Raw genomic sequence first — 420,672 nt, 5'->3', positions numbered from 1 at the left:
GAACTGTAGCTGTCATTTCATTTTCTAGATCTGCCTGTCCCAATATGGGAGCCACTAGCCACAGCCACACGTGGCTCTTGAACACTTGAATTGAAGTGTACTATAAAATACACATTGTATTTTGAAGACTCAGTATTATTTTTGATATATCGGGTTAAATAAAAATGCGTTATTAAAATTTTACTCTTTAAAAGAGGCGATTAAATTTTAAATTACACATGCGACTTCTATTATGTTTCTGTTGGACAGCGCTGCTGAATTTTTTGTGGTTCAGTTGGTTTGCATAGAATATTTATGACGTTCAGTTCATGCAAAATAGTGCCTGTAGTGCTCTTTTCCGTCACCAGATGGCCGCCTCATTCAATAGACTAGTTTTAAACTTTCTCAAGAAAAATAGAAGTGCAGATTTTAAAAATGTCTCTTTCCGTTTATAACTATCAACAATTCAACATACTTGTCATGATTCAATTGTTTTTTTCTATATTCACTGTAAACACGAACGTGGAAAAAATAGACTAATTTTCCTTGTACATTTCTTATTTCACAGGAATTTGTTTACATTTGTCGTTAATTGCTGAATTAAAAATAAATTAATTGAAGTGTTTGTGGCTTAAGGATTTGAAACAAATACCAGGGAAATCTGATTCAGATCTGTATGTTTAATATTATTTGAAAACCTAGTTTAACAATATTAGCTGCCTGAGCAAGTATTCATCTTAGGATATAAAGACTAGATAAGGATAGTTTAGGAATCTAAACTTTTAGATTAAAAATTGGGATCAGAAATCAAGAGGTGAACTTTATACATCAAGCTTCTCATTTTGGGAAATGCAGGTCTTTTGGATAAAGTACAGAGATTATCAAAGTACATTGCTAGAAATCTGTTGTGAATCTCCTGACCAGTAAAAGACTAAGAGAGAGCTAACACACAGTTTTCTTTATGTTATATAAACAAGTAATTTTAAGACTCAAGGATTTGGCCAGTCAGCAACGGAATCAGAGTTCCTGTGTAGCTGTAGGCTAATAATCATTGGTGATTTGCCAAACTAAAGCCTTTGTCCTGAGCAATTCTTAAAGGAAGAATTGCCTGTTGTTAACATATTCTAGATGGTATTGGGATGGTATTGGATTACAGTTAAAAGCCACAGGAAGAATACGAAACCAGTGATGATCTTGTTAATCTCCTTTTCTCAGCTTTAAAGTTTATAATGTGGTATATGTGTCCGTTCAAGAAACAGTAGAAAATGAGACTGCTAAAACTCCAATGTGTTAAATAAACATTCTAGTGAATTAAGACTTCATTCATCTCTCTATTTATATTCCTAGACAAAGACTAATACATACATATTTAAATCTGTTTACTTATGGGTAAAAGTATCTTGAATCTGAAAATACGTTGTAAACTGGTAGCAAACTTACTGTATCACTGCCTGATTTAAACAAGAATCATTTCAACAAAATAGAGGTGACTTCTCAAACCTACATAAGAAAATCTTGAGTTGCATGCTAATTGTTAATTAAAACCTTTTGAATTGGTTGTTAAATTTATTTCCCCAAAAGCCCTATCCTTTTTGCTGGAGAACCGTGGAGACATCTAATTACAGTTTGGCTTTTTAATGTCTTTAATTCCAGAGAACCAAAAACCTGAAGATTTCAAATGCTAGTTTAATTTAATTTTTGTGTTCTTGTTAACATTTGATCCTTCTGCAAATTAGTACTTTTCTGTTAATGATGTTATTAGATTATCTGTGAAAATTCCCTGTCCCATGTTTGAATTTGATATATCATAAAAAAGTGAACGTAGTATAATTTAGGGCTTACTTTGGCAGTGGAGAGATAATTATGTAGTTCTTATAACGTCATCATCAGAGGCTCTCATTGTTAATATCTGGTAATGAACATATATTATTCAATTAAAAGGAGTTTTCTGAAGTGAAATTTTTAATTAGATGAACAGAATGGTATTTCTAAATGGTCTATCTGAAAAAGTTAAATAATCTTTGTCCATGATTTGCTAACATATAATTAATGGACAAGATTTTCTTAAAAGACAGCCCGAATGGAATTGTAAAGGTGTTACTCTGTTGCAGACAACATAACCTTTTCATTTTACTATCCCAGTTATATTTAGCTATAAGGTAGCAACTTGAATGACAGTGAATTTAACCAGGGATGGTAGTCTTACTTAATTCACTAGAGAGCTGAGCAGTTCTTTGTGTGTGAGAACTCTTTCTTTACCTCCTTTCTTTTGAGTCTTTTATTTATACCTCTGGCTCAGAAAGTCAATTACATCCCTCAGGTTATAGCACATTATCATCATTTGTCCATATGAGGCCCTTTCTTTTATCTCCAGTTCCTTCTCCAATCCCACCCCCATCTCAACCACACCCCCCACAATCTAATATTTCTTATAAACCTTGAGTTGTGTATCTCTCTTTGAAAAACAGGCAGTATTGTTTTGTAGGTCTGTATTTTTTATTTATATAAATGGCACTGTGCTATAAATTGTATTGATAAAGAATCAATACTTCAGTTCTATTCAGTACTATTAAGTACTGAATCAATCCATTCAGTACTATTTTATGATCTTTGTTTCTGAATGTTCAGGTAGATTATTGTTTCTATACTCTGAACAGTATCCCGTAATACACATCTACCAAGGTTTACCTTTTGCTTGTTCCCCTATCTTGGGCACCTAGGTTGACTCCGATGAACAACACTGTGTTTAACAGCCTTGTAATTGCTTTCTTACAGACAATTTCTCCAAGACATATGTCAGGAACAGAATTACTGGCCCAAAAGCAAACAGTTTCCTGAATACCTTCTGATAACTTTCCAGAATAGCTGTCTCAGATTCTCCTCCCTCCAACAGTGCTTGACAATTCTTATTCACCTTGTTGGGGAAATATAATTAAAACTCAGATCTCCTGACAACACAAAACACCTCTCCACAAAAGTAGAAGGAAAAGAAAATCAATTTTATTACTGAAAAAATTACACATTAAAGCAGAATATGATGGACGTCACAGGCAATCCCCTAAAGAGACTGCAGACAAAAAGAAAACTTACCCTTTTGTATAGCAAGCAGATACAACCTATCCCATGCATGTTCTCAAATAATAACTAGTCCTCAAGTAAGAGGATTTGACAGCACCATTTGTCACAACTTTGGGATTGACATTCAGTTCATCCTAAGTTCACCTGGTAACTGGGATGACCCTCTGTGTTAGCTAATTGACTTTATCCAAAGGAAAAATGAACTCTTTTTGACATAACATCTTCATGACAGAAGGTAGTTTGGGAGCAAGGCAAAGTTGGTTTTTACCCTCCCACAGAAACTGGGACACAAGGGTGCAATTGACAAACACTCTTTTTTTTTTTTTTTATTGAAGTATAATTAACATACAATATTGTATTAGTTTCAGGTAGATGTACAACAGTAGTTCAACAATTGTATACAAGAGTAGTTACCACCTGTCACCAAAGTTATCATAATATTATTCACTATATTCCCTATGCTGCACTTTTCATCCCCATGACTATTTTATTACTGGAAGTTTGTACCTCTTAATCCTCGTTACCTACTTCATCCAACCCCTCACTTCCCTCCCCTCCAGCAACCATCATTTTGCTTCTTGTACATATGGATCTATTTGTGTTTTGTTTGTTCATTTGTTTTGTGTTGTTTTGTTTTGTTTTTTAGATTCCACATTTAAGTGAAATGGTGTGGTATTTATCTTTCTGTCTGGCTTTTTCACCTAGCATAATACTCTCTAGGTTCATTCATATTGTTGCAAATGGCAAGATTTCATTCTTTTGTATGGATGAATAATGTGTATATACTTGGAAGCAACCCAAGTGTCTATTGACAGATGAATGGGTAAAGAAGAGGTCTTCACAATCTACATGTCACAGCGTGTTGTTAAATATTACCTTATATACCCCAAACCAGTGCTACTTTGACTCTGTAGAGATTTATTGAAATTTTTTGTATCTGTAAAATTTTATAATAAAATACTTGAGAAAGTAACAGATCACCTGTGAGACACACCCCCCCCCCCCAACTCCTGACCATTGTCTCACGTTTCTTGATTTCGTGAAGCTAATCTATAACAGGATTAAAAACACTGGGGATTTGCTCCTGTTTTCATCTGTCTATACCCCCAGACTAGTGGGATTCACTAAGTGAATCTTCTACATTGAACCAAACTTTCCCTCAGGTGGACTGTTGCAAGATCTAGTGGGAAGACAGAATGTTAGTGGGTCCTTTTCTGTACAGATATGCAGTCATTTTTCCCAATGGAATTTCCAGTATTAAAGTTGATATTTTGAGCTCTATGTATATGTCTCATGTCTGTTTCCCAGTTGGTTTGAAGCTTGAGAGGGAAAGAAAGGGTTTTTGCCTTCAAAAGCCTGATTCTATAGTCTGGTTTAAGTGTATTTTTGTATAATCCAAATGTTTGAAATTTAAAATGCATATTGACCCTGAAAAAGACAGAATATTCTACAAGTCAGAATAAAGAGCTCTTTTTCCATTTTAGGAAAGTGAAAGTGTGCTGTACTGTTACTATAGATCTACCTGCTAGCCACATGCACACAGAAATGATAGTATCTGTAGGATCTAGAGCCAGCCTACACGGAAACACTTGATTTGCTTTATAAAGCATGGCTAATGTGCACATCTATGCACCTGACAAGAGGTCTTGGGAAAAGGATGTAGCACTGTTATTAAACAGGGAACTCTAAGACAATTACTAGTTGTGGCCAGCACCATTTTGCTAGCTCTGCCAGAATGATCATTGCATGAGCCAACCTGCAAATCCAACACCCGAGTAGCAGCAGAATTTTAATTGTGCAAACACAGGATGAATTCCACCAAGCAGAATATTAGACTGTAATTAGTAACTTTAAATGACCCACTTAAATCATATCCAGGACATCAAAAATAAGAAAGGCATTCATGCCCTTGAAAACATTAGTAACATATAATAAAAGCTAGCACAAATATAGTGCGAAAGTCTCATATGTATTTTCATTTGTATATATGTATTCATAAATAAACAGAAGAATTTTACCTAAGGTACCAGGTTTTGTGTCAGTTACCAAGTTTTTAAATTATTGTGCTTAGAAGACTAAGCATTTAATTCACCTTTTGTTTTAATACATAATCACATTTAAAATCATCCCAGATATTTTTTCTTTGAAAGATATATTAGCAGTCTTTCATTCTTGTTTTAAAAATCTCTGCGGTGCCTGAGTGGCTCAGTTTGTCAAGCAACTGACGCTTGATTTCGCCTCAGGTCATGATCTCACCATTTGTGAGTTCAAACCCTGCATCAGCCTTTGTACTGACAGCACGGAGCCTGCTTGTGATTCTCTCTCTCCCCCTCTCTCTGCCATACTCCTGCTTGCTCTCTCTCTCTCTCTCAAAGTGAATAAAGTTAAAAAATTAAAAAAAATCTCTATTGGCTGGACATGTACCCCATACCTGATCTAAACCTGAAATGCTACAGACCCTGTTATCTTTGTCTTTTTTGATCTTCAATAAAGATACCTACTTATTCCAATATTTAGAAGTCCATACTGTAGGGGTGTCTGATGGGTCAGTAAGTTGAGAGTCTTACTCTTAGTTTCTGCTTAGGTCATGATATCATGGTTCGGTTTGTGAGATCAAGCCCCAAGTGAGGCTCTGTGCTGCTTGGGATTCTCTCTCAGGAGAGAGAGCTTGCTTGGGATTCTCTCTCTCCCTCACTCCATGCCCTTCCCTCTCACATGCACTCTCTCATTCTCTTTCTCAAAATAAATAAACATTTTAAAAAGTCCATATTTTAGATCAGTTCTGTTCAATAGAAATAAAATGTGGGCTATATATGTAATTTTAAATGTTCTATTAGGCATATTAAAAAAGTAAAAAGAAACAGGTGAAATTAATTTTTTACGATATTTTAAAAATCACATTATCATCAGAAAAGTCTTTTTAAAAAAAATTGTGGTATAATAGGGAGGTGAATGCGGGACGAGCTAGGTGGGTGATAGGGACTAAGGAGAACACTTGTGATGAGCACTAGGTGTTGTATGCAAGTGATGAATCACTGAATTCTACTCCTGAAACCAATATTGCACTGTATGCCAACTGACTAGAACTTAAATAAAAATTTGAGAAGAAAAAAAAGTAAAAAATAAACTTTCTGGGGCACCTGGGTGGCTCAGTCGTTTGAATGACCGACTCTTGATTTTGGCTGAGGTCTGGATCTTGCAGTTTGGGGGTTCAAGCCCTGCGTGGGGCTCTGCACTGACAGTGGGGAGCTTGCTTGGGATTCTCTCTCCTCCTCTCTCTCTGCCTCTCCTCAGCTCATCCGCTCTCTCTCTCTCTCTCTCTTTCTCAAAATAAATAAACTTTAAGTAAAAAATAAATTATTTCCTGCATTACAAAAAAATTTAAGTATAATTGGCATACAACATTATATTTGTTTCAGGTATGCAAATTTGATATTTGTATATATTGCAAAATGATCACCATAATAAATCTAGTTAATATCCATCATCATGTAAGTTACAGAATTGTTTTTTTTCTTGTGAGGAGAACTTTTAAGATTTACTGTCTTAGCCATTTTCAAATATGCAATACAGTGTTATTAACTATAGTCATGATGCTGTATATTGCATCCTCATTGTAACTGGAAATTTGTACCTTTGGTTCTCTTTACCTATTTTGCCCAAGCCCCAACCCCAACCTCTGGCAACCTCCAATCTGTTTTCTATATTCATGAGCTTGTTTGTTTGTTTTGCTTTGTTTCTGCATTCTGTATATAAGTGAGCTCATACAGCATTTGTCTTCCTCTCACTTATTGCACTTAGCATGATGCCCTCAAACTCCATCCGTGTGGTCACAAATGGCAAGATTTCATTTTTTTTTAATGGCTGAATGTATATTTTGGCCAACATATTCTTTATCCATTCATCTGTCAATAGGCATTTAGATTGTTTCCATATTTTGGCTGCTGTAAATAATGTTTCGAGTTAGTATTTTCATTTTCTTTGAATAAATACACAGAGGTGGAATTGATGGATCATAGAGTAGTTCTCCTTTTAATTTTTTTGATGAACCTCTATACCTTTTCCACAGTGGCTGTACCAATTTACATTTCTACCAACAGCGCATGAGGATTCCTTTTTCTCCACATCCTCACCAACACTTGTTATTTCTCATCTTTTTGGTAATAGTCCTTCTGACAGGTGTGAGGTGATATATCTTGTGGTTTGGATTTGCATTTTTGTGATGATTGATTATGTTAAGCAACTTTTCATGTGATTGTTAGCCATCTGTATGTCTCTTTGGGGAAAACATCTATTCAAATCCTCTGCCAGTTTTTAGTTTTTTAATTGGATTGTTTGGGGATTTTTTTCTATTCAGTTGAACGAGTACTTTAAATATTTTGTATATTAACCCCTTATCAGATATATGGTTTACAAATATTTTCTTTCATTCAATAAGTTGACTTATTTTGTTGATGGCTTCCTTTCCCGTGAAGGTGAAATCAAGTTTAATGATTTTTTTACCCAAAATATAAAAATATTTTCATTTCAACATGTAATATAAAAAGTCATTAATGGCTATTTTTATTCTTTTCATATGAAAATTTCAAAATTCAGAGTATATTTTATCCTTTCTGAACTCAGACCAGCCACATTTTAAGTGCCTGTGAATTGTGGCTACTGTATTCAATTGTATAGTTCTAAATGATTGTTTTTAATGTTTTCATTTAGAATTTGGATGCATACTAAACTTAGGCTTGGCTGCACTGAAAGAAAGCACAAAATAATCATAGCTTTATAAAGAAATTTATTTCTCTCTTATACAAAGTTTGGAGATAATGCTCTAGTGTTAGTAAGGTGTCAGGACCCAGCTTTTTCACCTTGTTTCTCTGTTGTGTATGGCCTTTATTAACAGGGTTGCCTCATGGTCTAAGATGCTTGCCTCATCTCCAGTCTTCACATCTGCTTGCCAGCCAGCAGATAGGAGGAGAGAGAAGGAGAAGTTTTATATAATAATCATATACCGTCAGCTTAGTCACAAGTCTACAGATAGCAGCAAGAGAGACTGGAAAATTTACTGTAAATTCAAGTTAGCCCTATGTCTAGCTTAAAATGGAACGTTCTTTTACTACAGAAGAAAAGGAAATGGGGAAGGAGGGGAAACTAGTAATCTTTGTTTCAAGAGGGTCTTTGAAAACTCAATGGGTTTCTGAAGAGATTGTCTTTTTCTTTTTTTTTTTTAAATTTTTTTTAACGTTTTATTTATTTTTGAGACAGGGAGAGACAGAGCATGAACGGGGGAGGGTCAGAGAGAGAGGGAGACACAGAATCTGAAACAGGCTCCAGGTTCTGAGCAGTCAGCACACAGCCCGACGCGGGGCTCGAACTCACGGACAGTGAGATCCTGACCTGAGCCAAAGTCGGACACTTAACCAACTGAGCCACCCAGGTGCCCCGAGATTGTCTTTTTCTTAATGTTTATTTTATTTTTGAGAGAGAAAGACAGAGCGCGAGCAGGGGAGGGGCCGAGAGAGAGAGGGAGACACAGAATCTGAAGCAGGCTCCAGGCTTGGAGCGGTCAGCACAGAGCCTACACGGGGCTGGAATTCACGAACCAGGAAATCATGACCTGAGCCAAAGTAGGAGGCTTAACCAACTGAGCCACCCTGGCACCCAGATACAGTAAAATTCTTAAAATGAGTTCATTTGTTTTTAATTTAGTAAGTGAACGCATTAGTAGACAGTTTGGGATTGTTTGAGAAGAGGAAGGACAGAGGAAACAATGAAGGGAAGTAAAATGTCATACAACCAGATAAATGGGAGAGATTCACTATGTCAGTTGGAGCCTCACTGTTATTTTCTTTACTAGACTGGGCCACTCTCAGGCAGCAGGGTCGCTCTCTCTGTCTCTGTCTTCAGGTCTTAGAAGTGCACTTGCCACATCGTGGTTACTTGACAAGTGTGTGTTGTGAAGTAAAGGAGCACTCTTCCTCATTATAGAGACCCCAGGAATGTTGCCAATATTCTTTGACTAACCTAAGTTGGTTGAGTTAAAAAGATACTTGAGTAAAAGTGGTGATTTTAAAGAAATCACATCAAACTCTTTTAAGTTTAACCATGATTGCGATTCTCATTTACAACTATTTCAGCAGCCTCTCAACTGGGTTCAAAGAGGGAAAATAAACTGGAAAAGATATAAGCCCCTTCTGAAGTTGTAGATGAGAGAAGGGACACGAGAGAATAACTGAGATGCTTGCAGGTGAGATCTTTGTGTTTCACAGTCCTAGACATTTCTCCTTCCCTCGGGTGCACTTTATATTTTTAATTCTTCACGTAATCACTTTTACTTCTCATTCAGTTGAAGCGATTACTTAATTCATCTGCAATCATTGTTTTGAATGCCTCAATTCTTTAGATTGCCCTTAAGAATTTTCCAACTGGATATTCCATTTGAAGAAAAAAAATGTTCATTTCTTCAAGGATTTTCAAAATATTCTTAGATTTTTGTCACTAATCTTCTTCCCTTTGGTTTTATTTCTAAGTTCAGTTTAAGTGAGTTGCTAAGCATTAGGAGTGCTATATGAGCCAGAAATACAGGGACTCAAATGAGAGTCACCCTAGACATTGATGAACAGCTGTAATGAGTAACTGACAGGTACTTCAAATTATAAGCTTATCATGTTTCCTTTTTTTTTTTTTATAATAACAACACACTGTCCTAATTTGTAGAATATCTCAATCTTTCCCAGTGTTCTAGACTATCAAAGCATATCTACAAGGGAGGGCTTTAAATTTAGAATTTCATTACAAAAATCTCTTGATTAGAACAACTATTCTCAAGGTTTTGGTCTCCTTTATACTCTTAAAAATTATTGAGGACTCCCAAAAGCTTTTGTTTGTGTGAGTTATACTAACTGAGACTTACCATATTAGGAATTAAAACTCAGAAATTCAAAACATGTTTATTTTAAAAAGAATAAATAATTACATCTTAACATAAAAAGCATGTTTATACAAATAATTGTAGTTTCTGAAAGAAAAACTTTAATGAGAAACAGCATTGTTTTACATGTTTTGAAAGTCCTTTAGTGTCTGACCTAAGAGCATATGTTTTGATTCTTACATCTGCTTTTGTAGTCAGCTGTTGCAAAATCTCAGCTTACGGAGTTTCATACACTTATGAGAGAATGGGAGTATTACAGCGTAATATTATGAAACTGGTTTTGACTTCACAAACCCTGAAAGTCATTGGCCACATATTGTGAACCATTGGTCTTGAACAACATTTGGTGTATGAATAAAAAAGGTTTAATATTCATAATTGAGAGTAAAGAAGTTTATAATTCTAGGCCTAGAAGTTACTCCATTAGTCATTGGGACACAAGTTTTAAATATCTTTTTTTTTTAATTTTTTTTTAACGTTTATTTATTTTTGAGACAGAGAGAGACAGAGCATGAACGGGGGAGGGTCAGAGAGAGAGGGAGACACAGAATCTGAAGCAGGCTCCAGGCTCTGAGCTGTCAGCACAGAGCCCGACGCGGGGCTCGAACTCACGGACTGTGAGATCATGACCTGAGCCGAAGTCGGACGCTTGACCGACTGAGCCACCCAGCGCCCCTTAAATATCTTTTAAAATAATTTCTTCACTATTTAGGTGTAGAGGTCAAGATAAGCTTTAAAATTCTGAAAAATTCCACATATGTGTTTGACATTATTCAGTGTTGACATTATTGACATAATATGAGGGTATATATACATATTGAGCAGAACTTTAAAAAGTCTTTAGAAGGGGTGCCTGGATGGCTCAGTTGGTTAGGCCTCCAACTTTTGATCTCAGCTCAGGTTCTGATCTTGGGGTCATGAGTGCAAGCCCTGTGTTGGTCTCTGAGCTGGGCTTGAAGACCACCTTAAAAACATGTCTTCAGAAGTTGTCACTTGTGATCTTGCCTTTTTAAGCAGTTAGCACCATCATATTGCCTGGCAGAGTCAGCATGGCACAGTAGAAATAGCTCAAGGTTCTGAATTCTAACTTCAGAATTGACTGACTTTATGAATGTAGATGAGTTACTTCACTCCTCTAAGCCTCAGTGTTCCCATTTGTGAAATGGGAATACAAGTACCTGCACTGGAGAACTGAAAGGACAAGGGCCGGCAAATGTGGGATGTGGTTAAAGAGCTAATAGCTGTGACTATAAAGATTAAGTCTCAATCTCACAATGTAGCATGGATTTTGATGGACAGCCATGCTGAATTCCACCTGGAAACAGGTGGGGGCAGTGGTGAACTGTATGAGTAGGAAGGCTTTGGCACACCTTAGCTGCAGATAGACTGCAAAGACCCTACTGAAAGAACAAGAGACCCATCCAAGCAAGATGCAGCTGTGGCATCAGAGGAGCACGCAGATCAGAGTTAGCACGAGGTACAGAGACACGGAAGCCAGAAGCCAGAAACCAGGGTGAACCCAAGCATGAAAACCAAAGAGCAAGCCACCAGGTCACCAGAGAGGAGAATCAGATCAAGGTCAGGAATTAGGAACAATTAAGGACCTGGAGAGGGTGCAAAGAATATTGAGAGAGAAATTTCAGGGCCTGGTTGAGTCTAGTGAGGGATGAAATCCTTTGAGGTGGTAGCCTGGGCCAGTCACACTAGCCCAGCCTGATCCAAAAGACAACCTGCCCCAGTGTGGTCATAGAGAAGGGATGGAGGCTTTTACCATGATTCTACCCAGATACCAAATGGATCCAGCCTGAGTGAAGTGACTATTCCCCCTACTTCAGCCCCTCTTCCTCTTCATCTTGTAACAGAAGTGCTCTTTCCTGTGGGGAAAAAAGTAAGGTGACCAGTTTTCCTGGTTTGCCTGGAACCGAGGGGATTCCCCAGGACATAGATTTTTTTTTTTTCAGCTTTAAAACTGGAAGAATTCCAGGCAAACTGGGATGTGTTGGTCACTGTGTCCCACAGTACAACCAACCCCCCTCCCCCCCCCCCCCCCCCCCCCCCCCGTAACGCACTGCACGTATCACAAGTGAGGCTGATGGAAGTCCTCATGAGGGACATTCTTCTCAAAGCTATCAGTAAAGACAATGCTATTGCTCCTGGCTGGACTAAGTTAGTGGGATGGATGTTAGTGGGATGGATGTCATGATCTGCCAAAGGTCATTTCAACCACTACAGGGAGAATTTCTGTCTGAGAGATAAAGATAAATCCTCATCCCTGATGATCATCTTGATCCAGCTGAGCCTAAAGCAAGACTACTTAGGGACCTTTCAGTGACATGAACTTATAAACTTTTTCTTCTGCATAAGTTTGGATTTGGCTTCTAGCCTGGCTTAATATAGTGGGTACCTTGAATAGAAGGCAGCTTGTAAATCATGGCATACACTTAGCTACTAGAAACCTTTCTCATTTTGTGAGAAATTAGAGCTGACTAGGTTAAAAGCTGTAATACAGGACTCCTAAAATATAAATTGCTCTCCTCTGACCAATGTCATATGACTTCCTGTCTTACATTGGTTTGATGTGTCTGGTAACATGGCCTTTATTAGAATAGCCTGTTTCTTTTTTCTTTTCTTTTGTCTTTCTTTCTTTTGTATTGTCTTTCTTTCTTTCTTTCTTTCTTTTTTTCGATTAGCTTGTTTTTTGAATTCTTCTGGGTATTTGTCAGGGATATCTTCTTGCCATAACTGTGTTCAGTATCTCCTCGCCCCCTCTGTCTTAGCTCTTCTAGCACTATACCTTACTTTAAATATCCAACCACATTTCTTCCAGCTCCTTGCCAGTATTTAATGCTCTCAGCTCCACCAGTCTTTCTGGGTTCCTGGCTACCAACACTTCTCCTTGACCTACTTGACTACACCTTGGCCATGGTTTGCTCTAGTCCTTGTTTAACCTGGCCTGACCTTGGCACCAGAAGGGACTGAAAACCAGTGAATGGAACTTTGGCTTAATCTTTAGACACTTGAATGTTGATCTTGGTTGAAACAGCCTGTTTTTGTCATTATTGGAAACATGGTCTATTTCCAAATAATTCTTTTGGGCTTTATGCTGCTTTAGTGGTCAAGAACTTCCTCTCCCATATTATGTAACTTTGGGTGGATGGTTAGGGCAGGGGATGGAGAGTGGTAAACTTGCAGAATAGATTTTTGAAAATGATGACTCAGGGCTGAGTTAAGAAGGATGCTGCTACAGCTATAGTTTTCAGATTTTGTGGATATAAGAATAACTTCAGGGGCTTATTTAAATTGCATATTTCTGAGCCTGTTTCCAGTGACTCTGACTCAGTAGGTCTGGGGTAGGGCCTAGGATTAAGCATGTTAAGTAAAAATATCAAGTGATTCTGATGTAGTTAGTCTCTAGAGGATACTTTGGGAAATACTTCTCCACGGTGTGTTCAGAACATTTGCTTGGGGGAGGAAAGACCCTGATAGTCTGGGTATACTAGAATAGATATAGGGTATATCATCTTTGTGATTTTCAAATCCTTTTGGGTCTTTTATGATGCTTGGCTTGTTTTCCTTAAGCAGTCTGGAAAGTTGGAAGTCAGGATGGAGAAATATGGGTATATATATATATATATATATATATATATATATATATATATATTATAATATATATTATATATATATTAATCAGAATATGATACTGTAAATGTCAGTTCTCTAGAATCATCTCCCCTTAAGACATCAATGATGTACGTGCATTTGGCAGGTATCTGTCTCAGAGTCCCTACATCTGTATTCTGGGAGGGATGAACATAGCCCATTAGAACCAGGGCTCCCAGCACCAAGATGGCAGTTTCCATTGTACTACAAGTTCACTGGAAGTATTGATGCTTCTAGCATATCTCAAGAAGGCTTTGCTTGGCTGCTGGTTTCTGGACAGAGTCCAAGAAAACCATAGACCTCTCTAGGGGAGCAAAGTGCTAAGTCTAAGGTGGACCACAAATTCTGAGACCTATAGGGAAAAGAGGGATATATATTACATTAAGGGTTAGAGTTGTTTAGTAAAATTGAACAGTTACCATGAGTAGCTGGTTTCTCAAGTTGGCCATCAATGGTTTCAATTTCAGTGGGGCAAAAAAGGCTGCAGCACTATTTGGTTTCTGAAGGTGTCATTCACATAGAATGCAATGGGCATGGAGCTCCATGGACTATTTTTAATATAGTAATACTGGGGACAACATTGTATAAAAATAGATGTGGTCTCTAGTTATCAGGCAAAGTTTATAGTTCCTGAAACTACTTAGGTTTGTAGACCTTTTGAAGCATGTAGATTGACAGATGTAGGTTCTGGGATTGTTCCATGATGATATTCATCCTTTAATAAGGGCCTCATTACTCCAGAGCTGATTGTTTTTCCACTCTCTCTCCACTGGGGGCTTGTAAATGGTATAGTGCCTCACCTGCCCAAGTGCAAAGAGGAAGAGAACGTTGGAGTCAGGTTAGCTTAAGTGCCTCAGTTTAAAATGATCCTTAAGGAAGCCACCAAGTTTGAGAATAGTGAAGATACCTGAGCTGGTATTTAAGGGGGCATTGAATCAGTTTCAGTCAGTAGGCACAGTAATCTGCACATAGTCACAACTATTTCCACTTCAGTGGCCCAAATGGACTGACTATTGAGAACTTCCTGAAACTCATTTAGAATGGCTTTATTCCAGACCAAACTGAGTAAACTAAATGAAATTAGCGATCTAGGCCAAGACTAAGATATAGCTCTGGTGATTACCATTGAAACTTCCAGACCCAGTCAACCACCTTTAGGCATCCTTCAAAATCCACCACAATTGAGCTGTGGATTATCCAAAATAGTCAAGCAGGAAACTGTAATTATTATCACTAGAGGCTTTTATCGCTAACCCTCTTGGATTGGAGGTTTATGAGGAAGTCTAAACTTTAAGGTAGCTGTGCTTACGTTTATAGGTTAAAGATTTTAGCTAAAACTAAAGCCATGCCAAGAGGCTGGACAGATTCTTGTTTCTTTCAAAGGTATTTGGAAGGCTAAGGAGAAAGATTTTAGGAGAAATAAGAGAATTAGGAGATGGACTTCAGTTTTCAAAATATTTAGGAATTCAATGGCCTTCAACGTGGCCTTGAGCTGGGGGTGGTATTCCTCCATGCATATTTGGGGGGTAATGGGCAGAGTAAGCACTACTGACAGAACCCATGAGGTTAACTTCAGAGCTTTCAGGTACCCGGAGTTGCATAAAAGCCTCTATCCCATGGGTAAGAGATGTAGAGAGCAGAAAGCCAAGAAGTGAAAACCAACGACTTGGGTTTAACTGGGAAGTGGGTGGAGACTTGCAAAGTAAAAGCAAGATGAAATGAAACTAGGAAAGGGCAAGTCACCAGAATTGAAGCCACATCTAAGGGAGAAACCAGGACAAGCAGGGATTGAAAGCTTAAATCTAAGCCAGTCCATCTTCATAAGGCAAATATTGGTCAAAGCCAGGACCCAGTATATTACAAGATCTCGAGGTGCCTGGTGGAGACATCTCAGAGTTGGGATGAAAGAGCAGTGTCCCTTGAAGGAGGTGACCCTGCTTAGTCCAAAGGATCCCCAATGTGTCTTCTACTGGGACTCCACACTTCTTCCTTCATTTATACAGACATCATATATTAAGTACCTACTATGTGCTAGTCACTACTATAAAATGTCCATATAAATCAGTAAGAAAAAAGACATCCAAGAACTCAGTGCTACCCTGTTCAACACAACATATAGGAAGAATTTCATTTTTACACAACCAAAATAACTCTTAGTCAACATGTATCCATCTTCCCAATGTTCTTTCACATTGGCACTCTTGGCAGCGGGCCCAGCTGGTCAGCCAGCACTGCTGTTTCCTAGCATTTCCTAACCAAGCAGGGGCATCATTGCCTGTGGCTCTGCATTCATTGATTTTTATGGTGTTTCTTCAACTTGAAATTATTTCACGTTTTTGTTCTTGTTAGAGCAGCTACTTCAAGTCTTGAGAGCATTCATGCTTTATATATGTATGCTCAGGTGCAGTGTTAAATGCATCCTTATTTCTAATATAATTTAATTTTCAAAGTCCAACTTCCTACAACTGTGTAAAAACATATTCCACTAGTGGTAGTTGGAATGCTGGCATTGTCAGTTGGGCTTTAGGCAAACCAATGTTTATTTTTGATCAGAATCATCTTGAAGAGACACTAAAAACATTCCCTTTAGAATAATTTGAAACCATTTATTGAGTGCTGACTATATGTCAGGCACTGTGCTGACTATATCATGATAATAGTGTTTATAAAGAGTTCACTATATGTCAGACACTATGTTAAGGGCCTTGTATTATCATGTCGCTCAATATTCACAGCAGTCCTGTGAAGAACAGACTATTATTCCCATTTTTGAGTTGAGAAAACGGAGACGCAGAGAGTAGCTCACCTAAAGTCTCACAGCTAGACTGTGGCAGAGCTGGTATCCAAACTCAAACAGCCTGATTGCAGAGCTCATGCTCTTAACCCTAAATATATGACCCACTTCATGTCATGTTCACATAATCCTATGAGGTCTGTCTACATTGTGACTGCTCTTTTACAGGTTATAACATCAATATTATAGATATTAGAAATGGGGCTTGGGGTGCCTGGGTGGCTCAGTTGGTTAAGCATCCGGCTGCAGCTGAGGTCATGATCTCACCCTTGTAGGTTCAAGCCCCGCGTCAGGCTCCGTGCTGACAGCTCAGAGCCTGGAGCCTGCTTCAGATTCTGTGTGTGTCTCTCTCTCTGCTCCTTCCCTGCCTGCTCTCTCTCTCTCTCTCAAAAATAAATAAACATAAAAAAATTTTTAGTAAAAAGAAAAGAATCATTTTTTTAAGGGAATCATTTGCCATCATCGAGTAGGAAGTCTGATGCCACCATGCCCTTTTGCTTTCTTGCTATACTATACTGCCAGTATGTAATACAATTGGAATTCGAATCCCATCTGATTTCAGAATCCCTAACCAATCCAGTTCCAGTCAATCTCACACAGTTCTCTTTGTTTGTCTGTTTTGATTAATGATTTATATTAAGGTTTAGAAGCAGTGGGATAACTATTGTGCCATTTAACTCCACTGGAGTTATTGAGGAACTTTTAGAAACAGAATGTCTTAAGATGCTTTTTGTATGAAATCTTATGTTGATTATTCATTTGCCTTCCAGAGAGAGATATGAGAATGCCTTTGGTAAAGAGCAGTTAGAAAAGTCTTTGATAATATTGGAATTCTCCATTTGGAGAATTAGAGTCTAGCAGATCTGAGTAATAATGTGCTGTAATATTATAATAGAAATCAATTGGAAAAAGCGATACAAATTACAAATATTAGGCTTACATGCAACCTTTCCTATCCTTCAGAAACTCTGCTATTTCCACCTTCATGCTTTAAAGATGACTCTGCCTTCTACTTCACTGAAAAGTTACAAGCTCTCTGACATGAAGCCTCCCTCATCTCCAGCTCAAACTTTTTCCTCAGTATTCATCTCTCTTGTATTCTCTTTTCTATTTCTGAAAAAGAAGTCAATTTCCTACATTTTAAATTTAATCCTTGCTCTCAAGGGCCTGTACCAGGTTGGGGTCTTATGGAGAGACTAGATTGGGTAGGGTGTTTTCCTACACTAGATGGGAGCTGGCTAAATTCTAGGGGTGCACATGAGCTGTAGACCAAGAAGAAGGCCAATATCAGTATTGGAGGTAAGTATCAAGCACCCACAGCAAGGAGAGACTTCAGGGCTACAGGGAAGCAGTCAAGATCCAAGAGAGGCAGGAAGAGACCAGAAAGTGGAGTTATGGTGGGTCCACCTAAAATGGTTTAAAACATAGGCAAGAACAATGGGAACTTCTTTGGGTGATGAGTATAGTAGGTGAAGAGAACCAGGTGCTCATTCTATCCTTATCCACTGGCTTCTTCAATATCTCCTCCTTTTCTTGAATCTACAATTTTTCTTTCTATATTTTATCTTTCCTCTTAGCCTATACACTTTTTTCTCTCCCTTTCCAAAAGGCACATTCCCTTAATCTCTTTATTTTTTAAGCAAGTGTCATCTTTCCCACCACTTCCTTTCCAGTGGCCAAATTCAATGGTGAAATTCAGTTGCCAATTGAGTTATCATCACCATCAGGCATTAAATATTGTTGAAGATGCCCATACTTGAAACTCCTCCCTCAACTGTGCTCTCCCCCTACCTCCTTGGATGCTGATTTTTCTTCTTTGGGCTCTTAAATATGTATTTCTTTTTTTAATGTTTATTTCTTTATTTTGAGAGAGAGAGTAAGTGAGCAGGCGGGGGGGGGGTGGGGTGGGGGGAGGTGCAGAAAGAGGGAGAGAGAAAGAATCCTAAGCAGGCTCCATGCTGTCAGCTCAGAGTCCACTATAGGGATTGAACTCACAAACTGTGAGATGAGGACCTGAACAGAAACCAAGAGTCAGATGCTTAACCGACTGAGCCACCCAGACACCCCTAAATATGTTTTTCTTAAGGATATATTCTTGGCCTGTTTCTTAGCCCTCTACTATCTCCCCTGGTATACCTATCCAACTGTATGACTTATATTATCCTCTCTACCCAGGTGACACCTCAATCTGAATCACCAGCTTTGACCTTGATTGACCTTTCACATTTCAGTATCCAGATGGATACCTTCACTTGTGTCTCATCTGCACATTAAATTCTGTGTGGCCAAACATTAACTAATTATTCTTCCACAACCAGCTACTCTTCCTGTGTTTTTTAAAATTCCTGTTAATGATATTTATGAACTCTCCATTCCCCCAAATTCTAGACCTTTTGGTCAATCTTTACTCTTTCCATGTTTAATCAGCTATCAAATTCTGTTGATTGAAATATTTTTAATATATGTCCCCTAATTTCTATTTTTACTTCCTCTTTCTCAGTGCTCTTCATCAAAACAACTTTAATAGCCTGATAGCTGACCTTTCTACCATTAGTTTTCTTCCCTTCCAAACCCACTTGAGTTGCTACTATCTTTTCCTGAATAACATCTTTCATACCTCTCATTAAGACTCTTACCTTAAAAAAAAATCTAAGCATCTTAATATAGCATTCTAATTCCTTCACAATCTGAGACCAACCAATTTTTCTATTTTTATTTCTGACTTTGTCAAACCTTTGCTCTAGAAAAATAGACTTATTCTTCTCTGTAAGTGTCCTATAATTTCTCTCTCCCAGGCCCTTATTGTTTCTTAGACCAAAATGATCTCTAGTCATCAGCTCCTCATGTACAAATCCTACAACTTTCAAAGCCTACATCAAATACTTATCCCATGTAGCTTTTTTGACCTCTCCAGATAGCAGTAATCTTTATGTCTTCTGATTTATCATATGACTTTATCTGTACCTTGTTCCTAGTGCTTATCACCTTCTGCTTTGGATTTTGATTATTCACATGCTCATTTTATTATCTCCACGATTTGATTGTACATGTATTGAAAAACGGATTCATCTTTGTATTCCCAAAGTGCCTGGTATAAACATTTGAACAAATTTGATTGGACTCACCAGATATTCCACGTACTTCTTTATATTTTCCAGGATCCTTTGCCATTAGACTTGGGGCATGTAACTAGTTCTGGCAAGTACTCTGTAAGGAGTTATGTGTAACACTTGGAGTTTGACATATTTGGGAACAGATGAGAATTCTCCACTCCTTCTTCCTTCTTATCCTTCTGTGACAGTCTACAAGGCCATGTGTTCCAGCTACAACTTGGTGGAGTTTCTATGTCTGAGTCTCTGATCGTGTAGATCAGGGCTTCCTCTGAACTGTACTAATTGTGTGTCTAAGCCTCTGAGATTTCAGAATTAATACTTTACTGCAGCATAGCCTGTCTTAGCCTGACAAATAGAGGAAGTATTCAGTACATTTATGAATGAACAAATGAAGAAGGTGTCTATTGAATAAATTGTGTCGGTGGAATTGCTCAAGAAGCATGATCCACAGCCCGTAGGAGGTTCCAGTTTCATAGGTGTCTGCACAAAAAAGGCAATATCATCAGATTGTAAGTAGTCAACCGTTTGATTCATTCTTCCTACAAATATCTTATAAACCTTTTGCTTTAAAAAATTCATTTTGTAGTTTACTTTGTATGTAGTTTCATGGTTTGTTTTCTTTTGGGGGGTGTAGCAAAATTTGAAGTTAGGTATTAGACATGCTTGCTCATTGAAAGCTAACATGAAGTTTTCTTGATGCAGTCAAATGCATAATCCTTATCTTCCTCTGGTTTATCAACAGCCTATAGCACTCCTTTAATGAATTGATTTTTGATGCTTAAAACGACTTTACATGAAAAATTTATAAGCAAAACTTACTAGTATCCAAAGGATGCTGGTTGTTTACCTTTGAGATATTTAATGTAACTTTTTTTCCTTAGAGTATTCAGAAAAGATGAAAAAAGTTTAGGAAGAAAATAAATGTTTTCACAATCCCAGAGATAACTTCGGTTACAATGTTACAATCTGTAAGGCTTGGTGAGCAGGGTTATAGTTTGTTGAAATGAATTCATCCCCGAAGAAGTTAAGCATATTCCTCTGACTCTCAAGGGCATGCCATTGCAATTCTGTGGGCTGTCTTCCCTGGGCAGGCTCTTGACTTCTCTCCTTATCAAAATCTAAGCTAAGCTTAATTAGTAAAGCTGTCTGGTAATTGACTATGAGATGTCAGTACTATGAATACCAAGTTATCATTTCTGGGGATACTGCCATTTACAACAGTGCTGACCTGACAAATTTATAAAGTCAAAATGTTGAATTTCCAATACCAATTACAGGCTAGAGTAGAAGCAACTTTTGGCAGAAAGATCTATCTAAACTCTCCACAGTTAAGCTGCATAAGAAGTTATAATAATGTTAAAGAATAACATTATTTCATGCATCACCAGTTAGTTAACCTACAATGTGATATTAGTTTCAGGTATAGAATTTACTGATTCTGAGACACAGAGTTTTGTGTGGTCCCATCTGCTCTACAACACCAGTGGTCAAACTTGTGTTACAGTATATATGTAATCTTAAATATGGTCTGGCTCTGGGCACTTTTACATCAGTATTCCCCTCAACTCTTCTTGGAACTCTCACGTAAACTTAAGCCAAGTAATGTTTCAGGACCCCACTTACAGTGGAGTTCCTGGGAGTCCCTAAGTTTGATGAAAAAGCAGCTTTAAGGATAAAGAGCTTCAAGCAAGGAGGGAGAGAAAACAATTTCTCCTCAGACTGACTAACCCCACGGAAGCCCCGGGGATCCGGGACTTCTTTCTTTCTTTCTTTCTTTCTTTCTTTCTTTCTTTCTTTCTTTCTTTCTTTCTTTCTTTTTTTTTTTAATTTTTTTTTTTAATGTTTATTTATTTTTGAGACAGAGAGAGACAGAGCATGAACAGGGGAGGGGCAGAGAGAGAGGGAGACACAGAATCAGAAGCAGGCTCCAGGCTCCGAGCCATCAGCCCAGAGCCCGACGTGGGGCTCGGACTCACGGACTCACAGACCGTGAGATCGTGACCTGAGCTGAAGTCGGACTCTTAACCGACTGAGCCACCCAGGCGCCCCCGGGATTTCTTAACGTATTTGTCAGGCTCAAAGATGAGGCCATGCCAGTTCATAAAGACTACAGACTCTTGGAAGATGGTATGACACTTTCCTCAGGATATGAATAAGACCAGTGCCCTTTAAACTGGAACTAACCCCATAACTGTGGCCGAACCATGAATCTGGAGTTTCAGTAATTACCGTTTAAAGTTAAAAGAAAACTGGTTTTGCCTAATGCTCCTGCTGAGCTGTCCAGGGTTCTGACTTCCACACAGGCCATCAGTACCTTTCTCATCCTGGTCTTCATGCTGATGATTTTGCTTCAGACTCAGAATACTTTGGATGTAGTCTGTAATTACTAATCTTGAATACCACTGTGGTCTATATTGAGCTCTATAGTGGCATAAGAGCTCTGCTGGGCTCTTGTCAATGGCATACTATGTGCATACTGAAAAATTGATTATACTATGTGAGGACTTTACATTTGGAGAGCATAAGTCATAGAGTCAGAAGGCTTAGACTTCAGTAACAGCTGCTTTAGCCTTGTGACTTTGATAAAATCTCTGAAGTTTGTTCAGAACCTTAGTTTTCTCATTATCCCTGCACAATAAAATGTGATGAATATCTGCAACATAAATGACAAAAATACAAAACAAAGAGCATTTAAAAATATTTAAGGAAAAATACCTGATTGGAAAAGTAAACACTGGACACAAAAGGCAATTCACAAAATAAGAAAAACAAATTACCCACATGGTATATAAAAGTTAACTCAAAGTGGACCAAACACCTAAACATAAGATGTAAAACTATGAAAATCTTAGAAGAAAATTTAGCTGTAAATCTTTTGACCTAGGATTAGGCAATGGTTTCTTAGATATGACACCAGACCATAAGCAACAAAAGGGAAAATAGATGAATTGGACTTCATAAAAAGTAAACATATTTGTACTGCAAAGGATGCCATCAAGAAAGTAAAAAAGACAATTCACAGACTGGGAGAAAAAAAATTGCAAATCATATATCTGATAAAAGACTTATATCCAAAATTATAAAGAACTTTTACAACTAAATAATAAAAGACAAATAACCCAATTCAAAAATAAGCATAGGAATGAGTGGACATTTCTCCAGAGTCTGAAGCTATACCAATGACCAAGAAGCACATGAAAAGATGCTGAATGAATATCATTAGCTATCAGGGAAATGCAAATCAAAACCACAATGTGATATTACTTCACACCCACTAGGATGGCTGTAATAAAAACAAGAAGATAATGACAAGTGCTGAGAAGGAGGTGGACAAATTGAAACCCTTATACATTGCCAACAGGATTTTTAAATGGTGCAGTTAATTTGGAAAACAAAATTAAAAATTGACAATTCCTCAAACAATGAAACACAGAGACCCTATATGACCCAGCAATTCTAATCCTAGGTACCTATGCAAGATAAAAGAAAACATGCTCGCAAAAAAACTTGTACAAAAACATTTATAGCAGTAGAAACAACCTAAATGTCCATCAACTGAGGAGTGGTTAAACAAATTATAGGGTATACATACAGTGTAGGAGAATCCATACAAAAAAAGGAATAAAGTACTGATCTGTGCTATAACGTAAGTGAACCTTGAAAACATTATACTAAGGAAAATAAGCCAGTCACAAAAGGGCACATATGGTATGATTTCATTCAAATGGAGTGTCCAGACTAGGCAAAGTTATGGAGTCAGAAAGTAGATTAGTGATTGCCTAGGACTGGATTTAGATTGTGGGGATGGAGGGTGACTGCTAATGGGCACAAAGTTTCTTTTTGGAGAGATGAAAATGTTTTCTAGTTGATTGTGATAATGGTTGCAGAACTATGTGGATATACTTAAAATCATTGAATTAGACACTTTATATTGTATGCAAGTTATATCTCAATAAAGCTATTATTGAAACAAAAAAATACAAATTACCAAAAGCGCATTTGAAATCTCCTAATTCATTGGTCATCACATTAGTATAAAACTTACTGTGAAGATACCATATCTCTCATCAGATTTTGGAAATTAAAAGTATGCATGTGTGTGAACTCAATGAGATCTGTTTACAAACTGCAAAGAACTATTCAATTTACTTCCATAGTGTATATTTTGGTTTTCTCCTCAAGCTCAGAACGTCTTAAAAGGTGTTTTGTGAGTCCAAAGCATGGAGAATTCATGTTACAGATCTCCTAATTCATAATTTCACCCAAAGAGAAAAAAAACTTTCCAGTTTTGTTCAAAGGCACAAATTCTATAAGGAAACCAAAACTGGGTTTAGTGAAAAGTGATCAAGTCTCTTCTTTCCATCCCTACTAGAGGACATTAGAAGCATCTATGTTTTATCCCCATGGATGGCAGAGTAACAGCAGCCACTTCCTATGGACAGAAGGAGCCCAGTGCATTCCAAATGCATTGTGAGACATTTGTGAGTGTTGTAGTGGAGAAAACACAGCGGTCTTGTGCACCAGCCTATGGTCTCTATAAATTAGTTTCAATCTAAGTATTCTTTCACTGCAGTAGGAAATGGAGAACTGTTTTCCATATAAAATTCAAGAGCTTCCACTCATTGGGGTAGAGTAAAACCCATGTTGCAAAATGAGCTAGATGCTATAGACAAAATAAGCTTTGAACCAACCCCACACACAATGATTTCAGAAAAATCTGAGGCTGCAGAATGAGTCTCATCTTGAGTGAAACACTTTATCTTACTAAATCAATGGGAGTGATTTCACAGTTGCATTCTTTTCTAAAAAGTTTCAAAAGTAGAGCCTTGGCTTGGGTGCTAATAAACATATATAATCCAGAGAAGGAAAATACTTGGTATGTGTTGCCATATCTCCTTCACTTGCCTGCATGTAGATATTATCTTTCTAGGCACTTTTTCCTACTGAATCTGAACATGGCCTAAGACTCTCAGCACAGTGCCCCAAGCACTCATTACTAATCAGTCAATGAATTGTATTTGCCATTCCTGATATAGGCTATTCCAAGTTGAGATGTATTTGTGTGTGTGTGTGTTACCCAACTACTTGAAAGAATCTTTGAAGGGGACACCTGGGTGACTCAGTTGGCTGAGGATCTGGCTCTTGATTCCAGCTCGGGTCATGATCCCAGGATTGTGGGACCAAGCCGTGCATCAGGCTCCATGCTGAGTGTGGCGTCTCCTTAAGATTCTCTCTCTCTCTCTCTCTCTCTCTCTCTCTCTCTCTCTCTCTCTCTCTCTCTCTCCCCTCTGCCCCTCTCCCTCATGATCTCTCTCTCTCTCTCTCTCTCTAAAATAATAAGAACAGAAGCATTGAAATATATTTATTTTTATGTAAGGTTTGCCTTTCAGAATTATAGGACTTACAAGTAGAAACAGACCAATGGTCACTCAATATCGGGGAACATTTCTCATCTAATTTGATTTAAATGCCTTTAAATTTGTTTGAAATGAACTCTTTGATTCTTTGGCTTTGACTCTTTCATCTTTGCAAATATAAATACCCAGGCAGAGCTTTTACCATTATAAGCCATTCTCTGGAAGTAATTTGGCATGTGCTATTATACCTTAATAATATAACTACTTATGTAGTACCCATTTGGTGCGCCCCCCCCCCCCAAACCCAGTGCAGAAGATACTATTAAAATATCTAGGTTACAGTTAAGGAAACTGAGGCACAGAACTCTTATGTAACTTTAATATTGAAGCTGGAAAGGGTTTCATATTGGTTAAAGTTTGTTACTTGTAGTGCTCTTTTTGCATACTCCATGCTCCCTTTCCCCATGATATAAGAGTTGGTCTAAGTTAAGAAGCTAGTGTTAAATAAATGCTCTTCACTAGATTCCTTCTTTTGAAATAATGAACAAAACTTCTTTTCCAGAAAACAATAGCAGGAGACAAAACCTGACAGTTCTTTTGTCTCGACTCTTCTTGCCCAGAATTCTTTAAAAGTGCCAACCTTATTTTTTTTTTTTTGTATCAAAAGCATGTTAGAGCAATTCATAACTTAGAGCAACTATGCAAGCCCTGCAATTCCACAGTCGACTGTATCATGCCCATAAATCTTCAAAGTAGTCAAGCTTTGTCAGTCTGCAAGGGTGCAAATATAACATTGATAAACATTGGTAAATTCACACCAAAGCACAAGCCTGAGGGGCACCTGGGTGGCTCAGTCAGTTAAGTGTCCTACTCTTGGTTTGGCTCAGGTCATGATCTCATGGTTTGTGAGTTTGAGCCCCACATCGGGCTCTGTGCTGACAGTGTGGAGCCTGCTTGGGATTCTCTCTCTCCCTCTCTCTCTGCCCCTCCCCTGCTCATTCTCTCTCTCTCTCTCGCTCGCTCGCTCAAAAATAACTTAAAAAAAACCCCAAAAACACAAACTTGAAGATTTCTTCACCCAAATAGACGATGATTTGTGTATATCCAGAGGAAGAACCTAAAACATAAAGATAGTTGTGAAAATTGCTACAACAGAAACAGCGAATGAACCTCTTTTCAGCAGGGCAAAATAGAATTATTTATTAAAATAAAATTTCCATCAAATTGGAAATGAAAATGGAAATTTTCAGTCACAATGGAAATTTTCAATTTCCTCTAGCAAGTAAAATCTAAATATACTTAACTGGCTATTTTCTCCTCACATTCTCAATTAGAGTACTGATCAGCATCTGATGAAATATGGAAAATAATTAGAATCATATTCCCAAATTATTTATCTATTTAGGCACAAGGAAGCTAAGAGGCTTGTGTTGCTATTGCAATTTTTTAATGATGACTTTCATGAGTGTTTCTTAGGGAAATAAAATAACATATTCTGTGTAATTCTGTATGAAACTGCCCTACCAGAACAATTCTCAAATATTCAGTACCCATTGATAACCACTTAATGTTATAGAGTTAGAGCTTTCTGTGTTCTTGGCATGTTATAATAAAACTGGGAAATTCCCTTCTGGTATCTCTGATGGCTTCAAGGGGTTCTAAACAATAGATTTGAAAAAAATCTCACAAGTGCCCCCTGATTACACAACAGGATTAAGCTACACAGAAAGACCGCAGCGGAATAGCTTTTTGTCTTAAAGATTTCTTAAACAGGCTTGTTTTACCCATGGAAAGATTTCAAAAACCATGATGATTCATGATAACCAAGAATTTTTTGGTTGTTGTTGTTGGAGGGGGTGATTTTTTATAGCTTTATTGAGGTAAAATAGATATCCATTAAATTGCACATATTTATAGTAAACAATTTGATGAGTTATGACATGTATACACCTATGAAGCTATCACCATAATCAAGATTATGAACATGTCCATCATAATTTTTGCAGATAACATTAATGTAAAATTTTCGTGATCATCATATCCCCAGGGACATCTGGCACTAGTAGGCCATATCTATGGTCTACTGAGTGAATACATTTTCTCTAATTTGTCACTGAACATCTTTTGAACAATAGTGTACTAGAAGAACAAAGAGTTGGACAGAATCCAGGCTTTTAATTTTCAGCATTTTTGAAGAGTATCTGAATAGCCTTTGAATATAAAAATCAACAAGTGGAGACCCTTGACAGGCCTATGGTGGCTTAGCAGTCCCACAAAGCCTCAAGTAGTTCTAGCCCTACCATTTTTAGAGAAAAAGCAGTGGATAAGCCTATTCCTCTACCCTGTGTGTTGGCTTGAACCTTATTTTTTTTCCAGCTTCATCATTTTATAGACCATTTATGAACCAATAGCGCACAAGTTTTGTTTGAAAAGATGGGTCAAAATATGGGAATGACACATTATAAGCCAACTCCTCTGACTTTTGGTTTTTCTCATGTATCGTTCCACCTTGTCAGAGACAGCTGTAAAAGAAAATAAAAAGAAGCAAGGTTCCTGAGATGTCCACATTCTCAAATGAAATAGACTGCGCAGACAGCTGATAATCAGTATGGCTTTGGCTCAGTGTTTCTGAAAGGAAGCGTAGCTGCTTTTTGTCCTGCCTAGTGACATCCTATTTGCTTTCGTTGCTGGTACGGATGAGGTCTGGTAAGCTTTTTTCTGGGACTCTCCTCATAGTTCTTTCCTGCACTCCGCTGTGTTCAGCCCGGTTCTGGAAACAACAGTTTTTAAGAACGCAGTATTTAACTTCGGGGTTGCAGTTGCCTCCCTCTGCCAACACCCATCTTCACCCCTCCCCGCGCAGCCCCACATCCCTTCCACCGCTGAGACTGGTCACCCTCAGAACCGTGGCCTTGAGGTCTCTAAGCTTCCCTTCTTTGCCTCAGGTCCCAAGACGCCAGTCCCGGCTTAACTTTAGGAGTTGGGAGGGCAGCTTGCCTAATCAGTCACGCTTCAGCTGGGGACTGCTTCTACCTGCTCATCTTCTCCTTGGATTCAAGGAAGACTCGAGTGGATTTGGCACATCCCCTAATCTGGGCCTGCCACTAGCAGGCCGGGGGCTGGCGTGGGCCGAAGGAGCCCAGGACGAGACAGGCCATTTCCACCTGCGTAATAACAGGCTTGGGAGTAGCGAGGCGGCGGCGGCGGCGGCGGCTGGAGTAGGAGGAGGAGCGCAAGCAGCGGCCGCGGCGGGGCCGGGAGGAAGAGGAGGGGGAGGAGGAGGAGCTGAAGCGGGGAGAGCGGCAGCCAGCGGCTCCGCCGGAGTTGCAGCAGCAGCGGCGGCGGCGGCGGCGCTGACACCGCAGCCTCCCCGAGCCCCGAGTCCAGGCGGGGGCAGCAGCAGGGAGCGCCCGGCCGCCCCAGGCACCGCACCTCGGCCCCGCCACACCGCCGTCGCCGCGCCGGGGGCACCGCCAGCCATGGCCGCGCCGCCCGATCCCCAAGACGAGCTGCTGCCGCTGGCAGGCTCCGGGTCCCAGTGGTTCGGGGACCGGGGGGAGGGGGAGAACGAAGCCGTGACGCCGACAGGGGCCAAGCCGGCGCCGCAGGCGGGGGAGCCCGGCCGGGGGTTGGGCGCTGGGGCCGGGGACGCGGCGCCGCGGGAACTGGACTCGGGCCCCGCCCGGCCGCCGCCCGTTGCCATGGAAACTGCATCCACAGGTAAGGCGGGCGACGGGCGCCGCTGCCCCGCAAATGGCGTCGGGGACCCGGGTCCCCCAGCCGGTCCCTTGCTCCGCAGCTCGGCTCTGCACCTCGCTCGCGCTCTCTACCTGGAGCACCAACCTCAGCCCTGCTTCGTCGCCACGGGCGACTGAATATTGGCGGACTGTAGAAAACAGGATTTTTTTTTCTTCCAAATGCTCCGAAGAAGTCAAAATACTATTAATTCTTTTTATGTCGTTATCATTGTTATGTGGGCTTTAAAAATTGTCCTCAGGGGCAAACGGCAGCATCCTGGCTGCCGGCGCGCCCGCGTACAAGTTTCTTCCTTCCGCCAAGGGGTTGGGGGCCGGAGGGCCCGCCCGGCCAGTTGCGATGATTTTCTGGGGCGTGTTTGCGCTCCGCGTGCGCGCGGGCTCCCGGGGACGCTGACAACAAAGCGACGGGCAGGCCGGCTGCCGCTACACCGGGCTCGGTCCCGGGCAGGGATGTGGCTTAAGTCTTCCTTACCCCTTCCCTCCACACATCGCCACACCCTACTCCCTCCCAGTCCCCTCTCCCGGCCTCCACCTCCTCCTCCTCGCCACAGAAAACAGAAACCCCAAGGTGTGTGTGTGTCTCTTTCTGGAGGGGCAGCGTTGCTAGAGGGTTGGGAGTTGTGGCTGCCCCCGCCCACAACCTTTCCTTCCCAACTGCCCAGATGCCCCCATCTTGCAGGAAGCATTATTGAAACTTGGAACCCCTAAGAGCGGCCGGCCTGGCTGCGGTGTGAGAGGGCTTGAGTGGTGGTGGTGAGTGGACGAGGTACAGTTTACAGGAAGTATGGACGGCCCGGGCATTTGGAAATTGCCCTGGGCTCGGCCCCCCTCAGCCTGACTCCCCCTTTCGAGAACCGGAGCGCTTGGGTGCCCAGCTGGGACCAGGGCCTTGGAGCATCCCGGCCAAAGGATGCGGGAGGCGAGATTTGAGTAAGGGCTGCCGGCCTGGGCAGCCCTGTGTTTCCAGGCAGGAGGTTCGAGAGGGGCCGTGTTGTGTTGTTTTCTGAAAAAGCTTTGTTGTAGTGGAATGGGAGTTGTGTAGATTTGGACACGTAGCCTTCGAGGATCTGGGGTGATGGGTGCTTCCGGAGGAAGGAAAGGGGGTGGAATTGGCCTGCGTGCTTTTGGCAGCCGATTTAGGGGAACCCCTTTCTGAAACCAGCAGCTCTCTTAAGGGTCATGGGGAGTGCATTAGGTAGTCTTAACTCTGATCTAGTTAGTATAGAGATTTGAGCTGAGGAAAGGAGGTTTGGGGAATGCGTTAACTAAAACATAAACATTCGGATGGAAAGAGAAAAAATGGGGACCATAATCAGAAAAAAAAAAAAAAAAAGAAAAGGAAGAAAATAAAACTCCATTTGTCCTATATTGATTGTTAACTCAGGCTGTGGGGGTGGGAAAGATTTAAGACTAGGAAAGACTGCCTTGCCTCTCTCAACTTCTTCATCTGAATGAAAAGAAAACAAAACTCTTTATAATTGCAAAGGAAGGTAGAAAAAGATAATAGACAAAGGGAGGCACCTTTTTTTTTTGTTGGTTTACCATTATCATTCTTTGTAACTCATAGTTCAGAACCTTTATCCACTGTCATCAAAGTTAATTATTTCTTTTTAAATATTGCCCACCTCCCATTAGTGTCACCAAGGTTAGGGAAACCGGGGAAAGGAAGCTAAGTGCCCCGTGTTCAGTAACTTACTATACACTAGAATGAGTTGCTATATATATGCTTAGGAGAACTCCTGTCACAAAGCAGGCAATTGTAATTTTTAACATTATTATTATAGAAATTTAGAGAAATATTTTGCTTTGTTGAATGTGTTGGGGGTTTCCTATCCTAGACCATAAATACACTAATAAAATAGAACATGATGATTCTAAGTTTGGATGGGAGGAGAATGAAGGGAGGGAAAAGGAGTACATACTTTGCGTATTTACATAGAAAATTTTTAGTTTATTATCACTGCTTGAAGGACTGTCTCATATAGTTGTTGATTGTTTAATGTTTTAAATCTTTATGTTTCATATTTCCTATACTGGAGAGACTACTGTAAGAGACCTAGATGCTAGAAATGATATCTAAATAAACAACTAGGTCTTGAAAAATCCAAACAAAATCTGGGCCAGCTTCCTTGTCTGTTATTATGACAGTTTTAACCTATAAGCAAAGTCAGTAAGTACATCTTTAACTTTATCAGAGACAAAATCTAGAAGAAGCCTATTACACTGATTTACTTTTTTGAAAGAATGGTGCTCTTTGGGACTCAAACTAAGAAGTAACTTAGACTTTGAGCATGAGGCACTGTAAACAGATTTTGTTTCTTTTACAGATAGAATTATAAAGTGTAAGACAGATACTGATATTTTAAAAGCTTTTTTTTTTCTGAAAAACACCACTAATCATGCCATCTGGACAGAAATTCTGTTATTTATTTTTATACATTGATGGTAATTAAAGTTCCTAAAGAAACATTTCCAAAAATATTTCTTAGTAATGTCCTGCAATGAATGTGTTTAAACATCACTAAAACTGCACTGTAGTTTCTAGTATTCTCATTGCTTCCGTCCCTTTTGTGGATTGGACATGTTCTTAAAAAAAGTAACTCTTAAAGCTACAATTTTTCATGTCTAAAATTGATAATGGGCATGCAAAATGATGTCTGTTGCCAAGGGAACATTTAATACAACGTGTGTAGGCTACAACATGTTAGAGTTGTTAAATCATGAATCAGTGCCATCATCTAATAACTTTATACAAAGGATGGTAAGAGCAACTGTTTTGTTTTTTCATGATCAGTTATTTTATTCCTGGAAACCATTCAAAAGGAGCATACAATAACACAAGGATAGAAGAATGGCCCTTTGTTTAAAGGAAGAATTTAAAATAGAACATTTGAGCAAAATGCAGTGGTAAGAAGTTAACTCATGGTTGCTTTGGAAATTAACTCATTGACCGCTTCATGCATGCAAGGCAAAATGAAGAACAGAATGGAGAATGGTCCAGATAAATAAATATGATTTCCTTCTGTAATATTGACTTATAGATAATTTGACTTAAATTACTAGATGATTGGAGAGGGAGAGAAGAGAGAAAGATTTTTACTTTACTTGGATCACAGTGCTCATAAATTTACATTTTTCAAATGCTCAATGTGATACTCTATGGGAAAAACTATAAATTGTCTATCATGATTTAAATAACTTCAGAGTTTTTATATATCCTGTGTTCTGTTTAATATAGTAAATTACCATATACATTACTGATCATCTTCTAAAATTCACATGGAGGCTGGATTGACTGTCTTAACCTGTGGGTGTGTTTGATAGATGTGTGTACATTTTTTTATTTGGAGTCATTCCCAGTAATCCCCTTCAGAAGGTGTAAATTTCAGTTTTCTGTTTTCTTTCATCTTTTGAGAAAGCTACAGTTCTGTTGAAATGAGAAGAAACACTGCACATGCTTTTACAATATTTTACAGAACATGTAAGAAGAATAAAAGAATTTATTTTTTAGTTTTTATTAGCATTCTGGTTCAAATAAGAGTTTCTAATGTAATTTATTTCTCTGGACATAGTCTCTGGTTATAATCAATATTTCTGCTAGAAAGTATGTATATGTCCTTTCATATATAATGTAACCTGATTCAAATCAGGTTACATTAAAATTTAGAAACACTTACATACCCTAAAAATACATTGATTATAAATTTTATCAAGGCAGGGTGCCTGGGTGGCTCAGTGGGTTAAGTGTCAGACTTTGGCTCAGGTCATGATCTCACAGTTCGTGGGTTTGGCCCTGTGTCGGGCTCTGTGCTGACAGCTCAGAGCCTGAAGCCTGTTTTGGATTCTGTGTCTCCCTCACTCTGCCCTCCCCCGCTTGTGCTCTGTTTCTCTCTGTCTCTCAAAAATAAATAAATGTTAAAAAAAAGAATATTATGATAAATTTTATCAAGGCTTCCAGCATAACTTCCTCTTCATGAGCTCACTGTTCTGGAAACCCATCCTGGTCATTGCCCCTCAAATCTTCCATAGGCCTTCTTGCCATCTTTTTTCTAGTGTTCATCTACTTCTTATTCTGATTCTAGTGTTCATCTACTTCTGATTCTGCAGGCGAGTTGTGTATTATCTTGCTCCTTATACTGTATCCTGAGTAGGATACAGATCACAAAAAGTTTTATTATCTACAAAGTGAGAAACCATTGCGGTTCAATCCAATTTAGTAAACATTCATTGAATGCCTACTTTTCTAAGTATCGTGGTTTCCTAGAATATGTACATCTTTCTGTGTCACATTAATATTTAGTTTAATGAAACAATTCCTTTGGTGTCATTTCTCATTTTCCTTATTCCCAAGTCATTGCTGGAAGCTTGTCTAGAAGAGGTTATGATCATCTACCCACATGGGCACAAGGGCATGAATTAGTTTTCCAAGGTCAACACAGGATCAATAAACATGAGCATGACTTGCTCAGACCACACAGCTGTGGGAAAACAAAACCTATGTATCTTTGTGTCAATCTATGGGATTGAGGTCAAGAGAAGGGAAGGTTTTATTTATTTTCTTACTATGGGAGACTTTAAAGCATATTAGTAAAGTAATACGTGAGACACCTGGGTGGCTCAGTCTATTGAGCCATGATTTTGGCTCAGGTTATGATCCCACAGTTCATGAGTTTGAGCCCTGTGTCAGGCTCTGTGCTGGCAGCATGGAGCCTACTTGGGATTCTCTGTCTCCCTCTCTCTCTGCCCCTCCTTCGCTCTTGCTCTCACTCTCTTTCTCTCAAATATAAATATATAAATAAACATTAAAAAATAAAGTGATACAAATAATTCAGTAGGGATGGAAAGATGGATAAAGTAGGAGAGAGAGTGCATTTCTTGCAACTGAGTAGGTGAGGGGAAATGGATCCAACGCACAGTGGAGGGTTGATGTTAGATGGACTTTAGGACAGTTTGTGGATATAACTGGAGGAAAGACAGAGGAGGGGGGCACAGGTACAGGGATGGGTCTGAGAACAGGTTGGGGTTCTCTTCCAACTGCTTCTATTTTCGATGAAATAGGAAGCAAGGTCAAGAGCACATGAAGGCAGGAGTGGAGCTGGAAGTTTGAGGGGAGGGGAGAAAGTATGAAATGGTGTAAAATAGCAGAGTGAAAGGACTAGCGGAAGCTGGGAATTCTGAGAAGCCCTCAGGCTCACTTGGAATTTGTGGTCATGAGCTTGATGTGAGACTAGTTATCATACACGTTATCTTTTTTTTTTTTCAGCCATGTCCAGCTGTCTGGGCATTGGTTTGGATTAGGTGGATGGTTGAACTGGTTTTGATTTTGAGAAAAAGAGAGGGTCCATGGAGGAGGTGAGCTGTGTATAAGGCAGTGAGGATACTGATGGGTTATGGAATCCGGGGAGAAAGGAAGGAAGACAAGAGGGGGATGACGCACAGTGAGAAGATGATATAAATGGGTTGCATGTGCTGGCAGGGCAGAAGAACAGATGGGCCAGGGTTTCCCAAGTGAGGGAGCTGAAAGGATAAGAGGTGGTGCTTCCAGAGTGGGGTTGGAGACAGATTAAGGAGGGGGCACAGTTATTGAGGGGAGTAGGAGACTGAGCGGGAGTGGAAGACAAGGTCATTGGAGGAGTGGGGTCCAGAAGAACGGCAAGGGCAGGAGTGAAATAGTCATCTATATGATTACTGAAATCACAAGGAACCATGGCAGAGATTGGAGAAGGACGGTGAACTCAGTGCTGATATCTTTAGGAAAGGTCATAGTGGCCTCAGCTTCAGTGCTAGGGGTTTTTAGAGGAGAAGGAAGAGCAGTGTCCTATAAAATTATAAATGTAAAGTCCTTATTGTAGGTTCTGCAAACTCTACTTAATATGTACAGAACGTAGGAGATGCAACTTAAAATAGTTCATGGTGGGGGATGGGAACTTTGAGGGTTGTAATTAACTAAATATGAGCTAGTGGTATGGTGAAATTACTAAAATCTCTTATGTAATTTTAGATCGTATTAATAGAAAGTCTTGGGTACACATTATATGAGGTACTAATTCCTCTAGATTCTGCTCTAGGCAGATTTGGAGTCCTGTACTAAACAAATGGATACTATGCTTTGAGAGACATTAATGGATTATAGAATAGTGATAGAAGGGTGACCAGATTGTGAGGCTTCTAGAAAAAATGCCACTTGAGAAACAGTTGAAGAAATTAGTAATTTTTAGCCATAATAAAGGAGGAATTAAAGGAGATCTGAATATTAAATTCGAATACTGGAAACACTCTTATGAAGCAGAGATGTGACCCAGGTGGTTTCACAGGGCAGAATTGGAATGGTGGGAAAATTAGAGAAGCAGATTTTTACTTAGTGAAGGAGAAAGTTCTAATAATTAGAAATACTTGGAAAAGAGATAGATTGCCCATCAGTTACTGATATTCAAGCAAAAGTGAGGTTGTTGTTTATTGGGCGAAACTTTGAAAGGAAGGTATTATAGCTATACCAAGAACTTTATACCTTCCTAAAAGAAAACAATGTGCCTAACTTTACATTGTGGTTGTTAACAGGAACATATTTCTCAAAAGCAAACAGCACGCTAATGAAACCAGAAACAGAGTCCATCTCAAAAACCATGGTTAACTCCAAATTAACTACCAAAATGCACTCTCCACAAAATTGTGGCCTTCTTGCAACTCTGTTGTTCTCCATTGTCCAGAAAAACTCCAGGGATGCCTGGGTGGCTCAGTCGGTTAAGTGCCAGACTTCAGCTCAGGTCATGATCTCATGGTTTGTGGGTTCGAGCCCCACATCGGGCTCTGTGTTGACAGCTCAGAGCCTGGAGCCTGCTTCAAATTCTGCGTCTCCCTCTCTCTCTTCTCCCCTCCCCCACTCACGCTGTATCTAGAGTCTCTCTCTCTCTCTCAAAAATAAATAAACATTAAAAATTTTTTTAAAAAGGAAAAACTTCATATTATAACATACTTGCTTAAGAACTACACACACACACACACACACACACACAAGAACTACTCAATTTTATCCATTTGGGGTTATTAACCTAAACGTGAAGCATGATATTTGCAACCATCTCTTTTATTTATTCTTTTTCCTGGACTTTTTCATTTTTTGCTACCATATCTAATTCCATAAATATTTAGCATATTCTAAAATATTTTGGGAATTCACTAAATAATTCTGTGGTGCTAAAGCATCATATAAATCTCTCCTTAGTCCTCTGTATATTTTTGTGAGATTATTCATTGTAAAACCATGTTGGCTGGGTTTCTTAATGAATTACATTTTTAGTTAGAACAGTTCTGCATTCTGACTTCCACGTCCAATCCTCAAATGGATTTTCTAATTCATCTACTGCATGAGATTATTATAAAGCCAGTAATAGACCAAATTATTGCTTCTTGCATGTGAGGAATTTGTTGTATATCATATCATATCTTTCAAAATACCTAGAATTTTGTTTTAGATTTTGCAAATCTTGATGCATTTTCAAATAGCAACCCTTGGATAACCAAAAATTATGTGTGTTCAAGTTATTGTTGATCTGGTTGATGAGCATAAGAATAAAAGCCAATGTCATGTCTATCTTTGGCATGAATTTTGCAACTGATCCTGAAAAATGAGAGGACTTCTCAAAATGTTGTCTGGAGGTTGTCTGTTTCAAGATCACAGGAGGTGATCCATAGACCTCAAACCAGGGAAACAAGTCTGCCAGCTGCATATTAAAACTCCAAGAAGCACAGATTTATTGGAGCCCCCCCTTACGTTCAGCATTTTGTTAGGAGCTGTGAGCTCCCCATTCCCCATTCCTCAGAGTACAGCCTGGTGCTTGGATGGATGGTACGAGCTTTAAGTGCTGTGCAAACTTCATGATTTTATGGGTCTTAGAGTTACTGGTCTTTTGAAAGAGGTGGGATGTGACTTTGACCTAAATTATAGATAGAATAGGAATAAGCAGAAGTGAGCAGAAAGGCATTTGGGGTGAGGGGAGAAATATGGGCAATGGGCGATGACCTGGGGATGACCAATGACTAGGCTGGTTGAACCTGCCCAGCTGGGTGAGGGGAGACAGATTCTGGGGGGCTTGAAAGCTACTCACAGGACTCTAGACTCCTTGTATATGTATTCTGGGACCTTTGAAAGCTTGTGGATGGGGCATGTGATATTATAAAGCTGTGTTAAACTGTATAAAACTGTTGCACAGTGGCATAGAAGATGAACTTGGTGGGGAAGCCTGATCCACTGTCAGGGTCAGGGCCTTGAATAAATAGCCATGGGAAGGAAAAGGAAGAAAGATGAGCAACTCCCCAGGAACATTCCATAGGACTTTGTGACTGACAGAATACAGGGGGTGAGGAAAGGAATAATTCAACTCTAAAGTTCCATGTCCTATGGCAGGGAGGATGTTGATATAGAGACATAGGAGGAGGAACTGGTTAGAGAGATGAGGGTAATTGATTCATTTTTAGTCATGTGGGGCTTGATATGATGACAGAGCACCTTGAGTTGAAGTCTCCCCTTGGTGCTGAAGATAAAAGAATGGATTTTAGAGATGAAAACAGGATTGTTGATATAGATATAGAAAGTCAGAAGAGAAGCCCTAGAATATGTTCAGTTTGTGAAAGAGAGTACATTGTATGGGAAGAACAAAGGGCCAAGAACAGAGCAAGAGCTCTTTGCCTCTTACTAGCTGAGTGGCATTAGGTAAATTTTTGAACCTCCCTGAGCCTCAGATTCCATAACCATGTATATGGTACTAGGGGTTGTAGAGAGTCTGGCAATCAAATGGTAAGTATTCTTATTATGAGAGTATCACGAAAGCCAAGATGGCACGGTATAGAATGAGCTCTGACTGGGAAAGCAGATTTGTCTCCTCTTGGCTCTGGCACCTAATACCATGTCAATGTGGGCAGCTCTGCTTTACGACTCAGTTTCTTCATATGTAAAATGGGCATGATACTGTTTCCTGGCTATCTTACAGAGCTGTGTGAAGGTAAAAGGAAGTAACACAGGGAGGTAAATGCAAATTGGAAAGAACTAATTATCTGTAAGGTGCTATTAATAGGAAGCCCGGTCAGCACTGTCAGATGCAGAAGAGAGGTCTAGGAGAACAAAGACGGAGAAAAAGTCATGTTACCTTAGCCTTAGGCTTTTTAATAGAAAATGCTTGCTGTGCTTACCTGGACCTCAGCCAAGTATCAGCAAGGAATGGCAGGAGAGCAAGGAAGAATGGGGGTGGGGAGAAGTGAGTTCTGGTGGAGCACATTGGAAGACATTTTGGCTACGGGGAGTGCATTTTGGCTCCATTCCTCATGTCCTGATAAGTGATCTGTGACTGACCAGGGCTAAGGTGTGCTCATGGGGGCCTGCTGGAGTGAGTGAGGGCAGCAGACGGAAAGGCAATAAATGTAGGAAGCTGTCTTAGATGTGTGTGGGAGTGGGTCTGGAAGAGGCTGCTTCTCTCACCAAAGAGGGTATTAGAGTGAAAGCCAGCTCCTGCCACTACCTATCGCGCCCACCTCTTGCCCCCAAGGGCAAGACTAAATCAGCTGGTCCTGTGGACTTGTGGGTATCTGCAAGCAAGTCTCATAGCTCTGTAGGTTAAAGTCTTTTATAAATAGACTAATGCTTCTGGAAAGATGGAACAAATATGCTTTTCTTTATCTTTCCTGCTAAGTAGAGCTAAAAACCCTGAACACACACACACACACACACACACACACACACACACACACACACAAACACACACTAAACATAAAAAGACTGAAAGGTGGAGAGAGGAAGGCAATCTTACTAGGGACTCTGGGACTGAGGATGACACAGCAGTGAGTTCTTTGGGTTTTCTTTTTTCCTTACGTAGCTCAGACTCGGTATGGGAGAAGGCAGCAAGTGGGCAATGCCAATGGGCACAGAAAAAAGCACCCACAAGAAAGCCTGCTCTCATCAGATGACCAGGAAAGGGACAGCCTAACAAGACAGAAAATGTTTTGACAATAACTTCTCTGCTCCAGCCAAACACCACAAAATAAACAGCTGCCCCCACCCCTATCCCACCAGCAAATGCTGAGTGGGGAGCCTAGACTTCCACCCATGAGAAGCTGTGAGAGGCACCCCAGCAGCCCTGCCCAACAATCCCAGTGCCAGAGGAGACCATGTGGGAGTCCTGGGCTTCTGCCTCCACCCAGGCAGGAGGCTGGGACCTAATAGGCCTGCCAGATAGTGTGGTGACAGAGGAAGCCTAGAGGAGAGGTATGAGTTGTTTTTTTTTTTAATTTTTTTTTAACGTTTATTTATTTTTGAGACAGAGAGAGACAGAGCATGAACGGGGGAGGGGCAGAGAGAGAGGGAGACACAGAATCGGAAGCAGGCTCCAGGCTCTGAGCCATCAGCCCAGAGCCCGACGCGGGGCTCGAACTCATGGACTCACAGACCGTGAGATCGTGACCTGAGCTGAAGTTGGCCGCTTAACTGACTGAGCCACCCAGGCGCCCCTAGGAGAGGTATGAGTTTTAACACTGCTCCCCAGTAATGAGATGGAGTGGAGAGCCTAAGCTCCCACCTTCCTCTGGCAGTGATATGGCAGTATACCCATTCGCTATTAGTGTGGCATTTAAAAAGATCTTTGTCTCATAACAAAACACCTCAAATGTCCAGATTTTAACTGAAAATCACTTGTCATACCAGAACCCAGGAAGATCTGAATTTCAATGACAGAGGGATGATCAACACCAAGATGACACAGATATCTGAATTATCTGACGAGGATTTTAACTTATTTTTAATGTTTATTTTTGAGGGAGAGAGACAGACAGAGTATGAGTGGGGGAGGGGGGCAGAGAGAGAGGGAGCCACAGAATCCAAAGCAGGCTCTGGGCTCTGAGTTTCAACACAGAGCCTGATGCAGGCCTCGAACTCATGAGCCATGAGATCATGACCTGAACTGAAGTCTGACGCTTAACCAACTGAACCACCCGGACACCCCTGTCTGGGGAGGATTTTAAAGCAGCCGTCACAAAAATACTTCCATAAGCTATGATGGACACACGTGAAACAAGTAATAAAATGGAAAGTCCCAGTAAGGAAATAAAAAGTTTCAGTGAAAAAATAGAAGATATCATGAAGAACCAAAGGGAAATTTTAGGAGTGACCAATACAGTAACTGAAAGAATTGAAGAAAAAGAAAAACCACAGAAATTCAGTGGATGTGCTAACAGTAGAACGGAGAGGATAATGGAAAGAATTGGCGAACTTGTAGATGAACAACAGAAATGACCAAGAACAACAGGGAGAATCAACTGACAATAATAAATAAATAATACATAATTATAAATGATAATAAATAATAAAATGCTTCCAACTGTGCAGCACAGGCATACTGACCGGGACTTGTTCCCTTTGTCAGATGTTCCCTCTGTGTTCATGTGAACAGATTTTAGTGAAAACAGACGGAGAGGTGTGTGCCTCACACTTGCTAGTGCGTACAATCTAAGCTGTGTTGGTCTAGATGCGGGTTTTAGGGAGAATAACCGAATAGTACTGTTTTAAGTCCTTGAGCCATCTTTTTACATTTACAGTACTCACTGATTTGTGACCCTCTAGTTACTTAGGTATTTGTGACCCTCCAGTATTTAGGTAACTAAATATATGCACATATTAGCTAAAGTATTTATCTAACAGGCACTTATGTAGCACTTACAATGTGTTCTGAGGGCACTAGTTTTACAATTCAGTAAAATCTCACTGAATCATCCATTTATTTATCCAACAAATAGTTATTAAGCACTCTCTCTCTATGTGTGTATACAAGGTATGTACTAGGTATGAGTAGGTGACACTTAACTACCTACCAGGATATAAAAATAAATGCGGTGGGAGAAAGAGTGTGTACTTAGAGGCACCATACTGGATTCTAGCCAAGCTCTTCCAAGGGTCAGTAGCTAGTCTCCACCTCCGTGGGAAGGGCTAAATGGTGGCTCTAGGTGGATCTTCAGTGTCCATGTAAATGAGGTAACATTTGTTCATTTGTTGCTTTTCTGTATGCTGTAACCTTCTGTGTATACTTCAGTCATTGCTAAAGTTTTTGGAACCAGTTTTACTTAAGGCAGCATCCCTTTAGTGTTATTATCAGGAGATGCTTGAAAGTAAGGTAGGAGAAGATGTTACTTCTCCCTCTAATATTTCCACGGGCCATCTAATGCCACAGTAAGGAAATAAATAAGCAAACAAACAAATAAATAACCTCTGATGTGGACAAGTAATGTGTCCTCAATTTTATGTAAAAAGTGCATATAATATTTTAAAAATTCTGTACTACTTTTATTTGTGTCTGGATACATCGTCAAAGTAAAAAACAGGGTTATTCTTGCACAAAGGCAGCTTCAGAAGACATCTTACCAGCCTTTGGCTCCTAAGCACTAGAATATAGGAAGTTTGGAGTGGCTCCTACTATGAGTTTTGTTTAACAGACCTTTTACTGTAGATAATACAAGGGTAAATTGTAACCCAGCATGTTTGCATTACCGGAACTGAACTCGTATGAGTTTATTTTATTTACTCAAATCCATGGTGTTAGAGAAGTCTTTATATTTTATTTTACCAGAAATGTGAAAAAGAATGGACACCTAGTACTGTTCCCTAGAAACTGCATAATCTTTTAAAGGCCAAGCAGTTTATAATTTGGATGTTTGCACATCAGCAATCCAGAAGTATCAGCTTCATTTCTATAAATAATGTGGAACAATCAAAATTTTTTGAAGAGAGGTAATATACTTCTTTCTAAAGAAATGAGCCCCAGAAATAACCTGTCTTGAAGGTAAGTAAATATGTATTAGGAGTAGGGAATAGTTTGCAGTGGGCTATCGGGCCCTTTGTGTTTGTTTGTTTGTTTGTTTTCCTTTTTAAGTATCATACTGTGCTTTGTGCTCAGTACTTATTTAACCATTATTATAACTTCCAGGAACATTGGTTCCTAAATGAAATCTCAATCAATTTGTTAACAAGAAAGCTCTGCCATTCTGTCAGACAGGAGACATCAAAGTCAACCTTTAACTGTATCACTTAACATGCAGTGATTCGGTTTCCCCTGTGATAGTTTGTGTGAAAATGTCTTTTGGGTATTGAATTGATATTGATATGTTCCATTGTATAATGAATCTTGTGAAGCAGAGTTTTCAGTTCATAAAAGGGAAAATTGGTGCATAGGTTGAAAATAAGAGCCCAGAACTTCTTTTCTTCTATGAAGGGCCCTGTCCTGCAGGGAAAGAAGATACCAGCAGATGACTGTGTATGAGTTAACTGGAATATAATTTAATTGATTTTTTAATGCTTATTTATTTATTTTGAGCAAAAGAGAGAGAGAGAGAGAGGGAGGGAGAGAGAGAGAGGGAGAGAGAGAATCCCAAGCAGGCTCTGTACTGACAGTACAGAGCCCGACTCGGAGCTCGATCTCACAAACCATGAGATCATGACCTGAGCTGAAATATAGCTTATGACACTTAACTGGCTGAGCCACCCAGGTGCCCCAATTTAGTTGATTTTCTTTGTCATGGAAGTATTTAATTCCACAGTCCTGTTTTAAAATTATAAAAACAATAGGGGCCCCCGGGTGGCTTAGTCGGTTTGGCATCTGACTTTGACTCAGGTCTGATCTCACTGTTCGTGAGTTCAAGCCCCACATCGGGCACTGTGCTCATAGCTTGGAGCCTGGAGCCTGCTTCAGATTCTGTGTCTCTCTCTCTCTGACACTTTCCCTCTCACACTCTGTGTCTCTCTCTCTCTCAAAAATAAATAAACATTAAAAAAATTTAAAATTATAGAAACAATAAATGTTTGCAAGAGAAAAAACTTACCATCTCACCGTCTTTGCACAATCCTTAGTGCCAACTCTGTATAGTGGTTTTAGGGTTCAATGAAATATTTGTAATGCTTGACACTTAGTAAGGACCTTGTAAATGTTTGCCATTCTTATTATTGTTTTAATTCCCTATTAATTTTTTCATTTGCACAATAATCATTAATCTTCCTTAAGTGCTTTGGAATGGATGGAGTGCTGATATCATTTATCTAGTGATCCTCATTTTACAAATGTGGAAGCTGAGAAAGGCCAAAGCTGCATCTCCACCTGGGGTGATGGTGATAGAGGGAGAAAGCTTGATGCTTGGAATGGACCCAAATAGACTACAGGGATGGGAAGGTGGGGGAATATATTGGATGTGTAAAAAATCCAATATATATGTATATATGGATTTCTAAAAAAAAAAAAAAAAAAAAAAAAAAAAAAAAGGTGGGGGGGGGCGTGAAGAGAGATAGGTAACAAAGCTTTCCTAAAGTCTAGAATTAGGGTCTTGGCCTTACTTTCCTCTGCAGTTATAATTTGCATCTTTTTAATTGTTTAGATTAAACCTTGGCAGAGGTTTTCTAAGTGGGGTGACCTCAGTAGGCCCCGGGGCCTAGGGAAAGAAGCTTGGGGTGTTCTGTGCAGGGCCGCCCAGAGCGTTCTCACCTTCAGGCTGAATGAAATCAAGTAGTGGGCTGAGTCAGGCCTGTGGGCCCAAGTGGTCCTTCTTCCATCTGGGGATTTTCCAAAGGATTCACAATTAGCCTGGTCTAAATGGAGAAAAAATTAGCTCAGAGTTTTCTCTCAGAAATAAAGGATTATTTGTAAACTTTTCTCCTCTGCACAAGTAGCCCTGAGATTCTTTTTTTTTTATTTATTTAAAAAAAAAATTTTTTTTAGCGTTTATTTATTTTTGAGACAGAGAGAGAAAGAGCATGAACAGGGGAGGGTCAGAGAGAGGGAGACACAGAATCTGAAACAGAAGTAGCCCTGAGATTCATAAATGCAGTGGTTTGGATAGCAGTATGAGAGAGTTACCTGGGTTTTCTTTACCGTGCTCAAATGTAAAGATGTACTCTATACCTTGACTGAGAAATGGGAGTAGTTAAGGAAAAGAGAGGAAAGAAAACAAAGTAAAGAAAGTTAACATTTATTTAGCACAGAGTGTTATGCAGGCAGCCCTTGATACCCATTTTTTGTATCTTCTTAGGTTAGTTGTAGTATCCAGTGGCCTTTGAATGTGTGGCAGACAACAGCACAGTCATTTGGTTAATCTGAGTAGCGGTGACCACTAATTTTCATAATTCCCTTTATTTACTTCTAGCCAAGGCCGGAAATTAGACACAGAACAGGAGTCTTCAGTGAAATCCTGCTAGGCTGATTAGGAGGAGGGACAAGATATGGGGGTTTAAGTCCTAGCTGGCAACAGGTGTATATTTTCAGGGATGTTTATTTAAACCACATTCTTGGGGCGCCTGGGGTAGCTCAGTTAGTTAAGCATCTGACTTTGGCTCGGGTGATGATCTCAGGGTTCGTGAGCTCGAGCCCTGTATCAGGCTCTGTGCTGACAGCTCAGAGCTGTGTCTCCCCCTCTCTCTGCCCCTCCCCTGCTCACACCCTGTCTCTCTCTCCCAAAAATAAACAAACATTAAGCCACATTCTTTTTGGGGGGCCTACTGAAATAGCCAGCTAAGGATTTGGGATCCTCCCTATCCTTTCATCAATGATGATTTACGTACGAGTACGTGTTCTTATTCCATCAGATATATGCATGTTGTTTTTTCTTTGGATGAAAGTCCCTCGAGGTAAGTGTAAAGTCTCCAATAGTCTATAATCCCTAGCCGAAGGTCAAATATATCTGTGTCAGAATTTCATCATTTGATGATTTATTTCATTCTTTGATTACATAAAAAGATCTTAATATCATATTGGGATCATAGCACGTTTTCATAAGCTTTCAGAGTTCACAGAATCGATAACTATTCAAAGTATTTAGAAGTAGGATTTGGATTTTTTCAAAAACATTTTTTTAAGTTTATTTATTTATTTTGAGAAAGAGAGAGGGAGAGAGGGAGAGGAGAGCAGAGAGAGAAGGAGAGAGAGTCCCAATCAGGCTCCGTGCTGTCAGCACAGAGCCCGATGTGGGACTCAAACTCACGAACTAGGAGATCATGACCTGAGCCAAAATCAAGAGTCAGATTGGCTTAACCGACAGAGCTATCCAGGCACCCCAGGATTTGGATCTTTTATGTATTACTCATGTGACCACTATTAAATCAATTACAGTGTAAATTCTTGCTCCTGTTTATATGAGTTATAAGACTAATCAGCAAAAATATTTCACATGTCATACCACTTTGAATGTCTTTAAAACTCTAAAGTGCTAACTTAAAAAATAAGAATTCTTGTCAGTTATGATTAAAGATGATGATCAATGAATTCTGTTAATATTTTTTAAATTAACTAAGTGGGTGCCCTTGACAAGGTGTTCAATATTCCTGAGAATTTACATAATAAAATGCAGTAGTTTGCACTGAGATTAGTTTGGCACAATTGTCATTAAGAGCTCCTCCTCGGCCCCTGGCAGGCTCACCTGGCAGCCTTGTCCTCAAACAGGGGATGTGGCCTTGAGGTACTGACTGGTACAGGTTAGATCCTCATTTTCTATTCATAGGAATAATAATGGTGAATTTCGTAGGTAGCAAGACATTGCAGTCTCTTTCCAATTCAATTCTTGGCCTTTGAAATCTGGGCATTCGCTTGAGATGAAGGAGGCTGCCCTGGAAGGCAGCTTGAGGACAGGTGTGGGTCTGCTCAAAAAAACAAAAAACAAAAAACAAAAAACAAAAGATTTCAGGTACCCCAGCAAAGATGGCCAGGCTAAAAGTCTTCACGTGGGATTTGTAAATCGGTTCGGGCCCTGGGCCCACTTCCTGACTGCCAGGTGGGGCGGCCCGTGCCAGCTTCCTCCATGGCTACTTGGCCTCTGTCTGCTGCTGTCTCTTCATGTGGCAGGAATAGTCTGTGGGTTCAGGAGTTAGACTTGTTCAAAAGCAAATGTAGCATGAAGTAGGGCACTCTCCGTCCCTGGAAGGTTTGAGCAGAGACTGTGTGATCTCTTTTCAGGGATGTTTAAAAGGAGGCTTATTTTCAACAGGGAAGTTGAACTAGATTACTCGCAATATTCTTTATATTCCTTTTGTCTTAGGATTCCATGATTTTACAGCAAAAACTGAGGTTTGTTATGTGCTAAGTCCTGTGAATGACTTTAAATTGACACATACGTTTTTAATATTGGGGCTTTATATCCTTAGCTAAAACTTACATGAACCCACATGAGCAAACAGAAACCAACAATCTAAGTTATAACAAGTAATTTTAATACTGAGAAACATTTTGCACTTACGTTTATGGCATAGCCAGATAAAAGGTCTTTGATTAATAAAATGGAAACATTGGTTAATGGTTTTGTTCTTTAAAATGCTCATGGTAGGGGCGCCTGGGTGGCTCAGTCAGTGAATCATCTGACTTCAGCTCAGGTCATGATCTCACAGCTCGTGAGTTCAAGCCCCATGTCAGGCTCTGTGCTGACAGCTCAGAGCCTGGAGCCTCCTTCAGATTCTGTGCCTCCCTCTCTCTCTGCCCCCACCTACTTGCATTCTGTCTTTGTCTCTCTCAAAAATAAATAAACATTAAAAAAAATTTTTAAAAACACTATTGGTAGACAATATTTTATAAGGTAGTGCCCATGAGGGACAGTGATGAAAAGATGGGCACTGATTATTTGTTATTATACACTTACATGCCAGGTGTTATGCTAAGTGTTGATAGAACATTTTTATTTATTTATGTTTTTAATGTTTATTTATTTTGAGAGAGAGAGAGAGAGCGAGCATGAGCTGGGGAGGGACAGAAAGAGAGGGAGACACAGAATCCAAAGCAGGCTCCAGGCTCTGAGCTGTCAGCAGAGAGCCCAACATGGGGCTCAAACTCATGAACCATGAGATCACTACCTGAGTTATAGTTGGCTGTTTGACTGAGCCACCCAGGCACCCTAATAGAAGGTTTTTAAAAACCTCTTTTCTCAAGAAACTTATAGTCTAATAAAGGGGATATATAAAGCAACAATTACATTTTATAGTGGAAAAATATGATAGACCTATGTACATAATGCTATGTCAAGCATCTTAACAGAAAGGAAGGTTGGAAAATGCTTTTTCTTTCACTTTGACTGAAAGTGGTTCTGGAACTGAGTTTTAAAGAATGAGAAATTAGCAAGAGAAAGCATGGAGAAGACTATTCAGAACCTGCTTAAAACCATATTTCTTCCTTCTTGTTTTTCAAAAAGGAATCCTTTTTTTTTTTTTTTTTTTTTTTTTAGTCTCTCAGAGTCTAGGTTTCTAGAATGGTAATGAAGGGGTATAGAGCTCTTTATTCCCCTTTGTCTTTAAGCCTCTAGATTATAGCTGGTTCATAAGCAAAATCAGCCTCCTCGAAGTGGCTGCTTCTATGAAACTGCATATGGTTTTCAGAATTGGACAGACTATGCATCACAAACAGATGTGCAGGCACCTGGCTAAGGACCAAGGAAATGCAAATCCAGACTAGACCAAGTCAATTTTCTCCAGTAGTAAGCCTTTTAAATCATTAGGTTTTATTACAAAATAAATGGATGCATTAGGGAGGAAATTCACATGCAGTTTTCAAATGTGAGACTTTAAGCTTCCTGCATCATGCATCTAGGTTACATTCACAGGCCCTTGGGATACAAACTTACTCTTCTTTATGATGCTTACTTAATTGGAAATATTTGAGAAACACTAGGCAGGAAAATGTCTGGGTAGGTGCTCCAGGTGAATACTGAAGACCTTGAGAACAAGGTGGCACAGAAGTGTGTAAGTGTGTGTGTCCTTGAGAATAAGGTGGCACAGGAGTGTGTAAGTGTGTGTGTGTGTGTGTGTGTGTGTGTGTGTGTGTGTGTGTGTGTGTACATGTGTATACCAACTTCTAGGTATGGGTGCTGGGATGAGAAGAATGGTGTGGAAAAGAATGCTGGGTTTGATGAGTGATGTCTGCCATGTATGAAAAATGAGAAGGGAGAGAAGCAAATTTGGGCCAGGATTTATCCCTGAGATCACTCTATTTCTCCTTCCTCGTAAAAGCACCAGTGAACCTGTAGCCAGGAAGGGGTAGGAGACATGTCACTATTCTAGTCCTGATTCTTTCCTTCCATCTTCCTTGCACCGTGATGTCACTGCCATTCTCTTATATCCCAACCTGGTTCATGGCCTTTAATGGCTCACCCCAGACTGATGGCTTACAGACATCAGAAGTATTATTACAGAGAGTTCTCAGCTATTTTGCAGTTGTTCTAAATTCAGAGTTTTATATAGAGAGCCTTGATCAACTCTATGTTTATCATTTCAACTACTGCTGTTCCTAATCTATGATAGTTCTGGCATGTATGATGCTGGAGTTCAGGGAATTTTTTTTTCTCCTCTAACATGTGCTCTATGGAGTTGTCCATGGCACCTGCATGAACTAGCTTCTTTCTCTGAGTCTAGAAGAATTTCACATGCTGGAAAATTGTGCGGGAGGATCTTCTAGGGAGAGGGTTCAGTGAGTGCAAATGAATACACTTGTAAAGCTGACATGAGGGGATACTGACAAGTGGTTCTGTGTGTGCTGAGACCCTCCTGGGAAAAGGGGAAGGACGAGGGAAAGGTGGATAGGGGCTGGGCTGTGAAACACTCAAAGCTGCTGGGTGCCATACTGACAACTTCAGCTTTTATTCTCTGTTGATAATGGAGAATCATTTGAGGTTTTCTTCATCAAGACAGGAGCTCTTTCAGATTGGTGTTAAGAAAGCACTCTGGCAAATGTGGAAGGTCAGAGTGGGGAGCAGGGTGATGGGTGGGAGGTAAGTTAGGGGGCTTCCACAGCAGTCCTTTGAGACATGGTGAGGCCAGACCTTTGGCCAGTGGGTAGCAAGAGGGGTTGGGATGCAGAGATTTTACAAAGTACAGTGGGTAGAACTTGGAGATGAAAAAGACTTCAAAATCATTTCTGTTTCTGGCTTGAACACGTGGGTGCATGGTGATGCTGTTAAGTGAAATGCGGATATAGAAAGAGACAATCAATGTAAAACACTTTCAGAGATAATAGCACTCCATTGCAAATGTAATGTATTAATATTAAAATCATATTTCACTGAACTTTTCTTTAAGGAAATGGTCATACACAGTATTGATTATACAGATGTAGAGAAACCATTAGGAATCACAAAGCTAGTGCTTTTGTAAAAACCATACAAAAAGTGCAAACGATAAGCGCTTTTAATTTTTAATTGATGCAGGGAATCTGCAATGTCAAGTTCATGTATAAGGTGATTAAGTTTTATAGATTTTACTTTATTAGCAATTTATGATAGGGAGAAGCACTAACCAGTTCTGACTGAATATAGGTTGATTGCATAACTGCATCCTTATAATATCATTATTTAGCATCCATAAACGTTAATGAAGTTTTAAACCTTAGAGAACAAAATAAAAGCTTGACAAGTTCTGATAAGATGTATCAAAAAGATCCTTGATAATATATTAACCTATTTGGTAATTTATTAAAGCAACAGGAGGATTTGCTATTTATTTAACTTTTACTCATGATTGTCTTTTTTAAATATTATTTTAAATTGTGGTAAGAAGCACATAATGTAATATTTACCATCTTAACCATTTTTAAATGTAGTTTAGTGATGTTAAGTGCATTCACCTTGTGCAACCATCACTACCATCCATCTCAAGAACTCACTCTACCCATTAAACAATAGCTCCCCATTCTCCCTACTCCCAATCCCTGGCCACCACCAATCTCCTTTCTGTCCATGAATCTGAGTACTCTAGGAGGACTCATTATTTCTTCAGCAAGAGAAGATAATATAGTTTCCTATAACCTCTAATTGATGCTCTGTGTTGGCTAACATGTGACTGACTCATTGTCAGAATAACTTTTGAAAGGTTTTAAAGCAGCACAGTGCATTGGGCTTGGTAGAAAAGTAGCATATTCATGATCCTTGGAAAAGTCCTTGAGATGCTGCCCAGTTCAGATCAGGAGCTAACCAGCAGTGGCTGACAGGCAGTAGTCTGAGAGTATAGAATCTGGAGTTGCTTTGTGTTTGAACCATGGGCCACCATTTTCTAATTGTGCAGGGCTGAGCAAGTTGATTGAACTAGGAGAGTCTCAGTTTCTTCATCTGTAAATCAGTAGACCCTTCCTTACAGTGTTGTTATGAGGCTTCAATGAGTTATTATGTATGAAAGCACTTAGAACAGAGGCTAGCTTATACTATAAGCATTTAATCAGTATTAAATACTATTATTTCTCAGGTAAGTTGCTTTCCTGATACCTTGTATTGTCAGTCTGAGCTGACCAGGGAGCACAATTGAACCATGGTTATAGAATATTTTAAGACATCGCTGCAGTCAATGTATTTGAAATCAGCTAGAAATGGTATACAAAATATGGTCATGGTTAGTAAAGTTTATGGAGTTCTACTTTGGGCCTATGTGTTTCTATAGTTTTGATAATGGAAATATGAAGTGTGAAAATTACTAAGGCTTTAACATGGTGACTCACAACCCTGACTACACTGTCTACTATTCAAAAAGATTGTGAATCAAAGCATCAAGGGTTGCCCAGGTTCCTCTGTATCACGACAGAATCTGGGCATGAGGTGGACTGTGGCTCCAGGTAGGGATTTTCTTCCTTTCCATTAGTTGGAATCCTCTTCCACTTCCCCCAGGACATAGTGGAAGAAATTGATTGGTTCACTTGAAAACTCAAGAGGTTCCCCCCATTCAGCCCTATTCTTTAATAGTTTCCTTCCTATTATTCCACATTCACAGGCTAAAACAGGGTTGTTCTTTCTCTAAGGATAGAGGTTTTGTCACTTATTTACAATATTTTCTGATTGATATGGTAAGGCAAGAAGGATTATATCAGCAGCTCTGTATTCAGAAACCTGGTGATAGCAACTCACTTGTGAATACCTGGTTCATTTTTCTTGTTTGAAAACTTTGTGCTCTCTGAAGTCTGATTCTCACTTGTATGTCTCCATGGCCCATAACAATGCTTGGCACGAAAGAGTGTTCAAGGGGTGCCTGGATGGCTCAGTCGGTTAAACATTCAACTCTTGATTTTGGCTCAGGTCATGATCCCAAGGTTCTTGAGATAGAGTCCAGTGTCTGGCTGTGTGATGACAGCATAGTGCCTGCTTGGGATTCTCTTTCTCTCCCTCTCTCTCTGCCCCTTCCCCACTCATGTGCTTGTGCTCTCTCTCTCTCTCAAAATGAGTAAGCATGGAAAAAAAAACTTTAAAAAGAGTGTTCAAAACATATTTTTTGAATGAAAGAATACATAAATGAATCAATGAATAGCTAGTTTTCTCTGGTGGAGAAGTGAGGAGATCACAGGGAGACATCTAGAAGCAAAAAAGTCTAAGCCCTGTGTACTTGTGCCTGTGAGAACACGCACAAGTTTTCCTTGTTCTTTTGCCAGACAGGACTCACTCCTCCATTGCTAAACCAGCCTGTATTCTTGCAGAGAGCCTGGGAGTAAGGGCATCCCAAGAGGATGCTGAGATTCCCAAAGCAGCTTTTTTCATGGAGCAAATTAAGGACAAATACAAATCATTGTGGGATTTTGACCTAAATCTTAACCCATTTATTTTCTTAAAATAAATCCCTTTTTTTTCTAGTGCCTTTAAAATGTTTGTAAAAAAAAAAAGCACCATGCTATCATTGTTGCTTTCTAAATGGAAGACTTTGAAAATAAATGATACGAGTGACAAAACTCCAATGGCTTGTAATTAATGAACATTTTATGAAGTTTAACCATTTGTAAGACAATAGGCTCTACAAGTTTTGCATTTTTTTCCAGTGTCTCACTTTTGTGAAATTGCAACTCACCATTTTATTTCTTTTTAAATTTTAATGTTTGTTTGTTTTTGAGAGAGAGAGAGAGAGAGAGAGAGAGAATGAGCAGGGGAGGGGCAGAGAGAGAGGGAGACACAAAATCTGAAGCAGGCTCCAGGCTCTGAGCTGTCAGCACAGACTTGATGTGGGGCTTAAACTCATGAACCATGAGATCATGACCTGAGATGAAGTTGGACGCTTAACCCACTGAGCCCCCCAGGGGCCCCTTCACAATTGCACTTCTTAAATCACATGTGCCTTCCTTTTTCAATTTGTTTTAGCTTATCTTTCCAAGTGCATACAGTTACACTTGCTTAGCAGATGTTAGTAGCAGGTATTTAAGTTCGTATAATAGTGATATGCATAATCTGTTAAACATCCTCCACATGTCAGGCTGACTTTTAATTTAATTTCATTATACTATTTAATTTTTTTAAAATACTGAGATGTAATTTACATATAGAAAAACAAACAAATCTTATTTGTACTGGCAGGTAGATGCACATCAGGTACCAATTCCCTAAATCAAGAAAGAACATTTCATGCAGGAAGGCTCATTCATACAACTGCTCCCAGTCAGTCCCCCATTTCCAGAGGCAATCGTTATTCTGGCTTCTATCACCACATAATAGTTGTACCTGTATGAAGGGAATATTTTTGTATCTGACTTTTTTTCCTTCTCTCCTTTTAAATTTTACTTTATTTTAATTCCAGTTAACATACAGTGTTATATTAGTTGCAGGTGTAAAATATAGTGATTCAGCACTTCCATACATCACCTGGTGCTCATCACAAGTGCACTCCTTCATCCCCATCACTTATTTCACCCATCCTCCCACCCACCTCCCCTCTGGTAGCCATCAGTTCCCTATAGTTCAAAATCTGTTTCTTGGTTTGTCTCTCTCACTCTTTTTCCTTCTCATTTGTTTTGTTTCTTAAATTCCACATATGAGTGAGATCATACAGTATTTGTCTTTCTCTGACCGACTCATTTTGCTTAGCATTAGACTCTTTAGCTCTAGCCATGCTATAGCAAATGGCGAGCTTTCATTCTTTTTTATGGCTGAGTAATATTCTGTGTGTGTGTGTGTGTGTGTGTGTGTGTGTGTGTGTGTGTATAAATACACACACCCCACATCCTCTTTTTCCATTTATTAATCAGTGGATACTTGGGCTGCTTCCATATCTTGGCTATCATAAATAATGTTGCTATAAACATAGGGGTGCATGTATCCTTTTGAATGAGTATTTCTGTATTTTTTGGGGTAAATACCTAGTGGTGAGGTTAAATTTCTGAGGATCCTCCATACTGTTTTCCATAGTGGCTGCACCAGTTTGCATTCCCATCAAAAATGTGAGAGGGTTTCTTTTTCTCCATATCCTGGCCAAAAATTGTTATTTTTTGGTGATTTGATTTTAGCCATTCTGACGGGTGTGACATGATATCTCACTGTAGTATTGATTTGCATTTCCCCAATGATGGGTGATGATGAGCATCTTTTCATGTGTCTGGCTTTTTTTTCTTAATACATGCTTTTGAGATTCATTCATGTCATTATATATATTAAGAGTTGGTTATTTTTGGGGCGCCTGGGTGGCGCAGTCGGTTAAGCGTCCGACTTCAGCCAGGTCACGATCTCGCGGTCCGTGAGTTCGAGCCCCGCGTCAGGCTCTGGGCTGATGGCTCGGAGCCTGTTTCCGATTCTGTGTCTCCCTCTCTCTGCCCCTCCCCCGTTCATGCTCTGTCTCTCTCTGTCCCAAAAATAAATAAAAAACGTTGAAAAAAAAATTAAAAAAAAAAGAGTTTGTTATTTTTGTATTATTGTGAAATATTCTACAATGTGAATATACCACAATTAACATTTACTTGTTGATAAACATTTGGGTTCTATCCTTATTTTTTGGCTATGATGAGTAAAGCTGCTAGGCACATTATTGAACATACCATTTTGTGGACCTGTAGAAACATTTCTCTTAATTATGTACCTAGAAGTATAATGGAAAGGCATCGGGTAGGCCTCTTTTAGTTTTATTAGAATTCTAAACAGTTTTCCAGTGTAGTTCTGTCATTTTGTACTCCTATCAACAACACATGAAAGTTGAAGTTTTCCATATCCTCACCATTACTTGCTATTGTTAGACTCTTTAATTTCAGACATTCTAATGGACTAATGGAATCTCCTAGTGCTTTTTCCCCCACTGAAGTGTATCAAAATATAATTTACATATAATAAAATGCGCTCATTTTAAGTGTACTAGTTGAGTGTCCAAAATTGTATAAAACCACGTAACCACCATCCCAATCCATTTTTAGGTATAAGTGTTCTGTAATTGCCAATTAGGTCACATTAATATCTTTTTTTCATGTTTTCTATATCTGAGGTTCTGCGATAACTCATAATGCCTAATGCATGCATTTTATGGATGTGGAATGGTGCTAGTTATATATCATATTTGGAAAAATTGGAAAAAATAGTTATTCAAATCATTTTTTAAGTTAAATTTTTTTTTTCACAACTCTAGTTCAGGAAAGCTGTTCTATATCCTTACTGTTTTTCTGTTTTTTGTCTACTTATTTTAACTATTTCTTTTTTTTTTTAAGTTTATTTATTTATTTGAGAGAGACAGAGACAGCATGAATGGAGGAGGGACAGAGAGAGAGAGAGAATCCCAAGCAAGTTCTGTGCTGCCAGCATAAAGCCAGATGTGGGGCTCAAACTCACAAACTGTGAGATCACGACCTGAGCCAAAACCAAGAGTCAGACACTTAACCGATTGAGCCACCCAGGCACTCCTTAACCATTTCTGAAACAGGGATTAAAAACAATTTTTTTTTAACATTTATTTATTTTTAAGAGACAGAGAGAGACAGAGCATGAGCAGGGGAGGGGCAGAGAGAGAGGGAGACACAGAATTCAAAGCAGGCTGCAGGCTCTGAGCTGTCAGCACAGAGCCTGATGCAGGACTCAAACTCACAAACCGCAAGTTCATGACCTGAGCCAAAGTTGGATGCTTGCTCAACTGGCTGAGCCACCCACGTGCCCCTGAAAGAGAGATTTTTAAGTCTCCAATTATGAAAGTGGATTTTTTCTATTTATCCCTTTAGTTTTTTCAGGCTTTGCTTGATATAATTGAAGCTCTGTTATTTGTTGCATACACATTTATGAGTGTTATATCTTTGTGATAAATTGTCTCTCAAGTAATTATAAAAGTATGCTAATACTCCTTATTTTGAAGTGTACCTCATCTTCCTTTCTTATGTTTATTGTTTGCATGTATCTTTGTCTACTCCCCAGCTTTTAGTTTATCTAAATCTTTATAAAGCATGTCTTGTATAGACTGCATACCTTTGAGTCTTGCTGTTTTATTCAGTCTAACAATCTCTTCTTTTTTCCTTCAATTTTGTTTTTAAAATTAATTATTATTTTTTGTTGCATGTGTGTGTGTGTGAGAGAGAGAGAGAGAGAGCACATGCAAGTGGAAGAGGGGCAGAGAGAGAGAGAGAGAGAGAGAGTGAGAGAGGGAGAGAGAGAATCTTAAGCAGGCTCTATGCCCAGTGCAAAGCCCAATGAGGGGCTTGATCTCAATACCAGGAGATCATGAAATGGTCTGTTATTTTTAATAGTTGCTATACAGCTAATATCCTTAATTTATCAAATTTTACTTGGAATTGAAATTTAGCATCTTTAACCACTTAATCTTTATATCTGCTCTATGAAGTATGTATTATTATCCAGACTTTGTAGACAGATGAATAAACATGCCCAAAGAGGGTACGTAAGTTGTTTAAAGTAATATATGGGAATATGTGGAACAAAGACATCATCTAAAGAATGGTAGGTACTCAAATGGCCCTGATGATATTTAGTTCAGTGTTTTTTTCCATATAGTCATTGCTTATGCAAATGACCTTTATGAATAGCATCAAAAAATATTTGCACTAAGGACTTGGTGAAATATCATCAATGCTTCTCATGAAAGAAATTGACATTTTGAGACTATAAGATTGGTTGCTTTCTTGTTGAAAAATTCTTTAATTACATGGACATATTATTGATAAGTTTCCCCAGGAGAGCAAGTTGAGGAATTACAGAGGGAAAATAATGAATGTTTTAAACTTTGGAGGTGGAAGAATATTTTAACTTTGGGTTTATTATGAGAATGAAAGGCTGAAGTGATATAAAATGAAGGTAGCCTACATTTATTGATCATATACTATGTATTAAGTGCTTTTCAAATATTATCACATTTTTTTTCTCTTTATTTCTTGGCATATGTTGACCAACCTCTTCCCAAACCCTCTACCTCCTAGCCCCTGGTAACCACTCTTCTACACTTTGTTTCTATGAGGTCAACTTTTTTAGATTTCACATTGAAGTGAGATCATGAAGTATTTATCTTTCTGTATCTGGCTTATTTCACTTAGCATAATGTCCTCCAGATTCATTCATATTGTCGTGATTCGCAGGATTTTCTTCCTTTTTTTTAAAGGCTGAGTAATATTCCTTTACATACATGTATGTATGTCATTATATATTATGAGCATGGAAATGCAGATATGTCTTTGAGATATTTTCTTTGGATATGTACCCAGAACTGGGACTGCTGGATCCAAATATTAGCACATGTAATTCTTACAGTAATCATATGTGGTGGATATGTTTTCATATCTAATTTGCAGATGAGGAAATTAAAGCACAGAAAGGATGCAACGTGCCCAGGATCACATACCTGGAAAAAGAGAACTAGTCAGGTCAACTTGAAAGTCTTTGTTCTTAACCACTATACAAGCTGAAGGTACAGAGGAGAGGGTGGTTTTCAGTTTACAGCTCTTCTGGACTCTATTTTGTGTAAGCCTCACAACAACTTTCTGAAGTCAATAAATGTAGTTATGATTTTAATGATGGAAAGATGGAGGCAGTGGCTAGGCAATACATCTAGTATTGCCATCAGGAAAGGTCTGCTGTGTCCAAGACTCCTCCAAGTCACCAGATGGACCTATCCTGGAATGGAATAGAATCAGAAGGGGCAGAACCAGGTCAAATGAAGTACAGAGCATGTAGTGGGTTCCAAAGGCTGAAAGTGGAAGAGTTTGAAAATGATTCTGGATACCTATTTTGAAAAGTTTGAGAGAACAACAACAAAAGGAGCAAAACATGGCAAGAAATTTCCATTCTAGAATACCGAGAAATCAGGTAATCTTAGAGTCTAGGAAAGGCTAAGTTTACAATGCAGAAAAGATCCAATTAAAATTTTTTTTCTCCTGCAAGTTTCACACCAAAAACAGATTTTCACTTATTCTCTATATGAATGAGAATTCTGCAAAGGAAGTTCACTGTCTAAAATTAGTTATATGTATTAGAGAAAAAGCTGAATTTTCCCTGTGGGTGAAGCTGAATTTGTTGGAATTTTTACCTTCATTTATGGAAAAAATTTCCTACTTCAGAATTGGACTTAGTAAAGGTTTTGAATCACTTTTGATATATTTCCATTGGTTTTCTTGTAAGTATATAGATTCATACTTTGCAAAACCACAGCACATTTTGCTAATGGCCTGAACTTTTTCTTTTTAAGCCTATAAAACTGAAGTAAAGTAAGTGCTTTAGAGAGTGCCAAAGGACAACAGCCAAACAGTTAACCTTGGTTCCTCACTAGAATGGATTTATTGAAAGAAGATTACCAGCTCTTTCTTTTGATTGCTCCAATTTGTTTGACAGGTTACAATAAGTAGGCATCACTTTGAAATAGCAATAATTATAGTAATAATGAAAGGAAATCATAGTATATTTTATGAGCTAATACTAAAGACAAGCTAATGTGTGTTTTGAGCTTCTGAGAGGAAGAACAGGGTTGCTTCCTGAAATCAGAAAGTATTTTTGTAGTCATAGATATATTGAACTTTGATTTCTAGTATAAACTGAGTTACATCTACGTGTGTTTGTTAGGGACTTGAACAAAATAGTAGAAAGCAAAAAAAAATCTATTATCCATTCAAATGAATTTACTTGATAATCCAATTTTATTGATCATTTTCAGTCTTTCTCTTTGATTCATAATGAGGAATCAGTGAGAAATCTGAAGGATTTTGTTAGTAAAGTAGTCTGGAGAAAGCTTCTCTTTATTTTTGCCTGATGCTGTTTCCTTTTTAAGCTTTAATGATATATATTTCACTAGGGTCCATGAAAAGGGCTAAGTACACAAGACTGAACCATTCTAGAGAAAAATGGCAATATTTGAGATGAGCAGAGACAGATTTAGAGGAGATTTTATAGGTGAGAAGCACAGCTGTATATCAATGATCTTAATATCCTGAATCACATATGTCTGTAACGGCCAAAATATAACATCAGGTTTTTTTGAGCCCACTCAACTTTCACATGGAATTAAATCTTATGGTTGCAGTGCCCACCTGGAGAACTTCAGTAGATGAAATAAATTAGTATTTTGTTATATACACACAAATGTACATATATGCCAAAAACATTTGGGCTCGTCTTCTACATACTGTATACTGACTTGTTTTTTTTTTTCACTTTACTGGATATTTTCGACATCTTCTAATATCACTGTTTTTTATCAACATGAAGTCTGTCTAGTATGCCATTTTGTAGATGCCCTATAAGCATCAAGTTTTCCAGCACTGAAACTTTGTGGGGTTTTTTTTTCCATTTTTTCACTACTGAAATACTCCTTGATTTTGAACATCTTTGTATTTGAGTCTTTGGTCACTTTTTTTTGTTATTTCCTTTGGATGAATTCTTTGAAGTGAAGTTCTGGGTCAAAAGATATGAATGTTCTTAAGACTTTTGATACAAATTCCTTTCAGAAAGGAAATTTCCTTTCAGAAGGATTGACCTAATATGTATTTCCACTGTGTGAGATTGCCTGTTTATCCAAAAAAATTAGGTATTATCCCTAAAATAATTTTTATCAATTTTAGAAACAAAGACATACTTATTTAATTTTTTGAATACTAATGAAGCCAGTGTTTTTTTTTTTGTTGTTGTTATATTTGTTGCCATTTGCATTTACTTATGAATTCTTGGTTCAGATCTTTTACTTGGTTTTCTACTGTAGTATTTCTCTTGGTAAAAAATCTTTATGCAATAAAGATGGTAACTTTTTCTGTTACGTATATTTTATTAATATTTTTCAGCTTTTTATTTGATGTGTTTACTGGTGTTTTTGACATATAGAAGTGTTATTCTATGTGTGTGATCAAATCTATTACTAATTTCCTTTCTTTACTTTTATGCATAAAAAAGATTCCTTTACCTTGAGATTGAAAAATACTCATTTTTTTTCTATTCCTTGAATGTCATATTTTTTTATATTTCAACATTTAATCAGTTTTGAATTGGATATGGAAGCCCATCTTTATTTCCAACTTAACCAATCACTTTAGCATCATTTACTGATTATTTATTATCATCCTCTGATTTGAATTACTACCTTTACAATCTACTAAATATGTATTTTTACTTATATTGCTTCTGAACTTTCTGTTCTGTTACACTGATCTGCTTATTAGCATACTAGTTCTACTCTATTTTAATTATTGTAGCTTAGTAATATATTTTATTGTCAGGTAGTATGGTTTCCCCTTTATTTTTGTGTTTTTTTTAAACATGTTCTTGGCCAGGGGCATCTGGCTGGCTCAGTTGGTAGAACATGTGATGCTTGATCTCAGGGTCATGAGTTCAAGTCCCACGTTGGGTGTAGCGCCTACTTAAAAAAAAAAAAAGTAGCATTAAAAAAATGCACTTGGCCATTCTTTTGTCCTTATTCATGAACCTTAGCATTTTTTTCTTGGACTACAAAAATAAAATAAAAGACAGCAAATATTTGGTTGAGATGGATATGCTCTCCATTTATTCAGGTATTCTTTTATGTTTTTTCAGAGGTGTTTGACAGTTTTTCTCACGTACTTTCTGTACACTTTTCCTTCTTCTTTGCTCCCTTTTTTCCCCAGTTAGTCTTCTGGACTAATTTGCCTGAAGCATTCCTAAGGTTGTTGTCATCTCTGCCTCTGTAATGGCGACTTTCCTCCTTGACATATCGAAGTGTTTACCTATATAAGTCCACCTTTACCTGTCTAAGTCCAAATCCTGTTCCCTTTAAAATCCAGCTTCCACCCCCTCCCCTTTCCAATTTTATCTCCTGTTACTCCCCAACACATGCCTTTTGCCTAGAACAATTTGGCTTTTTTGCCTTCCCTCAATGAAGAATTTTAGTTTTCTTGCCTCTGCTCCTTTGTTCACATAATTTTCTCTGTCTGGGTTGTCATCCCTTCTGTTTTTCCTAATGGTAACAAGTATAGCAGGATGTCTACTGATGAGAACAAGAGACTAAAACCTCTGGAAACCATGTGTTATGAAGAGGAGTTGTGAGAACTGACAAAATTAGGCATATGGCCTGGGAAGGCCCTTAATGCCTCTGAGCCTTAATTAATCTCTCTGTAGAATGAGGACAAGAATAGGACCCACCTCATAGGATTGTTGGAGCGATAACATGGGGTGATGCAGGTAAAGCACTCGGCAGCATGCTTGAGGCATAGTGAATGCAGTGAATGCTAAAAAAAATTAACTGACGTGGGAGGCGAAATAAAGTGTTCTCCATCCAAAGATGTCCATGTACCAATCTCAGCAACCTGTGAATGTTACAGGGCAAAAAGGACTTTGCAGATGAGATAAATAAGGACCTTGAGATGGGGAGATTATCCTGGATTATCCAGGTGGGCCCAGTGTAATCACAATGGGCCTCATAAGAGAGGGACTGGAGGGTCAAAGTCAGAGAAGGAGATGTGATTACAGAAGCAGAGGTCAGAGTGATGGGAGGAAGGAATCGAGGCAAGGAAATGATTCTCCCCTCAGAACCTCGGAAATGATTCTCCCCTCAGAACCTCCAGAACAAATGCAACCCTGACCACAACTTGATTTTAGCCCAGACTTCTCAGCTGCATAAATGTAGGCCGATAAATATGTGTTGTTTGAAGCCCTTAGGCGTGTGGTAATTTGTTATTGCACTAATAGGAAATGAATACAATGTTATAATTAATTTTACCATCATCATTAGAGTAATTATTAAACCTGGAAAAAAGAAGCCTTAGGATATGATCACAGTCTTCATACAATTAAGGAATTTTCATATGGAAGAGTGATTCTAGGTGGTCCAGGTGGCAGAACCAAGGTCAATGGTTGGAAGTTATAAGGAAAGACATTTTGAGTAATTAAAAAAAAATCACTTCCCGAAAGTACAATAAAAGTAAATTACTGCTATTTTGGAGTAGTTGAAGCAGCCACTGGATGACCTCTTATTGAATAAGTTGTTCATGCACCCTGTAGAGATTGGGACAAAATTTCAGTCTTTGAACCTAGCTTGCATGCCTTTCCTTTTGGTGTGTTTTCATTGTCATGCCAGCAAAAGTGATTGCTTATGCACATTCTCTCTGTGTTTTGTTCCCATTACTCTTGGATGTCCCACCTCCATGGTATTTATCACATATGACCTTATGTTAAATATTTAGATTCCAGGACTCTTGAGAACCTGGTCAGTGTCTTGCACAACTTAGTAACTTTCACATGGCTTGGCATGGTTTCTCGAGCTCACCAAAAATATGTTGAAGGAAAGATTAAATTCATCACAGTTCAAGTGTATAAAATATTCATATTTTCATCCATCTTCCTTTGGGTTGGTTCATGGAATGAGAGACTATTTCTGCAATTATTTTAATGTTGATTCGGATTTTTATTTTGATGAAGTTATGAAACCCAGGACATGTGGGTAATACCCGTTGAAAGGAATGTCTACTTCTCCGCCTTAAAATCTCTAAGATAATTAGTGTTGTTTTAAGACCCTAAGTTTGTAGGCTTCCTATTACTAAATGCTTTCCATTTGTCTTTTATACAATTTGCCTACAGGATTTTTGAAATCCATGCAGTCTCTTGGAAACTTGAATTCTATTCCTGATCTGTACCAACCTTAAACCCAGGCCAGAAGGAACTCTGTGACCTGGATCTTGTTCTTAAGAGGGCTCTGTGTATCACAAACACTGAGACCCAAAGATTTAAAGACTTAAAAACTCTCCCTTCTTGTAAAACTTATTTTTTTCCAAGTTCAGAAACCAATTGAGCAAATGAGACCAGGTAAGGACTCAGAGGTGAGATTGTGGGAGTCCACAAGGAAGAAGGAGAATATTACAGCTTCTGTCCTGGACTCCAAAGGGTGCTGAGGCTGCCCGGGCTCCCCAGGTAACTGCACTCCTGCTCTCTGCTCTGCTCAGGCAGGCTTGTTTTGGGAGGCCTCTGGAAATCCCAAGTCTGGGAATTGGGAGTTGCAGGAGAAGCTTGCTTCTGTGAGTCCTCTCAGGGTTCCCGGAGGCCCAGCTTCTGTCCTGCCCCCGCATTTTCATGCCCTCGTTCAGGCTTGCCAGGAGTAGGGAGGGCCCTGTAAGAGCGGCTCCTTAGCCTCTAGCTCTTGGGGCCCAGGAGAGAATGTGGGCTGGGAAGAGGCACAGTGTGATTTATTGCTTTTATATATGAAATTTGTGCTGTAAGCCTCTATTTGCACTCTTGCCTCAGGCCCAGCAAATGTTAGGGGAGGACCTTCTTCTGACTCTACCAGCTTTTAACTTTTATCTTGGACTTAAATAATTTTTTAAAATAAAAAAGAAGATAATATTTTTGTTTAGAGGTGACCACAGAATGGCTTTTTGTCTAATTTGTTCACTGTTATATCCTATACCTGTAGGGGTGCCTGGTACAGAGTGGGTGCTCAACACATTTTGGTGAGTAAATGCATAAAATTACTATTTTCTTCTTCAAAAAACAATTTTATTGAGGTATAATTGACATACAACAAACTGCACGTATTTAAAGGGTGTATTGAGTTTGACATGTATAAATCTGTGTAACCATCATGACAATCAAAATAATGAACATTCCCACACCCGAAAAAGTTTTTTGGTGCCCCTTTATATTCCATCCCTTCCACCCCTAGCCCCCAGTCTGATTTCTGTTACTATACTAGTTTTCATTTTTTAAGATTTTATATAAATGTAATTATATAATATGTACTCCTTTTTGGTTTAGCTTCTTTTATTCAGTATCATTATTATAAAATTCATCCATATTGTTGGGTGTGTCAATATTTCACTCCTTTTTTATTGCTAAGTCCACTGCATGGAAACACCATAATTTGTTTACCAATTTTATCTGTTGAGAACCACTTGAATTGTTTCTGATTTGGGGCTGCTACAAATGAAGCTGCCGTGAACACTATGTACAAGTCTTCATATGGACATATGCTTTCATTTCTCTTGGGTAAATACCTGGGAGAGAATGGCTGGATCATAAGGTAGGTATAGTTTTAAGTTTGTAAGAAACCACCAAACTTTTTTTCAAAGTGCTTGTGCCATTTTATATTCCCACCACCTTGTGAGAGTTCCAGTTCCTTTGTATCCTCACTGACATGTCGTATTGTCAGTCTTTTTAAGTGTGGCCATTCTAATAGGTGTGTAGTGATTTTTCATTGCACTGTTAACTTGAACTTCCCTGATGACTCATAATGTTGAACATCTTTTCTGTTCATATTTGCCATCCACATATCTTCTTTGATGAAGTATCTGTTCAAATCTTTTGCCCATGTTATTATTACATTTTTTTCTTACTGAGTTTTGAGTGTACTTTATATATTCTGCACACAAATCCTTTCTCAGATATGATTTACAGATGTTTTCTCTCATTCTGTGGCTTGTCTCTTCATTCTCTTAACGGTCTCTTAGAAGAGAAGAAGACTTATTTTTTATTAAGTCCAATTAATCGATTTTCTCTGTTATGGATTACTGTCTTTTATGGATTTTACTCTTGTATCTAAGATATCTTTGCCTAACACAAGGCTGACGAAGGTTTTCTCCTATTTTTTTTCTGGAACTTTTATAATTTCAAGTTTTGCATATAAGTCTAAGATCCATTTTGAGTTAGATTTGTATATGGTGTGAAATACGGCAAGAACTAACTTCCTTCCCCCTTTCCTCCCTCCCTCCCTCCCTCCTTTCTTTCCTTCCCTCCTTCCTTCCTTCCTCCCTCCTTAAGTGGATAGCTGTTTTTTCTGGTATTATTTGTGAAAAGACTCTCCCTTCTCTCCTGAATTGCCTTTTTTGAAAACAAGTTGTCCACAAACTCTCTTGCACTGTTAGTGGGAATGCAAACTGGTACAGCCACTCTGGAAAACAGTATGGAGGTTCCTCGGAAAGTTAAAAATAGAAGTACCCTATGAGCCAGCAATTGCACTACTAGGCATTTACCCAAAGAATGTAAAAATACTAATTCAAAGGGATACATGTACCTCTATGTTATAGCAGCATTATATATAATAGCCATATTAGGGAAGTGGCTCAAGTGTCCATTAATTGATGGATAAAGAAGATGTTATATATATATATTACTTGTTATATATATATATATATATATATATATATATACACTTATATATTATATATATGTTATATATATATATTACTTGTTATATATATATATAACATATATATATAACATTATGCTAAGTGAAATAAGCTCAGAGAAAGACAAACACCATATGATTTCACTCATATGTGGAATTTAAGAAATAAACAAACAAAACTAGCAAAGAGAAAAAGAGAGGGAGAGAGGCAAACCAAGAAACAGACTCTTAACTATAGAGAACAAGCTGATGGTTATCAGAGGGGAGGGGATGGGGGATCGGTGAAGTAGGGGATGGGGATTAAGGAGTGCACTTGTCCTGATGAGCACTGGGTATTGTATGGAATTGTTGAATTGCTATATTGTACACCTGAAACTAATATAACACTTTATGTTAGCTAATCAGAATTAAAATAAAAACTTAAAAAAAAAGTTGTCCATGTAAGTGTGGGGTCTATTTTTGGACTCTTTATTCTGTTCTATTGATCTGTCTTTAAGCCAGTACTATATTCTCTTGATTATTATAGTTTTACAATAAGTTTGGACATTAGGTAGTGTTTGCCTCCAACTTGAGTCTCCTTAAAGAAATGATTTTTGAATCAAAGGGAAATTCTGAAGTATTATTTAGAAGAATCTTCAGTGTTTCAGAGCTAGAATTTGTTTTGGGGAGCAAAGATGTCTATATGACCTTTGTTATTGTTTGTGCTCTGAAAAAAATGGAGTTACCATATTATTTACTGGAGCATGCACAATCTCTAAAGCTAATGTATAAATCATGTCACTAACTTTTTAACTATTATTTAATGTTTTCCGGCAGTGTAAAATTTTACATTACTAGTTTGAATATTTTCCAATCACAACGAGACAGTCAATATTTACTCTATTCTTTTTCAATCTTTCTCTACCCCTTAGATTTATATCACCCATGTGAATCCATGTGGATATAAATGTCTTGTTTTCAGATAAATCTTTGAGTTATGAGCTCTTTTTCTAGGTTTGTAAGCTCTGCATCTTGGAAAATATTTGTTCAAGCTTCAGTTTGGCAGTTACCCAGATGTGTCTTGTCATTTATTTTTCTCCTGAGGCCCTTTGTCGTACTCTCTTCCAGACGTGCTCTGTGTACCTCATTTATAAAGATGCTTCCTGATGTGTAATCTTTTTAGAGTGCGGTCTTGACTTGCTTTGCATAGTTTTTTTCTTGACTACCCCTGCTGTAAAGGGAATGAAGGGGAAAGTGACAAAGTGGGTTGATTGCCTATTAAAGATAAATGAGAAGAGAAAAGATAAATACATTGTCTATAACTTATTATAATTATAAAAAATTATTGTAAAGTGGAGAACAAATATAATTATAAAATATATCTTTATAAAAGATACTAATCTTTTTATCTTAAAAAAATCTAAATATAATTAATTATATTTATAGGTAAATATAATGACCCTGTTCTGATCCTTACAACCCTGATTTCAGGTTATAGTTTTTCCTGTCTCTGCTCTTTAGGTGCTTGGCATGAACTGTGACTCTCGGAAACCCATGGTTTCGAATCTAAGCCAGATTTGCCAGAGTTAAGGGGGATGATCTATGTGATGCCAGGGAAATGCTGCTTCAGAAGGCCTCAACTAGAGGGGCCATCTTCTGTTCTCGAGAGGGTGAGGCATGAACGGTGCAGAATGTTGGCTGTGTAAAGGCAGGTGGCCCTTCTTTAGAGTATAGTGGAAGGCAGTTGGTGTTTTCTAATGTCAAGAAGCTAGCACAGTCATAATTTAACATTTTTTCTTTTGATTTATAACCTATAACTTTAACTTTTATCTTTAAACCCATACTTGCTGGGAAACTGATCTAAAACACCCTTGTATCTTCTTATGAACTTGTCCAGGACACAGAGCTGAGAATTCTAAGTGTTGCATCTGTGTCTTCCACCTTGATTAATAATAGTAATAACAATAATAATGGTAGGTAATAGTTATTTAGCCCTTACTACATGCCAGGCACTGTTCTAAGGGACTTACATATGTTAACTCATTCATTCATGACAACCACCCTGTGGATGAGGTCTATTTCTATCCTTATTTTACAGAAAATTGAGGCACAGAGAAGTTAAGCGCTCGCTGAGGTCACACAGTTAGGAACAGAGCTGTTACTTAAACACAAGTGATCTGCTTCTTAGTTGGGAGGGGACTCAATCCTCTGATTTTAAATGAAGAGAGGACTGAAGAGGGTAAATGATCTGCCTCAGAGGCACCCGCTGTCTAGGAGCCAGAGCAGGGATTTGTCCTCAGGTACTTGTCACTCCCTCGTGGGTGCTTTTCCACAGTGCTTTTTCCCTGCTACCCTCTGTTGCCTGACTATAATCCCCTTTCCCCTGGGCTACCCTTTCTTCAAGTCTCACAGAGCTCTCTTTCTGTTATCCCTGCCTGGGCTGGAGAACTCCCTAAGCTTCCTGACTTAATGAGCAGTGCTGGTGTTGCAGGCTCTGTGGGTGAGAGGGTTGGGTCGTCCCTTGTGGCTTGCTGTTTGATCATTTTCTTACAGCATGCACTTGAAGAGTCAGCACAAAGCATCTTTAATGCTGGCACTGAAGAAGTTTGGCTACTTTAATATTCAGACTCATATCCGATGAAGCTGGGATTGCTTTCCAGCAGGCATTACCCACATCGATCCAGATTCCCTATAATGCCTTCAGGAAGGCATCGTAACAGCTGTGTGCTGCTGGTGGGCAGACAGCTGACCATGCAGAGAGGGCTTCAGAGTTGCCCATTCTGTGGCTGACCTATTTGGGTGACTGTGTTCCAGTTAAAATCCTTTTAGAGTTTACTCTGCTGTCACAAGAAAATCATACGTAAGAGTAAACACGTGCCAAAAATACTATTTTTGAGAGAAAACTCTTCAAAAACCAGTGCCCGATTGTACAGTTTGTGTATACAAGGTACAGTTGTGTACCTTGGGATACCATAGTCATTAGCGTTATTTGACAAGTATTTTTGGTTTTCCTCTGGGCACACTCCCATTCCCTGGAAATTAGGAATGGCCGTGTGATTTACTTTGGTTGATGGAACATGAATGGCAATGTCATGCACCTCACTGAGGTGAAAGTTTTAAGAGCTGTGTGCTTGGCCACATTCCCCTTGCCCTGCTTCCTATAGGTGGAGAGGTGGGGCCTTTCTCAGGCTGGTCGGCGTGTGAGGACTGTGGAGCCTGCCTGGACAGGCCGCACGAGCAAGAAATGAAACGTTCTGTACCCCTTTGCTTGCCTGTTTGTTTGTACTTTTCATATGACAGTAATTACAGATTTATAAGAAATTGCAAAAATAGTACAGAGAGGTCCCTTGTACCCTTCACTCAGTTTTCTCCAATGGTTCGATCTTACATAACCATAAAACGCTGTGTTAAGTCACTGAGATTTGGAGGTTATCTCAGCATTATCTATTCTATTTTGATTAATAGAGATGCTTTCCTTTTTAAAAGTATGTACCTTAATTGTAGGGACATGAAACTCTTTCAGACTCACATCATATTTTAATTTCCCCTCTTTTATCAAACAGTATATATATATTTATATAAATATGTATATTTATATGCACACATATATTTATTCTCTTTCTGTCAGATCACAGGCTCCCTAAGAGAGCACATCTGATTTACCTTTGAATCCCTCCCAACACAGTAGTGTGTGTTGTGCACTCTAAAATGTGTATTAGTGAATGAATGATAGATTGCTGTGTAGTTGCTAGCTTCTTAGGTAGAAAGGTTGGGAAATAAGAAGCTCATCTGGGGACCTAAAAGGTGCTAAATACCCTGAAATTCACCATCATCCAGCTGCTTCAATATTCAGCTATGAGATCAAGCAGAGATGTGGTGAAAGCCTAGGAGGTTGCATAATACAATATTTGGCAGAAGTGGGGCTGGCAGAGAAGGCACTTACCATACAGCTTTATTCATTAGGCATAGAATTCTGTCTTGCACCATTTTTAGGCCACCTTGGTTCCTTATTGCCTATAACTTTTTAGTGGTTTAGAAACTTTATCTGTGAATGTATGTCTTTAAAAAAGTTTTTTTCATGTTATTTTTGAGAGAGAAAGGGAGAGAGAGGGAGGAGGGGTGGGGGAGGGGAAGAGAGAGAGGGGCAAACATAGAATCTGAAGCAGGCTCCAGGCTCTGAGCTGTCAGCACAGAGCCCGACGTGGGGCTCAAACTCACGAACCATGAGATCATGATCTGAGCCGAAGTCGGATGCTTAGCCGACTGAGCCACCCAGGTGCGCCGAACGTGTATATTTTTAGAGTCATGGTTTTCATACTGAAATCGTGGTACCTCTCTCTTCCCCACTATTAGATTTTTCCACCATCTACCTTTGGCCTATGGGACCCCAAAATCACACTGCCACTTATAGTTAGCAGTGCATTTACCCCTGTGGCATAGCAGGGAGGAGCTGGCCAGGTGTTATCAGAGAACCCTTCTGTAGGTGCATCTTAGCAAGCCATTGTCTGAGACAAGAGCTGGGACATATTTGGACCACTGGTGTCTGGATTAAGGCAGTTTGCAGTTCCTGTGCTGCTGGTATGCAAAAAGATGCTCTGCAGCCTTCACTGCAGGCCACAAAACACCCGCTCATCCTCACCAATCTCTTCTTTCAGGCCTCTGTCATCTTCCCTCTGTGTTCCTATCTAGTGTCTTCCACAATCCTCTTAAGGTGGGTTTTGTCCAGCCCAGAAATGAGCACAGCTCTCCAGGGAGAGTCAGGCTTGTCGGAACATAATCCCTGCCTTCGGTTTAGGTATTACAGCCAGCCTCTCTCTCCCTTTTTTCCTCTTGCCCTCCCTCTTCCCCTGCACCCCCTCCATTATAATGGTTCTACTTAACCCAATACTTCAATACCGAGAAAATGATTCCATCATGGTGTAGACTTGATCACATTTGTTTAATTCTTCAGCTCTCCTTTTAGAATAAAAATGAAGGACAAATGTTTGAAGGCCTTCAGGAAATAATTGAAAAGATACACACCAAATGTCCACGTCAGGAGAGATGATTCTGAACTATCGTTAAAGATGTAAGGTTGCATTTGCCAAGCTACATTCCAATGCGAGACGAACGAAAGTAAACAAGCCTCCTGAACTCATTCCCAGGGAGGTAAGTAGGGTGATAACTTATTTTGGGCCTATATGGCTCATTAAACACCCAAACACCCTGTCCATTGGCTTGTATGGGAGAACTTAGAGCAGATACCAAGATGAGTGGAAACAAATCATACCTAGGCTGCAACTTCTGGAAGTATGTCTTAAAGAACTATTTGAGATCAAAATACTTGTCTCAAGTGAAAATATATCCAGAGGAAATCATAAGGAAGTTTGATACAGAGCAGAGGAGAGAAGGCATCAGACAGGGCTATTATGGGTTACTTGGGGTAGCTGACCTGAGCCTTTTGTTGAAAGCAAGGTAGAAACTGATTTGAGAAGGCTGAGCTTCTTATTTGTGAAGGACAGACAATGACTGAGGCTTTCTCCTGGGATGAGGCTGCCTGACTTATTTTCAGTTCCAGCCGGATAGTCCTTGGAGCAGATGTAAAGAGTTATGGAGTCTATTGTTTTCTCAATAATGTTTCCATGACTAGTTGCTAGGACTGCGTATGCAATGAGTGTGGGCTGGTGAATGACTGGGTGGGCAAAATAAAATGGTCTGCTCAGGTTGCTATGACAGCCAACAGGAGGGCAAGTCCGGTGAGGAAATGAACCCAACCGATGCAAAGGAGAAAAGTGCAGTAAGAATCACACATGTGCATGTCCTTTGTTGGCTGTAGATTCATTTAGTGCCCCCAGATCTTCATCTGGTTGCATGCTTCTTGCCATCCAGATACCAGCTGGAACGCTGCTTCCTCAGAAGGGCCCTCCTTAACCACCTGCTCTAAATACCACACCCCACGTCCCAGCACTCTCTGCCAGTCAAGTCTGTTTCTTTTCTTTGTACTCATCATTAGCTGATGTTGTGTTTTGGGTTATTTGTGTATTGTCACTAGCATGTAATTACCATGAAATCAGGTGCCTGTCTTTCCCCCATGGTATCCTCAGAGCCTTGCGTGGATCCTAGCACCGAGTAGGGGCTCAGTAAACATTTGCTAGACGAAAAACCGCGTACTGCTTGTGGGGAAATCCTGTATGACTCATCTTTGAATTTTAAATTTCTGGCTCCAAAGCATTTATTGATCAAATGTAGGCTACTGTAAAGCAGGGAGATAATTCCTGTGACCTTTGTCTTCCTTGTCATTTGGTCCCAGGAGCTGTCAGCCAAAACAAAGTGTGGAAGGAACTCAGGGGCTTCCAGTGAGCTGCTCAAAATTATGGTTTTATGGTCAGACTGGGATTGGAAACATGGCATTCTGAATATGGAGATGAAACAGACACAGCTTGCTAGAACATAGAACAATAATCACTAATAGTTATGAAGCACTTACTATGTGCCAGCTCTTGCACTGAGCACTTTATATACACTGTGTCACTGAATCCTTACAACAGAATAAAGGAGTGAGTTCTATTATTGTACCCATTTTACAGATGAGGAAGCTGAGGCACAGAGCGTTCAAGTGACTTACCACACATCACCTAGGTTTTCAACGGTGGAGCCAGCACTCAAATGTACATCATCGGCTCATGCTGAGAAGTGAGATGGTTACTTGAAAGTGTACTTTCTGCTCATAAATGTGTGTTTTCTTCATCCCTCCTCTTTCTTTCTCTTTCTCTCTTCTTCTTGGTGCTTTTCTAATCCCTTGATATTGTGGTTTAATGCTTTTATATCAGCTTCCCTTTTTTTTCTGTCTGGTGGGGAAATATAAGTATACCGTGACATGTTCAATCGTTCAAAATGTGCAAGTGCCCATAGAAAAGCCAGTGCTGAAGAATGAACTGTGTGAGCCAGGCTACAGAGCCTGGCTACCACAAACTGGCGGGTGCTTAACTCCACCAGGCCTGGAACGAGCAGCACATGATGAGGTTACAGGCTTCTGGCCTGAATTCCGTGGCTAAATGGCTTGGTGACATTGTGTGTGCCATTTAGCCTGTACAGCCTCTGTTTTGTTTTGTCTAAAACTGAGGGTAAGATGGGGCATCAAGGCAGGTTGAACTTAAACTTCTTTGTAAACGCTAAGAACACGTGATAACTTTTCTGCATGGCCTGTTGTGCTTTGTGTGGACTCAGTGGTCACGGCAGGCTGCGTAGTGGACAGCTCCCCCTCAGGCTGATAAAACTTTGAAAAATCAGAAAACGCATTTTAATGACTTAAGTATTATTTGACAGCAACTTACTCTGAGTTAAAGCACTTTTCCTGGACCCCCCTGCAGGCTTTCTAGGGGGAAGCTAGAAGGAGAACAAGAACAGTGTGCCTAAAACATTGTAGAGCGGCAGGCAAGGGTCAGAGGTCAGATAGCCCAGAGGTCAAGTTCAGGAGAGTTACATCACTTTCTCAGTAGGGGGAGCAGTTTTTCCCTCAGGGAACGTTTGGCAATGTCTGCAGGTAATTTTGATTGACATGACTCAGGAGTGCCATTGGCATCTTAGTGGGTAGACGCCAGGGATGTTGCTAAACGTCGTACAGTGCATACGACAGCTGTCCACACAGAATTATCTGGCTCTAAATGTCAACAGTGCCAAGGTGAAGAAACCCTAAACTAAGGTGGGAGATCACACTAAGAGTCACATCCAGAAAAATCTGAGATCAGAGATCAGAACCCAGGTTAGAAGCAAACTGAATAACAGCAGGCAGGCAATGCAAAGTTGGAGGTTTGGGCCACAGAATGTTAGAAACCCAGCTAAGGATTAGGATTCAGGCCAGACATCTGGAAATAGGCACAGGCCACCAGCAGCATAAAACATCTAATGTGCCATCTGCTTTCTGAAACAGGAGCCTCTTTATGTTTGTAAGGACCCTCCTGATGCAAGCTTCTTGCTTTGGATCAAGTCTGGTGGGGGCGCCTGGGTGGCTCAGATGGTTAAGCGTCTGATTTAGGCTTAGGTCATGACCTCACGTGAGTTCAAACCCTTTGTCAGGCTCTGTGCGGACAGCTCAGAGCCTGGAGCCTGCTTGGATTCTGTCTCTCTCTCTCTCTCTCTCTCTCTCTCTCAACAATAAAAATTAAAAAAACAAAAAAAGGAAATAGGCAGGCATACTTGTAGCATCTGATCCTCACTACAGCTATTTGAGATAGGCATGGCCGTTATTATTTCCATTTTACTGCTGGGCCTTCTGAGGCTGTGAGGGGCTATGTGATTGCCGCTTATTACACAGTAATTAAGTAACAGAGTCGTCAGCCCCCAAGTCTTAGACTTGTTTGACTGAGAAGGGTGGAGGCCAAAGTCAGGTCACGTGGGCCCGAATAGGCAAGGCCCAGGGTTAGGATAAGGATAGTTCTCCAGAGTCTCCTTCATCAAAGCTGAAAGATGGAAAGGAAGTGGTCAGTGAAGGAGTGTGCGGGTTATGCTCAGATGTTAGCACATGGGAATTTGGGAGAATTTTGTCATCTTTCATTGAACAGACGTCATTAATGAAATCAGGAATTTGACATATTCTGACGATGTTAATTTTAATGATGCTTGAAGTTGAGGATCTAGACTTCTCAGGTGGTGAATAAAAAAATTATAAAGTAAAATAAAAGCATAATGACTTTTTCATCTAGTTGCTGGCCAAAACTTCTTGTTGCTACAGTTCCTTGAACTATATTTTGAAAAAATTAGCTACCTCTTAAAGGGAAGGACTTCAGTATGGGAGCTGTCACCACATTTTCCTTCAGAACAGCATGGGGGCGGTGGGAGGGGGGAAGTATTTCCTAACAACAGATTTAAAGGATCACCACAAATACAAACATTTGCATGGTAAATACTATACAACATCTTATTTTTCTAGAAATCACATTTTGGGCAACTTTCGGAAATGTTTATGAACCAAAGAGTGAACTCTCTACCCTACCCTCACCACCCCCCCCCCCCCATAAATTTAAACCATCAAAATAAGTGTCACAGCATCCAAAATAAAGCTGAAATATTAGCAGAGGTCCATGGGCTCTCCTTCAAAATGTATGTATTTTACGAAGGCTTTGCACGACAAAAACAAGCAACATTGAAATAATAAAGAAAATGTAGAATGGGAGAAAATATTTTCAATCATTTTGCCAGGTTAATGTTTATTGCACAGAATATAATGAGTATGTCCAAATGTAAAAGTACATCGTTAAATTGATAATGGATAAATAGACACAGCCATTATCTATTGAATGTTTGCTACATCCTAGATATTGGGTTTAGCATTTTAAGAACATAATTTCATTTGATTCTAAACAGCACTGCAGGGACAGGTACTATTATTATCCCTATTAGATACATAACGAAGGTTAAGCTTCGAGAAGGTAAGTAATTTGTTCAAATGACATAAAAGAAAGAAACCAGTTAATCAGCTTTTTGAAAGCTGTTGAACCTCACAGCAAAGAAGCAAGAATTAGGCATTGGTTTGTAGCTATGCAGCCAGCAAAAATAGAGAAGACACTGAAACAGGCTGCTGACAAAGCTGTGGGCCGTCAGGTGCACTCCACCATTGAGCGCTGCAGTGTCCTGGGCTGGCTGGGTATTCCAGGAGGCATGGAAGTGCATATACGATTCACCAGCACTCCCACTCCACAGAATTTTTCTTAAAGAAAAAAAATGAAAGGGAGAATAAATATGTAGGTAGATAGATGTTTTAGTATGTTAACAATCGCCCATTAATAAGGAAGTGGTGAAGAGCATTGTGGTGGGTTTATAAAGAGGGCCACATGACAGTCTCTATAAACAAGAAATGTGAAGAGTTTCTTCTTCAGGATACCCACTTTGTCAGGATCTTGGAAGGTGGGGTTATTTTTACAGACAGGTGGAGGAGATTATATGGCAACTTGATGGCTTTTTAAGAAACTGATGCAGATAGGCTTTTTTTCCCTGGCCGTTTGTTTTAGAAATGCAGTTTCCCACCTATGAAGCATCATCTTGGTTCTGTATAAAAGCTCATAGCAGCCTTTATTTTTTCTTTATAGCCCTTGACACCATTTGCAATTACATTTTTATTTTCTTTATTACTAGTTCATACGTAACCCTTTTCCCCACTGGCCTATAAGAGGTCCCTTAAGGATATGAACCATCACTCTTGTAACCCTAAGGTTTGGCTTGATGCATGTCACACATAGACCCTTAGTAACAATTTCCTGCATAAGGGAGTGCATATATATTAGAACTTGAGCTCTATGTTTGACTATTGCCTTCAAAACAGAAATATTTCTTAAGATGCTCTCTCCTGTTTTCTTGTAAGTTCACCATATACTGTTCATCGTACTGAGATTTGCCTTTATTTTTAAATTTTTTTTAACATTTATTTGTTTTTGAGAGACAATGAGAAATAGAGCATGAATGGAGGAGCAGAGTGAGAGGGAGACACAAAATCCAAAGCAGGCCCCAGGCTCTGAGCTGTCAGCACAGATCCTGACGTGGGGCTCAAGCTCACGAACCGAACCGTAAGATCATGACCTGAGCTGAAGTCAGATGATTAGCTGAGCCACCCACATGCCCCTTGCCTTGAAAACGTACCTAAAACAACCTTTATTAGTTCTGGGTATTTTATAATTTGATCCTTCACAATATTATTATTTCACAGTTCCCCACCCCCAACTCCCAGCAGGTCTTAATTTTATCCTGGGTGCTGGTAACAACCTGGTTTGTGTCCTCCGTCTCAAAATTCATTTCTACATGCAATAAATATTCATTAAGCCCCTGTTCTGTCTCAGGCAGTGTGTGAGGGCTGGAGATACAGAGCTCAATCTGATTCTGTTCTGGTTTCCTAGGAGGTACTTGGGGATCAGAGAAGGCAGACAGTGCACGCATTACCATGTGGTCGGCTCTGTAGGGGCAGGGAAATGGACAAGGTGCTAGTGGAGATGTGTGAGGGTGTACAGTGACTTCCCAGGGAATGGCTATTTCGTTCTTTGCAAAAAATCTGACTCACTTGTTAATGTTTGTATTTACGTTTATGTATGCGTGTATATTTACATACTTTAGTTTCTGAAATTATGCATGTCGTATTAAAGATAATCTTAAAAGAGGGGCGCCTGGGTGGCTCAGTCGGTTGGACGTCCGACTTCGGCTCAGGTCACGATCTCACAGTCCGTGAGTTCGAGCCCCGCGTCGGGCTCTGTGCTGACAGCTCAGAGCCTGGAGCCTGTTTCGGATTCTGTGTCTCCCTCTCTCTGACCCTCCGCCATTCATGCTCTGTCTCTCTCTGTTTCAAAAATAAATAAACGTTAAAAAAATTAAAAAAAAAAATAAAGATAATCGTAAAAGAAATAGGAGACAAGAATCCTACACTCAAGCATCAGGGACAAAGCATCAGGGATGTTGAGTAAAATAACTGGTGGGAGGATTAATCAGGGAAGGCCACATGGTGGGAGTTAATGTCTCTAAGAACAGGTGGCACAAATGACTTCTCAGTGGCAAGGAGAAGCAGCACTGCTAATGGAAGTGGTACCCTGAGCAAAGGCACGAGGAGCTGGTAAGCAACACAGGAAATAGCAGATTAACTGGGTTACTGGAAAAGGGTGCAGATACAAAAAGGGCCCAAGTGGGGATGGGGGATGCTTCAAGTCTGGAAATCAGAATTATGGAAATGAGGTAGACAGGAAGACTCTAAGAAGGGAGGTTGGGTATTGAACAGGCTGACCCCAGGATTGGGAAGGATGGGTGAAGGGCTGAAGGATGGGGAACTGGAATGAAGAAGGAAAAACCACCAGGGAACGCCTTTCTGTCTCTGCGAGGCCACAGAGAAGGTAAGGGTCCATAGATACCTTCTGCAGAAGAGCCTGCCTTGCTCAGTAGGCACTAGTTGATGGACCTGGAGCTTTTGATGATTTGAGAAAGCGGGAGTTGAGAGGTTAAGACAGTATAGATGACCCACCATCTGAAATTGAGGTGAAGAGATGAGATAAGGAGCCCATGGCAACTTCAGGGGTTTGTAGGATTCAGGGGGCGGGGGGATTGTTAAAGTCAGGAGGGAGATTTCAGTATGAGAGACAGAGGATGAACAATGGAGTGATATCTTCAAGGAAGCAGCAGAGAGGGCTCCTATGGGCTGGGAGGAGACTTGGACTCTGTACTCAGGGCTCCAAATTCAAGTTCTTCCAGACCTATTGATGCGGTTTTGGAATGGGGGGGGGGCGTCCAGAGCTGATGGCCAAGAGAGAATTCTTGGGACATCTTTGGTGCAGAAAGGTGATTTTGTTAAAGCATGGGGACAGGACCTATGGGCAGAAAGAGTTGCACTGGGTTTATAAGGAGTGACTGGTTATATACAGTGGAGTTGGGGGGAGGTAGAGGCAAAAGGGAGACCTCCAAAAGGACTTTCATATGCTAAAGAGGACTCCTAAAATATGGGAGGCCTAGCTATTGTCAAGCTAAGGTTGTTTTTTTCCACCTAGTAAAGCATTAACTTTAAGACAGTAGGGGGTTCCTGGAGAAAGGTTATACTCTGCCAGTCTCAAGTATTTGTCAATGAGCTGCAGGTTATAAGGAAATTTAATTTTACCTACCATTTCCTTCTTGTCTTTGTTGCCCACGTCACTATGGAGGGGAGGGTGATGTTTAGGAAACTGAGTCTGTAGGTTTCTGGAGATTAGGCTACTGGTAAGATTGCCTTTTTCTTATAATTTACTGAGATACTTGTAAACTGATGGAGACTGAAGTCCTGCATAATTGATCTCTATCAGTTTACCATTGGTTTTCTCTTTCCTTCGTTCTTGGGCAGCCAGGAGTGCCTGAGTGCCCTGGATGGGGGGGGAGCAAGGGGGTTTGTGGGGTGTCAGCTTGCCTTACGCTCCTTCATCACTCATCACTATCACCGGCAGAGTGTAAAATCCAAAATTTGATTTCTGTTTCAAGTTCTAGAATGGAGCTTTACACAGTGCAGTATGCAGGAGGATAAATATTATTAGGAGGGTTGTCAGTGCCCATGACAGTGACCTTAAAGAAAAAAGCTCTTTGAGAAGAAATCACTTTTCAGAGTAAATATGAGCTATCTTGCTGTAAGTGGTAGCATCTCAGCCGTAGTATATTACACGCCTTGTTGGAAGTAAATGAATAATGCACAAGCCTTTTGGGTCTTGAGCAACGTAAGATAGCCAGGACACACTGAGCAAGAGATGCATAATCTTGACCTTAAATATTACTATTTCTGCTGTTTCAGCAGTCACTGATTCTATTACAGAGCAAAATCTCAAAAATACTGTATATGAGAAAATCAGGCAGAACACAAACCAGGATAACTTTTCCTTATCAGGATGAAATTATCCCAGAGAGAACGTGGCTGCCATTCTAAGCTGTGGACATTCCGTATTTATTTCTTTGTTTGGGCTGTCTGTCATAGCCTAAAATCATTGAGGCCGCTTTACAAGGGTGAATGAATGAGACCATTCATAGGTTAATTTTCAGCCACTTCCCATCAGGAAGAATATTTTGAAGTAGGCACCAGTCTGGCTTGTTAAAGCTGTAGATGCTCCAGTGCACTATTGTTTGCAAAAATAAGTCAATGGATTAAAAAGTGTGAGAGGGAGTAAGACTGAGAGGCTCATTTGGCTTTTCCTTCTCATAGTCTTCCTCTACTTTGAGCTGATGACTCTTTGCAGAGAAGTGCTGACTTTATGTGTTCAGAGCCTGCCTCTTCAGATGTAGAGCAGGCTCTAGGCTGTTGCTGGTGAGGACCCCATGCCCTGGCCCCACTCTAGGACAGGGCTTTCCTTGGCCCCTCCCTGCGCAGGTACAGGCAGCTAGCAATCGTGCCTTCTGCTCACTTCTCTGCAGTAACTCTTGTTGAACCCAATTTCAGCCTCTGGCTCTGTTGTCTGCCTTGATTTAGATAACAATACTGTAAGAGGCTTAGTTGACCCCCTGGGATTTTTTCCTCTGGTTGCCCAGCCCTGGGTTATCTGTCCAAGCCTTCGGCTAATGTGTGTATTCTGTCTTTTTTTTTTTTTTTTCCTTCACCTTTCCCTCTTCTTCTTGCCTGTAATGTGGACATGATTTCTAAGAGTCCAGCAGACATCTTGCGTGCATGAGGGCAAATCCCTATGTTAACTAAGTCTCTGTGGAAAGATAGGAGTCTGGGCCTTTCATGAGTCCCAACCTAGGACTGCCTACACCTGGGCTTCTTTTTAATGAGAAAATTAAACCTCTAAAGTAGGATTTCTGATAACATGCGGTCGAGTGCAGTCTAACTATAATCTTGCAGTGGTCCCCAAAACTTTTTTGATCATGATGTCTAGCAGTTAAAAAAAAAAAAGAAAATGTATTTCTATATATTGATGTGTATTCTTAATTTATAAACTACCTGCATGTGCTAGTATATTAGACATAGAGACAAAGAGATAAGTTAAAGGCAAAAAATATTTTAAAATAATTTCATATTCTATTCTGTTTATTAATGATACGAAATCTTTTTTACTCTCAATACTGAGCAAAATAGAGAGCAGTGTGACTATGATTAATATGCTTTCAATTTTGTTTTCAATTTTTTTGAAAATCTTAGCCTAGCACTTTTGTGATGGAATGATCTGGAGGTCTGTCCTCAAGAGTAGCTTAGCTCACTGCCTGCCTTTATTGGCTGTCAAATCTGAGAAAGATGTCTCACAAAGATACATATTTTCAAAAGGCATAAGTAGAGCATTGGTTGAGCTTATTAAATATAGATACTCATTGTTCAATTCCATCTGTCAATAATGCAAAGTTGTTTTTTTAAATTATTAAATTTGGCCAGTAAACCTCACTGTTCCCTGATGACTTTCCATGCAGGCTAATTGTGGGAGCAATGCTTTTTATACTTTCAACAATTGGTTTCAAAACCCACAGACAGGAATTCCTCATGTGGAAGATTTTTAGATAGATTGGGAAATGCAGTTTCCAATTTAATGTGTGTAGATATGAGAGTTTATTCATATATGACACACATTATTTTCAGCAAAAAAGCATGTGAGCCATACTTGTTCTCATCTGGTGTTACAACCGTCCATCTAATTTCATTACCACTTCACCTTTTTTTTTTTTTTTTTTAATGTTTATTTATTTTTGAGAGAGCATGAGTGGGGGAGGAGCAGAGAGAGAAGGAGACACAGAATCCGAAGCAGGCTCCAGGCTCTGAGCTGTCAGCACACAGTCCAATGCGGGGCTCAAACCCACAAACCGTAAGATCATGACCTGAGCCAAAGTCAGACACTTAACCGACTGAGCCACCCAGGTGCCCCTACCACTTTACCTTCTTTATCACTTCTCATTAACCCACAAACTACAATCCTCCCATCACCTGTTTCCACAAACCTTCAGGCCTTTTTCAAACTACAGTGCCAAATTTTTTCCCTATATTTGTGTATTTCTTAGCTGTTTAACACATGTAAAGCTTCTGTGCTTCCGTTTTTATTAAATTTCTATCCTTTAAAAAAACAAATCTGCCACTGATGAGTTTTTGAGTGTTTGGGGCATTTTCTGAATAAGCCATGTGGGTTTTATTGCAATTTTGCATGCTATAGTGCTGTGATTCTTAGGAATGTATATGTCATGTTACAGCAGACGTGACCGTACACTGATGACCTCCAGTAGCTGTACCATCCTGGCTTTAGCAGCTTTGCTTAATGGTTTGCTGGCGAATGATTCAAGTGAGATTCCATCACTGCAACTTCCTTCCTATTCTCCTTCCTAATGCAAGAAGTATTTACAGTGATTCTAATTTAATTGGTCTGGGAAGGGACCTGACTCGAGGCATTTTTAAAACGTACTCCGTTAATTCTAATGTGTAGTTAGGGTTGAGCATCACCGCTTCAGTACTTCATGCAAAGTAACTCTTTGTGTATTTTATCCTCGAAACAGAGTTTAATTACCGTAAGCTGAGACATGTTGAAACCCTAGTACTTGCATCCAACTGTGTAGTCAACCTCCCACATTGTATAATTTGTCCTAATACAACAAGTCTATTCAAATATGCAGAAATATTTTTAATGCACCTTCCAACAATATTTTCTGGGTTGAAGCAAGTATAATATTAAGCAACACTGAAAAAATTGTAATTGTTGACTCCCTGCTTAAGATGCTTGGTTTCTAAATGTCTTGTTAATTGTGATGACCTGACACTCGCATTAGCTAATATATCAAGAATCAACAGGCACTTACAGTGCAGTTAATCTTTATCCATAGCGGGTATAGATCCATATTTCTGTTAACAAGAAAACAAATTCCTGTGGTCAGATCTGATTAAATTGTCATTGATTACAGCTTGTAATGTGGCTGATGAAGAAATCAGACTAGAAACGGCAGTCCATGTTTAAGTCATTTGTTTGTGCTTGCGTTATTACTGCTATTGCCAGGCTGTAGTTTCTTCTCTGGAATCTCTTTAAGCCACTTGTCCATGTCGTGAAGGTTGGCTTAAAACTATGTAGCATCATCTTCACATATTGTTCACCCGGTATTCACAGACTGCATTGTCACAACGTGCTAAAAGGAGCTTCACACTCTTGGGAATCCCCTGTATATACTGTGTCATCCACAAGGTGAAAAATACAGATCAAGTGAGGGAGTCTATGTCAACCCATACATTTAATATTATAGGTGCTATAGTAGATTGCCTTGTGTGCCTTTCTTTGGAGACCACAGGGCTACAACTAAACTTTAGGCTCCTATGAAGAGATAGGAGGGCTTCTGCATACCATTCCAGCCATAGTCTGGGTCAATCCCGAGTTCACATTTGATGCTCCAGCATCAGTGAATGGTCTGGTCCCCTGCATACACCATGCTATTTTGCTGTCATGTCTTTGTGTATGCTTGCTCTCTTCTTCACTTGGCTGATTCCAACAAATACTAGAAGATACTGTTTCATGTATGACTGCCTCCCAAAAACCTTTGCTGACTGTCTCTCCTCCTTGATTTCACTTTGTACACATAACACCTGAAGGATAGTTCTATCACAATGTGTACACGTTTTTTTTTTTTGGAATTTTTTGTTGTTGTTACTTCCCCAAGAGACCATGAGCTCCTGGATCTGAGGAATTGAATGTCAAGAATATAAATGGTTGGAGACTTTACCATGCTTACAAACCACAGCTTCATGGATGCTGATAGAGATTCTGGGTTAGAGATAGAGAACTCCATTACAGCATGGCAGGCAGCATGAACTTCCTGTTTGCATGAGTTTGCCTGTCCCCAAATCCCATGGGGGTGATGCAGAGCACCTCAGGTAGATGCTGCACACACAGTGGGCTCATGTCACAGCCAGTACTCTGAGCTTGGGAAAACCTCCAGTCTTCTAAGGGTCCACTAACAAACCTGTGCCACCTTTGCCCCCAGTGGAGATATCATATCCCGGTTGGGAAACAAACCTGCCCTCTGCGTAGGGGGGAGATGCTCTCCCCATCTTCCAAGACCATATTATTTATTATGAGTAAAAACCACTTACTAATGTATTTTAGGCTGTATTGAAGTAATAGGGCTCATGGAGTCCAAACAAAAACAACTATACTCTTACCCCTCGCCCCCTTTCCTGTCTGATTTGTGAGGTGAGTTCTTCCTTGCTTTTTTGATAAATGCAAGAGTAGTTCCACAATTTAGTCACTGTTGTAAAACAAAACATCCTCAGTTACTTTGAATAGCAAAAAAACTATCACGTTGTACATGCCCTTGTAAATGTGACAAAATGTCATGTCCTTATAAAACTTCATGTCAATTCATTGAAAGTTAAAGCATTCCACTACCACGACCTTCAGGGCTACTCCATGCGGGAGGTTGCTCTGGAAAAGAGGGAGCCAGTCAGCTTTTCTGTGAACTCTGCCATGTCCTAGTACAGCCTGTGACTTTCCAGGGTTAAGGTGGCAGTGGGGAGAGAAAGCATCAGGAATGGTTTCACTTGAAAGGCACTGATGTAAAAGACTATTGACTTCCTCTGAGTGTGGTATGTGTTTAAAGCCTTTATGGGATACTAGGAATTATTTGCAGATTGTCCTCCTCCCTAAATATCTCTCATGTGCAATTACTTTGCGTCTCCAGTGGACTTTCACATCCTGAAGACCAACTCTGGCCTCATTTTTCGAAGGTCCCCTAACAGGTCCAGGCTGACCCCGGGGATGGATCTAAGATAATGCGGGTCAGGTCTCCTTTGGTTGTTAATAGGTAGAATGCATTTACTTCCCAAACTCAGCTCTCCAGTCTGCAACCACCTTTGTCCTCACTGGCCACCAGACCATAGTGCTTCCAGGCACTAGAATATATCCCAAACTTGGGTAGGTTCTCCTGGAAGGCACTTTCATTTGACTTGAAGCCTCACTGACACCTTCCTTCACTGAAATATTCATTTCAGTTGGTAACTCAGCCAGTTCAACTTTAACACCTTAATCACATCAAATGAGTTAGGGGCAAAGAGTTACAAATTTGATTTTCCCATTTCCTTTGGAATACAGGAGTGCTAGCCACCTAGTCTTTTGTTCTCAGCCTTTTGGGGCCTCAGCCAAATCTGAGATAAAGAATCCTATTTAAAAAATTTAGCTTTGAAAGGCAAAATACAAAATACATTGCAGGGGTGCCTAGGTGGCTCAGTCGGTTAAGTGTCCGACTCTTGATACCTGCTCAGGTCGTGATCTCATAATTGTGTGATCGAGCCCCACTTCAAACCCTGCGTCAGGTGTGGTTCTCCCTCCTCCTCTCTCTCTTCCCTTCCCCCATGTGCACACGTGCCCTCTATCTCAAAATAAATAAATAAATAAACTTAAATATATATATATGTGCATATATATATATATATATGTACTGCAATCTATGTTTGTCAATTCAATTATTTTTGCTGGATTACAGTCAGACTTGGAAAAAATTCTATCTCCACAGATCAACATTGAAAAGAAAGATGTATAATGGGAAAGAAATATAATTTTATGGACTGTGGTTCATAAATTTATTAAATCAAACATATATAATTACTTATGTATGAAATTAATATAATCCATAGCAGATATCCTCTGGTCCCAATTTTATGTATGCCTCTCAAGTAGTAATGAGTTCAGTAAACAAAATGAAAGGCATTATACATTCTTTTTTTTTTTTTTTTTTTTTATTTTTTTTTTTTTTATTTTTTTTTATTTTTTTTTTTTTCAACGTTTTTTATTTATTTTTGGGACAGAGAGAGACAGAGCATGAACGGGGGAGGGGCAGAGAGAGAGGGAGACACAGAATCGGAAACAGGCTCCAGGCTCCGAGCCATCAGCCCAGAGCCTGACGCGGGGCTCGAACTCACGGACCGCGAGATCGTGACCTGGCTGAAGTCGGACGCTTAACCGACTGCGCCACCCAGGCGCCCCAGGCATTATACATTCTTTATCTTTGTTTTGTGCTCTTTCTTTTCTGGGTCTTCATAATGTAATTTGGGAAAGTACCAAATAACATAGAATTCATAATATTCCCTTTAATTGTAAAAATCAGGAGGAATCATCTAGGAAACCTAACTGATGAAGAATAAAGTCTTCTGTAGAAGAAACTTTTTGGTTAATTGAGGTGTAATTGACATGCAACATTATATTAGTTTCAGGTGTACAACATAATGATTCATTATTTGTGTATATTATGAAGTGATCACCACAATAAGTTAATGGTCATCACTACACATAGTTACAGAATTTTTTTTTTCTTAAAGTGATGAGCACTTTAAAGATCTACTCTCTTAGTGACTTTCAGAGATTCAATACGGTATTATTAACTACAATCACCATGCCATACATTACATCCCCATGACTTATTTTATAATTGGAAGTGTAGGTGCCTTTTGAAAGTTCCTAATTGGAAGTTAATTGTGCCTTTTGACTCCTTTTATCCATTTGGCCTACCCCCCACCCCCCAATCTCTGGCAACCATAAATCTGTTCTCTGTATCTATGAGCTTGGGGTTTTTTTTTGTTTTTTAGATTCCACATATAAGTCATACAGTATTGATCTTTCTCTGTCTGACTTATTTCACTTAGCATAATGCCCTCAAGGTCTATCCAGATTGTCACAAATGGCGACGATTTTTTTTGTTTTGTTTTGTTTTGTTTTTTACAACTGAGTAATAGTCATTGTACATGTATACCACATTTTCCTTATCTAGTCATCCTTCAGTGGGCCTTAGATTGTTTCCATATCTTGGCTTTTTTTTTTTTTTTTTTTTTTTTGAGATGGGAGAGAGAGGCAGAGGGAGAGGAAGAGAGAATCTTAAGCAGGTTCCACACCCAGCATGGAGCACAATATGGGGCTTTATGTCATGACTGCAAGATCATGGTCTGAGCTGAAATCAAGAGTCAGACACTTAACCAACTGAGCCATCCAGGCACCCCTAGCTTTCTTTAGAGAAATACCCAGAAATGGAATTACTATATCATATAGTAGTTATAGTTTTTGATATTTTGAAGAACCTCCGTATTGATTTCAATAATAGCTGCACCAATTTACATTCCCTCTAACAGTGCACAAATGTTCTCTTTTCTCCACATTGCCAATATTTGTTATCTCTTGTCTTATCATCTTTTTTGATAGTCATTCTGACAGGTGTGAGATGATATCTCATTGTGATTTTGATTTGTATTTCCCTGATGATTAGTGATAGAAAAACTTTTTTGATAATAATTTTAGGTCAAACTTATTTATTTTGTTATAATCCAGGTTTATGACCCTATGTAGGCCTTCCAGGAAAGGCTCATTTGTGGGTGTAATTAATTTGAGCATTGGTGATTTTGAATCTAAGCTGTTATCTGATCCTAATGTTTCATTCTTTGATAAAAATGAGGCCTTATTGGGAGGCAGGGGGGAGGCCATGTCAGTGGTTCAGTCCCAGTCAGGATGTTCAGATTAGAGACTTGGCCAGACATAGCTAGGTTCTTTGGCATTCCAGGCTGGTGACCTCCCTGTCTTCCCCTACCTTGCTTAAGTCTATAAGCCTGTGTGACAGAAACTATTTTGGACTTTGGCAGTGAAGCAATGAACAAAGAAAAGTCCCTGCTATTATAGAATTTATATTCTAGTGGAGGTGGGGGGAGTACAATAAATAATGTCACAATGTGTTAAGTATCAAAAAGAAAAATGTCCAGAATAAAGAGACAGAGACTAGGGCTTGGGGGTGCCATTATAGGTAAGATTGTTAGGAAAGACCTCCCTCTGGACGGGACCTTTGAACAGATGACACTGTCCGTGAAGATATATCACACTACTTAAAGATAGATTGTGATGAATTCAGGTCTTCTATAATTAGAGAAAATTCCACTATTAGTGTTCTTCCCATACTATTCCATGGGATATCTCAGTAATTCATGGATAACACATGAAAAAAAGTATCCCATAATCAAATAGGTTTGGAGTCAGTCAGTGTTTAGCAAACTTCTGAGACATGTTAACATACTATTCCATCTTATGCAGCATTTGCTAAGTGTATGTGAATATGGAAACATCTCACGACTCACTTATGTCCCAAGACATGCAGTTGGGGCAATGGTGCCTAGTATAGCACATCATGGACAATTAAGTTTTTGAAGCAACTGGTAACGTTACTAATGTTGAATGAAATCTGCAAAAAAAAGAAAAAAAAAAAAAGAGGGGCTCTTTTTTCTCACTGGCTCCATTTACTGACTAGTAAAAATAAAACCATGGAAAATGTAAGGATTGATTAATTAAAACCCAGATAAACAGAATTGTGAACTTTTCAGAAGCAGGGGCTAGAACATATCTAGTCAAAGTGTGGTCCACGGCCTAGCATTACCTGGGAGCTTGTTTGAAATACAGAATTTCAGGCCAAGTCAAAGACCTCCTGGATCCCAATCTGTACCAGGCTAGAAAAATATGTGGCACTAGGCTGCATAGGAGTGGAATATGACTTCCCATATGTCATTTTACTCCTGGGGATACAATTCAAATCTATCTGAATCTGAGCTGTAGGAGCATCAGAGGAGTTTGCCTTTGCTTCAATGACTGGTAGAAAGAAACCCTTAATCCAAACTCTGGTTGTTCATGCACCTTCTTGACACTTAATGTTTATATGTAATTTCAGATGAAATAAGCATTTGGAATTCAGTCATCCACTTCAAACTTATGTATTTAACATCTGAGATTTTCCTTAGTTTCCATTTTCAATATTTAAGCAGCTACACCAGGAAGGAGGCTTCTGGATTGTCCATGAATTTCACCCCTGGGGAAGCTGCAGAAATTTTGCCCTCCCAATATCTAACCATAATCTAAACCAAACTCTCACTTGCTAAAATGGCAACTAATTTTAGTTGTATTAACAAATCTTTTTGCCTTTCCCCAGAATGACGTCACAATCTTGCTTAAGCCAGAGGCAGGCCAGGTACCATCTTTTTGCATGTCTCAGTGTAACAATAAAATGGAGATAGCCCTTTATAAAAGATTGCTTTTACAAAGAGGAGAGATAGAGTTGGGAATTTACAGGTGACATTTAATTCTTTCAGCTTTCACCACTTAAAAAAAAACCCACACGAAAAATCCACCACCCCTTTGATGAAACTGATAAAGACAACAACCTGTCATTTACTCTGGGATAAGCACACAGGCCAGGCAGAAAATAGCTGTCTGTCTAGATGAAATCACAAGGAAAGGATGCCTTCCTTCTCATTTGACTAAAAACAGCTGGTGCTAGGACACCTGTAATCAGAGCCCCCTGAAGCTGTGATTCTCGCTGGCTCGCCTGATGGCCTGATGAGGGGAGAGCAGAGTCGATTCTGTACAAGACACTGAGCTGTGTGTGACTCACCTCTTCTCCCAAGGAGTGTACAATTGAGTAAATGCCTGTACACGCTAATAAGTCAAGCCGGATGTGAATCATTTCCAGACCTGTCAGTAGTAAGTTTTCATCCTCCAGGAAGGGAATGAGTATCGTAGAGAATGGATGGCCTATTTCCCTCAAAGGCCAGGTCTCCACAGTCAAAGCAAAGAATTAGGGCAACTATCCAGATAATTCAGGCCACCCAAATCTACGTTGGCCTGAATTATTCAAGTTAAAAAGCAACCTTCTTTGCAAGATCTGGTCTCACATATATTGCAGGGGGGTTGAGATCCTCCAGTATTTTCTTAATTTGAGAAATTGGCATCATTTTCTGCCTCAGCCAAGAGAGGTAAGAGTATTAATGTAATCCACTTACATCTGTCCTGTGACTCTCTTTGCCTGGGTACATTACAGTTTGCTTTCCATTCTAAAAAAAATTTTTTTTAATCTTTATTTATTTTTGAGAGAGACAGACAGAGTGTGAGCAGGGGAGGAGCTGAGGGGAGGGAGACACAGAATCAGAAGCAGGCTCCAGGCCCTGAGCTGTCAGCACAGAGCCCGACGCAGGGCTGAACTCACGAACCGTGAGATCATGACCTAAGCCCAAGTTGGACGCTTAACCGACTGAACCACCCAGGCGCCCCAGTTTGCTTTCCATTCTAAACAGCACTTTCCTTTCCTGCGCTGCACTGTGACCTGAGGGAGAAACAGTAGTAAGTAGCAAAGGAGGCAGTAATCAGGTGGGTGGTTTAGGACCCTTGACTTGGAAGTTCAGAAATCGGAGGCCCCAGTATTCTATTATCTGTATGTGATAAAGACTCTGTTTCCACACCGAGGACTTTATTTATTATTTATTTATTTTAACAATTATTTATTTGCACATAATCCAGAATAGTTTTGGGTTTACAGAAAAATTGTGAAGATAGCCCAGAGTTCCCATATGCCCCCCCCATCCAGTTTCCTCTCTCATTAACATCTTACCTTAGGAGGGTACAGTTGTTAAAATTAATGAATTAATATTGATATACTATAATTAGAGTCCATAATTCATATTTGCTTGGTTTTCCCCTAGTGTCGTTTTTTTAGATCCCATCTAGGATGTCACATTATATTTACTTGTCACATCTCCTTAGGCTCCTCTTGGCTGTCAGACTTCCCTTATTTTTGATGACCTTGACAATTTTGAGGAGTGCTGGTCAGATATTTTGTAGAATGCCCTCAGTTGGAATTTGATGTGTTGCTCCCGATTTTTCTGGGGTTATGGGTCTCTGGGATGAATACCATTGAGTACCATGCCATTCTCAGCATATCAATCAGGAATGCAAGATATTGACATGACTTATATTGGCCATGTTCATGTTGATTACCTGAGGTGGTATTGCTGGGTTTCTCTACTGTAAAGGTACTGATATAAACTGTTAATGCCACACTTATTATAAATCTATATTCATTTATATGTAAATACAAATATATTTTAAAAAATACTGGCCCTTAAACTAATTTGTTTTAAAAAGAATTACAGAACACTCGTCTGTATAGTAAATTCTAGAGTCTGAAGAAGTCACTGAGGGCATAAAAGATTATTCATATCCCAGGTTCAAAAAGTGTTTTCATAAATGTCTGGTATGAGCAGAGGTAATCAGAATTATTATGAAAAGCAAGTAAGAACTAGAAAGCCATCCCCTGGCAAAACTGGGTGGGAGGTGAATTTCCTCCTAGAAATTCAACCGTTTTTCAGGTGCCAATTCTCAGCCGCCATTCTCTTTTCAAATATTTTTCTGCCTTATTCTCTCTTTCTTCCCCTTCTGGGATTCTGCTTAACTGTATGTTAATTATTTGATGTTGTCTCACAGATCTTGGATCCTCTGTTCTTTTTTCCCCCCTACTCTTTGTATGTTTTTCCCCCCTACTCTATGTATGTAAATTCTTTTTTTTATAGTGCCTGTTTTTGTAATTAAAAAAAATTCTACTTGCTTATCTGTAGTTTGCTTTCTTTTCTCAGATGTATTTAGTAACCTGATAAGCTTGTTGAAGGAACTTTTTACATCTTTTAATTTATTTCTAGTATTCACATTAGAATTTTTTTTTTATGTTTTCTGTATCTCTTTTTATTTTTTCTATTTCTCTGTTCATTTTTTTTTAACCTTTTATACTAGGCTGATATTACACTATATGCAACTAACTGGAATTTAAAAACTTAAAAAAGAAAAAAACCTTTTCTACTGGACCTTTTATCATGCAAATCAGTTAAAGTCACTGAATGGTATTTTTGACATCTGTAGAGGCTCTGAGTCTGATTCTGTTGATTGCTTTATCTCTTGACAATCAAGAAAATGTATTTTAAATTGTCTTTTTGTGTTTCCTACAAATTTTGAATACATGTCAAACATCATGTGCAGAAGAGCAATAGAGAATTAGGTAAACAGTATTTATGCCTAGAAGTAGGCATGCCCTTCTTCTGTAAGGCTGTTTGTGTCAGGGGATGAGTTGGTTGAATTAATCTTGGGTTGTTTTTTTTTTAATTTTTTAAATGTTTATTCATTTTTTAGAGACAGAGAGAGACCAAGGACGAGTGGGGGAGGGGCAGAGAGAGAGAGAGGGAGACACAGAATCTGAAGCAGGCTCCGGGCTTTGAGCTGTCAGCACAGGGCCCAACACGGGGCTCAAACTCATGAACTGTGAAATCATGACCTGAGCTGAAGTCGATGCTCAACCGACTGAGCCACCCAGGTGCCCCAGGTTTTGTTGTTTCTATACTTATTTTCACTGCCTCACACAGTCTTCAAATTCCTCTCACAGTGGGTTACTGTTATTTTGTGCTTACTGTGGTCATGTAGCGCCAAAGGGTTTTTCTTATTTTTCCTGCCTCACTCTCAGCTTGTAGTAGGCCCTACGTATCTACTCCACAGAAGGAATCAGTCTCTCTCTCTCTCTCTCTCTCTCTCTGCTTTTGTTTCTCCCCTACCTGTAGATTTATTTTGCTTATTACTTGGTGCAAGGCTTGTGGAGGTGGGAATTCTCCTGGTCCAGCTTTAGTTTTAGACAAGTCTTCTGTGTTTAGAGTTTGAAGGTAAGGCCTTCTCATTGCTCTTGTCTCTCTCCCCCTTTGGCTGTCAAACTTTGTCCTGTTATCTCTGGAAGCTCTTGAGAAGTATAGATTCCTCACCCCACCCACTCCGTACCCTGCCCAGTGAGACCAGATGTCTGCTCGGGATCCTGGCCCCAACAGGTTTTCCTTATAAGAGGGCTCTTGTATCTACCTTTCTAGAAGCAGTAGATTTCTTCTTGAGTCTTGGCAGTGAGAAGATTTCTTATCCCTTCCTCCAGTGGCTCAAAATACCTGCTTTGTAGGAGAGAAGAGTCTGTTGAAGTGCGGGTTAATTCATGTCTGTCCCGGGTTATTTCATGTCTGTTCCCAACTGGCAGCTGATCATTACCTGAAAGTCTATGCTACTCAAGTGGGGCTTTCCTGCTCTCTTGCCCTTTACACATCTTTCTTGTGAGCACCAAATAAGGTCCGTGGAGAAGAATATGAACTCTCTGTATTTGGGATTCCTAGTTATTCTAAACTTATGCACTAGCCCACATTTAGCCTCTACAAATTTGTTAGAACTTTAGCTGATGTTTTATGGTGACTATCTATTCCCTCTATGCTCTGGCAAAGGTGAGAGAGTTTGTGTGTCCCATATCTTCTTGGGGAAGATGTCTCTGAAATTTAGTTCACTGGTTGCTTTATAACCTCGTCTCTCTGATGGCCTTGAGAAAATTGATGATTTTGTAGTTTATCCAAATTTTCCTCAGTGTTAGAATGGGAGTGATGTTCTCTTGAAGCTGTCTTCTGAAGAAGAAGGAGAATTTCTTCCTTCATGGTTATTATGATGAGTGAAACTTGATGAGTGTGGCTCAGCAGCTTATTCTCATTCCATAGGTATTTTGTTTTCGTTCACACTGAGTGTACCATTGCCGGCCTGGTCTCTGAGTGGCAGTTTGAAAGGATTTTAAATACTTTTTTTCTTTTTCTTTTTTAAAGTTTATCTATTTGTTTTTGAGAAAGAGAGAGCACATGAGCAGGAGAAGGGTAGAGAGAGAAAGTGAGAGAGAATCCCAAGCAGGATCCACTGTCAGTGCAGAGCCTCACTCTGACACAGGGCTTAGTCTCGCTAACCATGAAATCATGACCTGAGCTGAAATCAAAAGTCAGATGCTTAACTGACTGAGCCACCCAGTTAACCCTAAATACTTTTTTTTCTCATCCCAAATTGTGAGGTACTACCCTGAGTTGTATAAAGCAAATCATACATTTAGAGTAACACAACACTTGTTTTTGAAGTCCAGTCATAATTTACCTGACCTCATTAGAAAGAAAGGAATTATTACATTTTTAGAAAAGTCAGATGTATCAATTGCTTATGAAGTCTGGGAATTGTTTTTCAAGTGACCTTGGCAAATCACTGACTGTTACTGGAGACCTGAAAATCCTTTGCTTATTCTCATTTTAATAGTTGGAGTCACTTTTTAGGTCATCATTATTTGAAATGTTTTATTTATAAATTTATTAATCTCCATATGTTATAAACAAAATAATACACCCCCAAAGATGTCCATGTCCTAATCCCTGAATATGTTACCTTATATAGCAAACATGTGAATATGTTACCTTATATCACAAAAGGGACTTTGCAGATGTGTGCAGTTTACATTATGGACATTGAAATGGAGAGGTTATGTAGGTGGGCCCAATGTTATTACAAGTCCTGATAAAAGAGAGGCAAGAGAGTCCGAATCAAGAAAGATGTGATGATCGAAGCAAAGGTCATATCAGAGAGAGAGATCAGGAAATGCTACAATGTTGGCTACGAAGATGGGGATGGGACACTAGCTGAGGAATATGGGTAGCCACTTTGAGAGGGTAAAAAAGGCAGGGAAACTGATTGTCTCCTAGAGCCTCCAGAAAGAACCCATGCCTACACCTTGATTTTAGAAACTCTGACCTCCATAACGGTAGGGTAATAAATTTGTGTTGTTTAAGCCAATAGATTTGTGACAGATTGTTATAGCAGTAATAGGAAACTAAACTTTGGAAAGTTCAAATCCTATTTCTTATGCCTTCATAGCATAAGAAAAGGAATTATCCAGCAGATGTGACCATTTTAAAGAACATTCAGGCAAATGAGCATTTAGTTGGTAATCCTAAAATGGGTACTTGATATTGTCACTTGAACTGCTTAATGCATTTTATCCTATGATTTTAGCAGATATAAATTCATGATAAATGATTCACTTTAATGAAGGAGAAGAGTCATGATTTTTAGTGGCCTCTTATTCTGGGAAAGTGGGTATTACACCCTTTATTCCAGAGATTTAATGTGATATCCTGTTGTAACATGGATAATAATAGACAACAACCTGTCTTTATAATGGGGAGCATATTATCTGGGTTTTTTTTCTGGCTCAATATATATGCATTTTCTCTTCACTGTAGAATTTGTGGCCATGATGAATTAAAGCTGTGCTATTATTATTTGTAACAGTAACAACAACAGCAATAATGAATTTCCATTTATTGTGAGCCATAAACTCTGTGAGCCACCTAACATTTATCTCATATAATCCTCATAGTTTTAGAAGTAAGTATTCTTTTCACTACTTTAGTAAAGCTCAGAAAGTTGATGTAACTTGCCCAAGGTCATACAACGAATCAGTGGAGGAGCTAGGTTTGTACTAAGAGACCTATGTCTCTAAATCTTATGATCCTCATTGCTATAATAAAACACTGCTCCTCAGTAGTGCTAACATAGATGGCACTAGGCAGAAGTAACAGAAAGGTAGATTTTTATCATTAATATGATTTGCATTCATATGTATTAATATGACTAAGCATTCAGACCTTTTGTTATATCTTTAATGTTGTGCCACGTAGGTAGCTGCTGCTAATCCTTGGGTTATGCTTTCTCAATAGTAGGTTCTGATTACTGGTTGCACAAGGGATGTTTTCTTAAGTTTTAGTTTAAATTCCTATTAGTTACCACACAGTGCAATAATAGTTTCAGGTGTACAATATAGTGATTCAGCACGTCCATACAACACCCAGTACTCATCATGAGAAGTACAGTCCTTAATCACCATCCCCTATTTCCCCCACCACCCTCTACTTCCCTCCCTTGTGGTAACCATCATCTCTATAGTTAAGAGTCTGTTTCTTGGTTTTGTCTTTTCTTCCCCTTTGCTCATTTGTTTTGTTTCTTAAATTCCACGTATGAGTGAAGTCATATGGTATTCGTCTTTCTCTGACTGACTTATTTCACTTAGCATAATACTCTCCAGCTTTATCTATGACATTGCAAATGGCAATTTTCATACTTTTTGATGGCTGAGTAATATTCCATTGTGTGTGTGTGTGTGTGTGTGTGTGTGTGTGTGTACACACCACATCTTCTTTGTCATTCATTAGTCAATGGACACTTGGGTTGTTTCCATAATTTGGCTATTGTAGGTAATGCTGCTATAAACATCAGGGTACATGTATCCCTTTGAATTAGTATTTTTGTATTGTTTGGGTAAATATGTAGTAGTGCAATTGCTGGATGATAGGGTAGTTCTATTTGTAACTTTTTGAGGAACCTCCATACTGTTTTCCAGAGTGGCTGCACCACTAACACCAAGAGTGTAACAGGGTTCCTCCTCGCCAACATCTGTTGTTTCCTGAGTTGTTAATTGTAGCCATTCTGACAGGTGTGAGATGGTTATCTCATTGTAGTTTTGATTTGTATTTCCCTGATGATGGGTGATGTTGAAGATCTTTTCATGTGTCTATTGGCCATCTGGGTGTCTTCTTTGGAAAAATGTCTATTCCTGTCTTCTGCCCATTTCTTAACTGGGTTATTTGGTTTTTGGGTGTTGAGTCTGATAAATTCTTTATAGATTTTGGATACTAGCCCTTTATCTGATATGTTATTTGCAAATATCTTCCCCCATTCCAGAGGTTGCCTTTTTGGTTCCGTTGATTGTTTCCTTTGCTGTGCAAAAGCTTTTTGATGAAGTCCCAGTAGTTTATTTTTGCTTTTGTTTTCCTTGCCTCGGGAGAAATATCTGGAAAGAAGTTGCTACTGATGTCACAGAGGCTGCTGCCTGTGTTCTCCTCTAGGATTTCGATGGTTTCCTATCTCACACTTAGGTCTTCCATCCATTTTGAATTTATTTTTGTCTATGGTGTGAGAAAGTGGTCCAGGGGCACCTGGGTGGCTCACTTGGTTAAGCCTCCAACTTTGGCTCAGGTCATGATTGGGCGGTTTGTAAATTTGAGCCCTGCACTGGGCTGTCTGCTGTCAGTGCAGAGCCTGCTTTGGATTCTCTGTCCCCCTCTCTCTCTGCCTCTCCCCCTTCATGTGCTGTCTCTCTCTCTCTCAAAAATAAATAAACATTTAAAAAAAAGAAAGTGGTCCAGTTTCATTCTTTTGCATGTTGCTGTCCAGTTTTCTCAACACATTTGTTGAGGAGACTATCTTTTTCCTATTGGATATTCTTTCCAGTTTTGTCAAAGGTCAACTGGCCATATAATTGTGGGTTCATTTCTGGGTTTTCTATTCTGTTCTAATGATTTCTCTATTTTTGTGCCAGTACCATAATGTTTTGATCACTAGAGTTTTGTAATATAACTTGAAGTTTGGAACTGTGATGCCTCCAGCTTTGCTTTTCTTTTTCAAGATTGCTTTGGCTATTCATGGCCTTTTATGTTTCCACACAAATTTTAGGATTGTTTTTTCTAGCTTTGTGAAAAATGCTGGTGGTATTTTGATAGGGATTGCATTAAATGTGTAGATTGCTTTGAGTAGTGTAGACATTTTAACATACTTGTTCTTCCAATCTATGAACATGAAATGTCTTTTCATTTCATTGTGTCATCTTCAATTTCTTTCATCAGTGTTTTATAGTTTTCAGATTACAGGCCTTTCACCTCTTTGGTTAGGTTTATTCCTAGGCATCTTATTGTTTTTGATGTAATTGTAAATGAGATTGATTCCTTAATTTCTCTTTCTGATGCTTTATTATTGGTGTATAGAAATGCAACAGATTTCTGTACGCTGATTTTGTATCCTGCAACTTTACTGAATTCATGTATCAGTTCTAGCATTTTTTGGATGGAGTCTTGGGTTTTCTATATAGAGTATGGTGTCATCTGCAACTAGTGAAAGTTTTACTTTTTCCTTGCTGATTTGGATGCCTTTTACTTCTTTTTTTTCACCTAATTGCTATGACTAGGACTTCCTGTACTATGTTAAGTAACAGTGTTGAGGGTGGATATCCTTGTCTTATTCCTGACCTTAGAGGAAAAGCTCTCAGGTTTTCCCCACTGAGGATGATATTTGTTGTGTGTTTTTCATAGATGGCCTTTATTATGTTGAGGTATGTTCCCTCTACACCTATTTTGTGAAGGATTTTTTTTTTATCATGGATGTTGTAATTGCTTTTTCTGCTTTTTCTGTGTCTATCGAAATGATCATATGATACTTATACTTTGTTTTATTAATATAGTGTATTGTGTTGATTGACTTGCAAATGTTGAACCACCTTTATGTCCCAGAAATAAATCCCGCTTGATTGTGGTCAATGATTTTTTTAATGTATTGTTCGATTCGGTTTGCCAGTATTTAATTGAGAATTTTTGCATCTGTGTTCATCAGGGATATTGGCCTGTAGTTCTCTTTTTTAGTGGAGTCTTTACCTTGTTTTGGTATCAGGGTAATGCTGGCCTCATAGAATGAGTTTGGAAGTTTTTCTTCCTTTTCTATTGTTTGGAATAGTTTGAGAATAGGTATTAATTCCTCTTTAAATGTTTAGTAGAATTTTCCTGTGAAGCTATCTGGCCCTGGACTTTTGTTTGTTGGGAGGTTTTTTTTTTTTTTTTTTTTTTTATTACCATTAATTTCTTTGTTGGTTATTGGTCTGTTCAAGTTTTCTATTTCTTTCTGTTTCAGTTTTAGTAATTTATGTTTCTAGGAATTTATCCATTTCTTCTAGGTTGTCCAATTTCTTGGCATATAGTTTTCCATAAAATTCTCTTATAAGTGTATTTTTGTGTTGGTGTTGGTTGCTATTTTTCTTCTCTGATTTGTGATTTTATTTATTTTGGTCCTTTCTCATTTCTTTTTGATTAGTCTGGCTAGAGGTTTATCAGTTTTATTAATTTTTTCAAAGAACATGCTCCTGGTTTCATTGATCTATTCTATTGTTTTGTTTGTTTCTTTTTGTTTTTGTTTTGTAGTCTCTATGTCATTCATTTCTGCTCTATCTTTATTATTTCCTTCCTTCTGCTGTCTTTGGTCTCATTTGTTGTTCTTTTTCTAGCTCCATGAGGTGTAGGGTTAGGTTGTTTATTTGAGAATTTTATTGCTTCTTGGGTTAAGCCTGTATTGCTATATACTTTCCTCTTAGGACTGCTTTTGCATCATCCCAAAATTTTTGGACCATTGTGCTTTTATTTTCATTTGTTTCCATGTATTTTAAAATTTTTTTCTTTGATTTCCTGGCTGACTCACTCATTGTTTAGTAGCATGCTTTTTTAAACTCCATGTTTTTGTGGTCTTTCCAATTATTTTTTCTTGTGGTTGATTTCTAGTTTCATAACATTATGGCCAAAAAAGGTGCAAGGTATGATTCCAAACTTTTTGTATTTGTTGAGGTCTGATTTGTGACCTAATATGTGATCTATTCTGGAGAATGTCCCATGTGTACTTGAAAAGAATGTGTATTCTGCTGTTTTAGGATGGGCTGTTCTTAATATCTGCTAAGTGCATCTGGTCCAGTGTGACATTCAAAGCCATTGTTTCCTTGTTGATTTTCTGTTAAGAAGATTTGTCAATTGGTGTAAATAGGGTGTTAAAATCCCCTACTATTATTGTGTTATTATCAATTAGTTCCTTCATGTTTGTTATTAAATGCTTTATATATTTGGGCGCTTTCATGTTGGGTTCATAAATATTTACAATTGTTAGATATTCTTGTTGTATTGTCCCCTTTATTAAGATATAGTGCCCTTCTTTGTCTCTTGTTACAGTCTGTTTTAAAGTCTAGTTTGTTCAATAAAAGTGTTGCTACACTGGTTTTCTTTTGACATCTGTTTGCATGATAAATGTTTCTCCATTTCCTCACTTTCTTTTTTGTTTAAGTTTATTTATTTATTTTGAAAAAGAGAACAAGCAGGGGAGGGGCAGAGAGAGAGAGAGAGAGAGGGACAGATAGAAAATCCCAAGCAGGATCCACACTGTCAGTGCAGAGCCCAATGCAGGGCTTGAACCCATAAACAGTGAGATCATAACCTGAACCGAGATCAAGAGTCAGACACTTAACCAACTGAGCTCCCTAGGCACCTCCCCCCTTCCCCTCACTTGCAATCTTCAGGTGCCTTTGGGTCTAAAATGAATCTCTTGTAGGCAGCATATATATAGTTTTGTCTTTTTTTTCTTTTAATGCATTTTGGCACCCTACTTTTTTTTTGAGAGAGAGAGAGAGAGCAGGAGTGGAGGAGAGGGGCAGAGGGAGAGAAAGAGAATCTTAAGCAGACTCCACACTCACTGCGGAGCTTAACATGGAGCTTGATCCCACAACCCTGGGATCATGGCCTGAGCCAAAATCCAGTCGGACATTCAAACAACTCAGCCACCTAGGCACCTCCTCCCTATGTCCTTTGATTGGAGCATTTAGTCCATTTACATTAAAAGTAATTATTGATACATAAATCTGTAAAACTCACTGACGTATACACTTAAAATGGGTACATTTTATTGTTTGCAAATTGTACCTCGGTAAGTTGACTTTACCAAAAAAAAAAAAAAAGCAAACTAATTATTGATAAATATGTATTTATTGCCATTGTTTCTGGAGATTTTCTCTGATCCTTTCTTGTCTTTGTCAGTTTTGGTCTCCCCTTTACACTCAGAGTTCCCTTTAATATTTCTTGAGGGCTGGTTTAGCAGTCATGAACTCCTTTGGTTTTTGTTTGTCTAGGAAACTCTTTATCTCTCCTTTTATTCTGAATGATAGCCTTGCTGGATAGAGTATTCTTGCTGCAGATTTTCCCCATTCAGTACTTCAGACATATCATGGCACTGCCTTCAGGCTTGACAACTTTCTGTTGAGAAATCTCCAGTTAGCATTATGTGTCTTGCTTTGGAAGTTAAGGACTTTTTTTGTCTTACTGCTTTTAAGATGTTTCTTTTATCACTATATTTTGCCAATGTAATTACAGTATGTCTTGGTGTTGGCCTGCTTTTGTTGATTTTGATGGGAGTTCTCTGTGTTTCCTGGATCCGGATGTCTGTTTCCTTCCCCACATTAGGGAAATTTTCTGCTATTATTTCCTGAAATAAATTTTCTGCCCCCTTTTCTCTCTCTTCTTCTTCTGGGACTCCTATAATATGAATGTTATTTTGTTTGATGGAGTCAGTGATTTTCCTAAGTCTATTCTCATGTTGCATAATTCTTTTTTCTCTCTTTTGTTCAGCTTCATTATTTTGCATTATTTTGTCTTCTAGGCCACTAATGTTTTCCTCTGCTTCTTCCAATCTGCTGTTCATTGTATCAAGCATGTTTCCAACCTCATTTATTACACCCTTCATCTGTAATTGATTCTAACTTAACTCTTATCTCTGTAGTAAGGGTCTCACTGATGTCTTCCATTCTTTTCTCAGGTCCAGTGTTGCTTTAAATTCTCCACTGGGCATGTTACTTATATCTGTTTCACTTAGATCTCTGGCCATGGCCTCATCTTGTTCTTTCATTTTGGAATAAGTTCCTCCATCTTGGCATTTTTGTCTAAATCTCCACCTTCTTCTGTGTGTTAGAAAAGCCACCTTCTTCTGTGTGTTATGTCTCCTGCTCCTGAAAGTAAGGGCTTTATGAAGAAGAGGTCATGTAGTGTCCAGGGTCTCACACTTCAGGGAGTCTCCGGTGTGTGTTGTGTGTGCTCTGCTGTTGTGTTTTGCCTGGCTCTTCCTTCAGGCCCAGTCATCTGTAGAGGCTCTCCTTGCACAATGGACTTTTGGGTAGCTAAAAAGAAAGCTCTCTCCATAGCTTCACAGGAAAGAAAACTGCTGGATATTGCATGCCTTTCCAAATCAGAAGCTACTGCTTCCTGCTTTGACTCGTTCCAACTTTGATTTCTTTTTTTTTTAAGTAGGCTCCATACACAGCATGGAGCCCATCACACGGCTTGAAATCGTGACCCTGAGATCAAGACCTGAGCTGACATGAAGAGTCAGACACTTAACTTCTGAGCCACCCAATCTCCCCAGTTCCAGTTTTGATTTTTAAATGGAACAGTAGGTTGCATTACAAATACAATTACAAACGCCTATTGATGTAGGGAACCCAACGTGCTTGCTGGATAAGGGGATTTTCCCTACAGTGTATCACTGTCTCATATTCTCTGTGCTTGTAGAAATTGCGCGGAAAATGGTGCAGAATGGTGATGATGATGATTTATGTAGTGCTTAGCAGTAGTTTGTTACAAAGAATAAGAAGTTCAAACTGCTTCATGTATAATAAATAATGAACCTTCCGAAAGAACCCTCCCTGAAAGCCGAAAGCTCATGTTATTCCAAACACTGTTGGGGGAAATGTTCAGAGAATTCAAGTAACTCCCTTAGAATTTGAAGAAGTTACTCATGAATTACAGTAATTTGCATTCAGTTCATTTACAAACTTAACACACCATATCTTTTATTCATTAACTCAACAAATATTTATTGAACTCTTATGTTGTACAAGGCACTATTCTAGGCACAGAAGGTATAAAGATGGACACGATAATATCACTGCCCTCCCAGGATCCCACAGTCTAGTGAATGAAAGAGGTCAGCAAATTAACAGTTAGAAATAATGCAGTGTATGCAATCAGAGAGAATGATTTGTTTGGATAGAATTAGAAAGAGTACCTAATACTATTTACAGTGGTTAAGGAAAATTTTCTTCCCAAAGATGATTAAACCTGAGCTGAATGTTAAAGAATGAGTAGCAAACAAGGAGACCAGGCTGAGGTAGGATTTTATATAAAGGCATGGAGGTATGAGACAGGATAGCATGTTCCTGCAGCCATAAATACTGATGTTAGGATAGGATATAGAGTGTTACAGGGAAGTGCTAAGTAAACAAGAGCCAGTACATTATTAAAGTCCTGTATATCTTGCCAAGAAGTAGGGGTGTTTTCCTGCAAGCAGAGGGAACATTGAAGGTTTTATACAACAACAACAAAAATGATATGAGCAGCGCTTTATTGATAACATGACATTGACTATATTACCAGACTAAATATATCATGGTGGTGGGGACCTTGTCTCATTCTTTATCTGCCCCTGTACTCACACAGTATTTGGGACATAGTTGGTGATTAGTACGTGATTTTTGGATTGATTATTAGTAGATTATTTTAATGATCATATTTATTATAAACCCCAGTTCTGGTCTTTTCCTCATCCCAAGTTCCTATTACACCCCAAGTTCCTATTAGATTGTTGGGATTCCAAAAAACCCTCATCTTCTGTGACATTAGTCAGCAACAATTACATGTATATACATCTAAATCTGTCAGTCTTCGTGTACCTGTGTGCTGCATAGGTACCAAATATCAGTGTCAAATTTTGGCCTTTATATCTTGGTAAATACCTTAAAGAGATGTTTGTTTAAAACATCTGTAAGTAGTGGGGCATCTGGCTTAGTTGGTTGAGTGTCTGACTTCGGTTCAGGTCATGATCTCACAGTTCATGGGTTTGAGCCCCACATCAGGCTTTGTGCTGACAGCGTGGAGCCTGCTTCAGATTCCATCTCCCTCTCTCTCTGTCCCTCTCCTGCTTACATGCTCTCTCTCTCTCTCTTTCTCTCAAAAATAAATAAATATTTAAAAAAGTAAGTGAGTAGAGGCTCCTGGGTGGCTTAGTTGGTTGAGCTAAGATTGATTAGCTCTTGATTCTGGCTCAGGTCATGATCCCAGGGTGGTGGGATCAAGCCCTGCATCGGGCTCTACACTGAGTGGGGAGCCTGCTTAGGATTCTCTCTCTCCCTCTGGCCCCTCTCCCCTATTCATGCACTCTATCTTTATATAAGATAAGATAAGATAAGATAAGATAAGATAAGATAAAAATAAAAACCTCTGTAAGTGAATGTAGGTTCCTAGGTACTGGGAAGTTATTTATAATAAACTATGTATAATGAACTAGGAACACTAACAGATAATATAAGCAAACATATTTTATGTACTAGAACAAGTTCAGAATTTTGGCTAAAGTTGCCATTATCCACAATATTTGACATTAACCTAGTTATTTTGAAATGGTTAAAAAACAAGCCATTCTCTTCCTAACGGACCTTAGAGAGTAAGTGCTGGCACTTGGTATACCACCATTCTTTAAAAATCTTTAATGTCATCAAGTGAAAACAATTTGGGCTAATTCCAGTTTTTCCTATCAAAGATTAAAAATTAGTCACAGATTATTGAAATTAGCCAGAATTTGAACTTTAGTTGGTATGCACACAAACATACACACAATATGGAATTATTTTCATGTAACACTCAGCAGATGGAGTTGAAATTCTGCTAAATTGGAGTGGATATTAAATAGGTTTAAAAGAACAAATAGAAATGAATTGGGAAATCATAGGGAATAGATTATTGCATCTATATGTGACAATCCGGGTAAAGGTCAGGGTGCAGAATGAGTAGTTTTCATCCAGTATTCATTTTTTTTTCTCCCATAGTGGAAGACTTTTTGTCTCAACCGATCGCTGACCAGATGATGATCACATATCTCAGCCTCCCCTATAGCTAAATGTGCCCATATAACCATCCTCTGGCCAATAGACTATGGCTACAAGTGGTATGTGCTGCTACTGAATTCTGCCCTTAAATGAAAAGAAGATGCATGCTCTTTCTTCTTCTTCTTCCCTTCTCATCTTTGAGCCAGGTACACAGACTTAGTGATGAGCCACCTTCAACCACAGAGATTACAGCATATCCAAGATGTGATGACAATAAGATATTAAGAACTCGGGCCCCAATTCCATAAAGCGCCATATTGGCCTTGGGCTAAGGCGTTGTTATTTTGGATAATAAATATTTTGGACAACCAAAACTTTATTCTAATATGGTTAGGAAGAAGGAGAAAGCTCTTGTGCTACGAATAACAGAAACTCAATCCAGACTGGTTAAAACAATTAGGAAATCTATTGGCCTCTGAATGAAAACTCTAGAGGTAGACAGGCTTCAGGGGTGATTTAATCCAGTGATTTATAATACCTTCAGGGCTCTGATACTTTTTGTCCACAATTCTTTCCATTTGTCTTCTTCTGTAAGTCAAAAAGATACTGCTGGCAGCTCCTAGGGCTACATGCATTTTTGTTAACACTCTGAGGGCAGGTGGTGGCCACTGAATGAAGAAATTGAGTTTCATTTCGAATGAAACAAATTTAGTTCTCGTGTCTACACCTGAATTCATTACTATGTCCAAGATAATGCTATATACTTACTGGCTTATCTCTGTGGTAAAGGGGATGTATCATCCCGAATAGCTTAAGCCAGTGAGCATCCCTGGGCCTAGAGGAAAGGCCAGACTCATTCAGGCTTCATGGCTGCTGCTCAGTGGCAGAGGAGCGTAATGGATGCTGTGGTGTAGAGGCAATGTGTATAAGGTTGGGTGGGGCTGCTGAAGAAGGTGTTTGGAAGTCATAATCCACATTTTGCATGTAAGTTGGGCATTTGGGCTGTGGCTAGAGCAGGACTCGATGAAAGTGAATTTTGGTAGTAGCACAACAGTAAGTGTAAATTAATAGAATGACCCCTAAGAGAGTCCAAGGGAATATATGTTTGGATATAGCTTTTTGATCTTATTACTCTGTGTGCGTGGGTCTGAGACACACCTGAGAAGGCAATGGGATTCTTGTGAATTTCCTGTTAAAAGGCTCTGGGCACAGGGAATGAATTCTATACGGTTAAAAGCACACCCACACACCTACATACAGTAATCAGTCTCTTACTAGAATTCTAAGGGTATGAGTCAACTATTTGTTGTTGTCGTTGCTCTTGTTTTGATTTTGCCTAAATTATCCAGATGACTGACACAATCGTCTGCTTTGACCTGGCTGAAAAGACTTGGAATGGAGCCTGGTGCTTCTTATGTTGCACTTATAATTTAGCACCACTTTCCATCCTATGAGTGGCTGAAAGTAAAGGTGCAACTATGGCTTACATATCCTGAGTCCTCTGGCTGTGCCCAGCAGAGAGCTCTGCTTCTGTCACGTTGCAGGATGAATGAAACTGGGAAATCAAGTTTCTGTAGAAAAAAAAAATCTTAGTTTTATCTAGAACAAAGTAAAATACTACATGTTGGTTTTAAAATGTGCACTTCAGGGGCACCTGGGTGGCCTGGTCGGTTAAGCGTCTGATTTCAGTCGAGGTCATGATCTCACAGTTTGTGAGTTTGAGCCCTGCGTTGGGCTCTGTGCTGACAGCTCAGAACCTGGAGCCTGGTTCAGGTTCTGTGTCTCCCTTTCTCTCTGCCTCTCCCCCACTCATGCCCTGTCTCTCTCTCTCTCTCTCTCTCAAAAATAAATAAACATTAAAAATTTTTTTAATGTGCATTCTATGTTAATTATTAAAGGCAGCTCTGTTAAAGCCAAGTCTTTGTTTCTCAGAAGAATTATTATGATGTATGTTCTTCAGATTTTGCCAGTTTCAATAATTTCTCCTTAGGCTTGTCATGGCTTGACCTTGGAGCCAGAGTGGACCAATACTGTTTCAAACAGTATTTTTAGAGTTTAAAAAAATCAGGCTAAGATTGTCATATGATTTCAGGTAGGTTTTCATTGTCTTATTACCTTGCTATTGGCTTATGAAGTAATATAGATCATTTCAATTCAGCATGACAGAATGTAAAAGAAGCTTTTGTGTTCATTCTGGGGGCCACAAAAGAAAATCTCCATTTAACCATTCTCTTAACTGATAGAAAAATAATGACTAGAACTCCCAGGAAATCTGTAAAGTATTATTGACCATTTCTTTCTTCCTACTGGTACATTTTTGAAGGATTCTGCTTTTCAATTCTGTTTAGATATTCATTAAATATGGTGGGGTTGAAAATATGTTGACTATGCCTTGGCACTTCTGGTGAAATTGGAATGATAATAAATACAAAGAAGGTATGAAATGGAGGATTTTGACCCCCTTTTTCAGAACTGAGCCATAAAGAGTACTGTTGACCCTGGTTTTAATTCCCCAGTGATACTAAAACAGTTGTTATCATTTTTTATAAACACATTAAGCTTATCCAATTAAGTATGTCCCATTCTTTATTTGGCTTTCACATTTACTTACGGATACATACACGTGCATGAATGTATTTCAATAGATGTTACCTCAGAACCTTTTTTTCTCAGGCTAAATTGATATGTTTTATGTTTTCACTGTTGAAGAGCAAAATTTACTGAGTTACTTTTGGGAGGAGATATATAACCTTAACTCTGCTTCCAGGATGAGGTGGCAGAGTGAAGCCAAATCACAGAATCCCCTCTCCCAAAAAGTACACATGTGGCATGCCCAGAGACCAAATAAATTTAAAAACCAGCAAAAAGTATGCTGGCAGCCATCAAATAAAAGTACAGGCACAGCTTCCTGCAATGTTAACAGCCAGAAAGAAGCACAAGGCTGCAGGAACCTTGGTGGCTCCTAATTCCATTCCTTTACTTCCTGCCCCCCGATGCAATTGAGGGAATAGGATGTGAGTGGAAATGTCCTAAGGAGGCTCTCCATTATTCCTCAATTTAGATAAAAGCAGTCTGTGGAATGTGTGGGCAGGCCTGGGGAGGAATTTGAAAAGCTCTTTCTGTGCCCTCAGTGTCTCACCAAAGGAAGAAAAGCATCACGACTAACCTTTATGAAACTGACCAGGTGGAAAGAAAGCTGAGAGGGAATTGGGAGTGACTATAATTACCCTGAGCAAACGATCTCCAGCACTAATTGGCGATTTAGATGAATGAAGGATGAAGGGTAACGTGAAGGAGAGAGGTAGGAGCCTAGAGAAAGACGTACTCAGACGATCCAGTTGTTAGACCATAGCGGGATGTTTCTTTTCTTTGGTCTCTGTTGGCTGGGAAGAGAGTGAGATCCACTGCTGGTAGAGGAGGGGGATGCAGGGAAAGTAGACACGGCTCGGTCTAAATGACTTTTCCTCGGCTCGGCGTTTTTGGGAAATTGGGGAAATGAGGATAACACCCATCCGCATAGGGAGAATTAGAAGGTGTGTGCCCAGGTACAGCATCTGTACTTATTAGGAGCAGAGATGCGAGCACAGCAGCAGGGTCTGCTGGCCATAGCTGCCCATAGTCCGAGCTGAGCTCCCCTCCAATAGAACTGGAAATTCCCAACTCTCACATGGGAAGTAAAAGAAGATGAAGGTGTCTGATCATATGGAAGAGCGCAATTTTATGGTCAGCTGTTCAGGTTAAACATGAGCAAGGTGAAAAGAAAACACATAGAAGCTAGGCAAGAGTAAAGGGGCAAAGAGGAAAAACAAGAGAGAGGAGAATAGAATGTCAGTGAGAGAAAAAGCATTTGTTCTGTAAGAATACTAGCTGTGAAAAAGAAACATCTGAATGTTGCATTTTGCTATAAAGAACTTAAAAGGGCATGAATTCCATGAAAAGGGCACTTGAGACAAGATGATAAAGCTATAGAATGAGATAAAAAAAAAGGAAATGCCAGAGTCAAGAATATAAATGGGGGGCCCAAACAATATTGTTACCCCAGTGATAAATAAATTAGAAATAGGAGGAAGAGGATAGACACAGACAAAACCTGAAATAATGGCATAGAAGAGAGGTTCGAAAGAATCAGTGGGTGTAAAAGGGAAAGATAGAGATTTATACATTAGAAGATAATAGTTATGGAGCTCAAAGATGATCACAGCAAAAGGAAATTGGTATGTCTGAGTTAGAAAATAGAACAAATGGGATAGAAAAAATATTAAAAGAAATGATCCCCCCAACTCTGAAATCGCTAATTCTCTAGATCAAAAGAACATAGTATGTTCCAGGAAAAATTGACATAGAAGTCTCAATACCAAGATACATATTCTCTGGTTAAACTTAGAAGCTAGAGAATTATTAATTCTTCGGGCATCTTCTTCATACATAAAAACAAATCACTTGCAAGCAGGAAAAATCAGGCTCACCTTAGAATTCTCTAAAACAATACTCCCAGCCAGAAGGCAAGAGAACAAAGTATACAAAATTCAAAAGAAAAAGAGTCACTCAAGAATTTCATATAATTATTAGTTTAAAATTTAAATAAAAATAAGGAAAAAAAGAAGAATACAAACCCCTATTCCTTGCTAAACAAAACAATGATGGCTACCACTCAGAAATAATTACTATTAATGTTTTGTCACATTCCTGCCACATTTTCCTAAGTGTGTGAATGTGTGTGTACGTGTGTATCAGACATAATGAATGAGTATATTGTTACCATTTAAAAAGTTACATGATTACAGATAAGTTAAAATGATCCAAGACACATACCTATTTTTTAATGTTTATTTCTTTTTGAGAGAGAGAGAGAGAGAGGGAGAGAGAAAGCGTGAGCAGGGGAGGAGCAGAGAGGGAGGGAGACACAGAATCCAAAGCAGGCTCCAGGCTCTGAGCTGTCAGCACAGAGCCCTATGTGGGGCTCGAACTCATGGACCGTGAGACCATGACCTGAGCCGAAGTCTGGTGCTAAACCAACTGAGCCACCCAGGCACCCCAAGACACATATCTAGACTCTAAATTTAGTATGTTTATCATTCCAGTCTTCATGCTATACTTTTATACATCTGTACCTATCAAAACCATACAATGTTTTTACGTGTTTTCTTTAATGTATATAAATGGTATTATGCTGTATACATCATTTTGCAACTTGGTTTATGTTTTAAAAAAAGTTTTACATCTGTCCTCATTGATACCCATTTAATGTTCCTTATTCCCTTTAACTTACGTACTTTGTTATATCGTATGTAGATATTTAGATTGTTTCTAATTTTGTTAGTTTTACAAATAAAGCTGCAATGGACATCCATAAGTGTTTATGCACAAATTTGAATGTCTAAGGTAAACATTAGAATTTCTGAGTTGCAGGATTTGTGCATTTTTTAGTTCATCCCAAGCATGTTATACCCAGCCAAATTGTTTGACATCTAAGAACAGCGGAATATTTTCAAATATGCAGGACCTTCAGGCATATTATTCCTAGAGAAGCATTTATTTCAACTAGACTTTCAAGTTTATTTGCCTAAAAGTTTGCAAAGTGTTATCTCATAATTCATTTGTTTTTCTTTGTCAAAGGATAACAAGCATAGTCATTTTAGTAGATGCCAAATAGGCACTTGATAAAATTCGGTTCTGAAAAGAGAACAAGTACCTTTTAGCAAAATAGGAATGGATGAAAGTTTTCTTACATTAGTTAAAAGAAATCAATCACACAACCTTAAATGTTCTCCCATTAAAATCATGAACAAATGCCATCTATCTTTATTATTTACCATTTTTCGATATGGCAAATGAACTTAGACCAAAGAAAGAAACAGTGCTAGAAAGGAGGCAAAATACAGTATATTAAGAAAAGCTGAGAGAATTTAACTGAAAATACTGCTCAAAATGTTAACAGAATATGGCAAGGTGGCTCATTATGTAATTGGTAAGGAAATAAATATTAGGAAATGCAAAGGAAGAAGAGATCCTATTATAATAATAGCCAAATGATAAAAATATGTGGGAAGAATTTAACAGTATTCCTCAATATGTGAAAGGCCAGTGTAAAATTAACATTAAAAAATCCACTGAGGGGGCGCCTGGGTGGCTCATTTGGTTAAGCGTCTGACTCTTGATTTTGGCTCAGGTCATGCGTTGGGCTCTAGCTGACAGTGCAGAGCCTGCTTGGGATTCTCTCTCTGTTTCTCTCTCTGCCCCTCCCTTGCTAGTCCTCTCTTTATCTCTCATAGGTAAATAAACATTTTTTAAAAATCCACTGGGACACTTGGGTGGCTCAGTTGGTTAAGCATCCGACTTCCACCCAGGTTCCAAGTGGAGCCTGCTTGGGATTCTATCTCTGCCCCTCCCCTACTCACACCCACTTGTTCTCTCTCTCTCTCTCTCTCTCTCTTCCTCTCTCTCTCTCTCTCTCTCTCTCTCTCTCTTTCTCTCTCAAAACAAATAAATAAACTTTAAAACAGCATTAAAACTCTACCAAAGGACATATGAGAAGACTTATGTAAATTTGTACTTTATTCTTGACTAGGAAAATTCTAAAAGATGTTGTTTTCCCCTAAATTAATCTCTAAGTAAATATCAACTAGAAGTCAAGGTATCCTTTTTGGAATTTGACAGAATGACTGTCAAGACCATGTGGAAAAATAAACTTGTAAGAACGGCCAGAAGATTACAGGGAGATGAGAACAGTAATAAACAGTCAAGATTTAAAAATAAATTATGAAGTTCTAATAACCAAAACTGAAAAAAAATTGATCAGCACAAGAGAATAAAGATTCTAGAAGTAAACTAAAATTCATGTAAACATTTGGTATTAAAAAATGAAGCATTCCAAATTAATATAAGAAAAGATGATAAAAGGCCAATCTACTTAGCTGACAAAGAACAAAACCTTTCAAAACAGAAAGCTGGACAAGGAGCATGAACAGGAATTTCATAGAAAAATAAATACAAGTGGCAAACAAACATGAAAAACAAATATGATAATTATATCACTTATAATCACAGAAAAGACAAATAAGATGACATGTTATTTTTTGTGTACCTGATGGCAGTGTTTTCGGCACTTGCTAACACACTCTGTTGGCCAGGCTGAGCGGAAGCAGGAACTCTCACGCTGTGGGTAGGAGTGCAAATTAATGCATTATCTTTAAAGGAAAATATTTGGCAGTATTTCTCAACAGAAAAAAAAAGCACACATACCCTCTAATTTAGCAGCTCCGTTACTGGAAATTTACCCCCGGATAAGTTATGCAAAAATATGTAAAATTTATATGTACAAGGATGTTTACTGAAGTATTGTATTAAATGTAAATGTCCACTGATAGGGGTCAGATTAAAAAGAACTAAAGTACATTCATACAACGAAATACCTCTGAATCATTACTGAGAAAACCCAGATGAATAATTGCACATGTGGAACGAGCTCTGGGATGTACTATTTAATGAAAAGAGGAAACAGGTGGGAAAGATCACATGTCAATGGCCCCTTTGTGTAAATAAAGAGGAAGAGGTTTTGACACAGGTGCAGGGCTTGAAAAAGTATAGAGATCGATTTAGGCTAATATAGGCATAAAAGATTTCCTGAGGGACACAGAAAAATATGCAACACTAGGTATCAGAAGGTGAAGAAGCACATGTCTTTCAATCTTCTGCCTTTTGTCCTGTTTGCATTTTTGACCATGTGCGCATATAAAGGTTATACATATCATCCAGTCTACGTGGGAACCCAGCCACAGCAGTTCTGCTGCCAGCCTCTTCTTTTTATCCCTATTAGGGGAGTACGCTTCTACCATGCTCAAGGGCTTTCTTTGGTGCTGACTTCACACTGGCAGGTAGAAGGTGCATAGAGGAAGATCATCAAGCCTGTACTTCTGTTACCAATATTAGTTGTCACTGATGTTTACTGAGTGCTGATTGTGTTGAGGGCTTCCCAGGTATGGTCTCAGTTCCTGTTCACAGGGACTCATGAGACTGGTACTATTTTCATGTCCATTTGACCAAAGAATCTTACCATTTAGCACCACATGGATGGACCTAGAAGGCATTATGTTCAGTCAGTCACAGAGGGACAAACACTACACGCTTCCTCTTATAGGAGGTGTCTAAAATACCAAAAGGTATAGAAGTACACAATAGAATGATGGTTACAAGGGCATGCGGTGGGTTATGGGAGTTGTTCAATGGGTATAAAGTTAAGGTTATACAAGATGAGCAAGTTCCAGATATCTGCTGTTTAACACAGTGCATATAATTAACAATAAGGTATTATGGACTTAAAAATTTGTTAGGAGTGTAGATCTCACATTAAGCGTTCTTGCCACAAAAGACAAAACAAAATAAATAGAAAAGGGACAGGAGGAAACTTTTGGAGGTGATGGATATGTTTATTACCTGGATTGTAGTGATGGTCACACAGTGTATACATATTTCCAAACTCATCAAATTGTTCACATTAATTATGTGCAGTTTTTTCTACTACAATTCTACATCAGTAAAGCTGGGAGGGCAGTGGGGAAGAGGTAGACTGAGGATTATCCAGATGTAAGTATTTTCCCAGGCCTTTACCTGTCTGATAAGAAGCAGGTCAAAACTTCAAACTGTGGTGCCCCCAACCCCAGCTAGAACTTTCAACACTATCACAGTACCACTGTGACACTCTTCAGCCCTGGGGGAGTCAAACAACGTTCCCTTGGCCGGGCAAACCATACTTATGACTTCTTTCTCTTGATGGGAATATGTGTCTCAGGTCCCAAATCCTGACTCAGATGGACTTGGGGAAATGTAAGTCCTTTATAAGCTGAGAACCATCTCAACTGAATGTTCTTTTCCCTTCAATAATACATATACAGCCAGAGTTCCTTAAGTACTTTTCTGACCCTTGACTGCTTTCCCCAAATAATTTCTGATTCCTCAATTTTATAGTTGTCAGGACTATTTTTGGTGCTTCAAAGGTGTATTTTCGGACTTACTCATGTCACTTCAGTTCACTTACTGCGTTCTGACAGGATGACTCTTACGGCTAAACATTGTTTCAGGCAAGCTGCAATTTTTCTCTCAAAGGCTATATTGCTCTGACAAACCAGGGTAAAAACTTGGCCCAGCATGGTAGAGTTTTAGCCTATAAATTCATGAGACTCTTTGAACAGAAATTAAAGAGGAGTTTTCCTTAGGTTCTAAAAGTTTGCCTTTTCGTGTTCTTTCCTCCTAATCCCCATCCTCCCTCTTAAGCCTATACTCTTACCCTTTCTCATAACTCTTACTGCCCTTCCCTAAAATCCAGAAGCTGAAAGGGACCTTAACAAGGCTGGTTGTTATCTTCCCTACTATTACTAGTAGTAGTAGCAGTAACAGCAGCAGCAGCAGCAGTAATAATCATAATTAATAATAATAATAAAAACTATCACTGGGTGCCCATGATGAGCCAAGAATTTATTGCAGGTACTTTATGTTTAGTATCATTTATTTCTCTGCGTAGAAGAAAGACAGAAGGTCAAGCCTACACTTCTGCTACTAATAATCCTAATTTTAACTGCCATGTATGGAGTCTTATGTGGTGATTCTATTCACTCCATTTTATGGTTAAATACAGGCTCTAAAAAGTTGTACCCAAAGTCACAGAGTAGTAAATAGTGTCGCTAGAATTTAAACGTGGGCCTACCTGACTATAAATTCTTTGTTTTTTCCTATGAACTTCTGTTTGAAAGAGGGTTTCAAGCAGGCAATGTTAGACACATAGGTAAATTTAGTAATATCTAGCAAGAAAGACACCTGTCCCTTTTTCTACTCTAGGTTGCCTTCAATGGGCCCCTAAATTCTGTGAGTTATTGATGGTATTTTCCACCTTCTAAGTGGTATCCCTAAGCAGAGAACTTTCTATACCCTCCTGTTTGCTGATTGGAGGGAAATTTTCTTAGCCTTTGTGGCCAAAAAGAGGAAGCACAGGGAAGACTTTTGGAAGAAAGAGGAAAGGTCTGCCTCTTTGGGTGGCCCAGTGTTATCCATGCCTGCTGGGGTTTCAGCCCTTAAGACCCCTTTCAAATCTACCCTTTCTTAAGAGATACCGTTGAGAGTCCCAATGCTGGAGTGCCAAACAACACCATCATGACCTTCATGGATGAGGGGAAGCATGGAAGTGTCATATATTGGAAAAGGCAGGGACAAGCTAGACAAGACTAGTTGAAATTCCAGGTAAACCACTTAAGAACTGTATGGCTTTAAACAACTTCCTTTACCTTTTTCATACTGTTTCTTTATATGTATAATGGAGATAATAATAGTTATAACACAAAGTGTGTGATGGGGACTAAATAATAAAGTATGCAGAGTTTCTTCAAATAAAGATATTTGCCATTTGATATGGCAGCCAGATTAATTCTGGGACAAATGTTAATTTGCTTAAATAAGTTTCCAAACAGATGGGAGAGAAACAAATGTACTTAGGTAGAGACAAAGCACCAGATGACAAAATTTATCTTGGCACTCAGATCTTATGTGTTTTACTTTTGTTATAATTTTTCATATGGGTTTTAGCAATGTACTTATATCATTAGGCACTAAGATTAACTCACGTAATGCAAAATGAGACTTTTAAGAAGAAGAAAAATGAAATCAGTATTGCAGGAAGAATTAAGATGAAACAACTTGAGCATTGATGAGTTTTATTAACTTGATTAACACAAGGATTGGAAAAAACATTGTAACTGGAAAAGTATAAGGGCAATTTCTGCTGCATTAGGGTTTGTAAAAAGCCATTTAGAACATGAACCATATCTTTAGTATTGTAAGATACAGACACCTCTCTGTTTGAAGCAGTCAGTGCAGGATTTATCCAGCAAGATAAATTCTGGATTAAGTTTTGCATTGTAATAATATCTGTGAAAACAGGTCAAACTGGAAACAAAAAGTGACAATTGGAAAGGTATTTAAATCTATCAGGAGATTCAGGAAACCTTTCTCTTCTTAAAATGTATCAATTAAAAGATAGAACTATGCCTCCAAAAAGTTTACCAGTTCCCACTCTCATTTTCAATCTTATTTTCCCTGCAGTATATGCCCCAGTAATTACAGGAACAAAAGTATCATTGCTTTCTCCTCAGCCACTAAGAGTCACTGAGCAATCCCAGCAATATGAATTTGCGTGTGGTATACAGTTTTTTTCTACCAAAATATTCAAGTTGAGAAAAACGGAATAACATGTTTCACAAAAGTGAATTGTGGTTATGAAAAAGAAACTTCTGAATTGCCTTTCTTTCTAAAATGCTCTCTCAGAGCATACTTCCAAGTGTACTCCAGCAGTATTTTCTGCACAATAGACACAACCCAAGAGTTGTCATCAGCAAAGATACACAGATTTGACCACAAATAAACTAAAACTTCTGTACAGCCAAAGATACCATTATTAAAGTTGAAAATAGTATGATGCGGATTTTTTTGAAATATGTAAAGACAAAATCAAGAATCATGAAATGTAGAGTTTCAACAAAGTTACATAAAAAAGAAAAATGACCCAATAGAAAATAGGAAAAGGATATGAAGAGTCAGTGCACAGAAAAAGAAATAATAAATAGCCAATAAGCATTTGTAAAGATTCATACCGTTTCTTGAAACCAGGAAAAGCAAATTTAAACCATGAAACACAATTTTTTTTGGCCACCAGGTTAGAAAATTGTAAGAGAAGACTTTACTACCTACCTTTTTCATTTATTTGTCTGTATTACACTGTTTTGTTTTTTTTTAAAGTAGATTGAAATCATACCAAGTATATTTTTCCAACCACAGTGGTACAAAACTAAAGATCAACAATAAAGCAAAGCTGAAGTATTTACAATGTAAATATTAAATATTTAATATGTAAATATTAAGCAACATACTGCACAAGCAATGGGCCAAATAAGAAATCAAATGGTAAATCAAAATTTATCTCAAGAGAAAAAGAAAACACAATATTCCAATACTTATGGTATAAAGCAAAATCAGATGCTAGAGTGAAATTTATGCTATAAATGCTTATACTGAGAAAAAAAGTTTAAGTAAACAACAACATACCACAAGGAACTAGAAGAAGAAGAAACTTAGCTGACATTAGTAGAGGAAGGAAATAACAAAGAAAAATCATAAATAAATAAAATAGAGACCAGAATAAACAATAACATAACATTGAAAATAATGACCAGTTTTAAAAAAATTGGCAATGCTTTAACAACATTAACTAAGAGAAAGAGAGAAGCCTCAAAAACTAAAATGAGAAATGAAAGAGAAAACAATACAATAGATAACCAGAGAAATACAGTTTGATAACAGATTACTGTAAACAAATACTAACAAATCAGATAACTTAAGAAAAAAACCCAGATAATTCCTGAAAACGCACATTACGGTGATTGAAACATGAATCTTGAAACCAAGAAATAGGAAATCATCTAAGACCAATAACAAGAATGAGATTTGAATTAGGAATCAAAAATCTCCCAGCACAGAAAAGCCCAAGACCACATGGTTTCATTGGTGAATTCTACTAAACATTAAAAAAAAATTAATGACAAACTTTATCAAAATGTTACAAATGATGGAATGGAAGGAACACATTCAAAATCATTCCATGAAGCCAGTATTACTCTGATACCAAAGCAGAATAAAAGCAATACAAGAACAAAAAGTCTAGTTTTTCTGCTATAAGTGTTGCTACTCTGACTTTCTGTTGACATCCATTTGCACGATCATTGTTTCTCCATCCCCTCACTTTCAATCTGCAGGTGTCTTTAGGTCTAAAATGAATCTCTTGTAGGGAGCATATAGTGTGGTCTTGTCTTTTTTTTTTTTTTAATCTATTCTGACACCTTATGCCTTTTGATTGGAACATTTAGTCCATTTACATTCAAAGTAATTATTGATAGATGTGTATTTATTGCCATTTCATTACTTGTTTTGTCATTGTTTCTGGAGATTTTCTCTGATCCTTGCTTGTCTTTGACACTTTAGGTCTCACCTTTGCGCTCAAAGAGTCCCCTTTAATATTTCTTGCAGGGCTGGTTTAGCAGTCATGAACTCCTTTGGTTTTTGTTTGTCTGGGAAACACATAAGTGTCCTATTCTGAATGATAGCCTTGCTGGATAGAGTATTCTTGGCTGCAGATTTTCCCCATTCAGCATTTCAAATATGCCATGCCATTCTCTTCTGGCCTGCCAAGTTTCTGTTGAGAAATCTCCAGCTAGCCTTATGGGTCTTCCTTTGTAAGTGAAGGACTTCTTTTGTCTTGCTGCTTTTAAGATGTTTCCTTTATCACTATATTTTGCAAATGTAATTACAATATGTCTTGATGTTGGCCTGCTTTTGTTGATTTTGATGGGAGTTCTCTGTGCTTCCTGGATCTGGATGTCTGTTTCCTTCCCCACATTAGGGAAGTTTTCTGCTATTATTTTCTGAAATAATTTTTCTGCCCCCTTTTCTCTCTCTTCTTCTTCTGGGACTCCTATAATATGAATGTTATTTTGTTTGATGGAGTCAATGATTTTCCTAAGTCTGTTCTCGTGTTGCATAATTCTTTTTTCTCTCTTTTGTGCAGCTTCATTATTTTGCATTATTTTGTCTTCTAGGCCACTAATGTTTTCCTCTGCTTCTTCCAATCTGCTGTTCATTGTATCAAGCCTATTTCTAATCTCATTTATTGCATTCTTCATCTCTGACTGACTCTTAACTCTTTTATCTCTGTGGTAAGAGTCTCACTAATGTCTTCTATTCTTTTCTCAAGCCCAGTGAATATCCTTATTATTGTTGCTTTAAATTCTCCATTAGGGATGTTACTTATGTCTGTTTAATTTAGAGCTCTGGCTGTGGCTGTATCTATCTTGTTCTTTCCTTTGGAATGAATTCCCCCATCTTGGCATTTTGTCTAAGTTTCTGCCTTCTTCTCTGTTAGCAAAGCCAGTTATGTCTCCTCCTGAAAGTAATGGCTTTATAAAGAAGATGTCATGTAGCGTCCAGGGCCTCACACTTCCGGGAGTCTCTGGTGTGTGTTGAGTGTGCTCTGCTATTGTGTTTTGGCCACTCTATCCTATAGGCCCAGTCATTTGCACACTGTTTTAATTACTCAAGGTATATAGTGCATGTTGCTAGCTGGTGAGGAAAATGCCCCTTAATTTTTTTTTTCTTTACATTTTCCCAAAGGAAGGAACAATACCCTCAACGTCTTGGTGATGACCTTCAGTGATACCCCCATGTTATTCATGTGTCACTGGCCCCACTCCCTTCCCCCTCTTTGCTATGGGGGAAAGCAGAAGGTTTGGTTTCACTGTTTCCATTACGTGTGTGATTTGGAGTCTGGAGGCTGTTCTTCACTGCTCTCAATAAGGAATCCTAACACCTAGAGCATTTTGTGAGTTTAGTCTCTGCTGAAAATCAGGACTGTGGAGGAGGAATCCTATCCCATATCACACAGCTTTGACTACCCCACCTACTATTCCTGTCACCCTCCACCCCTTCTAAAATTCTGGTGAAAGTATTCTCTAGTGCACCAATCCTCCTGGGAATGTAATCCAGGCTCTACTCCAGTTGCTTCTCCTGTGGGTTATGGCCCCACCAGGGTAATTTTCTTACCTGGTTCCTTCTCTGCACCACACCTCATGTGGAATTTCCATGAGTATATTTTTCTCCATCTTATTGCACATACATTAGAAATTTGGAGATATTTGTGATTGACCCAAAATACAAATACATAGGCATGTAGGGAGGTAACACAGCATAGGGTTCAAGAAATACTCTAGACTAGAAATTTAGCCACTGTGTGTCCTTGGACAACTTTCTTAAACTTTCTGTCTTTCTTCATCTATACAGTCAGATCAACAGAGCTTCCCTTGTGCAGTTGTTGTAGGGCATAAATGAGATGATATATGCAAAATGCGCCAAGTGCTTAGCACAGAACAGAGGCTCAAGGTAAGCAGGGCCATTGCTGCCATCACCAAACAGTCACTGAATATAGCCCACTGGGTAAACTTGGCTTCCACCGTCTCCACTACTCCTCTGTGGGTGCTGATCAGACCATCATTCTGCTCAAAAAGAAAGAGAAACTCATGACTGAGACAAGAAAAGAAAAATTGCACCGACACATGATTGCTGCAATTTAGCAACATTACATAGCAGACTTGGAAAAGGTGTTGGTGAAGTGCATGCTTTTCCTGGTGTTAATAGGGCAGCTATAAACTGGGGCTTCATCCTGAAAAAAAAATTATAAAAAGTAATCATCACATATTATTCTACTTCATCCATTTGGCCACATTTTGCCTCTTTATTGGCTGTTAATAATTAATTTAGGTAAGAGACTTAGGATAAAAGGCTGACTTGACTCCTTTCCATTTCTGCAACTGTGTGCAGTGAAGTTTTATTGGTCCTTCAAGATGGTTCTAGTTCTGTCAACCCAGGGGAAAATTGCACTAGCTAAGTTGACAGAGAGTTATTTAGTCTTTTCAACTTGCATTCTTAGTCCCAGCTACTTTCATTGTAAAAGAAGCCCCAAACTAGAGTAGCCCAAAATGAGAGTATATTTTCCACTTCCTGTGCATAGATTTTGAGGGATAGATTGCTGGGTAGGTAAGTATCTTCCAATAACAGTGCCTGCATGACCCACCTTTCTATGCTGAGTCTATGTACTCTTTCATCATATCTTTAAGAAATGTCTGTCTTTCAGTCCAGAGATTTTTTTTTCCTTAAAAAAATATTTTAATATATATTTATTTTGAGAGAGAGTGTGTGTGTGTGTGTGTGTGAGCATGCATGCAAGTGGGGGAAGGACAAAGAGGGAATCCTAAGCAGGCTCCATGCTCAGTGCAGAGCCTGATGCAGGGCTCAATCTCACGACCGTGAGATCATGATCTGAGTCGAAATCAAGAGTTAGATGCTTAACTAACTGAGCCACTCAGGTGCCCCCATCCCAGAGATGTTTTAAAAGCTATATGTTATTTTGTTTTTTAAAACTAATTCTTATCTAACCTACTCACTTCATTATATTTGTGATTTTAATCAAGTCATGTGTCCAGGGAACTCAATGCATAAGAAAAGTAAGGTTTAAATGACAGGCACTTTAGAAATTCTTATAATTTGTAAACATCTCAATAGCAATTAATAACAATGGGAATAGGAGGGAATGGATATATGAAATCTGTCTATGGTTATTTGAAAGAAAACAAAATAATGGCCAGAATATAATATTTTATAGCCTTAAAAATGACAAATGGTGTGAACCATATCAGAAGATTGGGCCAGATTTAAATAACATTGAGTAGAAAAAGCAGAGACTCAAAATTCTATCCTGATTACAACTGAGTAGAACATTAGCATATATAGAAACAACAATTGGAATAGAATAGGAACAGGTACATAAACAGTTGATAACTAAAATTTAGAGATTTTTGTTTCTTTAAAGATGGTAAAGTCTACAGTGAAGTCATTAAGAGAAAGAAAGAATCATCCACGAGGTCTGCTCTGATCTTTGTTCTGGTCTGCTCTGAACAAGTAGAAAGGAGATGGCTGAGTGATGGAGAGACTTTCCTGGATTCAGATCCCAGTCCCATCCTGTCCATGTGACCTTGGTCCAAGCACTTCCATTTCCTTATTTGCATAGTGGGGATAAGACACCAGTTCCACAGAATTGCTTGGGGGGACTAAGTGAGGTGAAAGAAGTAAAAGACCATGCTTTGCATGGTCCACTCATTATTATCATGTAATTAGAACATATTATTGTATACTAATAAAATGTAAATGTTAGTATATGCAGATGGACGTAGAAGCTTTCATTCTGTTTCTAAGATAAATACCTCCACCTCTTGATATGATATCTTTTGCTGTTACAAGTTGCAAGTAAAGTGAATAAATATTTGTGGCAGTAATTGTTTTGCAGCACCTTCTTGTATTTACCTTGCTTTTTTCTATGATATAATTAGATTCACTGCTACTAAAATAAGCTTATGTTATGGTAATTCAGTCTTTTCAGTCCTTTATTTAAGTAGCAATGAGAAGAAACAAATAGAAATAGAGTTGCCCTTAAATAGTGAGAGTGAGACAGAGAGAGAGAGAGAGAGGGAGGGAGGGAGGGAGGGAGGGAGAGAGAGAGAAAGGCAGACAGAAGAGAGAAAAACAAATGAAAAACTGGCGAATTGTATGAGATCTGAGATCTGAGATCTGCACTAGACCTTGGCTCTCTACTTTCAATAGCTTCTTCATTCACTTAAAATGAGGCTGTTCCATATTCTCTCTCCACTTTGATAACCACCAGCTTTGATCACCTCCTGGATGGTTGGCACTATTAGGTAACATTTGCTTGTTATGGTTTTTCTTCCTCCAAGCTTCCTCTTGGTTTCATGACAGTTGGATATAAATCCAAGATGATGTTAAGTTTTGTTAATATTGGTCATAGATTTTCCTTAATTTATTTGAATTTCTTTGCTTTTATGGTGATATTTACATGCTAAGGAAGTCAGGTTTCAGTACAAGCATTGAATCTCCTCTCCAGACCTTCAGATAGGATTCCACCCTCAATGTTACCTGCAAAGACCTCTTTCACAGCACGAATCATAGTGTTTTCTAAGTGTCAACCAGTCCAGCCTCCTGGAAGCTCCTTGAGGACAAAAATCATGTTTTTCCATCTTTTATTCCTAGTACCTAAGCTGTGCCTGGCACAAGAGTGGTAAATGAAGGACTGAGGCCAGAATTTGCAGGAAATACCAAGTAGTAGGTTATCTATGGACTTTTTTTTTTTTTTCTAGTCCTGGTAGAACTTAACTGTAGGAGGAAATGATTCTCGGTTTAAATTCCTGCTTTACTATTGACTAGTGATGTAATCCTTGCTAAATCATTCAACATCTTGGTGTTAATGTTCTCCTCTGAGATTACAGAGTGGAGGCAGGGGAAAGCAGAAAAGCAATGAGGTTATGAACAATAATGAAAGAACTGAGTAATATATGGGCATTTTAAATGTGTATGCACACAGCTGGATTAGGTTCTCCAAAAGAGGTCAGGCAGATTCTCAAAATCACTAAGTAACCTGGTCAGAATATGCCAAAACACCATGAAAATGCCCAGAAAAAAAAAAAAACAAACATAATGTATTAGAAGGAGAGTATGATTTTCCTTATATGGTGGGAACCATTTTCTGTTCTTTATTGTTTAGAATAAAAATGTTGGGAATAACTGCCTCCGTTACTGGCCCCAGCTCATCAGTCCACACCACAAATGCAGGTTTGCTTCCTTGGGATTCTGGCTTCCCTCCCTGCAGCTTTCTCCATGACCTCATTCATATCCATGGCTTTACCTACCAACATTGAGCTGAGGTTTCCCACCTTCCTTCCTCTAGCGCAGTGAATAGCTCCACTCCCATGTTTCCCAGGCTGTTTAAATTCAGTGGACCTCCAAATAGAATTTGCTTTCTGTCTTCCCAAACCTCTTTCTGTCCTTCATATGTGGGAAACTTAAACTACCATTCACCTAATTAGTCATGCCCCTAACTCTAGGATCACCCCCAGACCCCTCCCTCCCTCTCTACTTTCATACCCAGTGGGTATCAGATCATGTTGATTTCTCTTTCGTTAGCGTCTCCTATATCTGTTCCCCTCCATGTCTCCTGCTACTGCCATAGTTGTGATCATTATTACTGCTACCCTGGACCACTGCTGGATCCTCTATTCTGATCTTCCAATTCCCAGACTCACCTGCGCCTAATCTGTCTGCCACTCTCCACTTCAGACTGACTTTTCTGAAATCTTGTCAGATATTCCTTGCTTAAGACCCTTCAGTGATTTCCCATAGCTATAGCATAACACCCAAGGTCTTTGTATGGTGTATGAAGCCCTCCCTGACCCGACTGCGCCCACTCATCCCAGCCTCATAATCTGTGTTCCTGCACCGCGAGTAGTTGCTCTATCTCAGGGGGCCCCACTGTCATGATATTCCATGCCTTTGCTTCCAGGGCTGCCTCGATCCTAAAGCCCTTACTCCTTGTCTGTTTGGTAAGCACTTGCTTATATTTCAGGATTCACTGCTCTTCTGGGAGACCAGTCTTCCCTCTCCTACGTATGCCTGGCATATGCTAGACAAACATCCTAACCTGCACAATATTTTATTTGACTTACTTGTTTGCAAACCTCTCTCGCTCAGAAAGACTAGGATCTCCTTAAAGAATTGTGGCTTACTTGTTATTTTATTTCACTGTCTGGCACAGAGCAAAGTAAGTAGTGAGCACTGAATAAATATTGGATGAATGCATGAATAAGTATGGTCTCAGGCTCTATCACTTATAGTGACTTGGACAAATCATTTAGCCCAGCAAACAGTGCTTCTTTATCTTAAAAAATTGGATTTAAAATATCTATAGCACAGGACTTTCTAGGAATTTATTAAAGCCACTTATTCATTAGAAGAATTCAAAATTCAAAACATGGCTTAAACTGCCATGATGAACAAAAACATATATGGTCCCTGCTGTCATGGAGCATACAATCTAGTTAGAGAAAATAAAATAATCACAGAAATAAATGCAAAATCACAACCGTGACTAGTACTTCAAAACAGAACCACATGGGGCCTGGTAAATCTCTTATAGAGGTACTGACCTAGTCAGAAAAGTCTGGGAAGCCTTCCTGGAGGATGCAGTGAGTGAGCAGAGATCTGAAGGATGAGGAGTCAAGTAAAGAGGGAGGAAAGTATTTTCCAGATAGGACACATCAGAGTGCAGCACATCCAAGGAACTGAAAGAAAATCAATGTCCCTGGGACACCGAGGGCAAGGGGTGAATGCGGGGCAAGAAACAGAGGCAGGTGGAGGCTATATTGTGAAGCCCTTGACTTGGCACAAGAAAGACATGTAGCTATCCTTGTCTTGATTCTTTCTCATCTTTGATTTCTAAAGACTTAGAAAAAAAAAACGGGGGAACAACTCATTCTGCTTTGCTGAAAATGTAGTGTCAATCTCATTAGACACCCACTCCTTCCCCAGGAAGGGTAGGATATAATACCTACCTAAGAGTGGTCCTAAAAAGGGGCTAAAGGGCTAGGATTCAGAGTCCAGCGTTAAAACGTCCTTAGCTGAGCCAAAGAAGCCATCGTTGACTTCCATTTTCCTCCACAAAGAGGTTATTTAGAAGAAGTGCCACCACGTTAATGACCAAAGTGAAGAAAGAGCCAGCAGTAGGTACCAGTCATAATAGAAGGGCATTTAGACAACAAAGTCACTGGATTGGCATAAGTTTAAAAGGAGATATTGCTAAGATGGGAAATGTAGCTTCAACAAGTATAAGTGTTCTACTTCCAGCTGACCAGTAACTATTACTGGGAGAAAAGGAAGCGCTGAGAGGTAAGAAGTCTATAGGCCATGTTGAAAGCCAAACAGGAAAAGCAAGCAGACACCCCAGAATTTTAGGATATGTCTCTAAACCAAGAGAAGAGGGATGGTCCATCACACCCACAACAATGATGGGTAGCATTTGCTCTCCTCCAGTAACATAGTGTCAGAGAAAGCAGAGTGCAAGGTGGAGAGCCTGCATGCTCTTCTGCGACGTGGGCAGAATTCCCATGCTGAGGTTCTCCATGCTGAGGGACTACATTTACTCCTGCTGACACATTCAGTCTTCTTAGGTAAGGGGCATGTCGCCCTGTGATGAACACTTGCACATAGTTGCCTGTCAGTAATGGCAGGTGGATTATTTCTAGTTTGGGAGCTATAACTCAATAAATAGTTTAGGATATCCACAGGAATTTCAGTTTGGATTAATTTCACGCCTTCTCCTCTGAGTTCTGAACCAATCCAGTCAGTCAAGCCTACATGATTGCTTTATTTATGGTAAACCTAGGGTGCCTGGGTGGCTCAGTCAGTTAAGCGTCCAACTTCAGCTCAGGTCATGATCTCACAGTTCCTGAGTTCGAGTCCCACGTCAGGCTCTGTGCTGACAGCTCGGAGCCTGGAGTCTGGTTCAGATTCTGTGTCTCCCTCTCTCTGCCCCTCTCCTATTCTCTCTGTCTCTCCCAAAAATAAATAAACGGTGTTTCTGGTAAACCTGGGTTGGAGGGCACAGCTCGGACCTGCAGTGGTAAAATGGGCTTCTTACTCCTCCAGAAATGAGTTTTCCATCCAATCCCCAGCATAGCTTCCTACTGATGACAGAAAAGAGGAGTGTCCAGTAACAAAGGAGAGTCAGAGAGGAGATGAGAGGCCTGGGGAGGCAGATTGAAGCTCCTTAGCTCCACCCAGCAGAGGAAGGCTCGGCCTCTTCTTTCCAACAGGGACGAATGAGGCAGAGAGCAGAACTAAATAGCTTTTCTCCCTAAAACACTCCAAGGCAAAGGAAGCTCCTATTTTATGAATCTTGTCAGAAATCAGGAGAAAGAAGAACAATGGCTGGGCAACTGATTTTTTTCTCACAAGTGTCAGCACAAAGTATTTATTCCCCAAGACATAGAATTTTGACTGCGGGATAAAAAGGACAATGATAGAATGGGGCTAAACTCAATTATAATATGGCATCTTATCAAATCACATTTTATTTAATTTTCTTATTGGACATTATTTATATTGATTGATCTCTGGTACCCTCAATTTAAAACTTTATATTCCTAGTTGTAAGAGTAACAGTTTCAGACTTCAACTGGCTTCTCCTCTTTATTTAAGTTATTAGAAACAACTTGCCATTCCAAGAATGAATAAACGGTCAGTTTAATAAACCAGGCTACCAGTCCACAATTTTTATTGCCTATTTGCAGAGTGTATTAAAATATATATTGAATCAGGGCGCCTGGGCGGCTCAGCTGGTTGAGCGTCCGACTGCAGCTCAGGTCATGATCTTGCGGTTCGTGAGTTGGAGTCCCACCTCGGACTCTGTGCTGACAGCTCAGAGCCTGGAGCCTGCTTTGGATTTTGTCTCTCCCCGTCTCTCTGCTCCTCCCCCACTGGCACTCTGTCTCTCTCTCTCTCTCTCAAAATAAAAAATTAAACAGAATTTTTTAAAAAATACATTAAATCAGAGGATTTTGGTATTTGTCATATAAAACATAGAGTACAAGTTGTCTTATTTTTGGTCTGGAGATGCATCATCTGGTATTTCAGTTCAATTTCTGTTACTGTGTGTTCTTAAACTCACTGTGCCTCAATTTTCTCATCTGTAAAATCGGAATAATGAATAGTACCTACCTCATGAAGCTGTTATAAGGATTGAGTTGATATCTGTAGAGGATTTAGAACATGTGTGATGCCCAGTTAACAATTTATAATTGTTAGATATCAGCATCATTTTCAAGAAGCATCATGTTCAAAATGCTGTGATAGGCTTTGTCTGAGTTACAGTAATGCTAGCTGCCATTTTTTAAACAAATCAAAGATGTTTAATGCTCAAACACAATCGAGGTTTATTTCTCACTCACATGAAGTCTAATATGTGTGTCCCTAAGCAGCGTGCAGCTCTCCCTCAAATGGTGATTCAAGAACCCAGGCTCCCTCCGTATTTTGTTTCTGTCACCTTTAACATAAGGTTTTCAATGTTACACAGACAGGGACATTCAGCCAGTAGACAGAAGAGAGGAGCGAAGGTACTCCCTTTTTACCCACCTCAGGCCGCAGGTGACACACATCACTTCTGCTTACATCCTGTTGGCAAGAACTAGTCACATGGTCCCACCGAAGCAAACATCTTTGCCATACCCTTGAAGGAGGTTTCTGTTTATTATTATTATTTTTATGGAAGTATAGTTGACACACAATGTTGTATTAGTTTCAGGTGTACAACGTAGTGATTTGGTAACTCTTATAGTTTATGCTTTGCTCACCACAGGTGTAGCTGCCATCTGTCACCATATAGTACCATTGACTATATTCCCCATGCTGTACCTGTCATCCCTGTGACTTATTCATTCCATAACTGGACAGCTGTATCTCCCACTCCCCTTCACTCATTTGTATTTTTTGTTTATTCCATTGTTTTGTTTTTTAGATTCCACATATAAGTGAAATCATATGATTTTGTGTTTCTCTGACTTATTTCATGTAGCATAATGCCCTCTAGTTCCCTCCATATTGTCACAAATGATGAGATCTCATCCTTTTTTACGGCTGAGTAATATTCCATTGTATATGTATATACATCATCTTCTTTATCCATTCATCTATTGGCGGACACTTAGGTTGCTGCCGTATCTTGGCTATTGTAAATAATGCTGTATTTTTATAAATAAATACTGCAATATTTTAAATAAATATGGGGGTGCATATATCTTTCCAAATTTGTGTCTTCATTCTCGGAGGGTAAATGGCCAGTAGTGGAATTACTGAATTATATGGTATTTCTATTGTTACTTTTTCGAGGAACCTCCATACCATTTTCCACAATGGCTGCACCAATTTACATTCCCACCAACAGCGCACCAAGGTCCTTTTTTCTCCACATCTTCACCAACATTTGTTATTTATTTTAGCCATTTCTGACAGGTGTAATATGATGTCTCATTTTATTTTGATTTGCGTTTCTCTGATAGTTAGTGATGTTGAACATCTTTTCATGTGTCTATTGGCCATCTGAATGTCTACTTTGGAAAAATGTCTATTTAGGTCCTCTGCCCATTTTTTAACTGGATTACTTGGTTTTTTGGTGTTGAAGTGTGTGAGTTCTTTATGTATTTTGGATATTAATCCCTGTTGGATATATCATTTGCAAATATCTTCTCCCATTCGGTAAGTTGTCTTTTCGTTTTGTTGATACTTTCTTTTGCTGTGCTTTTTATTTTGGTGTAGTCCCAATAGTTTATTTTTGCTTTTGTTTTCCTTGCCTGAGGAGACGTATCTAGAAAAATGTTGCTAAGGCCAATGTCAAAGAGATTACAGCCTGTGTTTGCTTATTATTGCGACAGTTTCCCCCTGAAGTGCTAATTCAGTAAAGCAATATAAAAGTGGTTGCTTGGCCAGCGTTGCCTCTCCGATTAATGAGAAAAGATGGTACTTTGATTATCAGGAAGATTTTTTTAGAGGGGTGACTTCCAATCATGCCGTCTCCCTGGGGGGATATTTGTGGATGTTTTATGAGTTGCCTATTGGCTGATTTTACTGTACCACTCCTCAGAGCTCAGCTCTTGGTGGGTGGTGAAATACTGTGACCAGATTTATCCACCTAGCTTGTGGTTTGTTCAGAAGGGAATATTAAGAACCTAGGCAAATATTAGATTCTGAGTGAAAATTACTTAAGTTTCATTGACTTCACAAGTTTTTATTTGAGCCTTCTTGAGGAAAAAAAAAGTAAAGAATTGGACTCTCATGAACTGAATTTATCCATGTAGAGAAAGACTGCCAAGTAGTTTATTTCTCCATCATATTTTTGGCCTGAATTATATTTGCCTAATTACTTCAGCTCTTAATCTTGCCTGTGTCGACACAGCTAAAACAGCAGGTGACACAGCTAAGATTGCAGAGGTGGAAAGAAACCAGCCCCTCGGAGCCAAATTACAATAATCTGTAGAACGTTGTATAGAGTATACATCACTTTGTACACTTTTTATTCAGAGTTGATTCCACATTCCACCAGGTGGGATGCAGAATGCTTTGGGAGGATAATCAGCAATTTTTAAAGTCAACTTAGTAAGAAAGTCCCAGTTTTTGTTATAGAACAGTAAAGAATTATGCTATCATTAACTCAGCAGTCGCATTAAGTTTTAATTCTGCTGCTTAAGGCACTTAAAATTTTCCTTTCACTTAAGTGGTGCTCACAGCTGACTATAGATACTCTGACCAACGTGTGTGTACTAGCCCAAGATTTGTGAACGTGACTTTCTGGTTAGCAAACCTGTGTGCAGGTTTATCCCAATCTTTTCAATGATGGAAAAATAGCAGTAACTGTTACGAACACAGAAGAAAGAAAGGTTTAGGTGGACAAAACTTCAGACGATTTAAAATCCTTATTTCATGATTACATTCCATCATCCTGGTATGATACCCCTTTCTGGGTGTGCCAAAAATGAAGTACCAGAGGATGGACTGAATATTCATTTCTTTTCCTGCCTCTTGTCCTTTTCTTTCATCTTCTCTGGGGTGTGATAATTAATGGGATTGTCAAAAAGCAGGGTGGAAAGGAGAAGAAAGACAGTAAGTGAAAAGTCGAGATACATCATCCCCTGCGTACCTGAGAAATGGCACTGCTCCCACCTGCTTGTAATTTCATGTGCTTGTCCTTGCTGAGTCTTAGACATAGAGGGATGAGCTGGTAGCTCAGGTGGGGACACAGCAGTGCCTTCAGGAGACTCTTCATGTGATGGAACAACTATTTTTGATACTCGATGATGGAAAATTTAGTTTTCATGAGATATTTAAAGGTTCAATCCAAAATGAGAGTATTTATGCTCTCTAAATGAATATTGTTACTGGTTTAAAGTGAGTTCTCTTTTCCATGTTCCTTCTCTACCAGAAATTAGCTTTTGGCAGCAGAATATACATAATAGATATAGAATGCTTCCTCATTTATTCCTGGAACCACAACAGTAAATTATATGATATAATACTATCTTTAATTTTTCCTTAAGTAGACTTAATATGGTTTTGTTTACTGTAACAAGAAATAAATGATGAGAATGTTTCTTCCAATATAACCGACCAGGCATAGGAATAGTTCATAGCTAATGAGATAGAACACACTTTGAAATGTGTCTCACAGATTTGCACTTTATTGTCTTGGGGCTTTGACCTGAGAAGCCACTTACAATACTTAAGGAAAGGACAATGTAGTTAAGTCTTAATTTACGAACTATTTTATGGTAAGGAATGATATCCCTTATTAACAAACTTACTATTATACTAATTTATATCAAAGCATCTGAAATTCATTGCTCCAAAATTTTACTGTACCGGTGTTCATTAGAGATGGAATCCAGTGTAAATTGGACACAACTTGAACCTCATCCAAAGGAGCGTGATGACTGGCATACCGAAGAGCTTCACTACCTAGAGCTGGACCATTTACCTGGAATTCAGTCACAGGGATCCCACAGACTTAGCTACAGGGTTTTATAAATATTACATCCTTTAATCGTTTTCTAAGCCCTAAATACCCCCATATCTAAAATGGGGAAAAGTCGTTTATTGACCAATGAGGATATTATTAGTAGGTTGCCTACATGTTTGAGAACCTGAGCTATTAAATAATGAAGGACAAGAGCTGTGTCTCAGTCACATTCATCTTAGGGGATGAGTGTTTTTCACAGCTTAGGAGCTTCCTTGAGCGGAAAAGCAGGAACCTAAAAGATGCATAGTCATAGTTGCCCGATTTAGCATCATGTTAGCAAAGGAATCAGCCAGAAGCAAAGATTTCCTCTTATTGGGCCTTCTTCTTCTTCTTCTTCTTCTTTTTTTCTTAAATCATTGGTAAGGAAAGGAAGGAATTAGGCTGTCATGGAACTTAATTTAGAAAGGCATAAGCTGTTATTTCGACCTTCTTTTCCTTCTTTGGTAGCACTCAAATTTCCTAGTAAAATGCAGAGCGCATTGAAGGCAGCTAAATGTAATTGTGGATAAGTTGAACAATGGAATTGACATATACTGAGCACATTTGTAAATGAAAGTAACTAAGCAGTAAAAAAAAAAAAATCCCTGAGGATAGCATAACTCATTCAAATTTAAAAGTATCTCAGGATCGGTCTAAAAATGTGCAAACAACAGGTTAATACAGTTTAGTTTTTTAAAGCCAATTAGATGATATAAAAACAATCAGATTTTTTTTTAATGTTCTGTAGATGAAACACCAGTTGATCGACTAAAAATCTTATTTTCCTAGCAATTATGTGCGTCCTCAGCCTCCAGATATAAAAAGTAATTTCGGTACTATTGTCTTCAAATGTTCTATTTGTTCAGCTTTTATGGAATTTTTTAGTCTATGTATTCTCAGAAGTGATTATAAAAGGCAATAGCAATAAATAATGAATAGTATACTCGAGTCTGAAATAAAATATTTCTTTGACAATTTAAATGTAGACATTCCTTCTCACTGTGTTTCTTGTGGTCTCATAATTTTAAAAAGCACAATGCAAAATGACAGGAATCCATACATGAGTAATTCTTCTGAGAATGTCTTGTCATATCCACAAGAAGCATAATTGGAGCTGCATATAAGCCTTTTATTTACTGATAAGGATAATTGAACATGAAGCACTTCAGTGAAGATTTCACCATATGGGAGAAGTTACTCCATTCCACTGTTTATTTGAAATTTATGGTGAGAATATTCACAGTAGAAGAATAATCTTTATGGCCTCCAGCAGCAGTTTGGCATTTTATTATGAAGTATTTTCATGGCTTGAAGATACAGCATTCTTTTGCTAATGTGCCTCGAACACTGCCATGCCTGTGCAGTGTGTGGGCGTTTAATAAATACTATTTGATGATAAGACTTAAATTAGGCATGACATTTTATGAATGCTTATGATTCACACACCTCCATGGTGCTCACAGATGCACTTGGGTTTTAATTTTGTAAAAGTTAAGGAGCCAACTTGGCACCTTAAAAAGCAATGCCTGCACTTCTTGCATAGTTCAGACTGATGAGTTTACCGGCAATTCTTGGTTATTCTTAGCCTGTTTGGTGAGCAGCCCACTGAAGACCCCTGCAGAGGCCCATGATTTTGATAGATTCCATGGCTACAGTTGGCTCCCTCTGCCTACTCTGCCATTTTGTAAGTATGGAATCAAAATATCAGTTGGGGAATGAGAGTATAAAAGGGTCATCACAAATCCATCACAGCTTTTAGAGAAATAATTTAAAATACAGATCCTGTCGGTGATGGGTGACTTTGATATGAGAAGAAGAGCTCGTGTCATTACATAATTCTTTAAATAAAATATTCAAGGCTGCCAAGGCTTCTGGGAAATAGACTTGGTTTGAAAATCTAAGTCTTTATTTTTATTTCTGAATATTTGTAGTTGATGCAATCACTGTTAATTCCCATGAATCTCTAGTTTATAAAAATGAAGATACATACATACATACATACATACATACATAGAGCTTAACCACATCATTAAGGTTTTCAATGATAAATTCTTAGACACGAGTAGAGGTCTGAGAATATTGAATTGGCCTTAATGCAAACTAGATACATTTGCATACCCCAAGAATCTAAATAAAAGGAAACCATGCATTAATCCTTGAAATCCCAAGTGTTATATTGTTTTGGCTTTTGCTTTGTTTATTCTATTGTGTTCCACATAGCTAGTGTCAACTACATCAGACAATCTTTTTCTTAAGACTTGGACTTTCCCATGGCTTTACTCATTCTGTGTTCTCTGTTTGGGGAGGGTGAGACTCCTATCTCCTCCTGTTGCCATCTTTCCATCCACCCAAAAACCAGCTCCTGTCGATGCTCCTCCATATCCCACAGGTCAGAAAGGATGGCTTTCTCCTCCCACATTCCCATAGTGCATTGTCCTGTATCTTCCGTTCATTACCTTTCATCCCAGCTGTCGCCAATGTACTGTAAACTCCTGAAGGGCAGCAGACTACCCCTTCCCTTGGTATCATAAGAAGTGCTTGTTGATGCAGTGGGTTTTCTCCCCCCGAACCAGCCAAGAGGTGCATAGGGCTTTGATGTTTACAGGGATTGTGTAGACTATTGTGTGATAAAGGCAAAGAGAAATAGCCCTTTTTATCTAACTTCTGTTTAAATTTACTCTTAATGCAAAACAAGACCTGCATGGCTGATCTTACAAGACTGCATTTCAGCGTTCTCAGCTTCTTGCCCCCCTGGGACCGGTTCTGTAAGGAATGGGACCTAGGACAGTTCTCATCAGTAATTCTGGAATTCTTGAGGCAAAACAACTCATTGCTGGGGAAAGTGTTCACCAAAAATGTAATTCATTTCTAATGAGGTTTAGTAGTGAGTCTTTTCATATTCATGTTCATATTACACAGACTAAGGGAAATGCTTGCTATGTATCGATACTGAATTTATTCAGGTGGCAAATCAAAAAGCATGTTTCTTAAAGTACATGTGTTAATGGTGTTTTGAAAAACCCTATAATGGAGATTGCAGTGCATAATGTTATGACTTCATGAGAAAGGCTTTCCGGCTATCACTGTTTTCACTTAACATTTGCTAGATACCCCAGAGAGAATTTCCATTCTTTTGAGTAATTGTCTTCATCAGCTCAGACTGCTATAACAAAATACCCTAAAACAGGAGGCTTATAAACAACAAAAATGTATTTCTATTTCTCACAGTTGTGGAGGCTGGAAGTCTGAGGTAGGGTGCCAGTGTGGTCCAGTTCTGGTGAGGGTCATGTTCCGGACCACAGACTTCTCACCCTGTCCTCACGTGGTGGGGAGCGGACAGCAGCAAGCACTGTCACCACTAGGGGCGCTAATCCCATTCATGAGCGCTCTGCCCTCATGACCTCATCTAAATCTACCACCGCGAGTTCCACCTCCTAATACCATCACACTGGAGGGGTAGGGTCTCAATATGTGAATTTGGGGGGTTACATTCAGTCTATAACAATAATGAACACACAAAAAGTCAAGCAGGATAACATCAGAGTTAAAAGCAAGTGCTTTACAGGGCACCTGGGTGGCTCAGTTGGTTGAGCATCTGACTTTGACTCAGGTCATGATCGCACAGTTCATGAGTTCGAGCCCAGCATCAGGCTCACTGCTGTCAACACAGAGCCTGCTTCGGATCCTCTGTCCCCCACTCTCCCTGCCCCTCCCCACTTACATACTCTCTCTCAAAAATAAATAATACATTAATAACAACAACAAAAAAAGCAATTGGTTTAGAATCCAACTACCCAGGTTCAGATGCTTCAGCTACTGACAGGATGACTAGTTTGTCTCGGTTTGTCCAAGACACTCCCACTTTTAACACTGACAGGCCTAAGTCCTGGAAAACCCCATGGTCGTGGGCAAACCAAGATGATGCTCACCCTAGCATTATGTGATGCCTTGTTTAAGTCACTTACTTCCCCTCATTCTCAGTTTATTCATCTGTAAAATTGGCACAATAATAACACCTGCCTCACAGGGTTGTCACAGAGTTTAAATGAATTAATACACTGACAGCTGTCAGCACGGTGCTTAACACATAGGGAGGTTAAATAAATTGGTTATTGTCATTCTTTTTATTAGGCAATATAATTTTGTTTAACGGTGAGACACATGGAATTTCATGAAAGGAGGGAAGCAGGACTAGGTTAACATGTTAGTGGCAAAGTATAGTCATTTCATGGCTAAGACTGCCTCCCCCCCATCCTTGAGTCACTGATAGTAGAAACTGGGGCAGAGGAGTGAGTGTGGAGGAGATGTTTAGTTCTCTAAGTACAGTCCAGGGCCCTGTGGCATGTGGGCAAAGATGCCAAAACCAGACCAGATTGAGAGCCATGATACATCCACCGTTCTGAGGTACAGCGACCCCTCAGTTACCTCCAGTGATCCAGTCAAACTGAGGGCAAGATAGATGATATAAATTCTGATTGTAATCACTACACCATTACCAGGCCTTTGGAAAAGCTTGTCTTAGAATATACAGCTGCTTTGAGGTTTTATCTTTTTGCTGCCAAAGAAGAAGGAATTTCTTAAACATTTGGTGAGTCCTACCTTGTAAACGTAATCATTCGATAAAATTTATTGAACTCTTATTAAGTGCTAAGTACTGTGCTAGGGGTACAGAGACAATAGGACCGTGCTTGCCCTCAAATATCTCCCTGTCTAGTGTGACTATAAGACGAGGTAGACAACCATTCATATGGTTCGTCGCCAACTGGTTAACTGATGCATGTGGCTTTCTACATAAAGGGGATAATAATGGTACATCCAGAGAGATCAGGTACTCCAGGAAGGGACCTATCCCAAGACTTGATATAGGGGTATAGTAATTGCACCCTGGTATGTGGACAAGAGTAAGAAAAACAGCGCAGTCAAAATACAGGCAAGGAAAAAGAACTGAAAGCACAATAGGGAAATTTGAAAGCTACATATTGCCTCTTCTCATCTTTTGGTCTCCCCTCCTCAGAGTGGCCTGTGCATCTTCTTGAAAGTAATCCACCCCTCCCCACTGATAGCCTTTTATTTTTTCTCTTGTTTGTTTCCTTCAGACCACTTATTATAACTGTAAGTTGTTTTATTTATCTGCTTTGTTAGAGCACAACTTCAGCTGCTGTAGCAAAGAGATGCAAAAATAGAGTGGCTCAAACAAGCTAGAATTTTATTTCTCTTAACAGCCCAGAAGCAGGTGAGGGTCTGTCCCAGGAGGGCATCCAGGAGTTGATTCCTTCTGTCTTGAATGAGCATCTTCTTTGAAGACGTGAGCCAGAAGCAACACACATGGCTCTCATTCACATCCCAGTCATGTGGCCATATTGAGGTTGGGATCCTCCTAGATATGGCCACATGCTTCTGGACAGTTAAATAAGAGAAATGAAATTTGAGTTTGTTTGAGTCACTCTGTTTAGTATTTAGCTGGGTGACCATATGGTAGATTCCTGGGGGTGGGGGGGGGTTATCTATTTCTAAAGGAGAGAAAGACAGAACAGACACAGGGGGACAATTAGCAGTCTCTGTCATGCCTGCATAGTTGTGGCTTTGTTTGTTGTTTGTTTCTGTTTTCTGTGGGGCTAGGGGGTATATATCCATCTCATTCACTGTTATTTCCCCAGAAACCAGGATAAGTGCTCATTAGCACATTATAGGCATTCAGTAAGTATCGAATGAATGAAGTTTTAAAACACTGGGAAATAGGGGCACCTGGGTGGCTCAGCCGGTTAAGTGTGATGGTCTTGATTTCTGCTCAGGTCATGATCTCACAGTTGTGAGACTGAGCCCTGTGTCGGGCTCTGCACTGGGTGTGGAGGCTGCTTAAGATTCTCTCTCTCTGTCTCTGCTCTTTCCCTGCTCACGTGTGTGCTCCCTCTCTCAAAAAGAAAAAAAAAAACACTGAAAAATAAACACTGATTTTTAAATACAAATCAAGTTTATTATATCATTATCAGGTTTGGCTTTTTAGAATATTTATTGATTGGCATGATGGAAACCTTAAGCATTAACATGCTGACTGGCAGGTACACAGCAAATATTCAACAAGATAAATCACCTTCCATTTCTTTCAGTCAAGAAGAAAAGATTCATGTATAGACTATAAGGTATGTTAAGAAATAACTTTGAAAGTATTAATTTTGCCATTCACAGAAGAAATCTGAAGCATTAAAGAATTGAATTAAAGAATTCCCTTAAAGGGTATCATTTTCAAAAAATCAGGTCTCTGGGATCATCTGATGAACAATTAGCAGCAGCTAACTGGCAACTGTACAGCTGTTTTAATCCTTGGTTTCTTTCCAGAATGTAAGAGCATCTGCCTTACACACTTCCAAGTAAATAAAAAATACAGCTGACCTTTAAACAACATAGTTTTGAACTGCAAGGGTCCACTTACATGAGAATTTTGTGGATAAATACAGTACAGTACTGTAAATGTGTTTTTTTCTCTTGATTTTCTTAAAATAACTTACTCTTTTCTTTTCTCTAGCTTACTTAGTTTAAGAATACAGTATATAATCCATATAGCATACAAAATGTGTGCTAACTGGCTTTTTATGTTACTGGTAAGGCTTCCAGTTAACAGTGGGCTATTGGTAGTTGAGTTTTGGGGGAGTCAAAAGTTATATGTGGATTTTCACTGTGAAGGATGTTGGTGCCCCTAGCCCCCACTTTGTTGAAGAGTCAACTGCAATATGTTTGAATAATATGCATGAGTTTGGAGCAAAAATAATAAAACAAAGATAGAACAGAAGGTATACATCGACTCTTTCCTGTTTTCTACACACTTGAGGAAAGAGGAAACTTGATTCTCTGTTTTCTTTCCAACTGCTCTTTTCAAGAAATGTCTATTTCAAAAAAAAACTACTTTGTCTTGAGAGGCAGATTAAAATTCCAGCTGTTAAGCAATTTTTAAAAAACACACCCTTAAATAGAATTGACTTTTGTTTGTGGCTCAATCTGTTAATTCGGTCCTTAACTAGAGCAAAGTACAATTCATAGGAGTCATGATTCGCGAAAGAGCTCTGAACACCAGATGCAGGAGATAATGTCCTGCAGATTATTTTAAAGAATTTTTAAAACTATGAAAATTTAATGCTTATATTGAATTATTGACATAGTAATTGGTTGTTGGTTCCTCTTCCGGGACACATTTGATTGTGGCTTCTGCTCTCATGTCATGAAATCGTACAGAACAAAGAAATTCAGTATCCTCTGCAGGCTCTTATTTATATTTATGGTTTTACCCAGAATATTTTAACTGTTCACATACTAGCTTGCTTAGGGTTTAGTCAACTTTTTTACCTCAAACATGACAGATTCCTTTCAGACTATTCAAAGAAGATGACTGTGAGACGGTGTCCAAACTTTAGATGGAATATATGGAAATTCAAATAACTTTGTGAATGTATCTGACTGAACATCAAAGCAGCCACACTTCCGTCCTTAGAAATTCTTTACCTATTTTTTAGCCTATTAGGAATCCTCCACATCCTTCAAGGTTGAGCTTCAATGCTTTCAATTCTGTGAAACTTTCCTAATCAGCCATTTCTGTACTAAAAAAGTCTTTCTTTTGAACCCACTTCCTCCAGTCTCTTTGACAGCGATTCTGTCTGAAGTCTGGAGCTCCAGGCTCTACTTAAATGCGAGTCCTGGTGGATGTTTACTCTTGTTTCATAGCATCTGCTGGAAACAGCCCTTTTCTTAGCCTCTGTATTGTTGAATCCTGCTCCTTCTTTGTTTTCTTCTAATTCTTCCAGTTTGACATACAGGTTTGGCACAAAGAAGAATGTTTTACTAGGCCATTTTCAAATAGCTATGTAGTAAAGTTCAAAATAGTTACATTCTTGAACTTCAGTGGTCTCATAAAAAAGTCATGTACTCAAGGGATGTTTACTGCAGCATATTTTTTAAAAATGTTTATTTATTTATTTTGAGAGAGAGACAGAGAGAGACAGAGAACGAGCGGGAAGGGATAGAGAGAGACGAAGACACAGAATCCGAAGCAGGCTCCAGGCTCCGAGCTGTCAGCACGGAACAGGACACGGGCTCGAACCTACAAACCGTGAGATCATGACCTGAGCTGAAGTTGGACGCTTAACCAATTGAGGCGCCCAGGCGCCCCTACAGCATAATTTTTAATAGCAAAAGAATGGTGGCATCATAAATGTCCAACAGAAGGGGAGTGCCTGAATGAGAACATTCATTCTATGGAATACTGACTTTTAAAATATAAAGCAGATCTCTCTCTCTGTCTCTCTCTCTCTCAGAGAGAGACTAGGAAGTAGGGATAGGGACTGTAACTTTTTAAGTTATGTATGTTTATATTTTTAAAAAATTTTTATACTGATCATGTATTATTACGTTTATAATTTTAAAAATCACACATTTATTTGACATGACCCCAAATGTATATGCTGCCATTGTGGAAGCTATTTTTGGACTAGAACAATCACTGGGTCCTTGTTTCCCACCACTTTTTATTTTTTTTTATTTTTATTTTTTTATTTTTTTTTTGGAATTTATTTATTTATTTTATTTTTTTTTTTTTTTTATTTTTTAATATATGAAATTTACTGTCAAATTGGTTTCCATACAACACCCAGTGCTCATCCCAAAAGCCACCACTTTTTAAAGTCCTCATGCTGGCTCCATCTTCCCAGCTATCCCTTCTGGCCTGAATTCCCTCTGCTTCCCAAGCAATCCCTCCTGTTGGAGTCGGGATTCTTTGCAACTCATTATTTTGCCTTTGACTTTGCTATTATTTCTGCCCCGGAGATAACCTCTAACTGCTTCCCTCTGCCTCTCTAAAATCATACCTATTTTCAAAGCCCCGGAGCAAGTCTTGCTATCCTTTCAGTAGCGGTCCTTCTCCAAATTCCTAAAAAACAAAGTATTTTTATGATCATCATTTAGGTAGTTTGTACTAGAAAAATGCAATATTCTAGTTACCCCTTAGAATGTTCAGGTGATTGAAATTTTGGATGAATGTCAGAAATTATGCGTGTTTTTTTTTAATTGATTGCTTATTGTTTATTGTCCTTTTCTTCCTGGGGTTAAAAGGGAAGAAAGTGGGAAGAAAAGAAATGTTGATAGAGTTTCCTGACTTAGCACTGAGAGCCACTTGGATCAATACCCCCAAACTTTGGCACCTCAATGGCTGAGTTATTGTCTTGCTCTAAACACACAGTTTACCTCAGCCCATAGATCAGATAGCTCAGGGGAGCAAAATGAATGCTGTTGTTGATAAAGGACATTAATCTTTCTTGTCACTTCCCTTGGTTAGTACGGCTACCTCTGGGGTCTATTTTCTGTACACCTAGTAGAATACATTTTCTCTATATATTTTGATCTTGACTCTGTGTGTGTTTGTGTACTTGTGTACACATGTGCATGTATGTGTGTGTGTGTGTGTGTGTGTGTGTGTAAAAGGCAAAAGATTTGCCTTTGAGTCTACCAAGTGATGTGCCCCAAATTCCAGTTTGAAGCTAATTTGCCCCAAGATGTCATTCACCTATTTCTGTTTTATAAGATGCATTCCAATATTAGATTATATTTGAAATCAACAATGCTCAAAACACAAAATTACATTTCAAATATTCCATGACTACCAAAATATAGGAGTTAGATTTTGAAAACTCGAGGAAGAAGAAATGCTGTATAAAGGCAAAATGACAAGTAATGATAATATTGAAAAGAAAATATTTCAAAATATTAACATTTCAAAATAGAAGTCTTCCTTCTACCCAGGTACCTCAAAAAGGCAGTCAGTTTAAGAGTTTTTAAAATCCACTTTGATACAGTCTCAGTTAAATCATAAGTTCTCGAACACACACTTTCTTGCCACAACCACTTAACAATTTATGTAAGAAACGAACATTGATCAGCCATTGAAGTCTACTTTGTGCAGGTTGTGCAAGACAGGTTCTTCCCACTTTACTGCATTATTAGCTATGACATGACTCCAAATCAGATCCATCTAGCTTTGCTTAAGCAGCCAGCCACAAACTGTTTAGTCTACTTTAATCCTTGCAGCAATTCTGAGAATAGTGCTAATAGCATCCGCTTTGCAGTCCGATTGCCCTAAATCCAACTTTTGGTCCTGCCATTTCTGGTTGTGTTCCTCAGAGCAAGTTCCTTAACCTCTCGAAGTTTCGATATCTTCTTCAATAGCATGAGTGTGATTTAAAAAAATGTGTCATAAACTGTTGAAGCTGGAAATGAGATAATCTGTGTAACTATCTTGTTTGGAGCATAGTAAGCATGTAACTTACATGTTCGTCGTTGTTGTGACCTTCCTCTTTTCCTGAGAGTTTAATGACATTAAAGATCAGTAACTCGACGAAAATGGAGCTCCAGGTCCTCTTGACGCCTGTGATTTTTCTGTCACAAAACGCCATACCCTGAAGCCCACCACACCACATGCCATGTCCTGTCTTGTCGTCATGTCACACCGCCGTGTACCACAGCACAGCACTGCGCACCACACCATACCGTGGCATAACAGACTTCCTACCGCATCATGACTCATCACATGCCACGTCATCTTTCTAACAGAATTATCCCTCCGTTGTCATCCTCATTTGTCCTTCCTTATGTACCTCTCAAAGCGGTACATGACGTTGTCTTAGATCCCAGTGACCTATGCGACCTATGATCAGTTCTCCACACTGGCACAAAACCCAAGACCTTCAGCAGAGGATGCAAGCCTGCGGCACAGGTCTGTGTCCACCAGAAGAAGGATATCTTTTTTTTTTTTTCCATCAAGACACAGTATGGACTGGTGGCAGGCAGCCCTACAGGGACGGCCCTATGCTTTGTGGCTGTACATTTCCCTTTATGAAACATATTCTAATGTGAAGTCCCTAATGCCAGCATTAGCTTGATTTTGTGGATTATGCCAAACTGAGGTAAATTCCATTCCTAGGGTCTTCTTCAGTGTGTTCTAAATGGTAGATGCAGATGAGAAAGAATGAAATCCTGCCATTTGCAGCAACAGGGATAGAACTGGAGGGTATTATGCCAAGTGAAATAAGTCAGAGAAAGACAGATATCCTGTGTTTTCCCTCATATCTAGAACTTTAGAAACTTAACAGAAGACCATGGGGGAATGGAAAGGGAAAAAAATAGTTACAAACAGAGAGGGAGGGAGACAAACCATTAGAGACTCTTACTACAGAAAACAAACTGAGGGTTGATGGAGGGGCGGGGGGAGAGGGGAAAGTGGGTGATGGGCATTGAGGAGGGCACTTGTTGGGATGAACACTGGGTGTTGTATGTAGGTGATGAATCATGGGAATCTACCCCAAAACCAAGAGCACACTGTACACACTGTATGTTAGCCAACTTGGCAATAAATTATATTTTTAAAAAATGATAGATGCAGGTCATAGGCAATTATCATGAAAATTCTTTGCATCTGAATTTGATGTCTTTCAAGCTTATGAAAAACACCCAGTGCTATGGGTTAAGTGTGTTTTGAAATTATGCAGTTATTTAGAAACAAAAGAACAACTTCTATGCCCACAGGTTTTGGTTAGCTTGCAGATGCAACATGAGCCAACAGTGCAGGGCAGCAGGTGTAAAAGTTTGTGAATCAAGAAACAGACTCTTATCTGTAGAGAACAAATTAACGGTTACCAGAGGGGTGGAGGGTGGCGGGATGGGTGAAATAGGGGATGGGGATGAAGGAGTGCACTTGTGTGATGAGCACCGAGTGATGTATGGAATTTCTGAATCACTCTATTGTACACCTGAAACTAATATAACACTGTATGGTAACTATACTGAGATTAAAATTAAATTAAATTAAATGAAAAAGTTTGTGAGTAAAAATAGAAAGTTTAAGTCATGGGAATCAAAACTGGTAGGGGAATTATCTCACTGTCCCACCCTGTATTCATCAGCTTATGGTCAGGTCCAGCTCAGGTTTTAGAGGGAAAAGGACATATTGCAGTGCATTCCCCAATGGAAACCACCAGTGTGATGAACCTGGAAACATATTTATTCACTCCATAAGTATTTACCAAGTAAAATCTATTTGCTGGCTAGCAAGTGTGCACAGCATGAGGGAAGCAATGAGGCACAAGGTGCAGTCTGTAGCTCCTAGGAACTCAGTGTGCAGAGAACAGAACATGTGAAGGAGAGAATGAAGAAAGTTAGCCTGAGCCAGGAGAACCTCAGAGAGGACATATTTGTCTTCACACCTTTGAGCATCTGTCATGTGGAAGAAGGAAGCTGGGGTGGGGCTTCCCATCAGAGCTTGTGCAATCCTGTTGTTTTTCGTTTTCTTTGTTTTAAAATGAAATTAAAACTTTAAATAGTATACATTCATTTTGTGGAAAAAGGAAAATGGTTTTTAAAAAGAAGGACACGATGAAAAGTCTTCCTTCTACTTCTGTTACTCTCTGTCCTGTCCCAACCCCATGGTTAATAAATAATTTCTCATGAATTCTTCCAGTGTTTCTTTATGCAAAATATATGCTTGTAATGCAAATATATATTCTTATTTTCGCCTTTTCTTATAAAAGACTTATCATTCTGTATATCCATAGTTATTTCTAGACCATATTTTCTGCACCTTACTTTTCACTTAGCAATATTTATCTGGAAATCTTTCCGTATCAGTGCATGCATAGTGTCTTCATTACTTCATACAACCACACAGCATTCTATGTGTAGAAGCATATAATTTGTTTGACCCAGCCCTGCTCATGAATATTTGACTTAATTCCAATTTTTGTTACTTTAAACTATGCTGTGATGAACAGCTTTGTTCATATTTATTTTACACATGTGCAAATATGTCTATAGACTAGCTTCTGTAAGTAAGAGTGCTGGTTCAAAGAGTAAACGAATTTATAATATGGATAGACACTCCAAATTGCCCTCCTTAGAGGTATATCATATTCTAATCCTACGAGCCTCCATTCAGTATGAGAATGCCTGTTTCTCCCAGCCTCACTAGAGTGTATTGCCAAACTTTTTTGAGTGTTTCCCAATCTGAAAATGGAGAAATGTTATTTTAAGTTTGTTTTAATTTGTATTTTTATGTTCCGGGGTCACTTATATTGATTTTCCCCTGCAAAGTGTTTATTCTTGTCCTTTGTCTATTATTAAGTAAATGGATTGGTGGCTTTTTCTTCTTGATTCCTAGGAACTCATTATATATTAGGGAGATTAGCTCTTTTTATGCCGTATTGTTTACTGATTATTTCAGATGTCTGTTTCCACAAACCTGGGACTAGAGGTGGGGGATGGAAGACGTGAGGGCAGAAGCCAGACACTTAGGAACTGGCCACAGTCATTCAAGTGGAAGGTGATTAGAGTCTCACTGAGGAGGTGGCCATGGAGGGGGAAGGAAGGGAGAAAGATCATGTAAGAGGAATTATGGGGATTAGCTAGATGATTCTATGTGGGGGGAGGGAGCAAATGAACCACTAATGTACAAGGTTAGAGTATACCTTTCTTTTTTCTTTTTTAAATGTTTATTTTTTGAGAGAGAAAGAACATGAGCACGGGAGGGTCAGAGAGAGGGGGACAGAGGATCCAAAGCAGGCTCTGCACTGATAGCAGAGAGCCCGATGTGGGTCTCAAACTCACGAACCGTTACTATCATGACCTGAGCTGAAGTCAGTCCTTCAACTGACTGAGCCACCCAGGTGCCCCTACCTTTTTTTTTCCTATTACCTGTGTGTACATAGCATTGGAGTAATGTGACCCAAAACAATTATTTTCCTCCTTGGGAATCAAAGAGCAATATTCTATCAACAAACGGTAAATAGGATAGGATAGTTCTTTTTTATGTTCCAAAGAGAATTCTTTACAGGGCAGGGGTAACTTAGAGCTTTCTCTGTATTGATAGCATTAAGAGGAGAATGCATCTGAACTGGGTGGGTAGATTAGATAGTGATAATGGTTGTATAACTCAGTGAATATATAAAAACTGCTGATTGTACACTTCAAGAGGGAATTTTATGGTTTGTGAATTATGAATCAATAAAGCTGTTTAAAAAAAAGGCAAGGGTAAGTCTATGTAGGGTTTTAAGGACCTTTTCTGAAGATCTAAGTAAATTAGAAATATTTACCTCCTCTCTCCCTCCAAAAATGATTGCCCCCCAAGGAAGGTCACAGAATTGCATTTTTACCTTGGATGGCAAGCAAAAATGTATCTCACACCCCAAGCTCTTCAGAATTTCTAGTCCCATTTTATCTCCATGCTCTGCAGCTTTGTGTTTTCCAAGGCGCTGCTGAGAACTGTCAGAGAAACTTAGACAGTGGTTTGTCTGCCAGGCCAGGATTTTTCCTCTAACAGAATTTTCTGCTAAAGTGAAAACTCACAGGCAGTACATACCCTGGCTCTTCATACAGGAAGATGACAAAAAAAAAAAAAAAAAAAAGAAAAAAAAAAGAATGTAACAACCCCCACCCAAACCAAAAACTTGCTGAATCATTTTTTATTAAACATTAATTTTGCAGTCTCAACAGCTAAATCTATTATCCTGACAAGCAAGCTTTCAATAAGTCAGCAAATTGGGGAAGAAAGAGTAGTTACTCATATTCTTGAACCCCCAAACTTGCCATCAGCTTTGGCTTAGAGTCTTTTGCTAGAGAATGCAGGCTCATTTTTCTTCTTTTTTCACTCTATTAACTAATCACCTAGATAAATTTTTAAAGAATGGTGTACCTGGATTTTTCAGCACCCATTTTTCATGTTAAATCACAGGCCATTTAACTTCAGAGGGAGAATATTTTCTAGGTGACATAGAGGCTCCTATAGCCTCCCTGGTATATTCATCCTTCTTAAATGGCTCTGTTGTCAAATGTGTCACAGCCTCCGTGCTGTGGGCCTGCTGATATCTCCGCACTCAGAAAAGATGAGTGGGAGTTTCAGGGAAAAAACCTTACAGCCTAAACTCGGTGCAGGCTACTGCCATCCATCACACCGGCAGCCTAAGGGCAGACAACTGTGGGCAGAGGGAATGCAGATTTACTTTGGGTCAGTGCTTCTGGCCTTTAAGTCTTGAATTTTAATGTGTATCTCTCTCTCCACCCCCACTGTCATTACAATTTTTTAATTATACCCCCCTTTTAAAAATATACTTCTCAATTAATGGGGCTAATGTCCCCAAACTCTGTTAAGCATTGGCTCTATTCAAACAATAATTGGTGTTTTCTGTTTTGTTTTGTTTTGTTTTGTTTTGTTTGTTTTGTTTTGTTTTGTGTTGTTTTTTATCCAGGGAGAAGGGTAAACCAGATGTTTCTCTAATAGAGCACATCTACCTCTGTGCTCAGAAAACCTTTTTGGTATAATCAGTCTTTCTTTCTGGCACTCTCTGTTTCCATTCAAAGCAGTAAGGGGGGGGGGCTTTATTGAATATAATAAGTATTACGTTAAACCATAAACGCCTTCTCTTCACCCTGAGGAGTCAGAATGAGCTCTAGTCACAAGGGAGAAAGCTCATCCTTGGACACTGAATTCTTCTGTTCCTTTACTGTCTATTGTCTTGTAAGTTTCAGCTTTTCACCTTCAAGTTGGTCATCACCACATCCATGAAAGGATCTATGTCATTTGCATCACTAGAAAGTACATAAGGAACAACTACCTGCTCCTGATGCTTTGCGGACAGCCTTGGCCTTGCACTCTGGGGACTTCAGCATCTAAGGCAGACCCCAGAGTGCAACACAAGGGTGATTTGGCTATACTTAACTCTTAGCCCGTAAGACCTTGATCACACCTCGTTACAGATAAAGTACCAAACTAACAAATAGATGGGAGTGTGTTGTAAATGGCTAGTATCCTCTTTGGAAAATAGAGGTAGTAATCAAATCTACAGCTCTCATTTATTGAGTGTGTGCTCCGTGCCACGCACAGAGCTAAGTGCATTATGTCCTCTAATCCTCGTAACAGCCTGATACAAAAGGAGCTATTAACTGCCTCCATTTTCAAAATGAATGAACTGACACACAGAGAGGCGTCCACAGAGTCTCCCAACAGACAGTAGTAGAGCCACAATACAAAACTAAGCTGTAGGCCACCAGTCCCTTAAGCTCAATTCTGTGAGGAGGAGTCAGAGTTTAGGAGCTGAAGGATTTTAGGATTGAAACTTTCCTCAGGAAATGTAAAAACCACCTTCCACAAGCCATCTTTACTACCTCATTCCTTAGTATCGCCAGAGGATTAAGAATATAAAATAAAACAAAACAAAACACCTACCCTTTATGCAGTTACTGAATTTGGCTAACTCATGATTAGTATTTCTGACCTAGGACATGGACGGATGCAAAAGCCTGATTTGATTCCCACATGTGCTTTAATGACAATAGTTTTAGCTTATTTTCATTCTTCTTCCTCTTAGCTTTTGGCTAGAAATAGTGGCCTGTGAATCCTTTGGTTTTTTTATTGTGAGCCCGTTCCTGAAAAGTTGCTTGTAAATTGAAAATTTTAATGTCAATCCCATTTAAATGCATCCAAGTCGTGAATTTGCTGTGCCTTCCTGTATAGCTGCCTCCCGAGACAGCATCTGCGGGTCCGCACATTGACTCTCGAAGTGCATCTGCCTCCACGCAAGTCAGACTTCTAGATGGCCAGGGAAACAGCTGGAGAGAATGAGGAAGTCAGACGTTCCAAGGAGTCTTTGGTTATATAAAGAAAGTAGTAATTTCTAGCCCAGACAAGGAAAGCACTTTTATTTGGTGGATTTGTATTTAACAGTGTTCCTACTGAGGGCAACTGGCTTTTGCTCTCTGCCTCAGTTCTCACATCTGCCAGCTCTACAGGAAGTGCTGACAAGAATTAATTGGCTTTCCTGAGCCTTGAGGCTCAGTTCAACTTCTCAGATCTATAGTCCCACAGGACTCTGCCCTCACATAATTTACTGTCTAGAAGGACTTTCGGTTTTCAAGAGTTCTGTCTGATAGGCACTATATAATGCATATACATTTCAGTAAGTTAGACCTTAGAGAAACTTTCAGGGTATTTAGCTCAGTTTAAGAAAAGGGGACATTATTTGTTGTTTTTACAAGGGTCCTGACCTGTTCGCACCTAAAACGTGTGGTTTATACAAATGCCTTTATTCTTCCTCCTCTTGTTGGTGTGGCAAAGGGGTCCTTCCAATTTGATGTCAGGCTCTTTAAGCAAGACAGAGCTGGTAGGCCAGGAATTTCAGGGGTGGGAGTTCTTCCTAACTGTTGATTCTGTTTATAGACTGGCAGATGATGTAAATGCACTCTAGATCCTATTCCCTTAATTACCAACGTACATCTGGGAAGCCCCTATTCTTTGTGGCATCACCTCAGGGAAAATTATATTGATTCTCTTTTACAGGTAAGGAAGAAGTAGAGGAGGGGCACCTGGGTGGCTCAGTCTGTTGGGTGGCTCAGGTCAGGACCTCGCAGTCCGTGAGTTCAAGCCCCGCATCAGGCTCTGTGCTGACAGCTCGGAGCCTGGAGCCTGCTTCAGATTCTGTGTGTACCCCCCTCTCTGCCCCTCCAATGCTCGCACTCTGTCTCTCTTTCTCAAAAATATAAATAAAGAGTAAAAATAAATAAATAAAAAAGAAGTAGAGGAGGTTGTGTCTGATGACAGGGGCAGCCAGTCAGTATAAATAATCATAGAAAGGTGGAAGGGACTTCTGCACTTGTCTCAGCAACTTCCGCCCACATGCTTGCTCCTGCCTAGACAGATGCCGGGCCTCTCTCTATCTGGGTGCCCACAGGGATCCAAACACTCTTGTTCCCAAGATGCAGGACCATACCCTTGTTGAGTAACTGGAATTCTAGACCGTTCTTTCACATGATAGATTAAAAACATCCTCTTTGTAACTTGCATCAGTTCTAATTTGTTCTGAGGAGCTGCATAGAATAAGTCTACTCATTGATCGATTGGTCCGTTTATTCATTTTGTATCAGACACTTACTATGTGCAGTATAGTGTGCAAGACATGAGCCTCAAATTCCAGGAGGTGACAGGTTAGTAGGACATAACATGGACACATGCCATAGGAGCAGAATAAATTAGCTGCAACAGGAAAGAGGAGGGAGGAATATAGGAAGGGGTCAGGTCCTGACAGTATGGTCAGCAAATTCATCATGGAGGATGAAGCATTTAAAAGCTACTTATCTTTAATGGCTTGAGGCTAAAAGGCAGAGATTTGGACGTGAAGATTGGAAGGATGAAGTGTTGGAGAAGTGATAGGTACGTTATAAGAACCAGAGCTCAGAGTTTGAATTGGTGCGTGGAAGGTAGGTCTAGAAAAGCCGGTGGAGTAAGTGTGAGACTGTGAGGGGTTTTGTGTGCCTGGAGTGGAGGGTCAGCGAGAGGAGCAGTAGAGATAGGGCTGTGAGCGAGGCCATGTGGCGTTCACCTCATCGCAAATGCCAGCCTGCAGAGTTTAAGGATTATCCAGTGATTCAGGGCAAAGCCCTGGGGCCAGTGGCTGAGCTGTTGACAGCTGTGTGTGGTACGATAACTGATGGCAGGAGACTGTGGGCAACATGCCAGGTATAGACGTTATGGGCCAGGAGCCCTGAGGTGGCCCCTGCAGTGACAGTGTCAAGTGGGAGTTGAATGACAATGACTGTGCCACAGCCCTGGAAACCACCTACTGCATATTCTCCAGGGGAGCATCCTTGTCCCCACGGCCCACACCTCCACACTGTTTATATCCATGGGCAAGCCCCTCCTTACTTTCAGGCAAACAATTACTTAGTAATGCATGGAAGTGCTTCCAGAGAATTGTGGTAGACAATCCCCAGATCCAGATGTCTGTAGTGAAATACCTCAGGTTTGATTTCCTGCCTCTGGTGAGGTCTACATGTAGGCTGAACCCATATAATGAAAGAAGCTTTGAAATACTTCAGGGTAGAGGTTATGTGCGCACATATGGATTTAACTTTAACAGCTTTTTCTTTAATGGTGTATGTATGCTTCGGTAATAAAGTCCATCATTACCATTATTCCTTCTGTAATTGAGCTTTTTGTTGTTGTTGTTGTTGTTGTTGTTGTTGTCGTCTAACTTGAAAAGAGGAGCTGCCTTGGGTAAAGGAAGTACAATTAGAAGCTTTGCCAAAATATACAGATTTGAACTGGTCTGTTTTTCACAAAATTCTGCCACTTGCTCAATAGAGGATCATTATCAACTTTGGGGGATCTTCCAACGTGTCTTCTCACACAATCCTGTTATTTGTGTTTTATTCTAAACTTCAGATTACCTTCTTTTACTTTGCAAGTATTTATTGAGTACTTACTATGTGCCAGGCCCTCTTCTAGGTGTTGGACTGCCTCAATGAATCGAATATTCAAAGATTCCTGCTCTCATAGAGCATATTTCAACAATCGATAAATAGGTAATAAATAAATAGGTTAATTAAGTGGTATTTTAGAAGGAGGCAAGTGTTACAGGAGAAAGAAAAGGTAGAGAGAAAGGTAGGAAGGTACAGGATCACCAGGGAGTTGGGACGTGAGGGCTGGTTGCAATTTGAGAGAGAGTGGTTGGAGTCATCTTCCTTACGAAGGTGACCTTTGAGCAGACTCGGTGGTGAAGGGGTCAGGTAGGCAGGTATCTGGGGGAAGAGAGCTCCAAGGAAGGAAAACAGCAAGTGCAGAGGCAGGGGGGTGCTAGAGACGTTGTGTTTTTCCATTCCCCAAGCAGTGGCTTAAGCAACCAAGAAGAGAGCTAGGAGAAGACAGAAGCCAAGTTTGTTTGTGATAAAACTGGCTCAAAATTACTTCAAAGAAAATTCTACAAATCGATTTAAGGTGGTAAAAAGGGTGTTAGGGGATGTTCCCTCACTTTGAGACTTACTGGATTTGAATCCTGGCTGGGCCACCTTCTCTTTGTGAGATCTTAGGTGAGTTATTTGGCCACTCTGTTCCTCTGTTTCCTCATCTGTAAAATGTAGTTAATGATAGTACCTATCTTCTAGGATTGCTTTAATGATTAAGTGAATCAATATTAATTAAAAGCTTGGAACTCTCTCTGACGCATAGCAAGCGTTCAGATATTAGCTATTAGTATTATTGTATCACTGCTACTACTTTGTTTACTTTTATGAGTTGGTGCCCTGGAATATTCTTCCAGTGTGTCCTAAGGGCTTAGTGTATATTTGTGCATATGTATGTGTGTGATGTGTTGGGAATGTGGGGCTTAGTTTATAAAAGAGTTGTGAGAATTAAGTAAAATCACACTGCTTAACACATGATAAGCCCTCAATAAATGTTAGGTTTTCCCCCCTCTGGCAGCATTTTACAGCAAAGAAAAATTACAGAGGTTTCCCCTCTTCTCGCTATTAGTGAAGTTTTGGGCTGGTTTATGGGCATGAAATCCAGGTGAAACCATTGCATTGAGTCAAACTTTAGAAATTTGCTTTGTTCTTAGCACCACCAGTGGAACCAATAAATTCCCAGTGGGTCACTTTGAATATCACTGGGAGGTAGAAGATGGGCAGTAGGCGGGTGAGTAAGGAGGGAAACAAAATGAGGGGAAAACCGAAGAAATAGGGAAGTGCTTATTAAGGTGATACTGCTTTGGGATGAGGCTATTGGAAAACTGGGAGTCCCTTTCTCTGAAGACCTTTAAAAAGAGAAGGGACAGCATAAATCCAGGTGGAGCAGGTGGCCCTGACTGAAAGGGCCAGGCCAGAGGGTCTCTTGTGGCCTCTCCCAGCTCGCTGAGTCTCCAAGAACAGCCCCTCTCCCCACTTGGCTATCCCATTGTTGGATTTACAAACTCGAATCAGCCTACATTTCCAGCTCTATTTGGAGTCATTAACACTTGAGATCCTAAGAGGGCCAAGAAGGACCAAGTCACTGTATATTGAGATAGTAGATGTTGAAAATCAGCTTTCTAGTCCTCTGGGATCTGTCCCCAACTTCTCTTGGTGTGGCAGCTTCTGTGAACCTGTGTGATCTGCCACCCGGAAAACAGCAGTGCTGAGGGCTGTGAGGGAGACCAGGAAAATGAACATGAGCGTGCTCCGAGGGGACTCCGAGGGCTTCAGGAGAAAGGATACCATGTCTCCACAGGACGGGGTGGGTGATGGGTTAGGCAGGAGAGAGAAATGAAGCCAGACACCCACTCCTTGTCTGCTGCTGTTTTGATTCATAGGTGCGGCAGATGTCTCCAGTGCCACGGATCATACCTTTTCAACAGCATCAAAAGATGGAGAAGGATCGTGTTACACATCTCTGATTTCCAACATCTGTTACCCACCTCGGGAGGATTCTACATATTTCACTGGAATTCTTCAGAAGGAAAATGGCCATGTCACCACTTCAGAGAGCCCTGAGGAGTTGAGTACCCCTGGGCCCTCCTTACCAGATGTGCCTGGGACAGAGCCTCGTGGCTTATTTAGTTCTGATTCTGGAATAGAGATGACTCCTGCAGAGTCCACTGAAGTGAACAAGATCTTAGCAGACCCCCTAGACCAGATGAAAGCAGAAGCCTATAAGTACATTGACATAACCAGGCCAGAGGAAGTGAAGTATCAGGAGCAGTGTCACCCCAACTTGGAAGAGAAAGGCTTGGACTTTAAGAATAAGGACATTGAAATCGCAACAAAATCTGAAGAGGCCCGTGAACCGGAGAAACCAGCTCCTGTGGAGGGAAAAATCCTCAAGGACCATTTATTTGAAGAACCAACATTTGCACCTTACGTAGATGATCTCTCTGAAGAGCAGCACAGTGCTCCTCTGATCACTGCCCCCGTCAAAATCACACTCACTGAGATCGAACCTTCTGTTGAAACTGCGACCCAAGAGAAGACCCCCGAGAAGCAAGATATCTGTCTGAAACCAAGTCCTGATACAGTCCCCACAGTCACCGTCTCAGAGCCTGAAGATGACAGCCCAGGATCTGTCACTCCCCCATCTTCTGGAACAGGTAAGGGAACTAGTGTTCCTTGCCTTGGGAAAACCCAGGATTTGGAAATCTGAATTTTAAAGGGATGTAAATCTGCATTCAAAATATTTTACTATAAGGGTCCCTTTAAGTCTCAGTTTAACTAATTTAATTAAACATACAACTTTTTCAATCTTTTTTTAGTGTTTATTTATTTGGAGGGGTGGGGGGCAGAGAGAGAATCCCAAGCAGGCTCCACACTGTCAGTGCAGAGCCCAACACGGGCCTCAATCTCATGAACTGTGAGATCATGACCCAAGCTGAAATCAAGAGTTGGACGCTTAACTGACTGAGCCACCCAGGCCCCCTAACACAACTTTTTCAGTCTTGTGCCCATGGTACAAAGTTTGACATCTGGGATTTTCCTTAAAGTCCTATCAGATTTGCCTTATAAAGTGTTTCTTTCCTCATTTGAAGACAGAGGTAAAGATCACTGAAACATGACAATCCTCATGTGGCTCCACTATTCAGAGCAGAGAGGGAGGTGCTGCTTTGCAGCTAGACCTCCAGGTCACCTGGAGGCATCCCAGAGAGAGCACCTTAGCTGTCCTCCCCAGACCAGCCAGGCCACCTGGGACAGGGCATTTCACATTCCTCAGCCCAGCTCCATGTCTGTACAATGGAGGAGGGCTGGGGTGGACTTCAGGGTCTTCAGAGGGACATGAACAGTGAGAGGAAACCTAAAAACAGGATACTCTTCCCCTCCCTTCAATCTCAGCAGGATCATTTTGGTCTTTTTACTTCGTTGAAGTGCTGCATACAGTTTTACTTCTTAAACTTAAAGGATTCATTTGATTAGAGTAAAAAAGTTCCAAATTCACTAAACTATGATCTTTTTCATCTTGAACATTCTCCTACTGTGACCTAAGGCTGGGTGTTAAACCATACTCAGTATATCCTCTCAAACACAAAGGGGTCTCCTATACACGGGTGAAAGGCCAGAGTGGTAGCAGGAGTGTCCCCACCCCACCCTGGGAACCTAGTCCCAGGTGGCAAAAGTGGAGCCTTTGTATCTCTACTTCTTTTGAATGTTCACAAGGTATCAGGATAGAGAGAACCATGAGATGTCTTTGGATCTTCTCCTGCCTCCAGTGTCTGGCATTCTTACCTGACTCAAGAGTGATTTACAAACCTTTCTGATTAAAAAAAAAAATGATTTTCAGTATGTCAGGAAGGAGCTTTGACTGAAGTCTTAAAACAGATCCAAAGCCTATTAGGAGCAATTGCTCTAAATCCTGATAATGCAGTAAGTCCAAGTGTTAGAGAGGACTTAATGTAAGTCTCTCCTGCCCTGTTTCTCTAAAGATTTTATCATCAATTCCTCTCCTTCCCCAACCTGATCTCAGACTCATTCAACTAAAAAGCTCCAAGGGTCTTAAAGATCCACTGTGCCACCTCCCTGATTTTCAAATTCATTCATTCACTCAACAAACACGTTCCACATACTTTCTTTTGGTCAGGCACTCTGCTAGGCACTGGTGAGGTTAGAACTGAAAAAACAAAAACCAGTTTCTACCTTCCAGTGGGATAGATGACCAAGGAAATAGTCACACTAGTGTGATCTGTGTTCTGAGAGAGGGAAACATAGCATGCTGAGGAACATCGGAGTCCAGCAGCTCCCCAGGTGAACAGAGCAGGAGGAAATAAAGGTGAAGGGGAGGGGTGGCCTTCCAGTCCGAGAAGGCTCAAGGACATGGAGGTGTGAGGTCACAGTGAATTTCCATGTGACATAAATTGAGGTTTGGATAGTGATGACAAATAAGAAAACTGAGGCTCCAAGTGAATTAGATATGACTTGTCCCAGATTACAGGATAAGGTAGGGACATGTCCAAGTCTCAAAGCCTCCTTGTGGTCTTTGTGACAATGCATCGTAAAATCCTTCTGTTATCCGATGAGTTGAAGATACTGATGCTTGGAAGATGTAAGCTATAGTATCAGCTGTGATTTCTCAAGCTCCAGGGTTGTCTGGGGATCAGTTGAGAAGAACTTCAGCCCAGTTTCATGAAGAGTGAAATGCTCCAGCAATACAGGTCCATTTACATGGCACCTGCCTCATGTAAAAACTACAGTTTACAGAGGTGATGAGAAAGACCTGATATGATGTAGGGTTTATGAATTATTAAGGAATTTCCTTTTTTTTTTTCTTTTAGTGGCCATAGCCCATTGGGGTTTGGAGCAACTTCAAGATAAGACAAAGACAGATCTGGCTGACATGATCTTGGAGTTTTATAACCTTGGGTTGTCCACTTGACAGCACAGGATTAGGACAATGTTTTCTCTTCAGTTGCTCCAAATAAACATTCTAACCAAAGCTTATTGAAGAAAAAGAAAGTCCCCAGACCCAGTACACAGTCCTCTCCCATGTTCAGCTGCTCCTCTCTCCACAGACACCTCACCTCATAACACCGGAGTCCAATGACAACAGATAAGAATAAAACTAACAGGAAAGATAGGAGGAATTAACTTGCCACTGAGGCCTTTCTCCTTGTTCTTTTTATCCTAAGAGGTTACCAAAACTCCCTTCCCTGTCTTGAGAGCCCCTGGCACTCCAGGCATGTGACACTCTGATAATAATAATGATTCTAATAATTATTAGTAGTATTCTAATTATCTGTCCAATTCTAATAATTCTAATTATGTGAATTACGAATCAGGAGAAATTCTCATTTAGAACAATTTTAGCCACACACCCTGAAGCTTAAGCAAGGAGTCTAATATATTTCCTTCACTTCCAATAAATTATTCCATTTTGTAAGTTACTCCAAAGTACTGAGCTATTTTCATCATGTTAAATAATATATTCTGAGGTACAGAGGCAAAAATTCTTACAGCTTACATATTGGAAATGTCTTCTCAGCAAAGACCAGTCATGAACACAAGTAAAGCATTCTAGGAAAACGTACTAAGGGCCCTGACACATGCCAGACCATTGGCCTACTGGCACCACAGTGTTTCTGACACAGTGCCTAAGAGTATGTTATGGAGGTCATGGATGTTCTTCAAGATGTTGGCCTCAGAAAGGACAGCAATCGAGAGGTCATTGTTAAACCATCCCAGCTTCCCTTAGTAAAAAAAATAAGCAATAAAAAGTAAATCAGTTTCATAGCATCTGAAATTTCACAGAGTCTGATTACAATAATGAGTGATAGAGTGTTGGGCGTGAAGGGGTCAAGGATGGCCTCTTTGAGGAGGTGACATGTGATCAGAGATCTGAATGAGGAGAAGGAGCTTACAATTCAAAGGAGGGGGTTAAATGGGGACCCCAGGTACAGAGGAAAGCAAGTGCACAGGCCCCAAGGCTGTATTATTTGGGAACTGAAAGATGATGCAAAGAACTGTTAACCTTAAAAATAGCTATTTTGCCAGAAAACACTGATTTATTCAGGAATGGCAGAGCATTACAATTCAGGACATGCTATCTATGGTAAAACCATAGGCAAGTCCAACAGAGGAGAAGAACATTATTTTATGGGTAAGACCAAGGAAGTTGGGAGGGGTTGTTCTGAATGAAAGTCCATCAGAGAAAAGCAGGCATTCAGAGTGATGATGGTTTCTCATTGGCCAAATTGCAGGGGTAATCAATTTCTTCTAGAAGAGCCAATGTACATCTTTTTCTGTTGGGACCTGTAAGTGATCATTCTTTCCTGTTGATGGTTCTTCTGTTGAGGTCTGCAATTGACAATTCTTCCTGTAATTGACATTGAGTGGAATAGCACCCCCTTCTAGCCTCTCAGTTGTTAGTGAGGTTTCCCTTTATTAGTTTTTACAGGGACAAAGGAAAAGTATGGCATAGATCAGAGTCAGAGGTGGGGGCGGGGGGCAGGGCCCAGATTGTTCAGGGATTCACATGCTAGGATGAAGAATTTGGATTTTGTTCCAAATGCAATGGGAAACTGCTGGAGGGTTTTGATGTGGGAAGTGACATCACTCATTCACTCATCCATTCACTTAACAAATATGTGTTGACCATTTATGGTCATGCATGCCAGGCATTGTCCCATCACCACTGGGAAAGCAGTGCTGAAACCTAACAAGGTTTCTGCCTGCACAGAACTTATATTCTATTGGGAAGACTTACATACAAATAAATAAATGTGTAACATAATATTAGGTATTTATAATGGTAATGAAGAAAAATAAAGCAAGATATAGAGTGAAAGAGTGATGGGGTGGTTGTGAGGAAAGTCTTCTCCTTGCTGATGCCTCTGAGCAGAGACCTGAAGTGGGGTAGGGAAGGAGCAAATCATGATGACACGTGAGGAGGAGGTACCAGGCCTGGAGCTGGGAATGTTTTGTGTGTTCAAGGAGCAGCTGCAAGGTCAGTGTGGCCAGACTGGGGAGAAGGAAGGGAAGAGGGGCAGAATCAGATGTGTGTTCTCAAACGATTCTCTGGAGGGTGACTGAAGAATGAGCCAGGGGCAAAGGGGAGACCTGAATGGCAACATCATTCACAGTTGGATGGTGGCATCTGTGACTTGGTAAACTGGCCCATGTTCACCTTTCCTTTTATCATTCTAAATTATATTGTCATAATTAGCAGCAGCAGCAAACACATCTCCCCAGGCAGGGCAGTTCTAACCTTCCCAGTTTTTATAATCTGTTCAGTTATTTTTGCTGACTCTTTCTAGATTTGCTGGGTCAGTTGTGACACATACTAACCAGTATCTCAGCTACAGGTCCATAAATTTTAAAAGCAAGAGTACAAAAAACTTCTATTTTGTTTTAGTTTTTTTCCCTGATTCCTCTTAGCACTTTGTTAAACTTTTGGTTCCTATTAAGAACAAAGGATAGCATCTATAATTTCTACTGAGGTTCTTTTAACTCATATTAAGGATGGATTCTTTTCAGGGTAGTACCTTCACCTGCCCAAGATGAAAGGCATTAGGGCCTTTCATCCCACACCCCACAGCTGTCTGATACCATCCTATTCTTGAGTAAATAAAGCAAGATCCTTGAGCCTTTTCTGAGTGCTGTACCTCAGTGGTTTTCAACTGGAGATAGGGTTGCCAAATAAAACACTCATATTTCATAGGATATCCTTACACTTAAAAAATTCAAAGCTTAGCACAGACTCAAATGTGACTGGATGTCCTGTGTTTTTATTTGCTAAATCTGCCAACCCTAACAGGAGGTGACTTTAGAATTGCCCTTGGAGTGGGGCACCTGGCTGACTCAGTCGGTTAAGTGTCTGACTCTTGATTTTGGCTCAGGTCATGATTTCATGGTTGTGAGTTTGAGCCCCAAGTCCAGCTCTGAACTGACAGTGTGGAGCCTGCTTGGGATTCTCTCTCCCTCCCTCTCTCTCTCTCTGCCCCTTCCTCACTTGCGTTTCCTCTCCCTCAAAAATAAATAAAAATTAAAAAAAAAAATTACCCTTGGAGATACAAAATGCAGATGGTTAGGCCCCTCCAGACTTATTTCTACTAAAGTCAGAATTTCTGAGAGCTGTTCTGAGCCATACATGTGATTAAGAACCACCGTTCTAAAGATGTGAGCTAGTCCTCACATCAGCTCTTCTTTATCGAGGACCTCCTGGGCACAAGACATTGCACTAGGTGCTGGAGATATGACAGCAAATGAAAAGATGTTGGTTGCCCTTTGCGGTCCTGGTGCTTTCGGTCTGGGGTCGGAGAAAGCAGGGGAGCGTATGGAGACAGACATGAACGAAGTCATCACATAAACAAATACAAAGCCACCCAGGGCTCTTAGTTGTGGAAAATGAGTGGACACTAGCCAGTCTCCTGAACCATCCAGCACCAGGTCGGCTTGCACACAGGGCAGGCTGCCTTACAGGACACTTGTAGCCTTTGAGCCCCAGGCCCTGCCTGCCTGTTTCGTGGTTTCCTAGGAATGGTGTACAAGCAGTGGTGATGTTGGTCAGACCCCTTGGGCCTCCTTGTGATACCTAGAAATCATTGCAGCTCCTACCTCTGGGCCTTTGTACTATCTGTTCCCTTTGTTTGGCATGCTTTTTCCTCTAATTATCCTCATGAGTCACTCTCTTACCTCCTTGAGTGTTGAATATAGGTTACCTTCCAGATGAGGTCTATCTTGACTATCCTATTTAAAATTGCAAATTCACCCCACCCTGTCCCAGCACTCCTGATCCCTAAACCCTACTCTACTTTTTTTTTTTCATAGCACTCAACATCTTCTTATATACTATATACTTTACTCATTTATTATATATAGTTGATGTACTGTGTTCTCCCACTAAAATATAAGCAGAAATTTTGTTACCTGTTTCATTCATTAATATATCCTAAATACCTATGAAAAAATTTTTTAATGTTTATTTTTGAGAAAGAGAGAGAGAGAGAGCACTGGCGAGTGTGGGGGGAGGGGGAGAGAGAGAAGGAGACAGAATTCCAAACAGGCTCCAGGCTCTGAGCTGTGAGCACAGAGCCCTATATGGGGCTTAGACTCACAAACTGTGAGATCATGACCTGAGCCAAAGTCAGACACTTAACCAACTGAGCCACCCAGGTGCCCCCCAAACACCTATAAGAAAGCCTAACCTGTAATAGATGAGTGAATACTGTCAGGTTAAAGGATAAAATCAATCCTGCTCTATAAAGAATTAGACAAATCTAAAATGTTTGATCCATTGAGGTTCTCCCACAGTCCTAAAGCAACAGATGACCTAGCCATAGTCTGCTCTCCTTACCACCCTCCCAAATCAGCGACCTCAAAGCTTTGGAGAAATGACGAGTATTTCTTGCTTATAAAAGGGCCAGAGACTACTGTCTGAGATATTCTGAAATAAGGACCTGCTGTATGGCAAGGGAAAAACCAAGCTCCTGAAAACTGTTGTCATGGTGTTCCCAGGTAGTCTCGTCTAAGGGAGAGAAATATCAGCAAGATTGCTGGTGAAGTTTTCAGGCCATCTGGATAAACATCAGGCAGAAGGCAGGCATTCACCCAGGGGACTGGGGGTGATTCTCAGGTTTTGTTCTTCTCAAGAGGAGGGGAGGAGAGGAAAAAGAATGATGGTGGGCTCCACCATCCATTAGAAACCCAGGGGGGATTGTGCATTATGGTAATCTTCACAGCCTGCTTGGTAGAACTGGCAAAACCTTTCTCTTATATTGCCCTACTTTGTTACACGTTTCACTAAAAATGAGTAAAAGTATTGATTCTTTTGGGAAATGTAAAGCTCAGAAGTCATTGTGTCCAGACCAAGGGACTAAGGGACTTAGGGTCCAGACTAAGCTTTCTTTGCTCACTGAAGGAGGCAACATGAAAAGCAATGGACAAGGAGTAATGGATGATGTTCAGATTTGTTGATATTGGTGGGCCACATTAGAGAGTTATATACATCAGATTACCTGATGAAATCTGTGAACTTGGAACACTTCCCTGAGAGAAGGTATCCGAAATTAAAACCATGACTTCCAGGATGTTTGCCACATTGAAAGAGAAAAACCAACCGAGGTGCTGTTGCTAAGAAATTGCTTTGTCATTTTTTTTTAAGTAGCTAGATTAAGATAGATAGGTATGTAAAGCGCTGATTAATTGGGCCATAACAGTAATTAGCCTTCTCCTTCAGGTGGCCTGCCTTTTCAGCATAGCCCTGCAAACAGACTATTTTTGTGCTAATGAGATAAATGTGTTTCTCCAGCAACAAGAAAACATCTCCCCTAATGGAATTTTGTTTTATTTCTTCTCTCTATGTCCATCTGTCTGTCCGTGTGCGTGCCTCTCTGGCTCTTTTTTGCTTTGTGGGACCACAGAACCATCTGCTGCAGAATCCCAGGGAAAATGCAGCATCTCCGAGGACGAGCTGATCACTGCCATTAAAGAAGCAAAGGGGTTATCCTATGAAACGGCGGAGAGCCCACGGCCGGTAGGCCAGGTGGCCAGCAGGCCCGAGGCCAAGGCCAGGTCCGGGCTGCCGGCCATCCCCAGCCCCCTGGACCACGAGGCCAGCAGCGCCGAGTCGGGGGACTCGGAGATCGAGCTGGTGTCCGAGGACCCGCTGGCCGCGGAGGACGCGCTGCCCTCGGGCTACGTGACCTTCGGACACGTGGGCGGCCCGCCGCCGTCGCCCGCGTCGCCGTCCATCCAGTACAGCATCCTGAGGGAGGAGCGCGAGGCCGAGCTGGACAGCGAGCTCATCATCGAGTCATGCGACGCGTCCTCTGCCTCGGAGGAGAGCCCCAAACGGGAGCAGGACTCGCCCCCGATGAAGCCCGGAGCCCTGGACGCCATCCGGGAGGAGCCCGGCGCCCGGGCCGAGGAGGGCGCGCCCGGCCCCTTCCCCAAGTTCCCCTCGGCCGCCCCCCAGACCGGCCCCGAGCTGCCTTCCGGGGACCGGGCTCCGGCGCCCGACGGGCCCGCGGCGCAGCAGCGCAAACCTGCGGAAGCCACGAGCTCCGGTCCAAGCCCGGCGGCCGCCCAGGGCCCTGAGCCGCGGGGTCCCGGCGTCGCGCCTCCTCTGCTGTTCTTCAGTAAGCAACAAGGTAAAGTGACGCTTTCCTCATTGAAGCGACTTGTCTGCCTAGTAGTGTTCTTCCCCTGGGTGCTCCTAGGTACTCAGCCTGGCCTGGCTGGTCGACCAGTTGCCCAGAGAACAGCCAGGGGAGAAGGGTGAGGAGATGACGAAGAGAGCGGGCTTCCCAGCTGGGACTTGCGTGGGAGGCACGTGCTCCAGGGGGCCGCGCTGTGCTGGCTCAATCCCCGCCCCTCCCCAGTGATGAGCACTTTTGTGGACGCGCCTGGATATCCTGAATGAAGGGAATGTGTCCTTGCTTTCATCCCGGGGTTGGATTTCCTCACTTGGGAAGGGTGGGTGTTTTGTGATTGTCAAGGCTCATTTCCAATCTCCCACCCCTCAGTGATGGAGAGTGGCTGCATCGACCCATCATTAGCACATCTATTTCGCACCCAAATTCGCACCCATTTAAATGGCCCCGGTAGCATCTCAGCACCTTCCTCTCTCTTACCCAGGGAACAAGGCATTTGGACCTTGATAAAGGTTTTTGTGTCCCAACTAGTCAGGAAAGACAGGGACCAAAGTTAACGCCAGAATTTCTCTTGTTCTTCGAGCAAGACCTAAGTTGATTTTTAAAGTCACATATAATTGAGGATGATTTTAATTTGGTCGTTATAATCTTCCGGTGAGAAATTTTCCTGTGAGTTGAAGACTTCAAACGGGCGAGAAATGGAAGTCGTTTTGTGTTACAGATATTTGTACGTGAAGAGCGTGTAGCATTCTTCTTCCCAAATCATCGACTACACCTGACTGCAGTTGTGTTACAGAATTCAGAAAGGAATCAAAGAGTCAGTGAATAAATTAAGCCCTGTGCATTCTAGTTCATGGGCTGCATTGAGGGAAAGGAGGGAACCTCTCTCCAGCTCCTGGGTGGAGAACACCCAGGTAGAACTTTAAAACAAACCCTAAAAGCACAGCTTTATTCAAAGTCCCCTTCCACCCATCTCCTCTGCTTGTCACTTCTTTAGGAGTATTTTGCCTTTGCGGGTAAATGATTTCAAGAGTACACCCTCCTTCCTGTGTATATGCTAACCCAGTGATCTTGGTGGTGATTAAAGTGCTTCATATAAAAATAGAGGGCAAAATCTTTCCCATTATAGATTGAAAGCTAGCTTCTAAATTCTTTAAAATTAACACATTGGAACAGGGGAATCTAGAGGGATGTAATAAAAAGATAACCCTGCTGCATGGTTACTGGTGGCTTAGACACATGGCATTATCATGTAGGGGCTGATATAACTGACTTTCAATTTCCCAAATAACTCTTCCCTGAGAGTTTAAAGTATATTTAGTGTGTGCAATAGTGAGGATATTTGATGACATTTAACAGTGGCAGTGTGTGTTTGTTGGGTGAATATTGAAACCAATTTGGATTCTTTTCCTACCACTCTGACCGTGATGGGGATGGACCCTGAAACTTGCAGGGAGCCCTGGGGAATAGCATAAGCACACACCCTGTGCCATCCCTTCCGGTCCTGAAGCAGTTGAGCTTGAGTCTTGCTGAACCTGAGTTCCTATCACTGTACTTCAACAGACCCGTATTTCCATTTTATCCCCTAAATAGCATCCCTGAAATAGTCACCATGTGTGCAGCGCTGTTCAAGTATATATATTCTCAAAAGCAAATAAATTGGGAAGCTAATAAGGAGAAAATTGAATTGTGCAGGCCCATTTCTCTCCCTAGTAAATCTGAGAGATAAGTGTGACAGCTGGGACTGACTGAGTGACCAGACGTCTCATGAAGAGCTAAGGCGATGGACAACCGCAGCTGTGAATGCAAAGGCTTCCGAGCCAATTCTAGTGTCATTCTAATCTCTGTGCAAGTTGCCCCATATGGCTTGGACCCTCTGCTGCCAAGTTCAGACATTAGAGAGAAGAGAGTGGCAGTCTTTTCAAATGATTCAGGCATGCCAGGGTGAATAACCTCTGCTCTCTGCACCGAGGGGTCCTTTGAAATCCAGTCTCCTGCTGAAACTTACCGCTCAGCTGCATTATGTATAAAGAGAGTCTAAAAGGCCTTTCTGGGGCAGCCAAGCACCCGAGGTCTTGGGCGGATGACTCAGCGCTGCCAGCATGTTATCTGAGCTCTGAGGTTCCGCCTCGTCTCACCTGCTCCATCTCAGCAGGTGAGAGGATCAGTGCTGCCCAGCATCCCCCAGGCCGTTCTTAATCACTGTCAGTGGACAGTAGGATTGTGCTCACGTCAAGCAGGACTCTGTCAGCAGTAAAGTCAGGTCAGCTTCGGTGGTTTCCTGCTCTTGCCCACTGAAGCCTCTGGCCGAATGAGTGCATTCAAGTTCAAGTATTCACAGCATGCTCATCTCCCTGGCTTTGGAGCCATGTTGCTGAGGCTGAACTAAGTTGCAGAAAGGTCCAGAAATATTTATTTAGAATAAGGTTTGGCAAATACCTGATGGCATCGTAATATGTACTGTCAAGGAGTTTCAGGGTTTACTGGTGCACACGCCGTGATAAGGTTTATTTTTGGATCTTTTTGCCCTTCAGAGGCCTCTAGAGCTATTGCACCGGAGGCGAAATGCAGTTTGTCATATTCCAGTTCCCTTCCTCTGTGCACCCTTGAACTTCTGCTGCCCTATAATTCTGCTCTCCCACGCCTTCCAGGAAGGTCTGTGAGGAACATCAGAATCTGAGAACATGGATAAGTTTTCATTGCCGCAAGGTTGACCCTGACTGTTAGGAACATCTGAGTGAAAAGCCAATGAAGAGAGTCTCAATAAAACACTGATACCCAATGTGACTCATCAGGATGTATGTGTGGTATTTACCAAACCTGTAGATTTTTTTTTTTATCAGTGTTCCTCATGGTTCACCTTCTAGGGAACACATTTTTGGGAAATAGTGTTCTCTTCCTACTCACGAACTCCCTACATTCTGATTTCTTTACCTTGCAACTCAAAAGTATGGTGCTTGGACCAGCCATGTGAGTCTTATGTGACAGCTATTAGAAATCTCACTCCATCCCAGACCTACAGAATCAGAATCTGCGTTCTGACAAGATCCCCTAGTAATTCCTAGGCATGGCAGAGCTTGAGAAGCAGTGTTTTAGACTGTGGCAGCCAGCTTTCACATTCCTACCTGTAACCATCCTGATGAAAGTCACCAGTGATACCTTCTTGCCCCTAAAATGGCCTCTTTTGAATCTCATCTTTTTGTCCTCTCTGGTAATTTAATATCATCCTGCTGGCCAGTCCTGAAAACACTAGAGAGAAGGTGTATGTTCAAAATAATACATTTAAACTGCACAAAATAGTGCAAAATAAAAGTTACAGTCCCCCTTCTCCACCATCCTGATCTAATTCTCAGAGATAATCATAGGATTTTGGTTTGGTTTTGCCATTCCTGTTCCTTTCAGAAATTTTCTTGAAGTATTTGGGCACATACAATTTGTTACCGCACAAGTGCTATCACATTGAACTGGCTGCTTTGTAACTTACTTCCTGTAACAGTAAATTCCACGACAATCCCCACTCTCGTGAACATTGTTCTCTCCTTCTCGGAACTTTTTCCTCCTTATTTCCCTGATGTTTCCCCTTCCTGCTCCACCCCTTACTCTCTGACCTCTTTTCTGATCTTTTTTGCCACCTTCCTTCCAGTTCCTGTCTTGCCTCTGAGTTCTGTCCCTGTCTTTCTTTGTCCCTCATTTCCTTGCTGTCCCCCACACAGGTTTTTAGCCACTGCCTTTGGTGCCCCATCTTGCAGATCTCTGGCTTTGGAGAATTCTCCTGAGCTCCACGCCCATTTCCCCTCTGTTGGCTGGACATCCCATAGACTCTCCAAATGTAATATGTTGATGTTATTTGTCAAACTCTGCTCCTTTCCTTCCTCTGTGCCCTTCCTGAGCTGATGACAGGTTATCATTTGGGCTTCACGTTGGCTTGAACATTCAGATCGGGTCTAGATCTAAATAAAGACTCCCTAGCCTGAGACAAGGTTAAAAGTGCAACCTGAATGTAAACACTTCAGTGGAAGTCTTGTGGTAGTGTTTGGTTATAAAATTATCATCCAGATGATCCAGAATGTTCTTAATAGTTGAACGATTATCAAAATAAAAACTACAAAATGTAAAAATCCTCTTTGTGGCACTCTTAAGAAGGCATCCAGTGATACCAGTTTGAGAAATACCAGGTTAAGCCAATGGTCCTCAAAGTGTTGCCTGAGCACCAGGTTTCTCAGAATCTCCTAGAGTACCAATTAAAAAATGCAGGTTCCCACTCTGCCCATACCCCAGAACTACAGAATCAGAATACGCCAGGGCATAAACCTGTACTTTTAATGAGCGTGCTGAAGAGCATTCTGGTTATAAGCAGATGAGCCGGGCAGCCCAGACCCGTAGTAAAAAAACACCTTGGTGAGTGTGCCCCTAGGTATATGTTGCTTTTTAATTAGAGAGACTGAGGGGGCTCTCAGCTGCTTCCATCCCTTCTCATGCCCCGGGAAGCAGGCCTCTGCACCTTTTCTCTCTGTGGACACCAGCTGCAGCAGCTGGAGCTTGCCGGGCTCTGCCCCTCATGGTAGGGAAACGCTTCTCTCTTCCCTGGGGGAGTGATTTGCAGGAAGGCTACCAGATGGAGGTCTTCTAAATAGACCTAACATTTATGATGTTTATTATTGCTTCTCATTATTAGGCCAGATATTGCTTCTGTCCTAAAACATTTGAAGAGAACCAAAATAAGTGTGACCCACTTACTTTTCTTCCCGTAATTCTAAGCAAAAAAAAAAAAAACAAAACCATCTTCTAGTCCCATATTTTATTTGCTTTCATGAGACTGAATTCATAAGTCAGGCTGTCAAGATTCCTGGAGAGTCGCTACCTTTCACAGCGCACATTTCAGAATCATTCTGAGGACTTAGGCCCCTTCCCTTGTAGCGGCTGCGCCCGGCACCAGCTTTCAACAAGACGGACCTGGTAGCTGCTGGATAAAGTTTGGCTTCTGTGAGGATGAATGCAATGTAATACTTAGATGGAGACACTGAGCCTTCCATCTCAGACTATTTCACAACAATTAAGCTACTTTTGTGAGACTTTGCCCCGCGATAGAAGGTGCTGTCCTGGCCTAGGCATCCCAAATGAGACTGCCTGTAAGCCACTCACCTCACTGCCTTTATCTTCTGAAGTAGTCACAAGGCAAGCATTGGCCCAGATTGCATATTGATCTATGATTTTTAAATGGTGACTTCAGAACACTGGGGAGATTTTCTTTTCAGGCTTGGATAGAATTGCTCCACCCCTTGGTGGCCCCAGAGCCTATTCTTTCTAGTGACAGATATTCTTTGATACTTCAGTAGGGTGTGTATAATAAAGATCTGATATGCTGATTACATCTCTGTTATATTTCAGTGTCATTTTTGGGGACGTAGTAAACCCCAACTCCCTAGTAAATTTTGCCTGGGCACAGAGTGGAGCATAGATTCGCTCCTAAGATGGATTCAGGTCAACCTTGAACTTGCCTGTAGAGACAGAGTTCACAGATGGCAAGCATTATGGTGCCTCTAAGAAATAATGACCCTGTTAGATGGTGATTCTGATTCATCATCCAGCTCTTTTACCACTCACGTAAATCATCCTTTCTTGCTGATGTAATCATGCAGCTTGGAGGATATAACTCACATACTTCTAATTCTCAGAGCCAAGACCTGCTCCAGGGTATTCCCCGCCCCTTTCAAATGCTAACCTCACCTTCCACTGAAGTCTGGATGAGATACTCACAGATATAGTCTCTGCATTTCTGGATTCTATCTTTGCAACCCCACAAAACACTCTAATACAGAATGAAATAAATTTTACTGAATGTATGCCAGCCTTGCAAAAGCAAGACGTTACCAATTCATTTATCCTTCTTTTGAGTCAACCAATAAGGTATACTACATGCCTGATGCTGTCCATATAATGGTGACTAAGGCAGACATGAATCCACCTTTGTGGGCTTACACTGGTGGGGAGGAGGGGTTTCGATGAAAAAGGAAATCAATAGAATGATGTGTATGAGAGTGAGAGTTTCCTGGTGGTAGTGACACTTAGATAGGAAGGTCAGAGAAGGAGGAAATTGCGTAGTCCACTATCGCAGGAGATTATTCAAGAGGGGCTCCTGGGTGGCTCAGTTGGTTAAGTGTCTGACTCTTGATTTTGGTTCAGATCATGATCTCATGGTTGTGAGATCCAGCCCCACATCAGGCTCTGAGCTGACAGTGCAGAGCCTGCTTGGGATTCTCTCTCTTAGTCTCTCTCTGCCCCTCCCCTGCTCACGTGTGCTTGCTCACTCTCTTTCAAAATAAATACACATTTTAAAAAAAGAGAGAAATAATTAAAATTCCAAATAACAGAAAATACCAAGCCCAGAGGCAAGAAAGTTCTGGGGTCATTCTAGAAACTGAAAAAAAATGTCTGTGTAGATAGAGTGTGGGAGGCAAAGGGGACAGTGACAAGAAGTGGGATTGGAAGGTTGGCAGTGCCCTTTCATACCCAGACCAAGGTGCAGAGTTTGGTCTTTATATCAAACATTGCAGGAAGCCACCAAAAGATTTTGAAACTTGGAAGTAACATGACCTGCTTTCCATTTTTTTGAGGTCACATTGGCTGTTGTAGGGGGGAAAGATTGGAGGAGGACACGTATGGAAGCAGGAAGGCTGATTAGGAAGGTATTGCAGTAGTGGGGGCATGGGATGATGGTGACTGGGAGAGAGTGGTAGCAATGCAGGTGGAGAGGAATGGATGGATTTGAGGTGGATTTTGGAGACTGACTTCATAGGACTTACTGATGCATTGGATGGGTGGTTGCAGTGATCTTATTCCCAACACCTCTCGGTTCCATTTCAGTTTTCCGTCACCATAATGATTACAAGTAGATGCAAAAAGATTTACAAAGGGAAAAATACCCTAAACTTTGATGCTGTCATTGAATCTGTGTTTTTGTGTCCGCTGCTAGAAACCATCCATTTGGCTGATGATGGCACTGAAATACTCTCACAGTTTGAGCTGTATATCTAGTATATTTCCATGGCCAAGCAGCTGAGGGCCTAATGGTCATCAGTGTGTTTAGATGACAGGGATGTTTGGGTGGCTGGGGCTGGAACTGAAATGAGGGTCAAATATGGTACCTGTGGAGATTAAATAAGGCATGTAGTTAGGTGGGCAGGGATTGTGGACAAGCAAATCAGTTATTTAAATAGAATTAGATAAGAGGCACCTGGGCAGCTTGGTTGGTTGAGCGTCTGACTCTTGATTTCAGCTCAGGTCATAATCCTAGGGTCGTGGCATCAAGCCTTGCATCAGGCTCGGCACTGAGTGTGGAGCCTGCTTCAGAATCTGTCTCTCTGTCTCTCTCTTTCTCCCTCTGCCCCTCTCCCCTCCTCATACTCTTCCCCACCCCCTGACTTCTCTCTAAAATAAAAATAATTAAAAAAATAGAATTAGATACAAGGTTGGATAGAGGCTGGAACTCATAAAAGCTTCAGAAATCCTAAAGTACAGTCCTAAATATGAATAAAAATTATACTAACAAGCAAATTTGTTATACTAACTAGCAAAGAAAAGATAGTACCCTGGCAGAGAGCAGAGGTTAAAGTCAGAGGAAAGGTAGCTTTATGGCAAACCCTCAAATTGGGTCTGAAGGAGGGACAAGCATTCCATTGGGTGTAGTTACCTCAGCCCAAGGCTACGGCTGACCGTGGGCTTTGTCTGTGATTACTCAGTGCTTCGGAGTCAGTAGGCTCTGTAATAGTCCTTCTGAGTTTTAAATGACCTACGCTTGAGGCAGTAGTCCTCCTGTGCCTGGTGAAGTATTGATACAGGAACTTTCTCTCTCCTTGTGGAAATTTGGGACACTTGGTAGGGAGAAAGGATTAGGTGCTCAGTGGAACTGTTTGCTTCTTGTCGACAGTGTTTCTCAAAGTGTTGTTGGTAGGCCATTTATGTCAGAAACAAATTTGTTTTTTAAAATACAAATTCCTAGGCTCACCCCACGGTCTCCTAGTGAGGGGCTTGAGGAATCTGCTTCATTAAGTAGCTTCCAGTGAATCCTAGGCACACCAGAATTGGAGAATGATGAGGGAATTTTGAGGAATTATGAGGCTGAACTTTCAGAACACTCAGAGTAATCTTTGGCAATTTTTTTTCCTGTAGTGCCCCAACTTCTTCAGGGCTTGAGCCAGAATCCTCAAAGTTGGCTTTTCTGTTTGGGCTTAGAGATTAATTAAAATGGTTCTTGTATGGAGTTTAGAATGAAGATAATACTGTTAACTCTGAGACTTCCACCTCCTCATGGGAGAAGGGGAGGGGAGGTCATGTGAGTCTTACCAGCTCACTCTGGAGGATGCTTCTAACATCTCCCGACCTCACAAAGCCTCCAGAACAAAGACCCCAGAAGGACATGGTGGGAACACAGACAGCTAACCATTCACATTCCCAGTAGTGTAGGGCCTCCTCAGTCAGAAGAGTCCCTCAGGTGGCCTCTGTTTATAGCTTGGAAAATTCATGGAAGAGAAAAAAGGCCTGAGGGTGGAGTTGGGCTGTATACTACCAGGCACAGTGAGGAGTTACAAGCTTGATCTCATACAAGATAAAAGATTTCACTACCACTAATGATTCAGTTCAAAGCTGCATATTCTGGTAAATATAGCATTCTGGCTTAAGTCTTCCCTTCTGGCAGTTATTTTCTTACAACTCTTGGCTGAGCACTGAAAGCATGGGGGATTTTTCTACACACAAACTAGTAGCAAAAGCAGATTATGTGTTCCCAAACTAATTCTTTTACTTCCAAACTCACTTTTTTTTTTTTTTTTTTACCAGCCCCTAACATCTCAAGGAGATTTGATTCTACACCTTAAAAATGCAGAGGAAATTAAGTAAAGCAGAAGAGTGGTTTTTGTATTCATTATCTCAACTGAGTGTTAATGTCTGTTGCCATCCAGTGGTTGTGATGAAAATATCCAACCTTTACTTTTTAGCCTCATCTCAAACTGCCAGGATTTCAAATTTACAGATCTCTTGGGATATGATGTAAGAAAATATGTCTTTGATTGATTTTACAGTGGCCACTAAATGGCTAAATGGCTGGGCCATTTATGAGGTGATTGATCAGTTAAATTATTATCCATATTGGCGGGGGGGGGGGGGGGGGGGGGGAACCAGCACAAGGACAGTGTTTCAAAAGATATTCCTAAATGGGTAACCTAGTTTTTATCAGAATTAATTTTAAGCTATACCATTTGGCCTGTAACAAACACAAAATATAACATGATGTAGAATTTATGAACCATAGTTTCCTACTAATTGGAGTTTTTGGATCAATGCCCTCATTTTAAATTGAAGTCAAAAACTTAGGTATAGTCAGTTGTTCCAAATGATATTTCAGGGGGAGAAGAACCAGGATTTGAAATAATATCTGATTGATTCGCATCTAGTGCCCTTTTCCAAATAAATTGATTTCCAAGTAGTTTAGTTGTTTTTAAGAAAATCTAAAAGTTTCTCTATGCCAAGTTACTTTAGAATATAAAGATGTAAGATTTATTATCATAAATGTGTATGTACATAAATAGGACTTTTATAATAGTACACGATATGTGCGGCTAGGTCAAGTGTTATCTTTATCAGTCAGCTGGAAATTCAGTCCAGTACCCTGGAAAGGATTTAATTTTTCTTTAATTTTAGGCTAGCCAACTGATAATGAATCAATTTTACATAAAGTCATAGTTTTCTCTAAAGTTGGAAATAAATCATATCATAAGTAATTTGATTCTAGATAATTTTGATATGGGTAAAATGGCCTCATTGTCAATTTGTCCCTTTTATTTTCTTACTCTTCCCCTTTGTTTGAGTCCACATTTTTATGCCCTTTTATATTCCTCTGAACAGAATCTTGAAATTCAGGGTAGATTTTTTTATATTCTGCAAAGATGTGCTCTAATTTCAAAGCCAAAAATCCTGGCTTTGACTTTGATTTCTAAAACTTTTCATGGTTCACATTCTCATTCTTGTGGACACCACACCTTTCCCTCAGATCCCATTAGTGTGTCTAAGAACACAAAAGGACTCCTTGATTGAGAAATCCCCGAGCCAAACCCTAGAAGCTGAGGGCAAAATCCTCTTGAAGAGACACTTTTTGGATTTCAGTGTTACTGTTCATGGGTCACATCTGGACTGTTATGCCTCTAGGATGATACAGATCATTCACTTGAATTGTAAGTTTTATACCTCCAACTGTACATAATATTTGCCCTTATAATTTATATGATGACTATTTTGTGATAGGTAAAGACAGATTTTCTACCACGTTGATACATCCTCTTCCGTAGTACAGTCATTGCTGGGAAGTGGCTTCTCAGTTCGGCATTGCATTTCCCAGCCTTCCTTGCATCTAGGTGAAGCTATGAGCCTCATTCATATCAATAGAGTGTGAGTGGAAGTGAGATGGGTCACATCTGGGGCAATGTTGAAGACACAGTTGTACCTTGTCCTTGAAGGCTCTACAGCTAGGGAATGACAAAGGGAAAAGAAGCGAGGTCCTGGACCAGCTACCTGGAGGAAATCTGCTTGCTAATGCACTCCATGTTGATCGATTACATTAGCTCAAAATAAATTTCTCCCATGGTGAGCCACTGAAATTTTGGGGTTGTTACTATAGCTAGCCTCATCCTGACTGATATGATAACATGGAACATGAGGTTGAGAAAAGCCTACAGTTAGAACATATGTTGGAACACGTGTCCCATAGCTGCACAATTTTATGTCTTGCTTCTCCTTCTCTATACCTATTTTGTACTCTCCTCTACTGATGTTGGTCAGTCCTTCTGCCAGAATTACTGGTAGCATAATTCTGATCCTGTTTGAAAAAGACAATCCTGTCCTCAAGACATTGTGTTGCAACTTAGTGAAATATTGTCAGAAAAATGGAAGAGATCTTTAATAACCGCAGGATGAGTAGCTGGTGCCCTCTGGAATTGTGCAAAGTAAGAAGTAGCCCTCGTGGTGACCATCAGGTTCACCAGAGCAAAAGCATATAAAGTTTTTGTGAGATAAACTGCTGGGAGAACTAGAAAAGTCCCTCTGCCTAGCGCTAGCCCCAGGCAAAATTGGGACATAAACACAGTATTTTAGGGTCCTCTACCTCCCACCACTCTCGCATCCTTCACCTCAACACTGTCCTTCAGCTACTTGAAGGCTCCCAGTGCTCCTGAGGTCTCCTTGCTTCCCTTTCAAAACATGCATTCCCTATATTCCTTATCCTCAGAGTCCTTCATGCTTCCCATTTCTTAGGGTGTACTATACAGGTTTAATTTGATAAACCAATTCTTTTTCATGTGTTAGTGAGCTAGTGTATGACTCCTCCTATGCAGCAGATCTCCAGAAGGCTCTGAAGGAAGGAGCCACCTTAGGGTAAGTCTAGTCCACTGTTTTAGGGAGTAGTTTCCTCAGTCCAAGACTCCATTCCCAGTAGTATATGTTCTGAAACACAAACATATTAGACTCTGGAATAAACTAGGATGCCTTTTCTAAATTTGCACTGCATATGTACCAGGAGAACTACATCCTAGTGTGGAGATCAGTTCATTGTTGCCTGAGTGTGTGATCTCCATCCTAGTGTGGAGATCAGTCCATTGTTGTCCTCTAAGAACTGGGATCCTCAATTAGAATTAGAGCAGGATCCCTGAGCCAGGCCTAAGGTCCTTCCCTCTCCAGTGGCCCCTTGTCTAGATTCCCCTTCTCTGGATTCTGTATGATTTTGGTTGTATATCCTTGTCTTCACTGGGACAAGGACTCAGGGGCCAGCTGGGTTTGGATCCTGTTCCACCACTTACTACTAGCTGTGTAATTTTGGGCAATTTAACCTGTCCGCACTTCAATTTTTTTCATCTGTTCAAAGGGGAGAATAGTACATGCATCACAGGATTCTTGTGAGGGTTAATTGAAATCATAGGTTAAGTAATTACTCTCTCATTTTATTACTATTTAAATATTTATGTTAATAATAATTATACAATGAGATAGGACTTTGGAAGAATCTAGCCCAGTTACTAATTTAATGCAGGAATTCTTTCTACAACATATTCTTTCATAAAATTTCAATTAATAAGTTTATAGGTTTTCTTCATATGTCACAGTTTGATTGGCTGCTTTCCAGTGATTTATAGGAAGTTGACTTGATCTCACTAATAAGCTCCTTCCCAAGCATATTGTGGGACAGGTTGCTTCTGGGAAGGCTTTTTAAATCCAGCTGGCCCAATTTATCTTCTTCTGTTAAGTGTTGATTTTTTTACCCAAAATATATATGCTTAGGTCCCACCCTAAATATCCCAGAGTATAATCTTTGCGTGTAACATCCGTATATCAGAATTTTTTAGAATCCCCCAGGGTGATCTAAAATGCCCATGTAAGGTTTGAAGCCACTGAGTTGACCCCAACTGTGGTATGCAGTTCCCTGAATCTTCAGTCCCATTTGTTTTTTCCCCCCAGGCTTCGGCATTTATAGTTTTCTGACTCTGTCAGGCCATATTGGAGTAACAAACCGCCAAATCTCAATGGCTTAGCTCAACAAATATTTACTTCTAGCTCCTACAGAATCTGCTGCTAGTTGGTGGGGACTCTTCTTTGTCCAACTATAAAGAGATCCAAGCTTCTTCTCTTCTATGCTACCGAATATCAACGTATGGTTTCCCAGGTCACCATGACAGAAGAGAAAGCTGGAGGGGCACGCTCGTTCTTCACAGCTTCCTCCTGGAAATGATACATTTAAGTTTTGCTACCATCCATTGGCCAGAATTAGTGACATGACTCTCTGCTGATGCATGGGACACACTAGAAATTCAATGAGCATGAAGTGCTTATCACAGACCTCTTGAACAAATATCTCTTGTTTTAGAACTTCATAGCACTTACCATTACTTACTATATTATACAGATATTTGTTTGTTTATTTATTGCTTGTTGCTACCATGTAGATTTTAAGTTCTTTAACATCACACACTTTGATTTGCTGCTGTGTCTCCAGTGCCTACAATGGTGCCTGGTAAATAGTAGGGACACACCAAACATTTGGTGAATAAATGAATAGTGACACCAGACACATAGGTGAAGACACTGAAGTATATTATGGGATTTTGTTGTATGTCAGTGTGTTTTATAGCTGTGCTCTTTCCCAAGAGCTCATTTAAATGTTATTGAGTCCAGTGAAAGGTTAAAGAATAATAGGCCAATTAAGTAGAGAATACTGTGTGTGGATCCCCTACTGTTATTCATGAAGAGCATTTACCTCTTGGCTGTGCACTCCTGGAGTGATCAGCTCAGGAAAGGGCAAACGGAGTCAGCAGAGAAAGATGCTTTTCTGCGGTTCAGCTGACATAGCCAATAACAGATTTGAGTTGACAAAGCAGAAGGTGACGACATCACTGTAGGCCTGTGTGCAGCCTTTCTTTGCTGAGCCTATGGAATTTGTACAAGTCCGGTCTATTGAAACTTTATAACCCCCATAAAATGGGAAAACTTTCTGTGGTGAATGCTTCTTGTTATTTTGAACGCAGCAGAACCCAATTTAAAAGCAGGACTTGTTATTAAGGTTGGTGTGGAGACAGGCAGTATTATGGGGTGACTAAGGCATGAGCTCTGGAATAAGACAGATATGGGTTTGAACCCCAGTCTACCAGTTGCTGACCTAAAATTTCCCAAGCCTCATCTGTAAAATGTGGCCAATAATTCCTACTCTTAGAGTTGGAATGAGATTCAAATTGAATTCATTAAAGGATGTTTTAAGGGGCTTAGGTTAGTAGAAGACCGGCACATTGTAAATGGCAGCAGTTATTACCACGTTCCATGGCTGGATCATGTTTTCTATACTAGATAAGGCTGTACACCCCAGCTATAGTCAGTAATGGGAGTTGCCAAGGATACGAGAAAATGTGAGGCAGTGGGGATGGGCTCCCCTCAGTGAATCAGCCTCCTAGTCTTGGAGGCTGGCAGTATGGCAAGCCTCTCTAGCACAGTGGTGGCAGCCCAGCCATGCACCTGAGCTCCATCAGCAGCCCATCCATCTTCCTTCTACACAGTCAACATTACTGTTCCCCAGGATGGGGAGGATCTGAGTGGGCTGCTTCATCACCATCTGATGCTCACCTGTCACAGCCCCTTCTCAGGGACATTACTCCCCTTCATCAACGTTTAGTTCAAGCCACCAGCACAGGCTAGCAGGATGGATTCCTCCCAACACAGAAGAGTGACCAAGGTGGTAGCAGCTTTAGCAGAACCATTAAGGCTACTTTCCTTTAAAAGGGACTGAATTCATAGCAAGCTTAGAATTGCAGATTCTTCTTTCCCAATTCCCCAAGCGTAACTATGCACACAAAGACGATTCATCCCTATGATTTATTTTTATGGAAAGCTACTTTCTGAACAATCAGATTCTTTAGGAATATTTGAAATATTGTTTGGGGAAAAGGTTTAGCTATGTTGTCACGATGATAAACGTGGAATAACCTCTTTAAAATGGATAGGCATATCCTTGAGGGTGTGTTGCTTACATAAAATGCTTCAAATGACTGCCATTTCTCTCAAAAATCTCTTCCACTTCTGTTATATGCTCTCAGCATTCCTAAGTAGGATGTAAGCCGGGCGTCCAATTCAGGGCAGTCTCTTCTTGTCTGCCTGGTCCCATATAGGCAGGTGGACTGGCACCGGGCAGATGGGATTTACACAGAAGTTCTGTCTCCGTCTCTGGAGTTTTCTTGTAATATCTTCCTTGGTTAATGCATTTTGCTTCATCTTTCTTTTCCACCAATTTCATACTTTCAAAAATAATTATGTATTAACTCCCAAAATCCATACAGGGTATTTCATAGGCACTGACAAAGACTTGTCATCCATAACCTAGTATGTATTTTAATTATCCTTTAGAGAAGACAGGGTTATGGTCAGCTCTTCAAACACTTAACTCTTATCTATGATTTGGAAATGAGTACTCCTGGTTCTTTTCAAAAAGCTATTTAAAAGAGGTTATTATAGAAAGTTGCATACAGATTGGAGAAAATACTATTATGAACTACCACATAAAGATAAACAAAATTTAACAGTCATTACCATTTTTGCACACTTGTTTCAATTGCTTTTGAGGGAAGCATTTTAAAATGAAGTTACAGCCATCAAGATATTTTACCTCTATATACTTTAGTGTACATCTCTAAAAATAGGAATTTTTACTTAGGTAACCATGGGACCATTGTTACATCTAATAAAACAAATACCTTCCATTATCTAATGCCCAGTTCGTATTCAAATTCTCTCAAGATTCCTCCAATTGTTTTTTCAGTTGGTCACTTTTTTTAAAAGATTTTATTTTTTAAGTCATCTCTACCCCCAATATGAGGCTCAAACCCATGACCCCAAGATCAAGAGTCACATGCTTTACTGACTGAGCCAGCCAGGCACCCCTTCAGTTGGTCACTTTTAATTAGCCAATGAGCAAATTATCTCTCAGCTTTTATTTTTCCACTACGTTGCCTGTAATAACATGGAACAATGGAGAGTTCCTTTGGGTTGTATGTTATATGATGATCAGATGTATTTCCTTTCTTCCCAATATTTTATTATAAAAATTTTCAAACGTATGGAATAGTTGCAAGAGTTCTTCAGTGCACCTCTGTTTACAGGGTACTATTTTTAATTCCTTCTCTGACTTGCTGAGGTGACTGAGACTGGATAGTGTCTATACCTCGGATTCAGTTAGACAGTGAATATTCTACGGCTTCTTTTTAGGTAGAAGCTTTAAATAATATTTGCAAAGCAGATAGATAGTGTACTTATTACTTTGCACGGTTTATAAATCTTGAGAGTATCTTCTTCTCCAACTGGCAGCCTGTAAATATTATTAAGCCTGACTTTCAGTTGACAGTACTTTCCTGGGGTATCCCCGGAGAGCCAGGTGCTGCACTGTGACAGTGGCACCACCATTGTGGGTTAAGTGAGAAAAATGACAAGCCACCCTAATACTGGAGCAATTGGAACAGGCAGTGTGTTTACACCTTATGCAATGTCAGTTGTATTTCAACATTATCCAAAAATATCATGCAAAGGTACTTGGAAAAGAGAAAAACAAATCTGGTTTCTAAAGCGTCTGTCTGAGGGTTGCTACTGTTGCTATGGAGATCAGAGAAGCAGATTTTCATGGCTTTACCACACTGAGCTTGTTTTTGAACAGATTCATGAGACTGTGGGCTTTTTTTCTCTCTCCTATTCTGGGTGGTTTTGTTAGACGTAACCTTGCCTGAATAATATTAACATATCACTTGTGTGAAAGCACATTAGATGCTAATGCTTGGAGTTGTTTTTAGCAGAGTGATTTAACAGTACAGGATTCGTTTTTTCATTTGAATGTTTTAAAATAGACTGACTCTCCTAATCAGCATTAACATAGAGCTCAGCTTGGAGCATAAGGAAATGCTAGTTTAATATTTTAGTGCCATCTGCTGTAAGTTTCATGGCATTCTACCCCATCTGGCTTATTTGCAGCAATCCCCACCACCACCTCCCGCCGCCACTTTCTTTTTTAGTCTTAGTAGAACGCAGCAAATCTCCTTCCAAATGTTTTATACTGATTGGCCCTGTTTCTTCCTACTGGTCACTGGATGAGGCTTCTGTCAGAGAAATATATTCCCTTGGCTCTAGGTGTCCATTTCCTGACGACTTCTGCTTCAGCCTAGTGGCTGCACGCATGCACGCGTGTGATAATTATCAAGCAGTTAACACATTCCTAGACCTCTCTGCTTTATCTCAAACGAATGCCTGACTCTTCATGAGTGAACATTTGTAAATTCAGCAACATCACTAAATAAATAATTCTGGAGAACCTATCATGTGCTAGGCTCTTTCCTAGGCAGGGTGGGTGGTGGGAGGAGAGGAGAACAAAGCAGAGGCCCTGCTTGCATGGACCATGGAGTTCCGTTACAGGGAAGACTAGCAGTATCCAAGTGAACACATATATTACAGTGTCATGCAGTGGTAAGGGCTGTGAATTAAAAAATGAGGGTGGCAAAGCTACTTTAAATAAGATGGTTAAAGATGGATGATAGGATTAAAATATTGCAATGGACATCTCTAATGTATTACGGTTGCTAACAAGGACAACAGATGTGTCCTCCAAGCCTGTGCCTTGAGGCTCTTATTAAAGACAGATACTTATTGTTAGTCAATTATTTTTGAACATTAACCAGCAACATTGCACAGATGAAAAACAAATCTATTCTTTGAAAGCTGTCAGATTCTGCTATTGTGATGGAACTAGGTAAACTTTGGACTTGACTCAGGTTGACAGTTCTTTAATTCAGCGTACAGTTATGGCTTCTATATGTTGTCTAGTTCTTTGCTGGGTTCCATGGGGGACCATGGGGGGTTTTAAGCCAGGACCTGCTCTCCAGCAGTTGCTTTTCACTGAATACTTCAGCAACTCTCAACCTATCCAGGGGATAGAATAAATGCATACGGAACATTTAAGTAAAAATTCCAGGCACTGTTAAAATTAACTCTCTCTAGAAATGCTACCAATCTTAAGTGCAATCATGTTGGACGTCAGAGAAGAGAGAAGTGTTAAAATGTCCCATGCATCTCTCTTCACCTACCCTCTTTAAATGTCAATTTGAGCTGAACATTGAGCCCCATGGAAATTTGTAATATTTCTGTAATTAGAAACAAAGGAGATTCTGAGGTAATTAGAACCTTGAGCAACCGATTGGATTCCTCTGTATGTGCGTGTGTGTGTGTGTGCACTCACATGGGCATTCATTCATTCAGGAATCAAGTCTCAGACACCTTATTGCATGTGAGTGACTGGGCTGTGGCTGAGGGAGCTAAGATAAATAATGCCTACAGGTATTTGTAGGGACAAGGATACAGATAAATTAGTGCAATAAAGAGTTACAGGAACAACGAAGCTATACTTGTCCTAGCCCTGTCTGTGTTATTGATTTATGCTGCATTGGCTGAGATGCTATATGAGTATTCTGACCTTTCTGTGCCTCTTTTCTCATTTCTTAAAAAATCTGGGGCAGAGAGAAGTGTTAGCAGAATGATTCCTATCCCTTTCTTACCTTAAGGAGGAAGGTTGAATTGTTCCAAAGAGGTGAGAGTATTTGTTTTAGTTTACTGAAAAATAAGCCATATAAATAAAATCAGTTTTTAAAAATAGTTTATTTATTTATTTTGAGAGATTGTGGGGGAGGGACGGAGACAGAGAGAGAGAGGGAGAGAGGGAGAGAGGGAGAGAGGGAGAGAGGGAGAGAGAGGGAGAGGGGGAGAGAGAGAGAGAGAGAGAGAGAGAGAGAGAGAGAGAGAGAGAGAATCCCAAACAGGCTCCGTGCTGTCAGCACAGAGTCCAGCACGGGGCTCGATCTTATGAACTGTGAGATCATGATCATGACCTAAGCCAAAATCAAGAGCTGAATGCTTCACTGATTGAGCCACCCAGGTGCCCTTAGAATTCGTTTTTTATTAGCGGGAGTACCATTATCAGATGCTAAAGTGCTAGCACATCAGTGGGAGAGAAGCGAATGGTGAGAATGTTTTGTCTCCCTGTTTTCCTCTTTATACAATGTACATGGAGTTACTGGCTAACTTTAGAGACTCATTAGCCCTCTGTACTGTTAAATGTAAATGCCCACCTCAGTAGAGGCTGATGGCAGGGTAGCTGCAAATTGAGAGGCACGGGTGCTGTATGTACTCCCTCCTAAGTATGCAGTCTCTCCTGCTATGTGCCTGGGAGCCAGCGGTAGCCTGTGTGGAAGCAAGAGTAAAACTGAGTTTGGGAATAGGAGGAGGCTGTTAAGTGTCTTATTTATTTCCTACTCTCTGGAGTACTTTTAGTGTGATTTTTCTGGGCATAAAGGAGAGATTTAAGTCTGCCATATTACCCTTACTGTATATAAAATTTCCATCAGTTGAGTACCACTTTTCAAGGCCAGGAATATATTTGCTGGGCTAACTAAAAGCTGTAAATATGGCTTTTTGCTGAGTGTTTATATCGATGATCCAGCCCTCTGGTTATCCACTTCTCCTCCTTTTCCCCAATCCAATATGCTTGGTTGGCATCAGAATGACATCTCTCTGGTCTCTGGCACAGCCTTTGTGAGAGATGGATTTCCCTCCTAATCACAGCGTTGGGGAAGATCAGTGGAGGCAGCAGCAAGTCAAACTCCAGGACCAACAAGGGCTCTCCCCAGACGGTTTTATTGTCATTTCTATATCTTCTCTCCTCTCTTTCAGTAGCTGGCAGCTTGATTATTTCTCCATATTCCTTTACTTCTGTACTGTCTGCACAGGACAATGCTGCATTCAAAACAGAAGAACCCAGCCATCACTTTATTCCATCACAGGGACACCCTGTCATTGCAAACAAGGACTAGCGTGTAGATTCTAGTGACTCCCTGCCTTTGGAACTCTGAAAGCTGACTCTTTAAGTGCCAGCAGATTTTCAAAGCTCTATTTCTGTTTCTCCTTTTCCTGATGGCAGACCATATTGTACTCACTGCTCTTTCATTCTATCCTCACAAAGACATAAGGAGTAGTTTGCTAAGAGGGAACATTGTTAAATATTGGATGGGATTTCTGAGCAATGCCAAATAATTTTCTAAGTAGATCTTTGAAGCTGACAGAGATTTAACTATTTTAAGGGGATTCCTAAAGGGATTAGAATTCAGAGATTCTTATGCTGGACCCTTCCTGCGGTGTGAAAGTTGTATCCCCCCCCCCCCCCCCCCCCCCCCCCCGCCAAATTCATATGTTGAAATCTTAATCCCCAAAGATGATGGTATTAAGAGGTGGGGTCTTTGGGAGGTGCTTAAGAAACCATTGCCCAACCCAAGGTCACAAAGATACACTCCTACGTTTTCTTCTGAGTTTTATACGTTAACTCTTATACTTAGGTCTTTGGTTTCTTTTGAGTTAATTGTTATATTTAGCATGAGATAGGAATCCAACTTCATTCTTTAGTATGTGGATATATAGTTGTCCTAGAATCATTTGTTAAAAAGATTGTTTATTTCCCATTGAAGCATCTTGTCATCCTGCTCAAACAACAATCGACCAAGTGTTAGGACTTATTTCTATACTCTTGGTTCTATTCCATTGGTCAGTATGTCTAGCCTTATGTTAGTACCACAGTATTTTGATTGTGCAGCTCTGTAGTAAGGGAAATCTGAAAGTATAAGTCCTCCAAACTTGTTCTTCTTTTTCAATATTATTTTGGCTATTCTGGGTCCCTTGCACTTCCATATGAATTTTAGAATCAACTTGTCAGTTTCTGAAAAACAGAACTTGATAGGGATTGCTTAGACCTTGGTAGAGATCCATTGTTAGGGATTGCACTGAATCTGTAATTTGCAGAATATTGCCATCTTAACATATTATGTTTTCCAATCCATGATCATGGCAGATCTTTCCATTTATTTAGGTCATATTTCATTTCTTTCAACAATGTTTTGTAGTTATCATTGTACAAGTCTTGTCCTTCTTTTATTAAATTTATTCCTAATTACTTTATTCTCTGTGATAATATTGTACCACCACCTGCTTTTTAAAATACAATTTTATTGGAACACAGCCACACTTATTTGCTTAGACATTGTCTTTGGCTTTTGTATTGCAAGGACATAGTTGAGTAGTTGCAACTGAGACTATATGGCCCACAAAGCATAAAGTATTTACTGTCTGGCCCTTCACAGAAACAGTTTGCTAATCAACATAATGTATTCTCAGACAGTGCTGATTCTCTTCTTTTTCTCCCTCAGAAATTCTGTGGGGTAAGATGGAAGAGGAATCAGAATCATTTATTTGATGGTGAGAAATACAAATAATGTTGGATAGGGTGAGTTTTGGAGTTAGCGAGACCTAGGTTCAAATCCTAGACTATCACTTTTTCCATTGGATCTCTCTGATACTCTGTTCCTGTTCCTTGAAATTTTAGTATCCTTTTCTTATGAGGGAAGAAAGTGACTTGCTAAAGTCATATGTAAGAGCCACTGTCAATAACTGGGCCCAGAACTCAGCCCAGAATTCCAGAGCTTCTACCTTTTTGTCCATTTTCATTTCCACAGCTTAGAAGTTAAGTCTCTGGGAGATATAATTTAAAAGTTGCTCCTTCCCTACTTCCTACACTAAATTCTTTTCTTTCCTTTTCTTTTTTTTTTTTTTTTTTTGAGAGAGAGAGAGGGTACAAGTGAATGAGGGGCAGAGAGAGAGAGAGAGAGAGAGAGAGAGAGAGAATCCACAAGAGGCAGGGGAGCAGGACAGAGAAAGAGAGAAGCAGGGCTTATCTGAAGTAGGGCTCGTGCTCACCCAATGCGGGGCTCATGCTCACCCGATGTGGGACTCAAACTCATGAACCATGAGATCATGATCTGAGCTGAAGTCATATGCTTAACAACTGAGCACCCATGTACCCCCTGCCACGCTAAATTCTTAACATCAGCTTGCTAGATGTGCCTTTCTTAATTATTTATACCATTTGCTTCTTTTCCACAAAAATTTAAGTGCTAAAAAATATGTTGGTTACTCAATATTAGGTGATATTGGAATAAGTTTTGTTTGGTTTTGCTGTCCCCTTACAGAAAAGATGTTACCTCCGTTTCTTAGTAATGATGTTCTGGTTTGGCTCATGAACATATAGGACATATTTACATTAGGTGTGATGAAATGGAACACATAGCAGTTTCAGCCACCAAAAGCCTTTCTCTGCAGTATCTATTTTGTTGGTATAGATGACAACAGACTTCCAGCTGGAATATATTCAAATGGGTTTCCTCTTGCTCCTTTTTTGAATCTACTCCAGAAGAATGTTGACTATACCAAAACGGATTAAAATGTTCCTCAACAACTCCAGTTGTACACATAAAAGTCAGACTTCCAGTCACAACTAAAAGTTTCAAAAGCCTTTAGAAGTGTAACCCTATGGTTATCCGAAATCTAGTGCTTACAGAAAGGCCTTTCTCAGTCACCATATTTTTTTTGCCTTGATTCTTAATGCTTTACAAAAAAAAAAAAAATAGCTGTTGTAATCTTTTAATAAAACAGCAGGCTATTATGACTACTCATTCTTTCCAGTGGGGCATAATATTAGAAATGACCAAGTGTTGGGGTGCCTGGGTGGCTCAGTTGGTTGAGTGTCTGACTTTGGCTCAGGTCATGATCTCGCGGTTTGTGGGTTCGAGCCCTGCATCGGGCTCTATGCTGACAGCTCAGAGCCTGGAGCCTGCTTCAGATTCTGCGTCTCCCTCTCTGTCTCTCCTCTGCTCACACAGTCTGTCTCTTTCTCAAAATAAATAAATAAATATTTAAAAAGAAAGAAAGAGATGTTAAGATAATGTTATCTTTTTCTGGAAATCAGGGAACTTCTTTAAAAAAAAACAAAAACAAAAACAAAAAAACAAAAACCTGACTGATCAAAGAGCTCAGAATCAGAGAACTTCTGGGTTGGAAGGAACCTGTACAAAAGACCTTATAAACATTCTCATTGACAGGGAACTCACTGCCTGTTAAACTGACTTTCCATCCTTGGTCACTTCTGAAGTTTATCTCATATGTTGATGCCACATATCCACTAAATCTATTGTATCATATGGGACCATAAATAAAACGATAACTGTCATAATAACCTTGCATTTTTGCTTTTCTAGACTCTAAATTTCCATTGCTATCAACCAACATTTGTTGGTTGGTTTCAAGTCTTTTGTAGCCTTTTGGTTCCTCCAAACCCCTTTTCTGAGCATCATACCCCAAGAAGAACATCATTCTGAGTAATGTGTGAGCAAGTTAGTACATTCCACAGCAAAGCCATGGCTTCTCACTGCGGACACCCAATTTCTACCAATCCAACCTATGGGCACATTACCTGTTTGTCAGCTCTGTTACACTATTGACTTGTGTTGAGTTTACATCATCTAATAGTCTTAAGATTTTATCTGTATGGGCTATCAATAAGTTATATTTCTTCTATCTCACATTATTATAGTTGGCACTTTGGAAGGAAGTACTAGACCTTGCATTTTATCTCTGTTAAACTTAATCTTGTTAGGTTAATTCCATTTTCGTAGTCTGCCAAGATTTGAGAGGATTCTGTTACTCAATACATTTGCTATCTCTGCTAACTTTTACATTATTTATGGGCATGATCACTTGCTTTTTATGTATCATTGATGAAAGGTTTGAGAGCCCAAATCCTGTGATTGGCTATTAGAAACTTCTCTCCAGATTTAAACTTAATTCCGTAAACATTTATTCAGCATGTGCTTGGTAATGAACTATAGTCAGAGTTGGGAATTCGGCGATGAACAAGGTAAGATGTCGCAACCAAATCAGTAGTCTATATAAAGAGGAAGACATCCAAACAAATAACTATAGTATAAAATAAGGAGCACAGTAACAAAGATGTGAACAAGGAACGCAGAGGAGAGGTCAATAATTGCCCAGGGAGGTAAATGATGTGTATCAAGACAAAGTGATATTTGAGCCGAGTCATTTTTTTTTAATATTTTTAATGTTTGTTTATTTTGGGGAGAGAGACAAAGTGCGAGCAGGGGAGGAGCAGAGAGAGGAGACACAGAATCCAAAGCAGGCTCCAGGCTCTGAGCTGTTAGCACAGAGCCCAACATGGGGCTTGAACCCACGAACTCTAAGAGTATGACCTGAGGTGAAGTCAGATGCTTAACCAACTGAGCCACCCAGGTGCCCCTAGTCTTTTTTTTTTTTTTTAAGTTTATTTATTTTTGAGAGAGACAGAGACAGTGCGAGTGGGGGAGGGGCAGAGAGAGAAGGAAGGAGAGAATCCCAAGCAGGCCCCTAGCTGTCAGCACAGAGCTTGATGTGGGGCTCAAACCCCAAAATGATGAAATCATGTCCTGAGTTGAAACCAAGAGTCAGACACTTAACCAACTGAGCCACCCAGGTACCTTTGAGCCAAGTCTTGAAAGAGGAGGAAGTATTTGTGAGAGAAAAGGAGAGTCTGATTATCATTTGTTAATCATTATGTATTCATAGGAAAACAAAATGTTAATTTCCTGAGAGTTCTTCTGTTGAGAAGCAAGTAGACCAAAAAGTTGAGACTCTACCACTATAGACGATGATAGACAACCTAACCTATAAACTCCAGAGTATCCAGTGGTTCCTTCACAATGATACTGCAATTACATTCTATCAAAATGGGAAATTCCATTTTGAGATTTTCTAGATCATGTGTTTTCCTGTTTTTTTGTCTCTTGAGGGTGGTTAGGAAGCTCTTACTAATTAATGTTCCTTAGATTTAGGCTCTATGAGCCAAGAATAGGAAATCCTGAAAAATTGTTTCTTGACAGCTTATCTTTATTGTCCCAAGTCTCTCCTTTGTGACAGACTCATCCATCGTGGAGGAAAACTCTTATCTAGATTAGATCCTCCAACAGCTAGATTATAGTATCTTCCAACTTCTTCAAAGTATTTGGGACCCCTGAGACTCACAGTGGACTCCATACCATCATTGAAATTCAGAAATTTGTTGCTGACAATAAATGGATTTGTCACTAGGCCTGCGAGCCCAAAAGCCAGGACCGGCTCGTGCAGCTATAGTGAATAACATTTTTTATTTAGTATCTCTACAAGGACAATAAATTTAACAAGAGATTGTCTCCTTTAAAAACTGTAACAAAATTAAAGCTGTCTCTCTTCTTTCACAACAAGACTTGAGAATATAAAAAGTACTTGTCCTTTTATTAAGTTAAGCTGCTGACCTTTTAAGTGATGTCTTGGCCCTGGGAATGATGAGTGACTCAGGCAGAAAGCCAGCTGAAGACCAAGGTAATTCTGCTGCAGGCCAAGTCATTCGTTTAGTCCAAAGTGTCCAAGCCATTTAGCAATGATCCTGCATTTTTTAAAAGCAAAGTCATTCTACCTGCTGCCTCAGCGTAAAGGCACATGACCTCGTCCACTGCCAGGCAGGTAAATGCAGGCATTAAATTGGTGTTGACAGAAGGTAAGTGGAGAAGTTTAAAACTTAGCTGAATTGTTGGAAACTTAGTTGAATAGTTGCTCTGACTTCAACAAAGTTACCTGTTAAATCTGTCTAAATCTCCAGGGAAGCCAAGAATAATATAAGGGCCCTAAAAAAGTAAAACTTTCAAAACTACATTAAATTTCTGGTAGTTTGCTATTCTTTGTAGCTTTTATCATGGTTTTTAAACACAGATTTGTCCCTGTATTCATTCATTAATGATTGTGTTCCCACTAGAGTGTACGCTCCAGGAGGGCATGGATTGTGTTTTGTCATTGTTGAAAGGCTGACTACCTAGCACAGTCTTCTTTGATGTGAAGCAACTGAGAATTCAGTGGAAGACAAGTGACAGTTACTAGTCCTCCTGCCTCTGCCTCTCAAGCTCTCAGCCTGGCTTCCTTATTGGTTTTGCACATATCAGCCTAGAGCTGAATGTTTCTAAAGAATAGTACCACTGGGTGAAGGTTCTTAAGGCAAAGTGAGTACCAGAGAAGAATCTTCCTTGGCAATCTCTTTCCTTCTGGTCAAAGGCACAAGCGGAAGCAGCACTTACAGACATGTGTCTAAGATGAGAAATAGTGAATGTAACTCACACGTGTTTTCTCTCAGCCTCTTTTTTGCCTGTAGTTTAAACCATCAATAGGGGATTCCATCATGTATATATTTCTTCTTTCACTCATCCAGTAAACATTATTAATTGCCTATTATTTGCAAGCCCCATACTAGACCCTACATGAAAATAAAGAATAAAAAATAAATAAAAATATGAAAATCACATCAGCATTTCCCTCTGGTGGTTCCCTACAAGGCTGGGGGAATAATGTACTGGCGAATATCAAACCAGAAGGTTGACCAGGGTGACTCGAAGGATTTGCTCGAAGGAGGTGTACATGATGACATATACCTTCAGGTACTTGTTGGTTCTGGTTTACCACTCGTCTGCCGCCTTTGGTTCTTCTGCATAAAGTCTGCTCGAGATTACCATCCCTACACCCCCATCATTATGATGCATGGGCAACATATATAGTGTAAGATTTGGGGCCAAATAAACATATTATTTGAGAATTTTTCTATAGACTCCCATCAGTATGGTGCTAGAATTTTTTTGAGATAGTTTGATGGCTGGATGGGTGGATGGATGAATGGATGAATGGATAGATAGATAGATAGATAGGTAGATAATATCAGGATATATGAAAATAGTGCTGAAATAATCAAAGGTGTTTTTAGGGATCAATAATTAAAATCAGATAATATTCCTCAGAGGGAAAAATAAAGAATGATCTTTAATTTGTATGGATAAAACAGATGAGAAATCCTTTTGTCACCCACTAAGTCAGTAAGTTTTCATCTTTTACTGTTTTATAACAAGTAAGCCCCAGATCTCAGTGACTTACAACAAGAAATAGTTTTTCCTCCACACATTGTATCAGCATTTGACTCCACTAAACTCTGTTGGGCTCTGCTGTTGTTGTTGTGTTTTAATTGTGGAAGCCAAGCTAAAGGAGCAGCCTCTATCTAGGACATGTTGTTCTTTCTTCTGGTGCAAGGATGAGCAAGAGGGCCCCCACCAAGCCACATGGCCACATTAAGTTTCTGCTCAGAGATGGCAAATGTCATGTTCCCTCACATCCCATTAGCCAAAGCATGCCACAGAGCCAAGCTCAAAGTCAATGGATGGGTAAGTAAGCTGAAAGAAAGGAGGGAGAAAATAATGTGAACAAATAATTACACAGTGTAGCACATCAACATTAGAATTGTAGTCATATTTGTTGGCCTTCCTGGCATCCAGCTACATTGCTATAAAAAGTGATGTCCCGTATTGAAAATGATCTAACTGAAAATAAAAGCCTTTTAGTTCAGTGTACATTGGGGAGATTTGTGAGGCTTTACTTAGGTAGTACTGTACTTGGAACCTTGAAAACATGACATTACTGTAATCAGATCCTTTTAATCCACACAGCAGAGCTTCTGGGGTGTTTAGGTTCCTCCGCAATTACTGGGGTTGATTGTTTTGTAACAAAGCAGAACCCTTCTGATGGGCTTCTAGGGAAATCTGGGATAACCATCCCAAGTTGTAATAGGCAGTTTGAGTAAACACCCAAGCTGGAAAACGTCAGCATTGCCCAAAACGAGTACAAATGGAAATGACCCAAAAACCATTTGTGTTTTGAGCATTATTTAAATAATGTCCACATTGCAGTGGCTATTGTTGATATTAGGGTTAAATCTTTTCTTGAGACGTAAAATTCACAAATTTAATAGAAGTCAGCACTGATCGAAGTATCTTTCTGACCATGATGGATATTATCTATGAAATGCAGAAATACCCCATTTTCAAACTATACTTTGATGTTGCGGAGAAATCAGCTATGAGTTATTGGAACAATTGCATCAATAATATAGTCATTGCAAATGAAGGGTAATTCAAACTCTGAGAAAATACATTGCCAATCAGAGTATGTCGTATTATTTAAGACATTTGTAGTATGCTGCTGTTATGTCAGAGTGACCAGTTGGAGGAGATTAATCTGACTAGGTCTTGAACATGAGACACTTCCCAATCAACAGTGCTAAATGTTGATTAAGCCTGAGGGTCCACAAAAAGACATAAAAAAGTGGATTTAATTATACCTATGACTGTGAATAAGTGAAATCTTTTAATCTTGAAACTTCAGTTTCTGCTTGGGCACATAGATAAAATGGTTGGCTGTTGTTTTTTATTCACGGTGAGTGGAGGGAAGATATTTCTCAAATGCAGAGATATAAGTTAATCATGCTCTTTACTATAGTGAAATGTATTTCATTGAAGTCCTAGCTCTCATTTTATGTTATTTGCCTTTAGCCCTTCTTTCTGCTTATTCCCACCCCTCTCTCCTTCCCATCACCCACTTTAACGGGATTGATCTACATCCTTGGATTTGTATGTATGAACCAAACGTTTGGTGTATTTTTAATTTTAAAAAGTGGTATTGTGCTACAATTCTAATTTTGTTTCTTATATTTTCTGCTTCAAATATGTTCTATGTGCACCTAGTTCATTGCTTCCAACTACTACATAATATTTCATTGAATGCATCCATCAGATTTCACTTACCCATTCCCTAATCCCCAGTGATGGACTCCTAGCTGGCTTTCCATCCGTATACATAACTGTCATAAAAATCCTATATGTGTCATTTTATTAACCTGTGGCAGAATATCTATGGTCTACTCATCATATGATGGGGTTGCTACCTCATTAGGTATTTGAATTTATTTAACTAAATATTACCAGATTTTTTCCCCAGATTTCTTAGTTTACTTTCCTACCAGCCAGAGTAGTTGAGCATCTTTTCAAATACTTGTTAGCTATTGAGGCCTCTTGTATGTAAATTGACTAATTATAGTTGATCTTCCATCTTTTTTTGTTGTTTATTCTCCTATTGGTTTAGAACTTCTAGTTTGTCACCCATTTGTTGACTGCTGTGCTGTTGAACAGAAATCCTTATTTCGATGTAGTCAGATACATAAATTTTTACCTTGTGGTTTGTGCTTTTTAGTTCAGGTTTAAAAACAACAAACATTTGGGGTACTTGAGTGGCTCAGCCAGTTAAGCGCCTGACTCTTGGTTTTGGTTCAGGTCATGATCTCGTGGTTCTGGGTTCAAGCCCTGTGTAGGGCTGTGCACTGGTGGTGTGGAGCCTGCTTGGGATTCTCTCTCAATCTCTCTCTCTCTCTCTCTCTCTCTCTCTCTCTCTCTCTCTCTTTCCCACTCTCTCTCTCTCTCTCTGCCCCCACCTCAAAATAAAAATAAATAAATAAAAATAAAAACAACAAACATTTTTGAGGTAAAAAGTTTTATTTTCTTACATTATCTTCTAATATCTAGACTTGCCTCTACAAATACTTAAGCCATTTGTAGTTTACTCTTGAATATACTTGTAAGTTGGGAAGCTAGCATCTTTCCTTCATATAATTATAGAGTTGATTTTCTCAACAGAATTTATTGAATAATTTATCTTTTCCCCACAGAACTGTGGTACCACTTTTATCATATATCAAGTCTCAATCTCTGTGGTTCTATTTCTGAGCTCTGGTTTCTCTTCCATTGCTTTAATTTTCTCTTTTTGTGTCAGAGCCACATTTGTTTTTGTTAACTATTATACTTTAGTTATCTGTCTTAATAGTTGCTAGGGTGAATCTACTCTCTCTTTTCTCCAAAATTGACTTTTTTTTGCCTGTTTTTTTTATTCTTCCATGTAAGTTTTAGAAAAAATTTTTGCATTCTCAAAAAATCATATTGGAATTTTTATTAGAATTGCATTGCATTTGTATATTTAACTAGGAGAAAATTACCATTTGTTAACTTTTTCATTCATGCAAGCAGTATATACCTCCACTTACTGGAGTCAGTTATTTATTTGTATGATTATTTAATAAAGTTTAAACTTTTTCCTCATAAAGTTCTTTTACCTTTTCAGGTTAATTCCAATAGTTTCCATTGCTATTGTAAAGGCAACATATTTTTGTTGGTTATTACTAATACAGAGGAATACTGTGTGTGTGTGTGTGTGTGTGTGTGTGTGTGCGCGCGTGCGTGCATACATGTGTACATATACATTTTATATCTGAAAAGTTTGCCAAACTTGTGTATTAGTTCCATATCATGTCTGCTGAACCTCTGGAGTTTCTATATAGATGATCATACTTGTCTTATGCCTGATCATAAAGGAATGCATTTAAACTTCCTCGACTAAGTATGATGTCTATAATTTGATTTTGACATATATCCTTAATGAAGGGAGTTTCTTTATATTCCCAGTTCTCTAATATTTTTAGTCATAAAATAGAAATTTAACTTTAAACAATTTATTATGATAATCATGTGATTTTTCTCTCTTGGTCAATCAATGTGGTGAATTAAACTGGTAGACTTTCTAAAGCTAGATAGTCTTACATTCCTAAAATAAACTCTGGTTTGATTAACTGCTATTTTATGTAGCATTTTAATATCTGTTGGTTAGCTAATATTTATTTACAACTTTGATATTCATATCAATATTAATAATTACTAACAATTAGAGAACATTTACTCCATGCCAGACACTGGCCCAGGACTTTACATATATTAACTCATTTAATCCTCCCAACAATCTATGACATGTATGCTAATATTTGTCATTCTCATTTTACTGATGAGGAGGCTGGGGCACCAAAAAAGTAACATTCCCAAGATCACACAGCTAGTCAATGGTGGAGCTGCACCTTGAACTCAGAGAATTTGGCTCTGGAATCTATATTTCTACATACTGTGCTTTACTGCCTCTTATAAATGAATGGAGCCTACAATCATTTTTCCTCATACTGCCCTCATCCCATTTTGGAATCAAGATTATACTTGCAACATAAAATTATGTGGATAGTTTTTCCTTTTTGTCTCTTTCTGGAACAACTTGCATAAAATATGCATCATTGAGTCTTTGAAAGTGTGGTAGAAGTGAAATGTAGAATCATCTAGAACCTATGGGTTTCTTTTGTGGAAGAAGTCTTTGATTACTATTTCAGTTTCTTTGAAGATTATTGTTTAGTGTAAGATTTCTATTTTTCTTTATACTAATTTGTACGAAATTTTCCCAAAACATATCCATTTTGTTCCAGTTTTTAAATTATTGATGTAGAGTTGCCCACAATATTATTTTGTAATCTCTGTTGTGTCTATAGCTAATTCTTCTTGGTCATGTTGCATTCCGTTTGCTGCTCCTTTCTCTTTTTCTTGATCAGTCCTGTCCGTCATTAATCTTTTCAAAGAAGCAGACTTTTCTTTTCCTTTGTTCTGTTTCATGTTTAAATAGGTTCCACACCCAATGTGGGGTTTGAACTCATGACCCTGAGATTGAGAATTGCATGTTGCACTGACTGAGCCAGCCAAGTGCCCCAGAAGGTTTTTTTCTTTTTAACTTCCATTTTCATTGTTTTCTTGTCTCATTCATGGATTTCTTTTCATACGGATATTATTTCCTAATTTCTTGTGTCTTTGGATTTACTCTGTTGCTTTACTAACACTTGAGACAAAAATATAGCTTGTTTGCTTTTGCCTTCTTATTTTCTGACTGATATATTTAAAACTTACAAATTTGGACATGAATTTTCACTGTCATTCAGATCTAAATTTTTAAAATTTCCTCCATGGCTTATTTTATTTTATTTATTTTTTAACGTTTATTTATTATTGAAACAAAGAGAGAGTCAGAGCGTGAGCAGGGGAGTGGCAGAGGGAGAAGGAGACACAGAATCTGAAGCAGGCTCCAGGCTCTGAGCTGTCAGCACAGAGCCGGATGCAGGGCTTGAATTCACAAACTGCAAGATCATGACCTGAGCCGAAGTCAGACGCTTAACCAACTGAGCCACCCAGGCACCCCTCCATGGCTTTTTTTAAATGTTTATTTATTTTTGAGAGAGAGAGAGTGCATGTGAGCAGGAGTGGGGAAGGGGCAGAGAGAGGGAGAGAGACAGTCCCAAGCAGGCACTGTGCTGTCAGATTAGAGCCCGATGCAGGGCTTGATCTCATGAACTAACTGTGGGATCATGACCTGAGCCGAAATCAAGAGTCTGATGCTTAACTGACTGAGCCACCCAGGAGCCCTTCTCGTATGGCTTTTAATTTTATCACATTTTGGTTAGTTTAAATGTCTATAATGTTGATTTTCTAGGATTTACGAAGGTTTTGAACACTCCCTAGCAAGTAGTTGATTTTTGTGAATATTTCTTATATTCATAAGAAAGCAAAATACATCTTTTCTATTGGATGTAAAGTTCTCTATTAATTTGAGTTTATTAATTATGATATTTAAATCTTATATATCTTTGACAACATCTGTGTGCTTGATCTCTGAATTTCTGTGCAGGGTTTGTTAAACTTTCAATTTGTGATGAATTTCTTTCGCCTCATAGTTCGACCAGTTATACTTCATATATTTTGAGCCTCTAGCTGAGTCCCACATAGTAAGCCTGGGGAATGGCAGAGAGAATGTTCTTCAGAGTACAAAGCCTCTCCTGTTATGATCTGGGTTTGACTTCCCCCTGCTCCTGCTCTGTCTCCTCACTACCTACCACCCCACGTCACTCAACTTGTAACACCACCAAGAGACCTTGTCTTTCTGGAACCTCTTTGTTATCCTCCCCTGGGAGGAGGAGGGAATGCTCTGCCACTCTGGGAAGCTAGTATTGCTGTTTTTCTGCTTCCAGTGACCAGTGGCCAGAGTAATAAAAGGGGGGAAAAAACCCTAAGAAGCTCCATTCCCTTCTTAATTCTGTGAGTGCCTACTCTCTCCCACTCTGGACTGTGTCTGCTGTCCACACTGGAACCAGCCACTACTGTCCCCTGAGAGTTTCCCCATTTATGCCTGAGTTTCTGAGATGTGTCAGCCTCTTTTTCCTTTCTGTGACATCTCCAGGGTTAGACTGGGGATGGGGAGAAGGAGGGAGAAGCAACTGATGTAAATTCCCAGTCTTATCGGGCTACTTTGTGTTGTGTAACCAGTAATTTGCATATCCTAACTACAAATTGATCCATAATGTTGGGAGGTTGCCAATCAATTTTGAATATCATATTAGGTTTAAAGTTACCAGGGAAATTTTCTTTTCAACCTGAATTTTTCAGGTTCTGAGACGCCATATGGCATTTTCTCAGTTTTGTAATTGATGTACCTTAATGTTTTTGCACCGTGCAAATTTTCAGAATTATTTTCAGAAACCTGTAATTAACATTTCTTTAAAAAGATATTTCATTATCCTTGCCCTATGAAATATATTTTGACGAGCTTCTGAAGAAGAGTGCACATACATTCACACATGTTATATCTTCCTTCCATTCTTGTAGTGTTGCCAATCATTTATGCCCATTGGGAGTGATTTTCCACTCACTCCCTCCCTCCCAGTCCTGAACTGTGGCTCTGCTTGTTTCTAGATGGATAATCTGCTGCATTTAACTGTCATGCTGGCATTACTTTTATTGAGAACTATGATCAATACTTTATTGAAATTAAAAAGCCCTGATTTTAAAAAACAAAATAATGACTGCAACGGAGGAGTAAGAGCTGAGTAACAAAACACCTGGCTGAAGACAGTGAACACATTGAAGACCTTATGCTGAAAGATGGTATTTAGAATTAAAGTAAGGTTCCAGAACCTAAATGGACCATTTTCTATGAGATGCATCTCCTTTAAACCAAATCGAGGTATGGACAAAGGTGTAAAGGGAACTGAAAAATGTCATCCTGGTTCTGAGCATGTTGAGTCTGGTAGCAATCATCTTTAGATGTGTTGCCATGGAATAGGCCAATTTCCTTTTTTGGCTGAACTCATGTACCTGTTGTAGTATAGACTAGCCTTTGTTTGGATTCTCTGGCACTCTGACTGCATACATTTTTCTCTACTAGCATTGTCTGAGTGTGTTCTAAGCGAAAGTAAGGCACAAAGAGAAAAACAACTTTGGACAGTGATATCCATGTTGAATTGGACTATAGAGTTAAACTAAACTGCACAAAACAGTCAAAACGAGGAGCCATGTTCAATGAGATGAACATACAGATGTTCGTTAATATTCTAGTAAATGCTGCAAAAGATGAATTGTGCAAAAATTGATCTTCAGGGTTGCTCATTATTTCTTACTGGTCTTTTGCTTCCACTCTGGCCCCATACAGGCTGTTCTCCACATGGCAACCCGAGAAGCTTGATTCAGAGGATGTCAACTACTAGTTAAAAACCATTCATTGTCTTCCCAGTGTGGACTGAGCTCCTTAATGTGACTTAAAAAGCCCTGAAAGATCTCATTCCTGTCTCACTCACTGACCTTACTTCCCACCACTTTCCTTCTCATGCACTTACCTTCTTCACATTTCTGTAACACACCAAGTTTGTTCCTGCCTCAGGGCATTTGCATTAGCCATTCTCTTTGCCCAGCATTCTCTCCTTTTCTGATTTTTCTATGGCTATATCTAGCTTGTTATTCTGTTCTCAACCTGCATGATACCTCCTCAGAAAAACATCCCATGACCACTAAATCTAAAGTACCTACCAGTTAGTTAGTTGTTTGTACATGATCGTATTTTAATTTTCTCTCTGAAGTAGCTAATTAAACTCGGGGATCTACAGGGTTCTAGTTATATAATACATGCAGGACCTACCCTTCACGTTTAAGAGGTATTAGACATTTTGTGCAGACACTCTGCTTTTCAAATATTGGCAGAATCCTGTGATACTAAAGAAAAGTTTAGAATGCTTAAATATTAATGCTGGAAAGAAATTTAGGAAGTCCTTATTAGCCTGCTTCACTTAAAAATGAGGGAAACTCCATAGGATTCTACCCCAAAAACCAAGAGAACACTTTACACACTGTATGTTAGCCAATTTGACAATAAATTATGTTAAAAAAATAAAAATAAAAATGAAGGAAACTGACACAAAGATGTTCAGTGACTTCCCCGATAATTATAATTGATTTATAGCAAAGCCAGGAACAGGTATGTATTAATAAAACAATGATTACATTTTCAGAGCAAAATATGTCAACAGACTTAAGCTTTTACTAGTCTCAAGAAGATGTCTAGAATGGCCTGAGGATCTTTTGGTTCAAGGTGTCCACCTCTCCTCCCTCCCATTTTCCCATTGAAATGACAGAAAATACTTTTTTAAATCGTAAATTTATATATAGGCACTGGAAAATATGATCTAATGAAATTAGTGAACAAGAAGTTTTGAAGATGTTTCTGAAAAACAGAAAGCAGATGGGATTGGACTGGCAGAGGAAAGTGTAGTCCAGACATCAGCTCCTGGTGCAGTTCACCCCAGGAAAACCAGAGACGCACCCAGCTTAACAAATACCATGGCCAAGTGGGCTAGGGGACCCCTCTGCATGAGTTTGTATATATGAAACAGGGTTCACTACCCTCCTTAACTAGGGGCTGGTAATGGGACTTGAGCCCCTCGGCTAAAACTAGAGAACCCTTTCCAAAGAAAGCCATCTTTCCTACTGGGGAGCACACCTCACGAACAAGAAGGGTGAGTGAAAGAAGAATATAGGTTGAGGGCATGGGAATCAGTCAGGTATTATATTTCTGAACGGCACCACACATAAGACAGAGGAGCAACGATTTAAGATTTGTGTGGAGAAATGATTTTGAACCTAGACTTCTATACTCACCCAAACTCTTATTCACATAAAACAGCAAAATCAAAATATTTTCTGACTTGCAGACTCTGAAAGGTTCTCTCTGCACTCAAGTACCCCTTATGAAAATAAAATTCTCAAGGAGATAACCCTAACAAAATACAAGTAAATTCAAGGAAAGGGTGGAGTAAAATGTGAGAAAGACTAGTAACTGAATATGACCTATGAGAGCAAAGACAGGTGGAAAGAAATTGCTAGAAAATGTATTGGATCTCAACGTTTAAGCCTTTTTTTTTCTGTTGAGCTGTGGCAGCTTTGGTGGTAGATGATTAATTCCCCCTTTTTGAGTCTAAACTCACTATTTATTTCTGTGGTAATTAATATTTAAATAGCTATACTGTTATAACTATAAATACCATAAGTTTTAGAATCACCTCCTTGGACAAGGCAGAGAAGTCCCAATTAAAACTCTTTAAAGGAATGTACATTTTATAAACATTGGCACTAAAAATAAAGTGAAAAATTAGTAACAGGAAAGGAAATGAATGGTAGTGAAAGTGTACTGAGCTTTTTAAAAATTTTTGTATAGTAGATATTGCCTAAAATTAATAAATCAAGAACTGGTTGCAAAATAGATTCATTTAAATCAATCATAGTAACTAGTATACATAAAAAACAGAAACTAAGAAGAATGGGGTGGAGTTGAGGAAGACTTTTAAAAAAAAAGCCTGTTCTAATTAAAATTCACAGAATCTTTTGCAGTTATATTATCACACCATTGCAAACTAAATATGCACTCTGTCTGTTTTGCTTGATTCATTACAAAACTTTAAATGCAGTAGCTTTCTGAGCCTGTGAAAGTCAATCACTTAAATTACTTTTAAGAAACTTACTCAAAGCGCGGTACTTGATAAGAAGAATGACACAAAGACATCAAAACACTAGGGTACTATTCACAGTGAAAGGAGTTGGCTTTGACAAGAATAGAAAACCAAAGACCAAATCAGATGGGTCATCAGTTTTCTTTCATGGCAGACAAAAGCCAAAAACACTTTTCTGACTAATAAGGTCAACTACCTGAAACCAAAGAGGAAATAAAGAGTAATTCTAAAGCAAGAGAAAGGAGCCCTTCAAGGGACCTGCTATTGAGCTAGAGTATCTAATCTTTCAGGAAATAGAATGAATAAACAGATTTGTAACTTGGCTCACCTGGTTTGAGGAACAAAGAAAGTTTTTAGAAGCTGTGGTAAAATCCATCATTTGTGACATTCAATCCTACAATGAATGGATCTTAGGAAAGTACTGCAAAGTGTTCTAGGACTGGCCAGAGACATACTCTCGCCAAGATTTTTTTAATTTTCTAAAATAAATTAAAAAAAAAATTTTTTTTTAACGTTTATTTATTTTTGAGACAGAGAGAGACAGAGCATGAACGGGGGAGGGTCAGAGAGAGGGAGACACAGAATCTGAAACAGGCTCCAGGCTCTGAGCTGTCAGCACAGAGCCCGACGCGGGGCTTGAACTCACGGACCGTGAGATCATGACCTGAGCCGAAGTCGGCCGCTTAACCGACTGAGCCATCCAGGCGCCCCTCTAAAATAAATTTTTAAAAAAAGAAAGAAAAAGAAACCCTAGTCTTTAATGCTTCATAAGATGATAAAGATTTATATTAAATGCATAGCATTTCAAATATGCAAAATACATTTGCCATCTCAACTGTATTGCAAATGTGCAATTTTTTTTTTTTACTTACCCAATCCTAGAATGATTTGGAAATATTTAGATAAATAAGTTGTGGTATGAATTCATGAAAATTAATACCACTTCTGTACATTTCTATTTATTATTTTATTTTTTTAATGTTATTCACTTTTGAGAGAGAGAGAGAGAGAGAGTGCAAGCAGGGGAGGAGCAGAGAGAGAGGGAGACAGAATCCAAAGCAGGCTCCAGGCTCCAAGCTGTCAGCATGGAGCCTGACAGAGGGCTCGAACTCACAAACCATAAGATCATGACCTGAGCTCAAGTCAGTCAGCTCAGTCAGTTAGTGCAATTTTTTGACTGACTGAACCTAACTGACTGAGCCACAGGCACCCCTATATATTTTTAAACTGATTAATTAATGTATTTGTTCAGGGAAAAAAAGCAAAAGGTGGATGCCAATTAGTGATTTCCAATAGAAACAGAACATGAAATTGAGTTTGGAATAAACCTCTCTGCAAAACCAAAAGAATGCATTAGAAAAGAGAGACTGGCATTAACAGATTCATATATCAACCACAGAATAAATATCAAATATTTTGTGTCATTAGACTTTTAAAATGTTAATCAGGAACCAAAATGTCACAACCTACTGAATGAGAGAAGATTTTTGCAAATGACATATTCAATAAAGGATTAGTATCCAAAATATATAAAGAACTCATACAACTCAACACCAAAAAAACTCCCAAAAATCCAATTTAATAATAGGCAGAAGACACAAACAGACATTTCTCCAAAGACATAAAGATGGCCAAAAGACACATGAAAAGATGCTCAACATCACTCATCATCAGTGAAATACAAGTCAAAATTATAATGAGATATCACCTCACACCTGTCAGAATGGCTAAAATCAACAACACAAGAAACAACAGGTGTTGGCAAGGAAGTGGAGAAAAGGGAACACTGATGCACCGTTGGTGGGAATGCAAGCTGGTGCAGCCACTCTGGAAAACTGTATGGAGGTTCCTCAAAAAGTTAAAAATAGAACTACCCTATAATGTATTAATTGCACTACTGGGTATTTACCCAAAAAATACAAAAACATTAATTCAAAGTGATACACGCTCCCCTATGTTTATTGCAGCATTATTTACAATAGCCAAGATATGGAAGCACCCCAAGTGTCCATTGATAGATGAGTGGATAAAGAAGTGGTGTATATATACAATGAAATATTATTCGGCCATAAAAAAGAATTAAACTTTGCCATTTCCAACAACTAGGATAGAGATAAAGAATATAAAGCTAAATGAAATGTCAGTCAGATAAAGGCAAATAGTATATGATTTCACTCACATGTGGAATTTTAGACAAAACAAATGAACAAAGGGGAAGAGAGAGAGAGAGAAACCAAGAAATAGGCTCTTAACTATAGAGAACAAACTTATGGTTACCAGAAGGGAAGTGGGTGGGGGATGGGTGAAGTAGATGATGGGGATTAAGGAGTGCATTTATCATCATGAGACTGAGTAATGTGTAGAATCATTGAATCACTGTATTGTACACCTGACACTAATATAACACTGTATGTTAACTATACTGGAATTAAATTTTAAAACTTAATATAAATAAATAAATAAACAAATAAATAAATGTATGTATGTAACTCAGTGGAAACCACTCCCCCAGCCCAAAGAAAGAACCAAAATGTCACTTCCCTAGCTACAAATCAGATTTCTACTTCTTTCTCTTACCTGTAGCCTTAACTGCTTGAATAATCCTACAAGTAAGATTTCTATCAGGCAAATCAGTGCAGTGTGTATTAGAAATCACAATTTCTGGAAGTGGACTACAGTAGATCTAAATATAGTTCTCACTCTCAGTCGATTTTAATCATAAGATTATGAGGGAGCTTAGAAATTATCCACTCATATCCTAAAGCATTTCTAAGGACTCCTGAATCGTGTGCTTTCTAAATGCAGTTCATTTTGCTCCCTGGAAACATAGAATTGTTGTGTTTCTCTCTTATGAAGTATCAAAGACTACTCTTTGAAAATTATGAGTTCCTTTTACAGTTGTAAAATGTCATCATTCTGATGCTATAGTCAAAACAATGCAGTTGCAGTTTGTTCAACACACATTTATTAAGAACCTGTTTTTGCTGGAGCACCTGGCTGGCTCAATCGGAAGAGCATGTGATTCTTGATCTTGGGGTCATAAGTTCGAGTCCCATGTTGAGTGCAGATTACTTAAAAAATAAATAGATAAACTTTGTTAAAAAAAAAAAGAACCTACTTTGGCTATGTTCTGGGTATACAAGAATGATTATGATCTACTCCCAGCCCTCTAGAAGTTAAGGGGAGAAAAGGTATAATTAGGAAGGGCAGTAAAGGCAATGTGAGTCCCTCTGTGGGAGTAGACATGTCTGTACATCCAGTAGCCAGCACAGTGCATGGCATAATATTGAATCCATAGTAAATTTTGATTGAATAAATAAAATATCATGAGAACATTTATAAGAAGTAGTAATGCCATAAGGAAAGGGACACAAGAGGATTTGAACCTTGAACTAAATCTTGGAAAAAAAAGAGATGGGACAGATGAGAGGATTCCAGTTGAAGAGAAGAGTATCTGTCCTCAAAGAAGGAAATAGCTTGTGGGTTCAGGGAACCAGGATGGTTCTGTTTGCTTGAGATGTTGGATGTCAGTGGTAAGGCCATGGCGGATGAAGTAGGGCAGATGGGAAGTAGCCAGATCAGATAGGGCATGCTAAGGAGATCTACATTTTAGAAAGATTTCTCTATGTGAAGGATAGATTGGCAACCAAGAGGATTGTTAGACGATCATAACAAAAATCCAGTGAGGAGTGATGAGAGTATACACTCTAAAGCAGTAGCAGATAAGGGGATGAATTTGAGAAAGATTTGGGAAGTAGAAATGAAGGTGTGAAAGTGGGCATGAAGGAGACAGTGGGAAAAAACAAAGAATCTAAGGTGATCTTTGTGTTCTCATTTGATTGACTGCACACTGGAGTGTTAGTTTCCAGAACAGTCTAAGGAGAAGGTAGTGCAGGCAGGATGAGTTCATAGATGCCTATGAGACATTCAGGGAGAGCTGTCTAGTAACCTGAGTCTAGAACTCAGAAGCAAGATCCAGGCTAGAGATAAAGACTTGGTGGTACCTATGTCTGGTGGTAACCATGAATGTAACTGAGATAGGGGGAGGATATAGAATGAATAGCCCAGGTTCATTATTTCCCAGTGCCTATTGCAATGTATGTTCACCATTTGAGGATGGAATTGATATGGTTCTCATTGTCTATAATCAGCATTGGAGCTAGAAAAAACAGTTGGAGGAAAGTAGGATGGAGAAAATTTTGATATTATCAAATTACCATTTTTCAGGTGATAGACATACCATTACTATTCAGTAATGTATAGAGGACAAAAAAAATTCTCATCCACAATGTAATCACAGAGGGTAACCATCACCAATTTCAACATTTTCCAGGTTTTTTTTTTACATATTGTACATACTTTATATATATCATGCTATATATATAATCTTGTGTGTTTTTTTACTTATATGGTAATAATTTTCCTAAATTGTTAAGAACTTTCTTTAAACTTGATTTTTAATGACATCGTAAGATACCAGTCATCTTCTAGTTATTTGCTTACACATTCTTTATTGTTCAACATATAGGTTTTTGTTTTTTCTATTTTATTTATTCATTTTTAAATGTATGTATTTTGTGAGAGAGAGAGAGAGAGAGAAAGAGAAAGAGAGAGAGAGAATTCCAAGCAGGCTCCCAGCTATCAGTGCCCAGCCTAACGCAGGGCTCCAACTCACAAACTGTGAGATCACGACTGAGCCAAAATCGAGTCAAATGCTTAAGTGACTGAGCCACCCAGGCGCCCCAATGTTTTTTCTATTTTATTTATTTTATTTTTTTAGAGTGAATGAAATTTCAGCAACACTTTATTAATTTAATTAATTAATTTATTTTTCTGTTGGTACAGTGTATTTTTTTTCAGGAATAGAATTTAAGGATCTTTTTTTTTTTTCCTATTTTAAATACCACTCCAATGAGCATCTTTTTTATAAAGCTTTGTGTCTATTTAAAATAATTTCTATGCATGGGTTTCTCAAAAATGGAAAATATAGAATTACCATATTAAAAGATGCTATGGTCTGAATATTTGTGCCTGGCACCACCCCTCCGCATCCTGCCCTACCCTCCTCCCCCGCCACCGGCGGCAAGTTCATATATTGAAATCCTATTGCTGGATGTGATGATCTTACATGGGGGTGGAGTCCTCATGAATGGGATTAATGTTCTCATAAATTAAGCCCATAGAGATCTTCACCCCTTTCACCATGTGAGAACACAGCAAGAAGGCACAGGCTATGAACCAGTATGAGGGCCTTCACCAGAATGTGACCATGCTGGTGCCTTGATCTTGGGTTTCCAAACTCCAGAACTATGAGAAGTAAGTTTCTGTTATTTATAAGCTACCAAGGCTGTGATATTTTATAATAGTAGCCCAAAAGGAGTAAGCTAAAAGGTATGAACATTTTCACATTCCTTTTGCCAAGTTGTTTTTGGAAAAGATAGGATTGGTTTACACTTCAGTCAGCTTTATATGGCAAGTGCCATGAAGCATATTATAAAGCCTGTGTTTGGGATCATTGGGAAATTGGGAATTGGCACTATCCTTGTGCTTTATTGACTTAATGAATACACTGAGCAGTTCAAATTAGTGTAAAGGTGGTCTTATTTTAAACAATCACTGCTGCCTCTTTTGTTAGCTAACGTTTATGCAAAACAGTCTTAAAAATGTAGGTCAGGGGCGTGTGGTCATGGGTTCGAGCCCCACATTGGGCTCTGTGCTGACAGCTCAGAGCCTAGAGCCTGCTTCAGATTCTGTCTCCCTCTCTCTCTCTGCCCCTCCTCCACCTGTGCTCTCTCCCTCTCTCAAAAATAAATAAATAAATTTTTTTTTTGAAGTGTAGTTCAAAGCACAGTACATTCTGTATGTTTTGTATGGTCAAGAAACTTGGAAATGCTTCTCTAAATGAAAGAGAGAAGAAATGTTTCTTTAACTGGTATCCAGGGGAAGAGGGATTTATTATTTTATTTTTAGTAAAATTAAGCTGTATTTAGCAACAATTTTGGAGGGGTTTTGTGGCTTCTTGAAGACAGACAGACAGTGTCCCATTTATTTATTCAGGAGCAAAGCTTTTAGGAGGCAGTAGCTAAGGGCTATATTACCGATCGTTCCAGGAGTGCTGCTCAGCTACCATGGTGATAGGTACCATGGTAATAGACACACTTTGTCAGATGTATTGTAAATGCTTTTCAGTATGAGGGCAGCAATTGCCGCAAACATTTTGTTATCGCTGTGTTGTAGAGGTTGTACAACATACCAAAGCTTATTTAGATTCTCTTGATAGGTTTGACCTAGATTAAAAAGAAAGTTTCTTTAAAAATAAAAAATAAGAAAAACAAACTTAACCTATGAGACCTAAAATGAAATGAGAGCGATTTGCAAGGCTCACAGCCATCTTTTAAGAGAATAAGCAGGTCTGTGTGGAAGCTCTAGAAAATTATATAGTATTCCAAAGAACTGTGAACTTTGAAGTGTTGCAGTAGGTGATAGGCAGAATGTGAATAATTGAAATCCATAAGTAATCCTCAGACTTTAGTTAAACAGATCAGCTTCTTCTCATTGTTAATTTTTAGTGACTGTGTGAAATTATTAGCAGTGGTTACTGTGTTAATACCGATTTTGTGCCCTGCTTTTTTCACTGGTCAGCCCTCTTTAACAACCCTGAAAGGTGCATATGACTGGTACTATAAGCATGCCTATTCCATAATGGAGGAAATGAAGGTATAAAGAAGAAATAAAGACTTCGCAGTCTCAGCTGAGATGGGTGGAGTTTGAACCGATAAAAGTGAAAGCCCTGAGCACCAGCCTTATTTTACAAACTGATACAATGGCAGAGATGAAACCTAAGTCATAGGATATATGGGGTTATCGTCGTGGCTCTGATTAATAGATAATGCAATTTAGCAGAGAGCGCTGTGCTGTTGTTTAATTTGGGAACACCACCGTGACTCTTAGCACTAAAGAGGGAAACGCAGACTACTTCTCGAATTGATACCCAAGCTACTCTAACAGTTACACTAACACATGATACTGGATAAGTCATCGATTACGCTGGTCTTTTTTAGTAGGTTTCTACCTGTGCCTACTTCTTCCTAAATACCATTATCCCTCACAATCCAGTCTCTCACTTTCTAAATCCCAGGAACAAACAAGACCCAGATACTGTCCCTTGCTTTTGAATTCACTATTGAACTCAAGAGCCAAGCAGATTAGAGACTAAGACTTTGCACCTACGGTTGTGATTCTTTTCTGTCTATATCTATATATCTATATATCTATATATCTATATCTATATCTGTATCTGTATCTATCTGTGTCATCTGTATCTATATCTATCTATATTCATTTTGAGAGAGAGAGAGAGAGCAAGCAGGGGAGGGGCAGAGAGAGAGAGAGAGAGAGATCAGGGAAGAGAGAGAGAATCCCAAGCAGGCTCCACACTGTCAGCACAGAGCCTGACTTGGAGCTCAGTCTCACCAACCATGAGATCATGACCTGAGCCGAAATCAAAAGTCTGATGCCTAACAGACTAAGCCACCCAGGCGCCCCCACTATGGTCTTGACTCTTAAACTGACCTGCGTATAAGAATTACCTGGGAACATGTTAAAAACACAGATTCCCAATTCTCCATTCTGACTCATTAGGCCTGGGGTAGGCCCATGAAGCCGCATTTTAATGCACTCTTCTGATGGTTTTGAGGCAAGTGGTCTGTGGGTCTCACTTTCAAACACCTGAGAGGCAGCTTTTCAGTCTGTTACAGCCTCATCCATGCCTGTGGTCATGGGGACGGTGGGGACAGTGGGGAGTTTGAGGAAGTGGTACCAGGGAGAAGGGAGGCCTGTGCCTTTCTGCCTAGGGGCCCAGCAAGGATCCTTCTGCCCTGAGGTCTCAGCATGTGCTGTGATCAGACTGGATCTGTCTGTGCATGAAAAAACAACAAGCCTTCAGTATTTACAAAGAGGCACAAGGTGAAACAAAAACAGGAATATGGTGATCCGCAATCTGAGTCAGTGAGAGTTATCTGTAGTTACGTAAGTGTTCAAGGCAATTTTTTTCCCCCAGATAGTGGAAACCAGAACATACATTAAACAAAGACTAGGCCCCAGCCTTTTAGAGAAATGAAAAGTTTTGTGACTCATTGGTGGCTTCTTTCTTGCTGATAGGAAGGCCTTGCCGGAGTAGCTAAAGTAATTGAGCTGGGCCACTTTAGTGTTAACATGCAATCCTAAGAAAAAACTTTGGAGAAAGGCCCTTTTCTTATTCCCCACATGCACCCCCCCCCCCCCCACACACACACACACTGCCTAAGCTTTGTCAGACTTCCAAATCTTCTCAGAGCCTGAAGCAGGACTTGTCCCCTTGGCTTGTTTTCCAAGGCTTATGTGACACCTTTGTTCCCTTCTTGGCAATCCAAGTGAAGCTGTCTATCTCTGGCCACGACAGTGTAGTTATTGTTGTAAATAACTTTGACTAATTTATCTTTCTAAAATGCTTAGAATAGCATTTAGATGCCAAGATACTGGGAGTGGGAAAAGAATGTTATTTTTGTAAGAAATACTATTTTAGGGGATTGTTCTAACATTAAAAGACAGAAATGGGCCAAATGGTTTGTTAGGAAACTTCCTTGCAAATAAAATCCATGTTACTGCCTTATATGAGTGGGGTGGTTAGTCACTTTCTCACATTCTCTTAAATGAGGTCCTGATTCCTGACTTAGGGCCACCTCTCAAAGCTAAAAGGTACGAGTCTGGCCAAATGCTTTGAATTGACTTAAGAGAAAGCCAACATAGGCTTTATTGATTTCCATCTACCTGTGGAAGCCAGGTCCTTATCTTCCTTTGGCAGAGTAATTATGACCACCTGTATCATCTCCCTCCCCAGGGCCAGATTTTTTTGTTCTATTGTTTTGGTGATTAAAAGTCTCCAGTATTAATATCAGTCTTTTGTTTCATTTCCTATTACATCATATTCTATCCATTTAATGCAGTATTTGATCCCTTGGGCTACCCATCAAATTATAAATCTCTCTTCGTGCCTCCTAAAAAAGGAGGATTTTTCTTGTGTCTTTATGTATTGCCTTTGTCTTAAGATAATAACCAGTGTTACCCCATTGACCAGAGCAGTGAGGTACCATCATCCTTGCAAAAAGATGTCCTGAATAATCTACAATGAAAATCAAATGGAGAGGGACACCTGGGTGGCTCAATTGAGCGTCCGACTTTGGCTCAGGTCACGATCTTACAGTTTGTGAGTTTAAGCCCTGCATGGGGCTTGTTGCTGCCAGTGCAAGGCCTGCTTTGGATCCTCTGTCCCCTTCTCAAGCCCCTTCCCCGCTTGTGCTCTCTCTCTCTTTCTCTCAAAAATGAATTTAAAAAAAACATTAAAAAATCAGATGGAGAGATCCTTTGCCTGTTAGAAGCTCAAAATAGGAGAAAAACCAAACTGTTGTTGTTTTTTAAATTCAGAATGCATGAATACATTGAATCAACCTATCAACACCTATGGGTATGCTCTTTATAGAAGACCCCAAAGACTGGAATTATGGAGGAAGGGGTTCAGAAGGCACGTTGGAAGGAAGAAGGAGCCCCAGAGACAGCCCTGAGGTGACTGCCAGTGCCTCACATTTGGGGAGACCTGAACAGAGAGCAGTAGAGTGGGTGTACAGGTAGAGTTGTGGTGAGAACTGCTTCCTAAGTAGGGTGTGGTGAATATGACAAATCTGTTCTCATCATCTGAATTCATAAGGCCTTTCTCAAAAAAGAAATCCCTTTGGGGTGCTCATCTTGCCTCCTAGAGAATAAGCATATCTGGACCTCATTGCTTTCTGTGCTGTGGTTATTATTTTTTTTAATGTTTATTATTTTTGGGAGAGAGAGAGAGACAGAGACAGAGACAGAGAGCAAGCAGGGGAGGGGCAGAGAGAGAGGGAGACACAGAATCCGAAGCAGCTCCAGGCTTTGAGCTGTCAGCCCAGAGCTGGACGCGGGGCTCAAACTCAGAGACCACGAGATCAGGACCTGAGTTGAAGTCAGCTGCTTAACCGACTGAGCCACCCAGGCTCCCTGTGCTGTGGTTATTTATCGTGCTTCATGGATTTAAGAACTAGTGGGTCATTTTTTTTCCAGTTCTTAATAATGACCCCCAAATCCTGTTAAAATGCAAATTCTAGGGCTTCAGCCCCAGTGATTCTGGTTTGCTGACTTGAGGATGGATACAGAAATTTTTTTTTTTCATGAATATACCGAGTGATTTTTTAAAACTGATAGAACAGAGGTACACTACCCTACTGTCTTCTTCCCTTTTCCTCCATCTTTCATACTGTCCTGCCTCCTTTTTTGGCATTCTTCCACCACACACCATGTTTGTGTATGTGCCCTTTGCCCTCAGAAGTCCTTTCCAGTCATTAGTCAGCTAGGTACCCATTAAGCTTTAGCTTATCTCTTGGGGGCTTCTCACAGAATTCCATTAATTTTTCTTTGCATCAAACTCTGACTTCTCTCTCAGGCCATAAAACTACCAGTATTAATTGAACCTGTTCCCTGGTTGCCGCCACTGCAGTTACAAATAATGATGATGATATTCTCAAGGTCATGTATATGCTACAGAAAATAAACAGCATTTGCTATATGTACAGAACCTTCTGAGGACCTGGTATACAGGTGTCCCCTGCTATCTGAAAGTAGAGCGTTCTAATGAAACCTTTCGTGAGCTAAAATGGCACAGTGAAGAAGCAATTAACATTTTGTGAAAGTGAAAAGTCTCTTTGGATTTCTTTCAGCTAGCAAAAACAGGTATTAATGTAGGTCTTTCGTAGAAGCAAAATGGCATAAAGCAAACCTTAGATAGAGAGAGAAACCTGTGTACAGAAGGCATTGACTTATTAATCTGCACAATTTCTGTGCAAAAACTAGCTAACATTACTTTTCCCACTTGCCAATTGAAGATAATTGGTCATAAATGTACATTCCAATGTTAATTTTTTCCTATTAATCTTGATTTAGAAAATTCATTTAATGGATGCTTTATTTTTTTAATGTTTATTTATTTATTTTGATGGAATCGGGCACGTTCAGGGTGGTATGGCCTTAGACTATTTATTTATTTTGAAAGAGAGATCAAGAGCATGTGGGGGAGGGGCAGAGAGAAGGAGACAGAGAATCCCAAGACTCAAGTTCCCAAGCTCAAGAATCCCAAGTTCAAGACATGGGCTTGAACTCACAAACTGTGAGATCATGACCTGAGCTGAAACCAAGAGTCAGATGCTTAACTGACTGAGCCACCCAGGTGCCCCCATTTAATGGATATTTATTTTAAAACTAACTGCCATATGTCAGGCACTGTACTAGGTGCTAATGACACAGTGATGAACCTACCCTCATGAAAGCTTATAGTCTATTTGGGGAGCAGACAAGAAGACAATCGTGAATTTTGAGCACATACATGGAAGCATCTAACCCAGTATTAGAGGGGGCAGGGCTCTCAGGGAGGTGCCTTGAAGGACTGAAAGTTAAGTAGGACCAAACGTCTGAATGGAGGCTGAATATATTGACCCTAGATCATGTCCTTGATGATTGGTTTCATTGAAAACAAAATTCCAGGATTTATTTTCTTATAATTTATATATTAATTATAAAATTGCAGTAGAGGACAGATAATAAAAAATAACGCAGTTAACTGAGGGCCCCTGAGTTTGAATCCAAGCTCTACCACTTATACATGGTATGACTTTGGACAAGTTACTTAACCCCTCCAAATCTTAGGCTTCTTATCTGTAAAGCAGAATTAATCATCCCTAAATCAGAGGGTTGTTGTGAGAATTAACGTGAAATGACACATGAAAAGCATCTAGTGCAGTGTCTGGAATAGTAAATGCTCAATAAATTTTAATGCTCTTCCCTCCCCAACTGCTGTCATCCTCAAGTAATTAAATTTTGTACTTTAATTAGTCTCTTGACCCCCAAATCAGCACTCTGGCTTCCTGCTGAGCGTTCTGACTTTTGCCTCCAATTCTCCCCGCCCCCCGCCCACCTCAAGAACTTTGCATGTGCACGCCCATATTTTCTTTCCTCTCTGCCCCACCTCTTGCCCGTATGCACACATTCTTTGTGTGACTTAGTTTACTCATCCTTCAAGACTCTGCTTAGACACCGCTTCCTCCTGGAAACCCTTAATGGCCCTCTTCACCATATCTTGGTTAGCCATTCCTCTCACGAGCCCTGTGATTCACTGTCCTGCCCCTTAATGGTGCCTCTCCCACTGTGTAATTGTGTGTGTGCTCATCTGCGTGGCCTGCCAGTCTCCCTGGCCTCATATGTGACTTGCTCACCTTTTTATGTCCAGCACCGAGAAGGAAGCCCAGCCTGTGGTAGGTTCTGAATGAATGAATGAATAACTATATCAATTTCCCCCTAATTTCAGGTGAAGAAAATATTTACTTTATTTGGCTTCCCATTATAGTTCTTTACAACTCTCTTGTCTTTTCACTCTTTACCATTTGCAATTTTTAAAATATTAATTTACCTCTTTCGCTGCTTCTGCCTTTTAGCCCAAGTATGTTCTGTTGTTTGCATGGTTCATTTTAGAGTTATTCATGTTCCGTTGCTTTCTTTTCACAGTGTGAAGCTGTAAACTTCTTTCCGTTTGTAAAGAACTTCTTTCAGTATAAAAGATGAAGATCTTTCAGTGTGTTGAATACCACACACACACACACACACACACACACACACACACACTCTTTATGTTTGGGTTAGTTTTGGAATGCCATTTGTTAAATAGCTCCTTTAGTAGTAACCCTCCCTCGTTTAAGTAAAACCATTGTTCAAAGCATTTTTACTAATTGGTCATTTTTAGCTATCATTAAAATAGCTCTTTATTTCTCCAACTCTGAATTCCTTAATCTGCACTGGAAACCAAATATTTGAAAGAAATTGTGGTATCGCCTGCATTGCAATTACTCTTTACATTTCCACCTCCCAATTATTGATGAACACATGTATTTTATCCATCTTTGTTTCTCCAGCACCCAGCGTATGCCTGAAACACTGGGCAATCAACAACTGCTTGTTAAATTAAAAACTCAAGAGTGCTTGCCCCAAGTATGTTTCCTCACTGCCAGGAAAGCTGCCATACTGGTAACACATAAAGACATCATCACCTTGCTCTCTGGCCAAGCTAGCCAACGTAGCCAACAAGGCTGTGATGAGGTATAACCTTGTTTTCAAAATATTTATTCATTCTTACTTATCTCCTGTGGACTTCTAAGACATGTAGGAAATAGGCCTGTTAAAAACAGAATTAAATGCGGGAGGATTGTACAAGGGGAGTGTGGTTAAAAAAAGGGCATCGGGAGGGATTTTTTGTGGTATGGGAACTGTTCAGTGTCTCTACTGTGATGATGGATATACATACCTAAACAAGTGATATATTTGTAGAGAACTTAATACACACACACACACACACACACACACACACATACACACATACCCCAGTACAAGTAAAACAAGAAATCCGAAGAAAGTCAGGGGATTGAATCAATGTTCACACCCTGATTATGCTGCTGTATTTACCGTATTGTTGTTTTGCAAAATGTTACCATTGGAGGAGACTGTACAAAGTGCACAGGGTCTCTTTGTGTTATTTATTGAAACCGAAAGTGAATCTACAAGTGCCTTAATAAAAATTTCAGTTAAAAAAACTGAAAGTTGGGGGCACTTGGGTAGCTCACTCAGTTAAGTGTCTGACTTTGGCTGAGGTCGTAATCTCATAATTCATGAGTTCGAGTCCGCATTAGGCTCTCTGCTATCGGAGTGGAGCCCACTTTGGATCTTCTGTCCCCGGCTCTCTTTGCCCCTTCCCTGGTTGTGTATTTTCTCTCTCTCTCTTTCTCTCAAAAATAAATAAACATTAAAAAAAAACCCTGAAAGTTGGGGTGCCTGGCTGGCTCAGTCAATAGAGCATGCAACTCTTGATCTTGGGTTTTGAGTTCAAGTCCTACAAGTTCAAGAACTTACTTAAAAATAAATAAGAAAAAACTTTAAATGAAAGTAAAAAAGAAATAGGAAACTAAATCCATAAAGAAAAATGAATGAAGTAATTGTGCTATGATAAATGTTAGTATAGTTCCTCTGATTTTATATTACATTTGGCTTTGAACTTCCTGGTCGAGCAAAAAAAAGTCAAGACGAAAAAAGAATGCTTTGTATTCATTCATTCAACACAAAATTATTTGTTAAGTAACTGCCATTATCTAACAAAACATAATTTATTTTATAAAAGTAACACCTCCCTTGATACTAATTTAGAAAATAACTTGCCACACGATACATCCTTTGTGTGGATTATATGAAACTCAAAACACCATGGTAGAAAAATAGTAATTCTCCTTGGAATATAATAGGGTTTTAAAGTAACATCCTTCAAGGGGTGCCTGGGTGGCTCAGTCGGTTAAGCATCTGACTTTGGCTCAGGTCATGATCTCACAGTTCGTGAGTCCAAGCCCCGCGTCGGGCTCTGTGCTGACAACTCATAGTCTGGAGTCTGCTTTGGATTCTGTCTCCCTCTCTCTCTGCCCCTCCCCTGCTCGTGTTCTGTCTCTGTCTCTTAAAAATAAATCAACACTAAAAAAAAATTAAAGTAACATCCTTCAAGGTTCCGAGGTAACTTACTAGTGCTTTACTTACTACTGTGGAATGGCTTTTTACGTTGAGGTGCACTGTCCAATTTTGCCCTCTTCTGAACTGGCACCAGCTGCTATGTACTCAACATGTGGCCTAGTTACCTGTGTGTGGTAAGCATTCTCTTCTTTTTCCTGCTGATAAACCCAAGCACAGGGAAGTCAAACTGTATCTGAGGGAGTGAGACTAGCGAATGGCTGAGCCAGAAATCTTTCTTCTGCCATTGCTGCATCTTAACCAGACTGGACTCACATCCCAAAGTCCAGAGAGAAAGCAAGGCTGACTTTGGAGACTCCCAGCATTTGCATATCCAACTGATCACTTCCTAATCACTATGGCATCAAGTTGTATGGTGTCCATTTCAAGAAAGAGAAAGGCAAGAACTAGAGGTCAGAAATGTAATATCTGAGCTTTCCTGTCTTCATTTTGTGGGCAGTAGCCAATGACTAGGCAAAACACACAATATCCTCTCCCTTCATTGAATTCGGAGCCCAAGTCCAGCTCCACAGAGGCTTGGAGCTGTCCTCCACCTTGGGATTGGCCTTTTTGGGTTTAGAAGCTTTAGACCCTTTGTTTGCCCAGCCCCTGGCTTCTCTGGTACAGACAGTGGGTGGTTGTTAGGAAATGTCAGTTGGCAGTAAAGTGCCCTGGATCACAGCCGGAGTTCTGAAGCAGGAGAAACCTAGGTCTGAACCTGATTCTGCCTCTGAGGGACTTTGGGGGTGGGATCAAGTTACCTAACCTAATCTGAGCCTCAGATTCCTCTCCCCTCTGCACCTTCCATCCCCATAAATGGAAGTATTAGCAGCCCTTCCTTATAAGTTTGTTGTATTAAATGAGAGCACCCGTGTAAAACATTTAGCCCAGTGTTTGTCACTTGGTATATATGTTAATGAATGTGTGCTATTATTGGTATTACTCTTATTCTTCTGGGAGTGGAATGTTTCTCTGCTCTTTGATTTATGTATGAGTTATGCATAATCTTGATTCTGTGTTATCTGACAGTTGCAAAAGGAGGAATAAGAAGGACTTTTTTTCCCACAAACTCCTGATGGTTTGTCTTTAACAATGGTTAAAAATAGGAAGTAAGAATCCTCCACAAATCTGTATACTATATAAAGAAGGATGTGCAAAGAGGGGCAACTTTGACGTTGGGCATTGTCTCCTTTTCTTTTCAAAAATTTGACTCTTTGACATGTGTCTTTGCAGGACAAACATCTCTTTAAAAACTTAAATAACAGGAGTGCCTGGATTGCCCAGTTGGTTAGGCTTCCGACTTCAGCTCAGGTCGTGATCTCACCGGCTTGTGAGTTCAAGCCCCATGTCGAGCTTGGTGCTGACAGCTCAGAGCCTGGAGCCTGCTTCAGATTCTGTCCCCCTCCCTCTCTGCCCCTCCCCTGCTCATGCACTGTCTCTCTCTTAAATATAAATTTACATTTAAAAAACTAAAAATTAAAAAAAAAGTAAAAACTTAAATAGCAGCCTTCTCTCCACCCCATGTACACTTCCACGCATATCAACCCCAGGCTGAGTCAGTATGTAGTGCTGCAGGCGTGGTAGGAGGAGGGGTGTGCATTCAGTGTGCCAGCACTGCTGCTGGTTTTGTGGTGGCTTAGGCAGAAAAGTCCACATAAAGGATATTGTGCAAGCATAACTTGCCCAAGTGGCCTGTATTTTAATGACAATCACTTAGGAAGACTTGGTTAATAACCATATTGATATTTAGGAGTATTCCAGGGAAACTACTTGATTACAGTCAACACCTTTTAACATGGCTCAAAATACCTTGCAAATGGGGCGCCTGGGTGGCTCGGTGGGTTAAGTGTCTGACTTCGGCTCAGGTCATGATCTCGCGGTCTGTGAGTTCGAGCCCCGCGTCGGGCTCTGTGCTGACAGCTCAGAGCCTGGAGCCTGTTTCGGATTCTCTGTCTCCCTCTCTCTCTGCCCCTCCCCTGTTCACGCACTGTCTCTCTGTGTCTCAAAAATAAATAAACATTAAAAAAAAAATTAAAAAAAAAAAAAACCTTGCAAATAGGGGCACCTGGGTGGCTCCGACAGTTAAGTGTCCAACTTCGGCTCGGGTCATGATCTCACAGTTCGTGGGTTTGAGCCCCACGTCAGGCTCTGTGCTGACAGTGTGGAGCCTGATTGGGATTCTCTCTTTTTCCCTCTCTGTCTGTCCCTCTCCCACTCGTGATTTCTCTCTCTCTCTCTCTCTCTCAAAAATAAATAAACTTAAAAAAATAGATTGCAAAAATACACTAGACATTATTTATGATAATTGGATGTCATTTACTTTCTTTGAGCATAATGACTTAGTATACACGCACTTATTCAGCCTATACCAGCACACATTTTTCATCCTCAAGCACATGAATGGGCTGAAAGACCACTGTCCTCCCAGGGAGCTGCTGAAACATGTGGTTGAAGGAGATTGATCAACACATGCCCGATCTCTTTTAACTTCAAGTTTTACATCAGATGTCAGTTTTGCTGAATTACTTTTAAGTCAGTATCTCTAACCTTCAAGGCTCTTAAAAACCATCATCAGTTAGGTTAAAGGAAAAATAAGAATATAATTGGAGCACGGCTCTATATTTTATACCACAAAAGTAAGTCTATGCTAAGAACACTGAAGTTGATTGAAGAAGTGTCTCCAAGTGTATTTCTGAGATCAGTAGACCTTTGAGAAGTAGATCTGTGTATCTCTTCAGTTAACCAACTTCAGGAGCATTCCTGCAAAGGTCAACAACAACAACAGAGTCACTATTATAAGCATCTTTTAAAATTCACCTCACATGAGTTTTTTGCCCGGGACCTGCCGTGGCCATTCTGAAAGAAAGAATACCTCTTTGGTCCCTAAAACTTCTAGACTTACTATAACACAGATACCACCCAACACGTTAGAGGTTACATGATTGTTAGGTTAGCTAAGGGAGAAGAGATGGTCACATTTTAGGAAGCATATTGTTTCAGTCTTTGTGGTTTTATTCCTTTGAGCTCCTATGGCTGTGTGCTACAGAACTTTGCAGTGGGTTTTTTCTAGTACCTATTCCCCCACAATAATCAATTATTCTTGTGCTTTGTCTATTTTTTCCCTAACACAGAGCCCTCCTCTGAAATTCCAAACCTTAAGCAGTGAGACTCCGGTTTTGTGGATCCAGGTTGCCTCTTGCTGAGAAAAACTTTCAGTGCTGCCCCAGCAGCTGCCTAGGCTAGTATTTTTAAAAATTCCCTTCTAGATATGTTAGGGGTGGTTTGAAAAGCTGTAACTGTTCGCAAAAACTTCCTGCTGTGCTGTAAATGTTTAATGGCATCTTTTTTTAATCTAGTTTCTGGTCTTTGTTCATTAATGCATGTTCAGCAGAGGGAAACTTTTTGTGTGTGGTGACTTTATACTAATAAGGTACTTTTGCAAAATCATCAGAATCTCCCTCTATGACATATAGTTAATTGAAAATGTTTATTTTACATTGATGTACAAGGCAAATTTTTTGCAATAGCAACCCATTTATTTAGTTATTCTGTTTTCTGTAGCTTTCTGTCAAACTGGTCCATGATGACCTTCAAAGAGCATAGTTGAAAATGCTAACTCATTCATGGTAAGAGGAAAGTGCAGAAAATGGAGAGACTGGAGAAAGTGCAGAAAATGGAGAAGGTTTTGTTCCTCCTCACTGAAACAAGGAGTCCATATAATAAAGTCTCTATGTAAAGAAAAAAAAACCCACAACACCGTTAAGTAACCCTTTTATAGAACCTCAGTCAGTGATTTGTCAGTAGGAATGCTTCTGGCTGCAAGTGACAGAAAAATCCGAATTAGTATCAGTGTGAACCATAAGGACACTGGGTGTGCACTTACTAAGAAGCTTAGAAGTAGGAGATTCCAGAGACACTGATGGCACAACACATCCACAATATTAGGGCACTATACTCTTGACAGTTATTATGGCCTTCTCCTCATGATCACAAGATCGCTGCAACAGTTTAAAGCATCACATCCTCAAAGAAAGCTGGGGGAAGCCAGAGTGAGAAAAGAGTTCTCCCTGCTTTTTAATGAGGAAAACAATCTTTCCCAGAAGCCCTCCAGCAGATTTTTCCTTTATATCTCATTGGCTAAAACCTGGCCTTATTGCCACTGCTATGTGCAAGGCATTCTGGAAAAGCTATTTTGTGTGTGTGTGCATGATAACATTATTTTTTTAACTTGTTTTATTATTTTTTTTAAATTTACATCCAAATTAGTTAGCATATAGCGCAACAATGGTTTCAGGAGTAGATTCCTTAGTGCCCCTTCCCCACTTAGCTCATCCCCTCCTGCCACAACCCCTCCAGTAACCCTCAGTTTGTTCTCCATATTTATGAATCTCTTCTGTTTTGTCCCCCTCCCTGTTTTTATATTATGTTTGTTTCCCTTCCCTTATGTTCATCTGTTTTGTCTCTTAAAGTGCTCATATGAGTGAAGTCATATGATTTTTGTCTTTCTATGACTGACTAATTTCACTTAGCATAATACCCTCCAGTTCCATCCACGTAGTTGCAAATGGCAAGATTTCATTCCTTTAGATTGCCGAGTAATACTCTATTGTATATATATACCACACTTTCTTTATCCATTCATCCATCAATGGACATTTGGGCTCTTTCCATACTTTGGCTATTGTTGATAGTGCTGCTATAAACATGGGGGTGCATGTGTCCCTTCAAAACAGCACACCTGTATCCCTTGGATAAATGCCTAGGAATACAATTGCTGGGTTGTAGGGTAGTTCTGTTTTTAGTTTCTTGAGGAACCTCCATACTGCTTTCCAGAGTGGCCGCACCAGCTTGCATTCCCGTGCATGATAACATTATTATATATACAGTTAGCCACTGACCAACAGGTAGCAAGAAAAGAAAAATAAAATCTGGAGCCACCCATAGTTAGAGGGCAGGGATATACAAAAAGCAAATCTGAACAACCGAATCCCTAGTAAAGAAAAAAAATCTGCAAATACAGTCATGCCCCAGGTCTGGTGGAAATGTGTAGACTGGAGAAACCAATTCAAGTTATGTCCAACAATAGAAATTCTAAGACATGTGATGGGAAGAGAGGACCAGGAAAGGGACAGCAATAAACTCAGGTTGTCAAGGAACTCCAGACAGCGATTTTGGCTGGAGCCAGAGTTGTGTTGTCAGTAGAGGCTGAGACAGAACAAGGCTGGCTTGGAGGGTGGGCCGAGTAGCAATCCAAGCTGCCATGCAAAGTTGCCAGGTTGTGCCCTTTGTAAGAATGCCTGGCCAACATGGCGAATGAGGCTCGATTCCAGCTCACACTCTGTTCACCAGGCCTCATGCCGACATGCAGCATCGTAGCCATCTGGAGGAGGAATCTTTTTTTTAAAGCATATATAATCTCTTTTTTTTAATTCTAGTATAGTTAACATACAGTATTGTATTAACTTCAAGTGTACAATACAGTGATTAAACAATTCTATACATTACTCAATACTCATCATGACAAATACACTCTTTTTTTAAAGTTTAAATTCAAGTTAACATACAGTGGAGTATTGGTTTCAGGAGTAGAACCCAGTGATTCATGACTTGTATATAACACCCAGTGCTCATCACAAGTGCTCTCTTTAATGCCTATCACCCATTTAGCCCACCCACCCCCATCAGCCTCCCCTCCAGCAACCCTCAGCTCATTCTCTGTATTTAAGATTCTCTTATGGTTTGCCTCCCTCTCTGTTTTTCTTATTTTTCCTTCCCTTCCCCTATGTTCATCTGTTGTGTTTCTTTTTTTTTTTTTTTTTTTTAATTTTTTTTTTCAATGTTTTTTATTTATTTTTGGGACAGAGAGAGACAGAGCATGAACGGGGGAGGGGCAGAGAGAGAGGGAGACACAGAATCGGAAACAGGCTCCAGGCTCCGAGCCATCAGCCCAGAGCCTGACGCGGGGCTCGAACTCACGGACCGCAAGATCGTGACCTGGCTGAAGTCGGACGCTTAACCGACTGCGCCACCCAGGCGCCCCTGTTGTGTTTCTTAAATTCCATGTATGAGTGAAATCATACGATATTTGTCTTTCTCTTACTATTTTGCTTGGCGTAATACACTCTAGTTCCATCCATGTTGTTGCAAATGGCAAGATTTCATTCTTTTTGGTTGCCAAGTAATATTCCATTGTGTATATATGGTTGCATGTGCCCCTTCGAATCAGCATTTTGGTATCCTTTGAATAGATATCTATTAGTGTCATTGCTGGATCATAGGGTAATTCTATTATTAAGTTTTTGAGGAATCTCGATACCTTTTTTCAGAGTAGCTGCACCAATTTGCATTCCCACCAACAGTGCAAAAGTGTTCCCCTTTCTCCACATCCTTGCCAACATCTGTTTTTTTCCTGAGTTGTTAATGTTAGCCATTCTGATAAGTGTGAGGTGGTATCTCATTGTGGTTTTGATTTGTATTTCCCTGATGAGGAGTGATGTTGAGTATCTTTTCATGTGTCTGTTAGCCATCTGGATGTCTTCTTTGGAAAAGTGCCTATTCATGTCTTCTGCCCATTTCTGCCCAGTGGTCTTCTGCCCACTGGATTATTTGGTTTTGGGTGTTGAGTTTGACAAATTCTTTATAGATTTTGGATACTAACTCTTTATCCAATATGTCATTTGCAGATATTTTCTCCCATTCTGTTGGCTGCCTTTTAGTTTTGCTGTTTCCTTCACTGTGGAGAAGCTTTTTATCTTGGTGAGGTCCCAATAGTTCATTTTTAAGTGTACTCTTCATCTATTTTAAGTGTACTCATCATCTATTTCACCCATCCTGCCACCTCCCTTCCAGTCACCATCAGTTTGTTCTCTGTAGTTAAGAGTCCTTTTTTTGATTTGTCTCTTTTTTTTTCTTTGCTTGTTAGTTTTGTTTCTTAAATTACATATATAAATGAAATCATGTGGTATTTGTCTTTCTCTGATTAACTTATTTCACTTAGCATTATATTCTCTAGATCCATCCCTGTTGTTGCAAATGACAAGATTTCATTCTTTTTTATGACTGAATAATATTCCGTTGTATATGTATACACCACATCTCCATCCATTCATCTATCAGTGCATACTTGGGCTGCTTCCATATCTTGGCCTTATAAATAATGCTACAATAAACATAGGAGCACATATATGTTTTTGAATTAATGTTTTTGTATTCTTTGGGTAAATACCCAGTTGTGGAATTACTGGATCATATGGTAATTCTATTTTTAGAGGACCATCCATACTGTTTTCCACAGGCTACACTAGTTTGCATTTCCACCAACAGTGCATAAGGTTCCTTTTTATCCACATCCTTGCCAACACTTGGCGTTTCTTGTGTGTGTTTTTTTTTAAGTTTTATTTATTTATTTTAAAGTAATCTCTACACTCAATGTGAGGCTCAAGTCACATGCTCTTCTGACCAAGCCAGCCAAGCATCACTGTTTCTTGTTTGTTTGTTTTTTTAATTTTAACTATTCTAACAGGTATGAGGTAATACTGTTTTTTCACTCTCTTGACAGTATCCTTTGATGCACAAAAGTGGTTTTTTCCTAAGTCAAAAAAACTTGTTCAAAATTTGAATTTATCTGTTTTCTTTTGTTCCTTGGGCATTAAAAACCTCTGCTCAATCCAAGGTTGTGACAATTTATGCCTGTTTTCTTCTAAGAGATTTCTAGTTTTATCTCTTACATTAAGTCTTGAATCTATTATGAGTTAATTTTTGTATATGATGTAAGTTAGGGGTCCAGCTTTGTTCTTTTGTATAGCAAGTTGTCCCAGCGCTATTGTTGAAAATATTGTTCTTATCCCCATTGCATGGTCTTGGCACACTTAATCAATTGACTATATATATAAGGGTTTATTTCTGGACTCTCAATTTTATTTCATTGACCTACATGTCTAGCCTTATGCCAGTACCACAGTGTCATAATCAGTGTAGCTTTGTAGTAGGTTTTGAAATCAGGATGTGTGAGACCCACAACTCTGTTCTGTTTCAAGATTGTGTTGTATGTTATGGGTTCCTTGCATTTCCATATGAATTTTAGGATCAATTTGTTGATTTCTGAAAGAAAAAAAAACTTAGCTTGGATTTTGACAGTTTATATTAAATCTGTAGATTAATTTGGGGAATATTGCCATCTTAACAATATTAAGCCTTTTGATCTATGAGCAAAAATGTCTCTCCGTTTAATTAAGTCTTCTTTAATTTCATTCAACAATGTTTTATAGTTTTCAAGTATAAACTTTACACTTCTTCTGTTCAAATTATTCCTAAGTATTTTTTTATGCTATTGTAAATGTAACTGTTTTCTTAACCTTATCTTTGTTGCTCACTGCTAGTGTGTAGAAATGCAGTTTCTTTTTAAATATTTATTTATTTTTTAAAGAGAGAAAGTCCAACCAGGGGAGGGGCAGAGAAAGGGAGGGAGACAGAGAGTCCAAAGCAGCTCCAAGCTGTCAGCACAGAGCCCAATGCAGAGCTTGAACCCATGAACTGAGAGATCATGACCTGAGCTGAAATCAGATGCTTAACTGACTGAGCCACCCGGGCTCTCCTTGTGGAGATAGTTTTACTTCATTTCCAATCTGGATAGTTTTACTTCATTTCCAATTTTCTTTCTTTTCCTTGTTATATTCTAGAATCTCCAGTGCAATACTGAATAGAAATTGTCAGAGCAAACTTCCTTGTCTTGTTCCAGATCTTAGGGGGAAAGCTTTCAATCTTTTGCCATTAAGTTTCATGTTAGCTATGAGTTTTTTCGAGATTCCTTTTTAGCAGATTAAGGAAGTTTCCTTCTTTTCCTAGTTTCTTGGGTGTTTTTTATCATGAAAGGTGATCAATTTCTCAAATGTTTTTTCTGCATTGAGATGATCACGTGGGTCTTGTTCTTTATTCTATTAATATGATGTATTACATTGGTTGGTGTATTACACTGGCTTAAATTTCACTGAGTTGTGATGTATCCTTTCTATATATTGCTGGTTTCAGTTTGGCAGTATTTTATTGAGGAATTTTGCATCTGTATTCATAAGGAATATTGATCTGTAATTCTCTTTTCTTATAATACTCTTGTTGGGTTTTGGTATCAGGGTGGTAGTGACCTCATAGAGTGTGATGGAAAGTTTTCTCAATTCCTCTTCTTTTTGGAAGAGTTGTGAAGGATTGGTGTTAAGTATTCTTTAAATGTTTGGTAGATCCTCACTAGTGAAACCATCTGGGCCTGGGCGTTTCTTCATGGGAAGCTTTAATACTACTAATTCAATGTCTTTTCATTTCAATCTATTCATATTTTCTATCTCTTCTTGAGTCAGTTTTGGTAGTTTATGTTTTTCTAAAGATCTGTTCATTTTCATCCAGGTTACCTAATTTGTTTGTCTGTAGTTATTCATAGTATTTCCCTAGAATCTTTTTAATTCTATAAGGTTGGCAGCAGTGTCCCCTCTTTCATTGCTGGTTATAGTAATTTGAGTAATTTGAGTCTTTGTTTTTTCTCAGTCATTCTAGCTAAAGGTTTGTCAATTTTGTTGATCCTTTTAAAGAACCAACTTTTGGCTTCATTGATTTTCTATAATTTTTCTATTTTATTAATTTCCACTCTCATCTCCATTACTTCTTCCATCTGCTTGCTTTGGGTTTAAGTTGTGTTTCTTTTCTGTTCTCTTTTTTTTTTTTTTTTTTTTTAATTTTTTTTTTTTCAACATTTTTTATTTATTTTTGGGACAGAGAGAGACAGAGCATGAACGGGGGAGGGGCAGAGAGAGAGGGAAACACAGAATCGGAAACAGGCTCCAGGCTCCGAGCCATCAGCCCAGAGCCTGACGCGGGGCTCGAACTCACGGACCGCGAGATCGTGACCTGGCTGAAGTCGGACGCTTAACCGACTGCGCCACCCAGGCGCCCCTCTTTTCTGTTCTCTTAAGGCAGGAGTTTAGGTTACTCATTTCTTTTTTTTCTGTCCTGAGTGTTTACAGCTATACATGTCCCTCTAAGCATGTACATTACTTTGGCTGTACCCTCTGATTGTTTCATTTTCATGTATTTTGAAACATTTTTAAATTTCCCTTGTGATTTATTCTTTGACCCATTGTTTATTTACAAGTCTATTGATTAAATTTCACGGACTTGTGAATTTACAAATTTCCTTATTGATTGTTAATTTTATTCTAAGTGGTTGAAGAACACATTTTGTATGATTTCTATTCTTTTAAAATGTATTGAGTCTTGTTTTATGGTCTGTCATATAATTGAAGTGATGTGATCAGCCCCTCACCATAGCTGCTAAACAGACGAAGGGGTGAGCCCTTTCTGTGGGAAAATAGCATCAACTGCCTGTCTTTATAGTTCTTGAATACACAATACCTATTATGCTATAAAAAATTACTAGACATGTAAAAGAGGCAAGAACATGTGACTGAGAAACATAAAAAAGAGACAATGGGAATGGATCTAAAGAGTATAATGCTACATGAAATAAGTCAGAGAAAGACAGATACCATGTGACTTCATGCATATGGGGAATTTAAGAAGCAAACAAATGAGCAAAGAAAAAAAGAGATAAACCAAAAAACAGACTCTTAACTATAGAGAATAAACTGATGGTTACCAGAGGGAAGGTGGGTAAGGGGATGGCTGATATAGGTATAGGAGATTAAGAGTACACTTAGTATGATAAGCACTGAGTACTGTATAGAATTGTTGCATCACTATATTGTACACCTGAAATGAATATAACAATATGTATTAGCTATGCTGGAATTTAAAAAGACAGAAGACAATAGAAGCTGACCCATAGATGATCTGGATGCTGACATTAAATAAAATCTTTTAAACAACTATTATAAATATGTGAAAGAAAATGGATAAAAAGATGGAGAATTTCAACAGAGAAAGGGTATTTATAAAAATAAATTCAAGTGAGCTCTCGAGAACTGAAAAATAAAATTTCTGAAGTTAAAACTTAATTAGATACATTTAATAGCTCTTTGGACACAGAAGAAGATAAAATTAGTGAACTCAGAGATAGCTCAATAGGAAAAATCCAAAATGGTGAAAAAACTGAATAAAAATATGAAAAGAAGAGAGTATAAGAAACTTGTCAGAAGGGCTAACCTATGAATAATAGGATTTGTAGAAAAGAAGAGAGAAAATGAGGCAGAAGGGATACTTGAAGAAATATGGCTGACATTTTTTTTTCAAAATTGGTAAAAGGCATCAATCAGTATACAGATTTAAGAAGGTCAGTAGACACCATAGGAAATATGAACTTATCATAATCAAACTGCATAAAACCAAAGCTAAAGATACAAATTTTAAGAACAGCCATAAAAATGAGAAACATTATTTTCAAAGAAACAAGGAGATCAACTGCTGACTTTTCAACCAAAACTAGGAGTGATCAATGGTCAATAGGATTAATTCTTTAAATTGTTGAAAGAAAAAAAAAAAACAAAAAAACCTGCCAAATTAGAGCTCTTTAACCAGTGAAACTAACATTCAAAAATGAAAGTGAAATAAAGTAAGAAAAACAAAACTGAGAGAATCGGTTGCCATGACCAGAACTGAAAGATAGTAAAGAAAATTCTTTGGACTGAAATAAAATGATCCCAGATGGAAATATAGTAATGCAGGATGAGATGAAGAACACTGAAAAAGGTATATATGTTAGAAGATGTAAAATACTATTGACTTTTTTAGAACAACAAAAATTATTACATTGTTTGGTATTTATAACATGATAACCCGAGCTTAAAAGTGGCAGGCAGTAATTGGAGTTTACACTTGTAAAATTATTTTATTGCATAGGAAATTGTAAAAGTACTATATAAGATAGACTCCAGTAAGTTAAGGATGAACATTATCACTGTAAGCTAATCACCAAAGTATTTAAAAAGTATAACTAGAAAATTATTGTAGCAAATAAATGGATTAATTAATAAAAACTAGGCTTGATTATTTTGAAAGAAGGCAAGAAAGGAGAAATAAAGGAGCAAGGAAAAGATCGTGATAAATAAGAAATAAATAGCAGATTGATGGACTTAAATCCAACAATATCAAAGATTACATTAAATGTAAATTGACTTAACACTGAATTTAAAAAAACAAAGATTACTATCCTGAATTAAAAATAAGACCCAAGGGGTGCCTGGGTGGCTCAGTCGGCTAAGCGTCTGACTTTGCCTCAGGTCATGATCTTGCAGATCATGAGTTCGAGCCCCGCATGGGGCTCTGTGCTAACAGCTCAGAGCCTGGAGCCTGCTTGGGATTCTGTTTTTCCCCCCTCTCTCTGCTCCTCCCCTGCTCAATGTCTGTCTCTTTCTCTCTCAAATAAATAAATAAACATTAAAAAATAAAAACTGCCCAAGAATATACTGTCTTTAAGAAAATAAAAAGATACAGATAGTTTGAAAATGGAGGACAGAAAAAGACATATCATACAAGCACCAACCAAAAGAAAGCTGTTGTGTATATATCTATATCAGCCAAACTACACTTGAAGTCAAGGAGTATTACTAGAGCTAAAGAGGAACATTTCATAATATGATAAACAGGTTAACTCAACAGTAAGACGTGATAATTCTAAATTTATAAGTGCTCAATATATATAAAGATTTATATATATTTATTTATAGCATTTATTATGTAAAGTTATGTATATATAGAGAGAATTGAAAGAAAATAGATCAATCAACATGAAAGTTAGATGTTGTTATATACTTACTTCAATATCTGGCAGACATACAGCTAAAAAATTAGTAGGAAGATAGATTATTTGAATAATGCTATTAACCACTATGACCAAACTACATTTATAGAACACTCTTAACATTTCAGAATATACATCCATGTCCACTTAACACATGTATCAAAATAGATCATATTCCAGGCTCTAGTGCAAGTTTCAAGAAATTTTCAATGGATTAAAATTGTACAGAGTTTGTTGTCTGACTACAGATGAATTAAACTGAAAATAAACAATAGGATAATTACAACAATCATCCAAAGTTTATAATTCTATATAATTAATGGACAAAAGGAAAAAAGTCACAGACGACTGTTAGAAAGTATTTTGAACTGGACAAATAGCATGAATATAATGTTTCAAAACTTGTAGGATGCAGTTAAAACAGTACTTAGAGGGAATTTTATACTTTTAAGTGAATATGAATATATTAGCAAAGAAGAAAGGCTGAAAATAATCTAAGCCTCTATCTTGTGGAGGTAAGAAAAGAAAAACAAAAGTAAAAGAAGGAAATAATAATTATAAAAATAGGAGTACAATGAAATAGCATATACAAAGATATACAAAAGAAAAAAAAATTATTCTTTGAAATTCATTCATAATATTGATCGACCTCCAATAAGATGATCAAGAAATGAGAGAAAAATAAAACTTAGCAATATCATAAATGAAAAAGTAGACATGGCTATAGCCTCTCAGATTATTACAATCATAACATTATGATATTATGAATAATTTATACCAATAAATTTGACAATATATTTTAAATGAATGAATTGATTTGAGGAAAATAAAAATTACTAAAACTGACACAAGCAGAAGTTAAAAATTAGAATAATCCAGTATCTACTAAGGAAATCTATAATTAAAAAGCATCTCACAGGGGTGCCTGGGTGGCTCAGTCGGTTAAGCGGCCAACTTCAGCTCAGGTCACGATCTCACGGTCTGTGAGTTCGAGCCCCGCGTCGGGCTGTGTGCTGACAGCTCAGAGCCTGGAGCCTGCTTCCGATTCTGTGTCTCCCTCTCTCTCTGCCCCTCCCCCGTTCATGCTCTGTCTCTCTCTGTCTCAAAAATAAATAAAACGTTAAAAAAAAAAAATTAAAAAAAAAAAAAAGCATCTCACAAAAAAACCCTCCAGGTCTAGATGGGTTCACTGGTGAATTCTTCCAAACATTCCAAAAAGAAATAATACCACCTTACATAAACTCTTTTAGAAAATATGGGAGGGAGTAACACTCTTCAGCTTCTTTTGTGAGGCCAGCATAAGAAGGATATTACAAAAACTCAAGAAGGATATTACAAGAAAAGAAAGGTAGAGGATAGAGCTCATGAATATATATAGGAAAAGTCTACACAAATCATTAGAAAATTGAATCCAAATTGAGTAGCAATATGTAAAAAGAATGTCACATCAGAGCCATATGGGGTATATCCTAGGAATGCAAGGTTGGTTTAACATTCAAAATGCTATCTGTTTTATTTATGTATTAGCTGAATTAAGGACAAAAATCTCTGATCATTTCAGTAACTTCAGTAGAAGCATTTGATAGGATTCAATACCTGTTCAAGACAAAAACTGAAAAAAAACTAGGGATAGAAGGAACTTGCCTTAATCTGATAAAAGACAGCTAAAATATTCACAGCCAACATCATATTTAATGTAAAATTCTGAGCACACTTTTCCCCTAAATTCAAGAGTAAAACAGAGAATATATAACCTTTACCACTTCTACATAACATTGTATGTGAAAGTCCTAGACAGCGCAGTAAGTCAAAGTAAAGAGTTAAAAGTATAAAGATAGGAAGGGAAGAAATAACACCATATTTGTTCAGAGAGAATATGATTATGTACATAGAAAATTCAAGAGAATACACAATTAGAATTAATATGAGTTTAGCAAAATCACTATGCAAAAATTTATTAACCTGATGTAGTTCTTTACATTACTGTGTCAGTATGTTTTAGGATTTTCTTTTTATAAACATCCTTAAACTAGATTTTTTTCATCTAATCTGAGAGTTTCCATCTTTTTAGCTGGCATTATTTGGATATATTTAGATACCTTCTAATACTTTATTTTATGCTTTCTATTTACCAGTTCTTCTTTGTTTCTCATGGTTTCCTTTCCTGACCTCAATGTGATTTAATATATTGATTGCCTTGTTTATACCTTTTACTCATTTAGTAGTTATATGTTTTAGTTATTTCTAGTGGTGACCCTTAAATATTTAACACACAAATTTGACTTTTCATAGTCTAAAATTAAGGTCTCAAAGAAAATTTAAAGATCTCTACTGTCCTCCTGAATAGTACTAGAAAGTTAGGATGCTTTCACTTTCATCACTCCTTACTACCTTATGTTCTATTTTTTGTCTACTACTTTAATTTCACCTTTCTTTTATAAACCCCCAAATTAGCCATTACCAGTTTTTACACGTAGCATTCTTTCATGCATTTCGCTTCTTCTAAGTTCAGTTTTCTTCTTCCAGAAGTATGAACGTTGGTAGCTTTTTCTGCAGGGCTTGCAGTTGGGAAATTCATTTCTTACATAGTTGAAAATGCCTGTGGTAGTCTTGCTGGGTACAAAATTCTAGATGACAGTTATTTCCCCCCCACTCCTTTGAGGACATTATTCTGTTGTCTTCTGGCTTCAGTTAATTAACAGACTGCAGCTGGCCCAACAGTTTCTCTGAGACAAGGTATCTTTTACTTATGGCTGCTTTTAGGATTTTCTCTTGTCTTTGATGCCCTGCAGTTTCACTATGATGTGGGTCAGGGTATCGATTTTTTCTTGTCTTGCTCAGTGCTATAATGTGTGGCTTTTATCAATTCTGGGAAATCTTAAGCCAAATTTGGATAAATTATTCAACTTCTCAAGGTGTTATTCCTCCCCTTGAAACTCTGCAATGTTTCCTTCATTTTCTGACAGTATTATTCCTTGAATCTGTCTCACTGTCCCTTGCACCTGTCCATGATTCAGTTTCCATATCTGTCTGCTCAAACTGGTGATCCTCTTTTTTTCATAACTCAACCTAATTATCATCTATTCTCTGAAGCTTTTCCTGAAACCTCTTCTTCCCCCAGTCACTGTGTATCCACTCTTTCCTGCTCATACATCTATCAGTTGATTGCATTTACCTATTTATGTGTAAATCTCCCCCTACTAAACTCAAGTTTCTAGTGGGTAGCTCTCTTTGTATTTACAATGACAGGCACTTAGTATGGACTGTGTAAATGTTTGGAGATTGGATGAATGAATGAATCAAGAAAATGAATGTAAACACTATCTACCTCTTAGGGGTCCTGTAACAACTAAATATATACCATATGAGAAAGCACCTGGCAAATAACAAGTGCTAATCTGTTGTTTGAACTGAATGCAATTCATGCATTATTTTGGTACCGTGGGTTATGTACCAAATTGGTTGTTACTTTAAATTTCCTTATTCCATATGGCATAAAGCAGAGTTCTTAGTGTTCTTTGATCATAATGAAGTACTTTTTTGGTTTTGTGCCTTTCCTTCCAATTGCTATACTTCTCAAAGCATTAAACACACACACACACACACACACACACACACTATACAAGGAGTTCTATGAGCTTCATATAGTTTACCAGCTATTACATTCTGTCCTGAAAACTCAGTGCATTTATAAACGCTACTCTCCCATATAGCTTAATGGCTTTCTCCTTCTCTCTCCTTTAGTGTCTGCCCTAATTTTACCTTATGAGGTAGGCCTTTGCTAACTCTCCTCATAAAATAGAAAACTTCTACCCCACTCCCATTCTCGATCCCCTTTACCTGCTTTATTTCCCTCTGTACACTTGTCCACAAGTGAAATATATATTTACCTCTTTTATTATTAGCTGCCCATCCCACACGTAGTAGCATATAAACCTCCTAAAAGTAGCAATTTTGCTTTATGCCTAGAACAGTGTCTGGAATACAATAGGTGCTGAATAATATTTATCGAATAAATGTATCAGCGTAGGTGCCACTGATTCTCATCGGTAAAATCCTAGGGCTACAAAAACAGACACCATGCAGCCATTCTGAGCATTGTAGTCTTCAACACTTCTCTTGATCTGGGATGCGATTTCAAAACTTGACTATTTTGTTTTTCCTTAGAACTGAATGCCTACAGCATGATTTCATCCTGAAAACTAAAGAAATCACTTCCTCTCCTGGCAGGCACCTAAACCAAGTTCTGAGCTGGCTGTGTACAAAGCCCGTCTGTTCTCTCCTGGTTTAAAGACAGTGGCCGTTCCTGCCCACATTTAGCAAGCTTGATTTTGCTTTCTGTTTTCTTTCACCCCTCAAGGAAAATTTACATATCTTTTCTACCCATTTTATCATTTTGATCTTGGCAAGAGCTTTCAATTCATACTGTGTGGGTACTTGTGCAGAGGAAGTACCCACTTACAGTGTCTACAAGAAATAAATTATTATTTCACAAAAACAAAGATCTAAAGCTGTAATTCATCTGTATGAGAGGAAGGTCGGAAAGTGATAAAGGTGATAACTTGCCGAAGGCCACATAACTAACCTTTGCAACATAAGTGGGTCTAATGCCCACATCCTCCAATTCTCAGTCAAGTTCTTCATACTTTTCTGCCTGACTTTTCTTTAATAAGTTCATTCCTGTTTCACCTACTACCTCTGCCCCTCAATTCTTATTTCATTTGTGTGTATCTCTGTGGCATCAGATGCCTCACCTCAACCTTCAGCTGTCAAACTGCTATCTTGATTTTTTGGGTGTCATCAAGCTTCCGTCTTCACATTCAGCATGACTACACACAATGTGGCCTTTCAGCTAAGCTGACATTCCAAGGTCAACTCTGTAGCCAATGGAAACCCATGGCCCAAGAAGTCTGACACCCTCCCCTTCACTTGTGGGAGAGCTTGCCTCTGCCTGCTTTCCCTCACCGGGGATGTTGCTGCCCTCAGCTTGCTGAACCATACAGTCAGATTACCAATGAACAGTGGCTCTGGTAACTCAGTGGACACTTAATACTCGCCACTAAAGGTAACTGGTGGGGGGCACCTTCTGGACTTAGGTCTGAAGACTGGGGCTATCATTGGACTGGCAGTGCCTCCTAGTGGCCAAGGCTCCAAAGGGTTCCAACAGAAAAGTGGCCAGTGTGGCAGCAGCCCACAATGGCAACCCCTTTCTTCTCCTTCCTCTGATTCTTGTCCCCCAACCTGTTTTTAGTTCGTCCAGCCTTGCCTCATACAGTGAGCATTCACTGCTGGTCAAATCATCCAGTACCTGTCTTTTCAGTATTTTGCTGACTGAATTCCCAAACATGACCGTGATGTTGAAAAAAAAAATTGGGAGGGGGCATGGAAATAGAAATATTACAAAGTCACCACTGTCACTGGAGCAGGTCAATTTGAAAAGTGCTTTGTAATAACTTTTTTCCTTCCTGTAAGCTCCGTGGTAGCTCTGACACTCCTCCTCTTGTAGGAGACTTCAGCTGCCCAGGAGTGCCAAATCATCCTCCCGATCTCATTCTTATTAAGCTTCATGAGTAGTTTCAGTTATGTTACAGAGATACGGAGAGAGGCTCGGTTTCTCTGGAAGCTCGCATCCTAAAAAGAATACGCATCATCTCAAAGATCCCATTTTAAAGTGTATAATCTTCATAAAATGAAAGATAAATCATATCTACAGCATAACCTTGAGACTCCTGTCTTTAAGTCCTCGCTGGTACAGGATGTGCAAATGTAGATTTGGGTCTGGCAAGGAATGTCTCTGGGAACTGTGGAAGAATCGTGAAGGCTCCATTTGTCCCCAAGGGAGAGAGAGGAATCCTGTGTCATGGATAATGCCATGCCACAACAAATAAAATGGGAACTCTTCCTTCTGTATGCCCCTGTGGTTCCCAAGGTGCCCTCTGTCCCCATGTTATGTTTTGTCTCCTCAAGAGTTCCTTCCACCAGGACTGTCTTTCCCCAGATAATGCCCAAATTCAAGGCCTTCCTCTATGCCATCTCTCTTTTCTTCATCAAAATGTACCTATCCCCTGTCCATTCTCTCAAAGCCTTGGTGTTTAATCTGATGAAGTATTTCATGGTAGGGTTTAAATAGTAGGACACCTCCCATTGGCATCTGCATTGTGACTGGGGACTTGAATTTTGATTCACTGGGATTGGAAACCAGCTTTGTATCTCCCAAATGATACACACTGCCCACCTCCATCTCCCCCCAACACTCAATCCCAAAGATGATGTTGTTGAGGCAGAATGCCCTTTTCTTCCCTGGCTTCTTTCTGGTGCCCCCACAACTGACCTCTCTTGGAATATCAGTGCAGTGACAACTCCATGTGGGGAAGTCCAAAGGCTTTGAACCAGAGCCTACAGGCACCACATTCTGACTGATATGTATTCGTTCAAACCACAAACTGAGCTGGAGAAGAGGGGCAACAGGAGAAATACACAAGACCTACTGAGCAGCAGGATTTCTTTACTGATTGTGGCTTGCCAACAAAGGTTTTGGATAGCCGTGGAATATTCCAGAAAGAGGAAAAGATCTGGCGATTGCTTGGAAGATGCCAGGCAATTAAAATAAACCGTGGCTGGAATGTAAAGAATTGGGGAAGAGAGAGGTGAATGAGCAACGGGGACAATTAGGGGGCATTATGCTGAAAGCCTGCCATCTGTGCTGACATCAACTGCGTCTTACCCAACAGGTTTCTTGGGTGTCTAAGAAATTTCTAGAATATGCACCCCGTGTCAGGAACTCCCAAGGAACAGCCCGAGTGCCGCACTCTGATCCCCGCCCTTGGCCCTTTTCCCCTCCTCTTCTCCCACGCCTCCCACACCTGGCCTGCTTTTGTGCCTCCCGGGTCAGAGCCGCCTCAGCCGTCTCCAGGGCAGGCCCCCAGGACGGACGCCGAGCCCGCGCTCTCGCATCGAGCGGCGCCCGCATCCCTGTGCGCGCAGGCAGCCCCGGGGCCGCGCCGCGCTGATTCGCTGCCGCGGAGACTGCGGCGCCCGCGACGCGCCCGCCCCTTGCCGCGCGCCGGCTGGTGCAGCCTCAGTCAGTCTGCAGCCGCGCGGCCACGGTGAGCCCTGCCGCTGCAGCCGGGGCGCAGACCCTGAGTGCCAGCTCCGCGCCCCCGAGGAGAGCAACGGCGAGCCTCCAAAACCCGCACGATGCAGGCCACTGCCGATTCCACCAAGATGGACTGTGTGTGGAGCAACTGGAAAAGTCAGGGTATTCTCTTTATTTCGGTAGTGCATGCCTGCGGTGCACGGGAACCCCGGGACCCGGACTCGGCCATTGTGCATCATTTCACCTGTGGGACCTATGCATGCTTTATACCCGAGAGCTTTGTGTTGGGGGGAGTAAACTTGTCATGTCAAAAATCAAAATGGATGGTGTTTGCATTCTTTTTCTTTTTTTTTTTTTTAACCCCCCCCCGCCCCCACCCCTTTGTTTTCTTGTTGTAATGCTAGAAATTTAAATAATGCATCAGTTGCCTCTTCGGGGAGCTCTTTCGGGATCCATTGATCATTCAGTACTTGTTTAATCTGTTCTCCTCCCCGGAGTTGAAATGCTTTCTTATTGTTCCATGAATCCCGTTGCATTTAATTTCTGCAGAAAGGTTGAAATCTCCTGGTAGAAGCATTAAGTGAGAGGGCTCTAGTGCATCCTTTTAAGAGGGACACACCCATTTCAGGGTGGTTATTTGTGGTCACACAAAGGAGCCTGGAAATGCAGTCTGGCTCTCGAAATCCTGAAAATATGATGGCGTAGCCACATATTAGGATGGCTCACTTTGAAATATTTCAGGGTTTTTTGTCTGTCATTGGAGTAACCTGTAACTACTATTTATTAATAATGGGTATCTGTGGAACAAGTAGAGGGGAAATAAAAGCAGTGCCCAGTACCCTCTGGCATAGCAGATTTATTTTGAAACAGTCCATATTAGCACTGGGTGTGGCCACCCTCCAGCCTCGCTTGGATTGCTTTTCAGCCATTTTTATTCAGCCTCATACTTCACACATCCATCTCCTTTGTTACATTAAGATTCTCTCCTTCACCTTGCTCAGTGTGAGATTATGAGGAGAAAGAGAGAATTTGGAAGAATGAATTATGTGTTGTAAACTCTGGTGTTTGTGAGATGAAGTGTCTTTTAATATTTAACAAATAAGGTTCTGAAGAAGGCGCTTTTGACTTAACCTGAAGGGTTGCAGCGTCCCTCAGGGGACCAAAAATACTCTGGAGCAGAAGCTGGTGTGTTTTGTTTTTTTTTTTAAACCTGGCATCTTCCCCTTGTCATTTTATATCACAGAAGGAATAGGATGGCTTTTCATCTTTAGAGCCCCTGTAGGATTTTTTTCAGTAAATTTTTTAAGCAAAGAAAAAGTAAAGACCAATCTCAGAATTAAGAACACTTTGGCTGTCTCTTATTTGTTGGTTCGGGTGGCGGTGACATAAAACAGAATTGTCGAGTTCAAATTATGTAGGTCTATTGGAAATAACAACTGTCAAAAGTAAATAAATGGGCCTAATAAATTTAAAAGCTAGGAAGTAAGAAATCTCCAGCAGTTCAGGGGCATAATTTTAGAGAATGATGCCAATGACATGAAATAGCATGTTTTATACAGAAGGCAGTTGTGAAAATTCTTGGTGACATTTCATTCTTACGCGTTAAACTCCTCTGGTTTATTTGATACACACTTAAACAACTATAGATTGACATAATATCAAGTTTAATTGAACACGAGGACATAAAAAAGTTGGCTTTTAGACTATTATGGGTTTTCTTCTATTCTGACCAAAAGTAGATGCCAAAACATGCAGATTTTCTTTTTTCTTTGTATACGATAGGAGATGCTATTTCATTACAGTCCTGTGGGTTTTCCTCACTTGACCTTCTCACTGCAGGGGTTAAAAAGGTACATGGCTGTTGATAATCAGAAAATAAGGCAAATGTCATCATTTGTCTATTGAAAACCATCATTTTCATTTTCAATATAAGGCCACTTGTGAAGATTAATGCAAGATCGTTGAAGGTCTTTTACACTCCGTGACCTTTAGTAGTTTTCGGTACCATTGATTTCCTTTTGTCAGATAGAACAAAGCCATTATCTTGAAAATTGACTGATAACTGGGCGGGTGGGTTTATAGGCATGAGAGAGGAATAGTAAGAAGTGAATTATTCCTTTTTCTTTCCACTAGGAGAACTTTGCATTTAAACTAAATCTACAATAAGATTTTTGTTTAGCATTTTCAATGCATCTTCTTAGTTCCCTCATTATCAAAAACAGTTCTTAACCCTGGCTACACATTAGTATCATCTGGGGAGCTTTTAAAAATACAAAGGATGCCCACCCCTAGGGGTTCTGATTCAATTGGGTCAAGTATCAGTATTTTTTAAAAGATCCTCAAGTGAGTTTAATACATAATCAGGGTTGAAGTCACTGGTGCGTAGTGATTCTTAGTGAGCCCAGTCCATAGACCTGCAGAGCAGGGTCGAGTATACAAATGATGAAATGGGTGTGATCCAGGAGCATCTGTGAATTACCGTTGCAGGAGGCAGTGTAACATTGTTGAGAAGGTCCTCCACAAGTATTATGGGTGAAAGTGTTGCTTATAAAAAGAAATAAAGGAAGTGAGCTTCAGGTTTTTTACATATTCTTAAACATTCCGTGGAGAAATTGCAGCCCATTGAACATTTCATGAAGACTCTACTGAAACTAATACAATTGTCATAAGAACTGCAGTACACATGCAAAAGGAACCTTATATTTACTTTATTAATATGCATGATTTCAGCTAGAGACAAGAACATTTAAGGAGACTAAAAAGTTCACATTATGCTAGGACAAAGATTTTGTAATACATATAAAATGTATACATGACTATATACATTACAGTACATTAGTACATTAATGTATACCTTACAAAGATTTTGCTTCCAATTAAAAAACATGATACAACTACCCCTATATTGGTTAATAAAACAAAGCCCACCCAACTCAGTGAAAGTAAAAGGAGAATAAAACAATCGCCTAATAAAACACCTCTGTAGATAGTAATCTTACAGATCACAACAATACTAATATTTATCGGGCACTTTTACTGAATGCTTTACTTGGATCATTGCACTTAATCCTCACAAATCCTATGATGTGTAAGTTCTATTATTGTCTCATCTTATAGGTGATGAGCTAAGGCTTCCACCAAGGCACATGGCTGGTAATGCCAGAGGAGACTAGATTCGGGCCTAGGCTATCTGACCACAGATCCCCTCGCTTCTCACTGCTCTGCCATCTGCCTCAATGGTAGATGGCTTTTTCCTCAGTGGTTTTTCTAAGAATATGAATTATGTAGGTGATGGTGATTTTGTGGGCCTAGTAACTCATCACATTTACATAGTTTTCATTTGCCGCATATCTTCTCATTTGAACTTTCAGTTTACTCTTGGACATCATGAGGCTCAAAGAGGATAAGTGATTTATCCAAGGTTTTTTGATAAGTGGTGAATTGAGTGGTGAAAAGGTGACTGCTTCAAATCCAGAACTCTTCCCGTGACAGCACTCCACCTCTTTTTCTCATGCTGAGTTATAGAGTGAACTTTCATGTACTCCTGCTGAGATATTTTCACATAGTTTCTCCCTTTACAGACAGCAAAATTTCAGTGATCTTGACCAATTTATGCTATTATGGTAATCCTCACCATCATCATCAACTCATCATCCACATTTCTCTGTAAATATTAGCTATGTCCCAGTAACTATCCTAAATGCTTGTTACATGTATGACTCCCATTTTACAGAGGAAGAAACTGAGGGTTTTGAGGCAGAGAGGGCTTGGGCTTGCCCTTGGGCTTAACTGGGTCCCAAACACAAGGCAGTCTGATTCTGAAACCTGTGCTTTTAATGACTTTACTATACTGCCTAAATCCAAATGGTACTATGGCAGGGGAATAAAGTTTGAGCAAAATCCTTCATCCATATTATTCCATTCGTGCTCTAAAGATAATTTTTTCCAGATATCATTGTACTCAACAAATTCATCTGGCAGGATGCTTGGTAATACAGTGGGGTTAATACTTGTCACCTGTTTGGGGCTCCTGCTCAACTCCCACTTGACTCTGTGTTGCAGCATTCTGTAATTAAAGCTTTCCCAGCATGTAAAATATTAATAAAGGGTGAAACACTAAAAGTGTTTCTGGTTTTTTATAAAATAAAATATTTTATGCTGGTCTGCAGTGTTCTGGGGAAATGCTATTCATGGTGGTCCATTCTGAAAGATGCTAGTTCAGAACAGCCAAGCATCCCAGAATACGCAGAAAAAAAATATCTGTTTTAGCTACAGTAATTGAAAGAAGTGCTTGTATTTTGAAAAGGGCATTTGGTAAAGATAATACATACATAAAGGCAGATCATTAGCACCTTTTATCAAATACCTTCTATTTGGGCTCAATGTCATTAGAATCCTGTACAAATATTACAACATAAGCATTACACTTGCACACTCCCTCTCTGCAGATTGTAATGAGATCCAGTGGGGAAACTGGCTTAGCTGGGGATCTGGGGATTTTTTTTTTTAATGAAAGAAAACTCATTATACAGATAATATACCAAATATGGGTAGTTACTACTCCATTGCAAAATAAAACTCTACTTTGTCACAGTGTATGATTATTTTCAAGAGAGTCTTTATAAGGGAATATTCCAAAGTTTGAGGAGAGAATGATGGCTTTATTTTTCTCTAAAAGTGATACATGCACATTATGAAAATTTCCATTTGTACAAAGAAAGGTTCAAATCAAAGCCGCAAATCACCCAAAGTCCTACCACCTACAGTTAATCAGTGTTAATATTTTGCTGAATATTGCCCAGTATCTCCATACCGTGTAACGTGAAGCTAGAGGACTGGGTTGGCAACAAAAACAGCTTTTATGAAACAAGATTATATGTGTCTCAAAAAATACTTGAAGTAATCTAATGGAAGAAACTGACACAAAACTCGGAGAATTGCTGAACTTCAGATACATGTTTCTTTACTGTATGAGCTATTCCTTCCTAAAATTAAGAAAAAGTCTATGAGATACATCAATAGATTAGGATAATTTTTTACTTTCATGTTTGGGTTTTAGACTGTACTGATGGACTCCGTGCAGTGTCTAACTTTGTTTTTAGAGGAAGACCCATCACAAGTGAGAAAAACTTGACAAAAATGGTGATCTAAATCCACATCTCCAAATCTATTATTTTTCTCAGATTTCCCTGAATTTTTTTTTTTTTTTTAATTTTTTTTTTTCAACGTTTTTTATTTATTTTTGGGACAGAGAGAGACAGAGCATGAACGGGGGAGGGGCAGAGAGAGAGGGAGACACAGAATCGGAAACAGGCTCCAGGCTCCGAGCCATCAGCCCAGAGCCTGACGCGGGGCTCGAACTCACGGACCGCGAGATCGTGACCTGGCTGAAGTCGGACGCTTAACCGACTGCGCCACCCAGGCGCCCCTCAGATTTCCCTGAATTAATATTTAGTTCATTAAAAGAACACAGGTGCTGGGTGGCTCAGTCAGTCGATTTGGGCTCAGGTCATGATCCCAAGGTCTTGGGACTGAGCCGCACATCAGGCTCTACACTGAGCACGAAGCCTGTTTAAGAGTCTCTCTCTGTCTCCCTCTGCCCGTCTCTCGCGCTTGCATGTGCTCTCTCTTTCTCTAAAATAAAATAAAATAATTAAAAAACAAAAATATTCCTGATACTCTATGAGTAAAGCATTAGGATTATGATTGCAGATTCCTAGTCCATCCTTAATGAGCAGGCCCCTTTCTTAATCATTTTTAAAAGGTTTCTCTCTTCCTCTCTCTCCCTCTCCCTCTCTCTCCCTCTTTCTCTCCCTCTGTTTCTCTCCCTCCCTCCCTATCCCTGCCTCCTTCTCTCCCACTTTCTCCTTATGTTTGAAATGATATTCTTTACTCATTTCTCTTTCATATTTAGACTAGTTAATACGTTTTGGGAACAGAATCTATGAAGTAATTGATACATTTTAAATCACCTTACAATAGAATTAAATCCTAAAATTCACTGAATCCAGCAAACAAAAGCTAACATAGGTGGATAACTCCCAGGATAACACCTTTCTTTTTGGAAATAAATGTATATCACCACAAAATTTCCCATCCTTCTCAACTTGATTTCCTAAGTTGTGTACGCATTTGGCCACGTATTAACATTTACATATTGTCACCTCTCCATTTCTTATGAAAGTACACACAACCGTTCAAAGAAACAGGATTGCCTTATAATTAAGCTCACAGTTTGAAAGTCAAGAATTAGACATTAATAATCCTTTAAAAGCCATCTTTTGTCGAGATGACAATTAATTACATTAAAACCTTGGTCATTGTAAATGTATTCCAAATTTATAGCATATATTCCAAATAAGAAATTTGCTAGAGGTTTTAGAACTTAGAAGTAGAGTTCTGTTTAAGCTATTTGTTTAGCTATATGTTTAAGCTCTATTTTTAAGTTAAATCTGAGTGAAGTTGTCTTATAATTCAAGCACTCCTTACAAGCTCTTTGCCCAAACTGATGTTAATTTTGAACAGATGAAAAGTACAAATGTAACAAGCTTTAATTTTTAGAATTTATTAACAGTTCCGCCCATTTTGCAATGAGTATGTCTCGCTTTCAAGATCAAATATAGTGGTAACAAGTATTAAGGTGGACATAATGTTTTATCGACTGGAACAGAGGTACCATGAGAGAGCATACCTTTGCCTTATCTTTTTAGTTCAAAAAACATTTTGCCATTATGGTTTTGGTCAAAAATTTTAAATATAGTCCGTGTCTATAAAGAAGCAATAGCTGTCTACCTCCATGGTTCTTTCTATTCCAATACAATGAAGGATTTTAAGATGTGGCCCAGGCAAGGGCCCAGACAATTGTGACTGATTACCACCAACCAAATGAACAGTTTTGTATTTTGATCAAGTCAGAAAGCTTAAAGAAAGGAAAAGCACATGAGGACATCCATTACTTACTACCTTGCAAATCTTTCTGTGTGCTTCCCTCAGCTACCGTGTGCCCAAAGCCTATCTTTCTCTCCATATGGTCATCTCTTCTTTTGATGCCAGTTGCCCTGTTGAGACCCCTCCAAATGAGTCCATTTGCTAAAAGATTTAGCAGGAGGATCTGGCCACACTGTCTTCAATACTGGCCCCTGCTGTTTCATTTCCTGGCCAATTCTACCCCATCCAGGTGACAACGGGCCTGAGCACCACTGTGTTCATTTCCAAGCACAGGGAGAATGTGGTCCTACTGGTTAGAAGTAGCATGGGGATTAAATGCTCTGTTCTTTTACTGTCTACACAGAATGCCAGGTGTAATGTATCTACTCATTCAAAACATCTGCTGAATTATTTAAACATCCAGAAATAATAGTATTGGCATTTTTCTCTTCACAGTCATATTGACTGCATTTAAGCAGTGAGAGGGAAGAGCCTGGAAAATGGAATCACTGCAGGTGTTTTTATCAGCAAAGGTCTCTTCCAGCAGTTTCCCTCTGGATTACCATTTAAAGTTTAAATATATGTAGGAGCCTATTTCATAGCAAAGGAAACTCATGGAGTAGTTGACTAGGAGATGTCATCTTTGAAGGTCACCGTGCATGTTTAATGTCTTGTATGACATCAGTTCCCATTATGTTTCTCTGGTTTGATGGCAAACGAGGGAAAGTTAAAGTAGGGAAAGTTACTGCTGTTTCTTTTTGTTAGCTCTTTATGGTGTGATATTTTGTTGGCCTGAAAAAGGAGGTGAAAATCAGAGAAACTGGCTGTCACTGCTTTGGACACTGGGTTGTAAAGAAGTGAGGTTTTTTGAGCCTCTAATCCTTTTCAGAAGGTGGTCAAGTATTGTAGTCAATTATTGGAAGCTTACTAAAATGTAAAGTCAACAGCATGTAATTTTTCAACAGTCCTTTCAATGAAATGCTGATACTATCTATATACAGGATTTTCTCCCTTGGCCTTTTATAAAGTAGCACTTACTTATCACATAGCAAGTGGTGCAGTGCTGCCTGAAATCTTTACTGGACCTAGATGGACTATAAATAAACACATTTAAGAATATGGTGCAATAATGCAGATAATTGTGCACAATTTATTGCCATTTCATTGTTATCCATTTATACCACATTTTGCCTTATAAATAAAATATGAGTAGCTGCACCACTGCCTTTCATTTCGTACATTTTTAATAAACTTTCTGAATACTGTACTGCTATTGGATCATATAATTGACTACACTTAAAATGGTTTCCTCAACCAAAACATTTTGGGCAGCAGCTAAGGGCTCTCTCTCTAGAAGTTTGACATAGCATTTTATTTCCATTTAGCTATTAACTCAAACCTTGGATCACTTCTATTTTTTCTTTTCTGTTCTTGATTGGATTATGGAAATTAAGGATAGCTCTGATTTCTGCATTCGAAATCAGGAATCTTCAAATCTGCCAAATTTGCCAGTTCACCCTTGACTGAATTAGTTCTAGGTGAGCCCCAGGCAAGCTGCAGTGGGTTCTCCCACATGTGGTTTGGGGACTAAGATGAGATCACCAAGCCCAGTCCATTTATCAATTGATAGGATGTACTGATCTCTCATTTCAAAGCCAATGCATTGCTCCTTGGTTTTTAGCAAAGTAACTTTGGTTTTTGCAATTGACAAAGCAATACAGTAATTTACCAAAGACTATGGGGGTTAATTTGTTGCAGTTATAGAGTTACTTATATTTTTTTTACTTTGGTTTTATCGAAAGTTTATTCAAATACCCATTTTTTCTGGATCAGCTGCTATAACCTTCCTACACAAGTTTACATCACTCTGAGCAGAATTAAAATGTGAAAAATCATCATTTACACAGCAGATTGGAACACAGAAATTCTCTTCTCTGATCACACTTCACCACTTCCTACCCTTCCTACTGAATCATCATGGGCCATTTGCTGTCACTCTGACCACACACAGCCATTGCCATTCCCCCAGCGCATCAGTTTCCAACAGTCTTGGCTGCTTGTCATTCACTAGAGATCCTTGACTTTAGCCAAACCCTCTTTACTTTCTGGCAGTCCTTTTATTGATTCCTTTCTGAATTTAGACTGTATTTTTCTAGATCAGCACTGTCCGATACAAATATAATGTGAGTCATTACTTAGAAATTTTCTAGTAGCTTCTTTATTAAAAAGTAAAAAGAGGGGCACCTGGGTGGCTCAGTCGGTTAAGCATTCGATTCTTGATTTCAGCTCAGGTCATGATCTCATGGTTCATGAGTTTGAAACCCGTGTCAGTCTCTGTGCTGACAGTGTGGAGCCTGCTTGGGATTTTCTCTCTCCTCTCTCTGCCCCTTCCACTTTCTCTCTCTCTCAAAATAAATAAAATTAATAATAGTAATAATAAAGTAAAAAAGAAACAGATAAAGTTAATTTTGATAATATATTTAATCCAACATATCCAGAGTACTAGTCTTTCAACAACAAAATCAATATAAAAAGTATTATATGTATAATCTACATCCTTGTTTTGGATTAAGTCTGAAATCCGATAGGTAGTTTACAGCACGTCTCATTTGGGACTAGTCACATTTAAGGTGCTCAGTAGCCACATGTGGCTCATCACTACTGTATTAAACAAGGCAGGTTTGGACTTTTCCTAAATTCTTCAAGCCCCATCCTTATCCTCCTCCGTCTCAAGAAGACCTCATAACTCATTTTCCAGGATTTGAGTAAATCTACCTCAAGCCACTTTACGTCACTCTATGTTGTTCCCTTCCCACCTCAACACATATCTGTAGCCACACCCATACATTCCCAAAATGTCTCTCCCTCTTTGCCCATTCTTTTCATTCTTCTCCCTTCTTTGAAAACAAAGAACTATGGCTAATCCCATCCTTTTGCCCCTTCTCTGAGACTTTGCTCAGCCAAATCTCCCCTCTTTCCAGGATCCTCACTCCTCCCTTTCTATTAATATCCCCAGGCTTTGCTCAACCTAAAGGTTTGCTTTTGCTGCTACTTGCCCAAACTACCATTGTATTTGCCATCTTCTTCATTACTTTGAACTTCCCACCATTTATCCAACCCTTTACAATATGGCTTCCATCCTCACTACTGCTGATACTCCCTGCCAAGTTATGAGTGACCTTCCAGTCTCCAAATCCAGGGTCCTTTCTCGGTTATCATTTCCCTTGTTAGGTCATCAGCACCCCTCACTGTAGTCTACCCTTTTGTCCTGGGAAGTTTCCTTCTTCTTGACTGCCATAACCTACACTGTTGGGGTACCCATTCTGACACTCAGACAGGACTCCTTTGATATGCTCCATTTATTTCTTTGAATCTTAAATTATGGTTTCATTCTCAGTTGCATTTCTTAGTCTCTCCTGTCATGGGGGCTTCCTCCACTCTCATGGCCTCAATCGTGCTTTCTACTCATATTCAGCCCTCCTTACTAAATTTCAGTCTTGCGTTTCCAGTTTCCTACTGTGCATATTCATCTCAATATCATTGGAATATGATATTACTGACAATTTAACTCAGGGCTTCTGTGACAAAGCCTATAGAAAACCCAAATTATTTGGTTTTTAAGCTTTATGAAATTTAGGAAGTATTGTAACTGTCAGCTTCATCTCACCTGTGATCCCTATCCCATCTCTGCCCTAGACTGTGTCAAAATGCCCTTTTTGATGTCATCGTGTTAGAACCTGGAGGTTTAAAAGCAAGTGTCCACTTTATCCCAAACCAGCTCCCACTCCGATTTCCTGTTTTTGTCAGTGATATTAATCACTCAGTCACCCAGCTTTGAAATGTTGCCTTCACCCTTAATTAGCTCTTCCTCCTTTCTCCCACAGCTAATTAGTCACCCTTCTTGTTGACTAATCCTTCATAATATTTCCCTTTATCCACTCCATCTCCTTAACAAATTGTTCACTACATTCACAAACCATCCCACGTCCTCTTTCATCAATTCCAGCACCGTCCCTTCCTTGAACTCAACTTTTGCCACTTCCAACAGCACAAAATGTATTGGTACTGATTCAGCATTTTGTAAATGAGCATCAGTCTTCCCAGCTAGATCTTAAGTCCCTTAAAAGCAGGAACGGAATTGTATGACCTCTTCGTTCTTGGTTTCACTAGATGAATAGATGGCCAATAACTATTTACTGTTGATAATGACATGTTGTCACCTAAAAGTTTTTTTTCACATTCAATATCTAGCCCTGGAAGCAGATTTAAATAAATCAGGTTGCTCAAATTAATTTTGCATACTTTGGGGAATGTTTAACCTATAACCATATAATGCGAGAGAGGCAACTGTTTTCTTCTGGAAAAAGCATCAAACTTAGGGTTTGAACTCATTAACTAGTCAGTACACAAGTTTCTTAACTTTTAGCTTCTTTATCTGTTATACGTAGACCTATCCAGCAGAGTTGACTGTGAGGTGTAAATGAGATAGTATCAGAGGATGCTTTGAACATTTCAGAATCTACGCAAATAGCTTATGGTATCAGAAAAGCACTCAGAATAAACATCCCATTGATGTTGTAAGATGAATCTTTTGCTAACCTCCTAATTAGAAACCTCTAGCAATCTTTTTGTTTTATTTTTATTTTTTATTTTTTTGAGAGAGAGAGAGAGAGAGAGAGAGTAGGGGGAGAAGCAGAGAGAGAGGGAGATACAGAATCCAAAGCAGGCTCCAGGCTCTGAGCTGTCAGCACAGAGCCCGACACGGGCCTTGAACCCATGAACCATGAGATCATGACCTAAGCCAAAGTCGGACGCTCAACCGACTGAGCCACCCAGATACCCCAGAAATCTCCAACAATCTTAACACGTTGATGGAAAGACCTGCTGTGTAATGACTACACCAAACTAATTTAGTTGATAGTTCACACTCTCTGCCCATAGTTTCTTCACATAAAGCCCTTACCTGGTGCCTGCCATTCTTGGCTATTTACACAGGTATCCAGAGACTGAGAAGGTTTTTCTAGAAGGGTACACCATTTTTAACAAGTGTTAAGTGACTTATCAAGTGGGGGTTCACTTGATAATACCAAACTTTATATTTTCTTTGCCTGAAAGTTTCTCGCAGGGTCTCCCATGCCACTTCACATCATCTCAGAGGTAGGTAAGCCCACCTTCTCTAGTACTAAGGAGTGCCCCCTTTAGCACAAATCATTCTGTCTTATAATGTATTTGTTTCTAAACGTGTCTGCCATGTGAATCTAGGGGTGTCATGAAATAGAAGATTACAACTTATTTGTGGGTGGGTTTTCTTTCTTTCTTTCTTTTTTTTTTTTTTTTAACAATTTATTGATTTTTATATCCCTGGGACTTAGCACAAAGCCTGGCACTTAAAATAAAGTTCTTACTCAATAAACACTGAATAAATGAATAAAACGTAAAAGAGGCAACCCTGCAGATAATGGTGATGTTTTAGTCTTTTTGTTCTCCTTCCCTCCCCCCACCTCCCCAACAGAATAAATGCTAGGAGGCTTCAGTTCCCTAGGGACCTTTAGCCCTGCTGGCCTGGACTTCCCTCAATGTGTTAGTCCAGATCCATTCAGCAACAGGGGGGTGCTAGGCTTCTGGGAACATCCTTTCTCCCACTTCTATCACCTGCCCTCAGAGGCCCAGGGGTTTCTTGTTGTCATGTCTTCCAAAAGATCGGTCCCTCTTCTCTGTCTGAAAAGGAGTATTACTTTGGTGCTCTTGTCTCAACAAACTTGTCTAAAACAAAACACAATTGGTAAACTCATTTGAATTTTGTTGTTAACGGTGAGCTCATCTTCAGTGTATTATCCCCTTCTTTAAAAAAAAAAAAAGATAAAAAGTATTAACCCAAAGCAGTGAATTTCTAATAGTAGAATGTCAGTCCATGTGACTGGTGCTTGGGCCTGGGAGAAGAGAGGGGCTTTAGAGCAGCAGTGCTTTTCCTTTGCCCCTGGAAACCTACTTGTAGAACCAGCCCCACTCAAGAGAAGAAAAATCTTTTGTTTCACACCAAAACACGCTTGTGATTCTCTCCTCTACTTCCTACATCACAAAAGTGTTGTAAGAACAAATTCTTGCCCAACAAAATGGCAGACTACTCTAATCTTGTGTGTTAATGTCATTGGTGGACCAGGTCATGGTGGATATGGAGTCGGTGGAGATGGATGACAGATCAGCTCAAAAGGAAGTTCTCTCGGGGCGCCTGGGTGGCTGAGTCGGTTAAGCATCCAACTCTTGATTTTGGCTCAGGTCATGATCTCACGGTTTATGAGATCGAGCCCCACATCGAGCTCTGCAATGTGGAGCCTGTCTGGGATTCTCTATCTCTCCCTCTCTTTCTGTCCCTCCCCCCCCCCCACCCCCATCAAAATAAATAAACTTTTAAAAAAGTAAATTCTCCTCCAGCTTCACACTGCTGAGGTATCCTCAGCCTGTTATAAAAGAGCCCCCACCCCACCCCTTAAGTCCTTGATTTCCTCTCCAGCCAGCCTGAGGTAAAACTGTTGCGGAGGGTTAAAACTTGGCTCCGCAACACTCCTTATATCCCCTCTAGAACGTCAGAGAGTTGTCACAGGCTATGTGACCTTTTCAGTACTGTTCCTTCAGCTAGCTGCATACCTGTGTATGATGGGAGCAGCTCCTGCTCTCTTCAACCTGGTCACTTCCATTTTCCTCTGAGCAAATGACTGATATCTAATCCTTTAGTAAACCAGCTGCCTTTGGGTATACCGCACATGAAGCTGGCGGTATAAGCAACTGCCATTTTCATTCGGGTGTGAGATGGGGATTTTGTGTCTCATTTTCTCTTTCTGAAAATGTATTCATGTAACATTCGATAAAAACCATTTGTTGCAACAACATGGATGGACCTTGAGGCCATTATGCTAAGTGAAATACGTCAGACAGAGAAAGACAAATATGATTTAATCTCATTTATATGTGGAATCTAAAATAGCCTAACTTGTAGAAACAGTAGAATGGTGGTTACCAGGGTTAGGGGGTCGGGGGACTGGAGAGATGTTGTTGATTGGTGGGTACAAACTCACAACTAGAAGGTAAGTAAATTCTGGAGATCTAACGCACAGCATAGTGATTGTAGCCAACAATACTGTATTATAAACGTCAAAATTGATGAGAGACTAGATCCTAAATGTTCTCACCACAAAAGAAATGATAATTATGTGCCATAATAGAGGTGTTTAATGTTCTGGTTGCAATCTTATTCTAATATTTAAATGTATCCAATCAACATGTTGTACACCTTAAACTTATGCCATGTTATTTGTCAATTATATCTCAATGTATTTATTTAGAAAAAATTTCTTAATGTTTATTTTTGAGAGAGAGAGAGAGAGAGAGAGAGAGCTTGAGCAGAGAAGGGGCAGAGAGAGGAAGACACAGAATCTGAAGCAGGCTCCAGGCTCTAAGCTGTCAGCACAGAGCCCGATGTGGGGCTTGAACTCACAAACCTCAAGATCAGGACCTGAGCTGAAGTCGGATGTTCAACTGACCGAGCCACCCAGGCGTCCCAATTGTATCTCAATTCAAAAAAACATTTGTAACTTGCCTAATTGGAGAATAAATTTGCATGCATTCTCCAGCAAGGCTTCTTTGTTTTTTCATAATCTGGTGACCGGAATATGGAAAATATTTACATTTTGTACCATATTTGAAGCACTGTGGCTTTGTTCTTTTGAACTCAGTTTTTTGTTTGTAAGCGAAAGAGGGAAATAACTGAGTGAGAGATGTGATCTAGATTTTTACAGCTGTATTCCGTATTTTTAAATCATATAATAGGAGTGAATAAATTATGTTGTACAAAATGGTTTAATCCAAGTGTCAGCTTCAGGGATTCTTGAGATAGCTACTAACTTTTCAGTTTTGCTGGCTTTGGTGGCAGGCCGTGTCTTTACTCAGAAAACTTTGCCATTGGCTGGGGTCTCTGGACCTGTCGCCATGCTTCTGAAGGTACCACTTCTCTGAAACCTCCCTTTTCATTGTTCCTGCCCTTTCTGAGCAGCAGGAACAGTCACATGTCTGCTGTGCACATCTCCAGGCCACCATTAAGACATAACCTTGTCAGCAGGGTATCAAGATGCATGCAGTCAGTACCTTCCAGAGAGGCGGAGCAGGTACTTTAGAGTCCTCTGTACTTTGAGGTTTGTTTCAGAGTCACAGATGGTGTGGCCCCACGAGATGCACTCATAGAGGTATGGTCGCTGGAGACTCACCAGCCTTTTCTTACGTGCAATTTATAAACTGTCCTCAGGGACGGAAAAGAGTCTTCCAAAGCAAAACACAATGGCAGCCAGTGCCCTGGCCAAAGCCCTGTGTCTGCTCGCTGGTGTTTGGGAATCCTGAGTCGAGGTGAGGACCTGCGGCCACCACGGCTCCGCGGAATGAGTCCTGCGGCAGTTCTGCCAGTGCTAAGTGTGTGTGTGGCTTTGGTCTCCTCCCCACAGCTATTGACCTGCTCTACTGGCGGGACATCAAGCAGACTGGGATCGTGTTCGGGAGCTTCCTGCTACTGCTCTTCTCCCTGACCCAGTTCAGCGTTGTGAGTGTCGTGGCCTACCTGGCTCTTGCCGCGCTCTCAGCCACCATCAGTTTCCGCATCTACAAGTCTGTGTTACAAGCGGTGCAGAAAACCGACGAGGGCCACCCTTTCAAGTGAGTACCCCAGCTGGGCCAGTCCTTGCCCAGTCTCTCACGGGGCTCCTTCCCTCTGACTCTGTTTCAGCTCCTGGGCATTTGGGTGATAAGTCTCTGGGACCTGACAGATGTCTCCGAGTCTCTTTAATGCCCTGGCTTCTAATAGCTAATATTTCTGGTGAATTTCTAAGGCAAACTCAGTTATCCCTATTGTAACACTTACTTGCTGTATTGAGCTTTTATATTTAATTATTACTAATGAATTAAGATGCATATTTAATATAAATTTATAGAGCATACACATATTTCATATTTTATATTTAATTATTACTAATAGTGATCATAATCCATTATATGTGCACAATGTTTTATAATTTAAGGAGTAAGCAACAATTAATCCTCCCTACCCTGTGAAGAAGGCAGAGCAGTGTAATTAATCTCTACGTACAGGTGGGAAAACTGAGGTTCTAAGACGTAAAGTGACTTGCCCAAGGTCATATGGCCAGTAAATAGCACAGAGTCAGGGCTAGGGCGTTTGGATTTTTATTTCTACGGTCTCTGGAAGCTTCATACCAAAGGGCCAACTTTCTGAGGGGTACAAGTTCATGAATAGTCTTATAACGTGCCCTCCTCTGCATTTTTATACTAGGGAAATCTGACTAGAATGAACATTAAAGAGGAGGAGTTGTTTTTAAAGCCATGTACTAAGGATGAATGAAACAGGGCAGAGGGAGGCAATAGTCCTGCCAGCTGCATGCCACCCAACTCCACCCCAATCTGTCTCCTTGACTCTGGCTTGTGAGCCCGGGGGATTTCAGCACTGACTGTCAGAGTCACCCCCTCCCCTGCTGTTGGCCCCGGAGTGCAAGCTGTACTATAGGTGTCCTCAGTTCCTGTAACGGAGCGGACAGTTCTGAGTCCTGGATGAGCCTTGTAGATGCTGCTGCAGGTGGCTTCTGGGCCAGACCCAGTAAATCCTCCCTGGCTCACCCACACCAGTAAGCTGAATGAAGACCTTAGGGCACCGGGCCCTTAAAAGGTGAAAAGATGCCTGTGTTTTGGGGACAGAAGGGAAAAGGCTGCACATCCAACCTCCCTTCCCAGCCTCTGGTTCCTGGCCTTGGTGTCAGTTACAGTCTGAGCACTCTTGCCCTTGGGATGTATTGGGCTTTCTTCTTTTTTTAAAAAAAAAAAATTTTTTTAACGTTTATTTATTTTTGAGACAGAGAGAGACAGAGCATGAACGGGGGAGGGTCAGAGAGAGGGAGACACAGAATCCGAAACAGGCTCCGGGCTCTGAGCTGTCAGCACAGAGCCCGACGCGGGGCTCGAACTCGCGGACCGCGAGATCGTGACCTGAGCCGAAGTCGGCTGCCTAACCGACTGAGCCACCCAGGCGCCCCGTATTGGGCTTTCTTCTAATGCAGTTAATGGGTCTTCTGGGCTATAACTTGTCTCTACAAATCCCTGTCCCAAAGGGGGGAAAGCGTAGAAGTGCAGTGTCTTCACATCAGGGTTATACCATGCCTATCAGCCTGTGACCAGAGTTCACATCTTCAGAGTCCTGCTCTGCCTCAGCCTCTGCCCTCAGCCATCCAAGAAAGGCTAGTTTCTTTCACATTCTTGGCCCCCCAAGACTGTCATGTTCAATTAGTTCAACTAATTTTTCTTCCTTTAGGAAAGAGATTAAAAAAAAAAAACAAAAACAAAACAAAACTTCCCTGTGGTTGAGTTGTTTTTATCAGTAAATAGAATACCTGACTAGGAGCACATTTTGGGATCAAAGCTTAACTAGAAAAATCAGTATTTTTCTGTATTTTTTCCTAAAGAGTAGGAAAGCCATAAGATTTCATTGTAAGCTCTCTAAATTCAAACCAAATGCTACTTTATTTTTTCCCTCTCAATTCTCAGAATTAGATAAGCACTGTAAGAACTCTAGAAATATCCTCTGGGTAGATAACGTAGTGCTGTCTTAAAACAGAACGGAAGGAGGGGAGGAGGTAGAGAGGATGGGCCCTCGGTGGGGGAGCATGGCCAAACAGGAGGATGGGCTACATGGGGAGCCTGGTTTATCTGCCCATAGTTACACTTCATCGTTTGAACAAATGAAAAATGCAGTCACTAAAAATATTGCTCTTAGTAGAAACAGTGAGCTTTTGAATAGGGGCCAGGTCTCTTGAGCTTTCAGAGCTCTCTAGATAAAACCTGAGAGTATTTTCCAAAATGCAAACACGAAATATTAAAGTTGAGGTGATGAGCAATAATTGGCAGCTAGGATTTTCAGATACCTCTGTTATTTAAAAAAACAAACCATCTCCATGCAGCCAAGAAGAAATGAGGACTTTCACAACTACCTGGCAGACCAGGGATTTATGGAGAATTCAGTGAATGAGCTGATTCTGGACTGACTTCTCCCTGGTCCAAGCCAGTTGCTCTGAACCATCGGCTCACACTGTCATGCTGTCTTGGGGACACAGAAACAGTCATAGCACACCATTAACGGCCATAATTCCCGGGTTCTCCAGTATACTGGAAGTGGGTGTGTGTGGTCCCTGCAGCCCACTGGCTGGCGTAAAGCCCCCAGAGATGGCCTGGCGGTCCTCAGAGTGGGAGGAGGAAAACTCAGCTGTTTCATGGTTACCTCTGATGGAGCTCTCTGTGGATGGTTTGTTGACAGGACCTACTTGGAGCTCGAGATCACCCTTTCTCAGGAGCAGATCCAGAAGTACACAGACTGTCTGCAGTTCTATGTGAACAACACACTTAAAGAACTGAGGAGGCTCTTCCTTGTCCAGGACCTGGTGGATTCCTTAAAAGTACGGTTGCTTAAGCCATTCACTTGACAATCTTGAGTTTTGTTTTCCCTAATGGTATAACGTAAACCACCACATAATGGGGAATAAGAGGCAAGTGCTAATTACATTTTAGAGTGAGAAAACCTCCAGCTGTGTGGTACCATGGAGTGCATCCAGTCCAATCCTCTCATTTTACAGATGCCACAACTGTGGTTCAGAGAGGCTAAGTCACTTGCCTGAGGTGGCCCAGCGAGTCACTGGCTGGGATCAAACCGAGGGTCACATGGCTTCTAATTCTATACTTTTCACAACACACCAGGTTGTTTCTTCTTATCGTTTTCAGTCCCTTGGCCAATTTCCTAAAATTAGCTCTTTAAAAACTCTAGTTTTGGAAATGTGAAAAATATATATATGCTTTTTTCATTGAAAGAAACTCTGTGGACTCCTAATGGTGAGATGTCCCTGTGTCCTTACCTGGTATGTGCTGTGAGACTGAGCCTCGGAAGCATGGAGGACCTTGGCACCTGTGTGTGATTCCTGGCACTCTCACTGAACTTACTAGGTTTCTTTGAACAAGCCGCTCAGCCCACCCTGTGGTGTATGTGTAAGACTGAAGTCAACGGGGCATGATTCAGCAGGGCCTGAGCGAGGTTGTTGTGAGTTCCCTGTGCTCCCAGAGTGCTTTGTACGTACACTGGGCAGGGGTCTTGTCGCCGGGGCTGCCCAACAACTGTTTGAGGAAGGGCAGAAGGAAAAGTGAATGATGTGGTCTTGGAAGATGCTCTCCTGGAATAATACTACTTTCCAAGTAATGACTGAAGAGAGATACCAGGGAGATGACAATTACTGACCCAAGGGCTTTTAGGTTGATGTTTCTATTTGTATTTGTAATGTAAAAATACAGGCTAGAGCAGAGGTCATCAAACCTTATCTGTAAAGGGCCAGATAGTAAATCTGTTAGGCTTTGCATGCCACATAATCTCTGTCACAGCTACTCAGCTTTGCCATCATAGTAGGAAAGCTGCCAAACACGATGCATAAATGAATGGCTGTGGCTGTGTGCCAATAAAACTTTATTTATGAATACCGAAAGTTGCATTTCATATCATTTCTACATATCACAAAATGTTGTTCTTGCTTTGGTTTTCTTCAACCATTTAAAAATATGAAATTTATTCTTAACTCATGGGCCCATAAAAAAACAGGCCAAGGGCCATAGTTTGCTGACCCCTCCCTTATTATTTCATGGAGTCCTTCAGATCTTCTGACAAAGATGTCCAAAAGGTTCTAAGAGAAGTAAAGGCTAGGTTCTCTTTCAGTAATTCTGTGATGAACTTTAAATGCTTACATTTCTTATTGAAATGGTGTATTTTCCCTCCATTTTTAATCTAAAAAAAGTCAATGAAATAAGACGCTCATCTGTCACAAATGGTTTTAGAAGCTCTGATAAAGATTCCATTCTTCAGTTTGCAGTCCTGATGTGGCTCCTGACTTACGTTGGCGCTCTTTTCAACGGGCTGACCCTGCTGCTCATGGGTAAGGACAGATGAGCATGTTATGTCTTCCTTCACACTCTCCACGAGCATAAAGCTTCCTATGCTGTTAGCTGTGAGCTTGCTGTGGTAGAGTCCTAGAAACAACACCATAGTACAGGGCATTTCCCTGACCATCATAGTTCAATTTAAGAGTGTATATTATACATTAATAATGAATCTCTTAGTTTGAAGGATTTTTTCTCTTGAATCACAATTGGTTTTATTTGGTTTCTAATATATATTTGTTTGCAGTAGGCAATTATGGATAGAAATTAATTTTCATTGTGGGAAGGCACAATCCATCCCTCATTCCTGGAATGAGTCTGGGAATAATGGCTCAATATCTGTAAAGGGCTCAACATCCCTTTGTTTTCCTTATGGACTGTCCTGCCATCTTTTTAAATTTTTTTTAATGTTTATTTTTTTGAGAGGGAGAGAGAGAGAGAGCCGGGGGTGCTGGGGGAAAGACAGAGAGAGGGAGACACGGAACCTGAAGCAGGATCCAGGCTCTGAGCTGTCAGCACAGAGCCCAACACGGGGCTCAAACACACAAACCATGAGATCATGACATGAGCCGAAGTCGGACATTTAACCAGCTGAGCCACCCAGGTGCCCCCAGTCCTGCCATCTTTTAGCTAGAATGCTAGCTACCATAAAATAATGCTATAAGATTACATAATTATATAAAGATGTATCTAAAAGCTTATTCTCACTGATAACTCTCAGAATTTTAATACTGTATTTGTTTTTCATCCCAGCTGTGGTTTCAATGTTTACTCTACCTGTAGTGTATGTTAAGCACCAGGTAAGTCCTGTGTGATGTCAGATAGTCACCTTAAATTTTGACCTTGTGACCTTTGGATGTGCTCATGATTTCTTCTTCTTTGTAGGCACAGATTGACCAATATCTGGGACTTGTGAGGACTCACATAAACGCTGTTGTGGCAAAGTAAGTTACACAGTGCAGTTCCTAAAAAAGAGAGACTATCTTTTTTTTTATTTTTTTTTTTACGTTTACTTATTTTTGAGACAGAGAGAGACAGAGCATGAATGGGGGAGGGTCAGAGAGAGGGAGACACAGAATCTGAAACAGGCTCTGAGCTGTCAGCACAGAGCCTGACACAGGGCTTGAACTCACGGAGTGCAAGGTCATGACCTGAGCCGAAGTCGGCCGCTTAACCAACTGAGCCACCCAGGCGCCCCAAAAGGAGAGACTATCTTAGGCAGGCATTTGTGTGGATTAGATATGGGTAATAAAAGGACAATAAAATAGTAAGTTCATTTATGATCATTCACTTACTGGAGTCAGGCATTTACACCTTTCCCAATCATATGATTTCAGAAAATTAATTATACACTTTAAAATGCATAATCAAGTAAAACTTCAGTGGCTTAATTCAGGTATGATGATGAATGAGTTCTAATGAATGAATGATATTATGCTTTATCTGGAGACTGGCTCATGTCCAAGAACAAGATGGGTTGGAGGAAAGAAGGAAGCCTGATTCAGAAAACTAAAATTAATTTACAACAGTTTGATTGAAATAAAAACCATCAAATTAACATACATTTTCAATCTTTCAAACAATAAAGAGCACTGATTTTTTTAAATATAATTTATCGTCAAATCGGCTAACCTACAGTGTGCTCAGTGTGCTCTTGGTTTTGGGGGTAGATTCCCATGATTCATTGCTTACATACAACACTTACTGTAAAGAGCACTGATTTTTAAACCATTGAAATTATTTTTCCAACTTGAAAAAATGTTTAAATCTGTAATATTTGTTATATTTTCTGTTACACCATTTTGACTCAACAAGGGTGTGTGTTTGCTTATTTAATTAACACCATTGCTTTTTATTTTTTCTTCTTTTTAATGTTTATTTTTGAGAGAGGGAGAGAGCTTGAGCAGGGGAGGGGTGGAGAGAGGGAAACAGAGGATCTGAAGTGGGCTCTGCACTGACAGCAGCGAGCCCATTCACGAACCGCAAGTTCATGACCTGAGCGGAAGTCGGACACTCAACAGACCGAGCCACCCAGGAGCCCTTTAAACAGACTCTACGTTATGGTTCCTTTGTATATTAGCAAATAAAGATTCCAGTTATAAGTATCCACAGCTAGTATGGACATTAAACTTAGTTCTTCATAATTTTTAAATAAATTAGTGTTTGTAAATTTATGTCAGTCTAAACCACCTGGAATGATAGTTTTTATATTGTCATTTTGTTACTGATTTTGTTTTAATCAAAAGCTGACCTAGGCTCCAACTGGAAATACATGTCACAAAAGGGCTAGACTATGTTGAGATTGAACTCCCTCTCCTAATCTTAAGATCATGGGGCTAGACCTCAGTGGTGGTCAGAATTAGAGGGAAATATGTTAGACAGCCAATGATGTATCAACAACACCAACAGATAAGAGAAAGCAACCATTTTAAAGTTCCTCTGCTATTTGATTTGTGCATCATCAGTTATGATTCTCTCCTAAACTATAGGAAGCGTTTTGTCTTGTTTTCTTTTGTTTTGTTTTATTGTGTACTGCTCATAATTCTTCCTCCTAAATTCATGGTGAATTTGGATCTAGATCAGATCTGTGGCACATTTCAAAATGTCTGAAATTATCTCCTTGGACCCAAATGCAACTAAAACCTCATGAAAATCAACAAACTGAGGATAAAGTATTCATTATTTCGTATTAAGGAATGGCCCCATGGTATAGTGTAAAAGTCAGTGGTTGCCAAAACCTGGGAAACTGTCAAAGACACCAGTTCCCAGATTCTTAAAACAGACCTAGAGAATTCGAATTTCTAGGATTGGGGACCTGGAATCCGTATTTTAATGAACTCTCCAGGTAACTTTTTGGCAATTAAGAGCTGTGTTTTGGGGAACTGTAGCAACACCGGAATAGGAAGGAGAACACCAGAATAGGAGCTTAGAAATCAGAAGCTAGACATTCTAGTCCTAAGTTATCCAATACTTAGTTGGGGGATCTTGAACAAATCACATCTATTAATTTTTTATTTGGTCAATAGGTTGGTTGGCTCCAAAAAGAGACATGCCTGTTATGCCCCAGGTACTGCGTGGAACAGGCACGGAGGGTAAAAAGATGAATGAGCTGATCCCCACTCTAGTAGAGCTCTCAGCCTCTCTGTGCAGATAAAACTGTAAAGAGATAAATAAGTATAAGACAATATAAGAACTACAATGGAGTTGTATAAAATGTTAAGGTCAGGGAGATAAGGAAATAACTGTTCCTACCTGGAGGGGTAATGGAAATGGCATTAAATCCTTACTAAAATGAAGGCCTTTGTCTTAGTTCAGGCCACTGTACTAAGTACCATAGACTTGGTGGCTTATAAACAACAGAAATTTATGTCTCGCCATTCTGGAGGCTGGATGTCCAAGATCAGAGTGCCAGCACGGTCAGGCTCTAATTAGGGCCTTCTTTCAGGTTACAGACTTCTTGCTCTGTCCTCACACGGTGGAAGTGGAAGGGAGCTCTCTGGGGTTTCTTTTATAGGGCATTAATCCTACTCATGAAAGTTCCACCCTCATGACCTAATCACCTCTGAAAGGCCTCATCCCCTAATACCAACACAATGTGGGTTAATTTCAACATACGAATTTGAGCAAGGGGCAGGGGGGTGGGGTGGGGGACACAAATATTCAGTCTATGGCAACCTTGAAGGATGGGTAAACATTCATCATGTGGGTGATGAGGGGAAAGACATTGCAGGAAGAAGAGATAACGTAAGCAAAGGGAGAAGCATGAAAATGTGGGTCATGTAGGAAATAATGAGTCCACCAGTGTGTCTAAAGCTTAAATGAGTGGAAATATCAACTGCCAAGACTCTAGAAAGAGAGGCTGAGGTCAAGTATTGAACGCTGTAAGGAATGGTGACTCTGGCCCAACAGGAAATGGACAGCCCCTGATGTTTTTATGCGGGGGTGATATGCACCGTATGTGCACACAGATGTGCATACTGTGACAATCTAGTGAGAGGAGAACTGAACAGGGGAGTGGAAACGTAATCAGGTCAGCTAGGAGACTGTGGTAATTCACAAAAGGTGACAAGAGTCTAGGCCTGTTAAAGTGGAAAGGAGAAAAGACAAAGAATGTACGATGTATGAACCTACATGTGCAATGTAATTGTTAATTAACATTGGAAATCAAGGCTGGGAAAAGAAATAGAAAGAAAACATTACCCGTAAGGACTAATGTGGCTTCTATAATCGAGCTTCATTCAGATTTGGATCTGAGCTTCTCGGTAGCTAGCAAAAAGAGAAACTACGTAAGTTAGATCGGTCTTGCTATCAGAAAGGAAGGAACAGCAGTTTTTGAAGAGAACCTGTTTTGCCTGACACTAAATCTTGAAGGAAATTTCTTGGTGGGGGTCTTAGGCTCCTTCGCCTCTGAAATTCTGATCCCATGTCAGAATAATTCCCAGCAGAAGAACCGACATCATTTTAGTAAAACAGTTAAGAACACGATCTTTGGAATCAGACTACTTTGAGTCCATTTCTGGTATTTTTAGCTACATGAGTTCATCATAAATGTTATTTGACTCTCTGAGCTGGTTTCCTTATCTGCACATTAGTAATGTTAAATACTTAACTCATATGGTTGTTGGGGATTAAATGAGATAATGTCTATAAAGTACTTTTACTTGGATTGGACGTAAGACACAATAAATATTAGACATCAGCACGATCATCGCCATCAGCACCATCATCCTATTACTGCCTAGAGATTGGTTAAGAGGAGTGTGGAGAAAGTCCTAGACCTGGTGCAGTAGACCTCAGTGCCACTCCCTTCTCTATGTGGACTAGATGGATAGAGCCTGTCCCAGTCATTTCTGGGTCTCAGGTAGATGCACAGAAATAGGTCTCTATTGTTGCATAGAAATGTGTTCACAGACACTCACATACTTTAGTATCTTTTGGAATATTAGCCTATTTGGTCAGCTAGCTAATTACGGCAACAGCACATGATGAAGTCACAAAATGATTTTATTAATAACACTTGTGACTTACTGTTTTTTGATATTGTCTTTTTAGGATTCAGGCTAAAATCCCAGGCGCTAAAAGGCATGCTGAGTAAATCGATATCCCACCAGGGACTGGACACAAACCAGAATGTCTGGAGTGGTAACAACTCTGTTCTTACATGTTACTGCAAATTGATTGTTTCTCCCCCCAGTACCATAATCTTAGAGACAAACTTTAAAACAGCTGTTTTTAGGCTGTTCCTGTACTCTTAGGATATTTGAGTCACTTGTGTCAAGCACTAAAGTATAGAGAAAAGTGTATTAGATGTGGTTTTAATTTTGTGTTGCTAAAAAAAAAAAAAAAAAAAAGTGCATGATGGTGAGAGCCCAGCTTATTTTGTCTTCTTCGGTGTTCTCCTCCTCCTCTCTGCAATGCTTCTGTAGCTTCTGACGTTCCCCGTGGCTAGGCCCTTCCTGCCGAGTGCACTGATGCAGTAGTGGAAATCGCTTATATGTCCTTGGGTTGCTGGTTGGATTAATCTTTAATAACAATATATAGAATTGTAGACTGATGTTTTAGTGTTTTTCCAACACACAACATAAAAATAAAAACAGTCGACTGTACTTATGGTAATCAGTTTTGTATAACTTAAAATAATTAAATAAATGAATAACCCCTCCTCCCTGCCCTCCCCCCCCAAAAAAAACATGCAGTACTTTTGTTGTGTGGGACTGACAGGCTGATTTACATGTATGGTAAAAAAAAGTACCAGCATGTTAACTTTATTACGATTTGTATTACTTTCTCTGTAGTTCCTAATGGACCTAATTATGGACTCTGGATATTTGCACTTATGTACTTGATACTGAATGCATAAATAAATGTTACTAAATGTAAAACCTTCTCCCTCTCTTCTTGTGGTCTTACCAGAAAATGCAAAAGTTCTAAGAGCTAGAATCTTCTGAGGACAGGCTGGGAAGCCTGAGACCAAGAGCTCACTTTATTCCTGTCTTCAGGACTGCATGGTCCAACTTCAACTTAGTATATGGCTCCTTTGGGGTCTTTATAGAAGTCACTACAAAGTAGTAAAACTGGAAAATACTCTTCATGTTGTACTCTGTGGGATTGATGTAGATATCTTAAGCAGGTATATATATATATATGTCCTTCTATAGACTTCTTATAATAATATGCAATAATTATATTTGCTAGGAAGCCACTCTTTTGTTAACTATTTCTTGAGGACCTACTGGGTGCCAAGCACAGAGAAGAGGGCTGTGAGTAAGAGAGATGACAGTTCCTGCCATCATCAAGACAAATCTTCTAAGGATTGCTTGCTGCTTTTCATAAAAATCCAATTGCATATTTTATTTCACTGTTAAGATCAAAAGTCAAAGATGATGAGGAAGAAGTGGATGAAAATAGTAGCAGTGGGAAAAATAAAAGTAGTAGGAGAAAAAAGGAATAGTAACTTACAAAACGCTGCCTTTGACCAGTTTTACGCTTGGGCTCCATAAGCACTTATGGAGGTACCCTTGTGTACAAAGTGGTGTGACGACCATAAGGGCAACTGGACATTGTGCCAACGGCCAGTATGGCAGGAGATGGGAGTTGGCTATGTGAAAACTAAATAAACTAACTAAATAAAAGGCAGCAGGAAATACGAGCTGGCTTATAAGACTAGAGCAACAGAGAAGGATTCTCAGAGGAGGTGAACTTTGCAGCTGGGTTTTCCAGATGGAGAAGGTGGTTCATCCCAGTACGAAGAGAGAACATCACCTAAGATGCTAAGTCACAGAAATACATGGCATCCACTGAGAATGGTGAGTGACAAGTTGAAATGGGTTGTAAGATGCTTGGGCTGAAGATGTGGTGCCAGGTGAGGCTGAAAGGCTGGGTTGAGACCACTAGGAAGAAACTTGAATGCTAAGGAGTTTGAGCTCCAAGCACCCACTGTGCCCAGAGGAGCCTCTAGGAGATGATGTGGAGGGAGATGGGATCCGAGTTGGTGATGGACTAGATGTGGGGTTTCAACACCAAGGCTGACCTTGGCCCTCCTCAAATTTCACGCCCTTGGCAGTTCGCGTGCCTCGCCTTAGCCCAGCTCCGTCTGAGACTGGCTGTTCAGGAGAACGCAATACCATTTTTCAGGGTAGAAATCCCAGAAGACCTGGTATGGGGGAGGAAGATATTAAGCTGGGTTTGGTGCCTGCCATTCTTTATGGTTAGTAGGTACAGAAGAGGATCTTTTTTCTCTATATGTGCTTTCCAGTCTCCAACCCTTTGAGATGAAGTTTCCTCCAAAAGCTTTACTGTGTAGAATTAACCTCCCCCCCACATCTGCATTCGCAGCATCTTCCTCCCTCCTGTTAGCCCAGAATTCCTTTCATAAGCAGCCGCGCATCAGGAGGATCTAAGGAGAAATTTCCATTTGCTGGCAGTGGTGGAGAACGTTTCCCGAGGAAACCCCTGTCTTTACAAAATGATAGGTACGGACATAGAATTTTACCAAAGGGAGCATGGGGCACATAATATCAGTCAACATGATATTCTGGGCGATGGATATAATGGATATAATATAATGTGGATATACTCTATGAACAGGTAAGAAGAGGACCAAGAACAGGATCTCCCAGGGGCCCAGAGTGAGTGAGGTCATCCTGAAAGCTGTGCACAGTACAAAAATTTTACGGCCTATGGATGAGCCAGACAAACACAGGGTAGGGAGACACAGAAGCTATGGTATGCCTTATGGCTCATTTCAGGAGTAAAGGTGCTCTTTCCCCACCTGTGTTAGTTTTCTGGGGTTGCCCTAACAAAATGCCAAAAACTGGATGACTTAAAGCAATAGAACTTTACTCCCTCACAGTTCTGGGGGCTAGAAGTCTGAAGTGAAGGTGTTGGCAAGGCCATGTTCTCTCTGATAGCTCTAGGGGAGAGTCCTTCCTTACCTCTGCCAGCATTGCATGGTGCTCTTTGGCTTGTAGATACATCACTCCAGGCACATGGCCATCTCCTCCCTGTGTGTCTTCCCACGGTCTTCTCTCTGTATCCAGATTTCCTCTTTTCAGAAGGTTAGCAATCATGGTGGATCAGGGCACACCTTTGTGACCTCACTTGAATTTGATTGTCTCTGTAAAAGACCCTATTTCCAAATAAGGTCGTATTCTGAGGTACTGGGTTAGGGACTTCAAGGTCTCTTTTTGGCAGGACGCAATTCAACCCATCACACCACCCCAGGCCTCACAATGGCCCTTAGGCCATTTTGAAGACTTTGCCTCCTGTGTAGAGCCCAGACCTATTTCTCCCCTTGTTCCCCACTAGGGAAGTACTGCGGAAAAGAAGTGAACTGGCTCCTTTCTTACTCAAAGGTACTTGAGTGTGGCCGAATGCTGGACCTCACTTCACTACTACAGGGTTCTAGTAATCACCACACTGTCCTTGAAGAGAGCTCCCAGCACCCAAACTTTAGCACTCTCATTAGAGTACAGAGAAGAGGTAGGGGACATGAAAGAGCCACCGCTGGTGTTTTGGTGTTAGCCATTGTAGTAGTGGTTTAGTGCTCTGCTGATCCAGGCAAAAGGGCCATTTGCCTTCAGATTCCAACCTGCTTCTCTACTGCTTTATACTGGGCACCATATTTAAGCTCCTCAAAATGATTTTTTTCTTTTTGATACATTCAACATTACAGAATTAGTTCACTTTTTCTTTGATGAATAAATTGAAATGAATTCTTTTGTATCCTAGGCCACAGTTTCCTTCTAAAGGGATTCTACTGGTATGAGCTCCTTCTGGCTTTTAAAGGGGGGGGGGGGGGGTTCAAGTAGATATGAAAGGACACTAAACAGCAATACAAGAGACTCAAGTATGAAACTGGTTGGTAAAGTAGATTTTAGGTCAAAAACTGTATTTAGAGACAAAGAAGGTCATTATATAATGATGAAAGGGTCAGTTTAACAGGGACATATAACAGTTGTAAAAATATATGCATCCAATATCAGAATATCTAAATATGTAAGACAAATATTGACAGATATGAAAGTATACATTGACAATAAACAATAATAGTAGGAGACTTCAACACCCTACATTCAATAATGGGCAGAACACCCAGACAGAAAGATTGAAAGAAACAAGGGACTTGAACAACACTAGAAACCAAATAGACCCAACAGACATACACAGAACTTTTCACCCAACAGCAGAAGAATACACAATCTTCTCAAGTGCACATGGAACATTCTCCATGATGGGTCACGTGTTAGGTGACAAAACAAGTCTTTTTTTTTTCCAGTTTCAATGGATACTTTTATTATTTATTGAATAGATCACCAACTTTGTCTCCCTACCCACCCACAGTTAGAATTTCATCTTATTTCCATGCTGAGCAGTGAAACAACGCCAAAGCTAATCAGAATAAGCTACTTCAAACAGGGAAGCTAACACAGCTCATTTTCTTTTAACAGGCAAAATATAAATATATGCAATCTAGAATGCACAACGGGTTAGTCACTAAGAAATTCAGATGGTATCTTGGTGCGGTAAAGAAGAGCTGAGATACCGTGCAACTGTTTTAAGGGTTCCTGGCATTACGTCTCTTAGCCACTAGCTGAATCTTGACATGGGGGAAGATTTTAGCTAATGCCAAGTAGAGATGCAACAGGTGCTAAGTTGACTTAGGGGCTGTGCACAGGAACCAAAAGGCAGGAAAGTACTAAACACTGCTGAGAGCATCCACCCCAGGAAGGATTTTACCTTCCAGGAGCTCTAAACTGGCACCACCCCCAGGGCTCACATGGCTGACTTTATCCTCTGTGTTCCATTTGGCACAGCAAGTGGCCGTGTCTCCACCACCTATGATGGTGATGCAGCCCCTGGAAGTGGCTTTCACCACCACATCCATGAGGGCTTTGGTTCCTTGGGCAAAAGCTTCCCATTCAAATACGCCCACAGGGTCATTCCACAGAATCTGCTTAGCCCGAGCGACTGCCTCAGCATACTTCTTGCTGCTCTCAGGACCACAATCCAAGCCCATCTAGCCAGCAGTTATGTCAGAGGCCACAGTGGCTTGCCCTGTCTTGGCATTCTCATCAAACTTTTCAGCAGTGACAAAGTCAACAGGCAAGGTAATTTCCACACCATTCTTCTCAGCTTTGGACATCAGATCTTTGACGATCTTGGCTTCCTCTTCATCAGAGAAGTGCCAATCTCCATGTTGTTGAGCACCTTAAGGAAGAAGGTAAAAGCTATTCCACCACCAATAATCATCTCATTGACTTTGTCCAGCATAGTATTGATCAGTTGGATCTTGTCTACAACTTTAGCTCTGCCCAGGATGGCCAGGAAGGGTCGCTCTGGGATCTCCAAGGCCTTGGCAAAGTAGTTCAGCTCCTTCTTCATCAAGAAAAGCTCCAGCCTTTTGTGGCAGATTGACTCCCACCATGGAGCTGTGGGCTCGGTGAGCAGTGCCGAAAGCATCATTGACATAGACATCTCCTAGCTTGGAAAGTGAAGCTTGGAAGGATTCTATTTTGGCTGGCTCAGCTTTAACCTTATTCCCAGAAGCATCTTTTCCCTTCCCCTCTTCCTCCACATGAAAGCAGAGGCTCTCCAACAGGATGACAGACCCAGCAGCTGGGTCAGCACAAGCTTTCTCCACTTCTGGGCCCACACAGTCCTTTAAGAATAAAACATCCTTGCCAAGCAGAGATTTGAGTTCTACAGCAACTGGCTCCAAAGAGTACTTGTCAGGCGTGGGGGCACCATCAGGCCGGCCCAGATGGCTCATAAGAACAACTGACTTAGCTCCATTGTCCAAGCAGAATTTGATGCCTGGGATGGAAGCCTTGATTCTCTGGTTGTTTGTTATCTGGTTGTTCTTCATTGGAACGTTGAAGTCCACTCTCATGATGACCCACTTCGCCTTCACGTTCAGCTTGTCCAGAGTCAGCTTATTAGAAAGCGACATCTTGGCAATTCAATGGCAGCAAGGCTGAAGGCTTAAACAGCGGAGAAGAAGGCGGCCACAGCGGAGAAGAAGGCGGCCAACGTGTGCTCTAATCTCACGCAGAATCACTGACAAAACAAGTCTTAACAAATTTAAGAAGATAAAATTATACCATGTATCATTTCTGACCACAATGGAATGAAACTAGAAATCATTAAAAACAAGAAAATGGGAAAACTCACATAATATGTGGAAATTAAACAATACAATCTTAAACAATCACTGGGTCAAAAAGGAAATCAAAAGGGAATTTAAAGGGCGCTGGGTGGCTCAGTTAAGCATCCGACTTCAGCTCAGGTCATGACCTCATGGTTTGTGGGTTTGAGCCCTGCATCATGGGAATCTATTCCTCTATAATCTCTTGATGACAAATTGATACCGTCTTCCTTTTTGCTTAATGGAATGTAGCCCGTGGCTTTTTGTTTCCCCTCAGTGAGAGAGAACACCCAGATGCTGGCTACCACAAAATATATTCCTAACAGAATAGATGGAGCTTTCTTCAGGGACTCTATTATGTTCTGTTAGGTTATCTGCGTGAACCCATGTGGGTGCCTAGTTTATGGCAGAGTCTTTAATCTCCCTACCTACATTGGGAAGAACAGTGCTAAACCAAGAGCCTTTCCTCCTGGGCTTCTAGGGTTTCTTATTAGGTAAAGTACATTTAACTTTTTTCATTTTTACAAACATTTACTTTAGTTTTATTTGCATGCTTTAAATTCCAAGTTGGTTATTATATTAAATGTTTTGAGCCAATTGACTAATATATATGTAATTTAGCTATCTGATTTATTAGTTAATAGATCATTTTAAAACAATTATTTTAAGGCTATTAAATGACACCTTTTAGCAATGATATAGCATCATTGAGTCAGACACTATGCTGGGCTCTTTACAAACATCGTTTCTAATCCTCAGAATTTCAAAATCCTACATGATTAATATTTTTATATGTATTGTCCAAATGAGTAAATTGTAACTAAAGATGTTTAAATAACTGACACAAGTTTACACAACTACCAAGTGATAAAGCAAGGACTTGGAACCCTGTTTGTCTGGGCTCTTACCATTGAGTGACACTGTTTTTCCTGTGTTTCTCTGCCCCTCTTCCTACAGTCTCTAGTTCAGAAGCAGTGCTGACTCAGCAAGACTATTTGGTTGCTAGTAAAGAAAATCACTAAAGTATATGAACCATAAATGGGCATTTATTGGAAGAACATACAAATTCCAAAGGCTTAACCGCAGAGGATGGAGTATTTTCCTAAACACACGATTTTGCTGCTTTGACCTTTGTGATTAAAGAAGAAGGTACTTATTCAGGCATTACCTAACAACCCTGCCATCAACAGGGGCAAAAAAGAAAGTGCACAAACCTTAAAGAGCTCTATACCATGACTTAATTTTACACACACATTCATCCTAAACCGTAACACGCATCCACATTGCAACAGAAAAAGAAATCGTAATAGCTCAAGCCGCTGTGACAATTCATTTTTCAACTTCAGAAGCTCATTCATCTGGCAAAACTGAGAATTCAGAAATCTCATTAACTGTGAAATCATGGTTAAGTAAGAGTTACCATTTTTTCTTTAAATGTTTATTTATTTTTGAGAGAGAGACAGAGCTCAAGTGGGGAGGGTTAGAGAGACACAGAATCCGAAGCAGGCTCCAGGCTCCGAGCTGTCAGCACAGAGCCTGACGCGGGGCTCGAACTCACGAACCGTGAGATCATGACCTGAGCTGAAGTCAGAAGCTTAACCAACTGAGCCACGCAGGCGCCTCAAGTTACCATTTTTAAATAAAAATTGAATAATAATTCAGGTATAATAAAATTAACTTGGAACCAATCTTAGAACCAATTGACTTAGAATCTGGTGATTTAAAATGTCCTTCAGGGTCTTGTAATAGCAATGATCATTAATGTCTTCATGAATGTCAGTTCTTGCCATACTGGCCTGGTTACAAAAGTGGTATGAGACCCTGAGGAAGTTGCCTTTTTCCTCTAGTATTTTTTTCTAATAAATGCTGAACTGCGGAAGATTTTGAATTATATATATATATATTTTTTTTTTAATTTTTAACGTTTATTCATTTATGAGAGACAGCACAAGCCGGGTAGGGGCAGAGAGAGAGGGAAACACAGAATTGAAGCAGGCTCCAGGCTCTGAGCTGTCAGCACAGAGCCTGACGCGGGGCTCGAACTCACAAGCTGTGAGATCATGACCTGAGCCGAAGTCGGAAGCCCAACCAACTGAGCCACCCAGGTGCCCCTGAATTATATATTTTTAAAAATTCTGAATACATGGCTCTTTTCCTATTATCCATTTCAGTAATATCTTAAGCATCTGTTATGTGTGAATTGCTATGCTGGGTGCTACAAGAGATTCAAAGAGTTGTAAAACACAGTCCTCTCTTTTAAAGAGTTCTTAGTATAGAGATAATAGCAACAACTAAATTTATGGAGTGGCTCATTTTGTTTCAGGCATTGTTTTAAACACTTTATATTAATTTGCTTAATTCTCGTGAGTACGTTACAATGAAGGCCCCATTTTACAGATGAGAAAATTAAGGCAGAAAGGTTACCAAGCTATTTAGTAATAAATTCTACAGAAAAACTACACAGAAAACTATAAGACCACTCAGTCTAGGATAATTGCCATCCATGAAAAGTTTGAACAAAGTGCTTTGGAGACTCTGAGATTATTGGGATCAAGGAAGAATTTATGAATGCGACAGCTCTGAGATGGGCTGGCATCTCAGTAGGCAGAGAAACCACCTTCAATGCAGACTTTGATCTTGAACAGGTTGACTTCGACATGCTGCAGCACAGCCGGATGAAGATGTTTAGTCTACAAGGCCAGTAGTTTCGGGAGAGGTTGGGCAAGAGATACACCCTGAGAGTTATTTGTGTAGACTCATTTCTGTAGAGGGAGGAGTTTAGAGAGCATGAAGAGAAGACCAAGGATGGAGCCCAGGCAGATCACCCCCTTGTAACAAACAGGAGGAAGAAGACGAGAAGCCAGAGAGAGGGGAAGTGAAGGGGGAATAGTCAGAACCAATGAGGAATGAATTTCTAGAGAAGGTCTGGGGAAAGTGGGTAATGATATTGAATCCTTCAGGAAAGAAGATGGGTGGGAATGGGGCTTGAGGAAAGGCTGTTAGAAGATGAGGAGGCAATTCAGAATTCATGGTGAAGGGATGCATGACTGCCCAGATGTAGACCACACTTAAGAAGTTTGGTAATGACGGGAAACAGAGAGGGAGGGTGGCAGAAGGGTTTAGTAAGATGCCTGGGCAAGAGTTCTGACTAACACATGAGGTGAGGGGGAGCTGATTGAGAAAGGTCCTTGAGGGGGTGGGAAGGAATGGGATTGAAAGCTGGAATGATTTACTTATATTTTTATTTTCCAAATGAATCTGGAAAATCTCAACTGCAGCCATATATGGAAAGAACAGTCAGCCAGTGTTATCTGACATTTTCTAAATTTGCTAAAGACAAAAAAGAGAGAGAGGACAGATTTTTAAATCAAATGGAGAGCTTACCTACTCCAGTGATCTTTACTGAATCATCTTCAGATGAATCATCATATCTAAAACACTTTTTAAAAATAATTACATTGGGGCATCTGGGTGGCTCAGTCAGTTAAGCGACCGACTTTGGCTCAGGTCATGATTTCATGATCTGTGAGTTCAAGGCCGTGTCTGGCTCTGTGCTGACAGCTCAGAGCCCGAGTCTGCTTGGGATTCTGTGTCTCCCTCACTCTGCCCCTCCCCAGCTTGTGCTCTCTCTCCCTCAAAAATAAATAAACATTAAAAATTTTTTTTCTAAAAATTAAATAGATTAAAATAAGGAAAATAAGAATACTACTTAAAGATCTTGAGTGTTGGAAATATCTAGAAAAAATGCTAAGTGTTATCTTCATTGCTATATTCATACCATCATCGCTGCCTTTCTAAGATTTTTTTAATGTTTACTTATTTTTAAGACAGAGAGAGTGGGGGAGGAGCAGAGACAGAGGGAGAGAGAATCTGAAGCAGGCTTCACACTGTCGACAAAGAGCCTGACATGGGGCTTGAACCCACAAACCATGAGATCATGACCTGAGCTGAAATCAAGAGTTAGTTGTTTAATGGACTGAGATACCGAGGTGCCCCAATCATTGCTAACTTTCTAAATAAGGATGCCACCTGAAACATCAGTAACTTCAGAGAGGAATGGCGTTCTTGCTAAATATGGCATTGTTGTTTCAGGCCCAATTTAATTTCTAATTACTCTTCAGATGCTCACTTGAAAATATCATAATGCCTGTAATTAATAATGACATTCTGTATACCATAAAATGTTACCTTAGGCAAAAATAAACAACTACCAAGCAGCTGCCAGCAGGGAGCAGCTTAATCTGTTCTCCATCAACATTCTCACAGCAGCATGGCCGGAAGCATAAAATCCAAACTCCTGAGCTTAGAATTCAAGGCCCTTTACGGTGAAATCACCACCCAAATTTCTGGTGGGCTCCTGCTTCTCTCCATGCACCCCATGCTCATTGGCCACACTCCGTGACTCTGCTGACATCCCCACCCCAGCCCCAGCTCCCTGCCCTGGTTGGGGAGTCACAAAACAGCTCTGGTAGAGCTGAATGTGTCTCAGACTTGGAGTCAGAAGGATTGTTCTGTCATTGTCCCAAGGTTATCCCCAAGATGATTGACTCTCATCTTGGTGTGATTTTCTGAAAAATAAGATAATCATAATAATTGCCCTGGAGAATGATGATAAAGACTACATAACTCATGGCAGCAGTTATAAAATGCACATGTTGTAAGAGCACAAAATGCTCTGGGGGTGTGATACCACCCTATACCATACAGGAATTACACTTGGTTGTGAACTGTACTTCAGAAGCTACCCTTTTCCCCTAACTTCTGGGCCATTTTCTTAAGAACAGAGGACAGATCTTATCCATGTGTTTAGTCAAAGCACTGATTAGAGTGTTAGGATGTGACAAAGCCAGATCCAATTGATCTGGATTCATCAGAGAAAGTAAACCTCTAGGCATAACAAGAAGAAAGGAGGATCTTGTGAGATTGACAAGCTGACATCTCCAGATTCCTACCTCTACTCTCTCACCTTCCTCTTCTTTCACTGTACTCTTTTTGTGTTCTCTCTCTCCGAACCCTGATTTTCCTTCGCTAAGAGAGTAACAAGAGAAATCCAGCTCCTTCTCATGGCTCAGGTGTCCGTTCCTCAGAGAGGCCTTCCCCGATACCACTATAGGCCTCTGTTGTATGTGCTCAGTGCTCGCACAATGTTCAGCACACAGCAAGCACCCAATCAACACGTGAACCAATAAGTCAGATGTTGGCTCATGTGCAGCCATGGCTTTCTCTGGTGCCTGGCAGGCTCTTTCCCTTTGTGCCAATGTTTGCCCTCAAAACGCTCCCTAACTGAGCACGCTAGGCAGTCCCTGCCATCCAATAGACAGGACATGGAAACAAAACCAACTTCCCACCTCTGGGACAGCAACTTTTGATTTAATTACAACAATTTTTACTAATGTTTGAATGACCGAGAGGTTTAGGGAAGGTGAGGGGCACAGAAAGGACATTAGCATTTGTATTTCAGAAGAAATGTTTTTTTTTTAATTTTTTTTAATGTTTATTTTATTTATTTTTGAGAGAGAGAGACAGCGTGAGCAGGAGAGGGCAGAGAGAGAGAGAGGGAAACCCAGAATATGAAGCAGGCTCCAGGCTCCGAGCTGTCAGCACAGAGCCTGACACGGGGCTCAAACTCACGAGCCGTGAGATCGTGACCTGAGCCGAAGTCGGACACTCAACCGACTGAGCCACCCAGGCACCCCCAGAAGAAATGTTTTTTATTTTCCATTTATTGGAAGGAAAAGATAGGAAATAGCATGGGGTCTGTGGTAAGGACATCATTATTCTGCTTAAGCTTCAGAATCCCAGTGTGTAAAATCCCATTTTTCAAATGAAGAATGGAGATTAAGAGGTTAAACTACCCAAACCAATCTAAAATCACTAGCAAATGATGCCATCACTATTTGATCCAAATCTGTCTAGCCCTAAGAAATTGCCGATGATGGATGAAAACAAGTAGTCAAGAGACAAAGTCGAAAAGAACTCTTTTTTTAAAAAAAAAAAAAATATTTGTTAGAGTGAATGCAAATGCAAGTGGGGGAGGAGCAGAGAGAGAGAGGGAGAGAGAGAATCCCAAGCATCTCTGATGTTAGCACACAGCCAAAGGTGAGGCTTGATCCAGTGAACCACAAGATCATGACCTGAGCCAAAATCAAGAGTTGGATATTTAACCAACTAAGCCACCCAGGTGCCCCTGAAAAGGAGAACTCTTAATCACGTGCTGCTCCAAACACCAACATAGTCTACCCTTCTTTGGTAATGCCTTGTTTTCCTGGTTTGGCATAACTCCCATCAGGGGGCACTAATCCATCTGTTTGCTTCTCTAACAATCTGGCATTAACTAGGGGACTTGCTCTTCCTACCATTTTGCCACAAATGACTGTGTGATGGAGTCACGGAAGCTGAGAATTATAGCCTAACTTTGAGATAAGCACTTTAGAAGCTGCGAGAAGTCCAAGGGGTAGGGAATCTTTGTTTAATGTATAACCATCTTGCTTACCTAGGCATAAAATCAATGTGAAGGCTTAAATGGGGGAGATCTTACCAATATAGGGGAGAACCAAGACATGCTTTCTTTTTTTATTTTTTTTAACGCTTACTTATTTTTGAAAGAAAGAGATAGCACAAGTAGAGGAAGGGCAGAGAGAGAGAGGGAGACACAGAATCTGAAGCAGGCTCCAGGCTCTGAGCTGTCAGCACAGAGCCTGACGTGGGGCTTGAACTCACAAACCGCGAGATCATGACCTGAGCCAAAATCGGACGCTTAACCTACTGAGCCACCCAGGTGCCCCCAAGACATCCTTTCTATTCCATCCTAGAAGCTTCACTGATTCCCTTACAACCCCTAGGAAAGGCCCACCCAACCAACTGGTTTGGCCCTGATGTTGCAGATGATAAATATTAGTCTGGAGAACACATGTGTGGGTGACATTCCATTGGCAATCCTCTAGCTATTTGGAAGCCTCTTCTCTTGCCAACTCCACAGAAGCTGGAAATCCAGACACTCACGGTTGTAAATGTCCCTTTTGTGGGTGACCTTGTGACCCAGCTCTGGCTATTGAGACATAAGTGTGTTGGAAGGACTCTGGGAAGATTTCCTTCCCTGATGAAAGGGAGGAGGGGCTTCTACATGTGGCCCCTTTCCACTTCTTCCTGATTTGTACAAGGGCATGATGTCTGGGGTTACAATAGCCATCTGTGACCATGAAGCAACAAGCCTGACGATGAAAGACAACATGTTAACAATGGCATGATCGTTAGCTGATAAAGAGATAAACTGATAAAGAGATCCTATTGACCAACCACTGATGGGGAGGCAAGGCCATGTGCCAGATATTAGGCCCTGCATTTGGCACTGGTAACATTAAGAGTGAGGACGACAGAGACTCAGTTTGCTAGAAGTCTCACTTCTCAAGGATTTGAGCATGGTCCAGTACTGAACCATCAAGGATCTTGATAGACTAAACATACAACGCTTTCCAGATGTGAGATGTTGCATGCAAGCCCTACAACATGCAACCACTTTCCAAATGTGAGATGCTTGAGACATCTACCAAGAATGGTATGTGGGCCGGGTCTAACCCAGGGTCTAGAAACACAATTAAGAATTTGAGGTATCATCCTCAAAGAGCATGTAAACATCAGATACTGCAGAAACTGCAATGAGCCTAAATACAGGGGGATATATATTCTTATGCAACTGAAGGGTCAAACTCCAGGCAGCAGTTGGGTTCTCTTGGCCCTGTTAGCAGTGAAAGGTAAACAAAAACAACTTGTTAGCCATAAATAAAAATCCATTTCAGCATAGGACTGGGGAATTCTAATATGTGGTCCTGGCTACCGAGCAAAAGTCTGCCTTAAAAATATTAACTGGATTAGTATTTCCCTGATGATGAGTGATGGGGAGCATCTTTTCATGTGTCTGTTAGCCACAATGAGATACCACCTGACACCTGTCAGAATGGCTAAAATTAACAACACAGGAAACAACAGATGTTGGTGAGGGTGCAGAGAAAGGGCAACTGTCTTACACTGTTGTTGGGAAGGCAAACTGGTGCAGCCACTCTGGAGAACAGTATGGAGGTTCCTCAAAAAGTTAAAAATAGAACTACCCTACAACCCAGCAACTGCACTACCAGGTATTAATCCAAAGGATACAAAAATACAGATTAAAAGGGGCACATGTACTCCAATGTTTATAGAAGCATTATCAACAACAGCCAAACTATGGAAAGAACCCAAATGTCCATCAACCGATAAATGGATAAAGATGTGGTTTATATATACAATGGAATACTACTCGGTGATAAAAAAGAATGAAATCTTGCCATTTGCAATAGCATGGATGGAAGTAGAATGTATTATGCTAAGTGAAATAAGTCAGTCAGAGAAAGACAAATATGATTTCAGTCATATGTGGAATTTAAGAAACAAAACAAATGAACACGGGGAAGGGAAAAAAGAGGGAAGAAAACCATAAGAGATTCTTAATAATAGAGAACAAACACAAACTGATGGTCGATGGAGGGATGTGAGTGGGGATGAGCTAAATGGGTGATGGGTATGAAGGAGGCCACTTGTTATGATGAGCACCGGTTATTATATGTAAGTGATGAATCACTAAATTCTGCTCCTGAAACCAGGATTAGACTATATGTTAACTAACTAGAATATAAATAAAAATTTGAAAAAAAAAAAATAACTGGAACAGGGGCACCTGACTAGCTCAACTGGAAGAGCATGCAACTCTTGATCTCTGGGTCATGAGTTTGAGCCCAATACTGGGTATAGAAATTACTAAAAAAATAAACTTAAAAAATATTAAGTGAAACATAAATCTGTATTACTGAAGTAAAAAACATGCATAAGAGAAGTGAGGTGTGGCTTTTGACTCAGTGAACAGCATCTATAGCTACTGAAGGATCAGAAAAATTTTTTAGACAATTATATTAAGCATATGTTTTCTTTATGTTTTATTTTAAAAAGCTTTATTTTTTTTTCTAACTACAAAGGTATACATGCTTATGGAAAAATATTTAAATACAGAAATGCTGTGAAGAAAAAAGTTCACATTACCCAATGTATTAGTTTCCTATGGCTGCTGTAACAAATTACCACAAACTTAATGGCTTAATACAACACAGATTTATTATCTTACACTTCTGGACTTTAGAAGTCTCACTGGGCTGAAAATCAAGGGGTCTGCGGGGCTGTTTCTTCTGGAAATTTAAAGGGAGAATCTCTTTCCTTTCCTTTTCCACTTTCTAGAGGCCACCTGCATTCCTTGGCTCGTGGCCCTTCATCCATCTTTAAAGGCAGCAAGGCAGTGTCTTTAAATCTCTAACTCTGATACTGATTCTCCTGTCTCCCTCCTTCCGTTTCTAGGGACTCTTGTGGTTACACTGGGCCCATCTGGATAATCTAGAATACTTTCCCTATCTCAAGGTCTACTGATTATAACCCCTAATTCCATCTGCAGCTTTAATTATCCCTTACCATGTAACATAACAGAGTCAGAAGTTCCAGGGATAAGGACATTTTGGGGAGTCATTATTTTACCTACCACACACACCCATAATTTTACTAACCAGGAATAACCACAGTGAACGTTTTACTGAATAATCCTTTCCAGACCATGTCCCATGCATATGCATATAGAGATATATACCTGTATACACTGTATTCATTTATATGGATATATAAAAATTGAATATTACACCTCTCTTTTGCTACTTGCTTTTTCCACTTAATCTCGTGGGAACTGTGTGTGTGGGTGTGTGTGTGTGTAAATTTCTACCCGTTATTTTTAATAGCTACCACATTATTATTTTACCATTAGTGTTTTTTGAGTATATACCACGTGTTGAACACAGCATTAAATGCTGACGTAATTTAATCCTTACAACAATGCCATGGACTAAGAACTATTATAACCACCACCATCCCTTCAGAACCAGGACCCTGGAGGGCATCCATAGAGAGATTAACTTGCTCAAGAGACACTCATCTGGTTAGTGGTAGTTCTCACTTTACCTCATAAACATGCTCTTAACTACAGGGTGGCCTGCCTCTCGCAGGATATGCCACACAGCTGTCCCTTGGATTATTTAAAACCAGTGTCCCAGGGCACCTGGGTGGCTCAGTTCGTTAAGCGTCTGACTTCAGCTCAGATTATGATCTCATGGCTCCTGAGTTCGAGCCCCACATCAGGCTCACTGCTGTCAGCACAGAGCCCACTTTGGATCCTCTGTTCTCTCTCTCTCTGCACCTCCCCCGCTCATGCTCTTTCTCTCTCTCTCAAAAATAAATAAACGTTTGAAAAAAATTATAAATAAAAAATAAAACCAGTGTCCTACCATAAACCATTTTCGCTCTTTGTAATATTTTACTATTTAAAATAGAACCGAAATAAACAAGATCATGCTAGTGTCCGTGGATACACCTGTAATGATTTTTTAAGAAACAGTTCTTAGAAGTATTGCTATATGCTAAGACTTCTTATGTGTATTTCCAAATTGTCTGGAGGACAAGGTATAGTATACTATTCACACTCCTAGTGTCAACATTTTGAATTATTATTCCTTTTAATCTTAACAATATGATGAGGAAAATGGGTGCATTATTTTTTCTTTGACTGCTAATTTCTTTAAATGTTCTTTCAATATGGGATTTTTTTTTCTTTTATGAAGTCCTTGTTCATGTTGTTTGCCTAGATTTCTATTTGGGGATTAATAAAGTTCCTTTTGAAAAGGATGATTTGGATTTTGTAAAGGTCATCCCACATAAAAGGAACTATGAGTCAAAGTAGAAGCTGGAAATACCTCAGAAAGCATGTTCAGGAAAAAGAATAGGAACAAGAAGGAAATAGACATAAAATGTCATAAAATCTAAAAAAAAAAAAAAAAATCCAGTAAGGGCGGAAGGGGGCACTGAGTGCCCCCTTAGGGATTGTCCTCATTCATAGACAATGAGAGCAATGTGGTCCAAATGAGGTAGTAGAAAGAACATTCTGGTAACAGCATAAAGGTTGGCTTGGGATGGTCCAGTCTATGTAGCTCAAGGATAGAGGAATTTAGGGTGCCTGGGTGGCTCCGTCATTGGGCATCTGACTTTGGCTCAGGTCATGATCTCACAGTTGGTGAGTTCAAGTCCCACATCAGGCAAGCTTGTCCCCCGCTTAGGGTGAGCACAAGCCCTGCTCCGGGTAAAGTATGACCCCTGGGTGAGTCCCACTTCTCTCTCTCTCTCTGCCCCTCGCTCACTTGCACCCTCTCTCTCTCAAAAAAAAAAAAAAAAGAAAAGAAAGAAAGAAAGAAAGAAAGAAAGAAAGAAAGAAAGAAAGAAAGAAAGTGCTACAGGTCTGTAGGAACCCAAGGGGACATAAAGAACCCACAGAGCTGCCACAGCCCTGCACCATGCCCACACGCCCACGCTGACTGCTGAGCAGTTGCAGACTGCAGGAGGTAGTGGCTCCCACTCCTGCCATCTCTGCAGCCACCAAAACGGCTGGGACTTGCACTCAACTATGGTGGTCTGAAACTGCCACTCCTGGAGAATGGCTTCCAACCCGCTAACGTCCCACTAGTGTCCCCTGTTGGTGGACCGTAGGAAACCATCTGGCAAGAGTATTTGAGAAATGTAGTTTCCAGGTTTTGGCCCCTGCCACACAGAGGGGTGCACAGAAAAGCAGGGAGAGATCTGAATGCCAATAGACCAAGTCTAGCAGAAGGGGGTACCCAGGAGAGTGTTCACTGCCAGGATATGGCTCTCCCTGGAAGGAGGTCTGGATTCTGGAACTAGTTTTGTTATTGGTGTGCCACGTCTTCTCCAAGGCAGTATAGCATAGTGACTCAGGGCATAGGCTCAGTGTCGTCCTTTGAAAGCGGGAAATAATACCTAGCTCAGAAGATATTTTAAACGTTAAATGGGTTACTGTAAAGGACTTAGGAGGTGCCTGAACGTAGTAAGCATTTAACAAATGATGGCTGTTGTCATTGTTACTATCATTTTGATTTTGCCATCTGTAAAGTTATAAGATGAGGATTAAAGCATCTTTGCTGATTTCTCACCAATCAGAGGAAAGGGGAACTAACAGTGGCCCTCAGTCTGAGCCTGGCACTGGGCGGAATTTTCGAGATGCAGAGAAAAAGAAATAATATCCCTGCCTCCAAGAGCTCATCCTTTGACAAGAAGACAGAGGAGAATCACTGATTCAACATAAAAATGTGCTCAGTGATAGACCAGAAGATACAGGGAAGGTTCTAGAAGAGGGTTTTTGCAGCATAGTGGAGAGATTTACATAGACTCCACTTTAAATCCAAAATTATGTTCTGTCACCCTGGGCAGATCACTTAGTCACCCCTGCCTGTTTCCTCGACAGTAAAAAGGGGAGATCGTACTTGAACCTGCCTCACAAAGTCTTTGTGAAAATTAAGCCAGCTGCTGTCCAGAAAGCTCATCCTGTAGTACCTGACACAGAAGTGTGTTCAAAAGTGATCGTTAGTATGATTCCAGTGGCCCAAGAGAAATCCCGGACCCAGGCTAAAGAAATGCAAAATGAAGGAGGAAAGGACGGCTGAAGAGCGGCCCAGCCCTCCAGGATCGCTTAATTATTGTGGTTGAAATTTCTTTTAACTTCAGGTTCTTTTACTTGGGAGGTATCTACCCCAGGGGGCGCCCCGGGCCTTCGCGTCTCTGTTGCCCGTGGCAACCGGCAGCCCCGGCGGCGTCAGGCCTGGTAGGCAACGCGCAGGGGCAGCAAGATGGCCCTGAGCTCCTGGTCCCCAGAGCTGGGGTTCAGCCGGAAGGTGCTGCTGCAGGCAGCAGCCGTCTCCACCGGCCCCTCCTTGGAATTATGCACCTTCCCCTCCTCCCTGGGCTCCTCGGTCGCGACCGCTGCGCTGGAGCAGCTCTTTGTTGTGGGTAAGAAGCCTGCGGGCGCAGGGAGGAAGGGAGAGGCCTCGGAAGTGGCATCTAGCTGGCACTGGGTGGGGTGGGGGGGGGGGGGGCTGGGGGGTGAGCCTCCCTCAGTGGGGACCTGCCTGCGGGAACCCCAGGAGTCCCTGGCTGAAGCAGAGCCTCCTCAGGTTCCTTGGGGGAGAGAGAGGCGGCTTGGTGGGACCCAGGGTTCAGCTCTCCTGCTCTAGTGCCACTAAAGTGACTTGGCCCAGCTCACACTAATGACTGGTGACAAATCCTGGACAAATCCTTAACTCTCAGGCCACTGCCATTTGCCTGAGACTGGGGTGTCCACCCGCATTTAGATGATGCATTTAATTTCAGGGGTGTCTGGGTGGCTTGGTGAGTTAAGGGTGGACCTTTGATCTCAGATTCCTTAGCTCAAGCCCTACCTTGGGCTCCCTGTTGGGCCAAAGCCTACTTTTAAAAAAACAAAAGAAAAAAAGATTATGCATTTAATTTCAGCTTCTCCCTTCTTGCCTTTTCTTTGCAAGTTAACTTCCTCCAACATTTTGCCACGGTAAAGTGGAGAATTTAACAGGCAAACAAGAAAGGGAGTGTTTAAGAAGTTCCTGTTGTGTTAGACAATGAAAATTAGACATGAATGTTTAGTGGATGCAAACATGATACCTTGGATAGGTCCAGGTTAAAATGCCTCTTCAGTTAGAAAGCTGAACCTGCAATCAAGGCACCTAAGTTTAAGGTAAGATATGGTCCAAGAAAGGGCATTTCGTTTAGCTCATAAACCATTTAGGCCAAACAACAAAGCATCTCCTCTCTTTAACATCAGCTTCTCATGGGTTCAAGGTAATCATCTTGACTTTTATCATAATGTTACTATTAGTTTGGGATAGTTTCTTTTTTTCTTCTTAGATGAACTAATTTAACTTCACAATTCCTATGAGATAAGCTTGGATGAATATTATCATGAAGAATGTTAACCACCAGAGACCTAAATGAGTTACAGGTGCCCAAGGTCATTGCCAAATGATAGAGCTAGGGCCTTGAATTCTCTTTATACTCCATCTCTAGATCGGCATGTGCATTTAATCCCAGCACTTCGATGTGCAAATATTTTTCTGCGAATAATTTCTGGACTTTAAGAAAGTTTTTTGTAGGAAGAAAAAAAAAAAAACTTCATTAAGCCTCAGGTGTGGGTTATCAAATACGCAGCTCTCCAGCCTGTTTGCAAGTGGGAACAGCTTGTGCTCATTCATTCCATTAGAAGAAGGGGAAGGAGATAACAGGCAGTGCCTGGCTCTTCCTAACGCACACGTGTTTGCAAACCCAGTAACTGATTTTCACTTGGTTTGAGAGCTTCGTTCATTAAGAGAATCCATGCTCCCCAGAACTCAGGGCAGAAATTGCTGTCTACTCTCCTGAGAGTAGAGACCATTAAGGGCAAGGACTTGAGTCACACCAACTTGGGTTGAATCTAGACTCTTATCTGTGTTCTGTGACCATGAACATATGACATAAACTCAAAAGTCAGATTTCTCACCTGTGACATGGGAGTCATCCTAAGATTATAGTAATCAACTTACATAATACATGTAAAACATGAATGGTGTTCACATGAATGGTGACAGAGCCAAGGTAAGTAAAGCTTCCTCTGTTCTCCCTCCTGTTTCCTTTCATCCTTTTTCCCTTCCTTCTTTCCACTCATTATGTATCTTGTCTCCATTACCATTGCTAATATTTCACAAGCCTCTCTTCTCATGTGCCTCCTGCTTACGGTGTATGAGGGAAAGGAGACACTTTTCATATGTCAGGGAATGAAAAGGGCTAGAAGTTCTGTGTTCGTCACACCTACCAATTTTCAAACATTTACTCTCATCCCAGGATTAAAATATTGGCACAGAAAAAGAAGTGACATAAGGGACTTTTAAACAGTTAATTAAATGAGTGGGTTTTTTTGCATAATATTATATTTACATGTATACAAATATATATATGAAAACATTCTCACACCTACATTATAGGCATGTTATATTTCTTCCTTTCCTAAGTATTTGTTGAATTTTTGGTCCCATTCTATACAGATTCCTTCTTTCTATCATGAGAGATGCAAAGATAGGGTTTGCCTTCAAGAAGCATAAAATATATACCTAAGTTAGAATACTATGAAATAGGAAACATGTTCAAAAGAGATTCATATTAAGTACTAGAAGAATTCAGAGATAGAAGATATAATTTTCAGCTGGGCAGGCATTTGAGCTAGATCTAAAAGGTTAAATAGAATTTGGACTAACACGTAAGAGATCTTTCATTTTCTAATTTTTTTCCTTTTTTAGAACAATCACTGCAAAGTGACTATTTTAAATGCAACGAAGAAGCTAGGACCTTTCTTAAGGACATTGCTATCGCTGTTAAGAAATTGGTATTGTATTATCTCTAAGAGCTATTTTTTTCAATCTTCCACTTCTTCATTAACCTTTAATTTAGCACCACCTCTGTTCAAGGTACTTGAATAGATGAATAGGGAAACTATTTCCCTTGAGTGAAGAAAATTTCTACCTCAGTTTACTGAGCATTTGCCCCAGTGTTCATCAGCTGTGGAATGTTGCCTGGTTTTCCATTCAGGACACTGACTTAAGGACCTGTGCTATGTATGGATGGAGGCCGGCCTGCTTAGGAGAGGCAGTACCTGTGCTAAAGGAGCTCAGTGAAGGGGTGGGCCACGTGGGCAAATGCTTGACCCCAATGTATAAACCATGCACGGTGCCAATTTACTCAGTTCGTTATAAGCAATTTCTTATGTAACTGCTGAAAGATTATTTGACCAGACAGTGCCAGTCAGTGAAAACAAAGCAACTCTTTTTTATGGTAACTTGGCCCCATCAAAGAAATATTTAAAGAATTTCCTTTTGAAGTGTCACAAGCTGGGCCCTCCTGGGCCCTGGATGATGTTTCCAGTGCTTTCCCCACAGAGTGAGAATGGCGAGGTCTCTTCATTTGATTTTAAAATAGTGAATAAAAATCTACTATACATCAAATACCTAAAAATGTAGAAATGTGGCGTAAAGTAAATGAGTTTGAGTCCGCAGACTGCTGAGAAAAGTTCACCTCTTTTATAATTATATTTTTCTGTGATTATATATAGTTGTGTATGTATACTACAGCATTATACTTCAGGATCCCACTTAATTGAATACATATATGGAAATACTAGGCGTCTGTGTGGTGCTGCACTGTGGTCCCATGGAAACCTTTACCTCTGCTTTGTCTTTTTGGTTACGTTTTTCTCCCAAGTTTGAAGGGCTCAAAATATTTATTGTTACTTCTTAAAAGTATCTAGTATGTCTCCATGTGATATCTGAGCTGTGGAATCTCCGTTTTTGAAAGTAACAAATTTTCACTATTCTGAAAGTTTACCCTGGATTTTTTTTTAAATAGACAAGTAAAAGGAAGAAAGTAAAAACCACCATGATCTCAGCCTAATCATAAAATAACAAACTAAATTAATATAATCATAATTAACTCTTTGATGAATGTCTTTCCCACTTTCAGGGAATAGATGATGCCTGTTTTGAATTTTATTTGTTTACAGAAAAGCAATCATACTATATGTATAATTATGTTATCTGCTTTTTATTACTCATAAAATATAATGGATTTCTCAGGTCATAAAATAACTATATACATTACAATCATTTATTGAAGAGATGATTTATCTATTTTTTTCCACTAACATTTTTGGATGGTTTTCTTTTTTCAAAAATAAGCCCCACCAAAAAAAGGTCAAGAATCTCCACCAGACTATTTGTTTAGATTTGTAGGTATGTATTTAAAAAAGAAAAAAGAAAGAAAAAAATTGTTCTTTTTATACCTAAGCACATTTCTAGAGGCATTTTCCATTTTTTAATGAAGGAGATTTTTCTCAGCATTACCCTTTTTGTTGGAGTCTTTCCTTTTAAGTTGATTGAAGCTGCATGCAAGAAACAAAGAAACATGATTTCTGAGAAGGAAATCTGCAAAGATTAAAAGATAAGTTAACAATGACACCTTAAAAACTGATTATGGAATAGTTATTTTTCTATTCCAAATAAAAATAAAAGCAGAAAGTATTGAATGAAAATCAAAGTTTGATCTCTGAAAATGTTTACAATGGGGCATTGCCTGGGAAATCAATTTTATTATTTTAATGCTTTAACTTTTTAAATATGTAATTTAAATTTTCAGGAAGAAATGAGAAAAGCCACAATTGATCTCCTGGAAATTGAAAGCATGGAACTCAGCAGACTATATTTCCTACTGGAAACTCTTCCCAATAGCATTGGCAGAGAATTGGAAGGTACTTGAAGGTTATCAACTGTAGAAACTTAGTTTATCTTAGAAGAAAATTGAGCCTACTGCTTGTAATAAGACAAGTTTAATCATTATTTTCTGTCAAAATGTAGCTAGAAAAAATACACTACACAAACACAGATCCATCATCATTTTCCCTCATATTGTAAGTGGAAATGATATATATAAAACTTGAACTTATATATTTTAGTTTCTAAATAGACCAAAATATCTGGATTAGCCCATTCCAAATTGGTATTTATCGAATTAAATTAGGCAACTTGACTCACCTAAACCACCATCCTACTTTCTGTCCCTGTAAGTTTAGAGACTATATAGGTACCTCATATAAGTGGAACCATACAGTACTTTCCTTTAGTGACTAATTTCACTTGGCATGTCTTCGAGTTTTATCCACGTTGTAGCATGTGTCAGAATTTTCTTTCATTTGAAGGTCGAACAGTATTCCACTGTGTGTGTATACCATGTTTTGTTTACCTGTTCATCCACTGATGGCCCTTGGGTTGTTTCTACCTTTTAGCTATTGTGAACAAAGCCGTTGTAAACATGAGGGTGCTGAGGCCCCTGTGTGGCCCAGTCAGTTGAACTTCAACTCTTGATTTTGGCCCAGGTCATGATCTCACAGTTTCATGAGTTTGAGCCCCTGATGGACTCTGGGCTGACAGCACGGAGCCTGCTTAAGATTCTCCCTCTTTCTCTGCCCCTCCCCTGCTCACACTCTCTCTGTCTCTCTCAAAATAAATAAATACATAATTATTTAGTTGATGCAAATGTATTTATTTGGTGCAAATATCTATTAGAGTCCCTACTTCCGATTCTTTTGGGCATATATGCAGAAGGGAATTGCTGGATTGTATAGTAAGGGGGTACTTTAAGTTTTGAGAAGCTGCCATACTGTTTTCCACAGTGGCTGCAGTATTTTACATTCCCACCCCAGAAGTGCAAGGATCCCAATTTCTTCACATTCTTGTTAACATTTGTTCCTTTCTGTTCTTTTTTTTTTTTTTTTTTTTTTAATATAGTCATCCTAATGGATGTGAAATGCTGTATCATTGTGGTTTTGTTTTGCATTTCCCTAATGATTAATGATGTTGAGCATTTTTTCATGTGCTTTTTGGTCATTGGGATATCTTCTTTGGAGAAATATCTATTCGGGTACCTTGCTCATCTTTTAACTAGGTTGTTTGGTTGTTATTGAGTTGTGAGAATTCTTTGTATAGTCTGGGTGTTAATCCTTTATCAAGTATATTGTTTGAAAATATTTCAACCTGTTCCATGGTTTTCCTTTTCATACTATTTTTTTTTAAATTTTTATTTTGAGAGAGCATGCATGCTGGGGCGGGGTTGGGGGGAAGAGAGAGAGGGAGAGAGTGAATCCCATGCATGCTCCATGCTGTCAGCACAGAGCCTAGTGCAGGGCTTGATCTCACAATTAATAAAATCATGACCTGAGCCAAGATCAAGAGTCATCCACTAACTGACTGAGCCACCCAGGTGTCCCCTTTTCACTGTGTTGATACTGACTTTTGATGCACAAAAGTTTCAAATTTTGATTTAGTTCAATTTGTCAATGTTTTTTTTTCTTTTTTTTAACGTTTATTTATTTTTGAGAGAGAGAGACAGATCGCGAGCAGGGGAGGGGCAGAGACAGAGACACAGAATCCGAAACAGGTTCCAGGCCCTGAGCTGTCAGCACAGAGCCTGATGCGGGGTCAAAGCCACCAACCACGAGATCATGACCTGAGCCAAAGTCGGCCGCTTAACCGAGTGGCCACCCAGGTGCCCTTAGGATTTTCTTTGGCTGCCTATGCTTTTGGTGTCATATCCAAGAAATCATTGCTAAATCCAATGTCATGAAGATTTCCTTGTATGTTTTCTTCTAAGAGTTTTATAGGTTTAGCTCTTATATTTAGGTTTTTTTATTCACCTTTTGTTAAATTTTGTATGTGGTATACAGTAAGGCTCCAACCTGATTTCCCCAGCTTCCAGGAATATTGACTAAGGCTTGTGAGCCTCAGAGCTCAGGTCCTCTGCAGGAATTGAAACCATCCCCTGCCCTATCCTGGAGCATTCTCTCTCCACGTGCAGCCCATACTCTGTGATCAGTCAGTGTGAGAATGCAAAAGTCTGCCTCCCTTGCTCAGTGTAGAACAACTCCCAAGTGTCATCACCGCTCCAAAGCTTGTTACCGTGTAACCTCCGCCTCCCCCAACCCAGTGGTTTAAATTCAAAACAAACTGGGGGCACCTGGGTGGCTCAGTCAGTTAAGCGTCTGACTTTGGCTCACGTCGTGATCTGGCAGTCCTGGGTTCAAGCCCCGCGTCGGGCTCTGTGCTGACAGCTCAGAGCCTGGAACCTGCTTCAGATTCTCTCTCTCTCTCTCTCTCTCTCTCTCTCTCTCTCTCTCTCTCTCTCTCTCTCTCCCCCTCCCTCCCTCCCTCCCTCCCTCCCTCCCAAAGTAAGTAAACATTAAAAACAAAACAAAAAACAAACCGCAGCAACAACAACAAAACACTTTTTAAGTAGATGTTCCCATTATCCATTTACTGCCTTGCGTGCAGCTCCAAATCTACCTTCGTTGTCTGCTCGGTATGGAGAGAGATGGGTCCTGTAATTTCCCCCTGTACCAGCTGCCACAACGTTTCATCAGGAGAGAACCCTGGAGGGACACTGGAAGAAAAAGCGGTGCTCTTTCTGGTCCCAGGGTGCTCCTCTCAGCCAGCTCTTGGAGCACACACAGCCTCTCCATGCCGGGCTCCTGCCACGTGTGGCTGTCCACAGTGCCCGGCTGCTTCCTCCAGTACCCCTGGGGCAGCTTCATGGTAGATTGCTACCAGTGAGGCACCAGCCTGTGAACAGCTTCCCTGGCGCTCTTCGGGTGGTTTGGCAGTGAGCTCTGAAGTATGGCAACTCCCTGCGGACAGGTCCCCTCAATTCCTCCAGAAGGTAGATTTCCATGAGTTCTACCAGCCCAGCATTTCAAGAACTTCTGTGCCCAGTGAGCCACAGCACTTTCCAGTGAGGCCTGGTTCCCAGGGCTGGAGTTGCTGCTTCCTTGAACGAACCCTCTCGGCCCCTGGGGGTAGTAGCTGCTCCTCGTGTCTGCTGTTCCTGAATCCTTTAGAGTTCTCTTTTCTTTCTTACCATTCGATCCCTCATTACTCTAACCTCCTGTTAGAGTCAATAATTCTCTATACTAAAATTTCCCTGTTTTATTTATAAGATTTCTGTCTCCTAATTAGACACTGAGTGACACAGTCAGCTGTAAAACAATATGCATGGTATTACTCTAGTTTGGCAGGAAAAATATGACAAACTCTATATACAGAAAAAAAAGAGTCTGTGCTGAAGGGAGAATTAAGAATGTGTTGGGTTACTTTTATAATCAGGAAAAATATTTAGAAGGAAAGTAAATAGCATATTAGCTAAAGAGATTCTTGATAGACACTGAATACTTAACCAAGTAAAGTTAATTGGTCTTAGGTTATAAAGCTTTGCTACTCAAAGTATGGTTCTTGGATCAGCAGCATCTGAAAGCTTGTTATAAAATCCAGAATCTCTAGGCCCATCCCAGACTTAGTCTCTCAGAATCTTTATTTCAATAATATCCCCAGGTGATATATATGCCTATTTGAGACATAAAAGTTCAGGATGCCCTGCTACAATAAGCAAACTTAATAAGTAGCCTTAGAAAAATAACCTATCTCTCTCAGATGGAGCTACCGGCTAGTTTCTAGAGAATTTATGGGGTGGAAATGGCTAGTCCAGGACCTTCTAAGCAGTGTTAAAAATTTTATTTTTTTGTATTTATATCTATCATGCTTCTGAAGTCTTATGTGATTACACTGATTTGTTATTTGTTGATGAATGATCACACAATCACACAAGAATGACACATGAATTAACACACTCAGTTCCCCCCAGAAAGCAGAGCCAGAGGCTTTTACACTGATATTTGGGGGCACAATCCAAAGAGGAGGAGGGCGGGATAAGGAGAGAAAAGCAGGGAGAAGAGAACGCTGATATGGGGTGCAATACCATGCTGACTGCCGCTAAACACAACTAAGTTAGTATAGGAACATGTCCCAAGATACACGGCTACATCTTCTCTGGACTGTCCAGGCACCAGCTCCTGTCTGTCATCAGTCTAGCGTTCACCGGCCTCCCACACTTCAAGTTACACGAGCATGGGTATGCGTGCATAAAGAAGTCTCACGGGAGAGGTGACAAGAAGGTCCTAGACTGGAGGTGAGAAGCGGATAGAATAAGCAGGAATGAGGTTCTGCCAGACTGCACCAGTCTGAGGTTGTTCAGAGCCCATAGAAAGCTGGTCACCATAGCGCTGCAGGAATTTTTACCTCAACACCCAGGATTCGTTGTCTCACCACTTCGAAGAGTGAAGAGGTGGACGCAAAATGAACAGCATGGAAAAGTTTACTGGAGTATAAGATTAGAAAAGAAGAATAGTATGAAAACTGTCTTTACAAAGAAGGGACATTTGAAAGTGAATGCCTGCGACCACACGCAAGGGTCCTTGTTTTATAAGGTTCTGGTCAGCCCCCCCTTCCCTTCCCCCTTGTTCCTTCTCAGGTCCCATCTTTGTTGGCTTGACAACTCAAGGTGCTGGGTTGCCCATTCCTGACTGGTTGGATTCCATTGTGTGAAGAGTCAGATGGGTCATACTGTCCCTCATATAACCTAAGTTTTATGGTTTAGCTAAGTATTTTGATTGTCAAATTCCGGAGGGGAACCTGAGGGGGAGTAGGTGGTATCTGTTACATTCTTAAGAGGGACCTTACGCCTAAGGGGGTTTGCTCTAGTTAGAAATTCCCAGCATTGTTCCAAAATATGTGTCTTTCCCCATCCAGGGACCCCAGGCCCTAATCCTTTCCTTCTCTGCCTATTTTATCCTATTTTTCCCTATCAATAGCAGCAGATGAAATAAGGGAAATAATTGATAGGTAAGATTGAGAGGACCCAAAGGGGTAAGAGGTGTCTGATACAGGAACATAATTAAAAGAGCATTACAGGAGTGCCTGGGTGGCTCAGTTGGCCAAGTGTCCAACTTCGGCTCAGGTCATGATCTCACGGTCCGTGGATTCTCTCTGCCCCTCCCCCACTCACTCCCTGTCTCTGTCTCTCTCAAAAATAAACAAATATTAAAAAAATGGAAAAGTCAGTATGTACAACTGTGCTGTTTCTCAAATAATCTAGTGACATTTCCATTTACTTTTAAGAATGTGTCAGAGATGCCCGCAGATTAAATCTTTTTGAGATAAATCAATTACAAATGGACGTTACAAGGATGAATAATGAAATAGAGTTCCTGAAGAAGAAAATACTTGATCTGCAAAAAATTAATGAAATTCTAGGGTATGTATTTTTTTAATTTGGTACATGAGGGAGTTGGGGTCTGTGACTGGAGTGTGAAAATTATCCTAAGGGGTTTGCCTTCTGTTTCTGAACTGGTACAGGGTAAGTAGGAGGGGGGTATCACTTCTAGCAGATGACCCTGACTGCTGAGGGGTGTGTGATGACTGCGCAGAGCTGGGGAGGAGAGCAAAAACTTCTTTCACCACTGCAGTTAGGAGACCTGTAACATTTCAGAGGCCATCCAGCTTCTCAGCAGCAGCTACTGTGTGTAAGTCATACACGTCCTTGCAAGCCCCCTCCAAACAGAGGCAGACAAAATTTTTGTTTTGATGTTTATTTATTTTTGAGAGAGAGAGAGAGAGAGACAGAATGCAAGCGGGGAGGGGCAGAGAGAGAGGGAGAGACACAGAATCTGAAGCAGGTTCCAGGCTCCAAGATGTCAGCAGAGCCTGACGCGGGCTCGAACTCATGAACCGTGAGATCATTACCCAAGCCGAAGTCAGACACTTAACCGACTGAGCCACCCAGGCACCCCATGGTTTCCATTTTAGTAAAATTAAGTTTACAAACTCCAACACTAAAAAGAAGTCTTTCTGGGTATTATATATATATATATATATATATATATAATATATATGTGTATATATATATATATATATATATATATATATATAATTATTATATATTATATATTATATAATATTATATATATAAATATAGTATCGACCTTGGTATATTGTGGCTAGGTTAGTTTCTTAAAGATATTCAGCCATAAACTACTGGAGGTCTGAGGATGAGATTGGTTCCCAGCAGAGGGTTCTAAATTTTATCTGTAATTAAAGGAGAGATATATAACTCATATATATATAAAACTGCCTGTTGCTCAGATTCTGACACTTGTTAGTTTCTTTCCTTTTTTCTTGAGCTGTGTGCCAGAACTTCACCCCTGTGCGCCTCATTTTCTCCATCTGTAAAATGTGGATTACAAGCTTGAATTTATGCAGCTCACGGAGGAAGAGATACCTTCTAAAAGAAAAACCAACAAAACCTTAAGAACAACTCAGCCTTATGAGCAAATTTACAAGACGAATGCGTAGATATCAGAATGTCGGTTTGTTAGACGAAGAAATGTTCAAAGAGCCCTCATGAAAGAGAGAAATCTTCTTGGGAAGCTACAATAATCAGAAAGTTGCTCGGTGCAAAGCATCAGGAATTAGGGGGAGAATTCAAGGTCCAGGATGCCTCTCCCATATTAGGCCTTCAGAGCACCTGTTCTGGGGGACGTTCTATGAAAAAGAAAGTACATGAGAACTTTAACACCTATTGGGGATTCACAGTGCAGATTTATGTATGGTGCATGCCAGTCACAATCGCCAGTCTGCTGTATGAATTAAACTACCAATTTCTAAACTAATCACAAGGAAGATAATACCCAAGCTGGAATACTCAAGTCAGTTGGCCAGCACATCACACCTCCATAGACCAATGATTCTCAAACTTGGGTGTGCATCAGAATCACTTGGGAGTGCTTGTTAAAACACAAATTACTAGAAAGCTCCCAAGTTTCTTATTTAGTAGGTCTAGGGGGTGGGAATAAGAACTTGCATTTCTAGCAAGTTCCCAGGTGATGCTTAGGCTGCTGGTCCTGATCACACTGTAAGAATCACCGTTCTAGAGAAATCTTTATAGAAAGGCAAACCATAAGCATAAGGTGGGTTTCTTGATAAGCTAGTGTCCCCAAGGTCCAATCTCGTTGCATCCACTTTTCAAAGAATGATGCGTATCAAGATGCCAACACTCTCTAACAGACCTCTCCTGGACAGTCCTCAAAAACTGAAAGCTCTTTGGGTGGGTTTTTCCTTAGGTCCTGTGTTCAGTTTGGGTGCTGTCTTCTCAACCCATCTCAATACACCTAGGTTTTTTTTTTTTTTATTTGACTTGTTTTGTTTTGCTTTGCTCCTTAGGTTGATTCATTCTTAGAAGGAATCCTCTGCTAGACCCACAAAGCACCCATTATCTTACCCTCTCTACTCTAGGCTTTTTATTGCATTTCCATGGTAGAATTGACTTCTGGAAAATAAACTTACCAACAACCTGTTTCCATTTTCCTGAGCCTTTGCACACAATCCCCCTGAACTAAAGTCTTTAGCCCTGGGGACTAGAGAGAGGAAAAAGGTCTTTACATTTTAGGAGTTTTAAAAAAGGAAAATGTAGAAATGGTGCCAATGTCCCTCCTTCAAGTCCTGTATTGTTAGTCCTGGGGTAGGTGTTTCTCACAATCATTTTTTTTTTTAAGTTTATTTATTTATTTTGAGAGAGACGGAGAGAGTGCAAGCAGGGAGGGGCAGAAAGAGAGGGAGAATCTCAAACAGACTCCTTGCTATCAGCGTAGAGCCTGACGTGGGGCTTGAACTCAAAACTGAGATCATGACCTGAGCTGAAAGCATGATTTGAATGCTCAACTGACTGAGCCACCCAAGGGCTCCTCTCACAATCTTAAGGTCTTTCTCAGATGGATGTGGCCAGAAAAAGATATGTGAGGTTAATGTCTCTTCCTGAACTCAGATTTCGCTGCAGCTCGGAGAGGGTAAGAGCATTCAAATTAGTTTTCAAGCTTCTTCTGAACACTCAAGATAGACTTTCCTCTCTCCTCTCTGACTCCTGTCTGTCAAAGGAAGGCTCGCTTTCTCCTGGGTCCTCCGTGCAGGACAATGGCATAAGAAGGTGGCTGGAGGGGATGGTGAGAGGTTTATCTTCCTTTGACTTAACTGGATGTCTCGGGGTAAGATAGTTATGGCAATGCTACATATCAAGCCATTTGGTCAGATTCCATTCATCTGTTCAAAACTGTTTTTGAATCTCTGTACACTTGAAATGAAAATAACCCATAGTTATTTCCTGGTATGTGGGGGTGGGGGGTGAGGTAGGACCACATGACATTTCTGCAGTGGTAAACAGTTGCAAGATTGACATTTGTCTTGTGGTTCCCTTTGTCCTCCTCTCAACCAAGTTTAGGTAATCACAAATACACCTCTAAAATAAGCCTGCCTTACAATTTCCCTCTCCGTGGTGGTCATCTCAGCAAACAGACTTTAAATTCCTTTCCTCAAAGCCGTACGTTTGGGGCCATGAATAGTTCTTTCCTCCTAGTGAGCAGCAAGAGGAGCTGGTGAGGAGGCACGAAAAGTTGGTGCTGTCACTCAACCACACGATGGAAGAAAAAGCTGCTGTCACTGTTTACATCAATGAGACTTACACCAAAATAAACTCAGAGAAAAAAGAGTTAGAATTCCAAAACCAACGTCTCAAAGAAATACAGGAACAAATGGAAAAAGAAAAAGCGAAATATTTGACAAGAAAAGAAAAATTGAATCAAGAGGTAAGTGACGCCATTTCCTTTTTTAAAAAAATACAGAATTGTACAGAATCGCAGGCAGGAAAGGGGAAATCATTTATGTGTTCTCAAGGCTAGTAAGCGTTCTGTGTGGTATCTGCTGTGAACACTGGGATGGGACTAGAGCAGAAACCCAAGCACAATGGAGCCCCTTGGGGAAGACACTGACGTGTCATAGCATCTCAGCTCATGGGAAAGATTATGAGTGACAGTATTTGTAACACTGGGGTGGCCCCTTGCTCATATGCAGCCCTATAGGGACAAGGAGTTTGTCTCCATGGCATCTCGTTGCCTCTGACCGTTCTGAGGCCATGTCTCTATGGGCAGGACTGGGGAGGGAGTTCAGCCCTGACGGAGGCTTCAGCTCCTACTGAATGAATCTGAGCACAGCAGCCTGCAGAGGGGCGAGGCAGAACCCAGGGCTCCAGCAGAAAAGAGTATTTTGAAGGGCACCTGGGTGGTGGCTCTGTCGGTTAAGCACAGACTTCAGCTTAGGTCATGATCTCATGGTTCGCGAGTTTGAGCCCCACGTCAGGCTCTGGGCTGACAGTTCAGAGCGTTGCCTGCTTTGGATTCTGTATTTCCCTCTCTCTGCCTCTCCTGCTCACGCTGTCTTTCTCTTAAAAAATATTAAAAAAATTTTTTTTAAGAGAATTTTGAGGTTAGCAGTATTGGGAGGGTGGAGTGAGAATAACTATTGCATTTTGGTGTCTGCTAGACGGTGTTAATTAAAATTCACCATCAGAATGGCTTGTGATCCTCTCTGTTCTGCTCCAGTTACCCCAGGAGAGGCAGGCCTATCTCTATAGGAAGTGTTCTAGCAGTCTTCCTTATCCCCCAGGTGTGGCCGCCTAGCTCCTGATGAGAATTGCTGTTGAGTTCCTGCCTCTTCCCTGTGCCTCATGGGAACAGGCATAACTTAATGCAGAAAATTGTCCAGGGCTCACAGCCCTGCTGGAAGGAAGGCTGGAAGATTTGTTAAATTGCCTTTCTTGAGTCTTAGTTAAAATCTAGTGGAATACTTCTGACAGCGGCCAACATATGGTTCTTACACTGACGATTCTCTGATAAGACTTGGACTATTGGGGCGCCCGGGTGGCTCAGTCGGTTAAGCGTCCAGCTTCCACTCGGGTCATGATCTCACGGTTTGTTAGTTCGAGCCCCGTGTCGGGCTCTGTGCTGACAGCTTGGAGACTGGAGCCTGCTTCGGATTCTGTGTCTTCCTCTCTCTGTCCCTCTCCTGCTTGTGCTCTGTCTCTCTCTGTCTCTCAAAAAATGAATAAATGTAAAAAAAAAAAAAAAAAAAAAGACTTGGACTATTCATAAATTCCAATCAGGTCTTAGCTTCTTTATCCTTCAAAACACCTATATCTTCAGAAATAGTTTTACGCTAAAACCATGGATTTTCTCAACTATAGACAGGTTAGCCCTTGTCATCTTTGGAATGGGCACTTTTTGGAGTAGCTGGCAAGGAGTCTTTCTTGGGGGCTCCTTGGGGGCAGGGATTGTGGCTTTAATTCACTGCTGTATCCAAGCACCACACGCATGATAGGCACTCTATAATATGTATTGAATGAATGAGTTTCTAACTTCCTTTTCAGCCTTAAGGGGAAGTGTTTCCACCTTCCTGTTCTTTTTTTTTTTTAATGTTTATTCGTTTTTGAGAGGGAGAGAGAGACACAGACAGACACAGTGGGGAGGGGCAGAGAGAGAGAGGGAGACCCAGAATCTGAAGCAGGCTCCAGGCTCTGAGCCTTCAGCACAGAGCCCAACTCAGGGATCAAACTCACTAACCGTGAGATCATGACCTGAGCTGAAGTCAGATGCTCAATTGACTGAGCTACCCAGGTGCCTCCCTTCCTGTTCTTTAATGTAAATGCTAAAACACAGGAAAGGAAACCCAGGGGGGCTTCAGTTAGGGAATTTGCAAGCACGACACATTGTTCTTCCATATGTGACTAGTCTTTCTCAGAGATCCACACACTTTTTCTGAAAAGGGCCAGATAGGAAATATTTAGGGCTTTGTGGGCCCTCTCTGTCACAACTACTCAACTCTGCTATTTTAGCATGAAAGGAACGGTACTTAAATGACTGAGAGCAGTTTTACAACAGGTTGCTAGATTTGGGGCCCACTACTAGAAGTTTGCCTACCTTTGGTCTATCTCCCTGGAAAAGGGCACCAGTTAAGATACGTTCAGATGCAGGGGCACCTGCGTGGCTCCATTGGTTAAGCATTGACTCTTGATTTCAGCTCAGGTCATGATCTCCAAGTTTGTGAGTTCGAGCTCACATCTGGCTCTGTGCTGACAGCATGGAGCCTGCTTCAGATTTTCTCTCTCCCTCTCTTTTTCTGCCTGCCCCTCTTCCGCTCTCTCTCTCTCTCTCTCAAAATAAGTAAATAGACATTAAAAAAAGGTACTTTCAGATGCAAATAGCAGAAGCCCTAACTCAAATCTGTCTTAAATAGAACATTTATTATCTCACACAGTAGGAATTCCCAAGGTAGAGGGCAGCCTCCAAGACTAGTTAATTTAGTGGCTCATCCCTCCTCTCCTCCATCCCTCATCTTAAGGCTGGCTGTGTTCATGGTCATAAGATGGCCACCAATAACAACTGGGTTGTATGCTTCCTTATTCAAGTAGAAACAGGAAAATCTTCTCCAACCAAAGACCATAAGTCTTCTTGCTGCGTCTGATCTGGCCAGGTCATGACAGCACCCACCCCTCGAACAATAATGGATCCTAAGGGAGTGCCGTGTGCCAGTGGGATAGACCAAGTGGGGTGGATATTATGGAGTCAACCACCATTGTTCACTAAAGGCACATGATAGGCTATGGTAACAACCTGTTAACTTCCTTTACTTCCTACAAGAAAGGAAAAACTATTAAAGCTGTCAGAGTCTTCAAAGCGTAAGCTCTCCCCTTACACAAACCAAAATATTTTTTGCCAATACTGTTTCTGAGATTGCAAGACCTTGGGAGAAGGCCTAGGCCAAAGAATAAACACAGAATTCCAATTTTCAACAAAATGTATTAATCACAAGGTTCCATTCATATGCAACTGTGCCCTGGTGCTGAGATAATTGACAATGGTCATGTTCATTCACAAGACACTTCAGGTGCAATGGCTGATAGCTTTGACAGCCACCCAAACATACATTGTCATAACTCTTTAATACAGAGTTGAATATGCCTTCTCAGACCTAACGACTCAGTTAGTTACCTTGTTCTTGATAATTCATTTTGCCAAAAAAATGCATTGATATATATATTTTTTTAATTTTATTTTTTATTTTTTAAAATTTACATCCAAATTAGCATATAGTGCAACGACTTCAGGAGTAGATTCCTTAGTGCCCTTTACCCATTTAGCCCATGCCCCCCCCCATACAACCCCTCCAGTAACCCTCAATTTGTTCTCCATATTTATGTTATGTCTCCATATTTATGTTCTCCATATCTGTTTTGTCCCCCTCCCTGTTTTTATATTATTTCTGTTTCCCTTATGTTCATCTGTTTAGTCTCTTAAAGTCCTCATATGAGTGAAGTCATATGGTTTTTGTCTTTCTCTGACTAATTTCATTTAGCATAACACCCTCCAGTTCCATCCACGTAGTTGCAAATGGCAACATTTCATTCTTTTTGATTGCCGAGTAATACTCCATTGTGTGTGTGTATGTGTATATATATATATATACACATCTTCTTTATCCATTCATCCATCGATGGACATTTGGGCTCTTTCCATACTTTGGCTACTGTTGATAGTGCTGCTATAAACATGGGGGTGCATGTGTCCCTTCGAAACAGCACACCTGTAATCCCTTGGATAAATGCCTAGTAGTGCAATTTCTGGGTCATAGGGTAGTTCTATTTTTAGTTTCTTGAGGAACCTCCATACTGTTTGCCAGAGTGGCTGCACCAGCTTTCTTTCCCAGCATTGATATATTTGATTTTGATAAGAAGATGACTTACTTCATTGGGTCTGACAAGTAATCAGAATATGTTTCATCTTCGTAAAATGATAAGATGTTGTCCAAGACTGCGTGCTGCCCAGTCTCCAGTGATTTTGTTGACTCTATTTTTAGTCTGCTTTCTTTCCCATTAAAAAAAAGTGAATTCAGGTATCCAGGCAGTTCTTCATTTTCTTTCTTTGACTTTCCTGATCTTATTAGCTCACCATAAATCTGGTGACCATTGGTAAGGTGTTTTACTAGCAAATTGCTACAATGGCTGTTGCTTTTATAATTTGCTATTAATGATCACTGTCTTATTACTCTTATAAATTTACTGTTTCGACATTTATGATTACAGTTACTTGTAGTTCAGTATTCTTCCTGTGATGTTGCAAAACAAGCAAACCCTGGGTTGGTTTCTTTTTTTTTTTTTTTGGTTTGGTGTGTGTGTGTATGTGCGTGCGTGCATTTTGTTGTTGTTGATAGACTGACTATGGTATACTTAGATTGAGTATGAATTAGGTTGACAAAATAAAAAGATTGTCTAAACTTTGTTGTTCTCATAAGCTTTTTGACTGGCTTATTCTGTATATCACTACAGATTGAGGAATATAAAAAACTCTGTGACTTGAAGAGAAAGGATACTTATCAAAAGAAGAAAGAATTGAATACATTAAAACTTAAAATGTCAAAAATGAGAGAAACAGTTAGTACCAGCACAGTGGTAAGAAAGAATAAACTATGTCTCTCCAGGCCTGTCCAGGCACCTTGATATATATATACACTGTCTTAAATATAACCAGCAGCAGGTGCTTTTTTAAAGGAGCTGATTTTAATCTATCTGCATGCCATTCTGAGAGAATGTTTTCGGCGTGCTAAGGTTTTCTGACACTTTATTTAAAATGTTATAGTGCGATTGTGTTTTTTCTTTGGGAATATGGTCAGAAGAAGGAAGCTTAAATTACCTTAGGTACAAATTGCATTCGACGGACCAGAATACTGTAAAAATGGGTTTTTAAAATGCACACAGAACTGACCAGATGCGTACAGAACCATATATAACATCTCCATGAGATTGTTTTATTTTACGTAACAAAATGAATAGCCATGGGCAAATTCCTTAATTCTGAATGTGTGATAATAAAACAGCTTAGGCTTTTGATTTATATTGGCTACAGGAGCATTAATGTGGAAAGGGGACTATTCGTATGAAATAGAAAATACTTTAGAGCTCTGTGCTTCTATTTTTTAAAATTGATAACATTTATTGAAAACCAGCCCTCATAAATGTTTTGTGAGGATTATCCTTATTTTAAAGATAAGAAAACTGAAGCTTATTCAGATGGTTCTAATGGAAGAGGGTAATGATAATACCCCTTCTGTGTTAATTAAAACAGAAATGCCTGCTAATCTTCTATTGCAATTAGTTGAATTAACGAGTCTTTGGTGTATTTCTCCTATCTGTATTGAGAATTACATGTAAAACTATATGGGGCAACAGTCATCACATTTCTTACCAGAAACATCACACTTCTCATCAGAATACTCAGCTACTTCCCTTATACTTTTTATAGAGTGGTTCTGATCATTCGGATCATCTTAGTTACAGTGTGTCTATTATGATATCCAATTACAGAATATTAGTAGAATCAAAATTTCTCCCCAGTATGTATATTTAAGATCATTCGGGTGCCTGGGTAGCTCAGTCAGTTAAGCCTCCAAATCTTGATTTTGGCATAGGTCACGATCCCAGGGTCGTGGGATTGGGTCCAGGTCATTAGGCTGCATGCTGGGCGTGGAGGCTTCTTAGGAGTCTCTCTCCCCCCTTCTGCCTCTCCCCCACTCTTGCATGCAGGTGCAATAAATAAATCAGTAGATAGATAAATAATCATTATCTGTTTTTCAAGTATCTGTATAGTAAGCAAGCATGAGTGAGGCTAGATTCAAAGGAGAACAGAAGGGTTATATCAGGTAGACTTTATCTGCAGGCCCAAGCTCCTGCCTTTGTTTGGGTCTCATAGGTCATGAGTCAGGTACTCCATCAACCCAGCTTGGGAAGACACAGTATATATTCCTTCACCTGTGCTCCAAAGATCTCTAAGACAAATTATGCAAGACTAGAAGATGGCAAGGATAAACTCACCTCCAGCATCATCGCCACCTCCCAGAAGACAACATGCCCACCCTAACTCCACTTTACTGCAGGAGAATAGTGTTTAAAGCACAAACTTGAGTGTCACAGAGACCTGGGGTTCAAATTTTTAACTCTATCAACCTGAAGTTTCCGCACCTATAAAATGGGGTGATAATACTGCCTACTTCAAAGGGCTAGAAGCTCAAGTGAGGTCATGCCCATAAGACTTTTAGCTGAGTGCTTTGTATTTGGTAAAGGTGGTTATTGGGGTTGTTACTCTCACCATCCACGATTAGAAAACAGGGTTTGGCTGTGGACTGAGACAACAGGAAATTCCAGGTTAATCTTCCAGGGGTGTCTTCATTTTAGATGACTCCGCAGCCCGGTCAAGCTGAGGTGATGTTGCCAGAAAAGAATAATGGTGTGTGATTCTTGAGGTGGCCTACATGCCCAGGGCAGGGGGGACTGAAGGCGAGAGGTGACCGATGAGGGGCCTAAATGGGCCTTCAGCACACAGCCACTAATCCTCATGATCGGTCACAGTCCTTTAGACATTGTGCTCATGTTTGACTTCAGACCCTTGTTAACTCTGAAACTAGTTATTGCCCAGAAGTTGAGTCATATGGGTGCTTCAGAGAAAGAAAGAGTTGAGGGGAGCTTTCGTGCACCTGTCTAGTAGGAATGAGAACACCTGTGTTCCCCACCGGTGTTTCTCTGACTCCACATTGATGTGCAGGGTTAGATGCCATTAATCTGCCTGTGGTGACTCCATGCCAGGGAGCAGTGGAATTTGATGAACTTTCTCTCCCTTCCATTTCTCCCTCACAGCTGAAGTGCAGACCCAAGGCTCTAATTTGTTTGCCTCCTCCTTTCTTTATTCCAAAACTGCATTGTTAACACATGTGCCACTTGGAGTTTTCTCTATTCATACTTCATTCTTTTAAATGATGTTAATATTTTACCACAGCACCAGCTGTTACATTTCCAAAATACTGATTAATATTAAGAAAACTTCTCTTAACCTGAGCATGTTTGTCAGTTAAGGTAATTTGTTTTTACTTTTTTTTTTTTTTTAAATAATACTCATTCTAATGTCCTGGAATATTTTGAAAATGATTATGAAAATACAGATTTGTTTAGACTTATTTTAAAAGGTAGCCAAAATGAATTCATGTCTTAAAAGTTGTTTTTATAGTTTTCATATTCTTGTTGCTATATTTGGTTGCTCTCTCTCCAAAATTGTAGGGTTTTTTATGATGATTTCAGAATTATTTCTGTCCAAGTTTGTTCTGTGAATAATTTTAATGATTGCTTTTTATCTTAGCTAAAGGTACCCCCAGTGTAAAAGTTGAATAAGTGATACATGAATATTTAATGAATTGAACACTTCCATGAATCATTTGGTGACAACTGAATACCATAATTTTATTGAATTATCAATAGGTTCTTAGTGATCACAATTTAGAGATAGCACAACTACAAGAATCAATAAGGCATTGGGAACAAGAGGTTGAAGAAATGAAGAAATCCTGTAAGATCCTGGAGGATAAAATGTAAGTTCAATGCTTTATTTTTACTAAAACATTTCTAGATGTTATATTTTTTCATTAAAATTTTTTTTAAATATTAGATTGAGAACTATATTCTCTTAATTTACTAAAATTTGCAATTGTCAGCTTTATAAAACCACCTCTTCGTTTGGAAATTAACCAGTCTTCCACATGATCAAGAGAAAAAATTGAGGAGGATACAATCCTGTATGAATTGTCCTCACTTTAGTTCCTGATTCCCTACAAACAAATATGCCCCCAGGGGAAGGCATTAGTGGAACCTCCTGTAGGTTCACCTACCCTTGCTATGATAGTTGTGGTTCTTAGTCAAGGGGGACTTACAGAACTTATTGAAAAAAATACAAGGATATTTCAGGGCAAAACCCATGGGACTAGAACCATAAACTTAAGGAAATCTGTCCATCCCAAGGAACAGTCTCTGCTTCCTTTTGGGAACCATGTTTTATTCTCTACATACTATGTTCTCTCCTTGGGGGGGCCATGGCTAAACATGGCCATTCCAAACCCTCAAAGGTTACCTGTCACAGGTCCATCTGTCTTTAGAGATTGGCCCACAGACTTCTCCCAGGAGAATTCTCAGATTTTTTTCCCATCAGAAGGTGTTTGGCTCAGCTCTGACCAGGAAGAGTGGGGTCTTGTAGTACAAATATGGCTTCCAGGCCTTCCCCTAGATTCTGCTGGCAGTTTAAAAGACAAATTTTGGACTTAGTAGGTTCCCCAAAAGGCAAGTAACTTCCCATGTGTAATCTCATTATAATATAGCTTATTTCTATGTAGGATTAAATGTTTTGTGATTTATATGTTTTCTAAAACAGCGGTTGCCAACAGTATAGTGCTATTCTACCATCATCAGGCCATAAAATAGGCAATAATCTTTGCACTCAGTACCAGATTTAAAAATATAAAATCTTGGGGTGCCTGGCTGGTTCAGTCAGTGGAGCCTGTGACTCTTGATCTTGGGGTTGTGAGTTTGAGTCCATGTTGGGCAAAGAGTTTACTTAAAAGTAAATAATTTTTTAAAAAGAAGTATAAAAGCTCGAGTCATACTACAACTAAAACTCAATAAAAAAATCTTTTTCTTTGAAAGTGATTCAATAGTTTTAGTTCATGCATATTTTGAAGAAAAACTAGGCAAATAATCATAGAGGAAGATACAGATCAGGTCTTCAGTTATTTCTAGGAGTTATGATTTTAAAACTTGCTATACTGATGAAGTTTTATTGATAAGTAGTCTTCATGTTAGCTAATTTGTTTTAAATATACATTCAAGAATGAAATGGGGATTCATTGATCTTCTACTTTTTTTTTTTTTTTAACGTTTATTTATTTTTGAGACAGAGAGAGACAGAGCATGAACGGGGGAGGGGCAGAGAGAGAGGGAGACACAGAATCGGAAACAGGCTCCAGGCTCTGAGCCATCAGCCCAGAGCCCGACACGGGGCTCGAACTCACGGACCGCGAGATCGTGACCTGAGCTGAAGTTGGCCGCTTAACCGACTGAGCCACCCAGGCGCCCCTGATCTTCTACTTTTAATGGCTTATTTTTTTTTTTATCCCAGCTTTTCAAGAGTTTTCATTTATATGGAATCTCTGTGAGGAAAAGTGCATTTGGTTAATTTGGTGATTGAAGATTTCAGTTACCCCCTTTGTTACTAATAAAACTATACCTTTTTTCTTTACTACCAAGCAAATTAAAAGAAAATTCTTACGTTCTTTCTGTTTTCTCCTTTAGTTCATTTACTCAATTTATGGAAGTGAGAAAAGGCACCTAAATCTTGGTTGGTGGATTTGAAGAGTCAAACAGTGTTGTTTTATAATAGTCCATAAGATTCTTTAAGAATAAATTATACAATAAACTAAAATAATTTGCACAAACTCATCTTCCTATTAATCAATAAACTTTATTTTTCCCCCATAAAGTCTTTAATTTCCAAGCTTGTTACATGTTTTGAGGTCCAAATATTGAGGAAAAACAAATCACTCAAACATGAGTTAAAATTCTGTGTGTGGACAGTTGAGAGAACATAAATGCTCCACAAGTCCACAGGAAGCATTGATAGTTTAAACCTTATTCATTATTATTATTGATGTCCAGCATGATGTGTTTGCATAATAAAGGCAAATCCTGTGCCTACATTTCTAACCGAGTATGGTCTTTCTTCACCATTCAGCTAGTTTTCAGCACACAGGAAGTTGGAAACTAAATGTTGTGTATAAATGGTATCCAATTTGTGACCCTGAGTATACACTTACCATTGCAGTGAAGGCTATGAAAATTATAGATGCTTTTTTAGAAGGGTTGAAATGACTTCAAGATTTTCCTGATTACCAATGACCTGTACTGCCAAACGTTAATGATTGAGCCTATTCCTTAAAGTTCTTGAATTCTTAATGGAATTTGACACATTTCCACCTTCTTGAAATACTTTCTTCCCTTGGCCTCCCAAACATCATATTTTCTTATGTCACGCACTAAACTGCCCCTTTTTAGGGCCCTTTATTTGTTCCAGTTCTTCTCTCTGGCTCTAAATTTTGGAGTTCTCAGCCCTTCTCTATTCATACTCTCCATACATGATTTGATCCAGTCTTATGGTGTTATATACCTTCTGTACCCCAATGACTCGCAGATTAAATATCCAGCACAGAGTTCTAAATGCATATTTGACCTCGCCAGCATATTTGACCTCTCCGTTTGAAGGATATCTGTTAGATATCTCAAATATAACACGTCCTAAACAGAACTCTTAATTTCCCACCTCCTTGAAACAGCTCTTCCGTCAGTCTTCCATATCGCCATTTACCTGGTTACTCTAGCCAAAAACCTAGGAATCATGCATCAATCCTGTTTTCCTCACTACCTAACCCTAACCCCAACCACACCTCCAGCCAAATCCAAAGGCAGATCCAACTATTTCTCACTACTTCCACCACTTCAACTTTAGTCTGAACCACTCTTTTCTCTTCTTGACCACTGCTGTAGCCTTCTACATAGTCTGTCTTCCTGTATTGCTGTCTTTCTCCACTAAGTAGCCACAGTCATCTTTACAAGATGTAAATCAGTTCATGTCTCTCCTCTGCTTAAATTCTCCCCTGGTTCCCTTCACAATGATATCTGAACTTCTCCTTTGTCCTTGAGACCCTACGTGATCTAGTCTCTGTCTGCTTCTCCAACTTTCTCATAATTGTCTCTTCACCAAATACCCAAAACTTGTTCTTGCCTCAAGATATTATCACTGACTGTTCCTTCTACACGAAAAGCTCTTTCTTCAGATCTTCACCTATCTGGCTCCTTTTCATCATTCAGGTCTTTCACAGATCATCTCAAGAAGCCTTCCATTACCACCCATCTACAATAATACCCTCTCTCTCAGGATTTCTCTGTCCTTCACCCTACTTTGTGTTCTTTAAAGCACTTAACACTATCTGAAATAATAATAATAATTGTTATTATTGTTATTTTGATAACTTGCTTATATTCTACTTCACTAGAGTGTAATTTCCATGAGGGCAGGGACTTCACCTGTGCTGTATCTCTAGTACCTATAATACCTGCAGAGGACAAGTGTTTAATAATTACTTCTTAATAAATAAAGGAAGTATTAATTCATCAAACGAGTAAAAAATTTTTTTGCTTAGTTTCGTGAATATACCCATAAATATGTTGTATAGGAAGATGGGGACTGGAAGTTTCTGGAGTCATAAATAAATGTGGCTTTACTGGAAAACATGCCCTTATATGAATCTGTTTGGCTTCCTTTGATCATAGGCATTTTTTTATGAATAACAAGGAAAAACTGGAAGATTCATCTAGTGTTGAAAAAGATGAAATTTTGCAGAAGATAAAGCAGGTAGGAAGATGGAAATTACGCCTTTTAGATTATTATTAGTTTTTATTTTTAGTTAATATTTTAAATATATTTGAGAAATGTGAAATTTTCCAAAAGTAGATTTTTCATGATATAATAATGATAATATAATAATATATATTATAATATATATTATGTATTATATATATAATATAATATAATATAATATAATAATCATGATCATTTGCAGTAATTGATTTAAAGATTTTTATTCCCTCCCCAAATATTTTAAATATATGAAAGAGCAAATGTTGTCTATGTGAAAGTGAATCTTTGTTTGGTAACTTTTCATGTGGTTATGGTTATAATACATTAGAAATATCCAGATCAATGGGTATTTTTCATCCGAATTATTTAGAAAAAAATGGGACCCTCTTGCTGTTGTGTGGTACCTGTAAAGTCTAGCAACCCATACTGTGCTTAGTAAGTAGTGAAATATTTGAGTCAGATTAGCATCCAGGAGAATTCTCTAGACATTTTAAATTTTGGTTAAAAGAAATATCGTAAGTACTTAATTACGGGTATAAACCAAAATTTATCCACAAGGTATTCAGTAAAGCATTCCTTATAATAATTGAAAAATTAGGGGGAAGATACAATTAAAGTCCAACAAAAGAGCCTTGATTAAGTAATAGCTCATAATATATTATTGCGTGACAAATAGAATATAAAACAGTACACGGTGGATCTCTTCCATAAGAATGATTTGAACCGATTACATTCTTTCCATTTGGTTATGAGCTAATGGCATTAGGGACGGCTTCCCTCCAGGTTAGACCTACTCTGATTCTTTAGTTGTGAAGATTCTGAAAGACAGAAACTAGACAAGATTGGTAGGTTGGCTGGGTGGTCAGTTGGTTGGTTTTTAAAGTTGTCTTTCATTCTCTGGGCAAAGGATTCCTTTTTCCTTTCCGTTTATTTCCTGAAGCTGCCAGGCAGGCTTCAGATGATAGCTCCGTAGTTTGCAGGCCCCCAACTGTCTGGAAAATCCAGGACCCCTACACTGGCATGGCTTACTTGCTCAAAGGGCAAATGCAAAGGGGTTTCGCTTTAATCCATAGCCGTCAGCCAAATTCCATGAGTTCAAGTCAGTGACTGCTTCAAAGGGATCAGGGCTCTGACCCATTTACTATTTCCACTGGACTCTCGGTGGCAGCCAATCTTAATTCTCATGAGGTGTAGGAGACAAGTTCAGTGATGAAATTCTATTGTAACTTTATTTTAATTTTTTTATTATAAGATATTACACAAAGAACAGTACACACGCTATAAATGTACAATCCTTATGTACATACATATCTTTTGATGGGTATAATTTATTAGTTGCAATGAAGTACAGTTTATCAATCTTTTCCTTTTTGGTTTTTATGTCCTTTGTCATGAAGATACTATTTCATGATCTTCTAGAAGATTTATTGTTTGCCCTTTCGCATTTAGGACTACAAGCCATCTGGAATCTGTGTGTGTGTGTGTGTGTGTGTGTGTGTGTGGGTGTGGGTGTGTGTGTGTGTGCGCATGCTGTGAGATGGTGGTCAAGGTTCATATTTTTCCATAAGATTATCTAGCACCATTTAATGAAAAGAACATCTTTTCCTGCACTATACTGTAATGGTAAGTTTGTCATAAATCAACGGCAGATCATAAATACATTGTAAATATGTGTGTAGATCTGTGGACTCTCTATTGTGTTCCTTTGGGCTTGTCTCCCCTCACATTAAAACCAGACTTTCTTAATTAGCAGCTTTTAACATAAGCCTTTATAGTTAGCAGTATAAATCCTTCCACTTTGTTCTTCAAGATTGCTTTCACTGTTCTTGGCCCTTTGAATTTCTGTCAGTCTGTCAAGTCCTGCCAAAAAAACCTGTTTGCATTTGGACTGGGGTTGCATTATATCTATAGATCAGTTTGGGGAGAATGTCACATTCTTACAATATCAAGGCTTCCAATCCATGAAAGTGGTGTACCTCATTTACTTTAGGTCTTCTTTGTTCCCTTTGACTTATTCACTTTCACTATCATATGTCCACATTTTCTTTTTATTTCTCCTGCTTTGGGATTTATTGGGCTGCTTAAATCTGTAAATTGCTGTATTTTGCAAGTTCTGCAAAATTCTTAGCCGTTATCTGCTCACATATTTCATTCCCTTTCCTCTTTGTCTGAGACTCCAATTGTATATATATGTATGCACGTGTGTGTATACAATTATTTGTGCTAATAAACACATCCTCTATGTTTTTTTAACCCTCTCTTTCGTGTTTTCTATCTTTTGTCTCCTCCTGCTGTATTCTGGGCAGGATGGTCTTATTTCAGCTGTTAATTTTGGTTATTGAATTTTTTAAATTGGTAATTTTCAAGTCTGCATTGTCTATTTCAATTCCTTGCCATAATTTTCAAGTATGTCGAACATTTCTTTGATTATAGTAAACACAATATTTGTATAGTTCAGTACCTAATTCCACTCACTATCTGATGTTTTTATAGGTTTGTTTCTGTAGTCTTTTGCTTCTGCCAATTTTTTTTTCATGCTGTCTTATTTCCTTCTGTTCCTAGTAGAAAACTGTATACCAGACATTGTATTTGGGGGGGGGGGGAAGTTTGTAAAAACAATTTGAAGCTTAGGATGATCATATCTTTTCCAGGAACAGACTTTAATTCACTTCCGTCAGATGGCTGGGGTATTACCAGTCCCAAACCACTTTAATGCACCCTTAGGTTCCCTGGTGATCAAAATTAGGCTGGGCCATGGCTTATTAGCTTCCAGTTTACCCTTCTCCAGAGCATGAAGCTTTTTGAGACCACAGGTTAAAGTGGTAGAAGATTTATCAAACTCAATACCTGGATGAACTCTGTTGATTTTTGTCCCTCTTGTCAGGTAAGAGAACTAAAATTCCATTTCCAAGTGGTTTCTTTCCTATCAATCAATGTCCTTAGGGTAAAAGGAGTTTTCAGTGCTAGATTTACTACTCTGGATTTTTTTTTTTTTTTTTTTTTTTGAGAGAGAGAGAGAGAGCAGGGGAGGGGAAGAGGAACAAGGAGAGAGAATCCTAAGAAAGCTTTACACCCATCACAGAGCCCAATAATGCAGGACTCGATCCCATGACTGTGGAATCATGACCCGAGCCAAAATCAAGATTCAGATGCTTAACCAACTAAGCCACCCCGGTGCCCTCTACTCTGGATTCTTGATTTCTTGTGGAATTAGTCATTATCTTGTTAGTTCTTCAACACTTCTAGGATATTTTTTCATCCAGCTATTCTAGTAATACTCAGCCAAAAGGTTATTGTGAACTACTCAGCCCATCACTCCTACTAAACATAACTTTCTTACCTCTTTTGAAGCAATTCAATAGAGACATTTTAAACACAAACTTCTTGAATACAAAGTTCCCTAATAAACGTTAGTTTTGTCCTTGAATAGAAATATTTAACAAGAAGCAGACCTAGTATCTCATCAAAGAGGTTTTGAGCAAGAGCTTCTATTGGTGTTACATTTTCTTTTCCCTAGTGTAATTTATCTTCTGGGAAAAGGACTTATGGATCCTGTTGAATGATCTCAGTTTATTAACCTCAATGCTTATTTCAATATGAATGATTTACTCTGTGGTTTTTGCATCAGTGTCTACTACCTTTCTATACTTTTGTCATAATTTATAGGAGAGGCCCCAAAATATATAACTGCATATTTGATATAGAATTAAATCACTCAACATTTATGGCATAGTTATTGTATGCTAAGTAACATACCCAGTGCTCTAGAGTTGCCACATGACTGACTCCCATCAAAGGAAATGTGTCCTCTAATTGCTTTTTTTTTTCCTAGATGGCTGAAAAACTACACAAAAATCATTTAGAGAGCAAAGATCTACGGGAGAAATTACATACTCTTACCAGACAATATAAGATTGTCTTAAGTGAGGAGGAGAAAGTTTTTATACAGAAACAGAACACTTATAATGAGTATGTTTCTATCCATGATCTGTACATGAATCAACATGTTATGGTTATGGGGTGCTTTCCTTGGCATCAAAATGGTGACTCTCTAAAAAATGAAATATGGCCCTTTGTAGCAACATGGATGGAACTGGAGAGTGTGATGCTAAGTGAAATAAGCCATACAGAGAAAGACAGATACCATATGGTTTCACTCTTACGTGGATCCTGAGAAACTTAACAGAAACCCATGGGGGAGGGGAAGGAAAAAAAAAAAGAGGTTAGAGTGGGAGAGAGCCAAAGCATAAGAGACTCTTAAAAACTGAGAACAAACAGAGGGTTGATGGGGGGTGGGAGGGAGGGGAGGGTAGGTGATGGGCATTGAAGAGGGCATCTTTTGGGATGAGCACTGGGTGTTGTATGGGAACCAATTTGACAATAAATTTCATATATTAAAAAAAACATTGTAAAAAATTTACAGTAAAAAAAAATGGTGACTCTCTACTTAAGTTCATCCTAGTTTTAAAATATTTACCTAAAAATAAACACACTCCTCATCTGCCTGTATATGCACTGAGTAATGCTTTCCTCATATGGGTTAGATCAAATCCATAAACACCATGGGCATTATATTTACTTCTACATCAGATTCTTGAAAAAATAATCCTGCTTTTACTCCATGAGACTGTTTAGAGAAACTGTGAGATCTACCTTCATCAGAAACTGGCTCTGCCATCTCTTCCCTAACTCTGTGAAGGGTTTGGTCATTGACACAATCCCCTAATGCAGAGACTGGGAAATTATTCAAGGAAATTCCTATCTTTTACTACCCGTTGGATTCCATTCAAGTACCAAGGCTTGTCAATTCCACCTCCCGGATATTTCTCAAATATATCCCATTCTTCTCTCCAACTCCATTCTTGTCACCTCTTTCAGCTTCTTTGCACTGGCTTGTCCCTCCAAAGTTCTCCCCACTTTCTGCTTTACCACCCTTAAGTTGTTCACCTTCCTTCCACCAGAATGATCCTTCTGAAACATCCCTCTGATGCCATTCCTTTTCATCAGTCACTACATTGTCATAAGTAGTCTATAAATCTCTTGTTTCCACTGAACTATGAACAGATCAGGGTATTTACTCAGTGCTACATCCCTAGGACCTTGTACATTGCTTAGCAGATACTGGGCATTCACCAATATTTTCTTAACAAATACAGAATAACATCTTGCAAGCATGAATTCTATAAGTAATGATCCATTACTACAGACAAAGTTAGATCACACAGAAGTGTAATTACAGTGTCCAAGCACACTTAGGTGAAACTGAGTTTATGGTCATTGCAGCATGTGAGCTGCAGAGAGTAGTTACAATGATTGTATCTCATTCAACTGAATAACCTACCAAGAATCTGCTTTCAGTAGTTTTTTTCAGCAAAAAATTTCCCCAGATCAGTACTGAGTTAATCAGTACTCATCTACAGGTAAAGTTTCCTTCAAGGTCACACTGCTAGAAAGAGGTAAAGCCAGTATTTAAATCTGGTCTAACTGACCCCTTCACCTTTCATAAAATAGCATGGTAGAACTGATAATGTGCTGATGACAAATCATTGTAACACTAAAACATTTACTATTGTTATTAGTTTTTGTCTTCAGCTTGGGCTGCCATGACTAAGCACCATAGACTGGGTGGTTTAAACAACGGAAATTTATTTCTCACAGTTCCAGAGAATGGAGATCCAATATCAGGGTGCCAGCATGGTTGGGTTCTGGTGAGAAGCCCTTTTTCCTGGCTTGCACAAGGCTGCCTTCTTGCTGTGTTTTTACATGTTAGAAATAGGGAGAAAAACTTCCTGGTGTCTCTTCTTACAAGGAGCCTCTTCGTCATGACCTCATCTAATCAGGTGACCTCATCACTTCACAAAAGCCTCACCTTCCAATACCATCACATTGCGTGTTAGGGCTTCAACACACAAATTTCAGGGACTGAACACAGTTCAGTCCATAGAAGTTTTGAAGAAGACGAGACGCTTATTTAAAGCACTTTCTGTTACAGGAATGCCCCTATCAATGTCTGGAAAAAACTGAAATTGAACAAAACTGTGTACTTCCTATTATTCTCTCTGCAAATTGGAGACAAAAATATAACCACTTTTTACAAAGTGCCTCATGAGTCCCACACACTGGATTGAGCACTTTATAGCTCATTTAATCCTTATAGCTGTTGAGATAGGTATTATGATCCCTATTTTATGGATGGAGATACTGAGGCTCATCTCCAGGTGAAGTTTCCTTCAGGGTCACACTGCTAGAAAAAGGCAAAGCCAGTATTTAAAGTTGGTCTAACTGACCCCTTCACCTTCACAAAAGAACATGGTAGAATTGATAAATATATTAAAAGAGACACCCCTGCTCAGAGGGACAGAGTGCTAGGGACAGAACTGTTCTTGTGGTTTTATGGTGACTACAGCAGTTCATGCTCTCTCCACGGCTTAGGAATTTTCATGAGTTTAGATTTCACCACCACTAGCAAAAAGACTTTGTTTCTATTTTCTTAATTTGTTCAGTAAATAGTTGATGAACCAAACTTGGCAGCCTACATTCTACATTCTTATTTGTGATTGCAATGTCCCCTCATGCTGAGGAGTTAAAAAAGACGATTTCACCTTTCAACATGTGCTAACTCTGGTTTTTCCGTGGTAGGAATCAGAAACAAATGGCATTTATTAGTCGGAAAGAAAACTTCCTATCGCAAAGAAAAGTAGACATCAAAAATATGGAGGAAGGACTTGTCACGCTCCAGGAACTTCATCAGTATGTTTGTTGCCCTTGAAACATTTAATCATTCTTTCCTGCATTTGTTTTAATATATGGTAACCATAGATCTATCAGTTTCTGATATCCTATAGAAAAGGAGGTTTATAATTCACTGTCTCTGTTTTACAGTATAGAAGGGTCATTATCATTGAATCTACCATTGAAAGGGTAGACAGGTCCTGAGTTCTGGACAAGCTGCTGGACATGAGAAATGGACCCATCAGGAGTCTAGGAACAAGAATGTGCCTGAACATTATCACAACACTGACCCCCTCTGGTGTTCATTTCTGCCATTCTAAATCACTTTAATTTTTAATTTTAATTTTTCTGATTAAAATAAGTAATGCCTGATGTGATTTTAAAATTCAAATGTAGAAATGTGGCTTAGAAGCATAAAAGTGACCCTAGTCTCTGTCTCCCCACACTGTTAACAGTTTGCTATGCATGCTTTCTATAATAGGAGTGTGTACATACACCCAAAAATAGGATTGTACTTTTCTAGAACTGTAGAATTGTATCTGGGTAACTTACACAATATTATATTTCAACTATATCTCCATAAAAAGCTGGAAAAATATATCGGGGAAAATGATAAAACAAGTGTGATAAAAGGTAACATTTGGAGAAATTGGTGAAAGGTATATGGGAATTCTTTGTATTAATTTTTACACTTATCTGTTGATTTTAAAACTATTTCAGAAGGAGGCAAAAGTCATATATATATGGGACCTCATTCTTCAGTCTTTCTTTAGCTGCTTAATATTCCTTTCACTGAATATGCTATGTTTTATTTAACCAGCACCCTACTGATGCTTTGGCTTTTGTGTTTTCTCTACTATAAGCATTTTTCAAATTAACCTCCTTTAACGTATATCCACGTATACAGCTATTTCTTTATAATAAGGTCCTAAAAGTTGAATTACGAGATTATAGGGGGTGTGCATATTTTTTATTTTTATAATTTGAATATATTTTATGACTTGAGTGTAGGGCAGTGGAGAAACTAACTTACAGAACTAAGACAAGTGGAGATGAAATTTGACTCCTGTCAACAGAAATCTAGAACACAGCAGGATGTGCAGGTTGCTTGTCCTTACACTGTTGAACAACATATTTAAACATCTGTTTCTCATGTTGGTTTCAGGAAGGAAACTATGAGCCCTTCCCTGTGAAAGAATGGGAAAATAGAATCGGGTTGAGTTAGGGGTTTTGTTTTCCACACGAATAACGCAGATTCTATAATCAAGTATTGTGCCATCGTGGTTCCCATCACCAGGAAGCTCAGAGCCAAATTTGTGACCCAATACTGGTTTTCATTTAGTACTTTTAATGTTGTTATTTCACTCTAGTTCAACTACTTTGTGGATTAAACTAAATACATAAATAAATAATATCAATGAGATCGGGGCACATTGTGAAGAACCTTAGAGTTCCAGGGAAGGGTGAAGTGGAAAAGAAAAAGAAAAAAAGGAAAAAAATAGTTACAAACAGAGAGGGAGGGAGGCAAACCCACAAGAGACTCTTAAATACAGAGAACAAACTAAGGGCGGATGGGGAGGTGGAGAGGGAGGGGAAAATGGGTGATGGGCATTGAGGAGGGCACTTGTTGGGATGAGCACTGGATGTTGTATGTAAGTAAGCCAATTTGACGATAAATCAAATTCGTAAAAAAAAAAAAGAAAACCCACACTGTGATTTTAGATGGAGGAAAAAAAAAACACGAATACATTTGTGTTGCTAGTTTAACAGCATTATGTGTTCTGTTTTAGCTATGAATATTTCTATTTTTCTTTTAATTTTTTTAACGTTTTTATTTTTGAGAGACAGAGACAGAACACAAGTCGGGGAGGGGCAGAGAGAGAGGGAGACACAGAATCTGAAGCAGGCTCCAGGCTCCGAGCTATCAGCACAGAGCCTGACACAGGATTCGAACTCACAAACCGTGAGATCATGAGCTGAGCCGAAGTCGGACACTTAACCAACTGAGTCACCCAGACACCCCTGAATATTTCTATTTTTCAAAAGAAACAAAGTCATATTTCACTTTCATTTCTGCATATGAAGCACTTCATAGAGAAAGAGGGAATAAAAATAATAAAGGCTTCTAATACCTATGCTAGACTCTTCATATTTCCACCCATCCTAGATTCACAAGAAACCCTTCCATCCTTAATTACTACTTACCCCTAGTACAAAACTCTTTATTGGCTTTCTGAATTATACATTGCATCAAACCAGGACTCAATCAGGAATTCAAAGTTCCTCACCAATTTATTGACCTTCACCCCTCCTGTGTCACTGTGTTGCTTCCCTTCGTGTCCTCTGTCTGTGGCAAGTCTATGTTGGTCAGAACTCTTGACTTGTACCTTTTCCACGTCTTTGCGAATGATGACGTCCTTCCCATGGTGAAATTGCACCTTCATTCTGGCAATCTGTGTTCTTCCCTCTGTCAAACATTAACCTCCGATGTCCCTTCCTCAGCTGCCTCCCCAGAATCTATTCTTCCTTTCCCTTAGGTCTACCACAATTCTGCAAAATCAGTTTGTACTTGCACAAAACCATAATTGGCCTTCTACGAGTCTACACTACCTTTCGTTGTTACACGAGGTTTGGTTTATCTCCCAACTAGATGGTAGTCTTACTGTACATAAGAATTATACATAAAGTCTTTTGTGTAGCCTACTAGCTTCCACAAATGCAAAACCCAGTGTATGTCTTCCTGTTTTTAGAGCAACAAAGGAAGTATATCGGAGACAAATAAAAATCCTGAATGACAACCGGGAAAGAGAAAGTCAGAGACGGTAAAAAAAATTTTTTTTCTTTTCATTTGTGTTATGAGTAAGTCTATGTTATCTTAATGCGCAGTGCCTCAAAGTAGGGAGGAAATCAGAGTGCTTGCTGCTTGCTAGAGTCCGAGGAAATTATTCTCCTAAATTAAATTGTGTGAGTTCTCTCAGTTCGTTAGTTTGATTTGGGGGCTTGAGCAGAACCAGAGTTTTCCATTTCAATCGAGTGAGCTCCCCGAGGAAGGAAATTGTCAAGATTGGTGTAGTGCCTCTTGCACACCAGGCTTCTCTGTATGGACCAGTAGGGGAGGTTATATGCAGTGACAGAGAAGGGTGGCTAAACATACAGGCTCTGAAGACAGGCCACTTTGGTTGCTCTGTCGCTGACTAGCTCTGTGACTGAGGCTACGTTACTTAATAATCTCTCTTTGCTCCCATCCCTAGTAAGTGGCCAATGATAGTAACACCTGCCCTGCGAAGTCACCGTGAATGGCCAGTGAGACGATCTATATATTCAGAGGACCTCCTGGCACCTAGGAAGTATTTGCAAAAACTTAGGTGTATTATATTGTTGTTGTCCTGGTTATTAATCTCATTTTTAAGACTCCACATGCACCTCTTTCCTGTTCTCCAGTGCAGCTTTTTAATATTGTGGTGGAGAGAAAATTTTGAGAACCTAGAAGGTTGAAATGAGGTAGTTTTAACTGCTATTTCTGCCTGGGTCACTTCTGCCCGCCCTTGAACCTTCCCCATTGCCATCCTTCACCCAAAGGAAGTGAGCGGCCAAGTGTGGTTTGTCCGCGGTCCTAGTGGACATACCAACACAGGCTGTTGCAGCGAAGCAAGCTTGTGAAGCCGACGGCACTGAAGCAGTTATCGCTTTGTCTAATTTTTTCAGCTAATGTGTGTGGTCCGCATTGCCAGTAGCTCAAACGGTCTTATGTGATCACAGTAGGATTTGTGTTGCTTGGAATTCCTTCATCTTTTCAGTGAACTGTTAGGCCAGTTTCATGAGAATTCTTTCTGCTCTCATTTCCAGCGTCATAACTCAGTGGAAAATTGCTTGTTCACGAAAAAAACATGCATGTTTGAAAAAGAAGCTGGAGTCTGAAGTACAAGAAATTTTAGAGGAAGTACAGACTGCTGAATCTAGATGTATCAAACTATTGCAAGAGGTAAAGGAACTCAAGGAACTTGAATATTATTGCTCCATATTAGTATGGACCCAGTATTATTATTGCATATCAGTAATTCTCCTTCAGTATTTAATTAAACTTTATCTTATGAAGAGATATTTTCCTTTCTGGTGACTTATGCTTAGAGTGAATTATTTAACTTTCTTGAGAAATTCCTATTTGCTGTGTGTGAACTGTAGGAATTTAGCAAACAAAGTCGCACTGGTCTCTAGAATATGCTTTTGAAATCTGTAACCAGAAACTCGTTTGACGTTCACTTTTAGGGAAGCTCTCTGTTAAAAAAGAAACCGAACATCATTACTCAGCGCTGGTATTGACCCTCCGCCCTTCCTCCATCCCCCATCAGTCCCATCATCCATTTCCTCATGTAGGTTATAGATATTGTTTGGCGAATAAATTAACCTCTGGAGGGAAAAATAAATAAATAAATTCCCTCTCAAGTAGTTGCTGTGAAAATATATAACCTGAAATCAGAGCCAAGTATCATGCAAAGAGATATTAATTCTTGGCTGTTTTGAAAATGTAAGGCTGACTGCTACGGGGCAAATGACAGATCTTCAATTTGTTTGCTTTCTGATTAGACCAATTTTAGACAAAAAGAGATCACTGAGTTTTTGGCAGAGACTGAAAAACTTACATTAGAATTAAAACAAGTGGAGGAAGAATTTATTGTCAAAGAAAAAAAGTTAGTTCAAGAGTTGAGCAACTATGAGGTAAGTTTTATTTTGCATCTAAAAACAATTTGAAATTGCCATGTGGGGGGAGGGGTATATTTCATGCTACTCTTTTTTTTACAATTTTTGTGAATGTTTTTATTTTTGAGAGACAGAGACAGAGCACGAGTGGGGGAGGGCAGAGAAAGAGGGAGACACAGAATCCGAAGCAGGCTCCAGGCTCTGAGTTGTCAGCATGGAGCCCGATGCAGGGATCAAACTCATAAGCCGTGAGATCGTGACCTGAGCTGAAGTTGGACGCTTAACCCACTGAGCCACCCAGGTGCCCCTATTTCATGCCACTCTAAGCGGTTAAATGTAAAACCTCCAGTGTGAGCAAGCCTAGTTTCATTATGACTTTTTTTTCCTGAAAAAAGAGCAACATAAAATATTTTTTCAGTTAAAAAAAAGAAAATTAGACACTCCAAGTTACTCACAAGTACCGGCAAAGTCCCCGGGGACAAGGGGAGCGGTGCAGGAAGGCAGGCAGAGCTGGCGCGAGAGTAGCTGGGGAAAGCAGCCAAGGGCAAGGGAGGCCAGTGAGGCCAAGCTTGGAAATCCTCATCAGGGAGGGCATCCTGCTGAGTTGGGAGCTGCCAGGAGCCACCTGGGATGGAATGGAGCAAGGATGCTGGGGGAGGTGGAGCGAAAAGGCACTGAAAGTACCCAAGGGGCCTGGAGGTGGCAGGTCTCTGGAAACACAACAGAAAACACACCTTTTCAAGGTGCTGGTGTTACCTGGAAAGGTAAGGAGGTGCTTCCTAGAGACCTACGTTGGTATTGGAATGAGGAGAAAAGGGATGGTGGCAGAAGCCTTCCTGAACTTGATTCGTTTTGAAGAGGAACAGAGGCCCCGGCTGTATCAAAGAGGGGCTTTATTTGTTTTGTTTTGTTTTTTTGTTTTTTGTTTTTACTATTTGTTTTTTTATTTATTTGTTTTTAATATGAAGTTTATTGTCAAATTGGTTTCCATAAAACACCCAGTGCTCATTCCAACAGGTGCCCTCCTCAATGCCCAGCACCCACTTTCCCCTCCCTCCCACCCCCCATCAACCCTCCGTTTATTCTGTTTTTAAGAGTCTTTTATGGTTTGCCTCCTTCCCTCTCTGTAACTTTTTTTTTCCCCATTCCCCTCCCCCATGATCTTCTGTTAAGTTTCTCAGGATCCGCATAAGAGTGAAAACATATGGTTTCTGTCTTTCTCTGTATGACTTACTTCACTTAGCATCACACTCTCCAGTTCCATCCACGTCGCTACAAAAGGCCACATTTCATTCTTTCTCATTGCCAAGTAGTATTCCATTGTGTATATAAACCACAACTTCTTTATCCGTTCATCAATTGATGGGCATTTGGGCTCTTTCCATAATTTTTGAAGACAATAGTCCCTTGCTGTAGCAGGGAAGCAGAGAGTCCTTACATGTCAAAGTTCAGATCTTGCCCTGGGCCAACCCCATGCTTCCCCACACAACCCCCACCACATCCTACAGAAAGCCATCCACAGATTATTGGTCCAAGAAAAACCAGTTCTTTCTAATATGAATAACAAAAAAGGAGCAGCTATGTCCTCCACACAAAAATACCATGAGAAAAACAAGGGGACACCTGGGTGGCTCAGTGGATTGAGTGATTGACTCTTGATTTCAGCTCAGGTCATGATCACCTGGTGGTGGGATCGAGCCCTGAGTCAGGCTCTGTGCTGTTAGCGTGAAGTCTGCCTGGGATTCTCTCTCTCTCTCCCCCCACCCCCACCAAGCCTCTCCCCCACTCCCTCTATCTCTCTAAAAAAAATAAAGTGAAAAAATGTATTCATTAAAATAATAATAATACTTTTTAAAAAATCTATTAAAAAAATAAGTGAAAGGGGGAACAAAACTGTCCAACAACTGAAGAACACTCAGGAAGATGGTGTTGGAACAGATGAAAACTGCGATCAAGCATCCCTCTGTAAATTAAAAAATATATAGTTTCGTACAGGTGCCAAGGAAGATCAGCAATATAGAAATCTAGGAACTCAGGGAAGAGGTGTCAGAAGGGGATGGACCAGAAATAGGAAGAAGTGAAATGGAAATTGGCACAGCTCAGGGAACAAACAAGGGAAAGAAAACATTCCCAAATTCAGACAAAATGAGAAGAAACAGAAGGGAGAAGAGTCAGGGTGGGAAACCTTTCTCTGCTGGATGCCATCTGTCTGGGTGCCTAGTATTCTTCTAGATGCTGAAAAACAAAAAAGAAACAGACAAAAAACCCCTCTGCCCTTATGGTGCTTACATCCTAGTGGAGGGAGATTAAAAATAAACAACATAAACAAGTGGAACCTTGAGTATATTCAAAAGTGAGAAATGCTATGGAGAAAAATAGAGCAGGGACTGGGGATAGGGCAAGCGTACGTGATGTGGTCTGTGTGCCCGGTTAAAGAGCATTGTTGGACAAGGAAGGATAGAATCCTGAAGGGCAGAAGGTTGCTGCAAACAGGAAGGGAGGAGGCAGGGCTGTCCTATCTGAGGAACAGCAAGGAGGCAGTGTGGCTGGAATGGACAGGAGGGAGAGGGATCCATTTTCTGGAAGGAAATGCTGAGACAGAACGAGGAGTGTAAAGTTTATTAGGGAGTAATACCTATGAAAGGACTGGGCAGGGGAAGCCATCAGGCTATTATGTAACCCGCAAACTATCTCTGGGGAGCTCCTGAGCAAGGACTGTCCATTAGCAGATCCCTGCCTTGGGCAGAAATGGCTACACCCTTGTACCACCTCCTTGCTCAGTCAGTTGGTTGGGGGCCCCCGTGAAGAGCATGATCTTCAGTAGATAACTGAGAAGTCTCTAAAGGAGCTGGCCGCTGGAGGCTGGCAGCTGACCATACTCCTTGCCACAAGGCAGTGAGTGAGTCCTTCCATGAGGAATGATTCAAGAGGGGCCTCCCCAGGTCTGCCTCCTTATAGGCCATTGTGAGTACTTTGTCTTTCCTCTGCCTGGGCTGGGAAGGTAAGTTTCCTGATAAGAGGGTTCTGAGTGAAGGGCTGAATAGTCTGATTTTCATGTAAATAGGATCATTCTAGCTGCTGTGTTGAGTAGAATTTAGGAGAGCAATGGTGGGTGCAGGAAGACCAATTAGGAAGCTAGAGCAGTATTGCAAGTGGTTCAAGTAACTTGATCCAGAGTGGTAGCTGAGGGGGTGGTTGGAAGTAGGTAGTCAGCATTTCAGGTACTTCTTGAGAGAGAGCTGACAGAGTTTACTCTCATACATGATGGTAGACCAATGGAGGCAATCCCCTTAAAATCAGGAATAGGATAAGGATGCTATGTAATGCACTTGAGCTTACACAGTGCAATTAGGCAAGGTAAGTCGACGGTCTTCCAGTGTCCACCCCACTTGCCAGGCTGTGCGCCCCCTGCAGGGCTGTATCCACCTGTCTAATTCACAGGCACAGAGAGCAGCCTGTGTGCCCTTCCTATAAAGCAACAACCCTTCTTCCCCTTGATAGTCCTCATCAATAACCTGGAGCAAATTAGAATCCCATTTCTGCAATTGGTTCAGTAGCATGAGGAGCCCAAAATGGAGAAGAAGCATTCTCCGATTTTGGTTTACAGAACCATTATTATACCCCTGGTACAATTGTTCTTCTCACCAGTGTTGTACAATGTCTAAATGAACAGAGCCCAAACTCACAGGGAGGGAAAACAAAATCATAAGATTTAATAGTAAGACGTCCACTACCACTTGGGCCCCTGACCCGTATATTTTGTCTAAGGAAAACAGTCCTGGATGTTAGTCACTGGTTCAGAATATAAATTTCCAAATCTCCAGAGGCATTTTCTCCCAGGCAGTACTGTGACTAAGTCCTTTGTAGACTTGGCTCCAATACCTGGGGGCCTCGGCTACAATTCTGCTGGAGCTTGCCACAGGCTTCTACATCATTCTGACCTAGTGCTGACACCTTGACCATGAATTGGATCTGCTGGGTCCTACAGCCCTATATCTGGCAGAGTTCAGTCAGAGAAGCAGAGCCACCAGAAATGAGGTTTCTTAAAGGATTTGACCTTCTGGAATCGTGGTGGCTGGTTACACAGTCTAGAGAGTCTGTCTGCTTTCCATCTGGAGCTGGGGCCTGAAGGCTGTAGGACAGGCAGTTGGGAAGGAAAGATGGACAGGAAGCTACAGGATGAGCTGGAGCTCATCCTGATGAACAGGGGTGGGACCTGCGTCAGTCTCTCTCTTTTCCAAGGCTCCAATTCCAAGGGGTTGCAGCAAAAGCCTGAGCCCATTATCACTGACCTAAGTGTGCATGTAGCTCCGGAATCAGGGAAACTTGAAGGAGCTGAAGAAGCAGTGGGCCTGCCTGAGCCGGTAGACAAACACCAACTCGTCTGAGATGCCGCGGCATCTGGTACCCAAAGCCTCCCTCAAAGCATGAAACAACAGCATGGTTCCTTGTCAGGGAAATTCTGGCAGCTTAAGTCAATGTCGGCAATGGGAACAAATTAATGCATTCACATACTTCCTTAGACCCTCAAGCTATTCTTTAGAGAACATGGTATAGATAATACAGAGTTGAGTTTCTTTTTTTTTTATTTTTTTAATGTTTATTATTATTGAGAGACAGAGAGACACAGAGCGTGAGCAGGGGATGGGTAGAGAGAGGGGGAGAACAGAATCTGAAGTAGGCTCCAGGCTCTGAGCTGTCAGCACAGAGCCTGACGCAGGGCTCGAACTCACAAACTGCGAGATCATGACCTGAGCGAGATCATGATGGTTGCCTAACCAACTGAGCCACCCAGGCACCCCTACACAGTTGAATTTCTTAACATGCAGTGTGGAGAAAATTACTCCTGATGCCTCATTGTAATGTGTTTAAATTATGGTGTTTTTACATGTGTTTTGATCTTTCTATATTTATCCCTAAGGATTCTCATTGCAATTTGGGAGGGAACATACCAGGCTGGTGTATCGCTCTATTAACTAGGGTGCAGACAGGCTGCTTTATCAGAGATGCCAAAATACGGTGAACACAGGCAGGATATATGTAGTAAAGGGTTACCAACCCTCTCTTCTTTATTGGGAAATTGACCTTGGCTTAACCTTCTGGGTCATTCCCCTAGACCCTGGCAAAGGTAGACAACTAAAGTTGTATCGTCAGGCAACATTGTTTGTAAACAGTGACCCATGACTGGTGTGCCACATCTCGCCCAGGAGAATAACTGGTGGGGAAACTAGAGCATTGGGCTTCCCTGGGTTTGGTGCCTCTTTTAAGTAGGCACGTCTCTTTCAGGGACCTGGAGGGTATACCCAAGAGAAGTTGGTTCCTATTGGGACATGAGGCTTCAAAACCAAGGTGCCTATCACACCCACTCATGTGGGTATCTTCCTCTTACATCTGAGTTACCACTTTGCTGGGATTGAAGGACAGTAGCCTCTGGTCAGCTGTGGCGTGGGGTCCCTCCCACTGAAGACGCATGCCTGGCATTGCCCTGCTGGCGCCCGGGTTTTCCTTCAGATTATGTATGTGTGCAACCTGGATTAAAGATAAAAAGCAAAAAAGTTGTTAAGAATAAGTTGGGCCAAGTGTGGCCTATTCGAATCTTAAGAGTCTAACTATCTGGTTGAGAAGACGCCCTGACGTGGTCATTACAGAAGAGAGAGGTTTATTTCTCTCCCTTTACAGGCCAAAGGGAAGGGGCCCAAGGTTGGAGGGGCAGCTCTGCCATCCTCAGCATGAGGCTAACCTCTGTGGATCCAAGTGGCAGTTTCCATTCTCATTCTTTTCCAGCCAGGGGACGGAGGGAAGGACCAAGGGGGCACGTACTGCTTCCTGTTGCAGGCGGAGGACCCAGAAGCGGCCCACACCGCTTCTGCTCACAAAACCATTAGTCGCACCCACTTGCGAGGAAAGCTGAGAAATCAGTCTGGCTGGCAGCCATATGCTGAGCTAGAACTGAGGAGTCCTGATATCGAGGGACAGGAGAATGGCTAGTAAATATCAGCTGGCTGCCACTGCTTTATCACCATTTTAAACCCATCCTGACTTTCTAAGAGAGGTCCAGCTAACTAAAACCTGGATAATTAAGCAGGCATCTTCATGTTTTGTTTTGGGTGCTTTTTGCCCATTTATTGTAACAATATATCCACTTGTTTCTACCCCCTCCCCATTTCTTATTTAATCCACTTTTCTTAGGACTTATGTATATTTTGTTTTGCTGCTTTTTTTTTTTTTTTTTTTTTTTGAGAGAGAAAGAGAGAGAGAGAGGAAGAAAGAGAATCCCAAGCAAGTTCCGCACTGTCAGCGCAAAGCCCAGTGTGGGGCTTGAACTCACAAACTGTGAGATCACAACCTGAGCCAAAATGAAGAGTCAGACACTTAACCGTCTGAGCCACCCAGGTGTCCCATTGCTGCCTGTTTTTTGTTTGTTTGTTTGTTTTTCCGTAAAATATGCTCAAGAGAGATTTTTCTCAAGTAGGTGTTTGGGGTACGTACATGGTAGCATTAATGGAATCATAGCAGTAGAGCTAGAAAAATGAAGGGTTCCTTGAAGAGACCATTGAATGTAATCTCCTTCATAGATTTCCAGAGACTCTCTGAATCAGCCAACAAATATGTTTCGAATATCTAGGATATGCCGGATACCTTTCTATGCACCTCACGATGAGAGGACACTAAGTAAGACAGGGCTCTTCCTCTCAAAGAACTTACATTATACTCTGGAGTGAAAATTGTGTCCGTTCTCTAAAATCATGCCTCACAATTAGCTTTATTTTCTTTAAAGCTAAGATTCGCTAGGGAAACGCAAAGTAACAGAGTAAAGGAAGATGAACTAGTCGAGCATCTTCCGCAACTTCAAGTGGCAGAAGAAGAATATATGAGCAAAGCTGGAAAACTGGAAGAGCTCATTCATTTTATTACAGGTAGGTATGAAGTCTCAGTAATTAACGTTAAGACAGGTAAGGATTTCACTGATATCCCCTACCTCAAGGTGGGTCATCATTCGTGAGCCAGTGATGAAACTCTGCAAACTTTTCCTATCACCTTTAACTCTTTCTTCTCTAGTTTTTGCCCCATCTACTAATTTCTTTACACCGCAGCCCTGATGTTGCCCTTGTCAAATGTTCCCTTTTCTCTTTTAAAGACTTTAAAATTAAGAATTAGTGACAACTATATAATGTGGTTTCTGTCTCTCCTTGGTAAAAGGAGAAATAGCGCCTTTATCTGCTGCCAAGTGGAATTCTTTTTTTCTGTTTCTTAACATGAATTTGAATATTCTATCTTGTTCCAGCTATGACTCTAACCATTTACCAAGTAGGTACTCCTCAGATTTGTTTTCCTCCTAACTCACCCCTAAGGCGAAGATATATAAGAAGTAGTCTTAGAAATGGAGGCTTTATAAAGTATGTATATTTTACATTTTGTTACAGGGCACAATCATGTATATTAAATATAAAAATACTCATTTTCTCCAGAAAAATAGAATGGAGTCATCTAACTCTGCACCCAAAATTTCATAAATCCAGAATCATCTCTAGAGGTGTGAGTTTTGTCTTGCATTTGGGAAGCAGAGTATCATTAACCAACAAGTCCCACAAGGTTGTTAAGCAGAAAAGCTTCCAGAATTTCTGTTTTCTAGATGGAAAAAGTACCCTGAAAATCAGAAGACCAGGATCAAAAGTTACAGAAAGGACTAGAACGGGAGCCCCCAAAAAATGTGCACTGTGATGGGAATAAACAGCTGGCAAAGATGAATATGGGGAGTGACATCAAAATAGTCTGTGTCAAAAAGATATAGTCATATAGAAATCCAATATGTTGAAATGTAAAACAAATATTTAAAAGTGAATAGTGGTGGGGGGCCCTGGATGGCTCAGTTGGTTAAATGTCTGACTCTTGATATTAGCTCAGGTCATGATCTCACGGTCATGAGATCAAGCCCCATGTGGGGCTTGGTGCTGAGTATGGAGCCCACTTGAGATTCTCTGTCTCCCTCTCCCTCTCTCCTGCTTGCGTGCGTGCACACACATGCACACCCTCTCTCAAAAGTAAAAGTGAATAGTGGTCATTGCCAAGGAAAGTGGTTTTTTAAGAATATAAGATTATAAGAATAACTACCTTGAATAATTGGTCTGGTTGCCATTCCTCAGTTGATTTTCCTATTCTTGTCAGATTCTCATTTAGTCAACTCAGGTAGATTTTCTTGGTCTTTTGCTGCTTTAAGAAGGGTCATGAAACCTATGTACTCCACCCCCAATTTTCTGTTCTCCCAACCTTCTTCCCATCCCTTCTTGCACTAAGGTGGAGGATGTAAGAAACATGAGGAGTTTGAAAATAAGCAATATATCTCCATATATTGCAAGTGCTGATTCTCTTGAGGCAAAGAAAGAAAATACTAAAGAAAGGAGAGAAAAGCGGGAAAGGCCAGAGAAAGGGAACATAAGAGCAATGCGCTCCAGAGTAGGAAAATATGCTTCACCTGCCAGCAGTGAGACTTACAGAGGATAGAAGTGGCTCAGAACACACAAAGAGCAATGTTATGACTTACGACTTTCAGTTAAATGTTATGGGTAAAGCATGCATCTATCTGTGCTCCCTAGTGAAATTTCATAAAAATGTGTGTAAAATATTTTTTTAGGGAAAAAAATTATGACTCTCAAGTACAGAGACTGGCAGAGAAGATATCTGCAGAAAATAAACATCAACAAATCTTTAGAAGGTAGAATTGGCTAGAAGAATTAACAGGAAGGGAAATGTGGCTAGCAAGTGCCTGCATAAAAAGCACACCATGAAAGCAAGGACCTGGCAAGTCTTGGGCATTGGAGGACCCTGCTACTGGGAAGCTGAAATGAGTCACAGGGTTGAAGATTGGTTGAAAATCTTGATAACAAGCGGTTAGACTTCCAGGTCAGATGCCATCTTCTGTGCAGCTGAGCGACTGACTACGCCTCCCAGTGCTGGCAGAGAAGTCAGACCAGGGGGTTCTATACTGCAGGATATCAGATATGACAGAGGGCAGAAGACAGATGCTATACAGAGACCTCCTTCCACTGCTGAACTTGATGAAGGCTGCCAGCCCATTGTGTGTGTGACTGTTCTGTAATCCCTTCCCCACTCTTGAAAAGGAGATGGTTGGATTCTTCTCTAAGGAAACTAAACAGTTCCAGAGAAAAGCCCCACATAATCTAACATTTGAGGATCCTCCAACAAAATGGCTGGTCCCTTCCTGATCACTGTACAGTGAAACCCACCCAGGAACTGAGCCTTTTAGTGCCTCATGCTTAAATAGGATTAGATAGTCAAAGATCACCAGACACTTCAGGAAAAACTCCAATGTGAAAGGCAGAAACTAAAGCAGACAGAAAAACAGAAGTTGGTGGAAACAGATGACACAATGAATATAAGAATGCTTTTAAAGATACATCATCTTAGAGAATGTCTATTCTCTATATATTATGCATAATGTATATATAGTTTATATATTAAAGAAAATATACATTCTATATGTTTTAGAGAATATGTCTTAAAGTTACATTCATAGAGAAAAAAATATATTGCATGTATGAAAAAGAACAGAGAAACAGGAAAGAGCTCCTAGAAATGAAAAATATAACCAATATTTTATTTTATTAAAAAAAATTTTTTTAATGTTTATTTATTTTTGAGAGAGAGAGAGAGCACAATCAGGGGAGGGGCAGAGAGAGAGGGAGACACAGAATCTGAAACAGGCTTCAGGCTCTGAACTGTCAGCACAGAGTCTGACTGTTGGGGCTCGATCTTGGGAGCAGTGAGATCATGACCTGAGCCGAGGTCGGACGCTTAACCGACTGAGCCATCCAGGCACCCCTGACAACGAAAATCTTAAAATTTAATAGGATTATAAGAAAAGGAAATCTCTCAAAAAAATAGAACAAAATAAGGAGTTGAGGAACAGGATAAAAGAGTAAGAAAATTAGAAGACCATTCTGAGATGTTGAATATTTAATTAATATAAAGCCAGAAAAGAAAATGGAAAGGATAAAGTTATCCAAGAAATAATACAAAAATATTTCTCAGAATTGGAGAATATGAGTTTCCTATTTGAAAAGGCCCATCAAATCCCCAGTGCAATTTCTAAAGGAAAAGACAGTAGGTCACATCATTGTGGGATTTCAGGCTAAAAAAGAATATTCCAAAGGCTTCTAAAGAGAAAAAGCAGATCTCACACAAAAGATTAGCAATCAGAATGGTTTTAGGCTTCTTAACTGTACTATTATACTATTATACTAAAAAAAGACATTGCCTTCAAAATTCTGAGAGAAAATAATATCTAACATTAGATACCCATCCAAACTATTAGTCAAATATAAATATAGAATAGAGACATGTTTAGATATATAAGATATCAAAATATCTCATTTACTCTGTCTCAGGAAGCTAGTACAGAATTTGCTCGGAATAAATTAAAAAGAAAAGGACATGAAATTCAGGAAACAGGAGGTCCAACATAAGGGGAATGCAAAGGAAAGTCCCAAGTGCTCAGAAAAGAGAAGGCGGCAGTGGGCAAGGGGGGTTGGGGGAGGCAAGAGATATGAAACTGGTAGAATACCTAAGATGTTTGACCACGTGGGAAGTAATATTTGGAAAGATTTTATAATTCTATTATAGATTTAGATATGAATTAATGTGTACATGGAAAACTAAGGAAATAAAAAATGAGGTATTTTTAGCTCCAGGAAAAACAAAAAATTATACAGGAGGGGAGGAATAATCATACTACACCATTTGTCTCATCTGTGAATGTTTACATTGTCATAATGATCTAAATAGTTAAAATTAGGGACACCCGGCTGGCTCAGTTGGTAGAGCATGTGACTCTTGATCGAAGGTTCTTGATCAAGCCGCATGTTGGGTATAAAGATTACTTAAAAACAAAATCTTTTTTTTAAATATAGTTAAAATTCACTTTAAAAAACATGACTTTATGGGGAGATTAGAAGTGCACATGGGGGATGTAGGGGTGAGAGTGGGCTACTTTCTATATTAGGAAGAAGATAGAAAGTGTCTTAAAGTGACAAATCAAGAAATAGTCATATAAGCATTTTTTAAGAAAATAGAAGAAGAAAAAGTTGAGTTTAAAAGTTGTTGATTCTGAGGAGTCAGATACTGCACTGCATTGGAAACATCTAACTTCTATTTTTTGTTTTAAGCCTTATAATAGTATTTAACTTTTTTTTAAGTGTATTTATTTATTTTGAGAGAGAGAACCAGCAGGGAAGGGGCGGGGCAGGGGGAGCAGCACAGAGGGTGCAAAGTGGTTTCTATGCTGACGGCAGAGAGCCTGATGAGGGGCTCGAACCCACCAACTGTGAGAACATGACCTGAATCAAAGTCAAACACTTAACCGACTGAACCGGCCAGGTGCCCCATAGTATTTGACTTTTAAAACTAGACACATACCTTATTTTGATTAATTTTTTAAACTAAACATTGTGGGCAGTTATTTTTTCTTTTTCTTTTATATAGCACAAAAGCAGGAGCAGAATTTACTGAACGATTACATTTCTCAAATGGCAAGAGACTTTTCAAGATTTTTCAGCAACTCGGTAAAGAGTCAGTGTATTCATTCTTCTTGCTTTTATTGGAATACTGATATATACAAACCATAATACGGTGTGTGTGTGCGTGTGTATACAGAGGAGACTCTAGATGCAACTAACATGTAATCATGAGCATATCCTTGGGGGGGAGGGCCTCAGTTTTCTTATTTATGAGGTAGAGATGGGATGATGCTTCCTAAGGTTCTTTTTAGATCTCTTATTCTGTTAAATTCCTATGAATATTAGGATAAATGCACAAAGGTTGCAGAGATGGGGTGGGAGTAGATGAAATGAGAGCATGTAAAGAGACACTTACTACCTTTATAAAATTTATAATCAGTAATTAATGATAAACATGTGTATGTAGAATTGGTTAATTAAAACTAGAAACATTCTATTTTTGAGAAGCATTGATATCAGAAGTAACTTTTAACATGTGGGTATAGAGAAATATGAAGGGGAAAAGAACTAGTAAGTATATATGCAATTCTATTTCCTTGGTAAGATGCTGCGAGTGATGGTTATACAATGACTAAAGATTATGTGACTTGTAACAGTATAATAACTAAGAATCAAACAGAGAATTCAGTAGAATATTATGAAAAATCCATTAAGTTATATTCCTTTCTCTTCAAAAAAAATTAAATCCTCACTGAAAAAGCCTCAATAAATTTCACTTCCCTCTTCCCCATTTTTGGCATACAGTTGTTCAAATATCAGATTTATAAAGTTGTCTCAACAACTTATTTGTCTTAATTGTCTAACTTAAGTCCATGGACTTGCTTCCCAGAGCTTTGGAGTTTTATTTATTTTTTATTCAAATATAATTAACATACAGTGTTGTATTAGTTTCAGATGTACAATTTAATCATTCAACAATGCTATACATTACTCAATTCTCATCCCAATAAGTATACTCTTAATCCCCTTCATTTACTTCACCCATCCCTGCACCCACCCGCCCTCTGATAACTACCAGTTTGTTCTCCGTATTTAAGAGTCTGGGGGAGGGGGAGGTGTCTCTTTTTTTTCTGTTTTTGTTTTTGTTTTCTTAAATGTCATTTAAGAGTGAATCATATGGTATTTGTCTTTCTCTGACTTATTTCACTTAGCATTATACAATCCAGGTCCATCCATGTTGTCACAAATGGCAAGATCTCATTCGTTTTAATGACTGAGTAACATTCCATTGTACATATGTACCTCATCTTCTAAATCCATTCATCTATCCATGGACAATTTGGTTGCTTCCATATCTTGTCTATTGTTAATAATGCTTCAATAAACATAGGAGATAGATGTAGGCATAAATATAGATATAGAGATATAGAGATAGATATAGAGATATGGATATGGATACATCACTTTGAATTAGCATTTTCATATTCTTTGGGCAAATATCCAGTAGTACAATTGCTGGATTGTAGGGTAGTTCTATTTTTAATTTTTTGAGGAATCTCCATACTGTCTTCCACAGTGGCTGTCCCAGTTTGCATTCCTACCAACAGTGCCCAAGTATTCCTTTTCCTCCACATCCTTGCCAACACTTGTTGTTTCTTGAGTTTTTTATTTTAGCCATTCTGACAGGTGTGAAGTGATATCTCATGGTTTGGGTTTTTTTTTTTTTAATGTTTGTTTATTTTGAGAGGGAGTGAGCACAAGTGGGGGAGAGGCAGAGAGAGAGAGAGAGAGAGAGAGAGGGAGAGAGGGAATCCCAAGCAGGCTCTGTGCTGTCAGTGCAGAGCCTAATGAGGGGCTTGATCCCACAAACTGTGAGATCATGACCTGAGCCAAAATCAAGAAGGAGATGCTCAACCAACTGAGTCACCCATGCATCCCACTCATGTTTTTGGTTTGCATTTCCCTGATGATGGATGATGTTGAGCATCGTTTCACGTGTCTGTTGGCCATCTGTATGTCTTGGGAGAAATGTCTATTCATGTCTTTTGCCCATTTTTAAATTGGATTACTTGTTTTTTTTAGTGTTGAGTGTAGAAGTTCTTTCTATTTTTGGATGCTAAACCTCCATTGGTATGTCATTTGCAAATATCTCCTCCTCTTCATTAGGCTCTCGTTCAGTTTTGTTGATTGTTTCATTTGCTGTGTGGAAGCTTTTTATTTTGATGTAGTCCCAATAGTTTATTTTTGCTTTTGTTTCCCTTGCCTCAGGAGCTGATGTCAGAAAAATTACTGCCTGTACTCTCTTCTAGGATTTTTCTGGTTTCAGGTTTTACATTTGGGTCTTGAATGCATTTTGAGTTTATTTTTGTCTATGGTTTAAGAGTGATCTAGTTCATTCTTTTGCGTGTAGATGTTCAGTTTTCCCATCACCATTTGTTGAAGACCATCTTTTGCATATTCTTGCCTCCCTTGTCAAAGATTAATTGACCATGCAATTGTGTTCTAATTTCTCGGCTCTCTATTCTGTTCTGATGGTCTCTATGTCTATCTGTGCCAGTACCATAGTGTTTTGATTACTACAGAACAGTAGTAATCAGTAGTATATCTTATAGTATATGAAATCTGTGATTTCAAGATCTAGTAGAATATCTTTGTAGTATATCTTGAAATCTGTAATTGTGATACCCCCAGTCCTTTTTATGATTGCTTTGGCTATCAGGATCTTTTGCAGTTCCATACAAATTTTAGGATGATCTAATTCTAGCTCTGTGAAAGATGCTGTTGGTATTTTGATAGGAATTGTATTAAATCTATAGATTGCTTTGGGTAGTATGGACATTTTAACAATATTTGTTCTCCCAATCCATGAGCATGGAGTATCTTTCCATTTGTTTCTGTCATCTTCAATTTCTTTCATTGGTGTTTTATAGTCCTGGTCTTTTACCTCCATGGTTAAGTTTATTCCTAGGTATTTTATTATTTTTGGTACAATTGTAAATGGGATTATCTTCTTAATTTCTCTTTCTGCTACTTCATTATTGGTGTATAGAAATGCAATGGGTTGTATACTGATTTTGCATCCTGCAAACATACTGAATCCATGTATCCATTCTAGTAGTTTTTTGGTGAATTCTTCAGGGCTTTTATGTAGAGTGTCATGTCATCTGCAAATAGTGACATTTTTACTTTTTCCTTACCAAGTTGGGTGCCTTTTATATCTTTTTCTTGTCTGATTGCTGTGGTTCAGACTTCCAGTACTATGTTAAAAAAACGTTGTGAGAGTGGATGTCCTTGTGTTGTTCCTTATCTTAGGGAGAAAGCTATCAGTTTTTTACCATTGAGTCTGATGTTAGCTGTGGGGTTTTCATATAAGGCCTTTATTATGTTTGAAGTATGTTCTCTTCACATCTTTGTTGAGGATTTTGATCATGAATGGATATTGCACTTGGTCAAATGTTTTTTCTGTATCTATTGAAATGATTATATGATCATATGATTTTTCTCCATTTCTTTGTTGATGTGATGTATCATGTTAATTGATTTGCAAATATTGAAACACACTTGCATCCCAGGAATAAATCCCACTTGATCCTGGTGAATAATTTTTTAATGTACTGTTGGATCCAGTTTGCTGATGTTTTGTTGAAGATTTTTGCATCTGTGTTCATCAGAGATAATGGTCTGTAGCTTCCTTTTTTTATACTGCCTTTATCCGGTTTTGTTATTAGGGTGGTACTTGGCCTCATAGAATGAATTGGGAAGCTTTCCTTCTTTTTCTATTTTTTTTTTTGGAATAGATTGAGAAGAACAGGTATTAACTTTTTTTTTTGAATGTTTGATTTAGTTTTGGGAAGTTATATGGTTTGGGAGGTTATCTGCTTCCATTTCTTCTAGGTTGTCTAATTTGTTGGCATATGAGTTTTCATGATATTCTCCTACAATCCTTTGTATTTCTGTGGTTATTTCTCCTCTTTCATTTCTGATTTTGTTTGAGTCCTTTCTCTCTCTCTGTTTTTATTTTATTTTTTTATTTTTGATGAGTCTGGCCAAAGGTTTATCAATTTTGTTGATCTTTTCAAAGAACCAGCCCCTGATTTTATTCATCTGTTCTATTGGTTTTTTTTTTTTTTTTTTTTTTTTTTTTTTAGTTTCTATTTCATTTATTTCTGCTCTAATCTTTATTATTTCCTTCCTTCTACTCGTTTTTGGCTTTGTTCTTCTTTTTCTAGCTCCTTTATGTGTAAGATTAGGTTTTTTATTTTAGATTTTTCTATCTTCTTGAATAAAGCTTGTATTGCTATAAACTTCCCTCTTAGAACAGCTTTTGCTGCATATCAAAAATTTTGGACTGTTATGTTTCCATTTTTCATTTTTCATTTCTCTCCACTTTTTTTTTTAATTTCCTCTTTGATTTCTTGGTTGATCCAGTCACTGTTTAGTAGCATGTTACTTGAGCTCCATGTATTTCTATTCCTTCCAAATGTTTCTTGTGGTTGATTTCTAGTTTCATAGCATTGTGGTCAGAAAGGATGCATGGTAATAACTTCAGTCTTTTTGAATTTGTTGAGACTTGTTTTGTGGCTTAACATGTGATCTATTCTGATAAATGTCCCATGTGCACTTGAAAAGGATTTGTATTCCATTGTGTTAGAATGGAATATTCTGAATATATCTGTTAAATCCATCTGGTCCAATGTGTCATTCAAAGCCACTGTTTCCATATTGATTTTCTGTTTGGATGATGTATCCATTGATGCAAGTGGGGTATTTAAGTCTCCTATTATTCTATTACTATTGATTACTTTCTTATATTTGTTATTAACTGCTATGTATTTGTGTCTTCCATGTTGGGTGCAGAAATATTTACAAATATCCCCATTGTTGATTGTTCCCTTTATGATTACATGATGTCTTTCTTTGCCTCTTGTTAGAGTCTTTGCTTTAAAGTCTATTTTGTCCAGTATAAGTATTACTACCCTGGCTTTCTTTTCACTTCCATTTGTATGACAAATGCTTCTCCATCACTTTTAATCTGCATGTATCTTTAGGTCCGAAATGAGTCTCTTGTAGGCAGCATACAGATGGGTCTTGCTTTTTTATCCATTCCATCACCCTATGTCTTTTGATTAGAGTGTTTAGTCCATTTACATTCAAAGTAATTATTGATAGGTATGTACTTATTGCTATTTTGTTATTTGTATGGTTGTTTTGTAATTCTTCTCTGTTCTTGTTTTCTCTTTATTCTCACAGTATGCTGGCTTTTTTAAGTGATATACTTGGATTTTTTCTGTTTATTTTTTGCATATCTATTACCAGTTCTTGATTTGTGGTTACCATTAGGTTTATGTATAACATCTTATACATATAGAAGTCTATATTAAGTTGATGGTCACTTAAGTTTGAACCTATTCTAAAAGCAGTCAAGTTTTACTCCTTCCCCCTGCCCCAATGTTTTAGGTATATGGTATTATACTTTATATCCTTTTATTTTGTGAATCCCTTAAATGATTTATATAGATGTGCTTAATTTTACTACTTTTGTGCTTCCTATTTTTCTTACTCCTGCTTATGGTTTTTCCTTTCCACTCAAAGAATTCCCCTCAACATTTCTTATAAGGCTGGTTTAGTGGTCATAAACTCCTTTAACTTTAGATTGTCTGGGAAACTATCCAAACTCCTTTCTGAATGATAGCCTTCCTGAGTAGATTATTCTTGGATGCAGGCTTTTTCCTTTTAGCACTTTGAGTATATCAGCCCCTCCCTTCTGGTATGCAATGTTTCTGCTGAAAAATCAGCTGATGGCCTTATGGGGTTTTCCTTGTATGCAGCTGTTTCCTTTTTCTTGCTGCTTTAAATATTCTCTATCACTGCTTTCTACTACTTTAATTATTGGGTGTCTTTTTTTTAACTTTTTTTTTTCAAGTTTATTTACTTATTTTTGAAAGAGAGAGAGAGAGAGAAAGAGAGAGAGCACACAAGTGGGGTAGAGGCAGAGAGAGAGAGATTGAGAGGCAGAGAGAGAGAGAGAGAGAGTAGGTACCCCTACTATGTATCCTGATGTGGATATCTATGGATTGATTTGGGGCAGGGGGTGGCTCTCTGTGCATCCTGGATCTGGATGTATATTTCCTTCCCCAGATTAGTGATGTTTTCAACTCTCATATCTTCAAATAAATTTTTCTGCCCTCTTTTCTCTCTCTTCTCCTGGGATTCCTATATCACAAATGTTTTAATGCTTGATGGTGTCATTGAATTTCCTTAATCTATTTTCATTTTTGTTAGTCTTTTCTCTCTCTCTCTCCTGTTCAGCTTGATTGCTTTCATTACTCTATCTTCCAGGTCACTGATCCATTCTTCTGCTTCCTCTAGTCTACCAAGTATTCTCACTAGCATATTTTTTATTTTAGTTATTGTGTTGTTCATCTCTGATTTTCTTTTATGTTTTCTCTTTGTTGAGGGTCTCACTGGGGCCCTCCACTCTTCTCCAGTCCAGTGAGTATCTTTATGACCATTGATTTAAATTCTCTATTAGGCATATTACTTATTTCCATTTGATTTCGGTCTCTTGCTGTGATATTGTCCTGTTCTTTCATTTGGGACATATTCCTCTGTCTCCTCACTTTGCTGAACTCTGGGTATCTGTTCCTCTGTATTAAGAAAGTCAGCTGCAAAAAAAAAAAAAAAAAAAAAAGAAAGTCAGCTGCATATCCTGATCTTGAAAGCAGTGGACTTATGAAGAAGAGTCCTGTAGTGCCCTGTAGTGCAGTGTCCCTTGTTCACAAGAACCTGGCACTTTACGGGTATCTCCTACATATGTTGCATGTACCCTACTTCTGTGTTGGAGCTGCATTTGCCTTTAGTCCAGGTGTCTTCAGTAGCTATCTCTGCTTGTTCTTGGCAGAACTTGGTCCCTGTGTTGTTCATGGGCCAGTTTAGGGCTGCTGTGGACTTGAGCTGGGTCAGACCAGGCATTTTCCAGAGGTGTGGTAGCACTGAACGCCAAGGTGCTCTCCCTGTATTGTCCTCTGAGAAGCTTTCATTGGTGGATGAGACCTGAAGGTAAACCATATGTCTGCCCCCAGCCCACTGCTGGGGTTTCAGACTAATGTATACAGTTATCTTCCCCACTTCCAGGAACAGGAGTCACTTTGGAGTGGTGCTGGCCCCATTGGGGCTGCTTGCACACTGTCAGCTTGTGGCACCACTTTGGATGGACTCCTGCCAAGGACAAGTCCATAAGAGCATGTGGGGGTGGGTGCACATTGTTAGAAAGTTGTGCACTGGTCTGCTGCAGGAGAGAACTTGTGGCCTAGACAATTGCCAAGGGCTGCTCTGCAGAAAATGCAGGGGCAGGGCATGTGGTGCCAGCAAGGTCACTGCCAGTCCGCTGTGGGAGGGGACCTGGAGCCACTTTAGAAAATTGCCTTGCCAAGGTGGAGGGGAGAGGTTTGAGGAAGAGCAAACTAGGTGGAAAGCATTTGCGCTGTGCTGGTTCCTGAGGGTGTTTGTGTATCTAGTCTGGGGTGGGAGGGGGTGGGAAGGGAAACGGTGCTTGCCAGCTCTATTTTTCTTGGAGAAATCTCTCAACCATCCCTGTCCTTACAGCACAGTTCTGAGATTAATAAATAAATATCCTTCCTGTATGCTCCAGGCATTTTTCAAACTGCTGCTTCCATGCTGTATGTCAGCTGGGCTGTTTGTTGGGCTTTGTCTTTAAGGGCAGGAACTCAGTTTTCTATTGTTCTCTAGCCATCCCAGAGCCCAACCCACTGATTCGTAAACACACTAACTGTAAGAACTCACAAAGTTAGACCCTACTGGTTTTCAAAGCCATATGTTATGGGAATATGTCTTCCTAATGCTGGTCCCCTTTGCCTGGGGTGCCTGGTGAGGAGTCTTTTCCTCTCCCCTCTGTATGCTTGTGGTGTCCCTTCCTCCCACGGATCAGTTTGGCTCCTGATCATGTCTCTGCCCTTCCTCTCCTCTTCATTGTGGCCTCTTCTCTACATTTAGCTGTGGAGTCTGTTCTGACAGTTTTGGGGTTGTTCAGTGAGGTATTTGCACCGATGTGGGTGTTATCTAGGTGTATCTGTGGGATGAAGTGTGCTTAGGATTCTCCTATTCCACCATTTCTCATTGTAGTTTTGATTTGCATTTCCCTGATAATTAGAGATGTTGAGCATCTTTTCGTGTGTGTGTTGGCCATCTGTGTGTCTTCTTTGGAAGAATGTCTATTCAGGTCCTCTGTGCATTTTTTAACCAGATTGTTAGTTTGCTTGTTTGGTGTTGGGCTTTGTAAGTTCTTTATATAGGGGCACCTGTGTGGCTCAGTCAGTTAAGCGTCCAACTTTAGCTCAGGTCATGATCTTGCAGTTCATGAGTTCAAGCCCCATGTCAGACTCTGTGCTGACAGTTCAGAGCCTGGAGACTGCTGCAGATAGATTATCTCTCCCGCTCTCTCTGCCCCTCCTCCACTAGTGTTCTGTCTCTCTGCCTTTCAAAACTAAACATTTAAAAAAAAAGTTCTTTATATATATTTTGGATATTAACCCCTTATCAGATATATCATTTACAAATATCTTCTTCCATTCAGTAGGTTGCCTTTTGTTTTGATGATTTCCTTCACTGTGTAAAGATGTTTTATTTTGATGTAGTCCCAATAGTTTATTGTTGTTTTTGTTTCCCTGGCTTGAGGAGAACTATCTAGGAAAATGTTTCTATGGCTGGTGTCAAAGAAATTACTGCCTATGTTTTTGTTTAGTAATTTTATGGTTTTCAGTCTGACATTTAGGTCTTTAATACATTTTGTGTTTATTTCTGTGTTTAGGGTAAGAAAGTGATCCAGTTTCATTCTTTTGCATGTAAGGTGTTCAGTTTTCTCAGTACCATTTATTGAGGAGACTGTCTTTTCCCCATTGTATACTCATGCCTTCTTTGTCATAGATTAATTGGCCATATAAGCATGGGTTTATTTCTGGGTTCTCTATTTTTCCATTGATCTGTGTCTCTTTTTGTGCCAGTACCATACTCTTTTGATTACTGCAGGCTTGTAGTGTCTCTTAAAATCTGGAATTGTGATACTTCCAGCTTCGTTTGCTTTCTCATGATTACTTCGTCAATTGTGGAGTCTTTTGTGGTTCTATTCAAATTTTAGAATTATTTATTCCAGTTCTATGGAAAGTGTTTTTGTTTTGATAGAGACTGTATTAAATTTATGATTTTTTTGGGATAGTATGGGCATTTTAACAATATTTGTTCTCCCAACCCATGACCATGACATATTGTTTCATTAGTTTGTGTCATCCTCCATTTCTTCCATCGGTGTTTTTATAGCTCTCAGAGTACAGGTCTTTCACCCCCTTGGTTAAGTTTATTCCTATGGATCTTATTGTTTTTGATGTAACTGTAAATGGGATTGTTTTTTTAATTTTACTTTCTGCTACTTCATTATTAATGTTTAGAAATACAACAGATTTATGTAAAAAAATTTTGTATCCTGTGACTTTACTGAGTTCATTTATCAATTCCAGTAGTCTTTAGGGTTTTCTGTATATAGTATTATGTCATCTGTAAATCATGAGATTTTTACTTCTTCCTTACAGATTTGGATACCTTTTATTTCTTTTTTCTTGTCTGATTGCTGTGGCTAGGGCTTCTAGCACTATGTTGAATAAAAGTGGCGAAAGTGAACATCCTTGTCTTGTTCCTGATCTTAGAGGAAAATTTCTCAGTTTTTCACCACTTAGTAAGATGTTAGCTGTGGGATTTTCACATATGGCACTTACTATATTGAGGTATGTTCCTTCTTGACCTACTTTGTTGAGAGGTTTTATCACAAATGGATGTTGTGTTTTGTCAAGTGCTTTTTCTGCGTTTATTGAGATGATCCTATGGTTTTTCTCTGTTTTTTTGTTGATGTGATGTATCACATTGATTGATTTATGAATATTGAACCATGCTTGCATCCCTGGAATAAAAGTACTGTTGGATCCAGTTTGCTAATAATTTGTTGAGGATTTTTACATCTGTGTTCATCAGAGATATTAGTCTGTAGATTCCTTTTCTTATAATGTCTTTATTCGGTTTTGCTATCAAAATGAATGAATTTGGAAACTTCCCTTCTTTTTCTATTTTTTGGAATAGTTTGAGAAGAATGGGTATTAACTCTTCTTTAAATGTTTGGTAGAGGGACACCTGGGTGGCTTAGTCGGTTAGGCATCTAACTTAATTTCGGCTCAGGTCATTATCTCACAGTTCATGGGTTCAAGCCTTGTGTCAGGCTCTGCACTGACAGTATGGAGCCTGCTTGGGATTCTCTCTTTCTATCCCTCTCTCTCTTCCCCTCCCCTGCTCACAGTTTCTCTTTCTCTCTATAAAATAAATAAATAAATAAACTAAAAAAAAATTTGGTCGAATTCAGCCTTGATGCCATCTGGTCCTGGACTTAGTTTATTGGGAGTGTTTTGATTATTGATTTCATTTCATTGATAGTAATTGATCTGTTCAGGTTTTCTATTTTTTCTGATTTAGTTTTGGGAGGTTATATGTTTCTATGAATATATCCATTTTTTTGTAGGTTGTCCAATTTTTTGGCATGTAATTTTTCACAATGTTCTCTTATAATCCCTTGTATTTCTGTGGTGTCCGTTGTTATTTCTACTCATTCATTTCTAGGTTTTTTGGGGGGGTCCTCCTTTTTTTTTTTTGGATGAGTCTAGCTAGCAGTTTATCAATTCCATTGATCTTTTCAAAGGCCCAGGTCGTGATTTCATTGATCTGTTCTATTGTTTTTTTAGTTTCTATTTCATTGATTTCTGCTCTAATCTTTATTATTTCCTTCCTTCTACTAGCTTTGGACTTTGTTCTTTTTCTAGCTCCTTTAGGTGTAAGGTAAAGTTGTTTATTTGACATTTTTCTTGCTTCTTGAGGTAGTCCTCTATTACTGTAATCTTTCCTTTGAGAAGAGCTTTTCCTGCATCCCAAGGATTTTAGATCACTGTGTTTTCATTTGTCTCATGTATTTTTTTATTTCCTCTTTGATACCTTGGTTGACCCATTCATTGTTCAGTAGTTTGTTATTTAAGTCCATGTATTTATGTTCTTTCCAGATTTTTTTCTTGTGATTGATTTCTAGTATCATATTGCTGTGGTAGAAAAGATGTGTGATTTGATTTCAGACTTTTTTGATTTATTGACACTTGTTTTATGGCCTAAGATATAATCTATTCTGGGGAAGTTTCCATGTGTAATCCACTGTTTTTGTATGAAATGTTCTCAATGTACCTGTCAGGTCTGTCTGGCCTAATGTGTCATTCAAAGCTGTTTCCTTGTTGATTTTCTGTCTGGATGGTGTATCCATTGATGCAAGTGGAGTATTAAAGTCCCCTGCTATTATTATACAACAATAATAGAAAGAAACAGTTTCTTCCTCTGTTTGTTAATAGTTGCCTTATGTAGGTATTCCCATGTTGGGTGTGTGGATATTTACAATTGCTATATCCTCCTGTTTGATACAAATGTTATAACCTCTTATTGGATTACTCCCTTTATCATTATGTAGTGTCCTTTTTTGTTTCTTGGTTTAGTCTTTGTCTTAAAGTCTATTTTGCTCAATATAAATATTGCTACTTCATCTTTCTTTTTGCTTCTATTCCATCTGCATGGTAAATGTTTTTCTATCCCTTTACTTTCAATCTGTATGTGTCTTTAGGTCTGAAGTGAATCTGTTATAGGCAGCATATGGATGGGTCTTTGTTTTTTATCCATTCATTCACTCTATGTTTTTAAATTGGAGCATATAGTCCATTTACACACAAAGTAATTATCAATAGGTATGTACTTATTGCCATTTTTGTTACCTGTTTCATGGTTGTTCCTTTCTTCTTCTCTTGTTCACTTCCCTTAGAGTTTGAAAGCTTTAGTGTTATGCTTTGATTCATTTCTCTTTTATTTTTTGTGTATCTGTTACAGGTTTTTGATGTGTGGTTACCATTGGGTTTACGTATAATTTCTTATGTGTATAGTATTCCATATTAAGTTGATGGTCACTTAAATTTGAATCCACTCTAAAAGCACTGAATTTCTACTAACCCCCATGTTTATGTATATGATGTCATACTTTATATTTTTAAAATTTTGTGTATCCCTTGACTGATTTTTATAAATATAATTGATTTTACTGCTTTTGTGTTTTACCTCCTTACTGGTTTTATAAGTGATTAATGTACTTTTATTATATGTTTGCATTTCCCTGTGAAATTTTTTCCTTTCATAGTTTTCATACTCCTGATATGCTGGGGGTTTTTTTCCACTCAAAGAGTTCCCTTTAACATTTCTTGTAAGGCCTCTTTAGTGCTCATGAACTCCTTTAACTTTGTTTGTCTGAGAAACTCTTTATCTCTCCTTCAATTATGAATAACATACTTGCTGAGAAGACTATTCTTGGTTGCATTTTTTTTTCTTTCAGCACTTTGATTTCACTTTTATTTTTTTAAGTAGGCTCTAAGCCCAACATGAGGTTTGAACTCATGACCCAGAGATCAAGAGTCACATGCTCTACTGACTGAGCCAGCCAGATGCCCCTCTTTCAGCACTTTGAATATATCATGCCACTCCCTTTGGTTCTGCAAAGTTTCTGCTGAAAAAACACCTGATAGGTTTATGGAGTTTCCCTCGTATTTAACTGTTTTATTTTACTTCATTAATTAAAAAAAATTTTTTTTACTGCTTTTAAAAATCTATATATATCACTACTTTCTGCCATTTTAATTACTATGTGTGGATCTCTTTGGGTTTAATTTTGTTGAAGGTTCTCTATACCTCCTGGATCTGGATGTCTGTTGCCTTCCCCAGATTAGGGAAGTTTTCACCTATTATGTCTTCAAATAAATTTTCTGCTCCCTTCTCTCTCTCTTCTTCTGGGATCCCTATAATGTGAGTATTATTATACTTGATGATATCACTGAGTTCCCTTAGCCTGTTCTCATTTTTTATTATATTGTTTTTCTGTTTACTGTTCAGCTTGGCTGTTTTCCATAACATGCATCCATCCATATCACGGATTTGTTTTTCTGCCTCCTCTAGTCTGCTATTGATTCCCTCTAGTATATTTTTTATTTCAGTTATTGAGTTCTTCACTCTGACCGGTTCTGTTTATATTTTGCATTTCTATTGAAGGTCTCTCTGAGCTCTTCCACTCTTTTCTCAAGCCCAGTAAATATCTTTATGACCATTACTTGGAGTTGTTTATCACGCATGTTACTTATTTCTGTTTCGTTTGGCTCTTTTGCTGTGGTTTTATCCTGTTCTTTCATTTGGGACATAGTCCTCTGTCTCCTCATTCTGTCTAACTCTGTTTCTTATTATGTATTAGAAAACTCAGCTACAAGTAGTGGCCTTATGAAGAAGAGGTCCTATGGTGTCCTGTGATGCAGTGCTCCCTGTTCAGCAGAAGCAGGCATTTCAGTGGCATCTCCTTTGTGGGTTGCATGCAGCCCACCATTGTGGCTGAGCCACGTTTGCCTTCCGTCAGGTCAGTTGTAATGGCCCTTTTTGCCTGCTGTTGGTGCACCAGGAAGGGTTTGGTCTCTGTGCCGTTAAAGAGATAGTCTGGGGCTGTTGATGGCTTCTAGTTAGGTGGTGTCAGCATTCAGACCAGATGCCTGCTCTCAGTCCGTCTGCTGAAGCTATAGTTGCATAGAACTGTAGGGTGCTCCCCCTCATCCTCTGAGAGGCTTTATGGTGCGTGTGGCCCGCACTCCGATCCAGATGCCTGCCCCCAGTCTGTCTGTTGGGGCTGCAGTCTCACTGATCAGTGGCATACTCTCATTGTGCTGCTGCCATAAGGTTCAGCTACTGGGACTGTGGGTACACTGGTATGTGTGGATATCTTCCTCTCTCCCCAGGAAGGAGTCACTTTGGAGTGGTGCCGGTCTCTGCTGGGATTGTTTTGCAGGGTGTCATGGTTGGCGTCATGGTTGGAGCCATTTTGGAGGGATGCCTTTGGAGTACGGCAGATTGAGTGGGCTGATCTGCAGAGGAATGTAGGGGCAGGGCACTAGTTGCCAGCAAGACAGGTGGAGAACATTCCTGCTGTTTCCTGCAAGTGTCTGGCCAACTAGCATGGGGTGGTGGGGGGAGGAAGAGAAATGGCGTCAGCTAGCACTTTTGTTCTATAATGGTCTCCTAAAGACCCCTTTTTCTCTGACTGGGGGCGTTCTGCATACATTCTGAGATTAGTAAACACATCTGCATAGATTTACTTTTGAAACAGTTGTTTCTATGTTGTGTCATTTGTTATGCTGACTCTTTAAGGGTGGGGACTCGGTTTCCTATTGTCCTCCAGCTCTCCCAAAGCTAAGCCTACTGTTTTTTAAAGTACTGGAAGTAAACCCTGATGATCGTAAAGACTCAAGAAGTTAAACCCCACTGTTTTTCAAAGTGAAATATTATGGAGACTTGTCTTCCCACTGTGAGTCCCTCATGCCTGGGGTGCCTGGTATGGGGTCTGTTCCTCTGGCTTCTTGTGGTGTCTCTCCTGTTTGTGGTCATTTTTGCCATGGTTTGGGTTCCTAACCAGTCTCTACCACCCCTACCCTTTTCCGTGTGGCCCCTCTCTGTGAAAGTCTGTTCTGCCAGTTTTCAGGCCACTTTCACAGATAGTTACACAGATGTGGCTCAGTGTGTCCATGGGTTGAGATAAGCTCAGGGTCCTCTTTCTGCACCATCTTCCCAGAAGTGAATCAACTGTGGAGTTTTAAACATCAAGTTTTCCCACATAGCCTCTGCTGATAATTCAGGAATTAATTAGACCCCCATCTCTGAATGTGGTTCAGGGCAATCTAATACACTGGTGTCCTGATTATTTAACTCTGAGTTAATTGTGGGTTTTATGTTTGAGCAGGAAAAAGTGAAGAAAGAACTCAGATACTTACGAGACCAAGAAAGCCATAAGATCAAAAGTCATTTTGAAACTCTCAAGAACTTAGAAAATGAAATCTATGTACATGACTTAAAAGTAGATGCTTTGCTCCTGGAAAATGAAAAATTAAGAAAAGTAAGTTCACGAGCACTTCACTTTGCATGGTGGTTTGACTGGTTGCCTAGACCTGTAATAGTTATGAGAGAAAAGGAGAGTATAGCTCTTAACACTTTTTAAATAAAGCTTAAAGTGAATATAGAAAAGTGCACAAATCATAAGTGAAACGCATAATGAGCACACATGGGTAACCAGCGTGCAGATCAAGAAACAAAGCGCTAACAGTATCCAGATATTTTCTGTGTCCCTTCCTGTCACTGGCCTCCCCACATGGGTAACACTATACTGGCTTCTAACACCAAAGATTAGTTTTGTCTGTTTCTGAACATTATATGTATAGAATGATACAGTATGCACTCTTGCTCAATACTATTTGTAAGGTTCATCTTTATTATTGAGTGTAGTATGGTTTGTTCATCCCTAATGATGTATAGTATTCAAGTGTATGACTGTACCACAGTTATATACTTTGTGGATGGGGGCGGTGAGAGAGTTTCTAATCGGGCCTATTAGAAATAGTGTTGCCATGAATATTCTAGTACATGTATTTCGGGGGAACATACGTACATATTCCTGTGGGGTATACCCCTCAAGTGGAATCTCAAGGCCATAGGGATGTGGACTGTCCATTCTAGGGCACAGTGCCGTCTCTCAAGAAGTTGCAGTAATTGCAACTCTCAGGTTCTACGTTCTCACCAAACCTTGGTTTTTTTTCCATTTAACTATTCTGGGAGGGTGTAGTGGTGTCCCATTGTGGTTTTAATTTGCATTTTCCTGATGGTTAATGAAGCATCTATTTATATGTCGTTGGCCACGCGTATACCTCTTTGTGAAGTGCCTGTTCAAGTTTTTTACCCATTTAAAACATTAGGTTGTCTGTCTGTCTTGTATCGATTGCATCATTTTTTCCCAGTAAACTACATTGACCTCAGGTGAGGATCTGTATCAGTGGAAAACTACATTGACCTCAGGTGAGGATCTGTATCAGTGGATCCCAAGGGTTTTGCACAGTGCCACGGGAGGGGGATTCAGTCCCGTTTGATGCTCACAGTAAGGTGGATAAGATATTATGTTCCTTTTATACATGAGGAAACTGAGGTTCTATATTTTTTTAATAACTCTTAATAGCTAGAGAAATCAAAACCGTCCCACAGCAATAAAACACTAAGGGAAACATTCCTTTACCTTTCTGGGTAATTTTTTCCATCATTTAAATCACAGCAGTTATCTACCAGTATGAGGACCAGTGTTTTTTGGCAGAATTAAAGTGGCATAAGAGGTACTAATGCACTTTGGAAAGGTAAATGTGCTCCAGAGCCCTGGCACCATCATCAGTAACCTGCACGCATGCAATACATGTTCATTCTTCTAGCCCTCGAAACAATCTCATAAGGCATTTCGTCTACCCATGGAAATATTCCACAAGACTGTCTTCCTATCAAGATGACATAGATTATTTACTAAAATACCTGGAATTGTTATTGCTACGTTAGTAATGGGTAAGCAAATGGATGACTATGTGAAAACACTGATTCTAAAAATTCTCTTTAATCTATTGACCGTCTACGAGGCCCCAAATGACCCCGTGCTGTTCTCTTATTCACTCACCACTCTCCGTCTTGCTGATTACATCCCTACTCCCAGCAAATGTTTTAAGCCCCCACTGAATCCCTGGCCTTGGGGAAGGCACAATGAATACAGAGATGAAAAACACACTGCCCCAAGTCCTTAGGAAGCTCATAGTCTAGCTGAGGAAGTCGCAAATAAATAGATAGTTACAATTCAGTGTGTTAAAATATTTGAGAGTTACGGGAAACCAGCTGAACTAGGCAAGTCTACAAACAGTGATTCACGTTCAACGAGGGGCAGGAATGATGACTTGGACTTGACTTACAGAGTTTTCACTTTGATTTACTACAAAAGCTTCCAACAAACCACACAGACTGGGACAAGATCAAGGCTGCATGATTAGACCCTACAACAGGCTTATAAACAGTTCTGCATCTACACCTTCTATAGTACTGGATGCCATTTTCTAGATTCTTTTTATCAGTAGTTTCTAGTATTTGACTGTTTCTCTCTTAAAACTGGGTGAGTACCAAATTTATATCCAAAGCCCGTGCTTTCAGAGTTCCCAGAGACTTTAGAGTTTAGCATTCCTGAGCATTGGGTGGTCAGAACAGAAAGTGATGATTTTAATACCCAAGCCACTACTGCCTCCATTACCCAACCCAGTGAAACCTCTGAATGGAGTGAACAGATCTGTGGGGTCTCCAGTCTCGATAAGTCCTTTCTCTGAGGTCCTACACCAAACTCCTCCGGTCTGGCAGCATGGCTGCCTCGGCACATTTACTGCACGCACATTTTGCATACAGAGCAATATTTTGTTTGTGGACATGATGCATTTGGGCAGAATATCTTTTAATTTCTTCTTGCGGCAAATTATATTCTGAATGCAGTGTGTTTTAAATGTTTACTGGGAAGCCAGACCCCTTATCTCCTTCACCGGAATGTAAGCTTAACAAGAGTTCTGCTCTGTTACCCTTGTACTGAGAATAGTGGCACAGAGGAGGATCAATAAATGTTTGCCGAATGACTCATGGGTAATTAATCTACAGTATCTAAACTGCTTAAAACAGTCACATGCTTTTAATTTCCAGTATATTGCATATATGAAGAACAACATAGAGCTATACAAAAAAAGAGAAGAAGACCTCAAGTGTGCGTCAGGTGACCTGTGTTGGCAACTGACAGCTCATCAGAGTAAGTAATGTGTCATGGGTGATCTTTATATATAAAGAATAACTGTTTTGTTTTATTAAACATTTTTTTTGGTGTTTATTTATTCTTGAGAGAGAGAGTATGAACTGGGGAGGGGCAGAGAGAGAGGGAGACACAGAATCTGAAGCAGGCTCCAGGCTCTAAGCTGTCACTATAGAGCCTGACATGGGGCTCGAACTCACAGACCACGGGATCATGACCTGAGCCGAAGTCGGACGCTTAACCGACTGAGCCACCCAGGTGGTGCCCCAATGTTTTGTTTTATTTAAATAAATTTTACTGATTTTCATCCAATAAAATGCACCCATGTTAAGTTCAATGAGTTTTAACAAATGTACATGCCACTCTAACCACTGCCACCCCAAGTAAGATAGAGAACATTTTTGTTTCCTTGGTGACCCTTGGTGGCTACTTTCCCGCCTATCTCCAGCTCCTGGAACCCACTGATCTGCATTCCGTCACTAAGGATTAGATACAAATGGAATGATGGAGTATGCACACTTTTGTACCGCATGTCTTTCACTCAGCTAGCTTTTTTTTTCTTTTTTTTTTTTTTTAGATCATTCATGTTGTTGCATGTCTCATTGCTTTGTTCCGTTTTATAGCTGTATAATTAAGTATTCCATTATGAAGATCTACCATGTTTTGTTTGTCCATTCACCAGGTGAAGGACATTTGGATTTTTTCCAGGTTTTGGTTACTCTTTGTTTACACTTGTTTTTGTGAATATTTGTTTTCATTTCTCTTGGGTAAATACCGAGGGGTGGAATTGCTGGGTTGTATAGTTAGTGTATGTTTAACTTGGCAGTAAGAAACTGCCAAAATAGTTTGCCAAAGTGGTTGTACAAATTTATCATTCTGCTAGCAATGGGATACTCCCCATCCTCACCAACATTCAGAATTGTCAAAACACAATTGTTGGGGCGCTTGGGTGGCTCAGTCGGTTAAGCATCCAAGTTCGGCGTAGGTCATGATCTTGCGGTTTGTGGGTTTGAGCCCCAGGTTGGGCTCTGTGCTGACAGCTCAGAGCCTGGAGCCTGCTTCGGATTCTGTGCCTGCCTCTCTCTCTCTCTCTCTGCCCCTCCCCTGCTCACGCTCTGTCTCTCTCTCTCTCTCTCAAAAGTGAACCAACTTAAAAAAAAATTAAAAGGAACACTTAAAATTGTTAACATTTAAGCCATTTTTAATAGGTATATAATGGTATTTCATTGTGATTTTTATTTGTATTTCTCCGATGACTGATGTTGTTATTTTTTCATGTGCTTTTTGGCCACTTGTACATCATCCTTTGTGAAGTGCCTTGAACCAATTATGCATTGCAGCATAACAAATATTACAGATCATTTACTTTGCTCCCAAATTGGCAATTTGGCCAGAGCCTGGTAGAGACCACTCATGTCTGCTCTGCATGACATTAGCTGGAGCAACTTGACGTCTGGGGTTAATTTGGCTGCTGGGGACTGGAAGCATCTGAAGAGCCACCCACTCACTCAGTGTGTCTTATGTTGATGCTGGCTCTCTGCTGGACTCTCCATGTAGTTGCTTGGCCTGCTATGTTCCAAAAGCTAGCATCCCAAGTACAAGGGGAGGGGACACAGACGCCACCACTAATGGGAGGCGTTGTCAGCATCACATTTTGGGAAGCACATGTGGGACGGAATATATTGTGGGGCCATCTCTGGAAAATGCAGTCTGCCATTTGTCCAAATCTTTTGCTCATGGCTTTGTGTTGTTTGTGTTGTTACGTTAAAATCTTTGTGTATTCTGGAAATGAGTCCTTTTCCAGTATGAGGCTTGAGTTTTCATTTTCTTAATGTTGTCTTGAAAAGAGCAAAAGTCGGGGTGCCTGGGTGGCTCAGTCGGTTAAGTGTCTGTCTTCAGCTCAGTTCATGATCTCTCAGTCCGTGAGTTTGAGCCCCGCATCGGGCTCTTTGCTGACAGCTCAGAGCCTGGAGCCTGCTTCGGATTCTGTGACTCCTTCTCTCTCTGCCCCTCCGCCTCTCACGCTCTGTCTCTCTCTCAAAAATAAACATTAAAAAAAACACAAAAGTCTTTCCTTTGGATAAAGTCTGCTTTATTTATTTCATCTTTTAAGGTTAGTACTTTCTGTGTACTAAGACATTTTTGCCTAAGCCAAGTTCTCAAAGATTTTCTCCAGTATTTTCTTTATAAGCTTTTAGTTTTCACTGTTATGTCTACATCTCCAGTTCAAGTTCATGTTTACACGTGGGGTAAGAGTTGAATTTCATTGTTTTCTCTTATGTATATCCAGTTGTTCTAGCACCATTGTTGGAAAGACTGTCTTTTTAGCATTGTACTACTCCAACTTTTTCAGATATCCATTTGATGCATCTGTTCCTTCTCAATATCTAACTTCACACCAATACCACACTGTCCTGATTACTTTAGTTTCATATTCAGCCTGGAAATTGGGTACTGTAAGTTCTCCACACTTGTGCTTCACTCTTAGAACTATTTTGGCTATTTTAGGTCTTTTGATTTCCATATAAGTTTTAGAATCAGCTTATTAATCTATAATTACGCATACCTGTCGGGATCTTAATTGGGTTTGCACTGACTCTGTAAACCAATTTGGGAAGAATTGACATATTAACAAACTTAAGTCTTTCAATCCAAGAGCACCGTATATATCTTCATTTGTTTAGAACTTATTTTTCTCAGCAGGATTTTGCAGCTTTCAGGTGTTGTAATAGGGGTCCTCAAGACCATCCTTAGGCTCAGTGATTAGCTAGGATCCACCGGGCTCAAGTTGTTATGGTTATTGCCCATCACAGTGAAGGATACAGAGTAAAATCAGCAAAGGGAAAAGGCACATGGGGCAAAGTGTAGAGGAAATCAGGTGCAAAATGGCAGGCGTTCTCACCCAGTGTCGTCGCACAGGTGCACTTAACTTCCCCAGTAATGATGTGTGCAGCACTTGCAGGGCGGCGCCAAGCGGGGGCGCTCTGACCTGGGCATTCAAGGTATGGATTGGAGGTGGTTGGTCACGAAGGTGTGCAGTGCCTGTGAGACCTCAGCTACTCCAGCGTCTACAGAGATGCTCACATGGGATTTCTCCTTCATGGTGTTAGGAGGGTAAATTGCACTGATTTTTTTTTTTAATATTTTTGAGAGAGAGAGAGAAAGGGAGGGAGGGAGGGAGAATATGAGCTGGGGTGGGGCAGAGAGAGGGAGACACAGAATCCAATGCAGGCTCCAGGCTCTGAGCTGTCAGCACAGACCCTGACGTGGGGCTCGAACCCATGAACTGTGAGATCATGACCTGAGCTGAAAGTCAGACACTTAACCGACCGAGCCACCCAGGTGCACCTCCATTGACTCATTTTTGAATGTTAAACCAAGTTCCTAGGATAAAACACACTTGTTCAAAAGCTGCTATTGTTTTTATATATTGCTAGATTCATCTTGCTAATCTCTGTCCAGGTTTTTGTGTCCGTGTGCACGCCTGCCTCATTCTGCCTGCACTCGGGTCTGAGAAGGTGTCCCCAAGCGGTAAGCCGCGTGAGCACAGGGCTTGCCTCATTTGTACTCTCCTTTCAGGTACCACAGTTCTGTGCTGCCCATTCCCCAGTATCTGAAAACTGGATAGGAAAACAAATATATTTCATATATTTTCTCCTTGCTGATAGTAGGAGGGCAAGTCTGGTCCAGTTTTTCTGTCATTTTGGAAGTAGAAATTTTTAGATAAACATAATTTTTGGAAAACAAATAGCATTACTTTTATAAAAATCTTCACATTTCCATAACCTTTGAATTTTGAAAATTTTTATTTTAGGGAAGTATTTGGATTTGTGGGCTGAATTTCAGACTACAGTTAAGGTGAGCTTTTTTGTGTTGTCTCCATAAATATTATATTTCTAAAAATATTCACTTACCTAATAAGTGTGTGTGTGTGTGTGTGTGTGTGTGTGTGTATGTGTGTGTGTGTGTGTGTGTAGGAGGTCAGGATTGAAAGGGAGTGACAATGACCATCATCTTAAAATGTTGTTAAAAAAACAAAATTCATGTGAGTAAATTTTAAATATCATATTAACTTTATTCAATGATTCATGAATCGAGCAGCATCCAAGCTAGCAGATAAAAAGGTGCTCTGAGGAGCTATACAAAACAGAGGACTTTTATAGGCAGAAGGGAGCAGGAACAGGGAAGTTATACTAAGCAAAAAAAGCAGACTGGTTATTGCAGGATCACTTGCCTTTAGCTGATGGCAGGCATCTATCAGGCAGCTGACCTAACTAGTGCTGATCAGGTGATTAGATGATTCCTGAATGACCAGTGTAAGATTCCATTTCCCAGAGAGCCAAAACTGTAATTAAATTAATTTTCACGTTGGTGATCTGAGGCACAGCATAAGTGAATCCATTTGGGACCGTTGTCTTATTTTTAGCGGGGCCAAATGTCACTATGAAATCGTAATCCTTTGGGAAATTGTCTTCCTACTCTACCAGGAGTAGGTTAAAGGGAATGACTCCCCCACCCCCTAGCCGGAAACACAAATTGAACACACGCTATTTGAGGCCACAGTTGTCACGTCTGAAGTTCATCTGCCCTCCATGTGTTACCAAGCCCTGATGCTTCTCCACGCACCCCCTCCCGCCCCCAGCACTATAAAGGCAGGCGGGATGGAGTTTAAATCCTGCTTTGCCACTTTCTAAGTATTTCAGGTTTACATATGATCCTGGCTTAGCTTTTAAACCTTTTTCAGATGAAGCTACTGAGGCTCAGAGAGTTGAAGTGACTTGCTCAACACGAAACAGTTCATGAACTTACGGGGCTTTAAAACTCAGACCCAGCCTGATTCTAAAGCTCTTAAGCTGTAAGCCATGCAGAAGATGGTCTGCAATTCTGTGCTGCTTTGAAGGTGAGCTGGCTTTTTATGCCGGCGCCACCACCATCACCACCGCCATCCTACCCAGTTAAAAGTTGGACTTCAGGGAGCATGTCATTCGTCTCCTTTGCTAATCCATTTCCCCCCCCGAGATCTTTGACAGGACTTTGTGAATGTGCTGTGTACACTTATTTTGCAAGAGTAATACCAACTTTGCATATATATTTTTGTCTTGAACACGATTCACTCAACGTTTTTATTTCTTTTGTTGGAATTTATATTTACACACCGCAAAATATTATTTTTTAAAGGAACTGGTAAACAGTGGTGGTGAGACTTTGCAAGGAATAAAAAAGCTAACAGAGAGGCTGCAGGAAAGGGATGAAAACATTGAGCGTATCAGCATTTGGCTACAAGGGTATCTTGAAGAGCTGCGTTTTCTTATGGAACAGGAATTGAAAACGGACCTCCATAGTAAGTAACATCTCAAAAGCTCTGGGTAACAAAGAACCTCTTGTTATTTTACTGTGGCTGGTAACATCAAAAAAAAAGCATTTAAAACAAAAAGCTAACCAAAGAACGTAGTTATCTCTCATAGTCCATCCTCAATTAATATCACATTCACCTAAACATGGATTCTCATTTGTGGGGTTGAATGTGGTCCATCAGCAGTGAGACAAATCCCTTCCACCTATGTGAATTTTCTAAATAACTGAATATTTCTTTCTGGTTTTTTAAAACTCTTATTTTCAAGGTCTTTTTAAAAAACCCTTTTACACACTTTCTTATCTTCTTAAGCAGAGGATATGAAACATCACTTTACCTTTTCTTCCTGAGTTTAGTATTAAAAACAACAACTATTGCCTTCTCTGAAAATCAGTGATAGTGATGCCTTCTGGGGCTCCTGAGATGTAACACATTCTACATAACATGATTGTGTCACGAGCAAGCAGTCCAGTCTCTCCAGAGGATTATCAACTTCATTCTCAATTTTTACTCTAATGTCACGTTAGACGTGAGGCCCACAGAACTCTGTGCAGATTCTGGCTGCTGTAGGAAATGGAGGTCAGTCCTTGCACAGGGACAGCCCTGAGATCCTCGGGGTGGAATCCCTTGGGAAGACGGGATGATGGAGGTACAAAGGGCTGGGAGAAGGAAGGAGAATAGAGTGTAGAGGAGAAATGGAGTGGTGAAATGAGAATGTCATCTAGCAAATGCACGGATTAGAGGTGTCATTTTATTTAAAAAAATTTAATGTTTGTTTTTGAGAGAAAGAGAGAGAGAGTGCACAAGCAGGGGAGGGGCAGACAGAAAGGGAGACACAGAATCCTTAGCAGGCTCCAGGCTCTGAGCTGTCAGCACAGAGCCCCATGCAGGGCTCGAACTCATGAACTGTGAGATCATGACCTGAGCTGAAGCCAGACGCTTAACTGACTGAGACCCCCAGGTGCCCCTAGAGGTGTCATTTTAAAGAAGGTCATTAGCTAAGCAATTTTAAAGGTGGGTTGTAGAAAATGAAATAAGATAGAAAGTGATGGGACTAAAGACATTCCAGTATTTGCTAAAAACCAATGTTCTCAGGGCACTGCTTGACCAGAGAAATAATGTTTTAGTGACCATTGAAGACTTTTGTGGGTAAACTTTATCAGCCAAAAAGCTGTTTTTGCGGTCCTGCTTCAGCCTGGTGATACTTATTATGTATCCGTGCATATTGGGTTGCCAATGGGCCCTGGTCACTTTGTAAAATTTTCTTTGGGAAGTTAGGACATCCCCAGCAACTGTATATCAAGCAGAATTTTAAAAGTGAAATCACCTCAAAGCATCAATTGCACTATTTTCACATGAATGAGTCTCCCACCTTTGTCTGAAACCTGATGGGATCTTTCACGTTGGAGCAAATGTAAATAGATTAGATTGAAAAGCTAAGCCCACTAATACCATATTCTCTTTTTCACATATTTTGTGGACTGTCTCATTGATAACTATATGGAAAGTAGAATATTACAGTGTGAAAATAAAGGAAGACCAGCTAAATGGAAATAAGCTGAGGCATAAAACTTGGTATAGTAAGAGAATGAGTCACCATCCTTTGCTTTTTGCAGAGATCCAACGGCAGGGGAATGGGAAAGGTGTAATGTGAAAAAACAGGGAAGGTGTCTGGTGTGCTCCGATTGGAGCTTGTTAGCATGGGGAAGCTGGGAGCAGCTTAGGAGGACATGGTATGTCATTAATTAGTAAGCGTATCTGGCTTTCTCTGGTTGTTCCAAGGTTAAAAGGGTCAAAAGTAGGGAAGTTAGTGGTCAGTGCTAATGTTATGACATTCTGGGCCAGTTGCAGAGTGTGTGGGTCAGAGAACTCCTCAGGCTCTAGTCTTCTCACTTCTGCTATTGTGGGAGAATCAGTTATCCTACAAATGTATGTAAAATCCGTTGTCATAGGGGTTTCCCAGGTGTAGCATAAGAACTGTGAGAGAACCTAACAGGGAATGAGACTTTGACCCAGTTAAGGAATCGGGGGAGGAGTGGGGGGGAGGAGAGGTCTCTGAAATGGAGCTGACATTGAATGTTTCTGGTTTCCCTAACTCCACTTATCTCTGCTCCTAGAAGAGCATCAGCACGATGTGGGCTTTGAAGGTAGGCGTACCTGGCCTCAGATCTCAGCCCTGCTTCCTACGTGTTATTTAACCTCTACTCCCTAGGTTCCCTGATCATAAAATATGGATAGTTAACAGGAAGTTAGAAAGCATCGGACCCAAATTAGGCACTCATCAGATCTCTTGAAATCTATGGCCCTCCTAAGGAAGTAAGTCAGCTTTGACCCCTTGGATTACTTAATCATGAGCCACCTGTAATCTGGCTTTTGGATTTTCCCTTTTGAATGGCTTCTCTCAAGTGATGGGGCTTGTAAAGAAGCCCTTGATCTCTTCCAGCTCAACAGTGCTCTCCTGTTCTCTTCTGGACATAATCTGTCACTGTAGCCCTGCAGGGCCTGGCCCTCTGCTTCAGGAATACTGCACTAGCTTCAGTAACAGATGGGGGCACCTCTGAGCCTGGCACCAGAGCAAATGCTGCAGTTACTGAGTTGAATAAGACCCAGTTCTTGAACCTCAAAGTACGTATATCGTGAGAGCAAACAAAGAGCTGATTAGAGTACAAGGGATTCCTTCTAGTGAGTGGCTATGAGAGGGTAAAGGAGACACCTGTAAGCCTTTTTTTAGGTGTTGGGAATACAGAAGGATGTCTTCCTGAAAGGGCAGTAGACGTGCCCTGGGCCAAGGACCGCGGTAGCCTGGCTGAGTAGACATCTACCGGGGGGACCGGTTGGCACAGGTGGAGGACCAGCTTGTCAGAACTTAAAATGCCAGAATTCATCTTGAAAACTAAGATTACCTTTTATTTGGAAGGGCTGTTAAGGCAAAAAGTAAACAAGTTCTCAGTGTGTATTCCTAAATCAAATAGTAACCGAGTACAGATTATTTTTTAAAAAGTATTAAAGTTACAGATATTTATATTAACTAAATATCTTCATTTGGTATGTGTAGTACAGAAGACTTTTAGACCGAGGGATATTTTAAAAGAAAGAGCAAATTTGTATATGCTGTCAGCCAAGTCTTGCAACCCAATAGTTTCAGACAAATATATAACATGTAATTATTAAATTTATCAGTTGACCCAAATTAGTAAAAATATTTTGACCTTTAAATTACCTATCCAGCACTGGTTGGCAAAATAATTACCATGCACTATAGCAGTGAGGGTTATGATTGCCTATGAGTACCTAAGTAAAAACTGAACAAACCTGAACTAGGACAAGGGCAATTTGTTTTTTATTTTTTGTTGTTGTGTTTTTAAATGTTTGAGAAAGAATCCCAAGCAGACTCCGCACTGTCAGTGCAGAGCCTGACGTGGGGCTTGAACTCACAAACCATGAGATCATGACCTGAACCAAAATCAAGAGTATGGTGTGTAACTGATGGAGTAACCTAGGTGCCCATTTTTTTATATTTTTAATGACCATGTTTCAACAGATTATTTACTAACATTAACAACCACAGTTGCTATGAATTGTTCTGATCTTGTTCTTAAATATATATCTGCATTTTTAATTTGCTTTAAGTATTCCTGAAATTCTTTGCATTTGAGGAATGTAATAATTACATGATTTTTCCTTTTGCATACACATGTTTCTGCTAGACTAGGAAATCAAAGGAGATAATTGTTAAAATGGTTCCAAATGTAACGGGACAGATATGGTACTGGTAAGCAGATAATGACTCCCCAGGCTCTACGCCACCCCCAAGTCCCAGATTATACAGTCATCTAATTGAGGATTCTTTGGGAAATTTAGAATTTTAATGGATACTAATAACCACCCAAACTTGTATGAGATACATAAAATTCTTATTTTTATTCCTACAGAAAAGAAGAAACACGTTCATATCAAAAAAGTCCACCCCCCCGTGGTTGAATGTACCATGAAAAACGCATTAACAGAGAAAAAATAACATAATAACTTCAAAGATACAACTGCTGTGAATTCAGAAGGCACAAAGTGAGTGCACTTTCTTTCAGATTTTGCAATGGTCAGTGAAAGTTTTAAGTTTGAGATTAACAAGCCTGCATAATCCCCACTGAATAGCAGAATTGGTGAATAATCTGACCATGTTTATCCATTTGTGGTGTTTAGAAGGTTATCAGGTTAAGTGCTAAACCTTATTTTGGTTCCACATGAATCTCTTAAAGGCTTCAAAGCATAAAATTCACAGCACACCTATCAACAACCACAGGAAAACTATTTATGTATTGTATATATTCCGTATTTTGTTAAATCTAAGAAGGCATCAATTCTGAGATGCATCCTAATTCAGAGATGTCACATGTGAAAAAGTTTCAGGATCAATAAAATATGGCCCTGGTATACAGCCTTTAAAAAGGAGACCTAAGAAGGAGGGACTATGTGAATACATGTATTTATTCATTTGGGAAAGGAATACTCCTCTTACTAAATAGTTCGAATTATTTCCACAATTCGTGTGGCAAAATACAATTAAATGTCAGAACATCTGAGATTTTTTTTGTAAACATTTTATTGTTTTTCTTAACAGAAACAACCAGAAGATGTTTTCAACCAAACCACCTATAAACAAAAAAACCTGTTATATAAATTATGGTCTAGTTTTATAATCAAAATACTGTATTGGTAAAAATAAATAGATAACAACAAACAACGTACTTCATTTCTATGATTGCTAGCAGACCACCAAGGTATGTTTGTCCTTATAATTACACTTGAAAAACAAATACATGCAAAATTAGGTCAATGCTAAAGATTTCAGCTTATTCCAGAAACATGATTTTGCTCTAAAGAATAACAATATTGTTACAGGAGGCAAGCGCTTCCTAACAAGCCTGTAGTGTCCCAGTGTGCTATAGCATATCTACTATATTTTTCCAAGTCTAACCATAAAGGCTGTTAACAAACAAACCCCATCTTATTTCCATGTACAACAGAAGAGCATTAATACGTTTTATATTTTTTACAAGGAACACTTTTTAGGTTTTTTGGCTCTTACATTCAGTGTCCATTGGCTCCTTCGGACAGTATCCGTGAAGGTTCGGTAAATTTTGCAGTGAACAAGTAAAAAAGAGCTGGGGTGGGTACCAAAGCCAAAAGGGGTAAATCTTGCTCGAGTTTATCCACTCTGGAAATGGATATTATTCCATAGGCATGAAGTAACCAGTGGCTGAAGAGAACAATAAGTCTTTTCTTTCTCACCAGAAGATCATAGCAATTCTATGTAATTTTATAAAAGAGAGAAAACAAATACAGATTATCAGGCTAAATAAACTAGATAATTTATTATAATTTAACATGTATTATTTGTTGGGAAGATGGCGGAACAGGAGGATCCTGAGCTTACCTCATCCCATGGATACACTGAGGTAACAGACACAACAGTGCAACTAACTCTGAAAATGACCCAAAGACTGGCAGAAGATTTTCCACAGTTAACTGTAGAGAGGAGGCCGCATCAACAAGGGTAAGAAGGGAGAGACTAACCATAAAGAGGAGGGACACCACAAGTCAAAGTGTCAGACCTCACACCAGGAACCCTAGGCACGGGGGTCCAGCACTGGGAGGACGAGTCCCCATAACGTTAGGCTTTGAAAAATAGTGGGCCTTCACTTTGCGAGTTTTTATAATTGGTGGCACTTAGCTCCAAGAGCCCCAGAAGACAACAGAGAAACTGAGTAGTCCCAGCCATTAAAGAGCCGGCATAACCTGGCAGAGATACAGCATGGAAGCAACAGTTTGAAAAGCACCAGAGGTATCTGTGAAGGAGATTTAGAGATTTACTAATCTCAGAATGTACAATAGAAGTGCAGGGATCTTTAGGAAACTTCTCCAAGAACAAAAGAGCTGGCAAATGCCATTTCTCCCCACTCCTACACCCAGACACTTGCAGGAACCACCAGAAGACTCTCCACCTGTCTTGCTAGCACCATGTCCCAACATACCCTGTGAGCAACCCCAGAGTGGCTCCTGCCCTGGGGAGAGGGGAAGGTAATCACACACATGAGTGTGCCCGCAGTCCAAATAGCCGAACCTTATAACCAAATGTGCAGAGGAAGGACCCTGCTGATCCATGCTAATGTAGCCTCAACAGACAGATTGAGAACAAGCCTCTGGTGGGACTGCCAGCCCCACCAACCAGTGAAAACCTCTCAGGAGACAAGGCAGGGAGAACGCCCCGGAGACAGGTGCAACTGCAGCCCCAAAAGACAGAATGGGGTCAGGCATCTGGTCTGACCACTAGGACTGCCACACTACAGGCTCTCAGCGGCCCCAGACTGGCACTTTAAAAGCACACCCACCAAACCCTGCCTGGTGTGCCCCAAGCAGATGAAGTGGGGCCACTGCTGCTGACTGAAGGCAAACGCAGCTCGGCCACAACGGTAGGACACATGTACCCACACAGGAGACACCCCTGAAGTGCCTGGTTATGGTGACCAGGGTGCCATAGGGCACTACAGGACCTCTCCTTCAGAAGACCACAGCTTTCAAGATCAGGAGATATAGTGGACTAGAATCTAATACATGGAGGAAAAAAAATACACAAATGAGGAGACAGAGGAATATGTCCCAAATGAAACAGAGATATTATGCATGATGAACAACTCAAAGTAATATTCAGTGGACTTGAGAAAAGAGTGGAAGATCTCAGAGTCAGAGATGAAGAACTCAACCGGGATGAACAATACACAAGAGGGAATCAATAATTTAGAGGAGGCAGAAGAAGGATCCATGATTTGGAAGATGTATATAATGGAAAGCAGCCAAGCTGAACAGCAACCAGGAAAAGATACACTAAAAAAGAATAGGTTAAGGGAACTCAATGATACCATCAAGCATAATAGTCACATTATAGGGATCCCAGAAGGAGAAGAGAGAGAAAAGGGGCAGAAAATTTGAAGACACATTAGCTGAAAACTTCCCTAATCTGGGGAAGGAAACAGACAACCTAAGGAGGTCCACACCAAGACACATAGTAATTAAAATGGCAAAAGTAGTGACAGAGATTTTTACAAGCAGCAAGAGAAAGGAAAGCAGGTACATATTTAAAAAACAACCCCATAAGCCTATGAGCTGATTTTTCAGCAAAAACTCTGAAGGACTGAAGGGAATGGCATAATATATTCAAAGTGCTGAAAGGAAAACAAAACAAAACAAGAATACTTAGCAAAGTCACCATTCAGAATAGGAGGAGAGATAAAGAAGTGCATCACTGCTAAACCAGCCTCACAAGAAATATTCAGCGGAATTCTTTGAGTGGAAAGAAAAGGTCATAATCAGAAGAAAATTAGGAAAGGAAAAAAATGTCACAGATAAATGCAAAAATATAATAAAAGATTAGTCACATATAAAACCAGTATGGAAATTAAAGCACAAAAGCAGTAAAATCAATTGTATCTGTAAGAATCAGTCAAGGGAAAAAAAAAAAATCAGTCAAGGGATTCATAAAAGGATGTAAAGTATGATTATATACATAAAATGGGGGGGGAGGGGAGTAAAAATTTAGTGCTTTTAGAATGGGTTCAAACTAAAGTCACTCACAACTTAATATAGACTGCTATACACATAAGGAGTTATATATGGACATAAAGTAACCACAAATCAAAAACCTATAATAGATACATAAATAGAAAGGACTCTAAGCATAACAGTAAAGCCATCAAACCACAAGGGCAGAAAAGGAGCAGAAAACTAGAAAGCAGTGAAAGTAAGAAAATGGCAATAATTACTTTGAGTATAAATGGGACTAAATACTACAGTCAAAAGACACAGGGTCCTGAGTGGATAAAAAACAAAAACCTAAGTGCTGCCTTTAACAGACTTACTTCAGACTTAAAAATAGACGCAGACTGAAAGTGAAGGGATGGAAAAAAAAAGTATGCAAACGGAAAAGAAAGGTGGAATAGCAATACTTATACCGGACAAAACAGACTTTAAAACAAAGTCTGTACCAAGAGACAAAAAAGGACACTACATAATAATAGAACAATCCAACAAGAGGATATAACAATTATAAATATCTATGCAGCCAACATGGAAGCACCTAAACACATAAAGCAACTATTAACAGACACAAAGAAAGGTGACAGTAATCCACTAATAGTTAATTTCAACACTATACTTACATCAATGGATACATCATCATTCAGACAGAAATCAGTAAGACCAGTGGCTTTTCATGACACATAAAACCAGATGGACCTACAGATATATTCAGAATATTCCTTCCAAAAACAATGGATTCCAAATTCTTTTCAAGTGCACATGGGACCTTCTCCAGAATGGATCACATGTCAGACTATAAAACAAGTCTCAGTAAACTTAAAAAGATTAAAATCCTATCATGCATCTTTTCTAACCACAAAGGTATGAAACTAGAAATCAATCACAAGAAAAAAAATGTAGAAACACAAACACATGGAGGCTAAATAACATGCTACTAACAATGAATGGGTCAACCAAGACATCAAAGAGGAAATTAAAAAAATACATGAGACAAATGAAAACCACAATGGTTCAATATGTTTCATTCATATGTGGATCCTGAGAAATTTAACAGAAGACCACGGAGGAGGGGAAGGGGGAAAAAAAGTTACAGAGAGGGAGGGAGGCAAACCATAAGAGACTCTTAAATACTGAGAACAAACTGAGGGTTGATGGGGGAAGGAGGGAGAGGGGAAAGTGGGTGATGGGGGAAGGAGGGAGAGGGGAAAGTGGGATTGAGGAGGGCACCTGTTGGGATGGGCATTGGGTGTTTTATGGAAAACAATTTGACAATAAATTGTATTTAATAATGTAAATAAGTAAAAAAAAAACCCACAGTGGTTCAAATCTTTGGGAAATGGCAAAAGTTGTTCTAAGAGTGAACATTATAGCAACAGAGGGCTACCTCAAGAAGCAGGAAAAGTTTCAAATAATCTTACTCCTAAACAAGCTACAAAAAGCCCATAGCCAGTAGAAGGAAGAAAATAATAAAGACTAGAGCAGAAGTAAATAAAAGTTTAAAAAAAAAAAACAACAGATCAGTGAAACCATGAGCTGGTTCTTTGAAGATCAACAAAATCGGTAAGCCAGATTCATCAAGAAAAGAGAGGTCTGAAATAAAACTAGAAACGGAGGAGAAATGACTGATGCCACAGAAATACAAAGGATTAAAAAAGATTATGAAAAATTTTACACCAATAAATTGGACACCCTTGAAGAAATGGATACATTCCTAGAAACATACCAGGTAACTGAATCAGGAAACTACTATCAATGAAATGGAATCAGTAATTGAAACACTCTCAACAAACTAAAGTCCAGGACCACATGGCATTACAGGTGAATTCTAAAAGAAAAGTTAAGGGGTTGCCTGGGTGGCTCAGTTGATTAAGTGTCTGATTCAACTTCAGGTCAGGTCATATCTCAGGGCTGAGATCGAGCCCCACATCAGGCTCCGCGCTAAACATAGAACCTGCTGGGGATTCTCTGTCCCCCTTTCTCTCCCTGCCCCCACACTTGCGCTCAATAAATAAATAAATAAATAAATAGATAAATAGATAAATAGATAGATAGATAGATAGATAAATAAATAAATAAATAAATAAATAAATGCCCGTTCTTCTCAAACTATTCCAAAAAATAGGAAGGGAAGCTTCTCAATTCTGTGAGGCCAGCACTCTGATACCACAACCAGAGAAAGATACCACAAAAAGAGAAAACTACAGATATGTTACACATCTACATATTATAATTACTCAACAATTATCTCTGATGAACACAGACGCAAACATCCTCAACAAAATACTGGTAAACCAAATGGGACAATATACTAAAACAATTATTCTCTACAACTAAGTGGGTTTTACAAGTTCAATATTTGCAAATCAATCAACATGCAACATCACATTAATGAGAGAAGACATAAAAACCATAGGATCAGCTCAACAGATGCAAAACAGCATTATTTGTCAAAGCACAACATCCATTTGTGACAAAACCTCTCCACAAAATAGGTCTAGAGAGAACATACCTCAACATAGTGAAGGCCAAATATGAAAACCCCACAGCTTAAATCTTACTAAATGGTAAAAAACAGAGCTTTTCCTCTAAGATCCAGAACAAGACAAGGATGTTCACTCTCATCACTTTTATTCAACATACTACCAGAAGTCCAAGCTATAGCAATCACATAAGAAAAAATAAAAGGCATCCAAATTGGTAAGAAGTAAAACTTACACTATTTGCAGATGACATACAGTATAACCTTGGATTGTAACTTGTTCTGCGAGTGTTCCACAAGATGAGCAAACAGTTGCAATAAATTTGGACTTGATAAACAATCGATGTCTTGCAATATGAGTAGTAAGTGACAGTGAATGTCACATGATCACAACTGAGCCAATGGTTCTGGAAATTCACTTTGATATACAAGTAGTTTGGATTACAAGCATGTTTCTGGAAGGAATTATGCTCACAAACCAAGGTTTTACTGTATTATGTAGAAAACCATAAAGACCCACTGAAAACCTCCTAGAACTGATAAATGCATTCAGTGAAGTCGCAGGATACAAAATTAATAAACAGAAATCTGTTGCATTTCTATACACTAATAATGAAGTAGGAGAATGAGAAATTAAAAGAACAAACCAAGGAAGTGAAAGACCTGTAGCCTGAAAATTATAAAACACTGATGAAAGAAACTGAGGGTGACACAAACAAATGGAAAAGAAATTCCATGCTAATGGATTAGAAGACCCAATATTGTTAAAATGTTTACAATGCCCAAAGAAATCTACAGATTTAATACAATCCCTATCAAAATAGCAACATTTTTATAGAACTAGAATAATTGTAAAATTTATATGGAACCAAAAAAACCCTTAAATAGCCAAAGCAACCTTGAGACAGAAAAACAAAGCTGGAGGTATGACAAGCCCAGATTTCAAGATATACTACAAAGCTACAGTATTCAAAACAGTATTGTACTGACACAGAAGGAGACACAGATCAGTGGAACAGAATCCCCTGAAATAAACCCCTGCACATATGGTAAAGTAATTTAGGACCATGAAGGCAAAAGTACACAATGGGGAAAAGACGGTCTAGTCAATAGTGTTGTGAAAATTGTACACGTACATTCACAAAAATGAAGCGGGACCACTTTCTTACCCCATACACAAAAATACACTCAAAATGGATTAAAGACCTAAATGTGAGCCTTGAAACCATAAAGTTCCTAGAACAAAATAGGCAGTAATCTGACATTGGCTAAAGAAACATTTTCCTATATATGTCTCCTCAGGCAAGAGAAACAAAGTAAAAACAAAGTATTAGGACTACACCAGAATAAAAAGCTTTTACAAAGTGAAGGAAATCATCAACAAAACTGAAAGGAAACCTAATGAAGGGGAGAAGAGATTTGCAAGTGATATATCTGTAAGAAACAATCCGATTAAAAAATGGGCAGAGGACCTGAAGAGTTTTCAGAAAAAAATTTACAGATGGACAACAGACACATGCAAAGATGATCAGCATCACTGATCATCTGGGAAATGCAAATTAAAACCACCAGGAGAAATCACCTTATGCCTGCCACAGTGGCTAACATCCAAGACATAAGAAATGACAAATATTGGCAAGGAGGTGGAGAAAAAGGACCCTTGTGTACCACTGGTAGGAATGCCAACTGGTACAGCCACTGTGGAAAATATGCAGGTTCTTCAAAAAATTAAAAATAGAATAACCAAATTCCACTACTGGGTATTTACCCAGAAAACAAAAACACTAATCTGAAAAGATATATATGCACCTCCACTTTTTTTTTTTTAAATTTTTTTCTTAATGTTTATTTTTGAAAGAGAGAGCACGAGTGGGGGAGGGGCAGAGAGCAACGGAGACACAGAATCTGAAGCAGGCTCCAGGCTCCGAGTTGTCAGCACAGAGCCTGACGCAGGGGCTTGAACTCACGGACTGTGAGATTATGACCTGAGCCGAAGTCGGACGCTCAACTGACTGAACCACCCAGGCGCCGCATATGCACCTCCCCATTTATTGCAGAATTACAAAGCCAAGATACGGAAACAACCCAAATGTCCATGGATAAATGAATGGATAAAGATGTGGTATAGATGAACAATGGAACATTACTTAGTCATAAAAAAGAATGAGATCTTGCCATTTGCAACGACATGGATGGACCTAGGGTATAATGCTAAGTGAAGTAAACCACTGAGAGAAAGACAAATACCATACAATTTCACTCATATGTTAAGAAACAAAGGATAAAAAGGGACTGGAAGGAAAAAAATAGACTCAAATACAGAGAACAAACTGGTGGTTACCAGAGGGGAGGTGGGAGAAATAAAGGGGATTAAGAATACACTTATCTTGATGAGCACTGAGTAATGTATAGACTTGTTGAGTAATTATATTGTACACCTGAAACTAATAGAACACTGTATGTTAATACTTCAATAAAAATAAAATATATTGTTTCCACACAAAATCTCAGAATTATGCAATGTTTGACCTAAAAAGGACCTAAGAAATCACTCATTCTAGCTACTAGTTTACAGATGAGGAAACTGGAAACTGAGGCTTCCTATAGCCATATAAGCACTCCCGGGACAGCACCAAGACAGGAGCCCATGTCTCTTAAGTTCTAGTCCACACCAGCATTCAACCCTGGAAACACTCCAGTTTCTTCTGATAGATAGGAACTAGAAGGGAATCCCATACTATGTGCCTGCTTCCTGCCCTGATCCACTGTAGCTGAGGGTTACAGGTGGGAAGTAGGAGGTACATACACCCAACTTCCTCAGTCTCTAGTATTCCTCGAGTCTGCTGCCTGCATAACAGAAATGACCTATGAACACTGTGATTTCCTTTCATCTTTAAAACAGTTCTATAATATGTAGAAATTGGAGGGACCAAGTTATTATAAAAGTAGTATCTGAAGGTGCTATTAAACATACTGAAATGTAATTTGCAGTAGGTTAGTTACCAACTTTCTCTTATTAAACAACTCATCAACTCATCTAGAATTAGATTTTCTTTTCCTGATTCACGTCCCTATTTCTGATTCATTATAGAGTGTAACTGAAGTACACAAACATTTTATACATGAGAGATTCCTGGGGCAGAGAAATAAGTTTCAAGCTGATTTAACTACCCACAGTAGTTGTAGATAATAAACAAAAATTTAAAGGCTTTATTTTATTGAAATAGCCAATCATTTCCTCCTTCAAGTCTTTCCCTAGAGTTGATAAAAGTGACAAAATGAATTTGTTTATCTTCTTTAAACACCTTGTAATGTTGATTAAAGATTACAAAGGAGAAATGGGGACAGAATACAAATGAAAACATTTGAATCACCATAAAAATATTCTGTGTATTTCCTCTATTATTCTACCTGAAAGCCATTCCCTCTCATTCTTTCGGTAACATAATAGAAAAAAGAGCAACAACAAGGACTCCAAAATAGGCTCTGAACTCTAGAACTTTTTTAAAGAAAGAATTAAGAGAAAGCACACATCTTATCGACTGCAGTACGCGGTTGAAGACAGTGCCCGGGCACTAGACTAGCAAGCAGGATGGACGAGAACTAAGACACTTTACACTTTTATTCCTTTCAAGTTAAAGGAATAACTCAAAGAGTTCTTTCAAACAGTGGCCTTCCACCGAAACACTAAAAAGAGGCACAAAATGGAGGTCTCAAAACAGGAACAGTATCAAAACTAATGTGACTATTAATGTTCTTTCAAATCACCAAAATATTAGAGTGCGAAAGTAAACATCCATAATCAAGAAAATAAAACTGGGAACAAAATATAGAAGGGTATGGAATGTATAAAATTATTGATGACTTAGTCATCATCATTATAAAATAAAATATAAAATTAATTCTATATACAATAAAGTATTTTATGTTTCCTTCAAAATAGTGTTAACAACTTTCAACATTTCAATAATTAAACATTTTCTATGTGGGTCAATTTTGTGAAATGATAGTTTTTTTTCTCCAAGATGCTGAATAGTTGAGCCTACTACTTCACTGACTTCCCAAGCATATACAGTGTAACATACAACCTTTTATAAACTGAACTAACCAGCTAATAGCTATTGAGTGCCATTCACCAAGGATTACAGGATTACAACAACAATCAGGAGTACTATTTATGTACTATTTTCCTATTCAGTTGTCAAATCTATTTAAAAAACAAACAACCTGTTAACAAAGGAAAAAAGGTTTCCTACCTCTATTTCAGAAGCCGACATGTACACAGCCAGAGTAACCAAAGATAATACTAATATAATGTATGGAAAGGCATAATCTGAAAAACAAACATGGGTATTATATTGAAAATTAAATATTTTGAATAAAACATCAAAAAAATTCAAACAGTATAATTCTCCCCATAGTTGAAAACTTTCTCAACCAGTCCCATGAGAGACTTAAGCCCTAATGCCCTAAAAGGGGTCAGCAAACTTTCTGAAAACAGCCAGAGAGTAAATATGTTTGGCTTTGCGGGCCATACAGTATCTGTCTCAATCACCCAAGTCCCTGTTACAGTGGGAAGCAGCCAGACAATACATAAATGCATGGGTGTGGCTATGTTCCAATAAAACTTTATAAACAACAAAACCCAAACTTCATATAATTTTAACATGTTAAGAATTAACTACTTTTTTTCCCGTACCATTTAAAAATGCAAAACTTGGGGCATCTGGGTGGCTCAGTCAGTTAGGCGTCCAACTCTCTGATTTCAGCTCAGGTCATGATCTCACAAAGTGAATGGTGAGATGGAGCCCCATGTCTGCACTGACAGCACAGAGCCTGCTTGGGAATTCTCTCTCTCCCTTTCTCTGCCCCTCTCCCCACCCCTCAAAATAAATAAAACATTAAAAAAATGTAAAACAATCCTTGGCCTAGCTTTGAAGACCCCTGCCTTAAGGCATCCACTGAATGTAAAGAATTAACTTCCATCCATGTATCTAGAAGGATACTAGTATGTACCAAACTTGACTTGGGAGGATTGAGAAAATACTCAAATAATTTTGTTTCATGATCCCGGTAGAGGACTCTGGTTGAGAAATGCTAAATATAACAGTTATTCAGTTTTAATTACTCTTTAGAAAAGTTCATGTATCAACAAACCTCAAAGGATAAATGGATCATCCAATATTCTTTTTCTTTTTTTTTAATGTTTGTTTATTTTTGAGAGAGAGAGAGACAGAGCATGAGCAGTGGAGGGGCAGAGAGAGAGAGAGAGAGAGAGAGAGAGAGAGAGAGAGAGGGGGGGGGATGGAGGGAGGGAGGGAGGGAGCCACAGAATCAGAAGCTAGCTCCAGGCTCCAAGCTGTCAGTACAGAGCCTGACGTGGGGCTCGAACCCATGAACTGTGAGATCATGACCTGAGCTGAAGTCAGACACTTAACCAACTGAGCCACCCAGGTGCCCCTCCAATATTCTTTATGTCAAAATTCTAGCTATTTCTACTTGAAGCAAATTTTTTTTCTTACAAAATACTATCTTTCTCTTAAAGTGTTTTCAATTTACAGCACACTAAAATGAGCAAATTGAGAAAAAGAAATCTTGAATTATTTTTCATATAATTATTTTAAAACAACTTCAATTTATGAAACCACTTATCATTTTACATTGCAATGGAACCCATCTAGAAGAATTTCAAACGTTAATTCAGAATGCAGAAGGCAGAAACTTGGAATAATCTATACAGGCCTGATTCCAACTTACTAAATAAGTACCTTTTTGACATTTAGAATATTTTAGTTTATAGACAGTGATAAGCATCCTCAACAAACAATTCATTTATAAATATTTATAAATAGCTAAACAATGTTGATAGTGATACAAATTTAGGACAGAGTAGTAAAAAGCCATCTAAGGTAAGAGGAAATTTCTAACAAGGCCTAAATTTGTGGGGAGTGGAGGGTGGTCTTGGGCTCAGGCATGGTTCTTACTCTAGGATATAAAATAATTTAAGATTTTGAGCAACTAGGCCGGGGGATGGGGGTGCCGAGAATCTACATTTTAGTTCCCCTGGTAGTTCAGATACAGATCACGCTTAAAAACGGGCTTCAATAATATTTCTAAGTAGGTAAAAGTGTGTCACAGGCCTCTAATGATTCCAGCGCTTCTCTCCCTAGACCCAAGTATTATCTCTTAAGCTACCTACCAGAGGATGCTTGCTGCTCTACTTTGCTCAGACTTCTGTTTCTCCTTGTTATGAACAGAAAGTTTGTGTCCCCCCCCCCCAATTCTCCTGTTGAAATCCTAACTCGCAACGTGAGGGTAGAGGTGGGGCCTTTGGGAGGTGATGGGGACATGAGGGCAGAGCCCTCGTGAATGGAATTAGTGCCCTCAAAACAGAGACCCCAGAGAGCTCCCTCCCCTCCTGCCACGGAGGACACAGTGGGCTCTTACCCAGACACCAAATCTGCTGGTGCCTTGCTCTTGGACTTCCCATTCTCCAGAACGAGGAGAAAAAGTTTCTGTCGTTTGCAAGCCACCTATAGTATTGTAACAGCCGTCTGAAACGACTAAGACACCCCCACAAAAAATTATCTATTTTTTTCATTATCATAAAATTATGACTTGGTATATAATGTCCTCTGTGACTAATCTCAGGAGGCTTCATGAATTTATATTTAGTGCAAGTGAACACTGACTCTTCTATCCTCACAATGAATGTGTTTTGAGCAGGGGCTTGTTAACAAAATGATCAGACACTCACTGTGAGAAAAAGCATTTTTCTTTAAAAAAAAAAAAATAATGTTTATCTTTGAGAGAGAAAGAGACAGACTGCGAGTGGCAGAAGGGCAGAGATAGAGAGACACACAGAATCTGAAGGAGGCTCCAGGCTGTCAGCACAGAGCCCCACATGGGGCTCAAACCCATGAACAGTGAGATCATGAGCTGAGCTGAAATCCAATGCTCGACCAACTGAGCCACCCAGGTGCCCCAGAAAAGGCATTTTTCAATGTAGGCAGGTACAGTATATGAAGCAATGGTGTCTGGCAGTCTCCTGGGCTAACTTCCCAAACCCTGACTGACTTTCCACAGCTTTTTCCCCTTTTCTCCTCGTGTAACCAAGAGGTCCTACACAATAGCACCATCCATAGGTTAGGACACAGGGATTTGAAGGCTGACAATTCTTAAATCTTTCTAGCCTAGACAGCTCTCCCAAGTACCAGACTAGTATAATTACCTGTACTCTTGTGAATATTCCATGAACACCTACAACTGAATTCACTTCTCATCAACATATCTAATTTGCTTTTTCTAATATTCACCGTTGCTCTATTCACCAGTTACTAAGTCAGAAAGCTACTCTATGGGGGCACCTGGGTGGCTCAGTCAGTTGAGTGTCTGACTCTTGATTTCAGCTCAGGTCATGATCCCAGGGTCGTGGGATCAAGCCCTGCGTTGGGCTCTGCTGAACATGAGTCTGCTTAAGATTCTCTCTCTCAATCTCTCTCCCTCTGCCCCTCTCCCCAACTTGTGCACTCAAAAAAAAAAAAAAAAAAAAAAAAAAAAGCTATCTATCATATTCTCCTCGCGCTCTGTCACCCCTATGTTTAATCAGTTATGTAGTCTAGTTAAATCTATCTTTAAAGCAGCTCTCCATTCCCAGTGTTTCTCTGTGTTAGGTCAGACAGACTTGGCTAGCTGCAATAACCTCTTCACTGATCCCCCAGGTTCTCTTTCCCGATGAATCCATCCTCCACACTGTTACCAAGTTCTCTTTCCAAAATGCAAACCTAGGCATGTCACTTTTCTGCCTAAAATCCTTAAAGAGTAGGACCCTATTCTCTAGAGCAAGAATAGTGACCTCAAACCCCTATAGAGGCCAGCCAGGCAAGTAAACAACTGAAGTGGGCCAAAACTAAAACAGGGAATGTAAGAGCTAGAAGGAAATACACATTTTCAAATACTATGCAGGCCCAACGGAAACAATAGATCTGTAACTAGAATATGAGGGATAATAGACCCCTGACTAATCTCCAATTTCCTCTTCCCTTGGCCACACCTTCACAGTGCCTTCCTCATCTTGAACCAAATTCATCACCAAGCTACATAGTGATGCCCAGTCTTGCCTAGTTCTTTTAGGCCAGAAGCCTTGCCCTCTGTACCCTGGTGGGCTCCACAGAGAAGGTGGTATCTAACGTCCCTGCAACATTCAATGTCACATATTCAGGTTAAGTGCTATACTGTGTTCTCTCAGCTACTTCTAGCTTTCCTAGTAGTATGTCAGTTCTTTAACACCAACTTCTTATTCTTCTTTTGAGTCACAGTTCAGTCTAAATAGTTGCTGAATAAATGAATAGCTATACTAAAGAGTATACTGAGGATTCTTTTATCGTACCCAAAAGGATTTCATAAAGGAACTCAGAAACCAAAGACGTAACTTTATGATAAGTAGTACATACTAGTGTGCGTGTGTGTGTGTGTGTACATATATATAAAATCAACAGTAATTTCCATGTATTATATACAAAAACCAGTTCTTTTTAATTTATACTCAGGTTTTTAAAGTATTCCTACTGAGGTTATAAGCCTCAGATACAAAGTATTCTCTAAATAGAAATTAGCTTTGATTAGCTTGATAATACCTATTCTATTCTAAGAAACCCATTTTTATTTTTTTATAAGACTTATTACATGTTTTAGCAAAAATACATTTATTTTCAGGGATTATAAAAGCTATTTTAAAGAAAAAGATACAAAATTATACTTAGAGAAAACACTGTTTATCACATATCAAAATTAATATATTTCACTGACTTGACCCATCAAACTTACATAAAAGGCCTCCGCCAACTGCCTGAAGCACAGTTAAAATCGGGAAGAAGTAAAGTGCAGCATAAATACTTTTAAATCGATCAGACTTTCCTAAGCCACAGGCGATCTTCTTTACCAGAAGGGGTCGGAGCAGCATCATCAATACCAAGCAGAATGCATAATAGATGAATACGATGGTGTATCTGTGAAATAAAACATGGAATTGTGACACCAAAAATGTATCTATTACTGATCAATTTAAAATCGAAGATGCTAAAAAAGGTTTAAAAAGTGCGTTAAGTCAACCTATTGAATATTCAGACTAGGGGAGGGTTGGCCAAAAAGACTCACACACTGCTGGAAAGTGTGTGCTGCTTCCTTTCCAACGGGCAGTTTAGAAACGTGGATCAAAAATTCCAAAAATGTTTACATTCTGTGATTCAGCACTTTTACTTGCAGAAACTCATCCAAGGAAAACAATCAGGGACTGTTCACAAACTTTACAAACAAGGATTTTTATTGAATCATGTAATAAGGAAAATTCAGGAAGAAAATACATATTCAACATTAGGAAATTAAATTTTAAAGTATATTCATGTTGGAATAGCACGTAGCCATTAAAAATCAGGTTATGGAAGAAATACTAAGGACAAAAGCAACTGTGCCTAAAACATGAAGTGACAAGAAAAGGTTACAAAAACCATGTGTATAGTTTCACCTTAATATCCTTTAAAAAACATACACACATAAAAAAACAAAAAAAAAATAAAAATAAAAAAATAAATAAAAAAAATAAATAAAAAACATATACACACATTCATAATGAAACTGGAAAGACAACTTTTTTAACAGTGGTCATCTGAAGAAACGGAACTACATATTATTTTACTTTTGTATGCTTTTTCTGTTTTTCAAATGTATTACCATGTAGTTTTATATCAAGAAAAATGTAAAAATATCTATCTATATCACCAGGCCATAGTTTGTAGCTCTTTATTTTGAATAATGGGATTTCTATGCACATAGTTCTAACCTCCTGTTCGTGAAGACTTTCAGATCATTTTTTACTATCTGAATACCCAAACCCCTCCCTACGCAGGGGCGAGTCACAGGAAGCACAGGAGCCTTCAGAACACAGACCACAAGCCTCCTCTCCACACAGCATAATCATACTGCATCCCTGTGCTCCCATGACAGTTTTAGGTTCAGCCCAGCTGCCCTAATTGCAACACATTATTATATGACCTCCTTGGATGAGGAGTTTTGTCTTGTTAGGCTACACCCTACCAACACATCAAAACAAAATAAAATCTGTCTCTTCCTGCAACTTGTAGTTCCTTAAAAGTGCCAAAAAGACGATTATTTTAATCAGAAGAAAACTACCATGGGTCACTCTCCTAATGAATCAGGAAACCAGTCTCTGGAAGCAGACACCTGTATCCCACCCTGTATCCCACTCCCTACCTTCCACCTGCCCCCACCCCACCTTCAGCCATGTCTCCTATATATGGGGATAGGATAAATCTGACAAGCTAATTTCTGTTACAACAGTATTTATTGCTCATTTTCAGTAACTCATAAATAAGGTTTTAGCAATGTAAACATTTTTTACAGTAAGTTTCTAATAATAGAAATTTGCATGCTTTTCCATGTCTCATCTAATCAAGTTCCTCTCAAAACTGTAACTATCAGTAAAGTATTTGGGCATTTTTCAGTTTGTATGGAACTAGCTTATATATACCACCAATGGAGAAAACAGCCTCCATTAGTCAATGTAACAGTGTTCCAAAAGGTTTCTGATAATTTTGTACCGTTTTGTTGACTCACAAAAGAAAAAAATTACTATAACTTTTGGTAGTCCTGCAGCTTTTTGTTTTTATTTTTCAGTAATCTCCACACCCAATGTGGGGCTTGAACTCACAACCCTGAGATCAAGAGTCGCATGCTCTTCTGACTGAGCCAGCCAGGAGCCCCGGGTAGTCCTGCTGCTTTTTGAAATGTTCAGCCCCGGTCTGGTCATCTAGCTACATTTAAATGCCTATGTGAAGTAAAAAATATGTATAAACCCAATGTTAATATTATAAAATCTTCTTGTAATTTCAAAAACCACTGTTTTGTATGATTGATACAATAACACAGACAGGCCACAGCACAGTGACTATTGGTAAAGCTACTGAGAAAAAGAATCTACTTAATTCAAAGATGGTGAACAGATGGAAAATGTCATCATCAGTGAAGTTGTGTGAGGATGTGGCTGTTAAGGCGGCAGAATGAGGGCCGAGAGCACCTATTTGCCATTTCTATTTTTTGACTCTCCTACTATGTGCTTTACAGATATAAAAAACACTATATATGTGACCAGCAGTAAATGAGTCTGATTTTGTTTTAAATAAGATGGTTATATGTATATCTGATGCACTTATTAAGCTTTCTAAAGAGCAGGTTAAGTTCTGCAGTCCCCAGAAGAGTATATGAGAAGAGATGAATCAAAGCTGAGAGTTACAGCTCTATGAAAGCAACAAAGAACACATTATCAGTGTTTTATATGCAGTCTTATATATAAATTACATGTACATAAAGAGACAGAGACAGTATATATACAGGAAATAAATAATTTATAGGACTTAACGGTAGGCAGGTGGAAAGATTTTCTTATCCCTGTATCTAGAACTTACGTTTTTTTAATGACCTTTTCCACACATGTGCATGGCTATTTTTCACACTTAGTACTCTTAAGAACCTACACAAAAAGGACTATTTTCTTCAGCATATTATGTAACGGTAACTTGCTACAACTATGAGAATATAAACACCAGACTGTTATATTAGAGCTTTACCAAGAAAAACACATCAAAATGAACACAAAGAGAAATTCTAAAAGCAAAGTAGTCTGGGCTAATATAGTCTTCTGAATTTGGTATTTTTAAAACAAAATATTCTCATGGAAATTACAAACATCTGTTTCAGAAAAAAAAACAAAGAACATTAACTCCAGCACTCTCCTAATGCCGGCTACTATTTTATTAAGTGCTTCCTGTACGTAAGGCACTGCACGTGGTATCTGATACGTGTAGATTTATTTAATCCTCCCAATCACCTTATAACATTATTCCCATTTCTACCAATGGGAAAACTGAGGTTACAAGAGGCTCTTAACATGGTCACGTTACCACAGCAGCTCGGGATTCACACTCAAGCCTGTTTTTAGCTCCGGAACCCATACTCTCTCCTCTATGTCAGATATTGCTTCTCTGCTGCATATCCTAAAGGTCTTCCTAAGAATTCTTTTTAAAGAAACATCTATGGCTTATTTTAGAAATGGTTTACACACTTCAACACCAATTACAAAAATACTTTGACTTGTATTATACTAAGATGTATTTCTGTTTCCTTCTATCAGACTATGTATCCCTAAGAGAAGAAAATCATTTCTGTATATCTCCCCCAGTGCCTAGAAGCCATTTTTCGATGCTCAATCTGTTGAACTGAATACAATCTATAATTATCATTTTTAAAATGATCTTAAGTCTATATAAATACTCACAGCGGGTAGACAGCTTCATGAGTACAGTGCACTGTGGTAACGTAATCGGGACTTGGGTTGTAAAGCATTGTGTACCAATCAGAAAGCATCAGTACTCGACACGAACGGATATAAAGAACACCAACCGGATCGCTCACAAGTAAGGTGATAATAGCTGCCATACTGCATTCAAATAACGCAGTGATGTGCTGGAAAAGGGCACTGGAACTAATAAAACGAAAGAAGCACAATTACCAGAAAATTTTCAGTATTTAAATGGCTTTTAAGAACACCCGTATGTTTCAAAATACAGATTCTAAAAGGAAATTTTAACTGATAAATCCTGAAACGAAAATATCTTCTAAACAGGTAAGAAAAGTCGAACATGAGAACCACTTGAGAAGAATTTAACCTTCTTTACTAAAAAGAAATCATCACTCAGATAACACTGTGCCAGGATTATCTAAATGTATATAGAAAAGCAGAAATTAGATCTTCCTTTATATTCAGTATATTGCCAAACTACTATTAAAAATGTCTTAGTTATCTATGCATCATTTTAAATTATCTTAAATATAAAAAGCACACAAAAGATTATATATAATATATATTAGTTATAAAGTATAATAAACATTATAAGCTCCTAATTTAACCCAGTAATTAGAACATTAACAGCTTCTATTTACCTCTGTTCCTTCCCCATTTCCCACTCCTGGCTCTCCCCCAAGAGGTAACCATCATACTAAATTCTCTTTATCACTTTTTTTGAAGTTTTTATTCCAACTAGATTATGCTTCAAAACCACTGTCTAGTTTTGCTTATTTTTAAATACTACAAAGTGATATGTCTTTTGAGGTGTTTTTTTTTTTCCATTCAAAATAACATTTCCAAGATTCATCCATGGCATTGCTTATAGATGTTCAGTCCTTTTACTTTTTTTAATGTTTATTTTTTAGAGAGAGAGAGAGAGAGTGTGAGTGGGGTAGGAGCTGAGAGACAGAGGGAGACACAGAATTTGAAACAGGCTCCAGGCTCTGAGCTGTGAGCACAGAGCCCAACGTGGGGGGCTCAAACTTGGGAACAGTGAGATCATGACCAAGGCTGAACTCGGACACTCAACCGACTGAGCCACCCAGGTGCCCCTGAAGTTCAGTCATTTTCACTGCTTTACGCATTTTCACTACTGTGCACATTCCACTGTTCATCCATTTGTTTTAGTCAAATATGTTGCAAATGTCTTCCTCTCAGTTTAGGAGCTGAATTTTCACTTTACTGTGGTATCTTTACGAACAGATGTTCTAAATTTTGATATAATTGGCTTTAATAATTTTTAACATTCTGGTTAGCATTTTCATGTTCTGAGAAATCCTCACTCTGAGACAAATTATCCTATACTTTCTTCTAAAAGTTTGAAGGTTTTGCTTTCACATTTAAATCTGTGACTCACCTAGAATAGATTTCTGTATATTATATATATATATATATATATATATATATATAGAGAGAGAGAGAGAGAGAGAGAGAGAGAGAGAGATAGATAGATTAGATTTTCCCACTTGGATATCCAATGGTCCCAGGAGTAGCCTTTTATTGAGTAGTTTACCCTACACCCCACCCCGCCCTAACTGCCATGCCACTTCTGCCATACAAGTTTTATATATAACTGGACTGTTTTTAGGTTCGCTATTTTGTTCCTATGGTCCATTTATCCCTGAGGCAAGAGAATATGACAATAATTCTTGATATTACATATGTTCTTCTACTTCTTCAGTGGTCTTGGCCATTCTTGGGCTTTTGCACTTCCATATAGATTTTAGAATTAGCTTGTCAGGGACCACCATAGGAGTCCAATGTAGCTTAGCTACCTTGGTCTTAGCTGTCTCACAATACTATGGTACTATACGTGAACTATAGGGAGATCATTGATCCTGTATATTTCTCTTACAGCCGGCTTCTTTACTAAGTAAACTCTCTTATTTCTATTAACTATTCTATAGATGCTTTTGAGTTTTCTATCTGAACAATATTTCAGTTATCTATCACTACACAGCAAACTATCCCAACACTTCTTTGCTTAAAACCAACACCACTGGTTATCTCTCGCCAGTTTGTGGTCTGGGCACACCTGAGCAGTCCTTTCTGTTCCATGTGATACCAATTGGGATGTACTCATCTAGAGCCTTGACCGGGTTGCATAGTTCAAAATGACGAACTCAAATGGCCGGAGTAGATGCTAGCTGCCAGCTGTGAGCGCAAAGCTGGCTGCTGACCAGAGCACCAGTGGCCTCTTATCTTTGGTGTTCTGCGGTTTAATTATAATGTGGATAGGTATGAATTTCTTACTTATTCTGCTTGGAATGTGTTTTGCTTCCCCAGAAGCAATTCTGCAAATCTGTTTTTCACTATTTCTATAAAACCTAAAGCTAATAGATATTTAAATACTGGCTTTCCTTCATTTTCTCTATTTTTTCTTAAGACTCTGATTAGAAACTATGCAGAGTTAATAAAACCTTTTCTCCCCTGTACACAAGACTGACCTTCACTTAACTCTACCTCTGTTCCCCTGGAAGCCTGATAAAGGTAGAATGTCAACTTTACTGCTAGGTTACATTACTTAGGATACACACAACCTCTTCACTGGCAAACTACATCTGAACTGGAGAGAACTATAAATGAGCAATAAATACATGATGGGGACACCACAGTCTGGCTCTCTTGAGTTTAGCAATTCCCATAATTGGGATGTCCCTTACAGGACTCTGGAAACCATACTTATGGTCATGTTACAGAAAGACTTGCTCCTTTAAGGCATAATACTTTAAGCTTGGACTCCTACAACCACTCGATGTGGATTTTAACTTCCTACAGCTGAGCTCAATTGCTTCAAAAGCTGACACTGCCCTGGGGGCAAGCTGTTCCTTCTGGGTCCACTGGTGCTTGCTTGGTATGCCCTCAAAACATTAAGTCTGAATGTTTAATTGAGCCTAGGTGGATTCCCGTCAGGTATTACAGACATATGTTATAGCTTCTCATTCTATGCTCCATTTCTCTTAATATGTTTCATATTTTCTATATCCTTTTCTTTCAGCACTATATTGTTATTCCTTTAGACATATCAATTTTCTAATTCACTAATTCTATCTTCAACTGATCGACCTATCATTTTTCAAATTTCATTTCTAGAAGTTCCTTTTGTTTTTAAAACAAATCTGTTTATTCATTCCCAACAATCTCTTGTTGACTCTTGGAGATCTTTGGCACTGCATCCTTTATTTCTTTAACACTGTAAAGATAGCAGTTTTATACTGTATAGTCCTAAGTCCATTATCTGCAGTCCTTTGGAAGCATAACTATATTGTTTGTTATGTCTACCAACTCTCAGGCATAAAGCTTATTTGTTTACCATGCAATACGAGGTCATTAATAGATAGTAATGAACAAGAATCTTATGGACCTAAACTGAGAATGGGGAAGATTCCTAGCAAAGAGGATTTGCTGTTTTTGCCAGAAGCATGCCCGTCACTACTGGGCTTCAGCCTCTTGAGAGTCTAGGCTTAGCACTGGCTACCTCAGATTCAGTATCTGCAGCTATCAGCAGTTAATCTCAGGCAGCTCTCCCATCCTTTCAGTCAGCTTTGTTACTCTGGCCCCCGCTTAGAATGGGTTGGTTTGTTTTCTAAAAGAATTCTTGGAGATCTCCCCTGCTTCCAGTGAGACCAGCAATGTCTTGAATAGTACACCTTTTTCAAATTTTAGTTATTTCCTGCAGAAGGGTCACCTGGAGCCCCTTATTACTCCATATTGTTGGAAGCTGAACTCCTACGTGATTTTACACATAGGGAAACAATGAATACGTAAACATCTACAATTTCATTTTATATAATCCCATATTTTGCTTCCTTATAGAATTCGTATTTTTAGAGGCAACATCCCAATCTCATCATTTCTTGCTATTACTTTATTTTTTAATGTTTATTTATTTTGAGAGGAAGAGAGAAAGTGTGCACAAGTTAGGGAGAGGCAGAGACAAAAGGAGAGAATACCAAGCAAGCTCCATGCGGATAGCAAGCCTGATGCAGAGCTCGATCTCACACACTGTGAGACCATGACCTGAGCCGAAATCAAGGGTTGGATGCATAACCAACTGAGCCCCCCAACTTGCTATCATTTAGTAACTTCTTCCCATCATGCTCCCTTTCAATCTTTCTGCAGCCAACCACATGATCTTTACAAAATGAAATCTGATTCTAAAACTCCCCTTATTAGACTATTCAAGGAGTCCCATCTGTCTTTCAGGAAAAATACTCTTTACCAGCATTATCTTCCACACCTCCTGGCCATGCTACATGCCTTTTTCCTCAAGCCTCCACACATCTGGGCAGGCTTCACTCACCTGTCTGGCAAGCTGTGTATCCTTCAAGATCAGCTCTGGCATTATTCCCAGGTCTTATATTTCCTAGGACTCCTGAAGCCCCACATCTCTTTATGTCCTGGTCTCATTTAGTCCCTACTTTTTCACAGGATCCTCACCTCTCATTTCTTGATTATACTGTGCTCTTTCTTGCCTCTATCCTTTTGCATATGTTTTTCCTGCTGTGTGATAGACTCTTTCTTCAATTTCTCTATCAAAAACTACTCACTTTTCAAAGTCCAGCTTGAAGTCAGTTTTTTCTTGTGTGACACCACCCTATTCTCAGAATCAAAATTAACTTCTTCCTTCTTCATGCTGACCTTAAAACTGTGCACATATCTCCATTACACAAACTCACAAAAACTGTCCTGGCTTGTCTATCTCATCCACTGGACTATGAGCATCTGCATTTTAGTCATCTCAGAATCTCACAACCCAGCCTATCATTGGGCACATTGAAAACATCCATAGAGATGCTGAATGAATACATTCTAAAAGTTACAAATTCTATAAAAAATTACATAAGGAGCACAACTTCTGACTGTACTACATAAAAATATGCAATTCTGCTGATCTTTGCTCTGGCCTTAAAGAAAAATAAATTTAATACTAAACTCTGGGGAAAACAAGGTTACCACAAAGGAAAGCTGCTAGGAGAGTCTGGCCTATGCATTCTCAATGGGTGACTTCACACCTAAGAGGTCAAGAGTCAGGTCTTGGGGATAAAATAATCTTACATTTGTTATATATATAAAGCACATATATGCATACATGACATAAATAAACAGTTTATCTATGATATTAAAGTTTCATGGGGGTAGGTGGAATTAAGAAAAAGAATATCCAAATAGGCTCTTTACTTAAAGAAATGACAATGAATAAAAGGTCTAGCCTCACACAGCTGGGCCTCTGCTTCCTTTCCTGAGGGCAACATCTCAGGACAATGCAAGACATGGCTCTTGTGTTCTTTGCAGCCTATTTCCTTTCCGGCAAAGCACACCCAAGTTATGTGAATTCCTTTTTAAACCCACCTCCTTTCTTCCCCAAGCACTAATCACTCCTCCGCTCTACCCTCAAACCAAACCCCACCCTCTGCTCCATGACTCTCCCTCTAAACATACGTGCTGTTTCAATTCAAATACATTTGGTGAGGTGCATCTCTACACCCTCTCTTCCACCCTCTCTACACCCTCTCTTCCGTGTTTGTGGCTAAGAAGTTCCAGCCAACTAGCTGAGCAATCATTCCATTTCAGCTTTCGGTTGATCCCGTCTCCTTTCTCACCCTCATCTCTCAACGTTCTATAACAGAAATTAAAAGCAAGATGAGAGCTATTTTTTCAAAAACCTTTTACACAGCCATCGGAAAAAGAATGAATGCTTTTCCAAATATATAAATAATCACCCTGGATTTATTAGGAGGGATCCAGAAAACTATTAATTCTATTTCCACTGGACCATTCATTCCATTCCCACTCAACAGTACTGGAGTCTGGCTATCCCTACTTTTTGGAAACAGCCTCACCTCTAATCTACCCTCTATAGAAGTTACCTTCCTAAAATAAATATACAGCCAGTGATGTTACTTCTCTAAACCAAAACTTTTACCCATAAATCATCCACGCAGCAAATACTAAATGAGCACCTGTCATGAGACAGCTGCTGAGCTGATCTCTGGAAATGCCATGGCGAACAAGAGATTGCCACTGCCCTCTGGACTTCTAGTCAGAGACCGGAGGAGACAAACACAACCATAAATTGTACTGAGCGCTAAATACAAAACAAAAACAACAAAATGAAGAGTGCTATTAAAAAAGAAAAATAAGGGAGGGGGCAGATTGAGGAAGGGAGGGCTTCTATGACTAGGTGTAATTTAAACTGAAATCTGAAGGGAAAAAGGCAGCTAGGTAAAAAGGTGCAGTCATAGGGAAGAGAGTATTTGAGGCAGAGAAAAGCTGATGAATGGGGAAGGAAAGATGCCAAGAATTTAGAGCAACTAAAAATCAGTAGGGCTGAAATGTACTAATTGGGCTCCTCATTCCCAGTAAGACCGAGTCCACATCCTCATCAAGAATCTTCACATTCTAGGGGCGCCTGGGTGGCTCAGTCGGTTAAGCGCCCGACTTCAGCTCAGGTCACGATCTCGCGGTCCGTGAGTTCGAGCCCGGTCCGTGAGTTCGAGCCCCACATCAGGCTCTGGGCCGATGGCTCAGAGCCTGGAGCCTGCTTCCGATTCTGTGTCTCCCTCTCTCTCTGCCCCTCCCCCGTTCATGCTCTGTCTCTCTCTGTCCCAAAAATAAATAAACGTTAAAAAAAAAAAAAATTAAAAAAAAAAAAAAAAGAATCTTCACATTCTAGCCTCAACCTACTTTCCCACTCTCCTGTTTATGACCTTTCTTTCATGTGCAATCCGCACTCAGACCACCCCAAACCACTTCCAGTCCCACCCACAACATGGCACGTATTTCACCCCTCCGTGCCACTGCTCATGCTACTTCCCCTACCCAAAATGTTTTCCTGAAGTCTTTCAGACCTCACCAGGCACAATTTCTCTCTTCTACTCTTTGTGATTCCAGAGCATCTTGTTCTAACGCTTTTATACATTTTTTGTTTATACACTTTTAAGACGGAATCACATTATAACTAGTTGTATACACATTTGTCTTCTCTAAAGATTATGACTATAAACCACATCAATTATTTCTGTACCTCTTCCCTTGATCTAAACGTAAAACACAGTGCTCCATAAATGTCTGTTGATTTAATGTTTTAGTAGGAGTTTTCATAATTAGGTGGCAGTTATATCATTTTAACTACATTTTAGATTACTAGGATTAAATTAAATCACAAAGTATTCTACAATACGCAGTTTGTAATCATGACCAATTCTTTGTAGAAAATCCATAAAGATTGTAATTGAGAAATGAAAAAAGTATTACTTCAATATCATTTAAACATTAAAACAAAGGATACCTCCCTAGATAATTACTGAGTCATGCCCTATCATTAAGTTTTCTTGCCAGAGTCAACAGTAATCAGAATACAGAGAACAAACTGAGGGTTGACGGGAGGGGCAGGGAAGAGGGGAAAATGGGTGATGGGCATTGAGGAGGCCACTTGTTGGGATGAGCAATGGGTGTTGTATGTAAGTGATGAATCATGGGAACCTACCCCCCAAACCAAGAGCACACTGTATGCACTGTATGTTAGCCAACTTGACAATAAATTATATTAAATAATTTTTTAAAAAGTAATCAGAATATAAAAATAAATAATTTTAAAATGTAATCAGAATATAAACAGTTTTTCCACTTTCAAAATAACACAAGCATAATTATTTAATAAGGTCTTCTAAATGATTATTCCAACATCAGTCCATCCAGATACATTCATAGCAAGTGCTAACCTCTTTTTCCCCGAGTACCATTCAATGAAGAACCAATGTAAAACAAGAGGAAGCATAGCCATAAATCCAAGATAAAGCCAATCATAAAGTTCTGGAGACTCTGTGCAAGGCTGACAATATTTCTGTGCATTTGTTCTCTGTCCTCTTGGACACACCTACAAAATATAAAAACAATATTTTATGTACATATATTATTTTAGAACACTGATATCCCAAAGTCATTCTATAAAGACATCCCATTTCAGTTTAAACATGTTTACATGTACATCTTTTAGAAATAAGAAAGTTCATAAGTAAAATTAAATCTATATTGTATTTGGTTTTAGCTGTATAACACTCTTAAAAAATTCCTTTTATTAAGTTACTAAAACCTTAAATGATTAGTTAATAACACTGTATAAAAATAATTGCCAAGAAAAGTTCTGGAGTTTTAATGTTAACTGTATTATATCGTTAATAACTAAGTCACTGTACTATATCATTAATAACAAGTAAAAGTTACTATAAAATTAAAAGATACTAAAAAAAAATACTAACTGCAACTGTCAAAAATGACAATATGTTGACAATATGACAACACAAATAAGAATTTTATTAATGCCTCATATTTTTATAAATTTATGAGTATACTGAAGAAAAAAAGATTCTACGTATGCAACTATTTCAAAAGCAAAAAGATTTTAGCAATGAAATAACACATTAAATGTTAAGACTTACCCCACATTCTCCATATATTTCAGTTGAGCCATTTTTAAATAATAGGGTCTTCCCACAGTAAAGTCCAAGGCATGCTGGTTGAATATCGACAGCTTTTTAAAAACAAATGCCAGTATAGTAACATCTTTTATGATTATAAAAAAAAGAGTAATAACAGCTGAAGCATGTAGCAGAAATACCTCAACACAGTTGAATTAAAAAATGATACGTATTAGACAAAAGTCTTGATACACTTATTTTTAAACTTAACTTTCTCCTTTTACACTGTAACAATGCAGAAAGTTACACTGAAACTTTGATGTTAAGGCTATTCCTTATGATTAAGACCCCTCAGCCAGCCGAGTGGGATCCATCCCCAGAATTCAAAGCTTAACCCAAGGCTGGGGCGGGGGCGGGGGGGTACCAGGGTGGCTCAGTCAGTTAAGTGTCAGACTCCAGCTCAGGTCATGATCTTGCGGTTCGTGAGCTCAAGCCCCACGTCTGGCTCTGGGTTGACAGCTTGGAGCCTGGAGTGTGCTTCACATTCTGTGTCTCCCTCTGTCTGCCCCTCCCCTGCTGTCTCTTTCTCAAAAATAAAGTAAAAAATAAACATTAAAAAAATTTTTTTAAAAAAGCTTAACCCAGTATGTCCCAATGGCTCCAAGAGCTACTCCCCCTTGATGAGATGGTCTAGACTTTTGCATTTCCATTTTTTAATTAGGAAACTAATAGACGATCACCACCCCACATTTGGCCCAGCCATAACAGTAAGTGTGCACATATGCACACACACGTCACCTTTCGTTCACACAAAATATCACCTTCATTCATAATAGAACACATTTTAATACCAGAAAAGCAGAAAATACATAACTTTGAAATAAAGGGCAGGCCTTTAAAATAAATAAATTTACCTTTAGGGAAAACCTTACAACATTGTCCTAACTTTTGTCATTTTTTTCGAGGACAGGTGAAAATCTCATCAAGGTTGTCACTGGGCCTCTCCCCAATATTTGGGAACAACTACCTTAGAATCTCTGATCTCAAGGCTTAGGGAAAATAAAAGCAGGTCTTCTTTATAAAAACAAAACAAAACAACAAAAACTCTGGGTCTACAGATTGTCTGTGACCTCATCAACAGGAATTAAAGTTATTAAAGGAGTTTTTTTTCATCAGAGACATCTGATTTCCTTTGTTCATTGACTTATTCATTCAATAAACATGCATTAAGTATCAGATTCCCTGGCTAGGGACTTCTAAAGATCCACAGAGCAACATATCAAGAGTCCCTGCCCTCAAAGAACCTAGAGCCTTGAGTAAATCCAGAAGCAAAATCAGTCAGTCAGAAAAAGACAAATACCATATGATTTCACTCATATGTGGACATTAAGAAACACAACCAATGAACATAGGGGAAGGGAAGCAAAAATAAGATAAAACTAGAGAGGGAGACAAGCCATAAGAGACTCAATTATAGAGAACAGAGAGCTTCTGGAGGGGAGGTGGGTGATGGGCATTAAGGAGGGCACTTGTTATGATGAGTACCAGGTGTTATATGTAAGTGATAAATGACTGAATTCTACTCCTGAAACCAATACTGCACTATATATTAAGGAGTAAATCCTAAACACCTGTGGTCAAGTATGAATCAACTTGGAAAATAAGCATTTTATGACCATTGTAGGGGCCAAGGGCAGGTTCCCAAAATGTGCTACTTTGGCATACCAATTATTTTAAACAAATGTTACTTAAGAAACAACGGGGGCAAGGACACTCCGACCCTCTCTCCTGAAAGCAAGGAACAAACCTCCCATACGAAAAATATCCTCCTTATACTAAGCAAAAAGACATCCTTTATTATCAGTGATAATAAAGCTGCAGAAGTAAACCTTGTTATTTTACTAACCTACTACCTTGGCCCCAAATTCTGTTTTCCTTTACCCGTAAATTCCTTCCAAGTTTATTGTCTCTTTGTCTAAAACGTATAAGAACTCCCTGCCTTGGTCATTTCTTAGGTTTCAATTTCATAATTGTTTCTCCATACACTTGTTATAAAACTCTGAGGTTGTTTTTTTTCCTGTTAATCTGTCTCATGTGAGTTTAATCATTAGCCCAGCTGGAAAACCCTAAGGGTAGAGAAGAATTTTTCCTTCCTTTCACTATTCTTGAATAACCATTTCCCAAATTCTTCATGAATTCACACTCTAGAGACTGCTTGGTCCACTATGTCCTTTCCCCTTTCAAATTCAAGTAGATTTGACTTTTTTCTCCTTGTGCTGAGAAACAACAGCAATAGCACAGACTAAAAGTCTGCCAACTTTAATGTTGTCACTTTTATCACACTTACTTTTTTTAATCCATGGTCTTCTTTACCTTATTTGGCACTTTTTAACCAATTGTAATCACTATGTCCTAAATTACTAACAAACAAAAATGAATTGTTTCAGATTTTTTGAGAAGACATAATTAAAGAATGGAGGCTTCTTCCACGTGGATTTTGCACCTAGATGTTTTATAAATACATATGTATGTATTTCAAATCCAAGGCCTGAAAACCACTATGATTGACTGAAACCAACAACAGCTCATCACCCATCAAACAAAACCGCGGCTCCCCGTGTCCGTTCAATTTCCCCTCCCATCTCCTTTCCTGGAGGACGGCTAAGATTTTAAGACTTTTTTTTTTTTTTTTTTGCAACGGTCTTGCCGCTTTGTGAAGGGCCCTGTAAACTTAACGTCTGACGCTGAAGCTGGCGACAACAGTTAGGCAGCAATTAGCTTCAGCTTCCTTTAATGTTTTCTGGGCACTAACGCCCGCGCTTTAAATTCTTAAGTCAGCCATGAACGCTACACAAAGGAACTAAAACAAGGGCAGCGAAGTGACCTCCCGAACAACAAAGACCTGGCCTTTGCCCTGGCACACGGCCGGCATCCCCCAAGAGGCACGTCTCCTCTGCAGCCCGAGAGGGGCCGAGACCGTCCCGACCCCTGGAGGAGTCCCGGGCCCGCTCGAGGGCGGTGCGAGCAAGGGGCAAGGATGCGCCGCTACCCGGAGGCCACCCGCAGGAGCAGAGCCCAGAGGCGCCAGCGAGGGGAAAAAGCAGGGACTAAGGCAAACGCTTTACGGGACTTCGATGACCACTCACCCATTGGCCGCTTGCAGGTTTCCTTGAAGAAGCTCCGAAATCAGCCACCCGGCTCGCGGCGCCCGGACATCCGGGCCACAGCAGCCAAAGCGGCCCCACCTCCTGGTAACCCGGGCGACCAACCCGAAGCCCCGCCCCGCCCCATCACGCCGAAGCCCCGCCCCGCCCCATCACGCCGAAGCCCCGCCCCGCCCCATCACGCCGAAGCTCCGCCCCGCCCCACCACGCCGAAGCCCCGCCCCGCCCCACCATGCCGAAGCCCCGCCCCGCCCCACCACGCCGAAGCCCCGCCCCGCCCCACCACGCCAAAGCCCCGCCCCGCCCCACCACGCCAAAGCCCCGCCCCGCCCCAACACGCCGAAGCCCCGCCCCGCCCCAACAGGCCAAAGCCCCGCCCCGCCCCAACACGCCGAAGCCCCGCCCCCTCGCGCTTCCTAGTCTCCTCTCTGAGGCCCCGCCCCCGAGGCGGCCGTACGTCCACCCTCTCTCGCGCGCGGAGTGCGCGGGTGGGCTCGAGGCTGGAAGCGCGTCCGGCGGTGACGTGGTGGAGCTTCTGGACGCTAGCGATGGAGAGCGCGCTGGCGGTGCCGCGGCTGCCGCCGCACGACCCGGGGACACCGGCGCTGTCGGTGGTGGACATGCACACGGGCGGCGAGCCCTTGCGCATCGTGCTGGCGGGGTGTCCGGAAGTGGTCGGCCCCACACTACTGGCCAAGCGGCGCTACATGCGCCAGCACCTTGACCACCTGCGACGACGGCTCATGTTCGAGCCACGCGGGCACCGGGACATGTACGGGGCTGTGTTGGTGCCTAGCGAGTTGCCGGACGCGCACCTGGGCGTCCTGTTCCTGCATAACGAGGGCTACAGCTCCATGTGCGGCCACGCAGTGCTGGCGCTGGGCCGCTTCGCCGTCGACTTCGGGCTGGTCCCCGCGCCCCCGGCCGCTGCCCGCGAGGCCCGCGTCAACATCCACTGCCCGTGCGGGCTGGTGGCCGCCTTCGTGGAATGCGAGGGCGGCCGCAGTCGCGGCCCTGTGCGCTTCCACAGCGTCCCGGCCTTCGCGCTGGCCACAGGTAAACGGCGACACCCTCCCAGCTCCGGGACGCAACTAACACCACTAACCGCCTCTCTGGCCTGGAACCCACGCATAGCAATTAACACACTCTCATGCCTTTGCAGTTAATAAAAAGGTAATTCCAAATCAAATGCGCGTCAGCCTTGCGGATTTGTGCGGTGTGTGCAATTCGATTATCCCGCAGATTTATTCATCTTGGTCTTGGGAGAGCCTTGAGTACAGAATTCCATATCTCCCTTACTCAGCGCCTCACTCCTCACTGTCAGGCATTCCTAGAGACTTCACAGTTGGGTAAGTCTCATAGGGTTAGAAAGAGCAAAGAACAGCCAATGTACCAGGGTTCATTGGCTCGTTAAGAATACACATATGAGACACATTATTACTCCCTGACAAGTTACTAAACCCTGTCTCCTTTTCCTCACCTGTACAAAGTGCCTTCCCCACTTCTTTGGAAAAGAAGTAACAACGAATGAATTAGGCAATTTACAAATCGGGAAGTTACAGATGTTGCTGCTCTTACTCTTTAAGAACAGGAACAGATGTTGCCTGGGGCCAAATCCTGACAACTCCTTAAAGCTATCTATGCAACCTTAATCAAATTACTAACCTCTCTGTGCCCATATTTTTTCATTTGTTATCTCATTGAGTTTTGGGTGAAGATTAAGAGTATGCAAGGTACTTAGCATTTAACAAAACATTTCTAGAGACAGAAGGCTGCAGAATGTATAGGTTTGCTAGAGTTCTACAAGTGCTGAGCCTCTAAAAGGTTTTGGTGGGTTCCTTAGCACAGAGCCTAGTCATGTAAAACAGAGTGTATGTAACTATAACCCTTACAAAGAGGGAGATCTCTCCAAAATAGGCATGACTGGAAGTGAGCTGAGAGCTAATTTAGTCCATTCAGGAATAGGGTTATCGCTTCCTTTCCTTAAGTCTTCAGTGCATGCAAATCATTCTGTTAGATCTTAATCTTTCTTGAGGATTTGGATTCTAGATTAGCCTGATTATGGATGATACAGTAATAGCCCAGGCATGAGCAGGCATTTGCCAGTCTGAGCAGCCGCAGGCAGTTGAAACACACAGGTTGATGAAGAATTCCCCTGGGGGAAATTTATGCCATTTTGCCCTCTACAAGAGAATGGCATCACGTCCTAATTGGGAGGGCACTTGAGACAGACAGGTGGATGTTTAAGATTGTATCTCAAAAATCTCAGCAGTTTAAGTAGGTTGGCTATCCAGTTTCTCCCCAGGCAACCCCGGCACCAGATTAGAAGCACTCTAGAATTGTGGGAAATGACAGCTGGCAGCAAGATCACCATCATTTGGGGCTGGTTGGGGCAGGACAGCCAATCCATAAGCACAATAGCTCCCAAGAGCATCACTGTGTGACTATACAATTATCAGTGGGCACTAATGGTCACTTTGAGTCATTAAAAAAATATGCTAAATTCTCTACTTTGAAAAATACAAAAAGGGTAGACAGGGTTCAAGATCACTGCTCAGCCCCTCCCCATCTTGATGACCTTGTGAAAGGGATTCAATGCCTCAAAGTCATGATCTGCAAAATGAAGATGACCACAGTACCCACCTTAGAGGACCATTGAGTTCTTTTTCACTCCCTTCAGCTAAAATGAAAACTGGTTTTTTAAGTGCTAGAACAGTAGGTAGTCAATTAATATTTGTAGAATAAGTAAATAAATGAAACTGAGAGAACATGGTGATTAGCAAATGTAAACATCCCCTAATAGCCCTCTTCCCACTAGAAATTAACCTTTTGACCTTACTATCAACATTTATTACGTTCCTGATTTGTGCCAGGCACTCCCCACACATTATTACATGGAATTCACAAAACAATCCTCTCAGGGTGGAATAGCAATTCCATTTTACACACGAGGACAACAAAGCCACGCTTAGCTTTCCAGCCGTCCTTCATTTCCATCTACTTCCTCATTCTCTTTTCATTAAGTTTGACTTTTGTGTTGCACCAGCATCAAGATAAAAACAAAAAATTTTTCATTCGTGTTTGCTTTTAAGTTCCACAGGCATGTTTGATTATCAACTTGCTCTGTTTTGACACATTATGTGTTAAAAGGGGGTCTGTGGGCAGCCTGGAACTGAAGGCATACCAGTATCTTTGTATGACTCAGTGTGCAAACTAAGGAATATAATAAACATTGTATTTTTCACAATGTCTGATTTTGAGACCCTACTCTGCCTTGTTGGATTTGCCTAGCCTCATCCCTCCACGTGGTGTCCCCTTTCCTGCTGTATGTGTAGCAAAGTTTTCTTAGAAGAGCCAAGGCCTTGGAGAGGAGGGCCTTTTGGTCATCAGCCTGCACAACTAACCAGCGAAGCATAATCTACCCCTGTCCGTGTGGCTCCTGCCCCTGCTTCCCCTCCTTTTTGCTATCTCTATCACAACCTGAAGCCTCCCTGTATGCTGTGGGGAAGTCAACATAGGTCCTCTTGCACTGAGGACCTGCTGCCTCTTTTCTCACTCCAGAGGAGACCAGGAGAAATATTTCCCCTTCAGAACACTGCTTTGCCAACAAACCTCTCTCCCCTGAGATCTTAGGTTTCCATAAAACCTGCTTTCTCCCCTGACATACGCCTCCCCCAAAGGCAGTGATCACCAAGCCGAATGAACTGGGGAGGAGGAAGAGAGGAAAATGCAAGAAGGGGTAAAACAGTTTGAGTATCTCCAAATATCATCCAGCTCCATTCCTTTGGAAATACCAGTTTAGGATTTCAAACAACTGACCTTCAGGTGAAATTTTGGGTATGCCAGGGGCTTAGAATACTCAAAAACTCTGACACAAAAAGATACTGTAAACATCAGCAGTGATTCTAAAATGGATTTATTCTGAGTATTTGCAGGATGCTTTCATGAGATGAAAATACATAGATTTTCATCATGAGATGAAAATACATAGATTTTCATCATGAGATGAAAATACATAGATTTTCATCATGAGATGAAAATACATAGAATAAGCATATATAACTTAAATAGAAAAATCTCTTTTTTTCATTTTGTTTTGACATTACAGTTGAAGAAAGCCAGTTTGTGAATAGGATCCAAAATCCTATTTTAAACAATTTCTCATAGTATGAAAAGGGACTTACATTTTCCTTCATAGTTTTCACATGTTGATGTCCCAGAATTTCTGCTCTCTCTGCCTCTTTAAGGTTTCCTAGCAAAGATCCTCAGAGCAGTTATAAAGTAAGTGTACATGATTTAAGAAAAACATGGCACTAGATGTTCTAAAACTTATGCAAGCATTATCAAGTTAAAAATAGATGCACTTAATGATGCATAGGGGCACTTGTACCCCAATGTTTATAGCAGCACTTTCAACAACAGCCAAATTGTGGAAAGAGCCTAAATGTCCATCAACTGACGAATGGATAAAGAAGATGTGATTTATATATATAATAAAATACTACTTGGCAATGAAAAATAATGAAATCTGGCCATTTGTAGCAACATGGATGGAACTGGAGAGTATTATGCTAAGTGAAATAAGTCAGGCAGAGAAAGATAGATACCATATGTTTTCACTCATATGTGGATCCTGAGAAACTTAACAGAAGACCAGGGGGAGGAAGGGGGGGAAAAATGTTACAGAGAGGGAAGGAGGCAAACCATAAGAAGACTCTTAAAAACTGATGGGGGGCGGTGGAGAGGGGAAAGTGCATGATGGGCATTGAGGAGGGCACCTGTTGGGATGAGCACTGGGTGTTGTTTGGAAACCAATTTAACAATAAATTCTATATAAAAATAATAAATTAATTAATTAATAAAAGACATAGAAAAAATAGATGCACTTAGCTAAAGGTCTAATATTTATCTGATGCTTATTTTGAAAATAAATTTTTGTTTCATTCCTTTTTATGATAGGAAAAAGCACCCCTCCACCAAAACACACATATTAAAAATGCTGTGAACTGTTCCTGCCAAAATACTAAAAAACAAACTTCTTTTCAAACACATTTTTTTTAGATCTCTTAGTGGATGTTCCTGGTCGTGGAAAGATGGTGGTAGACATTGCATATGGTGGGGCGTTTTATGCATTTGTTAGTGCTGAAAAGGTAGGACTTGATGTTTGTTCTGCAAAGACAAGGGACCTTGTGGATGCAGCAAGTGCAGTGACGGAAGCAGTCAAAGCTCAGGTCAGTACAAACACTGCTTACATAACAAATGCCTTCCTCTGTGGCACGGAGGGAGTATAAATTACGTCCCTATACAGAAAATTAAATATTTATATATTTAGGTTATTAGAAGTACTAAGAATAAGGTACTGGTTACAATCTTAGGCTCTCTAGCAAGACTATCTAGGAGTCCTAGTTTTGCCACTTGTGACTTTTGTAACCTTGAAAGAGTAACATAACCTTCCTGTCGTAAAAGGGGAATTATGAAATACCTGCTTCGTCGGGTGTTATAAGAATGAAGTAAGTTCGATACATGTAAAGGACTTAGAATAGTACCTACCTATAATATATGTTCAATAAATAACTATATACATACTAGTAAATTTGTGATTATTTACACATATAGAAAATGTATCAAATAGTATTTCACTAACTTGAAATGCATATGCTTTGCTATATGTGGTCATTCTGCAAAACTTGAAAATAATGTCAGTTATAGCTTACAAAATAGATTTCATTAAATCTGATCAGACATTCTTTTATTTCACAGAGAACAGTAATTCCTAATTAGTGAATTTCTCCCATATTGCTAAGAAGTTACCTAAATAACTACTCAAGTCAGTCTAGTTTTGGCTTGGGAAAACTATTCTGATAAAATCAGCTTAGATGATAAATAAGTCTAGGATATTCTTTCATTTCTAGCATAAGCCTGCCATTTTACATTTAAAATTGGGACCTGTAAAAAAATAAAATAAAATAAAATTGGGACCTATAAAACTCATATACAGTATTTGAATGTTTTAGCATATGAGAATTACTATTCTAAGGAAAAAAATAATTTGTGAAAAAGTGTCTAATATACTAATAATATTATGGGCCTATTTAACATACCTGAGACTTTAATAACATAATTTATAACTTAAGATGAAAATATATACTGTATTCCTGTTCTAAATTGTCATTTTTCCATGGCTGTCAATACTAGTATCTAGAATTATTTTCTCATAGCACCTTCTGAAGCTCTGAATTTATATCAATTTTCTTTTCACTAAGCAGATAGCTAATAGTTTGAGCTACAATTTGGCATAAAATAACTTCACCTTATTTTTTAATGAAATTAAGAGGAAAAGGCATCGTTTCCTCTTTTTTTTTTTTTTTTTTTTTTGAGAGCTTGCACAGGAGAGGGGACGAGGTGGGGAGGTCGAGGGAGAGAGAGAATCCTAAGCAAGTTCCAGGCCCAGCACAGAACTGGATGCGGGGCTCGATCTCACAACTATGAGATCATGACCTGAGACAAAATCATGAGTCAGGCACTTAACTGACTGAGCTACCCAGGCACCACCTATTTTTCTTAATAAAAGGAGTAATTTTGAACTTCTCATTAAAGCTTTAACTTCTCACCAAGGTGGCAAGGGGTGGCGTTTGAGGGACGAGGGATTCTAAGAAAAATAGGAGAGAATCACATATGAGATGACCAACCATAGCATCATCTGTTAGTGTTAAATCAGGCATTGGAGCTACTTTCTGAATTGTTGACCATTCACGCTGCTAATGCAGATTTAGGGAAAGGCCATTTTGGTGGGGGCTAAAGTTAATACAAATTCATCTTCATTTATTTTTTTTAAGTTTTTACTTAAATTCCTGTTAGTTAAAGCACAGTATAATATTCACTGTATTATAAAGGTGTATAAAGGTGTATTCATTCTTTTAACAAACATTTACCAAGAACTTACTGAGTCGGACTATGCTATGCTAGATGCTAGAGATTCGAAGAAAGAACAAACCCACTTTTAAGGAGCGGGGGTCTAGTGGGGGGAGCATACCCGTGAATAGTGTGATGTAATGGTGCTACAGGTTTGAAATCTAATAGGCATTAGAGAAACCAAGGAAAAGTTCAACTAGACCTCCTAAGAACAGAAAGCATTGCATGTTCGGGCCTGACCATCCTTTACCACTCAGGCGCCTGCTTCTCTGTGTATCTGCTGCTTCTTATAATACCAACTGACTTCATCCTTTACAGTAGATCTTTTTTCTCATCCAACCATTTCTCTTACCTAATAGCTTCTGCATTGTTACAACGTTTGCTTGCTCGTGGCCTCTCTTCCAGGTCCTTGTCTCTGCCCATGGTAATAACTTCAGCTCTAGCTGTTTATTGTCTGATATTTCTACATTATCCCCTTCAAACTCCTGAGAGTGAGCCTATGACTGACTGCCTTAGCTCCTCCTGTTTGAGCAAACACGGCCAGTCTATGGATTAACCATCCTGGGGTCAGTATTTCAAAGAGAGTAGCATTTGGAGTGTGTGTGTATAAATAGAACTGTTCCTTTAGTAGAGGCTATCTGCAGCACAAATTCCTTAGAAAGGACTCAAAGAATGATAAGAACCGTAACTTCCAATAAAACTATTTGTATTCATCTAGACAAAGATATCATTTACTGCCCTGACCCAAAAAGTATTTTAAAAATGACAGATTGAAAAGTTATGCCTAAGAGTGCCCCATCTACATTACTTATTAAGATAAATTTGAATCAAAATATTTATTTTACATGTAATTTTACATGACAATTTTACATGATAATTTTTTGTTGTTGTTATTTTCAGTTTAAAATTAATCATCCTGAGAGTGAAGACCTTTCCTTTCTGTATGGAACTATATTAACAGATGGAAAAGACACTTACAGTGAGGAACCAACCACCAACATCTGTGTGTTTGCAGATGAACAGGTATTAAAACTGTAATGTTTGGCACAAAAGCCAGATTGTGTGGAACTGGAACACTGTGAACGCTCTTATCTTCATTTACTCTGAAACAGGTTGACAGAAGTCCTACTGGATCAGGAGTGACAGCTCGAATTGCCTTACAGTATCACAAAGGGCTTCTAGAACTGAACCAGACCAGAGCCTTTAAAAGTAGTGCAACTGGCTCAGTATTCACAGGGAAGGCTGTCCGGGTAAGTAACACCCTTGGCTTCTTATTTGTAAGTGTGTGACCTTTGAAACTGAAGAGGCCTGAGTTCCCTGTTAGGGAAGTTTCTTCACTCAGCTCTCAGAAAAAAATTTTAGGGGCACCTGGGTGGCTCAGTCGGTTAAGTGTCCACCTTCGGCTCAGGTCATGGTCTCGCAGTTCATGACTTCAGGCCCCATATTGGGGTCTCTGCTGTCAGCGTGGAGAACCTGTTTAGATCCTCTGTCTCCCTCTCTCTGCCCCTCCCCTGCTCGTGCTCTGTCTCAAAAATAAACACACATTAAAAAAAAATTTTTTTTTTTAAATCAGGCCTATAAAAACTTCTGTTCAGGGGTGCCTGGGTGGCTCAGTCAGTTAAGCGTCCGACTTCAGCTCAGGTCACGATCTCACGGTCCGTGAGTTCGAGCCCCGCGTCGGGCTCTGGGCCGATGGCTCAGAGCCTGGAGCCTGCTTCTGATTCTGTGTCTCCCTCTCTCTCTCTGCCTCTCCCCTGTTCATGCTCTGTCTCTCTCTGTCTCAAAAATAAATAAACGTTAAAAAAAAAAAAATTAAAAAAAAAAAAACAACTTCTGTTCAGCTAGGATATTGGTTCTCAAAGTGTGGTTTGGAATCCCTAGGGGCCCCCAAGTTCCTTCCTAAGTGTCCACAAGGTCAAAACTTAGCATGCATTAATACAAAGACATTATTTGCTTTTCACTTTCATTGCCCCACGGGTGTATAGTGGAGCTCTCCAGAGGCCATATGATGGGTGACATCCCAGCTGATGGAATGCAAAAGCAGACATGCACATTGTCTTCAAGTCTATAGCTAATTTCACTATATGTTAATTTCCACGCTAAGCAGTTTATACGTACCATCTCATTTAATCCTCATGAGAATCTTGGCAAGTCAGTACTGTTATTATCCTTTTTAAACAGATGATAAAACAGAGGATTCGAGAGGTTAGGTAATTTGCCAGAGGTCAAACAGTTAACGGATATCAGAGCCAGACTCTGTGGACCTCTCTGTGTAGACTGTGCACTGTTAAGCACTACTGTATTGCTATTGGACAAAGCAAATTTTTAATGAGGCTTTTATTATAGCAGCTTTATAAAAAGATAATGAAACTACTGTGTCCTAATCTAATGATTGACATCTTATCATAAGAGTTAGTTATTCTCATGTTTAAAAATTAAGAAATAATAAAGATACTCGGTAGTTAACATTTGGAGTTCTTTCTTTATAGTTAGTAATCATACTTGGCAGGATATCTTCACTCACACCACATGCCTTCCCTCTCTGTCTGGGCTCTTCCAAGCTCTTAGGATGGTGCCTTCTCAGTCTCTTTCCCTGCCTCAGCTTCCTCTGCTCCCCAGCATGTCATCCTTAGTTTCCTTTTCATCTCATCTGCATTTTGATGCCACTGGGTAATTTTACCCACTTTGGAGGCCTCAACTCCCAACCACCCCACTGATGACCATTCCTGAACCTTCATCCCTCCCATGCCCACCGTGTGCCTGCCTCTCTCCTGAGTCTAACACTCATATTCCCAACTGTCCACCAAACTCATATGGAAATGACAGTCCCAGAGACTGTCATTTTGTCATCTTGTCAAAAAGTTCTTCCTTCCTTCCTAAATGTGCTCTTCCTGTCTCATTCCGTCTTGGTTAATGGGGGTATCTGCTTCACTTCCAAGTAGGAACTACACTCGTGTTTAACTCATGCATACTCCTCACCTCCCATTTGTGAGTCCTCATGCCCGCCAGTTACACCTGCAAAGTATCTGTTATGTTCTTCTCCAGCCTCCCTAAAAACTACCCTAGTGACTCTAGAGTCCATCAATGAATGAAGGTTACTCTGAAGAGGTTTCTAGGTTTCTAATTGCTTTCCTCTCTGATTTGTTTCCATTTTACAGGTTAATTTCTCTAAAACACAAATCTGATCATGTCTCTCTCCTTAAAAACCTTCTATGACCTACAAGATGAACCTTAGGTTTTCTTTAAAATGATAAAAGTCAAGAATGTGACTTTTAGGCCAGACACAACATAAGTGCAGTATTTTGATATTATACTCCTTTCATCTTTTCTCAGGAAGCAAAATGTGGGGATTTTAAAGCTGTTATAGTGGAAGTATCTGGGCAAGCCCATTATACAGGTACAGCAAGTTTTATAGTGGAAAATGATGACCCACTGAGGGATGGATTCCTTCTCAAGTGACTTCTGTGACTTTTCAGCACTCTTTCTGAATTATATGGAAAATGATATCCACATTGTACATGTAAGCCAAGTCCCATTCATTGTAAAATAGTATTTCTGTGACTAAATGTAATCATTATACCTCATATTTGCACATGTCATTGGTATAAATGTCACCTTTGTCAGCTTACAAAATCCTGAAAATTCAGAATGTTTTTCTAGTCATTAACCTACCAGGTAAAATTAATACCTTAGTCCTTATTAGTCTTAAAATGTTATTCTCTGCTAGTTACTACAGTATGTTTTAGATGCTCGTTGGATAACAATAGCTTGAATTGTAGCCCTCATAACAATGCCTCTTACAAGTTCATTGTTTTAGTCTTCCAGTTTTTGAGTAAAATAACATCCTCTCTCCGAGCAGGATGTAAGGGAGGTGGATTATTATTAGGTACTCAACACTTAGCACACATAGCCTGGGGAGGATTGGGATGGGTCAGCTTCTTCGGGCAGATGTTATAGTTGCTGCCAGGATGTTTTCTCTGCTGCAAAGGCCTGCTCCTACCGCGAGGTGGCTGAAGTGCCATAAGCTGATGTGAGAAGACCAATAATCAGACTTGTGCTGTATCGTTAAGGTTCTTATAAAAGGGGTTGTTTACTGCATTATAAACACAGTGGAAATCAATGAATCATTTCATACTCTACCAATTAAATGCCAGGTAGATTTAAAACCTGAAAGAAATGTTAACTATTAATTCTTGCTAGTTACTTGTCTGTGAGCCTGTTAAAAATAAAATTTGATCATTTTCAGTCACTATAAAATGAAGTATGAAAGACTTATTCAATACGTGATGCTCTCAACATTCAGTAGAGTCCTGTGAGATAAGCAATAGTATATATATATTTTTTTTCTGAGCATACAGAAACTGAAGTGATTACTTTTAAGTGGTTTGTCATCGGGTTAAGTCTGTGATTGAATTACTTGACCAAAATGAAGGCTTCATAGCTTTATAACTTTATAGTTAATTTTCTTAGCTTCCCTATTATACAAAAACTAATGTTTTCTACTCATCTCCTATAAAATTCTGTGGTAAAAGAATCACTTACCTTCAAAACATGACATCATCTGGGGTGCCTGGGTGGCTCAGTCGGTTAAGCGGCTGACTTCGGCTCAGGTCATGATCTTACGGTCCGTGAGTTCAAGCCCCGCATCGGGCTCTGTGCTGACAGCCCGGAGCCTGGAGCCTGTTTCAGATTCTGTGTCTCCCTCTCTCTGACCCTCCCCCGTTTATGCTCTCTGTCTCAAAAATAAATAAACGTTAAAAAAAAAAAAAAATTAAAGAACATGACACCATCACTAGCTTACTATGACCAAGAAATTTTCTACACATTAAAGAGATTAGCTGTACTTTCTTTTTAAAATGAAAATAGAACTATTCTCTCTCCAAATTTCACAAGTCACATTAACTTGAAAAAGATACATACATTGTTTAAAAGTTATACCTTACAGCATTTTGTAATGTGCCACACCCGTATCCTCTAATGAAGTACAGCATGAAATGCATATTGTCCTATAGCTACCAAGAGTGGGGAGTATTTTATCAATGACATTGTTTAAATTGTCAGCACTTGGTGATGACAAAAAGCAGACTGACTTTAGTGGATTTTATTATTGTTTAAAAATTATCAGGGCACCTGGGTGGCTCAGTTAAGCATCTGACTCATGATTTTGACTCAGATCATGATCTCATGGTCATGAGACTGAGCCCTGCATCGGGCTCCATGCTGAGTGTGAAGCCTAAGATTCTCTCTCCCCCTCTCTCTCTACTCCTCACCCTCGCGCTCTCTCTCTCTTTGTTTAAAATTTTTTAATGTTTATTTTTGAGAAAGAGAGACAGAGCGTGAGTGGGGGAGGGGAAGAGGAGGGAGACACAGAATCCAAAGCAGGCTCCAGGCTCTGAGCTGTCAACACAGAGCCTGATGCACACAAACCGTGAGATCATGACCTGAGCTGAAGTCGGGCATGTAGCCTACCGAACCACCTACGTGCCCCACTCCCTCTCTTTCTAAAAAAAATAAAAAATAAAATTCTCTACAGACAAAGCACACTCCCTTATCAAGTGCATCACGATGGACCACTCCCTCTGCCCCACCCATGGAATACCACTGTTTCTATCACATGAATATACCTATGGTCCTCAACGATAGTTCAACTTGCAATTTTTCGTTTACGATGGTGGGAAAATGATACACATTCAGAAGAAACCGGACTTTGAATTTGCATCTTTTCCTGGGCCCCATATATGTGGCACCACACTCTCGTGTGACGCTGAGTGGCCGAAGTGAGCCACAGCCACAGTGAGTCAGCCGTGCGGTCATGAGGGTCAACAGTGGAACACTGACAAACATTCTGTACCCACACTGCCATTCTGGTTTTCACTTTCAGTACATCATTCAATACACTACATGATATAGTCAACACTTGATTATAGAATAAGTTTTGTGATTTGGCACACAGTAGGCTAGTGTAAGTGTTCTGGGCATGTGAAAGTTAGGCAAGGCTAAGCTCTGATGTTCGGTGGGTTAGGTGTATTAAATGCATTTTGACTTATGGTATTGCCACTCATGATGGGTTTATTGGGATGTAACCCTATTGTAAGTAGAAGATCTGTATATGAGGGAAATACAAGCCAGACATGTTAAATAACTCCCGTAAGGCCACACTAAAGGCTGGGAATCTAGGACTTCTGACTCCAAGCCGAGTATTTCCCTCCTATACTTCCTCCATTTCTAAGATAATACAGCCAGAATTTGCTCTGGAATAGAGGACGTTAATAAAATGTTATATTTCTTGAACATTAAAAAATAGTGCCTATATCTTCCTAAATTCGATTCCAAGCCACAGTCTAAACCTTGAAGTAATATTTATCCCTTCTGCACTTCACTGTCTCTCTTCGAGTCAACACTAGGGAAATTAACTGCCCCCTCCCACACCTCCATGTATCTAACCAGTCACAAGCCCCACTGAGTCTAACTTCTATATATGCCTACAATTATCCTTTCCCACCGTTGGTAAGGGTCTTGGAACCTCCCTCAAGCAACCACCTTTCCCTCACTGATCTCATAGCTCTAAGTACTTAAATATGCTCATCATAAACAAAATGAAACAAACATCCTTTGTCTGCCTTACCTCTCTAGCTTGCCATGACCCCCGTTTCCTTATCTTTGTAGTCAAATTCCTAAATTCCTGATTCTCTGCACATTGGTTACATTTTCTCATCATCCATTTGTTATTTGACTGTTGCCATCTGGTTTTCACTTCATTATTCACTGGAAATTATCCTTGATCTAACTGTTAAGTCTAACAGTCACCCGAGGGTTTATGCAACCCGTGGCGGATACTCATCCTTGCTCCTGGCAGGCAAGTGTGGTACATTGTAGAGCAAGAACCTCCATTCCCCTGGTGCTGGGTCAGCCACAGAGCCACTCACTGAAGTTCTCAAGGTCACTAAGTTAGTACCCAGTCCTCATTAGTACCCACCCTAACCCTAACCCTAACCCCTAACCCTAACCCTAGCCCCACCAGGTGTTGCAATTGCGTGGGCCCAGGTCCATCTTCTCTTCACCATGAAATTGCACTGAGTTTTGCTCCAAGTCCTCTAGACTCCATAAGAATTGGGACATCCTTCTCTTTAACTCTTAAAATCCCCAAATTCCATAACATCCCTCCTTAGAACCATGTTTCTCATACTTCAAGGTGGGTATGAATTACCTGGGGATCTTAAGTTGCAGATTCTCATTTATTAGGCAGGCGTGGGGCAGTTCTAGCAAGCTCCCAGGTGAGGCTAATGCTACGGTAGTTGAGTAACAAAACTGTTTCACCGACCTATTTAATTACCCATATGGGTCCAGGCTTTACAAGTTTGAGCCTCCCCTACCTGCCAACTTCTCCTTTTAGCTCTAAAATACAAAAGAGGCCTGTTGGCTCCCCACCTAGCGGTAACCTCATGGTCACAGCAGCTTTCCTGAGAAGAAGCTGAGAAGATTACCTTGTTTTGAAAAGCAAATCAAAATGAAAACCACAAGCCCGAGACTTCTGACTTCTCAACTGGCCAGTATGCCTCATTTAGATATTTCACTCACCTGCCTGGCCTTTCGCCCTTTCCCTGCTTAATTTTTTCTACTCCCTAGCATTCCACCCATGGCTCTTTTCTCTCTTCACTCAACACCCTGTCCGTAGTCATCACATTCATGCCTGTGGTTTTCTCTCTTGTAGAGAGAGGCTGACAACTTCCAAATCTCTAAATCCTCAGGTCCAGAGCCATACCACTACCTGATGGACAAGTCAGATTCCTCTGCCCCCTATAATGTGCCCCTCCTCCTGTGTTCTCCACCTTAATTAATGGTACCACCATCCATTGAGACACGAACTTGCGATTTATCCTTGGCTCCTGTCATGCCATTCTGTCCTGTCTGTTGATGCTCCGGAGGTGGATGTGGGTGGATTCGGCTGGCATCATTCCCTCCCCTTTGCTTTATCAGCAACACTCACCTTTTCCTGTGGAAAACTATCCATCCCCTGCATTGTAGCCTTGCTTGGACTTCCAGGCAGAGGGTACACCATCAGACTCTCTCTCCCTGGACCTGAGATCTTGAGAGAAATGACATAAAGTCTGAAACACGGCTGAAGTGGACTTATTCCAGTAGTGATCACCCTCAATTAGTTTCTGCACCTCTACCTGCTATCTCTGCCCTGACTTCCCTTAGATTATCCTTTTATAATTTGAACTCCCCCTATCCTTTCAATAAACCCCTTTTTTGCTTAGGTGAGACAATGCTCTGTATTGTTTACATCCAAAGACGCTACCTCCTTAAAATCTCTTCGCCCTCTCCACTATGCCTTTATTCAGACCCTATTCATTTCTCCCCTGGGAGAATGCCTTTTCTTACAATGCCTCTTCTTAACTGGTCTCCTGGTTGCCAAATTCTCCTACGGTCACTCAAAAATAGGTTTTGTGTATCTAACAATTTTCCAAAGTGCTAAGTGTTAGGGATCTAATAACACGCCAAACAAGGTTCGAGTCTTCACAAAGCCGGCAGCCTACAGCGAGAGGCAGGTAGTGATTAATCACAACAATATAATTATAGACAGTGCTGATATGCTTCAAGCCAAGGAAGGCTTCCCCCGGAGAGATGAGGTTAACATGCGCATGGAGACGGGGATGTGAGGGCATTGGGGGAAGGCGAGGGAACGGGCTTTCTAGACAGAGGGGATAGCAAGTGCAGATGACCTAAGAAGAGAGGTTCAAGAAGGTCGCAAAAGGCCAGTGTGACTAGACTGGAGCGACAAAAAGGAAAGTGGCCCCAAATGAGACCAGAAAGGGAGCAGATGTCAACTCATGCAGGGCCTTGTAGGAAACATTAAGGATTGGGGTCCTTATCCTAAATTAAAAGGAGAAAGCCGTAGAGGGGTTTACATCAGTGAATGGCATGATCAAATTTATTTTGTTTAAAAAGGCATCTGGTCTGCAGTGTAGTGTAGGGGCTGGACGTGCGGAGACCAGAGCGGTGGGTGGCCGCGGTAGCTCAAAGAAGAGAGAACAAAAGCTGAGATTCAGGTGGAGGAGGAAGTGATGGAGGAAGCGAATGGAAACAAAGACACTTAACAAGTAAAATCCCTAGGTCTTGGGGGTCAATTGTACATGGGCTAGTGGTGAGGAAGAGGGATTAGCCTAGAATCCTAAATTTCCGGTTTGTAAGCTACATGGGAGGTAGTGCCATTTTCTGAGACACAGAATGGAGAGGACCAAGGGATTTTAGGAAAAGTGGGAGGAAGACCACGAAGTCCACTTGGGTCACGCAGAGTTTGAGGTGCTTTGGCACATCAAGGGGAGCTGCCAAATAACTAGATACGGGGCTGGAGGCTAGAGATTCAACGTGGATTACGAACATTGGGCTTTCAAAGCTCTGGGTGTGCGTGAGAGGAGGAAGTGCAGAGCTGCTGAGGACTGGGCCCCGATGGACTCTAGCATTTAGACCAGATGATGGGGGTGAACGGGAGAGGCCACTGAGGCAACCGAGGGAGGAGGAAAACCAGGAGCGTGTGAGGTCATTCTTGTCTTTCTGAACATACCTGACCCTGGCCTACCCTTCAATGGCGAGTGCCGTTACCCCATCTCCCCCTGATGAAGTTCAATCTCTGTAACATGGCATGCGAGGCCTTCATAAGAGGGTTCCAGTCAACTTTTATCATTTATCATTTTATCATTTATTTCTCTCTCCACTCCCTACCCTCAGTCACCAGTACCCAAGAGTCAAGTAACATATGCACTTATCTCCAGACTTTACACATGAATTTCAAAAGTCCTTCTCTGTCTTCTCATTTTGGAGAGTCCGATGTCACTGCTCGTGTGAAGTCTTCATCAGCTACCCTAGGAATAATCACCTCCATAGAATTTCATTATATTTTTTAACAACACGTACAATACTGTAATATATTTGGGTTTGCCTAAAACTGTAAGGTTCTTTGGGCTGAGATCCTGATATGTTGTTTCTGAAAACCTAGCACAGAGAAGATTTGCTAAATAAACTACTATATAGCTTTGTCTTAATTCAGTGGTTCTCAGTTGTGGTCATCCCCCCCCCCAACCCCCCCAGGGACATTTTTAATTGTCACTACTGGAATGTTGTGGGCAGAGGCTAGAGTTACTGTTAAATATCCTATAATGAGTTCCTATAATGCATTCGTTTACCACCTTAAATAAACTTCTATTTATACTGTAAATTTCCAGTTAAGATATTTTTCCTCATTGAAATAAGCATCCGAAGCACTAATATCATTGATTCCAAGATCTGCAAGTGCACTGGTCATTCTTTAGAGCAGTGTTTCTCAACTGTGGGTCAGAATCACTCTCAGGGCATATGGCCGGGCCCCACCTCCAGAGTTCAGATTCAGTATACTGGGGGCAGAGCCTGGGAATCTGCATTTCTGACAAGGTCCCAGGTGGGGCTAATGCAGCGGGTCTAGGGTCCACACTTTGCAAACCATGGTTTTAGAGAACCTAAGGGTTTATCACATTTTCCCCCATTAGAGGCCATGCCCAGAAACTTGAGATGCAGCTTCCCTGGGCAGGCAGGACCTTTCAGTTCTCCATCTCCCAGCCACAAACCTGGAGCTGCGAAAGCGGTGACTCCCTGGCTGGTAGCACTTTCTACACACCACATTCCAGAGAACTGAGGAAGGCTGCCAAGAGGGCAAGGAACTCATTGCTCTCTACTCTCCACCCAACGCTGCCACACACGTGTGAACCACTTATGGTCCTGAGGTCTGCGCCCTTGAAAACAAGATGGCCTGCTGTCTCCGAGATCCATATTCTAGCTCCTCACAGCACCTATGTCAGAATTACCTGTGGCTGTAGATTCACAGGCCCATCCTCAATAATTCTGGGAGTCATCCATAAACATGCGTTTTAATAAGCTCACTACCTCAGTGGTTCTCAAAGTGTGTTCCCCAAACCAGCAACATCATCACTACCTATTAACTTGTTGGAAATGCAAATTCTGGGACCGGACCCCACACCTACTGAATCTGAAACCGGGGTTGGGTCCGGTCACTTGCGTTTTAATGAGCCCTCTAGGTGATTCTGTTGCATGTTCAAGTTTGAGAACACCCTGGTTCACATTATTCGGCTCCTGAGGCTTAAGATCTCCGGATCTGGACCGTTTTTCACCTTAGGTTCTAGGTCCCTTACTTGCATGTGCCAAAAACATCAACAGGAAGCAGAGTGTCCCCGGCAAAGGCCTTCCTGTAGGACACTTGTATCCGACAAGAGAGTTCAAGAGTGAACCCTTCCTTGTTGAATTTGGCCATTTATATGAGGGCCCGTCCCGCTTCACCTGGCCCTCGTATAAATGAAGTCCCTTGGGGGTGGGGGTCAACCTGGCCCCCGCTGAAGCCCAGACTCCCTGGCCGGGTAACCTCGTGGAGGAGTGATGTTGTGGGCCGGCTCTTCGGAGGGTGCTTGGTCGGCGTCCCGCCCCGCGCTCCTGCGTAAACACCGTTCCCTCGGCAACGCCTAGAACCCACGTCAAAGGATCGGCCGGGTACGGGGCGACGGGTACGGGGCGACCGCCACCCCTCCCGCCGACCCGACTCCCGGCAGAGGCCTCTGGCCCCAGCCCGAGCCACCCGCCCCCCCCCCCCCGGGCTTGCGGCCGCCTCCCCCCGTGCGGGATGAACACAGCCGCGGCCGCCTCGGGGCCCCATGGAGGAGCAGCCGTCGCCGCCGCCGCCGGTCCGCCCGCCAGCGAGAATGACCTTGTTGGGCAGCCCACACCCCGGAGCCCCCTCCGCGGCCGGCGCACCTGGAGGGACTTCCTCCGCGGCCACCGCGGCGGCCGTGCTCTCCTTCAGCACCGTGGCGACCGCGGCGGCCGCGGCGCTGGGGAACCAGAGCGACGGGAACGGGGGCGACAGCACTGGCGCCTCGGCTGGCGGCGGCCTCGGCGGGCCCCGGGCGGCGGGGGCGGCGGGGAGGCCGCCGCCGGGCCCCGAGGCGGCGCCGCTGCTGTCGCACGGCGCGGCGGTGGCAGCCCAGGCGCTCGTGCTCCTGCTCATCTTCCTGCTGTCTAGCCTGGGCAACTGCGCGGTGATGGGGGTGATCGTGAAACACCGGCAGCTCCGCACCGTCACCAACGCCTTCATCCTGTCTCTGTCCCTGTCGGACCTGCTCACAGCGCTGCTCTGTCTGCCCGCCGCCTTCCTGGACCTGTTCACGCCGCCAGGGGGCTCGGTCCCCGCCGCCGCCGCCGCCGCCGCCACCGTCGCCCCTGCCGCGGGGCCCTGGCGCGGCTTCTGCGCCGCCAGCCGCTTCTTCAGCTCGTGCTTCGGCATCGTGTCGACGCTCAGCGTGGCCCTCATCTCGCTGGACCGCTACTGCGCCATCGTGCGGCCGCCGCGGGAGAAGATCGGTCGCCGCCGCGCGCTGCAGCTGCTGGCGGGCGCCTGGCTGGCGGCCCTGGGCTTCTCCTTGCCCTGGGAGCTGCTCCGCTCGCCCCGGGAGCCCCCGGCGGCCCAGAGCTTCCACGGCTGCCTGTACCGGACGTCCCCGGACCCCGCGCAGCTGGGCGCGGCTTACAGCGTGGGGCTGGTGGTGGCCTGCTACCTGCTGCCCTTCCTGCTCATGTGCTTCTGCCACTACCACATCTGCAAGACGGTGCGCCTGTCCGACGTGCGCGTGCGGCCCCTGACCACGTACGCGCGCGTGCTGCGCTTTTTCAGCGAGGTGCGCACGGCCACCACCGTGCTTATCATGATCGTCTTCGTCATCTGCTGCTGGGGGCCCTACTGCTTCCTGGTGCTGCTGGCTGCGGCCCGGCAGGCCCAGGCCGCGCAAGCCCCCTCGCTCCTCAATGTGGTGGCTGTCTGGCTGACCTGGGCCAATGGGGCCATCAACCCTGTCATCTACGCCATTCGCAACCCCAACATTTCGATGCTCCTGGGGCGCAACCGGGAAGAGGGCTACCGGACTAGGAACGTGGACGCTTTCCTGCCCAACCAGGGCCCCGGTCTGCAGGCCAGAAGCCGCAATCGCCTTCGAAACCGCTACGCCAACCGTCTGGGAGCCTTCAGCAGGATGTCCTCTTCCAACCCGTCCAGCGGGATGGGAGGGGACTTGGCCATGTGGGCTCGAAAAAACCCAGTTGTGCTTTTCTGCAGGGAGGGGCCCCTAGAACCAGTGACAGCAGCGGTCAAACAGCCTAAGTCTGAAGCTGGGGACACCAGCCTCTAAGAAAGGTTGGGATTCACAGCTTGTAAAGGCAAATTTTCAGCTGCACCGTTTGATGATACGGGATTCTGGGGGAGAATCGTGTATTTCATAAAGCCAAACATTTAAAAACGAGACAGAGGGGGAGGCTTACCCCTTCCCCCAAACAACATACAAGACAATGTGCCCTTCTTCAAAAGTGCCAAGTGTAAAATGCAAAAATTAAAATATTAAACCACACAACCAAGCATTGTGAACTGTAAGTGCCAAAAATGAGAAAAATAACATTCACAATTACTGAAAAGCTCATATTATAGGAATCACACTGTGAAACAAACAAAATCACTGAATGCAACCAGGATTTGTTCAAATACAGAGAGTTTCAGGAAAGGATGGAGACTTTCAGAATCACTTGAAGGCTCCCCTAAATCACCAGAATTCACCAAAGTTGAGATTTTTAGACCTTGCACCTCTGACAGGTGCTTAGGTTGGGAACGAAAAATTCTTGTCCTTACACGTTTTGGTGCGCTTCCTCGCACCCCGTGTCCCTATAATCTTTGTGGGAAATTTTATATTCATAGACCATTTTAAACCATTTTTGGATTTTGAAAGGTAGCTTATTACCATAAAATCAACCATCTGAAGGGCAGATAGAAATATGAAAATAAACAAATGTGGCTGTTTATAAATGTATTCCAAAATTATACTGAAAAAAATTAATATCCCTCATTGTGTCCCCCAAATTATCTGCCCTGGGAAGTTTTGAGGCTTTACCCTTACTCTAACCTGATACTTTTGTTTCTAATCACATGGGGGATGCTGTTCGTAGAGTGCTTTTACATTTTTAAAAAATAACTTTCATAGTAGAAGATCGTTGCCTTTTGAGGTAAATTTGATTTTCAGATGCAGCCAAAAATGTAACTTGAAGTCAAGTTGATTGAATCAGGTAAGTAATGACACTTTTTCATATATATAAAAAAATGAGAGCTCTATAAAATAACAAGACTGGGGCACCTGGGTGGCTCAGTCGGTTAAGCGGCCGACTTCGGCTCAGGTCACGATCTTACGGTCCGTGAGTTCGAGCCCCGCATCGGGCTCTGTGCTGACAGCTCAGAGCCTGGAGCCTGTTTCAGATTCTGTGTCTCCCTCTCTCTGACCCTCCCCCATTCATGCTCTGTCTCCCTCTGTCTCAAAAATAAATAAACGTTAAAAAAAAAAAAATTAAAAAAAAAAAAGAATTGGTGTTTAACAACATTAAACATTTAAAAAAAAATAAATAAAATAAAATAACAAGACTGGCTTTCCTATGTGGCTAACTGAGGATGAGTACAATGAAGAATTCTAAAAATATTTTGAGAAGTGGCTGTATTCTTAGAATAAGCATAGAGCTTTCCAAGGGCATCATACCCTTCTACATTTGGAAGTTTGATTATATTTATGAAAAAAAAATGAATCATTGCTTTTATAGACATGATTTGTCTAAACTAACATTATTAGAAAGGGAGAATAGATGTGGTGTTATTGCATATAATAGAATATTAATAATTTGGGCATAAGGTCAGAAAGTAACTTCAATCAAGCTGGAAATATTTTCAGAAATGTGAAAACCAAAGATGCTTCTTCTTTAAAAGTTATTTATTTATTTATTTTTAGAGAGAGCACAAGTGGGGAGGAACAGAGAGAGAGGGAGAGAGAGAATCCCAAGCAGGCTCCACACTGTCAGTGCAGAGCCTGATGCAGGGGCTTGAACCCATGAACCATGAGATCATGACCTGAGCTGAAATCAAGAGTCAGTCGCTTAACCGACTGAGCCACCCAGGAGCCCCTAAGACAAAGACGCTTAAAAGCACAATTCCAGGTTTGTGTGTCTGAAATTTTGCACATTAAATGCCACTATTCACAGAATCGTTTACTCAGAATTTTGAAAGATACTGTTTTCTCCCTCTTTCTTTCCTTCCCTCCACTTACTCCTCTTGCCTTCAACATTTCACAGCCTTCATTGAATGAGTACTTTAAACTAGATATGAAATGACATCAGCTATAATGTTAAAATTTCAATGTGAAATAGCCACCTTTTTTTCTTGCATTTAAAGAGGTTAATTATTTTTTACACTTCTGTGTGATAGGTGGGTGTATTTTGTAATCAAAGATGGAAAAATATGATTCTGTCAGAGCTAAAGGTATTTAATTTCTCCCCCATGCTCAAGGCATCATCACAATCATAAGTTCATAAGTTTATACATTATCTGTATATATCTTGCTATACTCAATGTGGTGCAAAGTAGATGAGATAATCTCTACTCTTTAGTACTTATTATATATATGTGTGTGTGTGTGTGTGTGTGTGTGTGTCTACATACATATGTGTGTATATATATACACACACACACACAGACTTAATGCAGCTGAACAAATATTTAACGTATATCTACAGTATTTGCCTGTTAAAGTCAAAACAATTGTGTATTTTTTGGCATTCTGAGAAAATGGAAGTCATGTCTGGCACTTGGGAGGACATGATAAAGTCTTCCAGTTAGGAAAGTTATCAGAGGATAGGAATTCAGCAACTGTGAATGACGGCAAAGAGCTAGGGATCTTAGGGGAAGGAGGCAAATGTACAAAGTGGGGTATTCCCTGAAAAGAAAACTCAAAGGAAGATATTTAAAAATAAACATGGCATGGAATAACCTTTCTGGTGAGTGAAGGGAAAATCTGAGATACTGGAAGTGACAAGGTGGTAGCATGAGGGACTTTAAGGCAGGAAAGGAGTCCCATCCTAACTCTTGGTGTAGGTAGTGGTAGGAAGTTTTAAGAAAAGGATAGCTTGGGGAAGAGACCGTTCCATCAGGACCTGTAAGAGTCATGGTTGGCAAAAATGGGAGGGAAAAGAAAAAGCAATGCTAATAAGTTACTAAAAAAATTATAGTGTTATTTGCTTGTTTGTTTATTTGAGGCTATACAACTAGTCAGTGATAGAACTAGGATTTGAACCACCAGTCTGTCTGGCTTTGGAGCCCTGTGTTCTCTTCCTTTAGCCTCCGTTGTTCCCTCAACGGTCGGAGGATAGACAAACTAAAGATGAGAAGTTAGCATCACCACCACCACCACTATTATCATCATCTATAGTTTTTATTTCCCACTTCACATTGGGCAATTTCCTGGGTGCTAAGTCTACTGCAAGGTGAAAATCACAGTACCTGCTTTAAGAGGGCTTACAGTCTAATGGAGGACCTCGAGCTTTATAAAAATTGGCCCTAATCCGGACTCTACCTGTGGGGAAGAAAAGGTGTCACATTTTCAGAAACCGTTATCAAAAGAGATGGATTTGGAAGCAAAAGATATGTAGATAAAGGCCAGCAACCAATCTGGTCCAGTTGTAAATACTTAGAGACAGAAATCGATGCCTTGAATAAAAGACGGAGAAAGATTGACTCTCAAATATAAGACAGACTTTTCCTCACATGGAGTGCACGATTATAGTGATTTTGTTTAAAAAGGAGAAAGAGGGGCGCCTGGGTGGCTCAGTCAGTTAAGTGTCCGACTTCGGCTCAGGTCACGATCGCGCAGTCCGTGAGTTCGAGCCCCGCGTCGGGCTCTGTGCTGACAGCTCAGAGCCTGGAGCCTGCTTCTGATTCTGTGTCTCCCTCTCTCTCTGGCCCTCCCCCATTCATACTCTGTCTCTCTCTGTCTCAAAAATAAATAAACATTAAAAAAATTAAAAAATAATAAAATAAAAAGGAGAAAGAGAAGCTATGAAATATTGAGATATGTTAAATATTGGTCAGCATGTAATCCTTCATGTGTCATTCTGCTCCCAGTTTGAGTGTTTCCTTTGAATGACAATAAGAGCAACGAGTCATGCTCACCATAGTACGTACATTACCCCATCTGCTCCTCAAAGCAACTCTCTAGGAAGATACTATATTATCACTGCCCCCATTTTACAGATGAGAAGACTGAGGCACAGAGGTGCTATGTGATTTGACCGCGGTGACACAGGAAGTTTGCACTATACATAAGATTTGTACCTAGCAGATGGGTGCCAAAAGTCCCATCTTAACCACCGCACTGTGCTGCCTCTCTTAATGTGTAAAAGAAAATAGGAAACCCGGAGAAGAGCCAGAGAAGATAAAGACAACACTAAAGGGATGGGGAAATAAATATCATAAAATGTAAAAGAAAAGATTTGTTTGAGTTGGAGAACAGCTATATAAGATATGTGATTTTCAAATATATGAAGAGATGCTGGGCAGCTATTTTCTAGTATAATCTCAGCCCTGGCAGACCCCAGTCTTCCGTCTTCTCCATTCCTGCTCCAGAAGAGCTGAGCACAACTGGAGGAAAATCGTAGATCAGATCGAGTACCCTCTGCACCCAGCGTCCATGGCTTCTCTCAGCCCCTCTACCCTGCCCAACAATTTAAACCTTTTTGCTTGCCAGCTCACTCTTTCTGTTCACTTTAGTGATCCTTCGTACTTTCTCTGCTCAAACTTATAACTGACCTTCCCCTCTTGAAAGATGAACATTACAAGCTAACCTGGATTTATACCAGTCCTCAGCTCTGTCTTTCCACTAGTAAAGAAAGTGGGGCCCTTTCTAGCCCCAGGAACCTCATGCCATCGATACTTTCCTGGTATCCTTAGTCTTTCTCACTGAACCAAATCCCTCTTGTGAACCCATAAGCTCTCACTTAAAAGGAAAAAACCGCAAAGCCTCTCCTATTCCTCCTTCCCTTTTATCTCTCTCAATTCCCTGCCTACAGCTGAACTTGTAAAAAAAAAAAAAAAAAAAAAAAAGCCTATACTTTTACAGCTGATCTAAATCCTAGTCTACAATTTTGATGGTGTAAGAAATTGTCATTCTTATGCAATTAAATTTTTCCCCAGTCCTCTGTTCTGCCACATAGAAACTTAACATGGCAGTATCTAGGTTCTAGGGGCTTATTTAGTACCAAGCATTGGTAAACATCAGTCTTCAGTGGTGATTCATCCGTCCTGGCATCCACCAGTCAGTCTCCAGTCACATCCAAAATTTATGCGTGATTATTCCCTCACTCAGTCCGGGAGGACCCAGCTCTAACTATGGACCACTTTTAGAGCGCCTCTTTGGACACAAAAACATAATTACCCTGTCTCAGCATCATGGAGGGCTATGCCACACCCATAATACTGTCTCAGGCTGCTTTTTAAAAATTAGGCTAAGAGTTCATGTATTTATTTTTTGAGAGAGAGAGAGAGAGAGAGAGCAAGCCAGTGGGGCAGGGGCAGAGAGAGAGGGAAAGAGAAAATCCCAAGCAGGCTCCATACCTTCAACGCAGAGCTGGACGCGAGGCTCGAACTCACGAACCATGAGATCATAACCTGAGCCAAAATCAAGAGTCAGACGCTTAACCACCTGAGTTACCGATGTGCCCCTGAAAAATTATCCTTAAATATTTTTGATTGCTTGGTACTTTTGGATATTGTTGGGTCAATAAATCAAAATGATATGTAAGTATGGATTGGGAGTTCCGTTTGTGGAATGGCAGTGAGGGTCTCTGGGGATCTGCTAGCCAGTGAAACTGGTATAGGTGGTAAAAATTATTCACAAAGCAGCCATTTGAAGTCTCTGGAAGTTGTCATAATGGCATACGGCAAATGAAGAAACATTTATTGGAGAAAGTCTACTATGATTCAGTAAGAAGAGCGAGAGTCAGTGGCGTTTGAACTATAACCTACTCCCTCTCCCTGCACCCAGGTCAGTGTGACAGAAACTCCACTTCAGGTGAGTACAACCACGTACACAAGGCTCCCTCTTCCCCAGCTTCCAATGGGAGGGTATGGTATCTCCCTGGGAGGAGCAGGCCATGAGAACTTCTCAAATTTTCAGCTGCATGTTGCAGAGGCTAAATTCCAGGTGAGTGTACCCAAGGGGCTGGGAGTTCTCTTCTTCGGCCTAGCCTCCATCCATAGGACAGGTGCTCGACCTCAGGGATGGCGTGCTGGGAATACCAGGGTCGTGAGTGCGCTCAACCCAGCGCATTTGTAGGATGGAGACTCCGCTGTAGGAGACACAAGCTGAGAAGACTGTGGGCCACTGCCCACACCCGGTGCCCTGCTCCTACAGCAAGGTGCCACTCCAAAAGAAGTAGGACACTGTCTCTGCCATCCCCCGACCCCCAGCTTTAGAGCTCTGGCTCAGCTATTTTGGCCAGGGGTATAGACAGGACTCGAAGCAGGCAGTGCTACAGCTCTCCCCAAAGCAACTAACTTTATTTGAAACAGAGCGTGGGAAGTTTAAGTCTAAGGGCATTGTCAAAACAATGGAGTTTCGGTGGTAAAAAAAAAAAAAAATTAAGAGAAGGCTAATAGCTTCATGAGAGAGATACATGCTAAAACGTTTGCCAGCTAGTTTGCCAGAGAGAATCAGGGAAAGAAATAACTAACAAAACCCTTTTATTATAGCTGAGTTTTAAAAGTTTGTGTGTGTGTGTGTGTGTGTGTGTGTGTGAGAGAGAGGCACCCGGGTGGCTCAGTCAGTTAAGCATCAGACCTCCCCTCAGGTCATGATCTCACAGCTCATGAGTTCGTGCCCCATGTCAGCTGTGCTGACGGCTCAGAGCCTGGAGCCTGCTTCTGATTCTGTGTCTCCCTCTCTCCCTCTCTCTCTGCCCCACCCCTGCTTGTGTGTGTGTGCGCGTGCACACACACACACACACACACACACACTCAAAATAAATAAATAAACATTTAAAAATTAATAAAAGTTCTTTGTATGTTTTGGATAACAGTCCTTTATCTTTTGCAAAAACTTCTTCCCAGGCTATGGCTTGTCTTCTCATTATCTTGCCCTTTTCAACATAAACAGAACAAAACATGGATCTGACAATTACGACCATGATGAAAGACAGGGTCATTCTTATCAATAGGAGCATTACTCCTCCCTAAGGGGCACTTTGGAAATCTGTGGGAGCATTTTCAGTATCCCAATGTCACTGGCGCTTAGCGAGCGGTGTCTAGGAATGCCAGGTGTCCTGTGAAGCATAATGGAATACTGTCCAAGGAAGAATCTTCCCTCATTCCAGACAGTGTTCAAATGTCCCACCAGACCCTGAAACAGCTGCGAACCTATGGACACTTGTGTAATTGCGTACCTTTAGTCCATTCTGCGGAGAAACATAGTATTTTAAAATGGTTTCGGGCACCTGGGTGGCTCAGTTGGTTAAGCGTCCAACTTCAGCTCAGGTCACGATCTCGCGGTCCGTGAGTTCGAGCCCCACGTGGGGCTCTGTGCAGAGGGCTCAGAGCCTGGAGCCTTCTTCCGATTCTGTGTCTCCCTCTCTCTCTGCCCCTCTCCCATTCATGCTCTGTCTCTCTCTGTCTCAAAAATAAATAAACTTACAAAAAAAAAAGCTGCTGAGGATTCAACTCAGTTTAAAAAAAAATGGTTTCAATATACAATATACTGAATATATACTGAATATACTTCAATATACTGAAAAGTTTCTTAAAATGCAAGTGTTTTATAAATAGAAAATTTATTATATTTGTTCTGTTTGGGTTTTTATGAAGCAATATTCACCACTTTAGAGGGCTGCATCACACTTTGCCCCTGCTCTGGAGGTCATGGAATGGGAAGAAAACGTTTGCCTCAGTCTGCATTTGCAGCCACTGTGATCCCTGTGATCCTACACTGAGGTATAAGCATCCACCTACCTCGTTTTGTGGGTTCTGCATACAAAAGAACTACTAGTGACACAAGAACACAAATGGATGCTAGACCTTTGGCCAAGAGAGAAATCTGCCTAGTACGTTCTCAAGGGTCCCACTACATGGGCCAGTTTTTGAAAGGAAACAATTTGCCCACGTGTTCTCTCTCGAAGACCCTAACAATGAGTGTAACTGAAAATATTCTTAACCCTGCTTTACCTGTAGCTGCAGGGGGCTAGAGACAAACTAAAGGAGAGACAGCAGAGTTCACCCCTCCTTGGTGGTCGTTGAGCTCCTGTGGATTTCTGGATGCCAGGGGCCCAAGGCAAGTACATAATTTCTTGAGAGCAGGACTCCACGCTCCCATTGTGAAGCTGGGAGGGGGTGTTAAACAGCATTTCACCTGTGATTGGGAAGCCTGAAATACAACTAATTCCCCACAAGGAGGCTCCATTATCAAGTACAACAGTTTTCAAAGAGGGAAAAGCATCCACCAATTCAAAAGCAGCAGCCCATCATGGTGCATTAAATTCCTTTCGTCTTTACATGCTTTAACATTCCCATTGATTACAGTTTGGTTCTCATTCTCATATAAAAAGGTAGTGTATCATCTTAGTGCTAGGCAAAGCTAGGGTAAACGTATCACATGTTAAGTCCACAATTCAAGCCGAGTATACAGAACAAGACAGAGAGAGAAAAGATGGAGATCGGTAATTGTAATAAAAAGGAATTTAAAAGAAATTTCTTATGCTTGTTATTACTTTGATCCAAGAATTGTCCTAGAGATTCAACGTGGGCTTTCCAAGTCAAATAAGAAAATCTTTGGCTAAAATTATTTCTCTTTATAAAGCAAACTAATCATTATCACCAGCTTCGTAGCTCTTTGCCCCATCAATAACACATATGGCCATGGCATTGTTTTAATATCACTTGTTTTTAAGTTTATTTATTTCTTTTGAGTGAGAGAGAACGGGGCGAGCATGAGAGGGGGGAGAGACAATCCGAGGCAGGCTCTATACTGAGCCTGACACAGGGCTCGATTCCACAACCATGAGACCATGAACAGAGCCAAAATCAAGAGGTGGACGCTCAATAGACTGAGCCACCCAGGCACCCCAAATATCACTCCTTAAAATTAAAGTAGTGCCTACTTCTTGTTGGATGATGTATTATCTTAAAATATTGGTAGTAACATTTATAAATGGCTATAAATTTGACTAGTTACATAACAAATAATTTATACAATTAAGATTTTTTTCCACGTACGACGTTAAAACTAGATATATAACACTGTATGATGTTAAAACTTTTTCTTTTGCCTCCTTAATTCTCTGAAAAAAAATTTAGAACATGATTAGTGCTGTAGATGTTCAGTTAACCTTGTGTTTTAGTCATTCATTTTATAACATATAATGTATGAATAAAATACGTCAGGGAAACTGAGAAATGAGGCAAATTTCTTTACGTGGAAAGTGGAAATAGGTTTGTGATTTAGGAGTTTTAGTCTTCTAAGATTTTAGGCTTCTTTAGAGAGTGGGATTTTGGATGTAGCTAGCATTTGAGTGCCTCATTAGATCATTGGCTTATATTATTTCATTTATTTCTAGAAGAATCACAGCTGGTATTGGAATTACTGGTATTGGAGCCCAGAGGGGAAGAGAGGTGGGTGGGAGAGAGGTGAATAGGGGTGAAGGTTTTTGAGTCTGGAAGTAAAGAGGAAATGAGAGGAAACACAACAAGGGCAATCTTAACTGGGAGCTTACAAAAAGAGTGATTTATCCACATTAGCAGCCTCCCTCGTCTTCATCAGCCTGTTTGCTGCCAGATGGGTCTCTGTTTTTCTAGTCAGTTGAATTTAAGCATCAACGTTATGCTTCTTGTGATAACTTTTTAATGATTACTGGGTACCTATGCAACCAGCTTCTGAAAGTCTGGTCACCCTTCCTAAAGGTCATGACCATACCTAGCCAGCCCTACTAAGAGAGTAGACCTAGTGGCCTTTCTCAGGGCAGCCTCAGCCAGCTGGTGAGGTACTCACTGAGACTCACAGATGCCCTCTGTGCATGTGGAGGAACCCGGTTTCCTTGGGGATGTTCAGGCTGCCTTAACAACTCCACTCCCTTCCCTCTGCCATTACACCACCCACGATGCATGTAGTGGTGAAAACTGGCAAGGCTAGGAGCCTCTCCTATCCTCCCCATAGAAAGGACAGGAGACGGCATGAAAGCTGGTTTTGACTGCTCTTAACTTATATACAGACCCACCTGTTTAGAGGAAAGAGAAGATTCTCCCAGTTTTGTCTTTGGAAACGGCAAGTTAGTCTTATGGTCTTACGCTAAGGCTAATGCAGACAGACTGTCCCACAAAGGTTGTCTATGGGAAATTGAAATGGTCAGATTCTTTTAGAAATCATGTGCAACAAGGCAAGGTCTGGACAGGAATGCTTTTCGGTTGTGGGTTCCTTGTCTTAATTATGTGAGGCACCCACACAACAGAACGACATCCCCTTTAAACATTAAATAAAATTATGTAAATTCAGGTTTCTCTGAATTTGATAAAAATGAAAAAAAGGTAGAGGAGGAATAGAAAATGTGATCCTGTGTAAACTTTCTGTTCTCTCATTGCTATTGAACATTCTCTAATGACTGTCTCCTAGGTTTCTTCCTGTGACCTACTTTGAAAGGAGAATGGAGGGGAGGGGAAGAAATCCCTTCCTAGAGAGAGGAAAGGCAGGAAAAGGGACTGATAAGGAGGTGGAGGGGATAAAGAACATCTTTAGGGGCACCTGGGCAGCTCAGCTGATTGGGCGTCCGGCTCTTGATTTCGGCTCAGGTCACGATCTCACAGTTCATGGGATGGAGTCCCAAGTTGGGCTCCACACGGACAGTTTGAAGCCTAGTTGGGATTCTCTCTCTCCTTCTCTCTCTGCCCCTCCCCTGCTTGCGTGCACACACATACACACACTTTCTCTCTCATAATAAACATTTTTTTTTGTTAAAAATGAATATCTTTAAAAGATAAAAAGAGGGAAGGAGAGAAGTTGGCTGCAATTATGGAGTGTCCAACGAACAATAAAAACTTTGTGCATTTATTAGCTTGACGTATATTTTTTGAGCGTCTGCCATGTGCTAGGCTCTCAGACCTTAATGGAAAGCAGGGAAACAGCTGTTTTGTCTTGTGGAGCATGCAGGTTGAGGGAAGCACAAAATGTATTAAATAAAGTAAATTAGGTTGCTGCTAAATCCTTAGTTCATTCCCTTTTTACACTATTCCTCTCATCCTCTGTAAGTTTATCCATAAACCCAAGTAAATAGAAATGAGCTACTCTGGACTATTAAAATGTAACATTGCTTCATAAAAATATTCTCCAATTTAACTTTATTTTTCCCTTTGCTTTCTTAATTGGGGTAATGTTTTTATATTAGTACACGTCTGCATATTTTAAAGGCGCAGATAAAAATATATTTGTTCCTTCCCATGTAGTCTACTTTATCAGCCTATTTGCAAAATTTTCCTGAGAAATGTATGGAGGAGAAAAGTCAGAGTAAAGAGTGGATTTTAAAAATATCAATAATCGGGATAGAGGCAGGATATATATAATTTGAAATTAAACGTAGAATGTTGGATTTAACACGAAGTGGATAACCTGACAGGCTATCAAAAAAATAAAAACTAAAAATCAAATACTCTTGTGTACCAAAGCATTTAAGTTGATAACAGAGGTGAACTTGAGGTCAATGCTGTCAAATAAGTTCTAAATAGATTCCAGACTGGCTCTTTGCCTTTGCTGCCAAAAAGACTAATCAACTTTATGTATCTACATTTTACCTTTGAACGATCAAACTGCAGGTGTGTTAGGCAAAATATTTAAAAACCAGAATAGCATGGACCCGGATGCTGTCTGTATACCTGTACTTTTTTGATGCATCTTGTCTGAATAAATATCCACCTTAATTATGGGGAAACTAGTAGGTAGTTAGCATGCAATGAGGTGCCCCCTGCCCCCAGCCCATTAGAAATCAGGTTACTCCTTCGGAAGAGTTAATATGACCAACGTCATCCTCAAATAACATAGCTAACATGGGAAAGAGGAGGGTACATTCTTCCTGAACAGATTCTCCACTTTCGGAGACCTTCCGAACATTTCTAAACTGACGTGCTGGCATGCTGGTTGTCGACACCATGTTGAAAAAATATAGACGATGCAATTGGAAGATAGATGTTTGCTTAGCATACATTGAAATATCAATAATCTTACCGTGAGACGCATAGAGAAAGAGGTCAAAGGGTGGAGACTCCAAGCACCCCAGATGGGAGAACGTAGCCATGCTTTGGACTGCGGTGCAAACAGCCACAGGTGCTGCAGGAGGCACAACAGGGAAAAAGAAAGGATAGGTTGGTCCTACGCGATCTACTGGGCATTTTTTAGTACTCTCCTGCCTAATGTGACAGTTCGAGAACAAGTGCAGAACTTGGTAAGGGCATGGTGAGCAGGGGTTTGGATCGCACAGTAATGAGGGCCTGGGTCACCCGAGCAGGTAAGCCAACTAGACTAGCGGAGGTTCTAGCCAAGGATGAGGAGAATTTAGGCTGGGTAACAGCGAAGGAAGGAATGCTGAGGAAGGAAGCTGCAGGCCCGAGATCAACTGCAGTAGCAAGGATCATACTGCATGCATCCTGCTAACTTTTCTAAGTTTCCCGAGGGAAAGAAACCAAGCAGAACGCTGAAGAAGCTGTACTCAGGTGGAATGAATAGTTTATATAAAACAAGAGAATCCAAGCAATGCAAGGGGTGAACTGTGGTATTTTGTCTGGATACTCCCTTCTGGAGTAAGGCTCTCATCTCCCCAGCTTGCACAAGTATTACCTGTTGATGGCTCATCGCTAATCCCTCCCCCAAGGCCTGCCCTCGGAGGAAAGGAACTGCTTCACCTAAGGTTATACCTACCCCCCGGAGGCAGCCCAGACCCAGTGACTGGTTGATGTGGGTGTGCAAACATCCAGTCCTCTTACCTTAACTTGGGACAACTCTGAGGACCATCCCAGCTCCCGAACTTCTGTGGGATCTACTGAAGCCTTTCCTGCAATTTCATCACAGTTCAACTTCTCCTGTCCAATTCTGCTTCCTTAACTCCTTACAATTTTTATGTCCCAGACCACGCTGCAATAAACTTCCTGTGTGCAACTTCCTGTTACTGTATCTTTTTCCTGGGAAATACAATGCAAGAGAACTTCCTATTAACTATTTTAAATATAGGTAGAAAAGTATATGTTTGTGGGACTGAGCCTGGGTGGCTCAGTGGGTTAAGCGTCCAACTTCAGCTCAGGTCATGACCTCAGGACCAGTGAGTTCAAGCCCCACATCAGGCTCTGTGCTGACAGCTTAGAGCCTGGAGCCTGCTTCCAATTCTGTGTCTCCCTCTCTTTCTGCTCCTCTCCGCTCACGCTGTCTCAAAAATAAACAAACATTAAAAAAGAGAAAAGAAAAGAACGTGTTTGTGACATATTTTATCAAAAGTATGCTAGAACAGCACTTGGGTGGCTTAGTCAGTTAAGTCGCTCTTGACTTCGGCTCTGGTCATGATCTCACAATTCATAAGATCGAGCCCCGCCTTGGGCTCTGTGCTGGCAGTGCACAGCCTGTTTAGGATTCTCTCTCTCTTCTCTCTCTGCTCCTCCCCCATATGTGCACGCATGCTCTCTCTCCGACCCCCCCCAAATAAATAAATTAACTTTAAAAAAAAAAGTATGCTAGAAATATGGTACGTTTGAGTTTATGTTAACTAATTTAGCAGACTTCAGTAAAACAAATATAAAGATTGAGCAACAGAATATTATTTGGTAATTCTAAATCACTGGACAGGCATTCTAAACATGCTTATTTTACAGACTATGCTATATTTTTAAGTAATTAATATATGTTCAGCCAAATCAAACAGCTTTAGTTCTTTTCATAACATCGGAGGTTCATTAAATAAACACCAATGATGATATGCTTTTACTTTGTCATGTTTTTAATTTATCAAAAAAAATTTCAATTAAGCTTTGCAGTCATGATACACACTTTTAAGCCTACAGTTTATTACTTTTGAACTTCATGCTGTCAATAGTTTGGTTTAATTTGTCTAACATGACAAACTTCAGGATTTACTAAAAATTACTGTGTTGAAATTTTATTTTTCTAAATGGGAGATTCTACGTTAGACATCTTGAGAAGTTCACTTCAAAACTCTATGGATGTCAGTGAGGCCTCAGAGATAGTGAATGATCAGGTAGAACTGAAAACACTATTCAGAATCTTTGTTTTTCATAACAGATTAGTTGAGATATCATTCACATTCATATGACTCACCCTTTAAAGTATGCAATTCAGCCTGATCTCGTGTATTCACAGACTTGCACAACCATTACAACATATGACTTTAGAACTGGTTCATCACCTGGAAAAGAATCCCCATATTCGTCAGGTTTCCCAGTCCCCTCTCCTCCCGTCCCCCCGGCAACCTCTAACCTACTCTCTGTCTCTATGGATTGGCCTGCTGTGGACATTGTGTATAAATGGAATCATACAATATATGTTTTTTTTGTGACTGACTCCTTTCCCTTAGCATATTAATGAACCTTGTTTTCAAAGTTCATCCATATGGTAAGAGGGGTCTGTATTTCATTCTTTTTATTGTTTTAGTCTTTGTATTGCTGAATAGTATTCCATCGTAGAGATATACTATATTTTGTTTATTCATTCATCAGTTAATGAATATTGTGGGTTTTTTTTTTTTTTTTTAGCTATAATGATTGCTGCTATGGACGTTATGTATAAGTTTTGTGTGGATGTATGTTTTCATTTCTCATGGGTATATATCTTGTAGTGAAATGTCAGGTTCAATGTAAGTCTATGTTTACCAGTTGGAAGAACTGCCAAACTTTTCCAGGGTGGGCTGCACCATTTTATGTTTCTACCAGCAATATATGAGGGCTCTTCACATTCTCATTAACGCTTGTTATGGATTATTGGTTTGTTTTTAATATTAGCCTCTCTAATAGGCATAAAGTTGTATCTTATGGTAGTTTTGATTTGCATTTCCCTAGTAACTTGCCTGTGAAGAATAGTGAATAAAAAAAAATGGATATTTGTTGAAAATGAAGATTTAGGCAGGAGGGCCCGATAGCTATCTTGAAGTCTTAGAATAGAGAGACAGAGTTTTCTTTGTTATTTACAGATGAGCAAAGAGTTGATTTTAAATAGAGGCAAATTTAGCTCTATGTAAACGAAATGTCTGATGAATAGGTTGAAGAGGGAGGGAGTAGGGTCCCATTCTCTAGGAGTATTTAAGTAGATGCTATAGAAGGATTCTTTAAGGCTACTCTTGGTACGCTGTGGTTTATAAACCAGTGTGGCAGATTCATAGAGTATTTTGTGATTAATTTTCAAGCCACACATATAGAAGCTTGGCAAGAACGTTATTTCTTATCAGGTCATTCACGTATCAATAGGTACTCTGGAAAACAAGAGTCTCATACCAGGTGGAGCCTGTGGAATATGGAGTATATCAGGACATCAGCACTTTTCAGAAGCTCCTATATTACATGAATGCCTACTCTGTCTGGATTAGTCATGCCTGGAACCACCAGAAAAATATTTTGCTGACTCCTGAGGATTATAGTCTTTTCTAAATGCTCTCAAACCACTGTACAGTAATGTCCTAAAAGATCTCTCTAGGGCATGATATCACATCCTGAGATTCACTTTTTTGAAAAACAGAATCTTCACTATCCTAAAATACCTACTATAAATAAAGGGAATAATTCCATGTATATATGGAATACATATATACTTGTATATATGTGTATGCTTATATATATATGTCAGTGTGTGTGCATGTGTATATATATGTATATATGTGTGTATGTGTATGTATACACATGCACATACACACATATATACATATATATACATTCATAAACACACAATGACATATATATGTCCGTAATTAGCCCATTGAAAGAATAAATGAATGGTGATGATTTAATCACAATGGGAGTGATGCTAGAGAATGTAAAGCTGCCTCCAAAATATGGAACAGGGGAAGAATAGAGAATTGCATGGACAGTTCTAAATAATTTTACTGTGACTTACTTGACTCCTGGTTTTCCAAAATGGAAATACAAAAAAAAAAAAAAAAAAAAAAGAAAAAGAAAAAAAAAGGGAGAATATTGAGTTCAACTCTTACTGAGGTCAAGACAAATGATAGAAATGCTGAATAAAATTCTTAAAATAAGTAAAGAATTCCTACTGTGGGCTTGTTCACTAGCAGAGTTCAAAAAAGTTTATTATTAGAGATGGTCCAACTACTTGCTATGGGAGTTAACTGAGGTCCTGTTTTAAGTTTTCAAATATACGGCCTATATGCAATTTACAAAAAGTAAATCTTGCCTACAAATATTTCAATAAAATGAAATAGAGAATAAGTTCTTGCTTTATCTTATTTCTCTTTGTTTTCTCCTCTTTTTTTTTTTTTAACATTTTAATTTTTAAGTGATCTCTACACCCAACATGGGGCTCAAACTCACAACTCTGAGATCAAGAGTTGCATACTTCACTGAATGAGCCAGCCAGGTGCCCCTATTTTCTCCTCTCTTAATTTAATGGATTTATGGTATATGTACTAAATTCTTGTTCCTGTTGTAACAAATTACCACAAATTTGGTGCCTTAATACAACACATTTATTCATTTCTCATCGTTTGGAGGTCAGAAGTCTAAAATGAGTCTTAGAAGGCTAAAATCAAGGTTTCAGCAAGATGATTCCTTATGGAGGCTCCAGAAAAGAATCTATCTTTTGCCTCTTCTAGCTTTTTTTTTAATGGGCTTCTAGCATTCTTTGGTTCAGGGCCACATCATTCCAGTCTCTGCCTCCATCATCACATTGCCTTCTCTCTGACCTCTTTCCTCCCTTTTGTAAAGACTCTTGTGATTACATTGGGCCTACCTGGATAATCCAGGATTGCCTCCTCACCTCAAAAGCCTTATGTTAATCATATCTGCAAAGTCCCTTTGCCATGTAAGATAACATACTCATAGGTTCTGGAGAGGAGGACAGGAACCTATCAGGGGGACCATAATTCAGCCTACCACACTATATAATACGTGTTTTGGAGTTAGCTAGGTACCTGCCACCAACCAACCAACCAACCATCTCTTGTTGATAGTATCTATCTCATTTACTTTCACTGCCTTTACACCTAAATATTTATGCAGTTAAGAGAAGATACGGACTTTAAGCACAAATGGTTCATTTTTAACACTGAATCCTGTGTTGATTCATGATACCTACTCAAGTAAGTGTTTTTGACTCAGTTGGAAAGGAGGAAAATTGAACTTAACCTGGAGCCTGACATTTGCCTGAGAGGGCGTCATGACCCCCTCTAGAGTGATATCTGCATCAGTTCTGAACAGGGTAAACCACAGCAAGGGACATCCATGTCATCGCTGTATGGGGTTATTTAGAATCATAGACACAATACTCAGAGAGATCAACCTTTTCGGTAGTTTAAAAAAATTACTCTTAAACGTTTTATTCTAAGGAAACTGTAGATTCCCATGCAGTTGTAAGAAATAATAGATCCCATGTACCTTTAACCCAGTTTTTTCCAATAGCAACATCTTGTAAAATGATAGTATGATATTACAACCAGGATATTGATGCTGCTACAGACAAGATACAGGACATTTTCATCACCATCAGATTCCTTCATGTTGCCCTTCTATAGCTACATCCGTTCCCCACCCCCCCCCACATTCTTAACCTCTGGAAACTACTAACCTGTTCTCCATTTCTATAATTCTGTCATTTGAAGAATGTTATATAAATCGAATCATAGAGTGTATGACATTTTGGGATCGGCTTTCTCCACATGGCATACTTTTCTGGAGATTGATCCAGGTTGTTGCATATATTAATAATTGGTCCCTTTTTACTGATGAGTCGTATTCTGTAGCATGGATGTACCACAGTTGGGTTAACCGTTCATCTGTTGAAAGGCGTCTAGGTTGTTTCTATTTGGGCGCTATTACAAATAGAGCTCACATGGACATCTGTGCGCAGGCTTTTGTGTGAACATAAGTTGCCATTTCTCTGGGATGAATGCCCAGGAGTGCAATTTTGGGGTTGTATAGTAGTCGCATGTTTAGTTTTTTTAAGAAAACTGCCAAGTTACTTCCCAGAGTAGCTGTACCCTTTTATACTCCCAGCAGGAATGCATGAGTGATCTGGTTTTGTTTTATCTTTGCCAGTATTTGGTATTGTCATTCTTTTTTTTATTTTAGTGATTCTGATAGGTATGCACTGACTCTTCCTTGTGCTTTTAATTTGCGTTTCCCTAACGGCTTAATGATGGTGAGCATCTTCCCATGTGCTCCTTTTGTTTATTTCAACTACTCTCTCCTGAGTGTCCTTGGAGTCACTCTGAGGTGGACAGGACAGCCAAGAGAGCTAGGCTCAGCAGCTCTAACCTCTGCTTCTGCCAAAGCCGTTCCATTGTTTTTAAACCTATTTTACGTATCAGGCTTTTAAGCAAGATTCCATTTTAAAAAGGTTTTCTTCGCTTAAAAGAAATGTGAAATCAACCTGATCCGTTTTACAGGTTATTTGACAGGAAATGACTTCCCCAAGTCCTAGACAAACACTAAATTCAGAATTAGAAACAAATACCTATATTTATATACAAATACATTCAAAAGCCAGCGTGTGTTCTTTTTTAACTGTATTGTTTCTTTACAGTGAACGACTGCAAGCTCTCCCTTTTAAAAGTGAAAACTGTATCTCTTACTAATTTAGAAATGGTTAAAACATTTCTCACCTACAGTCTGGAACACAGTTTCCTTTCACGTAGGACCAGTGTGTCAGCTGTCCTTCTACGTGTCAGGCAGGAGGGCTGTAGTGTGGAAGAAGGAGTAAAACGAAGTAAAGCCTCTTATAATGTGGCTACAATATCTTAGATGTAAATGTAATATACTTGTAATGTCTAACAGTGATGACGAATACACGCAAAATGTTTACATACAGTCTGATTTTGTGCTTGTAGATTAATTATTAGAGAATAAACCATTCCCAGGGAGCATGAGTCACACTGTAATCTTGTATTCCTCTGGAAGAAAATTGAAAATTCCCCTGGAGACACTAGTATTTTAGCTTTTTCTTCCCATACTCGGGCTCTCTTGCCTTTTCATTAAGGACTTTTTGAGCAAGGGTAAAAAAGTTATCATGTTAGAAAGAAAGAAAGAAAGAAAGAAGAAAGAAAGGAAGGAAGGAAGGAAGGAAGGAAGGAAGGAATCTCTATTACACTTTTCCTAGTAATTTTCATAGCCTAGTGGTGACAGTGTCAGAGTCAACAGAGTCCCCTCCCTGGAGGGGAGACACGAGGGGGCATTATGCAGCCAGGCTATGCAAACCAGCCAGTAACTCAAGTTTGCCTCAGTGAGGCCATCTGAGGTGACAGCCTGCGGCAGGACATGAGCCAGCGTGAGCCGCGTCCTCCCAGGGGATCGAAAGACAGAGGTCACTCAATCCCAGCTCCCAGGGAGCAGCATGACCTCCCCACCCACTGTGTGAGCCAACTGGGGCTCACTGCTGCCTATCCACGTGTATGCAAACAGCTCTTCGGCAGAACACAAACTGGCCACAGGGGAACCTTTTTCTCCCATGTTATCATCCATCCCGATTCTTCTGCTGGGAAATCTGTGAAAAGTCAAGGATAGGTCTGGTGAAAAGAGAATCAAAACAAAACATATTCATGTGTCTTCACTCTGCACATGTTCCTCCCCAAATACTGTGATCCCCACGGCTATATTTGAGGGCTTCAAACATGGTGGTCAGAGGCTCTCTGGAGAAGTTCCATGCTATTGGCTTGTGTGTGGTTTTCTTTCTCTCTGTGTGTGGTAGAAAGAATGAGTTGGGGGGGGTAATCTCTTTTGGAATGATATATTTTATGTTCCCATTGGAACTTGGGTTTGAAAGCACAAGTAAATGTTTAGGAGGAGTGTTTGCATCCAGGTAGAACAGAGGCCTGCTGGCTGACTGGGCCCCAGGGAAGCACTCATGCTGCCTTAACTCATGCTTCATTGGATTCCCCTTCCCAGGCCCAGTAAGGACCCCAGCAAAACTGGAAGGCAGAAAGAGGGTGCCGGCCAATTCCATCATTCCCATGAAAAAGTTAATGTCATTCCCACCAAAACTCACTTTAACACCAGCCAGAGGATCCAGGGCTGGCAAAGCATTCACTCTTTTTCTTAGAGGAAGTAGAAGGCCCCAGTGCCTGAGAAAATGTGAGATTTGAGCCCATCCCCAAATAATTATGGAATCAAGGCAATTATAGTATCCATCTGGTCCTGGCTGTTCCAAAATAAATGTGGCTACGAGTTTTAGCAGAAGAGCAGTGTTGTTCTAAAGCAGCACACTCTCAATTTGTGTCCAGGTTTCAAAATAATCTACATCTACCAACGACCAGAGAAGTGAGAGAGACACCTTGAAAAGAATGATTAAAAACTTGGGTTGGGCATTTACAAATATCATCTCACTTAATCTTCATAACTGCCTGTCAGGAAGGTACTCTTATAAGCCCCAGTTTACATACTTGGGAACCGAAGGGTGGGAAGGTTAAATAATTTTCCCAAAGTCACACAGGTAGCAAGATGAAATGCTGGGAATTGAACATTGGCTCCAGAGCCGTCATGCTAAACCATTCAGCAATACCACCAAGAAGAAACCCAAATGGGTTATGGGGGCTCACAGGAGAGACACTAACAGATGGGCTAGGTGTGGGGGCTGAGATGGAGAGAAATCTCCTAGGAGTCAAAGCTTGTGTTCAGTCATGGAGGATGGGAAGGAGTTGGAATGGCAAAGAGTCAGAAGTAGGAAATAGATTAGCCCAGAATGGGAAATGGGATGTGCGAGCATGCAGAGGCGAGGGAGAATGGTGCAAGGCGGAACAAAAGTAAGAGGGGCGGTGTACTTGAATTTTGGTTGCACTGAGCAAGAGGGGTGGGGAGTTGAAGCAGAAATAGGAATTAGGACTGAAGAGCTTTCGGGGTACGGGTGGCTCGGTCCATTAAGCGTCTGACTCTGGATCTCAGCTTAAGTCATGATCTCATTGTTGGTGTGGTTGTGCCCTGCGCTGGGCTCTATGCTGACAGTGCAGAGTCAGCTTGGGATTTTCTTTCCCTCTCTCTGCCCCTCCCCTGCTCATATGCATTCTTTCAAAAAAAAAAAAAAAAGACTAGAGAGCTTTCTAAGTCAAGCCAAAAAAAGAATTTAATTTTGATAGTGAGACTAGTTAGGAGACAATGCCTTAATCCAGTAAGAAATGACGAGGGTGTAGACTAAAAGTGGCGATGGGGAGGAGGGAATAGACCTGAGAGACCGTAAGGGAAGTGGAAGGACTCTGAGGACTGATTCAGTGTAGATTCAGTGTAGATGGTAAAGGACAGGGGTGTCAACGGTGAAGTAACCCTTATATATTCCACACATACGCTATGGTGGTATTTATTCAGCTGGGGAAGGCAGGGTGGAAGAGGGGACAGGCTCAGGAAGGAGAAGGAGGATGAGAGCAATTTAGAATATGTTGAGTTTGAAGTAATTATGGGGCATCCATGTAAATACTCCAACAGGGGGTTCGCTGAATGAGTCTGGGGCACGAGAGAGAGGCTTGGGCAAGGGAAATAGGTTTTTGAATACTCTTATAGTTTTTGAGGCTATGGAGTTGTGCCAATTTCTTCCTTCCTCCCTCCCTCTCTCCTTACCTGCCTCCCTCCCTTCCTTTAATAATTTCAGAGAGAGAGAGAACGAGCACATGAATGAAGGAGGGGCAGAGAGAGAGGAAGAAAGAGAATCTTAAGCAGGCTCCATGCTCAGTGCAGAGCCCAATGCAGGGCCCCATCTTTCAACTGTGAGACCATGACCTGAGCCGAAATTAAGAGTTGGATGCTTAGCAGACAGAGCCACCCAGGCGCCCTGATGGGTTGTGCCAATTTCTATCTCTCAATCCAAATTCACTCTCTGTGCTCATGTTCAGATACTGGAGCTGGGACTTGGAAAATCACATTTCTGCCTTGCCAGTTGCCTCCTTCTTAATCTCTGCCAACAGAGGGAGCCTCAGAACTGGAGAAGGGAGGGGTACGAGCACCCTTGACCTCACTTCTTCACTCCAGCAACTGTTCATTTCAGGATCCAGTGTGTTGTTTGTCTAACACTTGCAGAACCTTCTTCTCCTTCTCCCCACTTAGAGACACTTCAACACGCGGCTACACCCCCTCCCTGAGGTCTGGGTCCCACCCCACAGGAACTTTCTCTAAGTTCTGGTTTTAATAAACTCAGCCTTTTCCTTTGTTCCTTCAGCCCTAGAGGTAGAGTTGCTTCCTGCTGGTGCCATATCTCTGCCATATCTTAAGAGTTCTCTTTTCACCCTTTCAGTTACCTCATTAACAACTTTATGCCTAGTTAACAATTCTTTATATTAATTTCTCTTGGTTAAAAATAACTGGTGTGGTTCCGTTTCCTTACTGGACCCTGGATGGTGTAGGGTGAATATAGGTCCCCAAGGAAAGAATAAAGAGTCACGAAGAGGAGAGCCTTGGAAAGAATCTGAAACTACCTACATTTAAAGGGCTGTCAGCCCAAAGAGTGGACCAGAGAGGTGCTGGGGATAGACCCTTTTGGACAGAAGAGCCTGTGTCTGCTAAGGAAAAGACTCGGCCAAGAAAGAGAGAGACAATATTCAGCCCAGAGTGATAGTAACGGAGCAAGTTTCCTGAGAAAGAAGTTGTTCCTTGAAATGAAAGGAATGATGAACGTTTGAGTCAGGAGGTACTGAGAACACAGGATGTGGGAGGTGATGGGGTCTGAGGGAGGAAGAGGAGGTTTGCAAAAGCTTCTGAAGAGAATGGTAGAGAAGGTTGCCTTGTGGGGACAGAAGGCATCTTGTGGGACAGAGCTGAGGCCCAGGCAAGGGGGGCACGCAGGCAACTGGAGTTTGAGGTGGCTCTAATCCACATGACTGGGTGTGTTCTTTGTTTGTTTTATACTATTAGGGCATAGCAGCCCTTTGTGAGGCATTGCAAAGTCAGACAATGGAATTAATCCAAGGAAGAAGTTTGCCAGGAGCTCAAGGGGGATGTGGATATCAGCAAGAGGGGGTTTAACATGGAGGACCTTGGGCCTAGGCTGGCAAGACAATGAAGTGGAACTCAGGCAGGGGTGATGTACAGAAACGCACAACTCTACGTGAGCGCACGATCTAAATAAAACATGGAGGCTCATCCTTAGGCCCAAGTCAATTTACAAATTACCCTTGTCAAATGGCTTGTAAATCTGTGTATTTTAATTTCTTATTTATTTTAGGCAAGAAACTGTTTTCTGAGATGTGTGATAAAGAATGTAGAAAACTTTAGAAGGACTATTGTTTTAATGAGATGGGTCTGCTTTGAATGACACTTTTTTTTTTTTTTTTTTTTTTTTACTACTTTAACTTTTCTTAGGGTTGAGATCAAGTCTGATAAGCACTTTAACTTAGGCAAATAATGATGGCAATAAAATATTATGCCACTGCAAAATATACTAAGTGCCCAGGCTTCTGAATCTTTCC

At 40.0% G+C, this 420,672-nt stretch overlaps 6 protein-coding genes and 1 long non-coding RNA gene across 9 annotated transcripts; 4 read left to right on the top strand and 3 right to left on the bottom strand.

Moving 5' to 3' along the window:
* The first annotated feature begins 28,374 nt into the window (after nucleotides 1–28,374).
* RTN1 (reticulon 1) lies at nucleotides 28,375–254,234 on the top strand. Of its 2 annotated transcripts, XM_042943389.1 has the most exons (9): nucleotides 28,375–28,623; nucleotides 148,666–149,439; nucleotides 157,192–157,920; nucleotides 243,891–244,098; nucleotides 246,758–246,896; nucleotides 248,342–248,411; nucleotides 249,169–249,215; nucleotides 249,301–249,359; nucleotides 253,468–254,234. In XM_042943389.1, the coding sequence occupies exons 1-9, from the start codon at nucleotides 28,383–28,385 to the stop codon at nucleotides 253,508–253,510; spliced, it is 2,310 nt and encodes a 769-aa protein (XP_042799323.1). In that variant the 5' UTR covers nucleotides 28,375–28,382; the 3' UTR covers nucleotides 253,511–254,234. The 2 variants fall into 2 exon arrangements, with proteins under 2 accessions (XP_042799323.1, XP_042799324.1); XM_042943390.1 differs by lacking the exons at nucleotides 28,375–28,623; nucleotides 148,666–149,439; nucleotides 157,192–157,920 and adding an exon at nucleotides 228,523–228,636.
* Nucleotides 251,417–256,490, bottom strand: LOC122222777. The gene is made up of 3 exons (XR_006203861.1): nucleotides 256,350–256,490; nucleotides 252,616–252,681; nucleotides 251,417–251,571 (listed from the first exon to the last, which is right to left on the bottom strand). It is a non-coding gene; the product is annotated as an uncharacterized LOC122222777 (long non-coding RNA).
* A 1,365-nt stretch (nucleotides 256,491–257,855) lies between these two features.
* Nucleotides 257,856–259,420, bottom strand: LOC122222776 (phosphoglycerate kinase 1-like). The gene is given in 3 exon segments (XM_042943392.1): nucleotides 257,856–258,594; nucleotides 258,597–258,804; nucleotides 258,806–259,420. Coding segments are annotated over 3 exon segments (1,251 nt in total). The 5' UTR covers nucleotides 259,367–259,420; the 3' UTR covers nucleotides 257,856–258,112.
* A 12,881-nt stretch (nucleotides 259,421–272,301) lies between these two features.
* Nucleotides 272,302–347,223, top strand: CCDC175 (coiled-coil domain containing 175). The gene is made up of 20 exons (XM_042943385.1): nucleotides 272,302–272,476; nucleotides 274,807–274,892; nucleotides 276,695–276,806; nucleotides 282,058–282,193; nucleotides 285,344–285,572; nucleotides 290,144–290,266; nucleotides 293,120–293,229; nucleotides 297,014–297,095; nucleotides 300,934–301,070; nucleotides 303,741–303,851; nucleotides 306,584–306,655; nucleotides 307,680–307,815; nucleotides 308,418–308,549; nucleotides 315,310–315,448; nucleotides 320,031–320,110; nucleotides 334,908–335,060; nucleotides 337,703–337,805; nucleotides 341,620–341,663; nucleotides 342,984–343,146; nucleotides 347,091–347,223. Exons 1-20 carry the CDS (start codon nucleotides 272,317–272,319, stop codon nucleotides 347,174–347,176), a joined length of 2,394 nt encoding a protein of 797 aa, XP_042799319.1. The 5' UTR covers nucleotides 272,302–272,316; the 3' UTR covers nucleotides 347,177–347,223.
* A 567-nt stretch (nucleotides 347,224–347,790) lies between these two features.
* LOC122222774 (JNK1/MAPK8 associated membrane protein) lies at nucleotides 347,791–377,303 on the bottom strand. 2 transcript variants are annotated; one of them, XM_042943387.1, is made up of 7 exons: nucleotides 377,215–377,303; nucleotides 374,090–374,181; nucleotides 373,373–373,527; nucleotides 365,580–365,786; nucleotides 362,057–362,238; nucleotides 357,487–357,563; nucleotides 347,791–348,465 (listed from the first exon to the last, which is right to left on the bottom strand). In XM_042943387.1, exons 1-7 carry the CDS (start codon nucleotides 377,216–377,218, stop codon nucleotides 348,247–348,249), a joined length of 936 nt encoding a protein of 311 aa, XP_042799321.1. In that variant the 5' UTR covers nucleotides 377,219–377,303; the 3' UTR covers nucleotides 347,791–348,246. The 2 variants fall into 2 exon arrangements, with proteins under 2 accessions (XP_042799321.1, XP_042799322.1); XM_042943388.1 differs by having other exon boundaries at nucleotides 374,090–374,163; nucleotides 377,215–377,299.
* A 385-nt stretch (nucleotides 377,304–377,688) lies between these two features.
* On the top strand, nucleotides 377,689–388,517 carry L3HYPDH (trans-L-3-hydroxyproline dehydratase). Its single transcript, XM_042943386.1, has 5 exons — nucleotides 377,689–378,288; nucleotides 382,294–382,463; nucleotides 385,045–385,167; nucleotides 385,257–385,394; nucleotides 387,478–388,517. Exons 1-5 carry the CDS (start codon nucleotides 377,781–377,783, stop codon nucleotides 387,601–387,603), a joined length of 1,065 nt encoding a protein of 354 aa, XP_042799320.1. The 5' UTR covers nucleotides 377,689–377,780; the 3' UTR covers nucleotides 387,604–388,517.
* A 7,151-nt stretch (nucleotides 388,518–395,668) lies between these two features.
* Nucleotides 395,669–397,593, top strand: GPR135 (G protein-coupled receptor 135). The gene has a single exon (XM_042940643.1). It carries the CDS (start codon nucleotides 395,844–395,846, stop codon nucleotides 397,368–397,370), a length of 1,527 nt encoding a protein of 508 aa, XP_042796577.1. The 5' UTR covers nucleotides 395,669–395,843; the 3' UTR covers nucleotides 397,371–397,593.
* The last annotated feature ends 23,079 nt before the right edge of the window (nucleotides 397,594–420,672 follow it).

The sequence above is a fragment of the Panthera leo genome, chromosome B3 (assembly GCF_018350215.1).
Source record: "Panthera leo isolate Ple1 chromosome B3, P.leo_Ple1_pat1.1, whole genome shotgun sequence".
NCBI lineage: Eukaryota > Metazoa > Chordata > Mammalia > Carnivora > Felidae > Panthera > Panthera leo.
This window is presented reverse-complemented; position numbering and strand designations above follow the sequence as displayed.

Excerpts from the sequence above, each read along its gene's own strand:
- RTN1 (XM_042943389.1), top strand. The coding sequence starts at position 28,383 with ATGGCCGCGCCGCCCGATCCCCAAGACGAGCTGCTGCCGCTGGCAGGC. Across the intron at positions 248,412-249,168 it reads GCTGACCCTGCTGCTCATGG|CTGTGGTTTCAATGTTTACT; the intron begins GTAAGGACAGAT and ends TTTTCATCCCAG. Across the intron at positions 249,360-253,467 it reads ATAAACGCTGTTGTGGCAAA|GATTCAGGCTAAAATCCCAG; the intron begins GTAAGTTACACA and ends TTGTCTTTTTAG.
- CCDC175 (XM_042943385.1), top strand. The coding sequence starts at position 272,317 with ATGGCCCTGAGCTCCTGGTCCCCAGAGCTGGGGTTCAGCCGGAAGGTG. Across the intron at positions 285,573-290,143 it reads AAGAAAAATTGAATCAAGAG|ATTGAGGAATATAAAAAACT; the intron begins GTAAGTGACGCC and ends ATATCACTACAG. Across the intron at positions 293,230-297,013 it reads AAGATCCTGGAGGATAAAAT|GCATTTTTTTATGAATAACA; the intron begins GTAAGTTCAATG and ends CTTTGATCATAG.
- LOC122222774 (XM_042943387.1), bottom strand. Across the intron at positions 373,528-374,089 it reads AAATATATGGAGAATGTGGG|GTGTGTCCAAGAGGACAGAG; the intron begins GTAAGTCTTAAC and ends TATATTTTGTAG. Across the intron at positions 357,564-362,056 it reads AGTTGGCGGAGGCCTTTTAT|ATTATGCCTTTCCATACATT; the intron begins GTAAGTTTGATG and ends TTTGTTTTTCAG.
- L3HYPDH (XM_042943386.1), top strand. The coding sequence starts at position 377,781 with ATGGAGAGCGCGCTGGCGGTGCCGCGGCTGCCGCCGCACGACCCGGGG. Across the intron at positions 378,289-382,293 it reads GGCCTTCGCGCTGGCCACAG|ATCTCTTAGTGGATGTTCCT; the intron begins GTAAACGGCGAC and ends CATTTTTTTTAG. Across the intron at positions 382,464-385,044 it reads CGGAAGCAGTCAAAGCTCAG|TTTAAAATTAATCATCCTGA; the intron begins GTCAGTACAAAC and ends TGTTATTTTCAG.
- GPR135 (XM_042940643.1), top strand. The coding sequence starts at position 395,844 with ATGGAGGAGCAGCCGTCGCCGCCGCCGCCGGTCCGCCCGCCAGCGAGA.